We start from the raw sequence: 570224 nt of genomic DNA, 5'->3' as shown, positions 1-570224 counted from the left end.
GCTCGGCCACCATCAGTGGTTTTCAACTGGGCTGGAGAACCCAGGCTGGTCCTGACAGCAATTTCACCCATTTGGGGCAAAATAAGTAAAATAAAGGCAATGTAGCAAATGTTTTCATACAATTTATTTAACTGAAAAGACTATTTTATATTCTTAGATCTTGCTCTTTCTACTTGTGTTTTTGGTATTAAAATATTCTTTCTCTTGTGATAAGAAGTTGGTGATTCTAAAAAAATTCCTCATTTAGAAAAATAAAAAAAGTTGATCACCTTCTGTTGGTCCCTGCATTTACCGATGCATGAATCCCAAAGCCTGGCAGCTCTTCGGCCTCACGCCCACTCCCAGAGCTGATGTCCCCGAGGCTGTCATCCCAGGGAAGCTGGGACTGTAAACCGGCAAGAGAACCGACAGGGGGAGGTGATTTGACCCGTGTGGGTGTCAGGGACCCAGTGGGTGAGCAAGCGGAGGCCGAACGGCAGGGTTTGGAAACAGGACAATAGTCAGTCAGGAGGTTCATAGACTCACGGGGAGGGGGAGGCAGTGGGGAGAGGTAGGTCAGAGAGCAGAGAGAGGGAGGCAGGGACAGACAGAGGTCCAGCAGGGCCAGAGGGAGCGGGGAGAGGTGGCAGACTCAGTGGGAAACAGAAGCATACCCACACACAGGCCCATGTCAAAGCCGAGATCAGCAGGTAGACCCAGAAAGCAGTGGAGACTGTCACAGAGACAGAAAGAAGCAGATGGTGACAGTGAGGCAGTTACAGATACCCCGAAAGAGACACCTAGGAATAGAGACAGAGACTCAGAGTGGGTAGAGGAAAAGAGACAAAGAGAGAAGAAAGCCACAGAAATCCAGGGTGAGAGACACAGAGTCTTTTAAAAAGAGAAGGAAACAGAGGAGGAAGAAAAATGGAAAGACGCACATTTAGATGGAGAGGAGGGAGGGCGGACAGACACGGGGCGGGGGTGTGGGGGGGCAGGGTGTGGGTGGAGGAAGAGCCAGCTCTGGGGGCCAGGGCTGCAGGGACCAGATAAGGACGCCTGCCAAAGGAAAGCAGGGGAAGGAAAGACGTTTGCTGAGCCCCGGGGGAGAAAGCCAGGGAGGCTGCCCCAGGCTCGAGAGAACAATGGGTACTTGACTTCAGTGGGTCATTAATGAGACAATTAATGGAAAGAGTAACAGAGTCCTCCCCAGGGAGCCTTGGAGAGTGGATGAGTGGAATTTTCATGGAGGGTGTGCGGGTGGTTCTGGCTGGGGAGGTGCGCTGTCCCCACAATCCCAGGTGTCCAGCGTGTCAGCTGCAGATCCCTGGCCTGGGGCATGGGGCCTGTCTAGCTCCCCGACAGGTGCCCTGTGCTCCCTCCACCCTAGACCCATGCCAGCCCCAGACTGTCCTGACTTTCCCATCCTGTGCCTTCGCCGCTGCCACCCCCCTAAGTGGAATGCCATCCTCAATTATGTCCCTCCCTGGAAACCCTACCGGTTCCGGAGTTAAATAAATGCGCACCCATCCGATGCAATGGCAGCCGGGGCCACATCTTTCAACAGGAATGGAGCCCCCGGAACAAAATGGGCCCTGGGAAAAGCAACTGGGTATACACAGTGTAACACCACTTCATAAATTAAAAAATGAGTCTTAAAAAAATCCTTCCTGACTCTCTTTTGCATTATAAAATTATTCTTTTAAGGGGGGTGTTGTGAAGAGATACCAAATTCATAATGGTGATTGCCACACAGCAGGGCAGACTCACCGTGGGGGTTTTAATCCACTGGGCTTTGCAGAATCTTATGCCCTCATGGGGCATAAAACTGTAGGGTTTGGGGAGCTGGGAGGGAACGTAGAGATCAGCTCATTTGGCTACCTCTTTGTCGCGATGAGGAATTTTTTTAACTGGGGCAACGTTGGTTTATAACATTATAAAAGTTCCAGGTATACAACATTATAATGCGCCAGCTGTACAGACTACAGCATGCTCACCGCCACAAGTCTAGTTTCCGCCTGTTACCACACAACCGACCCTGTGGCCCATCCTTCCCTTTCCCTCTGGGAACCACCAGTCTGTTGTCGGCCTCCATGAGTGTGTTTTTGTTTTGTTTTGCTTGTTCATTTATTGTGTGCTTTTAGAGTCCACATATAAATAAAATCACATCGTACTTGTCTTTCTCTGTCTGACTTATTTCACTTAGCATTGCAGGTGGTAAGAGTTCATTATTTTTTTTATTGCTGAACAGTATTTCATTATATATACAAAATATATATTCTGTCCAGAAGGTATCCAGCCATGTAATATGAAAAATAGAGACATTTATTGAAGAAGATACAAGATACAGGAAACATTGTACATAGGACAATGATGCCTCAGTCCCCTATGTTGAAGTAGGCACATTGGGACCTCACACGGTTCTCCCAATCGCCATCAGCTGCCCCATCGTATTTTCCTGAATCTCATTCTTTGAAAGGGAAATCTCTTCCCTTTCAAAGGTGATTTTAGTTTTGGGAAAAGCCAGAAGTCACAAGGTACCAAATCTGGGCTGTAGAGGGGGGCTGAGTCACCTGCGAGATTTGATGTTTTTCAAAAAAAACTGCACAAGACGTGATGTGTGAGTGGGTACATTGTCGTGATGAAGCTTCCAGTCACCAGTTGCCCATAGCTGTGGCCTTCTGAATCATCCAAATAGTTTCCATGGAGGAATGTTAAAGCTTAACACACAATTTGGTACAGATTCACAGCTATACTCACTCAGTCATTTCGAATGCAATGGCCACACAGTACACATGCTCACTCAACAGTGTCTACTGTCCCCACTGACTAGTACAGTGAAGTCGTCATTGTTCACACATACGCATTCCAGTCCACTCTCCTTGGCTGCCAGGTTACATCGATGTCGTGCAAATAGTTCTCGTTATATTATCAATGGCTGGTCGTTTTCTGGACAGACTATATCTATCTATTATATCTATCTACCTATGTATCTACCTACCTATCTATGAAGGTCTACATGTATATATCACATCTGCTGTATCCATTCCTCTGTCAGTGGACACTTACGGTGTTTCCATATCTTGGCTGATGAGGATTTTAAGGCCTAAAGAAGGCAAATGAGTCACAAAGCCCCTTTGATTGAATCAGGAAGACCATGCCAAAAAAGCACCCTCGTGATCCACAGTCCCTTTAATTCTCAGAACCTATCGACCCTAGCGTTGGATCCCATTTCAGTAACAGGTCACTTTGTAGCCAAACCCAGAGCAGATTGGAAACTAAGAATGTGGAAAAGGGCAGCTTCCATGAACCCAGATCTGTGGAATGCTGACTACATGCATGAATGAATGAATGAATGAATGAATGAATGAATGGCTGTCAGGCTGATTTCTGCCTCTTACCGGATTTCCCTTCTGCTCCATCTCTTGCTGCCAGATTCATCATCTCCATGGTGTTCCCCATTGCCCGGATAACTGAATGCCTCCTAACCCACCAGTTCCTCCATACTGGCCCTTCTGACCTGGCACCTCTTCAGAGTGCAAATCATGCCACTCCCCTTCGGAGGCTCTCCATCACCCCCAGGAAAAAGACCCAAACCCTGACTTCAAGGTCTTGACAGCAAGGTTTGACCATCTTTCCAACCTCATCTCAGACCAGGCTCTCCCTTGCTCTGGCTCCAGCCACACCGACTTCTCTCGGGTCTCCAAGATGCCTGCCACTTCGGGGACTTTGCACATGCCACCCCTCTGCCTTGCTAATTCTTATACCCTTTAGGTCTCAACCCAAAGTCACTGCTTCCAAGCAGCCTTCCCTGACCTCCCCAGACTGGGCTCCTACCCTCTGCCCACCATCCCCAGAGCCACGGACTGACCCCAGCATCTCACTGTCCTAGTTGATTATATGTAACATCTTGCGTGTCTGTCTCTGGCCCTGACTCTGAGCTCCAGGAGGGCAGGGACTGTCTTATTCGCCATCACAAGCTGGGTGCCCAGAATGAAGCCTGACACCCGAGTGCACTCTACAAGTATTTGCTGATGATTGAAGACCCACATTTGGCTGTCCATTGAGATGGATTTATTCATTCAAAAAATATTTATTGAGTATCTGTAATGCTGTCTAGTCTGGTTCTCCCCAATCCACAGTGGAAAACAAACCACCTCAGGGTCCCTGCCCTCACAAGCTCACAGCCCACGTGGAAGAGGCAGACATTAAACAGATGAAGAAATAACGCAATGCCAGGCATAGCTAAGGTCTATGAAGGAAAACAAAGAGGGGTAAGGGGAAAGCAGTGTGTGTTTGTGTGTGTGTGTGGCCAATTTAGACTGGGTAGTCATGGAAGGCCTCCTAGAGGAGGTGACATTTCAGTGCGGAGGCAAGCTTCCTGAGAGAGACAGGACCATCTTCCCTCTTGGGCTGGCTGGCCCCAGACATGTCTAGGTATGACAGTCCCAGATCCCCAAACCCTCCCTCCCTCCCTCCCTCCCAGGGCTGGAGCAAGGAACCCAGAAGAGGCCTTTGTGGAGGGAGGCTTCGGGGGCTGGTGAGAAAGCCCGAAGCTGCTCTTCAGGACAGCTGTGATTGGGCTCTTTCTGCATGGAGAGGCGGCGAACGCTTTGTGCAGCGCGGACTGATTGTAGCCCTGCGATTGGCACCCACAGACCGCGGCCGCCAGGGTTTACTGCGCACCCCCAGCGCCGCGGCGGGCCGTGCGCAGCGCGCCAGCCCAATCTCGCCTCCTATATTCAGAGTTGATTAGACGCTATTTCTGCCTGGATTTTCAGAAGGCTCAAGAGCTTTTTTAATCACTACAGTGGCTCATTACGGTTTTGCAGTGACACTCATGTCCTTCAGTTCTCTTCTCAGATTAGATTCTATAGTCAGATGAATATTGGATGATTTCATTACATACAAATGCAATCAACAGTTTTGCATAAATTTCTTCTCTTTTCTTGAGTTTCAATTGACCCCAGCACCCATGGTGGCAGGCGCGATCCACATGCAAATGAGCTGCGTTTGCAGCCTCGGAGAGGGACCGGGAGGAGGCGGGCACTGGTACCAGGCTGGGGAGGGAGCGAGCCTTGATTGCTCCGGCTTTGGGAGAGGCCCTTAGAGGGGGGGTGCAGCTTCGGTGGCGGGGGTGGGGGCTGGGGGGGGATGCAGCCGCTATGGCCGGCGGCACCCCGGTGCGGGGATGATGTTCCTTCCTGCTGGTGACCTGCAGCTTGGGGTGGGGCAGAGTCTCTCTCTGGGCTGGGAATGGAATGCGGAGTTTCAGCCTGGGCCGCCAGGCCCCATAGCGGTGTGCTCGGCGCTATGTGGCAACTGGTATGGACACCTTTCAACGTTTTAACAACTGGCAGGGCCTCCCCAGTGCCTTCCTGCTGGTTGTTAGCTCTGAGCCAATGAGCGCTGCTGTTTCCATCATCACCGACACCACTGTCGTCCTCATCACTGTTTCCCCGAGGGCTCAGGGCTCAAGCCACGGCCCTGAGGACAGCCCACCAGCGTCAAAGCCAGCCCAAGGCAGATGCCTTTCCATCCCTTTCTTGATTTCTCTCTGCTTTTGGATGGAGAGGCAGGGTGGTCTCAGAAGGCCTCCTTTATCTGGGAACTTAAAGTCCTGTGGACAGGAATGGCAGCCTGTGCTTGTTCTCCCCTGTGGCCGAGGAGCCCTTTCCCTGCAGCAGCCTCTTCTGCTTACTCTTTGCCAAGAGGGCACTTCCGTGAGCCCTTGGGGCCCCGACCCTCTGCTCTGCCTGGGTCCACAGCCCAGCTCTCCTCCCCCAGCCCCATGACACCCCCTGAGGTCAGCAGTGGGGGCTGTGCTCTGAGATGCCACCTTTTGTAGAGCTGGCCTTCTAGGGCCGCAGCCTCCCACCCGGTCTGTGCCCCAGACGCTCCTGGTGGTTGTCACAGTTCGTCGTCCAAGCCCGGACTCAACACCAGGCACAGGGCTGGAAGGTAACGCGGGGCATAGGCTGTGTGTGGTCAGGGGACCCAGGGCTAACAGCCGTGCCCCTGGGGTGGGGGGCAGCGGCAGGACTGAGATGGAGGCTGTGGGTCTGAGGTTTTACCAGGGCAGGGGTCTGTGCATCCCAAACCTCATTCCCCTCGGGCAGGCTCTTTGTAAAAGCCCCCCAAGTAAAAAGAGCCGTGACACAGTGTAGGGCCCTGGACCCATAGAGAGACACGTGTGGATACACGAGGAGTCAGGGACCTACTGGGGTGTGACTGGAGCTTCAGTCACCATCACAGACACCATGGAACCCTGAAGTGGGTGGAGCCAGAGCCACAGCCAGGGCATGAATGAGACACCTCTGGGCTGCCACAGCCCCAGGCTCAGGGTCCTGCCTGCCACTGCCCTCAGGTCCCCAGATCAGGATCTGAACTGAAGCAGGGTGCCTGGGAATGCCCCCATGTTGCCGGTGGGACCACTGAGGTCCGGGGGGTTGGGCCCGGAGTCAGAAACACTGAAGTCAGAGCCTTCTGCTGCAGTCTGGGGGCTGCTTCCCTCCGGCTACACCCTCGTCATTCTGTCTGTCTGTGCGCAGTCAGGGTCCCTTCCTCCCCAGCTGAAGGGACCCACCCAGCACTGCCTTCTGCTGCTTCTTAGCTGCCCCACACTCCCCTCTCTGTGCGTCCCTGTGTGCATTCCTCTCCCTGTCTCTCTGTCCCCATCCTTAGTTTGCTCTGTCTCTGTGTCCCTTCCTCTTCTTTCTCCCTCTCTGCCCCCGTCCTTCTCCCCATCTCCCTGTGTCTGCTCCTTGCTCTTGGTGCCTGTGTTCCCAGAGCTGACCTCCAATGGGAATGTTAGATTTGGGACCTTGGGCTGCCCGCCCCCCAACCTGCCCTGTGAACTCTGGTCCCTGGATGGAGGAAGTTGCAGATGAGGACTGCTTTCTGAACTCTCCGAGCTTCCCTGGGGTGGCCCGCACTGGGCCATCTAGTGTCTCTCCCAGTCGAGGGCAGCAGGAAAGCACCCATGTTTCTCCCGTCACAGGACTGTTCTCACTCCGGCCTGGAAGAGCGAGATGGGAGGTGGGGGTGGGCAGGGGTGAGGAAGGCTTTGCTGACTCCTTAAGCAGACTGGGGTTGTCCCATCCAGGCCCCTGTCTTCGAGCTAGGTACACACCTGCTGCTCTCCATGACAGCCTCCACCCGCACCCCCACCCTGCTGTCCCGGTGGAAGCTCCCAGCTAATCCCAGAAGGATGGACCTGTCCTCCACCCCAGGGGAAATCTGGTGTGCACCCACCACCCTGCCTCCTCCCCTTTCCGTCCTCACCTCTCCCTCACCCAGGCACCGAGGACTGCTTTTCCTTGGATTCCCCTGCTTTCCAGCATGGGCCTTGGCACATGCAGGGCAGACAGGGAAGAGCTGGGCTCTGGGAGCCGGCAGGTCTGTGCCAAATCCCAGCCCTGCCACTTTGCCAGCTGGGTCACCTCAGGCAAGAGACTCAACCTCTCTGAGCCCAGTTTCCTCCTGTGTAAATGCGAAACCACTCCCTTCCTTGCAAGGCTGGCGTGAGGACGGAGCGAAGTAACTCATGTAAAAGTGCCTGGTACGGAGTCGGGCACAAAGTAGACCTGTGGTAAAGTATTGCTGCAGATAAATGAATGAGCAAGTGATGAATGAATGGTAGAATTTAGACATGTCTACACGGGGCAGGGGGAAGGAATGCCAGCCGTCAGGAATGGCACAACCAAGGGCATGGAGGTGAGAAATCTTAGAGAGGGAACAGGGGGCCATGGGTGCTCGGCACGACCGCAGAACCCAGAGTCTCGGGTGGTGGGGAAAGCCCTGGTCAGAGGGTGAGGACATTACTGAGCGTCGGCGATGCACCAGGCAGCTCAGAGGAATTGTAGCAGCAGCTACCAGGGGCAAAGGCCCCGTGCTAGTGCATCCGTGAGTGTTGTCTCATTTAACCTTCGCAACAACCCTCTGAGGGCGGTGGTACCGTTATTCCCACTTCTCAGGTGAGGACATTGAGACTTAGAGAAGGAAAGTGGTTTTCCTGGGTCGTACAGCCAATCATGGTCCCAGCCAGGATTTGAACACTGGGCTCCAAAGCTGGTCCTCAGTCCCCTTCCAAAGGGAGGACTCCCCCCTGCCCCCCCCCAAAATTTCTGGGCAGGTGAGGCCATGAGAATAAAATGGCTTAAAAACACTTTTGGTTAGCAAAGGAGAGTAAAGAAAGGCATAATCAGAAGGCCCAAATATCAAGAAGATAGCACCTTGGCACAAATAGGTCAGGGAAGGCTTCCTGGAAGGAGCTGGGCAGGGGCAGAGACACGGCCCAGAAGTGAGGCTCAGGCAGCCCTAGTGAGGGTGGAAGTGGGGTGTGGGCTGTCACCTGAGGTGACACTGGAGTACAATGGCTCTGCTGCGCGATAGCCTGGGCTGGGGCTCCTGACCTCGATCTGCTCTTTACTGGGGTCCATGTCTCTGGCCCCAGCTGGCCAGCTTGTGCCTCTGTCTTGCCAGTCCCCAGAAAAGTGGGAAGGGCAGGTTTCCGGTGACTCCAAACCTGGGCCCCACCCCCAGCTCTGCTACTGGGCTGGGTTCAGAGCGAGTTCTGAGCGCTGTGGGCTCCTCCCTTCCCCAGGGCGCCTCACTCTGGAGCAGGCCCAGACCCCACCTGATAGCATCAAAACCCAAAAGACGGGATGAGAGTGCCGTGGTCAGACTCGGAGGCCACACTGGCCTCCTCTTTCCGGCTGTGTGACCTTGAATGTTACCCAACCTAGTCCTCCTGCACAGTTTCCTCACCTGCGAAATGAAGATGACGGTGTAAGCTGAGTCCCTTATTTGAAACCTATAAAGTCAGGAGATTTCAGAGCTTCTCTGATTCTACAGTCTAACACCCACATCCCTGATACTACACAGCCTCCCAGTGTTCTCTGGGGCCTTTCTTATAATCAAACTTATTTATATATTTTTTTCAATAAAACATACAACTGTTCCTACCAGGGAGTGCAATGAAGACCAAAAATAGCTTCTCCTCAGTTCAAGTCATTTTTCGGACATAACTTGACACCAAACCTAGGCGAAACTTTGGTCACTGCAGCGTTTACGATTCCAACGTTGTGGAGCTGCGGTTGTGGGTTCGGAGTGTTCGTCTGAAGGGGCCGATGTGGGAACAGGTGAGTTAGCACGCACAAGGCATTCGGAGCCAAGCCTGGCGCAGAGTGAGCGCACGAGACACAGAGGCTCCACTGTGGGCCCCTGCTCTGCGCAGAGTCCTGCCGTGGCCCCCGTGTCCTCAGGGTAAAGCGCAGCTTTCTGACACAGCCCCAGGTCTTCCCTCTGCCCTGCACTCCTTGGACTTAGCTGTGTTCTCTGTTTCTCAGTTCCTCAGATGCACCGGGTTCTCTCTCTCTGCAGGCTAACACACTTGCTATGTCTTCTGCCTGATATGCCCCCCTTCCCAAACTCCTTTTCTTTAAGAAAAAAAATGTATTTATTTATTTTTAGAGAGAGGGGAAAAGGGAGGGAGGGAAACGTCAATGTGAGGTTTGCCTCTCGCATGCCCCCTACTGGGGATCTGGCCTGCAACCCAGGCATGTGCCCTGACTGGGAATTGAACCAGTGACCCTTTGGTTTGCAGGCCTGCACTCAATCCACTGAGCCACACCAGCCAGGGGCCAAACTCCCTTTCGTATCTGTTTCATCCTGTAGGTCTCCCAGCCCTCACCTAAGCACAAATCACGTGCTAGGAAAGTTTCTGGTCTTCTCTGCCAGACTGCGATCTCTGGGAAAGCAGTGGCCATGAGCACATACAGCCAGCGTTGAATGAATGAGCATCCTCACCCATCAGTGACCTTGTCATTAGCTCGAGGACTGAATATGTGTTTGTTGAATGAATAAATGAAACACAGCTCTGGAAGGAAGATCTCACCGCCATATGCACCCCAGGAGAAGATTCTTTGCATGTTCTTTCCCTCCCTCACTCCCTCTCCAAATTCCTTAAGTGATTTTAAAAAGGGGACCCAGTCCAAGCAGGGGGCCGGGGGGCCTCCAGGATCGCAGGGCCTGGGGGAGGTGGATTCAGTACATTAGGCAGAAACCACTTGTTCAGGGTTAGAGGAGTCCTCTGGGGCCTGGGGAGCAGGCGGTGGGGTGGGGGGCCTCCAGCATTCTGGACAATTGCTACAAAATAAACTGCATAATCAGGTACATGCGTTGTGCGGGGGTGGTTCCCGTGCAGCTGTGGGCGTCCTCCCGGCTGGAGGGGACCTGTCTAATCTCAGGGTAATGAAAACACGGGTCCAATTACGACAGGGGGCTGAGGCCCGGGCTGGGCCGGAGTGGGGGGGCTGGGCCCCTGGCAGCGGAATTAGAACGTTTAAGCTGTCAGGCCGAATCCGGGAGAGGCCTGATTACCTGGCCCACGAAGGGGCCACTTTGGTTTGGTGTCGACTATAATTTCCTGGCCGCCAGCCGTGAAGCCAGGGGCCACCTTCTCTCCCCTGCAATGGGGGGTCTAGGCCCTGGCTCCCTGACCTCCGCCCCCCAGACCCACCCAGGGGGGCTGGACTGGGCCTCCCAAGCTGTTCGTGTGGGGCAGGAAGCGGAACAGGTACATGAACGACCATGCTGAGTGTGTGCAATGCATGGACACAGCTAAGGCCATGTGTGAATGACACGTGAACAGCAGGTAGATGCAGTGGTACGGATACCCTGGGTAGGTGTCAGTGACACAAGACGTGTTTACGTGGATTACATGGAGCCGATCCAACAACGGGGTGTGCGGGGGACTCATGCCCACGGCTATGTGTACAGGATACCTGAGTGTGGACAAGGGCACAGAGTAGGGCTGCGTGTACACAGGTGTACACAGTGGTGTGTGCTCACAGTTGCGTGCACTGGTCTGTAAGAGCCGTGAAAGCAGGGATCAAGTCTGCCTTGCTGACTGCTGTACCCTGCGCACGCACCTAGCTGCATGCCTGGCTGGGTGGATAGGTGCTGATTAGGTAAGTGTTGAAAGAATTCACATCTGTGTGATAGGTGCATGGGAGCTATGTGACGCATGAATCAGAGGTAGGAGCACACGGCGTCTGCACGGAATGGGCTGGTGTGTGTATGTTTCCTGTCCCCGTTGTGAGACATGGGGGCCTGAGCAGTGGACAGCTTCAAGGACCTGGCCTGCTGACCACACCCACCCGCACCGCTCACAGACTGTGTGATCGCCGACAAACCATCTAACCTCTCTGCGCATGACTTTCCGTCCGTACAAGGATCGGCACTGCTACTCCTCCCAGCTCGCATTTACTGAGCACTCGCTTTGCGCCCGCGCTGTACTACACGCTTCTCATGCAGTGGTATCTTACTGACTTCTCACAATAACCCTAATAAGTATTAATTGCCCCACTTTACAGGTGGGGAGACCAGAGCTCTCAGACATTAGAGAATGGTGAAGCTGGGATTCAAACACCGGCCACCTGACAGCAACATGAGCTTTGAACTCCTGGGCTCAACAGACAGGGCAGGTTGCTTAGGGCCGTCCTTTGGCCCGAGGGAGAGCCGAGCACGGAGCCCTGCGTCTGTCCCAGAGGGGGCGCTCTGTCAACGCCACCAGTGTTACCGCACGGGATGCACGCATGCGGGGTGTATAAAACTGGTACAAGGAGTATGCGGGGCATACACATGTAGTGTGTTTGTGTGAGAGAGACACACGCGTAGGTGTACTTGTGAGTGTGTTTAGCACGGGCCACACATTTACACGAGGTTTGTGATACACGCACCTGCGTGTATGTGTGTGGGATACACGGAGTCCAGCAGAAGTAACGCCTGCGTGAGTGTGGTGGGCAGGGCAATGATATGGGTGTCATAACTTATAGTTTCAATTTGAACATTTCACCTAAAAGGTCATAGGGGCTGCTTGAGTGTGACATTGTTATGTTACAGAATTACATGCTTATGATTTCATAATGGAAAAGGGGCGTTATTTGTGCTGAACAAATAAGTATTTTACGTGATGAACACAAGACGTAAATAAACGTATTATGATATTGACGAGTAGCTTATGAAATTACAAAAAATGCAAGCTTGACGTATGTGATGTGTGTGAGCCCACATTGGCCCTGTACTTGTGCTTTAATGAATATATGCGAACGGGGTGATAACAAATATCTGAGGTGCGGCGTGGTCGCAAATGCGCACACGTGTGTGCACGCAGGTGACACATACGGGTATCAACATGCATGGAGGGGACAGACATAGGTAGCGCACCATCCATGCGCCATGCGTTGTCTACGGTGCGCATGTTGCGCACGGGCATGGAAAGCGCTTCTGCGCGCGGTAATACCGGTGCCGTGACCGACCACGTGTTCGTGCGGTGCCCCTCCTTGGGTTCTAGTGTACGTCCTTTTGAGATGTATGTATTTGTGAGCCACGTTGTGTCTGTGCTTAAATGCCACCTTCTCGGTTACAATATCCACAACCTCCACCCTGTGGAAAACACCCAATTTCCCACGCCAGTCCCTTCTTTATTTTCTCCCCCCAAACCATCTCTTTCAAATACCTCGGTGCTATGTGATTCAGTTATTTAGGGTATTCATTGCTTTCTCCCTCCAGAATGTAAACTTCAGGGGCCAAGGGCTTATCACAGTTTTGTTCACGCTGAATCCCCAGTGCCCAGCGCCGGGCCTGGCACTTTGGAGATGCCCACGCAGTACTGGTGGAGTCCACGAGTGGATGTCTGCGCACCTGCCACGCAGCCCAATGCAGGACGGAGCTGGGACTTAGGGGCACGGCGAGCCAGGCGGCTGAGCTCAAGGGCAGTGCGACCCCCCAAGGAGGTGGACTGGACGCACGTACACGCGCTGGAACGGTGAGCTCTGGGCACGTGTGAGTGGCAGACGCACAGCAGCTGCGGCCGGGCCAGCGCTGGGTCACCCCGCCCCTGCCCGTGGCCCTGGGTCGGCACCGAGGCCCCTCCCGGCCCCTGCCGTCTCCCGGGGCGCGACCCGGTGTACCCGTGCGGCCGGGCTCCGGCCCATTTCCCGGCGGCCCAGGGCGGGGAGCGGAGCGGGGCCGCGGCCGGCCGGGTGGCAGGAAGCTGCGCATTGTTCGCGGCCGCGGCCCCGGGCAGGGAGTTCCCGGCCCCGCACAGACATAAAAGGAGAAAGCAGCGCCCGCGGCGCGGCCGCTCGGCCCGCGCTCCGCTGACCCCGGCATCCGCTGGGGCCCGGCCGGGAAGGTGGGACGCGCCCCGCCCCTGCGGCCCGCTAGGCCGGGTCCGAGTCCCTGGCTCGCCGCCTCCCGAGCCTGCGTTTCCTCACGTGTCAAATTAAAACCAAGCACTGGAAGCCCCAGAGTGAAGCCCCGCGCCGCTCCCCTCGCTCGACTCCCCACTCCAGTTTGCTGTCCTGCTAAGACCCTAACTCTGCCTCAAGGAGAAAGGGCGCACCGAGAAACCCAGGCTGCAGGGCGACCCCTTTCACCAACTAAAGGAAACCCGCCCGTGTTTCCTCCGCGCAAACGGGCCGCCCAGGACGGGAGAATTACCCGCTTGGGGGTGGAACTTTGCCTGCAGGCACCTTTATGGTGGGGAAACTGAGGCCGGCGAGGGAAAGACTTGCTCAAGGTCGTCAGTTACAGAAATGTGCCATGCAGACATTTTACAAACCCGGTAAAACAGGTCAAAGGAACAGGGTTACTGATGCACTTCAGCGGGCTTTCACACGGTTACTCATTGGACCCCCACACCCCCTCCTGAGCTGGGCCGGAGTAAACTGAGGCCTGGAGAGGTACAGTGTCTTGCCCAAGCAGGTTGGGGGAGGGAGGAAGGTCTTCTCCCTAGTCTGGTTTAGGAGATGTTAACGGACTTTGGGTGGGGATGTATTTATACCAGGGTTAAAATCTAATCAAGGCAGGGAAAAGTAAGGGATTAGCTATCCCACCCTATTCCATCCCAGTCCAGCCCAGGCCACAGCACCAGAAAGTACTGAGCTCGGCTCTCCAGGTTCATTGAGAAGGAAAAGGCAGAATTTTCACCAGTTCCACAGGGACCCAGAGAGGTTAAGTGCTTTGTACCAGGTCACACAGCAAAAGGGGAAGAAGCACAGACCCTCCTCCCGCAGCCAGACCTCTCCTCCTGGGGAGAGCCCCTTCCCCGAGTCCTGAAAGTTTGGGGACCTGTCGTGGGATGCTTTCACCCACTGGGCCAGGATATTCTGATTATAGAGAAATGGCCTTCCCTCCACCCCTGCCCCCGCCCAGCCTGGGAACCCTACACCAGGGTAATTGAGATCAGATGCGGCTGTGACCCACGGAATGCTCCCCAGGAACCTGGAAGCATTTATTGTCTGGAAGGGAATCCAGGGCCCACTCTCGGCCGCCTGCCCTCCCTTGCTGTCTTCTCCCCAGGCGGCTGAAGGTAAATGGGGGCTCTGAGGAGCCTCTGGTGCTGCCTGAGGTTAGGGCAGCGGCCTTGATGAATACGACTGCTGAAAGCGCCTTCCTGGCTTCCTTCTTCCTGGGGATACGGTTACAGGGGGCCAGACTTCCTGCCCAGCCCGCCCAACTCTGCAGTGTGGATCTGCAGGCTCTCCAGGCAGGCAACTCCACAGCCCCCCTGTCAGCTGGAGCAACGGCGGGCCCCATCTCATTCAGAGCGCAGCTCAAATGTCACCTCCTCAGGGAGGCCCTCCCTGACCACCCTATATGAACTAGCCCACCTACTGGCAGTCTCTCCCTCTCGTTCTGTTTACTTTCCTTCATAGGACTTATCTCCAGCTGGTTCAGCTGGTGGGTTCTTTCTTTTTTCTTCTTATAATGTTTATCTCCTGACATTCCTCCACCCCCACCGAGAATATGAGTCCTGTGAAGGCAGAGGTTTGGTCAAGTTCACTGCTATATTTCTAGAGCCTGGAACTGTGCCTGACACATAGTAGGTGCTCAGTAAATACTGACTGAATGAACAAAAGCATGAACACGTCCCCCCCTTTGGCCTCTGAACTTGAAACGTGACTTGGCATCTCTCCTCTGAGCTGCGGTTTACCACCCTGATCTCTACCCTCTCTTCCTTGATTTCATATTTCTGGAATAAAACTCCCATTTCTGATGCTTACTCTTCTGCTTGCATTTTAACGCCTCAGGTTCTCCTAGTCTAGGGGCCCCAGGCTGCCTCTGGCTTCACAGCCCTGACCCCTCGCCTGGGCCGTGTGACTGTGGGCAAGTCTCCTGCCCTTCCTGAGCCGGCAGAGCTCTTCTTCAGACAAAGGCTTGTGTGGGAAGCCCAGTATGTAAGATGGATGAGTGAAAAGTGGGAAGGGGGCCTGGCCCCGAGTGTCTGGCTTTTCCCGTGTCCCCTAGCGTTGTCTCCGGCACACCTTACAGATGCTTACAGCTTTGAAGAACGCCGATTGCAAACCCTGGGTTTGGTGATGGCTCTGTCTTTTTTAGCTCTGTACTCCCCCAGTGCCATTTCTGAGATGTCTGGTCTTAAGTGCTCATTTAGTCACTCATTTACTTACTGATCAGCCATGAATGCGCCACAGCTGTGTGCTAGGCTTTGCTCTAATGATGCAGGGGTGCCCAACCTTTTGGCGTGTCTGGGCCACACTGGAAGAAGAGGAGTTATCTTGGACCACACATGAAATACACAAGCACTAACGAAAACTGATGAGCCAATAAAAGGTTTTAAGTAAATTTATGATTTTGTGTGGGGCTACGTGCATAGCCGCCCTAGACCCGTGGCAGGCTGCAGGTGGGGCACCCTTGAGCCCTGCTCTCCAATTGCCTGTGCCCACCTGCCCACGTCCTCATTCAAAGAGCAGTCTGTGAGCACAGTTCACGGGTGGGGTCCCAAGAAATCTCAGAGCATAGGCAGGGCGGCTTCTGGCCAATCCCACACCTCGGTGTGACTTAGGAAAAGGCGCTCCCTACTGGGCAAATGCAGCCTTGCTGGACCCCAGCTTGACCCACAGAAAGTGCCCTTGAGTGGAGAGAAAGGGACTACCGTCTCGGTGGACAAGGCCATGCTTGGGTGGATTTCGGGCCCCGCTTTGTGCACACACATCGTGGACAGCTCTGGGTGTACGGCTTATGCTTGGGACAATGTTCTACTGTCACTGTTTTGAATTTAAAAACATTTTGAACAAGGGGTTGCACGTTTTCATTTTTCACTGGGCCCCACAAACTGTGTAGCCAGTCCTGACCTTCTACACAGTGGCGGCGAGATGACAGCAGCTCCCATTACACAGAGGGGGAAGCCGGGCCCAGGAAAGGTGAACTGGCTGCAGGGCAGCTGGGGGAGGCCTGGACCCACACGGCTGTGGGGGAATGGGGCCTGGTCCCCACCTGGAGACGCCCAGGAGCAGGAGGGAGAGACGTGAGGGCCTATTGAGAATGTGAATCTGCAAAGCCAGGGGAGGTGCTGCTGGCTTGTTGGGAGGCCTGGCCGCAGTGCGGGCTGGGAGACTGAGGTGTGGAGCAGGGTGGGGGAGGGAGTGACTCTTTCCACCCAGGGCCTTGGAAAAGGCTTCTTGGAGAAGGTGACAAAGGACCTGACATTCAGTGATGAGGAGAGAGCAAGCGGTGAGGGAAGGGCCTCCCCAAGGGCAAGTCCAGCCCAGGCAGAGAAAGACAGGAGAGGAGTGTGGTGTGGATGGGAGAGTGGTGGGGGCGGGGGTTGGAGGCCAATGGGAGGTGCACTGGAGAGGCAGGGACTGAAGGTCCTAGAAAGCCAGGTGAGGGGTCTGGACTTTGTCCTTTGTCCTGGGGGACGGCCCCCAACCGCCTGACTTTGACTACAGCAGATCCCTGTACACCTTGTCTCTGTTTTACACATGGGCCGGGGGTGGGGGGATGCAAGATTTTGTTTGTAAAACAAGATGTTGCCTCTACAGATGTGTTTGAAAGCCACAGCTAATAGAGTGGAAAGCCAGAGGAAGTCCCTTGCAAGGCTCACACTCTTTACAGGGGAGAAACCTGAGCCTCAGAAAGGCAGCTGGCTCTGGGTCCCAGGCAATATGGATTTGTGTCTCCTAAACTGAAGCCCTTCTGATGCTGTAGCTGCTGGGAATTCACAGCCCTCTGGGTGAGACTTCCCTAGTGGGTCTGCATCCCCAGCTGAGAGGTTCCCTGCTTCCTCCTCCCGCCAGCCTTCCCAGAAAAAGGTGGCCTATGCTGCCACCTGGTGGCCACTCTGAAGTAGGTGAGGTTGCCACCTTTGCTCTGGAGCTAGCTGCAGTTCTCGTCCAGATAAGGGACCCGTGCCTAGGCACAGGGGTGGCCCTGCCCTGGGGCATTAACCCCTTCGGAACTCTGGCACCATGAATGATGGTATAGTCCACCCTGAATCTGGTCTTCCTTCTGTCTTTCCTGCCTCAAGGACTTAGTATTCTGATTGCCTTATCTGGAAGCCTGGGTGTTACCCTGGGCTCCTCCTACTCCCTTAGGCCCTAAACCCAGTCTGTCCCTACATCATGTCAAGTCCACCTTTTTGGCAGACCTGGGACAGGTCCGTTGCTCTCCATCCCCAAGACCATGGCTCAGGCCCAGCCGCCATCATCCTCACCTGGTCGGCTGCAGTAGCCCACATTTGGTCTTCTCCCCACGCAGGCCCGTCTGCAGCCCAGTCTGCGTGCTGCATCTAGAGGGCGGTGCTGCAACCCACAGCTGTTCATGCCGCTCCCTGCTGACTCGTTACTGGCTGGGCTGGCGGAAGCTCAGCCTCCCTACTGGGGGAGCCCTCTGGAAAGTGTTCCCTGTAAGCCCCAGGGCTCCACCTCTCACGGTTGCCCCTCTGCCCCACCTAGGTGGGCAGTATGTGCAGTGGTTACAGGCATAGACCCTAGGGCCTGGATGCCTGCTTTCAGAGTGCACATCTCTGAGGGTTAAATGGATGATCGCGGAAGAAGTGGCATTAAGTTGGGGCCAGCTACAAGGTCAGAGGGCACAGTCTGCCCATGAGGCTGCCCTCGCTTCTGATGCCAACTGCTGGTTCAGGGGGTGCTCCCTACTGCCCTCAGGTTTGATAATTCCCTGGAAAGACTCACAGAACTCAACGAAAGCTCTTATACTGACAGTTTCGGTTTATTGCAGGGCGAGGATAAAGATTCGGATCAGCCAGAGCCATGCGGCGCAGGGTCACCTGGTCCCATAACTAGAAGGGCAAAGGCCGGATGCAGGCCCTCACTCACCCCCCCTGAAGCAGTCATGAATGTGCACTCGCAGCTGGGCTACCTCGGAGGGGCCCTTGGGCAGGGAAAGGCACCTGTGCTGTGAGCAACCAGGAGGTGGACTTCAGTTTCGTGTGTCAGGGCCCTGGCGGTGGGTGTGAATGAGTCCAGCCTGCAAGACCCAACATAGGGACAAGGACCTGGCCTGTCCTGAGGTCCAGGCAGGGGCTGAGAGCAGTAAAAGCCGGGCCTCAGACCCCTCCCCTCTGTTTCCCCCCCAGCTGTGCTGGGCCCAGGGTGGGGGTGGGGAGACAGGAGCTGGGGAAAGGAGAAGGAAGAGCAGAGGTCAGTGGGGAGCAGCTGGAAGAGGGAAGGAGGGCCCTGCCTGCCCAAGGCCTCTCGAGGGAGCGGGGGTTCAGGTTGAGCTCTTCATTCTGAGAGACAGGGCACTCCCAGGGTTGTGGGGTGGGAATTTGGCCTCTTGGGCGTATGGAGTGGGCTCAAAAAGAACTCCACTTCGAGAGCCTCCTGGGGAAAGACCCCTCAAGGGCCAGGAGCTCTGATTCTAGCCAATTCTCTGCTGGTATCCTTGGGCAAACTCCTTCCCCTCTGGGCTGTAGTCTGTTCAATGGGCCCAATCTGCTCAATGGAGTCTTGGGCTCAGTGATCTGAGGCCCCTCTTCAGCGGGGTGGGAAGCAGAGGGCTTAGAGAAGTGGTGTGAGGGTACCGGAGCTTAAGTCAGGATTGGTCCCTGTGGCAGCGGCGTCGGCATCTGTCCACGGGTCTAGAAACTAGTTCCTCCCTCACCCCACCCCCTCCCAGCTTCTCCTCTGCAAACCCCACCACTGACCCCAGCCTTTTCTTCTCCTTTTCTATTTTCAGACATCCTGGAGTTCTGAGGAAGCCCCATGCTGGTGCCTGCCTAGGAACCTGAGGTGCTGAGAGAGGCATCTTCGGAGTAGATAGTTGTGGGCTTAGGAGAAGAGAGCTGGGTCCTCACTTCTCAAGGGATCAGGGCCTTTTCCCTGGCCTTGCTCTGGCCCAGCCCCCTGGGGGCACTGGTTCCTGCTGCAGCCCGGACTGACTGGGGGCTAGTGGCAGGTGGGGCTGGGGAGGAATGCAGTCTTAGCCCTCAGCCATCAAGGTGCAGCCAGACCAAGACCAGGAAACTCTTGGGGGCTGAGCCTGGCTGGGTGAGGAACCCGAGGCTGGATTCTGGATTCCCTCCGTCTGGCTGAAATGCCAGCCCTGTCCCCCACCCACACTCAGACAGCGGGCTCTGTTCAGGGTTCCAAACCCCGCCTTCTGGCCCACCACCCCCAACTATGAGAGCTTCCCCTTGGACGCTGGGAGTCCTGCTCTCACCATACCTGGGGCCCACCCCAACAGGTGGGAAGGATCAGGGTGAGTGAGGAATGATTCTCACCAGAGGGACACCCAGAATGCTTCTTGTCTCCTTTCCTCCCACCCCCCAGAGCACACATTTTACCCTGTGGAGTGGGGGGAGGCAGGCCCTTCCCTTGGCCATGGAGGTGGCCACTGGGGGTGGACATCTTGGTTCTTCCATATCTCTTTCAGCCAGTCTGGTGCCCAAACTTTCCTTCTCTGGGTCAGAGTCTGGGCCCTCTGCCTCAGGAGGCCTCACTCTCACTCCACTAACTCTGAGTGACCTGGGGCAAGTCCCCTGCAGTTTCTGGGCTCCGTTACCCCACCCACAAAACACAAAGACTGGCCTAAATTCCCTCCCAGCCCCACTGTGGGTAATGTTGATTTCCCGATGGGGCCTCAGGCCTGGTTCAGCAGCCTCAGCCTGGTGCTGGGAAAGCCTGGGTGACTGTTGTCCCCTCGGTAGGGAAGTGGGGAGGGGATGAAGGGATGGAGATGTCTCTATTCAAGAGCCATCATCCCAGCCCGAGCCTGGAACATGAAGCAGACTGCCAGGACTAGAAACTGAGACAGAAAGGAACACAGTCAGCAAGAGGGAGACAGCAGCACAGAGGCAGAGAAAGAGGAAGAGAGTGTTCCAGACAGAGATGGAGAGACCCGGCCACTCACAGTTGGAGGCAGAGATAGCAACCAAATGGAAAGAAACACAGATCGGAGACAGAGACAGAGATAAGAAAAAGGGCAAAGCCATAAAGGAGCAAAAAAAAGAAATAGGCAGGAATAGAGTTCTACCCCCGCCCCCTCCCTGCGGGAAGGGGAGGAGTCAAGCCAGATCTTGCTTTTGTCTGCAAGCTGCCCCCATATGGAGATCCTTCTTTTGCCCATTAACCCTCCTCCAGAACTGGCAGCCTTCCTGCCCCTAATCTCAACGTTCTCCGGACCTCACCTCCCTGGGGTGGTGTGTACAGTTATGAGAGCCCACTCAGGCTTGGCATCTCTGAGGCTTGGGTGCTAGCATTGCTGGATGCTAAGTGCCCCAAGGAGACCCCAGGTTCTGTCCTGAGGGTAGCTTGGGGGAGAGGTCTAGGTTTGGGGACTCTTGGGTGCCCAAAGAGACAATGCTCTTTTCAGAGAGTAGGAGGCTATGGGCAGACAGCTGGCTAGTCCTTACCACTCAGTTCTTTCCAGTGGCCCTGTGGTCCTGGCCACACGGCTGGGCCTCTGCCTTTTCAATCTGTTGGTGATTCACACACACACACACACACACACACACACACACACACACACCCCACAGTGCTGGGAAGCCCCATGAGAACCCTGGGTTGGATGGAGGGGAGATCGGACACCACATGCCCCGCACCCCCCACCTGTCCAGGTGCTCTGAGAGGTTGGAATCCCTGCAGCTCCTTCTGTCACTCGTTCATTCTTAGCCTGAGAATCTGTTTTGTGGGGGATGGAAACTGCAGGGAAGCCAGCGTCTGGAATTCTGGAGCTGTAGCTGAACAACCAGAAGAACTTAGCCAAGTGACCTCACCTCTTGAGTGAGTTTCTTCAAGTGTAAAGTGTGCGTAACACTCTCTTACAGGGTGAGGGGGCTGGGCAAATAAGATGACAGATGTGAAGGTCTTTATAAACGGAAAACTGATGGCGTGTGTGTGTAGAAATGAGTCATTCATTCACTGGCTCGTTCGTTTAACAAACACTGATAGTGCCCTTGAGACGTCAGGCAACGTCCTAAGCATCTTACCAGAATTAACTGCTCATAACAGCCCTGTGATGGCGCTGCTGACGCTGTCCCCATTCTACAGACCGGGCCACTGAGGCACCGAAGGGGTGAGCAGTTTGTTCGATGCCATGTAGCTAGTGAGGGGTAGCACTGGGGTTTGCACTCGGTCCTGTTGACTGAAATGTCTCTTTTCCTCCCTCCCTTGGTCAGACATTTATTAAGTGCTTCTCCGTGTCAGGCCCTGAGGCTACTGAAAGGAACCAGATGTGGTCAGCGTGCTGTGGCGTTTCTGATCAAGAGGCAGAGGTAGCCTCTGCCCCCCGGAGGGGGTGGGGTCCGGAAACGCACGGGCAGGTGTGGCTGTTGCCACGACTGAGTTCACTCCCAGCCAGCTGAACTTCTGGCCCTGTGTGGGGTGGTCCTACACAAAATGTCCATGCGTCCCACTGAGAAACCATTCCAGAAAACAGCACAATGGACATGAACAATGGTGGGGGGAGTGCCTGGGGGGGTGCTGGGTGGAGTGGGGCAAAGGGGGAAAAGTCAGGATGACTGTAATAGCATAATCAGTAAAATATAATAATAATAATAAAGAATGGAGTGGCTTTGCTTGAAAAGGGGTAGGGCCTCTATTTAAAAAAGACAAGACAGAAAACAGCACAGGTGGTGGAGTCCTCCCAAACCCGGGCGCCAGCGCCACCACGCCCTGACTGCGTGACTTGGATGAGTTGCTTCACCTCTCCGAACCTAAAACGCGGTTGCAAAGACTGTGCCTGGGATGTGCTCAGCAGTATCTGGCCTGCTTTGGTTGTTCAACAAGCACGAACAGCTTTTCCCGCTTAGGGAAACACCAGGAGCACAGAGGAGAGGCAGCCTGGAGTCCAGCATGCCTCCAAACCCATGTCCCTCCCTCGGGGGGAGGTTCTGATGCCTGCCAGGCTCCAGACCCTCCTTCTTTCCAACCAGGCTCATGGCCAAAGGCAAGAGAACCTCCCTTCCTACCAGCTTGGAGGTTTCAGGCCAAAGTCACCTCATTTGGTTGAGCCTTGGCTTCCTTGTCTGTCACGTGGACAAATGGAGCACTAGTGGGCATCAGCTGCTTCTGGCTGCTCTGCATCCCTTCCCCCTTCTGCTGATAACGGCACCAGTTTTCTTCACGAGATCATTCCTCTTCCATTCTCAGTCCATGTGGGCGCAGGGTCTAGGGCTGGCCTGTCAGAATCAGGGCCTTTCATCTGGTCACAGTATTTGATTCAGGGATGGGCACACAAGCTAAGCCAGAGCAATTGGCAGTGCCCAGGAAAGAGGCGTTCTCCTGTCATTTGGGGTTGGGGAACTAGGGCAGAGTCCTTGGGGAGCACCTGCTGAGAATGAAGCCACCAAGAGGGGCAAATGATGAGAGAGAGACAGAGGGAGGGAGAGGGAGAGAGAAAGGGAGAGAGAATCTGACACTTGGATGCAGCCATGCCTGTCCCCAGTTGTCGGCTTGGGAGCCAACAGTTCCCAACAGTTTGCCAAAATCAGTTGGAATTAGGGGGTCTGTCACTTGTAATGGAAATAATCCTGACTTATTCAGGGGCTAAACACACCTACGTCAAAAGATTGTTGCATGGATCAAAAGAGACAATAATGCAAGTGAAGATGTTTTTGTAAACTGTACGGAGCAGAGGCACAGAAGGAATGACGGTAAGTTATTAATGAGGCGTTAAAGCAGGAACGCACATTCCAGGCGAACGATGAGTCAGCCCAGGTCTATTTGAAAGGCTGAGGAGAATGGACTTTTAAGGCCCTTGCCTGAGAATCAAAGAGTTGTTTGGAAGTGCGAGTTCCTGTCCACTAAACGCTCCGTTCATCAGGTGTGAGTGTGTGAAGGATGAGATGTCCTCACATTGGTGCACAGCTGTTTCTAACGCGACTTCTTCCACAGTCAGTCATTTTACAAGAGGCCATAGGACACAGAGGAAAGATACTTGGCCTGTTTGGGCAAGTCTCTGCCTTGCTCTGAGTCTCTGAGTCTGTCACCTGAGGGGCTGGGTTGGACCTTCTCAGGTAGCTCCTGGCTCTGCTCCACTGTGGTCCTGCAGTTCTCAGATGCTGCCCTGGTACAAAGAAGGCTTGCTCACCTCCGCAGCCTGCAGCTCCTACTTGCTCCCGGATTCTCCACAGAGCCGCACGTCAGAAACCGCAGCCCACAGAACAGGGACTCCAGATTATTCTGGCTCAGTCTCCATTTCCAGCTCCTGTGTCTTCCCGGCTCATCCAAAAATTCAGCTTTGCAGACAGTCCCAGCGAAGGAGTTGTCAGTGGAACTCTGCTGGGGCCGCCCCAGAGGATGAGCAGCAGAGAGGTGGAAAGAGTCCGGCCTCCCGAGGGCTTGACGGAGCAGCCACTGAGGCCTGGGCTGCTCACCTCGGGCGTTGTCATTGAAGAAGAAAAACACCCCTCCTTTCACTCTTGTTGCAGTTCCCGTGTTTGGGCCCTTGTTATACTTGCCTGTCACTCTCTCTTAAATTCTTTTTACGTATCTGGTCCAATTTTGTCTTTTTCTACATCTAGGACGACACTGACAGAATTAGATTAATTATATAAATAGTAATAATAAATGCCCTGATAATGATCATTTACTGAGTGCCTCCTGCATGCCAGGAATTGAGCTAAGTGATTTTATCCTTGCGGTGGTCCCAGGAAATACGTATTATTATTATTGTCCTTGTTTTCAGACAAGGACACCGAGGCTCAGAGATGACATACAGGTGGCTCCCAGCCACCCAGCTAGAATATTGAAGCTGGGCTCCCAGTCCAGGTCTGCCCGACTCTGAAACCTCTGCTCCCCATCTTTAGCACATCGAATGAAACAGGCTTATTTCACAAGGAGGGAAACCGAGGTTTAAGAGCTCGACTTGTCCAAGGTTGCAGAGTGAGTTTAGGGGGTCATATTACTAGAAACCAGATCTCCCGGGTGTCCATATCAGGGCTCTTTCTAAGACATCCCACTGCTCAGTGAATGATGAGACCTGAAAGCCAGGTGGGGTCTGGGGCTGTGGGAGCTATAGAAGTTTCTGAGTAGAGTTCGGAGGGAAATGGCTCCTTTCTTCAAATATGGTGGAGGATGATGGGACGTGTGGACTGATATGTTACAGCCCCAACAACCTCCAGAGCAACTACTGGCTCTTTCCCAGGCTCCTCTGGTTCCTCTGTCACAGGTGGCTGGGGCCCCAGCCCCCTGGAACTGATGGCCGATGCTCTGCAGATTGCCCTTCGGTGCTGGTGAGCTGGGAGCATGCCAGTGGCATGACTTCATGCCATCCTGTGTTGATCAGGTGCCCCCAGCTGCCTAGTGAGGTCTGTAGGACAAGGGACCCTGCAATGGAAACTCCCCGGATGAGCTTGGGGACTCTCCACTCACCAGTCTACAGCTTGTTTATCTGCCTTCTTGGCCAGCCTCCACCAGGATTTGGGTGTTTGTTTTAAACATTTGGGGCTTGGGAGACAAGAGAGCCAGGGATGAAGGGAGCAAAGGGTTAAGCTTGTAGACACTGACATCAAACCCACCATGGCTCAGATCCCCCTTCTCACCCACTGGCCCTTGGCCTTCAGCAAGTAGGCTTTCCTGTTTACAGTAACGGGGACAGGAAGACCTACTTCATGGAGCTGGTATGATATAGAGGACACGATGCCCCCAAACCTCTTAGCATTAGTGCCTGCCACCTAGCACGCATTCCAGCAGTGGGCCTGGCTCCTCCTCCTCCTCCTCCTCACCCCCCACTCCTTCCCACACTATCTAGGAAATCTTTGAGCCTCAGTTTCCTCGTTTGCATGCTGGAGATAATAATACCTTCTTCCTGGAGCCCTATGAGGGTTTCAGTGAGAAAGGGATGTAAAAATATTTTGTGACTCTCAGCCCTTAGCTTCTCAGCTGAACTATGATGCTGACATTGGACCCCCACACCCAGCTGAGCACCACCCTGATGGTGAGTTTCTGTCTCCTCCGAACCCTGGCTGGCTGTGCAGGGGCTTAGGTATGTGGGACCTAGTATCTCAGAACAAAAGGGTTAGTTGTGCCACCTCGGGCCAGTCACCTCAGCTCTCTGGACATCGGTTTCTTTCTCTGAAAGATGGAGGTGAGAGCAGGGCTGTGGAGTAATTGCACGGCACTGCATGTAAAACGCATAGCATCCTGCCTGGCACGCAGTTGGTGCTCGAGAAAGACTGGCAATGACTACTCCTACCACCAGGGCCCAGCCTAGCCTGGTGCTGAGCAGGTGAAGAGGAGCAGGAAGGGGACTTTGCACAGGGCCCACCTGCTCGGGCAGGGGACGCTGAGCTCCTCCTGGAGGCCAGGCGTGCTCATACAGACCATCCTGCTTCATCCTCACAACAAGTCTTGTAAGAATGGCATTAACCCCAATGTAAAGATGGGGAAACTAAGGCCCAAGAGGACCTTAGTTGGCTGCCTAAAGTGACACTGAGGGCTAGTCAGGCCTGGGGGTTGGGGTCTGAAGGGATGACGGGTTGGTTCCAGCGAGTCCTTGCCTGGCTGAGAGGCTGCTTCCCGAGGTGGGGCTGGGTGAGGCTGGGTCCCTGGGTGATTCAGGTAAGAGTCAGCTCTGGATTTCCAAATAGTAGGTGGGGCCCAGGAGGGGCAGGACCTCTCCTGGGCCATTTCCCAGGCCCTCCCAAGAGCCTCTGGTAGCGTTGCCGGGAGGGTATGTGTTGCGGTGGGGCTGGGGATTGGCAGAGAGAGGAGCTTCTCTCTCCCCTATGTCACCAACGGGGTGTAGGGGAGAGGGAAGGAGGGGGGCCCCGGCTGTCTTTGCTGGGGGAGGTCTCAGGGTCTAGGGTGGGGCTGTGAGTGTGGGGGTGCTAGCCAATGGACCCATCTGGGGAAAGTAGGGAAACTGAGGCAGGGCACTGAAACTTTTGGTGGTGGTCATAGCAGATGGGTGGGCTGGCAGTCACCTTGATGAGACTTGGCCCTGGACCCTCACTCACTCAGGGAAGGTCTATATTTTCTCATGTATTCAGTCACTCATGCAGACACCCACTAATTTCTTTACTCAGTCAACCAGCACTTGCTGGATGTCTTCTATATGCCAGAGCTTGTGCTTGGCCCTGGGGATGCGAAAGTGACCCAGATGCTTGCAGCTTCATAATGGAGCAGAGGGACAGTGTAATCCAGCATGCCACCTGCCGTGACCAAGGACGGCACAGGAGTTTCCTGAAGACAGCAAAAAGGAGGAGTTGTGTCAGAGGAGGTTCCCCAGGGGACACTGGAGCTGAGCGGAAGTTCAGAACCCTGAAGACTAGGAAAACTCCCTGGGTGTTGAGGATATAGGCTTTGGAGCGGAGGAGCAAGGCAAGGTGACCCTGTGCTGGGCCCTTCCCCAGGGCTGGGCCAAGGCCAGCCACACCTCTCCCTGGACCCAACTGCATGCTGCACCCCACTGCTGAGTTGGACCAAACACAACAAGTCTGGGTGTGAACTTCACAGCCCCTCCCTGGTTCCTTCCCTGGGGGTTATCACCAGCACCAGGCCAGAACCCCAGGTGCCCTCCTCAAGACCTTTCTTTCCCTGAAGGCTCCTGGCCAATCAGGGCTCACCCAGCCCAGGTACTTCTCTGCCACCGTTTCCCTTGTCCTCCTCTCCCCAACTCCACCATCCTGGCTTTGTCCTATCCCTGGAGGACGGCACGGGTGTCCTGCCTGCCACCTCTCTCTGGCCTCTCCTTCTCTGCCTTCCTCTCGAGATTCCCTGAGCTGGTCACCGAGCCTGGACACAGTGAGGGCTTGATCCCTCCAGGCTGGACCTATTCTCAGAGACCATTTGATATGACTTGTCGTTCAGATGGGGACCAGAGGCCTGGAGAGCTGCAGAGACTTGTCCAGGGTCAAATCACGGAGGAACTGAGACTTAGACTGGGTTCTCCTAACTCCCAGCCTGAGGCTCTTTCTCCCAGTGCCAGGGGCACACAAGCATTTGTGGGTGACTCGGGGTTAAGGAACAAGCAGAAGGTGTAGGCATGGTAATTTGCTGGGCCGCGGGCCCAAAGGGAGGGAGGACCCGGGAGTGAAACATAGAACCTCATTCAAGCATCTTCTCTCCTTTCTTCACCACCACAAAGTCCCCTTCTGTTTGGATAGCTGGGCCCCTGAGTCTTCACCCCGACCCCTTTGACGGATAAGCCATGCCTTGCCCTGTGTGGGTTGTTATCAGGGACTCGGCACCTGCGTGGGTGTTGGAGGGAAAGTCTCAGCCTGTCCCAGTACCCCAGGCCCTCCACCTGCCCCGCCCCCTCCCCAGTCTGCCCTGGCTTGCTCTGATTCCCCGGGGCAGCCGGCTTTTCCCCAGTAGAGCATGGGAACAGCTCGGGGGGGAGACACAGATGGAGCTTCTCACCAGGTCTCACTTCTGCACCCGGTTTGCTTCTCACTCCACACCTAAGGTGGCCAGGGCCCCTGCGCCCTCCTGCTAGGCCTTTCCCGCTGTGGGGCCCACAGTGTGGCTGGGTGTGCTGGGGAAACCGAGGAAAAAACACTGACAGGAGACTCTGAGTGACTTACAATGATTGCGTCCGCCTGATACAGTTGGTTTCCTCAACTATTAAAAAAAAAAAAAAAAAAAGAGGAGCTGGACACTGGGATTCTGTAAAGTCGGCAGGTAGATGTGAGACCAGCTAGAGCAGCAACCCTGGCCAGCCCTAGAATCTGAGTTAGAGCTTTGAAAAACATGCCTCCAGGTAACGGAGCACCTACTATGAGCTTGGTACTGCATCCCGAACTTTGTGTGCATTATCTCATCGCATCTCACAAGAACCCTCCGGGATGATTCTTCTTACCCCCATTCTATAGAGGAGCATACTGAGGGCCAGAGAGAAGGTAAGCACCTGGCCCAGGGAAACACAGCCAGTCCACCGTAGGGTCTGGATTTGAGCGCAGGTCTCCTGGGCTTGGAGCCTGTGCCCTTCGTTTCTGACCTCAGAGGGCAGAGCCCCGCCTGGGGGTGGGGAGGGGTGCCAGTCATTCTCCTGGGGTCTGAGGCTAGGGGGGCTTTCATCCAGGAAGCCCTGTGCAGGCCGGTCGCGCATTGCTCCTTTTCCAGCCCCCTTCCTTCTCTGGGCAGCAGGCTGTGTAGTTCAGACCAGAGGCTTCTACCTACTCAGTCAGCTGCCCGAAGCCCTGGGTGACCTCCGCCTTGCACCTCATCTCTGGGCCCTAGTTTCCTATCTACCAAATGGACACAGGTCTGGCACCACTGGGCTTTGAAAGCTCCAGTGCTTCAAGGATCTCGGGTGAAAAACTGCCTTAGTGGCGATCCTAGAATAATTAATGAAGTGTCCTGGCTGGGACCCAGAGTAGAGGAAGTGAGTGGGTGGTGGCGGAGGTGACCGCTAGCTGGAGAGGTGGGGCCAGGGGATGGGTAGGGAGGGGGCGGGCCAGGCAGGCGGGGCCGGGAGAGCTGCGGCACGGAGCTGGGGACGCACGCGAGGTTCCAGCAGTTTGCACCGGCACCCATCGGCCGCCCCGCAGCAAAATGAACCGTGAGTCCGGCCTGGTGCCCCAGGAACCCTCTTTGCCTCCTCACGGAGCCCTGAACGACAGGTTCAGCCCTTCCTCTCTCTCCCCTCGCAGGGCAGAGTCTTTGGCTCCGGTTCCCGCTTCTCCTGATGCTGTTGTCACCGTCCCCGGTGGTGCTCGTGGACCCCGGGGAGCCCGCGCCAGGTAGGCAGCCCCCTCCCTGCCCTCGGGGAGACCCGGGTCCTGCACCCCCGTCCTGACTCTTCTTCCTCCTCTCCCCTGCGGCCGGCCCAGCTTCACCTTTCTGCTCGCCGTGCCGGGGAGCAAGAGGGGGCCCTCTGAAGACGCCGGGGGAGTGTGGCCCGTGCTGGGGGTCGGGGAGCGGGAGACCACATGGTTCTTTGGGGGAAAGGGCAGACTGGAGTCTCGTGTCAGCTTTGGGAGAAGGGACAGCTCTTCTCCAGCCCCTCACCTGTTCTGGGCCCCCAGCTCCCCAACAACACCGCTGTTTCCTGTGGGGCCCCCTTTCGGAGGAAGCATCCGAAACTATCGCGGGGAAAGCAGGCTCCCTACTTCCTTTTCTCCGGCCTCTAACTTTCGGGGACCATCCGGATTCCCAGACCCGGTGGAGAAGTTCTCCCCTGGCGAGAACCCCGGCATACCACGCAGACCTGGTTTCTTCCCTGGAGGTTTAAATCCTCTCGCATGAGGCCCCCACTGGGCAGATGAGGAAACTGAGGCTCAGAGAGGTGCCGTAACTCCCTCGAGCTCACGCAGCACAAGGTGGGCTCAGGGCTGGAACCCTTGAATCTCTCTGGCTTTAGGCACTTTGCAAGCTCTTCCCAGGAGTCCCCCTCGCTCCGCCCCCGGCCCCCCCCCCACTCCCACCCCACAGTGAACTGGTTTCATCAACCCAAAGATCATGGGAAGTCAGATCCGGTAAAATTCCAGCACCCCTGGCCACGACCATTCGTGTACAATGTACCGAGTGAAGGAATCCAGCTCCTCCCTCAGCCAGCCCCCCTCGTCCAGTTGACTGCTTGTGTGTGTGCACGTGTGTGCACACGTGCAAGGCTGGACGCAGTGTCCCCCACAGACTCCCTGAGAGATCCATCCCTCTCTGGGTCTCCATTTCCCATCTGTAAACCGGGGGTAAGAGAGGTGGGAGTGGGGAGCAGAGTCCGAGCTTCCCGCTGGGATGCTCCAGGGACTCGGGGCTCAGAAGACAGCAGAACGATGTCCGCGTGCTCTGACCAGGTTTCCTGGAGGAGAGGGTTCGAGTGTGTGGCGTTTGGGGAAGCCAGGGCGGGCATGGAGGGGGCTCCAGGCATGGGTGTGGGTATGAGCAAAGGCCTAGTTTGTGGGAAGAAGAGGAGGAAGGCTCATGTGGCCAGCTCTTGACAGTTCACAAAGCCCAGCGGTGGGGGCTCACTTTGGTGCTTGCAGTAGCCCTGGAAGTGTGGTAATCCCATTCTGCAGAGGGGGCTCTGAGGCCCAGCCGGGTGAGCCCAGTTGTCTGAGACTCGGAGAGCAGAGCCAGGCCTGCTCAGGCTGCCCCAGGGAGTAGTCTTGTCAACTCCTGGATCAGCTCAGCATTTCCTCTGAGGCCCCATCCAGGCCCCCGCAGGTCAGCAGGGCTGGCCCGCCAGTCTTCCTGCCTCTGCTCACTAAGGCCCAGTGAGCCATGGTCTATGCCATGTTTTTACCTTTTCTACTTATCTTTATATCATTGTACGTTTTAACAGAATGGGTCCCCCCCCTCCATGCATAAATATCCCCAAAGGTTTGCTTTCTGCTGGTCTTTGGTGGGAGCTGAGACCCAGAGCTGGGAGGAGCTGACAGTCTGATGCAGGAGACAGAGATGCCAACAGGCTGCCATCCAAGGGGAGCAGGGCCATGACCGCAGGGCTCAGGGGAGGGAGCAGTTACTTCTCAAGTGGGAGGAACTGGGGGAGGCTTCTTGGTGACGTAGACCCTGGGGAGGTGGTGAATGGGGGGAAATACCGTGAGCCTTCACTGTGAAACTCCATGAGGGTCTTTCTGCTAGCAGCACAGGAGCTGAAGCCTACGGATCTGAACCGTGGGAAGCAGACGGCAGCATGGGGAGCAGTGGAAGGTGCTGGCTGCCAGGGCCTTTGAATGCAGGGCCTTGGGCTTGATGGTCCCTGTGGAAGTGGGTTGGATGGATGGCTTGGGGGTGAGACTGGAGGCGGACACATCAGGAGGCTGCTGCAAGGGTCAAGGAAAGAATGGAGGACAAGTTGAGTGCAGGGGCAGAAAGTTTGGGCTGTGCTTCCAAGTCTATGAATGAACTGAGGCCCTAGGTGCCTGGGCATCAGGCGTGGAAAGTCTGTATTTGTCCCTGGAGGGGCAGCAAAGGCTGATCCCCCATGACACGAGGGCTGCAGACACACCTGGGGGCAGGTGTCAGGGGAGAATGTTGCTTCTGTCTCTTGTGTGGTGGCAGAGGTGGAGTCCAGGTTGGAGGGCAAGGTTGTTCCAGGGGATCCTTAATGCTCAAGTTCATTTCCTCCAGCTCCTGGACTTGGCTCAGTGCTTTCTCCTTGGCTAGGGATAGGGCACAACCTCGATGTCAGGTGGAGGTCCCTGAGGCCAGCTGACCCTGGCACATGGGGTGGGAACCCAGCCTATGCCAAGGCCTCCCTGCTACTCACTGCTGGCCACCTCCTATCTGCAGTTCCAGCTGGGCCTGTGGCTGCAGACCCAAATGGGGCTTCCTCTCCAGCTGCACTCTACCAGCTGTGGCCCAGCTGTGGGGGCCTGGTGTGGTGGTGCCTGGCCTCTGGCTGCTGACCTGGCAGGGTGTAGGGGCTGGAGCCCAGGTCTGGCTTGTAGGTCTTTTTTTTTTCTCTGTGGCTGCCAAGTCCCTGGAGTTTCTCTAAATATTCTCAGGGGATTTCATTCCATCCTCTTGCCACCTGGCGCCTCTGCACCCTGGAGGATTTGGTGTTCCTCGACTGTGTCCAGAGCCCTGACTCCTGGGCTGGGGGACATTTCCTTGTCCGAATCCACAGAAGGTTCCAGAGCCAGGCTCTCCTGGACAGGCCTTGTCTGTGGGAATGTGTGCCACAGGGGCCTGCTGATCAAGCTCCCCTCTGGGGTGGCCTGAAGACGCAGTGAGGGCAAGTTGTAAGGCGGTCTGCTGATGGGATGGGGAGTCACATCAGTGTGAATCATGGAGAGGGACAGATCGTCTCTGCCCAGACCGGAGAAGAAGGGGGAGTGCAAAAGGATGTCTCCTCAGAGCCATCTGCTCCATCCTCTTCCTGGGATGCACAAAAAAACGAGGTCCAGAGGACGGAAGGGGCTTGCCCAAGGACACAGCGCCAGCAGAGAACAGCTACTCTCTGGCATATCTTTCCCAGCACCTACTTGGTGCCTGGCCCTGTGCTGGGTGTGGGAACTCAAGACACATTGGACTCGGTGCCTGTACCTCCCCAGTTCTCCTTCTTGATGGTCTCTTATACAAGGTGTCCTCCCCTGAGCCCAGAATTGGGCTGGCCTGAAAGCATGCAGGATTTAAGTTAGACTGAAGGGAAGCCTTCTTTAGCTCTGGTTGTGGCAGGGGATGGTGATCCCTCAGGGGTTCTGGTTTCATTCATTTAGGATTTTCCGGTCCACCTCAATGGAAGGGTGACAAATGTACCCACTTGGGATCATTCCCAGCCTATGGATCAAAGTGAATCTTCCTCCCCATTCCCCCCCCCCCCCAAATCTAGGGAGGGGAGAGAAAGGAGTTCAAGTCTTGGCACTGTGACTTTGAAGCAGCAGGCCTGGGGTGGACTCCTGCCTCCTGAGCTTCAGCACATCTCATGTGCGGTAGGGAGTTCTCAGCACCCCCTTCTAGGGAGTGCTGAGAAGGTAAACTTGAGCGGGGAATGGGCAAGACAGCCCAGCCTGGTCAGGCTCACCCCTGGCAAAGTGCCTCCCAGTTTCCTCTCTGCCCACCCTGACACCCTTGGTCCCCAAAGGCAGCTGATGTCCTTGCTGGGGAGAACTTCTCCTGCCCTGGGGCAGCTGGTGTTTATGGAAAGATCCGGGGAGGAGGGATGGAAAGTTGGACAGCCAGCCTGCGGGGAGGAGCCTCAGCTCTCACACTGCCTCTCCTGGCAGGACAGGCATTTTCTGCTCTTGCTACACAGGGCTCTAGGGCTATGCAGGGAGTTTTCAAGCTAGATTCCAAGCCAGTGGCCCTGGGCTGGGAAGATGAAAGCCCTCTTTGGCCAAGCTTGAGGTAGCCTGTTTCCCAGCTTCATTTTATTAATTCTACAAACATCTGTTGAGCTCTGGCCAACCCATCTAGATCTTCTGGGTGGCTGGATCTCTCCAGGACCTGGGCTGAGCTCCAGCTGTGTGCCTGCAAGAGAAAGTTGGGGAAAGTGTGGCCCCTTCTCTTGGGGACTTGTGGTGGAGAAGAGCTGGTTGAGTTGGAACATGGAGCCAGGATGGGAGAGAATAGGAAGATGAAGTGTGGATATTCAGGGGAGGCTGTTGGAGGCAAGACTTGGGCTCAGCCAGGGGGTCAGGTGGACTTGGAGGGAGTTTGTTAGGGAGGAGCAGCAGTCTGAGTAAAGGGAGACGAGCTTTTGACTTTGGGACTGAGGGGCAGGGCTGCCACAGAATGAGTTGGAACAACCTTGTGAACAGTGTCCTAAGCAGGAGGGACCAATGAGGAGAGTTCCATGTCCCTGGGCCTGCTTGGCGTTTCTGGGCCTGCGGTCGTGGGAGGGGGAGGCTGGGTCCTGCCAGGTTCCTGCCCTGGGTCTTGCCTGCGAGTCTGCCTGTGTCAGCCTGATAAGGCCTTTGTCTTTCCTTTCCACTGGCCCCTCCTTCCTATACCCCTGCAGGGGTCACAAAGATGCCAGTGTGGGGGTGGGAGGAGTCGCCAGGTTTTAAGCAAAATTATTTGCATGATTCTTATGATTTGTTTCTTGCTCATGTGTGTGTGGTGTGTGTTGAGGGGAGGTGGTGGGTGGTGGTGCTGAGGCCCTCTCCAAGCTGGGGGCTGGGAGGACCCTGCTGCTCAGGCCTCATGATGTGAAGGGAGGAGGGGTCGGGCCATGCCCAGGGTCATGCCCTCTAATCACAGCACCCTGAGATGACTTCTCAGGCTTCTCCAGCCCTTTGCTATCCTCTTGACCCCCCCCATAATCAGTTGCACACAGAATACAAGTTCCCTGTAACGTTGGCTCTGGGCTCAGATAAGGAAGTGTGTTTGCAGAGGGGAGCCTGGCGTCTTCCTGAGGGAGGCTGGGGAAGGAGGCCTGCCAGGAGCCAGGAGTCCTGGGTCTGTAGGAGGGCCCTGCTCCCTTCTGTGTCCTTGGCCAAAGCTCTACCTCTCTCGGAGCCTCGGTTTCCCTTGCCAAGCATTGAACAAGCATTGGGTGAGCTCTGAGGAGCCTCTGACTTTGCTCCTGAAGAATTGCTGAAGCAATGAAGATTTTAGCAAGGGGACTGTGGTGGGCAAGACCTGGGTTAGACACAGGAGGGACTTCCTGGTGGGGATTTCTCCAGGAACCAGGGGGCTGATGCCAGAGCTCTCTACTCACTGTCTCAGTAGGTTTTCCCAAGCACATGTCTCCTTTCCCTTGGTCCCTGACCTACCTTGAGATCCTAGAGCCTAGACCCACCTCCCTTCTCCACCTCTTGAAACCCTGCCAAGTGGGTGAAAGCTGGGCCTTTGGGAATGAAAGCAGAGACAGCTGAGACTCCCCTCAAACCCACACTTGGTCTGCAGGGTCCTTGGAAACATGTAGCCTTGGACTTGGTGGCTGAGTCTGTGAGGTGGACTGGAAGTGAAGGGATGGGCAGTTGGTCTGGTATGACTTGCTGGGTGACTTGCCTGGGTGTCCCCTTATCTGGCCTCAGTTTCCCCTTCTACAGGGGAACATTATGGTAGCTGCTTGTCCTTCTGTTTTGCAAAAATAGACGGCTGGCGGGCAGTCTCTTCCTCCTACTGTCCAGGTGCCCAGAGGTTGGAGACTGGTCTGGGAGAACCACCCCCATCCTTGCCCATTTCTGAATCTCACAAACCCTGCCCTGGGTACTAGGCTTGGCAGGAAGTGAACATTCTAGAAGCCTGTGGCTGCAGGGTCTTATCAGCTGTTTCCTAGCCTTCGATGCTACAGCCTGGGGCCTGGACTCTTCCCCCTCACCCCCACCCCCCACCTGTTGGTGGCAGCAGGGAGGGAGGGGAGACTTCCTCTGGGGGCCCTGATGTAGGTCACATGCAGACCCAGAGCAGGGCCTAGAAGCAGCAGGGCTGGGGGCTGTCTGCTCAGAGAGGGCCCTTAGGGGAACACTGAAGTCACATGAGTTAGGACAGAGCTGCCACTTGAGTCCATGCCTCTGGCCCCCATGAAAGGCCATCCCGGGGTGGTCTCTGATCTCTGTTTTTCTTCCACAGTGAACCCCTGTTGTTACTTCCCATGCCAGCACCAGGGCATCTGTGTCCGCTTTGGCCTTGACCGCTACCAGTGTGACTGCACCCGCACCGGCTATTCTGGCCCCAACTGCACCATCCGTGAGCTGGGCCTCCAGCCCCGACTCCTTCTATCTTGGGCCTTTCCTGCTTCCTGGGGCTCATCCTCTGAGACCCCCACTTCCTGCCCTCCTTACTGGCCATGGGCCCATTCTCTTTCCTTGCCTGCCTTTGATCTCTGACACCCCTCTGACCTCTGTGGTGAGTCTTCACTGCCCAGCCCCAACCTCCTTCCCTGGCCCCGGCCCCTGTCCTCACACCTGGTTCTGGCTCTGCCACGTGTCACCACTCCCAGGACTCCATCCTTACCCCCGCCCCAGGTGTTCTACCCTGTTCCATCCTGGCCCTGGTTCCCAGTTCCCATCCCCCAGTCTGGCTATGCCCATCCTGCCAGGAGGGCTTGACTGAGTGGCTCCCACCGCCTCTGCAGCTGAGCTGTGGACCTGGCTCCGGAACTCACTGCGGCCCAGCCCCTCTTTCATCCACTTCCTGCTGACACACGGGCGCTGGTTCTGGGAGTTTGTCAATGCCACTTTCATCCGAGACGCGCTCATGCGCCTGGTACTCACAGGTGGGTGGAGACAAGCCTCCCCACCCCCCAATCCTGGGGAGCAAGAAATCCTGCTGGTTCTTGGAGTTCTTGGCATCTGATAAGGGCAGCGGGTGGGGAGACTCTATGATGCCAGATTAAACAAGTCCAACCCAAGAGGGGGCAAAGGGGGGTGTGACGGAGGTGGGAACTCCCTGGTCACCATTGTCTTTGCCTTTACAGTGCGTTCCAGCCTTATCCCCAGCCCCCCCACCTATAACTTAGCACACGACTACATCAGCTGGGAGTCCTTCTCCAACGTGAGCTATTACACTCGAGTTCTGCCCTCTGTGCCCCAAGACTGCCCCACCCCCATGGGGACCAAAGGTAATGGAGGCAGGGTCAGGGGCTGGGGATCACAGGAGATGCTCAGCTCTCCTCTTTGAGAAAAAGCAGGAAGAAGAGGGGTCGTTGACCCATTTCAGAGCTAGGTGGACCAAGGCAAGACATGTGACAGAACCAGGGACGAGGACAGGGCTGGAGAATGAGGACAGGAGAGGGTGGTGGACGGCCTCGCCTGAGGTCACCTAGGAAGTCAGTGGCAGAGTCAGATGAGTGTTCCCACGTTTCCAGGTGCCTCTTTGCCTGCACCTTGTCCACTGAAAGGAGGGGGGAGGGGAATCCTGCTGGAATGGAAGTGACTTAAAAGTTTAAATGTAGGCAGGAAGTAATAGTGTGCTTTTTATTTGGTTCTTCACTAATGTAAATAGCTTTACATGCTTCATCGGTGCAGTTTACATATAAAGTCAGATTTGTTTTTAGTTGCACAAACCCCACTCGGTCTCACTGCCAGGGGTCTTTCTCCTAACTAAGGCCTTCTTCCTACTCCACTCCTGACCGTCCAAAACCTGAGAGTTTACCCAGTTCGGAGCCATCATTTCTGCTTCAAGAACAGAGAGGACAAGAGAGGCATCTGTCCGTCACTGCCATCACATCAGTTCCCACCACATGGTGTTGCTGTTGAGCCCTGGTCCTGCGCAGCCCCAGAGTTGTGTGCTTTCCCAGGTTGAAAGCGTGCAAACGTACAGATATCCTTACTTGGGCCCCAAGGGCACTATGCTGATGGTTTGCACTTATGTGTAACTACTATTCCCCAGGCATGACCATTCTGCCAGAATAGCTGGGCCTCGCAGGGCTTCTTGGCTATGTCACCTCTTCGCTGGTACCTGGTCCATGTTCCCTCTTGGGAGTGCTTGATATCCTTGCCTGCTAGAGGAAACCAGTCAGCCATTTCCATCCAAAGAGTCGGTCCACTGGTCTTGAACTTTCAACACTGGGCCTCACATGAGGGGTTATGAAAGGATGCCTTTACCAGAACACAGAAATTCAATCATTTTTGTGAGGGCATGGGGCACCAACCCATCTGATTTTGAGGTAATTAAGGAATTTATCTACATTTATCCTCATAATGACAGACACGTGCTTCAAGGTGACTTGTTATCTTTACCCCAGACAGAGAAAGAATGGCATCATTTAAAATATGTTGGCAAACTCCAGCCTGCGGGCCAAATCCAGCCCAACCCCTGTTTGGTAAATAAAGCTTAAGTGGAGCACGGTCACACTCACTAAGTGTGTCTGTGGCTGCTTTCTGCTACAAGAGCAAAGCTGAGTGGGTGTGACAGAGGCCTTATGCTAGCACAACCTTGCATAATGACTACCTGGACTTCTAGGGGACAAGTTTGCTGACCCTTGGTTTATAAGATCCCACCTCACCATTCTCTGTCATGCCTACATTATCTCATGCATGCCTCCAACCCATGCATCAAACAGGTTTCATTTGCCCTAGTTTAGAGATGAGCACGTCAAGGTTCAGACAGAAGAAACGACTTCCCTGTGCTCACATGGTTTGTGAACGTCTTAGCTCATTTCAGACACAGGGCTGGGAAGTCCAAGTTCTTTTGTTTCTTTGTTTTTTCTTTCTTTTTTCTTTTTCATGATCTTTTTCACAGTTGCAAACATACACAAAGTTAAGAGGGAAGTAAAATGATCTCATATGCATCCATCTTCCAGTTTCAAGACTTGTCTGCAATTTGCCGATCTTATTTCATTTATCTTCTCTCACCTTATTTTTTTATGGGGTATTGAAAAACAAATTCCAGATATCATGCCACTTCACCCAGATATACTTCTAGGGTCTTTTGGTAGAGGAAGTGCAGGGGCCATCTGGTGGGAGGGAGGTGGTCCTGTAGAAAGTGCCCTGGGCTTCCTGCACGGACCAGTCTGGTCTGAGGAGCCCAGCAGCCCTGGGGGAAGATGCAGAGAGGACACAGCTACCGTTCCTTCCCACGGACCCAACCAGGGAAGAAGCAGCTACCAGATGCCCAGCTCCTGAGCCGCCGCTTCCTGCTCAGGAGGAAGTTCATACCTGACCCCCAAGGCACCAACCTCATGTTCGCCTTCTTTGCACAACACTTCACCCACCAGTTCTTCAAAACTTCTGGCAAGATGGGTCCTGGCTTTACCAAGGCTTTGGGTCATGGGGTGAGTACCTAGGAGGGGCTCAGGGCTTCTCTGGACATAACCTGGCACATGCACATTGTCGGCAGTCGGGTAGGACCTCCTGATAATCTGAGTGGACCCTCTCTCTGTACTCAGGTAGACCTCGGCCATATTTATGGAGACAATCTGGACCGTCAGTATCAGCTGCGACTCTTTAAGGATGGGAAACTCAAGTACCAGGTAGTGCTGGACATGGGGATGGTGCTTTAGGAAGGGCCTTCCACTGAGGTCTTCCCTGGCAGAGGCTGTTGGGGGCCCTGGTGGGTGTCCTGAGAGGGCCAGCTGCAGGAGCTGGTGGGAGAGGAAGAGAGACAATAAACCCTAGGAGAAGATGCCAGGCCAGAGATGCAGACAAGGAACAAAAAAAATGGCCTCTCACGCTGTCCTGGAGATAGATTGTAGGGCTCGATAGAAGATGGGCATTTCCAGTTTGCCTTTGTTCATTTAATTTTGCCACCACGTGACCTGGGCACCTGATGTGCCCGGCACTGGTTATGGAACAGTGACTGTGATAACTATGGGCCCTGCCCCCAGGGAAGTCACGGCCGCTCAGCGGCCACAGACGCAAACACTAGGATGTCAGTTCCATGAGGTCTTTTTGTCCAATAAAAATGTGATGTGAACCACAGATGTAATTAGAACTGTTCTAGTGGCCACATTAAAAGAGGTAAAAAGAAACATGTAAAATTGATTTTAATGATACATTTCATTTAACCCCATGTATGTCCAGAATATCATTTCAATGTGAAATGAATACCAAAATTATTAACAAAATATCTCACATTCTTTTTTAATGCTAAATCTTAGAAATTGGATATGTATTTTACATTCATAGCATGTCTCAATTTGGCTGCCAGATTTTCACTGGGGATGTCTCATCTGTATTTAGATTTCATAAAATCTACAGTTGAAAAAGTAGATCCACACGCCCTAGTTGTTCTAAGTGCACATAAAGATTTTCCAAAATTTAAATCCAAATTAGGTAAAATAAAAAATTCAGTTCTTCATGCACGCCAGCCGCATTTCTAAGGCTTGGCAGCTACACGTGGAGTGGCTACCATATTGGGCCATGAAAATCTGAACAAACGAAAACCAAACTAAAAAGAAGTTCACAGCTGAATCTTTAAGGCTAAGAATGGTACTCAGCACATAGTATATATTTATTAAGTGAATGAAGAAACTGCCATGTAATTGATCACACTTTTGATAGCTGCCACCAAGGGAGAAGCTTTGAGAGGGCTCTCAGGACGGGGAAGTCTTCCCTAGGGGGTTTAGTCTTCCCTGCGGGGTTACGACTACACCAAGAGTCACGGGAAGTTTGAGGAGGACACAGGGATAGTCAGAAGGGAAAGGGCTGCAGGTTAGCATGTGCCAAGGCCTGGAGAAGGACTCGGAGGGAGTGAAGTAAGGAAGGTGCTCCCAGACACCTGAATGGTGGTGGGTGAGGGTAGAGACAGCTGTGGGCTGTGCTAAGTATTTCTGATTCTTGCCAAGAGCAGAGAGAGGACTTGGAAGGGGTTTAAGCCAGGGTGTGGTGTGAGATGTGGATTTTTTTAAAGGGCTGCTCTGGCTGCAGTGCTGAGAAAGGACTGCCTAGGGGGCAGGAGGAAGAGTAGGGGTGGCTTAGAGAGCAGACAGGGTGGAAGAGGATGGCAGGTTGGCAGCTGATGGTGGTGGTGGGGACAGGGGGAAAGGGACCTATTTTAGGAGAGATTTAGGAGGTAGAATCAACAGGTCTTGGTTAGGGAGGACAGGCAGGTACCCTGTGTGACACGGGCAGCTTTAAGCAGGAGCAGGAGGGTGTCAGTTGTGGTAGGTGCAGGCGCCCTGCCCCATCCCCAGGTTGCCAGGTGGCCCTATCCTTCAGATGCTGGACGGAGAGATGTACCCACCGTCGGTGGAAGAGGCGCCTGTGTTGATGCACTACCCACAGGGCGTTCCGCCCCAGAGCCAGATGGCCGTGGGCCAGGAGGTGTTTGGCCTGCTTCCCGGGCTCATGCTCTATGCCACGCTTTGGCTGCGTGAGCACAACCGCGTGTGTGACCTGCTGAAGGCCGAGCACCCCACCTGGGGAGACGAGCAGCTCTTCCAGACAGCCCGTCTCATCCTTATCGGTGAGGACTCCAAACCTGCCCTGTCCTGAAAGGTCGTCCCCTCTGTCCTGAGAAGCTGGGGGTGGAGGGCTTGGGGACAGAGAGCTGGGATTAGAATCCTAGATCTCGTACTTACTAGCTATGAGACCCACAGCAGGCCCCTTCCTCTCTGGGAGCCTCAGTTTCCAAACCTGGGCATTGGGGATAATGGTGGTTGTGTGGACTTGTTGCTGTCAGGGAGGGGAAACACCCCACTCACAGTAGGCCCTCAGAAAATGACATGGATGGTTGTGATGGCCGACTATTAGATGTGTGACTTGCAGCCAGTTTCATCAGCCCCCCCCAAACCTCAGTTTCCCAACTGTACTGCACCCAGATGCACACAGTGACACCCCCAGCAAGTGCGGGTCAAACCCCCGCTTCTCCAGCCTTCAGAAATCCTCACGTTTCCTGCCTTGCATGTATGTGCCTTCCTGGAGTTTGGTAGCTTGTAGGTGACTCAGGGACAGAATATTTTTGTGTCCCCTACGGGGGCGAGTCTGCAGTGGAAAATGTCAGATGGTTTCCTGCCGAGGAGCTTGGCTTCTTATACCCCTCCAGGCCGAGTTCGCTCTGAATCACCCGTAACCCCCTTCCCCCACCGCTTGGTTCCCTGGGCATGGCTGTCCCAGATATAGTGCCTGATTCGATGGAGCCTGGAAGAGCCAGGCACTGGGAGTAGGTACAGCTTAAGGAAGAAGGAGGGGCTGGTTCTGAAGTGCCAGCATTGCAGAGACCTTGACCAGAGAGGGCATGTTTGTGGCTGGAGGCTGCCCAGCATACTGACTGGTGGTAAAGCTGTGGCCAAACCATGACCAAAGGGGATGAAGCTGTGTATCCAGCACCTCATTTAACCCTTCCCGAAAACCTTATGAACCAGATGTGATTACTCTTGTGAAAAATAAGGTTCAGAGAGGTCAAGGGAATTCTCCAAGACCCCTCAGCAGAGGAAGACTTGAACCAGATCTGGCTGTCACCGAGGTCTGTGCTGTCTCTGCCACATTACAAGGGGAGCTCATTCGTGAGTGGGGCAGGGTTGCAAGCCTTAGTCTGATCTTTTGTGAACACACGGGTGTGGGGAGGCCATTCTCCCCTCACACCTGCACGTGGTGCTCCTGCTTCTCGCCCACGTGAGCTGACTCCCTATTGTGCCAGGCCCTGTGCCATGCAGGTTAGATGCTTTTGTTCTCTACGCCTCCCCAGGACCCTGTGAATATTACTGTACTGATGTTATTATACCACACATTTCACAGGTCCAGCAGGTGAAGTTCAGAGACTAGGTAACTGGGCCCCAGCGCAGGTGGCTAGAAATGGTGAGGCCAGGATTTGGACCCAGCCCTGCCTACTGCAAATCCAATGGGTCCAGATCAATTCGCCAAATGCCCATTTGTCTAATGGCTAATTGGCCAAAATAGCCGTTTCTTTTAACACCTAGGTGACCGGTTTTCATTCTGTTATGGAATGTTCAATTTGTTTTTTCCCTGGCTCTTTGCTTTGTAACTGGTTACTGAGGGAGCAGAGGAAGCTCTGTGTGCAGGAATTCTGATATGTAAGACCGTGTAAGGAATGTATTTGGGACTAGAGTCACCTTCTGCCCTCAGTGTCCCTCTCTTGCTGCTGCAGCTTTGTTCAGAGGGGTCTCCTCCAAATCCTCCTCCCCTCCCCCACTCCCCTTACAAGCACCCCAAGCGCCCTCACTAAGTTAACCTCTGCTTTCCCATCTTCTGTGGCCTCTCCGACTTCCTTTATTGGGCTGTGGGAGGGCAGTCACTCCAGGGTCCCAGAACTAGCTCTCAGACACTTCTTGTGCATGTCCGGGTTAGCTAGACCCATGGCCTCCCTTTGGAATGCAGAAGCCGCTGGCGGTTCTTATCTTGGGACATCAGTCCATCCAGAGACAGAAAGTCCCATTTCCACACCCTGAACCAAAAAGGCAAGTAAATGTAGCCAAATGAAACTAAACAACAATAACAGCAATACAGGAGCAAAAAGCAAGCGCTCTTCATGAACTGGCCTGCCCAAGCCGGTGGCTGACTCACTGCGCTCCACTGACCTTTCTCCCAGGGGAGACCATCAAGATTGTGATTGAGGAGTATGTGCAGCAGCTGAGTGGCTACTTCCTGCAGCTCAAGTTCAACCCAGAGCTGCTGTTTGGCGCCCAGTTCCAGTACCGCAACCGCATCGCCATGGAGTTCAACCAGCTCTACCACTGGCACCCACTCATGCCTGACTCCTTCAAGGTGGGCTCCCAGGTCTACAGCTACGAGCAGTTCCTGTTCAACACCTCCATGCTCGTGGACTACGGGGTCGAGGCCCTGGTGGACGCTTTCTCTCGCCAGAGCGCTGGTCGGGTAAGCCCCGGAGGAGCCTTGGTGAGGCCAGGGGGACTCTGGGACCCTATATACCTGGATCCAAATCCCAGTTTTCTTTTATGAAAAGTGGGGTCAGTGTCACCCCTGCAGGACAGCTGTGAGTGTGCCTGCGTTCATTCTCTTGCCCTTTTGTTTGCCTGGGAGTACCAGGTGTTGCTCCAGCTACAGGGGATGCAGTGGTGACCTAGATCAGTGTGGTTCCTCGGTGCTTGTCCTTTTGGTGCTTAACTTTGGAAAAGAAAATGGTCATATGACAGCTAACATCATCTGAGCACTTGTTACCTGTCAGGCCCTGGGCCAAGTGATTCTCTGATGTGAATTATTATTATTATTATTTTTTAAAAAAAGCATGTTAGGAACTACAATCCACAAAAACCCTCTGAGTCCACAGTGCTCCAGGGACTTGGAGTGGGGCTTCTGAGCCAGAGGTGGGGACTGCGGACAAGTGATGTTTGAGCAGAGACCCGAGGGCTGGATAGGCACCTCCCAGGGAAAGAGGTAGTGTTGATAGCAGGGGTGATTGCTTTCCGGATGGAGGGGACAAGGGCACAGCGATCCGAGGACCAGGAGGACATTTGGGGCATGGTAGTGCATGTGAAGGTGCCCGCACGTACTAGGTCTTCATTAAATCAGAGGCCACTGTTACGGGCTGAATGTCCTCCCCACCAAGTCCTATGTTGAGAGTCTGAACCCCTAGCACCTCAGAGTGTGGCTGTATTTGGACACAGGGTCTTTAAAGAGGGCATTAAGTTTAAATGGGACCATTGGGTGGGCCCTGGTCTGACTGGTGTCCTTAAGAGAAGAGGTGTGCACAGGGGGAAGGCATAGGGAGAAGACGGCCATCTCCCAGCCTTGGAATGAAACCAACCCTGTGGATACCTTGACCTTGGACTTCGAGCCTCCAGAACTGTGAGGAAATAAATGTCTGTTGTTGAAGCTGCCCAGTTGGTGGCACTCTGGTATGGCCACCCTAGCAAACTATTATAGCCTTTCCCCCCGGAATTCCTAGCCAGCTTCCTCCTAAATCTCCTTGTCCCCATGTCTGAAAGCTCCCACGTCCTTCACTGTAGCTCCCCCACCCACACACACGTTGCTCTCTAATCCTTGTCCCTAAGCCCTATCACGAAGTTGTGGCACCATGTGGATTTACGTTTCCTCCTGGTAATTTGACTGAAATTAGCATATGCTGCCGCCAGTGGGCAGCTGCTGGCTGCTTTATGGCCTCTCTTCTCTGTGAGGACACAGCCACACACGGAGACAATAGCTCTTGTGTGGAGCTTCGTGGTTTCCAAGGAATTTTTAAGGAATGACCGTGATGACATGTGTGAAAAGTCCTGCTGTGTTCTGGCACAGGGCAGAAGTGTGCCAACTCTCGGGACATTGAAGAGAGTGTGGGAAGTGATAAAACCAGGCTCCTTCGATAATTGCCACACAAAGCTACATCTTGCGGTTACCACAGGATAACTGCTTTGCATGGTTTATCTCGCTTATTTCACAACCATATCAGGTGGACACTCTTTCCGCCCCCGTTTTGCATAGGAAGAGACTGAGACTAGCTTCAGTAATCTGCCCAAGGTCCCTGTATGAGTTTCCCAGGGCTGCAAAAGGACCACAAACTAGGTGGCTTTAAACAGCAGAAATTTGTTCTTTCATAGTTCTGGAGGCTAGACATCCAAAATCAAGGTGTCAGCGGAGCCATGCTCTCCCTGAAGGCTCCAGGGGAGACCCTGCTCCCTGCCTGTCTCTCAGCTTCTGGTGGCTGCTGGCAAGCCTTGGTGTTCCTTGGTTTGTAAAAGAATTACCGCTCCAACTTGGTGTTCTCCCTGTGTCCCTGGTTTTTCTTTTTATCAGGACATCAGTCAGCCTCCTAGAGTATAACCTCTTACATACATCTAGTGCCAAATAAGGTCACATTCTTCATGGTTCTGGGCGTTAGAACTTAAACATATCTTTTTGGGGCACCAAGTCAACCACAATGGCCCCATGGGTTAAATGGTCGGGCTGAGATCCGTGCCGGCTGCTGCTAGCTTTGGTCCAAGGTGTGTGGTTTCACCCAAATATGCTCTTCCTCTTTCCCATCCAGTTATACTCGTTTGACCCAAACAGAACTCCTTCCTAAGCATTAACATTATCAATTCATCTTGAACAACAGAGCTTTCTTTAGACCAATGCTCCTTAATATTTACGAATCAGATTTTTTTTCTGGAGCCTTCTTTACCTCACCAGGTTACCTGGACTTCGAACCCTTATGGTCCCTCCCTTCACAGGATACCATGTTACCCTACTGGTCTTGAAGGTAAACTCCAAAGTTAGTTAGGCTAAATTTGTTTATATATCATAGTTTTCATGGCAAGGTTTCAGCTCTGCCCTTGCTGGCTTATGACCATTGTCCTCCCAGAGGCTTGGTAGAAGGAAGAAGAAATAGCCCTAGTCACCTGTGTTCCCGTGAGTGGATTTATCTGGTCTGGAAGGAGCGACTTGATATGCTGTCCTCCTGCCTGCTAGCCCCGAGGCCTAGTGGCGGCTGGTCTCCAGGACTCACTTTTTCATGCTGGGTGCTTGGCAAATCTGGCTGCATCTCAATACTATGACACGGGATGGGAAGCAATAGAAATAGGTTCCCTGGCAGAATTCCTTAAAAGATGAAACATCCCTGCTTCTCCTAGATAATGACTGTTGTAGCCTAGATAGGGACTGATTCAGAGAGTGACAGACACGTCAGTTCTGTCAGGTATAATTTTAAAACTATCTTAGGAAAGCCCTAATGTTTTGGCCTCTGGAGTTAATATTCGTCCATCCTGCTGTGGCTAACCCTTGCCAGCTCGGAGAGCCTTCTGTCCCGCCAAATTTCACTTCCAGAGCGGGACTGCCTGTCCCCTCTGCTTGAGCTCTTGGCTGTGGCAATACTGGCCATCTCTTCTGCAAAGTCTTAGGTGCTGAACCTAGTAGTTCCAGAACCTTCCTTAAGAAGAAGTTGGGAGTTCCCACCTAAATTCAGAGGGTTGTAGAGTTACTGCAGTGGTCTCCCTAGCCCACTCAACATTTTAAAGATGAGGAAGCTGAGACTCACAGGGGTTGCTGAGAAGGCACGGCAGTGGGCAGACCCGGCACCAGGTTCCCAGCACGGTGAGGGCAGAGTTGGGCCATGCTCTCCGTCCCAGCTCAGGGAGGACTCCCGGCCTGAAGTTGTTTTCGAGGATGCTCTGGCCAGGCTCTCAGGCCACAGCTGTGTTTATCTCTTGGCAGATCGGTGGGGGTAGGAACATAGACCAGCACATCCTGCACGTGGCTGTGGGCGTCATCCAAGAATCCCGAGAGCTGCGGCTGCAGCCCTTCAATGAGTACCGCAAGAGGTTCGGCATGAAGCCCTACACCTCCTTCCAGGAGTTCACAGGTGAGCAGCTGTTTCCTGGACACGGTCCCTGCCCTCGGTGGACTTGCACTGAAGCGGGGGAAGACATCGAGGAAACATGCGGTCAGCACTGTGACTGGGATTACAGGGGGTGTGGATGGCAAATAACCCCAATGAGGGAAAGAAGGGGGCTTCTGGGTATGAAGGATAAATAAGGATTTTCTGGGTAAAAAATAGAGGGAAGAGCATTCTAGGGAAAGGAACAGAGAGTGAACAGCACAGAGGTCACGAGCAATGAGTGTACTAGGGAGAACAGTTGTGTGTGTGGCTGGAGCAAGGAGCTTCTGTGGGGGGGGCAGGGGTAGGGATGGGAGGTTGGGGCCAAATTGTATAGAATCTTGGATCACATGCTAAGGATTTTGGGGTTTATTCTGTCTAGTGGATCCTAAATACCCATTTGTGGACTAGTACCTAAGAATTGCTTAAAAAACTGATTAAAAATACCAAATCCTAGATGTCTCTCTAAGATTCTGGTTCAGTAGGCCTGGGGGTGCCCAAGACTCTGTGTGTGTGTGTATGTTATTGTTGTCGCTCATCCACAGCTGTTGGGCAGCCCAATTTGGGAACCCTTGTCACAGACAATGGGGAGCCACTGAAGGGTTTTGACAAGGGTGTAACATGACCTGTGACTATGCACTAGTGCCCTGTGGAGGGTGGATTTGGGGAAACAAGCAGGGAAGTTCAATGTCCATCTCCTGTGACAGTCCAGAGAGGCAGAAATAACTCAATCACTCAGTCTGTCTCTGTGAGTGCGGGCAAGTTACACTACATCTCTGAACTCCAGTAGGATGCAGGCTCTTAGACCAGGATAAGGCCTTAATTCTGCCTATGAAGGAAACAAGATGGGTAGCTTCTCCCTGCTGTAATGATCAGGTAATTAGGGCACAGAGAAGTAAGATGAGTTGCTCAAGGTCACACTGTTTGGTGGCCGATCCAGGCCCTTGATGTCATCTTCGGTAGCCAATTCCTTCTCGGATACAGCCCTGGAGAAGGATCAGCCAGCCAGGCCAGATTTTAGGGCATCTGCTCAGACTGTTCTTCTGAAGTCCCTTATTTTCCCCAGAGAAAGGTGGACCTAGAAGTCCCCTCCCACCCCAGATTAACCTTAATGGAAGGCATCGTGATACTGACTCTAGCTTCTCCCCCTTGTAGGAGAGACGGAGATGGCAGCTGAGTTGGAGGAGCTATATGGAGACATCGATGCTTTGGAGTTCTACCCAGGACTGCTTCTTGAGAAGTGCCATCCAAACTCCATCTTTGGGGAGAGTATGATAGAGATTGGGGCTCCCTTTTCTCTCAAGGGCCTCTTAGGGAATCCCATCTGTTCTCCAGAGTACTGGAAGTCGAGCACATTTGGTGGCGAGATGGGCTTCAACATTGTCAAGACGGCCACACTGAAGAAGCTGGTTTGCCTCAACTCTAAGACTTGTCCCTATGTCTCCTTCCGTGTACCCGACCCCCACCAGGACAATGGAGCTGGTGTGGAACGGCCGTCCACAGAGCTCTGAGGGGGCAGGGCGGCAGCGTTCCGGAGGGTGGAGCTTTGCGCTTGTCTTTCCAGAATGCTGAGGCCAGGGTTAATTGTCTTAAACGTCAGGTTTCTAGTATGGCACAGAGAGGATCAGGGTTGACATTTAGAACTTTGTGTTTTTCATAAATTATCTGGAATATTGTGGTCTTGTCATCCTAGAATCCTGAATTCCTGGTTAACCATCCAGAATGTTTGAAGTGGTTCTCACTGGCATGCCAGAAAACTGGGTTCCTGGTTGACAACCTAGAATGTCAGATTTCTGGTTGACTTGGAATATAGGTGTTCTAGAATGTGGAGCTCCTGATGAAACCATGTAGAAAGTTAGGAGCTCTTACTTTGCATTCTAGAATTCTGGGGAACCCCTGCAAAGAATGTTGACTTTCTGATTGCCGATTCAGAATGTTCTGTTCCTGGTTGCTGATTCAAAATAGTGGCTGGTATGCTAGATCAGTCCTGGTCTGAACGTCTAGAATGGTGATTTGATTCATTTTCCTGTTCGGGGAGACATTCACAGAGCAGGAGAATCTAATGTCTAATAAGAACGCATTGCCTGAATCTGCTCCTGCACTGAGGGAGCAAGGAGGTGGGTGTTCTTTTTTGGACCCCCAACTTAGACCCTGTTTTGAGGATATAGAGAGAAGAGGTGGACTTTCTCCAGGCCACTGGTTGGAAGCCACCAGAGCCCTGTCTCCATCCAGGTCTTGACTCATGGCAGCTGTTTCTCATGACATGAATAAAATTCATTTTCCAAATTGCCTGCTGTGTATCTTTGGATCCCATCCCCCAGAAGCAGAGGCAACACTGAAGTGACCTTTCTCCTAGCCATAAGCCAGACGTGCTAAAGGTTGCAGCATAGGACTTTCCACTGGGGCCCGTCACTGTCTAGATCTTCTACTACCAATGCATCATTTACCCTGTGGTTTAGGCATCACCCCCTCCAGGCTGCCCTGCTAAAACTCACAACTCCCCAGTCCCAGGAGATGTAGCAATCAGCTCCCACTGCCTGATGAAAACAGCTTCCTCCCTTACAGAGCGGTCAGTAGAGATGGGGGGCATCTGGGGAGAAAAGCGCTCACTGGGTGCCAGTTTCATCCATTTAATTCTCAAGAAGGAAGTGATCTAAAAACCTCATTTCAAAACTGAGGGAGCAGGGACTCGGGCTGGTCATGGGACAGGCCCCCACAGGTGCCAGAGTCAGGTTGGGACTCAGGACTGGCTGAACCTAGAGCTGTGCTACTGTCCCACACTCCCACCCCAGCCCCCATCCAGCTTCCCCTTGCTTCCTGCTTTGGCCTCAGTTCTAGGCTTGATCTCATCTATCTGGCTCAGGGTCAAAGGCAGAAGGTGGGGTGTAGCCTCCAATTGCTTGCATGCTATTCATTCAATCACATTTATTTTCTGGACTGTTTACTACATGCCGGTTATTGTCATGGACTGAGGGCTACTAGAGCGATCCAGACAGACATGGGTTCTGCCGGTACGGAGCTCACATTCCAGCGGGGGTGGAGAGACAATAAATAAGAAAGTAAGTGTGATCTCCCTTCTAACTCACTCGCCTCTGCCCTGCACTGCTTGACCCCTGAGCACTCAGACCCTGTCCACAGCCACACAGAACCCCGTGGCCAGCAAAGAGAGAGGAGAGGTCAGACAGGTAAGGTAAGAAGTTGAGGAAGGTCCTTCATGCTCTACAGTCTGGGCTTTAGAGATGCCCGGGGAGAACAATGGCCCAAGAACAATGGGGGAAACTGGGGTCCAAGCTGAGGGTCTTTGGGGCTGGGCCTCCTGCCTTATCATCCAGAAAGCCCTTGTTTCTCTTGCGTTGGCTGGAGCTGTCTCCACTCCCTTCTGGCCCTGGTGAATGCAGAGGATGCAATCTTCCCCTGCTTCCCCACTTGCTCTGATCCAGAAGGATCCTTAGGGTGTTGGACAGTGGGCATGAAGGGCTGTGTCTTGTCTTACCAGCCTGCATCTATTTCCCCTCTTCTGCTAATACCCCTGCTTTGCCTGAGAATCCACCCCTCTTATTAATTTCAGTCTTGGTGGCTCCATTGGTGACCCTCTCCTGGCTGAAGGGTGGGCCTGTGAATCAATCCTGGCCCCTCTCCTGGGCATGGCCCCAAGTGGAGTTGCATGGGGATTGAGATGCCCAATTCTGACTCCTCCCCACAGCCAGGCTCTGCAAAGCCTGTCCGATAGTTCCTGCTTCCAAGACCTCCAGGGAATCCTGAACCTCAAGACCTTAACTTTTCCATTCATCCTTGAGGCTGCTCCTTGAATCCGTTTTTCACTGAAACTGGTCAGAGCTAAGGTCTGTTGCTTGCAACCAAGCTTTAATGGCTGCTGGCGCTGGAAGTCAGAGCACTATGATGGCTCTGGAAGGAATTTTAATTAAAGGAGACAAAATCATACTAGTGTTTTAGAAAGCAGGACGAGAGCAGAGCGGGAAGAACCAGAGGCCGGTAAAATGGAGAGGAGGCCGTGGCCGTGGTCCAGCTGAAATCAATGGCAGCAGGGGCCAGGTGGAGGGCTGGGGGATGGGAGGATGGGATGGATTTCAACGAGTCTTTTCTTTCTTTGTTTTTTTAATCCTCACCAGAGGATATGCTTATTGATCTTAGAGAAAAGAAAGGAGGGAGAGAGAGGGAGAGGGAGAGAAACATCAATGTGAGAGACAAACATTGATCAGTTGCTTCTTGTATGCATCCAGACCCCAAACTGAACCTGCAACCTAGGTATGTGTCCTGACCTGAAATCGAACCCATGACCTTTTGGTTTACCAACGATGCTCCAACCAGCTGGGCCACACTGGCCAGGGCGTTACAGTCTTTTCGTGAATGCAGCTGCCCAGATTGGGTAAGGCTTTGCTTTGTATGGACAACTGTGTATGAACTTTTTTGCAGATGGGAACTTCGGTCAAATGCACCAAAAAGGCTTCTTCAGAGTGAAGGATCTTAATGCTTATAATATGAATGCCTGTTTTGGAATTTTGATTTGGCCTGTGTGATGGATAGTATTGCCTCTACTTGGCTGGCTACAGTTACTTAACCAAAACCTAATCTAGATGTGGCTGTGAATGTGATTCGCAGACCTGGTTAACATCTATAATCAGTTAGCTTTAAGTAAAGGAGATTACCATTTATAATGTGAGTCAGCCTTATCTAATAAGGTGAAAGGCCCTTAAAGACAAAAACTGAAGGCTTCTGCTTCTTTAAGATTATAGCATCAACCCCTACCTGAGTTCAGCTGGCCATGCCCTATGGATTTCAGACTTATGAGCCCTGGAAGTCATATGAGCAAACCCTAAAACTAAAGCCACACACACATATACACATACACATACGTATACACACATACATACATATACACATACAAATACATATACATATACATATATCCTATTGGTCTCTTTCTCTGGAGAAGGCTGGCTGATATAGTAGGTGATTCATTCCAGGCTTTCAGCACATCCCCCAGCCCATTTCAGCAGGAAGGAATGTATTATAGGACATCGTGTAGCTCACGGAAACACTGGCAGGACCAGAGGGTTAGGCTTGGAGGCGTCATGCCCAGAAACAGCAGCTACTGCCCCCCTGACAGCGTCTGCTACTGTCAGCTTACACAGGCGCCTCTGCTCCCACCTCTGCTACTGACACCCCTGAAAGCTGGCTGCTTCTGCAGCACCATGGCCAGAAACTGGCTCTGCGCAGCACCTGCTTCCCCACCTTTCTCTACTTGGAATGAAAGTCATTTTTATTTTGCATCAGATTGACAGAGCCTAGCGTATATGCCTGCATTCCAGCTCCCAGAGAGGGTGGGGAAGCAGGTGTTCTGGCTGGCACCTTGGGGACAGTCTCCATATGTGCGAAAGATGTTCACAGGGCTGGAAACATAGATGATCTAATTCAGCGGGTCTGTTTTTAGTTCTGTTTTGTGTTTGCGGTCCTGCACCCTAGGACCGCAAAGAACATTACCGTGGCACCACCGTTGGCCTGGCAACAGCTCAAAATAATTGCAAGTAGCATGAGAAGTCAAATTATGGAAGTATAGAATAGCAATGACGCCCAGACTGTCAAGTCCACACAGTCCACACTGCTAATGATGTTTGAGTAGAAACGTGTCAAAATACTAGGCATGCCTCCAACCCACTCTTCTACTCACTCATGCTTTCCCATGAAAATGGACTTTATAGTCCATTTTATAGAAAATAGAACAGCTTATGCGAATGACAGTAAGGAATATGAAAACTCCCAAGATGCTCTTACAGGACACTATTAAGGGAATTAGAGGCAAACACTTCCACTGTTTTACCTATTATTCATGTTTGATTTCCTCCCAGGATAGGTTCAAATACTCTTTTTGCTCTCAGTCTCTATACTTCTGGTCCAAAGAACTTTTGAACCATCTGCACGACTCCGGGTGTGGTATTTTGAGTTTCAGGACCACGTGGCAGGACATTACTGCAGACTTCTGTTGCAGGTGCCCCCTGACCCTTGGAATACAACATACAACAAGTGCCTGTATTTTTATACAAGTATAAATGCAAGTAACCACCAAAGAAACCAAGATATAGAAAATTTCCAGGACTGGAGAAGACTTGTGTGTGTCCATTTTCTGTCAAAAACCTCCAAAATATAACCACTATCCTGGTGTTTGTCACCGCTGACTACTGTCGTCTGCCTTTGAATTTCTCTGGAGAAGAGTCAAACAGTACATCCTTTTTGCACCTGACTTCTTTTGCTCAACATGTCTGTGGACATCCATGTCACTGTGTGTGTTGGCAGTTCATCCTCATTGCTGTGTAAGTATTTAATGTGTACCACAACTGATTTATCCAGTCAGCCACCAATGGGCGTTTGCTTGTTGCCGGGGTTTAGCTATTATGGCTAAAGCTGCCTCTTTGGCAGATTTTAAACCCTTATAACAGGGGCTCTATGTAAAATGTCATCTCTCATACACATTTACTATGAGAAATGGTTGCTGTCCTCCATTCAAAATCCCCTACGGTGTCTTCTCTTGCTTTCTGGGTTCCCAAGTATGACATGCACCATTGATAACAGGCAAAGGGAATATGGATTTATGAAGACCCCACTCCATGGATGGACTTGACCTGCTTATTTCATGAACTCTTACGAACAGCCCTATGAGTTGGTTTTCCTGTTTCGCAAAGGTGGACATAAAGGTGCTGGGAATTAGGTGACTTGTCCACAGTCATACAGCTAAATGAGGAGGTGGGAGGCAGCAGTGAAATTCTGACATGTGGCCACTTTCCACCATGAGCCTTGCTCAAGACCCCCAGAGGCCGAATCACAGCCAGGATGGGGGAATGGAGGGTGGAGGGTATGGTGATGTGATGTGGTGGGCACAGGTGATGTTCATACACTTCCTAATGATTCTGTTAATGAGCCTCGAATGGAGACCCTGACACCATGTCGTGCTGTCTCTAGGTCATTCTTTTCCTCTTTAGCTGAGTGCTGTTTTCTTTCCTCTCCCATGACTCACTTTTTCCAAGCTTGCTATCTTTTCTCTGATCTATGACTAGCACTCTGCACACCACGATGATGTTCACTGAGAACTGGTTCCCTGAAGTCTGAAAAGCTGTTCCCCTTTATCTCCCCATCTGCCTTTGACTTCCCTTCTCTGTCTCCCCTCTAGCCACACTCAATGAAGCTCCAACCCCAAGCTCCCCTACCGCCACCACGGGGATACTCAGGGCACGGGTGTTCTTGTCTTGGTTCTCAGTTCTCACCTCCACAAGAGGGACTCAGGATAGAGCCTAATCTCCACCTCCTCCCCACTCACCCTACGGGGTAGAGTAGGGGGTCTGGCTTTTCTTTTTTTTTAATTGTGGTGAAACACACGTAAGTTGGAATTCTTCCTTGCATTTCATAGATGGGATGACAGAAGCTCAGACGAGATTTCTGTGAGGTCATAAAACCTATAAGTGGCAACACCCACAGCTAAGTGCTATGTTCACCCCATGCTAAGCAGCCTTTCCCATGATGGACATGGCTTAGGTCATGGTGACGCCTAAACTCTTCCCATTCTGAAGGTCAGCAGTCACAAACAATGCAGTTGGTGCATGCTCAAATGACTTATGCTCTAGGAATTTTCCAGGATCTGGGATGCTGGTTTGAGGGAAGTAGCTTGATGGCAAAATCCCAGATAATGTGACCCGAGACACCACTGGTTTCCTCTGTAAGTCCCGAGATGGCACGTGGGGCAGCAGAATAAGAAGAAATGGAGTGACTCCAAATGTGCCCCAAGCTCAGGGGCTCATGCGAGGTTGACCTCGTTCTGGCCCATTGGTCATTTAGGGGTTTCTCATCAAGACCTTGGACTCCTGGTTCCCAGCATCACATAGACTGACTTCCCTTGTAGTTCACAAAGGAAAGACACAATCTCATCTCCTTGTCCACAAAAAGAAAGGGGGACTTTATTAGATGTACCCAAAAAGTTACAATATGGCATGTAAGCAAGGCAATAATTTTCTGGCCTGCATGCCGTTAAGACAAATCTTTTTTGGATACCTCATTCCACATCATACCAAACATATTAAAATGCATCCATATGCCCCATTTAATATAATTTACATATATGTCAAGGTGGGTTTTAGTTGACTAGTTAACACATTGCATTTTGCAGACATTTCATTAAATAGGTACAATTTCAATTTTATCATTTTATTTGAGTATTTTGGACATTATTTTTCCCAAGTCTCAAATAATTCCATGAGCTCTTGAAAAGCTCAGTGACCATCAGGCGATGTGCCCATGGGTTTACTGAATAACCTGGCTTTGTGGCCTCTCTGGGTGATTCTGCATCATCATTGGGGAGAACCTTCTTCTCCTTGCTCTAAATCTGACCCTCCTTCTCATGAGGCCAGACAAGAGATCATAGGTTAAGTTCTCTGCTGGTCTGGAAAAATATGGATGTAAGTTTCCCAACTAAGTGTCTCCAATGAAATATTTTTACATATCTGGCTTTCTAAATCTAGATGAACGGGTAGCTGCTATTCAGAATGGCAGCTGTATCTGATGTATTAGCTGGTCTGGACGCTTCTAATTGTCATTAAACCAGGGAGAAGGCAGGGAATCTCATCACTGAATTGACTTTAAGCAATGTAAAAGTTTGCAAAGTACAGGAGTGCCTGTGGGCATCACCTTGCTAGTGGAAGAGCAGGGAGAGATAATCACCTGTAGTCACTATTCTGACTTCTAGCGCCATAGATGAGCTTGTTCTATTTTTCTTATTTATTTATTCCCACTTAAAAATTGAGATATAATTGACATACAATATTATATTAGTTTCAGCTCTATAACATAATGATTCAGTATTTGTATATATCGTAAAAACCTTGGTCTTGAACTTCACATGAATGGCATCATATTATGTGCAATTTTTGTTTCTGGCTTCCTCTACTCAATGTACTGTCTTGTAAGATTATCCTTTTTTTGTGTGTTGATCAATAGTTTGTTATCTTTCTAATCTGGATAGCTTTCTGTTGTGTAAATATACAGAGATTGTTTACCCTTTTACTTGGTGATGGACAGCTGGATTATTTCTAGTTCTGGCTATTATGAACACAACTGTTATGAACATTTGATACAAGTCATTCCTGGATGTATGTCTTCATTTATCTTAGATAAATATTTGGGGGAGAATTTCTAGATCATATGGTAAGTGTGTACTTAACTTTATAAGAAACTGCTAAATAGTTCTCCAAAGTGGTTGCACCATGGCACAAGGTTTGACAATTTTGATTGTCCTTCCTTGTTGGCAACACTTGATTATTATAAGTGTTTTTAATTTGAGCTATTCTCCTGGTGGGAATTAAGTGGCATCACACTGTGGTTTTAACTTTCATTTTCCCACGTTGATTGACATTGAGGATCATTTGCATGTGATCATCTTCTTTTATGACGTGTCCAAATTTTTTGCCCACTTTTTATTAGGTTGTTTGTCTTGTTATTACCTTTATAAGTTATAGATATTGTAAATATCTTCTCCTTGTCCATGATTTGCCCTTTCATTTTCTTAATATAATTTTAAAGAACATACTTTAAAACATCATGATAAAGTCCAACTCACCATTTCACCCCCTTATGGTTAGGGTTTGTTTTGTTTTGTTTTCCTTATCCAGGAAACTTTGCTTACTGCAAAGTCGAAAAAGATATTCATCCATGTCTTTCTAGACTTTCTAGACTTTATTCTCAGAAAGAGTTCATGTAAGTTTGGTATTATATCATCTTTAAATATTTGACAGAATTAATCAATGAAGCCATCTAGGCTTGGAGTCCTTGTTTTGCTCTGGGAAGGTTTGGAAATATTTTTTTTTTTTTTTTTTTTTAATATATTTATTGATTATGCTATTACAGTTGTCCCATTCCCCCCCCACTCCACTCCATCCTGCCCACCCCCCTCCCTCCCACATTCCCCCCCCATAGTTCATGTCCATGGGTCATACTTATAAGTTCTTTGTCTTCTACATTTCCTACACTATTTTTACCCTCCCCCTGTCTATTTTCCACCTATCATCTATGCTACTTATTCTCTGTACCTTTCCCCCTCTCTCCCCCTCCCACTCCTTTAATGACAACCCTCATGTTCTAGTTGTTTGCCTAGTTTGCTCTCGTTTTTGTTTTATGTGTGGCCTTTAATAACTGTGAGTTTGCTGTCATTTTTACTGTTCCAATTTTTGATCTTCTTTTTCTTAGGTAACTCCCTTTAACATTTCATATAATAAGGGCTTGGTGATGATGAGCTTCTTTAACTTGACCTTATCTGAGAAGCACTTTATCTTCCCTTCCATTCTAAGTGATAGCTTTGCTGGATACAGTAATCTTGGATGTAGGTCCTTGCGTTTAATCTTGGGTAATGTAATTATGGTGTGCCTTGGTGTGTTCCTCCTTGGGTCCAGCTTCTTTGGGACTCTCTGAGCTTCCTGGACTTCCCGGAAGTCTATTTCCTTTGCCAGATTAGGGAAGTTCTCCTTCATTATTTGTTCAAATAAGTTTTCAATTTTGTGTTCTTCCTCTTCTCCTTCTGGCACCCCTATAATTCGGATGTTGGAACGTTTTAAGGCGTCCGGGAGGTTCCTAAGCCTCTCCTCATTTTTCCAAGTTCTTGTTTCTTCATTCTTTTCTGTTTGGATGTTTGTTTCTTCCTTCTGGTCCACACCATTGATTTGAGTCCCAGTTTCCTTCTCATCACTATTGGTTCCCTGTACATTTTCCTTTGTTTCTCTTAGCATAGGCTTCATTTTTTCATCTGTTTTTCGAATAGATTCAACCAAGTCTGTGAGCATATTGATAACCAGTGCTTTGAACTGTGCATCCGATAGGTTGGCTATCTCTTCCTCGCTTAGTTGTATTTTTTCTGGAGCTTTGAAGTGTTCTGTCATTTGGGCCATTTTTTTGTTTGTTTGTCTTGGCGCGTCTGTTACTTTAAGGGGCGGAGCCTTAGGTGTTCACCAGGGTGGGGTAACGCTGGTTGCTGAGCTGTGACGCTGTACGAGGGGGAGGGGCCGAGTGTGAGCAATGGCGCCCGCCTCACTCTCCTCCGGATTTCAATCTTTCACTCCGTTACCCACAATCAAACTGGGCCACTCTGGTGCTGGTTCCCGAGTAAGTGGGGCTGTGCACACTCTAGGCCCCTGTGGGTCTCTCCAACAACCTCTTCTGTGAGGCTGGGAGTCTCTCCTGCTGCCGCCCCAGGGGTGCTTTCAATCAGAGGTTTGAGGCTTTGTTTCCCGGAGCTGGAGCCCTGGGTTGCACGGTCTGCTTCGTTGCCCGCCGTTCGTCAGGTTTATCTGTGGGCGAATTTGGTGCCGCGCGGGGTGCTACCCGCTGCTCTGCCTGCCCCACTCTCCGCCACTCTGAGTCCGGCCCTCTGGGTTTATCTGTGCAAATGTGGGGCCGCAGGGTCTGCTAGTGCTCGGACTGCCTGCGCCATTTGTCCCACACTCCGCCAGTCTCAGTCCCACCACAGCCACGCGAGTCCTCTCCACCCTGGTGCCCCTCTCCGCCCCTCCTACCAGTCTGGATGAATGGTTATTTTCTATTTTCTTGGTGTTGGTCCCCCTTGCTGTTCGATTCTCTGTCAGTTCTGGTTGTGCGAGGAGGCGCAGTGTGTCTACCTACGCCGCCATCTTGGTTCTCCTCGGAAGGTTTGGAAATATTAATTTAATTTTTAAAAAAGATATAAAATTATTTAGATTTGCGTTATCATTGAGTCTTTGTAATTTGTGACCTTCAAGGAGTCTGTTCATAGGTTGTTGAATTTGTCAGCATAAAATTGTTCATACTTCCCTTTGTCATACTTTGAGTGTCTGGAGGACATGCAGTGCTGTCCCCTCCCGTGTTCTTCATGTTGATATGTGGCATTTTGCTGGAGTTTTAGCTGCCTGGCTTTGTGCAATCTGGAGCGTACTCTCAGGACAAAAGCTAATTAGATATGAATCTCAGTGTGGCTCCTGCTTGTAATGTTAATTTATCTCCATTTTCTACCTGCTTTTGCTTATTCTCCAAAGCCTCCAAACAAATATTTTCCCCCTAAGTTTCCTTCCCAATAACTTATAATTATTAATATAGGAGGGTCAGTCTGAGACAAGCTGCTTTGCCATTACTGAAATCAGAATTCTACCATCTTGCTATATTTGTCCTGCTATTTTTCTCTTACCTTGTCTTCTTCTGGATTAATTATTTTTTAATATTCAACTTTTGCCCTCCTAGTAGTTTGTTAGTTATAGGTTTTATACTATTCTCTTACTGCTTACCTTAAACATTATACATACATCTTTTACTTACTAATGTCCAGTATATGTGTGTGTGTGTGTACACAAAAAATATACATACATGTGTGTATATATATATTTTACCATATCTTGGCAAATGCACACACACATATGATACACACACACGTGTGTGTATATATACATACACAGAGACACACATATGTTATATATATGTATGTATACATATATTTTTTACCATATCCTGTGTGTGTATATATACATACACAGAGACACACATATGTTATATATATGTATGTATACATTTTTTACCATATCCTGGCAAACACAAGAACCCTAGAACACTTGAACTCATTTCCTTCCCTCTTGCCTTCTGAGCTATAGTTTTAATGTATTTTAGTTCAACATGTATTGTAAATCCCATGAGACATCCTACTATTAATTTAAATGGGCAATACTCATTTGGATTTGCTCCTAACTGCATGTCATTTCTCTCTGCATTTTGTGCCTCCACCTGGGATGGTTTTCCTTTCCCTTTAGTGTCTCCTGTTAGTGCAGAACTTCCCCTTATATGTGACTGTGCTCTTCTCTTCACCGATTCCTCACTCTGCTCTCAATGCCCTGGGCTATCATGTAGCTGGGCCCTCACTGGCGCCTGTAAGGAAGAAGGGTCTCTCGATTTTTTGTTTTGGCTCTTCTTCTAGGTTCTACTTTTTGTCTTCCCATCTTCCCTGAAAATGTCTCTACCTTTTTGCTTTCCTTTACCCCCCTGAGCATCACCACCAGTCTCTTCTGTGGCTGTCTTCTCAGCCCTCCACCAAGAACTTCTCTCTAGAAGTTATTCTTGCCCAGCACCCCAATTACACAGATCAGAGCAATACCTGCAGTGGTAAGCTGATGTTAAAAGCACTGTGGAGAGAGTTATTAATCCCATTTGGACCTAAGATAAGGAAAAGTGCTCAGAGAAATCTATGGAGAAGTCAGGCCTGGAAGGATGAAGACTAGGCATTAATTAAGTGGACAAGAGAGGCAAATATATTGTAATCACATACAAAAACACGGAGGTGTGAAGTATTAAGTGTTTGGGGAATGCAGCATGGTTTGGGATTTAGTAGAGGGCATGGATGGTGAACATATAGCTGGCATGCTACAATCTCCTCCATTCCCCATTGGTGACAGACATTGCTAATCTATCACAGAGCATTATTTCTCACCGGGATTGAGCTCTGAATCATTCTCCAATTACCACTCCAGATACTTAATTAAATAGTAGTACTATAAGAGATAAAAACTATTTGCTCTTCTGGGAAGGGAAGAATGATGAGTTATGAAGAGAAATGAGGCTGGGGAGTTAGGCAGGACCCAGACTAGGAAGGTGCTTTTGATAATGGCGTCAGTGGTTATAATAACCCCTTGAGGAAGCCAGGAGGCTTTGGAGGTGAAATATCAGAAAAGTTTCAGTGCCCTTGGAGCTGCCTCTGTGGGGCCTGGTCTCTTCTATGATCTTGTTAATGAGGCCCCAGGGAAACACCCTTTGAGAATCACCTGTCTACACTGCTTTAGCACTAATGAACCACTCAGGGAAGTTCTTTCTGGTTTAATTAAGCGACAGCTCTGGTTAAAAGTTTGGTTTCTCCTAAGTGAACGGTGATTAGGAAAGAAGCATGATCTCTCAGTGGACTAGTCTCTTCATTGGAACCATAGTCTTCAGCTGTCACAAACTCCAAGAACTGCAGGAACAGAGACCTTTGCTCAGGCTAATTCAAGCCAATTCCTGCCAATTCCCAATTAGACAAGTAGGGCGGTCATGGGTCTGGTCTGGAATTACACCCAAAATGGAAGCACCAAGTTGGCGGGTGGGTCTTGAATAGTCAGTCATCCCTGGTAATTTCCTTTGTGTTGAAGCAAGTGAACGAGTATAAGCTGGGTTTGGTGACAGCTCTGAGGCAGAAGTGTGCCTGGTGTGCCTGAGGTATAACAAAACGGGGAGTAGACTGCACTGAATGAGCAGAGAGAGGCAGGAAACGAGGCCAGAGCAGAGGGCCAGTTCATGTGCTGCCCTGTGTAGACCGGTGCAAGGACTTTGGCTTTAATGCAGAACCGGCTTTATCAATATTTTCTTGTCAATACATTTTGACTTTAAAAAAAAAAAACATTTCCCTAGCTCAAGGTCTAAAATAAGCTACCTTTATTTTCTACAAAGTATTTTATTTCTTAAAGTCAGTTTTCATTATACATAAAGTATAATCTATGTACAGTAAAATGTATCCACATTAAATATTCTGTTTGGTGAGTTTTGACAAATGTGTGTTGTAATGCAACCATCACAGTCAAGATATAGAACATTTCCATCACCCTGAAAATTTCTCTACTGCCCCTCTGTGGTTACTATCCTTCCTCCACAGCTAGAAAACACTGATTTCCTGTTTCCTGTTCCTGAATGTCATATAAATACAACTATATAGTATGTAGCCTTTTGTGTGTTTTGTTTAGCTTCTTTCACTTTGTGTATTGCTTTAGAGAGTCATCCAAGTTGTCGCACATATCAGTAATTCATTCCTTTTTATTGCTGAGTAATATTCCATGGATGGACATGCCACAGTTTGTTCATCCATTCATCAGTTGCTAGACTGGCTCCAATTTTTGGCTCTTATGAATAAAGCTGCTATCAACATTGGCCCACAGTTCTTCGTGTAAACATATATTTTTGTTTCTCTTGGGTAAATGCCGAGGAGTGGAATTGCTAGATTGTTTGGTAGGTGTATATTAAATGTTTTAAGAAACCACCAAGCCCTTCTAAATAACTGCCAAAATGGAAAGCGGTTGTTCCATTTCACAATGGATACGATTTCCAGACGCTCCCCTCACCAGGATGTGGTATTGTCAGTTTCAGAGACTTGAGCCATTTTAGTGACTGTGTACTGGGGTCTCATTGTGGTTTCAACCTGCATTTCCCTAATGACCAATGATGTTGAACGTCTTTTCAGGGGCTTGCTTGCCACCTGTGTCACTTTTTTGTCTGTTCAGATCTTTTGCCCATTATTTAATTGGGTTGTTTGTATTATCACTAATTTTGAGAGCTCTTTACTTATTCTGGATACAAGTCCTTAGCAGATATGTATTTTTGCAAACATTTTCTCCCAGTTTGTGTCTGTCTTTGCATTTTCCAAACAGTGTCTTTCAAATAGCGGAAGTTTAAATATTTTTTATTGTTTTCCATTACAGTTGTCCCAATTTTCCCCCATTGCTCTCCCCTGCCCTGCCCACTCCTACTCTCACAGCCAATCCCCACCCCACTGTCCCTGTCCATGGGTCATCCACACCTGCTAGGTGATTAAACCCTTCCCTTCCCGCCACCCCCTCTGGTCGCTGTCAGTCTGTTCCTTGTTTCCATTCCTCTGGTTCTACTTCTGCTCATTTGTTTGTTTTGTTCACTAGGTTCCTCTTATAGGTGAGATCATATGGTATTTGTCTTTTGATAAAGCTCAATTTATGATTTGTGCCTTTTGTTTATTAAAAAAAATCTTTGCCTAATCTAAGGTTATAAATATCTTCTCTATGTTTTCTTCTAGAAGTTTTATAGATTTAACTCTTAGTTTAAAGTCTATGATCCATTTTGAATTAATTTTTAAGTGTGGTATGAGTTGTTTTGAATTATTTTTTAACTATATGGATATCCAATTGGTCCAGCACCAATTGCTGGAAAAACTATACTTTCCCTATTAAATTGCCTTGACACTTTCATCAAAAATCAATTGACCATATACGTGTGGATCTATTTCTGATCTATTCTGTTTCACTGATCTATAAAATCAATAGCAAAACTGTCTTGATTATTAGAACTTAGTAAGGCTTGAAACTGGGTAGTGTAAGTCCTCTTTATTTTCAAATTTATTTTGGTTCTTCTAGATTCTTTGGCATTTCCATATGAATTTTATTTTTTTAAATTTTTATTGTTATTCAATTACAGTTGTATGCCTTTTCTCCCCATCCCTCCACCCCACCCCAGCTGAACCCACCTCCCTCCCCCACCTCCATATGAATTTTAGAACAAGTTTTTTAATTTCTACAAAAAGCCCTGGTAGAATTTAAAAATGTTTTTGGCTTTTGATATTTTATTTATTTTTGATAACTAAAAATGACATACATCTAAGGTATACACTCTTACAATTCTAATGTGATAGAATTTTGATTGAGATGCTTCGAACCACAGACCTGGGGTTGGCAAACTGTGACCCATGGCCCGGATCTTGCCCATCCTATTTTTGTACAATCTGCAACTTAAGAGGGGTTTTTACATTTTTTAAAGGTTAAAACAAAATCAAAGAGAGACTATTTTGTAGTACATAGAACTTACATGAAATTGAAATTTCATTGTCCATAAAGGTTTCTTGGGACATAGTCAGACTCCTGTGGTTATGTATGCCCCACAGCTGTTTTACTACAATGGCAGAATTGACTGGTTCGGACGGAAACCATCCCACCTATGAAGGCTACACTATTTACATATAGCTATTTATAGAACAAAATTGCTGATCGTTGACTCCTGCATTGGATCAACGAAAGGAAAACTGAAATCTTAACGGAGTCTTCTGACCCACTAATATGGTATATCTCTCTGTATTAGAATCCTTCAGAGAAACAGAATCAATAGGATACATAGATATCTTTAAGAGGGGTTTTTGTTTTTAATTTTAAGGAATTGACTCACATGATTATATAGGCTTGGTAAGGCCAAAATCTGCAAGGCAGGCAGGCAGGCTGCAGACTGAGAAAAGGGTTGTCAGTTCCAATCCAAAGAGCCTGCTGACACAACTCACTCTTACTTTGGGGAGGCCACTCTTTGTTCTCTTAAAATCTTCAATTGATTGGACGGGGCCCACGCATATTATGGAGGATAATCTGTGTTATTCAAAGTTCACTGGTTTAAATGTTAATCTCATGTAAAAATCCCTTCACAGACAGATCCAGAACAAGGTTTGACCAAATATCCGGGCACTGCGGTTCAGCCAAGTTGACACGTAAAATCAACTCTCGCATCCCCCTTCTTGCACATGTCTCTGTCTTCACCTCAACTTCCCCTCGCGGACAACACTTCTACCGGTATGCCAAACAAGTAACATTAAATAGAAGTTTACAGTTTGTCTGAAATTTAAAAATGTATGTTTGTATTTATAAAAGAAACAACGTTTATGGTCAGAGAGCTGGGCTCCTTTATGAAGAAGCAAAATTTTAAAAACTGAGCCTCCACTACCCAGGGATAACTACTGTCTGTAAATTTCAGTGGACTTCCTTCTGTGCCTTAAAATTATTTATACTTACATGAAGTCCTATTTCTGGAGGAACATTCAAAATACAAGATAAAATAAACTGAAAATGATGTTAGACGAGGGAGGAAAGAGGGAACAAACAAGGGTGGGGACCTAAAACTGAGCCAGAAGTGACTGTGAAAATGCAGATTGTAATGGCTCTTGTTGTGGGGGAGGGGTGCCTCAGATTTGGCTCCATGCTTTCTGGTCAGTCACTGGGTTCACAGTGAACAAAGATAAAAATAAACCAGTTACTTAGGTGAAATAGTAACATCTGTGTTCTAAGATCAGGCACACATGGGATTTCTTTTAATCAGTCTCATACAGGCTTTTGGCCATGTTTGGTGCATAAAAATTCACAAAAACACTAGTTTGTAGGCAAAAGTAAGGCTGTCTAGGTGCTCAAATCTCCAGTAACCTGGGCCGAAATATATGGGATTTTAGATGTTTAGGACAGTAGGGATGGGCCACATATTCTTTAGGTAAGATTCCCTAAGTAATTTTTTCCTTTAGTTAAACTTGATAAACCTTAAGTGTCAATATTATTCTCCCATTAGTGCTTCAACTGTGGCTGGTGTTTATTGTCAACTACATACAGGTGAGTGCTATTTTGAGTTTGCAACAATTAACACATCAAGGGCAAAGTTTTGGGTCAGACAGATGTTGCACATCCTAATTCCATAATTTTACTAACTGTGTGTTCGTAAGCAAGTTATGGAATTTAACCATGTCTCAAAGTCCTCGTGTAAAATGGGAATAATGTTAATATTGATCTTGCAACATAAAGTATTTAACACAATTAACTAGTGCCTAGTAAGTGCTCAATAAATAATGGTTATTATTATCATCCCTCTATAAAGTTGATGAAGTTAACAAGGACTTGTGCCTAGAAAAGACTTCCATCAGACATCTGCTTGAAGGAGAGTTGACGTAACCCCCTCCAAGTGTGCTCCAGGACCAAAATAAAATCTTAGCCTCAGGCTGCACAGCTTGTGAGCCATCTCCCGGGTTCCAGTGTGTGTGTCCAATTTCCCACTTCTTCGAAGGATACCAGTCACGGGGTTAGAACCTGCTTAAATCCCGTGTGACCTCACCTTAATTAACTTGATTATGTCTACAAAGACCTTACCGAATAAGGTCGCGTTCTGAGGTCCCACGTGAGTATGAATTTTGGGAGGACGCATTTCAACCCAGCACAAAGCCCCTCTTCGCTGAGTATCTGTTGAGTCCCTACTCCTCTCCAGCCTCCCCTCAGGCTTATTTTCCCCAGAGGCTTCATTTAGGTCCTCAAATATGTCAGGCTCCTCTCTGCTTTGGCTCATGGTAGCCCTTGTCCTGCGTGTTTTCTTCTCTATTGTCTTTTGGAACTCAGCCCAGCCAATACTTTTCTGGATCGAGTCACCCTGCTTTATGCCCTCAGAAGTCCTTCCTTCTTTTATAGCACTTAACCGCGGTCTGTAACGATTCCTTTATGTATGTCATTAGCGTTTGTCTTCTTGACATATTACATAGCAGTCCTGCCTCCTTCCCTTCACTGTTACATCCCCACAGCTTGGCAGAGTGTCTGGCACATTGTGAGTGGTCCCCAAGTATTTATGGAGAAAACGAACCCACACTGGCACAAAGCTAGGAGCACCTCAAGATCAAAGTCAGAACTGGGTGACAAGCTGAAGGTGGTGACTCCATGGCATGTCCTTAAGTATTACAGAACTCGTGCCTGTGATTCCCGATGGAGTGGATGACTAGACTTTGCTCCGACCACATGTTTATCTGAGCTACAAGCACAGACCAAGCACTGCCCTCGATTTCTCATTTCCTCTCATTTCTCAACCTATGATGACATCCTGGAGATTTTACATCTACCGAACTCTCCCGGCCTGCCAGCGTCGCCCTGTCTCTGTGCTCATGTCCACATGCAGACCTTGATCATTTCCTCCTTCGGAACAGCCTCCCCGCAGCCGGTCCGGTCCCCTTTCAACTTATTCTCTACACTGAGGGCAGATTAACTTCTTAAAACTGCAAATGGGAATAAGTCACTGATTAGCTTGATAGGTAACGAAGTCCCACAAACTGAGGGGTGCCACAAAAATTTATGATCTCACGGTTCTGAAGGTGAGAAGTCCACGATCAAGGCGTTGGCAGTGTTGCTCCCTCTGAGGGCTGTGAGGGACAGGTCTCTTCCATGCTTCTCTCCTTGGCTTGTGGGCCACCTTGGTGGTCTTTTCCCTGTATGTTTCTATGTCCAGATTTCCCCTTTTATGAGGACACTAGTCATGTTGGAGTAGGATTCACCCTAATAAACTCATTTTAACTTGCTTACCCCCATGAAGAGCCTATCTCCAAATGAGGTCACATTCTGAGGTACTGGGCGATAGGACTCTGATATATTTTTTTGGGGGGGTCACAATTCAACCCACAATAGTCACTTTCCTGTGGTGTAAGCCTCCCCATTATCCACAGACCAAAAGTCAGCCCCTTCCAGTGGCCTACAGAGCTTCCCACGATGGGCTCCTATGGGGCCATGTGGCCTCATCTCATCTCCCTCCTTCCCCTCTTGCATTCCATGTTCTGGTGGTAAGACATTTCTTGTTTCTTCTTGCCTCAGAGACTTACTCTTCTATCTGTCCGACATACCTATTCTTCCTTCTGTCAGCCCCAGTGATAAATCCACACCCTTCAAGCTAAGAATAGATACCATATCCTTTAGGAAGCCTGGCCAGCCGTTCTTCCTCCAATTCGGGCCCCCCCCACCAGTGCATATGCAATATGGAACCAGCTTAGCACTGACAACCCTGTCTTCCCCACTAGACTGAGCTCCCCGAGGATGAGGACTGCGTCTGGTTCTTTGTTACACCACCCAGCATGGCACAGTGCCTGGAACAGAATAGTCCCTTGATAAATATTTGTAGAATGAAAGAATGCTTGGATGGTCACTTAGGCTTCTGAACAGATGTGAGGAAGAAATGCGGTGGACCTCAGACTCCGTCTAAAGAGCAACACTTCGTCTGACTCACCTCTGGTGGGGCAGAGACATACCAGAACAGCAGGAGCCTTCTCTCCAGAACGTACCTCTTTGTTTCCTATTGCTTTAACTTTAAAATGACTCATAGAACTTCTGAGTGGGAGAAACTGTGAGAGACCATGTAGTTTTAACCCCTTCATTTTAAAGAATGAGGAAATTGAGGACTGGTGGGAGGAAGGACCTTAATTATCATGACATTTTACTGTTAGAACCAAGACTGGAAATCAGGTCTCTTGGCTTCTGCCTGAAGAGAGAAAACGCTCTGGCTGGGGTCACCACATGGAGGGGTCACTGCATGGACACTGAGAGCATGGCCCACTTCCTAGGTGTGGGTCCTGTCCTTGTCGGCTAAGTGGTCTACGGCAAGTTACTTAATCTCTCTGTGACACAGCTTCTCCAACCATCGAGTGGGCACAGTGGGAGTGCCCATCTCACAGAGTTATTGGGAGAGCTCAGTGAACTAAAGCATGTCCAAGCACAGTGCCTGGCAGGTGGTCAGCACCCCCACCCCCAAAGTTTATACTGTGAGGCAGGCAAAAATATTTTGGTAAAGTAGCTAGTCATGGTTAAACCTTGGAAGTCTGCCCGGTCTGCACTTAGGTTAAGCAAACATGTGAGAACCAGAGGCTTAGTCATAGTGACCACCCATTTCTTTTTGTACACACAGACTGCCCTTGATTTTGTTCAGTGAATTTGGACAATGACACGTGGGTAACCCTTTTCTGATTTGCTGATATCTTATCAAAACACTCAGAATGACTCTGACAAAGTTTGATTCATGGACACTCTGGGACTCCCTGTTCTCAGACGGCGGGCCCAGAGGAAGGCATACCTGGTACGTGTGGACTGTGAACGTGGAGGGTTAGTCCTGCTTGCCTTCGACATCCAGACATTTTGTCTCCACTGCAGCCTCTCCAGATGCAGGCTTTTCCACACCGCATCTACAAATTCATTCAGAATCCCCATGTCAGCTAAGAGCTCCAGCCTCCTTATGGCCCCCCACCACTTACTTCTATCAGAGGAAGCCAAAGAAAACAAGGAGGGCAGTGCATGTGGTCAACAGGGGGAACAGGTTCCCAACGTAATTCCTTTTTCATGCTCATCTCTGGTCCCCAACCCCATCCTGATGCATTTCAGAAGACAGAGGTACCCAGAGTCACCTCTCCAATCCTGTAATGCTTTAATCTCTGTTCACAGGTCTCCTTGGGGTTCTCTGTGCTCTGAGGGAAAAGAGTGTTCTCTCTTCCTAGTCTTCTTGCAGAGAACTCTGCCCTGTGCCTTCTCCAAGTTTAGAAAGCAAAGCACAGCCCAAGGGAAAGGAGAATGTGAGGCCCTTCCTACTTGGTGTTGAGAATATTCCAGAGCCTCCTCAGAGTCATGGTCACATCTGACAGGTGTGGCTCGGCTTTCCCTTTAGTAGGTGACTCAGGGCTGAGAAACAATGGTGGGTATTTGGGAAGAGGGGGATATCCATAGATGTGAATTGTTATTTTTGTGTGTGGATGGGATAGATTAATATGGGGAGACAAGTTTTCAGGCAGTGGAAAGGGGTGTGTGTATGCCCACCCACGGGCATGCTAGTCCAGGAACAGTGAAGAAGGTAGATAAAATTTTATGCTGGTTTGTGAGATAGTATCAGGTTATTTAGGTTGAAGGGATGTTGATGTCAGGGGCTCCTTAGTGTTGGATTTTTCAGTATGGAATCAGAATAATGTTTTATACGGTTTATCCCTTGGGGAAGCTCTTAGAATTGTTCCAAGCTGCAATAGTGGCCTAGCAGCTCCTTCCAGCTACTGGCCTCTGTTAGCTGATGTGAAGTCACCTGTCCTCCAGGGAGCACCCCTGGTTTTGGGGTCCAGGGGGAGAATTCAGGCCTCGCCCATTTAAGGCTGAGAAGCATCCTCAAAAATTTCTGTACATATCGAAGGGGGTAGGGCCATGTTCAGGGGAGAAAGTAGACTTTCCATTAATCTGTATTTTAGATTCTTGAACATTATACTCTGACACACCCCAGATTCATGTCAAAACAACTAGCCAACTTTTTGCTAGATGGGTTTCTTCCCCTCACTCCTTTCTGTGCTTGCTCTCTCCTTCCCTTCCTTCGTTTTCTATTTTTTTTTTCTTTATTCTCTTATAAGAAAGAATGGGATGGTTCAGAAAGATAGATACAACAAACAAGGTAATAAAAAATAGCCAAGGGACAAGCAAAAAAGAAAGGTATTAGGAAGATGATGATGATGAAGGCAAGTGTGAGATGAGTGCCCAGAATCAGTAATAAGTTCTGATAACTTGGTTAGCAGCTCATTTAACTCCGAGCTCCCTAATAACCAAACTGAAGAGGGAGAGCAGGTCACTTACATGGCTCTCAGTATAAATGTGGTTCTCAGAGATAAGAGTAAATCCCTTATTTAGGAGAAGTACTACCAATTCTAGCTCTGGTATCTGAGAGAAATATTATCTCTTGTAGGGTTTCATGAAGAGATTACGGTGCCATACAAAGAAAAGCCTTCTCAGCAAGGTCCTCAGAAGAAACATAGCAAGTTCTCCTAAAGGTCTTTAGTGGATCCCTGGGGGGCATCCTGCCAAGACCCAACTTAGTCCAAGTGACCCTAAGGGGGTCCACAATACATGCAGGTATGCAGCTCTGATGGTCTGGCTCACCTCAGTGTTAGTCTTTACTTAGGTCAAGAATTGCACCAGACCTGGGGTCCCTTTGGCTTTTGTATCTTGACGATCATGTAGCCCTCTCAGAGATGTATTTCTGGCACCTATATTTCTGTGCAGCTGCCTCTTATTAATGACTGGTTACCCAGCAGGTGGTCTTGACTAATGGGCACACAAGCCGCTGGTTCACTAAATTGCAGGACCCTAGCTTATCTTAGATCAGGTGTCCGCCTATACGTTCTTTGAATTACTGTTAAAAGATGTGGAATCAAGAGTCAAATCCTCGGGTCTCCCGGAGAATGAAAAAATGATTATACATTAGTTCTCCTGTTAATTTTTTCCATCCAGTTGACCTCTGACAATTGTCAATGTTTCTTTGCCATATAGTCCTTAGGCATTTAAAAAATAATTCTTTTGATGGTTGTCAAATGGGAGGGGGGTTGGGAGGATGGGAGAAAAAGGTAAAGGGATTAAGAAGTACAAATCGGTAGTTACAGAATAGTCATGGGGATGTAAAGTACAGCATGGGACACATAGTCAATAATACTGTAATAATTATGTATGGTATCAGATGGGTGTGAGATTCATTGGGATGATCACATCTAAAGTTATACAAATGTCTAATCATTGGGTTGTACACCTAAAACTAACATTATATTGTTCATCAACTGCAGGTGAAAACTAAAATAATATTTAAAAATAAAAAAATTGCAAAAAGATTCTTCATACAGTAGTATCTATGATATTTGAGGTACAAAATTAGACATTTTAGAATGCTGCAACATTAAGACTTCGATCATCCAATCAGGAGTCAGAATAGCTCCCCGATAATCACACTGAACCACGACTCACATTCCACACAAGGGTATATTCCCTCATAAGATTTCTGATATATCTTTTTCAGTTGGACCATTTCCCTCCCTCTTTCTTTCCCACTATTGCTTGCATTTTTTATAGGCTTTTAAAAATGTGTTCAGTTACATATATCACTTTTCTAAAGCTAAATTTACTTTTTTCTCTGGTTAGTAAGTCTCTGTAGGTATTACATCAATTCTAAGTTTTAGTTTGGCTTCCCAAAATATCTTCTGACAACTATTTTATACCCATGTTCCATTTTTATTTGTTTTTATAAATCAGTGTGAAAATTCTTTACTATGCCATGTAGGTGGGGTAGATAAATAATGTTTAATCTGTCCACATTAGTTATATAACCTTGACGATTTCCTAATCTCCCCTGCAAAAATATCATTTCCTCATGTACCATACATTTCCCATAACTGGTGCAATTACTAAAGGTCATTGCTCAGTTAACTCTAGGTTCCATCTGGTCTGGGGCATATAATACTCCAGACAGCAAGGAACAAGCTGTATATTAACTCAGGATTCAGGCACAATCGTGGCACAGTGCCCACTTACCTCCCATGGCGATGATCTAAGGTTGACCCTTAACCTGCTTAAACTCTACCATTTGTATCATAAAGAGCCAAAAATCCTTTCTACTCTTTGACAATTTGGCTCTATGAGAATATCAGTAAATATCACGCTTACCAGTAGCACATGGGCATAATTTAGGCTGGGCATAACTCCCACAAATAAACCTCCTCTTATCTGAGCCTAACTGGCCACTGCTGTTTGACTACATCAGATGCCGGTGCTATCTACATGGCACACACTCCTTCCTGGATGAGGGCCCGTGTTCTGTCCCAGAGTCAATAGTCAATGACAGGCAAGATGTTGAGTCTGTTTAGTAAATGCATGGTCCATTCAAATGGCTTCAACCTATTTCTGGGTCAAATGCCAAGTTTAGCCAGTTCCCTGGAAGAGGACTTCCCCTAATAACCATTAGACTATAATAGTAATTCTCTAGGAAAGTACTTTCTCCTTGATTTAGCAGACTTAACCAAGCTCCCAGCTCCCTAAGTCCCTTTTAGTCCTCTAGGCCAATGTTACGTGATCACAACCATTGTTGCTGTGGGCCTAATTCAAGTACGCTACATGCACAAAAAGTATTGTGTTCCACAGCAGATTGCCAGATAAGCAGGTTCACTTGGTAGGTGCAGTTCAGTTCAAGTATCCCAAAGGCTTCCCATAACCATTATTTGGGAAGTTCTAGAGTGACCCCATGTAGTCGTGCCAACACTGCCCTCTTGGAGATCACTGTGATTCCTTGAATGTCTGCTGGTATAGTTTTCCATCCACATTCATATCTGGTGCAGTCAAAGGGCAAATTTTAGATGCCAACATACTGGGAAGAGTCTCCTTCACACCCAGGGACTCACTTTAACCAGGGTGTTGTCCTGGTTTATAGAAACAGAACATAGCAGTTGTCAGCTGACAGTCATTGTACTATACACAGTGAGGTTCAAAGGCAGGAATCCTCCTAGGGGTACAGAGAATCAGCGTGATAAATATAGCAACAAAATGTGGCTAAAATGATGATCCTAACCTACTGTTATCTAGGCAGGACATTCAAGAACGCTGGTTGATGTGCTCTCGGGAAACTGTTGCAGGCAGCTTTGGCCCAACTCTCCTCAGGGAAAAATTAATCCTGGGGCATCTTCCTGGATTGGCCTTGACTCAGCCCCACTTACGAGAGAAACAGGTCAGAATATTATTCTCTTTTGCTGAGGTAGTTTCTTAAGAATGACAACTGCCTTCCTTTATTTCCCATTGTGTGATCTCTTTCAGCTGCCCTTGTTCTACTTTTTCTAATGACTACCTGTTTTAACCACTGGGCTTCTCTGGATAGAAATTTCTGGTACAGATACACTGCCCTCTACAGGCCTGTAGCAGCTTTAGGCTCGACCATTTCTAGGAAGGAACAGAAAGGCAAAGGATGCTGGGACTATTGTATCTTTACCAGGATGGAGAGGGGCATCACTTATGGTCAGTCTTAATTTAGCCCCACTAGGTAAAGCTACTCTCCAGCCCTTTCCCCTTTAGGAATACAAACAGTTAAATTTAGAGGAATTGAAATCAGATTCTGAGCAGACATGTCTCCTGTCTAGACAGGCAGATGTTATCCTGGACTCAAGTCAATGGGATTCACAAGACAAAGAGAAAATTTGTGAGGTAAAGATAATTTTTGTGAGGGGGTAAGTGGCATCATGACTCTCTCATGCCCACTCTGCACCTCCCTGAGTTCCCAAATATATTCCCTTTATACTGTCCCTTAGACTCACGTGAAGCCACATTCCCCCAGTATTCGTCTATATTGTGCATCTGGGCAGAGTGGTCTCCAGGGCCTTTGCTCACGTCTTCAGCTCATCCAACTTCTCTTAATATTGAAGAATAATTTACATATAAAAATAATTTAAATCTCAAGTGTATAGCTTTTTATTGATGATTTATTTATCTGTTTTCCTGTTGAACACTCGGGTTGTTTTAGTTCAGTTTGTTATGAACAAAACTGCATACTTTTAAAAAATGGAAATAAGGTAGTTGTATGTTTCATTTTATTAGGAATTGATAGACTGTTACTCAGAATGATTCTGTAATTTTACATTTCTACCACCAATATATGACACCTTCAGTTGTTCCAAATCTTACCAAAATTTCGTATTGTCTTTTAAATTGTGGCCATGCTATTGAGTGTTCAGTGGTATTGCATTGGGACTTTTACATTTCTCTGATGAGTGATGATGCTGAGTACCTTTTCACATGCGATACTGGCCATTTGAGTATCTTCTTTTGTAAAATGCCTGTTTAAGATTTTTGCCCACTTTAAAAAATGGAGTTGTATGCTTTTACTTAAATATTTGTACGAGCTCTCTATATTCTGAATATGTCCTTTAGTTTAGCAGATATATGTACTGTGAATATTTTTCTCTTTTCACTGTCTTAAGGGGTCTTTTGATGAGCAGTTTTAAATTTTGATGAAATCCAATTGAATAATTTTTCTTTTGTGGCTAGTCTTTTTCTTTTAATGACCTATCTGTAAGGCAGAGCAAACTTCTAATTACTGAACATCTTTCCTTTCTATTGTCTTATGAATGACCTTCCTCCCCCTGAAGCCCTAAGGTGCTTTATCTCATCCTCAGCTCAGAATGTCATATATGCCTCATTTTTCTTTTTTGTCACTGAACCTGTCACCCATGTAGGCTCTCTGACTCTCTCATGTGTGTGGAGTTCCCATATATACCTATGCAATTTAATTTGGTTATTTTCTCTTGTTAATCGTCTCATGTTGATTTAATTACTAGAGCAGTAGGAAGGACCTAGAAGAGGAGTTTCTTTCTCTCCCATACTAGTAATAGCTCATTTTTTTTTCAAAAATAATTTTTTATATGTGCTTAGTCCTTTGTGTTTTTTGACTGAGAAATCTCCAGTCATTTCTAGGCCACAAAATTTACATATATACACACACATACAGGTATAAAGTATCTGTGTAGGTATAATATATAATATATAAGATATATAATGTTGAATATATAGATATGTACCTATATGCATTTTTTTCTGTTTTCTTCAAGAAATTTTACATTTTTAGCCTTCACATTTAGGTCTGTGAGCTACTTTGAATTCATTTTTATGTATGATGTAGGGTAAGGTCAAGGTTTGTTTTCTATGTGTATGTCCAGTTGCTCCAGCATAATGTATTGAATGGACCCTTCTTCCCCATTACATTGCATTGACACTTTTGCCAAAAATCAAGTGACAGTATAAACGAGGATTTATTTCCGAGCTCTCTATTCTGTTACATTGCTCTATTCATGTATTCTTATGCAAATACCACACTGTCTTAACCTTTAGCTTTGTAGTTAAGTCTTGAAATTTGGTAAGGTGTGTCCTCCAGATTTGTGATTTTTCTTCAAGATCATCTTGGCTGTCCTAGGTGATTTTAATTTCCATTTAAATTTTAGAATTGTCTTGTTGGGTTCCGAGCACAATGGTCAGGCTCCTGCAGCCAGGCTTGGAGTAAAGTGGGCATAATTGGAGCCCGCTCACCCAAAGCCCACGCAGTGACAGCGTGGCCACGTTTGGTGTGGAATATCTACAGACTGTGGTTACGGGCAGACAGCTCAAAGAAACACAAAATGACCTCTTGTTTCTCACTGCAAACAGCTGACGCACTAGGGTAACACAGAGATGTCTTTAAAGTTCCAGAAGTTTTGGTAACTAGAATGCCATATCCCATCAAATTTATCATTCAAGTGAAATTACCACGTAACGATGTTTTTCAGGTATGCAAGCACCTAGACGGTCTCTCCTCAGCTGACACCTCACGAAAAAGCCTTTCCCTGTTGTGCTGGCCATCTAACTTATTAATGGTTTTAAATTCCATGAGCTATGAATACTTATTTGAACAAACTCAGATATTACCAATGTATTAACAGAGTGGAAATTCTCTCCCTCTCTGTTCCCCCATATATATTCATTTATAGTTTAAATCTTACACTTTGCTCCACATCTTGATTTTTCGACTTAATTGCTTTTCAAGGAAGTAGTAGAGATCCATTTCATTCTTTGAACCTGTGCCTATATTACATGCTATGTAATTAATCGTAATTAACTTTTCTATTCCCTATTGATAGGATTTTAGGATGTTGTCAGGTTCTACCTGTTATAAACTTGGATTATATATATATATGTGTGTGTATATACATTCAATATACATTTATGATAATATTTCTATAGGTTAGATTTCTATGGGTGGTAGTTTCTAGAATAAAGTATTAAAGCATATATTTTTAAACATATAGCTTTAGGGATAGATGGAGTGAAGAAATGTTCCAACCTTTACACTGTGAAATGGATAATTTTCATGTTATCACTCTTGGTTCTTGTTCTTTCTGGCCATTAGCATTTTTTAATTGTATGGTAAAAATAATAAGACAAAATTAAAAAATAAAGCCATAGCAATATAATAAAGGATAGACAGAGGAATGGTGGCATGATAGTTCCCCTGGATAGAAAAATGAAAACTTTTAGAAGGAGTACAATAATTATAAAAATACTCAAAATGATAAAATTAGCTAAAATGTTATCTTCCTTCTCTGTTTCCTTATCTATGTTTTTTCCTTCTTCAAGTATTTGCAAAGGCATTCAACAGCTATAAATTGATTATTTTCAGCAACATACTGAAATGTGAAGTGTTTTGGAGTATGTCTTAATAAAAAGAAAGAAATTTGTTCAGGAAATATTTTTGGGAAAAGAATTAAACAGTATTTGGAAGATGAGAAAGGAAGGAATGTTTGTAGGGGAATAGAGGAATAGTGAGGAAAGATACTGTGATTCAAGCTGAGGCAGGGCCAGTGGTGGGGTTGCCATCAGTGGACGTAACAGCCTTGTCACACATGGGTTAACAGTGCTAATCTCCAACAGTCTGACTGTTCACCAAGAGCCAAGAGAAACCAGCAGATTCCAGTGGGTTTGTCAAGAGGGTGCCTCCTGGGATTTCCTCTTGCCCATCAGCCTCCTCAGGCCCTGTTTCAGGTCTTTGTTCCTCAGGCTGTAGATAAAAGGATTCAGCATGGAGGACAAAACTGTGTAGACAAGTGTTGCCATGTGGTCCTGGAAGGTGTAGGTGGAGAGGGGTTGTAAATAGATGTAAAAGATGCTTCCATAAAAGAGTATCACCACAGTGAGGTGAGAACCACAAGTGGAGAAGGCTTTGTGTTTCCCAGCTGCTGAGGGGATTTTGAGAATTGTGACGAGGATTCGCACGTAAGAGAAGGTAATGAATAGAAAGGGGGTCACCAAAACAATAGATCCTTCTGTCATTATCACAATTTCATTGACGAATGTGGAGGAGCAGGACAATTTCATCAGGGGGCTCAGGTCACAGAGAAAGTGATGGATAACATTGGAGTCACAGAAGGTGAGTCGATTCAGCAGAAGTATGTGTAGGAGAGAGTGGACATGAGTAAATGAGCAGGAAAAGGCCACCAGCAGGACACAGCGGTGATGGCTCATGGTGGTGACATAGTGGAAGGGATCACAGATGGCCACATAGCGGTCAAAGGCCATGACTGCTAGGAGGAAGCTGTCAGTATTGCCCAAAGCATAAATAAAATACATCTGAGTCAGACACCCAGCGTAGGAGATGGTCTTCTTCAATAGGAAGTTAACTAGCATCCTGGGGACGATGGTTGTTGTGAAGCAAATGTCAGTGAAAGACAGGAAACTCAAGAAGAAATACATGGGGGTCTGGAGTTGGGGGTCAGAGTGGATGGCCAAAATGATGAGTAGGTTCCCTGATATAGTGATGAGGTATATGATGAGGAACAGGATAAAGAGTGGCTTCTGGTCCTCGGGCCGGGACGACAGTCCTAGGAGGATAAACTCAGAGACTCTGCTGGTCTGGTTGACTCTTTCCATTGACTTGGGTCTAGGTATGTACGAGAAGTTTCGTTATTTCACATGCTCCAAATCCATAACCCAAGTCATGAGAACCCAGCAAAGTCTGTTTCCTCTATTTAATCACAATTAGCTTCTGTGCAGGGACAGCTTGTCAACCTCATAGTCCTGATGCAGTCCCCCTTTTCCAAGTCCATGGGCATCACAAGGTCTTTATACCAAAAGCTGGAGGGACAGAATAAGAGTTTTCCTTAGAAACCATCAGAGATGGACCTCTCTGAGTTAAGTTCACCAATTCCTATTCTTTGAAAAGCAGTGTTTTCCTGATGGGGACATACCAATAAAAAGAAGTCTGTGCTTTTGTGTAGCTCGTGTAGCTCATGTTCTAGTTGGGGAGATAGATCATCAACAAACAAAATATATGATATAATATAAAGTAGAGATAAAATCTGTGAAGAAAATAAAGCAGTATTTAAATGAATAGAGACGGATGAGGAGTGTAGATGGAGGTGTTTTAGATAGAAAAGTCACAGGACACTCAGTCCCTGTCACGGCAAATTCAATTGTGTCATTCTAAAGTTCACCTTTGCACTGTTTGGGGAAAAAATTAAGGATTTGCCAAAATAACTTACAGGGCAAATCTAAGAGGAATGTTGATCTCAGTTTAACAAAATGTTTTTTTTCTCTTCTGGGTGCAGAATGAGAGGTTCATCCTTAGCTCGTGGCATTTTATTGCCATCAGTCTGTGCAAGTCTCCCCTTTTTTGTGAATTGTTTTCCTTTCCTAAATCCCATTTACATAGGATGGGCATCATTTGTCAAGTATTCAATTCATGTTTTAAAATTTGTCTTTCATATATGTATCTAAAAATATCTTTGAGAAACATATTAATTGTTAAAATATGTGGGGTTTTTTTTGTCATATCCAGCTGCCTGGTTGGATGTCAAACCGGCCTCCATTTCTTGCTCCCACAAAAAACTCTGCAGTAAGAGATCTGGTGTCAGCAAAGGGTTTTAAACTTATTTTTTTAGAGCCTGCATATTCACCCACACCTAGTGAGTGGACATACTACATAGGGACTTCCGACATTCTGAGACAGTGGTTATTTATACATCTTTGGTTACCATGAATATCTCTACAGCGAACATATTTTATCACCAAAGTATTTAAAACAATTTCTTGCCCTGGCTGGTGTGGCTCAGTGGATTGAGTGTTGGCTGTGAAGCAAAGGGTCACTGGTTCAATTCCCAGTCAGGGCACGTGTGTGGGTTGAGGGCCAGGTCCCCAGTGGGGGGGCACACGAGAGGCAACCACATATTAGTGTTTCTCTCTCCCTTCCCCTCTAAGAAGAAATAAGTAAAATTTTTAAATAAAATAATTTCTTTAGGAGAATATTTTTTCACACATTTTAAATGGGCTTACTGCACTGACATTTTTAAGGAACATGTATAAAGGACCCATGGACAAGGAACAACAGGGTGGAGGATTGAATGTGAGGTGGGGAGGGCAGGGGAGAGTAATGGGGGGAAAAAGTAGACAGCTGTAATTGAACAATAAAAAAGTTTTGAAAAAAAAAGGAAAACATAACATCTTAAATTATCACAGTCCTGGGGAACCAAGATGGCGGCGTAGGTAGACACACTGAGCCTCCTCGCACAACCAGAACTGACAGAGAATCAAACAGCAAGGGGGACTGACACGAAGGAAATAGAAAATAAACACATCCAGACTGGTAGGAGGGGCGAAGACGGGCACCGTGGTGGAGAGGACGTGGCTGTGCTGGGACTGAGACTGGTGGAGTGTGGGACAAATGGCGCAGGCAGTCCGAGCACTAGCAGACCCTGCGGCCCCACATTTGCACAGATAAACCCAGAGGGCCGGACTCAGAGTGGTAGAGAGTGGGGCAGGCAGAGTGGCGGGTAGCACCCTGCGGCACCACATTCGCCCACAGATAAACCTGACGAACGGGGCAGCGAAGCAGACTGTGCAACCCAGGGCTCCAGCTCGGGGAAATAAAGCCTCAAACCTGAAGCGCCCCTGGGGATTGGGGCGGCAGCAGGAGAGACTCCCAGCCTCACAGGAGAGGTTGTTGGAGAGACCCACAGGGGCCTAGAGTGTGCACAGGACCACTTACTCGGGAACCAGCACCAGAGTGGCCCAGTTTGATTGTGGGTATCAGAGTGAAAGATTGAAATCCAGAGGACAGTGAGGCGGGCGCCATTGCTCCCACTCGGCCCCTCCCCCACGTACAGGGTCACAGCACAGCCACCAGCGTTACCCCGCCCCGGGGAACACCTAAGGCTCCGCCCCTTAAAGTAACAGAAGCGCCAAGACAAACAAACAAACAAAAAATGGCCCAAATGACAGAACACTTCAAAGCTCCAGAAAAAATACAACTAAGCGAGGAAGAGATAGCCAACCTATCGGATGCACAGTTCAAAGCACTGGTTATCAATATGCTCACAGACTTGGTTGAATCTGTTCGAAAAACAGATGAAAAAATGAAGCCTATGCTAAGAGAAACAAAGGAAAATGTACAGGGAACCAATAGTGATGCGAAGGAAACTGGGACTCAAATCAATGGTATGGACCAGAAGGAAGAAACAAACATCCAACCAGAAAAGAATGAAGAAACAAGAATTCAAAAAAATGAGGAGAGGCTTAGGAACCTCCAGGACACCTTGAAATGTTCCAACGTCCGAATTATAGGGGTGCCAGAAGGAGAAGAGGAAGAACAAAAAATTGAAAACTTATTTGAACAAATAATGGAGAACTTCCCCAATCTGGCAAAGGAAATAGACTTCCGGGAAGTCCAGGAAGCTCAGAGAGTCCCAAAGAAGCTGGACCCAAAGAGGAACACAACAAGGCACATCATAATTACATTACCCAAGATTAAACGCAAGGACCTATATCCAAGATTACTGTATCCAGCAAAGCTATCATTTAGAATGGAAGGGAAGATAAAGTGCTTCTCAGATAAGGTCAAGTTAAAGAAGTTCATCATCACCAAGCCCTTATTATATGAAATGTTAAAGGGAGTTACCTAAGAAAAAGAAGATCAAAAATAGGAACAGTAAAAATGACAGTAAACTCACAGTTAGTAACGGCCACACATAAAACAAAAACGAGAGCAAACTAGGCAAACAACTAGAACATGAGGGTTGTCAATAAGGGAGTGGGAGGGGGAGAGGGGGGTAAAGGTACAGAGAATAAGTAGCATAGATGATAGGTGGAAAATAGACAGGGGGAGGGTAAAAATAGTGTAGGAAATGTAGAAGCCAAAGAACTTATAAGTATGACCCATGGACATGAACTATGGGGGGGGAATGTGGGAGGGAGGGGGGTGGGCAGCATGGAGTGGAGTGGGGGGGGAAATGGGACAACTGTAATAGCATAATTAATAAATATATTAAAAAAAGAAAAAAATTATCACAGTCCTAATATTCCAACAGACCACTAATTTCATCTGTCCAAGCTTCTCTCTAGTTTTTTTAAATACGCTTTCTTTACAACCAACTCAATAAAGTCAATAGGATCTTAGATATTCAGAAACAATGGCATACAGAAGAAGTGCACATAAAGTTCATTGGTTTTCAGTCAAAAAATAAAAACAGCTTATATTATATAATAATGTATATATTAACATTAACTCATTTAACAATTAAATGCCATGATTTCATTAACAATTAAATGATGCATAGTTAATAATTCTGTATTGCATATTTGAAAGTTGCTGAAAGAGTAAAACAAAAAAAAATGCTTACATTCTAGTTGTAAGATGCTAAACATCTTTAGACCTCAGTTTAGACATCCTGTGTGATACTGGACGCAGATATCCACATTCTCACGAGGATCGAATGAGATACTGCATTTACAGCACTTATAGAGAGACGAGCAGACTGGAAATACTCAGGAGGAGCTGCTGGTCCTCATCAGTCCCAGCATCACCTTCCTTCTCTGCTGTTCCTGGATGTTCTCAAAGGCAATTAAGTCACATGTTTAAAATACCATATCTCTCACTGCCAAATCACCAGACTAGTTTCATGATTTTGTAAGGTTTTATAGAAGGAATATTTGTTTATGTACTGAATAATTTGAGTGAATCAGTTATTAAAATTAATAACAACCTATACTTATTGAAAATTACATATAAGCAAGCTTGTGCCGAGCATCTCACTAAATTCCATGATGCAGGATTACAAGGTGTGTGTTGTTAGCACGAGACGGGGGCTTGGAGAGCCGAAATGCTTTGCTCAAGGTCCCTTCCTAAGGAAGGGAGGTACAGTCAGGATTTGAACCCCAGCTGACTCACTGCTTCACCTCCCCATGCTTGGGTATATACATTGTTTTCCTCACTGTGATCATTTCCTCATGAACTGCCCTTCAATCCCCCTTAACTGACAAGCTTCCAACTCCCATGTTCAGAATCTATCCTTGTAGTTCCAAGAGATGTGACCCTTCTTTCTGCGTTGTACAGATGGCAGATGGTGGGATTTGAAAATTTGAATACCCGTGATGAACTAGCCAACACCAGGCAGGAAATTTGGCCATGCATAGCTGTGTGTGTCTAGTGTGTGGAGGTGTGGTCATGCCCTGGACTTAAGACAAAAATCAGGATTTGGTTTGCCCTCCATCATCTGTCCACAAGCTGGTGCCTAATGTTTCATGAATAGCAAGTGAGATTCCATGTCTGAAAAGCAGTTTGTCAAACACAGGGTGATTCTAAAATGAGTCTTTTGTGAAAGGGCTGCCTGGAGAATGCAGAATACAATTTTTATTGGTGGAGATTTGGGTTAATTAATGAAGTTGGGTGCTCCAGATCACAGACCTGAGGATCACCCATGTTGATGATTAGAAAGAAGGAGAAAAGGTTTTGGATCTGACAATCAGGAAGAACAGTTATAAAAGCACAAGGTCAGTGAACGAGACTGAGAATACAACAGGTTTTTCCCCCTACAGATGGAATTTTGCCTCCTACACATCAAACTGGATGGACTTAAAAAAGCCAAAAGCCAGATGGAAGTTTTAGTTGCACTTGATGACTTTTAATCCACAAAATACTTGAAACTCTCAGGGAGGAAAGAATGAGCACCAAACTGAGCAGCTAGCTTCCTGAAGCTCACCTTCATATACAGATGCTTCTCTTTCTTTCCTAGTGTCTCCGGAAGCTGAGCTGCGCCACATCTGCTAATTTGCTCCAAGTCTGCTTCTCAGCCAAAGCTCAGCTTCCTCACGTTTCTCCCAGGAAATCCTGAGCTGATTAACAAGGAGAGGAACAGGAAAGGAGAGAGGAACTGATACACTCCTCTAGAGGGATGGCACGGCTCCCTTTACCGGCCTCAACCCCCCACTTCTTTCCTAACCTCCGGTGTCTGATTCAGTGGCAAGGACTCTTTGGATTGTGGAAGCCTGGCCAGCTTCTCATGAGTATGAGCTCCACTCTGCTGGCCTCTGGGGCTCTAGTTAGGGGAGGGAGTTGTGCTGTGATCACCTCTCAGGGGAGTCTGTCCTGGGATCTCTCTAGGTAGGGAAAGCAGAAAGGGAGTCAGAGTTAGTAGAACCTACACCAAAGGGCTGAGACCCCTGAGGCTTCCTGTTTAGATGTTGGGGATAATCTCAGAGCTTCTCAGCCACTTAACATTTCAAGGGCATGCTTCAGTTTCCTCAATTATGGGTTATCAAAGGTGACAGACATTTATGTGGGCGAATATTTTTACATTTGGGGATTTCGATGAGGACCAAGGCGTATTCTGGAGCAGGTCATAGTGAATATAGGGAGGTTGCAGTGTTGAGGGGATTCAGTGAGGGTAGATCAACAGTGTGTATGTGTGTCCCAGTGTCTGGGGAGGAATGTGAATTAGACTTTTTTCTAAGGGAGATCAGGATAGTGTTTACATGGTCAAGCAAAGGCTACTGCCGTATTTAGCAAAGGGGCTTTGGAAAAATAATGTGTTGTCAGAGTTTAGACTCAGAGCAGTGGCTTGAGGATCAGAGTTGAGGAAAGGAGATACTTATTAGCATGCTGGCCTCGCCACTTTGTTGCTTTTAACGAGTTACTTAATCTCTATGAGCCTCAGTTTCTTCAACAGAAACATGAGGATAACAACTACTCCTGGCACTGAACCCGCAGAGATTTTCTTTTGACTTTTGTATAGAGAATACCATGTATTCTGGTGAACGTCATCCACAACAATCTTATAGGAAATAAAAACACAGTTATAAAAGCACAAGGTCAGTGAACAAGACTGAGAATACGTTCTTTGGTTGTCCTCAGTGCAAACCACTGTCTCACACAACACATGTGTGTCTTTTTCCTTAGCCTCGAGTTTAATTTTTACATGTTAATCTAGATGTGAAGAGTAAGGACTACAGAGACAGAAAGCCCTGGATCTGAGCCCTGCCTCCTCTGCTTACCATTCATGTGGCCTTCCTTCTTTCCATTCACTCATTCATTCATTCAGCAAATATTTATTTATTTCCAACTTTATTGAGATAGAACTGATGTATAACATTGTGTAAGTTTAAGGTGTGCAATGCAATGATTTGATATATGTATATATTGCAAAATGGTTACCACAATAATGTTAGTTAACATATCACCTCACACATTATAACTTGTTGTGGTGAGAACTTTAAAAATCTACTCTCACAGCAACTTTCAAATATACAGTACAGTCTCATAGTTAACTGGAGTCACCGTGCTATAAAGTACAATGAGAACTTACTCATTCTGTACCTGTAAATTCGTGCTCCTTGACTGCCTTCACCCGGTTCTCCTATCCCCCCTCCTTTCTCCTGGCAACCACCAATCTATTTTCTGTTTCTATGAGTTCTGTTTGTTTTTTTTTTAGATTCCACATATAAGTGAGATTATATAGTATATGTTTTCTCTGTCTGACTTATGTCACTTAGCATAATGCCCTCAAGGTCCATCTATGTTGTTGCAAATGACAGGATGTTGCAAATTTCCTTCTTTTTTCATGGGTGAAATAGGTGAATGATAAATAGGTGTATGTATATGTTGCATTTTCTTTATGCATTCATCTATTGATGAACATTTAGGTTGTTTTCATGCCTTGGCTATTTAAGTAAAGCTGCAATGAACATACGGGGTGCAGATATATCTTCAAGATAGTGATTTCACTTCCTTTGGATAAATACCCAGAAGTGGGATCACTGGATCATAGGTAGTTTTATTTTTAATTTTTTGAGGAACCTCCATACTGTTTTTCATAGTAGCTGTACCAGTTTACATACCCACCAACAGTGCACAAGGGTTCTATTTCTTCACATACTCGCCAACACTTATTATCACTTGTGTTTTTGATGCTAACCATTCTAACAGGCATGAAGTGATATCTCATGGTTGTTTTGATTGGCACTTCCCTGATTAGTGATGTTGAACTTATTTTTGTATAGCTGTTGGCCACTTGAATTATCTTCTTTGGAAAAATGTATGTTCAAGTCCTCTGCCTATTTTTAATTGGATTGTTTGGAGGCGGGGCTGGTGTTAAGATATATTAATTCTTCATATATTTTGGATATTAACCCCTTATCAAATATGTAGTTTACAACTATTTTCTCCCATTCTGCAGGTTGCCTTTCCATTTTGTGGATCAATGTTTTGCTGAGCTTTTTACTTTTATGTAGCCCCACTTGTTGTTGTTTTGCTTTTGTTTCTTGTGTTTTGGGTGTAATATCCATAAAATCACTGCCAAGACCAATGTCAAGAAGCTTTTCTCCTGTGTTTTCTTCTAGGAGTTTTATGGTTTCAGGTTTTACATTTAAGTCTTCAATTCATTTCAAGTTCATTTTCATGAGTGGTATAAGATGAGGTCCAGACTCATTCTTTTGCATGTGAACATCCAGTTTTCCCAGAACTATTAAAAAAATTAATATGTTAATTGATTTGAGAGAGAGAGGAAGGGAAAGAAAGAGGGAGAGAAACATTAATGTGAGAGAGAAACATTGATTGGTTGCCTCTCTTATGCACCCTAACCCAGGATTGAACCTGCAACCTAAGTATGTGCCCTGACTTGGAACTGAACCCCTAACTTTTTGTGTATGGGACAATGCTCTAACCAACTGATCCAACCAACTCAGCACCATTTTTTGAAGAGACTGTCTCTCCTCCATTGAGTATTCTTGGCTCCATCATCAAATATTAGTCAGCCATGTATGCATGGGCTCTCTAATCTCTGCCATTGGCCTATGTGTCCATTTCTGTGCCAGTAACATACTGTTTTGATCACTAGAGCATGGTAGTATAATTTGAAATAAAAAAGTGTAATGCCTCCAGTATTGTTCCTATTTTTTAGATTGTTTTTGCTGTTGTGGGGCTTTTTGGTTTCTTGTAAATTTAGGAATGTTCTTTCTATTTCTATAAAAATTATCATTGGGATTTTGATGGGAATGGCATTAAATCTGTAGATCACTATTGGTACCATGGATATTTTAACAATATTAACTCTTCCAATCCATGAGCATAGGATATATTTCCATTTATTTGTGTCTTCTTTGATTTCCTCCTCAATGTCTTATAGTTTTCAGTATACAAGTCTTTCACCTCTTTGCTAAATGTATTCCTAAGTATTTAATTGTTTTTGATGCTATTGCAAATGGGATTACTTTTTAATTTACTTTCCAGATATATTTTTGTTTATGCAAAGATACACCTTTGACAGAAAAAGGGACAGATTACACTAAAACAACAGAAATAAGTATCTCTTTTGTGCAAACATATGATTTACCAGAAACTATTCTCCTTAAAGAGGTCAGAATGAAGCAGCATTCAGAAGCCCAAGAGAAAATGCTAACGGGCTGAGTTGAAGATGGTACAGTGTGGTGGCTAAGGGGATGGACGCTCAAGCCAGATACCATGAATCAGAATCCTCAATATAGCACTCACCTCTGAAACACCCATGTTTTTACTTAGAGAGTGAAAATACTTTTCTCCCTATTTTTCTTTTCATTTCACCATTAGTTCTACAATTTGCTGTGCCCTTTAACTCAAATATTAAATGAGCCAATCTGAAATAATTATATATTCAAAAAGATTAACAGCTATAATGGATTATGACTCAGAGATTAAATGAGAATCATGAATTCATAATAATATGAGACCTGTCAAGAAGGTATCCAGCCAGGTAATATGAAAAATAGAGACATTTATTGAAGAACATACAAGATACAAGAAATATTATACATAAGACAATGACGCCTTGGTTCCCTTCAAAGTAGGCACCTTGGGACCTCACACAGTTCTCCCAATCACCATCGGCTGCCCTGTTGTATTTTCCTGAATCTTATGAAAGGTCTGAAATCTCTTCTCTTTCAAAGATGATTTTAGTTTGGGGAAAAGCCAGAAGTCAGAGGGCACCAAATCTGGGCTGTAGGGGGGCTGAGTCACCTGGGTGATTTGGTGTTTCACCAAAAAACTCTGCGCGAGATGTAATGCATGAGCAGCTACATTGTCATGATGAAGCTGCCAATCATCAGCTGCCTGTAGCTGTGGCCTCCTGAATCATCCAAATAGTTTCCATGGAGGAATGTTCAAGCTTAATGCACAATTTGATGCAGATTCATTGCTTTACTGGCTCAGTCATTTTGAATGTGAAAGCCACGCAGTACACATGTTCACTCAACAGTGTGTACTGCCCCACTGACTAGTACAATGAAGTCATCATTGTTCACGCACGTGCATTCCAGTCCTCTCTCCTTGGCTGCTGGTTACATCAATGTTGCACAAACTGTTCTTGTTATATTAACAATGGCTGGACTTTTTCCGGACAGACCTCGTATTATCTACAGCAGTGTATGCTGGATGTTCTCCATTGCCCCAGGTCCATTCTCCAGCTTTCTTCACCCTGTTTTGTCTCAGAAGTCAGACCTTTATGGGCTATATCAAGTGGGCTCCCTGGCCCTTTGGGATGGGCCAGAGGAAAACACAAGCAAAAGATAAAAGGCAAAAGGAGACAGAGGTTGGGGCATTTAGTCTGTTGTCCTCCCTGCTGGACCATGGGGAGGACAGTGGCCATCCACAGCTCCTGTTTAGGGGAACTGTTTTAAACCTACATGTCTCACCAGGTTCCGATGATCACCCCCTCCCCTTACACCTGTTCCCCACTGTTGCTAGCCCTCACCACCCCTTAACAGTTTCCCTCAAACTGGCCAACACCTTTCTAAACAAGCCATTATTACAACCTCTTTTTAAAAATCCTTTGTCCCAGCTGGAACCATGTCCATGAAGAAAAGCATCGCTGGCATCAGGGACATTGTTCCCTGGGATTTCTGTCCCCTCTGGTCCTGGACATACAGCTCCCCAAAGGGCAGTCAGAAATAGGCCAATTAACCTGTGGTGGCTCCTCCATGACCCAGAAGCTTGGGGACTTTGTTTCAGTCCTCACGTTGGTAATTAAAATGTTACCTTTTTGCTCACTGCTCTGGAGTTGGTTAAGAAACATGAATATCTGTAGAAGCACTGAGGAGTTGGGCCACAGTCTGGGGCAGAAGGGTCTGAGATCACCAAGGATGAGCGTAGGTCAGAGGGGCTGTAAATGTGCACTTGACTATGGATCTGCCTGTGGACAGGTGGGCTTCTATATGATACTCTGTCTCTGTGTATCGTATGTGCATCCTTCTGTACATGTCATTTGTTAGTTTCATATGTGTGCTTGTGCTGTGTATCTGACTCACAGCCTGACCCTTTTCCTCAGTTAGACCTAACCTGGGTCCTGTTTTAGTGCATGTACCAAGGGTGTCCAACCTGCAGCCTATGGGCCAAATGCAGTTCAGGATGGCTATGAAGCGGCCCAACACAAAATCATAAATTTACTTAAAACATTGTGAGATTTCTTTTTTGTGATTATGTGTCACAATGTATTTAATGTGTGGCCTCACACAACTCTTCTTCTTCTGGTGTGGCCCAGAGATGCCAAAAGTTTGGACACTCCTGTATCAGCATTGTGGTATGTGATTAGGGACTCCTGATTCATGCCAGTGATTGTAAGTACTTGCATCACAGCTGAGCATCAGAGGTGACATTATTGGCTCTGGTGCTGGACACGAAGATGCCTGACCTCACAGGGGCCAAGGTCAGGTCAGAGAGGGCTCACACCTCTGCTCAGCAGCATGTGCTGGTACACGTGTGAGCTGTGTCTGTAGGTGATACGCTGGTGTGTGAAAGCAGGAAAGTGTACTGTTTGGTTTTCTTTATATGTTACTATGTTGTGTGACCACGTGCATGGGGTGTTGGTGGTTGTTTAATCAATGTGCCTGTGACTGAATAGGCTTACCTGCCCCACGCTGACAGCCTTCCCCCAGCAAGGGGATGGGTCAGAAGGGGGGAAAGCATGTCCTCATTTTTAATAGGAGGGTGTGTGCTGCTTGTTGTAGAGTGTGTGTGGCTGGGTGTGCAATAAATACGTATTTTTGAATAAATGATAGTGAATGCAATGGTCTTTTCTCAATTGGAAAGCAGATCAATATAAACAAAGGGAACTATCTACGTAGGGATCTAAGAAAATATTGAACTTCCTGGAACCCTACCGTAACCCAGGGTGTTCCCAACAATGGGAGAGGTTTCCATGGGTGGTAGTTAAGAGCGTGGGCTCTGATCATGCTGATAGAATAGACTGACCTGCATATTTGATAATTTTTTTCCATCAAGTTTATCCTTATTATAGTTGACATACAATACGATATTAGTTTCCGGTATGTACAACATGGTGCTTCAATATTAAAATAACTACTACCATAGTAAGTCTAGTAACCATTTGTTACCATACAGTTATTATATTATTGACTATTAAAAAGTATTTGATATTTTTTAACCTGTAGAAAATGGCAATACACATAGTTTATATATGCAGGTAAGATTTATATCACTTACATTTCCATTTCCTAACAGCTAATATAAGAGAGAAAGAATACTCATTCATACTGTAGTTGTGAAGATTTTTTAGTCTGGGAATATAAGGCTGATGTTGGATTATAAAAGGTAGATAAAGCCCCTAACTTAGTGTCCAGCGCAGTGTTTATGGCCCCAGGATGGCTGGCATTATTATGGAAGACAATTTCTGGACTATTCTGGTTTCAGAGCTATTCTGGCATCAAAGGGCTTTAAATAGTCACCCTTTTCTGGAGTGTCCCTGAGTTTACAGCTGCAGGACAATGGCACCTGGCAGGTTCACAGGCAGAGTGTGTCTTCACTCCAACAATGGAACCTCAGCGCTGGAGTGCAACGTTACTTTAAGGCACAAGAACTGGTCTCAGTTTTCCAGGTACATCTTCCAATTCTGCCTCAGTGAATTACTATGCTTTAGCTCTGGCCCAGTGTACAAATTATCCCTCCATGCTCATCAAGATCTAAACTCTCAGCGGGAGGACCTTGCTTCTCCTGTTCACTGCTGCATCTCAGTCCTTACCAGAGGTCCCCACACAGACTTGGTGTTCAATAAGTAATGGCTGAATGAAACAGTGAACACCTCCAGCTTCTGGGCAATGAAATTTTATTGGCTGCTTTAGGGGTGAAATGCTTTCCTGGAACCAGACTGGAATAGAGAGAAGATGCAGGAACAACAGGTGTGAATTATTAATGGGGGGAGAGAAGCTGTGAAAGAAAGAAGGTGAAGTGATTATCCAAAGAATATCCATGCATGACCCATTATGTGGTAATGGCCTGAGGGAGCAGGGAGTGTGGGCTGGGTGGATGTAGGAAAGGGAAAAAAAAAAGGGAACAACAGTAATAGTGTAAACAATAAAAAATAAGGGAAAAATTCATGATTTTCGATTAAATTACAGTATGAGATGTGATGGTCCTGGTTATTTTTCTAGGTTCCTGAGATTCCCAAACCTTCCTAATCTCCAGCAGAAAAATGAGCAGCATGAGGCTTGAGAACCAGAGCAGCACGTCTGAGTTCCGCCTCGTGGGGCTGCCCATCAGGCCAGGGCAGCAGGGCGTGTTCTTCACCCTGTTCCTGGGCATGTACCTGACCACGCTGCTGGGCAACCTGCTCATCATCCTGCTCATCAGGCTGGACTCCCACCTGCACACGCCCATGTACTTCTTCCTCAGCCACTTGGCCCTCACTGATGTCTCTTTCTCATCTGTCACTGTCCCAAAGATGCTGATGAACATGCAGACTCATCACTTCTTCATTTCCTACCCAGGGTGTATTTCTCAGTTGTATTTTTGTATATTTTTTGGTTACGTTGATAATCTTCTTCTGGCAGTGATGGCATATGACAGGTATGTGGCCATCTGTCACCCTCTACACTATAACACCATTATGAGGGAGGGGCTGTGTATGCTGCTGGTGGCTGCCTCCTGGATTACAACATGTGCCCATGCACTGTTGCACACGCTTCTCTTGGTCCGACTATCCTTCTGTGCCAATAATGTCATCACCCACTTCTTCTGTGAACTCACTGTGCTCCTGAAGCTCAGCTGCTCAGACACCTCCCTCAATGAGCTGGTCATCTTCCTGGAGGGAGGGATGCTTTTATTCTTGCCTTTGGCTATTGTTTTGGGCTCATATATCTGTATAGGGGCCATCATCCTGAGGGCTCCCTCCACTAAGAGACTCTTGAAAGCCTTTTCTACCTGTGGCTCCCATCTTCTTGTGGTGTCTTTATACTATGGGACACTTGTAGGTGTTTACTTCTTGTCCTCATCATGGGATACCAAAGACATCATTGCTTCGGTCATGTACACGGTAGTTACCCCCATGCTGAACCCGTTCATCTACAGCCTGAGGAACAGAGATATAAAGCAGGCCTTAGAAAGTTTGTCAACAGGGTTAAAGAAGTTAATATGTCAATGAGGTCACATTTGCTACTTGGATTGTTTATACTTCTTTATTCCTAAATAATATTGTTCACTTGTTCATCATGTCTTATAAGGCATATGCAAAATCTTTTGCAAAACCTGTTGTACAAATTTAACTATGAATTTGTCTTTTTCTCTATTGATGTATGTCAGGTTTTGCTTATGTATTTTTATACTGTATTATGAGGGCACTCTGATTTAGTGTCATGATCTGCTACTGGTGAACTTACCTTTTCTTCCTAAAAACTGAATTTTTTATGCTGGCTTTTGACAGCTTCAAGTTCATTGAGCATATGTCTTCCCAACTCACATTCAATGACATCATGTTGGCAGACGGCATTCAAGCCATGATCAGAATAATTATACTATGAAAATGAATATGTGCTACAAAGTGAAACTTTCAACAAAAGAGTCAGACTTTTTATAAGTACATTTAAACTACACAACTACATTTAAAATGAGGAGATATATTTAGCAATAGGTCCTGCTTAATACTTCAGCTACTGCTCATATTAATGTTGATATTTTATATCTATAGATAAATATGCATATGCAGATAGACATATAGGTATAGATTTGGATACAGATATTTCTAGCAATGGGTCCTGCATTAATACTTCATCTATCTCTCTTATTAGTATCGACACTTTACATCTGAAGACATAGACGCATATACAGATAGACATATAGGTATTGCGATAGTATACCTAGTAAAGATGCAGCTTTTCTCATGTTAGGTTTTACATGGCATTTCTTTTCCATTATTTTAGACTTTTCTGTGTCCAAAATGTCAGTGAGGTGTCATAGTTATATGGTGTATGTAAAGTTAGATTTTGTTCTTTTCATGTGCAGCAACAATTGTTATTCTTGGAGCTATTTCTCTATTGACATGTAAAGTAATCACAATGAATTTGAATTCATATTTTCCATATAACTATGTGATACACCTGTTTCACATTTATTCTCTCTTTTCTCCCTCCACTTTGATTAACTATATATATTTTGATATTGCATTGCCCCTCAACTAACTAGTTAATCATACATTGTTATTATTTTGTCATTCTTTTCTGTGCTCTATGGAGAGAAAACTTCTTACTTTCTTTTTAATTTTTAAATAATGTTTAATATACAAAACACAACATTGGCCGCCACTTTAGCCTTCTAAGACACACAATTCAGTGGCATTTAGGAGACTCATCACCAACACCTCATTTTAGGACCCCTACAGGAAACTCGACAGAATGTCAATGAAATTGAGTAATTTGAAACTGTGAAAAAATAAAAACAAAGGTATCTATGAATCACTATGGAGAAACATCTGGATATATTGTTAAACGGAAACAAGAAATGTGCAAAAGGACACTTATAGCACTGAACTTTTTGTAAAAACTAAGGGGAAATAAAAAACACATACAGCTGGCCACTTGAGCAAAAAGAAACACAGGAAGAATAAATCAGAAACTAATGAGATGGTTTACCCAGAGACGGTGGACAGAAGAGATGGGAGATGAGTACAAGTATTAGCATAGTTCTGACCATGTTGTCTTTTGCCACTAGAAAATAAATAGAAGAGCTTGTGCATGAAGCAAAATAGAATCAAGAAGACAAATGAACCTAACTACCTCTTAAATTAATATCAAAGTGAGACTAAAGAGGAAAATAATATAAGTACTCTAGTAATTCTTGAACACAGAATTTTGTCTATATACTCTCACAACAACACCAACAACGAAAACTGGAAACAAACTCTTAAGCTGTAGTTAGTGCGTTTAAGAGTGTCAGGAGTTCAAAATTCTGAACTACTTCCCATGTATTCAAAGATTCAGTAAATGAGTAAACATTGTGGAGAAGGGAGTGGGTCTTCACTCTCATGGGAAGGGAACTCTGCACTTAGAAAAGAGAAGCTGCAAAGGATTCCAGGGTGATAAACTAGAATTGGAGATATCAGTTCGAACTCATGGGTTTTAAAAATTATAAATAGATGGGAACTTATATATTTCATACATATATGTATATATACTCTTCTCATTCCTCATTCTTACTGTCCCACTCCTGACCCATCTCAATGGGTAAACATCCCTTTAATTTTGGTGTCTAGGTTTTACTCCTTGTGTTCCTTTTATATGTATTCCCAAGTTGACTTCTCTGATATTGAAAATCCGTGTGAAAAATAAACACACCTAGAGATTCAAAATGAGTAACAATACTAATGAATTATAACTCAGAGAATAATAAGTAAAAATCCATTAGTCCATAATGATATAAAAAAAGAGGAAACAAATGAGTGGGGAATACTGGTAACTTCCTTCTTATAAGAGAACACAATTAATAAACATAGGAGAAAAGATAGTATTTGAAAAATTACCATTTGGCATCACATTTGTGATAATCTTGTCATATGAGAATCACCAATGAGACCAAGATGGCCGCATAGGTAAACACAGCTCTCCTCCTTGCACAACCATGTCAAAATTACAACTAAGCTATAGAACAACCATCACTCAGAACTGTCAGGAATCGGGTTAAGTAGAAGTCCTACAATTACAAAGTTAAAGAAACCACACCCATCCAGACTGGTATAAGGGGTGGAGATGTGGAACAGGCTCGTCCCACACCCACATGTGGTGGATAAAAATTTGGGAGGGATATCTCGGGGGCGAGGAGTCCCAGCCCCACAACAGCCCCCTGCCCAGAGTTCTAGTGCCAGGAAGATAACTCTCCCTAACTTCTGGCTGCAAAAATCAGTGCAGATTGAGTTGAGGGAAGAAACTTCTGCAGTCCCAAGCACCTCCTCTTAAAGAAAACACGTACGGACTTAGGCTCACTCCCTCTGGGCTCCAGCACCTGGTTAGCAGATTGAGAGGCACCAGTGGCATACTGGGAGAAACTGAAGTGTCTGGCATCAAGGTGAGAGCTGGGGAACAGCCTTCTTCCAGACAGAAAGGCAGGCAGAGGCCACTGTCCCTTTCCTGAATCCTGCCCTGACAAAGCCAGAGAGCAAACATGTGGGAGCCATATCTGAGCGCCATATCTGAGTGTAAGCCATCAACCTGGCTTACACTGTTTGCCCTGCCCTAGAGATCCCCTGAGACTCTGTCTCACACAACTTATGGACCCACCCAAGCTGTGAACAGTGGCTTTTCCATATGAATGGCTGGTCTTGGCTCATGCTTCACAACTTCCTATTCATCTCAAACAACCAACAGCCAGCCTCAGAGCCAGCCTCCCCCATACTTCTTGCTAAGTGGCCCCAGGTCTGCCACTAGCAGCAGCTAGCTTCATTCATAGCTCACCTTTGCCTGGGATCCTCCAAGCCCAGCACAGATAGAAGCCATCTTAGATTGCATCACTGCTCATGCAGTGTAGCTTCAGGCAGAACAGAGGAGGCGGCTAACCTTGTCTTGCACCACATGAGAAACCCCAGAGCCCATGCACCCAGTGGACAGCTACAGACCATGTCAGAGCATCATCTCTTTGCTCCTGTACAGCTGATCCTCCACAGTGGGTAGAGGGTGGTGGTAAGGGGTCACAGCCAATCCTTGCAGGTGACTGGCCTGCATAAATCATTTCCATTAACCTGCAGCAACCAAGGCTCAACTACAAGAAGAGAGTGTACTCAGCCCACATGAAGGGCACATCTCGAGTACCCAGCTTGGGTGACAGGGGAAGGCTGTGCTCCTGGACCCTACAGGACACCTACAACATTAGGCCACTCTACTAAGACAGGGAGTCATAGCAACTCTACCTACTACACAGAAACAAACACAGGGAGGTTGCCAAAATGAGTAGACAAAGAAACATGGCCCAGATCAAAGAACAGAATAAAACTCCAGAAAATGAACTAAACACAATGGAGATAAGCACTCTATCAGATGCAGAGTTCAAAATCCTGGCTATAAATGGCTGCTCAAGGAACTTAGTGAGGACTTCAACAGAATAAAAAAGATCCAGTCAGAAGCAAAGGACACACTAATTGAAATAAAGAACAATTTACAGGGAAACAACAGCAGTGTGGACGAAGCTGAGAATCAAATCAATGATTTGGAACCTAAGGAAACAAAAAACAACAAGAAGAAAAAGGAATCCAAAAATAAACTGAGGATACTATAAGGAGCCTCTGGGAGAACCTCAAATGTTCCAACATTCACACGTGGGGTGCCAGAAGAAGAGAAAGAGCGAGAAATTGAAAATCTGTTTGGAAAAAACAATGAAAAAAACTACTGTTACTTGGTGAAGGAAACGGACATGCCAGTCCAAGAAGCACAGAGAGTCCCAAACAAGATGGACACAAAGAGGCCCACTCTAAGACACATCATCATTACAATGCCAAAGGTTAAAGATAAAGAGAGAATCTTAAAAGCAGCAAGGGAAAAGCAGATAGTTACCTACAAAGGAGTTCCCATAACACTGTCAACCAATTTCTCAAAAGAAACTTTGCAGGCTACAAGGGATTGGCAAGAAGGACTCAAAGTCAATAAAAGCAAGGACCTACAGCCAAGATTGCTCTACCCAGCAAAGCTACCATTTAGAACTGAAGGGCAGATAAAGAGCTTCCCGGACAGAAAACACTGAAGGAGTTCGTCATCACCAAGACATTAGTATATGAAATGTTGAAAGGACTTCCTTAGGAAAAAGAAGAGAAGAACTATGAACAATAAAATGGCAATACATACACATCTATCAACAATTTAATCTGAATACAGACTAGGCAAACAGAAACAGCAGAGACAGAATAATGGATATGGAGAGAGTGCTGATGATTGCCAGATGGGAGGGGAGTGTGGGGAAATGGCTGAAGAGGTGAGAGAATTAAGAAGTACAAATAGGTAGCTACAGAATAGCCATGGGGATGTAAAGTACAGTAAAGGAAATGGAGCAGCCAAAGAACTTATATGCTTGTCCCATGGATGGGAACAATGGAGTGGGGATTGCCTGAGGGAGTGGGTGGAGCTGGAGGGAGGGGGTGAAATTGGGAAAAATTGGGACAACTGTAACAGCATCATCAAAGAATATAATTTTTAAGAAAGGAAAGTATAAAAGGAATCATGTTCAATGCAAGAATCACCTTTCAATGCATGTTACATACAGTGGCTGAAATGTTAATAAGGAAAAAGTTATGTTTATATATGATCAAAATATCTACCCAAATGGTACCTATTAATAACCGGGTTAAAATATTAATTGTAAAACAATAGTAACTTTATAAGAGAACCAGCAGATGCCACCATAGTCAATCGATCAAGGATTGAAACACCAGTAAATGGACAAATTAATATCATATGTCTTCTAATAATATGCATTCTGCTATATCTGCTGAAAATCTAAGCCTGAAACATACAGACATTAATACATACATGCACACAGAAGGTAAACACAGTAAAACGTTAACCATTGGGGAATCAGGGTAGGGCCTTTCCAGGAATGCTTGATATCATTTTTACAACATTTCTTTATCTTTAAAATCATTTCCAAATAAAAGGTTGAAAAATCCTTTGTCCCAGCTGGCACATGCCCAAGAAAGGAGTCCAGGAATCAGTGGAATCAGGGACAGTGTCCCCTAGGACTCTAGTCCCTCTGCTTCTTGGACACACGGCTCCCCAAGGGGCAGGCAGAAATTAGCCAGAAGCTTGGGGACTGGGTGTCAGGCTCTCATTAGTAAGTGTTATCTTTCGAGTCATTTCTCTGGAGCTGTTTAAACAAAATGAAAGTCTGCAGAAGTGCCGAGGCCCCAGATGATTCTTCTATTTGTGGGGATGTTAGGACTCCTGAAGAAAACCTGAGGAGCTGGACAACAGTCTGGAGCAGAAGGTGTCTGAACTCACCAAAGACGAGGTTACAGGTCAGAGGGTCTGGATGTCTGCACTGGGGGGTGGATCTGCCTGTGTGATGGTTGATTCATGCATGAGACTCTAATTTCATGACTGTGTGTGTGTCTCTCTGTGAGTCTTCAGGTACTGTATATGCTTGTGTACATTCTGTTTGAAGGCTGCATTTGTGTGCACACATGTGTGCACATGTGTCTGACCCACAGCCTGGCTCTTCCTGAGTTAGACCTAACCTGGCCCTGTTTTAGCCCATGTACACCAAGTTATCAGCCTCCTGCCTGTGACTAGGGACCCCTGATTCATGCCTGTGATTGTAAGTACTTGCATCACAGCTGAGCAGCAGAGGTGACATTGCTGGCTCTGGTGCTGGACAAGAAGATGCCCGACCTCACAGGGGCCAAGGTCAGGTCAGAGAGGGCTCACACCTCTGCTCAGCAGCATGTGCTGCTGCACGTGTGAGCTGTGTCTGTGGGTGACACACTGGTGTGTGAGAGCAGGAAGGTGTATTGTTTCGTTTTCTCTGTGTATTGGACTGTTGTGTGACCATGTGCACGGCACTGTGGTTTACCATGTGCATAGCATGTTGTGGTGGTTTCATGACTGCACCTGTGACCAAATAGGCTTACCTGCCCCATTCTGACAGCCTTCCCCCAGGAAGGGGTTGGGTCAGAAGAGGCAGAAGCTTGCCCTCATTTGTAATAGGAGGGTGTGTGCTGCTTGTTGTGGTGAGTGTGTGGCTGGGTGTGCATATGTACTGTTTGTGTGTTTCTTGTGAGAATTTTTTGGGGGGGACTTTGTGTTTTTGGTGACGTGTGTGTAGTGTTAAGGTTTATGTGGTAAGCAGTGTAGTGGGTGTGTCATGAGTCAGGTGTGTTGATGTGCATTGTGAGTGTGTTTGCAGGTGATTGGTCCATCATTGTGTGTAGTGGATGTCTCATTTGTCTGTTTCTTATGACTTGTGTGTATGTGTATGTATGTGTATGAGCTCTCCTTCCCTGAGGGTGGGAACTTGGTAACAGGTAAGCAATACTCACACATCAGCACTGTGTGTGTGTGAGCTGCATCAACGACCTCCATTTTTCCTTAGGTTCCTCATTCAGGGGCACCACTAGCTGAGAGAACCAAAGTCAAAACAAACATCCTGTTTCTGCAAAAGGACCTGCTGTCGTATTCATGTACCTGAGTGTGAGTGAGTCACTCAGAATTTTGCAACTCTTTAGTTTTTCTAAACATCCCAGGCAGAAGAAATTGCAGGCATCCAGCTGTAAGAAGTTTTTGGGCAGAATGACCTTCAAATAGTGGTCACCTTGGAAATTTATATAAATCCTTGGCCTTAGTTTACATCTATAAAATGAACAGAATTACATGTGCCTTCTGAATCTTAGAGAGGCCTTCAGGAATTATTTATTGCATAGAAATGTGTATGTATTGCACAGTTTTTGTCACTTGGAACATATATAAATGTGAAGGAATGAAATTAGTAAGGGACTAAGAAAATTTTGGACAAATCTGAGTCCTTAGAGCTCTAAAATAGTATGTCGTGCTTGGCTCCCCTACCAACAAATGGGAAGTTTCCATGTGAATTGTTTAGAGCATGGGCGCTGATCACACAGATGTGTTAAACTGAACCCCACGAAGGAGCTAATACATGGGAATTGTAATGGATAGAAAATGATAACTCATATATGTCATTTATATAGTATATATCACATATAATATAAACACAGATACACACGTCTTTGTACCATTCTCCCCGTCACTGTACTGCTCTGTGCCTACACAGTTTGTATCATTTATGTATCTATTTCTTAAACACTAAAATAGGTGACAGGCCACAAATTCTTAGTGTAGTTAAGAAGTGGTTTTAATATCTTGGAATGTAATCTGATGAGTGGATATAATTAGGAAACACACGTGAAGTCCTTCGTCCAGTACCCAGACTTTCACCAAAATGTTCAGCATTGTTATGAAAGACAGTCTGAGGACTTTTCTGGTTTCAGAGCTATTGTGGCATCAAGTGGCTTTAAATGGCCACCAATTTCTAGAGTGTCCCTGAGTTTACAGCTGTGGGTTAATGGGACTTGGCAGGTTAACAGGCAGAGTGTCACGTCATTCCCAAATCTCCTCAGCACTAGAGTCTCATGTTTACTTAAGGCAGACACAACTGTTCCCAGTTTTCAGGATTCGTCTTCAAATTCTGCCTCAGTGAATTAGGTATTCACGGGACCCACGTACAAAGTATCCCTCCATGGTCATTGAGAACTCCTCATCTAAACTCCTATATGGAGGACCTGGTATTCCCTGTTTACTGCTGCATCTCAGTCCTTACTAGAGGTCCCAAGACAGACTCGGTGTTCACTAATAATGGCTGAATGCAACAGTGAACACCTCCTGCTTCTGTGCAGTGAGGTCTTGTTGGCGGGTTTTGTATTCAGTGTTTTCCTGGAACCAGAGTGGGTTAGAGCAAAGATGCATACATTTACTAGTACAAAAAATTTATAAGTGTATAGTTAAAAATTCATGATTTTCCCAGAAAATTACAGTATGAGATGTGATGGTCCTGGTTGTCTTTCTAGGACCCTGAGATTCCCAAACCTTCCTCATCTCCAGCAGAGAGATGAGCAGCATGAGGCCTGAGAACCAGAGCAGCGTGTCCAAGTTCCTCCTCCTGGGGCTGCCCATCAGGCCAGGGCAGCAGGGTGTGTTCTTCACCCTGTTCCTGGGCATGTACCTGACCACGGTGATGGGCAACCTGCTCATCATCCTGCTCATCAGGATGGACTCTCACCTGCACACGCCCATGTACTTCTTCCTCAGCCACTTGGCCTTCTCTGACATTTCTCTGTCATCTGTCACTGTCCCTAAGATGCTCATGGACATGCAGACTCAGCAACAATCCATCCCCTATGTGGGATGCATTTCTCAGTTGTATTTTTTCATACTTTTTGGTAATCTTGACAATTTCCTTCTGGCTGTGATGGCATATGACAGGTACGTGGCCATCTGTCACCCTCTGCACTACACCACCATCATGAGGGAGGGGCTGTGTGTGCTGCTGGTGGCTGCCTCCTGGATCATCTCCTGTGGCAGTGCCCTGTTGCACATCATCCTCTTGGTCCAACTGTCTTTCTGTGCCAACAATACCATCACCCACTTCTTCTGTGACCTCACTTTGCTGCTGAAGCTGAGCTGCTCAGACACCTCCCTCAATGAGCTGGTCATCTTCCTGGAGGGAGGGATGCTTTTATTCTTGCCTTTGGCTATTGTTTTGGGCTCATATATCCGTATAGGGGCCATCATCTTGAAGGCTCCCTCCACTAAGAGACTCTTGAAAGCCTTTTCTACCTGTGGCTCCCATCTCTTTGTGGTGTCTTTATACTATGGGACACTTGCTGGTGTTTACTTTTTGTCCTCATCATGGGATACCAAAGACATCATTGCTTCGGTCATGTATATAGTAGTTACTCCCATGCTGAACCCCTTCATCTACAGCCTGAGGAACAGAGATATAAAGCAGGCCTTAGAAAGTTTGTCAACAGGGTTAAAGAAGTTAATATATCAACGAGGTCACCTATGCTACCTGGATTGTTTATACTCCTTTATTCCTAAATAATATTTTTCACTTGTTCATCATGTCTTATAAGGCATATGCAAAATCTTTTGCAAAACCTGTTGCACAAATTTAACTATGAATTTGTCTTTTTCTCCATTGAGATATGTCAGGTTTTACTTATGTATTTTTATACTGTATTATGAGGATTTCACAGATTTAGCATCTTGATCTGCTCCTGGTGAATTCACCTTGGTTTTTGAACTGAATCATTTATGCTGGCTTTTGTCAGCTTCAAGTTCATTGTGCACACATCTTCCAATCTCACATTCAATGACATCATGTTGGCAGACTGCAAACAGCCATGATCAGAATAATTACACTATGAAAATTCACATGTACTACAAAGCAAAACTTTCAACCAAAGAAAGACAGACTTTTTAAAAATGTATTTAAAGCGCACTACCTTGTTTAAAATGAGATATTTCTAGCAATTGGTCCTGCATGAATACTTTATCTACTTCTCATATTAATGTTGACACTTTACATCTGCAGACATAGACGCACATACAGATAGACATATAGGTATTGTGATAATATATCTAGTAAAGATGCAGCTTTTCCCATGTTAGGTTTTACATGGCATTTCTTTTCCATCACTTCAGACTTTCCTGTGTCCAAACTGTCAGTGTGGTGTCCGTTTACCAATGGTGTATGTAAAGTTGGATTTTGTTCTTTTCATGTGCAGCAACAATTGTTATTCTTGGAGCTATTTCTCAATTGACATGTAAAGTAATCATAATGTATTTGAATTCATATTTTCCATATAACTATGTGATACACTTGTTTCACATTTACTCTTTCTTTTCTCCCTCCCTTTTGATTATTTATATACATTTTGATGTTCCAATACCCCTCAACTAACTAATCATACATTGTTATTATTTTGTCATTCTTTTCTGTGCTCTATGGAGAGAAAACTTCTTACTTGCTTTTTAATTTTTAAATAATGTTTAATATACAAAACATGACATTGGCCGCCACTTTAGCCTTCTAAGACACACAATTCAGTGGCATTTAGGAGACTCATCACCAACACCTCATTTTAGGACCCCTACAGGAAACTCGACAGAACGTCAATGAAATTGAGTAATTTGAAACTGTGAAAAAATAAAAACAAAGGTATCTATGAATCACTATGGAGAAACATCTGGATATATTGTTAAACGGAAACAAGAAATGTGCAAAAGGACACTTATAGCACTGAACTTTTTGTAAAAACTAAGGGGAAATAAAAAACACATACAGCTGGCCACTTGAGCAAAAAGAAACACAGGAAGAATAAATCAGAAACTAATGAGATGGTTTACCTAGAGAAGGTGGACAGAAGAGATGGGGAGATGAGTAGAATCACTAGCATACTTATGACCATGTTGTCTTTTGCCACTAGAAAATAAATAGAAGAGCTTGTGCATGAAGCAAAATGGAATCAAGAAGACAAATGAAACTAAATACCTCTTAAATTAATATCAAAGTGAGACTAAAGAGGAAAATAACATAAGTACCCTAGTAATTCTTGAACACAGAATTTTGTCTATATACTCTCACAACAACACCAACAACGAAAACTGGAAACAAACTCTTAAGCTGTAGTTAGTGCATTTAAGAGTGTCAGGAGTTCAAAATTCTGAACTACTTCCCATGTATTCAAAGATTCAGTAAATGAGTAAACATTGTGGAGAAGGGAGTGGGTCTTCACTCTCATGGGAAGGGAACTCTGCACTTAGAAAAGAGAAGCTGCAAAGGATTCCAGGGTGATAAACTAGAATTGGAGATATCAGTTCGAACTCATGGGTTTTAAAAATTATAAATAGATGGGAACTTATATGTTATATATATATATCTATATATCTATAGATGTGTATTCTTCCCATCCCTCATTCTGACTGCCCCACTCCTGACCCACTTCCAAGGGTAAACTCCCCTTTAGTTTTTGGTGTCTAGGTTTTACTTCTTGTGTTCCTTTTATTATAATCTCAAGTTGACTTCTCTGATATTATTGAGAATCCTTGTGAACAATAAACACACCTAGAGATTCAAAATGAATAACAATACTAATGGATTATAACTCAGAGAATAATAAGTAAAAATCCATTAGTCCATAATGATATAAAAAAATGGAAACAAATGAGTGGGGAATACTGGTAACTTCCTTCTTATAAGAGAACACAATTAATAAACATAGGAGAAAAGATAGTATTTGAAAAATTACCATTTGGCATCACATTTGTGATAATCTTGTCATATGAGAATCACCAATGAGACCAAGATGGCCGCATAGGTAAACACAGCTCTCCTCCTTGCACAACCATGTCAAAATTACAACTAAGCTATAGAACAACCATCACTCAGAACTGTCAGGAATCGGGTTAAGTAGAAGTCCTACAATTACAAAGTTAAAGAAACCACACCCATCCAGACTGGTATAAGGGGTGGAGATGTGGAACAGGCTCGTCCCACACCCACATGTGGTGGATAAAAATTTGGGAGGGATATCTCGGGGGCGAGGAGTCCCAGCCCCACAACAGCCCCCTGCCCAGAGTTCTAGTGCCAGGAAGATAACTCTCCCTAACTTCTGGCTGCAAAAATCAGTGCAGATTGAGTTGAGGGAAGAAACTTCTGCAGTCCCAAGCACCTCCTCTTAAAGAAAACACGTACGGACTTAGGCTCACTCCCTCTGGGCTCCAGCACCTGGTTAGCAGATTGAGAGGCACCAGTGGCATACTGGGAGAAACTGAAGTGTCTGGCATCAAGGTGAGAGCTGGGGAACAGCCTTCTTCCAGACAGAAAGGCAGGCAGAGGCCACTGTCCCTTTCCTGAATCCTGCCCTGACAAAGCCAGAGAGCAAACATGTGGGAGCCATATCTGAGCGCCATATCTGAGTGTAAGCCATCAACCTGGCTTACACTGTTTGCCCTGCCCTAGAGATCCCCTGAGACTCTGTCTCACACAACTTATGGACCCACCCAAGCTGTGAACAGTGGCTTTTCCATATGAATGGCTGGTCTTGGCTCATGCTTCACAACTTCCTATTCATCTCAAACAACCAACAGCCAGCCTCAGAGAGCCAACATCCCCCATACTTCTTGCTAAGTGGCCCCAGGTCTGCCACTAACTAGCAGCAGCTAGCTTGATTCATAGCTCAGCTTTGCCTGGGAACCTCCAAGCCCAGCACAGACAGAAGCCATCTTAGATCGCATCACTGCTCATGCAGTGTAGCTTCAGGCAGAACAGAGGAGGCAGCTAACCTTGTCTTGCACCACATGAGAAACCCCAGAGCCCATGCACCCAGTGGACAGGTACAGACCATGTCAGAGCATCATCTCTTTGCTCCTGTACAGCTGATCCTCCACAGTGGGTAGAGGGTGGTGGTAAGGGGTCACAGCCAATCCTTGCAGGTGACTGGCCTGCATAAATCATTCCCATTAACCTGCAGCAACCAAGGCTCAACTACAAGAAGAGAGTGTACTCAGCCCACATGAAGGGCACATCTCGAGTACCCAGCTTGGGTGACAGGGGAGGCTGTGCTCCTGGACCCTACAGGACACCTACAACATTAGGCCACTCTACTAAGACAGGGAGTCATAGCAACTCTACCTACTACACAGAAACAAACACAGGGAGGTTGCCATAATGAGTAGACAAAGAAACATGGCCCAGATCAAAGAACAGAATAAAACTCCAGAAAATGAACTAAACACAATGGAGATAAGCACTCTATCAGATGCAGAGTTCAAAATCCTGGCTATAAATGGCTGCTCAAGGAACTTAGTGAGGACTTCAACAGAATAAAAAAGATCCAGTCAGAAGCAAAGGACACACTAACTGAAATAAAGAACAATTTACAGGGAAACAACAGCAGTGTGGACGAAGCTGAGAATCAAATCAATGATTTGGAACCTAAGGAAACAAAAAACAACAAGAAGAAAAAGGAATCCAAAAATAAACTGAGGATACTATAAGGAGCCTCTGGGAGAACCTCAAATGTTCCAACATTCACACGTGGGGTGCCAGAAGAAGAGAAAGAGCGAGAAATTGAAAATCTGTTTGGAAAAAACAATGAAAAAAACTACTGTTACTTGGTGAAGGAAATGGACATGCCAGTCCAAGAAGCACAGAGAGTCCCAAACAAGATGGACACAAAGAGGCCCACTCTAAGACACATCATCATTACAATGCCAAAGGTTAAAGATAAAGAGAGAATCTTAAAAGCAGCAAGGGAAAAGCAGATAGTTACCTACAAAGGAGTTCCCATAACACTGTCAACCGATTCTCAAAAGAAACTTTGCAGGCTACAAGGGATTGGCAGGAAGGACTCAAAGTCAATAAAAGCAGGGACCTACAGCCAAGATTGCTCTACCCAGCAAAGCTACCATTTAGAACTGAAGGGCAGATAAAGAGCTTCCCGGACAGAAAACACTGAAGGAGTTCGTCATCACCAAGACATTAGTATATGAAATGTTGAAAGGACTTCCTTAGGAAAAAGAAGAGAAGAACTATGAACAATAAAATGGCAATACATACACATCTATCAACAATTTAATCTGAATACAGACTAGGCAAACAGAAACAGCAGAGACAGAATAATGGATATGGAGAGAGTGCTGATGATTGCCAGATGGGAGGGGAGTGTGGGGAAATGGCTGAAGAGGTGAGAGAATTAAGAAGTACAAATAGGTAGCTACAGAATAGCCATGGGGATGTAAAGTACAGTAAAGGAAATGGAGCAGCCAAAGAACTTATATGCTTGTCCCATGGATGGGAACAATGGAGTGGGGATTGCCTGAGGGAGTGGGTGGAGCTGGAGGGAGGGGGTGAAATTGGGAAAAATTGGGACAACTGTAACAGCATCATCAAAGAATATAATTTTTAAGAAAGGAAAGTATAAAAGGAATCACCAATGCATGTTACATATAGTGGCTGAAATGTTAATAAGGAAAAAGTTATGTTTATATATGATCAAAGTATCTACCCAAATGGTACCTATTAATAACCGGGTTAAAATATTAATTGTAAAACAATAGTAACTTTATAAGAGAACCAGCAGATGCCACCATAGTCAATCGATCAAGGATTGAAACACCAGTAAATGGACAAATTAATATCATATGTCTTCTAATAATATGCATTCTGCTATATCTGCTGAAAATCTAAGCCTGAAACATACAGACATTAATACATACACGCACACAGAAGGCAAACACAGTAAAACGTTAACCATTGGGGAATCAGGGTAGGGCCTTTCCAGGAATGCTTGATATCATTTTTACAACATTTCTTTATCTTTAAAATCATTTCCAAATAAAAGGTTGAAAAGTCCTTTGTCCCAGCTGGCACATGCCCAAGAAAGGAGTCCAGGAATCAGTGGAATCAGGGACAGTGTCCCCTAGGACTCTAGTCCCTCTGCTTCTTGGACACACGGCTCCCCAAGGGGCAGGCAGAAATTAGCCAGAAGCTTGGGGACTGGGTGTCAGGCTCTCATTAGCAAGTGTTATCTTTCGAGTCATTTCTCTGGAGCTGTTTAAACAAAATGAAAGTCTGCAGAAGTGCCGAGGCCCCAGATGATTCTTCTATTTGTGGGGATGTTAGGACTCCTGAAGAAAACCTGAGGAGCTGGACAACAGTCTGGAGCAGAAGGTGTCTGAACTCACCAAAGACGAGGTTACAGGTCAGAGGGGCTGGATGTCTGCACTGGGGGATGGATCTGCCTGTGTGATGGTTGATTCATGCATGAGACTCTAATTTCATGACTGTGTGTGTGTCTCTCTGTGAGTCTTCAGGTACTGTATATGCTTGTGTACATTCTGTTTGAAGGCTGCATTTGTGTGCACACATGTGTGCACATGTGTCTGACCCACAGCCTGGCTCTTCCTGAGTTAGACCTAACCTGGCCCTGTTTTAGCCCATGTACACCAAGTTATCAGCCTCCTGCCTGTGACTAGGGACCCCTGATTCATGCCTGTGATTGTAAGTACTTGCATCACAGCTGAGCAGCAGAGGTGACATTGCTGGCTCTGGTGCTGGACAAGAAGATGCCCGACCTCACAGGGGTCAAGGTCAGGTCAGAGAGGGCTCACACCTCTGCTCAGCAGCATGTGCTGCTGCACGTGTGAGCTGTGTCTGTGGGTGACACACTGGTGTGCGAGAGCAGGAAGGTGTATTGTTTCGTTTTCTCTGTGTATTGGACTGTTGTGTGACCATGTGCACGGCACTGTGGTTTACCATGTGCACAGCATGTTGTGGTGGTTTTGTGACCTCACCTGTGACCAAATAGGCTTGCCTGCCCCATTCTGACAGCCTTCCCCCAGGAAGGGGTTGGGTCAGAAGAGGCAGAAGCTTGCCCTCATTTGTAATAGGAGGGTGTGTGCTGCTTGTTGTGGTGAGTGTGTGGCTGGGTGTGCATATGTACTGTTTGTGTGTTTCTTGTGAGAATATTTGGGGGGGACTTTGTGTTTTTGGTGACGTGTGTGTTGTGTTAAGGTTTATGTGGTGAGCAGTGTAGTGGGTGTGTCATGAGTCAGGTGTGTTGATGTGCATTGTGAGTGTGTTTGCAGGCGATTGGTCCATCATTGTGGGTTGTGGATGTCTCATTTGTCTGTTTCTTACAACTTGTGTGTATGTGTATGTATGTGTATGAGCTCTCCTTCCCTGAGGGTGGGAACTTGGTAACAGGTAAGCAATACTCACACACCAGCACTGTGTGTGTGTGAGCTGCATCAACGACCTCCATTTTTCCTTGGGTTCCTCATTCAGGGGCACCACTAGCTGAGAGAACCAAAGTCAAAACAAACATCCTGTTTCTGCAAAAGGACCTGCTGTCGTATTCATGTACCTGAGTGTGAGTGAGTCACTCAGAATTTTGCAACTCTTTAGTTTTTCTAAACATCCCAGGCAGAAGAAATTGCAGGCATCCAGCTGTGAGAAGTTTTTGGGCAGAATGACCTTCAAATAGTGGTCACCTTGGAATATTACTTAAAACCTTGGCCTCACTTCACATCTCTAAAATGGAAAGAATCACACTTCCTCGTGAACTTAGAGATGCCTTAAGCTATTGTTTAGTGTATAAAAATTTATATGTTGCACAGTTTTTGTCACTTGGAAAGTACATAAATGTGAAGGAACGCAATTAGTAAGGGGACTAAGAAAAATTTTGGACAAATCTGAGTCCTTAGAGCTCTAACATAGTATGTCGTGCTTGGCTCCCCTACCCAACAAATGGGAAGTTTCCATGTGAATTGTTTAGAGCATGGGCGCTGATCACACAGATGTGTTAAACTGAACCCCACGAAGGAGCTAATACTTGGGAATTGTAATGGATAGAAAATGATAACTCATATATGTCATTTATATAGTATATATCGCTTATAATATAAACACAGTTACACATGTCTGTGTACCATTCTGCCCGCCACTGTACTGCTCTGTGCCTACACAGTTTGTATCATTTATGTTTCTATTTCTTAAACACTAAAATAGGTGAAAGACCACAAATTCTTAGTGTAGCTGTGAAGTGGTTTTAATATCTGGGAATGTAATCTGATGAGTGGATATAATTAGGAAACACACGTGAACTCCTTAGTCCAGTACCCAGACTTTCACCAAAATGTTCAGCATTGTTATGAAAGACAGTCTGTGGACTTTTCTGGTTTCAGAGCTATTGTGGCATCAAGTGCCTTTAATGGCCCCAATTTCTAGAGTGTCCCTGAGTTTACAGCTGTGGGTTAATGGGACTTGGCAGGTTAACAGGCAGAGTGTCACATCATTCCCAAATCTCCTCAGCACTGGAGTCTCATGTTTACTTAAGGCAGACACAACTGTTCCCAGTTTTCAGGACTCGTCTTCCAATTCTTCCTCAGTGAATTATGTATTCACTAGACCCATGTACAAACTATGCCTCCATGCTCATCGAGAACTCCTCATCTAAACTCCTATATGGAGGACCTGGTATTCCCTGTTTACTGCTGCATCTCAGTCCTTACTAGAGTTCCCAAGACAGACTCGGTGTTCAATAATAATGGCTGAATGCAACAGTGAACACCTCCTGCTTCTGTGCAATGAAGTCCTGTTGGCTGCTTTTTGGGTTCAACCAGAGTGGGTTAGTGCAAAGATGTAATATATTTACTAGTACAAAAAATTTATAAGTGTATAGTTAAAAATTCATGATTTTCCCAGAAAATTACAGTATGAGATGTGATGGCCCTGGTTGTCTTCCTAGGACCCTGAGTTTCCCAAACCTTCCTCAACTCCAGCAGAGAGATGAGCAGCATGAGGCCTGAGAACCAGAGCAGCGTGTCCAAGTTCCTCCTCCTGGGGCTGCCCATCAGGCCAGGGCAGCAGGGCATGTTCTTCACCTTGTTCCTGGGCATGTACCTGACCACGCTGCTGGGCAACCTGCTCATCATCCTGCTCATCAGACTGGATGCTCGTCTGCACACGCCCATGTACTTCTTCCTCAGCCACTTGGCCTTCTCTGACATTTCTCTGTCATCTGTCACTGTCCCTAAGATGCTCATGGAGATGCACACATGGCAACATTCCATTTCCTTTGTGGGTTGCATTTCTCAGCTGTATTTTTTCATACTTTTTGCTGGTCTTGACAATTTCCTTCTGGCTGTGATGGCATATGACAGGTACGTGGCCATCTGTCACCCTCTACACTACACGACCATCATGAGGGAAGGGTTGTGTGTGCTGCTGGTGGCTGCCTCCTGGATCATCTCCTGTGGCAGTGCCCTGTTGCACATCAGCCTCTTGGTCCGACTGTCCTTCTGTGCTAACAATGTTGTCACCCACTTTTTCTGTGACCTCACTGTGCTCCTGAAGCTCAGCTGCTCAGACACCTCCCTCAATGAGCTGGTCATCTTCCTGGAGGGAAGGATGCTTTTATTCTTGCCTTTGGCTATTATTTTGGGCTCATATATGCGTATAGGGACCATCATCCTGAGGGCTCCCTCCATTAAGAGACTCTTGAAAGCCTTTTCTACCTGTGGCTCCCATCTCTTTGTGGTGTCTTTATACTATGGGACACTTGCTAGTGTTTACTTTTTGTCCTCATCATGGGATTCCAAAGACATCATTGCTTCGGTCATGTACACGGTAGTTACCCCCATGCTGAACCCCTTCATCTACAGCCTGAGGAACACAGATATAAAGCAGGCCTTAGAAATGTTTGTCAACAGGGTTAACTTATTTAAGTGGAAATCACTAAATCCGCTTATTGCAGACAAGAGTACAGTGAGATACATGTCCTAACATTACTGCAAGGCAGACATCTCCATATAACTTTACTAGAATATCCACTCTGTTGTCATGTATTAGTGTTGTTAATAGTCAATGAGGTTGCATTTGCTACTTGGATTGTTTGTAATTCTTTATTCCTAATTAACACTTGTCACTTCCTCGTCATCTCTTATAAGGTATGTGTCTGGCATCAGAGCAAGAGTTTGGGGGCAGCCTTCTCCCAGAGGAAAGTCCAGGCCGATTCCATGGTCTTTTGCCTATGTACTGTCACAATAAAAAGAAAAAGCTAGAAAGAAAGTCTTAAGCTGTAGTTAGTTTGTCACTACAAGTGGTATGAGTTCAAGATTCTGATACTACTTCCCTTGTATCCAAAGATTCAGCAATAAGTAAACATTGAGGAAAAGGGAAGTGACGCCTTACTCTCACAGGAAAAGTGTTATGTGAGTGGAGGTGGAGAGGCTGGAAAGTACTCTCTGGTGTCAACCTAGAACTAAAGACATCAATTCGAACACATGGGTTTTAAAAATTATAAATAGATGGAAATTTATGTTATATGTCGACATCTACACTGTTCCCATCATTCATTATCCTTGATCTACCTTCTATGGGTAAACATTCCTTTAGTTTCCTAGTTCCTAGTTTTTACTTCTTCTGTTTCTTTAACATACATTTCTTACATGGCTCTCTGAGATCATTTAGAATGCTTGTAAGCAATGAACACACCTAAAGCTTGAAAATGAATTAAATGGTTGGATTATAACTCAAAGAATAGGAAACCATGAGTCCATAATAAATAAGTAAATAAGGAAGGAAGGAAGGAAGGAAGGAAGGAAGGAAGGAAGGAAGGAAGGAAGGAAGGAAAGAAAAAGAAAGAAAGAAAGGAAGGAAGGAAGGAAGGAAGGAGGGAAGGCAGGAGGGATGGAAATGTGTGGGGAGTAAAAGGAAGTTCCTTCTAATAGGAAAATACAATTAATAAAAATATAAGAAATGATAGAATTGGAAAAATCACCACTTGGTGACTGCATTTGCAAAATTTTGTCATGTAAGAATCACCAGTGGATGTTAAATTGTCAGTGAAAAGTTAAGATGGAAAAAGCTATGATTGTTTAGTTTCAAACTATCTACCCAAATCATACCCATTTATTATAAGGTTAAAATAGTAACTTTAAAAAATGGTAAATTTGCAGTAGAAACCTGGCAGACATTACCTTAGCCATTTGATCAAGGATAAAAACACTAGTCATTGGAAAAATTAATATGATATGGTTTCTAATAATATGCATTGTGGTGTATTTGCTGAAAATCTAAGCCTGAAGCAAACATACATTAATACACACACACACACAGAATGTAAACATAGTAAAACATTAACCATTGGGGAATCAGGGTAAGGCCTTTCCAAGAATTCTTGATACCATTTTTATAACATTTCTATATCTTTAAAGTCATTTCCAAATAAAAAGTTGAAAAATCTTGTCCCAACTGGCACAATGCCCAAGAAGAAAGGAGTCCAGGCATCACTGGAATCAGGGACGCTGTCCCCTAGGACTCCAGCCCTCTGGCTCTTGGACACACAGCTCCCCAAGGGGCAGGCAGAAATCAGCCAGAAGCTTGGGGACTGAGTGTCAGTCTCTCATTAGTAAGGGTGATTTTTGAGTCATTTCTCTGGAGCTGTTTAAACAAAATGAAAGTCTGTGGAAATGCCAAGGCCCCAGATATTTCCTCTCTATGTGAACAAAACCCTTCAATTGTGTTGCCCTGAGGAGGTGGGAATGGTCTGGAGTGGGTGTCTGAACTCACCAAAGACGAGCACAGGTCAGAGGGGCTGGATGTCTGCACCTGGAGACATATCTGCTTGTGTGCTAGTAGGTTCATATATGAGAGTCTGTGTCCATGGCTCTGTGTTTGTGTGTGCCTGTATGTGTACATGGTGTCTGAGAGTTGCATGTGTGCTCTCTATCTGACTCAGACTCTTTTCCTGAGGCAGACCTAACCTGGCCCTGTTTTAGCCCATGCACACCAAGTTATTAAGACTCCTGGCATGTGACTAGGGACTCCTGATTCATGCCTGTGATTGTAAGTACTTGCATCACAGCTGAGCAGCAGAGGTGACATTGCTGGCTCTGGTGCTGGACAGGAAGATGCCCAACCCCACAGGAGCCAAGGTCAGGTCAGAGAGGGCTCACACCTCTGCTTAGCAGTGTGTGCTGGTGCACGTGTGAGCTGTGTCTGTGGGTGACACCCTGGTGTATGAGAGCAGGAAGGTGTATTTTTTTGTTTACACTGTTTGTAGGTATGTTACCATGTTACTGTTACCACATGCATGGGGTGTTGGTGGTAGTTTAATCAGTGTGCCTGTGACTGAATAGGCTTAACTGCCCCACAATGACAGCCTTCTCCCAAGAAAGGGATGGGTCAGAAGGGGGGGAAGCATGCCCTCATTATTAATAGGAGGGTGTGTGCTGCTTGTTGTGGTGAGTGTGTGGCTGGGTGTGCATGTGCTGTTTGTGTGTGTTTCTTGTGATATTTTTGAATTTTTTGTGGTTGGTGTGGTTTTGGTGATGTGTGTGTAGTGTCTGAGTTTCGTATATGTGGTGAGTTGAGCGTTTACCAGGTGTGTCATGAGTCAGGTGTGTTGATGTGCATTGCCAGTGTGTTTGCAGGTGAATCATCCATCATTGTGTGTTCTGATGTCTCATTTTGTGTGTCACTATGACTTGGATATATGTATTTAGTTGGCCAAAATGTTCATTTGGTTTTTTCCATAAGATGGCTCTCACTGTACTTAGTTGTCTTTAACTTCATTAGAAAGAATTTTGTTAGATTGCATTGTGACAGCTGTCATACCAACGTGCATTTTTAAAATGTTTGTCAAAACTGGTGAATTTTTGTGCAGCCATTTAATACTGAAGATGGGAGAAAATACGCAACATTTTCAGCATAGTATGTTTTATCACTTCAAGGAAGGTAACAATGCAACTGAAACACACACAAAAGACTTGTGCAATGTACGGAGAAGGGGCTGTGACTGATCGAACATGTCAGAAGGGGTTTGCAAAGTTTCTTGGTACTACTGACATTTTAGCCAATAATTCTTTGATGACATTTTAGCCAATAATTCTTTGCTGTGGGGCTGTCTTATGCATTGGAAGATGCTTAGCAGCACCACTGGCCTGTCCACACTAGAAGCTGATAGCAAGAGATAGCTAACATACTAAAAATATCCAAATCAATAAAGTTATTGGCAAAAATTAAAAAATGTCTTTTACTTTATAGAAGAAACATAACGGACTTTTTGGCCATCCTAATATATGAATGCTTAGGAGCTGAGCCACATATTGGCTCTCTTTCCTTTAGTGTGGGAATTCGATCACAGGTAACTGAAATTCACAAATCAGCACTGTGTGTGTGTGTGTGGTCTGCATCCATGACCTTAAGTGTTTCCTTAGGTGTTCTCATTCTGGGGCACCATTAGCTCAAGTAACCAAACTCTAAGCAACTCCCTGTTTCTTAGAACGAATCGGCTATCATTCTCATGTACCTGAGTATGCCCAGAATTTTGCAACCCTTTAGTTTTATTAAACCTTGAGGTCCAAGAAAGAAAACAGGAAAAACAAACAAAGAAAACCCCTCCAGGCATCCTGCCGTGTGAATGTATTGGGCAGAATCACAATCAACTGGTGGTGAGACCTTGGCAAGTTACTTTAATCCTAGGCCTCATTTTCCACATTCATAAGGTGGGAAGGATTACATTTGCCTTGTGAATCTTACAGAGGCCCTCTGTAAATAGTTATTGCATAAATAGAAGTTCATGTACAGAGATTTTTTGACAGTCTAAAAGTATATTAAAAAGAAGGAATGAAATTACCCAGTAAGAGGACTAAGAAAAGTACGGACAAATTTGGGCCCTCACAGCTCATATCCTGTCTGGCTCCCCAACAAATGGGAAGCTTCCATGTGAAAGGGTTCTGAGGATGCGTCTGATCACACAGATGGATTACACTGAACCCCATATGGGACATAGCTAATACATGGCAACTTTTAATTCATAGAAAACAGAAGGCCCTGGCTGGTGTGGCTCACACCACAGGCTGGCCTGTGGACTGAAAGGTTGCTGGTTCGGTTCCTGGTCAGGGCAGGCTGGGTCCCTGTAGGGGCGTGTGAGAGGCAACCAATTTATGTGTCTCTTGAATAGTGATGTTTTTCTCCCTCTCTCTCTCCCACCTTTCTCTTCTCTCTAAAAATACATAAATAATATCTATAAAAAACTAAAACTGGGATTACCAACTATAAAAAAATATATAAATCAAGTTCATACATTATATATCACATGTAATATAGACACAGATACACACACACATGTGTGTGCCGTTCTGTCCCCCACCCTGCTGTTGTGTGCCTATAGAATTTGTACCACTTATGTTTCTATTTCTTAAAGCTCAAATAGGTGAAAGACCACAAATTCTTAGTGCAGCTGTGAAGAGGTCTGAAATTCTGGGAAGTTAAGTAGGGTATGTGGATTTAATTAGGAAACACAGGTAAAATCCTTAGTCCAGTACCCAGATGTTCACCAAAATATTCAGCATTGTTATGAAAGACAGTCTGTGGACTTTCTGGTTTCGGAGCTATTGTGGCATCAAGTGGCTTTAAATGGCCACCAATTTCTAGAGTTCTGAGTTTACAGCTGTGTGTTATTGGGACTTGGCAGGTTCACAGGCAGAGTGTCACGTCATTCCAACATCTCCTCAGCACTGGAGTCTCATGTTTACTTAAGGCAGACACAACTGTTCCCACTTTCTGGGCTCATCTTCCAATTCTGCTGCAGTGAATTATGTATTCACTGGACAGGTGTACAAATTATCCCTCCATGCTCATTCAGATCTAAACTCCTAGAAAGGGGAACCTTGTTTTCCCTGTTCGCTGAGGCATCTTAGTCCTTACTAGTGGTCCCGACAGAGACTCAGTGTTCAATAATATTGGCTGAATGAAACAGTGAACACCCCTGCTTCTGTGCAATGAACACTTGTTGGCTGCTGCTGGGTTTCAATGACTTCCAGGAACCAGACTGGGACACAGTGAAGATGCATACTTTTATATGTCTAACAAATTAATAAATGTGTAGAAAAAATTCATGATATTCCCAGAAAATTACAGTATGAGATGTGATGGCCCTGGTTATTTTTCTAGGTTACTGAGATTCCCTAACCTCCTTTGTCTCCAGCAGACAGAAAAGCAGCATGAGGCCTGAGAACCAGAGCAGCGTGTCCAAGTTCCTCCTCCTGGGGCTGCCCATCAGGCCAGGGCAGCAGGGCGTGTTCTTCACCCTGTTCCTGGGCATGTACCTGACCACGGTGATGGGCAACCTGCTCATCATCCTGCTCATCAGGATGGATGCTCGTCTGCACACGCCCATGTACTTCTTCCTCAGCCACTTGGCCTTCTCTGACATTTCTCTGTCATCTGTCACTGTCCCTAAGATGCTCATGAACATGCAGACTCAGCAACAATCCATCCCCTATGTGGGATGCATTTCTCAGTTGTATTTTTTCCTAGTTTTTGGTGGTCTTGACAATTTCCTTCTGGCTGTGATGGCATATGACAGGTACGTGGCCATCTGTCACCCTCTACACTACACGACCATCATGAGGGAGGGGCTGTGTGTGCTGCTGGTGGCTGCCTCCTGGATCATCTCCTGTAGCGGTGCCCTATTGCACACACTCCTCTTGGTCCGACTATACTTCTGTGCCAACAATACCATCACCCACTTCTTCTGTGACCTCACTGTGCTCCTGAAGCTCAGCTGCTCAGACACCTCCCTCAATGAGCTGGTCATCTTCACGCAGGGAGGAATGCTTTTATTCTTGCCTTTTGCCATTGTTTTGGGCTCATATATGCGTATAGGGGCCATCATCCTGAGGGCTCCCTCCACTAAGAGACTCTTGAAAGCCTTTTCTACCTGTGGCTCCCATCTCCTTGTGGTGTCTTTATACTACGGGACACTTGTAGGTGTTTACTTTTTGTCCTCATCATGGGATTCCAAAGACATCATTGCTTCAGTCATGTACACGGTAGTTACCCCCATGCTGAACCCCTTCATCTACAGCCTGAGGAACAGAGATATAAAGCAGGCCTTAGAAAGTTTGTCAACAGGGTTAAAGAAGTTCATATGTCAACAAGGTCACGTTTGCTACTTGGATTGTTTATACTCCTTTATTCCTAAATAATACTTTTCACTTGTTTATCATCTCTTATAAGGTATATGCAAAATCTTTGCAAAACCTGTTGCACAATTTTAACTATGAATTTGTCTTTTTCTCCATTGAGATATGTCAGGTTTTGCTTATGTATTTTTATACTGTATTATGAGGGCACTCTGATTTAGCATCATGATCTGCTACTGGTGAACTTGCCTTTTTTTTTGAACTGAATCTTTTATGCTGCTGTTTGTCAGCTTCAAGTTCATTGTGCACATGTCTTCCCAACTCATCAATGACATCATGTTGGCAGACTGCATTCAGCCATGATCAGAATAATTATACTATGAAAATTCACATGTGGTACAAGACAAAACTTTCAACCAAAGAGAGACAGACTTTTTAAAAATGCATTTAAAGTACACAACTTCATTTAAAATGAGGAGATATTAGTAGCAATAGGACCTGCTTAGTACTTTATCTCCTGCTCATATTAATGTTGACATTTTATATCTATAGACAAATATGCATATGCAGATAGAGATATAGGTATTACATTAGTATATGTAGTAAAGATGCAGATTTTCTCATGTTAGGTTTTACATGGAATTTCCTTTCCATCATGTTAAGACTTTTCTGTGTCCAAATTGTCAGTGAGGTGTCCTTTTGTCAATGGCGTATGTAAAGCCTGATTTTGTTCTTTTTATGTGCAGCAACAATGGTTATTTTTGGAGCTATTTCTAATTGGCATCTAAAATAATCATAATGTATTTGAATTTATATTTTCCAGAAAACTATGTGATACACCTGTTTCACATTTATTCTCTCTTGTCTTCCTCCCTCTTGATTAATTATACATACTTTGATATTCCATTACCCCTCGAGTACCTTATTAATCATACATCATTATTATTTTTGTAATTCTTTTCTGTGCTCTATGTAGAGATTACTTCTTTCTTTCTATTTTTTAAAGTAATGTTTAATATACAAAACACGACTTTGGGTACTACTTTAGCCTTCTAAGATACACAATTCAGTGGCATTTAGGAGACTCATAACCAATACCTCATTTTAGGACCCCTACAGGAAACTCTACAGAACGTCAATGAAATTGAGTAATTTGAAACTGTGAAAAAAGAAAAACAAAGGTATCTATGAATCAATATGGAGAAACATCTGGGTATATTGTTAAATGGAAACAAGCAATGTGCAAAAGGACACGTATAGCACTGAACTGTTGTAAAAATTAAGGGGAAATAAAATACACATATGACTGTCCACTTGAGCAAAGAGAAACACAGGGAGAATAAATCAGAAACTAATGAGATGGTTTACCCAGAGACGGTGGACAGAAGATATGGGGAGATGAGTAGAAGTATTAGCATAGTTATGACCATGTTGTCTTGTGCCCTAGAAAATAAATAGAAGAGCTGGTGCATAAAGCAAAATAGAATCAAGAAGACAAATGAACCTAACTACCTCTTAAATCAATACCATAATGAGATTAAAGAAGAAAATAATGTAAGTACCCTAGTAATTCTTAAACACAGAATTTTTTCTATACCCTCTCACAACAAAAGAAAATGGAAATAAAGTCTTAAGCTGTTGTTAGTGTGTCATTAACAGTGGTATGAGTTCAAGAATCTGAAAGTAGTTCCCATGTATTCAAAGATTCAGCAAATAAGTAAACATTGAGGATATCTCTGATGTCTCTTTGTCATCTGTCACTGTCCCTAAGATGCTGATAACCATGCAGACACATCACTTCTTCATTTCCTATTCAGGGTTTATTTCTCAGTTGTGTTTTTATTTATTTTTGGTTGCATTGATAATTTTCTTCTGGCAGTGATGGCATATGACAGGTACGTGGCCATCTGTCATCCTCTATACTACACCAGCATCAAGAGGGAGGGGGTGTGTGTGCTGCTGGTGGTTGGTTCCTGGATTTTCTCCTGTGGCAGTGCCCTGTTACCCACCCTCCTCCTGGTCCGGGTGTCCTTCTGTCCTGACAACATCATTCCCCGCTTTTTGTGTAGCCTCTCCTTTCCACTCAACCTGCTCTGTTCAAACACCTCTGTCAATGAGGTGGTCATATTCACTGAAGGGGTTATGGCTGTCACTTTTCCATTGAGTGGCATCCTGGTTTGTTATGGCCACATTGGAGCCTCTATCCTGAGGGTCCCCTTACCAAAGGGATTGCAAAGCCAGTCCACCTGTGGCTCCCACCTGTCTGTGGTGTCTCTCTTCTATGGGACAATTATGGTTCTGTAATTTTCCTCCTCATCAAGCAACTCCACTGATAAGGACATGATTGTCCCTCTGATGTACACTGTAGTCACCCCCATGTTAAATCCCGTCATCTACAGCCTGAGAAACAGAGACATGAAAATGGCTCTGAGACTTCTTTTCAGAAAAAGTATCTTTTTTGCCAGGTGAGAATCACCTGATTGTGTTCTTATATCACACCGTGACCTTGTCGGACATCCTGAAAAATGGCGTGTTGACCACCCGTGTCTCTAACATCCTCCTGACTGTCGTTACTGGATCTACTCCCTTTTACTTTAGTCATATTTGTCATCCATTCATTCTGCCATAATCCAAAATACGGCATTTCCCACAACACACATTCAACTTGTAATCTTCAAACTCCTTATTAGTCAGGCATGGAGTGATCGTCCTAAATAGCTCACACTGTTGTGTTCTGTTGCTGAGAAGAGATGAAAGACTTGCTAAGATCACAAGCACACCAACTACCTTCCTCAAAAGGAAAATGGCACCTGCACTTTATGCTTCCTTCTAAAAGATAAAACGAGTGTAGCTTTAGGCTAAGATTACAAGTATGAAATGTGGCTGGGCTTCTGACTCCCAGGTGGCAGAGGGCAAATTCCCAAGTGTGCTACAGTACCTCACTTTGTCTATAATGACAGGAACAATTGGCCCTGCGAGCAAAGCCAGTTTAAGTTTTGTGCAATATTGTTTTGAGAGTTAAGAAAAAACCCTCTTCAAGAAAAGGTAGTATGACTTTTAATCATAACTCAGTTTCTGTTTGTTGAAGTAAATGAGATGTAAATCACTTCCTTATTTCCCCTTTCTTATCTATTGTTTCCCAAAACTACAAATATTCAGCCAAGTTTCTAAAGTTTAGTTTAATAAAGTCTAGTACATGTACCATTTTAATGTAGTACATAGTTAATAAAATGCTTTTGATGGTTTCCTAAAATCTAAATAAATTGAATTTGATTGTGTCTGTGACAAAAGCATAACAGGGGAGTACTCCATAGGCAACTGTGATTTTTGCCTCTAAGTTGGATTTTTGTGGTGAGATCAGGCTAGGTCTCTCTGATTAATGGTAGTCTGGGAAAATGATTATTGTCTTGTTCCCAAAGTGAGAGCTTCCATTTCTCATTCCTTTTATAAAAAGAAATTTTATTTTTTTATTTTTAGAGCGAGGGGAAGGGAGGGATAAAGAGAGAGGGAGAAACATCGGTGTGAGAAACATTGGCTGGTTGCCTCTTGTATGCATCCTGACCAGTGACCAAACCCGAAACCCAGGCATGTGCCCTGACCAGGAATTGAACCGGCAACCCCTTGTTTTTCAGGACTATGCCCAACCCACTGAGCCACAGCGGTCAGGGTGAGAGCTCCCACATCTAATAGGAAAAAGCTAAATGCATGGATTCCTAATTCATGCACATAATATTTGTTGCATGGCTACGCTGTGCCAGGAGATCTTAGTTCTGTGAATACAGATTTTTAAAAAGACCCACAAACCCATCCCGGTGTAGGACTTATGTCCCAGCCCTCCTGCCTCCACTCATCAGGCTCCTTTGTCTTCATTGCACTTTCTAATCTTCTAACACACCATAAACTTTACTAATTTCCTTTATTGTCATTGCTTCTTTACTAGAATGTAAGCACTACCTGGGATGGGTATGGGGTTGGAAATAAAGAAATAATCTGTAAGTTTTGCTTGTAGATCAATACTGCTATGAATAAAGGAAACGTAAAAAGGGGGAGCAAGATGGCCATCAAAAAGAAGAACATCTTACCCTGTGTGACACCAAGGATGGACCCAGAGGGTATTAGACTAAGTGAAATAAGACAGTCAGACAAGGACCGCATCATTTCACTTACATGTGGAATCTAAAGACCAAAATAAACCACCACAACCAAAAAAACAGAAGCACACTCACAGATACAGAGAACAAGATGATGGTTGCCAGATGGGAGGGGTGTTAGGAGAATGGGTGGGAAAGGTGAAGGGATTAAAATAGTACTAATTGGCAGTTACAAAATAGTCACAAGGATGTAAAGTACAGCAGAGGAAATACAGTCAATAATATTGTAATGGCTCTGTATGGTATCAATAGGTACTGGACTCATCAGGGGGATCACTCTGTAAGTTATATAATTGTCTAACCAGTAAGCTGTATACCTGAAACTATTATAATATTGAATGTCAACTGTAACTGAAAAAAAGCAGGGGGGCAAGAGTGCTGGGAGTGTTTATCATTTACATGTGTGGCTCAGGTAGATCTCACTGGAAAGGTAACATCCAAAGACCTTAGTGAGGACAGGGGAGCGAGCCATAGGGATCTCTGGGGATGAGCATCCCAAGCACGAAAATCAGTAACTAGATGCTCTGAGGTGAGATGGTGCCTGGCCCACTATGGGATCATTGAGGGGGGCTCTGGAGATGGACAGGGCTGAGTCTGGGAGGGACAGTAGGTGGTAAGTTTAGAGATATCAGGAGACCAGATCTGTAGGGCATTTAACAGTCATACTATCAACAGGTGTATTAGTCAAGGGTCTCCAGATAAGTAGAACCAATAGTGTGTGTGTGTGTGTGTGTGTGTGTGTGCACACGTGAGTGCAGGAAGAGAAACTTAGTTTAAGGAATTGGTTCATGCAATTGTGGAGGGCGGTAGTCCAAAGTCCCCAGGGTAGAATGAACGGGAGACTGCAAACGTGGGAAGAAATTGCAATTTGAGACTAAAGGCATCTGCTGACAACACTGTCTCTTCTTTGGGGGAGTCAGCCTCTCTCCTATTGCCCTCAACTGACTGGATAAGGTCCTCCTACAAGACAGAGGGCTGTCTACTTTACTCAGAGTCTGCTAATTGCAATGTTAATCCCATCCAAAATGAGAAAACCTTCATAGAAACATCTAGAGTTATGTTTGACCCAATTATCTAAGTACCACAGTCGAGCCAAGTTAACACATAAAATTGACCACCATACTAGAGTTTTTGGTATTCAGTCTGAGTAATTTGGGAACCCACTGGAAGGTATTCGACAGAGGAATAACATAAGCATACTTAATTTTGTTACTGTTTCTTTAACAAACACCCAGCTTGTTTGAGGTATGTGTGACATACAATGGATTTTGTATATTTGAAGCATACAGTTTGACCAGTTTGGGCATAGGTACAGACCGATGAAACCATCACTACAAGCTGTCAGGATCATGAAGTTCCCTCAAGCCTACTCCTGCTCCCATTTCACTGCTCCCAGCTGGCACCCAGGGAACCACTGATCTGTTTTGTTCACATCAATCAGTTTGCATCTTCCAGAAGTTTCTCCAACTGGAACCATAGAGACCATATTCTTTTATTGTTGCCTTCTTTCACTGGGCATAAGCATTTGAGGTTCACCTATGTTGTAATATGTGTCAATATATCTTATATTCTCTTGCTCATCAGTTCATGCTTTTTACTGTCAAGTAGTACTCCACTGTATAGATATACCACTGCTATTTTGCCCGTTCATCTGTTGATGCATATTTAGGATTCTCCCCAGCTCCAGACCTGAATTTTATTTTATCCCAGCAATTTTTGCCATTTACCCATCATTTATTTCACATACATTTTTTCTGAACCCCTTACACTTTCATGTGTGTTCTTCAAGAAGAATTTGTCTATTTTATTCACTGCTATGTGTCCAGAGTATATATCACTGTCTTACTTTTGTGAGAACCTTAATAATTATTTAAGAGAATGAGTGAATGAATGAACAAATGAATTCATTCTGTATTACCAAGTGCCTATTTGAGTCACAGCTGATCCCTAGGGATACACAGACATTGACAATGACCCTGAACACTTAGTAGTCTTTCATTACATGCTCACTTACCATCCCTCAAGCTCACATGGAGACTATTATTATTATTTCCACTTTGAAGAACCCAAGTCTCAGAGAACTTCGATAAATCACTCAGGTATGCTGCCTTAGCACATGGTGGGGGGAGCCCCGGGCACATAGACTCAATCACCTCACCCCAAGACAAGGCACAGACCCTACCCTTCAGGACCCTATAGAGAAGTAGGGAGAGCAGCTCCTTCTAAGGGGCTTTATGTTCCAGTAGATGCCTGTGTCCTGTTGTGGGAGTCTGCAGAAGCCCACACATTGCCTGTGCAGAGAAGCTGAATCATGACGAGATGCCACGGGCACCTGGGCCCCTCCTGCTTCCCATCTGGAGATCTGACCAGAAGCCCGAGGCATCACTGACATTAAGGACACTCTCTTGTGACTCCAGTTGCACCTCAGGCCCTCTGGACCCTAAACAGGCTCCTTCCCAAGGGCCCAGGAGGAGTTGGGCAATTATCCCAAGTGGACTGCTGCTCTAGTCAGGGACTTGGGGATGTTTCCCTCTGGGATCTCTATGGGTAAAAGGAGAACTTCTGTCTGTTGTTTTGAAGCTGATGAACAGACATGAAAGTTGGCAATGGTCCTCAGACCACTGTGGCACTGTGGTCTGCTCTCTGAGTCCTTTAGTCCTGAAGGTCTAACGGTCCTTTAGTCCTGAGTCTGCGGCACAGAAAGTGAGGATCCGGGTCACAGCACAAAGCACAAGGTATCAGAATCATAGTGCCAGTAGACATAGGAAGGGGCCCAGAAATCGGCACAGCTGTGTGTGTGTTGTATGACTTTGTGTGTGTGTGTTGCTGACTCACACACTGAATGCTTCCAGCAAGGACCCATGTAAATCAAGGGAGGCTGGAAACTTCTTCCGTGATGTGAGCCCCTATTCTCCTTCTGTTTTGTTGCTCGTGTGTATCTGTAAGACCTTGGACATTACCTGTTATTTGAATATGTGTGGCTGCTGGTGACTACAATGTGTGTGGTGGGGGATGCTTGATAGTTCTCTGTGCACTGTGTTATACGTGTGAGAGTGTATGTTGTGTGAGTTTTGCACAGACTCTGTGACATTGTCTCACAGAATTGGACTCTATTTACCTACCCTGAGTATAAGCTAGGGACAGAGAAGTCTATATGTCTCCTTTGGTAGGTGTGTGGCTGTGAAAGTGTGTCAGTGCTTTTGTGTGTAACAAACTCACACCTTGACTTCCTTTACCTAGAAGATGTGTAGGATAGAGACTTAAGACCTAGATTTTAAAAAATGCTAAAATATGTTTTGATACATTTGGACTGCCTACTTGCTAGAGACCAGAATCCACAAGGCAGCTCCAAAAAATCCCATTTTGAAAATCTTTTGGTGGCCGAAATAACACAGGAGGTCCCCTGGAAACCCAGTAGTTTTGATGCTCTTCTGCAATTTTGTTACATAGTTTAGACACTAAATGCTCATTTCTGATGTAGGTGTCTGCAAAATCTCTTGGTACTTTTTCCCACTTAATAGCTTTGTGGCCTTAGCTTCGGCCTGTGTTGCCCATCAGCCTCCACTGTCAAATGGGAATAATTTTAATCACTATAGAATCTTGCTGGTAGGTGCTTCAGTTCAGGGCACATTGCCAGCACTTAGGAAACTGCAGCCTTGTGAGGCCGAGCCAGCTGACTGTCCATTTCCTAACCTCTCAGGAGACGAGACTTGGTACAAAGACAGGAAAATCAGGCCCATCCAAACACTCTCTCCCAAACCTCCAGGTAGCAGGTTCTCCTCTTTATGACGGAACATGTCCCCAGTCTCCTCTTTCACTCATGGCACTGAATGAATCTGGCATCACCTCTGTACTGTTCCCTTCCCTTCAAATTGGGTTTGTCCAGGAGATGCTGGAGATCCCAGTTACTTCCTGGGATCCTTACCCGGTCAGCTACTCACACAACAATGTTCACATCAAGTTCCTCTCCCAAGCATGTGCATATTTTAACATTTAACTTTCATTCAATGTTTCTCCTCCCCTGGGAAGAAATGGGTGGATTCTCTTCCTAGTGAAAAGAGGATCACAAAATCTACCTTTGAGTCCAGGTCCCACTATGCGATGTCTATGTGGAATTCTGTAAGCTATTTCACTACTTCTGATAGTAAATGAAACAACAACAACAACAACTCACTGTCTTCTCTGCTTCCCAGACATGGAATAAACTCTGTCGGTTGACTGAAACTGAAGGCACATGCAACCATTTGCAAACTAAAGGATGTAATTTAAGACACAGGAGAGAACTGTGACCATAGCAATTACTAAGGTCCTCGCTCTTTCTGATTATGTATATAATGAAGTTTTAATAACACCTACCTCCTAGGATTGCTGAAAATTTAATGGGGCAACAATGTGAAAATGTATTTGCTTGACATGGTGTTCATTAAATGCCAATTATTAATAATGTGAACATCAGTACTGGGAAAGAGTGATGGTCAAGTAGGTAACTGTGAATTCTAATAGGCACTTCCCATGCTTCAGTGTCCCCAGTGTTCAATGCCAGATCTCAGATCTCAGGAGTCTTGCTGTCTAGGAATACTCATTTCTGAGCCCACTTTGAGGCACCAGATTATACGGGATGAATGAGCTGAAGTAATGTTCATTTTTTGGCAAACAGATGAACATGGACTAAGACATGTACCACCAGTGAGGGGATTTACCCCAATGACAGTTATGAGCTCAGAAACTCCCCCCAAGAGGGTGAGAGCTCAGGTCAGTCAGCACCAGCTGACCCTTCGTGCCGAACTCTCATACATCTCATGTTGATTAAATTCCTGCATTTCATCTTGGCTTTCTTTGGATAGCTACCCCGTCATATAAACAATGGCTAAGCTAAAACTTTGTGTTTATTTTATATAGGGCACTGTTCCCAGACATTGATGTGTCTTGAATTAGAATTCTTTTATTAATTCTACGAATGTGTGATATTGGTATCTTCACATTATAGACCTACAGCGTGAGGCCATGAGAGATTCGGCTGGTCAAGTCATCTGCCTAGAAAGTGGTGAGGCCAGACTGGCAGCACAGGGAATCTGGTTGCATTGCTCACCTTTAGTCAGTCCTCTGACAAGGTTCCCAGAGGATTGGTGAGCTAAGGGAAGAGGTCCTGTGTGTCCCATTTATTCTTGCATCTCCAATTATTAGCATAGTGCCAGGAACCTGGTTGATTAAAAAAAATAAGAAGAATGAATTTGCTCTGGTTTCATTTGAAAGAAATCATGCCGGGCATTCAGGGTGTGATGCCTGCTTTGGAAGCACTAGCCAATGATATAAATGCAAGGTATTATTGGTTTTACCATGAGAAAATAAGTAACCCTACTGTGGTGGCCATAATTACACTTTACAAATATCTGACATTTTTCACTTTCCTTTCACCCCAGCAGACAGAGGACCATGAGGAGGGACAACCAGAGCAGCGTGTCCGAGTTCCTCCTCCTGGGGCTGCCCATCAGGCCAGGGCAGCAGGGTGTGTTCTTCACCCTGTTCCTGGGCATGTACCTGACCACGGTGCTGGGCAACCTGCTCATCATCTTGCTCATCAGGATGGATGCTCGTCTACACACGCCCATGTACTTCTTCCTCAGCCACTTGGCCTTCTCTGACATTTCTCTGTCATCTGTCACTGTCCCTAAGATGCTCATGAACATGCAGACTCAGCAACAATCCATCCCCTATGTGGGATGCATTTCTCAATTGTATTTTTTCATACTTTTTGGTAGTCTTGACAATTTCCTTCTGGCTGTGATGGCATATGACAGGTACGTGGCCATCTGTCACCCTCTGCACTACACCACCATCATGAGGGAGGGCCTGTGTGTGCTGTTGGTGGCTGCCTCCTGGATCATCTCCTGTAGCGTTGCCCTGTTGCACACGCTCCTCTTGGTCCAACTGTCCTTCTGTGCTGACAGTGTTGTCACCCACTTCTTCTGTGACCTCATTGTGCTCCTGAAGCTCAGCTGCTCAGACACCTCCCTCAATGAGCTGGTCATCTTTGCTGAGGAAGGAATGCTTTCTTTCCTGCCTTTGGCTATTATTTTGGGCTCATATATCTGTATAGGGACCATCATCCTGAGGGTTCCCTCCACTAAGGCACTCTTGAAAGCCTTTTCTACCTGTGGCTCCCATCTCTTTGTGGTGTCTTTATACTACGGGACATTTGCTAGTGTTTACTTTTTGTCCTCATCATGGGATTCCAAAGACATCATTGCTTCAGTCATGTATATGGTTGTTACCCCCATGCTGAACCCCTTCATCTACAGCCTGAGGAACAGAGATATAAAGCAGGCCTTAGAAATGTTTGTCAACAGGGTTAACTTATTTAAGTGGAAATCACTAAATCCGCTTATTGCAGAGAAGAGCACAGTGAGGTACATGTCCTAACATTACTGCAAGGCAGACATCTCCATATAAGTTTACTAGAATATCCACTCTGTTGTCATGTATTAGTGTTGTTAATATGTCAATGAGGTTGCGTTTGCTACTTGGATTGTTTGTAATTCTTTATTCCTAATTAACACTTTTCACTTCCTCGTCATCTCTTATAAGGTATGTGTTTGGCATCACAGCAAGAGTTTGGGGGCCGCCTTCTCCCAAAGGAAAGTCCAGGCCGATTCCATGGTCTTTTGTCTATGTACTGTCACAATAAAAAGAAAAAGCTAGAAAGAAAGTCTTAAGCTGTAGTTAGTTTGTCACTACAAGTGGTATGAGCTCAAGATTCTGACACTACTTCCCCTGTATCTGAAGATTCAGCAAATAAGTAAACATTGAGGAAAAGGGAAGTGACGCCTTACTCTCACAGGAAAAGTGTTATGTGAGTGGAAGTGGAGAGGCTGGAAAGAACTCTATGGTGTCAGCCTAGAACTGAAGATATCAATTCGAACTCATGGGTTTTAAAAATTATAACTAGATGGAAATTTCTATGTTTTATGTCAACATCTACACTGTTCCCATCACTCATTCTTCCTGATCTACCTTCTAGGGGTAAACAGTCCTTTAGTTTCCTAGTTCCTAGTTTTTACTTCTGTTTCTTTTACACATATTTCCTACATGGCTCTCTGAGATCATTTAGAATGTTTGTAAGCAATGAAGACACCTAAAGCTTCAAAATGAATTAAATGGTTGGATTATAACTCAAAGAAGAGGAAACCATGAGTCCATAATAAATAAGGAAGGAAGGAAGGAAGGAAGGAAGGAAGGAAGGAAGGAAGGAAGGAAGGAAGGAAGGAAGGAGGGAAGGAAGGAAGGAAGGAAGGAAGGAAGGAAGGAAGGAAGGAAGGAAAGGAAGGAAAGGAAGGAAGGAAGGAGGGAGGGTAGGAGGGATGGAAATGTGTGGGGAGGAAGGAGAAGTTCCTTCTTATAATAAAATACAATTAATAAAAATATAAGAAATGATAGAATTGGAAAAATCACCACTTGGTGACCGCATTTGCAAAATTTTGTCTTGTAAGAATCACCAGTGGATATTAAATTGTCAGTGAAAAGTTAAGATGGAAAAAGCTATGATTGTTTAGTGTCAAACTATCTACCCAAATCATACCCATTTATTATAAGGTTAAAATAGTAACTTTAAAAAATGGTAAATTTGCAGTAGAAACCTGGCAGACACTACCTTAGCCATTTGATCAAGGATAAAAACACTAGTCATTGGGAAAATTAATATGATATGGTTTCTAATAATATGCATTGTGGTATATTTGCTGAAAATCTAAGCCTGAAGCAAACATACATTAATACACACATGCACACAGAAGGTAAACATAGTAAAACATTAACCATTGGGGAATCAGGATAAGGCCTTTCCAAGAATTCTTGATACCATTTTTATAACATTTCTATATCTTTAAAGTCATTTCCAAATAAAAAGTTGAAAAATCTTGTCCCAACTGGCACAATGCCCAAGAAGAAAGGAGTCCAGGCATCACTGGAATCAGGGACGCTGTCCCCTAGGACTCCAGCCCTCTGGCTCTTGGACACACAGCTTCCCAAGGGGCAGGCAGAAATCAGCCAGAAGCTTGGGGACTGAGTGTCAGTCTCTCATTAGTAAGGGTTATTTTTGAGTCATTTCTCTGGGGCTGTTTAAACAAAATGAAAGTCTGTGGAAATGCCAAGGCCCCAGATATTTCCTCTCTATGTGAACAAAACCCTTCAATTGTGTTGCCCTGAGGAGGTGGGAATGGTCTGGAGTGGGTGTCTGAACTCACCAAAGACGAGCACAGGTCAGAGGGGCTGGATGTCTGCACCTGGAGACATATCTGCTTGTGTGCTAGTAGGTTCATATATGAGAGTCTGTGTCCATGGCTCTGTGTTTGTGTGTGCCTGCATGTGTACATGGTGTCTGAGAGTTGCATGTGTGCTCTCTATCTGACTCAGACTCTTTTCCTGAGGCAGACCTAACCAGGCCCTGTTTTAGCCCATGCACACCAAGTTATTAAGACTCCTGGCATGTGATTAGGGACTCCTGATTCATGCCTGTGATTGTAAGTACTTGCATCACAGCTGAGCAGCAGAGGTGACATTGCTGGCTCTGGTGCTGGACAGGAAGATGCCCAACCCCACAGGAGCCAAGGTCAGGTCAGAGAGGGCTCACACCTCTGCTTAGCAGTGTGTGCTGATGCACGTGTGAGCTGTGTCTGTGGGTGACACCCTGGTGTGTGAGAGCAGGAAGGTGTATTTTTTTGTTTACTCTGTTTGTAGGTATGTTACCATGTTTCTGTTACCACATGCATGGGGTGTTGGTGGTAGTTTAATCAGTGTGCCTGTGACTGAATAGGCTTAACTGCCCCACAATGACAGCCTTCTCCCAAGAAAGGGACGGGTAGAAGGGGGGGAAGCATGCCCTCATTATTAATAGGAGGGTGTGTGCTGCTTGTTGTGGTGAGTGTGTGGCTGGGTGTGCATGTGCTGTTTGTGTGTGTTTCTTGTGATATTTTTGAATTTTTTGTGGTTGGTGTGGTTTTGGTGATGTGTGTGTAGTGTCTGAGTTTTGTATATGTGGTGAGTTGAGCGTTTACCAGGTGTGTCATGAGTCAGGTGTGTTGATGTGCATTGCCAGTGTGTTTGCAGGTGAATCATCCATCATTGTGTGTTCTGATGTCTCATTTTGTGTGTCACTTATGACTTGGATATATGTATTTAGTTGGCCAAAATGTTCATTTGGTTTTTTCCATAAGATGGCTCTCACTGTACTTAGTTGTCTTTAACTTCATTAGAAAGAATTTTGTTAGATTGCACTGTGACAGCTGTCATACCAACGTGCATTTTTAAAATGCTTGTCAAAATTGATGAATTTTTGTGCAGCCATTTAATACTGAAGATGGGAGAAAATACGCAACATTTTCAGCATAGTATGTTTTATCACTTCAAGGAAGGTAACAATGCAACTGAAACACACACAAAAGACTTGTGCAATGTACGGAGAAGGGGCTGTGACTGATCGAACGTGTCAGAAGTGGTTTGCAAAGTTTCTTGGTACTACTGACATTTTAGCCATAATTCTTTGCTGTGGGGCTGTCTTATGCATTGGAAGATGCTTAGCAGCACCACTGGCCTCTACACACTAGAAGCCAATAGCAAGAGATAGCTAACATACTGAAAATATCCAAATCAACAAAGTTATTGGCAAAAATAAAAAAATGTCTTTTACTTTATAGAAGAAACATAACGGACTTTTTGGCCATCCCAATATATGAATGCTTAGGAGCTGAGCCACATATTGGCTCTCTTTCCTTTAGTGTGGGAATTCGATCACAGGTAACTGAAATTCACAAATCAGCACTGTGTGTGTGTGTGTGGTCTGCATCCATGACCTTAAGTGTTTCCTTAGGTGTTCTCATTCTGGGGCACCATTAGCTCAAGTAACCAAACTCTAAGCAACTCCCTGTTTCTTAGAACAAATCGGCTATCATTCTCATGTACCTGAGTATGCCCAGAATTTTGCAAACCTTTAGTTTTATTAAACCTTGAGGTCCAAGAAAGAAAACAGGAAAAACAAACAAAGAAAACCCCTCCAGGCATCCTGCCGTGTGAATGTATTGGGCAGAATCACCATCAAATGGTGGTGAGACCTTGGCAAGTTACTTTAATCCTAGGCCTCATTTTCCACATTCATAAGGTGGGAAGGATTACATTTGCCTTGTGAATCTTACAGAGGCCCTCAGTAAATAGTTATTGCATAAACAGAAGTTCATGTACAGAGATTTTTTCACAGTCTAAAAGTATATTAAAAAGAAGGAATGGAATTACCCAGTAAGAGGACTAAGAAAAGTACGGACAACTTTGGGCCCTCACAGCTCATATCCTGTCTGGCTCCCCAACAAATGGGAAGCTTCCATGTGAAAGGGTTCTGAGGATGCGTCTGATCACACAGATGGATTACACTGAACCCCGTATGGGACATAGCTAATACATGGCAACTTTTAATTCATAGAAAACAGAAGGCCCTGGCTGGTGTGGCTCACACCACAGGCTGGCCTGTGGACTGAAAGGTTGCTGGTTCGGTTCCTGGTCAGGACAGGCTGGGTCCCTGGTAGGGGGCGTGTGAGAGGCAACCAATTTATGTGTCTCTTGAATAGTGATGTTTTTCTCCCCCTCTCTCTCCCTCCTTTCCCTTCTCTCTAAAAATAAATAAATAAAATCTATAAAAAACTAAAACTGGGATTATCAACTATAAAAAATATATGAATCAAGTTCATACATTATATATCACATGTAATATAGACACAGATACACACATACGTGTGTGCCGTTCTGTCCCCCACCCTGCTGTTGTGTGCCTATAGAATTTGTACCACTTATGTTTCTATTTCTTAAAGCTCAAATAGGTGAAAGACCACAAATTCTTAGTGCAGCTGTGAAGAGGTCGAAATTCTGGGAATTTAAGTAGGGTATGTGGATTTAATTAGGAAACACAGGTAAAATCCTTAGTCCAGTACCCAGATGTTCACCAAAATATTCAGCATTGTTATGAAAGACAGTCTGTGGACTTTCTGGTTTCGGAGCTATTGTGGCATCAAGTGGCTTTAAATGGCCACCAATTTCTAGAGTTCTGAGTTTACAGCTGTGTGTTATTGGGACTTGGCAGGCTCACAGGCAGAGTGTCACGTCATTCCAACATCTCCTCAGCACTGGAGTCTCATGTTTACTTAAGGCAGACACAACTGTTCCCACTTTCTGGGCTCATCTTCCAATTCTGCTGCAGTGAATTATGTATTCACTGGACAGGTGTACAAATTATCCCTCCATGCTCATTCAGATCTAAACTCCTAGAAAGGGGAACCTTGTTTTCCCTGTTCGCTGCGGCATCTTAGTCCTTACTAGTGGTCCCGACAGAGACTCAGTGTTCAATAATATTGGCTGAATGAAACAGTGAACACCCCTGCTTCTGTGCAATGCACACTTGTTGGCTGCTGCTGGGTTTCAATGACTTCCGGGAACCAGACTGGGACACAGTGAAGATGCATACTTTTATATGTCTAACAAATTAATAAATGTGTAGAAAAAATTCATGATATTCCCAGAAAATTACAGTATGAGATGTGATGGCCCTGGTTATTTTTCTAGGTTACTGAGATTCCCTAACCTCCTTTGTCTCCAGCAGACAGAAAAGCAGCATGAGGCCTGAGAACCAGAGCAGCGTGTCCAAGTTCCTCCTCCTGGGGCTGCCCATCAGGCCAGGGCAGCAGGGTGTGTTCTTCACCCTGTTCCTGGGCATGTACCTGACCACGGTGCTGGGCAACCTGCTCATCATCCTGCTCATCAGGATGGACTCTCACCTGCACACCCCCATGTACTTCTTCCTCAGCCACTTGGCCTTCTCTGACATTTCTCTGTCATCTGTCACTGTCCCTAAGATGCTCATGAACATGCAGACTCAGCAACAATCCATCTCCTATGTGGGATGCATTTCTCAATTGTATTTTTTCATACTTTTTGGTAGTCTTGACAATTTCCTTCTGGCTGTGATGGCATATGACAGGTATGTGGCCATCTGTCACCCTCTACACTACACCACCATCATGAGGGAGGGCCTGTGTGTGCTGCTGGTGGCTGCCTCCTGGATTATTGCTTGTGACCATGCACTGCTGCATACGCTCCTCTTGGTCCGACTGTCCTTCTGTGCCAACAATACTGTCACCCACTTCTTCTGTGACCTCACTGTGCTCCTGAAGCTCAGCTGTTCAGACACCTCCCTCAATGAGCTGGTCATCTTTGTGGAGGGAGGAATGCTTTATTCCCTGCCTTTGGTTATTGTTTTGGGTTCATATATTCATATAGGGACCATCATCCTGAGGGCTCCCTCCACTAAGAGACTCTTGAAAACCTTTTCTACCTGTGGCTCCCATCTCCTTGTGGTGTCTTTATACTACGGGACACTTGCTGGTATTTACTTTTTGTCCTCATCATGGGATTCCAAAGACATCATTGCTTCGGTTATGTACACGGTAGTTACCCCCATGTTGAACCCGTTCATATACAACCTGAGGAACACAGATATAAAGCAGGCCTTAGAAATGTTTGTCAACAGGGTTAACTTATTTAAGTGGAAATCACTAAATCCGTTATTACAGTCAAGAGCACAGTGAGGTACATGTCCTAACATTACTGCAAGGCAGACGTCTCCATACAACTTTAAGAGAATATCCACTCTGTTGTCATGTATTAGTGTTGTTAATGTGTCAACGAGGTTGCGTTTGCTACTTGGATTGTTAATAATTCTTCATTCCTAATTGACAATTTTTCTTATCATCTCTTATAAGCAACATGCAAAATCTTATGTTAAATATGCTGCAGAATTATAATTGTGGATTTGTCCTTTTCTTCTTTTAGATATGTCATTTCTGCTTATGTACTTTTTATACTATGTTATTGAGGACACGCTGATGTAACACCACGATCCATTCCTGCTGAACTTTCTTTTTGGAACCGATTCTTTAATGCGGGCTTTGTTGGCTTCAAGCTGATTGTGCGCATGTCTTCCCAATGTACTTCCAGTGACATCATGTTGGCAGACTGCAATCAGCCATGATCAGAATATTTTCTGTATGAAAATTGGCATGTGGTATAAAGTAAGGCTTTTAAGAAGAGACTGACTTAAAAAAAACCCCAATCTATGGTACATTTATACGATGGACTACTACTTTCTTATAAACAAAGCTATTTACAATTGCTATTATAACTGTTTATAATATTGGTAGCAAGTGGTCCTACCGTAACACCTATGTACTTCTCACACTGGTATAGGTACCTTATATCTGGTCTTTATATTTGTGTGTGTGGTTTGTACTCTTTTGGTTAGTATTTACATGGTATTTCTTTTCCATCACTTTAAACTTTTCTAAGTCCTTATATTTGCAAGGTATTTGTTAACACTGTAAAGTAGGAGTTTGCTCTTTTTATACACAGCAACAATTATTTTATTTCTGAAGAATTTTATCCATTGACATCTAATGTAATCATAACATTTAAATTTATATTTTCTGTATTACTAGGTTTTTATTTGACACATCTGTCTCATATTGATTATCTTTCTTTTGATTAAATATATATTTTGTTATTCAATCTCCTTTCTCTTAAGTTATTATTCATAAATTATTATTGTTCTAAATACAACCAGAGACAATGAAGTTAAGAACAATCTAACAATAGCCAGGGGGGAATGGGTAGGGGACAGTGGGGAGAGGGGATTACAGGAACTACTATAAAGGACACATGGACAAAATCATTGAGGAGGGTGGAGGTGGGGGAGGGAGGTGGGTTCGGCTGGGGTGGGGTGGAGGGATGGGGAGAAAAGGCATACAACTGTAATTGAATAACAATAAAAAATTTTAAAAAATCAATATTAGGAGGAAAATAGTAAGAAATTAGTAAAGAATAATTTTACTTTTTTAATATGGTCTTTAAATACTGTCTTTACAAAAAAATTTAAAAAATAAATTATTATTGTTCTATCATTCTTTTCTGTGCTTTATGCAGAAATTACTTATTACCTTCTCTTTAATTTTTAATTGTAGTTTATTTTAAAAAACATAACATTTTGGCCATTTGAGGTACAGAATTCAGTGGCATTTAGGAGACGCATCACCGATACCTCATTCTAGGACCCCTACAGGAAACTCTACAGAACATCAATGCAAATGAGTATTTTGCAACTGCAAAAAAACCAACAAAGTTATCTATGAATCAATATAGAGAAACATCAGGATATATTGTTAAATGGAAAAAAGCAATGGGTAAAAGAGCAATTATAGCATGCTACATTTTTGTAAAATAAAGGAGAAATAAAATATACATATGTCTGCCCATTTGAGCAGAAATAAACACAGGAAGAGTCAATCAGGAACTGATGAGAATATTTATGTATAGGAGTGGGAACAGAAGAGATAGGGAGATGAGTATAATTATTTGTATAGTTTTGACTATGTTGTCTATTGCCACAAAATAAAAATATAAGAGGTGGTACATAAAACAAAATAGAATAAAGAAATGAAAGGAACCTAACTACATTTCAAATTAATAACATAATTAAGTGAAAAAGATAAATAAAATGACTAACAAGTAATTCCTGAACCCAGAATTTTATCTTTATACTCATACAATAAAACTGGAAACAAAGTCTTAAGCTGTAGCTAGTGTGTCACTAATAGTGGCAGGAGTTCAAGTTTCTGAAACAGCTTCTCATGTATCCTAAGATTCAGCAAATAAGTAAACATTGAGGAAAAGGGAGTGACTCCTCTCTCACAGGAACTTTGCTATGTATGTGGAAAAGGAGAGTCTGGAAAGAACTCTGTAGTGTCAAACTAGAACTAGGGACATCAATTTGAACTCGGGTTTAAAACCGTATAAACAGATAGAAATTTATATATTATATCAACATGTATACTGTTCCCATCCTCTGCTTTTTCTGTCCCTCTCCTGACCCACCTTGAATGGGCAAACATTCCTATAGTTTCTTAGTTTCTAGTTTTTACTTTTTGTGTTTCCTTTTTTAAAATTTATATTTTATTGTATTCTTTCCATTACCATTTATCCCCCTTATATCCTCTTCCACCTCCAACCATCCCCTTCCTCCCAGCAATCACCATACTGTTGTCCATGCCCATGAGTCATTTTTTCTTTTTGCTTGATCCCTCTACTGCATACCACCTCCTGCCCCAGAGATGTCATCATGTTCTCTATCTCTGAGTCTGTCTCTATTTTGCCTGTTAGTTCAGTTTGTTCATTAGATTCCACATATGAGTGAAGTCATATGGTATTGTCTTTCTCTGACTGGCTTATTTCACTTAGAATAATGCTCTCAGGTCCATCCATACTATGGCAAAGGGTAAAATTTTCTTCTTTTTTACAGCCAAGCAGTATTCTATTATGTAAATAGACCACAGTTGTTTTACCACTTATCTACTGATGGACACTTGGGATGCGTCCAAATCTCGGTGATTGTAAATAAAGCTGCAATGAACATAGGGGTGCTTATGTTCTTTTGATTTAGTGTTTGGGTTTCTTCAGATAAATTCCCAGAAGTGAAACTGCAGGATCATAAGGTAGTTCTTTTTTTTTTTTTTTTTTTTTGAGAAAACTGCAGTTTTCCACAGTTGCTGCACCAATTTACATTCCCACCAATAGTGTAAAAGGGTTCCCCTTTCTCCACATCCTCGCCAGCACTTGTTCCTTACTGACTTATTGATGACAGCCATTCTGACAGAAGTTTGGTGGTATTTCATTGTGGTTTTAATTTGCATTTCTGAGATAATTAGTGATGTTGAGAATCTTTTCATATGTCTTTGTCCAGCTGTATGTCCTCTTTGTGTAAATGTCTATTCAGGTCCTTTGCCCATTTAAAAATTTTATTGTTTGTCCTTTGGTGTTGAGTTTTGTAAGATTTTTTATAAATTTTGAATATTAACCCCTTATCAGATGCATCAGTGAATATGTTCTCACATTCAGTGGGTTGCCCTTCTGTTTTGTTGATGGTTTCCTTTGCTGTGCAAACACTTTTTAGTCTGATATAGTTCCATTTGTTTATTTTTTCTTTTGTTTCCCTTGCCTGAGGAGAATATCAGAAAAAATACTGTTATGAGCAATGTCCAAGATTATACTGCCTATGTTTTCTTCTTAGATTTTTATGGTTTAGAGTCTAACATTTAAGTTTTAAATCCATTTGAATTAATTCTTGTGTTTGGCATAAAAAGGTGGTCTAGTTTCATTTTTCTGCATGTACCTGTCCAATTGTCCAACATTTAATGAATAAACTATTTTTAGCCCATTGTATGTGCTTGCTTCCTGTTGAATATTAATTGGCTATTTCTGGGCTCTCTATCCTGTTTCATTGATCTATGTGTCTGTTTTCATACCAGTGCCGTCCTGTTTTGATTACTATGTCCTTATAGTATAGTTTGATATTAGGTAGCATGATTCTTCCAATTTTATTCTTCTTTCTCAGGATCACTGTTGTTATAAGGGGCCTTTTTTGATTCCATATAAATTTTTGAAATATTTGTCCTAGTTCTGTGAAATATGTCATTGGAACCTTGATAGGAATTGTGTCGAGTCTATAGATTGTTTTGGGTAATATGGACATTTTATGATGTTAATTCTTCCAATCCATGAACACAGTATGTGCTTCCACTTATTATTATCTTTTTCAATTTCTTTCTTCAGTGTGTTATAATTTTCTGAGTAAATGATCTTTTATAGCCTTGGTTAGGTTTATCCTAGGTATTTTATTCTTTTTGAAGTAGTTGCAAATGGAATTGTTTTCTTGATTTCCCTTTCTGTTAATTTGTTATTGGCATATAAAAATGCTACTGATACCTGGATATTAATTTTGTATCCTGCTACTTTAATGAACTCATTTATAAGTTCTAGTAGTTTCTTGGTGGGATCTTTGGGGTTCTCTATGTACAGTATCATGTCATCTGCAAATAATGACAGTTTTACTTCTTCCTTTCCAATTTGGATGCCTTTTATTTCTTCTTCTTGTCTGACTGCTGTGGTTAGAGTTTCCAGTACTATGTGAATAAGAGAGGTGAAAGTGGGCATCCATGCCTTGTTCCTGATCTTAAGGAACCTGTAGTTTTTCCCGTTGAGTATGATGCTGGCAGTGGGTTTATCATACATGGCCTTTACTATGTTTAGGTATGTTCCTTCTAGTCCCACTTCACTGAGAATTTTTATAATAATTGGGTGCTGTATTTTATCAAATGATTTTTCTGTATCTATTGATATGATCACATGGTTTTTATCCTTCATTTTGTTTATATGATGAAACATATTTATTTATTTGCAAATGTACCAAACTTTCATTCCTGGAATAAATTCCACTTGATCATGGTGTATGATCTTTTTGATGCATTGCTGTATTCGGTTTGCTAATATTTTGTTGAGGATTTTAGCGTCTATATTCATCATGGATATTGGCCTATAATTATTTATCTACTGGAGCTCAGGGTAGTGGCTGTAAACAAAATTTTGTGCATTGGGCCTTTACAAGGCTTTCTGAGTGTACAGGTGTCTCTTTCTGGCAGACAGAAACCCTGCTGCTTTTCACAGATGGATGTTATTTGTGTTCCTTACCGGCTCTGGTGCTATAGGCTGGGGAGCCCAGCTTAGGATTTAGACCCCACACTTCTCAGGGGAATGCTCCAGGCACTGAAATATCCCTTTGGAACTTCAGTTGCCACCCATGGGAGCCCAGCCAGTACTTACGCTCCTTCTCTGCACACCCTACCAGTCTCATTGTGGTGAAGTGGTTTCTTCTGTGTGTGGTTGTAAGGCTTTTCTCAAGCTAGTGTTCAGTTGGTTATTCAGGAAGATTTCTCTACAATTTAATTGCAATTCCACATTGGTTTTGGAGGAGATTAGTGTAGCTTCTACTTACTCCTCTGCCATCTTGGATCTCTGGACCATGATCCTGTTTCTGTTCTGCTTGTTTGCTTTTTAGATTCAATTGTTGATACTTATGTATTTATTGCCATTTTAATATTCATAGTTTTGATCTTTTTCTTAAATAAGACCCTTTAACATTTCACATAATAATGGTTTGGTGATGATAAACTTCTTTAGCTTTATATTATCTGGGATGCACTTTATCTGCCCTTCAATTAAATGATAGCTTTGCTGGATAGAGTAGTACATTCTAGCTTTTCAACATTTTGAATACTTCTTGACAATCCTTTCTAGACTGCAAAGGTTCTTTAGAAAAATCATGCAGTAGTCTCATATAAACTCCTTTGTAGGAAACTACCTGCTTTTCTCTTGCTGTTTTAAAGATTCTTTATCTTTAACCTTTGGCAACTTAATTATGATGTGTCTTTTTGTGGTCCTCCTTCTGTCCATCTTGTTTGCGTTTCTCTGTGTTTCCTAAAGTCATATGTCTATTTCCTTCATCAAATTAGGGAAGTTTTCTCTCATTAATTTTTCAAATAGGTTTCCAATGTCTTGCTCTTTCTCTTCTCCTTCTGGCACCCCTGTCATGAGAATTTTGGTACACTTGAAGTTATCCCACAGGCTCCTTACCATATCCTTGTTTTTTTGGTTTCTTTTTTCTTTTTGCTGTTCTAATTAGATGTCTTTTGCTTCCTTACATTCCAAATAATAGGTTTGATTCTAGCTTCATCCACACCACTGTTGATTCCCCCAATAAATTATTCTTTACTTCAAGTAGTCTATCCTTCATTTCGGATTGGGTTATTTTTATGTTGTTGATGAACTCTCTGAGTTCCTTGAGCATCCTTATAACCAGTGTTTTGGATTCTGCATCTGATAAGATTGCTTATCTCCATTTTGTTTAGCTCTGTTTCTGGAGTTTTTATCTGTTCTTCCATTTGGGCTCTGTTTTTTTGTCTCCTCATTTTGGCAGCCTCCCTGTGTTTGTTTCTTTGTATTAGGTAGAGCTGCTTTGACTCCTTGTCTTGGTATGTGACCTAAATGTAGTAGTTGTCCTGTAAGGTCCAGTGACTCAGCCTCCCCTATTACCCAAGCTGGGTACTCAAGGTGCACCCTCCATGTTGGCTCAGTACTCCCTCCTCTTGTAGTTGAATCTTGATAGCTCTCAGTAGATTAATGGGAGGGATTTACCCAGGCCAGTCAGTTGGTAGGACTGACTGTGACCACTGGCCACCAACCACTACCCTCATGGCTTATAGAGGTGGTGGTGATCCAATGTAGTCTGTAACTGTCCACTGGGTGCACAGTCTCTGGGGTTTCTCAAGTGGTACAGGCCAAGTTCAGCCACCACCTGTATCCTGTCTGGGGCCCCCTGATGTAAGCTATAAAGCAATCTGCACATGGCTGCTGGTAGTGCCACTCCTGGAGACACTTAGTAAGAGGTAAGGGGGTTGGGCTCATATGCAGCTTTTTTTGGCAGATTTAGGGAGGTCTGAAGTCTGCACTTACCTAAGCCATTGATAAGGAAAAGCCACTGTTAACAGCTTGGTGAGCCCTTAATTTAGATGGGGCATAGACTTAGGTAATCACCAGCATTGGGAAAACTGTGTGAACCAGGTTGATGAAGTCTCAGATATGGTGCCACTACATCACAATATAGTTTTATATGGGAAAGGGCTCAAAAAAAGGAACAATGTCTGCTGCCAGCAGTTCTGTCCAGGAGGAAGCTGACCCCAGTTCTCACCCTAATGCCAGATGCTTCAGCTCCTCCTTTTATGCCACTTGTGCCCTTCAAGCTGCTGCCCCAATGCTGGAGCCCAGAGGGACTGAGTTTCAGTAAGACTGTGTTTTGTGAGGCCCTTTAAGAGGAAAGGACTGAGAATCCCAGTTTCTTCTACCAACCCAACTGCCACTCATTTTTTTACAGCAAGAAGTTATGGGGACTTCTCTTCTGGGCACTGGACCCCTGGGCTGGGTGATCTGGTGTTAGGCTGGGATCCTTCACTCCTGAGATATCCCTCTCAATTTTTATCCACCACATGTGCATTCTGTGTGTTTCCAATTCTCTGTGCCTCTGTGTATCCTCCCCTCCATTCCTCCTACCCATCTGGACAAATGTGGTTTCTTTATTTACTTAGTTATCTGACTTCCACACAGCTTGACTTTCTGACAGTTCTGATTGATTTTGTTGTACTTCTAATTTCAGTTGTAATTCTGTAATTTTTCTGTGATTGTGCAGGGAGGTGAGCTCTGTTTACCCATGCTTTCATCTTTTAAAAATATTATTTTATTGTTGTTCAATTACAATTGTCTGCATTTACCCCCACCACCACTCCCCCCCACACCCCAGCCATCCTCACCTCCCTCTCTTGCTTCCACCCCCTTTGGTTTTGTCCATGTGTCCTTTATAGTTGTTCCTGAAAATCCTTCCCCCCTTCCCCCCATTATCCCTTCCCACCTCCCTTCTGGTTACTGTCATATTGTTCTTAATTTCAATGTCTCTGGTTATACTTTGCTTGCTTGTTTGTTTTCTTGATTAGGTTCCAGTTAAAGGTGAGATCCTATGGTATTTGTCCCTCACTGACTAGCTTGTTTCACGTAGCATAATGCTCTCCAGTTCTATCCATGCTGTCACAAAGTGTAGGAGCTCCTTCTTTCTTTCTGCTGTGTAGTATTCCATTGTGTAAATGTATCATAGTTTTTTTATCCATCCATTTACTGATGGGCACTTTGGTTGCTTCCAGCACTTGGCTATTGTAAACTGTGCTGCTATGAACATTGGGGTGCATAGGTTCTTTTGGATTGGTGTTTCAGGGTTCTTAGGGTATAATCCCAGCAGTGGAATTGGCAGGTCAAAAGGCAGTTCCACTTTTGGTTTTCTGAGGAAATTCCATACTGTTTTCCACATTGGCTGCACCAGTCTGCATCCCCACCAACAGTGCACTAGGGTTCCCTTTTCTCCACAACCTCTCCAACATTTGTTGTTTGTTGATTTGTTTATGATGGCCATTTTCACTAGTGTGAAATGGTATCTCATTGTGGTTTTTAATTTGCATCTCTCTGATGGCTAGTGATGCTGAGCATCTTTTCATATGTCTCTGGACCCTCTGTATGTCTTCCTTGGAGAAGTGTCTGTTCAAGTCTTTTATGCATTTTTTAATTGGGTTGTTTGTCTTCCTGGAGTGGAGTCATGTGAGTTCTTTATATATTCTGGAAATCAAATCCTTGTCTGAGGTATCACTGGCTAATATGTTTTCCCATATAGTGGTTCTCTTTTCATTTTAATGCTGTTTTCTTTAGCCATGCAGAAGCTTTTTAATTTGATGAGGTCCCATTTGTTTATTCTTTCCTTTATGTCCCTTGCTTTAGGGGACGTGTCTATGAGGATGGGGCTGCGTGGAATGTCTGAGATTTTCCTGCCAATGTCTTCCTATAGGACTTTTATGGTGTTACAACTTATATTTAAGTCTTTTATCCATCTTGAGTTTATTTTTGTGTATGGCGTAAGTTGGTGATCGAGTTTCATTTTTTTTGCATGTAGCTGTCCAGATCTCCCCAACACCATTTGTTGGAGAGGCTATTTTTACTCCATTTTATGCTTCTTCCCCCTTTGTCAAATATTAATTGACCATAGAGACTTGGATTTACTTCTGGGCTCTCTATTCTGTTCCATCGGTCTATGTGCCTGTTCTTATGCCAGTACCAGGCTGTTTTGATTACAGTGGCCTTGTAATACAGTTTGATATCAGGTATTGTGATCCCTCCTGCTTTGTTCTTCTTTCTCAAAATTGCTGCAGCTATTCGGGTTCATTTCTGGTTCCATATAAATTTCTGAAATGTTTGTTCCATATCTGTGAAATATGTCATTGGTACTTTAATAGGGATTGCATTCAATCTATAAATTGCTTTGGGTAGTATGGCCATTTTGATGATGTTAATTCTTCCAATCCATGAGCATGGTACATGCTTCCATTTGTTTGTGTCTTCCTTCATTTCTTTCTTCAGTGTTGTGTAGTTTTCTGTGTACAGGTCTTTTACATCCTTCACTAGGTTTATTCCTAGGTACTTTATTTGTCTTGTTGTTATATCAAATGGGATTTTTTTCCTGATTTCTGTTTCTGATATTTCATTGTTGGTGTACAAAAATGCCTTTGATTTCTGAATATTGACTTTGTATCTGGCTGTTTTGCCAAATTCACTTATTAGGTCGAGTAGTTTTTTGGTGGAGTCTATAGGATTTTCTATGTACACTATTATGTCATCTGCAAACAATGACAGTTTTGATTCCTCCTTTCCAATTTGGATACCTTTTATTTCTTTTTCTTGTCTGACTGCTGTGGCTAGGACTTCCAATACTGTGTTGAATAGGAGTGGAGAAAGTGGACATCCTTGTTTTGTTCCTGATCTTAATGGGAAAGCTCTAAGTTTTTGCTCATTGAGTATGATGATGGCTGTAGGTCTCTCGTATATGGCCTTTATTATGTTGAGGAATGCTCCCTCTATTCCCACTTTGCTGAGTGTTTTTATCATAAATAGGAGCTGTACCTTATCAAATGCTTTTTCTGCATCTATTGCTATGATCATGTGATTTTTGTCTTTTGTTTTGTTTATGTGATGTATTAAGTTTATTGATTTGAGAATATTGTACCATCCTTGCATGCCTGGGATGAATCCCACTTGATCATGGAGTACGATCTTTTTAACATATTGCTGGATGTGGTTTGCCAATATTTTGTTGAGGATTTTAGCGTCTATGTTCATCAGCAATATTGGCCTGAAATTTTCTTTCTTTGTTATATCTTTATCTGGTTTTGGGATTAGGATGATGATGGCTTCATAAAAAGAGTTTGGGAGTCTTCCATCTTCTTGGGTTTTTTGGAATAGTCTGTGAAGGATAGGGGTTAGCTCATCCTTAAATATTTTGTAAAATTCTTCTGTGAAACTATCTGGTCCAGGGCTTTTGTGTGCCAGGAGTTTTTTGACTACTGCTTCAATTTTGTCAGCTGTTATTGGTCTGTTCAGGCTTTCTGCTTCTTCTTCATTCAGTTTTGGAAGATTATATTTTTCTAGGAATTTGTCCATTTCACCTAGGTTTTCAAATTTCTTGGCATATAGTTCTTCATAGTAATTTCTTACAATACTTTTTATTTCTGTGGTATCAGTTGTAATCTCTCCTCTTTCATTTCAGATTGCGTTTATTTGGGTCCTCTTTTTTTCTTCATGAGTCTGCTTAAAGGCTTGTTGATTTTGTTTCTCTTTCCAGAGAACCAACTCCTGGATTTACTGATCCTTAGAATTGTGCTTTTAGTCTCTATGTTGTTTAATTCTGCTCTGATCTTGGTCGTTTCCTTCATTCTACTTGCTCTTGGCTATCTTTGTTGTTGTTCCTCAAGTTCTTATAGGTGTAGGATTAGGCTGTTTATTTGAAATGTTTCTATTCTTTTTAGGTAGGCCTGTATTGCTATGAACTTCCCTCTCAGGACTGCCTTCACTGTGTCCCATAAGTTTTGGATTGTTGTGAGTTCATTTTCATTTGTTTCCAGAAACTTTTTGATTTCTTCCCTAATCTCATTCTTTACCCATTCATTGTTTAATAGCATGCTATTCAATCTCCATGAGTTTGAGTGTTTTTGAGATTTTTCCTTGAGGTTGGTTTCTAGTTTCAGTCCCTTGTGGTCAGAGAAAATGCGTGATATGATTTCAATTTTCTTGAATTTGTTGAGGCTTGTTTTGTGTCCTATCATGTGGTCTATCTTTGAAAATGTTCCATGTGCATTTGAAAAGAATGTGAATTTTGCTTCTTTGGGATGAAAGGCTCTCTATATATATCAGTTAAGTCCATTTGATCTAGGACATTGATCAATGCCACAATATCTTTGTTGATATTTTGTTTGGAAGATCCATCCATCTTTGACAGTAGGATGTTAAAATCCCCTACTATAACTACGTTGCTGTCAATATCTTTCTTGAAGTCCTTCAAGACTTTATGTCTTTGGGTGCTCCTATGTTGGATGCATATATATTTACAATGTTTATGTCTTCTTGATGGGTTCTTCCCTTGAGTATTATGAAGTGACCTTCTGGGTCTCTTTTTATGGCCCCTTTTTTGAAGTCTGTTTTGTCTGATATGAGTATTGCTACCCTGGCTTTTTTTCCCTGTCCATTTGCTTGGAATATTTCTTTCCAGCCCTTCACTTTCAGTCTGTGTAGGTTTTTTGTTCTGAGGTGGGTCTCTTATAGGCAGCATATGTGTGGGTCATGCTTTCTTATCCATTCAGCTACTCTATGTCTTTTTATTGGAGCATTTAATCCATTCACATTTAAGGTTATTGTTGATAGGTACTTATTCATTGCCATTTTTTTTGTACCTGTTTTCCTCTCTCTCTCTCACTTTTTTTTCCTTTTCTTAAAGCAGACCCTTTAGCATCTCTTGCAGAGCTAGTTTGTAGAAGGTGTATTCTTTGAGGCTTCTTTTGTCCAGGAAACTCCTTATTTGGCCTTCCATTTTAATTGAGAGCCTTGCTGGGTAGAGTAGTCTTGGTTGCAAGGCCTTTGTTTTTCATACTCAGAATATTTCTTGCCATTCCCTTCTGGCTTGGCGCGTTTCCATTGAGAAATCAGCTGCTAGTCTTATCAGGGCTCCCTTGTATGTTACTTCCTGTTTTTTCCTTGCTACCTTTAAGAATCTCTCTTTGTCTTGGTATTTTGGCATTTTAATCCTATGCTTCCATCTTGACCACAAGTCCTCTGATCACACCGTTTTTATTCTTTATTTTGTTTATGTGGTATATCATATTTATTGATTTGCAAATATTGTATCAACCTTGCATTGCTAGAATAAATCCAATTTGATCATGGTGTGTGATCTCTTTGATGCACTGCTGTATTCGGTTTGCTAATATTGTTGAGGATTTTAGCATCTATATTCATCTGGGATATTGGTTATAATTCTTTTTGTAGTGCCTTTATCTGGTTTTGCAATTAGTATAATGCTGGCCTCGTAAAATGAGCTTGGACGCTCCTCTTTAATTTTTTGGATTAGTTTGAGAAGGAGAGGTATTAGTTCTTCCCCGAATGTTTGGTAAAATTCACCTGTGAAGCCATTCAGTTCAGGGCTTTAGTTTATTGGGAGTGTGTGTGTTGTTTTTTTTTTTAATTACTGTTTCAATTTCACTAGGTGTAATCTATCTATTCAGATTCTCTTATTCTTCCTGATTTAATTTTGTAAGATTGTATTTTCTAGGAATTTCTACTTTTGGTCTAGGTTGTCCATTTTGTTGGCATATAGTTGTTCATGATATTTTCTTACAATTCTTTGTATTTAATTGGTGTCAATTGTTATTTCTCCTCTTTCATTTCTGATTTTATTTATTTGGGTCCTCTCTAGGTTTTTGTTTTTGTTTTTGTTTTTGTTTTTGATGAGTCTAGTTAAAGGTTTTTCAATCTTGTTTATGTTTTCAAGAACCAGTGTTTGGATTAATTGATCTTTTACATCTTTTTTTTTTTTTTAAGATTCTATTTCATTTATTTCTGCTCTGATCTTTATTATTTCTTTCCACCTACTCACTATGGGTGTTGTTTGTTGTTCTTTTTCAAGTTCCTCTAAGTGTAAAGTTAGATTATTTGAGGTTTTTCTTGTCTTGTGATAGGCCTGTAATACTATGAGTTTTTCTCTTAGGATTCTTTCCCTGTGTCCCACAGATTTTGGTTTGTTGTTATCTGATTTTCATTTGTTTCAAGGTATCTTCTGATTTCTTCTCTGGTTTTATTGCTGACCCATTCATTGTTTAATAACATGTTATTTAGCTTACATGTCTTTGTGTATTTTTCAGTTTTCTTCATGTGATTACTTTCTAGTTTCATAGCATTGTAGTCAGAGATGTTTGACATGATTTCAATCTTCATAATTTATTGAAACTTACTTTGTGTATGAACATGTGGTCTACCCTAGAATATGGTCTATGTGCACTTGAATGGTATGTATGAGGTCTGTCTGGAAAAAGTTGAGCCATTGTTAATATAACAAGAACGGTTTGCGCATCATTGATGTAACCTAGCAGCCAAGGAGAATGGACTGGAATGCAGATGCATGAACAATGTTAACTTCATTGTACTAACTCAGTGGGGGCAGTAAACACCATTGAGTGAGCATGTGTACGGTGTGGCTGTTGCATTTAAAATGACTGAGCGAGTAGAGCAATGAGTCTGCATCAAATTTTGCATTAAGCTTGAACGTTTCTCTACAAACTATTTGTACAATTTAAAAGCTCTAGCAATGGACAACTGGTGATTGGCAGCTTCATTACAACAATGTGCCAGCTCATGCACCACATCTTATACAGAGTTTTTTTATGAAACATCAAATCACCGAAGTGACTCAGCCTTCCTACAGCCCAGACTTGGCACCCTGCGACTTCTGGCTTTTCCCAAAGCTAAAATCACCTTTGAAAGGGAAGAGATTTCAGACCATTGATGAGATTCAGGAAAATACAACGGGGCAGCTGATAGCGATTGGGAGGAGTGTATGAGGTCTCAAGGTGCCTAATTTGAAGGGGACAGAGGCATCATTGTCCTATGTACAATGTTTCTTGTATCTTGTATCTTCTTCAATATGTGTCTTTTTTATAGTACATGGACAGATACCTCTGGACAGACCTCATATATTCTACTGTTTGGGGGTGAATTGCTGGGAAGATATAATTAAATCCATTGGATGTAGTGTGTTGTTTAAGGATGCTGTCTCCTAGTTGATTTTCTGTCTGGAAGATCTGCCCACTGAAGTCAATGGGGTGCTAAAATCCCTGACTATGACTGTGTTTCTGTCAATCTCTCACTTTATTTCCATCAATATTTGCTTTACAAATTTAGGTGCATAAATTTTACTAAGGTTATATCCCCCTTTTTGATTGTGTCCTTTATCATTATCTAGTGTCCTTCTTTGTTTCTTACTATAGCCTTGGTTTTACAGTCTATTTTGCCTGATATAAGTATTGCAACACCCATTTTTTCCCTTTCCATTTGCATAAAATATTTTCCATCCCTTTACTTTTAGTTTGTATGTACCGTTCATTCTGAGGTGGGTCTCTTGAAGACAGCATATATATGGGTCTTGTTTCTTATCCTTTCAGCTACTCTATGCCTTTTTTTTTTAAATGAAGATTTTATTTATTTATTTTTAAAGAGAGGGGAAGGGAGGGAGCGGAGAGGGAGGGAAACATCAATGTGTGGTGCCTCTCGAGCACCCCTAACTGGGGACCTTGTCCGCAGCCCTGGCATGTGCCCTGATTGGGAATCAGACTGGAGACCCTTTGGTTCACAGGCCAGCATTCAATCCACTGAGCCACATGAGCCAGAGCCCTCTATGTCTTTTGATTGGAGCATTTAGGCCATTTACATTTAAAGTGATTATTGATAGGTACGAATTTATTGCCCTTTTATCTTTAAACTATTATTCTCTGTTTCTTTTTCTTTTCTTCTTAAAGCATGTCCTTTAACAATTGTTGCAATTCCGGTTTTGTGATAACACTCTATTAGCTTTTTCTTCTCAGCGAACCTATTTCCCCTCAGTTTGAAATGACAGCCTTGCTGGGTAAAGTAGTCTTGATTGTAGGTCCTACTTTTCATCACCTTGAATATTTCATGCCAAGTCTTTCTGTCCTGAAATGTTTATGTTGAGAAATCAGAAGACAGTCTAATGGGTGCTCCCTTGTAGGTAACTGTTTTCTCATGTGGCTTTTAAGATTCTCTCGTCTTTAAGCTTTGCCATTTATGATGTGCCTTGCTGTGTTCCCCTTTGGTTCCATCTTGTTAGAGATACTTTTTATTGTGTGTATCTTTCCTTCACAAGACTAGGGAAGTTTTGGGTCAAGGTTAGGAGCCTCTGGAGCTGGACAGGGCTGAGTCTGGGAGGGACAGTAGGCAGTAGATTTAGCAACATCAGACGACCTGATCTGCAGGACACTTACAGTCATAGTAGGTGTATTAGTCAAGGGTCTCCAGATAAATAGAACCAATAGAGTGTGTGTGTGTGTGTGTGTGTGTGTAGAGAGAGAGAGAGAGACTTAAGGAATTTGTTCATGTAATTGTGGACCTCATTAGTCCAAACTCCGCAGGGTAGAATGGCAGAATGTAAACAGGAGAGTAGGTTGCAATTTGAGACTGAAGGCAATCTGCTGATGACATTTTCTCTTCTTTGGGGGGAGTCAGTCTCTTTCCTATTGCCCTCAACTGATTGGATTAGGTCTCCCTACATTATGGGGGGCAGTCTGCTTTACTCAGAGTCTGCTAATTGCAATGTTAATCCCATCCAAAATGAAAAAACCTTCATAGGGGCACCTGGGCCCCTCCTGCTTCCCATCCGGAGACTTGACCACAAGCCTGAGGCATCACTGACATTAAGGACACTCTCTTGTGATTCCAGTTGCACCTCAGCCCCTCTGGACCCCAAACAGGCTCCTTCCCAAGGGCCCAGTAGGAGTTGGGCAATTATACCAAGTGGACTGCTGCTCTAATCAGGGACTTGAGGATGTTTCCCTCTGGAGTCTCTGTGAGTAAAAGGAGATCTTCTGCACATCGTTTTGAAGCTGATGAACAGACATGAAAGTTGGCAGTGGTCCTCAGACCACTGTCCTCTGCTCTCTGTCCTTTAGTCCTGAGTCTGCAGCACAGAAAGTGAGAATCCAGGTCACAGCACGCAGCACAAGGTATCAGAATCATAGCCTGGTATGCATCAGAAGGGGCCCAGGAATTGGCATAGCCATACGTGTGTGTGTTGTATGACTTTGCGTGTGTGTGTGTCACTGACTCACACACTGAATGCTTCCACCCAGGACCCATGTAAATCAGGGGAGGCTGGAAACTTCCTCAGTGATGTGAGCCCACATTTTACTTGTGTTTTCTCGCTTGTGTGCTGTATGTAAGACCTTATGCATCACTTGTGATTTGAGTATGTGTGGCTGCTTGTGACTACAATGTGTGTGGTGGAGGATGCTTGATAGTTCTCTGTGCACTGTGTTATACGTGTGAGAGTGTATGTTGTGTGAGTTTTGCACAGATTTCTGTGACATTGACTCACACTCGGACTGTATTTACCTACCCTGAATATAAACTGGAGAAGTCTATTAAGCCTCCCCTTGGCATATCTATGGCTGTGAAAGTGCGTGAGTGCTTTTGTGTGTAACAAACTCACACCTTGACTTCCTTCACCCAGAAGATGTGTAGGATAGAGATTAAAACCTAGATACAAAAGAAGAAGGTCAAAAATCTTGCTTCGATACATTTGGACTCTCTACTTGCTAGAGACCAGAATCCACAAGGCAGGTCTTCAAAATCCCATTTTGAAAATCTGTAGGGGACCATTTTTCAGTGATTTGAATAACACGGGAGGGGTCCTGGAAGTCCAACAGTTTTGACACTCCTCTGCAATTTTGTTACATAGTTTAGACACTAAATACTCATTTCTGATGTCACACATGTCTACACAAACTTCGTTTCCCCCCACCACTTAATAGTTTTGTGGCCTTAGCTTTGTCCTGTGTTGCCCATCAGCCTCCACTATCAAATGGGAATAATTTTAATCACTATTGAATCTTGCTGGTAGGTGCTTCAGTTCAGGGCACGTTGCCAGCACCTAGGAAACTGTAGCCTTGTAGAGGTTGAGCCAGCTGACTGTCCATTTCCTGACTGCTCAGGAGACGAGACTTGGTACAAAGACAGGAAATCAGGCCCATCCAAACACTCTCTCCAAAACCTCCAGGTAGCAGGTTCTCTGGCAAACAGATGACCATGCACTAAGACATGTACCACCAGTCAGGGGATTTACCCCAACGACAGCTATGAATGCAGAAACTCCCCTTGAGAGGGCAAGAGCTCAGATAAGTCAGCACAAACTGACAATATAAATTCAAGGTGTTATTCTTTTTTTCAGGAGAATATGAGAGACCCTACTGTGGAGGCCATAATCACACTTTGAAAGTCTCTGACATTTTTCACTATCCTTTCATCCCCAGCAGACAGAGGGGGACTATGAGAAGGGACAACCAGAGCAGCGTGTCCGAGTTCCTCCTCCTGGGGCTCCCCATCCGGCCAGAACACCAGGGTGTGTTCTTCGCCCTGTTCCTGGGCATGTACCTGACCACAGTGCTGGGCAACCTGCTCATCATCCTGCTCATCAGGCTGGACTCTCACTTGCACACGCCCATGTACTTCTTCCTCAGCCACTTGGCCCTCACTGACATCTCTTTCTCATCTGTCACTGTACCTAAGATGCTGGTGAACATGAATGCTCAGTATCAATCCATCCCCTATGCAGGATGTGTAACACAGATGTATTTCTGCATATTTTTTGGTTGTACTGATAACCTTCTTCTTGGTGTGATGGCATATGACAGGTACGTGGCCATCTGTCACCCTCTACACTATACCACCATCATGCGAGAAAAGCTGTGTATTTCACTAGTGGCTGTGTCCTGGATTTTTTCATGTAGCAGTGCAATGTCCCACACCCTCAGCCTGGCCAGGCTGTCCTTCTGTGCTGATAACACTATCCCTCATTTCTTTTGTGATCTTGCAGCTCTGCTCAAACTGTCATGCTCTGACACCTCCCTCAACAGGCTGATCATCTTCACTGTGGGGACACTGGGTATCATCATACCACTGACTGGCATCCTGATCTCTTATGTCCGCATTGGGGGGTCCATCCTGAGGGTCTCCTCTATCAAAGGCATCTTCAAAGCCTTGTCCACCTGTGGTTCTCACCTCTCTGTGGTATTACTATTCTATGGGACTATTATGGTTCTGTATATTTTCCCATCATCAAACAACTCCAATGGCAAAGACATAATTGCCTCAGTGATGTACACAGTGGTCACCCCTATGCTGAACCCTTTCATCTACAGTTTGAGGAACAGAGACATGAAGGGAGCTCTGGGGAGACTTTTAAGGAGGGAAATCCTTTTCTCCAATTGACAATCCCCTCATCTTCTCAGTTCTCAGTTCACCAAATGGCACTGTCAGCGATTCCTCCCTGGAAAACTATGCAGGGGACCATCCTGGCTACTGATGCCCACCCATCTCAAAGCAAGTTCCACGTTTCGGTCACTTGCTTTGAGTGTTATCCCTGTGTGCTCCCCAGGGATCCAGTAGCTGCATTCAAACTTCTAGGCACAGACACACCAGCAGTGTTTTTTGAACCAACTTCCTTTACTTTAGTTTTATTTTTTGTCTCTTTATGTGTCCATAAGCCCTGGGATCTGCCACATACAGCAGCACCATTATCTCATTTGTCTTTAAAGCTCTAAACTTCTTTTAAGTCAGGAGTGGAAATTATCATCTTTAACAATTAAAGTATTTTCTTATTTTAGTGAATAGAACAAAAAAATCTTGCTTTGATACACGTTTCTTCTTTAAGGTAAAAGAAATTTTGACTTCAAATTTATTTGGTATTTCAATTTGTTAAGGCATTTTTATAAGCTGTCTCCTCTCATTCTTGAAGTTCCTGATACCTGTGTTGAATAATATTGAACATGTCAAATGTGATGTGGTTTGGAAATGGCGTTTTTGTCATGTTTATGTGGACATCTTACATGAGTTTGTGTCAATACTTGTGAAACTGAGTGGTGCAGATAATTAGAACACTTAAGATGGTTGTAATAAGAATTAATGATAATCCATATTTTAGCAGTCAGCTCCTTTGTTTCACTCTCAATGTTTCAAACATGTTTTTCTAGAACTAGGAATCTCACTTTAGCTCCCAAGTTTGAGGTAAGGAAATTGAGAATGCTGGCTTACTGAATGGAGCAGCTGACGACTTAAATGCTTCTTATGCTTCCCTGAAATCTAAATGCAACACAAAACTTTTGTGCAGCCAAGGTCGAGAACATCTACATTAAGTGATTAAGCGCAACACATGCAACTAAATCAAGATGCATGTTCTGAAAATAACATCTATGTCTACACTGGGAATTGCTATAGCTAACTGATACGGTAAAACCGAGGGGGGAAATTCTACCAAAACTGTGCAACATAGCTGAAAGAACTTCATAGCTTTGGGAGCCCTTTAGATAACTAAATGTGGACCAAACTAGAGGGGAAGGGGAGGGGGATAAAGAGGAAAGGAGAGGGAAGGGGCAAGCAAAGGAACACTAATAGAGGACACATGGGCATGGAAAATGGGGGGGTTGACTGTGGGCATGGGGAGGGGCGGGGGAGGGGTGAGCAATGGGGAAAAAGGTGAGACAACTGTAACTGAACAATTAAAAACAAAAAAAGAATCACCCCTTGATAAAGCAATGGAATAGGGCAGGTGGAACTCTGATCTCCCAGTCCTGAGGTGGTGACTGGGTGGGAAAGCTTACTCTTCCAAAGGAATCTGCTCTGAAAAATGAAGATGGAGAAAAATAATCTTTCCATGTGGAATTTTGCTGTGAAATCCATTTGTGTGGAAAGTCTTCCCCGGTGTGAAATTGTTTTAAGATAATGAGAAGGTCTCAATGGAAATGTCTCTGTTGTCTGAGGGGGCTCCTGCTTCTTTCTTATTTCTTCATTTTCATTTAGTTTTATTGGGGCGTAATTAACATACAGTTTTAAAATGTTCAACTTAATATATTTATATATACACATGTGAAACCATCACCACAATCAAGACAATGAACATATACTCAAAAGTCACCCTGAAAAATTTCCTCATGTTTTTGTAACCCTGCCCTCCTTCCTCTCATTTCTAATAATAGTAATTTGTGTCTTTTTTTTCTTTGATCAGTCTGGTTTATCGATTTCATCATTTTTCTAAAAGAACCAACTTTTGATTTCATTGTTATTATATATTACTTTCCTGTCTTCTATTTTATTGATTTCTGCTTTTTTCCTTAATATTTCCTACTATATTACTATATTTGCTTACTTTGAATTTAATTTGCTCTTCTTTTTCTAGTTTCTTAGGGTAAAACCTTAGGTGATGATAGGAGACCTTTACTGTTTTCTGTTATAGGCATTTAGTGCTACGAGTATCCCTCTAAGCACTTCACTTCTATTGCTTTGTCTCACAATTTTTTACATATTCTGTTCTCATTTTCCATCAGTTGAAAGCATTTCTAAATTTCCTTTGATATTTTTTCCCCTTGACTTATGGTTTATTTAGTGTATAACTTAATTTCTAAATATTTGGGGATTTTCCTCCATATCCTTAATTCCTAAATTAATTGCATTTCGGTCAGAAAGCATACTTTGTATGATTTAAATCCTTTTAAACTAAGTAAAACTTGCTTTAGTGGCCCAGCATATGGTTCACCTTGGTAAATGTTATACACACACTTAAAAAAAATGTGTATTCTGCTATTGTTGGGAAAAATGCTCTATAAATGTCAATTAGGACAAGTTGGTTGATAGTGTTGTTTTTCATATTATTACTAATTCCTCTCTACTTGTCTTTTTGATTTTTGAGAGAGGAATGTTGGTATTTCCTAATATACTTGTAGATTTGTCTATTTCTTCTGAAGTTCCATCAGAATGTGCTTCTCTTTTTTTTCCCAAACCTGATATTAGGTGCTCATATATATAGAATTTTTACATTCTTTTGATGAATTTACCCTTTTATCATCATGGAATAATGTTCTTTTTCTGTGGCAATAGTCTGCTCTTAAGTCTAATTTGTTTAATATTAACATTGCCACTCCAGGTCTCTTTTTATTAGTGTTTCCATGATGTACATTTAAAAAAAGATTTTGTTTATTTAATTTTGTAGAGAGAGGAAGAAAGGGAGGAAGGGAGGGAGAAATACATCAATGTGCAAGAGAAACATCGATGGGTTGCCTCTTATACTCCCCCAACCAGGGAACTGGCGCACAACCCAGGCATGTGTCCTGACCAGGAATCAAAGTGGTGGCCTTTCAGTTTGCAGATGACGCCCAACCCACTAAGCCACACCAGTCAAGGCTGTATGATATATATATTTTAATCTTTTAACTTTAAATAACGGGTCATAATATTTGGGTCTTGCTTTTTGATCCATTGTGAGCATCTCTGCCCTTTAAATTGTTTTATTTAAATAGCTCACATTTAATGGGATTACTGATAGGATTTGGTTTGATTCTACCATTTTGGTATTTGTTTTCTATTTGTCTCATCTGTCTTTTCATACATTTTCCTCCTTATCTATGCCTTATTTTGGATTAACTGGAGCATCTTTTATGATTCCATTTTATCTCCATTGTTGGTTGATTAGCTGGGCATATTTTTGTGGTTGTTTTGGAGCTTACAACAAACATTTTTACTCTATTACTGTGTAATTCAAGAAATACTACACCACTTCTAGCACAAGCAACTTATAATGTGTACTTCTATTTCCACTCTACCAAACTGTGTTATTGTCCTCATTCATTTTGCTATTACACTTTTATAAACTGCACTACAGATTTATTCTTTTAGATTTAAACAGTTAATTATATTTTAATGTGACTTAAAATTAATAGCACTTGTTTTATATTTATCCACAGGTTTACTATTTCTGATATTCTTCACCCAGATTCCAATTAAAATCATTTTCTTCTGCCTGAAAGCCTTTCTTTACATGTTTTTTGGTGATGAATATTTTCAGCTCTTTTACATCTGAAAGTCTTTTCTTAAACCTTTATTTTTTTTTAATTTATTTTATTTCACCTTCCTTTACCTCTTAGTACTCTAAGAGATGTTGCTTCATTGGCTTCTGGCTTGAATACTTTACAATGAGAAATGTGCTGTTATTCTTATCTTTCTTTAAAATGTATACCTTTTCCTGAGTCTACTCTTAAGGTTTCCCTTTTATCACTGGTTTATTGGGCTTTATTGTAATTTTTATATTAAAAAACCCACTTTAGCCATGGCCAGTGTGGCTCAGTGGATTGAGTGCTGGCCTGAAAACCAAAGGGTCGCCAGGTTCAGTTCCCAGTCAGGGCACATGCCTGGGTTACAGGCCAGGTCCACTAGTAGGAGGCATGCAAGAGGCAACCACACATTGATGTTTCCCTCCCTCTCTTTCTCCCTTCCTTCCCCCCTCTCTCTAAAAATAAATAAATAAAATCTTTTTAAAAAACCACTTTATTGAGGTATGATCAACTATAAAAAGCTGTACATATTTAATGCATATAACTTGATAAATTTAGAGATTAAGTATACACCTGTGAAATCATCACTACAATATATTCTATAAACATATGCACGCTCAACAAATTCAACAACACCTTATAAGGATCATACACCATGATCAGCTGGGATTTATTCCAGGGATGCAAGGATGGTTCAACGTCTGCAAATCAACCAGTGTAATACACTACATTAACAAAATGAAAGATAAAACCACATGATCATCTTCATAGATGCAGAAAAGGTACTTGACAAAATTTCAACATCACTAATCATTAGGGAAATGCAAATCAACACCACAATGAGAAGCCACTTCACACCCATTAAGATTATTATTATTTTTAAAAAATAGGAAACAACAAATGGCAATGATGAAGTTATACTTCTTGTACACTGGTAGGAATGCAAAATGGGACAGCCACCATGGAAAATATTATTAAAGGTGAAAGTAACCCATGTGTCTGTTGACAGATGAATGAATAAACAAAATGTTGGTATAGGTATGTATAAAATGGAATATATTATTTAGCCTTATAAATTGTGATACATGCCAAAACATGGATGAACCTTGAAGATATTATGCTAAGTGAAAAAAGCCTGACCCAAAAGGGAAAATATGGTATGTTGCCATTTATATGAAGTACCTAGAAAAGTCAAGTACATAGAGACAAAAATTAGAATGGTTACCAGGAGCTGAGGGACTGAGGATCGGGGAGGTACTGTTTCCTGGGTACAAAGTTTCAGTATGGGATGACGAAGAACTGGTGGAGATGGAGAGTGGTGATGGCTGCACAATAATGTCAGTACTTAAAAATCTCCAAACTGTACACTTAAAAATAATTCAAATGATAAATTTCATGTTATGCATATTTTACCACAACACAATAAAAAGGGATTAAGAAAAATATACCATGCAAACACTAATAAAAAGAAAATTGACTATTTTAATGTCAGACAAAGCTGATTTCAGAATAGAAAAATTATCATGGATAAAGAGTGCTAAAATTACATAATGGTAGAGAAGTCGATTCACCAAGAAGAAATAACAATCATTAACAATCATTAAATAACAATCATAGGCATCTAGCAACAGAGTGTCAAAAACTGACAGAATGGCAATGAGAAATAGACAAATATGCTATTACATATATAGTTGGAGATTTCAACACCCCTCTATGAGTAAGTGACAGATCCAGCAGGCAGAAAATCAGTAAGGGTATAGTCAAACTGAACAGCACCATCAATCAACTGGATCTCACTGATATTTCTAAAACACTTCAACCAACAACAGCAGAATACAGACTTTTATCTAGCTCACCTGGAATATTCTGAAACAAATCCCAATTCTAAGTTATAAAACACAACTTAATAAATTTAAAGTAGAAATCATACAAAGTATGCTCTCAGACCACAAAGAATTTAAACTAGAGATCAACAGCAGAAGCATAGTTGGAAAATCTCAAAATATTTGGAGATTAAACAACACACATCTAAATACCACACGGGTCAAACAAGGAGTCATAAGACATATTTAAAATATTTTAAAATAAATTAAAATGAAAACACAACTTGTGGAAAATGGTGACATGAGGCAAAAGCAGTACTTTGAGGGAAATTTATAGCATTAAAATGTACATATTAGAAAATAAGAAAGCCCTAAAAGCTTCCACCTTAGACAACTAGAGAAAGACAATATAAGCTTAAAGCAAGAGATGAAAAGAAATACAAAAATTGGAGCAGAAATAAGTAAAACTGAAACCAGAAAGTTAATAGACAAAATTAAGAAACCACCTTCTCACTATATCTTCACATGGCCTTTTCTCGGCGTGTGCATGTGAAAGAGAGTCAGAGATCTTTGGTGTCTCTTCTTATAAGGACAGTGATCCTGTTGGTTTACAGTTCCATCTTTATGATCTCATTTAACCTTAATTATGTTCTTAGAAGCCCCATCTCCATATACAGCCACACTAGAGATTAGGGCTTCAATATATAAATTTTGGACTAACACAACATCACTCCATAACAATACATATACATAGAAAATCTTTGTTTCTGCACAATACATATACATAGAAAATCTTTGTTTCTGCATCTTTTCATATGATTGGAGTCTTACTTTATTTAATTTCTGTAATTCACTGATGTGGCATTTAGTCACTGTACAATAGTCCTTATATAAAATACCTAATTTTACTTGTTAATGAACTTTTTTTACATTGTTATGGTACTGTGAACAATGTTGCCATGAACCCTCATATTTATGTCCCCAGCTGGACATGTGCAAAACTTTTTAGGATATAAAACTTGAGAGGAACTGCACAGTCCAAGACAATGAAGATTTTTCAATTGTAAAACATAATGCCATACTGTTTCCCTATTAGAAAAAATAAAACTTCTTAAAAAGTACACACGACTGTCAACAGAGAGCAGCTTCTAATGTAATTTTTCTATTCTACTGCTGTATTTTGCTGGGTGTAATGTGCTCCTGTGTATAATGTGCACCCATGTTTTTGGCCCAAACTTTCAGGAAAAAAATCTTTTGTAGGAAAATATGCAGGTTAATTGTAGCATTATAATTGATTGATTTTAACACAAAGCAGAACAAATTAATAACATGAATATTCACACATCTTCACCTCAAATAACAAGCACATGATACTTATCTTCTAGGTGGCTTTGAAGAAATGGAGTTGGAGATGAAATAAATTTGGAATCAATTTTGTAAGAGGTTTAGTGGAAAACAGCTCTTGAATGGTAATTCTAAAGCATTGTGAGAAAACTGAACCAGAGCTTTTGAGCAGACCACGATTTACAGAAACTGCAGTCCACTTCACAGGCTCCCATTGTGATGAGGGGATATAATGGTCCTCATTCTTTTGTTCGGTGAGTGTATTAGCATGTTTTTGCATAGGGTTCAGAAACAAGAGATTTTCATTAACACACTCAACCTCTAATTTGGTTTGTTACAAACTCAGAATTACATTTTCCCTAATGTCATCTTGGAAGGAAAAGGGTTTTGGAACCACCAAGTTCCTAGTAGCTGCTTTGAGGTTATCATCATTAACCCTCCAAGGATAAACTCTCCTATTGCCCGCCATCAACAAACAGTTCTTCCCTCAAGGGAACCAAAGGACAAGAGGCAATTATTTTGTTTGTCTCTAATTTGGAGGTGGGGCTGTGGAGTTGGTCCCCCACCCCCACCTGAATTTCTTCTCCATGTTTTGTAAAGTTTGAACCCACACCATTGCTCAGAGTTAAAAACAAGTGTGTCTATTTATCTACCTCATTTGGTTTTCAACTGATAATTCTCCCTGTTGTGATGCATCTCTGAGACCCTTAGAGACTCCACCTGCTTCATTATATTCTGTGTCTTCTAAAGAAAGAACCTTCCCATGCCTTGTAGCTGAAGGCATAAGTGCTCATCACCTAAGAGGCAATGAAAGGTCAGGAGTGGAATTCACATTCAGTAATGTGACTGCATGTGTTTGTGTGTTTGTGTGTGTCCAATGTAAGTTACTGATCTCTAGCTTGGCTCCATACACCTCACACCAAATGAGAGCAGAAAGCTCCATGTAGTGAGACACTTTCTCAGCTCTCAAAGAGAAGAATCTTCAAAGATTTTATTTATTTATTTTTAGAGAGAGGGGGGAAGGAGAGAAACTTTGATGTGCAAGAGAAATTGGCTCTCTCTCGCGTGCCCCCAACCGATACCTGGCCTGCAACCCAGGCATGTGCCCTGACTGGGAATTGAACCAGCAATCTTTCTGTTTGCAGGCCGGCACTCAATCCACTGAGCCACACCAGCCAGGGCAAAGAGAAGAACCTTAGATTGAATAGATGTTTATATAGAATGTGGATTCTATTTTTTAATAAATAGACCATCCTGTTCTCTTTCCCTATTATTCTTTATATTCACATAGGCAAGTCTAAGATTAGTTGACCTGAAAAGAAAAAGAAGTAATAGCATTGGAAAAGTATAAGAAATGTTAGATTATGACAAGAAAAATATCAGTTATGAATCACTGGCATAAAACTTAAGTTAGGAACTGTGAAAAAGGAAGTGTTACTTGATAAACTATGCTGAACACTTACAAAGTTTATTCTTTGGCAGATCTAAGATATGACTGGAAAAAAAGTATTTCCTGGTGTTCTGAGAAATTGAATAAGACTGATCTGGTAAGAACTGGGGGGAATAAGGTGGGAATGTAGAAGAGAAACAGACTTTTTCTCCATGTTCCATGACAATTTCATTAGAAAGTGTTGCCAGACTGAACATGTGGAGGAGTGGGAAGGAATTTTCTTAAAGGAAGGACTGAGGGTTATGTAACAAATTATGTCTCTAGATCTATGTTATTGACACAGATTCTTGCCCTCAATGCCCTTGTCTTGAGCAGTTACATACGATGTTTCCACCAAGTTTCCAACTCCTGATTTCTGAGAGGTGCAGAGCATTCCACTGGGTTCTAATTTTGACCTAATCCATGGAAATAAAGCAGTATTGTTAATTAAATATTGTTGGAAATAGAAAAATATTAGAAATAAGCCAAAGTATGTGTGAGAGATGTGAGGAAACTTAAGGACAACAGACCACTTGGAAGGTCTCTACTAGTTTCTAATAACTGGTTACAGACCTTGCCTTGGGCCCTAATTTCCTAGTCGCAGATTTCTGTCATGAACTCTTGGACTCCTCAGACCTGAATTTGATCGCTACGATCATCATTCTGATGTTTCATGATTTCTCCAAAAGCAATTGTGCTGGTTTCTAGGCAGACATAAAATATCCTGATGTCTGACCATCACTAGCCCATTAGTGGGTGAAAGGCATGAGCTATTCAGGTTAAAATCATGTACTGACTAACTGTCCAGTTTCTATTATATGGTAGTCATAATGATTTCACATTTCCATCTCTTTTTTCATCTATAGCAAGACAGAAGAAGACCATGAGGAGGGAGAACCAGAGCTGCGTGTCCGAGTTCCTCCTCCTGGGGCTCCCCATCCAGGCAGGGCAGCAGGGCATGTTCTTCACCCTGTTCCTGGGCATGTACCTGACCACGGTGCTGGGCAACCTGCTCATCATCCTGCTCATCAGGCTGGACTCTCACCTGCACACACCCATGTACTTCTTCCTCAGCCACTTGGCATTTACTGACATCTCTTTTTCATCAGCCACAGCTCCAAAGATGCTCATGAATATGCATACTCAGGATCAATCCATCTCACATGCTGGATGCATTTCCCAGGTGTATTTCTTTTTATTTTGGGGTGATCTTGACAGCCTCCTTCTCACCTCAATGGCCTATGACAGGTACGTGGCCATCTGTCATCCCCTCTACTATACCACCATCATGAGTCAGAGCCTGTGTATTTTGCTAGTAATTGTATCCTGGGTCCAATCCTGCGCTTCTGCCCTCTTGCATACCCTTCTCCTGGCTCGTCTCTCTTTCTGTGGGGACAACACTGTCCAACACTTCTTCTGTGATCTCTCCACCTTACTTAAGCTGTCCAGCTCAGACACCACAGTCAATGAGCTGCTTATCCTCACTGTGGGGGTGGTGGTCATTACCCTGCCATTCATATGCATCCTGGTTTCTTATGGCTGCATTGGGGCCACAATCTTGAAAGTCCCCTCCACCAAGGGCATCTGCAAAGCCTTGTCCACATGCGGCTCCCACCTCTCTGTGGTGTCTCTGTACTATGGGACAATTATTGGTCTGTACTTTTTTCCTTCATCCAACAGCTCCAACAACAAGGATGTCATTGTGGCTGTGCTGTACACCCTGGTCACTCCCATGCTAAATCCCTTTATCTACAGTCTGAGGAATCAGGATATGAAAGGGGCTCTGGGGAATATACTCAGTAGAGGAAGGCAATGAGCAGAGTTGTCCTAGTCATTGGATAGAAGACCTGCTGCATCCTGCACACACAACATTGTTACAGAGCAGGTGGGGGGTGGTTCACGATAAATTATTACAGAAAGGAACCCCACTTTCTGTCTCTGGGGTTCCCCCCACACACACACACACCTACTAGGTTCAAAATGCCCCCCGCCAGAGGAAAGATGTCTCTCAATGCCAGAGACTGGTGAAAGGAAAGAAATTTATTTAAAAGTTACACAGACTTAGAGTAATGACTTAATGCCTTCATTAAGATACTAAAGTCCTCTAGAATACCCACAGATGCACAGTCCTTCCCTCTCCTCCTTCAGAACTGCGTGGTCCTCTCTCTCTATGGCTGCCACACCTAGGTTTAAATCCCAGCGCCCACCTTCCTTTGCAGCCCCATTTCTGACTCCTCCTACAGTCAGTAACACCTGCCAGCATCCCTGTATTCTTCCAGCTTCACTGGGCTGCCATAGTAAGTCCGGGCAGGTGTGGCCCCATGGCATGGAGCCAATCATCTCCAAGCTCTCACGCAGGCCCTGTAACCAGGGGAGTTGCCTCCCAGCTACATCTTAGGTGGAATTTGCTCCCATCCCCCTGGCTCAAAGCATTATTGAGCACAGCTATTTTGAGCACAAAGCATTATTGAGCACATGGGCACAGCTATTTAACATGTCTATGAAACCAGTTAAAGGTTATAGATATGTTAAATGACCATGCCATGGGTTAGCTGCAAAGCTCTTGCTACCCAAAACAGCTCTGAATGGCTCTGTTCCATGTGTCCCTTCCCCCAGCTCAGGCTTGTGGGGGTGAGGACATCCTATATATATTTTTCTAATATTTCCTGAACACCTTGAGTTCTGGACCCCATTACAAATCCCTTCTTGGGGCCCTCCTCTTGGCTGCACCCTGCTTCAATGTGAGCATCCTTGCCTGCCTGAATAGCTGCTTTGTAACGAGTCTTCATGTGGTATCCATTCTTGTCTCTTCATGTGGCACCCATTCGCATGATATCCTTTGTCCTACAAACATCTTAAATGTTTATGCAGACATAGTTTTATTTTCTTATAGTTTATAAACTTTACATAGGTAACAAAAATACTCCTGCTGGCAGTTTCATGATTTTATTTTTGTGTTTAATTTTTAATACATTTGGAATTTATTTTTATGAGTGACATTAATTAAAAATTGAGTTTTATTTTTGTTTCTAGTTCTTATCAATTGCCCAAATCTTTGTTTTCAGTTATGTTTATAGAGTGATAGTATATCACTTTTTCTTTTCTTAAATTGAGTTGGCATGGTCACAAAATGAAATAAGATGTTTTTCTATAAAGCCCAGGAAAATGGTCCAGAAAGGACTGGTAAAGGCCCCAGGTGGTAAACTCAAACTTGGGGGGAGCCCTCTGTGCCCTAGGATGACCAGCTGGGAGTGAAATATGGGAGAGAGCTAGAGATTTTAAAGCAGCTTTTAAAGTAATGATGTGATTATCAGTTAATCTGATAAGGGAGTTCAGCCTTTCAGGGTATGGAACTAAGAATGTGAAAGAAACCATCAACCAAATGAGAAGACATTTGCAAATGCCATACCCAATAAGGAGTAACCTCCAAATAAGTAATAAACCTCTATATAATGAATTTGCCAAAATGAAATTACATTTGAAATTATAGCCTGTTAACAAATGATTTGACATATTGGAGTCGTGGGGCTTAGCTAATGTGGTGCTTAAATAGAAGTTTACAGACTTAAATGCATATATTTTAAAAATGAGTAAAATCAATGATCTAGTTTTTATTTATGACAGAATAAATGGAACAAACTTGCTTTTTTATAGTAAAAAAATAAAATATATGAGAGAACTGTTTGTAGGCATTCAACAATAGGCAAAGCAGAACTGTGATTCTTAAAAGAAGAAAAATGCATGAAATGTGCTCTAAATTTGCCTGTATTGTTGCCCAGGGATATACTTTATAGATGGTAGCTTTAGATCCCAGTGCTGATTTCTGAAGCGAGAAGGTAGACATTAGATTTTGGGGTTACTCAAGCAGCTGGAATTTGTGTGGTAAGGTTCCTGAGGAGAAAAAGCTGTCCAAAACTCAGAAGTGCACATGGGGTTTAAACATGAATCCTCAGCAAAGGGCAGAGATGGGCAGGCTCCAGCGACCTATCACAGGTTTATCAGAGTGGCTGCTGCAGGAATAGGAGTTCGATGGAGATGTCAGAGGCCATGCGGTGATGGGTATGTCTATTGTTAGAGTCAAAGCAGAGAGAGCACTTTGCATATTCAGGTCTGACCCCAGGAAATCTATTCCCTAGGACTATAAGCATGCCCTAGGGTAAGGGCCAAGTCCAAGAAACTAAGGACAAGCTGAAATAGATTTCTCTGAACAAAGAATAAAACAAAACCTGAAAAGATGAAAAAGGATCTCCCAGTAATTTAACTGACTACCAGAACAAAAGTCAACAAGTAAAACTAAAATATAAATTTACTAAATGCATCATCCAAAATTTCCAGCAAACACTGAAAAATTCTTAAACACATGAAGTAAACAAAAGTGCACCATGTCAAGAAAGGAACAGTCACAAGAAACAGGTTGCAAGAAACCACACATACTGAAATTGACCAAAAAAGATGTGGAGGCAGTTATCCTAAGTGTCTTCATTACAAAAAAAAAAAAAAAAAAAAGGTTATAATGAGTGGGGCAGATGATTCATGTAAAGAAATAAAAACATTTCTCAAATGTGGTTAAAAACATCGACTTATAGAATCAAGAAGTTAAGCAAACTGAAACGAAGATAAATTTAACAAAAAAAATGCAACTAGTCACAGCATAACCAAAGATAAAAAAAAAAACAAAGAAATCACCCAGCAACACGCCAGAGGAAAAGGATACAAAACATCTGGAGGAAGACTGACAAAGAACTGACTGGACAGGGTTAAGTTGGAGTGGGGTGTGGCAGGCTGAGTTGTTCAAGTGCAGGGTAGTTTCTCTCTTTATTTAAATTTTATTTATTTGGTAAGAGTGCATTGAGCTAATCTTAGTTAAAAATTATTCTTTAATTTATATCTGCCTTAATTACTGAGTTCTTGGCAGCTCTCAAATTTAGCACTTGAAGCAAATTTTTCACATGTGCTTCATCTGCCTCACTCTAATCTCACCCTAATTAAGTCAGCAACACTTCTAAAAAAATCAGTTCATTTGTATTTAAGTACTAGAACTAACTCTTAGCCTTCTTCCAAAATAATACAGTGTTGGTGAACTTGGCAAGGTGTTTTAAATTTCCAATGGACTTTAGAAAGGTGTAGGAGCATTTGTTTAGTCCAATGAATGGAGCTGCTACCAGAGGTTAGTGCTCAGTGTCCAGTGCTGAAGAATGGCTTGAAATGCAGAAGACATACTGCTAAACAAAAAATTGCCCTTTTCAAAGTGCTAAGAATAGCACTGACTGGCTTATTTCACAATACTATCTAGGTCCATCCATGCTGTCAGAAAGGGTATGAGTTCCTTCTTTTACAGACATGTCGTATTCCATTATGTAAATGTACCCCATCTTTTTTATCCACCCCATGTACTGATGGGCACTTGGGCTGGTTTCAGATATTGGCTATTTTTGATAATGCTGCTATGAACATAGGGGTGCACTTATTCTTTCTGATTGGTTTTTCAGGATTCTTAGGATATATTCCCCAATACCATATGATCTCACTCGTATGTGGAACCTAAAAAGCAGAATAAACTGAGGAATAAAACAGGACCAGAGGCATGGATACATGGAACAGACTGACAGAGCTCAGAGGAAAGTGGGTGGGGGGACCAGAAGAGATTAGCCAACGAACATAGAAATATACATGCATAGCCTATGGACACGGGCAACAATGTGGTGAAGGCTGGGGCCGGTGGGGGCTGGGTGGAGGGGGACAAAGGTAGGAGAATGGGGACATCTATAATAGTGTTAACAGGAGAAACCTGATTATATTACAGACAGCAAGCCTATTAGCTTGCTGGCAAAGTTTATTAGTGCTAAATTCTAATGGGAGAGCAAAAGCAAGGGTGGCAAGAGCCTGGGGTGGCCAAAGGTTGGGTGACCAGCACCTGGATGGCCAGAGGCTAGAGAGTGAGTTCTTTGTTCTGAGGAATGTGAAAGTTGATATACATGGAGCCATTTTAAAATAGCACAAGAGCAGCCATTTCAGAGAAACTGCCTTGCACATCTTGCTCCTTGAACCCTTGCACTGTTAGGCTGGACCAGATCTTTGGACTGTGCCAAACCTACACTGTCTTACCAACAATTGTTTGTAAAGCCAGCAGGACAGCAGACATCCTGACCACCAGGACCCATGGTTATGGACTCTCTATCTGAAGACAGAATCAGTAATCTGGTATAGCCAAGAGTAGCTTAGCTTATTAGCACCAATAGGGATTCTTCTTCCTTCCATGTAATTATTCCTTTCCTTTTATTATTAAAGCTCCTTACATTCAACCTGTAACAGGGTCACCATTTGGATTTCTGCCTGAATCTGTGCTGCCCAAATTGCAATTCTTTGATCCCAAATAAATGCTTGTTGCTTTTCATTTCAGTGTTTTAATTTTAGGCTGACAGGAATAACCTTGGAAATTGGATGTTATTGTCTACATGGTGGGGCAAAAGTAGGTTTATGGTTATTTGTATGGGAAATAATACAATAATTAATCAATAAGAATACAAAAATATACTGTTTCATGTACTCACAACTGCAAACCTATTGTACTTTTGCCACACCATGTACATTTCAGGAAAATAAGTGGATTTATTTAATAGATTAGGCATAGTGAAGCTCTTGTCTATCTTTCTCCAGAGGGAGCTTGAAAAGATAGAGGAAGCTGCCATCCAGGATCTAAAATACAGGTAGTAGAGAAGAAGGATGAAAACCTGAAATCTTCTTCCCAAATTTTACACCTAGCAAATTCATTCATGACGAAGCTCAAAGGATAGCTCCTCCTCCATATTCCTCTATTTTTGTGTTAAAACTAATTATTCTAAAATGATGTCAACAGGAATGGCAGGGTGAAAACCCTGAAATATACCTACCCTAACAAAAAATAAAATCTGAAAATAAAATATCTAAAAATCCTATTAAAGCTCATTCACTTCCTGAATTTTTCTAAGGACTTAGGAGTGATGAAGTGAATTGTGGGAACTAGGAACACTTGGAGACAAAATATTGGATAAAAAATTCTACATGTTTTTAAATTCATAGAAATACTTACTTGTTCCATCTAAAAGCAAAAAGGTTTCTTTTTACTTTTGAGTGATCGATCCATCACTCATAAAAATCAAACATCTTTATTTTGTGTCTTACAACTCACTTTGGTATCTGGTGTCTATGAAATCTTGGTGCCTCAGTTGGAACTTCCAGTTGAACATCCTAAAACATGCTGCTCCTCTGCCTGGGATCATCGGGATAAGATAGAACTTTGTGATTTGTTCAGATCACCAATCATCATTCTGATTTGTTCAGTCTCAGGTAAAGCAGCACCATCTCTGGGAAGTTTTCACATACTCTCTGCCACTAGGCTGAGCTAATTATACCTTCTCAGGACACAGTGTTCTCCACAAATGATTATAATCCTTGGCTTAATCGCTCTGGGGTCAGATAGCCAAGATTCAAGCCTTCCTTTCACTAACTTCAGTCCTACGTGTTCACCTCTTTGAGCCTCAGTTTTCCCAACATGTCTCTTAGGGCTGCTCTCAGGATTAAAGTAGATGATGTTAATGTATATTAAGCTTTTGACTGGTATCCGAACCAACGGATGTGACATTTATGTTGTTGCTGAATATCTGAATGTGTTAGGGAGAAATAATGTGTGACATGTATCCCTAAAGGACAAGAAAGCAGTGTGTTAATAATTATGTAAGGAGAGTAAAATTTAATATGTTCTCCCTGAAAGTTCTAGAAAGGCTCAGGATCCCTAGATGTATGGGTACCTGGGGAAGGAGAAGCTGTATTAGCACCAAAATAGCAAATTCTTTAAAGATGGAGATGTGAAAAACCAAACACATTTTATAACAACTTAAAAACTGGGAGGACCAGTCCTGACAGCTTCTGTTTAATGATACCAGTCAAAGTGACACAGCATCCTCAGAGTCTTTTACACTCCCCATTATCCGAGAAAAGAGCAAATTAAGTCCTATAAAGCACATCCTGTTTTATTCTTCCCCCTAACAGGTCCAAGAATGTCATCCAAGGTTTGTGAGTGACAGCTGTAAGAAGGAAGACAAGTGAGCTATATTTTTAATAATTTGCATTTACATGGCAAGCATCAGTTGGAAGAATATGTTTTCTTATTCAAAAGTTTTCTCAAGGCCCCTTTCATGTCTTTATTTCTCAGGCTATAAATGAAGGGGTTCAGCATGGGAGTTACCACTGTGTACATCAATGAAGCAATTATGTTGTTATCATTGGAGTTGTTTGACGAAGGAAGAAAATATAGACCAATAATTGCCCCATAATAGAGGGTCACTACTGAGAGATGAGATCCACACGTGGACAAGGCTTTATAGATGTTACTGGTAGAGGGACCCCGGAGGATGCTGACCCCAATATGGCCATAAGAAACCAAGATGCACAAGAATGGAAGCATAATAGCTGTTAATCCCACAGTAAAGATTACCAGTTGGTTGAGGGAAGTGTCTGAGCAGGACAATTTGAGCAGGGCATCAAGGTCACAGAAGAAGTGGGGGATGGTGTGCTCAGCACAGAAGGACAGCCGGGCAAGGAGGAGAGTATGCAAAAGAGCACAAGCACATGCAATGACCCAGGACCCAGCCACCAGCATGACACAAATGCTCTGACTCATGATGGTGGTGTACTGCAGAGGGTGACAGATGGCCACATACCTGTCATAAGCCATTGAAGTGATTAAGAAACTGTCCAGGTCCGCAAAAAATATGAAAAAATACACCTGTGAAATGCAGCCTTCATAGGGGATAGAGAGGTGCTGGATTAGCATGTTCATCAGCATCTTTGGGACAGTGACAGATGAGAAAGAAACATCAGTGAGAGCCAAGTGGCTGAGGAAGAAGTACATGGGCGTGTGCAGGCGGGAGTCCATCCTGATGAGCAGGATGATGAGCAGGTTGCCCAGCACCGTGGTCAGGTACATGCCCAGGAACAGGGTGAAGAACACGCCCTGCTGCCCTGGCCTGATGGGCAGCCCCAGGAGGAGGAACTCGGACACGCTGCTCTGGTTCTTAGGCCTCATACTGGTATACTAACTGGAGAGGACTGGTGGAGAAAGTTGAAGGGAAAACGTGAAGTTCCTCAGAATAAAAAAAAGGACTGCTGTGACATAGCATAAAAGAAGTGTTGTTTTGATTCAGAAAGTATCTTCATCCTTATTGTCTTACATTTGATGTATATTTTGTTGAATGAATGCAGAAAAAGTATAGGATAGAATATACAGCCACTTTCTTTTTTCAGTGTGGTCCTATTCTCTGTAAAGAATAGTACTAACAGTTAATGTTTGTTAAACAGTGTCCTTGTGCACTGTTTTAATAGTTTCCATGCTGTAACTGACTCAACAGTCTTAAATATATGAACGAGGTAGGTGCTGCTACTATTCCCACTGTTGGATGGGAGAGCTGATGCTGACAGTCTCATGGTCACAGCAATCAGAAAAGGAGAGGCTGTGATCTGGACCCAAACATTTCGACTCCAGAGTTTGTCCTCTGGAGACAAAGCAAATTATTTGACATCAGAATCTCATCGGCCTTCACAATTTTGCATGTCATGATCTGTGTCACTCTGTATCCCCTGATTGTATACATTATCCATAATTATTTCTAATTTGTTCATTGGTTGTAGACCCAGAATCTATCACAGACAATTAATACATAGACAGTATAAATTTGTTGATCAAATAAAAGTTGTCACATCCAATTAAATTCATCATGGCAGCTTCTTGAAGAAACTTACATCAGGCCTTATTCAAGATCCCACTTAAGCCTAATACTCCTAGGGCCCATGTTACTTAGTCGTCACATGTCACAATATATCATATCAAAACACTCAACAACACTATATTATTTATGGCATATATATGTGATAAAAGTATAAAATACATAAAAAGTATTAAAAGGTATTAAAAAACTCCGTGATAGTGGTTAACCCTACCGAGAAAGAGCAGGGAAGAAGGAATGGGTGGATGGAACTTCGGCTGTGTCTGTAGCATTCTGGGTTGTTTGTTTTAACTGTCAGAAACGAATGTGGCAACATGCCAATATTTGTTAACTCTAAGTGTGGGTACCTGTGGTCATATATATATTTTAAACACTAAATAATCAAGATATTGCTCTAAATAAAAAAGAAACACTTCTAAGGTCACATTCTCCAGAAATGTTGTTGGGTGAGAAGGGAGAGATGGAGGGCAGAGGGTAAAGCATGTTCAAACGTAGGAGAAATCTGCCCAGGTAAAGGCAATTCATGAAAAATGTTGTCAGTTTAATGCACTGTACAGCTTGGTAATATTTACATCTTTAAAAGAATGACTTCATAATAATCAATGTTAGGAAGGCAGTAAATCTATTTTTTTTCCTATCAATTTCCAACATTCCTTTAATCCTATGCTTTCCTGCCAACAGTTCATAAAAGTTTTACTACTAAAGTTTAATGGAACTACTTTGACCAACCTCTATAGCCAATGGGCAAATTGTCAATCCCAAAGGCCGAATCTTCTGCTCCTAGGCCAGCTGGTCAAGTCTAAGAAAATTATTGTCATAAAGATGCTCTAAGGAAGCACAGAACCCATGCCCTGGAAACTGTCTCCCATTTGAAAAGGGGGCAAGGACTGCTTCTGTTTCATTCCCACCTAAAAATACACTATCCAAGAAAAAGAAGCAGGAGCAAGAAGATAGTGTCCAAAGGTCTCATGACCACTTTGTCAACTGGATTCAGAAGGTAACGGTATACAGCCAACCTGGATCCTCCACCCAGACCTGAGTGAAAGGAAGAGTGTAATCATGAACCAACTTAGTCCAGTAAGTAAAAAGTCAGTCAAGTGACAGCTTTCAATGACTACAGCAAAGCAGCCATGGGCTGGCTCCCAGTAGTATCTGGAACCAGATATCAAATCAGAATATTAATGAATGCTTAATCATGTGAAGATAGTTTGCTACTTATTCATCGAGGCAGAGAAGGCTTTCTGCAGATTCCAGCACCTCAGACTCAAACCTGACCCAACAACCTTCATGGCTTGTGGGAAATGAGTGATGGAACACTATTAAATTTCTTGAGATTCTTCAGATTCTCTGGGTCAGGTTTTCTCAGGGACATGCAGAACTACACCTGTCTAGCGTGACTCCCAGAACATGGAGCCTTCCAGGTGACCCTACCCAAAACACCTCCCTCAATAGTCTGCTAATACTTTAAATTCTTTCATCAAGAGCAAAAAGGCTTTAGATCTCAACTACAGATTCAATTTAAAGGTGAGCATTTCTGGGAGTCGCAGTCCTCTGTTCACCAGTCTCACTGAGGTGGAATGGCTGGAACCGTATATTTGGGGGCCCAGGTTTGGTGGCCAAACAAGGGCAATGACCTCCTGAGGAGGGGTAGGGGTAAAGGGTAGGGGTTACAGGCAGAGTGAAGGCAGAGGCTACAGACACTGAAAGCAAATTTACTCTTTCCAATTTGGCTGAGATGGGCTAGATGAAGTAGGGCAAGAAATAGTCAAATCGTTAATAAAATCTGATTTTGCTCCAGGTGCTTTCCAAGTACTTCTCACTTCTTCCTATAATCTTTCAACATAAGCATTCTAATTCTCATGTTAGGAAGGAGAAAATTGGGACTCAGTGATGAAACTTGTCCAGTGTATGGTGAACCTGGGATTTGATACTAGATCTAACTGGCTTCAAAGATTAAACTCTTCCCACTATACTATGTGATTTTATAGACTATATCCTCAAGTAAGACAGTACTTGTTGCCTGGAAATACTCTAGAATTTTAGTAAATAAATCAGAAAGTTTGAGAATGAATGAAAATCTATGGTTTCAAGATATGTACCTAGATGGCAATATCAAAAATAATAACAACAGTAACAATGTTAATAAAAACAATTCATTAATCTCATATTTACTGTGGAATATAGGCCAACTGCTGTGATATATACTTCATATTAGCCTAACAGGACTACAAAAAAAGGCATTATTTTTATTTAACCAGTTGGAAACTAGGGCTCTCAGAGTATTAGTAATTTGCCTAAAACATTCAGCATGAAAAATATGGACAGGTCATTCAATCCCAGATTTATCTGATTTCAAACCCATGTTTCTAACTACCATGCCACATTTTCTCTAGCAGATCATGATTTGACCAAAAAAAAAAAAAAAAAAAACCCACCTGCTACTCATTAAAGAGAAGAGGGCAGGATTTGTAATTCCCCAAAAGCCTTTGAATAGATGTATTGTCTCAGTCCTTAATCAGATGATCAAAAGTAAATAGAGAAACAAGGATACACCAGCTACTGAATTTGCAAAGACAGCTGCTCATAAAGTGAATTTCTCAAGGCTCCAGGAAAAAAGAAGATCAGACCCTGGTCAATGTTTTTGATGCCTAGTTTCAACCAATAAAGGAGAGGTTAAGGTAACTATTACACACATACATTGGAAATAATATCACATAGTCAATAAAATGAGTTCATGGAAAGCTTATGGTATAATATTTAAAAGGACATAATAGAAAATTATATACAGGCATATTTACAGTTATTTGTGGAAAAAAAAATAGACTTTTTTTTTTAACCTGGAAGGTTATGCTCATAGCTTGGATGCAAACCAGATATTCTGCAAAACTGAAAGAGAACATTTTCCTAGAGAGGAAAGTACAAACTCCAAGGAATTATAAGTATTACATCCACCTAAGTTACTCAAGATGACACAACAACATTGTATAAAGTGCCTTGCACAGATCATAAACACACACACACATTGCTGAGTGGAGCCTATAAGTACTGCCCTCACCTAGCTCAGTAGCGATAAATTCAAATACCGTCACCTCCAAGGTAGGAACTAATATTTCATTTTTTCTCTAAAAAGCTTAGAGATGAGAAAGAAAGAAAAGTTGCAGACTCAACCCTGAAGTGAGGAGGAGGCATGCTCTCTCTTTTAAACCAGATCCAGGCAACAACAGAGGTATCCATTTGTATCTGCCAGGCTGGGAACCCAGGAGACCAAAGGCACAAATTTCTGGTGAGGGACAATTTTGGAGTAACTATTGCATTTCTTTTAACCATTCCCAGTGGAGATGTGCTAGTCAGAGACTAAAGATAGTCAACTCCTTTGGGAATATAAATGAGAACTTTTATACTTCCAGATTCATTTATTTATAAAGAATATTCACTTTTATGTGCTCATTGAACCCTCCCAATAATTCCTGAGGTAGATAGCATTCTCTCCATGTTATTGTGTTTGAGAGTGGCTCAAAAGAAAATGGTCAAATGAGGATTCAAACCCAAACACATTAACTTCAAACCTAAAGTCTAGTTCCACTGCACCATGGAGCCTCCCTGGTAACAGTGGGTTCTGTAGCACATGGACTTCTTCCTTCTCATATTCAGTCTGGAACTGGGAGGATAGGGTACTGATCCCTGGGGGAAAAACACTTATCAAAGAATGGTTGAGTTTCTGTCTCTCAGAAGATTTTTTCTGCCTACAGAAACACCTGAATGCATGCAGGGATATTTTTGACAGTTATGACACATAACAATAGTTGGCACATTCTCGGGTTTCAAGATCTATTCTTTAACCATAACAATGAGTGTGAGAAGCCTTCTGAAACCTACTGCATTAAGACTGGCAAATATAGGGGGAGGAACCAAGATGGCGGCGTAGGTAGACACACTGCGCCTCCTCGCACAACCAGAACTGACAGAGAACCGAACAGCAAAGGGGACTGACACCAAGGAAACAGAAAATAATCATTCATCCAGACTGGTAGGAGGGGCGGAGACGGGCACCGGGGTGGAGAGGACTCGCGTGGCTGTGGCGGGACTGAGACTGGCGGAGTGTGGGACAAATGGCGCAGGCAGTCCGAGCACTAGCAGACCCTGCGGTCCCACATTTGCACAGATAAACCCAGAGGGCCGGTCTCAGAGTGGCGGAGAGTGGGGCAGGCAGAGAGGCGGGTAGCACCCCGCGGCACCACATTCGCCCACAGATAATCCGGACGAACGGCGGGCAGCGAAGCAGACCGCTGCACAACCCAGGGCTCCAGCTCGGGGAAATAAAGCCTCAAACCTCTGATTGAAAGCGCCCCTGGGGGTTGGGGCGGCAGCAGGAGAGACTCCCAGCCTCACAGGAGAGGTTGTTGGAGAGACCCACAGGGGCCTAGAGTGTGCACAGGCCCACTTACTTGGGAACCAGCACCAGAGTGGCCCAGTTTGATTGTGGGTATCAGAGTGGAAGATTGAAATCTGGAGGAGAGTGAGGCGGGCGCCATTGCTCCCACTCGGCCCCTCCCCCACGTACAGCGTCACAGCGCAGCGACCAGCATTACCCCGCCCTGGTGAACACCTAAGGCTCCGCCCCTTAAAGTAACAGATGCACCAAGACAGACAAAAAAAAATGGCCCAAATGACAGAACACTTCAAAGCTCCTGAAAAAATACAACTAAGCGAGGAAGAGATAGCCAACCTATCGGATGCACAGTTCAAAGCACTGGTTATCAATATGCTCACAGACTTGGTTGAATCTATTCGAAAAACAGATGAAAAAATGAAGCCTATGCTAAGAGAAACAAAGGAAAATGTACAAGGAACCAATAGTGATGAGAAGGAAACTGGGACTCAAATCAATGGTATGGACCAGAAGGAAGAAACAAACATCCAACCAGAAAAGAATGAAGAAACAAGAACTTGGAAAAATGAGGAGAGGCTTAGGAACCTCCAGGACACCTTGAAACGTTCCAACATCCGAATTACAGGGGTGCCAGAAGGAGAAGAGGAAGAACAAAAAATTGAAAACTTATTTGAACAAATAATGGAGAACTTCCCCAATCTGGCAAAGGAAATAGACTTCCTGGAAGTCCAGGAAGCTCAGAGAGTCCCAAAGAAACTGGACCCAAGGAGGAACACAACAAGGCACATCATAATTACATTACCCAAGATTAAATGCAAGGACCTACATCCAAGATTACTGTATCCAGCAAAGCTATCATTTGGAATGGAAGGGAAGATGGAGTGCTTCTCAGATAAGGTCAAGTTAAGGAAGCTCATCATCACCAAGCCCTTATTGTATGAAATGTTGAAGGGAGTTACCTAAGAAAAAGAAGATCAAAAATAGGAACAGTAAAAATGACAGCAAACTCACAGTTATTAACGACCACACATAAAACAAAAACGAGAGCAAACTAGGCAAACAACTAGAACATGAGGGTTGTCAATAAGGGAGTGGGAGGGGGAGAGGGGGGTAGGGGTGCAGAGAATAAGTAGCATGGATGATAGGTGGAAAATAGACAGGGGGAGGGTAGGAATGGTGTAGGAGGTGTAGAAGCCAAAGAGCTTGTGGGTATGACCCATGGACATGAACTATGCGGGGGGGAATGTGGGAGGGAGGGGGGTGGGCAGGATGGAGTGGAGTGGGGGGGGAAATGGGACAACTGTAATAGCATAATCAATAAATATATTTTAAAAAATAATAATAATAAAATAAAATCTAAAAAAAAAAAAAAAGACTGGCAAATATAGAGAAGAGTTACAGAATCAAGGGGAGGAAGCAGCATTTTATTAATTGTTTTTCAATTCATTCATGCATAAAAATAGTGTGTACCTACTCTATAGGAAGAATTTTGTGAGAATTGCGAGTATATATGTGAAAACACAGGGTTGTTTTTTTTTTTTTCTCTCAAAGAGCCCAATCTAGAGAGCAGGACAGACAAAACAGTGTGTGTCAAATGCTATAATGAAGTCAGTAATGAGTGCTGAGTGCTATGGGAGCACAGAGGAAACTATCAAATCCAAACATTAGGGATCAAGCAGGTAGGCCTGTAAGATGTTATACATAAGCAGAATCACAAGACAACCAAAACAAATAGAAGGTGACATGGACAGTGTAGAGAAGAAACACTTGGAAGGGGAAAAAAAGAGAAGAATAGAAAAAGACCTAGAAAAGACAAAAGATAATAAATTTGGAAAACTATTATCAGAAAAGTTAAAATGGCTAAAATGTTCACTGCAACAAGGGAAGAGGTTCAGGATGAAGTCAGAGAAATTAGCAGGAAAGAATCACACAGAACCTTGGAAGCCACTTTAAACAATCTGTACTTTATCCAAAAGGAAAGGGAGAGCCAAAAAAGGATTTGATCAGAATAGTGACATGACACAGACTCTGGCCCAAGGGGTCCATGTGTTGCGGCTGTGATGAACAAATTCACATGGACTACAGAAGTCCTGTGGAGAAAAAGGGATGGCATGGCCACTCTCTAAGTGAGAGAGAGGGCCCAGACCCCTGCCTGGACAAGCTTTTATTGTTTTTCTGGGTACATTACATCAAGGATGGTCCTCATTTACTACGCACAGGTTCACTTTAGGTGGCTACCTTTTACAGAAAACAAAGGAGAGGATGTTGCTAATTACATCAAAGAAGAAGAAGATTTGCAAATGCAAAGGGAAAAGTGGTTGAACTGGTTACACTCCATACTTAGGAGGTTTAGCTCAGATTTTAGGAAGTTACTTTAAAGATATGCAGTAAGCATTTGCTGCCTCAAATCAGGGTGAGGGAGTTTTAGCAAAAGCAAGTCTCATAGTAGCCTAGGTACAATGCAGGCTTGATTCCCCATGGGAAAACCTACCTGTGAATGTGGGTCCTGTGTGCCGACCTTGCTCCCCATCAGTTTTATGAATCAGGGGCTGGGCTACATTTCCCACTGCCACATGGGACGGTCCCCTATAGTGACAGTATCATGTTAAAAACTATCACTACAGGTGAAGAAGGGATGATAAACATGTGTTTGCAGTGGATGGAGGGAATACTGGCAAGGCAAGGATGGAGGCATGAATGCAAAACCAGAAGCAAGGAGACTAGTTAGGAAGTAGTCACAGCCATCTAGGTAAGAGATTAAGGAAGTATATCTAAGAGAGATAGTGGAGTTGGAGAGAACTATATGTATTTAAGTTTCCATCAGAGTCAGAATCTAAAAGATGTCATAGGTAATTTTGATGTGAGCTAATTTTGGTCAGACTATACAAAATGAGGGGGGAAAAGGATCTAAAAAAGCTCTCTTTAAATGTATGGCTTGGACAGCTGAGTGCATGGTCGTGCTATTTACTGTTAGGGAACATAGAAGGAGAAAGAGATCTGAAAAGTTTTTAACACTGAGCATGAAAGACCAATGGGTCATTTGTAAGAAAAAAATTCAGGAAGCAGATGGATATATTTTGGATAGAGATAGAAATTCATGGATCACCAACACAGGAAGGAATGAGATTTCCTAAAAAGAAAGAAGATTAGAAAAGTTGAGAAAAGAAGACAAGAATGAAGTGGAGAGAGAAGGGAAGGAAAAAGAGAACAAGGTTGAGGACAGACTATAGAGAGCATTGACAATTAAAGAAATGGCAGAGAAAGAGTGTCCAAAAAAAGACATCAAAGAACAATCAGAGACATGGAAGAAAAATATGAAAATGTGGGACCATGGAAACTAAGAGAAGAGATGTTTAAGTGTTAAAGGAAAAAACACCCACTAGATTTAGTAAAGAGGATTTGTGTATGATGTGACCACTAGTAATCTCAGGAAGTGGTGGGAATAGAATCCAGATTAGAGTGGACTGGGGAAGAAATGGAAAGTAAGGGAGCGCAGAAGGTGGCTAATTGAAATGACCCAACATTGAAGCTTTGCTACATGGGTGAGGTGAAAGGCCATGTGGTAAAGACTCAGGCAAATTGGTGAGAGAGTGATAAGCCATGAACTCCATCCTGAAGGGGTCATAGTGAAGACAAAACAAACATGGGAGGAAGTGAACAGGATCAGAGACTGAACAGATTTATAAGGCCAAAGAATCTGTACAATGGTAGAGTAAAAAGAAGCAAAAATGGAGTGTTTAAATTTAATGTTTTATAGATAAAGCAGTTCTAGTCTTCATAATATGGCCATGGGATGAGATGGCAGAAGTGCAACAGAAATCAAGGCCATTGAAGAGGAGATCAAAGAGTAAGTATGTCACAATGTTGAATGGTTCATTCACACAAATGCTGATGGCACCCAAGTTGACTTGTAGGGGAAAAGTAAACTGATCTAGGTGCCAAAATCTGTAGCAAAATAGAAGTAATTCGAGTTTGGTAGTTGGTGTTGTAGGCTTTGACATGTGTCAGTTTCTACTTTTTGCCCAGTACTGAAAAAGCTTTATGAAGAAAGATGTCTAATTACAGCATAATTTATAGTAATCAGTTACAGTCTAGTTTCTGTCAATAAGGGAAGTGTTAAGGCAACTATAGTATACACACTGGAATTTTAATAATCATTAAAATTGTGTTTATGAAAAGTTTATGATATAATTTTTGAGAGAAGATAATAGGAAATTGTATAGAGGCATGTTTACAACCATTTGCAAAACTGCAGATTATCATTATATTTAAATCTGAAAGCATGTGCTACAAAATGTTAACAGAAGTGGTATTTTGTTTTTGGGAGTAGAAGCATTTATTTATTTTAAAAATATTTTTCCACCATAACATGTATATAACCATGCATTTTTTTTCATAGGTAATAAAAAGATTAGTAGTCTTGTGAACTGTCACTAAATCTCTTGGGAAAGAGAGTGGTCCAGGACGAAAAAAGCCCAAAGACTGACAAACTTAAAGAGGAAGCCAGCCACCCCTAGTAGGCACCATTGCTGTGCCTAATTGTTCTTATCCTCACACCCCATCTACTCACATCAAGGCAGAAACCTTTCAAGCACAAGTTCCTGGTGCCTCAGAGAATAGTCCCTCTCCTCAAAATAACTGCAGCCTACAAGCAAATGCTTATTGCCACTAGCATTTGTTTATATCCAACTGTTGAATGGGGCCTTGGCTTTTCTAAATATATGCAGAAAGAAAAGAAAGCAAGATTTTTGTTTCATTTATCCTTAATTTTTTACCCCTTAGTATTGGGCACATAGATTTTCACTTAAAGATGCTTACTGAATCACAGTGAAGCTAGGAATGTTTTTTCCTAACAAACAGTCAATAATAGGTCATCATTATTACATTATAGAAGATTGATTAGCTTACATTTCTCTACAAGTCAATTGTGAAACAAGAATTAAGGACAAGTTGTTTATTTGGGGGACTGAAAGAAACAGCAAGGAGAAAGTGGGAAAGTATGATAAGGAAAGTAAGGCTATAAGTAAAGGACATTATCAACAAAAGGATCACCCAAGCAGCCGAGGCTAACACCACAGGGCAACACTAGAATCCCACCTGCCTCAAATCTGTCCACTCTTAGGGTGAGTGAGCTAAGGCATTTATGAGCATCTCCTCTCTGTATTTAACAGACTGCTGGGGGTGGTCATAGAGGGTGAAGAGTATTTCTGGCACTTCTGGCCAGCTGAATGCATAGGCAAATTGAGCTCCACTGGCCAGAGAAAGTCCTCAAAGAAATAAAAATACTGGTCATTGAAGTTCTAGCCAGAATGTACTGGAATGGCAAGATAAACAGTGTTAAGTGGGGAATTTGCCTCCTGCGCTATTCAGATCCTCCCATGTCTTGCTATAGATTCTTGGAGATGGTGGCCACAGGTGTGAACTGAGGCACCAGCTGCCCCTAATAGGCACCATTGCAACATAGACATCAAAGAAACATAGGTAGATGACATGAGGGTTCAGGCTAGTTGATTCTGAAATTTGCTTTGGCTCTATCTACTAAGGCTTAATGCCAAATTTGCTGTTGGGTCTACCCAACCTTACGACTTCTTGTGCCTGGCAATAATTTGCTCCAGTCACTTGATGTCCCATGGTTGGGCACTCAGTCTCCTCTACATCCCAGAAGCTTTGCCAGCAGCTCCTGAATCCAGCTGAGCACTTCATTGTAACTTTTCTAATAGAGTCTCTCAGAGGTTCCTTGTGGTGCCATTATACACCATGGATATTTCCAACACTGTGGGTTCTGCCAATTTAGACGATCCAGTTAGTAAGGTCCCTTGTACACAGTTTGAACCAGCTGCAAAGCCCTACTTAAAACTGACAATCTATCAAGTAATTTGGCAAACTGGGCAGATCAGTATTCCAGGTGTGGTGTGTACTATGTCTCCAAAATCAGAACAGGCCTACGAAGTGCTCTGAAAGAACAACAACTTGTCCTTTGCTTTCTGGTTAGAATCCTGCCTCTCATCTATCCCACTGTAAGCTCTTCTGTGTCTATGCCACGTGGCCTGCCACAGGTGTTTCCTTTGACATTAAGCATGTCAGACCTTAATCCAACGTGTCTCCATCCTGATTCATTATCTACTTTGTCCAAACACACCACACGCACCTTGGTCTGTGCATTGCAATCTGCTCCTGTCTGTACTGCTTGCTTGCATAGCTTCCTGTATCCAGTATGTGAGCTCCCTAAATCCTGTATCAAAGTCTCTCTTTCTGTTTGACTTACCTAACTAGCTCCTCCACTCTCCAGGTTTTCCTCTCTAGGGAGCCAAGTGTCTGGGGTGTTCTTCCCAGGGAATAGAGAGCTGATAGCCAATCTAGCTCATGGCCCACTTTGAGCTTGCTAAACTGCTCCCGGCCAGTATTCCGGGAATTTTTATCTCTGGCTTTTGCCTAGAATGCTGTTGGACTTCAACATTTCTGAGCTGACAGAGTCTCCCAAGTCCTCTGCTCTGAGGTACATACCTGTGGCAAAGTACAGTTATCACAGCTAGAAAGAAGTTGTGCAGATAGAACCTTTACTTTATCTACCACCCCTTAAACTCCAACATCAAAAAGGAAAAAATAAACACCAAAAGAGAAGTATGTCAAGCTATAAATACTTTAATTTTTTTTAATTTACTGATTTTAGAGAGAGAGAGAGAATGCATGTGTGAGAAAAACTCTGATGCATTGTATCACTTATTGATGCATGCATTGGTTGATTCCTGTATGTGCCCTGCTGGGGATCGAATGCACAACCTTGGCACATCGGGATGACATGCTCACCAACTGGGCTACCGACCAGGGCTATAAATACTTCTTTCTTTATCTTATATATCTCACCACTAAAAATCACTGACAATAAATTATCATTTTCTTCAAAAGGTCAATTTCAAAGAACACAAAGCTTTTCAATTTTGAGTCAATTGTTTTGGATTGTATGTGTCAACTTTTTTCTTATTTGCAAGTTTGCTTTCTTTGTGCGTTATTTTTTGCCTATTTTTCTTCCTTTCTTCCCTCCCTCCTCCCTTCCTTCATTTTCCCTTCTTTTCTTTGTCCCTTGAAAACTATTTTTATTTGATGCAACAAAACCTAAATTTGTCAAGAAAACAAAACCTAAAACACCCAAAAAAGGTGATTATCCCTGTCTCTTTCCACTTTGCATTTAATAATGATCATTAGAGAGAAAAAACACAAAATCATTTCCTTTAGGTTAGCTGGTGGGTAAGAGATCCCTTTGAGTGGGATATGGTTCTACCTAAACTCTCAGAGGCCGTTCAGTCATTTGGCTTTCTGTTTGGACCTGGTTAGAGCCACTCCTTCCTTTGTTAACCTCCCTGGAGTTTAACCTATGCCAGAGAGCATGCTTCAGGCTGGGAAAGCAGAGCCCGGGACTGAAGGGGGGACTGAGGGTGTCCTGAGAGCCTTCGTAACTGTGGGCCCATTCCCTAAGGTTCCCAGCACAAACATCCCTCCCACAGGACATGTTTTCTAAAGGAATCAAGGGTAAAATTGGACAATTAATCCAAGCTGATGGATGTCTTTAACAGGAAATTACAAGTTCTTCTCCCTTACCCCATAGGGTTCTCTCCTTGGCTAGTTATACTCTTCAATTCATAGCTCTGAGACTGGTAGACAGCAGTGTGAGTCTGAGCCTTGTAGCTTTTCTTTTTGATGCCCAAGACTGTCTAGGACCTTGGAAGCTGATATTAAGATCTCCTAAAGAGAATCTCCAGACACACCCACCAAACACTGGATCATAAATACAGGTAAGGTCAGTATTATGAATGGAATGGGTATTTTTTTTCTCAGCAATATGTGAGTTTATATATGGGTGTAGAAGAGGAAGAATTAGAAAGCTGAATTTGGCATGGAAGAGGAAAAGAATGAGAAAGACAGTGAGAGAGAAAAGAGGAGAAAGGGGAAGAGACACGGAGTAACAGGAGAATGAAGACATACAGGCAGAGAGAGTGAGTAGAAGGCAGGAGAAAATGAGAGAGAAAGTGAAGGGATAGACAGGAAGAGAGAGAAGTAAAAAGAAAGATGACCCAAGACATAAAGACAGATACAGGGAGGCAGTCTTTCAGAAAGAATTTCCACTTGCTTTGGATTCTGACATAGAAAACCAGATCTGGACAACCCGTAAATTTAAGCATTTTGTTTAACCACTTAAACAAAATTGTTTAAGTGGTTAAGCCACGAGTTTAAGGAAGAACTCACACTTTCAAACTCCCTCCCTCACTGAAGTTGGGAGAATGAATTACAACAATTCAGAGTTTCTTAGAGATCTTTTACTGAATCAAAATAAGTAAAAATGTATGTATATTAATGAGTTTTCTTTAAGGAATACAATATTATTCTTCGCATCCTTTTTATTTAAAAATTTGCCTCTCATCAGAAATTTAACAATGGGTACAGAAGTTTAATTTTCTAAAGGTCTCTATGCCATGGTTGATGGTTCAGAGTACTCCCCACAGGGCATCCTTGGTGCAATAACATGGCTGAGGCATCATATTCTGTAGTCTGGTCCTCAGTGCCACAGATGCACACATTCTATTTTGTCGCTGAACCAAGAAAAGCTGCCTCACACTAACGTACCTCATTGACAATTTTTCTCATTCCCTTATTGACAACATGTAATAAACATATGAGAAATAAGTTTCCCAGTTTCTGAAATAAAACATATATATATATATTTCATATGACAGCTAAGAATAATTACTACAGAGTCCTTAATAGTTTTCAACCATTCTTCATCCCCAGCAGACAGAGGAGGACCATGAGGAGGGACAACCAGAGCAGCGTGTCCAAGTTCCTCCTCCTGGGACTGCCCATCTTGCCAGAGCACCAGGGTGTGTTCTTTGCCCTGTTCCTGGGCATGTACCTGACCACGGTGCTGGGCAACCTGCTCATCATCCTGCTCATCAGGCTGGACACTCATCTGCACACGCCCATGTACTTCTTCCTCAGCCACTTGGCCCTCACTGATGTCTCCTTTTCATCTGTTACTGTCCCTAAGATGCTCACGGACATGCACACTAAGTACAAATCCATCCCCTATGCAGGGTGTATTTCACAGATGTATTTTTTCATATTTTTTACTGACCTGGACAGCTTCCTTATTACATCAATGGCTTATGACCGATATGTTGCCATCTGTCACCCTCTGCACTACACCACCATCATGAAGGAAGAGCTATGTGCCTTACTAGTGGCTGTGTCCTGGATCCTGTCCTGCGCCAGTGCCCTGTCCCACACCCTTCTCCTGGCCCAGCTGTCTTTCTGTGCAAACACCATTCCCCATTTCTTCTGTGACCTTGGTGCCCTGCTCAAGCTCTCCTGCTCAGACACCTTTCTCAATGAGTTGGTCATGTTCACGGTAGGAGTGGTGGTCATTACCTTGCCATTTATATGTATCCTGGTATCTTATGGCTACATTGCGGCCACCATCTTGAGGGTTCCTTCAGCCAAGGGGGTCTGTAAAGCACTTTCCACATGTGGATCCCACCTGTCTGTGGTGTCCTTGTATTATGGAGCAATATTCGGGCAGTACCTCTTCCCAACATTAGGCAATTTCATTGACAAGGACATCATTGTGGCCCTCATGTACACAGTGGTCACACCCATGCTGAACCCCTTTATCTATAGCCTTAGGAATAGGGACATGAAACAGGCTTTTGGGAAACTTTTCAGTAAAGTAACATTTTTCTGTCAGCAATATCTGTGATGTTTATTTCAATCATAACCTCATCTTTGTTGATCTCACATATTTGATTTTCCATTTGAATATGTCTGAAAATTTTAAGGTCTCTTGAGACATAAGCCCTAAGACAACTGAAGGTATGTTGGATGTAGTCAGTAAATATCTGTTGACCAGAACTTCATTCTCTTGTTAATGACACTCTCCTTTATGACTAACTTTTGATTAGCAAATGTTAAATTAATTTTCTTATTTCTGCATTTGGGGGCATAAATGATACAATAATATACAGTTTGGTTGTCCTTTATTTGAGAAGATTTTTGAAAACTCTTACATTTTGGAACTATAATCTTAGGCTTTAACACACCCAGAATATTAAAAATTAGCCATACTATTTCACTACACAATCTTATACAGACTAAATGGGTTTTTCTTTTCATTGTTTTTTGGGGGTCTATAGAAATCAAAGAATCCAAACTAATTGTCACTTAAATAAGAGGAAATGTATTACTCTCTGCCCATGGTATAGAACATTACAACTGTGATGAGGAAGGTCCCTGTAGGAGACCAAGACCAGCCACGGCCAGGTCCCCTCTTTGCCAACACTGTGGCTGACATTGCTCGGGCCCCCACACCATCATTAGTGTAAGCACATTTCATGCTGTCATCCTCTGTACGTACAAAGGATGGAGCAATAGTACGTTTGCAGTTGTTAGTGTGGAAAACAACACAATAATAAATAGTAACACAAGAATAAATTCTGTGTTTTGTGTACTCAGAACAGTAAACATACTTTTGCCCCACCGTGTACAACCACATTATAGTGCACAGTCTCTGAACATGTCACTACTTTCCAACAAATGCCACTCCAGTTCCAGCCCTGACTGTACCCTTCATCCTGACTTGCCAAATGAAGAATGAAAGCAAAGCTTCTCAAGCTTTCATGTGCACAAGAATTCCTGGAGAGTTTGTTAAAACAAAGGTTCCCCGAATCTACCGCCACAAATTCTGAACCTTCAGTAGTTCTGGGATGGGGCCCCTGAATTTGCACATGATGCCCCCACATGATGCTGATGCTGTGGCTATGTGAGCTGCGACTTGAAGAGCCCTGGTGGAAAGAATTAAATTGTGGGGGTTCTGGGATGCACATTCATAACACCTTACATGACATCTGGGAGTGGGGAGAGTGAAACAACGGAATGCTTACATTATTTTAGTAGTAAATCTGTAGTTCATGTTGATATTTTCAGATTGATTCTGGCTGCAGTAAATTTCTTTTGTCGATCTCTAATATCAGAAGTTCTTTCCTGAACTACCAGGTTTTCTTTTGTCTTTCACATGTAGTATAGATATATGAGATACTACATAACGTGCTTCGTATCGTCACACCAGACTATATGTTCAATGCGAAAGAAGCCAAAGTTTTGGAAAAAATCACATCTTATATCCATTGGTAGCTTTTTTGTTTTCATGAAGCTTTGTGGGATTTCAGTACGACTTGTAATGTTGCTAATGTCACTCAAAAACATCCTTTAATATTTTAACTAACAATTATTTCACACATGATGCACAATAAAATGTACATTTGTTATAGAGCACTACTTGATTTCAGAGTATCTGTATACCCACAAAGGGACACTGGAGTTCTTGACAAGGCACTGAACAATTCTGTTATATGATGTCATTCGGGTCTAGAAGTCCTCACTTGACTTGCCACGCTTCTTGACACAGCCCACAAGATAGCATCTGTCTTGAATCCCACCCATGTGGTTGTTATTATGGGGTTTAGGTTTTTACCCCAGTCTTTTCATCTCTTTTTTGTGTCTGCCCTATGCAAAATGCAATATGGTTACCCAACTTTACACATAAATCCAAGGCTTACTAGGACATAATAAGCAAGTAGAGTGACATTTAAGGCTGTGGTGATGCCCAAACTCTAGTCTGAGGTGTGAACTTGGAAATCAAAACATTTGAAAGAATCTGATATTTGATATGTGTCAAATATTAAATAGCAATGTTGCCTTATTCATTTCATTCCATAGACTTAAACTTAGGCTACAAGTAAATGGAAACAGTCTGCTTTGTGGCCTGTCTTTCCACAGGGTTCCACTTGGGCTTGTGTTCTTCACGTACTTCCGTGGGCATTTTCGAAATTAGGCTCTTTTCTCTTCAAAGGAGCAAGACACAGGCACCAAGAAACTAAGACAATGGAGCCCATTAAAAAGGATGTCTTTGGTGATATTGAAATAGCCTAGATCAGACAACTAACAAAAGAGAAGACTTTAAGGTTTAGTACAATCTTTAATAGAGTTTCACAGTAAATCTTTGTTAATTCAATAAAAAAATGACTAAAATTAACATTTTAAGTAGATCGATATATTGATACTGTATGTAATCTATGTATTGATATGCATAGAAGCAGAAATGCAAATATTATAAGTTATAGAAAAAGAAAGCTATAACATACTGTTTAAATAAATCCCATTTATGTAAATAAAATTTTATTAATAAAAACCATTCTAGAAGGACAAAAAATGAACAATGGAAGGCTGAGTACTTTATTCTTTGTTTTCATGTTTACATGTTTGGAGTTCCATCATGACGCAGAATTCATTTTATAAGCAGCAAACAAAAAAGGAGTATTCACTGGGGAGAGAAACCCCTCTTCACACCCCAAGTTATGAGCTAACCAGGAGAAACACAAATCTGGCAGGGAAGGGCAGGAAGGAGGTCTTTCCACATCTTCTTTTGGGCTCACACTTGCAGGGCATCCACCCTAATGTTCTTTCTAAGGATGGTGTTTCCTCAAAGTCTACCCAGCTGTCTCAGAATTACTTGGAGCCCTGACCTCCTGAATGAGCATTTCTGGAAGTAGAGCATCTTTAACAAGTTCCCAGGTGATTTTACTGAACATCGAAGTTTAGGGACCACTGCCCTAGGGCATCTGTCCTGGAGGGAGTAAAATGACAATTGAGCAATTAATACTTGTTTAATGCAGGTCTCTAACCAAGAGCCAGTTGCTTTGTCCCTTGGGTCCTTTCCCTGGTGGGTGGAGAGGAGTCTTCCCATCTCCATTGGTGAATTGAGGAGAGTGAACTCCAGGCCTGTGCTGTTTCCCTCTGATGTCAGTGAGAGGCTTAAGACCCAGAAATCCGGTTCCTGGGTGTCCCACAGAGAAGCTGAGAGACTAGTCCCTTCTCCAGGAGGCTAGATGACTTCAGCATAACATTCAGAGCAGAACTGGGTCCTTTGTCAAGAGCAGGTGCGTGCATGCCTGCGTGTGTGGGTGTACACAGGTGCTCATCACTTCTCTGTGCTCTTTCTGAAGTCATTTCTTATTACTACTTCCTAAAGACAGGGATACCACAATCACTTCTGGCCAGCAACTCCCACACCTTTAACACTGAGCCTTGGGGAAATGAGAAGTAGAGCCAGCTGCCTGCTCGATGATGTCCTGCCTGTAATCCCTAGTATAGTCCCATACCTTCCTCAAAGGCATCAAACCTTGGGCCTAGGAAATATCTACAACCTCAGTTACATTTGCCTGAGTTCCACTGAAGACAGAGTTTCTTCACTAGAGGACTTTGCATTTTATATTTAATGGAATCAATGTCACTTAATACAGGACATCTCCCAGGATCAACATTTGTTGATTATACTTTTCTCACTGTCCTCTCACCCCCAGCTGACAGAGGAGGACCATGACGAGTGACAACCAGAGCAGCGTGTCCGAGTTCCTCCTCCTGGGGCTGCCCATCCGGCCAGAGTACCAGGGTGTGTTCTTCGCCCTGTTCCTGGGCATGTACTTGACCACGGTGCTGGGCAACCTGCTCATCATCCTGCTCATCAGGCTGGATGCTCGTCTGCACACGCCCATGTACTTCTTCCTCAGCCACTTGGCCTTCACTGATATATCTTTCTCATCTGTCACTGTCCCTAAGATGTTAATGAGCATGCAAACTCAGGATCAATCCATCCCCTATGCAGAGTGCATAGCACAGATGTATTTTTTCATATTTTTTACTGACCTGGACAGCTTCCTTCTTACCTCAATGGCATATGACAAGTACGTGGCCATCTGTCACCCCCTCCACTATATGACCATCATGAGAGAGGCACTCTGTACCTTACTAGTGGCTGTGTCCTGGATCCTGTCCTGTGCCAGTGCCCTGTCCCACACCCTTCTCCTGGCCCAGCTGTCCTTCTGTGCTGTCAACACCATCCACCATTTCTTCTGTGACCTTGGTGCCCTGCTCAAGCTCTCCTGCTCAGACACATCCCTCAATGAGCTGGTCATTTTCACAGTAGGAGTGGCTGTCATTACTCTCCCACTAATATGCATCTTGATCTCTTATGTCTGCATTGGGGCCACCATTCTGAAGGTTCCATCTACCAAGAGCATCTGCAAAGCCTTGTCCACATGTGGCTCTCACCTCTCAGTGGTATCTCTTTATTATGGAACAATTATTTGGCTCTATTTTTTCCCCTCATCCAGCACCTCCAGTAACAAAAACGTAATTGGCTCTGTGATGTACACAGTGGTCACTCCGTTGCTGAACCCTTTCATTTATAGCCTAAGGAACAGGGACATGAAGGGGGCCCTGGAAAAACTCCTCAATAGGCAACAGTTTCGTCTCAACAACATTTGCTCATCTCTATAACAGACACATTTATCCCCAGATGCCAGCCCCCCAATCTTGAGTCCCTCATAGAATAAGTGCTCAGTAAATTATTGATAAGTTGGATTACATTCTGTTACAGGTATTCTCTCTTTTCCTTGCAATTCTTTAGCATAAATCATGAGATTTAACTTAATATTATTGATCACTAATCTTGTCCATTACAGTGAGAAACTGATAACTAGTAGAATTTATGTCTTTCTTCTCCTCTTATTTCCTGGGAATTTATCGGTTATTTTAAAAACAGGTTTACTGAAGTAAAATTGACATACAAACATTGTATATATTTATAGTGTACGACTTGATGCTTTGGTATGTATACATTGTGAAATAATCACAATTAAGTGAATTAATGTATCTATCACCTCCACATAGATATCCTTTCATTTTACTGCTGTGTGTGTGATGAGAAGACCTAACTTAAGATCCACCCTCTTAGCAAATAAAAGCGTGCAACACCGCATTGTTGACCATGGTCATCGCGCTGCACATCGGACCTCAGGAACTACTCGTCCTGCGTGCCTGAAAGTGTACATTGTACTAAGTGAAATAAGTCAGACTCAAAAAAGATAAATACTGCATGATCTCATTTATATGTGGAATCAAAACCAGTCAAAATCATAGAAGCAGAGAATAGAATGATGGTTTCCAGGGGTTGGGGATAGGGGAAGTTGAGTAATGTTGGGAATTTATTAGTTTTGTGAACTGTTGGAAGATACTGGCTAATAGGGCTCCCTTGGCATATAAAAGGTTGCAGAATTGGGATTTTATAAATTATCTCCTTTCCTTTCCTCACCTCCCATTCAGTGCTCTTTCTGTATTTTTTGTTGTTGGTGGTGATGATGGTGGGGCAGGAAAAGAAACTGCATAGCTCCCTTTGTAGCTCCAGGAAAATACCCACAGTTATGAGTTTAGCTGTTCCACGTGTCAATCTCTTCAATTATCTGTCTCTTCGAAAAATCATTTCCACTCAGCTTAGTGACCCCAAGTTTGTATTATGAGCCCAAGTAATCTAACTTCATTGTCATCCAGTGAAGGACCACATAGTTCTCTTCAGGCTGTATTTAGTTAAGAATAAACAGGATCACAAGTACTTGTGAGATTCAGCACCATGTAGCTATAAGAGAGAAGTATTTGGGAAAGACAGATCCCAACTGCAAACTGTATCTATCACAATGTGTGGCCTCAGGCAACTTACTTAACTCCCCTGACGATCAATTTCTTCTTCTGGGTAAATTGAGAAACTATTCAGACATCTAATATATTTTTTATTTGAGATAAATGAAATGCTAAATTTGGCTTAGCATTACAACTGACCAACAATAATGAATATTAGCTTTCCCTCCCTATGCATGAGAGGTGAGTTTTGGAGAACTTGCATAGATAATGTCTGAGTTATGGTGAGTATGGGAGCAAGGCATGCAAATTACAACCACAATTCAAAGTCCATCAGCTGTCCTAGGACACAGCAATGCATCTTCTCTGGCTTGAACTAGAACCAATGACTTAAAGAACAATGGATGAGTGAGTTGTTAGGTAGATAGATGAGGAAAGACAAATCAGAAGAGAATCTTATTCTCTACTCTCAATATTCACTCAGAGTTGCCCTGGACCTGGAGCTAATGGTCTGCCTTTCAGCATCCCAGCTTATTTTGTGGAAAAACAAAGAGTGCCCTATACCCCCACCCCGGTCTATTAAGCTGCAGGCATGGAGTCTCTTTGTCTGCAGGTTCAGTCTCAACCAGTTCCGGGGCCAAGACAAAACTTGACTGAGGCTGGAGACTTTCTTGCTAGTCTAGAGGGAGAAGGCTTTGGTTGGCTTGGACATATCCATGAATACCTGGCTCAGTTTCTCTACTCGCACTCCAGTTCTGTTGTTTGGATCTCTGATCTTCTGTCAGGCCCTGTCAGACCCATCCTCCAAAGGGGTACCACTGTCATTCATATTTTTAGCCATGGACAGGTGGCATTGCTCTGAGTGGATTTTTCTCAAGAAATGTCAAGCCCACTCACCTGTTGGGAAGTGTTTTATCCCCACCTGTCAAGCTCGATCGGCTTTCCCTGGTTGTAGGCAGCCCAATGCAAACTGGTAATTGCAATACTGATTCAATATATATATATGTACAGAACTTCTGGAAATGGCTTTGGAAATACACAGTTTATCTGGGGCATCTTCCCTTGGCCATGCCAAGGCTATCTCATGACCTTCCCCGCTGAACACACCTCACTGGGTTTAGAACAAAGTGTGCTGCATTTTAAAAAATTGTGTGTGATGTGCTCACAAGTTTACAAATACTTGTGGAAGTTAGTAAGCACTGACACTTCAACTGACCAGTTTGTGTCCTTCTCAAAAGTTAAAGGTAACATTAACCTTTCAAAGTGTAACAACAACAGACTTTTCTCAGGGGAGAAGAATCACAATATCACAGAACCAGGCACTCCAATATTCCACATTGGAGCTTTGGATGATATATTACTATACATGTAAAATTTCAACTCAGACATATAAATATTAAGAGTAAAAAGTGATTCTATTTTGTCACATACGGAAAGTGGAGATTTACTAAATTAGAACCACTTGGCTTTCAAGGGAAATACAGAAAACCCTAAGTGTTGCACTTATTATTTTTGAAGATTCTTTTTTGGGGAGGCGGGGGAAGAAGCTGTAAATGAAATCAGGATGAACCTCAAGTATACATAAAATTTAATGTATTTGTCATTAAGGATAAAAAGTTGGAGTTAATACCAGAAAAATAATGCGACTTTCCATTTCTTATTGATTCTGTAATTCAATAGCCATTTAGGAAGTTAACTACTCTATGTCAGTAGGCCTAGCCCTGGTCATACAGAGCTGGATAAAGACATGACCTCCATGCTAACGAAGGGAACATCCTAGAGACAGGTGAACTCAAAAATATGTATGAGTATTAAAAAGTGCTTTCATATAATAATACTACTAATAACTGCTTATTATGCATTTTACTATGTGTCAAGCACTACATTAAAAGCTTTATCTGTACTATCTCTTTTAATCCTCATAATAATCCTATGAAGCATATACTGTTATTATCTGCACATCTCAGTTGAAGAAACTGAGACTTAGAGACAATGAAATTCTTACAATCAATGATAATAGCACAAAGGAGGATATGGTCAATGCTGCCTGCATATCAGCAAAAGCTTTACAGGGGAAGTAGTTCTTCACTTAAGTGTTAAAGGATGCTCAGGATTATAATATATAGCAGCAGAAATGGCAGTCTAGGCAGAGAGAACAGAGGGAACTAGGACACTGAAATGCCGGGGAAATGTAAAACATTTGGGGGTTGCTAAATTATATGTGTGAAGTGGGTCAAGTCAATGAACATGTGCAAAGGACTCATGGACAAGGACAACAGGGTGGGGATTGAATGTGTGGGGTCTGGGCAAGACAGGGGAGGGTAATGGGGGGAAGGGGCACAACTATACTTGAGCAATAAAAATTTTTTTTAATAAAAAAAATGTGTGTGTATGAGTTGGCAGAGCATCAAGAAATCACCCTAGGCAGGCAGACAAGGGCTATGTTATGAAGGGACTACAGTGCCCTGTTGGGGAGCTTAGATACTGCCTTGCATGTAATGGAGTGCCGTTGCCTGGGGATGGGGTAAAGTAGAGATTAAACACGGGGAAGGCTACATTTGTGTTACCAATATGTACAAAGGTTTGGCAATGGATTAGAGAGCCTAGGGCCAGGGAGCTCAATTAGGTCATTGTATGACCTCAGTTAGGTCCAGGTAACAGGTGATGTATGTCTGAACGGAAACAACTGCGCAGGGGATAGATAAGAGAATACCTCTAAAAATAGACTAGACCTGGTCTTGGTAATCAGTGGGAACTAGGTGGTAGAATAAAGAATTGTTCTTAAACTCTGGCTCTGAACTGATATTTAAGAACACAGTGATTAGGCACTTTCAGTAATTTTGATTAGGTTTAACAGTCTTAATGAAGTGAGGAAACAAGTTTGTGGCCACCTGCTTTTTAATAAATGGTTCCAAGCAGGAGGAAGGCAAATACCCGAACTAGGCAAGGGGCACCAGGAAGCTCTTCATCACCACCACCACCCACACGGATCCCAATGAAAAGCACATCCCACTCCCATCACACCACCAAAATGCAAAGATATATAAATAATTTGTACTTTAGTGTGAATCATTTAAATGTCAGCATTACATTATCCTTGTTTGAAATGGGTGACCTTAAAGGAATAGAGGTGTGAACTTTGGGATTGGGGGTGAGTGTAGCTGGGTGTACCAAGGGAGGAATATATTTGGAACTTGGAATACAGTGGTAACTATTTTGGCTGGGTGGGAGCTAAGGATGTTACACTACTGAACAGTGATTGTCAACAGTGCCCCTTGGTGGACCTTGCAATATGGGGGTCACCGAAGAGGACACCCAGCCTCATCTCCTCGTTTGCTTGGGGCCTATGGGAAAGAATTTAAATCTAGCCCTAAACAGGGTTTCAACATGTACTGCACTGTCAACAGATTAAGATGCCCTGAGGGTCTGCCCGGCTGACTGAGCAGTTTGAGCAGCAGGTACAAGATGTCAGAGGGGACATGGACAGCAGGGACAGTGTGAGTCTGTGTCCAGCAATGTCACACCTCAGCCTCCCACGTGTTTGCAAACTCTACCTGAGGACATGCTCCTGAAAGAGCAATCATGAGAAGTGGAGGACATTTTCTTGCCAGCTCAAAGGACACAAGCAAGCTGGAAGTCACTGGCTCAGAGGAGAATGCCAGTGGCCCGCAGCGTATAGAACAGTAGACAGCAGTCAAATGAAAGGAGAGTTGCAGACGGAGGAGACGAGAGCACCAGGACCCCAGGTTTGCTGCAGCTCTGGTTATGTGAGAAAGCTCTCCTCACCCATTCAAGGACTCCTAGAGAGAGTATCTGGAAAGGAGATCTAGGGAGAACAGAAGTCCTGTCCCAGGGCACCCAACACACACGTGGAATCCCCAAGCACTAAGAAGTGGCACGCTGCACTCAATGAGTCACATTCATACTTTCCAACTCCTGATGCCTGGGGCAGTTTGATTCCGTGAAAGATGCTCTATAATCATTTGTTGAAAGAATATATAAATCGTGAAACATTTTAAGATTCACTGGGTCTTAGAAATAACCGATAAGGAGGGGGATTTAGGCAGCCTGGGGATACCTGGTCATACCAGAGGAAGGTAAAAAATTGAAATTATATGGCCCTTAATTTTTTTAATAGTATTTTAAATATTTCTAAAATTCTTGGAGGCAGAATGACACTTATGTGACTATAAATGCACTTTTGTCTATCCCTGCAACGAATTTAAGCTGCTGGTGCCCCTTTTAGAGCAGAAGGCAAATAAGAAAAGAGGGCCACAGCGTTCCTACAGACCAGTCGCAAAAAGGATGCAGGCTTCATGGAGCACTTCCGACCAGCCGGGAAGAGGCAGTGCAGGAGCTCTCAATGCTTCCTGGGGAAGTGGGGCACCTGGCATGGAAATCTAAACACAGAATTCAACCTTCTGGTGGGGAACTCCTCACCTACTCTGCATCTCCTGGAATGGAAACTCTATCCATTTTTTTTTTAACCTCCATTTAAGTGCTGTAAGCAAGATATATGCTCCTCTCAATTTTCTATAATTGACAAATTAATAATCTAGAATGAATGTGTCATGGAAGCAGGGACTGTATCTTGTTCTGTGCTATATCCCTAGCACTTACAACAGCTCCCAGCACAAAGTAGGTGTCTGATATATATTTGTTAAAGGAATGAATCTCAGAAAAGATTTTTGACTTTTTGAGTAGTGGAAGGATGAAGAGTGACAACAGTGATAATAACAGCTATCATTTATTGAAAAGTTACTATTTACTAGCCACTATACCAGACACATTTCACAATTTATCTCAGCTAATCCTCCAAGTCACCTTATTAGAGATTATTATCTCCATTTAGTAGAGAAGGCTAGCTCGGAAAGGTTAGCAATCTTATGGCTAGTGTGTGGTAGACCCAAAACTGAAGCCAGGTTTGTCTTACTCAAAGCCTTTGTCTTTTCATTAAAGGTTGCTACCACTGTATCTAAGAAGAAAAAACTCTTCCACAACTGAGGAGCCTCCTAAGGGCCCCCTTCATGTCCTTGTTCCTTAGGCTGTAGATAAAGGGGTTCAACATGGGGACCACCACAGTGTACACTGCAGCTGCTGCGATGTCCTTCTCTTCAGAGGCAACAGAAGGAGGGCACAGGTAGGCACCAAAGAGGGTCCCATAGAACACACAGACAACACAGAGATGGGAACTGCAGGTAGAAAAGGCCTTGCCCGCCCCACCAGGAGTTCGCATCCTCCGGATGGCCAATATAATGTGGATGTAGGAGATGACAATGCAAATAAAGGGGACGATGAGTACCGTGCCTCCTAAGGCAAAAACCATCAACTCATTGATGTGAGTGTCAGAACATGACAGCTTCAGGACAGGAGTTATGTCGCAGAAAAAGTGAGCGATTTCCTCAACAACGCAGAAAGACAGCTGAGCCATGAGGAGGGTGTGAGTCAGGGCAACAGCGTGGGTGAGGACCCAGCACAAGGCAAGCAGCAGGGCACAGACTCTGGGGCTCATGACTGCAGAGTAGTGGAGAGGGCGGCAGATGGCCGCATAGCGGTCATATGCCATTACGGCCAGGAAAAAGCTGTCCAGATCACCAAACATCAGAAAGAAATACATTTGTGTTAGGCAACCGGCATAGGAGATGGTATGACGCTGAGTCTGAACATTCACCAGCATCTTGGTAACTGTGGAGGATGTTAAACCCATGTCAACAAAAGACAGATTGGCCAAAAAGAAGTACATGGGGGTGTGGAGGTGCGGGTCAGAGCCGATGGCCAGGATGATGAGCAGGTTCCCCATCAAGGTGATAAGATACATACACAGGAAAATACCAAAGAGTAACTGCTGTTGCTCTGGTGACCCAGATATTCCTCGGAGGAAAAATTCAGAGAGGCAGGATTGGTTTTCCATGACTCTGGAGCATCCGGAAATTAGAAAGGACAGTTAGAGTGCTAGATTTCTTCTAGAATTCTATGTGTTGCTGACTTCCAAATCTTCTAACTCCTAAATCTCCCTTTAAATTCATAGTTATCCCCAATCCTGACTTTACCTCCAGTCTGACCCTACTTCTTTTTCTCTCTTCCTTGGGACCCCCATTGTTTTGTGTTTTTTTTTCCTTTCCTCATCCTTCCCTCTGATCAATCTTTTATACAGAGGATACTCTGTTAAGGAGGCACTGGGAGTGTTCAATGCTGGGGATTACATGTCTTAAACTAGGTCCACAGCCCGGTATCAATTTCATCATCGCAGTAACGTGGATACATGAGTACAATGAGGTGAGCTAAATCTTACATCCTCTTGGCAGCCCCTATATCCATTCAAAATTCTTTTTAAAACACTTATAATATCTCATTTTAGAGTGAAGAGCATATGAAGGACGCATGTCCCTTTATCTCCTCATCTCTCCTAAAATAGAAAAGATGGAGTTCTGCATTTTGTTCACTGTTTGCATTTTTGTCCCTGCCACCACCATCACCTTGTAGTTAACATCTACCAGCCACTTGTTATATGTCAGGCACTCTACTAAGCACTTCATACAGACTGCCTCCTGGAATCCTGAAACAACACTGGGCAGCAGAGACTACCGTTACTGCCTTTGTATAGAGAAGAAAACTGAGGATAAAGATGTCTGAGTAATTTGCACATGGACCCACAGCTCGTAAATATTTGAGACAGAACTCAAACTCATAGCCTTGACACCATAAACTGTATCATCAATCAGTACAGATAGAAAGTGATCTTCTATCACCACATTTATATATTAAACCCTCAATATTCCTAGTTTAATATCTTTAGCTTCACTTACCTCCCTATCTTGTGTATTTGTCTTTTACAGAAAAACAATAGAGTTTAAGAACTAATACAGCCCATAGGATCTGGTCCAGAGGTCCCCCCAAATTGGTCTGTGGACCAGTTTATCAACCAAGTGAGATGCTTATTAACAAAACAGAATCCTCAGACCTCCTGAGTGAAGTTCTCTAGGATATAGTCTGGGTGTATGTATTTAAAACTGAGAATGAAAACTAAGCCCTCCTCAGGTATTGCAATGCTCAATAAGGCCTAAGAAAAATTCATTTACTTAGTTCAACTCTTCATTTGATTCACAGGTGAGTAAGCTAAGCTTCAGAATACTAAAATGATTGTGAAATCAAAAATCAAGGTTCAAAAGAGTAAAGTTCACACTACACCTTGGAGGAAAATACCACATATGGATCAGGGCATCCAGGCTCTCAGACCAGCGCCCTTTCTGTTAAGTCAGCTGTTGTTTCATTTTTCTTTTCTTTTTTTGTCTTTTAATTTTTATTATTTTGTAATTACTATCTTATAGATCTAAATATGTTCCTATTCCCAATTTCTATTCAAAGTCCACATCTAAAGAAAAACTTACCTCCAAATTGATAAAAGATTTACTGATGCAGCTATGGCTGGTGTGGCTCAGTAGATTGAGTGCCAGCCTGAGAACCAAAGGGTTGCTGGTTTGATTCCCAGTCAGAGCACATGCCTGGGTTGTGGGCCAGGCCCCCAGTAGGGGGTGCTCAAGAGGCAACCCACACGTGGATGTTTCTCCTTTTTCTCTCTCCTTTCCCCTCTCTCTATAAATAAATAAAGTAAATCTTTTTTAAAAAGATTTACTGATACATTGTTCATATTTTGCAGTTAATACTTCAAACTTTAGCAAGAACAATATCTGAGAACTAAAAACAATGCATATTTATCTACCTCTGAACCCCACACTAATTGAGGAACATATCTCATAGCTTTATAACTCGTCTGAGAGATCAGAAACTCACAAGCTAAGTTATTTTCTCCTCTACTCCATGTCTCGATGGGGAATGTGATGCCTCATGAAGATCAGCCTCCTCTGACCGGGCATTTTCTAATAACCGTGTCCTAGAAAGCAAGAGACTCTCTTAAGACCCAAGTAATTGTGTATCTTGTCAAGAGGAGCGTGACATAGACCGCCAAACAATGCCATGTGCTCCTGAGATCCAGTCCTTGCCTTCAGTGAGTCCACTCAATTCCAGTAAGGTTCTCAAAGAGACTGCAAGTTACTTCTGGGCAAAGATGTGTCTCTTCCACTACCTCTGTCAGCATATAATGCCTTGATCAGACTATTCCTACAGAAGTCCCCCAGTCTATGGCACCAACCAGTCAACATCAGAAAATTTTTCAAATCCTCTAAAAAGGATCCAAAACTCTCCATTGCAAACTCAGCATTTTATCTTTTGTTCTTTTTTCTCTACTCAGGGGCCTTGTGCTAATATCTCATGCCCCACCTTCCTGGTTCTTCCTTTCCCCAAAAGGTTTCTCACCCTTTATCCTGTCTATAGCCTCAAAAAACTCTGTAGATCCTAGAGAGAACAGTAAGGTGCTTCCAGAACCTTGGGGGCAACCTCTGCTTCTGTTTTCCCTTAACTTACCTCCGCTGCTTCTTCAATTACTGTCTGCTCACAGGTTAAGAACTGGCTTGGAGACGACGGGGTGATTATTGCAAAGGCAGGACTTGCTGGCCTACAACTGTCTGTCTCAAGTTTCTCTTTTCACTGCTACTCTGGTTACTGAGAAGGCACTGCAGACATCCATAATTTGGAGGAAGGAGGGAAGAGCTGAGATTCTTCTGACAACCTTTGTGTTGGGACTAACTGAAATCACGGTTCAGGGTCAAGAATAATAAATACAGTTGGTCAGTAGCCAGAAGCAAAAATCAGGTTGCTAAACTGGAGTTAAAAATAAGTTTGCAGGGAAAGGGGAGAAAGAAAGAGACTAGGATTCCAGATGAGGAGCCCTAGAGATCAACAAAGGATAGTAAAGCCAAGCTGCAACAGAGAAGACATCAGCTGGAGACTAGGAGAAAAGGCTCTGAGTACTTAAGATGATCTAGGACACATGGTACTCTGGCCCCAGTCAACCCAGGTCTTCAGGAATTTTGAAGTATTTTATGTTTGCATTTTGAAACCTGAACTGAGAGACTCAGAAACAGGGAGCTGCTAGCTCTCAGGCTAATACTAGGACAAGGGTGAATGTGCTCTACTTTGGGCACTTACAGACAAGGCATCATGGGACAGAGTTCCCTAGAGCCTTGTTAGAGCTAACACAACTGCCTAAATTCCCCTCTGTACTTCTCATAACAGACCAAATTAGTACAGTGCTGTCTTCATCTAAAATTTCTGAAAGCTTTACTTCTCTCTGTATGTTTTGTCTATGTTAAGTGGAAAACATAGTTCATGGCAAAAAAAAAAAAAAAGAATAAAGAATAAAAGGACTTTCTTCTGTGTAAATCAGTCTCCTAGCTGCTCTCTTGCAACAAGACTTCTGCCCTTAAGCTCTTCCTTTACAAAATTCAAAACTGCCAATATTCACATCAGTTTAGTTTAGTGGCATATGATATCTTCCTTAAATAGTTCTCATGCTCCTGCTTAAAGATATTACATTAAAGTCAAGCACCTAATTTCACTCTCTCCTAAAATTCTACTGAGAATAAAATGATTTTTAAAAAGACATAAAATCCACAAGGACAGAGAAGAGTGGAAAGCAAATAATAATAACAAAATTTCAGACGTTGAAAACCACTGGATGAGGGAGTGGAAATCAAGACAGTCTTTACACAGTCTTCAACTTGACTAAACTTCAGACAGTTTCTTCCTGACTATGGACCCTGCGCCTCCATTTTCTTACAGAGCTTTACTTCAGAAAACTTGCAATGTTAAGATTTTCCCTGCTCATTTGAAATGTAAATCTTCTCCCAGGCTCTTGCCAGTTTTACAATCTAGGAATCTCTTTCTCAATGACCTGGGAACCATCCCTTTGGAATGTAACTATCAAGAAAGCACACCTATCTCCCAGTCTCTGTGGGAGTGTGGGGGCTTAACTTCGATGGACAGATGACAGACAGGCAATTAGCAAGCACTGATGGTGTAATCCTTTGACCAAGCCTCCTGGAACACCCTCCAGTATGTTGAAGCTGCCCCAACCCAGTACTTCTGACCTACCTTTTGTTTCAGGGGAGTTGAGTTCAATCTCTCTCCCCCACTGCAACAGTCTTTAATAAAAGCTTCCCTGTCTGACTCTGTGTAGTACAATTTTTCTTTGACAGTGATAACAGAGTTAAGACAAGGAAAAGCTTTTTGATTCATTCATTTACTGATGGGCACTTAGGCTGCTTCCAGCACTTGGCTATTGTAAATTGTTCTGCTATGAACATTGGGGTGCATAGGTTCTTTTGGATTGGTGTTTCAGGGTTCTTAGGATGTAATCCTAGCAGTGGAACTGCCGGGTTAAAAGGCAGTTACACTTTTAGTTTTCTGAGGAAACTCCATACTGTTTTCCATAGTGGTTGCACCAGTCTGCAATCCCACCAACAGTGCACTAGGGTTGGTACATTTCCACAATGGAATTCTACGCAGCAGAAAGAAGGAGCTCTTACTCTTTGGGACAGCATGGATGGAAGTGGAGAGCAATATGCTAAGTGAAATAAGCCAGATAGTGAAAGACAAATACCATAAGATGAAACTCTTTACCATTAACAGGAACCTAATCAACAAAATGAAAAAGCAAAGCATAGCCAAAGACATTGAAATTGAGAACACACTGATAGTGAACAGAGACGGGGGACGGGGTGGGGGGATAATGGGGGAAAAGGGTAAAGGGTTTACAGGAACAATTATAAAGGACATATGGACAATAACAAGTGGGGGTGGGGTGGAAACAGGGGAGGGAGGTGAGGAGGGTTGGGGTGGTGGGGAGAGGTTAGGGGGAAAAGCAGAAAATTACTTGAACAACAATAAAAAAAAGAAAAATATTTTTGTACAGCTAGCTATACAATGTGTTTGTGTTTTAAGTTAAGTGTTATTACAAGAGTCAAAAGTTAAAAAAAAAGATATGGAAAAGCTGAATCCTACATTGGCAGTAGATAAAATAAAATAATCAATCTTGTCAACAACAAAGAATCTTCAAAAGCTCCCAAAACTGGAAGCCCTGATACCTCTGGATTCTGGAGTGAAAGGGAAATAAACTTAGAGGTGATAGCTATTTCAAAAGAAACTAGATCCCTGTATTTCCTTTTTCACCCCATGCTACAGGAACACTGTCTCTCTCCTAAATCAGGAAAAGTTGGGAGGTTTACGTTCGGGAAAAGGTTGGGACTGGGGGTTGCCATATACAACTCAGAATAGTGATCTCACAAGAAAAACAGGAGAATTACATTAATTACATGACTGTATATGCACGTCAAATGCTGAATGTTGAAACCCACGGCCCTTTATTAGGCTTTTGCTCCCAGATCTCTACCTTGAGTACAGAATATTGTAAGAATTTTCTTTAGAGTCTGACTAGCTGAACAGGAAAGAACCATAAACACAAGGTAGTGAAGGTCCCTTCCTTGAAAACGGCTTCTGAGCCAGACTGCCCGACAGTGAAACTCAATGTTGACATCTCCACCTACAAGCATAAAGCTTCCAGCCAGTTTCCAAAAGCTTTATTGTGTTACGGCATGTATCAGTAAAGCACATGAATTTGAAGTGCAAGCTCTTTGAATTTTCCATATGTATGTACCAATGTAACCACTCCCTAGGCCAAGATATATAACATTTCCTTCAAGCCAGAGGCTCCTTCTTATCCAGGCTGAGACGCTATCCTCTTAGAGGTACCCACTCTTGTGATTCATATCACCATAGGGTTACTTTTGCCTTAAAGTTCACGTAAAAGGAATCATATAGTGTAACTCTTATATTTGGCTACTTTAGCTCAACATTCATCTGTCAGACTCAATAATGTGGTTGCACATAGTGGAAGTTTGTTCTCTTTACTGCTGTGTAACATTTCATTATACAAATGAAATACTTTATTTTTCTGTTGATGGACATAGATTGCTTCTGATTTTGGCTATTATAAGTAAAGTTGAGGGAACATGCTTACACATGCCTTTTGTGGGTCATATATACTTATTTCTCTTGAGTATAGCCCTAGATGTGATATTCCTGGGTAATATCATAAACAATATTTAGCTTTAGTATATGTAGAAAACTATTTTCCAAAAATATTTTTACAAATTTACACTTCTACCCAAAATAATGGAGAGTTCTAGTTGCTAAATATTGTCAACAATACTAGTAGTGTCAGTCTTTTTTCTCCAACATTTTACTACAATTTGAAAACATACAACAAATTTGAATTTTACAGTGAATACCCTTATAACAGCCACCTAGATTTGACCCTTAATATTTCATTATGCTTGCTTTAACATACATCTATCTATAATTCTATCCATTCTTTAATCTACCTTACTTTAAAATCAACTTATTGAGGTATAATTTACATGAAATTAAATGCACTCATTTATGTGCATCTTGCAAAGAGTTTCATCAAATTTGTATACCTGTGTAAACATTACCACAATCAAGATATAGAGTATTTTCATCACCTTAAAAAGTTCCCTTGTACCACATCCCAAACAATCCCCTCTCCTACTTCCAGTCTCATGCAGCCTGCAACCTCAGTTACATCATAATAGATTAGATTTACCTTTTCCAGAGAGTAAATAAATGGAATCTTACAGTACATACTCTTGCCTCTGGCTTTTTCTGCTCACCACAAAGTGTCTGAGATTCATCCATGTTGTGGTATATATTGATAACAATGATTTATGTTTTCAATATTGACTGGAATTCTATTGTATTAATACACAATTTGTTTATGCCTTCTACAGTTGGTGGAAACTTGGCTTTGGAACCCAGCCATCATATTGTGAGAAAGCCTAAACTATGTGGAGAGACCACGTCTAGGTGTTCCAGCTGACAGTCCCAGCCAACACTCAGCATCAACCACCAGGCATTCCAGTGAACAAGCCTACAGGTGGTCTAGTCCCAGCCTTCTACTACCAAGTTGACATTGCATGAAGCAGAGAGGGGCTATCCAACTAGCCCTGTGCGAACCGAAGACGAGAAAAATAAACGTAGTTGTTGTTCAAAGCCACTGTTAGGGGGTGGTCTGTTACACAGTGATAGATAACTGCAGCAGATTTGGGTTATTATCACTGCAATTTTCTTCTTGCCAATACTTGTTAGCTTCATAAAACGAATTGGGAACTGCTGCTTTTTGTCTATTTCCTATAGCATTGTAGTAAGATTAATTTAAACTTCTCTTTAAATGACCAAATTAAACAGTGAAACCATCTAAGCCTGGATTTTTATTTGTGGGTAGGTGTTGATATTAATTTAACTTTACTTATATATATATATATAAAGATACCATTTACCTCTTGGATACTACTGCGGAAAACTATAGAAATATATTTTTATCACTGTAGTGGCTACATGATTATGTATATAAGTAAACATTCAGTAATTTTTACAGGTATTGTGTTTTTCACTCTCCCTGGTTTTTTAAAATGTAAAAACAACATAAGGCTATTATGAGCAACTTTTAGTTAATGAATTTCATTTACAATTGGAGTAAAATGAAAAAAATGCTTCAAAAATAAAAATACATTAAAACCAACAAAAGATAAATTCTGAATAGCTTAATTATGTACTAAAGAAACAAAATCCATTATCAAACATTCCCAAAATGAGAATATCAAGTCTCAGATGATTTTACTGATGAATTCTTCCAAATATTTATGGATGAAATAACCAGTCTTACACAAACTCTTCATCAGAATAGTCAAAGTGGAAATTGAGCCGAAGGATTTATTTCATGGTGATGGATTAGCTTAACATTTGAAAATCAATCAATGAAATCCATTACATTGACATAAAAAGGAGAATATTCATTTCAAAATTTCAGTAGATGCCACAAGTGCATTTGATAAACTTCAATACCCATTGGTGACAAAAACCTACAGGAAACTAAAAATAGAAGGAACTATCCTTAATCTGATAAAGGATTTCTACAGAAAATGCCACACAAGGAAGAAATACTGAAGGCCTTTCCCTGGAATCAGAGTCAGAGACACTTCTGTCCCTCTTTCTTACTTCTATTGACCATTTACTAGTGGTCCCAAACAATATAATGAGGCTAGAGAAAGAAATAAAAGTGTACAGAATTGGAAATTAGAAAAAAAAAAAGTTATTGTTATTAGACAACTTGACTCTATACCTAAAAAGTCACCCCAAATCTATAACTTATTGCATTAATAAAAGAATATATCAAGGTCACTGGATACAAAGTCAGTGCATACAAACCAGCTGTATCTCTGTACATCAGCCATGAACAAATAGAAAAAAAACTTTAAACATACTACTTACATTAGAATAAAAAGGTATTCATAGCCAGGAACACATTTAAGGAAGTGTGCAAGCCCTTAAATATAAAATTTAGGACTAAAATTTACAAAATATTAAATCTATAAATGTTTGGAGGTATCATTGAAATAAACTAAAGTGGGCATAAATAAAGAGATATACCATATTAATGGACTGAAAGATTCGGCACTATAAGGATACAAATTCTTCCCAAATTAGGCTATGAATGAAATCACATTAAAAGTCCCAGCAGGTTTGTGTGTGTGTGTAAATGGCAATGTTAATACTAAAGTTCATATAAAACGCAAATACCAAGGATGGTCAAGGCACTTGGAAAGGAAATAAATTTAGAGGACTTACACAGATATCAAGACTTACTATACTGTGGTATTGGGCAAGGACAGACAGATTGGCCAATGGAAGAGAACAGAGTCTAGGAATGACTCACAGACAAATGATCACCTGAGTTATTAGAAATGTGACACTTCAACAAGGTGGGGAATGAATGATCTTTTCAATAAAGCATCTGAGTTCATTGGATATCCAAATGGAAAAAAATAATTTGACACTGACCTCATGCTGCATGTAAAAACCAATTCCAAATGGATGGATATATCAATAAAAGATAAAGATGTTAGATGAAAACACAAGAGGATATCTTCATAATCAAGCACTATGTAACTCTCTCTTGGGAGACAAACAGCAAAACCATAAAGAAAAAATAAATTGGACTATATTAAAATTAAGAACTAATGTTTATCAAAAGACACCAATAAAGAGAGTAAAACATCAACCCTCAGAGAAGGAAGAGATATTTGCCATGTATACACATCACAAAATACTTGTATTCAGTATGATAAACACTTTCAAAATAAAAAGTGGAAGAAAGCCTAATAGACTTGAAAAATGTGCCATAAAACACAGTATCATATATTTTTATAAATATATAAAAAGTTTTTAAAGAAAAGAGCAGTGATCCCTTCCACCGAGAATGTGCCTTTTTCCGAGGAGCCGCAGTTAGACTTTTTACACGGGGACAAGTTCTTCCAGCATTTTTACCTGCATGTTTGGAGACAGTCTGGCGTATCGGTCCTTTCAGCAGAACCTGCCTTAGGCACTTAACCTTTCGTGGCTCAGGCACCCCAAGACAAAAAAAAAATGGCCCAAATGAAAGAACAGCTCAAAGCTCCAGAAAAAATACAACTAAGCAAGGAAGAGATAGCCAACCTATCAGATGCACAGTTGAAAACACTGGTTATCAAGATGCTCACAGAACTGGTTGAATCTGTTCGAAAACCAGATGAAAAAATGAAGCCTATGCTAAGAGAAACAAAGGAAAATGTACAGGGAACCAATAGTGATGGGAAGGAAACTGGAACTCAAATCAACGGTGTGGACCAGAAGGAAGAAAGAAACATCCAACCAGAAAAGAATGAAGAAACAAGAATTCAAAAAAATGAGAAGAGGCTTAGGAACCTCCAGGACATCTTTAAACATTCCAACATCCTCATCATAGGGGTACCAGAAGGAGAAGAGGAAGAGCAACAAATTGAAAACTTATTTGAACAAATAATGAAGGAGAACTTCCCCAGTCTGGCAAAGGAAATAGACTTCCAGGAAGTCCAGGAAGCTCAGAGACTACCAAAGAAGCTGGACCCAAGGAGGAACACACCAAGACACATCATAATTACATTAGCCAAGATTAAAGATAAGGAGAGAATCTTAAAAGCCACAAGAGACAAGGGGACAGTTACCTACAAAGGAGTTCCCATAGGACTTTCAGCTGCTTTCTTAAAAGAAACTTTGCAGGCAAGAAGGGGCAGGAAAGAAGTATTCCAAGTCATGAAAGGCAAGGACCTACATCCAAGATTGCTCTATCCAGCAAAGCTTTCATTTAGAATGAAAGGGCAGATAAAGTGCTTCCCAGATAAGGTCAAGTTCAAGGAGTTCATCATCACCAAGCCCTTATTATATGAAATGTTTATCTTCTTTTTCTTTATCTAAGAAAAAGAAGATAAAAAATATGAACAGTAAAAATGACAGCAAACTCACAGTTATTAACAACCACACCTAAAACAAACAAACAAAAAAAGCAAACAACTACAACAGGAAAGAATCACAGAAATGGAGATCACATGGAGGGTTATCAGCAGGGGAGTGGGAGGGGAGAGAGGGGGGAAAGGTACAGGGGGAGGTTAAGAATAGTATAGGAAATGTAGAAGCCAAAGAACTTATCTGTATGACCCATGGACATGAACTATAGGGCTGGAATGTGGGTGGGAGGGGGTGTGCAGGGCGGAGGGGAATAGAGGGGGGAAAATGGGACAACTAATAGCATAATCAATAAAATATATTATTAAAAAAAGTTTTTAACTTCATTAGTCATCAGGACAATATAAATTTAACAAACTATGTGTCACTACTACACGCACACCAGAATAGCTAAAATCGGGGGCAAAAAGAGACTATACCAAGTATTAGTGGGGTAGGATCAACCAGAATTCTCATATCCATTGTTGTCACCATACTTCAATCATTCGGAAAAACTAAAGCTGAACACATGCAAAACCGAGAACCCCAAAATTCTACTCCTGAGCATATCAACCAAAATGTGTATATATATTCCCCAAGAAGCAAGTATAAGAATGTTTATATCCCCACTATTTGTGAAATACCAAACTGGAAGTCACCTAAACGGCTGTCAACAGTAAAACAGATGAATTGTGGCTCACCCATCAGTGGAATATTAGCAGCAATCACAACAAACATACAGCTACATGATCCTGTCCACCCCAGTCCCACCCTCCCTCACGGAGGATTTAGGGTGTCTGTTACAGTTATCACCTGTCTGTATCTCCACTGTGTGTGGAGGCTGGAAGAGATAACTTGTCTCTCACCTTCTCAGGTCTGAGGAAACTCATTTTCACGTGGACCTCATTAAATCTTGGACATTGACCTAATGCTGCAATGGGATGAGATTCTGAAGCTCTTGGGAAGGAGTAAGTCTATTTGGAGTGCAGAAAGAATGTAAATAATTTGTAGCAAATTGAAAAGGGCCAGAAATTCTTTGTTAGATAAGATTAACTTCCTTCCCTTAGTTACTAACCTGGCCTTGGTGACTTGTTTGACCTACAGAAAGCAGTGAAAGTGAGATTCTAGGATTTCTGAAGCTACGTTTGATAAAGTTTACCTTGGCCTCTTAGAATGCTTGCTCTCAAGATGCGGCCCCCTATCAGAACCCTGCTACCATTCTGTGAGTGGCCCAGGGGACAAGGAAAGGCCAGGTATAAGTGCTCACAACTAACCATCAAACCAAAAACACATGGGTTATTAAAAACATGGTACTGATAAAAAACTAGCTATGTGCGAAAAATTAAAAGTAAAGGTAGATCCTTTTCTCTCACTACATCACAACATAAATTGCAAGTAAATTATACATATGGTATTTAAAATTTAGAAGAAGGAACTAAATGGATTCCCCTGAGCTATGAGATGTAAAGGACTTTTCAGTATAAAAGTAATGAAAAAAAATCACAAAGCCAAATACCTACCAATTTTGACTACAAAAATAATTTTAAAAAATTTCTGTACATATTGGAATGTCAAACACAGAAAATAAAACACCCAGAATAAAATGTTTTCATTATTCTTTACTGCTTTATTCTTTATTCTTTAAATCCATTATTAAAGGCATAGACACCCCAATAGAAAAAAAGGGCAAATATAGTAACAGGATAATTTGAGGCGTAATTACCCATGGTAAAAGATCAAATAAAACAAATATTTAATCTTACTACTAACCAAAGACATGCAAGTTAGAACAATGAGATTATTTTACACCTATGAAATTGTTAATAATTAAAAGCAGCAATGACCCTGGGATGAAGTATAATGGTTAGCAGCATGGGCTCCTGAGTCACGCAGGCCTAGGTGGGAATTCCACTCCATCATTTAGTAATTGTACGACATTGGTCAAGTCATTTTCCTCCCTAGGCCTCGGCTTTCTCATCTGTAAAATGGGGATAAGAATAGTTCCCACATCCTAAGCTCGCTGGATTGCAGGAGAACGTGTAATGAAAGTGTTCAACAAGTACAATACAAGGCAGTAGTAATAAAATACGGATGTCACATTCTCAGTAGCTGCTATGTATCTCGCATTGTGGCTAGTATGCTTTATGTAGGCTGCCTCATTTAATTAAGAGTTTAGGACTTGAGAGGATTGCTTCATATTAAGATTACTCTGTTTAGACACTGGTAGAAATAGTCATGTCAGAATTTATGGCCTTCATGTCACCCTCAATGCTGTTTTTCCCAGGATACAGGACAGACATTAAACTGTCCAGTATATGGACAGGAGCTCCCTGGAGGCCTCCAGCAAGAAGCTTCAGAATCACACTCCCAAGACCCATATCTGAGACTTTAACCCCTGGGAAAGAGATGTCCTCGGTTCCCCCAGGACCCAGCCAGAGTTGGCTGGAGAGCAGGTTGCACAACGACCCTGAGGTTGGCTCTAATGAGCACGTGAGGGGATGGTGTTTTAGGAGCATTTAAAACCCTAAGAAAAACTCCTGTACTCTCAGGCCTAGGGAAGCTGAAAATGTCATGCTCTAGGTGGCCCTAACGAACCCTGGACACCACAGACCCCAATTTTACTGACTGAGCCAGAAAGGTCGCAGGCAGTCACTCGTTGTGAACTTTCCACCCAGAAGAAAACTCAAGATGCCTGAAACCAATCCATACTTTAACAGGTGAGAATCTGGAAGGGGTAGGGCACACACACACACACACTCCTCTCCCTTCCCAGCCCAACAACTAGGCAAAGGTTTCTTGGATAGGTGATCTAAGTCTCTGCCTCAGACCAGAAGCCTCTTTTTAAACCAAAGAACAAATGGAATACTCAAATATCCAAACAAGCTTCCAAAGTCACACTTCCTACAAAGCCAATATGAAAATATCCCTCACACCAGCTTGCTTTGAATCCTAGGGGAGAAGAAGAAAAGTGGCTACTTTCAAGCCCAGAGAACTAGAGCCTGATTCCTTTCCCTTTTCCTTCTTCTGAAGAAAAGCAAGCATCAGAGGGATATAATGCAAGTGCAAGGGTGTAAGCTCAGGCTTTGGAGTCAGGTACACCTGCACTAGACTCTCATTTTCTAGCTATCTGATCTTGAGCACATCAAATATCTTGGAGACTCGGCTTTACCATTTGCAACGTTGTTGAGAATAATAATACCTACTTCATAGCCTTGTGAAGAATAAAACAATGTCATCGAGGTGTCTATACTTAGCAAGTCCCTGCAAATAGATACTTATGTGTTGATGTCCAAGAGAACAGGGGGACTGAAATGTCAGTTTCCACAGTGAATACAAGTGCTGAGGAGCAAATGGGGAGTGGACAGGGATGAAGGAGAGAGAATGATGGAGGAATGGTAGCCCCTGTCCTGTTTGTGGAGGGGGGTCCTAATAGCACAGGGAGAGAAGGGGACATCACTGATACTGCCTCATCCCACATATCCTACACCCCCAGTTAAGGAAGAATACAAGGGCTGCAGCTGAATGGGTGAGGTCAAGTTCTAGAATTGAGAAGGCAGAGAGGAAGTTATCCTGTCCTATCCTGTGTTTGGGGGAAGGGCAATGTTGGGGATCATGCATCTCCTTTTTAGTAAGCTTAAATGACTTTTCCAATCTTGCCTCAAGGATATGCTCAATTCTCACCTCCTCCCATAAAGAGCCCACACCAACTTCTCCCTCAAACTGATCTCTTTTCTCTGACCCTATGATAGCATAGAAAGCACCATTTGTATTTGAATGGTTGTTATCTTGACCCTTCTCTAAATGTCCCATGGGTATTTTCTTATAAAGATCCAGAAATGCTCATTGACAAGGTCCATTTATTCTTTTTTTCCAGCATATTTCTGGCTACAGAGAAACATATCTGTAAATTGATTTAATAATTAAATACTGCATGTGGAACGGTTTAATCTGAACAGATAACAAGAACTGCAAGAGATGGGAAAAGCAAGCAGAGAGAACCAAACTGCTGTTTCAGACTTCCACCTTCTAGGACTCTCTGAGCGGCCAGAGCAGCAGCCTCTTTTATTTGGCATCTTCCTGGGCATGTACCTGGCCACCATGCTGGGGAATCTGCTCATCATTCTGGCCATCAGCTCTGACCCACACCTCCATACTCCCATGTACTTCTTTCTGGCCAACCTATCATTAACTGATGCCTGTTTCACCTCTGCCTCAATCCCCAAAATGCTGGCCAACATTCATACCCAGAGTTGGACTATCTCTTATTCTGAGTGCCTTGTACAGCTATATTTTCTCGTTATGTTTGGTGGTCTTGACAACTTCCTTTTGGCTGTGATGGCATATGACCGCTATGTGGCCATCTGCCAGCCACTCTATTACAGCACAGCAATGAGTCCTCAACTCTGTGCACTAATGCTGGGCATGTGCTGGGTGCTAACCAACTTTCCTGCCCTGTTGCATACATTGTTGCTGACCCGGGTGGCCTTCTGTTCCCACAAGGCCATCCCCCACTTCTATTGTGATCCGAGAGCTCTACTGAAGCTTGCCTGCTCAGACACCCACATTAACGAGCTGATGATCATCACCATGAGCCTTATGTTCCTCACCACTCCCCTCATGCTGATCATCCTCTCTTATGTCCGCATTTCCTGTGCTGTGTTTGGAATCACATCCTCTGCAGGGCGATGGAAGGCCTTCTCTACCTGTGGTTCTCACCTCACAGTGGTCCTGCTCTTCTATGGGTCTCTTATGGGTGTGTATTTACCTCCTCCATCAACTCACTCTGCACACAGGGAAAGTAGGGCTGCTGTTCTCTATATGGTGATTATTCCCATGCTAAATCCACTCATCTATAGCTTGAGGAACAGAGACATGAAGAAGGCATTGAGTAAACTTTTTGGCAGTAACAAAACCTTCTTACCATGTCAGTAATACTTGATATTGCAATCCTGATCAACCCTCACCCTCCATCATTTCAATAATTCCACCACTCTCAGATTGATTTTAAGAAAGGGTTATCTGGAAAATCTGAGTTAGAGGTGTAACAAAAAGGGCATTTCTGCTCCTTTACTTAGCTGTGGGGTGAGGTGTTCTGACTCAATCTCTTTCCTGATACTAGTGAAGCAGCCGTGACTAAAGGCAGGATACCATCCCCTATTCTTCACCTATAAATCCAGCACATTAGCCAGAGTGAACTAAGATGTATGACACACCCTGGAGCCAAGTAATTCTGCCCTTGGGGGTATGGGAAGAGATGAAGGGATGAGAATACAAACATTGATTGAGCATCTACAATCCTTCTCATTGTTCACATCAGTACTTTGAAGGGGAATTGTAGAAACTATGGCTCAAAATGCTGAATAACTTCCTCAAATCAGGTAAGTTTGGCTTTATACCCATCTTCTTTCTATTATACCACCTTGTGGAGATCATGACAAATACTGGTTGACTATGAGATAAAGAATTTAAGTGATATGTATTTTATGGTATTTTCTTAATACTTCTTTCAATTGAAAGCATTTCTTTTTGTTATTGTAATAGATGGGTAGAAAGGAGTCAGTATTTGTTGTGTGCGTACTGTGTGAGGATTTTGTAAGAAATAAACAATTCATTCTTTGGTTCTTTCATAAAATATTCCCTAAAATGCAGAATGATAAATCAAGTATGGTGAAAATTTCCAGGCAATAATTTGAATGAAAAGTAGTCTAGTGGAAATTGGTATTCTATGAAGTCATAAAGAGGTATAGTGGTTATCTTTTTGTAGTTATTTCTTCCTTTATATCTATTGTCTCATTATTCCCACCCCTTCTATCCAAGAAGAACGAGACAGGACAAGGGAGATGGACAAGGAGAAGTGCACACAGATGCAACTGTCTTACTTTTTAAATCTTCCTTTAAAACAACATCTATTATACATACATCAAAAATTCACTGTCCTTTTTAAAAATCTTGGCCCAGGATGAACTTGATCTTGAAACTTTGGAAAGCTCTATTTAGGTGCCTCTTTATTTCTTTATTTTATATCTGGAGTGACTTGATAATCATTGAAACATTTTTTGTGCCAACCTCCAAATTTGATTTCCTGGTTCTAAAAATAGCAAATGGATAGGAGAGTTCTGGGGATACTTCTGAGTCCAATTTTAGGTGCAGGAATATATGGGTATACCTCAGCTATTTCTTCTTTCCTCATGTTCTCAACCACCTCTGCCCCTTACAAAACTCAGAAAATAAAGGGAATATTTATTCAGGCAGAGGGAATGAGTTGGAAAAGAAAAGCGTATGTAATGTAAGTAAGGACTCCAGAAATAAAAGTCACTGGTGCTTTACTTTTTTTGAGAAGCTATATGTGTTTCATTTTAAACCTATCATCTTAAAACCTATAATCAAAGTTGAGTATGTTTTAATTAGGAAAAGTATTTCTTTGTAAGTGAAAATTTAGATATTTCAAACCATATCTAAGAATTCCACTCTATCCCATGGGCTATAGACAGCTAACTACAACCAATAAAATTCTAAAAATGGAAATACTCCTTTACATAAAACAGAATCATAATATAAAGACTTTTTTAGAAATAATATCATACCACATTTACATATTAAAACACTGTTGATAATATAATTGAGAGGAGGGAGATCTCAAAAACTGCTGGTAGTGGGAATATAAATTGGCATAAACTTCCAGGAAATAAATTGATAATATATATTATCAGCACTAATAATATCTGCATCCTATGACCTGCTCTTGCACTTTCAGGTGTTTGATCAAGTAAATACTAAAAAAATATCATCAAGAATTTATGTGTGACCCAAGATGGAGGAGGAGTAGGTAGAAGCTGCACAAACCTCCTCCCAGGACCAAACTGGAATTACAACTAAATTACATAAAAATCATCCTGAATAACCAAATGAACACTAGCTGGAGAGAAGCTGAAACCAGAAAAGACACCAGCATTCGGGCTGCCTGTCACTACCAAACCTAGTAAGCAATGACAGTGATTGAATCTTTATGCGTGCTTTATTCAGATGGCTGGCAATCTGAGAAGATGGCGCATTCATACCGTAACAGACCATCTTCTCTTTTCTTTCCAGGCCAAGGTGTTTATAGCAGGGAATAAACATGGTGGTGAGCGCGGTTTTGAAATTCAGGGAGGGCCAGGTAGAAGAAACTGCAACATTCCTGTCCTGGGCAGTTAGCTGTTCCCAGGGACAGGTGGTCATTTGCCCCTCCCTGAAACACAATGGCCTGAGTGCCTCCACTTTTCCCCAGGAGATAATCTTTAGGGGTGCGCCAGAAGGTCAGCTGTCTTCCCAGGAGCCAGGATGGGCCTTATCTATCTGTAGTTTCTAAAACAAAAGCTTTAACATATACATTACTTGCTAGGCTTATAACTTTTTACTTTAAACTAAAATTTTCCAACTCTTGAGTCTCCTATCAAAGCCTTATAACAAAGGACAGACAGAAAGAAGACACATCACCACAACAAGACTGGTACAGAGTGTGGAGGAGGTGCCAGAGAGCTGGGCCGGGCTCCCACAAGAAGGCTGGTTGGGCAGCTAAAGTCCTGGAGGGATATTTCAGTGGCCGGGGGGTCCCCCTGAGAACTATGGGGTCTAAACTCCAAGATGGGCTCCCCAGACCACAGCACCAGAACCAGGAAAGGAACCTAAATAATACTTGGCTGTGAAAAGCATCAGGGTTTGTCTACCAGGGAGAGACAGCTGGAGATGCAGAGAGCCTTTTAAAGGACCAACACACAAAATGCTGTTTGCAGGCACTTACCTTAGGCTCTGCAGAGGGAGGGCATAGTGGACTAGAGATGCATGAGGAGAGTCTGAGGCTGGTGGCTCTGAGGAGAGAACTGAAGGAAAAGCCACCAGGAACCCTGTGTTGAGTCATTCCCCATACTGTGGGAGCCATCTTTCTCAAGCAGAGCACTCCCCTCCAAGTGGCATCAGCCTGAGGGGAAGCAATAGCTCCGCCCATAGGAATTACTCTGCCCCACCTTGTGGTGCTTAAGCCCTGCTGCTGAGCAGTGCAGCTGGGAAATGTTAATTGATTAGCCTTACAGAAAGTCTGTGGGCAGAGGTGGATCCCCATGGCCTAGTGCTGATAAAAGCCAGCCTAGTTCTTATAAAAGCCCTCCTTGTTGCACAGCCTGGTTCTTTTTGGACAAACCCAGGCCCTGAAGAGGGAGCCACAAGCTGTGGATCACTGATAGCTCCAAACAGGTTACTCAGGACCAGTCACAGACAGGGTTTGACTTAGGCCTGCACAAGAGTCTTACAGATCTACCTATTACAAAGAAACAAACACAAAGAGGTAGCCAAAATGGGAAAACAAAGAAACAGGCCCCAGATGAAAGAACAAGAGAATTCTCCAGAAGGACTATATGAAATGGCGGCAAGTAATTTATCAGATGGACTAGTAATGATTATAAGGATACTCAACAGCATGAAAAAAGACACAGAAACCATTAAAAAGGACCATTCAGAAATAAAGGCACAATATCTGAAATAAATAATACACTGGAAGGAATAAACAGTAGGTTAGATAAAGCAGAGGGCTGAATTAGTGATTTGGAAGACAAGTTAGAAAAAAAACACCCAAGCTGAGCAGCAAAAAGAAAAAAGAATTTTTTAAATGAGGAAGGTTTAAGAAATCTTTGGTTTACTTTGGTATATGGTGTAAGGGTTTGATCCCCAAAATATATCTAGAACTCACAAGACCACACCAGGAAGACAAACAATCCAATTAAAAATGGCCAAAGGACCTGAACAGACACTTCTCCAAGGAGGACATACAGAAGGCCCATAGCCACCTGAAAAAAATGCTCAACATCACTAGCCATTAGAGAGATATAAATTAAAACCACAATGAGATATCACTTCACACTGGTCAGAATGGCCATCATTAATAAATCAACAAACAAGTGCTGGCAAGGTTGCAGAGAAAAGGGAACCCTAGTACACTGTTGGTGGGAATGCCGACTGGTGCAGCCACTGTGGAAAACAGTATGGAATTTCCTCAAAAAACTAAAGATGGAACTGCCTTTCAATCCAGAGATCCCATTGCTGGTATTATACCCTAAGAATCCTGAATTCATTATCTACAATAGCCAAGTGCTAAAAAGAGCTTAACTGCCCACCAATAAATGAGTGGATAAAAAAAACCAAACTGTGGTACATTTACATAATAGAATACTACACAGCAGAAAGAAAGAAGGAACTGCTACCTTTCACGACAGCATGGATGGAACTGGAGAGCATTATGCTAGGTGAAATAAGCCAGGTGGGAAAAGACAAATACCATATGAACTCACCTATAAGTGGAACCTAATCAATAAAACAAACAAATGAGCAAAATAGAACCAGAGACTTGGAAATAAACAACAAACTAACAGTGACCAGTGGGGAAGGGGGTTGGGCGTAACGGGGGAAATTGGCCAAAGAACATAGATGTATATATGCATAGTCCATGGGAATAGAAAACAATGTGGTGAAGGCTGGTGGGAGTGGCTGGGACTGGATGGAAGGGGTCAAAGGAGGGGGAGATTGGGGATATCTGTAATAGTGTCAACAATAAAAAAGGATATGATTTCTGTTTTGCTTTAAAAATAAAAAAGAAAGCTTTGGAACAACATGAAGCATACAACATCTGCATCTGGGGATTCCAAAAGGAGAAGAGAGAGAACAAGGGATCAACAACCTATTTGAACAAATAATGACTGAAAACTTCCCCAACGTGACGAAGGAAAAAGACACACAAGTCCCGGAAGCTCAGAGAGTCCCAAACAAGTTGGACCCAAAGAGGCCCACACCAGCACACATCATAATCAAAATAGTAAGGCTTAAAGACAAGGAGAGAATCCTAAAAGCCACAAGAGAAAAGCAGGTAGTTACATACAGGGGAGCACCAATTAGACTGTCATATGATTTCTCAACAGAAACACTTCAGGCCAGAAGGGAGTGGCATGAAATATTCAAAGTGATGAAAAGGAAGGAACTACAACCAAGACTACTTTACCCAGCAAGGCTGTCACTTAAAATCAAAGGAGAAATAAGGAGCATTTCAGATGAGAAAAAGGTAAAGGAGTTTGTTAATACCAAACCAGTACTGCAATAAGTATTATAGGGTTTGATTTAAGACGAAGACCCTGGCTGGTGTAGCTCAGTGGGTTGAGTGTGGGCTGCAAACCAAAGGGTCGCCAGTTTGATTCCCAGTCAGGGCACATGTCTGGGTCGTGGGCCAGGTCCCCAGTGTGGGCCAGGTGAGAGACAACCACACATTGATGTTTCTCTCCCTCTCTTTCTCCCTCTCTTCCCCTCCCTCTAAATAAATAAAGAAATGTTTTTAAAAAGAAGACAAAGAGAAGAAAAACAGAGGAAAATAATCTACAGTAAAATGGCACTAAATACACTTCTATTAATAATCACCTTAAATGTAAATGGCTTAAATGTTCCAAATAAAAGACCTAGGGTAGCTGAATGGATAAGAAAATAAGATCCATACATATGCTGCCTCCAAGAGACCCACTTCAGATTGAAAGGTACACAGAGACTAAAAGTAAAAGGATGGAAAAAGATATTTCATGGAAAAAGAAAGGGGAAAAAAATCTGGGGTTGCAATACTTATATCTGACAAAATAGACTTTAAAACCAAGGATACAGTTAAAGTCAAAGAAAGATACTAATAATGATAAAAGGAACACTACAACAAACGGATATAACCCTAGTACACATTTATGCACCCAATATAGGAGAACCTAAATGTGTGAAGCAAATCTTGATGGATATAAGGGGAGATATCAACAGAAATATAGTCATAGTGGGAGATTTTAACACCACATTGAGATCAATGGATAGATCTTTCAGACAGAAAATCAACAAGGAGACAGCAGCCTTAAATGGCCCACTAGATCAAATGGATTTAATTGATATCTTCAGAACATTTCACCCCAAAGCAGCAGAATATACATACTTTTCAAGTGCACATGGAACATTTTCTAGGATAGACCTCATGTTAGGATGCAAACCAAGTCTCAATAATTTGAGTAGATTAAAATAATATCAAGCATTTCTCTAACCACAATGCTATGAAACTAACAATCAATCACAAGAACACTGGAAAACACACAAAGACATGTAAGCTAAATAACATGTTATTAAACAATGAATAGGTCAACAACAAGATCAAGGAAGAAACCAAAATTTACCGTGGAACAAATGAAAATGAAAAAACAAAAACCCTAAGAGGGAAATTCATAGTATTACAAGAAGAAGGAAGGAAGGAATGAAGGAGGAAAGAAGGAGGGAAGGAAGGAAGGAAGGAAGGAAGAAGGAAGGAAGGAAGGAAAGAGAGAAAGAAAGAAAAAGAAAGAAAGAAAGAAAAGAAAAGAAAGATTAAAAGAGAAAGCTCAAATAAACAATCTAACTTTACAACAAAGGAAATTGAAAAGAACAACAAACAAAGCCCAAAAAGAGTAGTAGGAAGGAAATAATAAAGATCAGAGCAGAAATAAACAAAATAAGAGTCTTAAACAAAAAATAGATACAAAATTTCAATGAATTTAAAAGCTGGTTCTTTGAAAAGATAAACTAGATTGACAAATCTTTAACTATACTCATCAAGAAAAAAAGAGAGAACCCAAATAAAAAAATCAAAAATGAAAAAGGAGAAATAACAACTGACACCAAAGAAATACAAAGGATTGTAAGAAAATATTATGAACAACTACATGCCAACAAACTGGACAACCTGGACAAGACGGATAAATTCCTAGAAACATACAATCTTCCAAAACTAAATCAGGAAGAATCTAAGAAACTGAATAGACAGATTATATTTAGTGAAATTGAAGCAATAATCCAAAAACTCCCAACAAACAGAAGTCCTGGACTTAATGGCTTCACAGGTGATTTTTACCAAACACTCCGAGAAGAACTAACACCTCTGCTTCTCAAACTATTACAAAAAATTCAAGAGGAGGGAAGGCTCCCAAGCTCATTTGATGAGGCCAGCATTATCTTAATCCTAAAACCGATAAAGACACAACAAAAAAAGAAAATTATAGGCCAATGTTCATATATATGCTAAAATCCTCAACAAAGCATTAGCAAACCAGATACAGCAATGCATCAAAAAGAAAATCAAGTGGCATTTATTCCAGGAATGCAAGGTTGGTACAAATTTGCAAATCAGTAAATGTAATTCACCACATAAACAAAATGAAGGATAAAAACCACATGATATGATCATATCAATAGATGCAGGAAAAGCATTTGGTAAAATTCACCACCCATTAATGATAAAAAACTCTCAGCAAAGTGTGACTAAAGGGAATATACCTAAACATAATAAAGCCAGCATCATACTCAATGGGCAAAAACTGCAAACATTCCCCTAGAGACCAGGAAGAAGGCAGGGATGTCTGCTTTCATCTCTCTTATTCAACATAGTACTGGAAGTCCTAGCCACAGCAATCTGACAAGAAGAAGAAATAAAAGGAGTACAAATTAGAAAGGAAGAAGTAAAGCTGTCTTTAAGTGCAGATGACATGATACTGTACATAGAGAACCCCAAAGATTCCACCAAGAAACTACGAGGACTAATAAATGAATTCAGCAAAATAGCAGGATACAAAATTAATATCCAGATATCATTTGCATTTTCATATGTCAATAATGAACTAACAAAAAAGGAAATTAAGAAAACAATCCCATTCACGATTGCTTCAAAGAGAATAAAATGCCTAGGAATAAACCTAAGCAAAGATGTAAAAGACCTATACTTGGAAAATTATAACACACCAAAGAAAGAAATTGAAAAAGATACAAGTAAATGGAAGCACATACCATGTTCATGGACTGGAAGAATTAACATCATTCAAATGTCCATATTACCCAAAGCAATGTATAGAGTCAACGTAATTCCTATCAAGATTCCAATGACATACATCAGAGAACTAAAACAAATACTTCAGAAATTTATGTGGAACCACAAAAGGCCCACAGTAACAGTGATCCTGAGAAAGAACAAAATTGGAAGAATCATGCTACCTAATATCAAACTATACTATAAGGGTGTATTAATCAAAACAGCATGGTACTGGCATAAAAACAGATATATAGATCAATGGAACAGAATACAGAGCCCAGAAATAAACCCACCCCTTTATAGTCAATTAATATTCAACAGAGGAAGCAAGCACATAAAATGGGATAAGGCAGTTTATTCAATTAATGGTGTGGGAAAATGGGACAGATATATGCAGAAACATAAGACTAGACTGTCTTCTTGTACCACACACAAGAATAAATTGAAGTGGATTAAAACTTAAATGGTAGACCCAAAACCATAAAAAATGTAGAAAAAAACATAGGCAGCAAAATCTTGGACATTGTTTGTAGCAATATTTTATCAGATATATCTCCCCAGGCAAGGGAAACAAAAGAAAAAAATAAACAAATGTGACTATGTCAAACCAAAAAGTTTTTGCACAGCAAAGGAAAACATCAACAAAATAAAAAGACAATCCACAGAATGGGAGAACATATTCGCTGATACATTTGATACAGGGTCAATATTTAAAACTTATAAAATACTTAAAAAACTCAATACCAAAAAAACAAACAACCCAATTAAAAAATGGGCAAAGGACCTGAATAGTCACTTCTCCAAAGAAGACATACAGATGGCTAACAGACATATGAAAAGATGCTCAATGTCACTAGTCATCAGAGAAATGCAAATTAAAACCACAATAAGATATCATCTCACACCTGTCAGAATGGCTATCATCAATAAATCAACAAACAAGTGCTGGTGAAGATGTGGAGGAATGGGAACCCTTTCGCACTGTTGGTGGGAATGCACACTGGTGCAGCCACTGTGGAAAGCAGTATGGAGATACATCAAAAATGGATGTGCCTTTTGACTCAGTAAACCCACTTCTAGAAATATATCCAAAGGACCCCAAAACACTAATTTAAAAGAATATAAGCACCCCTATGTTCATTGTGGCATTATTTACAATTGCCAAATTATGGAAATAGCCTAAGTGTCCATCAGTATATGAGTGGATAAAACAACTATGGGACATTTATACAGTGGAATACTACTTGGCCATAAAAAAGAAAATTTTACCCTTTGTGACCATATGGGTGGACCTAGAGAACATTATGCTAAGTCAAACAAGCCAGAGAAAGATAGATACCACATGATTTCACACATATGTAGAATCTAATAAATAAAATGAACTAATAAGCAAAATGGAGACAGCCTCATAGATGGAGAACAGGATGACAGCTAAGGGAGTGGAGGGTTAGAGATTGGAGGGAATGAGCAAAAAGGAAAAACGACTCATGGACTTGGGGGTGTGAATCAACTAAGACCCCTTTATGCACAATTGCTAGTACAAGAGTACCCCCTTATCTGTGGGGAATATGTTCCAAGACCCCCAGTGGATGCCTGAAACCTTAGATAGTACCAAACCCTATATATACTGTTTTTCCTATATATACATACCTATTATAAAAGGCTTAATTTATAAATTAGGCACAGTGAGAGATTAACAATGATAATAAAATGGAAAAATTCTAACAATATACCCTGATAAAAGTTGTGTAAATGTGGTCTTTCAAAATATCTTATTGTATTGTCTCACCCTTCTTGTGATGATGTGAGATGATAAAACACAAACCTACTCCTGAATCCGTGAAACCATCCCTCACTTGCCATAAACAGCTTGGTGTCACTTGTTCCAGGAGATCCCTTGCTGAAGTCTTCCTATAGACTTCCTGGCACAACACATTGCCCTCAATCAGAACAGGTTTTCTGTTCATATTTCCCACCCACAGATTTAATGCCTTTCCATCCTAAGCACTTATCACACATCGTGGCCATAACTTTTTCAGTTTAAGGTACAACAGCAAAACTAGCACAAATTTCCTTTTCCTTCCTTCTTCAGAAATTCATAGAAGATTCACTCTTACTGTAGACCTTAGCAACCTCAGCATGTTTTTTTCTTCCCTTACTAATCATAGAATTTTCACTTAAAGGAAGCACTTATGGCCTCTCTTTGGCATATCCAAATGGCCAGCATCCCTACTCTTGCACTTTGGACAAACTAGGGCTAACTTGAACGCAAGCACTGCAATATCATGATGACAGATCTGATAACCAGGACAGCTACTAAGTGCCCAGCAGGGCAGTTAGTGAATACAGCATAGATGCACTGGATGGACAGCGATGATTCGTGTACCAGGTGGGATGGAACGGAATGGTGCGAGATTTCATCACACTGCTCAGAATGGCATGCAGTTTGATACTTATGAATTGTTTATTTCTGGAATTTTCCATTTTATATTTTCAGACCATGGTTTACCTTGGGTAACTGAATTCATGAAACTGAAACTTCAGAAAAGAGCATCTACTGTATATATCGGTCTAAACCCTCTGGGGTGTCATTGGATAGTATCTGTTAATATATTCCCCATGACCCAGCATTTTCATTCCTAGGTATGGACTTCAAAAAATTGAACATGTGTATCTGTAAAATTCTGTAAATATTGTATAAAAGATATTTACAAGAATATCCACAGCAGCCCTATTCAGAACAGTCCAAAACTGGAAAAAAATTAAATATCCATCTATACTATAATGGATTAAAAATTGTGGTATATTTACCCAGTGGAACAGAATGAAAATAAATAAATCAAATACATACTAAGTACTGATGAATCTCACAAACAAAATGGTGAGCAAAATATATCAGACAAAACGGATAAATTGGTCCACATTAAATTTAAGAATTTCTGTTCTACAAAAGACACTGGTTGCACTTGATGAAGATAATAACACACACAAGGGTTAGAATATTGGCTAAGATTCTTGGACTAAAACAATGTCAAGTTCAGATGAGAAAAGAGATGCATCATTCCTATTGTCTCCATCTGTTACCCAAGTTCTTTCTCTTAGTCACAGACAGAAGTAAATAGGGCAACAGCAGCAAGCTCAGAGCGGGGCCTGCAGAGGTGATAGACTAGGGGAACATTCTCTGAGAATCTGCAAGTAGAACAGGAATCCCATTTGAAAACAGCAGTGCCCTCCCCCTTCTCTTTAGGGATTCAGAAACAGATTAGTTTCTGTTTCCACTAATGAGAGCCCTGGGGCCTCCAAAACTACTAAATATTCTCAACAGAGCCCCCTCTGGCCCTCTTGGTTCATTTATTATGGCCCCAGAAGCCTACTGCACAGTTCCCTATATTTCCATCTGATAAGGGGAAAAGGCAAAGTCTCCAGAGGGGACTGTGATGTGAATCTGCCACTGTCCAAAGGGAAAGTGTTAAGGCTGCAGAACCTCACTGCTCAGTAACACCTGAGATTGGCTGAGATCAATTGGGTAAGTACTGACTGAGTCAGATAGACTAGGGTTCTAGTCTGGGCTTTTCTGCTTACCAGCTGCCTCATTTGGGACAAATCACTTCACTTCTTTATAGTTCAGTTTCATATTTGAAAAATAGAGAGTTCACCTTATAAGATAGTGAAAATACAATGAGATAAGGTAAGTAAAGCACTTTTCACACAGTGCCTGGCAGGATGTTAACAGCCAATACTTGTTGACTCTTCTTGCTATTGGTGCTATGATCATTGTGATGCTTTATAATTTGCCCAGAGCTAATAGATGACAGGAGCAGGATTGACACCCAGGTCTGTCTTACCCCAGAGTCTGCACTCTTGAGCACTATGTCATTCTTTCTCTTTTTATGGAGGGAAAGACTCAAGAGAGTGAAATCACGCTGGAAAATTATGAGTCAGCTACTCTCTGTCTTTCTGAAATGTCACACCTCTTGACTGCTCTTTTCTCTGACTTTGTTCCAATGTTCTCTGTGCAGATATGTCTGTGCAGAATCGTTTCTGTTCCTTTTAAGGCTGCGGTGGTTAGGAGGCTGCCCAACTCTACCTGAACTTCAAATCCTACATGAACTTTTATCTTCAGAGCCCAAAACTAACTGGCTAAACTCTCTATATCACTAACTCCAAGTTTGGAAAAGACAACCCACCTGACTTTTTTTGAATCAGCTGATTCCATGGTACCATCACCTGTGGCCAGAGAGCCCAGGTCATACATATTCCATGCAACTGATCATCTTGCTACTATTACCAGCCACACTGGTCTTCCCGTACCAGCCAGACCCTTTTTACCACCTTGGGACATTCATATATGCTGAAAGGTTCATACTCCTACTCCTTTCTTCTATTCATGATATAGCTAATTACTAATCCAGGTACCAAATTATATTCAACTTTCTCAAAGAAGTTTTCCCTGAGCTCTATAATCTAAATTAGGCCCTTCAATTATACTTTCTCAGTGATATCACCGTATCTCTCCTTTTCAATACTAATCAGGTTTGTGACTATATGTTCACTTGTTTAATTGCTTATTGTCAGTCTCCCAAACTAGCCTGTAAGCACAGGAACTGTGCCTGTTTAGATTAACTTTAAATACCCAGTGCCTGCAGGCATTCCTGGCATCAGGAATATTTGCATAGGTGAAAAATGACAAACATGGCTCCCTAGACCCACTGTGGGGGCAGCTAAAGGATGGATTGACTTCACAGTTATGTTCCCAAAGTGGCTGACAAATACCTATAGTATCCCTGAGAAAATAAAGGTCTGCCTGCTTTAGGAGGTAGAATTGCATAACAGACTAAGTTCCAGGTTTGGTAGAAGAGAAATCTTAGTTTGAATATCTATTTGCCCTCTTATTAGCTACATGATCTTATGCTGGTCAGCTAGTCTCCTGGAGCTCTCTGTTTCCTGATCTGAAAATGTAAGATAAATATGGCATGCAGGTTGTATGGATTAAATGGTAGACAATCACTGGAACATAGTAAACATGTCGTAAGTGAAAATTTCCACATCTATGATCCTGCAAATGGTCCCTGAAGCCTTTGCCTTTTTCCTTCTCTCACTGTCTAGGAATAACAAAGAAATATCCACAACTCTGGCTCCTCTCCTCTTAGCCTCCTTATGTTTCCAGGACATTCCTGGGACTCTTCCATTTGAGAAATATTCTAGAGATCATGTCTCTGATTCTTTCAGGTATCTAATTTTTGAACGGCACTTGTTGATAAAGGAAATGACCTACTTCTTTCTTTTTTACTTCAGAGAATTTCACTATTTGTACCTCTATGGGTGCGGCAGGAGTGGAAACCTTTTACTTTAGAGCCTGGAGCCACCACTTACAGCTCCTTGAGCAAGTCACTAAGCTCTCTGAAACACAGCCCAAATTCGCTCTGAACACCCTATGTGTTTCCTTACTCCCTGTTTGCGTCCCTGTCCCTACAATCCTTCTCTCCACAGTAGCAGGATGATCTTTCCATACCATAAATCAGATAGTGACTGTCTGCTGCTTAAACACACACCCATGCCCACAGGTTTCTGTACTGAGAATGTGCGCTCTCTGGCCACATGGGACCTGCCCCTGCCTGCCTCCTCAATCCCCTCTCCTACCACTCTCTTTCGCTCACCACACTTCAGCCACACTTGTCTCCTTTCTGCTCCTCCAAATGCCTGTGCTCATCCCATGTTTGCATTTACTGTTCCCTGTATCTGAAACACTCTTCCACCCAGTTCTTTGCTGGTGCCTACTTCTCCACCCCTTCATAGTGAGTTTTTTGCTGACAACAAATTTGAAGTAATCTGCTAGTCATCACTATATTTGTTTTCATTTTAGCATTTTTTTGTTTGTGTGCTTATTGCATGACTCCTCTGATGTGAATACTATTTACACAAAGGCAGAAACTTTACTGTATTTGTTACCATTGCTTCTCTGGTACTTACAGCACTGACTGATACATGCTAAGTACTCATTGAATGTGGAACGAATAAATGAATTAGTTTTGGGTGCCTCATTCATTAAAGCCAGATCAGTGAAGAGCATAAGATCAAAGACTCTAAAGTCAGAATTTCCAGATTTAAACGTTACCTCTGTCTCTTTCTAGGAGATTCTCTGTTCCTTCATCAATAAAATGGACATAATAACTACTCATAGAGTTAAGCTTTGGTGAGATCATGAATAGCTATTAACATCCCGATGCCATCTTTATTTTATGCCTTTGTTCTCATCAAGACAATATTAGGGCAAGAAAAGTTTTGAAGCTCCATCCTCCACTGTATTCCTTAGTTATACCAGCGGCATGAAACCGGGAAACTGCACATTCAGAGTCTCTGAATTCCTCCTTCTGGGACTGTCTGAGCAGCAGGGACAGCAGCCTCTCCTCTTTGGCATCTTCCTGAGTATGTACCTGGTCACCCTGGTGGGGAATATTGCCATCATCCTGGCCATTGGATCTGATCCACACCTTTACACCCCCATGTACTTTTTCCTGGCCAACTTCTCCCTCACAGACCTGTGTTTATCATCGACCACGGTCCCTAGGATGCTGGCGAACATGCTGGCCCACAGGCACACCATCACCTATGCTGCATGCCTCTCTCAGATCTACTTCTTCCTATGGTTCATTGGTCTAGATGTTTTCCTCCTGGCAGTGATGGCATATGACCGGCTTGTGGCTATCTGCCACCCCCTTCACTACACCCTGGTCATGAGTCCCAGATGCTGTATCCTGCTGGTGGTCATGTCCCTAATCCTCTCTCATTCATACTCTCTAACCCACACCATTCTCCTGGCTCAACTATCCTTCTGCACAGACAACATCATCCCTCACTTCTTTTGTGAACTTCTCCCTCTGTTGAAACTCTCCTGTTCCAATACTTATGTCAACCAGTGTGTGCTGATATACTGGGGAGGGGCATTAACCATTTTGATCCCCTTGCTAATCATCATTTCTTATGTCCGCATTGTGGCTGCCATTGTGAGAGTCCCATCGGCAAGTGGGAAGTGGAAGGCCTTCTCCACCTGTGGCTCCCACCTCTCAGCAGTGTGCTTGTTCTATGTGTCAGCCATTGGGGTGTACTTCATTCCCTCCACTGACGATTCTGCCAGCAAGGACAGGATTGCAGCTGTGATGTATGCTGTGGTGGCCCCGCTGCTGAACCCATTCATCTATAGCCTGAGAAACAAAGACATGAAGAGTGCCCTGGGGAGACTCCTGAGCCAAAGGGCACTGCGATTTCCATGAGGCCAAAGACATCATTTGGGGAAATCAGCTTATAGAGTTATCTTGGTATCTACATCTACTTGCTAGCTTTCTAATCTAGAGCAAATTAAATAACCTCATTGGGCCACAATTTCCTCACCCATAAAAGCAGGTAATAAACTATTCTCTATCATGCGGTATTTTGGAGAGGGTTTGAAGAAAAACTATCTATATAAATATGTAAATGTACTTGTTCCAGGTCTTATGGGTAGATCTTCATTATCTTCAACAATATTCAACATGCATCTTTGAGGTAAATATTTGAATTGCACAAAAGAGAAAACAAAGGTTCAAAAGGGTTAAATTATTTGCCTGAAGTTATACAGCTAATAAGAGGCAAAGCCAGAATTTGAACACAGATAACTGATTCCAAAATGCATACATTTAATAGTTACTCTATGCCTAAATGGACAGGAATCCACATATTCCTCTCAATTACTAGTTTTCTTTTTTCTTGCTTCCCTCACACCGTTCACACAAACAATTCCAATCAATAACTTCTTCAAATCCTAGCAAATGATTTGAAGATGAGGCAAGGCAAGTAAGAAACTAGAGGATGGACGAGTAAACAGCCTCGGAGATTCTGGTATCCCCTACAAGGAACCATGCCCCCTGCTTGAGCATAAGTCTCTGGTTAGATATTCTGAAATGATTTAGGAATTAAGCCACACAATCAGAGAGAAGGGTGTCTGGGCCACATTATTTGGGGTTCTCACCAAGTTTATCCTACTGAACCTTCATTCTTCAGCACTATGCCAACAGTCTATGTTTAGATCTATTTTAAAAGATAACTGTATTGACAACAGTATGGTGGTTACCAAAGAGACGGAGGTGGGGGAAGAAAAAAAGAGGGAAAAGGGAGCCAAATATATGATGACGGAAGGAGACTTGCTTTGGGTGGAGGACATACAATGCTATATACAGATGATGTATGATAGAATTGTACATTTGAAACCTATACAAGGTGGGGCAAAAGTAGGTTTACAGTTGTTCATATAAAAAATAATACAATTAATAAGTAATAAATAACTCTGTTTAGTGTACTCACAAGTGTAAACCTACTTTGGACCACCCTGTATAATCTCATTAATCAGTATCACCCCAATAAATTTAACAAAATTGTTTAAAAAGATAACTGTGTTGATTTCACTACTGCATCTCCTCCAGGGATGCTGCTAAGGATATATCCTAACCACCCACAGAGGAGTTTTCAATAAATAACACACAGGAGAAATTTTGGAAACTGCACTGCACTCTGCTGATTTCTTTCCTACATAATTGTGACTCTACAGAGCTCCACTGACATACTCAGGCTTTTAAAATATTTTTTTAATGAAAATAAGACATATGTTGGAGTCAGAAATACCTGGGCTAATTAATGTGTTAGACCTACCATTTACAGCTTGTATGCCTTTCAGCAAGTTATCAATATCCTGGTGTCTCAGTTTCAGAATATAAACAAGTGAATAGTAACAGTAACTACAGTAATTATCATCTACGGCTGTTGTGAGAATTCAAAAAGATAACACATACAAAGTCCTTAGCAGTGTCAATACATATGCTGTAACATGCAAATACTGCTTAAAACACAAATCATACCCAATTTTCTCTTCTCTTTTTCCCTCTCCTCTCCCTTCGCATACTTTTCCTTCCCTCTCCTTTTGCACACCCCTCTCAGAGAGAAGCTTGAGATTTGCCATTTTATTTTTTTATTTTTTAAAAGATTTTATTTGTTTACTTTTTTAGAGAGAGGGGAGGGAGGGAAAACGGGAGAGAAACATTGATGTGTGGGAGAAACATTGACTGGTTGCCTCTCACTGACCCAACTGGGAACCTGGCTAACAACCCAGGCCCTGGGAATGTGCCCTGACTGGGAATCGAACCGGCAACCTTTTGGTTTATATGACAACATTTAATCCACTGAGCCACACCAGCTAGGGCGACATTTGCCATTTTAAATGCACAAGATGACATGTGCACCCTAGTCTTTTCCTAGTGAGTGAATCTCTGGTATCAGGAAACTGCCTGCAACTTTAATAAATGTTCTGAGACGAACGGGTTGCCATTTGTCATACAAGTACTAGAAGGAAACCTAGTAAACTGTCCAATTTCAGTCAAGAAAACCACTTTCATTCAAAATTAAGAGATAATAAATTTTTCATGAAGTTGATGATATAAATTAAAACTTTTCATGACAAAGAAACACTGTAAACAAAATAAAAGACAATTGACACACTGTAAAAGCTATTTTCAATATACATTACAAAAAAAGACAAATCACTTTAACCAAGAGACCAAAATGAACATCAATAGTAATAAAACATGCCAGCACTATTTACTTCCTGATATGATATAATAAGGATATAATTTCACTTTCATGATATGTCACAATGGTATAATCTGAGTTCAGTCAGGGGGAAACATCTGACAACCCCAAAGTGAGGGACATTCTACAAAATAGCTAACTGTCCACGACTCTTCAAACGTGTCAAGGTTATGAAAGGTTATGAAAGACAGAAGAGCTACACAAAATTAAAGGAAATTTTAACAGTGAGAGGCACTGTGTGATCTTAGACTGGATCCTCAACCTGAAAAAGGACATGACTGGCAAGTGACGATTTAAATGAGGTCTGTTGATTATTTAATAGAATTTTATCAAGAACACTTTGATTTGGTAGTTGCACTGTAGTAATTGAGGAAGCTTGTTTTAAAGTAGATAAGAATGCTTTTTGCTATTTTTGCAATATTTTGTCAAATCTAAAATTATTTCATAATAAATGTAAAAAATTAAAAACAAAAAGTTTTTCAAGAAACCAATAACAAAATATGTGGAAAGCTATAAATATTTTTTGTAGTTTATTTTTATTGTATTTTTCTTTTTCATTAAGTATATTTTATTGATTATGTATTACAGTTGTCCCATTCTTTCTCCCATTTATCCTCCTCGACATGGTACTCCCATTCCATACAGCAATCCCTACCTTAGTTCATGTCCATGGGTTGTATATATGAGTTCTTTGGCTTCTCCATTTCCTATACTATTCTTAACCTCCCCCTGTCTATTTTGTACCTAGGAATTATGCTTCTTATTCCTTGTACCTTTCCCCCGTTCTCCCTCTTCCCCTTCCCTGCTGATAACCCTCCATGTGATCTCCAGTTCTGTGATTCTGTTCCTGTTCTTGTTATTTGCTTAGTTTGTTTTTGTTTTTGTTTTTAGGTTCCATTGTTGATAGTTGTGAGTTTGATGTCATTTTACTGTTCATAGGTTTGATCTTCTTCTTTTTCTTAGATAAGTCCCTTTTGCATTTCATATAATAATGGTTTGGTGATGATGAACTCCTTCAGCTTTACCTTGTCTGGGAAGCACTTTATCTGCCCTTCCATTCTAAATGATAGCTTTGCTGGATAGAGTAATCTTGGATATAGGTCCTTGCTTTTCATCTTTTTGAATACTTCTTGCCAATTCCTTCTAGACTGCAAAGTTTCTTTTGAGAAATCAGCTAATAGTCTAATGGGCACTCATTTATAGGTAACTCTCTTCTTTTCTTTTGCTGCTTTTAAGATTCTCTCTTCATCTTTAACCTTTGGCATTTTTATTATGATGTGTCTTGGTGTAGCCCTCTTTTGTTCCACTTGTTTGGGACTCTCTGAACTTCCTAGACTTGTATGTTTATTTTCTTCACCAAATTGAGTAAGTTTTCTTTCTTTCTTTTTTTTTTTTCAAATAAGTATTCCATCTTTTTCTCTTCCTCTTCTCCTTCTGACACTCTTATAATTCAGACGTTGGTATGTTTAAAGCTGTCCCAGAGTTCCTAAACCTCTCATTTTTTAGAAATCATTTTCTTCTTTCTGTTCCAGTTGAATGATTATTTCTTCCTTTTGTTCCAAATTGTTGATTGAATCCCAGCTCCCTTCCCTTCATTGTTGGTTCTCTGTATATTTTTCTTCACTTCACTTTGTATAGCCTTCACTTCTTCCTTCATTTTGTGGCCACACTCAATCATTTCTCTGAGCATCTTGATCAACAGTGTTTTGGACTCTGCATCTGATAGTTTGGCTATCCCCATTTCATTTATTTCTTTTTCCAGGGTTTGCTCTGTTCTTTCAGTTGGGCTGTATTTCTTTGTTTTCTCAATTTGGCAGCCTACCTGTGTTTCTGTCTATTAGGTAGAGCTTCTTTGACTCCCTGTTACATTGTAAGGGGCAGAGCCTTAGGTATTGCCAGGGCAGTGCAACCCGCTTTGTCATTTTGTGGCACTGTATATGAGGGAGCGGTAGGGGTCAGGGAGGGAACAATGCCACTTGCACAGCTCTCACTGCATTTCCAGTCACTTCCTCCACTTCCTGCAAGTGACTGGTGCCCTTCTAGCTGCTGCCCTGGTGCTAATTCCCAGAGTGGGTGGGTTTTTGTATGTTCTAGGACCCTGTGGACCCTTTACACAGACCCTTCTGAGAAACTGGCAGTTTGTTCCACTGCCCCTAACCCCCATAGGTTTTTACAGGCAGAGGTCATGAGGCTTTATTTTCTGGTGCTGGAACCCTGGGCTGCACGTCTGGCCTGGGGCTGGGATCACTCCCTCCCCAGTTGTCCCTCCCAGTTTTCATCCACTGCATGTGAATGTAGGACTTTCCATTCCACTGGCCACCACCACCGCCGCCACCTGCCACTGCCTGGCCACACCATGCTGCGTCCTCTCAGCCCCTCTTACCCATATGAATGAATGTTTCTTCTTTAAATCCTTGGTTGTCGGACTTCCATACAGTTCGATTTTCTGGCAGTCCCTGAGAAGAAAGTTGTGAATTCCAAAAAGCCGCCTCAGTGCAGTCTTCATATCATTGTTCCTAAGGCTGTATGAAGGGGCTCAGCATGGGAGTCACCACTGTGTAAAATATAGCTGCAACCCTGTCCTTAACCCCTGCGTGTGATGAATGGGGACACAGGTACACATTGACTGCTATACAGTAGAATAAGAAGACCACACCACAGTGAAGTGCGACCCGCAGGCAGAGAAGGCCTTTTGCCTGCCAGAGGCAGATGGGACCCTGAGGATGGTGGAGATGATGTGTGCATATGACATGATAATCAGGGAGTGAAGGCCAGTAACATGGAGGCCACAGTGAACAGGGCTACCTGGTTGGTGCTGGTGTCCGAGCAGGAGAGCTGCAGTAGAGGGACCACATCACAGAAGTGGTGGGCAGTGCTGCCTGCACAGAAGGAAAGCCTAGCCATGAGCAGGGTGTGTAAGAGGGCAGTGAGGCTGGAGGGAACCCAGCACGCTATGAGAAGGAGCACAAACACAAGAGGACTCATGAGTGTGGAGTAGTGAAGGGACTTGCAGATGGCGGACATAGCAGTCATAGGCCATCACCCCCAAGGTGTCTGATCTTTTGGAATCTCTGGCCCACACTGGAAAAAGAAGAGTTGTCTTGGACCACACATTAAATACACAAACACTATCAAAAACTGATGAGCAAAGAAAAGGTTTTAAGTAAATTTACTATTTTTTGTTGGGCTGCATTCATAGGCCCACATGTGGCCCGCAGGCCATGGGCTAGACACCCCTGCAGGCCAATAGGAAGTCATATAGTGCATCAATTATCAGGAAAACTGCATCCAGGCCAAGCCCCCACCATATGATATGGTCCGACTATGTGTCTGGATGTTTGCCAGCATCTTAGGGATTGTGGTGGAAGAAAAGGAGGCATCAGCAAAAGAGAGGTTGGCCAGGAAGACATACATGGGGGTGTGAAGGTAAGGGTCAAAGCCGATGGCCAGGATGAGCAAGTTCCCCAACAGAGTGATCAGGTACATGCCCAGGAAGATGCCAAATAGGAGAGGCTGCTGCTCTGGGCTCTCAGAGAGGCCCAATAGGAGGAATTCAGTGACACTGGATTGGTTGATTCTATCCATGCTACCACTCTTTATAGATAGAGAAAAAAGAGATATAGGAAACTTGCTGAAAAAGTAATGTTTGTAGCCCTGAATGATAGAGGCATATTTTATTCAGGAGATTAGACTATACAGGTCCCTACACCCTCCCTCCTGGGTCTCCCCTAACTCTTCCCTACTCCTCAGTTTACCTGGTAAGGGAGAGTAAGCAGGCAGAGAGATTAAAACACAATAGCAAAGTGGTAGATATCAGTGGGAATTTGAGTCCCAGCCTACTTCCATCCTTGCTATGTAGCATACAGGCATTAAGAACTGCCATTTGCCGAACCCAAGACACTATACATTGCAGCACTGAACTGAATACTCTATGAAGTGCATGCTTTTATTAGCTGATATCACAGATGAGTTACACAAGTTTCAATGATATTAAGTCACTTGCACAAAGTCACAAAAAAGAGAGTATATACAGTGTGGACTCTGAGGCCATCTCCCAAGTCCTTAAGCACATTCACCTCTGAGCTTAACCTCTTCCTCACCAGGAGGCAGACATAGGTGACTCGTTCATACTTTGACTCCCTAGGCCAGCATTCACCCAGGAGCACAGGAGGAGGGAGTGCAGAGTGTATCAGTGGGTTTGCATTTGTGCCCAGGGATGCATGTGTCTCTCTGACCTTAGTGTGGTGGTTTCTCTGGGGTATCTTCTCAGAAAACTGGAAACTGTGGCAGAAGGAGGCCAAGATGGAAGGGAGAGGTTTGGCTCCAAACCTGGCCAAAAGATTTTCAGGACCTGCTACCTTGAGGGAAGGGGTGTTGTTAGACTTCTACAATCCTTTGGATTTCAGGTTGTTGCTAAGAGGGTGATTAGCTTAGACAGCTGTTTTCTATCTAACAAAGCAATCCTTGAGAAACTGAAGTCAACAAAAAATCTAGGAAATTATAACATTAATATTAAAACTGAGAAACCCCGTGAGGATAAGGAAGATGATCGTGAGCTGGAATAGAATGTGGGGGCAGAAAGCTAGGTTGAGAATTGAACTAGGGAAGAAGTTATTGCTGCTCCACGAAAGGGTATTGCACATTCCTCTCACAGGGGAAAAGTTAATTCAAAGACCCTGACCATAAGGGTTATAGGGGGAAAAACCCATGTAGTACAAACAATTAAGAAAATTGGCTCTGATGGCTTCTTACACTCACTCCTCCTGAGAGGCCAGAGGACATCATTACCCTGTTGGCTTATATATAAAAGGTCTGGCAGTGACTGGGGGTCCTCCTAAGTGTCATGGCATATCAGCATGCTAAAAGGCTGCTGTCCTACCAGCTTAGGCGCTGGGTCCATATAGCAAATAAAGCAGCAATGATGGGGGATTTCCTTAATCCTGGTGACAGAGGTTGGGATTGTCTGGAAGAGGACGCTTACCACCAGGAACTGGATAGAGAAGACAGACCCCTTTTAAGTATGTCCTATAACAACTCAAAAAACAACAATACAGGTAAAAAACTAAAACAGAGGTCCAATATCTGACTTGATTGAAAATTCAAAATCTATTGGAGATTTTATGCAACTAGCAGATGAAAGTGTGCACTAAATGGCTCTTGCACCTATATAGTTCTGGCTCAGAATTACCTCTAACTTCTGCCAAGATGTGCCATGACATATCTCATGATCCTCAAATTAATATTGAATTCCATCAGATTCTCAAGTAATAACAGGATCCATTTCACTTATGGAAATGGGCATGCCAGGTCTGCCCACCCCAACATTCTCAGGTTCGTCTCTGATCTTGCTTTTGCTCCACTGGGTGTTCATGGCATGAAAAATAGCCCACGTCACTGCTGCAGTCATTAATGCACATGCCTCACCAAATGGAAAACTTTAGAAGAGGGTCATCAGTTACTGAGGGAAAATGGTGTGAGACAATGGGTGTATCACTTTGCTGAGCACCCCAGCAGAGAAGCCCTCACCAGTCCTGAGCAGACTATCAGTGACAATGACTCCTGGCAGCTACTCCTTAGAGAGCACCAGCAAATTCTAAGTCTTCCCTGCTCCCTTTACTTAGTCAAGCTCACTAGAGGACTGCTACCTTTTAATCCTTCAACTGGGACATTGCCGATCAAGGATGGAACACAAGAATCAGCACAACTGGCTAAACCCCAGGCAGTCACTTTAGCATTGGAAGATGTCCCAGGAAACAACTGGCCCCAATTACACATCTTCAACAATGGCCACTGGTGATTTGGTCCAGCCAATGGCAGCAACAATTTCTCATTCAGGTTGTCCTCTTCAGGATAAAGAGCACTGGAAATTCCTTGCCTCCCAAATATCTGAAAGAAAGGGAAGTTTGCCTACAAAGGAACGGTAGTCATTAATCAACAGACTTACTAGCTACACTGAATGTATAAAGACACTGAAATATTTTTTTTATTTTTATTGTTATTCAATTACAGTTGTATGCCTTTTCTCCCCATCCCTCCACCCTACCCCGGCTGAACCCAGCTCCCTTCCCCACCTCCACCCTCCCCCTTGATTTTGTCCATGTGTCCTTTATAGTAGTTCCTGTAATCCCCTCTCCTCACTGTCCCCGCCCCACTCCCCCCTGACTATTGCTAGATTGTTCTTAACTTCAATGTCTCTGGTTATATTTTGTTTGCTTTTTTCTTCTGTTGATTATGTTCCAGTTAAAGGTGAGATCATATGGTATTTGTCCCTCACCGCCTGGCTTATTTCACTTAGCATAATGCTCTCCAGTTCCATCCATGCTGTTGCAAAGGGTATAAGCTCCTTCTTTCTCTCTGCTGCATAGAATTCCATTGTGTAAATATACCACAGTTTCTTGATCCACTCATTTGCTGATGGGCACTTAGGTTGCTTCCAGTACTTGGCTATCGTAAACTGTGCTGCTATGGACATTGGGGTTCATAGGTTCTTTTGGATTGGTGTTTCAGGGTTCTCAGGGTATAATCCCAGCAGTGGAATTGCTGGGTCAAAGGGAAGTTCCATTTTTAGTTTTCTGAGGAAATTCCATACTGTTTTCCACAGTGTCCTGACCAGTCTGCATTCCCACCAACAGTGCACTAGGGTTCCCTTTTCTCTGCATCCTCTCCAACATTTGTTTGTCAATTTGTTTATGTTGGCCACTCTAACCAGTGTGAGATGGTACCTCATTGTGGTTTTAATTTGCATCTCTCTGATGGCTAGTGATGCTGAGCATCTTTTCATATGTCTCTGGGCCCTCTGTATGTCTTCCTTGGAGAAGTGTCTGTTCAAGTCCCTTGCCCATCTTTTAATTGGGTTGTTTGTCTTCCTGGAGTGCAGTCGTGTGAGTTCTTTATATATTTTGGAGATCAGGCCCTTGAATTTATTTTTGTGTATGGCGTAAGTTGGTGATCGAGTTTCATTTTTTTGCACATAGCTGTCCAGATCTCCCAACACCATCTGTTGAAGAGGCTGTTTTTGCTCCATTTTATGCTCCTGCCTCCTTTGTCAAATATTAATTGGCCGTAAAGACTTGAGTTTATTTCTGGGCTCTCTGTTCTGTTCCATTGGTCTATGTGCCTGTTTTTATGCCAGTACCAGGCTGTTTTGATTACAGTGGCCTTGTAATAAATACAGTTTCATATCAGGTATTGTGATCCCTCCTGCTTTGTTCTTCTTCCTCAAAATTGCTGCAGCTATTTGGGGTCGTTTATGGTTCCATATGAATTTCTGAAATGTTTGTTCTGTATCTGTGAAATATGTCATGGGTACTCTAATAGGGATTGCATTGAATCTATAAATTGCTTTGGGTAGTATGGCCATTTTGATGATGTTAATTCTTCCAATCCATGAGCATGGTACATGCTTCCATTTGTTTGTGTCTTCCTTCATTTCTTTCTTCCATGTTGTGTAGTCTGAGTACAGGTCTTTTACCTCCTTGGTTAGGTTTATTCCTAGGTACTTTATTTTTCTTGTTGCTATATCAAATGGGATTTTTTTCCTGATTTCTGTTTCTGCAGTTTCGTTGTTGGTATACAGGAATGCCTTTGATTTCTGAGTATTGACTTTGTATCCAGCTGTTTTGCCAAATTCATTTATTAGGTCAAGTAGTTTTTTGGTGGAGTCTATAGGATTGTCCATGTACATTATCATGACATCTGCAAACAGTGACAGTTTCATTTCCTCCTTTCCAATTTGGATGCCTTTTATTTCTTTTTCTTGTCTGATTGCTGTGGCTAGGACTTCCAATACTATGTTGAATAGGAGTGGTGAGAGAGGGCATCCTTGTTTGTTCCTGATCTGAGTAGGAAAGCTCTAAGTTTTTGTCCATTGAGTATGATGTTGGCTGTAGGTCTCTCATATATGGCCTTTATTATGTTGAGGAATGCTCCCTCTATTCCCACTTTGCTGAGTGTTTTTATCAGAAATGGATGCTGTATCTTATCAAATGCTTTTTCCGCATCTATTGATATGATCATGTGATTTTTGTCTTTGCAGTTATTGATGTGATGTATTATGTTTATTGATTTGAGAATATTGTACCATCCTTGCATCCCTGGGATGAATCCCACTTGGTCACGGTGTATGATCTTTTTAATGTATTGCTGGATGCGCTTGCCAATATTTTGTTGAGAATTTTAGCATCTATGTTCATCAGCGATATTGGCCTGAAGTTTTCTTTCTTTGTTGAAGACACTGAAATATTTTTAATGCATAAACCCAATATTTTGAACCCAACATTTTATACCCAGCAAGTTGCCATTCAAATGTTGAGACATATTATATTCTTAGATATATAAAGACTCAGAAGGTTTGCCACACAAAGAGACTTGTGGAAGAAACACCTACATTAAAACAGGATATAATGCAAGATGTATGGAAATTGAAGATGGTCAAATATCTTGATAAAATTTGTTTTTTTTAAGACTTAAACTAAAAATGAGAGAGCATATTTATTAAATCATAATTAAAATTCATACAAATCATTATCAAAAGACAATCATTCCAATAAAAAGGAGCAGACTCTTTTTATAAAGAAGGTATCAGAGTGATGAAAATGTGCTTAACATCATTAAGAACTGGGGAAGTGTTCATTAAAATGACAATAAGATAACACTTCATATGCTCCAGAATGACAAAAATGTTAACTCTAAGATTTTGATTATGAGAGAACATGTTGTTTTCTGACTTATCTACCTGAGAAAACCAAAGTCCAGAGAGGACAATTGAACTTCATAAAATCACAGAGCAGTTCACTTGGGAGTTTGGGGACTGGGATTGGGCAATGAACCAAGGCTTTTCCCACAAAGGATATTTTAGAGACCAGTATTCCCAGGTGTCTCTGCAACTCCATCAGAGAGCTCTGGGGACTGTGCTGGAAACTGCAGGTGGATAACTTTGTTTTTCCTGGGATCCTAATCAGGCTGTCTGGCTGGCTGAGGACTGAGGATGCCGTGCTCTCATTTCGCCTTCCTTAAAACAGATGAGGGTTCCATGTCCCAAGGTCCTTTATGCCTTAAATATAGGAGAAGATGCTGTCTTTCTATTTGGTCATCAAATACAACTTCTCCAATCTTGACAAGTGAGAACTGACAACAGAATAGTCAAACGGCTCTCTTAACATGAAGAAATAAGCAATTCTTGGCCCAACTCAGGACTGACAGTAAGTTATTGGCTATATGTCCCCTTTTCCAGTTAGTCAAGAGAAGCAGAGTGGTCCATAGTTTCAGGAATCCTGTTTTTGGTATCAGTTGTAGTGCTGAACTTGGACAGAATACAGCAGCTCTTTAAGATCTGTTTACTTATTCATACAATAAGACAGTTGACTTAATGTCCTTTGGTCCCTAAAGGGTGTGGTGGCAAGGTAGCTTTGATCCAGAGGACTATTCCCCCAGATTATGAATTTGACACTCTGGTCCCTGAAACCTGGGCTAGGATGAGAGGAGACTGATGTGTGAATGGAGCGTGTTGGGTCGTGCTGGCTGTTTTCAAATATGTAAATGCAAGAGAATAGGGGGAACATTTCTCAGCACTGGGAAGGGGCACGTGAAGATATGTTCATGTTAAATCTGAGTTCCAAGCATTCATTTTCTCTACATCCTTTTTAAATTAAAACAAAACAATATTTAATTCAAATGTAAGATATAAACAAACCATGAGTTCAGCACTGGTGAAAATGCGCAACTGATTACTAATTTAACATCCACAATACATTTTTTTCATTTTCATAATTTTGAACACCTTCTACACTAGAGTGTATGCTAGGCAACCTAAGATCCTCACGTAAGAGTCATCTATTTCATTAACTATCTCTATACGTAACAGGAAATGCTAGTATCTAAACAATAACACCACACACTTTCATCATAGCTTAAAATGTCATGTTACAGCCCACCCATCCACTGATTTAGTCAACAGATGATTACCAAGTACATACTAAGAAAAAAGCCAGGTGAATAAAGATGAGTCCCCAGCACTGAGGGACCCATAGTGTAATGGAGATAAGTCAGAAACTATAAGGCAGTATATCAAGCATTCTACCAGAGACCCATAAACGGGACTGTGGGAGCACAGAGGATAAATCAATGAACTCTAACAGCCCCAGGTGTTGACCTGAGCTTCTGCCAGGCAGAGAAAAGGAGACTTTCAGGAAGGTGGAACAGCTAAGCATGCCAACAAGACATGATGAGCTGTTTGAGGTCCATAAGTGGATTCATGGGCAAGAATGTTGAGTGGTATGGCATGAAGGGGGAAGTGGCATTGGATAGACTGATGGAGACAAAATCACGTCATGTCATTATAAGAAATATCGTCGACATTTTCCTGATGTGAGCAATAAGAAACCTCACAACAGTCTATGACATACACTCAGTTATCCCTCTTCACAGAAGGAAACTACAGTTCAGAGAAGCTAAATGAATTATTCAAAGCATATTATTAGGTTTGATATAGAAGGCAAATCAAAATTTTATTAGTGCAAGCTAGATTTTTTTTCTTTACTCTATGCAACCTAAATATTCTCCTTGTAAGTACATAAATAAGTCTAATGCAGTGGTTGTAAGTGTACAGATACAGTGGGAATTCCATTTTGAGGGGGGAGCACAGGAAATGCTCCCCACATGACTGTGACACACTCCTCCAGCTTAGACCTTTGGCCAGGGTGTTAGACCATCTGTCATAATAAAGGTTGAAAGCAAAGGACATATCATTTTTCCAAAAGCCAATTGTCTTATGTTTTATTAGTTGATGTGTCCAGAATATCAGAAGAATTCTGAGAATATTAATTCATTTTGTACATTTTCATCTGGGATCAGTGTCACTGTTTATGCTGTATGCTTCTAGTAATTAATGAGATTCCTGAAGGTTAATTTACCCTTGATCAAGAAAAGGAAAACAGGAATAAATATTCATTTATTTGTAATTCTCACTGTAAAGGTGATACAGTTGAATGAATGTAACAGACTATATCACTGTATTTTCTGCTATATGCTAAGCTCCTAAATCTGGATGTAGCTGCACTTGGGGATGGGAGGTGGGGAGAGAGAGACAGACAGACAGACCAGAAAGGAAAGAATCTGGGCCTCTCATGTAAAAATCGTGGTCTGAGGCTTTTGCTTTACAAGTGTAGAAATGGGACCTTACCCAAGCACTGGACCAAAGTGGACTGATTCACATCAATCACACTCACAAAAGATTGATGCATAAGCCCAAAATACCAAATATCCTCATTTGCCATGAGCTGTAACTGCCAAATTGAATGAATATTTAAATCTTCTAACGTGATGGATGTGTTAATTAACTTGATTGTGGTAATCATTTTACAATGTATCTGTAATTATGTATTAAATATATTAAAACATCACACTGTACACAAATATATACAATTTTTGTCAGCTATATCTTGGTAAAGTTGGAATGAATGCATGAATGAATGAATTTGCTGATGGTGCATTTCCTCCTTATTGAAAATGTGCAGGCAGCTGAACTAGAGTCAAATGTGGTTTGGTGAACACTGAGAAGCAGCATAGCAGAAGAAAGAACTTAGGCTTCTAACTCAGACAATTTTACTTCAATTCCTAAATGTGTGACTTTTGGCAAGTTTCTTAACACCTCCGAACTTCAGTTTCTACATCTTTAAAGTAAAGATAATCATAGCACCTCTGCACAGAGTTACCACTTAAGACAATCTACATGGCTAGTGCTCAGCCAGTGTTCTTCTTATTATTCTGACTTCTTCATTGAATCAGAGCAATGGATCTGGATTAGATAAACTTAATGTCCAGTATTTTCTAGTTATGAGATTCCTGGTGTAGCCTCGCTGTGGCTGCTATGGAAAATAAAGATATCTGAGTCTCAAGTAAAAAGATCCTCTTCTCTGAATAGGGCTAGAAACAAACTAAGGTGTAATTTGGGGAGAAGAAATAAGGATTTGACCCCTTCTGTTTGGGCCTGCAATATATCAATCTAATACCTAAATACAAGAAAGCCCTGTGAGAGCAAAGGAGTCAGAGTCTAGAATATACTGTCTGAAACTTAGATTTTTTTCTTTCTTTTTTTTTTTTTTCCACTATGTGGCCCGCTTCAGTGCCTGCAGCCCATGGGCGAGGCCCGGTAATGGTTCTGGGCCAGGGTGCTCTGGCATGGGGCACTATAAAACTTAGATTTTTTTTAAAAATCCAGATGAAGAGGTTCAAACTAGGTGGAGAAACACAGGTTAGTGAAGAACATCAATGCTGGCAGGGAAAAAGCACAAGTAATCCCCAGCCATGTTGGAGGGAACTGGAGCAGTATTTTATGCACTTCCTAGAGCCTTTTCTTTGGGAAAGCTGGGAAGATTTTAAAGGGCCTGGATGGACTGGGCTAGGATGAGAAAGTCTTGCTCCACCACTTTTTATTTTCTTCACACAGGGTCAAAGGCATTTGATTTTTGTTCTCCTACTCACTTGTCAGAGATGCCTTTTCAGAGATTACACCCTGGTCAACTTGTCAGAACCCCCCAAATCTCTAGATAGCTTTCTGGGTGGTCACTTGGATTAATTCAATGAATCACATCCATCATACTTTTAAAATAATCTTTTAATTACAAAGATAACATATCCTGGTAAAGCTGAGCAACACAGAAGGTGGCACCCACAACCTTTTGGCCCATACTCACTTCTCAGAAGTAAATACTATTGACCTTTAGAATGTGTTCTTTTGGTGTCCTTACTATAGACAAACATTTATGGTTTAATTTTACAAAAATGAAATTATAAACATACATACTCTTCTGAAATTTTACTTTTAAAAATTATTTTAAATTAATTATATAATTATTGTATTTAGAATTCTATATTATATTATATATACTATTAATTATTGAATTACGATCATGTAAATGTTATTTATTTAATTACATAATTACTCGGGGACATTTCCATTGTTTGGCGTATACCGACAGGATGTGTGCAATCCAGAGCATGCTCCCAGGCTACCTGCCATGTTTCATGGTGCAGCCAAAACCGTTTGAAAGAGCTTTAGATATCTGGTCAAGTGCTGACACCAATCTTAACTTCACAAATCATCTTTTCTAATGTGCACAGTTATAACTTCAAGCTTCACCAAGAAGACCTGTCTAAACCACGTAATTTTTAGGGGTTCAAAAAATTCCAACACAGCAATATTTTACTTTTTGCTATTTACAGTTCATATGATTTATTTCACACAGAATTGCAGACATGGACAGAAGAAATCAGACCAGCATCTATGAGTTTCTTCTCATGGGCCTCTCTGAGCCGCCAGAGCAGCAGCCTCTCCTCTTTGGGCTCTTCTTGGGCATGTACCTGGTCACCGTGCTGGGAAACCTGCTCATCGTCCTGGCCATTGGCTCTGACATGCACCTCCACACCCCCATGTACATCTTTCTGGCCAACTTGTCCTTCTCTGACATTGGTTTCATCTCTACAGTAATTCCCAAGATGCTAGATAATATTGGCTCAGGAAGTAAACTGATTTCTTATGGTGAATGTCTTACACAACTCTATTTCTTTGGCCTATTTGCAGATCTGGACAACTTTCTCCTGGCTGTGATGGCACTTGACCGCTATGTGGCCATCAGCCACCCCCTCCACTATGCCATGACCATGAATGCCCAACGCTGTATCCTGTTGGTGGCTGGGGCATGGGTGGTCACTACCCTCCATGCCCTAGTGCATACCCTGCTAGTGACCAGGCTCTCCTTCTGTGGCCCCAATATCATCCCCCATTTCTTCTGTGATCTGGTCCCCATCCTGAAGCTGGCCTGCTCCAGTACTTATGTGAATAACCTGATGCTCATCCTTGTGGCAGGAACACTGCTAATTGGACCCTTTGTCTGCATCCTTACATCTTACTTTTACATTGCATTGGCTATTCTAAGAATTGATTCCCCAAAGGGCAAGCAAAAGGCCTTCTCCAACTGTACCTCCCACCTCTCTGTGGTCTCTCTGTTCTACGGTACAGCTATTGGGGTCTATTTATGTCCTCCATCATCCCCCTCAGGGAAAATGGGCAGAGTCTTCTCAGTAATGTACACAGTGGTCACCCCCATGCTGAACCCTTTCATCTATAGCCTGAGAAACAGGGATATGAAGGGGGCCCTGGGAAAACTACTCAGAAGAAAAACACTCTAACAGTCTTTTTAGGACCTTAATGTCACTACTTCAAGAGTCAGAACTGAGAGTCGAAAATTGGGCTCCTGAGAGCCCAACCACTGTAGCTTCTCTGAACCTGAGACTTCTCTTTTTCTCATGTTTATATTTCAAAGCGCAGATTAATGTCTGAGGACAAGGAGGGGACCAGTGATATCCGTAACCTCCAATCACCTTTGCAAATTGCCCTTGCTTTGAGTAGTTTACTACCCACTCCCACATGGTTCTTGTTTATTTTTACTGGATGGTTAAGAGAAGTCCACACGTGGGGCTTGTACACATGTAAAATGAAAGTAAAAGTCCAAATTTTTGTTTGGTTCAAGTTATAAAGGAACTATGGAAGACAGATATCTCTAACCCAGAATAAAACATTCATCATGTCTAGCAGAATGAAATACAAAGGAGATAATCTGATCCTCTACACTTAAACAGGTAATGTTCTACAGAAGAAGAACAAAGCTTTAATTTAAGTCCTGGATTCCAGGGCCAGCTTTGCCATTAACGACCTGTGTGACTGTTACATAATCACTTGATGTCTCTGAGCCGTGGTCTCCCTATTTACAAATTAAACTAATTGAATTATGTTAGTCTAGGCCCCTTCACACATATACCCTAGTTCTAATTATATTTAGTGTTACAGTGACAAGAACTCAAGACTTTAAGTCAGAAGTTACAAGTAAGAACCCAAAGTTTCCCACTTGCATACTATGTAACTTGAGGAACATTCTTTATCTCAGTCCTTGTTTTTTTCTGTAAACCTGGAAGAACAACTATGTCGCAGAGTTCCTCTGAGTTACAGATACTACGTGAACTGACTTGGATCACAGTTCAGTGCCCGATACACCATGCTTAGGTTATTTCCCTATCTTGACTGTCATGAATAAGGCTTCAAGGAACATGGGGACAATGTATGTGGTTACTGGGAGGTTAAACGACATAAAAAGCATTTGAGCACTTTAAATAGAGTGCCTGACACACAGTAAACACTCAACATGTGTGCGTTCATTGATGTCTGTGTCCATATGTGTTTCAGGTTTTTGAGCACTGACTGATACAAGATCTGATAAGAAATATCACATTTTACTTTCTGGGGAAACTAATGATTTGTATTCTCAGAATAAACACCACATAAGTGAAAGAAAAATGTCCATCTAAGTTGGATACTGAGGACAGTTAGAGATTATGAGTCAGATCAAAAAGGAAAACAAAGAGAATATCTCTTTATCACATGTAAATCAATTGTTAAAAAAACACAGTAACCACATAGAAAACGTGGGCAAAGATGTAGTTGGAAAATTCAAAGAAGAAAAACTAAAATGGTCAAAAATTGCCCCCAGCAATTAGGAAAATAAAAAGTAACACTCACACAAAGTATTGTTTCTTTTTGCCTCATCAGGCTGGGAAACAGCAAAGAGTTTGGGAACAGTGCTCTCAGGCTAAGGAAAAGGACATTCCCATATGCCCTTGAGGGTGAATAAATTGGTTTTAACTTTTTCAAGGACAATCTGGTGGCACAGATGAAATTAAAAATGCCCATATACTTCCATCTAGCATTTCTATTTCTAGGAAAATATATGGACACAAAGATGCCTGTAAAAGAATATCCATATAGTGCTGCTTTCGTAATAGCACCCTCCTACCCCCTAAACAGGAGGTAAGTGGTGTGGGTAGAGAAATGTGTGTATCTTCTGGTATATCTACAAAATACTTTTAAATAATGAGGTAGGTCTGATGGTGATAGGAGGATTGTGATAACTATATAAGGTAAGAGAAACAAAGAAAGCTGCAGAACAAATGAACTCATTTTTGTAGAAACAAAATTGTACATATACATATGTTCATGGAAAAGTGCGTGAATGGGTACATGTCAAAACATTAATAGAGATTACCCCTGGAGAGGAATGGGAAAGGTGGGAAACACTCACTTTTCAATACCTGTTTCACAGCTAAATATTTTGAAAACGAAGAGTGTATCACTTAAAAGAAGGCTACACCTTCCAGGACGCAGGTGGGGAGACACCCCATCCGTGCCTTGACCATATGTAAGTTTCCTGGGCTTTCTTCTCAGTGCCAAATTTTGGAGCACACATCAGAGAACCCTGTGTCCAGGCTGGTCTCCCAGGTCCTGGCCACTCTCCTGGGATCAGCTGAGCTGCCAACCCACAGGCACTAATAGTGGAAACACTGCCTCTTGGGCCCCACGCCCTAGAGAAGGCAGTGAGTCCAGCCAATGACACACTCGGGGGACTGTGCTGGTGGAACCATGGCATTCATGCAGGAGCGCAAGCTCAGACCTCCCAGCGCCCTTCCCGGACGTGCTTTCCTGCCTGACAAGCAGAAGCACCCCCAGGAGTCAGGCTGTCCTGCCCTTCAACCCTTTCCTGATGACTTTCTTTCTTCTGTGCTGGGCACCTTCTTCTGTGTTCCCCAAGTGATGACACGTGCCGCCTGAGGGAGGACGGATGTGCCAGGCCCAGCCCGTTCCAGGCCAGCCCGGGCCACAGTAAGGTGAGTGCCTGCACCTAGGGCTGCGCAACCACACAGCAGTTTCTGAGCACCTCAAACAATTCCTACACAGGCTCCTAGGAGTTTCCAGAGGGAAGACCTTCTTTCTCCAATTCACTCCTTTGCACAATATTGTGCATATTGTGAAGTTTGTCTCTAACACCCTGGGTCGTCGTCTTTTTTTATTCTTTCCCTTCATACTGCCTCTTCCCTATCCCACCCTCAGATATGCTGTCTGTTTTATGGACTCTCTCCCCTTCCCTTACTAAAACTTAACCACAAAAAAGAATAATTCAGAAAGCCAAAAGTGTTCCACTCCAGGAAGTTATCCTGGATTCAAAGAGATACTCCAATGGAACTCCAAAGAGCATCAATCAGTTGAGGAGGCATTATGGGTGATCAGGGTTGGATAATCTAAAACTCAGCCCCTGGACATGGCTGTCCACTTTGTCTTCTCTTAACAACTGGCCCAGACTTTTCTTTCCACTTCTAGAAATTATTGATCCAACAGAGAAACCCAGAGAATAGACTGTTAAAATGCCTCCTCCATTTACAAAGGTCACTTTGGAATGAAAGGCAACCCTATTATCAGAAAGTCTACAGGGTGAGACTGTCAGAGTTATGGGGACCTATCTGTGACCGGGAACCTGAGTCCTTAGAGGAATGTAATGCAAACAGTTTCTCACTGCTTCATAAGACTTGTTAAAGGGCTTTTACGTCCACAGTCTTTTTTGTTTTTTTCCAAAGCCTGTGGGTTGACAGCAAGTATTATTCCTCCCATTTCCCACATGAAGAAACTGAGGTCCCCAAGAGTAGTTATTTTAAGGTCTTAAAGAAAATTTTTATGGCAGAATGAGACCAAAGGCCAAATGTTCTGATTCCTGGGTCAAGACCCATTCTCACACACCACACTGCTGCTTCTTTTTCCACATCTTATATAAAGCAAGATTCTTCTCTATTAGTTCCCATGTTTGGCTTCCCACCCCCGTGTGGCACACGTGATTCTCCATTGCCCTTAAGGAGCTGATATGCTGCACTATGGGTCAAGAGGGATAATCTCTGTCGGCTATGAGGCAGATTAAGGAAGACTCCAAGGTTCCAGGCAACTCACCCTCCAACTACTTCTGGGGCTCTCTCTCGCCTTATGGGGAGCTTTGTCACAGGAGTTATATGGACAATGACACAGGTAGCAGCCATGGCCACTAACTGTCAAGTAAGGCTGAGTCCCTTTCTTAGGCCTTCCCTAGAACTGAGCAGAGACATACCATGTTTCCTGAACCATAAACTCAGCACCACCTGATCCAATTTGGAGAGTCTAATTACAACAGACTGACAAAGGAAACCAAGCATAGGACAAGAATGAAACATGAGTGTTAAATGGGTGAGGTGGAATAGAAGGAGTGCTGCTTCTGAGTTAGACAAATCTATGATCAACCTGGTTCCAATCCTATGCTCTGTGACCTTGAGGAAGTTAATTCATCCCTCTGGTCCTTAATTCATGATCTGAAAATGGGAATTATCTACTCCATAATTCTATAGTAAGAATTAAACTAGAAAAACCATGATATTTTTCTTTCGTGGCTTAATTCACTTAACATAACTTTTCTCCAGGTCCATCCATGCTGTTGCAAAATGTAAGAGGTTTTTCTTTTTACTGCTGTGTAATACTCCATTGTGTAAATGTACCACAGCTTTTTGGTCCACTTGTCTACCAATGGGCACTTACACTGTTTCCAAATCTTGGCTACTGTAAATAGTGCTGCTATAAACATAGGGGTGCATATACTTTTTTTTACTAGTGTTTTGGGATCCTTGGGGCATATTCCCAGAAGTGGAATTGCTGGGTCAAAAGGGAGCACCATTTTTAATTTTTCAAAGACATTCCATATTGTTTTCCACAGTGGCTACACCAGTCTGCATTCCCACCAACAATGCACTTGGGTTCCCTTTTCTCCACATCCTCACCAGCACTTGTTTGTTGATTTATTGATGGTAGCCAGCCTGACAGGTATAAGATGATACCTCATTGAAGTTTTAATTTGCATTTCTCAGATGATTAGTGATTTTGAATATTTTTCAACTATATGTGGAATATAATGAAAACAATAAGCCAATGAGCAAGATAGTAACAGAAGCTTAGATACATAATACAGACTGGCAGATGCCAGAAAGGCGTGTGGGGGGTGGGGCGGAATGAAAGATATTGAAGAGTTTAACCAAAGAACATTCATGCACAACCCATGGACATAGACAACAATATGGGGATGGGCTTGGGGAGGGGAGAGAGTGGGGTAAGGTAGAGGTAGGAAAAGGGAGAAAAAGCAGGAATGACTATAATAGCATTTAAAAAAATTAAATTAAAAAAGGAGGCATGTTTGTTACAACTATATGAAAAAGAGAAGAAAAGAAAAACCATGACAGACACTTACCACTGGTCAAATGCACAAGGCAGCACAGTGGAAAAAGAAGCAGCAGAGAGGAGGAAACTAGGAACTGGTGTAGGCAGGGGAAGCTTAACAGATGGCACAGCCAGGGGTTAAGAGCTTGGACACTGAGGTCAGATGGAACCAAACTCAAATTCCAGTTCTGCCACCTGCTAACGCTGCGACTTGGCGCACATTACAGAACCACTCTGAGCTTCAATTTCCTCGTCTCTAAGTTAAGGTAATAATGCCTATATCACAGAATTGCTGTGATCACCAAGTGGAAAACACATGTATAAAGCTCTTAGAACAATTCCTGGTTTACATTCAGCGCTCAGTAAATGTGGTTACAACTTTTAGTTCTCATTCATCACCATACCATATTGAAATCAATTCAGGATAGTTCAACAGCATATTATGATTTTCTATACTTTTATAATTGTACAGCCCTATTAAGTTGTCCTTTGGTGACATCCTTTAATTTGAGATATAAAAGCAGACAGTCCGGGAGTGATGAATAAATCCATTTCCATAGGGAAGACGCTAAGTAAACCAAAGGGGCAGTGTGATGCAGCCAGATACACACAGCACTCAAGTATCCAGACATAAGTGTGAAGTCCACCCAGACCTTTACACTGACCTACGCTGAGTAAACCACTTCACCTCCCTATGCTTTATCTCCTCATCCTTAAACTGAGGGTAAGTGATTGCTGCTGCTAGAAGTGTCCTCAGATTGCTGTAAGGATTATAGGAGACAATGCCTGTGAAAGTGCCTTACACAGAGGCAGTTCTTCATTGTTTGCACTTTTTTGTCCCAAAGACCTAACTGTGAAGTTTAAGTATTCTTGGGATAGCCGTGGATACTGCTCACTGGTGGACTGCCAACTCTGCTCTCCACCCAGAACGCTGTGATTTATGCCCACACCAAATCATCAGGATGACCCTGTGATGAAAGAGCAGACTCTCAGAACTTTGCGCAGTTCCGCAAACCGCTTTTTAAAGACAGTGACAACGTGGAGCAGTTTCACTGTAGAGAGACCTGGGGGGCAAAATACTGTCCTTGCCCTTAAAACCTGGAGCCTCTGTGTAGACAAGACTGAAAAACTGATAGGCATAATTGCTGACATATACTGAACACCTGCCAAGGAACAGGCACTCTCATTTAATCCTCATAACAAATTTATGAGTTATAGGCTATTAAAACCCCCCTACTTTACAGATGAGAAAACCTAGGCTCATAGAGGGAAAATGACTTCCTTAAGGTCATATGGCTGTTAAATGAAAGAGCCAGGGTTCTAGCCCATTGCACAGTGCTGCCTCTGTTGATTGATGTTTAGATTTAATGTTGAACAATAACAGACTTGTCCTTTGAGATTCCAGAGTACCAAAAGCTGTCCAAGTAATGTGACAGTAACTAGTGTTGCATGTTATCAAAGATTATTTTTAATGATGTGCTGACAACTAGATTAGGTCTCCTTCTAAAAAACTGGAAACTCCTTGATCTAAAAATGAATTTGTTATCTGTTCATTAAAGTCATGCATTGTCTTAATATTTCTAATTTTCCCTTCACTTGCCTCCTTTGAGGTTTTTATATCCTGAGCCCACACATTTAGTAAGACTTGGATGGATTACAGTATGTCTTTAATTTGTTGGGTGGAAGACAGAATAATGTCACTTCAAGGTGACATCTTGAAGACAAAATGATTTTAGAAAAGAGAAATACAAAGGCTGAGAATCTGGATACTGATTCTCCTAAAATCATGTCTGTGTACTCTTTGAGAAGTCGTTGGGTAACACCTGGGGTCTGCACTCCCGAAAATAGAAATTGCTGGACAAATGACCTCTGAAATCCTTTTTAGCAGCCAGATGCCTTGGTTATATAGCCCATCAACAGGTCTTATTACCATGAATGAGATGCCTTGGTTTTAATTTGAGGAGTCATGTTATACAGTGTCACTAGCATAGCCTTTGGAGACAAATAAACATGATGTTAAGTTCAGATTTTGCTCTTCATGAGCTTAAATTTTCTATACCTCAGTTTTCTAATTTGAATAATAATAATAATAATAATAATGGCCTCCATATAGTTATTATAAAAATTAAATGTGATAACGCAGCAAAGTCAAGGTAAATGTTCTGTAAATGTTAGCTATCGTTATAGTGATGATGCTAACAATACTGAAAACTTCATACTTTGTTATTTTGGGAAATAATTAAGAACTTGATCCCTTTATCAACACTATTGTAGTTTACATTGGAGCACAAAAGTGACAGTAACTAAATGGCCTGCTCAAGTGCCCAAGTCTATAAAAAATAATACTTTTTGGTAAATAGTATAGTGGTTCCTCAAAAAAATTAAAAATAGAACTATCAGCCCTGGCTCAGTGGCTTGAGCACCAGACTGTGAAACAAAGGGTTGCCAGTTTGATTCCCAGTCAGGGCACAGGCCTGGGTTGTGGGCCACATCCCCAGTAGGGGGCACACAAGAGGCAACCACATATTGATGTTTCTCTCCCTCTCTTTCTCCCTTCTCCTCTCTCTAAAAATAAATAAACAAAATAAAGGACACATAGACAAAACCAAGGGGGAGGGTGGAAGCAAGGGAGGGAGGTGGGTTTGGCTGGGGTGGGGTAGAGGGGTGGGGAGAAAGTGCAGACAACTGTAGTTGAACAACAATAAAATAATTTAAAAAATAAAAAATAAAATAAAGCAAAAAATAAATAAATAAATAAATAAAAATAGAACTACCATATAATCCAACAATTCTACTCTGGGTATTTATTTGAAATAAACAAAAATGCTAACCAGAAAAGACATGTGCAATCCATGTTCACTGCAGCACTATTTACAAGACAGGAAACAATCTGTCTTTTATATATACATATATACACACACATACACGCCGAAGAATGAATCCTTGCCATTTGCAACAATATGGATGGACCTTGAGGATATTATGCTAACTGAAATAAGTCAGACAGAGAAAGACAAATACCATATGATCTCATTATTATGTGGAATCTAAAAAAAATAAAAACTCATAGATACAGAGAACAGATTGGTGGTTACCAGAAGTGAAGGGTAGGGGAGGTAGGCAAAATGCATCAAGGGAGTCCCAAAGTACCAACTTCCAGTTGTAAAATAGATAAGTCATGGGGATATAATGTACAGCATGGTGACTAGAGTTAATAATGCTATATTGCATATGGGAAAGTTGCTAAGAGAGTAGACTTTAAAAGTCTTCATCACAAAAAAACCTGTAATTATGTACACTACCACATGGATGTTAACTAGACTTACCGTGGTCATCATTTCACAATGTATACAACCACTGACTCATTATATTGTACACCTGAAACTACTATAATGTTACATGTCAATTATGCCTCAATTTAAAATGATAATAATCCTTTTTGTTCTTTTGGCAACAGATGGACAATATCAATTGGACCAGTGTATCCCATTTTGTTCTCTTGGGCATTTCTACCCACCCAGAAGAACAGATCCCACTCTTCCTTCTTTTTCTACTCATGTACACAATCAACATTTCTGGCAACTTTGCCATCATCACACTGATTATCTCTACTCCACGCCTCCACATGCCCATGTACATCTTCCTCAGTAACTTGGCCTTGGCAGACATCTGTTTTACCTCTACTACGGTCCCCAAGATGCTGCAGAACATTTTGTCTCCTACAAAGACCATTTCCTACATGGGCTGTTTAGCCCAGACTTATTTTTTCATATGCTTTGCAGCCACAGAAAACTTCCTCCTGGCTATGATGGCCTATGACAGATACGTGGCCATCTGCCACCCTTTCCGCTACCCTATGATTCTGACCAAAATGCTGTGCTTGCAGATGGTGGCTCTGTGCCATATCTTCTCCCATCTTCATGCCCTGCTGCACACCCTTCTCATGGGCCAACTGACCTTCTGTGCAGATAACAGGATCCCTCACTTCTTCTGTGACCTCTACCCTCTGATGAAGTTATCCTGCACCAGTGCCCACCTCAACACCCTGATGATTCAAACAGAAGGTGTTATTGTCATCAATGGAGCTCTGGCCTTCATCATTGCCTCCTATGCCTGCATCATCTCAGTGGTCCTCCGGAGCCCCTCAGCCAAGAGCAAGAGGAGAGCCTTTTCTACCTGTGGCTCCCACCTCATTGTGGTGGCTCTCTTCTATGGCACCCTCACAGGGGTCTACTTCCAGCCTCTTACCAGCTATTCAGTGGCCAAGGGTCGCATCCTGACAGTCATGCACACAGTGGTGACCCCCATGCTGAACCCCTTCATTTACACCCTAAGAAATGGGGATGTCAAAGGAGCCTTCAGGAAATGGAGGAGCAGAACATGGATTTCTTTCTTTAGATAAAACCCCAAAACTGAGTTCCAAGTTTTATCTGTGATTCTGGGGAAACAGTTTTGTCCCTCACATATCTGTTTACCTTAAAACTTCCCAGAAATATCTAAATTAAGTACATATCACAGATTTTTCTCATTGGATATTGTCCTGAGATATCCCTTCAATGCAAAGCACATGAAACTATGTATTTAGTGTAAAACATCAGCATGGCTTTGATTATAACTGAGGTTATTTTCTGGACCTGCCATTAAACACCAGGGCTCTAACTCTCATAGTTAGTTAGATGCAGGGAACAAAAAACAATTCTCATTGATTCATGAAGGAAATGTTTATTGAAAGTATATATGGATTGTCCAAGAAGACTAAGCAACTAAGCTCAGTAAAATGGAAAAGAACCACAGTCAAAATCATATCCCAGAACTGGTCTGATGAGTTCACTGCTGTAGTCACCGAACTCTGTCCACTGCCACTTGTATCCTCACCAACAAGAGTTACCAGCAATAGTCACTGGGTAGAGTCCTAGGAGGCCTGAACCAGAAGTGACTACCTCTAGAAAAAACTGCCCAGTTCTTTTTCTTTGCACCACCACATCTAGATTCAAAATAAGGTGGTATATGTGACTGGCCAAGTCGTGGTCACTTGTCCATGCTCTAGTTCACAGGGAAACTGGAAGAAGAACATAGCTGCTTTTACTTTCTATAAGGTAGAGGGAGGTTCTGTTTCCCACCAAGATAAATGAAATGGGGAAATATTACAACATTGGGAAAGGGACATAATGACAAATGTCCAATGAATAAGGTCAGGAGTTACAGATGTTCCACAATTAAGATCTGTCATAGTTCTCCAGCCGGCGTTTTCTTAAATTCACTAGCAGTACCATTCAGGAATAACTACACTCCTTTGTCTCAGCACACTTCTGTTCTTTTCTATAGCTGATAATATGGAACTTGTCTGTTTTACTGGGTGTTTGTCTGCAGGCCGATCGATGCTGCTGCACATGCGGAAAAGGTCCAAGAGCCATGATGTCTATTAAAATGTCAATTCTTCAGTTTTATGGGTGTAGGATCAAAAGGAAAAGGTGAGAGGGGACTCCAAGGACATGGGGCAGAAGGTGGTTGATTTTAGTCCATTTGTCTGGATAAAGTTTCTATTTTAAGATATAAGTGATTATGGCACTGAGTAGAGAAGGAGCTAAAATTATGATAATTTTGTCTAATAAACTAGAGAAAAGTTTCTTGTAACCTATACAGGGTTTGGCAAAAGTAGATTTAGAGTTGTGAGCATGTGAAACACAGTTTATTATTGTATTACTATTTATTAATTATTTTGTGATTTTCCATATGAACTGTAAACCTACTTTTGACCATATTTATACATGAAATGAAATACTATTCAGCCTTAAAAAAATAATATCCTACTTCCAGCCAAGATGGAGGTGTAGGTAGATACACTGTGCCTCCTCCCACAACCAAAAGAAGGACAACAACAATTTAAAATCAAAAAACAACCAGAACTGACAGAAAATCAAACTGTATGGAAGTCTGACAACCAAGGAGATAAAGAAGAAACATTCATCCAGACAGGTAGGAGGGGTGGAGACTGGCAGCTGGGCGGAGAGGACTCCTGGAAAGGCGGCAGCTGGAGGACCCAGCGAGGTGGCAGATTGTGAAGCAGGGTGGGCAAAGCTGCAGCTGGCCGGCCAGGCAGCAGCTGGTGGACCAGGTGACAGACTGCCCAACCCAGAGCTCCAGCGTGGGGAAATGAAGCCTCAAACCACTGATTGAAAACACCTGTGGGGGTTGAGGCAGCAGTGGGAGAAACTCCCAGCCTCACAGGAGAGTTCCTTGGAGATACCCACAGGGTCTTAGAACGTACACAGGCCCACCCACTAGGGAAGCAGCATCAGGAGGGCCCAATTTGATTGTGGGTAGCTAAGAGAGTGACTGAAAACCAGCAGAGAGTGGAGCAAGCGCCATTGCTCCCTATCAGACCCCTCCCCCACATATGGGGTCACAGCGCAGCTACTAGCGTTACCCAGCCCTGGTGAACACCTAAGGCTCCGCCTCTTACTATGTAACAGGTGTGCCAAGACAAAAAAAAAAATGGCCCAAATGAAAGAACAGATCAAAGCACCAGAAAAAATACAACTAAGCAATGAAGAGATAGCCAACCTATCAGATGCACAGTTCAAAACACTGGTAATCAGGAAGCTCACAGAACTGGCTGAATTTGGTCACAAATTAGATGAAAAAATGAAGGCTATGCTAAGAGAAACAAAGGAAAACGTACAGGGAACCAATAGTGATGGGAAGGAAACTGGAACTCAAAATCAACGGTGTGGTCCAGAAGGAAGAAAGAAACATCCAACCAGAAAAGAATCAAGAAACAAGAATTCAAAAAAATGAGGAGAGGCTTAGGAACCTCCAGGAGATCTTGAAACATTCCAACATCCAAATTATAGGAGTACCAGAAGGCGAAGAGGAAGAGCAACAAATTGAAAACTTATTTGAAAAAATAATGAAGGGGAACTTCCCTAATATGGCAAAGGAAATAGACTTCCAGGAAGTCCAGGAAGCCCAGAGAGTCCCAAAGAAGCTAGACCCAAGGAGGAACACACCAAGGCACATCATAATTACATTACCCAAGATTGAAGATAAGGAGAGCATCTTAGAAGCAGCAAGAGAAAAGGACACAGTTACCCACAAAGGAGTTCCCATAAGACTGTCAGATGATTTCTCAAGAGAGACCATACAGGCAAGAAGGGACTGGAAAGAAGTATTCCAAGTCATGAAAGCCAAGGACCTACATCTAAAATTGCTCTATCTAGCAAAGCTTTCATTTATAATGGAAGGGCAGATAAAGTGCTTCCCAGATAAGGTCAAGTTAAAGGAGTTCATCATCACCAAGCCCTTATTATATGAAATGTTAAAGGGACTTATCTAAGAAAAGAAGATAAAAAATATGAACAGTAAAATGACAGCAAAACCACAGTTATTAACAACCGCACCTAAAACAAAAACAAAAGCAAACTAAGCAAACAACTAGAACAGGAACAGAACCACAGAAATGGAGATCACATGGAGAGTTATCAACAGGGGAGTGGGAGGGGGAAAGAGGGGGGAAAGGTGAAGAGAATAAGTAGCATAAATGGTAGGCAGAAATTAGACAGAGGGAGGGTAAGAACATATAGGAAATGTAGAAGCCAAAGAACTTATATGTATGACCCATGGACATGAACTATAGGGGGGGGGAATGTGGGAGGGAGGGGGTGTGCAGGATGCAGTGGAGTGAAGGGGGAAAATGGGACAACTGTAATAGCATAATCAATAAAATATATTTTAAAATAATAATAATAATATCCTGCCATTTGTGACAACATGAGTGAACTGGAGGACATTATGATAAGTAATATAAGTCAGACACAGGGGAAAAATAACTGCATGATATCTCTTACATGTGAAATCTAAAAAAGTTGGATATATAGAAGCCAAGAGCAGAACAAAGGTTATTGGTGGCAGGAAGCTGTGAGAAATAGGTAGATGTCCGTCAAAGGATACAAAATTACAGTTACACAGAATCAATAAGTCTAGAGATCTCAGATATACCATGATGGCTACTGTTAATAATACTGTGCTGAATACTGGAAATTTGCTAAGAGGTTAGCTTCCAGGTGCTCTACCACACACCAAAAATTGGTAACTATGTTAGGAGATAATATGTTAATTATTTGACTGTAATAGTCATTTCACTATGTATGTGTATATCAAACCATGAAAAAAATAAAATAAAATTAGGAAACTTTCTGGTGTTTCTCCCTTGCTCCTTGATGAGTTCAGCATCTGAATCTCTTAACACTCTCCACCACTATTTAATTATCACTTTTGGAAACACTAATATCCATATAAATGGTTTATCTAACACCTTGGATTCTCAGTTCCTGACCTGTTTAGCTTCAACAATCTTCTACTTTCCCCACCTTAGCCACCTGCTCATATGGTCCTATCTTAGACTTTGCCTTTACAAATGATTGCACCACTGGTGAAATCTCAACTTCAAACTTTTCACTTCCTATCAGCTCCTAATTCTTTCACCACTGAGATCTATTATCCCTTGAAATCATTTTTCATTACCCATCGCCTAATTTATGCCCTTCCTTCCTACTTTGCAAGAATACATTTTATGGTCCAGGACTGTAAACCACCTTTTTTATAACACACCCTTACTTCTTTTGTTCCCTTTTGTCCTACCTGGCAAAATTCCAGCACAAGGTAAAGCCAACATTTTGTTTATTCGTGACTGTATTTCGTGACCTGAAAACTGTTGGAGAATATCACCCAACCAGGCTGACATGACTAATATACTTTCATGAAAAACCTAAATAGGCACTCACTATTGGCAGAGTTGAGGCTTACCATAACATTTGCTAGTACTTCACTTTCTCAAACCTGCATATTTCGCATCATTTCTTTCTACAATTCTCTAAAACAATCCTACTCCCTACCACTCTCACCTGAAGTCTCTTCAAGAATATGCCATCTTCCTGCCATCAAATTCACTAGCCCATCTGCATCTGCTGACTTCCTTTTTGTTACGGGGAAAGAGGAGGCTCATCTCTTAGATACAAACATCCCCTGAACAGATGTGAAACCCATTTCAAGGGCTTTATTCTTGCAATTAACTACTTTCTCTCTTGAATCCTGAATTTTTCATTATATACTGAATTATTTCTATTAGGAAAGGATGTTTAATTTCACAAGTCTTTACAAAAATTAGAAGAAATTCTCTTTTGACTCATGTCCTCCTGAAGTTATACACCACTTGTCTATCTTCTTTTTTAAAAATTATACTTGAGAAATATCTATTATCACAGCCTCTACTTAGTCTCTTGCAATTTATCATAAAATGACAATAATTGTAATTTTTCCCCTAATACTTCACTCAACTGTCCTTACCAAAGTTTCTAATACTCTACATCTTGTCAATCTATAATCAATTATCTGTTCTCATTAATGACTTTTCTATTGCATTTGAGAGAGTGACCACTCCCATCCATATACCAAAAACACTTTCCTAGGATTCACACATACCAAACTTACCTTCTTTCTTCCAGCTAATAGCCACTTCCCAGTTTCCTCTGCTATCTCCTCTCCCAGATCTCTAAATGCTGGAGTGAGCAACCATCTCGGGCTCTCTTCATAGTACTCTTCTTTTCTACATTCTCTCATTATGTGATTTTACCTAGCCCCATGGCTTCAGAGAACATCTACGTTTTGTTGTGACATTTCTACCTCAGAACAAGGCTTTGAGCCTCAAGAATTATGTATTTAACTGTCTGTGAAATATCTCCACTGTAAATGAGTGGATCAAAAAACTGAGCCACTTTACACAATGGAATACTGTGCAGCAAAAAGAAAGGAGTTCCCACCCTTCATGAACAGCATGGATGGAACTGGAGAGCATTATGCTAAATGAAGTAAGCCAGACAGTGAAAGGCAAATACCATATGATCTCACCTTGATCTCAACAAAACAAACAAGCAAGCAAAATATAACCAGAGACTTTGAAATTAAGAACAAACTAACAGTGACTATAAGGGAGGGAGAAGGGAGATAACGGGGGTTGGGGGGTGGGAAATGGAAAGGGTCGTCAAGGAACATGTATAAAGGACCCATGGACAAAGCCAAAGGGGGTAAGGACGAAGGGTGGGAGGTGGGGGTAGGTATGGCAGGGGAAAGTGGTGGCAGGAAAGAGTAGACAACTGTATTCGAACAATAATAAAAAATAAAATAAAATAAAAAGAAATATCTCCACTTGGATAGATATCAAAAAATTAATATGGCCAAAACAAGTTACTGATTTTGCCCCCCACCATATCTATGTGCCTTCCACTTCCACAGAACTTTCCACATATAAATAATTATTCCACTCAGTTTCATGGTCCATCCTTAATTCTTCTTTTTCCCTTACATATTGCATCTACTCTCTATGGGTCTAAACAGCTCTGCTTACTATATACATCCTGAATCTGACTGCCTCCTCCTGGTGTTAGAGCCACTGTGAAGACTCCTCCACTCTCTGTTTTCAGTGAACTACAGTGTCTTTCATGAAAACACATAAAGCTCAGATGGAATAATTCAGTCACTATAAGTATTGAACTGCTCATTGTTAGTTGGTTAAGAATGAGAAACCATACATTTATTACAATTTTAAGAAATTGGTTTACTGAAAAATCACTCTTCTGTATAATAGTATTGTAACTCACTTTGACTTTTTTCTGGAAGACAGGGCATGCCATGCCATCACTAAAACGATCAAAGTTGTGCAGGCCGCACTTTTGTAATAATTTGGCTTAGTTGTCCCAATGCCCTATATTACATCTGAAAGATGAGAGGTGCAAGTTTGATGATTTAAAAGTATCTTTTCATTTCCAAAAAACCTCACTTCTTTCCAAATCCAAACAAGACAGAGCCAGTGAGAAAGATTATTCCACAGGAATGTGAGCCATACCAGTTATTAGGAGTACAACTCATCTATTTGAGGCATTTTCAAGTTAGATCTTAACTTCTTGGACTCAGGAGATGTGCTGCCACTCCTGGTTGGCCTGGGAACCAGGCTGGACGTTTACTGAGATGCAGAGTTTCCTCGAAAGCCTTCGCAGAGCTCCTTTAACTTCCTGGTTCCTCAGGCTGTAGATCAGTGGGTTCAGCATAGGGGTAACTACTGTGTAAAAGATGGCGACCTGGCGATCCTGGTCCAAGTCATAGCTGGAGGAGGGCCGGAGGTACATGCAGATCACAGAGCCATACAGGAGCAGCACAACCAGGATGTGGGAGCTACAGGTGGACAGAGCTTTGCGCAAGGCAGCAACTGAGTGCATACGGGCTATGGCAACACCGATGCGGGCATAGGAACCCAAAATGAAGAAGAAGGGGCTGACCACCACAGCTACCCCCTCAGTGAATATTAGCATTTCATTGACCACTGGTCGGGTGCAAGAGAGCTTCAGCAGTGGTGTGATGTCACAGAAGAAGTGGGTGACCTTGTTGCCACAGAAGGTTAAATGGGTGACCAATACACTGTAAAGGAGGCTGTTGAGGCTGACAACTACCCATGAGGTCAAGGTTATGCGTAGACAGAAGCGGTTGCTGATGATGGCAGAGTATCTTAAGGGGTCACAGATGGCAACGTAGCGGTCATAGGCCATGGCAGCCAACAAGTGGCCTTCCATGCTGCCCACAGCCATGAAAAAGAACAGCTGGAGCATGCAGCGGTTAAAGGAGATGGTTTTATTCACAGACAGTGTGTGGACCAGCATCTGGGGAACAGTGATGGTTGTGAGAAATATGTCAATAAAGGAAAGCTGGCTGAGCAGGAAATACATGGGGGTCTGAAGCTTGGGGTCTGAAAGGGCAACAATCACTAACACGGCATTGCCCATAACTGCCACCAGATACATGACAAGGACAATCCCAAAAATAACTGGTTGCATCTCTGGCCAGCTGGACAGGCCCAGTAAGACAAAGTCAGTTACTTCTGTCCTGTTTCTAGTGGCCATAAGACACAATCCACATACCTGCAAAAGGCAAGTGTTAAAATCAAATATGAAATTTACTCTGGGGTAACTCTTAGGAAACATCTTGTCTTGCATGGATGTCCCTAGTTTCAAAGGAATTTTTCCCTTTCATTTATTACCCTTGCCAGTATCTTTCTACCCATCCACTCACTCACCAACTCTTTAGTTTATTCCACGTTCATTTATTGATCACTGAGAATCTTCCAATGTGATAGATACTAAGGACAGTAGGATAAATCATACATGGACCCTGCTTTAATGAAATTCACTGTATAAGATGAAGACATCACTTTACAGAGAATTTCCTTGGTACTTTGTATGGGCTGAAGAGCATACTAAATATCACACATTTGATCCTCACAACAATCCCATGTGGTAGAAAGTATAGTATTTTCAGTCCCATATCACAGAAGAGGAAACTAAAGCAAAGAGACTACTCTGCTGAAGGTCTTATAGGATGTGAGCGACAAAACCTGGACTTAACCCTGTTTAATTTTGTTGGACTTAAGCACCACCACACTTGGCTGGTTGTCACGGTTGGAGAGAAGGAACGGAAAGAAGTCAAGGTTCCAGCCAGATGTCTGAGTCTCTAATCCTTGATGGGGGCACTGGAGTGAAGATCTGGTCCTAACTCTGTATGTCCAGAAGCTACAGTTCTTTTGGAAGGGGTGTTCTTATTCCATTAAGTCAGCTGATCTTACCTGGGGCTGGAGTGACTTAATATAATCACTTATTTTATTAATGATTAAATTTTAATGAATAATAAAATCTTACAGTAGATAGAATTCTCATGTCTCTTCAGTTCAGGTTTTCCCTATAGGTAGATCTATGTGGTATACCAAAGAAGTAACTTTTTGTGGCTGCTATATGAATAAGGAAATTTTGATGAAATACTGTATTTCTTTATGAATGTGAAAAAATTTTTTAAATAATACAATATAAGAGAACATACAATAAAAAGCAGAGGTCTCTTACTCTAAGATTGCCCACCTTCACGCTTATTTAGTCTTAACTCTTCTGGTAGCACATATCTTTTTAAAAAATACTTTATTTATTTACTTTTAGAGAGAAGGGAAGGAAGGGAGACAGAGAGGGAGAGAAACATCATTGCACAAGAGAAACATCAATCAGTTACCTCTCCAGCACCCTCTACTGGGAACCTGGCCTGCAACCCAGGCATGTGCCCTGACTGGGAATCGAACCAGAGATGTCTGGGTCTGCAGACTGGTGCTCAATTCACTGAGCCACACCAGACAGAGTTGGTGGCTCATAACTTTACACCTGTAAATAATATGTTATTTGCTTATACATCTATATGAAAATTTTATCAGTTTAAGATATCTTTCAGCTCTCCATTATGAAAGATAAAATTTTATCTTGTTTAAATTATCCTCACTTTTTTCTCATTTACCTCATTTTTTGATTATTTTAGTTCTCTAATTTAGTTGGTTTTTGCCTTTTAATTTTTTTATTTATTAATTTTAGAGAGAGAGAAGAGAGGAAGAGGGAGGGAGAGAGAGAGAGAGAGATTTGTTGTTCCACTTATTTAGGTATTCATTGGTTGATTCTCATATGTGCTCTGACTAGGGATCAAACCCGCAACACTAACCAACTTAGCTACGTGGCCAGGGCTGCTTTTTTGCTTTTAAATAGTATACTTAAATCTATATTTCTTATTCCATTGACTTCAGACTACCTCTACATCCTCCCAAACTTTGGAAACCTATACCTTGATTTGTTTATTGTGAAGATTGAAAAATTATAAATTATGAGCTATAACTATAGGTAACTCTTTCAGGTAAAAGCTAAGAATCAATAGACAACATTTATATGAGCATAACTCTATGTAAATATTTTTCACTGCAGAGCCAAGTGATGTGCCATGGTTTCATTTATTCTTTGATGAGTCCGTGTTTCACCTAACTAAAGGAGAATGTTCCTAACATTGAGATAAAGAATAAAAACTATTTTAAGGACGCTTTCTTTTGGTACTTTCTTACTCTAAAGATCACACATAAAGCAGGAGCTTAAAAGATATAACTTACCCTTGGTCTTTATTTCTTCCTGTATCCTTTTCTGTGTCAGTGGTTATAGCTCTTGTGATCCTATTACTCATTCAAGGTATGGCCACATAGACATCTATACAGGGGTATAGATGAAGGTGAAAGAGAAGAAGAGATGAGAAGCAAGGGAAATGAAATAAGTCCCTTCATGGGGAAAGGGAGAAAGTGGTCTCCGAGGGGAAAAAAGTAGCAAAGAGTGTAGGTTTATCCATTATGAGGATAAGAATGTAATAACATAGAGTCTATTTTCTTCCAAATACAGCTAATTGTTTTTTTAACTAATTATAAATTTTAACTAATGCAATAAGAGTAATAAGCAGTGGCAGTGTTCTTACTGGCTGACTTCATCAAGACTCACCTCTTTATCTTTCCTGTTTTCCAATATCTCAACAGTACTCCTATCAGAGCCAAGCTCTGTGGATCCTGTTCAGACAACTTTGAGGGATCAAGGATGCTGATGCCAGAGAAAAGGAGTAATTGGGTAGAAGAGATATGAAGATACACACATACAGATTTGAACACCTTAAAATAGTAACCTAAACCGAAATCTGGGAAACAAAACAAAAGGAAGAATCCTTGGAATGAGACCAAAAAGCATCTCAGGTTTCCCATCCCATCTGAAGGGACATCTAGAGTTCTGGAACAGGGAGGGACCTAGAGTGTCAAGCCCTACTCCTGCTTATTCTTGTCCTTATTCTTTGATGAAAGCACAAAGGGACATATGAGTCTTCACTGTTTTATCAATATTTAATCTTAGGAATATGCACTATTGAATGTCTTCTTGGTCTAAATTCTATTTCTAGTCTATACCCACTGTTGATGAATCACAAATATTGAATCTGAGATATACAAATCAGAACTTTTTCTCTGTCTCAAGCATATATCTTCCAAATTCTCACAAAATAGATTAGATCCACTGTCCCACATCTGTCGTACCTGGAAACTAAAATGTCTCTCCATACCCTCCCTGATTGCACGACTATATTCTCCAGCTAAACCTTCATATTTTCACTGAAAAGCCTATCTTTTCCATGTTATTTGTGAAAATTCCTCCATCATACTGTTTCCTTTAACTGTAATATTTGTACCTCATTCTATTTATTGGTCTTCTTGGCACAAATATCACACTACTTTTTATAAGAGGATGACAATGTCTTGTTTTCCATTCCTTTTCTATTTACTATTAGAGCAGAGTGTAATCTCATTCTCACACTCTTCTCTGTATCTAACATCAGGCACTCAAGTTAGAAAGTCTGGTTAGAGCTCCTAGCCATGTTCACACAAAATTAGGGATTCCTTTTGTGTGATTTTCCATAAAAGCTTTCTGTAGGGCAGCTCGACCCAATGAAGCAGCCTCACTTACATGTATGCACTCTGACACTCTACCACCTCCAGAAGCCTCCAATAATCAGATGAAATATTGGTTAGAATGGGCTGAGCCCTTCTACCATTGTTTCTAAACTGGGACTGTAGCTCAGGAGTCTGCTCCTTCACCTTCTTTATGCCAAGATCTTACTGAGGCAAAACCCATAAAGCTTCTGAAAACAATTATGTCTGTAGGGAAGGTCTACCCTTTGGGGATCACCATAGTCTTGCACAATGTCAACAGTTAGGCAAGAAGAAACCCCAAGGGGAAATTGATTCTCATTTCACGATCTCAAGAAGCCATCTCTTCTAACCTATCCTTTCTGTAAGTATTGAGCATTTGCTCTTAATACAAATATCTTAACTCAGCACCTTTAGTTGCAAGGCGTGAGGCTTTATGAGGCAGCAGTAGGACAACTCTGAGCACTGTCATGTTTCCAACCTGCTCTCCAAGGAGACCCTCATCTCCTGCCCTCACCCAACTGTGTCCTTTTGCTGGATTTCTTCCAGCCGTTTTGCTGATCTGTTTTAGAACTATCATCCTCAGAATACTCAATTTAGACAACCCTTTGAGCATAAAAGGAACAGCATGAGATGGAGCACCACATTGAAAAATCTGAGACTATATGCAAACTAGAGAGATTCTTGGTCTCATTTTAATATATAGTAATAATGACATATGGCTTATTGATATGGATTATACATTATGGAAATGGCCACAAATTGAATACATACCAGTATTTTCCACCATTGACCTTCACAGAAGAAACTCAGTCGCATGCTAGAAAACCAAATACTAATTGGTAAATATGATCAAAATTCAGGGGAAACAGAAAGAGATTCTAATGAATCAAAATATAATTAATTTCCTCAAAAAATGTAACACATTTAGTTTTTTGTTTATGAAACATCTACTTATTTGACTTTATAACAGCCCTACTTACTTTGGGGAAGTGACTTCTTTTCCTAATGGATACAGGTTGATGGTATTGTCCAATGCCCTCCCACCCCAGAATGTGAGGGAAGAGATAAGGGGACTGAAAATGGTTGGCTGTGATTCATTTCTACCAGGCTTACTCTAAACAGTCTTGGATTTTAGCCTGTTTTTTCCTCACTCCACCTAACTCCTTACTCCTGCTTATAATGTACACCTCTGCCTTAATCACTGTGCTAATAAATAGATCTAGACATTGAATAGCAAGAGCTGCTAATGGCAACACAAAAACAACATAAGTAAGTGATATCTCCACCACACCACTTGGAAGAACACACCACCACCTATGAAGTAGTCTCCCCTTTCCAAAAGTCAAGCACAAATCGGATCACATTTCTATTTTCAACTTCAAGCTCATGAAAAATACAGAGTACAGAGGAACAAGTAGTGACACAATACAGTGCTAAAATTAGACAAATCCAGACTGTAGGGAATTCTACAAGAAAACTACATGATGTCTTCCCCAAATGGTTAAACTGTTAGAGCTAATAAATGAGTAGAGCTAATAAACTTCAGCAAAGTTGTAGAATACAAGATCAGCAAGAAAAATCAGTTTTTTATATACATACACACACATATATGCAATCAATAATCTGTAAGGGCATTAAGGAAACAATTTCATTTACAATAGCATCAAAAAGAATAAAATAGATTTTTGGAAGATGGCGGCAACATAGGTGGGAGCGGAAACCACTTCCACTCAGCGCCAGGGAAATACCTAGCTGATCTGAGGAGCAGAGCGAACAGCCAACAGTACTCCAGCATATACGAAGATTAGAGACCAAAGATAGAGGACATTGAAAGATCTGACGGTGTGACAACAAAACCTGGAGTGCTGAAAAGACTAGAGTTAGACCGTGTTAAACACATAAACGTCAGCTCAAGACCAGTGAGCACAGGAGAGTAAGGAGACAGCACCACCGAATCCCATTGGCATTCTACCATAGAAGTTCATATCATAAACCCAGGGATTCAGAACAAAGCAATTTAAGAAGCAGAGGCCAACAAGAAGAGCCTCACAAACAATGGGAAGACAAAGAAACAATTCCCAAATGAAAGGAAAGGAGGAAGTCTCAGAAAGAATGCTAACCGAAAAAGAGGCAAGTCAATTATCAGATACTGAGTTCAAAGCAATGGTCATCAGGAAGCTCACTGAGCTCTCTGAGCTCAAAGAGAACTACCAGAAACTACAAGGAAACTACAATGAACTCACTGCAAACTATATCAACATGAAAAAGGAAATAGAAAATATCAACAAGAGCCAAGAGGAAATGAAGAATACAATTTCTGAATTGAAGAACACAGTAGAAGGAATTAAAAGCAGACTTGATGAAGCAGAGGATCGGATCAGCGAGCTGGAGGATAAAGTAGAAAAAAACACCCAGAAGGAGCAAGAAAAGGAAAAGAGGCTCAGAAAGAATGAAGAGGCAATAAGGGAAATGCAGGACAACATGAAACGTAACAATATCCGTATAATAGGAATACCAGAAGGAGAAGAAGAAGAGCAAGGGATAGAAAACCTGTTTGAAAAAGTAATGATGGAAAATTTCCCTAATCTGAGGAGAGAAAAAGTCACCCAAATCCAGGAATCACAGAGAGTCCCAAACAAGAGGAACCCAAAGAGACCCACTGCAAGACACATCATAATTAAAATGGCAAATTTCCAAGACAAAGAGAGGATCTTAAAGGCAGCAAGGGAGAAAAAGGAAGTAACATACAAGGGAGCCCCAATAAGGTTAGCAACTGACTTCTCAATGGAAACGCTCCAAGCCAGAAGAGAATGGCAAAAAATATTCCAAGTAATGAGAACCAGAGGCCTCCAACCAAGACTACTTTACCCAGCAAGGCTCTCAATCAAGATAGAAGACCAAATAAAGAGCTTCCCAGACAAAAGAAGTCTAAAAGAATACAGCTCCACCAAACCAGCTCTGCAAGAGATGCTAAAGGGACTGCTTTAAGGAAAGGAAGGAAAAGAGAAAGACAGAGGAACACAGGTAGGAAATAATGGCAATGAATAACTACCTATCGATAATAACCTTAAATGTAAATGGATTAAATGCTCCAATCAAAAGACATAGAACAGCTGAATGGATAAGAAAACATGACCCACACATATGCTGCCTACAAGAAACCCATCTCAGGACAAAAGACTTACACAGACTGAAAGTGAAGGGCTGGAAACAAATTTTCCAAGCAAACGGACAGGAAAAAAAAGCAGGGGTAGCAATACTCATATCAGACAAAATAGACTTCCAAAGAAGGGCCATAAAGAGAGACCCAGAAGGTCACTTCATAATACTCAAAGGAAGAATCCACCAAGAAGACATAAACATTGTAAATATATATGCACCCAACATAGGAGCACCCAAATACATAAAGAAAATCTTGGAGGATTTCAAGAAAGATATTGACAGCAACACAATTATAGTAGGGGATTTTAACACCCCACTATCAAAAATGGACAGGTCTTCCAAACAAAAGATTAACAAAGATATTGTGTCACTTAACAATACCCTAGAGGAAATGGACTTAACTGATATATACAGAGCTTTTCATCCCAAAGAAGCAAAATACACATTCTTTTCAAGTGTCCATGGATCTTTTTCAAAGATAGACCACATGATAGGACACAAAGCAACCCTCAACAAATTCAAGAAAATTGAAATCATATCAAGCATCTTCTCTGACCACAAGGGTCTGAAACTAGAAACCAACCCCAAGGGTAAAAACCCAAAACACTCAAAATCATGGAGACTGAATAGCATGCTATTAAACAATGAATGGGTCAAGAACGAGATTAGGGAAGAAATCAAAAACTTCCTGGAAACAAATGAAAACGAACTCACAACAACCCAAAACCTATGGGACACAGCTAAGGCAGTCCTGAGAGGGAAGTTCATAGCAATACAGGCCTACCTTAAGAAGTTAGAAACAGTTCACACAAACAACCTAACCCTACGCCTACAAGAACTGGAGGAACAACAACAAAGACAGCCCAGAGCAAGCAGAAGGAAGGAAATAACCAAGATCAGAGCAGAACTAAATGACATAGAGACTAAAAGCACAATTGTAAGGATCAATGAATCCAGAAGCTGGTTCTTTGAAAAGATAAACAAAATCGACAAGCCTTTAAGTAGGCTTATCAAGAAGAAAAGAGAGAGGATCCAAATAAACAGAATTAGAAATGAAAGAGGAGAGATTACAACTGATACCACAGAAATACAAAGGATCGTAAGAAATTACTATGAAGACCTATATGCTAAGAAATTTGAAAACCTAGATGAAATGGACACATTTCTAGAAAAATATAATCTTCCAAAACTGACTGAAGAAGAAGCAGAAAACCTGAACAGACCAATATCAGCAAAGGAAATTGAAGCAGTCATCAAGAAACTCCCATCACACAAAAGCCCTGGACCAGATGGTTTCACAGGAGATTTCTACAAAGCATTTAAGGAAGAACTAACCCCTATCCTTCACAGACTATTCGAAAAAATCCAAACTGATGGAAGACTCCCAAACTCTTTTTATGAAGCCAACATCATCCTAATCCCAAAACCAGATAAAGACACAACGAAGAAAGAAAACTTCAGGCCAATATCGCTGATGAACATAGACGCTAAAATTCTCAACAAAATATTAGCAAACCGCATCCAGCAATATATTAAAAAGATCATCCACCATGACCAAGTGGGATTCATCCCAGGGATGCAAGGATGGTACAATATTCGCAAATCAATAAACATAATACATCACATCAACAACAGCAAAGACAAAAATCACATGATCATATCAATAGATGCGGAAAAAGCATTCGATAAGATACAGCACCCATTTCTGATAAAAACACTCAGCCAAGTGGGAATAAAGGGAGCAGTCCTCAACATAATTAAGGCCATATATGAGAGACCTACAGCCAGCATCACATTCAATGGACAAAAACTTAGAGCTTTCCCACTAAGATCAGGAACAAGACAAGGATGCCCTCTCTCACCACTCCTATTCAACATAGTATTGGAAGTCCTAGCCACAGCAATCAGACAAGAAAAAGCAATAAAAGGCATCCAAATTGGAAAGGAGGAAATGAAACTGTCACTGTTTGCAGACGACATGATAGTGTACATGGAAAACCCTATAGACTCCACTCAAAAACTACTCGACCTAATAAATGAATTTGGCAAAATAGCTGGATACAGAGTCAATACCCAGAAATCAAAGGCATTCCTGTACACCAACAACGAAACTGCAGAAACACAAATCAGGAAAAAAATCCCATTCGATATAGCAACAAGAAAAATAAAGTACCTAGGAATAAACCTAACCAAGGAGGTAAAAGACTTGTACTCAGAAAACTACACAACACTGAAGAAAGAAATTAAGGAAGATACAAACAAATGGAAGCATGTACCATGTTCATGGATTGGAAGAATTAACATCATCAAAATGGCCATACTACCCAAAGCAATTTATAGATTCAATGCAATCCCTATTAGAGTACCCATGACATATTTCACAGATATAGAACAAACATTGCAGAAATTCATATGGAACCATAAACGACCTCGAATAGCAGCAGCAATTTTGAGAAAGAAGGACAAAGCAGGAGGTATCACAATACCTGATATCAAACTGTATTACAAGGCAACAGTAATCAAAACAGCCTGGTACTGGCATAAAAACAGGCTCATAGACCAATGGAACAGAATAGAGAGCCCAGAAATAAACTCAAATCTATACGATCAATTAATATTTGACAAAGGAGGCAGGAGCATAAAATGGAGCAAAAACAGTCTCTTCAACAGATGGTGTTGGGAGATCTGGACAGCTACGTGCAAAAAAATGAAACTCGATCACCAACTTACGCCATACACGAAAATAAACTCAAGATGGATAAAAGACTTAAATATAAGCCGTAACACCATAAAAATCCTTGAGGAAAACATTGGCAGGAAAATCTCAGACATTCCACGCAGCAACATCCTCACAGACACATCCCCTAAAGCAAGGGACATAAAGGAAAGAATAAACAAATGGGACCTCATCAAAATAAAAAGCTTCTGCATGGCTAAAGAAAACAGCACCAAATTACAAAGAGAACCAACAATATGGGAAAGCATATTTGCCAATGATACCTCAGACAAGGGCCTGATCTCCAAAATATATAAAGAACTCACACGACTCCACTCCAGGAAGACAAACAACCCAATTAAAAAATGGGCAAAGGACTTGAACAGACACTTCTCCAAGGAAGACATACAGAAGGCCCAGAGACATATGAAAAGATGCTCAGCATCACTAGCCATCAGAGAGATGCAAATTAAAACCACAATGAGGTATCATCTCACACCAGTCAGAATGGCCAACATAAACAAATCCACAAACAAATGTTGGAGAGGATGCGGAGAAAAGGGAACCCTAGTGCACTGTTGGTGGGAATGCAGACTGGTGAGGCCACTGTGGAAAACAATATGGAATTTCCTCAGAAAACTAAAAATGGAACTGCCCTTTGACCCAGTAATTCCACTGCTGGGATTATACCCTAAGAACACTGAAACACCAATCCAAAAGAATCTGTGCACCCCAATGTTCATAGCAGCACAATTTACAATAGCCAAATACTGGAAGCAACCGAAGTGCCCATCAGCAAACGAGTGGATCCAAAAACTATGGTATATTTACACAATGGAATTCTACGCAGCAGAGAGAAAGAAGGAGCTTATACCCTTTGCAACAGCATGGATGAAACTGGAGAGCATTATGCTAAGTGAAATAAGCCAGGAAGTGAGGGACAAATACCATATGATCTCACCTTTAACTGGAACATAAGCAATAGAAGGAAAAAGCAAACAAAATATAACCAGAGACATTGAAGTTAAGAACAATGTAACAATAGCAAGGGCGGGGGTGGGGGGTGGGGGCGGGGACAGTGGGTAGAGGGGATTACAGGAACTACTATAAAGGACACATGAACAAATCCAAGGGGGAGGGTGGAGAGGGGGGAGGGAAGTGGGTTCACCTGGGGTGGGGTGAAGGGATGGGGGAAAAGGCATACAACTGTAATTAAATAACAATAAATAAATTAAAAAAAAAAATAAATAAAAAAAAATAATAGAAAAAAAAAAAAAAAAAAAAAAAAAGAATAAAATATTGTGAAATAAATTTAACTAAAGAAGTGAAAGACTTGTATACTGAAAACTACCAAAAATGGCTAATTAAAAAATTAAAGAATACATAGAATAAATGAGAATATAGCTCAAGTAATGGAAAGACTTAATATTGTTAAAATGGCAAGTACCCATAAATTGATCTACAGATTCAATGCAATCTCTATCAAAATCCCAATGGACTATTTTTATAGAAATGGAAGGGAATCCTAATATTCATATGGAATTGCAAGGAACCATAAGTACCCAAAACAATCTTGGGGGGAAAATGTTAGAGGATCCATGCATCCCTATCATTCTGCCAATTTCTTTTTTAATTAAAAGTTTAATCCATTTAGTTTTACGTAATTGCTGCTAAAGAAGAGCCACATTGATACTTGTTTTCTATTTGTCGTACATCCTTTTTTGCTCCTGCATTCTTCCATTACTTCCTTCTTTTATGCTGAATTGATTTTTTTCTAATGTACTATTTTGATTCCTTCTCATTTCTTTTTCCATATATATGGAAATTGTAAGATGTACTATTTTTAATTAAATTTTGGGGGGGTGACATTGGTTAATAAAATTATGTCATTTTCAAGTGTACAATTCTATAATACATCATTTGTATGTTGTATCCCAAGTGAAACCTTCCATCATCATATATTTGGTCCCCTTTGCCCTTTACTACCTCCCCACCCCTCTTCCTTCTGGTAATCACCATGCTGTTGTCTGCATCTATGAGTTTCTGCTTGTTTATTTACTTTGTTCATTTCTTGTTTTCCATTTTATATCCCACATGAATGAAATCATATGGCTGTAGACTTATTCTGACTAATATTATTTATTATTGTTATTTATATTATTATTTATTAATATATTAACAATAATATATCATTATTGTGACATTCTCAAGATGCCATGTTGTTGCAAATGGCACTATTTCATCTTTTCTTATGTCTCAGTAGTATTCTGCTGCATATATGTGTGTGTACCATATGTTTTTTATTCAATCCTGCACTTGGTTGTTTTCATGTCTTGGCCACTGTGAATAACACTGCAATCAACATAGGGGTGCATATATCTTTGTGAACAAATATTTTCAAATGTGTCAAGTAGATACCCAGAGGAGTACATAGGCTAACTATTCTTAATTTTTGGACACCTCCATTCTGTTTTCCACAGTGGCTGTACCAGTTTACATTCTGAGCAGCAGTGAATGAGGGTTCCTCCTTCTCCACAACCTTCCCAACACTTATTACTTGTCTTGTTGATAATGGCTCTCAAACAGGTGTGAGGTGGTATCTCATTGCAGTTTTGAACTACATTTCCAAGTACTTAGTGAAGTTGAGCGTAAGATGCATTATTTTAATGTATTATTGAGAAAAACTTCTGCCAAATATTTCGGAAATGCCATAAATTTAAATTCATCCCATATAATAGATGTTAAAATGTGGGAAAATATGAGTCTCAGACATCAGTTATCAATAAAATATGATAGCTAGATCACAGAAAATACAGAGTACAGTTTCTGGAATCAGCCCTGCATTTGAATTAGTACTCCAAAGAAAAGTATTCCTTATGCTTAAAGTATATGCCTTCAAGTTTACCCTGGCAAAGAAAAAAGTAAGGCAAAATTTTGCCACATTAGTCATTTGAAAGCTGTTGCTTAACATAAAATTTTAAGTTGGTCAGAGCAAAACAGAGAGTTCTTTTTTTTTTTTTTTTGATTTCTGTGATACTTTATTAGGTACTTGAGTTTCAGTTTTTGTTTGTTTTTTTTAAATTTTTATTGTTATTCAATTACAGTTGTATGCCTTTTCTCCCCATCCCTCCACCCCACCCCAGCTGAACCCACCTCCCTCCCCCACCTCCACCGTCCCCCTTGGTTTTGTCCATGTGTCCTTTATAGTAGTTCCTGTAATCCCCTCTTCCCACTGTCCCCACCCCGCCACCCCCCCCTCCCCCCCCCCCGCCCCGGCTCTGGCTATTGTTAGATTGTTCTTAACTTCAATGTCTAAAACAGAGAGTTCTTTTAGTGTAGTGGTTCAACTACGTGGTTTGGCTTCAAACAACCTTTGGTTCAAGTTATGTTAATAGTTACCCTGTTTTTTTTAAGTCACTATAAAAATGAAGATAATGAGTACATGTTGTGAGGTTGTTGTGTGGTTGCATGCAAAAAGCTTATAATTCACTGAGGACATAAATGCTAGTTGTCTTCCTTTAAGTGAAAAATTATGTGACAATGAATGTGATTTGTGCTTAATGATAATTCATGAAACATACACTAAGAGAGCAGAGAAGACATTCTATTAGGTCATCAGAGAATGCTTTTTGTAAGAGGTTGCATTTGAGCTTGGGCACCCAGGTAAAGAGAAATATATAAGTGAGGTGAGTGAATTGTAAGATGTGAACAGAAATCAGTAAGTGACAGGAAGTGGGCAATATGTATTTGGCAGGGTGTGTTGGGACCTTGATGTATGAATTCTGTGTGCTTTCACGAATTAAGAAAAAGATCGGAAGATAGTGTATTCCCTAGCTGTAATTGAAAGCAGTGGAGATTGGCTAACAAGTGAAGGGTAACCTGAGGTTGGGTTCAAAGGTTATAACACTCCCTTGTTAGAGGATAGAGTCATAAGGCCATAGCTACTAAACTAGCAGGTATTTCTAAACTGGGAGGGGTGGAGTAGAAGGTACCCAGTGTTGGGGTACACAGAGTAGTTGTTCTTCAGAGAAATGGAGGTCCTAAGGGGAGGCCCAATGAAAGCTTTATAGGTTCAAGGGGGAAACTGGACCCTGGTGTCCTGCCTGGTACTCTGGCCTCAGTGCTACATGGGATGACATCTCCCAGGTGAACCCCCAGAAAGCCTAAGTGCCAGGACAGAAATTATTGTCTATCTCCGACACCTACACCAGGCTAAGCAGATACTGCACTGTACCTAGAGGGTCAAGGAGGTGGATGTGGGCTACCTGGAAAGGGAGAACACTTGCAATTCCTCTGGATCCTTGGAGACAATCTTGCACTAAGTTCATAGATGTTTGTTTTCTTACTCTCTTCCTTGTCAAACACCAGAGACTTAGTGATACAGTCTCAGAGGACAGTCCCATGAGGAAAGCAGGGGATATGAGTATCTATATCAGTGAAGGATGATAAGAATCCAAGGAAGGGAGGATTTGGATTCAAGAAGTATTCGATTTTCATCAGGTATCTTTTCTGTATATTGTCTCTTGACACAGTTTTGTCTTCTTTTTGATTAATCATTCCATGGAGCATAAAGGAGAGGAGTGGGAATGAATATACTACATGAGGCAAGAGCTCAATGTCCTCTCCAGGTAAGAAATCAACTTTGAGAATGCCTAGGTCCTCAGTGGACACGAAATAAGAAGGCTAACTTATGTTCATGATAAATGTTTAATTGTTTTGGTTGGAGTTTTTTTTTGCATCTATACTCTGAAAGTTGGACCTTCCTTTACCCTAGTTTACTTGGGAGGCACAATCCCCTGACCTTAGGATATAAATTATCAGCCAAAAAGCAGGCAAGCTTCGGAGAGAATTTTCTCACACGAGTTCACTCCCTCTCTCCCTTTCCCTTCCTCCATCTTGCTTTTCCCTATAACTGTTTACATTCAATTCAATGTTCTTAAAATGACTTTCTTGCTTTCATTGTAGATTATGTGGAAAGAAGCATCTTGACTTAAAAGGATTGTTATTCATCAACCACAAGCTAGGTAAGACAGCTATCTCATGATTATCTAGATGTGGATTAGCCATTGATAATCCTTAATTTGAAGCTAACCTGAACCTGATTCATAGCCTGAATCTGTGGTAATTATCAGCCCTGAGTAAGGAGGAAGAAAAGAAAATCAAACTATCCATCCTAAGGTGTGTCTGTCCCTGTCTCCCTCCCTTCCTCTCCATTTGTCTATTTCTTTATCTATCTCAAAGATTTTAAAAGAACAAGTTAAAACACATTTTCAGCTCTAATTTTTCCATATTCAGGAAGAAAAATATTGGAGTAGAAGCTTTATTAATAACTTCTCAGTGTAAGAACAAGAAAGATGCACATCCTGGATGACAAGAATCATTTACTGACAGTGTTATTTATCTGTAGGTGCATATGAGTCCATGGACGTGTGCAACCTGACAAGACTCCCTGAATTCATCCTCTTGGGACTCTCCTCTCGCCCGGAGGACCAGAAGCCACTCTTTGTCCTCTTCCTTATCTTGTACCTGGTCACCCTGATGGGAAATCTGCTCATCATCTTGGCTATCCACTCTGATCCTCAACTCCAAAACCCCATGTACTTCTTCCTGGGCATCTTGTCCTTTGCAGATATTTGCTACACAACAGTCATAATCCCCAAGATGTTAGTGACCTTCTTATCAGACGCAAAGACCATTTCCTATGCTGAATGTCTGGCACAGATGTATTTCTTCCTGCTCTTTGGAAACATAGACAGTTATCTCCTGGCAGCTATGGCCATTGATCGCTGTGTAGCCATTTGTAACCCTTTCCACTATGTCACTGTTATGAACCACAGGCGCTGTATGTCACTGCTGATCTTCTCCATAGCTTTCTCCTGCCTCCACTCCCTCCTACACGTTCTCCTGGTGAATCGGCTCACCTTTTGTGCACCAAATGTTATCCACCACTTTTTTTGTGATGTGAACCCTGTTCTGAAGCTGGCCTGTTCTTCCACCTCTGTCAATGAACTTGTGGCCAAGACAGAGGGGATGGCCTCTGTGATGGCCCCGTTTGTGTGCATCATCATTTCTTACCTAAGGGTCTTCATTGCTGTCCTCAATATTCCCTCAGCTGCTGGAAAACTCAAAGCCTTCTCCACCTGCAGCTCCCATCTCACTGTGGTGACTCTGTTTTATGGGAGCATTAGCTATGTCTATTTCCAGCCCTTGTCAAGCTATACTGTCAAGGACCGAATAGCAACAATCATCTACACTGTATTGACGTCGATGTTGAACCCATTTATCTACAGTTTAAGAAACAAAGACATGAAACGGGGCTTAGAGAAACTGAGAAGCAGGGTTAAGTCTGAAATGGATAGGCTTTCTATCACAAAAACCAACAAAATTCATGGACCCTAATTGCAAGGTATGGCTGTGTGTCTGCACACACACAAACACATGCTCAGTCATGTGTGTACACACAAACACACACACCAGCATCTGAGGCAAGTCTTTGGTGGAGAAATACTCTGTTGTCATTACATCTGAACCCTGGGGTATCCCACCCTATGGTTTCTGCCATGCCGTGGCAGGGAAGTTCCACTCATGTCTTGGTACCTGTGCTTTGACTGTAGACTCATCCCACAGTATCTCTCCATTCCAGAAATCACATTTTTACTCCTTCTATATTTATCTGGAACCTGCCATATTTCTATCTATTTATAGATATTTATATATGTGCTGCGATATTTCTGCACACCTAACTACATGGTTCTATTGGAAATTGTCAGACATCTGTTTGTGTGGGGGGGTGGGGGTAGGGGTGTGCGGGTGTGATCTTCTTATCAGTCTGTTCCCATTCACGCCATGATAGGACTACAATACCTTTTTAAAAACTCTCCAAACAGCTGGATATCCTGGGTCCTGGAGTCATTAGATTCCCAACAACTGACAGCCATCACCTAACTAATTATTCGTGAGCCAGGTCTATGCCTCGACACATGTCTTGGTCTCTACTATTCCTTCCTTTCATTTGCTCAGGCTGCATTCATCAGGTGACTCTTCCTTGGGCTACTTGCCCGTGTGCTCATCTCTTCAAAGAAGTCTCTGTTTCCATGTCTCTTCTCTCTGTCATTTTTTAAATAATGAAAGATCTTTCCATGGAGTCAGAAATGCTTCTTATGGAGCATAAGGAAGGAGTAGAGTAAGAAGAAATGGATGTAAACTACTAGTAAGAAGCTTTGTTTAGAATGACTGATATAAAAGAGGCTTCAATTTAGTTGGAGAATGAATTATATAATAACATGGTCAGATGAATTACTTTGCCTTGTGTTGTGAAGAAAAACAGCATTTTAGTGTGATTCTCTCTCTTTCCCTCTCCCGGTATTTGTATTTTAATAGATGGAAATGTGTAAGTCAAACAAATTAATCTTTCATGGTATTGTGGACAAGGAATAAATGGATGATCTTAAAGTTTTTTCAACATTTAACTACTTTATTATTAAAACAATTGAGACAAACCCTTTTTAAATTGTTATTCTATTTTACTTTTGCCAATTTTTCCCCCTTTGCCCTAGTCTGCCCATCCCACCCAACCTCCCCAGCTCCCACAGTCAATCCCCACACCGCTGTCCATGCCCACAGGTCATTCATACATGTTCTTTGACTACTCCCTTCCCCTTCTTTCTGCCATTATCCCTTTCCCTTCTCTACTCTGGTCACTGTTAGTCTGTTCCATGTTTCCATGCCTGTGGTTCTATTTTGTTCATTAGATGCCTCTTATAGGTGAGATCATATGTTATTTGTCTTTTCCCAACTGGCTTATTTCACTTAGCATAACATTCTCCAGTTCCAAGTTTTTAAATGATAGAATAAGGAATCTTTAAACTCCTTTTGATTGTGCCTCAGTCATCCCTAAACTAGGGCAAGGAAAAGTCTAGGTATATATATATATATCGCTCAATTTCATTCCTTTATTACATGTATGGCAATTTAGTTTTCACTTCCATGTCTACTCTGACCATTTAATAAGGACTTCCTGCAATACCGTTGTGAAAAAAATAAAGATTTTATTTATTTTTTATTTATCCCAACCTCTGGGATAAATAAAGAAGAATGAATAAATATTGATTACAATGTCTGCTATGGGCATGGAAGCAAAAAGTACTAGTTCATATGTGCATAACAAATGAATTTCCACAGTCACCATAAGCCTCAAGAATTCAGTAGCTACTCAATCAGAATTTGTTAAAATGAAAAAAAGAAAACAAAATGGGCATGCAGAAATACAACTTTATTTCTATAACTTCATTTCTAGAGTTGAGTTTTTTTTGTTTGTTTTTGGTTTTGAGCCTGCAATCTACCTGATTGTAACTCAATTCTGACTTTTCTCAAACCAATCCAGTAATTTTTGTGTGGTTTTTGATTTATAATTTAGCCCCATTCATTCATTTCCCAACTCTCATAGTTATCAGCACTTCTTCCAAGTTCTGTGTACTAACTCTCAGAGTTTCTGCAACTTCCCCCTGATGTTTCCAAAGACAGTGCAGTTTTGTTCTTAGACTAGTCTATATTTTGGTCCTACACTGGAACCTGTTTCTGACATTTGATCTTGTTCCATTTATTTGTCACCATGGGTGACAGCTAGGGCATGCTTGTGAGATTGGTGACTGGCTTTCATTATTCCTTCTATTCTGCAATGACGTCCAAAGAAGCTATCATTCTTAGCCGTCAGGAGGTGGCTTTTGCCATCTTCCTTTGATGTTAGTCTCCCCGCTTCTCCCCACCAACCTGGGTTTTGTCTGTCTCATTCACCCAATTTGAATGAGCCACTCTAGGCCATTGGAAAACCTTTGGATTACCTCCAGGAAAACCCTGAGGGCAATATCCAGTCCTCTTGGTGTCTACAAATCCAATGCGACTATTTTTTGCTGCTCTTTCTAATTCCAGTAGCATGAGGAGCACAAGTGCAGCCTTCATATTGGGCACAGGGCGCATATACAATCTACTCTCAGATTCATAGACTTAAAAGCCCTCCCAAGGGATTAGCCAAAAAACATACATACATAACACATAGACACAGACAACAGTGTGGCGATGGTCAGAGGGAAAGAGGGGTGGGGGCTAAGTGAAGAAGGACAAAGGGGGGAAATTGGGGATGGAAAAAGACTTTGTCTGGGTGATGGGTGCATGATGCAGTCTGCAAATGATGTTTTATTGAGCTGTACACTCGAAACTTGTATGGCTCTGCAAATCAACGTCATCCCAATAAATTCAATTAAAAAATAAAAAGCCCTTTCAAGAGCCTCTCTAGCATTATCTAAATTGGTTCCTTTGCTTCAATTTCTCTTTCAATTCTTCCCTGGGTTATATCCCCACCGACACTTGATAATCTCAGTCAATCTGATGTTGCACAAGGGCATTCTGGTGTATCTCTCCAGAGGGATGTCCTGGGCATGTACTCCTCTCCCTTAAACTGCTTAATCAAGTATTTGTCCCTTCAGGGGGACTGTTGTCATTTTCTTATCAAATTGTAGGATCTCCATAAATTGAGAATATTAGCCATTTGTTTGCTGTATTTATAAGTATTTTATCCAAATAAACTATTTGCCTGTACCTTCAATTATAAAATAAGCATTTTTTTACTTTATACATAGCCTGATTTGTTTATCTTTTCTTTCATATTCTAAGTAAAAAGGTATCTGCTATGTAAAGAATATTAAAATTCTATTCTAGAAGTTCATTATTTTAATTTTAGATTTATATTTAAATTAATCTGGAATATATTTATTTATATATAATACATAGCCATCTTCCAGATGTCAAGATTATTTATTAAAAAACCACACCTTTCCCACTGAATTGAAAAGACACCAGGATTATATGCATTCCAATATATACCTGAATCTACTTCTAGACTCCTTACTCCATTCTACAAACTTAACTGTCTCTGTATGTCAAACCACAATGTTTGATAGCCGTTGCTTTTTAAGAATGTATTCTAAAATAATAATAAAGTAATTCTTTTTCTTTGAATCCTGCTTTTCAAAACTATTATTGAGAATTCTCACACTTTTATTTCTTTATGTGAATTTTTAAAAAGTGATAAACTCTTTATTTTTTTCTTCTTTTTTGGCATTTTTTAATTGTTGTTCAAGTATAGTTGTCTCTATTTTCCCCAATACCACTCCCCCTTGCTCCAGCCATCCCCACCTCCCACCGTCCACCCCACCCACTTTGTCCTTGTCCATGTGTCCTCATACAAGTTCCTTGATGACCCTTCCCCTTTTAATCAATTATTCTTACTATGTGGTACCACACATGAATTAGAGGATTAAATGGACTGTGTGTAAAGTGCTTAGACCAGTACCTGGCTTATAGAAGCATTCAGTAAATATAGTTGTTGGTTTTTGTTGTTGTTTGTTTGTTTGTTTTAAATATAGTTGTTGTTTTTGTCATTACTGTTACTTATCTGTTCCTTTCATATGCAAAATGTGATAACATAGAAGACTTGGATTTCATAAGAAGATAAATAGAGTTGCCTTATCCAGAGCTTGATTTCTTTAAAGCTATTTAACATAAGGAGCTTAGAAACAAACAATCTTCTGTTAGCTCTCCAGAGTTCTCTGCATTCAGATTCTGTGCCCAAAGTCAGATAACAAAAGAGTGTGCTTTGCTTCCACTCTGCCAAATTTCTCTGGGCAGCTGAACCTTGGAGTGAGATCCAAATTTTCTTGCGTTCTCTGGTCATAATGCCCTCTCATGATTTCTATCATGTGGTGAGCCAGCATATATCACTGTGCCCTGGTATCTATCTGTATGAGATTGATTCTGGGACCCCTTAAGAATGCCAACATCCACGGATGCTCAAGTCCCTTATATGAAACAGTGTAGTATTTGCATATAACATATGCACATCCTTCCATATAATTTAAACCATCTGTAGATTACTCATAAAACCTAATGCAATGTAAATAAATGCTATGCAAATGTTGTTATATGGGTTATACTAGTATTATTTAGGGAATGATAAGGAAAAAAGTCTGTAAGGTTCAGTACAGACACAACTATCATAGGCCTACATAGTACACATCATTAACAAGGTAACATGTTTTTTATATTTTCAATCCACAGTTGGTTGAATCTGCAGATACAGAACCTGTGCATACAGAGGACTGTAGCTTTTACCATATATTTTAAATAAATTTAAAGATACCAACACATGTAGATGACATTATCATAGCAATGGAAAGGTTAACTAGCACAAATCAATCATTGACACTTCTGACTGATGAAATTAGTGACCTCATTTTAACAATGAAGAAACTTAAGTTCAAAGAGGGGAAGTGACTTACCCAAAGTCACTGGCAGTTAAGTAGTAAACAGAATTCAAACTCAGAATTGACTAAGTCTAATTCAGGAGTGTCTAACCTGTATGAGGATATCACCAAGGACAGCCATGACCTTCCCCAGAGTCCCTTCTAGGCTCCTATTTCAGAATTCTGAATCAGGAGATTGACACTTGTGCTCTCAAGGTAAAGCATGTTTCTCTGACTAGACGGTGGGATAGGTGTGAGTTGGCAGTCTGTTTCTCTGACTAGGGGTTGTGTTGAGATCAGTGGTGGCTATGGTTATACTGAGACTGACTTGATGTGCTAAGAGATAACACGCTTCATTCCCAATCAACTATTCACAAGAAGCCAAACTTTTGCCCCTGGTTTCTACTAAATTAGTTTGTAAGAGCTGCCCTGGGTGGTTAATTATCATCAAAGTATAGGATCATGGAAGTTCACCAGCAAGAGCTCCCCAGAGCCTCGTTAAGAAAGCTGAGATTGGAACTCATCTAGAGAGCTGAGATTGGACTTCATCCCTTTAGGGAGCTTCTGCAGTGACAGTGGCTCAGAAACTTTTCCAACAGGACGTCATGAGTGAGGTCTCCTCATTCCCTCCCTAGAGTAGTCTCAAGGGGCCACATTGTCTTTAATAATAGGAAGGGGAAAGTGGATGGCGTAACTCAGGGGCTTTGCTTCTGTCTCATCTGAAGCCAATCCTCCAAGGGTAGCATTTTAGGAGGAGCTATTAATAACCCCAATAAATTTAATAAAAAATAACCTCTCTCTAAAACTGGTTAATTAGTAGCAATAGTAAGTTAATTCCAAATTACCAATGTCTTTTTTTTTTTAATTTCTTTTTTTTTTTTTTTATTGTTATGCAATTACAGTTGTATGCCTTTTCTCCCCATCCCTCTACCCCACCCCAGGTGAACCCACCTCCCTCCCCCCTCTCCACCCTCCCCCTTGGTTTTGTCCATGTGTCCTTTATAGTAGTTCCTGTAATACCCTCTTCCCACTATCCCCGCCCCCACCCCCCACCCCCGCCCTGGCTATTGTTAGATTATTCTTAACTTCAATATCTCTGGTTATATTTTGTTTGCTTTTTTCTTCTATTGCTTATGTTCCAGTTAAAGGTGAGATCATATGGTACTTGTCCCTCACTTCCTGGCTTATTTCACTTAGCATAATGCTCTCCAGTTTCATCCATGCTGTTGCAAAGGGTATAAGCTCCTTCTTTCTCTCTGCTGCGTAGAATTCCATTGTGTAAATATACCATAGTTTTTGGATCCACTCGTTTGCTGATGGGCACTTCGGTTGCTTCCAGTACTTGGCTATTGTAAATTGTGCTGCTATGAACATTGGGGTGCACAGATTCTTTTGGATTGGTGTTTCAGTGTTCTTAGGGTATAATCCCAGCAGCGGAATTACTGGATCAAAGGGCAGTTCCATTTTTAGTTTTCTGAGGAAATTCCATATTGTTTTCCACAGTGGCCTCACCAGTCTGCATTCCCACCAACAGTGCACGAGGGTTCCCTTTTCTCCGCATCCTCTCCAACATTTGTTTGTGGATTTGTTTATGTTGGCCATTTTGACTGGTGTGAGATGATACCTCATTGTGGTTTTAATTTGCATCTCTCTGATGGCTAGTGATGCTGAGCATCTTTTCATATGTCTCTGGGCCCTCTGTATGTCTTCCTTGGAGAAGTGTCTGTTCAAGTCCTTTGCCCATTTTTTAATTGGGTTGTTTGTCTTCCTGGAGTGGAGTCGAGTGTGTTCTTTATATATTTTGGAGATCAGGCCCTTGTCTGAGGTATCGTTGGCAAATATGTTTTCCCATACTGTTGGTACTCTTTGTAATTTGGTGCTGTTTTCTTTAGCCATGCAGAAGCTTTTTATTTTGATGAGGTCCCATTTGTTTATTCTTTCCTTTATGTCCCTTGCTTTAGGGGATGTGTCTGTGAGGATGTTGCTGCGTGGAATGTCTGAGATTTTCCTGCCAATGTTTTCCTCAAGGACTTTTATGGTGTTACGGCTTATATTTAAGTCTTTTATCCATCTTGAGTTTATTTTCGTGTATGGCGTAAGTTGGTGATCGAGTTTCATTTTTTTGCACGTAGCTGTCCAGATCTCCCAACACCATCTGTTGAAGAGGCTGTTTTTGCTCCATTTTATGCTCCTGCCTCCTTTGTCAAATATTAATTGATCGTATAGACTTGAGTTTATTTCTGGGCTCTCTATTCTGTTCCATTGGTCTATGTGCCTGTTTTTATGCCAGTACCAGGCTGTTTTGATTACAGTGGCCTTGTAATACAGTTTGATATCAGGTATTGTGATCCCTCCTGCTTTGTTTTTCTTTCTCAAAATTGCTGCAGCTATTCGAGGTCGTTTATGGTTCCATATGAATTTCTGCAATGTTTGTTCTATATCTGTGAAATATGTCATGGGTACTCTAATAGGGATTGCATTGAATCTATAAATTGCTTTGGGTAGTATGGCCATTTTGATAATGTTGATTCTTCCAATCCATGAACATGGTACATGCTTCCATTTGTTTGTATCTTCCTTAATTTCTTTCTTCAGTGTTGTGTAGTTTTCTGAGTACAGGTCTTTTACCTCCTTGGTTAGGTTTATTCCTAGGTACTTTATTTTTCTTGTTGCTATATCGAATGGGATTTTTTTCCTGATTTCTGTTTCTGCAGTTTCGTTGCTGGTGTACAGGAATGCCTTTGATTTCTGGGTATTGACTCTGTATCCAGCTGTTTTGCCAAATTCATTTATTAGGTCGAGTAGTTTTTGAGTGGAGTCTATAGGGTTTTCCATGTACACTATCATGTCGTCTGCAAACAGTGACAGTTTCATTTCCTCCTTTCCAATTTGGATGCCTTTTATTGCTTTTTCTTGTCTGATTGCTGTGGCTAGGACTTCCAATACTATGTTGAATAGGAGTGGTGAGAGAGGGCATCCTTGTCTAGTTCCTGATCTTAGTGGGAAAGCTCTAAGTTTTTGTCCATTGAGTGTGATGTTGGCTGTAAGTCTCTCATATATGGCCTTAATTATGTTGAGGACTGCTCCCTTTATTCCCACTTTGCTGAGTGTCAAATTACCAATGTCTTAACACAACAAAAATTTCTTCCTTGCTCACATTATATGTCCATTGTGGATCACCAAAACTGCTCCACAAATAATGACTCAGAGAAAACCACACTAACAAAGGTCCACTTAGCTTATCCAAAACACACAGCCTTCTAGCAGGGAAAGACAACACTGGAGAATGTCATCTGGTTTTCCACTGCCTTAACCCGGAAATAATACACATCACTTAAACTCATCTTTCTTTGGACAGAACAAGTCATGTGTTCACACAAAACTTAAGGGGGTGGGAAATGTAAGTTTTCATATGGAATATTTGATAAACATCACTGTCCCTGCTACAACTGGAATAGTTGTCATTTTCTTATTGATTTATTGGAATTCTTTGTTTTATATGGATACTAATCTTGATATACATATATACACACACATATATATGTTCAATATTTTTTACAAACCCTTTGCTTCTCTTTTAACTTTGTCATCATTTGTCACACATACATTTTCACTTTTATGGGATCAATTCTGTCAATCTTTTCCTTTAGAGCTTTAGGGTTTATATTTTGCTAAGAAAGGGTTAATCTACCCACAAAATTATAAAAAATATTCTCCTATGTTTGCTTGTTACACATTTATAGATTTTTGCCTTTTTTATCTTCAAATCTATCTGGAATTTATTTTATATGTGCTATAACGTAGAGATCTAAATTTATATTCTTCCAATTGAATATATAATGGTCCCACAGTTTATCTTCCTGCCACACGCAAAACTCTAAATGCCTTTTTATAGAGATCTGTTTCTGGATTCTACTCTGCTCTATGAGTTCGATTATCTATCCATATCAATACTATGCCATTTGAAGTAACAAACTTTGTTGCATGTTTTACTCACTTGGAAGAGAAACCCATCCACATTGTTTTGTTTTGTTTTTCAAAATTATTTGTTACTTTTGTACATTTTCTCTCCTTCACAAGCTTTAGAGTTGACTTGACATATTCTATAAAGAATCCTACTGGGGTCTTCTAGTCAAGATGGCAGCATAGGTAACTACCATACTCACATCCTCCCAAAGCCACATCAGAATTACAACTAAGCTACAGAACAACCATTATCCATAACCTCCTGAAATGTAGGTGAACAGAAGTCCTACAACTAAGGATATAAAGAAGCCACACTGAGACTGGTAGGAGAGGTAAAGACATGGAATGGGCTGGTTCCACACCAACACGAAGCAGACAAAAATTGGGAGGGATATCTTGGCTGCAGAGGTCCCCCTTGAGGAGTGAAGTTTGCCAGCCCCACACCAAGCACCCCAGGCCCAGGGATCCACTGACACGAAGAGAAGTCCCATAACTTTTGGCTGTGAAAACCAGAGGCTGAGTGAGATCCAGGGTTTCTGGAATCCCAGAGAGTTTCTCTTAAAAGGCCCCCACACGGACTCACTCAGACTCACTTCCTCTGAGCTCCAGCACTGGGGCAGAAGCTCTAAAGGCACCATGAACATATGGAGAGGAACTGAATTGTCTGGCATCAGGGTGAGAGCAGGACTGGAAGCTTTCTCCCAGACAGAAGTGCTGATAGAGCCCATTGCTCCTTTTCTGAGCTCTCCCCCCACAGAACCAGCTGTCAAACTCCATGTATGAGTCTCTATCAACTTTGCTCACACTGTTGGTCCTACCCTGCTGATTCCCTGAGACTCTGCCCCACCCAACTTGCAGGCCCACCCAAGCCATTTCCAGTGGCTTTTTCATACAATGAATGGCCTGCCTTGACTCACGCTTTAGACTTTCCTAAAATTCCTCAAACAAGCAGCATCTGGCCTTGGTGTGCCTCCATACCTCTCATTAAGAAGCCCCAGGTCTGACACTAGCAGCAGCTGGCCTCAGTTTGCAAGTTGGCCTTGCCTGGGCACCTTCAAGCTCAGAACAAGTAGCAACCATCTGCAGATCACTTTGTAACTCATTCCAGGTGGCCCTGGGCAGATTTCAGGCATCGGCTGACTTTGGTCAGCACCTCCTGGAGGCCCCAGAGTCAGTGCACCCCATGAATAGCTTCAGACCATGCCAAAGCACTACACAACTACCTCCACAAGTGACATACTCAAGGGGCAGACTCAGTGGGTACCAGAGGCTTGCTGAAGAAAGTCCTGCTCCATGGGGTGGGTCCCTGCAGCTGGTCCTCCACAGTGGTCTCAGCCAGTTTTTGTAGCTGATTGGCCTGTGGGTAAATTTATCCCACTGACATGCAACAGCAGTCAAGGCTCAACTACAACAGGAGGGTGCACACAGCCCACATAGGGCTGGGAAGGCCACACTGGAGTGCCAGCTCAGGTAAACAGAGAAGGCTGTTTCACTGGAACCTCCAGGGCACCTAATATATGAGGCCACTCTACCAGGTCTGGAAGACATAACAGCAAATACTACCTAATACATAGAAACAAACACAGAGAGGCTGCCAAAATGAGGAGACAAAGAAACATGGCCCAAATGAAAGAATAGAAAACTCCAGAAAAAGAACTAAACAAAATGGAGACAGACAATCTGCTAGATGCAGAATTCAAAACACTGATTATAAGAATGCTCAATGAACTTAGGGGAAGAGTAGATGGACTTAGTGAGAATTTCAACAAAGAGATAGGAAACATAAAAACAGAACTAGAAAACATAAAAAAAGAACAAGTCAGAAATAAAGTATACATTACAGGGAATCAACAATACAGTAGATGAAACACAGGATTGAGTCAGAGATTTGGAAGACAAGGAAGCAGAAAACACCAAGTCAAAACATCAAAAAGAAAAAAGAACCAAAAAAAAAAAAGAGCATAGTATAAGAAACCTCTGGGACAACTTCAAGTGTACCAACATTCACATCATGGGTGTGCCAGAAGGACAGTAGATACAGCAAGGAATTGAAAACCTATGTAAAAAAATAATGATGGAAAACTTCCCTAACCTGGGGAAGCAAACAAACATACAAGTCCAAGAAGTACAGAGATTCCAAACAACATGAACCCAAAAAGGCCCATGCCAAAGCACATCATGATTAAAATGCCAAAGGTTAAAGACAAAGAGAGAATCATAAAAGCATCAAGAGAAAAGCAATTGTTACCTACAAGGCCACTCCCATAAGACTGTCAGCCAAGATCTCAACAGAAACTACGCAGGCCAGAAGGGACTAACAAGAAATATTAATTTCTACCAAGCAAAGCTACTACCATTTAGAATAAAAACACATATAAAGAGCTTCCCAGACAAGAAAAAGCTAAAGAATTTCTTTACCACCAAACCAGTATTACATGAAATGGTAAAGGGTATTCTTGAAGAAAAAGAACAGGAAAAAAAGATTTTTAAAAACATAAACAATAAAATGGCAATAAATACACATCTACCAAGAATTGAATCTAAAAAAACAAAAACAAAATAAAAGAACAAGTGAAACAGAAGCAGACTCATAGATACAGAGACACATTTTGATGGTTGCCAGATAGGAAGGGGTCTGGGTGTTAGGAACTTCCCTGCTTGGTTTCAGAGACTGTAACCCCCCATGGCTAAGGCTGAGTGAGAGACCTTAGGACCCTAAGCCACTAAGGAGACAAAGCTTATCTCCCTGGCAGGAGCACTGCCTCTGCCCACTTTACTTTACCCTGCATGGCCCCCAGTACATGACTAGTTAGCCAATGACAGGTAAGATTCCTCAAGGGAGGGAGGGCCTAAGACAGGCATGGTCATGAGGGGGCCCTCAGGGAAGGACTTGGGGGGCTACGGAGAAAGGGAGTGATGGACCCTCACCCCTCAGTTTTGACATGGCCTGAGTCCTCATTCTGTCTGCAAGAAGTCTTCTAATCTCTTGGCTGCCTTACTTTCCCTGCTCAACTTAAGCCTGAAACAATGCTGGAGGTGGGTGTGGCCCTGTGCTGGCAAGGGCAGGTTCCCCTGGGCTATCAGGCCTAAGAAAGAATGCATAAAATCCTGTGAAACCTGCTTTGCTAATACCCTCAATTTAAATGATAAGGATCTAAGCATGAAATGAGTTTGTTTCCCCAAAGTTTTATGGTCCTTTAACTATCTGACCCTGACTCAAAATAAGCCCTCAAAGTTCTTTGAATGTTATCTTTTTGATTATTACTGCCTGACAATGATTGATGAGCTTTCCATATATGCCCTGTATTTCTATGCAAATTAAGCCAATAAAAGCCTATCAAGGCAAGGGTTGGGGTGCTCTCCTCTTGAGAGAATGGCCGTGCCATCCCTTTTCCTCCATAGGACTTGGTAGTCCATGTGAATTTGTCTTGTCTCAGCCACAACGCCATGGACACTGCTTGCTGGTGACCACGTTATCAGGGGAATGGGTGAAAAAGGTGAGAAATTAAGAAGTACAAATTGGTAGTTGCAGAATAGTCATGGAGATATAAAGTACAGCATAGGGAATGCAGTGAATAATATTGTAATAACTATGTATGATGTCAGACGAGTGTGAGATTTATCAAGATGATCATTAGTAAGTTACATAATGTCTAATCACTGGGTTGTACAGCAGAAACTAATATTATATGTCCACTGTAATTTAAAAATAAAAATTATTTAAAGAGAAAAATCCCACTGAACTTTTTGAGTCTACTGAATGTGTATTAATTTGGGGGAATTAACATTTTTATTGTATTATATTCACATCCAGGAATATGGATCATGTGATCCATAAAACCTACTAAACCTACTAAACCCCTCTAAAACCTACTACTTATAGGGCTTTGTTGTCTTGATGGAGTTTATTACTACACATCCTTAGGCAATGTGTGTTTGAGAAAAAAAGGGAAGAGACCTTGATACTTCACAGTGAAACAAGTCAGAGAGAACTATAGCAACAGCAGAGACACCAGCTCATGGGAAGGCCAGCAAGGGCACTCAGTCTCAGAGCATGGGATCTTGTCTGAAGATAACCAACTATTCAAGAAAGAAGCAACTCTTCTGAAGGATGAGGAATTTGTAAGCTTTCAGGTTCTAAATGATCTATCACTAAAATTCAACAAAACGCTCATTCCATGCCATAAATATTTTTTAAATGCTTCCTTCTTCCCTCTGGAAAAAAATGAGTAAAATGGACATTCTTCCACACTAATTCCATTAAGTTATATTCTATGAAAAGCCACTTTAAAAACAGGTTGTCAGCAAAGAGGAAAAGGGGAGACTTTGAAGAATGTAGAGCAGAGAGTGACCAAATAATTACAAAATTATTTCTGATTTATAAAGATCACTCTGGTCACCAGGTGGAAGATGAATGGGGTTGTGAGGACAGCTTCCATTTTTCCACATACTCCTCTCCACCCTTACCCTCCCTGCTCTAGGCCCCATAAGGCTGATACGTATCAAAAGGTTCGCTTTCTAAAATTCAACAATAAGAAAACAGATTGATGATAAAATGGGCCAAAGACCTTAAAGACAGCTACCAAAAAAAACACAGATGAAATACAAGCATATGGAACAATTCTCAATATCATAAGTCATAAAGGAAATGCAAATTAAAACCACAGTATACTACTACACAACTATCAGTATGGCCAAAATTTGGAAGCAGCCAAGATGTCTATTAGTAGGTAAAAAGTTAAGTAAACTGCAGTATATCCAGACAATGGATATCCAGCACGAAAAGAAATAAGCTATCACAAGCCATGAAAACACATGGAAGAAACAAATTCATATTGTTAAATGAAATAAGCCAATATGAAAAGAACACAGGCTATGTGATTCCAACTATATGACATTCTAGGAGAGGCAAAACTATAGGGACAGTAAAAAGATCAGTGGTTGCCAGGAGTTAGAAGGAAAATGGGAATGAATAGGTGGAGCACAGAGGACTTTCAGGGCAGTGGAACTATTCTCTATGACACTATAGTGGTCTCAATATACATTTGTCAAAATCCACACAAGGTACAATGCCAAGAGTGAACCCTAAAGTGGACTATGGACTTTGGGTGAAGACATGTCAATGTAGACTCATCAGTTCTAACAATGCATCATTCTGGTAGGGATGTGGATGATATAGGAAGTCATATGTGCATAGGGGCAGGGGGTATATAGGAAATCCCTGTACTTTCGGATAAATTTTGCTATGAAGCTATAAAAAGAGCTCTAAAAATAAAATCTTTACTTAAAGGGGAAAATGAAAGAAAAATATCTATGTAAAAGTTGTGATTGGTATGCCATGTATATATGAGGACAATGTGAGTTACTGAAGCTAAATATCCTGCTCAAATTCACCCATTCAGTAATTGGTGGAACTGGCATTCAAAAACAAGTAGTCAGGCTTAAGAAACTGAACAATAAAATATCTGAAAAAAGGCAAACAAAATAAAAAAGCAAAATGAAGTTAAGTATTGCAAAAGCTTACACAGCTTGTTAAGAGGCAGAGCCTCTTAGTCTGAATCTAGTTCATCTGGCCCCAGAGCCAGTACCTTAGTCCCTTCCCCATAATACTACCCCGGCAGCTAGACAGTCATACGTGCAGATACAGAACGTCAGAGATGTCAGAAGCTATCACATCTCCAGAACATGCATGTATGAAGAGGACACATGCACATTAAAACAAACATACATAGTTCACATGCATGTACATGAACATGGCTCCACCCCTGCTGTTGCATGTCCCTAATTCCCTTCCCAGGTAGGAGGCTACACCTCTGGAGCCCAGGTTCCCCATAGGCTCCTGGATGGAGAGTTTCTGAGGGCATCAGAATTACTCTATTCTCCTGGGAAGACTGCAGGGCCAATGCCCCCAGGGCTCTGGTTTGCTGGGAGGACAGGCCCCTGGCTTTCCCTTTCTATCAACAATTTCCTCAGTAGACAGGAGAACCAGCACATTTCTGAAGCTAGATGAGCACTACTAGCAGCCTCTGTCCTCAAAGATTCAGAGCCTGATCTTAACCCCCTGGCAGGCACCAAGCATATTCAGAACTCTGAATCTCCCATCAGCCCACAGGTAGGCCGGCTGAGGGACTGGGGACCAGAGACTGTGGGGCAACACATTCATGTGATCTTCCTCCCCTTTCCTCATCCTATCTTCTTCTCTCCTCCATTTCAACAGCCAGGAAACAAGCAAGCAAGGAAGTCAGGATAATGGAGGGCACGCACTCTGAAGTTGGACTCTACCCCATCTAGCTTGTGGACTTAGGCAAGTCACTTCAATTCCCTGTACCTCACTTTCACTATGTATAAAATAGAGGGCTGTAAAGACTCAATGACCTAATGGTTGCAACATTCTAAGAGCAGTGCCTGGCATGAGTAAGCACTATGTATGAGAATACACAGGGAAGGGGCTGCAATGGAGTGGGCATCTCCAACAGAAGACTCCTGGGGGAGGTGCTGCAGCTCAGCAGAGGAACACAAGAGATTAGTTTCCAGCATAAGTCCTGCTTTATTTAAGCACCTCTGGTTGATCAGATGGAGAGTAAAGGTATGTTGAGACTGAGGGAAAAGAATTATTCTCACAAAGAATTCCAATGGGCTTACTTGTATTTTTAATGTCCTCTTCCTTAGAATCTAGAACAGCTGGGAAGAGAGAGGTAAATCTCTAATCTGATATAGTTGTTAAACTAGACAGAAAGGGGAGATTTTAGAGAGCTGAAAAGAGAAGGACCAGCCTTCAAAGGGCCCTGAACAATTCCTAAGCTGGTCAGTCATACCTGTTCAAATGCAAACAATATCACATAAAGTTAAATATGGAAGGAACTCCTCACTCCATCCCAACAATTTTGCTTCAGAACAAAGCCACACACAGACCACAACGAACACAAATATAAAGATATTTTTTTTACCAAAATAGGATTATTCTGTAGGCATTGTTCCTCAATTTGCTTTTGTCACTTAAAAAGTATCATAGACAGTTGTGTAAGGAGGCAACAGCTCAGCATGAGTAGCTTCCCCTCTGCCCTTAGACTGCCTGAATTAAAATCTCAGCTCCACCACATCCACACTGTGGGATCTGGTGAGTTACCTAACTTTGCTAAATTCTGGGGGGTTTTTATCTGTAAAACAGGGATAATGATAGTGTCTATCTCATAGGATTTGGAGGAAATAAAATGAGTGCAAATTGCTTAGTTCAGTGTGGGGCATGTACTGAGTGCTAATAAATGTTGGCTAACATCAGCACAGAAGGATTGTTCCTTCTATGGGTTGATTTGTTCATTTCTATTGTTTGTTATAAACAATGCTATAATGAAAATGTGTATGCATCTCTGTGCTACACATATATGACTATTTTTAAAGGGCAAATTTCTTTAAGAGGAATTATTGGATCAATAGGTAATTGATTTTCAATTCTGATAGAAACTACCAAAAGGTCTATACTGATTACCATCTCATTACCAGTGTATATGAGGATCTTTTTCCCTTTAAATATTGTCCAAAAATTGTATTGATAATATGATGTGTGAAAATTATATTTCAGTGTAATTTATATTTTCTGACTGCCAATGAGGTTAGACATTCCATTTTGGGGGGGAAGTAATATTTTCTTCGCATCAATAGTTTTCATTTCAGATTCACTTACTGTCTCTTTGGAGGTAATTTTCACATTTTTTAGTATTTTGTCTTTATTGCATCAACATTTTACTTCTTGCTTGAAATGACATCCCCATACTGAGACCATTAAAATATGCTTTTTTTTTTCCAGAAATTTATTTTATAGTTTGGAATTTTTATTTTATTTATATGGGCTTTATTTTTATGTGTAGGTTAGACAGAAATCTAGCCTCATTTTTCCAAAGATTCCCAACTGTCATAAATATTACTTATTATCTATTCTCCCTACATTGCAATGAAATAAATCTGTATTACACATTATTCTATATATTTTAAGATCTGTACATATGTATAAATACCAATATACAAAATTTATGTTCCATTGATTCGTCTTTCCCAGTGTATTTTTCTTATTGGTTTTCATTATTTATGTGTTTTATTTGCTTATTTATTTTACTTTTAAGTATATTTTATTGACTATGTATTACAGTTGTCCCATTTTTTTCTCCCCTTTATACCCCTCTACACAGTACCCCCACTTCCTCCAGCATTCCCCCACCTTGGTTCATGTCCATGGGTCTTACATGTAAGTTCTTTGGCTTCTCCATTTCCGATACTATTTTTAACCTCCCCCTGTCTATTTTGTACCTACCATTTATGCTTCTTACCTGTACCTTTTCCCCCATTCTCCCCTCTTCTTCTCCCTGCTGACAACCCTCCATGTGATCTCTATTTCTGTGAATCTGTTCCTGTTCTAGTTGTTTGCTTAGTTCATTTTTGGTTGGGGTTTTTTTTTTTTAGGTTCAGTTGTTGATAGTTGTGAGTTTGTTGTCATTTTACTGTTCATATTTTTGATCATCTTTTTCTTAGATAAGTCCCTTTAACATATCATATAATAAGGGCTTGGTGATGATGAACTCCTTTAGCTTTACCTTATCTTGGAAGCACTTTATCTGTCCTTCCATTTTAAATGACAGCTTTGCTGGATAGAGTAATCTTGGGTGTAGGTCCTTGCTTTTCATGACTGTTGAATACTCTTTCCAGCCCATCCTTGGCATCAAGGTTTCTTTTCAGAAATCAACTGATAGCCTTATGGGAACTTCTTTGTAGGTAACTGTCTCCTTTTCTCTTGCTGCTTTTAAGATTCTCTTCTTATCTTTAATCTTGGATAATTTAATTATCATGTGTCTTGGTGTGTTCCTCGTTGGGTCCAACTTGTTTGGGACTTGCTGAGCTTCCTAGACTTGTATGTCTATTTCCTTCACCACATTGGGGAAGTTTTCTTTCATTATTTTTTCAAGTAAGTTTTCAATTTCCTACTCTTCCTCTTTTCCTTCCGGCACTCCTATGATTTGTATGTTGGAACATTTAAAGATGTCCTAGAGGTTCTTAAGCCTCTCCTCATTTTTTTGAATTCTTGTTTCTTCATTCTGTTTTGGTTGAATGTTTATTTCTTCCTTTTGGTCCAAATCGTTGGTTTGAGTCCTGGTTTCCTTCCCTTCACTGTTGGCTCCCTGTATATTTTTCTTTATTTCACTTTGTATAGCCTTCACTTCTTCCTTTATTTTGTAGCCACACTCAATCATTTTCTGTGAGCATACTTGATCTTAACCCTCTTGATTACCAGGGTTTTGAATTCTGCATCTGATAGATTGACTATCTCCTCGGTGTTTAGTTCTTTTTCTGGAGGTTTGACCTATTCTTTCATTTGGGCCATATTTCTTTGTCTCGGCACACCTGTTATGTTGTAAGGGGCAAAGCCTTAGGTATTCACCAGGGTGGGGCAACCCACTTCACTGTGTTGTGGCACTGTATGTGAAGGAGGGGTCAGAGAGAGAACAATGCCACTTGTTCAGTTCTCGTCCTGCTTTCAGTCACTTCCTCTACTACCCACGAGTAAATTAGGTCCTTCTGGTGCTGACTGCGTGGTAAGTGGGCTTGTGTACATTCTAGAACCCTGTGGGCCCCTCCAACAGACTCTCCTGTGAGACTAGCAGTTTCTCCTGCTGCCGCAACCCCCACAGGTTTTTGTAGCCAGAGGTTGTGAGGCTTTCTCTTCCCAGCTCTGGAACCCTGGGTTGCACAGTCTGTCTCACTCCCCAGTTGTTCCTCCCGGTTTATCAGCAAGCAAATGTGGGACTCCCCGGTCCGCCTGCTGCTGCCTTGCCATGTGTCCTGTCTGTCCCAGCTGCCTGTCTCCACCCCTCCTACCAGTCTGGATGAATGTTGCATCTTTAACTCCTTGGTAGTCAGACTTCCATACAGTTCAATTTTCTGGCCGTTCTGGTTGATTTTTGTTTTTAAATTGTTTGTTATCCTTTTGGTTGTGTGAGGAAGCAAAGCATATCTACCTACACCTCCATCTTGGCAGGAAGCTTATTTATGTACTTTGATTTTTAGATTAGAAAAGTTCTGTGTTATTATTCTAATTTTTTCCAAAATTATCTTGCCTTTCTTTAGCCATTTACTCTACTAGATGAATTTAGAACTAAAAATTCCCTTGGAGTATAATTGTTTTACATTGCTTAGATGTATATATGAAGGAGAAATGACGTGCAAGATACTATAATTCAAATTGGCTAGTAACTTTTAAAATATGGTATTGTTTTAACAAAGTTGGATAGATTGTATAAACTTGTACTACTGGAATGTAGCAAGTTTGTTGTTTATTTTGTAATCAATTCTAAGTTCTTGTGAAAGGAAATAAAATTTAAGGTGAAGATGCTCAACAGGTTGTGAAAGTTGTTTTAAAGGATTAATCTAAAATATTATGACCTAGTAAAATAATCAACACATTAAAAAATCCCCTTGGGGTGTTATTACAGGTGCATTGAATTGTATAATTTTTAAAAATTGACTTTTTTCCAGCTTTGCTGAGATAAAATTATGTGAGTTAAGGTGTACAATATGATGATTTAATACATTTCTATATTACAAAATGATTAACACAATAGGGTTGGTTAAGAACCCCATCACCTTACATAATTACCACTTCTTTTATGTGATGAGAATGTTTAAGATCTACTCTCTTAAGTAGAAATTGTGGTTACCAGGGGCTGGGGAGTGTGAGTGGAGGAAATGAAGAAGTGTTGTTTTGAGGTACAAATTTCTCATCAGTAGATAAATTAATCCTAGAAATCTAATGCACGGCATAGTGACTGTAGACAATACTGTACTATAAACTTCTAGATGCTAAAAGAATAGATATTAATTGTTCCCACCACAAAAAGTATAATCATGTGACATGATAAATATGTTGGCCAATGTCACACTGGTAATCATACAGCAATATGTAAATATATCAAATCAACATTTTGTACACCTTTAAACTAACAATGTTATATATCACTTATATCTCAATAAAGATAAATAAATAAATATCTACTCTCTTGGCAAATTGCAAACATGTAATACACTATTGTTAACTTTATTCACCATGCTCCATACTAGATCCCCAGAACTTAATCATCTTCTAATTAGAAGATTGTACCTTTGGTCCAACATCTCCCCATTTCACTCATCTCCCATTCCCGGCGATCACCCTTCTATAATTTGTCTATGAGTTTGTCTTTTTTAGATTCAGCCGTGAGAAAGAAGAAAATCCTGCCATTTGCAATACATGGATGGATTTTGAAGGCACTATGCTAAGCCAAATAAGTCAGAAATAAAAAGACAACTACTACATAAGTAACACTATTACTTATGTGTGTAATCTATAAATTGACATTCTTTAATATTGAATCCTCCCTTTTTAGGAGAATGTCTCCATTTATTCAAATCATAACTTTAGTCCTTTATAGTTTCTTCAGATAGATCTTTCACATTTCCTTTTACTTTCCCTTTTAGGTTTATTCCTAAATATTTTTTAGACTTCTTGTCATTGTCAACTGAAATTTTTTCTCTATACCTTTTCTAATATAAGAAAAGTATTAATACTTGCATATTTATCTTGTATCTGGACATTTTAGTTAAATCTTCATCTGTTTAAAGTCTTCAGATGTGTATTAGCACTTTTCTAGATATACAAGTCACTTAAAAATGACAATATTTTCTAATTTAATGTTTATGCCTCCTATTTGTTTAATTTTTCCTTTTCATTGGCTTAGAGTACCATTAGAGCAATGCAGTTCAGTAATGGTAGCAGAGGCCATCCTGACTTGTCTTTCCCATGATATTGGTGGGAATCAGACTTTTATATTCAAAGTTTTATATTCTGGTATTATGAATGTTTAGAACGAAAACTTCATAGTTTTTAATCATAAAAGTTAATATATTTAAATAATTAATCACAGTAATATAGGCTATCCCTGGTAACACTCCTATTTTGAGTGACATCCTGAACCAAAAACTTATCACTTAAGTGGCCAGATTATATTAGCCAAACAGAAATATTTAAATACATATTAAGCAGATTTTTCTCTGAAGATTTAGAAACTCTTATCTAACTTCTGTGGATATCAAGAAGCATTGATTAAATCTGATGCTCATTTGTGTCCTGTCCCAACTCCCACAACCTCTGGAACTATCAGTAGAAGAGGATCCTAGTTAGGACTCATTCACTCAAACTCTGTCTTTGAAAGCATCCTGATTAAAGGCGGGACCCAGCAGCCTCTTCCCCTGGGATTAAAAAAAGTGGCTAAGGAGTTGGTCAGGAAACAACCTCAGAAGAATCTTAAAAAAGAGAATTGAGAAGAACTCAAACAAATTAGGCTACATAGAAGGTCCTAAGAACACATGAGAAACCTTTAATTTCTCACCTAGGAAGCAACTTGGAATTTTCTTTTTTTTTTTTTAATTTTTATTTTTATTCAATTACAGTTGTCTACATTTTCTCCCCATCCCTCCAGCCCACCCCAGACGAACCCACCTCCCTCCCCCACCTCCACCGTCCCCCTTGATTTTGTCCATGTGTCCTTTATAGTAGTTCCTATAAACCCCTCTCTCCTCACTGTCCCCTCCCCACTCCCCTCTGGCTATTGTTAGATTGTTCTTAACTTCAATGTCTCTGGTTATATTTTGTTTGCTTTTTTCTTTTGTTGATTATGTTCCAGTTAAAGGTGAGATCATATGGTATTTGTCCCTCACCGCCTGGCTTAACTTCCATGGTGGGATTTTACTCCCTATTTCTCTGTAGTTTCTTGAAGTAAATAATCTCTAAAATCCTAACAAATAGCAATGGGCTTTTTATAGGCTGGAGGTTAGGGAAGAAGCTGTCTTGATCAAATTGCCACGCATATCACTTCTATTTCTTCTCCAACCCTGTCCAGGAGGCGAGAAACATGGAGATGAAGAACTCCAGCAGCAGCACCTCAGAATTTATTCTCCTGGGCATCTCTTCCAACCCTCAACTGCAGAAACCCCTCTTTGTCATCTTCCTTGTCATGTACCTGGTCACTGTAGCAGGAAATGTACTCATCATCCTGGTCATCTACTCTGACTCCCGGCTCCATACACCTATGTACTTTTTTCTCAGCAGCCTGTCCTTTATGGATATCTGCTTAACAACAGTCATTGTGCCGAAGATGCTGGTGAATTTTCTGTCAGAGACAAAGTCTATCTCCTTTGTGGACTGCCTGGTCCAGATGTACTTTTTCATGGCATTTGTAAATACTGACAGCTACCTGCTGGCCTCTATGGCCATAGACCGGCTGGTAGCCATCTGCAACCCCTTCCGTTATGATGTGGTTATGAACCCGCATCGCTGCCTCCTCATGCTGCTGGGTTCTTGTACAATCTCCCACCTGCACTCCCTGTTCCGTGTGCTGCTCATGTCCCGCCTGTCTTTCTGTGCCTCCCATGTCATTAAGCACTTTTTTTGCGATACCCAGCCTGTGCTAAAGCTATCCTGCTCCGACACTTCCTCCAGTCAGATTGTCATCATGACTGAGACCCTCGCAGTCATCATGACCCCATTCCTGTGCATTCTCTTCTCCTACCTGCGAATCATCATCACTGTACTCAGAATCAACTCAGCAGCCGGGAAATGGAAGGCCTTCTCTACCTGTGGCTCCCACCTCACTGTGGTAATCTTGTTCTATGGGAGTGCCATCTATGTCTACTTCAGGCCTCTCTCCATGTACTCAGTGGTGAAGGACCGGGTATCCACAGTTATGTACACAGTAGTGACACCCATGCTGAACCCATTTATCTACAGCCTTAGAAACAAAGATATGAAGAGGGGTTTGAGGAAATTAAGGGACAGAATTCACTCATAGAAAGAACAAGATGATGGAATATCATAATTGGGAGATGACCTAAGAGATGATAGGTTATCCTCCTTCCTGCTGTTTCTCACATGGCACCCACAGAGGTCATGACAGGTGGGGCTGAACAGCAGTAAGAACAGTGACCGGGAAGCTATAACACTTGTTGTCTATCAGTGAATGTAACCAAATACATGTTTATCCTAGACTAAGTATTGCTAGGAATCTAGATTTTAGGAAAACAATTTCTTCCACTCACATGGTGGAATAAGGCTATTTCCAAATAGGTTCTCTATAAGTTTGACAGCAGCTAGTCCTCAAGGAATTCTAATTAGTTTTCAGAATAAAAAATTGGATGGATTTGGTCAGGGACAGGCAGACTCTTTGAGGAATGAACTAAGATTGTCCTTAAGGCTGGTTTGAACTTTTACAGATCAAAGTTCATTAGACAAGGAAATGGGCAGAACATTTCAAACAGTGGAAGTCACCCAAGTAGGCAGAGGCAATAAATACTGGATTGTGCCCTGACTAGTGTAGCTCAGTTGGTTGGAGCATCATCTTGCAAACCGAAAGGTTGCTGGTTTGATTCCCAGTCAGAGCACGTGCCTGGGCTGCAGGCCCAGTCCCAAGAAGTTGGGGCATGTGCAAGAGGCAACCCTTTGATGCTTCTCTCATACATCAATGTTTCTCTCCCTCTCTCTCTCCCTCCCTCCTCCTCTCTCTAAAAATAAACAAATAATATCTCTTTAAAAAAATACTGAATTGTGTTTGAGAAACAGTAAAAAGCCCTGTGAAGCCTGTTCAATTAGAGAGCAGGAAGAATAACACTGGAAAGATAGAATATAGAAAGCAGATGTAAACTCTACCAACACTGAAGTGTTATCACAATGTGAATACTCAGTACTCGACTCCTTTCTCTTTCCTCTTAATTCCTCCTTTCTCCACATGGTCAGAATCCTCACTGAAATGCCCCTTATACTCTGGGATAAGCAATGTGTATCAGTCAGGATAAGCTAGGTTATGCTGTGGAAAGCAATCTCAAAAATCTTTGGAACTTAAAACCAAAGGTCTATTTCTTATTTACACTGCATGTCCACCATGAAAAAGTATAAGGATGCTGCTCATTTTACACACTCAGAGACCAAAGCTAATGGAGCAGTCACCTTTGTAAACATTAGTCACCGCTCTGTCAGAAGATGTGAAAGGTTCAAAGATTTGGCTGTGAGAAATAAATACTCAGGTTCGGAAGTGATTTACAACACTTCTGACCACAACGCATTGTCTCCAACTAATCTCATAACCCCACCCAACAAAATGGAGCCCAAGGCACAATCCAACAGTGTATCTGTAAAATGGAGAGCCCAAAGTATTTGGTGACCAGCATTAATGACCATTACACCATTCTAACCACACACAAATGAGTAAGTGTAAACTTGTTGTTTAATTAATCCTTCCCTGATTATGTTATTGCCAACAGCAATAGTAATGTAAGATATTACATATGCTCTTGGGAACTCTTTTGACTCAATTATCAGGTTTTTACAACCAGCAGATTTTATGGATCATAAGCTTGTGGATAGCAGGACCTAAAGTTGAAGTCATTTAGCTGCTGAAATAAATCTTGATCCATCATTGAAACATCAATAATAGAACAAAGAAATGATAAATGATTGTTATTGTAGATATGTTCGCCTTAGAGAATGGTTGACTAAAATGTGTCTCCAATTTCCTTGCAGAGATATTTTTAAAAAAGAAATTATTCAGTTTTGGAAGATCGCATGTTTCTAGAAATTTGTCCATTGCAAAGGGGAAAAAAAATTAGGACAACTGTAATAGAATAACAGTAAAATAGATTTAAAAATAATTAGTTTTTTGAAATACAGCAAAATTTGAATTTAAAAAAAAGAAGAAATGAGTAATGGAGGCTAGGCCAATTTATTCAAATGTCATTTTTTTATCCTCACCTGTGGACATGCTTATTGATTTTAGTGAGGGGGAAAGGGGAGGGTGAGAGGGAGAGAAACGTTGATGTGAGAGAGAAACATCGATCCGTTGCCTCTCATATGCACCCCAACTGGGAACAGAACCTGCAACCCAGTCATGTGCCTAACCGGGAATCAAACCTGCAATCTTTCAGTTTGCGGAATGATGCTCCAACCAACTAAACCACACTGGCCAGGGCCTTTTTGTTTCATTTTTCAAATGAGAATAGGAGGAGTTCCACTTAAGAGAATAAACAGCTTTGTGAAAAAATGTCAAAAACCTGACAACAAACTCAAATGTCCACCAACGTTAGAATGGATAAACACATTACGGTACAATTCCACAATGGAATGTAAGTCCACAATGCCCTAGGAGCAATTCTAAAATCCAAAAACTAACGAAGGAATTTCAAGAGTTTCAGCAAACTCATTTTGTAACATGTGGAGTGATATGTGTCTATTTAAAAAATATGTATTTACCATACTTGGTATAATATTCATATGTTAAGGTTTACAGTGAACTCATTTAGCAGGAAAACATGACCTGAATTTACATGAAGCTATGAATAGTCTGTATTAGTTGAACTTAGTGTGACTGAACTTAGTGCGACTTAGCTGTGGAAACACTATATATTTGATTATGGAGTCCTCCCCCAGAAACGCTGAGGAACCCTAGACAACACACATGTCACCCCAAGTGCTAAAGTTCTGCAATCTGAAATTCAGCAGGGGGCGCGAGTCTACAATGAGCCGCGGCGACCTCTACGAGACACCAGTGGGCCAGTGGGTGGTGCTACGTGCACCCACCTGAATATATCTCAGTGAAGAATGTTGAGGAAAATAAGTAACTTACGGAAGATTACGAAAAGTTTAATTCCCTTCAGAGAAAGGACAAAAAGGGGCAAATCCAACCACAACCGCACACAGTTTAGACACCTACGTATGTCAGATGGCAAACGAGCCCGGACCACGGAGGACCCTGAGCGCCCGATGAGAGAGACCAGGCCTCTGCAGGGCAGGTCGGCAGGAGGCAAACTAACGAGCAAGAGAACTTACGCGGCTCGACTTCGGCAGCTCCGCGCCCGCCCGCCGGAATCTTCGAGTTCACCCAGAGGCTCTCACGGGGTTGAGTCCTGTATACAGCGCAGACGGTCTCCGCACCTCACGGTTCTCTCGAGGGTGCGTCCGTGGAAACGGCTCCCATGGTGGGAAGAGCCGGGGGCACTTCCGGTCCGAGCTCCTGGCGGGGTGCGGAGCCTCCGATAGCCCGGATGCCGCTCTCGGGTCAGCGCGCGGTCACCTCCTCCCCGCGACCACCGCCGGCAAAGCACGCGATTCAAAAGAGCGGCACACAAGGCCTCTAGAGGGTTGAGCCACGTACTGTTTAAGGCTGAGAGAATGGCGGAAGAATGGACATTAATTTTATGATTATTCTTTAAACAGCACATAAATAATTTTATACGCTCTTTTATATGCAAGATAGGTTTACGACGAAAATAAATAAATAAATCTAGAATCGCGCCCTGGGCCTTAGCTAGAGTCTACATATTATTCGTATCTCCGTTCTCTGGGGTCATAGAATACACGAATGTTATCTCTTCTACATGATATTTGAAGGCAATGATTGTGACCCCTAACCTATTTTATCTTTATTTTTTTTACGTATTTTCTAGGACAGAATGTATTTCATTCTTGAGGATTGGACTCTTAATTAGAAAGAGTGGATTTCATAAAAGAGATGAGGCTTATTCAGGGTTAAGGCTGGAAGGGTGGTCCGGAGGGAGAGCCCAGGAGTACTCCCAGGGGTTTCAGCTCTGATCATTCTGAATGGAGTCATCAGTGACACTGCTGAAACTCAGGGACACTGTCTAAAGGGAAGAGCTGGGGGTTGGACAGTTGCCCCATCTTGTTTCTGAGGAGGAGGTCGGAGCATGGGTCCCCAGAGACAAGGCCTGAGAAAAGTCAGCAGCTCCTCCTGGCTTCTGTGTCTGAGATGTCATAAAGACCTGAGCCTTCAGTCTGTGCTGTTCTTAGAGGCAGGGAAGGGCTCTGGGACTCCAGCCATGACTTCTTGGGGAGACAATGGGATAGCAAACCCAATCTGCTTTTTCTTTTTTTTTTTCAAGATTTTATTTATTTATTTAGAGGGAGGGGAAGGGAAGGAGAAAAATAGGGAGAAAAACATCAATGTGTGGTTGCCCCTCACATGTCCCCTACTAAGGACCTGGCCCACAACCCAGGCCAGTGCCCTGACTGGGAACCAAACTGGCAACCCTTTCATTCACAGGCCCATGCTCAGTCTACTGAGCTACACCAGCCAGGGCCCCAACCTGCTTTTTGGAAATGTCAGAGACTGAGGCTGGCCAGCATCTCCAGGTCAGAAGTGAGACAGAGGGATGGAGAGAGAGAGTAGAATCTACCTAAGGCTCACATGTACATACATGTGGGCACACACACACCCACAGAACATACACATACAGACAGGGCATAGAGCTTTTCCCTTTTTCTTTTTCCCTTTTTTCCCCCTATATCCCTGTCTGCCAATCATTTTCTGGCTCTTCTGATCACCATGAGGGGTGTCTAGTCCTGGTGTTCATCACACCCTGACAGTCCAGACTGAAGGCATGGTGCAGAGTGGGTCTCAGACCAGCCTTCCCCAGCCCCACCAGTAACCAGGACACAGCCCTGTGCAGTAACAAAGCCTGATGCACTCTCAGTGCACTCAGACAGGCGTGCTTCCCAGAATCACTCTCACCTGCCACGCTAGGCCGACACCAGTGATTACTTCCTCTACATCCACTTAAAGTTTACTACCCTCATTCACATCCTTTCTTTTTCATGGAATTTGTGTCAGCAAATAACTGTTAAGATAGACTTATTTATTCCCATTATACAATTAATAATGTGGGGACTCTTATGATTAAGTTATTTGTCTAAGTTTATACTTGGTTCCCAGATGCCAAACCTGGAAACAAATACTTTGCCATTGACAGTTCTGAGTAGTCATAACCCTTCAAAGGTGATGTTGATAATGATGATGATGATGGCAATGACTTTTAGTATTGACATCTCATGACTTATAAGCCCAGCCTGCAGGCAGTGACCAGGACACAGCGACAAGGCACCCTCATTTTACTGGAATTTCTCATCTTCATTGCACATCATGGTTCATGACCAAACTTCAACTGATTCCAGATTTTGGTTTCTTCAACAGGCTTGTCAGGTGGGGTTTTATCTTATCTTATAGATCAGAAAAGCCAGGGTCAGCAGGAGTAAACATTTCCCAGGTTTAAAAGGCTTTGAGGAACAGAGCTGTAAGGCAACTCATCTGATACTTTTCCACCAAGTCGTGTATCTCAGGTTCACAGTTCATCAGCTACTACTGCTGACCATGACAGTTACGCTACTCCCCTTAATGGTAGCGTAACATGCCCTCCATATGTGTTACTGGGATAATAACTTCAATGATTCTATGCCATTATGGAATCAAATGCCAACGTGGTTACAAACTAGGAAACAGAGATTCAGAGTTAAGTAACTGGCCAAGGTCAGACTGAGAACTAGGAGCAGAAAAAGGATTTCCACCTTTTATATACACTTTTATCTATCTGTAACTTCCTGAAGTCTGTGCTAAACCTCCCAAGTAGGGAATGCAACCAGTTCAACCACTTTCCCCCTTGGTGTGTAACATCCTTCTCTTTGAAGTAATTAGCAACATTCTTTCCTTTGTTATCTGTGAAAGGTAATCACCTACAGTGAACCTGTGCATAGTAAATGAGGACCATCCGGGATGTAATGTGCCCAGAAAAGCAATAAAAGCCTGTCCAGGCAGGAGTTGGGCTCTCTCTGGCCCTCTTGCCCTCTCTCTCACTTAGAGAGTGGCCACGCCATCCCTTTTTCTCCACAGGATTTCTGTAGTCCATGTGAATTTGTCCATTGCAGCCACAACACACGGATCCCATGGGCCAGGGTCTGCATCACTCAGTAGCAACTCGCTGCTTTTAGGGAAAAAAACAAAAACTTCAGCATGGCCTGTCAGTCTCCTCTGTTTGTCCTCTACCTACCTTCTGGCTCAGTCACACCTCTGTCCCTATCATTCTCCGAGTTCCAGCCCCACTGACTTTCCGGTTTTTCAAATGTTCCATCTGCATTCCCACCTCCAGGCTTTTGCACAATCCATCACTCCAGCCTGAAACACTGTCCCCTGCATTTTTATTCAGTTAATTCTGACTCTCCCTGTAAAATCTATGGGGGAAAAATGGTCCATGGCTATTTGGTTCATCTTTAAGATCTTACGTTTAAGCCCAGAGCATGGTAGAGTGCAATAAGCATGAGTTACGTGAATTAATGAACATTCTGCTAACATGAATGACAAGTTAGCTATAAGATGCACCATAGAAATGAGGTGGTTCCACGTTGCAGCTTCCCACCCCATAACCATCCACCCCACAGGCTGAGCCGCTCAGCCCTAACTGCAGGCTCACCCCACTCCCATCTTTTTGGGAGTGTTTCTCAACGCTAGATGGATATCCCAAATGGTTTTCAATCCTAGGAGCTTTAAAAAATCAGCCACGCCTGCCCCCCACCTCCCGGCAAGGGCTCTAATTCAATTTCCTGAGTGCTGACTTCATGTCTGGCCCTGGCCTCAGCTTGCTTCCAGTCTGCTGCAGCATCAGATGCAATCATGTTTCCTTGCCTGTGCGGGATTCACGCTGTGTATGTAATGCACATCTGAAAGGTGCACAGAGGGAAAGAGTGGCTCTGCTGCAGAGGCAGGAGGGCTTCAAGCAGAAGGTGATATTGAGTGGGTTCTGCAACAAAAAGGGAGAGTTCTCCAGATAAGGGAGAAGCTGGACATTTCAGGCAAGAGTAACAGTGTGAAGGATTAGGAGAACCACAATAAGAATATGTGTTTGTGTAGAAGATCATAATAAAAATATTGAGTCCCAAAGAATGGGTGGGGAAAGTGAGCCAAAGGGACTCCTCTCATCAAGGTGCATGACTGTCTTCCCCAAGAGAACCTGGGGACCCACTCAGCCAAAGTTTTCCAACCTCTCCAGGCACCAACGAGTGAGTCATCCCTGATGTTCCCCTGCCACTAGCTGTCATGGAGTCCCCGAAGGATGTGGAGAGAGAGTCTCTATGGAGTCCAGGAGAGAGGGGAGGGAAGGTAGAGTCAAGAGGAAAACAGAAAGAGGCTACTCCCTCAGGGTCCAAGAAGAGTGTAAGAACCTCTGTTCCTACCTCTGAGATGGGGTATGATCCTATTATCTCCCCACAAAGGCTTGCCTGAGGCTGCTCTGCCAGAAAAACTCCCCACCCATCTCCACCTTCTAGGTATGTCCAACCAACCCAATAACCACACACCATCACGGTGACAGTGGCTGGCATCTGGACCAAGACATATCCAATGTCTGTGTGCTGGGGAAGAATGAGCTAAGAATATAAGCTTGACAGAAAATGGGCAAGCAACATATTGAGAAATGCCAGGCCAGCCTCACTAGACTTACATGTGCTCATGAGTACAGTGGGGCCTGGAGAGAAAGGATGAGTCAAACGAAGGTTTCAGCAGAGAGAAAGGAGCTAGCAGGAAGAAGCTAAAAGAACCCTCCAGAAAGCTAGAATCCTAGGATGTCAGAGCTGGAAACGCTGTTCACTATGACCTAGGCTCTTGCTACTGAAACTGTGGTGCTCAAACCAGCAGCTTCAGCATCAGCTGGGAGTTTGTTAGAAATGCAGATGCTCAGGCCCCTCCCCAGTCCTTCTGAGACAGAATCTGCATTTAACCAGAGCCTGAGGTCGTTCCTATGCACCCTGAAGATGGAGAAGCGCAGCTGCTCAGGGTCTCGAATTAGGCTGCTTATCAGAATCACCTGAAAGATTTTTTCAGGTACAGACTTCTGAGCCTTGCTCTAGATCAACTGAATAAGAATCCCTGGCCACTGTGCATGATCAAATACTTTTTTACGAAGCTCCACAGGTAGTTCCATCGACAGAAGTCTACAGACTAGAGAGTGGACTGGTAACCACTGATCTGGTCTGTTTTTCTCAATCCAAAGATGAGAGGACTGAGGCAAGGCAGTGGCAACAACAAGCTTGGTCTCTATGAAAAGACCTAAAATAGGGTGTTTGCTTAGAAACAAAGAGAATTTGACTTGGAGCCAAATCTGAGCTCTATCCCCTCATCACTGTACATCTTGGGACAAGCTCTTCCTTCTTTGGAACTCAGTTTTCTTACTTTCAAGGAAAGACACCCTAGAATATTAGGATTACTCCTTGTGGGCAATAAGGAAAGAGAAATTAATGGAGAGTTAACTGTTATGTTTTGTGCATATGCACTCACTCGCTCGCTGACAGCTACTTAACTGGAGTTTGAGAATCCTTGCACCCAAAAGTTTCAAAGCAACTTAAAAGCCCTGAAATCTCACTGTTCCCATTTTACAGATGGAGCAATGGAGAGGCGCTCGAAGCAGCCCCACTCCTCGCTGTTGTGAAGGTGAGTAGCAATAGCTTTCCATGTGGACAGACAGAAACACACTGGGGGTTGCCACCAACTGGGTTCAGGGTGGAGCTGAAACCCCAGCTTTCTCTTCCCCTAGAAGCCATCTGCCCTCCACCAGTGACCCCACCAAGGAGGAGGGGAAGATCCCTACATTTCTGTATTACTAAGGACAGAGGGAAGAATTAGGCATGGCTCCAAATGAGCATTTAGGTGAGGGACACACTTAGAAAGATAATTATAAAACAGAGGAGTAGGGCTATAACACAGAGCCCAGAAAGCCAGGTTCTGGCCTGAGAGGTTGGGTGGTTGGGTTCAGGTACAGCTTCCTGGAAAAATGCCCCCTGAGCGGAGTCTTAACAGGTAAGAAGGATCAGCTCTGGACACGGGGATGGGCAAAGATGATGAAACCCCGGGGCCCATTAGCAGAGACCCTATCTTTGGTTGGAACGACCAGACATGTGTTGTACGTGTACATAAAAACATATATGATGATTTTGTGCTTTTTCATCAAACTGTATGTTTTTTCTGCAAATTATGTTTTTATCTCAATTTGGTTTTGAGATTTATCCACAATGATACATAGAAGTTGAATCCATTCCTGTTTAATTCCCATGAGCCCTTACTAAACATTTAGGTGTGACTACTGTTTGGCCATTACAAACAGATGAGGGGTGCATGCACCCTTGTGCGTGTCCCCTTGTGTGCATGTGTGAGAGTTTTCAAATGTGAACACCAAGAAGTAAAATTATCAGGTGTTAGGAACTGAATGGTTCTGCCCTGTCCCCCCAATTCATGTCTGAGTCCTAACCGCCAATGTGACGGTACCTGGAAGTGGGGCCTTTGGGAGGTGATTGGGTTGTCATGCAGTCACAAGGGTGGGGGCTTCACGCTGAGATTAGCGCCGTTGTAAGAAGAGACCAGACAGCTTGCCCTCTAACTCTCTCTGCTGAGTGAGAATACAGCAAGAGGGCAGCCACCAGCAAGTCAGAAAGAGGGCCTTCACCAGAACCCAGCCCTGCTGGAACCTCGATCTCAGACTTCCCAGCCCCCAGAACTGCAAGACATACACGTCCACTGTTTAACCCTCCCAGCCCATGGTGCTCTGCCACAGCATCCAGGCAGACTGAGTGAGACACTAGGGTGTGCACAGTTGGGGGTAGTAACTGCCAAACTCGTCCAAACATCCCAGTTTACATTTCCGCCAGCACAACCTCACCAACATGTGATACTGACAAATTTTTTCACCCTAGCTGTGTTCTGTAGGAAGACCTTCATCTTCATCATCTTCACCAGGCACAGCAGGTCGCAAACATCTCAACTTCTCATAAAGAGAGGGGAAAAAACATACAGTGATCAGCTCCACACCCTGTGCTGCACACACCTATTGCCTCGTAGGACCCTCCAACAGAGATACGAGTATAGGGTGGGGCAAAAGTAGGTTTACAGTTTTCAAATGGAAAAACAATACAATAATTAATAAATAATAATACACGAATAAACTCTGTGTTTTGTGTGCTCACAAGTGTAAACCTCCTTTTGCCCCACCCTGAATGTTTCCTGCCTTACAGCGAGAAGACAAGCAGGAAGAAGTGAACTGACCTGCCCAAAGGTGCACCCTGAAAAGTGATGGAATCTGAGCTCAAACCCAAGTCTGCGTGCTGCTAATGTTCAGATTCTTTTCACTGTTTTATACATTCAACTGGTGCTTATTGACTACTGATTGTATATCAGACCCTAGAGGTACAAACATGAATTGCAGAGCTGGAAACGCTGGACAGGGCCATTCTATAATGCATAGTAGTGCTCGATGAATGTTTGTTGAGTGAATATTGAATCAAGGAGCTCAGAGCCCACAGGAGAGGTGGACACAAAAAATACGTGCCACAGACTGATGAAGGGCTGTGATGGATGTAAGGTCCCGTGCAGCAGGGGAAAGTTGAGTTTCCTTTGAGTGCATCAGGGAAGTCTGTCCATCAGAGATAGTTTCTGTCAAACACAAAAAGGGGAAATGGGCTCTAGGCAGAGGGAGCAAGTGTAAAAAGCCCAGGGGTGTGAAGCAACATTACATGTTCTGGAAGTTACACTACTTTTGATTGCCTTAAGGTTACTTCCTTCCAGCATCGAGGCAAGACACCTAGCTCAATGCAGCCCAATTCACTGGACCCTTGTGAAATGCCAACTGTGTGCCAGGCCCTGTGGGAGATGCGTTTTGTGCACTATCTCACTGAATCCTTGCAGCTTTTTCTTTCTGCTAACACAAAAGAGAAAATTGGGGCTCAGAGAGGTGAAGAGTCTGTCCCAGGAACACGTTCAAATCTTCTGTTCTTTCTACTCTTTCCCGCAGATACCAGCCACTGCTGCATTCTCCTTTCTCCAGTCCTGCTCCTGTGAAAGATGCCCTCTCAGCAAACATCAAGGGCACAGGCGTTACCCTTTAGAGCAGGAGACTCTTTCTGCCCATCCTATTGTCTGTTTTCCTCCTTGGGAAACTGGAGGGGAGAATATGTATGTAGTCATGGAACTTTCGATCTTTGGCCAGACACTATCATCCCATTCATCATTTATTCATTTAACAAGTATTTATCAAGCACCTACTATGTGCCAGGCAATGTTCTCAGAACTGTGAATACAAGAGTAAATTAGACAGGCAAGACTCCTGCACTTGTGAATGTTAAATTGTGTGAAGTCTCAGAATCAGAAAGAAAGTTTTGGGAGGTTATATCACTTGTCCAAGGTCACACAATGTTCTTACACAGTTAAGGCGGAAATCCAAGTGCAGCTGATTCCCAAAGCAAAGTGCTTTCTCTTCCAAGGTGATCATGACCTTTCTTTCATCACCCTCTTGCTTTGTCTCTCATCAGTCTCTGTCCTGTAGGATGACTCCAGAAAATGTCACCGGGGCCGGGGAGGTCCCTGCTGAATTCATCCTCCTGGGCATCACAGACCGCTGGGACCTGCGCCTGACCCTCTTCCTGATCTTCCTGCCTGTCTACCTGGTGAGCCTGCTGGGGAACGTGGGCATGGTGCTGCTGATCCGTGTGGATGCCCAGCTCCACACGCCTATGTACTTCTTCCTGGCCAACCTCTCCCTGCTGGATGCCTGCTACTCCTCAGCCATCGCCCCCAAGATGTTAGTGGACCTGCTGCTGCCCCATGCCACCATCCCTTACACAGCCTGTGTCCTCCAGATGTTTGCGTTCGCAGGGCTGGCTGACGCTGAGTGCTGCCTGTTGGCTGCCATGGCCTATGACCGCTATGTGGCCATAGGGAACCCTCTCCTCTATCGGACGGCCATGTCACGGCGTCTATGCCTGAGCTTGCTGGGAGCATCAGGCGTGGGTGGCACAGTGAGTGCCTTTATCCACACAACCTTCACCTTCCGCTTGAGCTTCTGCAGCTCCCGGGAGGTCAATAGCTTCTTCTGCGATATCCCTCCACTGCTGGCCATCTCGTGTGATGACACCAGCCTCAATGAACTCCTCCTCTTCGCCGTCTGTGGCTTCATCCAGATGGCCACAGTGCTGGTGATCGTCGTGTCTTACGGATTCATTGCTGGGGCTGTGATCCGCATGCGCTCGGCCAAGGGCCGTTGGCTAGCAGCTTCCACCTGTGGCTCCCACCTCATGGCTGTGTCCATGCTGTATGGGACCCTCATTTTCATGTACCTGCGTCCAAGCTCAAGCTATGCCCTAGACACTGACAAGATGGCATCTGTGTTCTACACTCTTGTCATCCCAGCGCTCAACCCGCTCATTTACAGCCTCCGCAACAAGGAGGTCAAGGCCGCCCTCCGGAGGGCCTGGAGCCGATCCTACTGTCCTGGGCGGGGGCACTAGGGACAGGTCTGAAGACTCTGTTTAGGACTGACTGTGCAGAGATGTGGAGGACACTTTCTCGCCCTTATGCTGTGGGTAAAGGTAGATGTTCCTCTGGCTTGGGTATCCCTTGCCATTATGGGGGGAACTGAAAAGGAAGCTTGCAGAAGGGAGGCAGGAACCTAGGGGTGATCTAGGGCTGGACCTAGGGCCAGATCCAAGATCAGGTTAATGCTGCTACTGAGCTGACTGTTCAAAAGCTTGCCAGTGTTACCAGGTCAGTAACAGAGGTTTATTTGCTACTTGTAAGAGACTGATTCCAAGAAATACCAGGTAAAAGCTGGGTTGGCTGCAGGTGTTTCTAGGTTCTTGTCCTTTTAAGGTTCTTCATGACCAGTGAGTCTGCTGCTGCTCTCCTTGACCCCAAGAGATCCTCTCCAGAATCCACTCGTGCCAAAGAGTGGGAGTGACTGGTGAGGCAAAGACCCCTCCCTATTGACCTGTGTCTTGCATCTCTCAGGGAAATGGCTGAATAACACCTGGTTTGGTCAAGGTTGGATTAGTTCAGGCCTACGATGGAGGTCAGGGAAAGATCAGAATTATCGTTATAGTTAGAGTAAGGTTAGGATTAGGGTTCAGGTTATGGCTATGACTAGGGTTAGGGTAGAGCCAGGGTTAGGCTTAGAATTTAAGAGCAATTGGGAGGCTCTGGCCTGCTAGCTCAGTTAGTTGGAGTGTCCTCCTGATATGCCCCGGGATCTCTGGTTGGGGCACATACAAGAAACAACCAATGAATGCATATAAACAAGTAGAACAACAAATCAATCTCTCTCTCTCTTCCTCTCTCTCTCTTTCTCAAGTCAATAAATAAAAAAATTAAAAATAAATAAAAGCAATTGGGAAAATTTGGGATTCTATTAAATTATATAAATTTTAGGATTTGGGTTGATTTTAATTACCAGATTTGGGATATATTTAGGAGTTAGAGTTTGGGTAAACTTGAACTCTTATTAGAAATATTTTAGGATTAGTGTTAGAGTGCAGGACTAACTAAGATTGGAGTTCAGGTTTTATTTTTATTGCTCCATTAAATTTAAGTTATTAGCTCTTGTTAGAGTTCTACTGGGCTTTCGTTAAGTTGGTGTGTGGGTAACGTTTGTGGTAAGTTTAAGTCAGAGTCTAGTTATGATGATAGTTACCCTAGTTCAGAACCACATGAGAGTTAGGCATACAAAGAGCATTTTAAGTATCAAGTTGACATGTTTGGAGCCTTAATTAAAGAATTATTTAAAGGTATGGATAATGGATAATGTTTCTTAAAACTTAAGGGTAGCAGCTGACTACCGGTGGACTTGAGTTTCAGAGTTACGAGAATGCTTACCTTACCATATGGTCAGGTAGGGTAAACTGCTTTGAGTCGGGGTGACAACATCCAGAGGCAGAATTGGGGTTAGGAGAGCAAATATCACAGCCCTGACCTCTTGGACAAAGATGCCCACAGTGCGCCAGGCTGGAGTCACCCTGGACCTTTCAGACCCTGTGCTCTCGGGCCTTTCATCCACTCCAGTCCACAATTCTGGCAGATTTTCTTTGTTTCTCTGACTCAGTTACTCGTGGGCTCAAGGCACTGCATTCTGCCTGAGAAGCCCTCCCACGCAGGACAGGAATGGACCCTGGCAGGATAGGAGGCATTTCCAAGGGGAGGTAGAGCCTGGCCAGAGTCCAATGTCGGCTCCAGCTGCGACCAGTGTGGCTCAGTCGGTTGGGTGTCGCCCCACAAAGAGAAAGGTTGTGGGTACGATTCCGTCAGGGCACATGCCTGGGTTGCAGATTCCATCCCTGGTTGGGGCGCATACGAGAGGCAACCGACCAACGTTTCTCTCTCACATTGTTTCTCTCCCTTTCTCCTTCCCATCCCTTCTGTATAAAAACAAATAAGTAAAATCTTTAAAAAAAAAAAAAAAGTCAGCTTCTTTCTCATCCTCTTTCCAGTTCTCCCAGTTGTGACTGAGGTGAGGTCAATTCTGACCAGCATTTCCCTGCCACAATCTTCTCACACCGTCCACTGAGACAGGCCGTGAAGACAAAAGCCATGTGGGCGGGGGAGATGGGGGTCTGATTGGGGCACCTGGGCTCTGCAGCGCGGTGGGCACAGAGGGCAAGGGGCACCCACGGGCGAAGGACAACGTACACACAGGCATGGAGGCCGAATGAGCTCAGCGTGTGCAGGAGAGCCTAAGGAGACCCACGTAACTGGCTCAAGAGGGAAAGAAGGGGAGGGAAGTGTGAAGACGGAGGGCCTGGGACTGGGGAGCACGGCCCAGAGGTTAGATATCAAATGCCGGAATGGACTTGGGTCAGCAGGCAATAGGGAATCATTGAAAGTCCGTATGTTCAAAATCAGCCTTCTCGCTTGTTCTGGGCAAAGCCACTCCCACCCGCAATGCCACACACAGGCACAGTTCCCCAACGCCACAGTACCCACCCAGCACCGTCTCCTCCGCCGCACAGCCAGGCCCTTGGTGGAACATTCATGCACAGAGAAACACTCAGACACGTTTGGTTGTACAGAGACACAGTCACTCTACACCCAAGTATACAATCTTACAAACACACGTCCACGCATGCTGTCACATACAGAGTCACAGTCACACAGGCATACCTATTGCCCTGTCACCGGAGGCACAATCTCTCCCACATCCCTGTGCTTCTTACAGGAAGCCAGCAAAAGCAGAGGGGACAAGAGGGCTGGCCCCGGACACTACTGCTATAAACCCTGAGCTTCCCTGACCCAAGTCACTCTGCCTGGGGGTCAGAGTCAACCCGACACTTCTCTCTCTCAGGCCTTCACAAGGTCTGAGGGGCAACAGCTTCGCCGTGCATCAGGCTCCTAAATGTCCCGAATTGGAAACACACCAGCTACCCCTCCCCATCAAATTGGGCCCTAGAGAGGAAGGGTAACTTCCTGGGAACCGAGCTGTCTCCTGCCCCAGGGATGAAGGCCAGGGGAAGGGGGCTGTTGCCTCTGGAGAGAAGGTAAGGTGCTTCCCAGGCCCCAAAACCCGTAAGTGTGGCCGATACTCCCTCCTGGACCCTCCAGTGACAGGCTGCACCTGGCCCCCACTGCTTTTCCGTCCTGTGATGTGGAGAGGCCCCAGGGGACACGTGGGGCCAGAGGCCAGGCTGGAGGGTCTGCAGATCTGTCCTCCTGTGTGTGACTGTGAGCGTGAGTCATACTGTGTGAGAGAACATGGTTTGTGTGAGGCTGTGGCTGTGCGTCCCCATCACTGTACACTGATGCCGTTGAGGTGGGAGGACAGTGTGCCTATGGATGTGCCCCTCCGGGGTGGCACATCTCTGCCGTGACCCGTCGCCAGCTCATGTCAGCGCAGCCAAGTGCAGAAAGGGGCGAGGATGTGGGTCCCCAAGGCTGTGCACGAAGATGTGATTTTGGTATCAGTGAGGGAATTGGGTGTGACTGGTGTGCGTGAATGGGCACAGGGAGAGTGTGTGACAGGTCCCAGGAGCTGTCGTGGTGTTCTGAGCCTCTGTGAACAGGGGTGTGTGAATGACCATCACCCTCGACCTCAGGGCTATGTTGTGACTGCGTTTGGCCGCCTGATTATGTGTAAGATGAGCTGGTCTGTGGGTCTACGGTTACGCTGGCTGCTTCCTTAAGGTCTGCAGTTCTGTACGCCATGGCTCGCACCTGTGCATTTGCAGAGAGCAGCTTGAGGCTGCGCAGGTTTGCGTGCCCGTGCGGATGTGCTTGTGATTGCATGTGAATGTTCTGCAAACAGCTCAGGGTGTTTGAATGTTCATTGGGACCAATGTAGACACGGGTCAGAGCAGGGCCAGTTTCAAAAAGCCATTTTATAAGCAAGCTTCCCGCACCCATCCTGTCCGCTCACCCTGATCCTCTTTCCCTCCTGGAAGGTGGGATGTGATGGGGAGCTTCAGAAGAGGTGCTCTCCTGGGAGCCAAGGTCAGGTTCTTCTCGCCCAAGGGAGGAAGAAAAGGAAGACACTAGGGTAGGGAGGGTGTTTATTTGATTGTTTTATTTTTTTTAATAGGAATGACATGGAAAGAAATTAGGAGATTATTCCCCTGCAGGGATGACCTCAGTATACCCTTCAGCAAATCTATGTCTTAACACCCCTCTCCCTTCCAGAATCCCTCTTGGAGAGCGGTCCATGCCTTCTGCAATGAGACTGGACAGGAGAGGATAGAGGCACTGATGCATGGTGCCTCGATCCTTAGGAGTTAAGCCTCTGTGCTTGGTAGGTGTGTCTGTCTGTCTGTCCACACCGCTTTCTCCAAAACAGTTGTGCATCTGCTTGATGCTCAGTGTTTGACTTCATGGGAAAAGTTTTTCCAGGACATAGGGAGTCATCCAGATTCTTTTGTTCTTTTTGCATTTTGGGTTTTTTTTTTTTTTTTTGCAAGTCTGAAAATGTCTTTATGCTTCTCTCACACTTGATTGATATTTTGCTTTCATAGGGAATTCTAGGTTCAAAAGGTTTTTTTCTTCAGAGTTTGAAGATATTTATTGCTTGACTGAGTTGTATCATCTGCTGTTGATGATGCAACATTTGATGGCAGTCTTGTCTGCATGTCATTAGGTGCTTGGCCCTCACCCTGTGGCCTTGGGAGGTACTGGGTTCTTCTCCTCAGCCTCGATGTTCTAAACTGGCACGGCGTGGGTGCTGTGGATTCATATTCATTTCCACATAAACGCGTGTGCCCTTCAGATCTGGGATTTTTATTTCTTTGGTATGTTCCTCCTTCCCATCTTGTTTTTGTTTATTTCCCACTCTTACTTTCCTGAAGTAAATGTCTGTTGGTCAGATCTCTTACCTGCTGTTTTGATCTTCTCTCTGTTTTATCTTTTCATTCCAATTTTCTTCCTTTTCTGGTCCACATCCTGGGCAGTATCTTTAGTTCTGTTTTTCCTTAAAATCCCAACATATCAAAGTCGGAAGTGGCCCTGAAGATCACCTGGTGATGTATTACAGATGGGGAACCTAAGACCCAGGAAGGAAGAAGCTTTGGGAAGTGAAATGACTTGCCCGTGCTTACAGCTGCAAGTAGCACCAGGGCTGTCTGACTCTGTGATTTTCCTCACGGCCAGGAAGCCTCGAGCAAGTTAGTGGCTCTTCACCCTTTTCCTCAGACACTGGGGAGCTGACCCACGGGTACAAGGACCCCCAGGGGTTCAAGGCGAAGAACCAGCCCAGTCATAGATGCTGCCAGTGAGTCTCAGAGGGGCCCATTCATCTTATTGGGACTGACACGTCCACACTGCAGCACAGCCTCGTGCCTGCCCTTGGCCTCTGACCAGGGCATGCTGTCTCTGCCTCAGCACGGTCAGTGCCTCCTGCAGGCTGACCACCACCAGCATCACAAGCACGTCAGGTCCCACTCTGGCCCGTGAGAACCCCTGTGAATGTGGGAAACGGGCTCAGGGAAAGGAAGCGGCGCGCCCCAACTTGTCGCCCTGCCTGTCTTAGGCCCAGCTCCCCTGACTCTCGGTATCCTGCTCTTCCCAGCACATCGCACCCCATCACTCAATTTGAGTCAGTAACTGTTACTGGCCATCTGCTACGTGCCACGCACCGGGACAGGTGACACCTAATCTACTTCCACACCCCAGGAAGACAGGAAAGAGAAGGAACGGTGAGCGCGTCAACAGCCTCACTCACAGGCCTGTGGGTCTCTGGGCCCCTTTCTCACCCCTCCACCACCTAGACCTGGCCTCTTGTTTTACTTCAGGTAGCCCTGACACTGACCTGGACACAGAGGACAAATCCTTCTGCCATCCCCAGAAAGACCACTAGGGACTTCATAAACCCACTGAAGAATTTTTTCCTAGATCTTTTTCCCATGAAATAGAGAGACCACTTTTTAACACCTTAAGTAAAACAAACGTGCGCAAATGACTGACTCGTTTCCAAGTGGTTCCAAGAATTCATTCTTATCCCTGTGAGGCTGCTTCTGCTCGGGGGTTGCAGTCCCTCTTCAGAAGGGCTCTGGGCTGCATGAGGAAGTCTGCTTCCTCTCACTCACCATAGTCCCCGAGTTTGCCCTGAAAGGACCTATGACCGTCTCAGAATCAGTTTATCTCACCCTCCCTCATCGATATGGCCCACCCTTCTGTTTAGTCAAAATAATATGCAGCACCAGGAACCACCTGATCCAGAAAAAATAAGTAATAAAGTAAGGCCGCCTTCATTTCAAAAGTGCAGCCACTGGAGAGATCTTAGTGAAAACATTTCCGATCACAAATGGCAAACTGATTGCTCCTTCTGAGGGTACAAAGAACATTTCTATAACCTTTCATGCAAGGGCTGCCACAGAGGAAACACAGCCATTAGACATGACAGATCGGAGCAGAAAGACTCTTTTTCAATGTGAAACTGACTGCTTTAAAATACTAGCGATGAGGAAAAAAATGGGACAACTGTAATAGCATAATCAATAAAATATATTTTAAAAAATAAAACAAAATCAAATACCAGCAATGGATCAATATGCCACGAAGCTGATAAAGAAATTTTACTCACTCTGAACCATGGACACTTTCTCTTTTTTTTGTAAGATTTTATTTATTTATTTTTTAGAGAGGGTAAGGGAGGGAGAAAGAGTGGGAGAGGAATAGCAATGTGTGGTTGCTTCTCACGCACCCCCTACTGGGGACCTGGCCCACATCCCAGGCATGTGCCCTGACGGGACTTGAACTGGCCACCCTTTGATTGGCAGTCTGGCACTCAACCCACTGAGCCACACCAGCCAGGATATGAACCATGGACACTTTCTTAATTCATCCTATTCACATCTCTTTGCCCTGTTACCTTCACTCCTATTACCCTATGTGTCTGTCCTGTGTTCTCTTTTTTGTTCCTTGAATTCTTACTGCCTTACCTTTTTGTCTCTTCTCTCTCTCTCTCTCTCTCTCTCCTACTGGGCAGTAGGACTAGACGTACAGCTCTTGCCCTCACATACATAAACAGCAATGAAGATTATGATCTAAGCCAGGAGAGGGAGACAAAGTGTTTTACAAGCATCAAAGAGGGAGCAAAGACTTAAGATCAGGGGAGTCTGGTAAATCACACTTACCACCCTGGTGCACCTGCCCCTGAATCCTTGGCCTTGGCTGCCACTCATGACTCGGGTTCAGCCATGCAACTTGCTTTGGTCCATAGGATGTTATGAGGCATGAAAAGAAGCTGCCAAGCACCTAAGATCCTCAATTCTAACCTCCGAGTTTCAGGGTTTCAGGTCTGACTTTACTGTTCACTAACTGACTGACCTCCAGCAAACTGCTTAACTATAAAGTGAGGATAATGACATCTCCCTGGGATTGTTATGAGAATTATCTAAGAAAATACCTATAAAGTGCTGGAACAATGCCCCGGCACACAGTAAGTCTCAGTATATGTTCACCACTGTCACTAATTCAGGTAAGTGAGAGAGAGACAAGAAGTCATCGAGGGTGAATGATGGGACTCTGACCTTGGGGACTGCTGGCTACCCACTGCCTTCCTCTTCTCTTCCTCAGCCAGGTTTTCGCTCAAACTTAACTAACCATAATATGAAAGTGTATATATGTTGTATTTATCAAATAATATTTGTTTTCTTTGTTACTCATTTTTTAATCTAGTTCTATCTCCTAAAAGCAAATTCTCTAAAATGACTCGTATATATTGCTAGGCTTCAATCATCCTCAGGCCCCATCCAGTCCGTGGCTCCTCTGACTTAACAACAAAACTATCCGTTCCCTATCCTCTGCTGCCACCCTGTGGTCATAACAGGTTATAACCAGTATTTTCAAATGCTTTGGCAGGGCTTGGGATTTAACTTGAACTTGTGATCTGGTTCTCAGTAAGCATAGGCACCTGACACTCCCCTGATCAAAGATATGTAACATTCCTGGCAGGGCAATATAACAGCCAGCCTTCTGCCCTAGTGTGGAGAATTCCAGCCTCCTTGGGAATTTTCCACACTTCAGCAGGAAACATTCACGCCTGTCAACTTGGATCAGAGACCAGACATGACACAGTCCCTGTCCCCAAGGACTTCACAGTCTGATATGTAAACAAACAATTACAATTCATCTTTGGCAACCACACAGGCAGGAGATGGGATGACCCTCCAGGAAAGGGAGACATTGTCATTCGAGTCACCAGGACAGTCACGTCTCACCTGTGGGGAAACTGCACGTTTCCCATGAAACACACGGTGATAGCGTGAGAACCGACCACAGTCGGAGACTTACTGAGAGACTCTGTGCATTAAGCAAAGTGCTAAGTGCTTTTCCAGTGGTAACTCGTGGGCCTGTCCTCCAACTGACTGTTGTCCCCATGGGGCGGGTGGGGACACCAAGGCACAGCCAGCACGGGAGCCAGGCTTTGAGCCCTCAAACTTTCCTTAACCAAGGTCACCATGACCTGTCGGAGCACACAATGACATGCTTGCTTCTTTCTGAAGAGGCGAGAAAGACTTCAGAGTTCAGAGAGGGTGTGAGATCTGAACTGAGTTTTGAAGGATAAATGGGGGGTTTTCCCAAGCTGTCAAGGGAGATCCAGGGTCCTGGATAAGGCTCTTTTCTGATCAGTGGCTCAAGGCTCTGTGGGAATGGATAGTAAATGAACAGACGACATTCATGGATGGTCTACCACGTGCCACCCACACGGAGGACTTCGGCTCGCTGCGTGAATGCTTGCAGCAACGCTCTGAGATAGCCACTGTGCTACCCTCACTGGGGAAGTCGAAGGTCAGAGAGACTAAGAATTTACCCGCTGTCAGCCCCACAATCAAAAATAAATTCTTTGATTGGAGGGAATAAAGATAGGAGTGAGCCTTGTCTTATACTGTGGGGCTTCAAACTAGGTAAATGTTTCACATACTCAAAAAAGAGTTAAATTAAAAAAGACGAATAAAAGCAAACCCAAACATTGAACCAAGTGGAAATAAATGAATCTATTTCTATAGCAAGTCCATAATATAACCACAGAGAAAAAAATTAATTCAATTTTTTTCACTCAATACTCTATACGTGCTTAAGAGGATACACTCTAAAATTCTTTTAAAAACTGCAAAGAAATCTTGCAATTTTTTCATAGTTATTATTGTTAGCAAATTATGTGAGCAAATTATTGTTAGCAAGTTATTACTGTCAGCATAATTATGAAACTACTATGTGTATTTTATGAAAATAAAAATTAGTAACTATGTGGATATAGGGAATTGTGTTTCCATTGGAAATACCAACATGAACTCCTATTTTCTTTAATGTTTTTTTCCTGCTCTGTCCACGCAAAAGGCCTTGAAGCAATAACATCCCAGTAGCAGCTAGATTTCAGTTCTAAATGCCATTCCCACAAAAGGAAACAGTGCTTCTAGGAAAAATGGTTCATTTCAAGCCCTAAGCAAAGAAAGAACCACATGATCCTGGAATATCTCGGGCCAAAAAGAAAAGAAGGTCCCCAAGACTAATCAAAAGGATACAGGTATTGGCTTTAAAAGACGACTACTGGCCAAAAGCACCCCCCAAAAAATGATGGTAGTAGACATTGAATTTATAAAAATCTGTAAGTCCACAGATACTGAGAGAAAGAGAAGGGAAGGTAGGTCTCTACTTTGCAGAAGGCTGCCAGGAAATAAGTGCAAAAGAAATGACAGAATTAGGAAATCACTAACGCAATAACTTGGTTCAGGCAAGCATCATCAATACATACTAACACTAGGGGGAAGAAATGTACACAGTCTCAAAGTAGCACATCACAGATTACTGTTTACAAAGAGGAAAGTAATTGTAACATGGAGATCTGGCATTCACCACCTTAACCAGGTGATTAAGCCTAGGATTACTAACGTGACATCAGGTACCCCCTAACTTGATGCGGTAAGAACAATGTAACATCACTTCTGGTCACATTTTTATCAAAAATGGGGAAGCAAATCAGAATGTGAACATTCTGTGGGGCAACTGGCCTGGACTTTTCAAAAAGCCACTGCCATGAAAAGTAAGAACAAAGTTAAGGGGACCGTTCTGGATTTAGAGTAACAAAAATTCAATGTGTGCACACCTTGACTGGACCTGAATTTTCATTTTGAAGGAAAAGATTATTGAGGAGATTTTGAGACAAGTAGTGAACATTGAGTATGATCTGTATTTTGGGTATTGTTGAATTATCATTAATTTTCTTTGGTGTGATGATGGTATTGTGGTTATGAGGGTGAGAGATCTTCTTAGGAGACACAGCGAAGTTTTAGAAGCAAAGTCCAGATGTCTGCAACTTCGTTCCAAAGGGTTCCACATACTCACACTCAGCAAATGTAGCAAAATGTTAACTATTGGTAAAGCTCTGTGAAGGGTATACAGGTGTTAGTTGTAATTAATACTCTTAATTTTCCTGCAGGTTTTCAAGTTTTCAAAATAAAAGGTGAATTTTTAAAAATTGATTCATAGAATTGGAGACCCCCAAAGGGTCTTCAAAGATCATCTAATTCAACTCCTCATTTTACAAATGGAAACTGAGGTCCAGAGAGAGGAAGACACCTGTCTGAGGTCACACAGCTGGTTTCTGAGACAGCTAGAATGCACGTTCACTATTCTCCTCATGGGGGGATGGGTGGCAGTGAGGTTGAGGGGACAGAGGAACTTTGGGAAGGACTTGGTGGAATCATGGCAGATAGAGGTCACAGCCACAGCCCAGACGGGAGGAGGTTCTCACATGAAACACAGGGAGGCCCAGGAGACTCAGGGCTCCGTCCCACTCCACTTCTTTTTCTCAATTCAAACTCTCTCCCTTATTTCCTTCTGCCAACCTATTCTCTCTCCTACCTTTTTAAAAAAGTGTCTATTGCATCATCACTTGATCATTTTGCTTTCTCCACCAAAATGACATCAGAAAAATACAAACTGTGAACTAGATCAACCTCGTTTCAAAACCTGGCCCTGCCCACTGGCTCTGCAACTTGGAATAGTCACCTAATGCTAAGTTTTGGTTTCTTCATCTTCGCAAAGTTACTGCTTCCCACCTCGAAACAATGTGGCATTCAATGAGCCAACACTGCTCATTTCTACATTTCTATTGATGCCTTATCAAGTGCCAGGCCATTGTGGACACTGGGGACAATGGCAGCACTTACTTGAAGGCTGACTGCATTCTAGTATTACATATGAGGACTCATGTGACTCATCCCCATTTCACAGATGAGGAAACTGAGGCATGGAGGGGGTGAGTTTCTTGCCCACAAAGATAGAACAGCCTCTTCCCAGAGTGAACACTGACTACGCCACAAACAGGAAGGAAAATGAAGTCCATGTCCCAGTGGGGCTTCCATGTCAGAGGAATGTGAGATGGGGGGGCGGGGGGGGGGGGGGACACTACTGAGACAGTTTGCAAGAAACAAACACTTGCTTCTTTCCTTCCCCCAACTCCGTGGCTAAGAGAATCACATGGCTGAGAAAAAGAAGTGATCGGAGCCCTCTCCTTTTCCAACTCCTCCCCTCCCTCACTCTATGAATAAAGAGAAAGGAAACCAAAACGTGAGCTCTTTGGTGACAGATGCTGTCACTCACCTTAATCCATAGGGTGGTGATTCTCAAACTTGATCCTGCTTCATGAGCACAGGGAGGGCTTCTAACACGTGTGCTGAGCCTCTCCCATAATTTCCAATGCGGTAGGTCCAGGGAGAGGCCTGAAAATGTGCCCTTCTAACAAGTTCCCAGGGAAGCTGATGCTGCAGCTCTGGGACCACACATCGAGAAACTCTGTCACAGAACCACCCGTGAAACAGGTATTGTTCCCAGTGCAAAGGTGAGGAACCTGAGCTTCAGGAAGGCTAGGTGAGCCGCAGCAGGACGCGAACCCTGATCTGCCTCCATAACCCGTGCGGTTTGCACTACACTCAAGTTGGAGATTTGACACTAGGATTTCCCGAGTCCTAGTCCATCCACTTTACTCCAGAATTTTTTTTTTTAAGATTTTCTTTATTTTTAGAGGGGAAGAGAGGGAGGAAGAAGAGAAACATCAATGTGTGGTTTCTCCTGCGTGCCCCCAACTGGGGACCTGGCCTGCAACCCAGGCATGTGCCCTGACTGGGAATCAAACCAGTGACCCTTTGGTTTGCAGGCTGGTACTCAATCCACTGAGTCGCACCAGCCAGGGCAGAAGTTCCATCCTTGAAAGGCAAAGTCAAGGTTATTTTCATTTCCAATGAGAACAAAAAATGGCTGGTAAAAGCTATTTTAAATGTTCCTGTTCGTTACCCAATAATTCCTCTCCTAGATATCTGTACTAAGAGAATGACCGAAAACATAGCCCAAAATACAAAGCTGCTAAGTGTTTCAGCAAGAAACTGGGACTCAAGGTATCCAATATTAAGGGACTGGTTAATAAATTATGGCATATACAAATGATGAAATATTATGAAGCCATTAAAAATTATTTAATTTATATAACATCAAAGAATTTATAATAGTAAATAAAATACAACACATAACTAAATTCAGTAAGTTTTCAATGTTATTAAAAACAATGAAAAAGGAAATAAACTAGAACATTGACAACAGTTGCCTCTGATTTTCATAATCTTCTCTACTTTCCACACTTTTACAATGAGTTTTTATGGTCAGAAAAACCAAGCACTTTCTTTTTGTTGATTAACAACAACAGGTATTTTCAAGACCCACCTTGTAAGTTAGTCAATTCCTAAACAGCCAGGAAAAGCAAAACTGAATTTTATAGCTAATATTTAATTCCAGGTTACATTTTCCCCGACCCTCAGGTAAAAAAAAGAAAAAACATAAGTGACAATCATTATTATACATACACAGAAAGAAGACTAGAAAGATACCTGTAAAAATGATAACGGATTATTTTTGGTTGGTAGAATTATAAGGCTTTTTAAATCTCTTTTTCACATAATTTTTATTAACACTTTCTACACCTATCATCTATTACTTTTGTAATAAAAAAGTCTGTGCTTTTTTTCAAGAGACAACTGACTAGCAAATTACAGCACATCCCATACAACGAAATTTCCACAGCCACTTAAAAATGTTGTAGGAGAGTATTTATAACATGGAAAAAGTTTGCTACATTGGCTGACCACACCATAAACAGTACATTCAGAATGATCCCATGGTTCAACAAACAAAACGTCTTTGCCAACAAAGAAAACATCTTGGAAGGAAAGTTTTTACAAAATCCACATTAAACAAAAAAATTATTTGTTAAATAAATGACAGAGAAGGATTGAGCAGGAGCATGTTACTGAAAGATCCTCCTTTAACAAGGCTTTGCGGCACCCCCTCCCGCCCCAGCCCTCATCTGTAACTGCTCTTCCAGCACCAACAGGGCTCTCGGTGTGGGTCCTTCCTCCCACTCTAGACTCAATGCCCCAGGGGCACACTGACGCCAGCAGCAGAAACCTCCCCTCTTGATGGGCAATCACACGTCGTCTGGAACCATAAAAAAAGACCCCAATAGAGAAGAGGGTCTTGGGGCAAAAATTAACTGCCTTCTTGGACTATGGATCTGATTAGAATAAACTTAACAGTCATTTGATGAAGGAAATGCACTATTTATGTTGCAAACAACTCACTAACTATAGAATTATGCTCCTGGACTTGGCAGGGGCCTCTGAGATCATCTTTAGACAGTTTCCAGGACACTGTCTTTAGGATGCTATGTAAATATTGACTGGAAACAACGAGGATGTCATGCTGGAGGATCTGAAGTAAACCGTTCAAAAGCCTGGCTTCCTGTTTATACAATTTTAAGTCACTTTATTGCTAGCCACAGGGTGATTCCGCATTCTGATTTATTTTAAAAATTTCTTGACTTTACGTATAATAAAAGGGAGTACAAAGAACTGCTGCAAAGCCAGGAGACACAGGAAGGAATAAAAATAAACACAGAGACATGTCTTCCAGCCCAAACAATGAGAAGTCACGCCACTGGATTATGGGTTCAGTCTATCTCCAAATCGCTATCCTCACTGTGACATGTGGCGGAGTTCCGCACGGACGTCAGCACCAAGACTTCCTTATCTGGGAGCAACCCAAATTCCTGCAGAAAAGCCTCAAGGTCCACAGCAAAGAAGTCTTCGCCCAGCTGGTCTGTGACTCGAACAAAATTACCAATCAGTTCGCCGCCCTTGTAGATCAGCAGGGCAGGAAGGGCATTCCTGGTGAACCGACTGCTGGCCCCGATAACTGAGCTCTTCACCCGGCAGAATTTGACAGCTGGGTACTCGGCCGCAAGGCAGATCATGCACCCATGCATGGCGTCGGTCCCGGGAATGCCGTCCTCGTAGATATGGACCATGATGAGGGTGCTTTTCTGTTCTTTGTCAATCATGTCCAAAAACCCTTCTCCACTGGGGATCTCAAACACCTGCCTGAACTGGGGCCCCTTGTGAAGCTGCTGCTGCATCTCTTCCATTCTCTGCTTCCGGTACTGCTGCAGGAATTCTTCATCGTCTTGGTCCTCATTCATCATGGCAAACTCCTTCAGAGTCATCTGGAGGTGGACCAGCAAGTGAGCATCAGAAACACAAACTGAACACCTGGGGTAACAGTTAATATGGACCACATGCTTATGACACAGGCGGCACCTTGCTCAGCGCTCCACATGCACTACGTCTCACCGATTTCTCGGCTAACCCCATCAGAAAGTAACCTTTGTCACCCTCACTTTACAAACGAGGTTCCGAGACTCGAGATCATTTGCACAAGTTCACGTAGGGCACAAGTGCAGTAAGGCTAGGATTCAAACTAGATGGTTTTAAAACCCAGGCTTTTAACTACTGTATCAATATTGCTTCTCAACCTCTAGACCAGGACAGATGTTACTGCCTCACAGCCAGCACCACTCTGAGTTCACTCTTACTTATCGTCCCCAATCTTCACCCCACCTCAGAGCTTCCCTCTCTGCCTCGGCTGGCCACAGTAGCTCTCCCTGACCTGTCAGCGTCTTTGTTTCAGTCTAATGCCCTTAAATCATATCATATTTTGGTCAAGGCGAATGGCTCCTCACTTAATCCTCTTATCTGCTCCCTGATCCCGCCTGGCACTTGCGCTGCTTCAGGCCATAGCTGAATGATCTCTGGCACTCCTGGACATTCATCCGTGGTCAGAGGGCATGGGATGAAAGAGAGTCCTTTTGATACTGGGAAGACACAGTCAGTGACCCAATTCCATATGCCTGCCAGAGTGTCTATTTGCTTCTACAGCATTGCCTCATTAGCATAAATTCTCAAGAACAGGCTTCAGTGAAACAGAGCAACATGGTGAAAAGAGCGGGAAAATCTGGCTTAGAATCCGAGCTCCTATTAGATTTCACCAGTTGCATGGCTCTGAGCAAGTCCCCTCCATCTCTAAGCATTGGTTTCATCATCTTTAAAACTGAGATAATACCACCAACCTCAGTGGGTAATTTCTGGCCCAAGGTCACAGTTCAATAAAAGACAGGAAACTCACATTTACTGAGCACTTTCAATGGGCCAGGCACTGTGATGGGGACTGTACCCACACTGCCCTGTGAGCAGGGATACTGACCTCATTTAATCCATGAAAAGCCAGACTGAGAATGGAAGGGGCATCCCATGGTCACTAGGGCTGAGCTGACATTCAAAGTCATGTGTGTCTTAGTTATGACATGACTCTGTACTTCCCCCAACACTGCCCAGCTTCTTGGGGGCCGAATCTAACATCCCCTGCGTCCGAAGTCATTAACAAAGCCAGGGCAGCTTCTGAGAAAAACCTGGGTGCTAAGAAATACCTTCCCACTGATCTTCTCCTGGAGGTCCTTCTGTTTCTGTTGCTCCTCCTCTTCGTCCAGATGGGACCTGCAGGTCATTGAGAGCTTCTTGATCAGCCTTTCCATCTCCCGACACTGCTCCTCCCTTTGCTCAGTCTCCAACTGTTTGAAGCGGCGCCAGTCATTGATCACCCCCTTTGGACCTGGGTCGGGGGTGAACATGGAGGTAACCAAGAAGAACGGGCAAGGAATTATGGACCAGCTCACAATGGTCAGACGCTCGCTCCATCAACTCCACAGCGACGCTCACACGGGGCAGCGTGGCCTACACACAATGATGTCCACTGCAGCATCGTTTACAATACTTGCAGGGCCAAGCTAAGGGTCCCATGTTAGAAGATGCGTTACATAAATCATGATTCACCTACTCAAAGGAAAGCACAGGAACTCTTACAAAGAGGGCGTTCTTTCACAGTGAAATATGTTCAAGTATATTAGGTTAAAAAAAAAGAACAAAACGCAGAGCAGTATCATGGTATGATCCTCCAAATTTTAGAAGAATTGTATGTATATATTAAATGTTTATGGATCTCTATATACATGCATATACATTTGTATGTTCACAGAAAAAGCACTAGAGGGAGGTGCAAACTGTTGACAGTGGTTGTCTGTAGGTGGCAGGATCTAAGAGGACTTTTACTTTTTTCTTTCTACGTTTCTGTAAGATCTGAATTTTTACAACATTATGGCAGACTGTCCTGTTATTCAAGCTACCCCCATACCACCCTGCCCCACGTGATGGGTAGTACCTCCTCTGGGATCAGCACACATATCCCCAGCAGCTGATGTTGGGCTTGGTCATATGACTTTCTTTGGCCAATGGACTCTGAGCAAAAGCTTTATGAGCCATTCCATGCCTCCAATAGCCTTCTCTTGCTTCTTGCACTCGGTCATGAAAACGGCATGTCTTTGAACTAGTTACTAGAGTGAGAGGGTATGCGGAGCAGAAACAGAGCCGCTGCTGACCCACACAGGGAGCATGTAACGTGACAGAGAAATATAACTCTGTTATGTTCTCACAAGACACTGAGGTGTGGAGGTCTTTCGTTGCCACAGAAAAAATAATAGGAATCTATGTGCCGCTAAGCTGTACACCCCAAACCAATACATAATAAGTTTAAAAAAAAAGAATCTATGTGAAGAAAATGGTACCAAGAAACATTAAGAAAGACCCGAATAAATGGGAAGGCAATACCACTTTCCTGACTAGGACGACCCAACACCACATACGGTTGTCAATTAGCCCTAAATCAATCCAATGACATATGTGATTACATGTGTGTGCGTGCTCCTAAAATTTCTTTGGCAAAAGAAGAAAGCGCAAGTTAGGACAATAATAACATAGGAGAATATGGAGGGGGAGTAGCCCTACCAGATACTAAGACATGTTATAACACAACAATTAAAAACAGTGTGACACAATACAGTAAAAGACAAACTAATGGGTGAATAAATATTTAAGTGTAAAAAAAATAAAATCATAAAAACACTGAGAAAAAGCATGGAGTGAAGAAAGGTGTTTTAAGTAAGAAACAAAACTAAGAACTATACAATAATGCTTGTATGTACATAAAAATAAACAGTTTTTGCCAGGAAAAGAAGATAAAGCCAAAAGACAAACAACAAATTGGCAGAAATATTTACAATTCATATCACAGATTAATTTCCTGAATATATAGCTCCCGAAGAAGAAAAAGACCAATCACTCAATTTAAAAGTGAGCCAAGAATATGAAAATAACTCTAAAGGTATGAAAAGAGGCTCAGCGTCATTCTGCAAAAGAGAGAAAATAAAACGACAAGGAGTCACCGTCTGTCACCCGGTGGACAGCAAAGATGATAAAGTGGGAGCACACAGTAGGAGGGCAAGCATATGGAGAAATACCGTGCTGCTGCTTAAACTGTAACACAGTGCCACCTCCGCTTGACAGCAATTTGGCATTCGTACAATGAAAAGATGTAAATACGCCATTCCCAGGAATTTCCTGCTAACTACATACTCACACCTACGATTTATGCGATATCAAACAACTACTAATTTGAGAAGCTAGATTCACGCCCAGCCCAGTCTGTGTTCACTACTACGATGCTATGCATGTGTATTTGTATTGTACAGAGACGTGGCGAGAAGCATGCACGGTGAAATGACAATGCTAGGTGATCTCTGGGAGTGGGACTGGAATTACAGAGAAATGATCAGGAGACTTCCAACTGATACATACCCATCAGACATTTCTAAACCTGCTCCCGAACTCAGGGATTTCTAGTACCTGTGTTAACTGAGATGCCTTCGCCTGCCAACTCAGCATCTGCAGGCATCGAACTGCCGGCCAGGGCACCCCTGCCTTCATCCTTGTCCTCGCGGTCGCTGTCCTCATCCTCACTGCTGCTGTAATAGTACTGCAGCTTCTCCCCCAGCAACTTGTCGTCCAGGGTCGTCATGGCGCCTGGAAGAGGGCAACAAACCTGTTAGGCTCTCTGCTGTCTTCGACCAGACGCACTTGAATCTGAAGAGTAAGAACTCACTTGTGCTAAGATCCCACTATTCAGCGGACCCTAAAAGTGACTTTTTTCATCAGCAGGATCTCAACAAATCCATACCATGACGCTGTGGGATAGGGTTAGTCATGCTCTCTCTGTAGAAGGTGAAACTGTGGCTCAGATAAGGGAAGTTTCTTCTGAATAAGGGCCCCTAGTGCTTATGATAAGTGCATTAGTGCAGTGGCTTGGAGAAATCTACTTACTGACTGGAAGTTGTATTTGCACATACATTTAGTTTTTCTTATCAGTGAAGGCTGCTAGGTAATTGAAATATTGGGGAAGAACCCTCACGAAAAACTCCAGAAAGAAGCACCAAGAGGATGATGCTGTGTCACTAAGGCAATCATTTGTCTGTCTGATGTCTTCAACCTCGTCAGCAGAACCTTCGTCGAAGGTTCGGATGGATGGGGTCTGAAGCACGACCACCAACTTTGGTTTAAAAAAACGGCCCATGACAAGATTTTACGACTTTCCAAGAGTTTAAAGGACAACCGTTAAAGGCCAATAGTCTGCATCAGAAGAAGCCTGGGACTTTTGGAGAGAAAGACACAGCTTATCCCCAGCAGCCCTGCTAGCAGATCCAGCAGGGACGGTGAAAAATGCAGCCCTCACTCCTTCCAGGAAGCTAGCAATACTGTGCTTCCTTCTTTGAAGACTTAACTCCGGGCCGGTTACACTGCGTTACAAAGTGACTTTCCCCCCGAGCAGGGAGCTCTAAAAAGCAGGGGCGTCCACTGTCCAGCGCCAGGCCTCGGCACAATTTGCAAGCCCAAATGGAGCCAGCCTGGATCGGTGGGGGAATGTGAGGATCCCAGCAGTCAGATGGGAAGAGGGGTGCACAGGAAGCAGGGTAGAGAGAAGGGAGCAGGTACTAAGAAGGGGAGCAGAACTAAACTTAAAGAGAAATGGAAGAGCCAAGGAGGTGCAGGGTCGGCAGAGTGCGACCGGGCGGTGGAGTGCTTAAGAGCTGGCGAGGCCCGCGGAGGTGTTTCCGGAGACAGGCGGCCGCCGGGAGCGCGGTGAGGGCGGGGCCGGCAGACGGGTTAGAAAAGCGGGCGGGGCCTGCAGAAAGGTTTGCAGAGGAGGCGGGGCCAGCTAAGAAACTTTGTGGGAGCCTAATGGAGGTGGGGCCAGCGGAGGAGGCGGGGCAGGGGAATCCCGGAGCCCTCGGGGGTCGAAGGGGCGCACGGACAAAGCGGGTCGCTCATCACCGGTATTCCACCACATCCCACCCACATTCCACGTCCGCCGCGACTCCCTCCCCCACCCCCGACCTCAGTGCAGTTACCCGGCCTAGCTCTGTATGGATCCTTCTGGGCTGGTGGCTCCGAGAAGAAAGGGAGCGCCTGGAGGGAGAGAAGCGGATCAGTGCTTGGAACACCAAGAGCCGAGCCGCTGGCGTCCCGACTGCAGGGACCAATGAGACGGGCTTCCTGAGTAAAGACAGGCCCACGCGGCCCAATTAGAGGAAGCCTCTCTCAGTGGCCCAGTGAGAAGCTATGGGTCCGACGTTGGGACAAAACACCTCAACAATAGTAATGCGCTCTCATTTGTTTATTTACAACGAAAAGCTACATACCCAGCTTTGAAGAGTAAGGAAAATTTATTCGGTCACCTTTGAAGTTTCTGAAACTATTGCACATATATTTTTTATTGTTCTTAATCACATGACGGCTATTAGGACAGAATCAGAGATATTACGTACTTTGCCCAAGAACACACGGCTCTTAGATAAAAAAAAAAAAAAAAAAAAAAAAAAAGCCAGGTCCATGATAACTAAATGCAGTGAGAAGTCTTGGATTGCATCCTAAAACAGGAAAAGAACGTGAGTAGAATAACTCGCAAATTTGAATAAGGTCTATTTAATAATAGTCTTGTATCAATAGTTTTGATAATTGTACTACGGTTTATGTAAGATGCTAACCTTTGGGGATTTGTGTTAAAGAGTATAGGGGAACTTTACACTATTTTCGCAACTCTTTTACAACCTAAAATGATTTCTGAGTCCTTATTGAAGTGTCCAGTACACATCATGAAGTACCATATTTTCTCGTGTATAATGCACACCCACGTTTTTTGGCACAAACTTTCCAGAAAAAAGTATTTCATTTTTTAAATTCAATTATTTATTTATATTTAGTAATAAAACTGATTATCGTATTCCAGGGTATTACTTTGCATATGGATATCGTTATTGCTTTCTAGAGTTACACTTTTAATGCATAAGCAAAAATAATTACAAACATTTATATAGATACAGAATAGTCCTACCCATATATAATGGGCATCCTTATTTTTCCCTCAAAAATTTGGGCAAAAGCACACATTATACACGGCAAAATATGGTAACTTCTAGAAAGCTTTATGTAACTTGATTCATTCAAAATATACTAAAATGAGATACACTGTTTAATGTAGGACTCTTAATTCAAGAAAGAGTTTCTTAATTTATGGGTTCTATGACCACCTGAAAGGGTCTGCAAATATGTATATGTGCATGTTTTTCTGAGAAGCTGTTTGTTCAGGCTATCAAGAGCAAACCCTCCCCTGTTCCCAAATTTAAGAACAATTCATCAAAAAGATCCTATGGTGACTGTATTTTTGTTTGCATGAACAGTCGACTTGAAAATGCTTGTGATCTGCTTTACGTGACAAGTCAGCACCCAGCAACAGTGCCTCTTCATGGGAGATTCCCCATAAATACTTGTAAAATCAATACTAGAGGAATGCTTTTCTTTGAAATTTATTTTTACTCACAGCTCCCTGAGTCAGGGATCTTCTTCATCCAAAGTGGTTTCTTGTCCTTCAAAATTCACTTTAAGCTTACAATCCTCAGTACTGCCCAACAATCTTAATACCTGTTCCTACTCTCCCACTCTCTAAGAGAAGCAATTCACATCTCCTCTCTCAAATCTTTAACACTCCCTTCCCTCTCCTAGCTTCCTTGATCCCTGAATCACCGGAAAAATAGAAGCAATCACAACAGACTTGCACTTGAGTCCACCCTCTAAATGTACCAATAACCCCTGATCTGTACCTACTAAATGAATCACGGTGCAGTGGATCCCACCCATCCAGCCTCATAAAGGACTGGTTCCTGCAGTTATCTTCTTTCTCTCTCCCGCCTCTTTCTCTCTCTCTCCCATCCTTCTTGCCCCTTTCTGTCCTCCCTGAATATTCAGGCTTGCTTTCTCTTTCTACAGCATACTAATATGTTTCCTAGTTCTCATCTCTAAAAATATCCTCTCAGATGCCATTTCCCACTGTTCAGATTGTTAAAAATCAAAAAGTTTGATAACAGTGACACTGGGGAATGTGTTGCTGGTAAGAGTGCAAATTGATACAACTCTTATGGATGGCAATTGAAAAATATCTATCAATATTGCAAAAAAACCCTACATATACATTTAAACAGCAATTCCACTCTTGGAAGTTCATTCTATAGATATAATTGCAGGAATATATTATTTAGTGTTTTTTAAAGCAAGGTAAAGAATATTATGTATTAATTTCCTATCTTTTCAATAAAAACATATGAGCCAAGATTTGCTTATATATGCATAAAGAAAATCATTGAAAAATACATATATATATATAAGAAATAAAAGGCCCTGGCCAAGTAGCTCAGTTAGAGCAGTGTCTTTTTTTTTTTAATTTTTATTGTTATTCAATTACAGTTGTATGCTTTTTCTCCCCATCCCTCCACCCTACCCCAGCTGAACCCACCTCCCTCCCCCACTTCCACCCTCCCCCTTGATTTTGTCCATGTGTCCTTTATAGTAGTTCCTGTAATCCCCTCTTCCCACTGTCCCCACCCCACTCCCCCCTGGCTATTGTTAGATTGTTCTTAACTTCAATGTCTCTGGTTATATTTTGTTTGCTTTTTTCTTCTATTGATTATGTTTCCGTTAAAGGTGAGATCATATGGTATTTGTCCCTCACCACCTGGCTTATTTCACTTAGCATAATGCTCTCCAGTTCCATCCATGCTGTTGCAAAGGGTATATGCTCCTTCTTTCTTAGAGCAATGTCTTGATGTGCCAAGGTTGTGGGTTCAATCCCCGCTCAGGGCACATACAAGAATCCACCAATGAAGGCAAAAATAAGTGGAACAACAAATCCATGTTTCTTTCTTTCTCTTCCTCTCTCTAAAATCGATACATTTAAAAAAAGTTAAAGAAATAAAAAGTCATCTTTTAGGGGCAGATGAGAGGAGTGGAAGGGAGACTTTTTATATATAACTTCATGTGTGTGATTTTTAATAATCTAAAACTATTATCTATTCTATTCCAAAACATTGATTAATCTGTAATTTCTTTTGTAATGTCATTGTCAAGTTTTAATACCAGGGTTATATTGGTTTAATAAAACTAGTTAGGAAACTTGCTTCTCCATCTTCTAAAAGTTTTAGTAAATTGGTGTTTTTTTCCTTCTTCTTTGTTTACTAGAATTCACCTGTGAAACCATTTGGGCCCCGAGTTTTCTTTGTGGGGAACTCTATTTCTTTAGAAGATACGGGGCTGTGGCAGGCAGATTCTAATGGCTCCTGTCTCAATCAACAATTTACTGCCTCTCAGCTCCCAATTCATCCTTCTTGCTTTGCAATGAGGGACAGAATTCCTTTAAGCATCTGCTTTGCGTCAAGCTCAATGATAAGTTTTCTCAGTAGATAGAGGGCAACGGAGGGGCAGTGGTCAGTGGTACGGCTGTAAGGACATCCAGGGGAGATCTTCCCCAGTCCCGTGGGGCCAGTACACGTGGTCCCCTGATGGCCTTGCAACCTCAGTTGGCTCAGCAAATGATTGCTTGCCAGCAATCATTTTTTCTTGACCCTCTCCACAGGGAAGTCAGTGCCCTGAAGGCTTCCTCCTTGCAGCAGCTTCCAAAGGCCTCCTACCTGCATTGGCACTCGAAGGCTTCCTGTCCACTCTGGTACCAGCTCCTTTCACAAGGTCCTGTGCAGCTCACCTGTGGCCTAGAGACTTGCCTTCTGCTGCCAGCAACCAGTTCCAGCCTGAGCAAACCAGCAAACATCTCTGCCGTCCAGGGGGCTGCACGTCACCTTCTTCAGTGAGGCCCATGAGATCTGAACCCCAGTCTTGGTAAGTGGGCCCCTTTCCAACTTTGTCCTTCTTTAGGTACTCTCCCTAAGCCATCGGGGAGCCATATGGAATCTCTTTTTACCTTGTAGCCACATATTTAATAGATTTAAATAATTACTAAATTAATCACGTGATTTAATCATGCTTTCTATTAAACTTGCCCTGTATAATCCACCGTGTGGTTTCCTTCTCCCAGCTAGGAGATAAAGAAGTCACTCAGTCCAGTCCACACTCAGGGGGAGGTTACCCATGGGCCTGGCATTTTTTCACAAATCCTGAAGTGATTGTAATGTTCAGGTTGGACAACTGCACTATAGAGTTTCAGTTGTTAAAAAAAATCATAGCCTTTGCATGATAATTACTCCAGTATTAACTATAAAGGAAATAAAACCATCCTGGAATTTCATTTCCTTCATTAAGTTGCCTCTCCTTTGCCTTGATCAACTACCCATGGTTCTTTGGGGGCTACATCAGGCCTTGAGTATAAACTGGACCTAGTGACCTGTTTCTAAGGAATGACAAAAGTGATGGGATGCTGCTTTCTAGATGAGGTTATGCAAGATTTTGACTTCTTTTTAACTTTCATTCTTTTTCTTTCTCTCTCTGGCCTGCCTCAGTCTTGGGCTCTCCTTGCTTGCTGCTTGGGTGAGCCAAACTACCATATCGATTGTGAGCTGTCCTTCCCAGAAGTTCATGTGGCAACAGAAAGCCAAGGCCTTCACCCCAACATTTTGGGAGGAACTGAATCCTGCCAGCAAACACGGGAGTGTGGTAGGAAGCAGACCCTTGCCCAGGTGAGCCATTGAGAGGACTGCAGGGCCAGCCAACACCCAGATGGCAGCCTGAGAGACCCAAACAGGAGGGCCCATCTAAGTCACACGCAGATTCCTGACCTACAGAAAGTGTTAAGCCACCCAGTTTCAGGGCAATTTGTTATGTGACTATAGATAACCAAGACAAGAGTTATTTCAATTTCCTTTTCATCTTGTATCTGTTTTGGTAAGTTGTATTTTTAAGGAATTTGTCCATTTCTTACTTAAGTCCGTATAGTCCATTTTATTCATTTCCTTCAGAGGTACATAAAATACACCATTTATTTGCTCAAAAATACTTCAGGAAAAAAAAACAAACTTATGTCCACACAGAAAACCTGTACACAAATGTTCACAGCGGCTTTATTTGTAACAGCCAAAAGTGTGAAACAACCCAAATGTTCTTCAGTGGGCCAGTGTTTTTTCAGAAATATGGTACATCTGTTACTGGGGAGAGACGTGAGTCAGGAGTTCCCCCCACACTCCCCCCACCACACACACACTGAGCTGGTTCCTCAGTTCTTGTCTCACTCACAAGAGGATTCAAGCAAGAGGCAAACACGTATGGTGGAGATGAGATAGCAAGTTTATTTATTTACGAAACACACATAAGCATGGAACTACAGGCAGGTACCCAGCTCCACATATAAATGCCCCACGTACAGAGGAAATAAAGTTGTGTGTTTGTCTGTTCTATACACTTGAGTGGAGGCTACAGGTGGGTCTTTAGCTAATCTAAGTATGCTGACTATTGGGGTTCAGGGATTCTATTCCTTAGTCTGCTTCTAGATTCTCTCTCCTTGTCTCCCTTCCAAACCTTGGGAATAATGTCCAGCTACACGGGCTTTTTTCTTTCTTAGTAAAGGTTTTCTGTCTGGTTAGTGGAATTTGTTACACCGGCTCCCTTCCTCCTGTGCTGTCCCTGCTGGTGATGTTCAGAATACCTGGCAATCTCAGTGAGACTGTTACAGAAGCTTACAGAAGCCCCCCTTTCTTGGCACAGTCTCAAAGACTTCCCTTCTCCTGCACTGTATTTGCTTGTGATGATCAGGATGCCTGGCAATGTTAACAAACCAGGCTCGGGGCTGCTGAGTTCATTGGTGAAATATGCCTCCCTTTTGCTTCGAGCCTCTTATGTAAGTTCTTTGTTAGATTTCTTTGTTAGATTGTAATGGTGGGGGATCCTGCTTTATTTTCCCTTTGGCCACTCATTCCTGGCTGCTACCTAACACATCCATATCACGCTATACTGCTCAAGCAATAAACTATTGCCTTAAACGGAACAAACTATTAATATATGCAACAACTTGGATGGATCTCAAGGGAATTATACTGAGTGAAGAAAAGCCAATTTCAAAAGGTTACATTCTGTGTAAGTTCATTTATGTAACATTCTCAGCATGACAAAGTTATAGATATGAAGGACAGAGGTTTCCAGGGATTAGGGTGGGGGAGTAGGGTTAAGGGGTGGGGGGAAGGGTGTAAAGATAAAGGGGTGGCACAGGGATCACTGAAGTGATGGAACAATTGTGATCTTTTTTTCACTTCTGTTATCTTGATAGTAATGGTGGTTTCATAAATGTACGTGTGAGAAAAGTGCATAAAACTACACACACACGTGCATGCACGTGCAAATGAGTACATGTGAAGCCAGTGAAATCTAAATAAGGTCTGTAGATTGTTACTAATGTCAATCTCTTGGTTTTGATATTATGTTATAGTTATGTAAGACGCTGCCTTTAGGGAAGTTGTGTGAAAGGTACTCCTCACTCCTCACTGTATTGTTGTTGCAATTTCCTGTGAATGAGTAATTATTTCAGAATATAGACTTACCAAATACTTAAGTTGATCACCTCCCCTTCCATTGCTCTCCATCCAGTTATGAGGTTGACTTTTGAGTAAGACCTGAAGAGGGGGAGAGGTCTGGTCACGAAGACATCCGGAGGGGGTGGGGGGAGCCTTCTCTCCGTAAAGGATGTGCGCGTAAAGGCCCTATGTGGGAGCGCGCCCACCGTGGTGAACGCCAAGGCCGCCGGAGTGGCTGGAGCACAGGGAGCAGGGTCAAGGCGAGGACTGGCTTTCACCCTGTGTGATGGCGGACGCATTTGGAGGCCTGGAGCACAGGAGTGAAATGATCGCTGAACACTTTAATGGAATCACCGCAGCTGCTGTGGTGAGACTAAGCTGAAGGGCAGGAGCTGGGAGAACAGGAGGCCAGGGCACCTCTGGTGAGAGAACTGGGACTTGAACCTAGGTGGTGAGGAGTGGTCAAACTGAATGTATTTGGGAGGATCTGCTGCTGGAATAGGTGTGAGAGCAGTCAAGTGGGTAGTAAGTGAAACAGGTAAGACAGAGGTGTAGTTGGGGGAGTGGAGGAATCCCAGACACTCAGATTTGGACATGTGAAGTTAGAGATGCCTATTAGAGATTCCAATGGAGAATGTTCAGTAGACAGCCCTGTTGAAAACTGTCCACAGTGTTGAGAATTACTTACGCTCACCTTACAAAATCTCATCATCTGGTTGCATTATATCCATTCTGCTTGTGTTACGCTTCCTCATCTCAATATACTTTTCTTTTGTCCTTCCAAATTTCATGAAGTTAGGGACTAGTTCACTCCTGTATCCCTATTGTCTAGTAGTATATAGTAGATTCTTAAAAAAAAATTTGTTGAATGAGTCTCTGAAAACTTATATGGATCCAAACATTGATGATGGATGTTTTTAATGCACCCGGGCAAAGACAGGTCCTAAGCCCTTTTACGTTCATTCTGGCAGTAGTTCCCAAACTTTTCTGCACGTTGGGAGCACCTAGGGAGCTTCAGAAGTACTGACGGCCCCACCCCTCGAGGTTGTGATTTAATCAGTCCAGGGTGTAGTCTGGGCTTTGGGACTTTCAAAATGTCTAGAGGTAGCCCTGGCCGGGTGACTAAGTTGGTTAGAATGCCATCCCATGCACCAGAAGGCTGTGGTTTGATCTCTGGTCAGGGCTCATGCCTAGGTTGCGAGTTCGATCCCCAGTAGGGGTGTGTATGAGAGGCAAACAATCAACGTTTCTCTCTCACATCTGTTTCTGTCTCTCTCTCTCCATTCCTCTCTTTCTAAAATCAATAAACGGCCCTGAGCACTGTGGCTCAGTTGGTTGGAGCATCGTTCCACAGCTGAAAGGTTGCAGGTTTGATTCCGTCAGGGCACATGCCTAGGTTTGGGGTTCGATCCTCCATCTCCGATCCCCCGTCCAGGTGCACACGTGCCCTGTACAATCCCCAGTCTGGGCGGTACAGGAGGCAACCAATGGATGATTCTCTTCCTCCCTTCCTCTCTCTCCAAAAGCAATGAAAAAATATCCTCAGGCGAGGATAAAAATTTTTTTTGATAAAATCAATAAACATATCCTCAAGTGAGGATTTCAAAAAAGATCCCAAGGTGACTGTAATGATCAGGTTGGACCACTGCACTACAATTTTCAATTATTGAAAAAATCATGGTCTTTGCATGATAATTACACCAGTATTAACTATAAAGGAAATTAAAACCTTTCTGGAATTTCATTATTGTCATTAAGCCTCTTCTTTGCCTGGATCAACTATCTGTGGTTCGTCCTCTTCTGGATCTCAGTGGTCAGTCTAGGGTTACATGTTTCACAAATATGCAAGATTACATGCTTCACAAATACCAGTCTGTTTCAGCAGTGAGCTCTGGGATTCTACACCACATTTAACCCACTGTATGGCGTAGATGTGTAATATACTCTCCCTACAACAAATCCCATCAATTACTCTCTCCTACTTCTCAAATCTATCCCTTTTCCTCCATCTCCACTTTGGCCATGCTCTGCCCTTCTTACCTACTTTGACCTCACCTCCCTGCTGGTCTGTCTGCAGCTTCAACTCATATTACTGCCAAAGTGATCTTTCTAAAACCCTAAGTTGTTCAAATCACCTAACTTCTAAGACTCCCTAGTAGTGTCTTTAGTATGATATTCAATGTCCTTTATAGAGGCTGCTACCTACCTCATCTAGCTGTATGACCCTGGGAAAATTCTCTAAGACTATGCCTCGGTTTCCTCATCTGTAAAATGGTGGCAATAGTGGTCCTAGATTGGAATACACCGACAGCACTTATTACTGTGTCTGGAACACATGAAGTGCTCTAAGATGTTAGGTAAGCTATTCCTCAAACATTCCTTCCACAGTAACACTCATGGCTAAAATAGGTTCCAACCACCACCACCACCCCTTGTGGAAGATAGAGCAATTCTACTACTTTTCTCGTTTTGAGGTCTTTGGCCAAGTTAACATCTCAAATATAAAAGAAGGATCATGATAGCTGTAGTGAAGGGCTGTTTTATCCCCCCTTAACTCTGCTTGGTGAAATATTATTCAGTGTACAGAGTCTAGCACAAGGTCACTTTTCAAAGCACCTCCTCTGGCTCACCACCACCACTACCCACCTCATAATTTCCCTTTTGGAGTTTTCACACATTGGGACATAGTTCACTGAGCTGGTTATTCAGATTGGTCTTCCCCAATTTCACACTGTGAGCTTCTAGATGTTTCTCTCTCTCTCCAAAGGGTTCATGTTTCATTGACTTGTAACCTTAAAGACCAACACAGACAGGGGCTTAAAATACATCAGCTGAGTGAGTGAGTAAAACTTTACGCAAGGCACAGTGAACGTAGTGTCTAGAGTCACTCAGGCCATTTTCTGTTCCTATGCTGAGATTCCATAGAACTGACTTTACACTTGTATAACATTACTTTGTATTAGTTATTTGTGTATTTGCCCTATTTTCTCCACTAAGAGAAATATTGTGAGTTCAATACCTTGAACTGCTAGTATTACCTTTGTCCTCATTTCACACTGAATGAATGAAGTGACTGACTGAATTAAGTAATATTTCCACCTCTCTGGTCTATTAATTTCTTTCAGATCCTTCCCAATGATGTATACATGTATAAATCTTCACTTAATATCTGGTAGCTTAGTTAAGCCAAAAAAAATAGACCAAGGAAATCAAGATAACTAAAATGTACCCCATAAACTTAATATTGACACTAAACAAACAACTTTTAAGGTGGACAAATAATTTTATTTTGTGCATGCAAATACATGTCAAGTACTGCAAACTTTTTCCATCAATTTTCTCTCAAACACTGAAAATCATGATGCTCTATTCTGTGAACAGCCAAAGCTAATATCTCTTCACTTCAGTCCTACAGCAAAAACACACAGAATTCACTCTTTGCTATTCACTATCATCACAACCCTCATTGTTCCATCTCAGCCCTCCCCCCATACACAGGCCTTATAAGTCCTAGCCATCCCCCAGTTAATCCTATTCCTATAGCACAAAGGGAAACATTACAATTTGGAAATTCAAATTGAAATGAATGGAATAGAATTTATTCCCATATATATTCCCCATTTCATTGTACAGAATTATTTTAAATTATAGTTTTAAATAGAAGCTGAGTATATGCCTTAAAAATGAGCATTAAATCCATCTTAGAGATGGTGCCTGCTTTTTACATGATGGGTGTACACCATCTTTAATTTCATTTACATTTCAATCGAACAATAGATTTGCAAAGAAAATGTCTAATACAGACGTAAAAATATTCACACTAGAGCTTCACAATCGGTTGTACAATTGACAAACAGGCCTCTTTTCCCAAACTTTCCAGCTAAGCAAATTTATAAAATGTAATCAATGCAACAAGAAAAACATCTCTCTTTCACTTCCAGGGAAAAGAATATGCAATAAACAGTATAAATGCAGACAGCAGTTGCTGCAAGCTAACCACGATACTCCCAAGTGGCTGTACAGTGGATATGTGCAGTACAAATAAAAGCCACATGTGTTGTATCACAACTACAGTATAATTGTTTGCCCAGCTAAGAGAATGCATGCACTTCCATGCCTTGGGTTATAAAGTGAGGCCTAATTCTTGACAGATCGATGGAATATATGCAAATGACCTTGGCTTTTGGCAGTACTAAGTGCAGCCAGTGTCTGTGTTCCACTGGTTTGAGGATATTTTTAATTTTTTATTTTAAAAAAAGGGCCAATTTCAGACTTGGGGGAATAACTGCTCTTGGAGTAAAAATAAGACTCCACTCAAATGTGGAGTATTCTGATCAGTGGCCTTGACCCCTTGTATTCCCTTGCCAGCAAAGGGATACAAAGAAACTGCTAAAGAAGTAACTAGCAAATTTATTCAATTATCCAGAAAATGGGATACTCCTTGAGCATATTCATATTTCTGCTTGCAGAAGGGGTTCTCATGTAGGAGTTGTTACAGTAAGTGATCCCATCAACACTCTTCATTCACTAAAACACAAGAAAAGTTCTTCCAGTTAACGAATACATAGTTGCAATGTAACTCTTCCCTTTAATGTTTAGTTACCACTACTGGTGACAGTCTGCTCAGAAAATGATTCAAAGAACCTAGGGAAGAAATATTCAGATTCAATGTTGAAATCACATGCTGAATTTGATAGTCACAAATTCCACCCGTTAACAGGACAACCATGGCTTTAATGTCCAAAATGCAAAAGCAACCTAGATGGTTTTTAAAACAATGTTTTCAAGTGTTCAAATGATACCATTTTAAATTCCTACGAACTGCTGTGCATCCTGTAATTTTCACAAGGCAGCATATAAAATTGGAATGTGCTTTATATAACAGGGTGGGGCAAAAGTAGAATTTACACTTGTTCGTTGATTTCTATGATCAGTGGTGAGCCTACTTTTGCCCCACCCTGTACTTAGCATCAACTTCAAATTTGAGTGAAAGTGACTAGATCCACACAAATGGAAATTTTCAGTCCTAGTATAGGAGGTTTCTTTTATTATTCCCTTGTGAGAGTGAATAGCTACTAGGAAAAAAAAATCAGTGCCACTGACCCAGTGAAGTATCTTCTCTGGAAAAATTACAATGTACAACTTTCACGCCTGACACTGGTTTATCAGATGGTATTGAAAGTTTAAGTCATGGCAGCAAAGAGGTACCAGCTAGATGCTTTGTTCAGGTACCAACTAGACGAACTACATAGGTAACTTTCTCAGAATTTACAAAATGAAAGGAGACCACAAAAGAGTACTGATGCTACATTCATGGTATCTGAATGAGGCACATAGACTTCAGAATGAGACTAAGAAATTGAAAAACAAAAACATAAAAAGTGGGAAAAAAACCCAACAAAACAAAAAACCCCCACCATTTCCCACTTTCCAGACCTCAGACTACCCTTTTCTAATTAGAACATAAGCAACATAATGCAATTTAGTACCAACATCACCAATTTCCTTTCCTATTGCTTTATACCCTTTGATTTCAAACATATGTACATCACATGTTGGTAAAAGGGTCAAAGGACAGGGATTGACCCCAATTTTAAAGTCACACTTTACGTCTGAGTTGAATTTTTTCCTCTGGGACATCAGTGGTTACCATTTTGAGGAAAGATCAGATACACTGAACTTTCTTCTACAGTGGCAGAGAACCAATGTCTTTACTTCACACTAAACCCACCACAGGAAAACAGAAGATGGCTACTACATAAATAAAGCGATACGGATTAACCCCAACACAGAAACAATTCCTATGTTAGAATGAGAGTAAGTTTTTAAGAACAGGGAGCTACTGTTTTATGGGATCACCCGCTGCAAGACACGCATTATTTTAATATAAATGTTCTGAGACATACCAATAAGGTTGGCAGGTATATACATACACTGATGCAAATGTAATTTCACTGGACAAGTAGGCAAACACCTAAGCAGTTTATCCCAACCCCCTCCAGCAGAGCACAACCACGTTTCAAAATCTCAATTTTAAAATTAAAAAGATATGGTTAAATACACAAGATCAATTTATGTAGTATATATTCACCCTCAGAACGTGCTGAAGATGTTTTGCGTAGTTCTGTTGCACAGAGGGTTCTTTCCCTGAGGGCACATAAGGAGCTCTCAAACTGTTAATAGGTCTCTATTTTGTAACAAAATAGCAATTTTTAAATCTTAAAAAAAAATACATTACCTTCAACATGGAAGATCTCACTATTTAAATATCCATGAAATAGACATTATGGTTTGCATATCCTTTTTGGAAATACAAACAGCAAATAAAGTACATTGGAAGCATTTCAAATGTAATAAGCACGTATTTATAGAAAGGTTCTGATATAAATTATATAACAATCATGTTCCTGTAATATCCTAGGCTAATTTATAATGTCAGAAATAAGTTAACGCAACATGGTTTAAAACTCTTGTTCCTATTCATTTCAGGTTACAGAGTGAAATAAATAAATGTCTTTGTAGGGATAGGGAGCACTGGCCATGGCAAAAAGGTACAGTACTAACCGAAGGAAACTAAGTCAAGGCTACTGTGCTGTTATGTTACAAACATCTTCATACACTTGAGTATTAAATAAATGTGTAAGATCTTCCATACTGACACCAGAATATCAAAACTACCCCTTTGTTTCTCAGGTATATTTACAACATATCAGTCACCTTATGAGCATGTTAATTAAGACAGGTATCAAACACCAGCATTTACTCATTCCAATCAAGAAATTTCAGGGAAATGTTAACCCTCCCGCCCCTGGAAATGTGCACAAAACTTTTTATCAAAATCTTATCTGATACAATGCTGTGGTTTTGTAAAACAACTAAATAGCTCAGACGACCAATAACATGATCCTGTTTAAGCATTTTGCTAGCAGGAAAAGCCCTTACATACAGTACACCTGGTGAAAGATCAGCTTGGCTTAAAATGTTCCAGTACAATTTTCAGAGTAAACAACTTCACAGAAGTTAATTAAAAAAATAATAATAAAAGTCAAACTAATCTTACAGAAACAGGAGAAAAAACAGTATAGGTAAGATCAGGAAGGAATGCCCAGCTTTTGTTTTCAAATGTTAACTGAAATTTAGGCTTCAATAAACTACCTCCAACAAATCTGGGGCATGCCTGGTTGAACATACTGCATACTTTCAGATGCCAAGTCAAAACACTTTTCAGTCACATTTAGCAGGGCAGAAATTATTCATGTTTTAAAGTATGAATAAAGGTTAGCCAATGTTCTGTTATTACATGGTTCGTAGTCTTATCAACCTAACAGTCAGTAAAAAGGGAAAATTAAACCCCAACATGAAGTAACAATAAACAATATTTAACCAAGATAATGTAATGAACATCCAAAGTAATTCGTTTGAATTAAAAACCCAGCAATACCATCTTGTTAGTCAGTGCAAACACTACATACAGGGTTTTCTCAAGAAAGCTGAAAGCACCTGATTCTTTGCCAAGTCATCAGATTCAATAATGCACAGGCTTAAATCTGCATTTTAAAAAACTGCCATTACATTAGTGCATAATTTATCAAAATTGTAAAAACGATTCTGCATAACTTAGGAGAATTTAATATCTAGTACATCAGCTGAAAGACTTAGGCACTTGGTTATATATTTAATTATTTCAACAAGTAGCCTGTATGTAAATATTAACAAAGCAGAAACTATTCTTGAAAAATGGAAAACTAAAAAAAATTTAAATGCTACAGAAAAAGCACTGCACCACACTCCTACACATAATGCAGTAAAGAAAGCTAGTTTATAACCCTGCAAAATTCTATGGTAAGAACATCTAACTCCACTCTTCAAAGTAAAAAAACAAAACAAAACAAAACAAAAAAACACCATGCAAAGTCCCATGAAAAAGATAAATAAAGCAGCTGGAATGAGATGGAAATTTCTCTTAGTGAAACATAAAATAGAAATAAATAAGTTAATTAAGTCTACTTTCACTAGATGTATCATTGTAGGATCCTGCTAGTTAAATAACTGAGTTGTTAATTTTCTACAGAAGCCATTTAAAATAGGAAATGGCTCAGTTACTGCACCGGATTGCTACAAACTCATAAAAAGCTGCTTGAAGCTTAAGTTAAATGTCCAAATTCCAATCACTTCTGGAAAGTGAACGTGTTACCCTAGTAAATTTTCTTTTTTTTTTTTCATAATGCTAATGCAAGAGGGCTTGAAGTATCAAAGAGTCCACAGGAACTGGATGCCCCCAGTAATATCTTTTTTTTAAAAAAAATATACATTATATAATATATATATTATATATATAAAAAGCTAGTGTAAATGCTTCCATGGTATGGTCACAAATTTGAAAGATGAACCTCCTTTCAGCTGTTAACCATCTTCCCATTTGCAACAACGGGTTTTAAAAAGTCATTTTTATCTTCAGACATAACATGAGTTTTCAGAATGAGGTTGCCAACGCTGACAGATGTGGTGATGGGGAGGCAACCTGCACTGCTGATGGATACTGGGAGTGGCTGGCTAAAGCAAGAAGTTACCGGCAGAATTGTTTTTTGCTCCTCCCTGAGAAAAAAATAGATGACATTGAAAACAAATTAGCTTTAGGTGAAAACTTAAAAACATAGGTAAAAAGCTGTATCAAACTTTAAGAGCCTCTAGCAAAGGCATGTCTTTTTAACACTAAAAATGACCAGAGATCACTAAGAAAGTTATTATTTTCCAAAAATTAAAATAAAAATTAAAACACCGATTTCAGACTAATAAATTCAAGATTAGCCGTATTTTTGGCAGTGATATACAAAATGGCAATATTAGGGCCACAAAAATCTTAACAAGATTCTTAAAAAAGGAAACCCTTCATGTAGGTTTTAATTCTCCTTTTTGTAGTCTAAGTTTGGCCACCAGACTGAGGAGTATAACCTGATGCTGGAGCACAAAAACTAATTCTTACCTGAAAAAAAGCAAGTTTCAAGCTACTAAAATGGACCACTTTGTTAGCTCAAATTTAGCTCTACTCTCCTAAAAATCCAGACTGATCCAATTATTGCCCATAACATAAGGCCTTCCCCTCACAGGATAAAAAAGAGCCAAAAATGAATTTCACACTGAATCTATTTCGTTCTAAGTGTGCATGGTTATGATTTTCTGTCTAACACTCACAGAATCACATGGTCTTCACCTAAACTCTGTCTCTTCTGCTCCAATGGCTCCTTCTGGTGCTGCTGCCCTGGATGCCCATTTTCCACTGCTGTTCCATTCAGCAGCTGGTCATTTTGAGAACTGATACCAAGCTGAATGTCCAGGATCTCCTAAGAAAACAAAACGTTAATCCTTCAGTGTGGAAGTATTTTACTTTAGTTGCCAATGGAATAAAGCTTCCTAAATATCTAACTGTGGTACTTACTTCAATTTGTTCACTCTGTCCATCTGGTTCATCAGTATCAAGTGCCGAAAGCTCTAACTCAATATCCCTATCAGGCTTAGTATCGGTTGCATCTTCTGCATAATCACTCTGTAATTTAAAAAAATACTGATTTTATACCTGTGGAGACTGGGGCTTCCCTTTTAAATTAAAGTGGGAATCCCAATGATTGATCTAAAGTATTTAAGAAATCTGGGACCATGATTTTATTGCTATTAAATTTTAAAAGCAAGTATCTATCAGAAAAAGGCACACTAAGATGCACTAATGGCATAAATCTACATGCAGCAGCAGCAAACAACAAATACATTAAGCATGAAGCTGACAGATTCTGTTTCTTTACCTCTCCATTTCTCAATTCAATCTCCTTGCTCAGAAGGTTTAAGGTAAGGTGGCGGCCTTCATCCAGGGAACTCCACTTCTGTTGCATGGCCAGAGCATTGGCCTCCCGCTGAAGCAGCAATGAGTTACTCTTGGCCTACAACGAAAAAAAAGGAAAGTTGGCTTCCAGCCACCATTCTATTTTTTTTTTTTTAAGTCAAAGCTGGGTGTCACAGAACCTACCTGCTGAAGTTCAATGCTTAAAAGGTCTCCAGTACTGGAATGCTTTCTATGACAAGATAAATCAGTAACAATGAATCTGTCCCTTTAAAGAGAAACATGTTTATTGTAATAAAAGTGAAATAAGCGAAGCAACTAAAGCGGCAATGACTATGTACTATATATGCTTTATGTAACACATGAACCCTGAAAGTTTCAGTCATCATTCCAAACGAAAAACTTTTTCAGAAATTTGTTACACAGCTAAAACTAGCAAAGCACACTTTATAAACAATTGTACTCTAAGGATACATAAAAGTCTGAGAATAGATAGTCCCAAAGAAGTATGAGTAACCTTACCGTTCAATATAGTGTGCTGATGATGTGGACTCGTTACCGTAAGAACTCCACCTTGAGTCAACAGCACTGACATAAGGGACATAATCTACAGAAATGTAGAAAGAAACTGATCAGAAAAGTGAAAAATCAGGATATAGACATAAACGGATCCTTTTCAAAAAGGGTCCATATTTTTTCCACCTTGTCATGTTCTCCTGGCTAAACCATTTAATTTGGAGTTTACTGTGGTTGTTAAATGGAGGGAAATGTTCTGTACCTCACAAAGTGAGGACTTAACACAGTGCTAGAACATATCAGGTGAGGCATTAGTTAGTGGATTACCTGATACACTGATGGGCTTAGTTGCACTTCCTTGGGAAGCAGTGGCCTGTACGGGATCCGTGGTATGGTAACCTGTACGGGAAGATCTGGAAATTGCACCCCATTTTGAGATGATAGGTCCATCACTAAAAGGAATTATTGGGTCTTCTTCTTTTGTCCTTCTCTGAGTTTCAAATAAATGTACTCTTCTCTTAACATCCCCACTGTCTAGGTCCTGCATAAACCAAAGAAAATCAGTAAAAGGACTGTTGGCAATTACTTCAGCAAGTACTATAAGCATGTGCTTTCAAAAGACATGTAATTAAGTTTTCTGGTAAATTTAACACTAGCTATAGATCTTACTGATAGTCCAACATCTATTTTAAACCACTGATCTGGGCTCAAATAATTTAAACATTAAATTCTATTTAGTTCCTAAATTACCAGACTTACCTAATTATAATTCTGTTGCTTACAGATGAATTATATAGCAAGAATGAAGATGAAAGTATTCACTCATTCTAAAATCTGAGTCAACATGCAAAATATCCTCCCAGGCCCCTGAATCATACCATTAACACAGCATTTGAATTAGCAATCACATCTCTGGGCTCTGAATCGATGACATTTATACAGGAGCCTATGGTGCCACAAGACCAGGGAGAATAATGGGAAAGATGATCTTCTTCAAATTTTGTCCCACTCACACTCTCAGAGAGCTGATTTAGAAAAAGAAAAAGGCACAGCCAATTAGTAAGAAACTTAAATTTACAAACTTGTAACTAATATTAAGCAACTACTATAGAACACAGAGGACTGCACAGTGAACAATTAAACCTTCAGTAACTAATATAAAAAATTATCATAAGTAGCAAATACTATTTTTACTATTTTTATTCATATTATTTATTAATAGAGAATAGAATGCTTTCTCTTTTTACTTTGATATTTAAGTGCTCATAAGGAACCCTGACTGATACTATTAAAACCAATTAACAAATAATTTATAGCATGCCTGTAAATTGATAGGAGCAAAATTCAGGATAGGATAAAATAAAAATAAAATAAAAATTCATTGATAGGATAAAATTCATAAAATGAATTTTAATTCATTTATGAAGCAATTGATTGCTTCATAAATGAATTAAAAAAAAAAGGAAACAGGCAGACACAGACACACACAGATTACAGTCGATGTCCTAAAGTAGTTTATAATTTTGAGAAAAGAATAACGTGTGTGCACAAGGAAACATAACTGATAAACCATACAGCATTAAATAAAGAACAAAAAGAATTCAAAGAAGGCTCTGGAACTAGAAGGAAAACTGGATAAATTTTAAAGAGACTTCAAGAATGACTGTAAAATGAGAACAATACAGTTGTAAGAATCATTAAATCTAGTTTATTAATTACATAGATAAGAACACTCCAGGCCAAAAAGGTTTAATTACTTATCCCAAATAATATTACTAATAGCAGATCTGAGTCTCAGGGAAATTCTTATTTCCTAAAGCATAGCATAAAACATATAAATACGGTTTTCTATTAAGCAAGTGGCAAATCTATCACTCTGTTGTCAAGATGTTTACCTGGTCTGAAGAAATCTAAGGCTGATGAGACAAATTTGGATCTAGATTAAAAATTCTATGGTTTATTGAAATATTCATGCATGAAAATGTCTGATGTCTAGAATTTCTTCAAAATAAGCCAGTAGGAAGAAGGGATACAAATGAAATAAGGTTTACTGAGTTGATAATTGTGGAAGCCAGGCGAGGGGACATGGAGGTTTATTATACTATTCTATTTTTGTTTAAAAGTTTTCATAATGAAGAGATTAAACAACTTTTCCACATTAGAACCTCTAGGGATGGAGAATAAACCGGAGGAATTAAGAGCAAAATTAACGGTGTGCTCTGAGTATGACAGTACTGAAACAGCAGGGCGCTGCAATGACCCTGGCGCGGAGACTTGTTCCGTGATGACCGAAACACCGACTTGCAGTGCTTCCAAACAACACGAACCCTACAGTGGGCACTTCTGCACCTTTCGTCAAGTAAGGAAGAAACACCTCAGACCGAGAGTCAAATTTCAGCTACTTACAGGCAGAACTCATCACTTGGGCAAATTACTTAATTTCTTTGAGCAGGATCCTAACCTACAAAATATGCGGAACACCTACCCCCTGAAGTTCTTGTGAGAATTAAATAACATTATGTAAATGTTTAGTACAGTGCCTGGCACAAGTAGGTGCTCAATAAATGGCAGCCATAAATCTTATTAATAATAAAAATCATAAAAATAATGAAAACTATACTTGTGAAAAGATTTTGAATTTTTGGTAAAAAAAGGACTGTGACTTCATGGTCTTCAGAGATCCACAACATCTAGCCACAGTCCTTATATACTCAACATTTACTAAACTAAATTCAGCTGCACACCAAGCCACTGCAAAACATCCAATATAGCTAGCCCGGGGGCGGCTGAGTGCTCTGAGGTCTGCTGTTTGACCATCCCCATAACATCAAGTGACCAAAACCTTTCTTACGTCGGTGCGGAAGTCTACGCTGAACAGAGGAGAAGGCGGTGTTGAAGACTGTGTTGCCACGGGAAGAGTTGAAGAGACAAGAGGTGCTTTCTGAGTGTGGTACTGTGCCCATTGTTCTGGCTTTCTTCTCATTTGTTCCTCGCAACTGGTCTTCAAATGACCACAGGGCTCCTAAGGGCGAGAAAAGAAACAATCATGTGGGGAGCATCACATCTGCATCACATCTCATTCAGAGTTCTGTGGAAATAATGTAAACAACTTATTATATTTTGGAGACTAAAAAAAAATTACAATAGGGAAGTCATCTGAGCCTATTCTTCACACACTTAAATGAAAGGGTCAAGTTACGTTAAAAGTAAAATATGAGCACTCACTTTTAGGGTTTTGGAAAGTTATTTGTGTGAATGCAGGGATACTGAACGTTGATCCTGTTCCTGTATTCTGATGATTCCTTTTTACCTTCCCATCAATTTCCTATCCAAACAACATTTATTGAGCATTAATAATGTATCAGGTCCAGTTCTAAGAACTTTGTTTTTTTCTGCTTTAACCCTCACAACAGCCTCATGAGGTTAAGTACTACTATTATTTCCATCAAACAAATGAAAAAACTGACAGAGAGAAGTCAAGTAACTTCCATAAACCACACAGTTAATAAGTACAGGAGCCAGGATATACCAGGTATGTCCAGAAAAAGCCCAGCCATTGTTAGCATAATGAAAACTATTTGCATGACATCGACATAACCTGGCAGCCAAAGAGAGTGGACCGGAATACACATGCATGAACAATGAGGACTTCACTGTACTAGTCAGTGCGGGTGGCAGATGCCATGGAGTGAGCACGTGTAGTGTGCTGCCGTCATATTCAAAATGACTAAGTATAGCAAGGAATCTGCATCAGAGTTTGTGTTAAGCTTGAACATTCCTCCATGAAAACTATTTGGATGATTCAGAAGGCTGCAGCTATGGGCAAAAGGTGGTTGGCAGATTCATCACGACATGCCCACACATGCATCACATCTCATGCAGTTTTTTGGCAAAACATCAAATCACCCAGGTGACTCAACCCCTCTACAGCACAGATTTGGTGCCCTGTGACTTCTGGCTTTCCCCCAAACTAAAATCACCTTTGAAAGGGAACGGATTTCAGACCATTGATGAGATTCAGGAAAATACAATGGGGAAGCTGATGGAGATTGGGAGAACCGTGTGAGGTCCCAAGGTGTCTATTTTGAAGGGGACTGAGGCGTCATTGTCCTATGTACAATATTTCTTGTATCTTCTTCAATAAATGTCTCTATTTTTCATATTACATGGCTGGATACCTTCTGGACAGACCTCGTATACCGGGGTGGTCTGACATCAGACATTGGGTTCTTAACCATCACACTACAGCATTCCTATTTCCATCACCACTTACCCTTGGTAGAGGCACAGTTGTCCTTGGTTCACTTGGCTGCTGACAAGCCACTGAATAATACCCATCTAAAGAGTTGTATCTTTCCCGTAAAGACGTCTGATAGACAGACGAGTGCATCACATCCATTGGAGGTAAAGAATTGCTTCTAATAATGTCATCTCGTTGGTACATGGGTGGACGCCAGATGCGCCTGCTGTCGTACACAGGAGCATACATTCCAGAAGGTACTGGAGGAACTGGTCCATATGGCTGCGGAGGAGGAGGTTGATAAGGAGTATTCATTCGATCTCGAGGGGAAAATGTACTGTAATGATCGGCATATGGCATGGAAGCAGGTGGGAGGGCAGACTCTGGAACATTATTGGACCTCACAAAGCGAGGAACACAGGGAGCCACACCAGCTGGTACTGTTGGAGGTGGTGGGTAGTATCCTTGAAAATTAGAAAGAGGAAATATTTAATATAATCTTAGTAAAATCAAACATCTTATAATGGTTTAAGTCTAAAGTAGTCTTTAATGTGGGAAAATAAAATGAGTTTTGACATTACTTTAGTTACCCCTGCCTTTGAAAGAAACTGTATATAGTTTCTATAGTTACTATATCCTTTCAAGACACCACTATGTGAAAATCATTAACATTCATTACTTTGTTAAATTGCTCTCTAAAAACACATGACAGAGCTATTAACAGATAGTAAAGTTCCTTCTAGGTCATCTATTGCCACAGGTTTTGAATTAAGTAATTACAGTTACATAACTGATTCTTGACCTTGTTGGAAGCCGAGGTTAAAGTTTCTTTCAAAATTTACGTAAGTTGTGCACTGTCTTTCCAAAATTACACCTAAGTATATAAACCAAACATTTTGCATATCATTTCAGGGGATTTACAGAACTCCCTGAAACTCATCCATGGACCCTATATTTGATTCATAAGAATGAGAACTTTGAAGCTATTTGTATGTAGAATTACACATTCTTAGGGCAGTTTCTGTACGTTGGAGTTTTTATCCTTAGAATTATCTAAAACTACTTACCTGTCTGTGGGTACTGTGGGACTTCAAAGGATATCTGAGTCCTTGGATCTGGAAAATACTGAATGTTTTCAGAGTGCTGAGGATATACTGGTACTCTGGTTATAAATGGGCTGGATTTTGGAGGCACAGAATTCAGTTCTGTTCCAACATTAGAGGGCCCAGCTGAGGTAGCCGCTACATTACTTACAGGAGTCTTGGGTGGAGAACCAATTTTACTGGAAAGAAAATTTAACAAAAAGCAAATAATAAATCACTGTCTATGACTCCTAAGTCTTCTTCAATAGGAATTCTTCATAAAATTACATCATGAAACAAACTAACAGAAAGATATTTTAGGTATTTCCATAGTGACAAATAAGACAATGAATTTCATTGTACCTTACATTGCCAATTCATAGCATCACAGTAACAGATCTCTGATGAGAGCAAAAAGAAACCCCAAAAAACCCCCATGCGCTAATGTGACCCATCAATCTTTTTTTACTTGTTCTTTGAACAAAAATTTTTCCTATTGGAAATTAAAAAAACTTCTTCTTCAATAAATTCTCAACAGAAACAGTGTAGTCTACCAGTATTATTCTTTTGGACAAAGAGGACAGACATGTTAAGGAAGGGTTATTCTAGTAAGAGTTAGGTTAGCTGAACTATAAACACCTTCAGAAACAGCCTTTTTGTCTGTTTTGTTAACTGCTACATCCCAGAACCTAAAACAGTTCCTGGCACAGAGAAGGCACTAAGAAAATATTTGTTGGACAAATGAGATAGTTCCTGCCCCAGAGTAAGTATCTGCTGGATAAACAAAATGCCAATGAAATGGTTATTCATTAAATTAATGAAAAATACACAATTTTTTAAATTATTATTATTTTTTTAATATAAAGGATTTGCTTTGTTGAGTAACCAAGCAATCAGCTCCACAGAATCTCTTCATGGCTTTAAAGAAGTCAAACTTTCAGCACTGGCCAGGTAGCTCAGTTGGTTAAATCCTAATATACCAAGGTTGCAGGTTCGATTGCATATACAAGAATCAACCAAATGAATGCATAAATAAATGGAACAAGAAATCAGTGTTTCTTTCTTTCTCTCTCCCTCTCCTCCTTCCCCTCTCTCAGATCAATTAATAAAAATTTAAAGAAAAAGGTCAAACTTTCCCAGACAAGACAAAGTTAAAAGAGTTCCTCTCACCAAACCAGTATTACAAGAAATGTGAAAGAAGTTTAAGAAGAAAAAAATAAGATAAAAAATATGAATAATAAAGTGGTAGTAACTTTATTATCTATCACCAATTACTTTAAATGTAAATGGATTAAATCCTCCAACCAAAAGATACAGGGTGGCTGGATGTATAGGAGAACAAGACCGTTACACATGCTGCCTACAAGAGGCTCACTTCAGATGGAAAAACACACACAAACTGAAAGTAAAGGGATGGAGAAAGACATTTCATTAAATGAAAGCAAACAAACAAACAAAAGCTAGGGTAGCAATACTTACACCACACAAAATATGGACTTTAAAACAAAGTCTATAACAAGAGACAAAGAAGGACCCAGCAATTCCACTCTGAGTATTTATCCAAAGGAACCCAAAAACTAATTGGAAAAGACACCCATATACACCCATATATTTGTTGCAGCACTGTTTATAATAGCCAAAATATGGAAGCAGCCTAAGTGTACATCAATAGATGAATGGATAAAGTGGTACATATATCCCTGGCTAGTGTGGCTCAATGGATTGAGTGCCGGCCTGTGGACCAAAAGGTCACTGGTTCAATTCCCAGTCAGGGCACATGCCTGGGATACAGGCCAAGTCCCCAGTTGGGGGCATGTGATAGGCAAGCAATGGATGTTTTTATCCCTCTTCCTCCTTCCTTTCTCCTCTCTCTAAAACAAATAAATAAATAATATTTTTTAAAAAGCAGTACATATGTACAATGGAATATTAGTTAGTCATGAAAAAATAATGAAACCTTGCTATTGACAACATGAATAGACCCAGAGGGTGTTATGCTAAATGAAGTAAGTCAGGTATCACTTATTTGTAGAATCTAAAAATACAAGTACATAAATGAACAAACAAAACAGAAACAAACTCAGAGATACAGAGAACATTTTGATGGCTGCCAGTTGGGGGGAGGGTGGGTGAAAAAGGGGAAGGGAGTAATGACTACAAGTTGGTGGTTAAGGAATAGTCACCGGCACATGAAGTACAGCACTGGGAATACAGCCCATGATATTGTAGAATGAACGGTGTCCGATGGATAGATTTATCCAGTGATCACTTTTGAAGTTACATAAATGTCTACTCACTACGTTGTACACTTGAAACTAATATAGTATTGTTTATCAACTGTAACTGAAAAATTCTTTTAAATGATGAAAAAAAGAAGCCAAAATTTAGCAGAGCTTAGACATGTTTTGACTCAACGAAATGATCTTGTTAATGATGAGGAACTCAATATGTGTATCTCAACTAGATTAGAGGGGTTTTTTCAAACTAGAGAAACCCTTGTAAAGCTGGAGTATAAACAACAAGAATGGGCTGCCTTTATGTCTACTACAGCAGATTGGTCCAGCAGATATTTACTTCTATGTGTAACTGTGTATTAAAATGTAGAAAATAAAGAACTGTGGTGTAATAATACTATGTAGGAACGTATTGGCTTGGAGTTTAAAGATACCATCTTATCTCGATACTTGTTGGCTTCAGAACTCCTCAAACCCTGTACTTGTCACATTTAGACGAGAAAAAATTGTTCTAGCACCTGGTGCTTGCTGGGCACTCGTTGCACTTGCTAGAACTTGTATGAGTCACGATGCCACCCCACAAGAGAAAATGCTTCATTGTTTGGTACTCGTGGGTTTCAGCACTTGTCACGAGTTCCAGAACAAATTAACAAAGAGTACCAAGGTACCAATGTATTTTAGAGCTGTACTTAGTCTTTGAAGTTAGAGGCAACAAAGGGAATCATTAGGACTTCCTTATAACAATACTTATTGAGCAATTATTGAGACATTCAAGGGACTATGCTAAGTCCTTCCATGCAAAAATGTTATGTACTGTGAATATAGATAAGTACTTTGACATGACAAAACCTTACAGGTTATCAGGAAAAAGGCAGTAAAATCCATGACAAGGTTCATAGTCTCATGAAATCATGCAAACTATCCCAAAAAGTCAGACTTAAGGAAAAAGTCAACTTTTAGTCCGACAACTAGATCATTACAGCTATTGGGACTTCGCAGGCTCTCCTTTGCAGCGGTCCCTCTCATACCTACATGCTTTTGCCTGCATCCTTCCTCTACTGATGAAGTCCCTCCTTCCTAACGGTCCATATTTTTGGAACTAGCACATCTCCTTAACTCTGAGAATTCTTTCACAGGAACTCCGTGCAGAACTATTCTTTTTCTAGTGTTCCAAGACCACCTGGAACACAACTCGATTGCAGTGCCTTTCAGAATATATTTTATGGTATCTGTTTACATCTGTCTCCCGAACTACACCAGAAGACCTTTAGAGGCAGGGAGTATGTCTAGTTCATTTTCATTACTACACCAGTTGGCCTGATGTTTGGCACACAGTAAAGATCCATAATTCTTGATTAAATAAAGAAATGATTTATTTATAATAACTTACTGAAAAAGGTTTTCCCCTGGTCCATCACTTTTAAAATGAGATATAATGTACGCTTTTAAGGTATACACTTAAAGTGATTACACTTTAAGTGATACACTTAAGTGATTTTTGGTATATTCACAAGGTGCAACCATCACCACTATCTAATTTTGAAACATTTTATCACCACCAAGAAAAACCTGTTCTCATTAGCATTCACTCTCCATCCCCTTCTCCCCCAAGCCCTAGCCCTAGAAACGATGGATCTACTTTCTATCTATATGGATTTGCCTGTTCTGGTCATTCACATAAATGGAATTATACACTATGTGGCCTTTTGTATCTAGCTCCAGTATTTCTTCATTTATGTAAACACTGTCTCCGAAACTGTATCATCATAAGTTTCTACAAGACAGAGACATCTTATACATATCATGTATCTTCAAGAGTGCCAAGAACAGGGTTCAGAATGAGTGTGCAAGGAACATTTGCTAACTAGACAATGTTCTCTGATACATCATTTCTAAAATCTCCCCCAGGGAAGACTGTAAGGATCCTTTAATAAACAAATTTCCCTATCACAAGCTAACTGATGAAATAAAAAATACAAATGCTCATGTACCCATCATTTATTATATGAAATCACCAGCAGTTTACTGTGTGCCTATTTTCCTAGAAGGCATATAATAGATACTATTTATGGGTGACAAAATTTGAACATGCTTCAACTCAGATTTTAAGATAAAATAATACCAAACCATGAGATTTTAGAGGCGGAAGTAAGTTTTCAGGTCATCTGAAAGTTTTAAAACTTTTTCTTAAAGCACCACAACCCCTTTGCCACATTCAATCTTCTGCTGAAATCCAACAATCATGGAGGTAATAATAATAGCCGATTTTTAGTGAGTGCTATGTGGCAGGTGCTATTCAAAGCACATTCCAGAGTTAAGTCACTTAATCCTCATAACAATAGTAGGCACTATCATTATACTATAATTTTATGGATGAGTAAACTAAGGAAAACAGATTAAATACATAATGTTGATTATTCTCAATTAATGTCCCAATTTGACTGCTATCAAATTCAACTGGTCTACCCAACCGTGGAGCATCATCCAGCAAGAAATCTCTAGCATGAAACTTTGCAAACCACTTTTAACATGTTCAATGAGTCACAGCACCTACTCCATATACTGCACAAATCTTTATAGTGTCTCAGTTGTGTTTTTACTTATCTTGAAATAATAGGACATAATATGCTGAAAATGTTGTGTATTTTCTTCCATTTTCAATATTAAAGTGGCTACACAAAAATGCACCAATTTTGGTAAGTTTATTTTTAATGCACGCTGATATGACAGCTATCACAATACAATCTAACAAAATTGTTTTGAATGAAGTTAAAGACAACTAAGTGCCACTAGAGTCATCTTACGGAAAAAACCAAATGCACTTTTTGGCCGACCCAATAAAACTATTCTGATTAAGACAGGGCTGGTGAGCTAGCTGGTGTGGCTCAGTGGACTGAGTGCTGGCCTGCAAAACAAAAGGTTGCGAGTTTGACTCCCAGCAGGGCACATGCCTGGGTTGTGGGCCAGAGGCAACTGACTGATGTTTCTATCTCACATCAATGTTTCCCTCCCTTTTTCTCTCTCCCTCCTCCTCTCTCTAAAAACAAACAAACAAACAAACAAAAAGCAGGGGCTGGAGGCTCAAGCTTATCACCTTCTTAGATTTCTACTTTATTCCTTTCTGGACTCAAAAAAGAACTCTATGGACTCAATCCTAAAGTTCAAGGAAAGAAAGTGTGGAAAAAACGCATTTCTGGTCCAACCCCTTCAGTTTACAGTTGAGGGAAACAAAACCAAGCTTAAGTAACTTTCTACGGTCACAAAGCTATTCAAATTCAGAGCCAGGACTACAACTAAAAATTTTTTATATTTAGTGCTTTTTCTACATGACCCATTCTCCATAAAAATTCTATTAACTCCTTTTCCTCAGGAAAAATAAAATATTTGGCCTTTCTAAAAAGTCTAAGTAACTCATACTGGGCATTTGTACCTAATACTTACTTTTCAGTTACAGACTCTGAAGAAGGCCCAGCAATATTCTGACCATTAGTGCCAACCTTCCCCACTTTCTTCACAGTCTCCAAAGCTCTTAATGCACTGTCAGCATTACGTGGGATTAGCTGGGCAACACTGTTTTCTGCATTGGAAATTCCATTTGTACTTGGAACAATTTTCCCCGTTGTTTCAGTACTTCCTATGACAGAAATGACATTTCCGGCTGTGGTTGTGACAGTGTTGTTTACACCAACTTTATTTAGAAGAGGAAATGTTCTTACAGTTGCATTGATCTTTTTGTTCCTTAATCGATACCTGTTTTAAAAACAATCAATACATCAGTGAATATTTCACTCAATCTTACCTGAAAAAAAGGCTATGAGAAAAGATTTAAAAAGCACAGAACAGCTTTGATAAAGTTTCTTTAGCTAAATATCATACACAGTCTACTTCAAACTCTGCTGTAATAGATGCCACATGAAAGTACTTATCATTTACCTATGTGTGTGCACACACATGTATACACATGAGCATGCACAGTTATGCAGGCACATAATTAATATAGCAAGCAAAGTATACATGTATTCAAAGAAGCCTTTTGAGGGATTGGAAAGAGATCCTTTTGAATATTTTGTCTAACTGGAATATAAAGTACACTCTGTAAAGATAAAATAAGCCATACAAAATTTAGTTGGAAATGTAGCATGAAGAGAAAGGCATGCAAGAGGAGAGAAAATTCTCTGTTGTTACAATTTGGTAATATTGTTACCAAATTGTTCAAATATTATATAATTTAAAAAAATTAAAAAACCTAAAATTCACTTTTACATAAATAGATTAGTTTATTAGATGATATCAGAAAGGTAGGTACAGACTAGAGAAGCAGGGTCTTAAGGCCACAATCTAAATTTTATATCTTTATCCACAGGATAATGATGACAAAACATTTAAGTTTTTCATTGTCTACAACTGGCCTCACAGCAAAGTCTTCCCTATTTTGTGGGAAATAATGGGACTGGGAGTGGGCAACAGCAGTATAAGACGACCAGTTAGGCAGCAACTGTGGATCAAGAAAAGGGGATGGCAGCCTGGACTATAAGAATGGAAAGATGAAGGAAGAGTTGAGAAATATACAGGAAGCTGAACTGACAGAACTTAGTGACTAAGACAAGCAGGTAAAAGAAAGTTGACGAAGTTAATTCCTGTAATACAACATATATTAACCAGCTGGACCAGGTATACCAGGGAGAGCAGAATGGAAGGTATAAGAGGAGGATGTTTAAGAGTAGAAAATGAACTCAAATTGAGTTTAAAATGTCTAAAAACAAAAGGGAGATGCCCATTAAGAGCTGATACACAAACCAGTTATTCAGTAGAAAGGTTGGGATCAATTCTTTGGTAAAATCTCAGTGATGATGTTTTGGTTAAAAACAACAAAAACTTAGACAATACATAATATAGCTTATATCCATTTACTTTTTATGTTTGGGATAAATGGACACAGAAAAAGGAATTACCCATAGGAGAAGAGAAAAAGAAAAGAAGATGACCAAAAGTCAGCCCTGGCTGGTGTGGCTCAGTTGTTGGAGCATCATCCCGTAAACTGAAAGGACACAGGTTAGATTCCCAGTTAGGGCACGTGTCTGGGTTGCAGGTTCGGTCCCAGTGGGTGTTGTGTGTGTGTGGCAACGAATAGATTATTTCCCTCTCCCTCCCTTCCCCTCTCTCTAAAATCAATAAGCATGTCCTCTGGTAAGGATTTAAAAAAACAATGTTGAAATCATCTGTAATTCCCCTCACATGCTTTTTCAAAAAGACTAGAAGTCACAAAAGTAAAATTGCTTTACCATTTTACCTGGGCCTTAGTTGTTAATCCTCAATTGAACCTGAGCAAATTAAGACTGCACACAGGGGTACTTTCATTCTAGAAGGCACTTAGCAGAAACACGTATTTCAGCTACACAATGATCTAAAACATGAAACCTGAATAAAAAGCCATTATGTTAATCTTGCTCCCAGAAGCAACGAGGTACTTAATTGCATCTTGGAAACTCATCACAAACTTTAAGATTGTATCTAACTTTCATAATGACCAAAAATTAAACCCATAGTAAAGAGAATTCTCATAACTTACTTTTCAAGCTCTTCCTGAGAATGGGCAAAAGTACAGTTTGTTCCTCGTGGACACCCTCCTTGCTGTCTTAGATCTCGGCACATACTAGTTTTATATTTGCTGTTTGGCTGGGGCTACAAAAAGAAAATTAGTGTGTGGAAAAGTGAAGATTTCAGGTGTGATTAAATCATGGGACTTCAAAATTTCATGATTACACCTTTAATTCTTTTTCATATTAGGTAAGTAATTCTCGTACTGAAACAATTACTATTTCATCATTTCCTGTTAAGAGTTATGTGGCATAACACTGAGTCAACATTTCAGGTATTCCTTCTGAGGATAATCTGAAACTGGTTCAAATGTTATATCTATTTATTTGTCAGGCAACATAATGCACATGAAAACAAAAGATTTTCTCATCAACTCTCTGCTGTGTTAAAATTCTGATACTAAAATCAAACCAACAATCTGAAAAAGCATTATGGCCCTGGCTGGTGTAGCTCAGTGGATTGAGCACTGGCCTGCGAACAAAAGAGTCGCTGGTTCAATTCCCAGTCAGGGCACATGCCTGGGTTGCAGGCCAGGTCCCCAGTAGGGGGTGTGCAGAGGCAATCACATATTGATCTTTTTCTCCCTCTCTCTCCCTCCCTCTCCCTCCCTTCCCCATCTCTAAAAATAAATAAATAAAACCTTTAAAAAAAATCAAAAAGCATTAAAGGCCATTAGCTTGTTTACTTAAGCTTTCCCAGGATACATAAATATTATTTCCCCTGAAAGTGAAAAATTAAGAAATACCTTTTTGTCAACTTGAGGGTACAACTCTGGTTTTAGGCTTGGAGTTAAGTTCACACAAACAATGAGGCAAAAAATAAAAACCTCATAATACCTGCTATGATTTGCATCAAAATCTACAATGTCATTGTTATTTTTGTGACCTCAGTGAAGACGAAACATTTATCTTTCAGTTAATATTTGAATGTTATAATGTCTTCTAGTGGCATACCAACAGAAGATTGGAAAGATCACTTTGAAGGAAATTCGATTCCCACTCTGTCACTTACAGCCACCATGACTTTAGATGTCATTTAACCTCTTTAAACTTCAACTTGGGAATAGCAATTATTTTGCAGGTGACTGCGAGAATCAGAAATAATATATGTAGAATATGGAACATAGGGACTGGCTCATAGTAACTTAGAAAACAGACGTTATCGTTAGAATAAAGGATTTATACCTCAAATAACTCCTTCTAAAGTACATTGAAAATATTTTAAAAATTCAAATTCCATACACTTACAAACAGAACATCAGTGTATGACAGCAATGAAGAAAAAAGTGACAATTTCTCCACATTAGAAAATAATTAAGACAAAATATTTGGAAGCAATCAACAATCTAAACTTGGCCAAAGACATCTGCAATGAACTCATACTCAAGATACTGTCCAAACTGTCGCTATGCTATGAATTATTTATCAGGTACACTATAACTTGAGTTTCTCCCAAAAGAACAGACAATAAAAACTTATAAGAGAGTAGAGTTACACAGTCCATTAACCAAACAGCTTGTTAAGTGTTAAGGATGAATTTTTGTTAGAGATAACATCACAAGTACAATAAATGTGCTTACCTGAGGGGTCTCATGGCCTTTTCTACTATAATTCTGTATGAAGTCCACAAGGCCATGAACCACTGTTTTAACAGCTACCATTGCATTTTCTAGCTGCTCCCAAGTTGGTGAAACAGCATCTAAAATAAGCCACCAAGGAGATGGGGAGGAGGGACTTGTTAACAAAAATTCTCTTCTGTTATTATAAAAGTATTAAGCAAGCAATTGAGAATTTTTCCACATACCTGGATTGGGGTCTATGTTTGCAAGAAGCTCTAAATGAGGCCTCAGTCTATTTAAGTTAGCTGGGTCACCGGTTCGTTGCAAAACAATTGTCAATTCCTGGACACTCTTTGCAAATGATTCTGGAGACTGCAGCTAACAAATAGAAGACAGAATGATTTTTACTCTGGTTCTTATATGACACATCTATATTCAAATGCTTTCATTCAGTCAACATACTAAATAGGTTTTCAAGTGTCTTCAGATTCCATAGAATGAGTATCAATGGTGAATCAGATTTTCACCTCAGAATCTGCCCTATGAAATTCATCATTAGACACTGAGAAAATTTATTTATAAGGTATATTAATTCTCTGGAGTCAGAAGAGAGATAAATGACTGACTTTGTAAGCCAGGCTGCTTTTATGCTAATATCCTGCATTTGCTTCCCTTAGTTTATTTTGAAAGTTAAAAAAGAACAAAAAGAAAAAAAGAATTTATAGGATTCTGTTTAAAAACATAGGAATGAAATTTCCAAGTCTTTCTTTAGTCCCTTCAGAAGATTTCAGTACTCTCCAATGTAACAACAATAATATAATATAAATCAGCATCTCTAATTTCACAAACCTTATCAATAATAGATTGCATGTGTGATTTATGTGCCAAGTCACCATAAAGAAGTGAGGACCACTGCTCAGGTGAAATACGGAGTCCTGCTTCCATAGCGATATGAACAATTTGGGCATCGTGCTCTCTGCGTAATGCCTCATAACTCCGAAATTCCTCCTTTAGCTGCATCAGAGAAGAGTCTTCATCCCTTTTGGTAACCTAAGTAATAGAAAGGAGAGGGAAAGAAAACACCACCCATCAGGTCTGTTCTCTTTCCTCCCCCATCCAAATGTTTTTTTGGGGGGTGTGGGGTGGAAAGAACCTACTATATACCAGATACCACACAAAGATGATACAAAGAATAAAATGTCCTTACCACAAATTCTTTTTGGAACAAAGCAGAACATTTAACTTAATACATAGTCCTGCCTTCTTCCAAACGAGCTCAGCAGCTGGCAGGGAAGAGACGTAAAATTATGGTATAGGTGCTATTGTAAGGCTCTATGGCAGTGGTTTCACCCAGCGTGCTGCAAGAATTTTTAAAACATGCAATCCCTGACTGTTTAGTCAGGGGCACTGACCTTTTCCCCTAAGACTGTCAAATTAAGAAATGACAACAGACAACACAACAGTAGCTGTCCAGTGTAAGTGAATCGGAATTATACCTATCTTTTTTGTCAGATCTGCAAAAAATATAAATTTTGGTGTGCTGCAGAATTTTAGTAATTAACTTATGTGTGCCATGAGATGAAAAAGGTTGAAAATCACTGTTCTATGGCAATATAAAAGAAAGGAAGTTAAATCTGATTGGTGAGGGAGAGAAGGGGTATCAGAGAAGGCTTTCCCCAGCTAAAAGCTACATAAATGGAGTCTCAAAGAATGAATAGGAGTTCCCCAGGCAAAAAAGGGTAAGAAATAGAATTCTAAAGAGAGTAGCAAGTGGTAAAACAGAAACATGAAAGAGCTGAGCACATAGAATTGAAGCCTAACATGTAGGCTGGGAGAGAATCATAGAGGGCCTTATATACTATGGTTAGAAATCTGGATATTATCCTGAGGAAAACGGGAAGCCACTGAGAACATTTAAACAACGAGTGTCATGATCAGCTTAGCCAATTAGCACCACCGCATGATGATTAAGAAATTTTCTGCCACCACAAAAATGATCATTAGGATATTTATACAGCATTAATCTATATTTCACTTAAGTGATAAAATTAATTAAAAAGTTATAGAGTTTCACATGTCCTAGTGAAACTGTCTCATTATGCAATAAGTTAGGTACATGGCCAAATAATTTCCATAAGAGATGATGCACACTTATGCCTGAATCACTAAAACTTGCTAATGGCCACAGTGAACTTTGAAATTTAGGATTCAGAATACCCAGGACTAGTCCAGGAGCTGAAATTTAGACTGGACAAATCATTTATACTTAAAATGATGATATTCTCATTGGTACAATGAAAATATCCTAAACCACTTCACTGGTTGTTTCTATTGCTGTTGTTGGCACATGAGACAACAGTAATATGCCCCTAAAAACATGGAAATGGGGAAATGAAGTTATCACCTGAGAGTTAACTCAGTAGTACCAGTTCACAAGTCTCTTTGGGAATATATAAATGCTGTACGGTACATAAAGTTTAGAGCACCTAAAGTTCTAATCAACATGACCTTAGGTATAATTCAAGAAAGTGCAGAGTATAACTGAGAAGTCACACACCGAGGAAACAAAAGGAGGAATTATCATCTTAAAAAGCAGAAAAAAGAAACCCAAAGAACCAGAGGATGTCGGCACTCCTCTAACCACCGTGTAAGTAGGGTCCAAGGTGCCTTCTGGGCAGCATACACATCTATCTACCTGAACAGGAAAGATGGACACAGGTGTCTAAGAGAACCTGGTCCTATTAAAGTTCTATTAAGATGCATCAAAATCACCCATGAAATTTTGAAAACTGTAATTTCAAGTCTATTGAATCAGAACCCTTGGCCTAAAGATCACATTAATTTAAAGAATATATAAATGCTTAAGTGCTACATTAGACACACTAAATCAGAATATCTGGGGATGGGACCCAAGAATGCATATTTTCAAAATCTCCATAGGTGGTTCTCATGTGTTCTTGCAGTTGAGAACCACATTAAACAGAATCATTAATTCCCCTTTTCCTGATTTCATGCTAAAAGCAGAGTTTTGATACTCTTTTACAAGAAAAACATCTTCAACATGAGAATTCAAGTCAATTAAGGTTGCACTTCTCAAAAAATAAATAAATAAAACCACCACAACAACGAAAAAAAAAGAGTTGCACCTTCTCATTACAAATTAAGAAAACTGACGATACGTGTATGACCTTAGGGTAATGCTGTTCTCGAGGAAAAAAATCCACTGTATGCACCAACAAAATTCAGGTCTCAAAGCCTATAAAGCCAGGAGAAATACCTTTGATAACGGTGAGTTTGCTAGAGTAAATGCCACCTGACAAAGAGGACTTTTGGCACTTAAGACAGTATGATATCCTTCTATTCATCTAAATACTACTTCATTTTAAACTACGGGACAGTGAGGATAAAATGAGAACATAAAATTGAAAATAAATTTCTACACTAATGTTATTCAAACATCAGGTATTGTTAGTAGCTACAGATGTGTATGTACAATCTAAACCACAAATCAGCATGATACCTACGGGGGGAATCCCATTAAGTCAGTAATACATAATGTGAGAACCTCGTCAGTCACTTCAGGATAACAAATGATCTCTGTAATTTGGCTGCTTAGCTAAAAACATAATGTTTGAGGAACCACAGATTCATTTCAGTGCAGTCCTAAGGACACAAAATCAAGTACTACAATATCAGGCAGATAGTAGCCAAGCCTCATTAATGGAGATAAGTGAACTCACTTGAATACATTTCCACAATCAATTAATTATTTTCTCAAACTAAATACTCTGCCAAAAACAAAACATAACAAAACAAAACTTTTTCTGTCTGTACTGTTTTTACTCTTGGGGCTATAAAATCAGCAAAATAACCTAAATAAACTTTGGTTTCAAACATCTGTTCTCATCCCAATAGGTAGTATAGATGCAATCAATGCAGAAGGAAAACAGTTTCCTTTCAACTCTTGAAAGGGTTCTGCATTTGTGGGGGCTTCTGAACAGGTTAACACCCATTTCAGGAAGTCTCTGTCTCACATACAGGGATGTAGCATTTACATGGTTGCACACCACTTACCTTAAAACAAGAAGCTCGATACAGTAATTGCACAACGTGACCAATACTTGTTTTCGATGCCTGAGGAAATCTTGGTTCTAGTCTTTGCACAACAAAAAGTACCAGAACTTTCCTTGAGAGAGCGGAACCATCTTCTAATGCCAGCAATACCAGTTTCAAGGCCTCTTCTTGCATAGCTAGAAGAGACATGCGTTGATGATAAATGAGAAACACTGCAGACCCTATCTGTCACAGATTTCTTTGTATTAGTTTACAGTGGTTCGCTTTCCACAGTCTGTATTTATTTAGCACACAAAATAGACATCACGTGCACAAGTACAGTTTATTTAAGAAACATGTAGTCATAACCACAGAGGATAAATTCTAAGACCCCCAGTGGATGCCAGAAACTGTGGATAGTACTGAATCTTACATAGAGGGGTGGGTAAAAGTAGGTTTACAGTTGTGAATATACAAAACACAAAGGTTATTCTTGCATTATTATTATTATATTATATAATACAACTGTATTGTATGTTTTTTCCTACACAGTAGGTCTTCACTTAACACTGTCAACAGGTTTTGCAACTTTAAGCAAAACCTATGATAAAACCAGTTTTACCATAAGCTAATTGATACAAGAGCTAAGTTCCTAGGACATCTCATCATCATTATAATGAAACAATGTTGAATGAAAAAGTTATTCAAGAACACCCTGGCTGGTGTGGCTCAACGGACTGAATGCTGGCCTGCCAGTCTAGGGCACGTGCCTGGGTTGCATGCCAGGTCCCCAGTAAGGGGTATGTGAGAAGCAACCACATATTGATGTTTCTCTCCCTCTCTTCCTCCCTTCCCCTCTCTAAAAATAAATAAATTTTAAAAATCTTTAAAAAAATCTTATTCAAGAACATGCTGTACCTATATACATACCTATGATAAAGTTTAATTTATAAATTAGGCACAGTAAGAGATTAACAACAATCATCAAAAATGTAATAGAACAATTATAATAATATACTGTAATTAAAATTTGTGAATGTGGTTTCTTTCTTAAAATATCTTACTGTACTGTACTCATCCTTCTTGTGAAGAGATGAGATGATCCAATGCCTGCATGATGAGATGAAGTGAGATGAATGACATAGGCACTGTGACTTAATGTCAGTCTACTAGAAGGGTTAATTGAACACAAGCTGTGAGACACTTCAATAGTCTATTTAATAACCAAGGCAGCTATTAAACGACTAATAGGCAGATAGAGTATACACTGTGGATGTGCTGGACAATGATAAAGTAAAAAAAAAAGTCCTCTTTTATAAAACACAGAGAGATACTCTGATAATTAAATAACATATAAAGGACACACAGTATCTTATGATAAATGGTAGCTTTTTTAATGCATGAGACTGTTACTTTGCCTGTCAGAACTATTTTGTATACAATTTTAAAGTGATATTACTCTCTGGATGCTTTATCTAAAGAAAGTATTAATTTATGTTGTTTCCTAGTGAGGGAAATATTTAGAAAATAAATGCCATGAAAGACATCTTTGGAGTAACTGACAAACTGGAATATAAACTATAGATCGTAATATTGTATCAATGTTAAATTTTCTGAAATTGATTAATGCACTGCTGTTATATAAAACAGTATTCTTGTTTATAAGAAATACACTTAAGGATTTCCTTAATGGGTAAAGGGGCATGAAATATGCAACCTATTCTCAAGTGGTTCAAAAAAGGAAAGAATGAATACAATACAGGAAATTAAAACTAATGAATGTAGATAAAAAGTACACAGGAATTCTCTGCATTATTGTTTTTTAAATTATTGATTTTAGAAAGAGAGGGGAAGGGGATGGTGGGGAGAGAGAGAGAAAGAGAAACATCAACTTGTTCTACTTATTTATACATTCATACTTTGACCGGGGATCAAACCTACAACCTTGGAACATCGGGACAATGTTCTAACCAACTGAGCTACCCAGCCAGGGCTTCTCCATTATTCTTGCAACTCTTCGGTAAATTTGAAATTATTTCAAAATTGAAAGTTAAAAATACATTAGTTCTCAATTAAAAGAATGGAACCTTAGAGCTGAGAGATCATCTACAATTCAGATTAAAACGCAACCCCCTTTTTTTCCAAGTGAGGAATTGAGGCCCAGAGAAGTGACGTGACTAGGCCAAGGTTAAAAACTGGTCAGTAGCAAAATTGTAACTAGAATCAAGGACTTTAAAAAATATATTTTTATTTATTTATTTTTAGAGAGGGAAAAGGAGGGAGAAAGAGAGGGAGAGAAACATCGATGGGAGAAACATCCACTGGTTGCTTCCCGCCCTGCCCAGGGACCAAACTGGCAAGGTAAAATTCATGTAACACCCTGGTTGGTGGGGCTCAGTGGATTGAGTGCTGGCCTGTGAACCAAAGGTTTCATGGTTCAATTCCCAGTCAGGGCACATGTGTGGGTTGTGGGCTAGGTCCCCAGTAGGGGACACGCAGGAGGCAATCACACACTGATGTTTCTCTCCCTCTCTTTCTCCCTCCCTTCCCCTCTAAAAATAAATAAATAACATCTTTAAAAAAAATAAAATTATGGAGAACCTAGTGAGCGTAAAGTGTTATTATCTCATTGTGATTTTGACTTGCATTTCCTTAACAACTAATGACACTGAGCATCTTTGCATTTGTTTTTTGGCTATCTCTGTATCTTCTTTGGGAAAATGTCTATTCAAGCCCTTGGCCCATTTTTTAATTGGGTTGTTTGTCCTTTCTTTTGTTGAGTTGTATAACAAAGGATATTTGATACCTAGTCTAGAGCTTATTAGCTAAGATAATAAACATGTGGAGATATCCAAAGGCAGCATTCTGAAATTATATTTAAATGTGGATTTTAAAAATCATTTTTCAATTTAACCTTGTATTATGGAAAATTTTAAACCTACACAAAAGTAGAGCTAACATGCACCCATAACACAGCTATTGCCAGTAAGATTTCATCTTACTCCTTACCCACTTCTCTAGTTTGCTTTGGCTGAAGTGTTTTCAAAGTAAATCCCAGATGACATAGTATTTCATCCTTAAATAATTCAGTACGTATTTCTGACACATAAGGATTTTTTCAAATTTCATGTAACCCCATTCCGTATCTTAAAAAAAGTAATGTATTTCCTTAATATCATCTAATATCCAGTCCATGTTGAATTTTCCACTGTCTCAAAAAATTCTTCTTATACTTGGTTCCTTTAAATATCCAAATAAAGTCCATGTCTCAAATTAAAAAAAAAAAACTTAAAAAAAAAGATCTATACCAGTTCTTCCTCACTCTTCCACCTTTCCATTTAAAAGAAAATCCAGTTTATTTGTTAAAGAAATGATCATTTTTCTCAATAATTTCTTACATTCTTGATTTGGTGTGTAGTGTTTTAAAATATGTTTATCTGGTTCCATGTACACTTAAAGGCTTGATTAGATTCAGAACATGGTTGTTTTTTCAAGCACACTTCTTATTCCATGCATTCATCAGGAAATACATAAAGCCAGGTTATCTCCCCCCCCTTTTTTTTTAAATTTTAATTTTGTATTGTTATTCAATTACAGTTGTGTGCCTTTTCTCCCCATCCCTCCACCCCACCCCAGCTGAACCCCCCTTCCTTCCCCAACCTCCACCCTCCCCCTTGATTTTGTCCATGTGTCATTTATAGTAGTTCCTGTAATCCCCTCTCCTCACTGTCCCCTCCCCACTCGCCCCTGCCCATTGTTAGATTGTTCTTAACTTCAGTGTCTCTGGTTATATTTTGTTTCCTTTTTTCTTCTACTTATTATGTTCCAGGTTATCTCCCTTTTAATAATAAAACTGACCAGTGGGGTCAGGGCTTATCCATATATTATGTTTTCCCAGAAACCCTTCATCTAATGGTTTTGACAAGAACTAATAATTCTTGTCTACACCCATTAACTCATTTGATGTTGCAAATTTGTGATTTTTAATTTTAACAATCTCTAACTGTATTAGCTAAAAGAGGAATCTACCCTTCACATCCTGAGAAAATGTCCTTGAAAACAGCTTGTAGAGAGAAAAAAATACTTAATTTTTTTCTATGCCTTTTCCAATTTTTAGGATAATGTGTCAGGACCCAAGCAACTGCCAAAGATAACCAATTAGTTTTTTCTGCACTATCATTACAAAATCAAGGATTTTTATATAGCAGGGAAGACCCCCAAAACCCAGAATTCATTTATAAAAAATTGTGTATTTACTCTTATATGTTTAAACTTGTCACCTTCAAAGTACTTTCCATTTGATGCAACTCCCACCTATTGAGACATTTTTTCCACTGCTCAAAAGTTTCTGAATTCATCAATTTTGATTCCTTTTAGTGCTTCTGCCATTTTTCGTTTCACCTCTTCCACGCTGGCAAAACATTTCCCTTTGAGGACTTTTTTCATCCAGGGAAACAAAGATCACTAGGGGTGAGATCAGGTGAATAGGGAGTATGTGGCATGGGGGCATGCCACTTTACATCCAAAACTTCTGGACACTCAGCAAAGTGTGCACCTGTAAATCACCCACTGTGAAATGGGCAAATGCACTGAAAGAGTCTTAAAAAAAAAAAAAAAAAGCATTGAACCCAAATGCAGTCTCTCACAACATCAGAGGGTACACCAACACAGTTGAGTTCCTAGGATAATCCCCTAGCAGGGAAAGCCTGTACTACTAGGGGCTCACCATACAGAAGATAATTCCAGTTTTGTTTTGTTTTTTTTGGAGTCCCCCTCGTTTTTTATTTTTCAATCCATTTAGTCATCATTCACTCTGCTGTTCAAGCTGTTCCATCTATGTCCAGTTGGAGCCCCTTCAAATTAATTTGTCCTTTTGACAAGATTCCAGTGGTTTTTGATAGCTTTTTTGCTTTCTAGCACAAGACTTCCCCAGCTCTTCCTATACTTTTCTACCCTATCCAAAGAGCCCTGCTTCTTTTTATTGGCAAATGTATTTATTAAAAGTCACAATCTGGGTGCTATGGCTACTATTCATTGCTTCTAAGCCTTTTCAGTGGACAGATCTAGGGAATAGGTTCTTTTTAGGAAAAGAAAAAGAAATTAGTCTGTACTAATATTGTCAATTCAAATGTAAAGACTACAGAATTTTGGAGAACCAAGATGGCGGCACACTACGCCTTCTAGCACAACCAGAAATGACAGAAAATCAAACGGCAAGGAAGTCCGACACCAAGGAAATAAAAAATAAACATTCATCCAGACTGGTAGGAGGGGCGGAGATGGGCAGCGGAGACGGGCAGCTGGGGCGCAGAGGACTTGAGTTGCCGTGATGGGACCAAGACTGGCTGAGGGTGGGACCAACAGGGCAGGCAGTCTGACCACTAGCAGACCCTGCGGCCCCACATTCGTGCAGATAGGCTGAGAGGGCCGGACTCAGAGTGGTGGAGAACAGGGCAGGCAGAGCGGTGGGTAGCACCCCGTGGTCCCACATTCGCGCACAGATAAACCCGACAAACGGCGGGGAGCGAAGCGGACCTCGCAACCCAGGGTTCCAGCGCAGGGAAATAAAGCCTCAAACCTCTGATTGAAAACGCCTGTGGGGATTGGGGTGGCAGCAGGAGAGACACCCAGCCTCACAGGAGAGGTCATTGGAGAGACCCACAGGGGCCTAGGGCGTGCACAAGCCCACCCACTCGGGAACCAGCACCAGAGGGGCCCAGTTTGATTGTGGGTAGCGAGTGGAGAATGGAGCAGGCACCATTGCTCCCTCTGGGCCCCTCCCCCACGCACAGCACAGCGACCAGCATTACCCCGCCCCAGTGAACACCTAAGGCTCCGCCCCTTAAAGTAACAGACCCGCCAAGACAAAAAAAAAAAAAAAAAAAGGCCCAAATGACACAATACTTCAAAGCTCCAGAAAAAATACAACTAAGCGAGGAAAAGATAGCCAACCCATCGGATGCACAGTTCAAAACACTGGTTATCCAGACGCTCACAGAATTGGTTGAATCTGTTCGAAAACCAGATGAAAAAATGAAGCCTATGCTAAGAGAAACAAAGGAAAATGTACAGGGAACCAATAGTGATGCGAAGAAAACTGGGACTCAAATCAACGGTGTGGACCAGAAGGAAGAAAGAAACATCCAACCAGAAAAGAAGGAAGAAACAAGAATTGGGAAAAATGAGGAGAGGCTTAGGAACCTCCAGGACATCTTGAAACGTTCCAACATCCGAATTCTAGGGGTGCCAGAAAGAGAAGAGGAAGAACAAAAAATTGAAAACTTATTTGAACAAATAATGAAGGAGAACTTCCCTAATCTGGCAAAGGAAATAGACTTCCAGGAAGTCCAGGAAGCTCAGAGTCCCAAAGAAGCTGGACCCAAGGAGGAATACACCAAGGCACATCATCATTACATTACCTAAGATTAAACAGAAGGAGAGAATCTTAGAAGCAGCAAGAGAAAAGGAGACAGTTACCTACAAAGGTCTTCCCATAAAGCTGTCAGCTGATTCCTCCAAAGAGAACTTACAGGCAAGAAGGGGCTGGAAAGAAGTATTCCAAGTCAGGAAAGGCAAGGACCTACATCCAAGATTACTGTATCCAGCTAAGCTATCATTTAGAATGGAAGGGAAGATAAAGTGCTTCTCAGATAAGGTCAAGTTAAAGAAGTTCATCATCACCAAGCCCTTATTATATGAAATGTTAAAGGGAGTTACCTAAGAAAAAGAAGATAAAAAATAGCAACAGTAAAAATGACAGCAAACTCACAGTTATTAATGACCACACCTAAAACAAAAACAAGAGCAAACTAGGCAAACAACTAGAACAGGAACAGAACCATAGAGATGGAGATCACATGGAGGGTTGTCAATAGGGGAGTGGGAGGGGGAGCGGGGGGAAAGGTACAGAGAATAGATGATAGGTGGAAAATAGACAGGGGGAGGGTAAGAATAGTGTAGGAAATGTAGAAGCCAAAGAACTTATAAGTATGACCCATGGACATGAACTATAGGGGGGGAATGTGGGAGGGAGGGGGGCAGGAAATGGGACAACTGTAATAGCATAATCAATAAATATATATAAAAAAAGAAAAAAAAGACTACAGAATTTTTACATAAATTCTTATATTCATACTTGTACCTTTTAAAAACACTGAATATCTTGCTTCCTGGTAGCATTAACATAGTATCAATAGAATTATCAACAGTATGATGAGTGAATACAATTTAGGATTTATTACATATATCACCAGGGATATAAGTCAAAATGCTGTGCTCTAAAGTCACCTGAAAGAATTCCTTCCTGATGAATGTGCTACCAACTTGATGTTTTCTCTTTAAAAAAATTTTTTATTAATTATGATATTAGTCGTCCCATTTCCCCTGCTTTATTCCCCTCCACCTTGCACACCCCCTCCTATCCGCTTTCCCCCCATTTAGTTCATGTCCATGGGTCACACATATAAGTTCTCTGGCTTCTACATTTCCTATCCTATTCTTAACCTCCCCCTGTCCATTTTCTACCTACCATTTATGCTACTTATTCTCTGTACCTTTTCCCCCTCTCCCTGTCCTACTCCCCTGCTGAAACTCTCCATGTGATCTCCATTTCTGTGATTTTGTTCCTGTTCTGGTTGTTTGCTTAGTGTGTGTGTGCGTTTTTTTTAGGTTTGGTTGTTAATAATTCTGAGTTTGTTGTCATTTTATTGTTTGTATTTTTCATCTTCTTTTTCTTAGATACGTCCCTTTAACATTACATGTAAGGACTGGGTGATGATGAACTCCTTTAACTTGACCTTACCTGGGAAGCACTTTATCTGTCCTTCCATTCTAAATGATAGCTTTGCTGGAGAGAGTAATCTTGGATGTAGGTCCTTGCCTTTCATGACTTAGAATACTTCTTTCCAGCCCCTTCTTGCCTGTAAGGTCTCTTTTGAGAAATCAGCTGAGAGTCTAATGGAAACTCCTTTATAGGTAAACCATCCCCTTTTCTCTTGCTGCTTTTTAGATGCTCTCCTTATCTTTAAGCTTGGGTAATGTTATTATGATGTGCCTTGGTGTGCTTCCTTGGGTCCAACTTCTTTGGGACTCTCTGAGGTTCCTGGACTTCTTGAAAGTCTACTTCCTTTGCCAGATTATGGAAGTTCTGCTTCATTATTTGTTCAAATAAGTTTTCAATTTCTCGGTCATCCTCTTCTGGCAACCCTACGATTTGGATGTTGGAACATTTAAAGTTGACCTGGAGGTTCCTAATCCGTTGCTCATTTTTTTTGAGTTGTTTCCTCATTCTGTTCTGGTTTCTTTCTTCCTTCTGCTCCAAACCGTTGATTTGAGTACCAGTTTCCTTCCCGTCACTGCTGGTGCCCTGTACACTTTCCTTTATTTCACTTTGCATAGCTTTAATTTTTCCCTCTAATTTGTGACCATATTCAACCAAGTCTAAGATTACCAGTGTTTTGAACTGTGCATGTGATAGGTTGGCTATCTCTTCATTGCTTAGTTGTATTTTTTCTGGAGCTTTGATCTGTTCTTTCATTTGGGCCATTTTTTTTTTTGTCTCAGCACACCTGTTACGTAGTAAGGGGAGGAGCCTCAGGTTTTCACCAGGGCAGGGCAACCCACATAGCTGCCTTGTGATGCTCTATGTGGGGGAGGGTTCCCAGTGGGAACAGCACCACTTGCTCTACTCTCTGCTGGCTTTCAGTCACTTTCCCGGCTTCCCAGAAGCAAACCAGGCCCTTCTGGTACTGATTCCAGGGTGGGTGGGTTTGTGTACATTCCAGGACCCTGTGGGTCTCTCCAACGAACTCTCCTGTGAGGCTGGGAGTTTCTGCTGCTGCCACCTCAACCCCCACAGGTATTTTCAGTTAGAGGCTTTGAGGCTTTATTTCCCCATGCTGGAACCCTGGGTTGTGTGGTCTGTCTCACTCCCCAGTTGTTCCTCCCAGTTTATCCGCATGTGGATTGCCCAGTTGGCCAGCAGCTGCCTATCCCACCAGGTTCTCCAGCCGCCACCTTGCCACAAGTCCTCTCTGCCCAGCTACACGGCTCTGCCCCTCCTGCTGGTCTGGATGAATGTTTCTTCTTTAACTCCTTGGTTGTTGGACTGCCATAGGTTGATTTTCTGTCAGTTCTGGTTGGTTTTTGTTTTTAAATTTGTTGTTGTCCTTCTTCTGGTTGTGCGAGGAGGCACAGCATGTCTACCGACGCCTCCACCTTGGCCCAATGTTTTATCTTTTCAATTTATTTTTTTAGGTATTGATTTTACTTATTTTATTTAAATTTTTAAAATGTATTTTTGCTAATAACTAAAATTTGTTTTATGATTACATAAAACATTTATATCGTTCCAAAGTGCAAAACAAGATACATTCAGTGAGGTCTAGCTTCCATCTCTCTCTGCTTCTCCTGGTTTCTTCCTCCTCTACATGAGTTTATTATTTTTAATTTTTTCTACCATTGTTTCTTTTGGAAAATATAATCAAGTAGTAATTGTATAGTTTTCCCTTTCTTAGGTAAAAGGTACTACAATACACATATTATTCTGCACTTTGTTTTTATTTTTTCACTCAATGTATCCAGAGATCACACCCTAGGAGAACATAGACACCACCTTCTTCATTCCTTTCAACAGTGGCACAGAACTCCATTAGAAAGATGTACCAGATTATTAAACCAGTCTCTTATTCACAGACATTCAGGTGACTTCAGATGTTTGCTGTTATAAATAGTGCTTTATAACTTTATGCACCCTGTATTTTTTTGCTGTATCTTTGGGATAAATTCCTAGAAATGGGACTGTTGAGGCCAAAAGGTAAATGCATAGGTGATATTGCTAGATATTGCCAAATTCCTCTAAAGTTTGTACCACTTTGCATTCCCACCACTATTGGATCAAAGTACCCGTTTTCTCACAGCCCTGACTACAGAGGTCTGTCCAGGAAAATTCCAGCCATTGTTAATACAAGGAAAAAGGTTTGTAGGAATCAATGTAACCTGGCAGCCAAGGAGAGTGGACTGGAATGTGCATAGAACAGAACAATGACAACTTCATTGTACTAGTCATTGGGGGGAGTAGACACTGTTGAGTGAGCCTAGGTACTGTGTGGTTGTAGCATTCAAAATGACTGAGCAAGCAGAGCAACGAATCTGCATCAAATTTTGTGTTAAGCTTGAATATTCCTCTGTGGATAGTCTGGATGACTCAGAAGGCCACAGCTATAGGCAACTGGAGATTGGCAGCTTCATCAAGACAAAGCGCCCACTCCCGCATCACATCTCAAACAGAGCTTTTTGGTGAAATAACAGAATCACCCAGGTGACTCAGCCCTGCTACAGCCCAGATTTGGCGCCCTGAGACTTCAAGCTTTTTCCACAACTAAAATCACCTTTGAAAGGGAAGAGATTTCAGACTGTTGATGAGATTCAAGAAAATATGACGGGGCAGCTGATGGTGATTGGGAGAACTGTGTGAGGTCCCAAGGTGCCTACTTTGAAGGGGACTGAGGCATCATTGTCCTATGTACAGTATTTTTTGTATCCTCTTCAATAAATGTTTCTATTTTTCATATTACATGGCTGGATACCTTCAAGACAGATGTCGTATATTGCCAAACTTTTGCGTTCTGCCAATCTGAGAGGTTAGAAATGGTATTTCAGTATAATATTAATGTATATTTCTCTTAATATGAAATTCAGTATCTTTTTTATGTGTGAAGGCCATTTATATTACTTTTTCCTATGAATTTGCTGTATACATCTTTTGTCAATTTTTCAATTGGATGGTTGGTATTTTTGAGGTTTACAAGTACTTTCTATATTAGTTTTATTAGTGTTTAAATGAGAATAATACAAATATTTTCCCAAGTTTGTCATTTTTAAAATTCTGCTTATGATTTCTTTTGTGATGTAATTTTAAAAATATATATATATTCAAATATCAATCTTCTCACCTACTGCTTCTGGATTTGGAGTCAAGAAGTGTTTATTACTCATAGGTGATAAAGGAATTCACTCTTGTGTTTGTTTTTATTATTTGTATACTTTATATTTTAATCATAAGTACTTGTGACCTATTTGGAATTTATAGACCTATGGAGAGCATAAGGAATTCATTCAATTTTATCTTTTTCCACATGTCTATTCATCAGTCCAAATGGCACTTATTAAAAAGTTTTCCTTCAAAAAATAAAGCTCCCAAAAGATAACACAGGAAAGTGCATCATAACGTTGGTATAGCTGAAGATTTTTTAAACAAAATGTAAATGGTAGTAACCATAAAGAAATCATCCTCTGATGATTCTTTAAAAAAAAATTTGTTTTCCAACTTTTAAAAAAACAATCAAGAATTTTTGGTATTTTTTCATTTAAAAAAGTTTACTTTTCCTTTACTTACCACCTGTGTAGTCTTAGGTCTCTGTTTTCTAATTTGTAAAACTGGATCTGTGTCACCTCTCTTGAAGGACACTGACAATTAAATGAGAAACTTATTCCAAAACACTCTAGCACTATCATATAGATTACATCAACAAAAACTGGCTTGTTTATTTTTAATTATGTCAAGCTTTGTATGTATAAATAAAGATGCGTTGAGTGTGGGGATTCTCACCTACCTCTAGAAATTGGCATCCTCTAGCCTTGATAACCAATAAAAAAGGCAAGATAGTGATCTATCTTACCTGGCCCTAGAAACTGGCATCCGCGAGCCCTGACAGCAGCCCATAAGTTGGCAGACAACTGCTGAGGGTTCTGGTGCTGTAATATTAGTTCCGTTACAGTTCTTTCTCCAAGTGAACGGGCTGCTCGCATGGCTCTTACACGACCTTCTTCCTCTACCAGTTGACAATTTACAAGTGTCACCAGTTTCCTTTGCATTGGACGGCTCAGTGCACTCTGGTTCAAACTAGCTACACCTTTAGAAAAAAAGGAAACAAAGAAAACTAAAGTTTTTTCAATTACAAAAGACAAGCCAATTTTTATTATTTGTATTTAACTATTAAGTCACAATTCTTAAAGAGTCCCCTGTAAGGTAATTTCCTTGCTTTAAAAAAAAAATCAATCTGCCTCTGTCTATTACTACTCTGTGGTAACAGGAGACTAATTCTTAGTTACTTCAAATTTTATTTAGGTCTCCTATCCTCTGGGTTATATGTATCTCTCAAAAGAGAGCACCTTTGGTATAGTTAGTCTGTTTATTTAGTCTCTACTCAAATTATTGAAGGTAAATATAAACTTGAAGGAATGAAAAGTTTAATCTAAAAGTAATGATTATTAACTGCTCTATCTGTTAATTTTACACAAGACATTGAGAACACTGCTTAAGGGCAAGATCTTAGATCCTATAACCCCTTTTTCCTGACTCAAGGATCCTGCTCTAGCCATTCTTGTCACTCTCCCATATCATCAATTTTTCCCTTCCCACTTGATTGTTTCCATCAGCATTACTAAGAACAAGCAAGTTGTATTTCTTTCATCTTAAAAATAAATCTTTTTATTTATCCCTCTTCTCCTACCAGCTCTGCCCCATCTCTTTCCTCCCTTTGTAGAAAGTCCTCTAGAATTGTCTATATTCACTATCTCCAATTCCTTTCCACACAATCTTTAAAACCTATTCCAATTAAGTTTTTGCCACTATCACTTGACCAAAATTGCCATGACAATTTCTTCTACTTTGCTAAATCAATGGTCAATTCTCAATCCTTATCTTACTTGCAAGTAGCACTCACACAAATATCATTCCTGACTTCTTTGAACACTTTTCTTTACATGGCTTTCAGAACACCATATTCTCTTAGTTTTCTTACTTTCTTCTTTTTTTATTCCCATCTTATTTTCTGATTGTATCTTTTCTTCCTGTCCTTTTTTTTTTCTTTAAAATCCTCACTGAGGATATGTTTATTGATTTTGGAGGGGTGGAAAGAGGGAGGGAGAGGGGAAAAAGACAGAGAGAGAAACATGGATTCGTTGCTTCCTGTACATGCCCTGACCAGGAATTGAACCCACAACCTAGGTATGTGCCCTGACCAAGAATTGAACCTACAGCCTTTTGGTGTACAGGACAATGCTCCAACCAACTCAGCCACCTGGCCAGGGCAACTTCTTGTCTTCTTAATGTTAAAGGGCCTCAGGACCCAGTTTTCATTTTCTTCTCTACACTCACTACTTAGGTGATCTCATCCAGTCTTATTGCATTAAATACCATCCGTATGTCAATGACCCCCAAAGTTACAGTTCCTATATCTCATTCCTTAATATATATCAACCAGTTACTCAATAGCACTCAAGTTAATATTTGACATCTCAAACTTAACATGACCAAAATTGAACTACGAATCTTCCTACCTAATCCTGATCTACCTACAGTACCCCTTACCTAAATTGACGACAACCTCCCTTAGTCCCCAAACCCAAGAGTCATACTTGACTCCACTCTCTCTCTCATTCCCTACATCCATAATTTAGGAAAGCCTTTTGGCTCTCCCTTCAAAATATACCCAGACTATCGAAGTCTCGTTTCCTTCACTGACTATTAACTCATACACTGGACTTTTATACGGAATTCTTAACAGAGCAGTTAGACTGATCCTTTTAATAGTAGTCAGATTGTGTCACTCCTCTGCTCCAAACCCTGGAGTGACTCACCAGTTTTACTCAGAGCAAAAGCTCAAGTCTTTAAAATGCCCTGTAAGTCTAAGCATCTGGCCTCACTGTTTCTCTACTTCTATCTCACACTGTTCTCCCCTCACTTTTCTGTTGTTCTTTGAAGATGCTACGCATGCCTCGGGGACTTTGCTATTCCCTCTGCCTGGAAAGATCTTTTCCCAGATACCTACATAGCTAACTACCTCACCCCTTTCATCTCAGGTTCAAAAACTACCTTCTTACTGAGGTCTATACTAATTATCTTATTTCAAATTGCAATCTGCCCTTCTCCCCTCACCCTGACATTTCTGATCCCTCTAAATGCATCATTTTCTTTCCATAGCAATTGTCATTTATAACATACTACATAATTCGCTTTTTAAAATTATACTTATTGTTTATTATACTTTCTCCCTGTTCTGAACGTAAGTGCTACGAGGACATGCATATTTAATCATGTACCTCAAGTACCAAAATAGTGCATGGTACTTACTACATGCTCTTTAGATATCTGTTCAATGAATAAACGAGGTGGACAGGGTGGTCTCTCAAAATAAAAATCATTATGTCCAAAATATCAAACAGTGCAAAGCACAGAGCAGATACAAAATAAATACTTGACTGATCATTCAACAACACTTTATTACATTTATGATGTGCTAATCACTGGGTATCCAATGATAAATAAAACAGAATTTCACCTCTGTCACAGCACTTAAAATAATTTATTGCACTTACATGCCTATCTCCCCCAATAGACTGCGGACTTTGTGAAGGCAGAGACAGTAACCGCTGTAACTGCTCAATACAATTTAATGAATGATTGAATGAATACATGAACACATAAAACTGTCTTAATAGGACTTATCAAAGCTAATATTTTGCTATAGCACTATTAGTGTAATCAATAAATACAAATATTACATAAAACTCAGTGTGTTGTATGTCTAATAAATTCTGAAATTAATAACAATATTGGTCATTTCAGAAAATAATATAATAAATGTTTTCAATCAAAAAGTATTCCAAAATCTCTCCAAGCAAACTCATTTTCCAAAACTCAAAATGGTTTGACAGGGTATCAACATCAAATCTGTCAAAGTAAATTATTTGTTACCAAGTCCTCCTCACCAGTAAAAACACTTTTTAAGAACTTACCTTTACCTCCACTTAGTGGTTTTAAGTAGAGAGCCAAATCTTCAACACATTTCTTTGCAACTTCATAGTGTTTGTTCTCACCTAGATTACTTAACTTGATTGACTGATGGTCTGGTACCTAAAAAAATACAAAAAAATTGAAGATATAAATATAAATATATAAATGGATAAATGTATTTATACATTTGATAATAATCTTGGTGAGTACAAAATTATAACACAGAGACATACATCAAAGTAGTTTAAATAAAATTAAAGCCAAACACCTAGTCAATCTGCTTTCCAAGAATCAAGAATATCATACTTAATAGCAGGGGCTAGGTGCACTAATGAATTAAAAAAAGAAGCAGGCAGTTAGTAGTGTTGTATCAATGTTATTTTCTTGGGGTTGATAACTATACCATAATTTTGAAAGATGTTAATATTAGGGGAAGCTCCAGAAAGTTCTCCATATATACTTTTTACAACTTTTTCTTAACAAACAAGTAGAAAATGAGGGTCAGGATTTTCTCCCCTTAGCACTTAGTACCTTATTATGTCCTTACTATAGTTACTGCCCCTCCTTGCTAGAATATAAGCACCACAAGACAGTGTTCTCAATGAGAGGTCAAAGCTGCAGCTCTGTCACTTCTACCAGTCATCTTGAGTAAATTCATTAACTGCTCTAAGTCATGTTTTCCCTATCTGCTAAGATACAATCCCTATTTCATTGTACCATTATAAAAATTCAATTTAATTCAACAAATGTTTGTATTTATGGAGTGCTTACCATATGCCAAGCACAGTTTTAGGCACTAGGTATCTATCAATGAGCTAAACAGACAAAATTTTGTGCCCTTGTGGAGCTTACATTCTAGGGAAGAAGATAGAAGGCAGCCAGTAAATAAAAAATATGTAATGATAAGGTGATAAGTAAAATTTTAGAAAAAGAAGAAGGGGAACTGGGAGTGCTGGAGAGAGGTTGCAATTTTAAGGGGGACGGTCATGATGGGCTTTCTTGGAATCAGGACATTTGAAGAAAGACTAAGAGAGGAGAAGGAATGAGCATTCTAGGAGAAGGTAAGTCACTACAAAAGCCCTCAGGTGGCAATACTTCTGGCATATTTAACAATTGACTAGGCGGCCAGTGTGGCTTAAGCAGAAAGAATAAGGACAGTAGTAGTAGGTGAGTGTGAAAAGATAAATCACACTGTATAACCTGCAGGCTATTTTAAGGACCAACCCAGAGAACATCTATTTAAAAGACAAAACACAATACCTGACCTATAGCAAATGCTAAATAAATGGTAGCTAGTATTATTACAAAAAGTCTATGGTATTTTATTGGATCTAAGATGCCACTGTTTGGAAGAGGCACTATCAAGAAAAAAATGTTGCCGATTAAATTATGACACATGACTGATTACAGATGCATTTGGATTTCAGAATGTCTAACTGGATTATTAACATTGAAAAGAAAGGCTGTGCTTTAAGAGGAAAACTTCAAATATAAAGATACTATGGAATGGGTTATTTTAATTCATTGAAGTTTCTAAGATGTGATTAGTCAGAAAAATCTTTACTTTCTTGCTTTAATATGTAGTGCATGACATGCAGAATCTTCTTCACCTGTAAAATGGGGATAATAACTACCTGAAAGCTACAGAAAGAATAATAGATGTTGAGTGCTTACCATTATACCTATACAAGCAGGCCCTCATTAAATGAAAATTACTATAAATCTAGGGTCTTATTCTGATTTGATAAAATAATTATAAACAACAAAGAGTAATTTTATAGCACCTGGGCATAAGAAACTGTGCAGAATTTGATACTGACACTCTGGAAAATGTTTTTCAATATATATATCCCTAAGGAGAACTTATTTTCTCATTTATAATATCATCCTAAATGTCAAGTGAAATTAAAAAGAAAACCAAAAACCTCCATTTGAGGGCTCTAGTTGGTTGCTTTCTGGCCAAAACTTTGATTACCTTTCTTTTCATATCACCGTCACCTAGTGAATAAATATTTCTGTATGCTTATATGAAAATCTTATCCTCCAAACTCACTTACAAACATAAATTTTGACCACAGCATTGAACACAAAGAAATACATAACGAAAATAAAATTATGGTCTTGCATAAGGACTTACGACATTATTTAAAGAAAATCTTTTGCAGAATACAATCATGAAAATCAGGTACAATGAATATTTTTTATGTCTCAAATATTATTAAACATACTTTGTGCCCCTTAATGCACAAAGTTCTGTAATTATTACAAACACCAAGTTAGTAAAATCTTGAAAGCTCACCTGGGCTCCAACTAACTGGAGAAGTGCGAAGTTGACAGGAAGCACATCAATGTCTGTGTTGATGGCAGTCTGGTCAAAAGGACAAGCTTTTCGGTGAAGTTTATTCAAGCAAGTCTTGCAAACAGTGTGTGAACAACCTAAACTGATGGGTTTGTGCACATTCTCATCGAATTCATTATAGCAGATCGGACAGGACAGAAATTCTGTCCATTGAGCTGCCTGCACAGGCATTGTGGAAGCTGGATGCTCGGGTTAGCAGTCTAGCAGATCATTATTTTGCTGTGTAGTGTTTTGTACGCTGGAAATGGACAAAAATAAGAATTAGTCACATGTTATTCATTAACCTTTCAAGAGCTAACTGTAAATCATCATAGCCTCAAAACCTAAAACACTTCTGGATAACTTTATATGTTTTGGGTGTCTTTTTCTTTAAGTCTATTTGCTGAATTAAGTGAATTTTTGAAATTCTGTCCAGAAACAATATTGTAACAGTGTTCCTTTCAACTAAACATATTTATATTGGTTGCTCATATAACAGTCATCAAAGCTTTCATGTATTTTTCTTAATGACTACATCAAATAAGCAGATTAATGTTACACATTTCATTTTTAGGAACACAAATTAATTTGGATTGCTGGTCTTTTAAAAAGTGTTTCCCTTGGGTATCTACTACCCCAAAACATTTTAAGGTATGACCTAAGAATTAGTGAACTTTGCAAACTATTAATCTGAACAATATTGTAGTGAGTCAAGTGTGAAGAAACAGCGTTGCCACCTGAATGACCATGTCAGTCAAGGATATATGTTCAACTTGGCAACTTCTCAAGAGGAATCTCTGGTCAGGACTTGATTAGGAGGCTAACTGCTATACTGAAAATAAAGGTGTAAAAGAACATTGAGATGATACACTGTTTATCCATAAATTAAAGAAAGATGCTGACTTCAAAATACATTGCCAAAGTAAAAAAAAAAAAAATTGTGTTACAAATGTTGAATGTGGTCCCCTATGATACATTTGATAAAACATCATTTAGTGATTAATAAATATATATTACCCACTATCAGGTCCAATGAATGAAATATAAAAAATAAAACAATATTAAGATCTTATAAATCTAAACTGGAAAATGCAAAATATAAATTTCTATTTTTGCTATAATTATAGTGAGAAAAATTATATTTGCATATGATTAAAAGGCACATAGAAAAAATAACTGTTTTATTCTTATTCCTAAGATCAAACTGTCTGTTCCATAATTTTTAGTAAGACAAAATACTTAGTATCAAAACTATACTGTACTCTAATTAAAATCTTTAGATACCTAACCTGAACATTTTACATTTAACAAATTTTCTGCATCTTCCAATACTAAACTTATATAAGTCTGGTGAAAGTTCTCTAGCTCTCTGATGAACAAGGAATCTAGGTATTTAGGGCAATTAAACAGCCAATGGTTTATTTCATAAGAATGTTTACCAACCCAAATATATTAGTTCTTCAGAAATTAGATGTTTAAAAATGAAGTCAGATTCGAGACAGAAAGGTATATAACTGATTCTCCAATATCCCCACATCAACATGAAGAATCTTATTAGCCTTTATTGTGCTTTTATGTTCACAAAATCTAAGGTTTTAAAAATATCTTGTAAAAATAAATCATAGGGCTTGCTATGTATAAAGCACCCTATACAAACTTCCTCAAACAGCTCTAATGGAATGCACCTGATATACATTGCCACATCTATTAATGCCATCAATCTTAAAACCAGTTAGTTGGCTTCCAACTTTAGAGATGAGCAGTAAGCAGGTGAACACATCACTCCCTGAAACTATTTAACATTTTTAATGTTCAGCTTACCAGGCTGCAGAATTATACAAGGAACAGGCCTCTGAGGAAGAATAAATTTTACCTTAAATCTACTATTGAGAGCCACGTGAACAGATAAAATATTTATGAAAACAAGACAACTGCATCTATTTTTTTTTATAATGACCACCTGGTTGGAAATGCTAATTTGGGGGGTCAGTGTTAGGGGCCCTTGGGGGTCAAGTTAGAGGCCACTTGGTAATAGAATAGTAGCAGCAAATACTCTTTCCTTATAGTTTTCCAAGATCAACCCAAAATGCTTTACATTAAAGTTAATTAGTGTGCATTTAGGGGAGGGGATTGGGGAGGAGAAAGGCATTCATGTTTGAACTACACATAAAAATGTCATCTTTTATATTTTTACCTATTAGGTTTGGAGTGTTTCAAACTATTCCAGAATACACTTGATAGTTTTAAAATACCAGAGCTTTAATATTAAAGTTTAGTTTCTAGTACAAGTTTAATTAATACCTTTACGAGACAAACTCTAAACTACAATTTGACAGTAACTCTGTAATTTTCCTTCTGCTGTGTGTCAGATTCTAACTATCTGACAGGAAAATGATGAACTGAATTCCCCATAAGGACTGGTTTGATGTTTTAAAAATGTTTTTCTTTAGTACCATTATCAATAAATTCTAGATTTCTCAATAAAGACAAATTAAAAATTTACCTAAAACAGAGAAGTTTATGTAGTCCACTAAATGTTTAATTAATAATGACAAAATAGGACTTTCACTTCTTTAAAAAAGGCACTTTGTAAATATTTACCTAGAAAACATTTTTATAATGATCAAAAGTGATAGCCTATTGTCTTTATAATTTATTTTGAAAAGCATCTAAATGACCAATGGCAAGGAAAGATTATATATTAATTTGTAAAACTTCTAGGTTTATATGAATACATTCCATAGTAACTTAATTGAATCTATGGAAGCCTAAATTGCTAATAACATTTATAATTAATACTGAAGTATTCATCCTAAAGATGCTCCCAAAACATCTCAAACTGAAATAAAATGGATCACACAGCTCACAACTTTAGATCTGTAAAGAGACTACTTAAGAAAAACATTCTAACTGAATTATTTGTATTAAGTAATTTCAGTTACTAGCTACTAAAATTTGAAGAATAAAAAGATAAAGCACAGGAGTGAGAAACACTAAATTAAAGGTGGGAACTTAAATATATTTTAACTCAAGCAATTTTTCACACTGTAAGTTCCTTGCTATGAATACTAACTCATAAATAGGAAGAGTAATAGATATCTCTCATATGATGCAAGTTACAAACTGCTTTAAGAGCAAACTGCATTCCAGCTAAGTACTTTCACTTTCTGATAACAGACCGCCATGATACCATGCAGCCAGTTTATGACTATGACACCTAATTTTAAAATGCCAGAATAAAGTGTATGCCTCTTTCACTTTCATATAATTTAAATATATATAGTATTTTACATTTCTCTTTATAAAGATGTAAATATTAGGACTCAGGTCTGTTAATTAATACTCCTTTTCATTCTAGCTCACCTACATAAAGAATTTAAGCTACTTGAAGGGGACTTTAATTAGTTTCGGACTTAAGAATTATATTTACAACAACCTAAGTACAATTTAGATCTTAACCTATAAAACAAACAAAACCAATTAAAATCATCTGTAAGTTCTAAAACTAATATTCAAACACATCAGAAAGGTTGGAGCAAAAGGAAATGAATTACAATTTTAAAGACTGCTAGCTATGTAACTTTAGTATAAGTTAGGAAAGATATTTGACTCCAGTTTTACTTCAACCTACTATGGAATTGAAGTGAGGTTTTTACTAAGTGTGAAGTTTTGTTTTGTTTTTTAATCCTCACCCAAGGATATGTTTGAGTTTTTAGAGAGAGAGGAAAGAAGAGAGAGAAAAACAGTGATGAGAGAGAAACATTGATTAGTTCCCTCCTGTATGCCCCTGGGATCCAAGTGGGAACCTAGTTACGGTATTTTTCTGATTATAAGACGCACACCTCCAAATTGGGAGGACAATGGGGGTGCGTCTTATAGTCCAAATGTAGCTTACATTTACATTGGTGAAATATTATGTTATTTATGTTATTAAATATTTTACCACATTTTTTGCTTCAAAAATTTTCCCCCCTATTTTCCTCCTCTAAAACCTAGATGCGTCTTATGGTTCAAAAAATATGGTAAGTCCCCTGAGGGGGAACTGAACTCACAATCTTTTGATGTACAGGATGATGCTCCAACCAACTGAGCCACCTGGCCAGGGCTTAAGTATGAGAATAGTAATGAAATAATTTTCAATTTTAGTTAATATAGCCAATAAAGTTTTGCTTCTTTAATGATGACCTGACCTGAAAAATGCTTATTTTTGAGAATGAACTTTCTTCTGCCTACCAAATAATAGCCAGTGGATAATTTTTTAGTATTCTGATTTTAAGAGGATACTCTGTCAGGAAATTTTCGGTTTGCATGTGTCTTTCTTTTTATTCAGATGATTTATTCCTTGGAAGAGATCCTCTAGAACAGCACTGTCCAATACAAATATAATGCAAGCTACAAGTAATTAAAAAATTTCTAGTAGTCATATTAAAAAAGGGAAAAACAGGTGAAATTTAAATATCTTTTCTTTAAACTAATTTTCTCCAAAGTATCACTTCGACATGTAATTAATGTAAAAAATTGAGATATTAAAAAAACTTTTGTACTATGTCTTCAAAATCTGGTGTGCACTTTACACACTCAGCACATCTCAATTCACACCCGCCACATTTCAATGGCTATGTGTGGCTACTAGCTAGTACTGGACAATGCAACTCTCCTTAAAATTAGAAAGTGATATTCAGAACTAACTTTCATTGAGAATTTGAGGTGAAAGTCACATCTACACTTAAGAAGGTTTTTATAAAAGCAGAAAGCCCGAGGATATAAAGATGTAACTTACACAGTTATGGTACTGGGTGTAAAACATTATTTTAAATTTTCAGCTAGCTTTATTTTACCTCATGCTTCCTTTTTTCATCAGTAGAAAGTGAAACTTCAACCCAGTCCAAAACAGTAAGTACTTATTATGATAAGACGCTGTTGTAAGTTTATTTAGTATTCTTAGATATTATGTACAATGTTGAAGTGCTATTTTTGAATATAAAATTCTGTGTAAAGAAAAATGCCTTCCCTTCCCAAAGAATTTTTGATAACTTTTTCAAACTAAAAGACACGGCAAATTACAAAAGCATAAAGTGAATTAATGAAAACATAAATAAAGGACATAAAGCCTTCTTGGACGTTAGGTTAACACATCAGTAATAATAGACCAGGAGTTACGCAAAGGATACACTAATAAACACGACAGCAATTAAATCCTCAAAGAATAGGAGCCAGTTTGAATCACAACATCTGCTTTTGCAATATTAACATTTTGTTCTAGCAATTTCCCAAACTCTGCAATTTTTAAAACACGAATCTCCAAAAAATGGCAATACTAAAAAATGGCCTTTGACAGGTTGTGATGTCTCCGTATTTTTCAGGAATTGAATGTGGACGTAAACAACAGACCAGGGATGCCATGTTGCAACAGTGCTGTAGCTCTTCAGACTGATAAAAGAAGGCAATGATGGGAGAATCCACGAACTCTTAATGTTTCAAGAAGCCTTAACTAGATTTGTATATCTAACTACAAAAAGTCTCCACGGGCTAACTGAAACATTTGTTTCTTTGCTTTTGGGAAATTACAGCAATTTAGTGTAGCACCATTAGCTTTCTCAGGTTAATCAGAAGTTCCTATTGGAACTTAGAAGTTTGACTAATACAAAAATGGCAAAGATTACTTAAGCACGTTATTTGTGATACAAAGTCATTCTAATCACAGCGGGTGGGATATAACAGGGATTAAAAAGAGGGGAACGGGGTAAATGGAGAGTAGGAATGAAAAGGGAACGTAGGTGGTTATAAAAAAATTAAACCGGTTGGGAATCACGAGATTAGATCTACTTTATGTCACTGATTACTTATAACTATTTTGGTGTCAAGGTTCTACCTGCCGGTATCTTAAAACTCTTCTGTGATTCGAAAGATGTAAATGACAGCTACCCTCATCTTCTACTTTCCCGAAAGCTAAGAACAGGGAAATGTAGATCTGCATCTGAGAAACAAAGATGCTTTCTACCATTCTTCTAAGATGGTGGAGGAGTCTCTTATAAGAGGCTTCCCCAAGAAGGAAAAACGAAACAGGGAAAGAAGAAAGCCATAGCAGAATTCCCTGGCGCTGTTTCATGCCAGTGCTCCGTCACGTCCACGGAGCAACCCCTCGGGCCCGGCCATCTCCCTCCCAGGAGGTTAAGCCCTCCCATGGCATTGTTTGGCCAGGGTCCCTATTTACCACTCGCATCGCCTCCACCATCCCTGCAGTAGGATCTCGGGAAGCCCCAGGGCAGAAAGCCGAAAAGCCAGGAGAGGACTTGGACTCGAGAACCTCCTCCAACACCCCTCTTACTAACTGCTGTAGAAAAGGAAGGGAAGTCTGGCCTTTGCTTGGGTGGATTCCTCCGGGGTCAGAGGCGTCCCCTCGGCCGGAGTCGAAGGGAGGTGGCCATTTGCGCCAGGCCTCGATATTGAAAAACCCCAACCAAGGCTAGGGGCCTCCTTGGTCCTCGGACTCCCGGTCCGGGTGTCAGGTGCGGCCCTTAGTTCCCAACACTCGGGGCACCGGCAACGAAAGCGCACAAGCCCCAGACCGAGACCGGTCTTCCGCCCGACCGCCAGGGACCAGGGACCCGGAATGGGGCCCGAGCCGCATCGTGCCCGCCCCCGCCCTACCTGAGAGGGTCCGGGCGGGGTCGCTAAGGGCCGCTCCCGGGAGCCCCGCGACGGCGCGGCTCAGCGACGGAGGCGCCTCGTCTCGCCGGGGCAGAGCTCGGCGGCGGTTTCACGACCTCAAACTCCATCGGGAGCTACAGGGACAGCCCCGTTGGCGGCGGCGAAGGCCGCGACGGGGCCTCCTCCTCCTCCCACCGCCTCCTCCTCCTCCTCACCACGGAGGCGGACCTGGAGGGATCCTGACCTAGATCTCGCGAGAAGATACTCCCCACTTCACGCGAGATCACGCAAGACCGGCAGTAGGGGCGGTGGAAGGGAGCGTTGTAGCCCCTGCCACCTGGACTGCGCATCAGCTTCGCTGTAGCGGAGCCGAAACACCCCCGTCACGTGACCGGGGAGGCCCGGAGTACCGTGGGAGGTGCAGTTAGGATGCCTGGGCAAGTCAAAGGGGTTTATGGGAAACTCCCTACACATTCATCTGCGCCTTGAACCAGCCTCTTGGACATTGGTTTGAGCCAGTGTCTGACTGACTCCCTTCACGAAAAGCGTGGTATCCATTTAACAAATCCGACACATCTGTATTACATTCCCATCCTTCTCCTATAATCAAATGCTGACCCCATCCCTCAGTCCCTGTAGATGCCAAGCAATCTCCTTTAAAAACACAAGAGAGAGAGCATTTGTTCGGCAGGCAATAACACATGCCTATCTCTCTATTAAAAAACTGAGCTCCTCAGACGCTGGTAGGCATCAAAATTCAAGCACAAATTCTGGCATTAATAGCTTCATAAATATTATTTTTCACAGTAAAGTACAAAGCAGAAATTATCCTCATTCTGTTTTTTTATTTTAAGAAATAGACTGGGAATAGGGATAAGGGAATTAATACTTATGGACTACTTACTATGTGCTAGGTCCTGTATTAAGTAATAAAAATTCTATTTTTACTATTTTTACTTTCATTTACTTATCAAAATAATCCTAAAAGGCAGATACTATGTCCTGTGTTCCTGATGAGAAACTGAAAAACACAGAGTAAGAAAAAGGCACTTGAATCCATCTGGATTCCAACAAAAGCATCTATGAAAGCTGACCCATCATGAATTAGAAAACACATGAAGTTTATAAACTACAATGGACTTAAAAATAAATATGGCTGCTTTTAAAAAAATTCAAGAGCCACATCAAAGGCTTTCCTCTCATACATTGTTATCCTTTCATACTCTTCTCTTTATGAAGTATAAGCCAATCCTAGAGAAGGGTTCCCAACAGTGGTTCACTTGGCTCAGTTTTCCATTCAACTAGATAGTGCTGGGTGTGTATATATGTATGTTTTCCATTTAACTGGAGAGTTTACATGATGATAAGATTTCCCAAAGGTGGCCTGACCACTCACTATATTTAAAATTACAGTCAGACTTCTCCTTCCCCAGCACTCCCTGCTTTATTTTCTCCAACTCCATTTCCAAAATCTGACATATATTAATTTTACATATTTGTTCACAATTTGACTCCCTTCATTACATTTAGGTTTCATGAGAACAGGTATTTTTGTTGGTATACCTAACCTCTAGATATTGTAAGGACTCCATAAATATTTGTTGAGTACATGATTAAATGAATAACCAGGAGAAATAGTTTCTTTCTTTAAAATTCACAGATGTACACAAAACACAAAGCTCTCCATTCCCATTTCCAGTTTATTATTTCTTATGTAAACATATAGGATAGTTACATCCAAGGAAAAAGGGAAAGGATTTTCTCTTACACCAAAGTAACAACTACCTTTCCAAGACCTTTTATACAAAAATGCAGTGAATAAAGAGGCTGAAGATAAACATACTGCATTTTCCATCATAACAAAGCACAACTAAAAGTGAATGTTTTAAATGAATAAATTCAACATTTTACTTTGTCAAACCTGCACTTTCAAAAAGATTTTCCTGAAATTGTTTAAGCACATCATGCAAACAGACATTCTCCTAGAAATGTTTTGAGATCACTCTGTGCTAACTTAACAGGAATAAATAATAATAAATAACCATCACTTTCACAAAAAACACCCCTTCCCCCCACGCAAAAATCTCAAAGTGCATACAAAAAATTTCACAAGAATCTTACTTACAAGGCACACATAAAACTTAAACATAGTTCAACCATAATTCTTTTTAAACATCAAAGATAGAGAATTCCTAAAAAAATCCCCAACAACTCCCCCGCCCCCAAAAAATCAGTTTACTACTATTTGTTCACCCACCCTTATTTGCATCCCTCCCCAACAAAATTTCACCTTAGGAAGCAAAAATAAAAAGTTATTTCAATCACAAGCTATTTCTGATAGAAAAATGTTTTCATGCCTACAAATAGCCAGTCATAGATCAAATGGGAAAAAAAAGTACTGCTGTATCATGTTCTTCAGTGGAAGAAAAACACCATTTACTTTTGAAAAATTATGTCTCCAATGGAGTACACAAATAGCAACATTTGTAAAGACACCAAACTCTCCTTTTCTTTCCCCTCTTCTTTGTTGTTAGGAATTCTGAAGATCTAAACACAAAACCACATAATTTTAGACCTGGAAAAATGATCTTACAAATTAACAGTATCAAAGTTATGATTTTGCATATAAATTTAAGAGAAGCTCAAGAGGTGACCTATCCAATGACACTAACTGGTGACCTGGGGGGTCATGCAGTCAACTTTCTTATCTAATATGAGAGCTGGATTCTTTAAAGTCTCTTCCAGAGATAAAATTCTATAGAAAAAATATTTTTCACAAGTATCACAAAAAAGATAATTAACATTTCTAACAATCAACATGTGATTATCACAAAATTCTTGTAAATGGTACAAAGTATACTACGTACTAAAACATGGGAGGGCTTCAACAGACATTCAATATAGCAGAAATTGTACATAAAGCTGAGGTGAGTATAAGAGGAACAGAACGTCCAGTCAGGCCTCTTTACTAAAAGTAGTTCCTGTCTTTTAGATAATATGATTTGCCCTGCAATACATTTGAATTTATTATAACAACAAAAAAAGTGTTGTGGTAACATGTAGACAAGGATATTAGAGAGCAATGGCTCATCACACTATCTGAAATATTACTCTCAGTAAAATAACCACACAGTCACGGTTTTGCTTTTGGCACATTTCTGGAAATATACTATAAAACTCTAAAGATAGTTCGGACTTTTGTCAACACAGTAAATAAAAATCACATTAATGTTAATGAAGTTATTCTTAAAAATTAAGGGGACACTAATAGCTACCCATGTTTAAACTGTTCATCTAGTGATAGCAAGAAAATTAGTATGTATTGACAATTCAAAATAAAAAAAGGGAATGAACTACTGATACACACAACATGGATGAATCTCAGAGGCATAATGCTAGGTGAGAGAAGCATCTCAAAAGGGAGCATACTATAACGTCCCATATATGACATTCCAGAAAAGGCAAAAATACACCAATGGAGAACTGCTGGCAGTTAGGAGGAAATGACTACAAAAGAGTAGCGTAAGGGAATTTGGGGGGGGGGGTGATGTTCCATACCCCAACTGCAGCAGTGGTTGCACATGTTAAAATTATGAAACTGTATACCAGAAACAAATCACTCAGCAGAGGGCATCACTGCTCAAGAAGGAAACAAGCAGTGGGAAGCAGCGGATAGGGGAAGTGTTCCTTGGCCTGACCACCTCAGACATGTCTGCAAGTGTTTTGAGCATATTATTTCTTTCACATAGATACAAAATTGACAAAGGTCAGTTTTACCATACGTTAATCAAAAAAATATAAGAAATTTTAAAAAGGAAAGGGTAGAACAAATATCTTTGGTAAAGTTGTGATTTCTAAGAACGTAATTTTTTAGAGCTTCATGCCAATGGTATATTTTACGGGTCACAGAATTATTAGATGCCGCTGCATTAAATAAAATCAAGACATTTGGGCCTAATTAATCATTTATAAAATATGTTAACAAACTATGGAAATAGTATTTTAAGAAATGTATAAGGAAATTCTGCTATTCCCAAGTGAGTATGAATTGTTACTTTACATTTTAAAACAGGTACCTTGGTGATTAGTTTGCAATCCAAAAGCAGTTGGTTAAAAAAAAAAATTCCTATCCCTATTCCAATTATTCCTAGCCCATTTTTAAAGTGACTAATAATGGATAATAGTATGCTTTACATTTTATTTTGTCTTGCCATTATCCTCATTCATGAAAGTTATTACATGGTTGGATTATTTTACACTTCCTTCAATTACCTAGAGACTCAAAACCCAAATATAGAAATATTGCTGGATCCTCTGTCACTAGAATCAAGAATATTTAAGAAAAGTATTTCTCTTAGGTATACCATTGGGATTTATATATGATGAATAAGATAGCATTCCATCAGCTTTATCATGCCTCCCACTTCAGAAATTGTAGTATAAGTTCAAAAGGACCATGTATACACCAAAAATAAGACCCACAGATGAGGAGGAAATGCAATGTTACAAATGCTGCATTTCTATAGAAAGATTTGCCTAACAGAATAGTATCTGGCTCCCATAGCAAGGTATGATTCTAATCACAATAAATTTTGCTTTTTGAGATCATGAATGGGTAGTTTTTCACCACTGCTTCGGCCATGGACAGAGGTTACATGCTTTTTGAGAGCAGATTTGTGCTTGAAATCCATGTCGCAACAATGGCATTTGTATGGCCGATCCCCACTGTGTATGTTTAAGTGGTCCTGCAGTGTGCTTTTAGCAGTAAATGTCTTCAAGCACACAGTACACTGGAAGGGCCGTATGCCCATGTGCCCTCGAATGTGCCGGTTGAGATTTTTCTTCTGGGTAAACGTCTTCCCACACTGTAAGCACAAGAACAGTTTATGCATCTTAAGGTGGCGCAGATAGTTTTCAACATGAAGAAATCCTCGTGGACACCTGGGGCACTGGTGCCTCAGTGAATAAACATCCTCCATATTCTGAACCTCATTCGCTGTACCATGGCTTCCTTCAGTATTCCCACAAAATGAGCCCTGATCTTGATTCCCAGGAGCTTCTGTCCCTCTGCTTTCAACCGTAGAATTGATCAGTGAGTGCTGTGTTTCAGAGAAATACATGCTTGCTTTTGAGGCAGCACAAGGCTGTGAAAACTGCCCATTTTCTACACCGGCAGTACTGATAGATTCCACATGGAGGATACAAATCTCATTGTCTTTAAACCCTATATCGACTGAAGACAGCTCTGGTGACTTCATTTCCTGTCCATCTGATGTCACGCTCTCCACCGTAGACTGTAAAGCATTGCTTTCCTCTTCTTTAACGTGTAAATCTATGTTTACAGGACTATCTTCTGAAATCTCGATTATCTCACAGTCTTTATCTGCATTTTCTTCTTCATTCTTAACATCTGGGTTAGAGGATTGACAAAGGTCGGTATGCTGATTGTTGTTTTTCATAGAAAGGTCAATTTCCAGATATCCTGACAAAGCTTCTGTACACTTTTCCACAATGTGAACCATCTGAAGGTAACTAGCAGCAGTCAAATATTTCAAAAGCTCTTTCCTTTTAACTTCAAGTGCTCCAGTATAGCAAGAGAGCAACAATTTTCTGCCAACTTCTGCACTCTGCAAGATGGTGATTCTGACGTGTTTTGACTGCGTGAGTAAAAACTGATCTCTCATGAAAGTGGAGCATGCTGCTAAAATCACCTTGTGGCCCTGGAACTCAGTGTCATTAATATAAATTGACACATCACAAAATAAATTCTGCTGTCTCAAGAGATTCATTTTCTGCAAGACTGCATCTCCTTGCTGTTCAAACTGGAAGTGCAGAACATCCGACTCAGCAGCCATGGCCACTATCTAAGTAAAATAAAATACAAACATTGATGTAAAGATAGGGAATGCTTCCCTATACTGTGACAGTAAAAACAAACAAACAAACAAACAAGATCCCAAACCTGAACTGGGTAAAAGAAGTCTCAAATTTTTAATCTGGGTGCTAAGAGTGAACCCCTATGCCACCATCTCAAAAGCCAGGAACTTAAAATGCATTTCTCTATGATCTCATAGCACATTTTACATATTTTTGTTACTGCATTTGTTGCATTGAATTGTACTTAACAATCTTTATGTTTTTCTCCTTGGCTAAATTTATGTGCTTTGTGGTGTTAATGCCCACTATTAAATGGATTTAACTGTTTCCCAAATTAGAAACCTTAATATAATCTCTAAGCTTGTGATCCCTTTCACTACTGCAGGTCTTTATTCTGTTCACGTGGACCACTGCCATGGCTTCCAACCGTTCTCCTTGATATCAGTCTCCTGTGTCCCAAACTACCATCCTGTGGTCCTACCAGAATTGACATCTTTTAAAACTTTTCTTTTTTTTCCTTCTCCCTTCTGCTTTCCTTTACCCCCTGGACAATCTAACCTTCTTAGCAAATACAAGATCCTTTATGATTTAGCCCTACGCACTTTTATAACTTTATCTCTCCTCTATTTTTCATCGAAGCTCCATCTGTAATCAAATTTTCACCACTGCCCAGACAAGACGACCCAAATGCACCTTTGCACTTGTTACACTCGCGATTCCAGCTGTTTTCCAGCTAGAGATTTAGCTCCTTTAAGGCCCAAATCAAGTAAAGACTTCTGTGACTCTTCCTCCTGTCTCCCCCATAAGAGTCGGTCGCTTCCAAAACATCACGAAATAGTGCCTGGTTCACCTGAGTTCCTGCAGCGAGCACTGGGGACCGGCACAGAGGAGCAGCAGCTTAGGGATCATCTGACGAACTGAATCCAGATCCCCAGTGGCCTGGAAGATCCGCCGCCACAGCTCTTCCCGAGACAAGCTTGCCAGGAGCAAGGCCCTATCGGCCAGCTGGTTACAGCACCAGCCTAGCCACTCCCGGGCGGTGCCCAGCTACCCCGCTCCTCCGGCTTCCCCACCTGTCCCAGTCTCTCTCTCGCCCACTCACCCACTCCGAAAAGCAGAGGCGAGATTCCCGCGGCAGTGGCGCCCCGACCGGAAGGTGGACTTAGTCTGGGAGGAAACACATCCGGGGTCAACTAGCTACACTCCTCCTTGAGCGGGCTGGGCGTCCCGGAAGGACATTCTGAAACATCCTCCTTTCCTCACTACCCTCTCTCCGCCTCCCCCCTCTCCTCGAAAAGAGTGGAAGGCGTGAGGATTCCGGCAAATCCCGTCTCGTGTGTCCTAGTATGGGTACGGGAGCCATTCCGCTTTGTCAGTTCTCCCCAACCTCCGATTCGCAGACGGGTTGAAAAGTTAGAGGACAGCGCGTCTATCAGAATGGCCCACACCAGGTCACTGGGCGGCCCTCACGGATTTTGGTGGGCTGAGCTCTCTCCTTTACTGGGTCCACAAGTTTAAAGGTGGCAGAGGAAAAGAGAGGAGACTGCCGGAGGGATCAGTCCAGGTTGCCTAATTAATGCCTGCCCCAACCGTGCCCCATCAGGATTTGGTCCCAACCCCTGGGATCTCTCTTTAGTCTATTGCTTCTTTCTCACCTGCCCCGCCCCGCCTCCCCAGTCCAGGGGAAACCCAGGCTATCCATCTAAACTGTTGGCCCTCCTTTTTTTACTCACGTAAGTCCGAACCTCTCTCCCTTTTATCCTTCAAAATCCCATCATCCTTAAAGCCACTGTGAACTGCCCTGAATCCGCTGGATCTCAGCTGGGAGCATGTCAACCCTTGGCTGCCTTCATTACTGCAATTATCATCCTACTGAAACCTATACCCCACATGGGTAAAGGTATTTAGGGCAGTTATTTACTAAGCTTTGCATTCCCCAAGTCTAGCACTTAGTAGGCATCCAAGTATTTGCCACATGAAGGAATGTCTGAACTCATTTCCCCCCCCCTCATTCATTTTAGAGAGGCAGGAAGAGAGAGAAACATCAATATGAGAGAAACACCCGATCGGTTGCCTCCGCTGGGCCCCACTGGGGGATCTAACCAGCAACCCAAGCGTGCGCCCTTACCGGGGACCAAATCCGCAGCCCCTGGTGCACTGGTTGACGCTCCAACCAACTGAGCTACCCGGTCATGCCAAACCAATTCTTAAAAGCAGTCGCTCAACCCTGGAGTCAAAAGGTTCTCAGTGCAGGAACTGACCGTAGTAACAATGTCTGGTTAACCCGTATTTGCTTCTGAAGCCAAGCCCAGCATATTTGATTAACAAGTGTTTTAAAGAATAGGAATGAAGAAAGCATTCCTGTATTCAAGTTCAAGCAATTGAAAGGAAAGGAAGGGAGAGAAAATAAGTCACACCAGAGCTTTAATCGTCATACATTTATTAAGGAAACTTCCCCATAATAAGTGAAGAGGTAGTTCAAAGTATGTCTAACATACAACAGGTTTAGAACAGCTATTCACCAGCTGAAATAAAATGTTCTAGGTTGTTGTTTAGGACAATATTTAAAAGTAGTGACCCTGGTCACCCTCCACTTACAGATTTTCTAAAAAAGAAACTAAAACAAATTAAAACCACATCTGATTTACCTCAGAGCCGCTTCAGTTTGGAGTTTGTCTTTAAAATTAAATAATAAATAAATAAATGTGATACAGTAATTAAAAAAACCATGGTAAAAAGAGTGTTCTCCCTTTTTTAGTTCTTCTGGGGAAACATAAGATACAAATGCTGAATAAGGTTTTTAAAAATCTTCTTCTATAAAACTTATTTGATACCAATAACTTGACCACTTTGCAATACAATCTAAGAAATGTGTATAAACAAAGAAGGACAAGTCAAATCCCACCAAAATCAAGGAAATGTCTCACAGAAACAGAACACCTCTCCAGCCAAGAAATGGAGACTAAATCACTTCAGTGGTTTGCAGTTACAAAAGATGAGAACCATAGCTTTCATGGATACAGAACCACCAAGATGCTGATTTTAAGTGCTCAAAGAAAGCAAGGCAGTTTCCTTTGTTATTCCTAGTATAAAATCAAGTTGGTATCTTAGCTTTCTAAGACTACATGAGACTGTAAGCTAGTTCAGAGCTGGGACCATTGCAATCTTACCTTCATATCCTCAGCATGTAGCATAGTGCGTGGCAACAGTAGGGGCTCAATCAATGTTTCTTAAATGACTAAATGAACCCAGAAAGAGTCTCCAACCAAAGAGACCAATCTAATTTGAACCCATGCCTTTTAGTCTTCAAACCAGTAACAAAAATAGGACATGAATGTAAGCAAAGGAAGCACTCCAACATGAAATGTCTGCAATAAAATGATGTTCAAAGGAAATAGTGAAAAGGTGGTTAACACGGTAGTGTCTCACTGTTGCATAGAACTGGTAGTCTTTGGCTGGGTCATAGAAAAATCAGAATGCTAGGCAGCATCATTAGACCATATAATGAGTGGTCTTAGGCTTAAGATAACTATTAGTCTTATCACTCAATTTTATTCTCATTTCAAATCTTTTAACAAAGGTAGAAATTATACCTCTAATCAGAGTCACATGTAAATGTATCAAAGTATAACTGTAAGAACTCCCTCTTGACTACTCAAGTTAAACCTAATATTTGGTTTATTTGTACATGCACTCCCATAACTCAAAAACAAAAATAGAAAATCCTGATGGAAACTAAATAAACACTGTTTCCAGACAAAATCAGTTTCACATTTAGATCCTTCTTACATTTATTATTTGTCCTTTCCCTCCTTTACCAACCCAGCAAATCAGTCACTTGCTTGGGAAGAATGTAATATTCATTCTAACTAAAAAATACCTAGCAAAAATAAATCCTTCTGTGATATTTTGTTTGCAAAATCCAGGCTGTCTCAGAAAGCCAATAGGGATTCACAAAGGTGAGCTCTTTCCTAATGTGTTCTTCATGTACTAAATTTTTTTAAGTCAAGGGGTAGTGAGAGAAAAAATAAGACATTAGCTCATATTTTGTCACTTATCTACTTTGGCCAAACTTGGCCAGGTCACCTCTTTGGGCTTTGGATACCCCAACCTAAAAAAAAAAAAAAAGAGGTGGAGAAAATGATCTCTTAAGATTCTCTAAAGACTGTAACACTCCTATTACCTATATCTAACTCAAGGGTCAGAAACTAATGAGACTCAAAATTTTATTTCTGAACTATAACATGTGCTTTAGGACAAACAGTTGTCCTGTTTTACCATACTGAAAGATCTACTTCATATAGCAATCCATCAAACTTGGCAACGTGGGACTGTAGGAATATCTGAATGCAAAAGCCTGATTGCTCATTTCGTGACCCACTTTTTTCATCTGTTTTAGAAATCAAGGTACATGAGAAAATGAGAATTCAGAGACTATTAGAGTACACTGGACAAAACTCTAAAGGCCTAATACCTTTCTGATGGCTAAACACCTTTCTGATGATTAACCTCCAAAACAGGCTCCAAAGACTGACTCCCAAATAGTTTCTTTCTAGAGAGACCATTATACTTTAGCACATTTTGGTATGCTTGGAGCCATCCTGACTTAAAAAGCATGAACAAATAAGTTACACATTAATTATAAGCATTTGGCTTCTTTTGAGGAAGACTTCCCATGTAAAACTGTTGTACAATTATACTCCTGTCCTTTGCTGATTATGCTCCTCATGGGGATACCTAACTGTGTTCTGCAGGTGTTGCTGAAAAGATTGCTCTCTAGTCTCTATGAACAATTGAGTGACATGAAATTAGGACATAATAGTGTTGAAAAGAGTGCAGAAAAATCAAAAACATCTCTTTATAGCTAGCTCCAAGAAAAGTACAAACGGTAGGAAGGAGATTGATTCATTCATCAGACATAGATAAATTATCATTAGGCAGCCAGAGCTCTATCACATATTCAGGCCAACAGCATTATCACCTTATACCTCAGTCTGTTTTCTGCCAAAGAAAAATATTATTCACTCCTCTGAGTAGCATCAATTACTGGAGTGCAGGTGGTGTTATTAACTTGTTGGTTCCTTCAGAATGTGCCCAGTGAAAACCCTCAAATAGTGTCAGTCTAAAACATAAGTCAGTGTTAGGTAGACAAATGGAATACTCCTTGGGAAGGAAAACAGAAGTCACAAGATAATTCAAAACAGAAAGTGGGAGAGGGCAAAAGGAAGGCAAGACCACTCCAAGTGGTAAATTGTTTGGACTGTTAGTACTTTGAGGCCCTCCTACAACCTGCACGGAGGCTTTGGAGAAGTCAAACTAGCAAAATCACTCCTAAAAAGACTCAGACTATTGCCACGTTTTCGGTCAGTTCTAGTTGTGAGCATAAAGCCCCTAATTTGTTCAATTCACACAGGTACTCTCATTCCTTAAGTTCAGGACAGCTTGGGCCAGTTTACCTGCATCCAGGACCTGTGTTGCATCAGGCTGTGGCTGACACCCTTTAGAGTCTGTGACTGTTGTACATGCAAAAGAATCAAAATCCACTGTGAGGTCTTGCACATTTCTTTCATTGGCATTATCAAAGCTGTTTTTGCCATGCAGTTGTTTAAGGTGTTTCCTCAAAACTGGCTTATGTGCAAAAACCATGTCACAATAGTTACACTTATGGGGCTTATCTCCACTGTGAAGGTTAAGATGATCCTGTAAGGAACACTTCTGAGAAAAGGTTTTCCCACAGATCTTACACTGGAAAGGTTTAATGCCGGCATGCACACGCATGTGTCGATGAAGATTGCCTTTTTGAGTAAAAGTCTTGCCGCAGAGTAGACACATAAAGAGTTTGTGCATTTTTAAATGGTTGGCGTAGTTCTCCAGGTGACGGAACACCCTGGTACACTTTGGGCATTGATGATGCCACTGTAGGCCTTTGTCTACACCTCGAATATTAGGCCCAAAGACATCTTTTGAGGCCATGACGATGTTATCACTGCCTGTGTAAGAGAGGGCATAATTGTGGAGATGGTTTTGTTCTATTTCACTTACTCTGTTTTCCACAGTTGAATTTATCAGGGAGTGCTGGGGCTCTGATGAATGTAAAGCAGTGGGTTCAGAAGAAATAAACTGGTTCTGATCTTTTTTACTTCTAACCTCTGATACATCCCCAATCGATTCTACCTTAACAATCTGAATATCACTGTCCTCCATATCCATACTGTCTTCAGATGGATGAATACAAGGTGAGTCCTGCTTTGGGGAGCCTCTGGCATCTCCCTGCTGTTCTTTTGACTGGGGAGAAGCACTCTGCGGTTCACATCCCTCTTTACTATCCATTGGCTGTTTGGGCTTTATAAACTTCCACAGGGCCTGTGTGCACCGTTCTACTATGTGGCTCATCTGAAGAAAACTCGCAGCAGTCAAGTAATTTACCAGCTCCATCTCGGGGAATTCCAGCACACCGCTGTAACAGGATAAGAGCAATTGTCTCCCCACTTCCGAACTCTGCAATATGGAGATTTTCACCTCTCTGGAATCATTCAGTAAAAACTGGTCTCTTAAGAAGGGGGAACCTGCAGCAAACACAATTTTATGCCCCTGTACCTCAATATCATCTATGAGAACTGTAACATCACAAAATTTATTCTCTTCTCTTAATTTGTTCATTTTTTGTAACATTGAATCTCCATAATTTTCAAACTTGAAGTGAAGGAGATCTGATCTTTCGGACATTTTGGCAGACCTAAAGAACAGAAATGTAAAAAGGATGAATTTAAGAAAATTCAAACAATGAAGAAACCTGGATTTTTCTTCCAAAACCAAATTTCTGTTGTAATATCTATTTGTATGTATCCAAATGAAATTTGCCTTGAAAGAGGAAACAGTACAACAGCTTTCAAAGGCTGTTAAAAATTACTCCTTGCCAACATCAAGTGTCAATGGCACCTAAGGAGTGGACTTGTATCAGTATAAATACCTTGGCATTTATTCAACTTTTTAAAATATTTAATACAAGAACAGTGCTTGAGTTACTCCAAGAGCTTTTTATTTTCTTCTCAAATGAGAATTCTATCAGGTTTCAAAAACAAACTAAAATATCCCAACAAGTAATAATGAAGTAACTATTTTCTTTTGCATGACACTGTGAACCTGCTTCTTTGCAGACAAAACACTGCTCCTTTGCTTCATATTATAAAAAACTGTGGTGACATTGCTTGCCCCATTCCTGGATAAACCCTCTTGTTTGAACTGATGTGTATTTATTCCGACAAGTATTTCTGTGATAAATGAAAGTTACAGACTTAAAGAGATGTTTATCCTGTGTATTTTGGACAAATCTAATTCTCTCTTAAGAAACATTTCTTAATATAAAAAGTAAATAAAATATTTGTTTTTTTAAAATTTTATTTATTTATTTTTAGAGAGAGGGGAAGGGAAGGAGAAAGAGAGGGAGAGAAACATCAATAGGTGGTTGCCTCTCACGTGGCCCCTGCTGGGGACCTGACTTGCAACCCAGACATGTGCCCTAGACTGGGAATCGAACCGGCGACCCTGTGCTTCGCAGGCCCACACTCAGTCCACTAAGCTACACCAGCCTAAATAAAATATTTGATACAGAAAAAAAGATGAGCCACTTGGTGAGAATCTGAGTAGGAGTAAAGATCTAATTAATCCTCCTAGATTCTGTTCATTGTTCTTTGCCCCTCTGTATCTATCATTACTCATCAAGTGGATAACTAGAACTGATTCATAAATGTTCCCTGGCTTCCAGGTTCTATTTCCTCTAACCCAACTCCAACACCACCACCTGACATCTTTCAAAAACACAGATCTCATTATATCCAACCCCTGCCTCATATCCTTTTGGGACTTCCCATTGTTTCCTGGATGAAGACTAACCTCTTGAGTATAATTAAGATAAACACTGGCATAACCCATTCAACTACGAAGAAGGCGTCTTTGCCAAAACTCTGCATATTTGCCCCTTTACAGAGCAATTCCTTTGGAGAAAGTCCCCATATTCTGATTCCATACTCTCCAAATAATTTTCCGATAACTTGCTTCCTGTGCATATCTCGAAAGGAAAGTCTGAACTAGCCAAGCCACCATAATTCCAGTCCACCAGCCGTTGTGAAAGTAATAAACTGGCACATGTCTACATGCCAGTCTTCTCTGAGATCAGTAGGTGTATCAGGTCTATCCTTGAGAAACAGCTCTACAATATCAGTGCATCAATAAATTCACTTTGAATGTTGAGCATTCATCAATGCTGTAGTTGAGAATCGTATGAGACAACTTGCTGGTCCTGACCACATCTGATTCTAAAACCCAATCTTTACAATCTTATCTTCTATAACACTGACACAAAGGTGCACAGAACACAAGCTCCTGGAAGGCAGAGTCCAGGTCTTATACTGCTCAGTGCTGGTGTACAACAGTACTCTATTGACTCCAAGCATTAGCACAATTATCTCTTTAGTATAGAACACTCCTCCTAGCCCATTCTGACGCCTTTATTTCCTCTTAGAGGCCCTGTCCTGACCCCTCATGCTAACAGTTGTCTCTACTGGACCCACAGCATAGTACTTCTATCAAAACACTCAAAATCCTTTATTTAATACTTGTTCCTTCCCCTCCACACTGCAAGCTTCATGGCATTAGAGGGAAACATCTCCATCCTAGTCAATGAGCTAATGTTGGGAACCTGCCTCTTCTAAAGCAAAACACTTGTTGCTTTTCGTTCAAATTCTACTTACTGCAGCCACATAACTGGCCAAACCCTCTTCTGCTGAAACTAGTGTGTACTCCTGCCACCTAGTATCGTACTAAACAAAGGGCAGAGCTCAGTGTGCGTTTGTTGAGCCCACGGGATTTGTTTGGCAGTGGTAAGAAGGAGGGATTACTGTTACGAAGACCAGGTCAGTGTCTGCAGAAGCATTAAAGGTCTGAGACCAAGAGAGCTTAGAAAGGAATGAAAATGGAAATAAGGCGCAAGGGAAAGTAACAACAGATATTTCATAGCACTTGGTAACACACTGGATACAGAGAATGAGAAAAAGGAATGTGTAGGTTCTAAACTTAGGAGTTCAGCTGAATAAAACTGTCATTGAAAGAAAGGTAAAATTCAGAAAGGAGAATTGATATGGCACAGGTATGTTAACAAAAATATACACCACAAATTAAAAGCTCTTCCCTTGTATGGCATTCTGAATGTACAGATAATGAAAAATCACTGTAAAGATGAGAGAGGAAGGATGTAGAGAAGCAAATGTTGCATCAGAGAAAAGATGGTGAATATCGGAGAAAAAAGGAAAAATGTATGAGATCCAGGGAGTATATATCAGTAAAGAAAGCAGCAAAACTATATCATCACTGGTCAGTTTTAGCAATTCCAGGAGCTTAAAATATTCATTCTGGAAAGAGTGAATGTCTCAATTTAAAACCAGAATTATAAAAACAGCTATTGTTTCACGTAGCCAAACAAAAGGGGCATTCTGTTTTAGAGTTTAGCTTGTCCTCAGTGCGCCTTCAGGTTAGTTTTTCCCACTCACACTCAAAATGAGAATTAATGGCTTCCATCTATAGTGTGACAGTCCTCAGTGTTTTATTTTTTATCCTTACCCGGGGACATTTTTTCATTGCTTTTAGAGACACATGGAGGGAGAGAAGAGAAAGAGAAACATCAATGTAAGAGAGAAGAATCGATTGGCTGCCTCTTGTATGTGCCCAGACCAGGATGAAACCTGCAACCCAGGCATGTGCCCTGTCTTGGAATTGAATCCACAACAACCCTTCAGTCAGAGGATGATGCTCCAACTGAGCCACACTCATGTGGCCAGGGCCACAGTGTTTTATTTAGACTATCCCTGGGGATAATTGTTCCTAGAAACTCCAAAGATGAGGAGCTGGAAGTTTCCTTTACTTCCTCCTACCCATTAGCCTCAAGAAACATACCAACAGGAGCAGCCAAACTGGTATCCCGGGGAAGTGCTTGCATTGCTTGGTCTGCTATAGTCCAAGAATATGAGGAAAACTTACTCTGTTTAAGAAGTTTTCCCTAATATGTGTCAGCCCACTCTATTGTTTCCCTTTGATAAACTCATTTCCAGGACGCACAGTTTATCCCTTAATTGTTTCCTTTCACTAGTTTCTCTTTCCAATATACTGTTAATTATCTGAGGGCAAGGGCCAACTGTTACTTTTTATGCAGATTATTCAACAAAATCCAGCAGAATAATGAACTCTTAATGTGTCCTATGAAATTATTAGTGAGCTGTGGTAGAAATGCTCTCCATTATCAGGATATTGTCTCATGAGTGCCCTGTGGAAAATTTCTTTCCAGGGTTAGTTTTGACAATATAAAACCAACTTTTTAAAAGTAACTTCATAGTTGTGAATACAGGAAACAGTTTGTTCTTGCATTATCTTTTTATTAATTTTTGTATCATTTATTTGTATTACAAGTGTAAACCTACTGGGTTTTTTTTTTTTTTTAAGGTTTTATTTATTTATTTTCGGAGAGAGGGGGAGGGAGGGAGAAAGAGAGGGAGAGAAAAATCAATGTGTGAGAGAAACATCCATATGTGGTTGCCTCTTGCATGCCCCCAACCAGGGACCTGGCCCATAACCCAGGCACGTGCCCTGACTGGGAATCGAACCGGCAACCTTTCGGTTCATCGTCCTGGTGCTTCAGTCCACTGAGCCACACCAGCGAGGGCAAAACCAAATTTTAAACAAACTTTCTTTTTCTTTTTCACTTTTTTAAAATGACAAAATACAAGAAAATAATTGTCTTTCTTTTGAACTGGCTTAGTTTTATTTAAAAATTAGAGGAATTACAGCTAATCTTTACTGAGGCCTTGCTAGGTACCAGGTGCAGTGCTAAATGCTTTACCTAAACAGGCACACTTAATCCTCAAAATCCCTGTAAAGTGGGTGTTAGTATCACCCCCACTTTGCATATGAGGAAACTCAAGCTTGGAGAGCATAAATAATTTTCTGAACTTAAGAGAGGTAGAAAGTGTTAAGCTGGAATTTGCGTTTCAGCCTCGCAAAGCTGAAGTCATGTGTCAAACAACAAGGCTAGCTGAAGTTCTACCACAGGGCAATGTCAGCTGTGGGACCGTTCAGATTTCCCTCCTCCCGGCCATGCGGCTGTCCATGTATGACTTACACGCTTTCTGTATTTAATTCAATAAAAGTTTTATGTTTAAAAACAAAAAGTTCAACTTAAAGGTAAATCTGTGTCAAACATAGAGGACTTTAATAGCAAGCCATTTATGTATTAGTCATATTCCTGATTGCATTTTATTCCCTTATCCTTTTTTACCTTGGTTTCTCACCTACTTTAACTGTTATTTTTCCACCTTTTGTGGATTTATCTTTTTAGACTGAAAATTAATGCCATTTGCAAATAAAAGAGAATAAAAATTACAAATACATTTGATTTACAGAATCCCCAACTGTAGTTACCACCTAAGTACAGTAGATATTATTCTGAATTTTCATAAAAACCACTCACATAGCTCTACATTATAGCAGAGCTTCTACTAAATGAAAGAAAGTAAAGAACTGATCAGATAGAATAACAATTTGGTCACCATATCCTGTTGATTTTTTTCTCAGATGACTTTCAAGTTCTCTCTCTTTCCCTCTCTCATCTTTGCCACAGTTTTGGTCCTTACCATTTATTGCCGAGGTTACTGTGATTAAATCTGAACTCTACCCAGTTTCTATCAGCAGGTTTTGAATGACCCATTTTTTAAACATCAATATAATTCTCACTTAAGACACTTACTTTCCCTTTATTTTTACGCAATTTTTCTATAATTATTGCCATAACAAATTATGTCAACTGACTTGAAAATTTCCCTTTGTTCAAATATGCATGACCAAAAAGGATCAGTGAATATTCTAGATTGGACAATGTTCACTGGTGTCCAATGGGAAGTGAGGAAATACCCTGGTTTCTTCTCTCAAATGCTTTTACGAGCTGCTGATAAGGAAAACTCTTCTGTTCTGTACAATAATCTCCCAAGCTGTATGTCAGGCTGTTTCCTTTTCTACCTCATAACTTAGTGCTCACAACTACTTGGGAATCTTTCTTTATCTCTCACTAACGCCATATGCCATTTTTTAAAGATGTTGTAATATACTACAATCTTTCTATAAACAGTCCTTTTTTTCTTTTGGGTAACTTTTATAACATGACATTCTCCAAGTTTTCACCCTTTTGTTTTGTTTTGTTTTGTTTTCTTTCTTATTATTCCACATTATATGTTTCTATATAAGAAATTTGAATGTTATAGATAAAGTAAAAGTCCTCTTTCCCAACTAACTTTCACTTAGTGCTCAGTCTAAGTTTGGTCCTTAATGACTCTCCCTTCCCCATTAAATTTTTTTTTTTAATTTACTGATTTTAGAAAGAGAGAGGGAGGGGAGAGAGAGAGAGAGAGAGAGAGAGAGAGAGAGAGAGAGAGATCAGTTTGCTGTTCCACTTAGTTATGCATTCATGGGTTGATTCTTGTTTGTGCCTCGATGGGGGACAGAACTCAAAGCCTTGCTGTATCAGGACAACACTAACCAACTGAGCTGCTAGGCTGAGGCCCTTCCCCCCATTTTAAAAACACTTCTATATGCCTACCCACAGATAACATAAAATAAAATCATGTTTCTTACACATAAACTACACATATTGTTTGCAACTTTTTTTTCTCATTTATTGTTTTTGAGAGCTATATATGTTGAATAATTATAGAGCTAGTTAATAATTCTCTTTAAAGTGTTGTACAGAAGTGGGCAAGTTGCTTAAATACTGGCTTCAGTTTTCCAACATTCGTTTGCTGGTCTGTTCTTTAAGGATTCAAAAAATTGTGCAACATAAGTATATCCCTTCATAGCTTAGACCTTGATTTTTTCCTGTGTTTTTTTTTTAAGGCTTACTTCCTAGGGAAGCCTCTCTGGTTTCTCAATGTTTTACTTACCTCTCCATTTGAAAAATTCCTAAATCTCTACCCTCATGGCCAACCTTAACCAAACTTAACCTCAGTTGAAACTACCCAAAATACCTGCCCTAGGCTACTATTTTATCACTGGAAATGCATGATGTCTAAACTATTGGAGTCTAAAACTCAATTAGTCAAAGATAAAAATTTAAGAATGGCTCTAAGAAAAGTGGATACGAGACAAGGAAACCTGTTAGTAAGCTATTACTCTAACAGATAAAGATAGAAATGATGAGGGCCTTATTAGAGACAGTAATAATATGGATGGAGAGAAGAAACAGAATTGAGAGTTATTTCAAACAATGAACTCATGGACTTGGTGATGCAGGTGAAGACCAGGGAAGAAAAGGTCAAGATGACTTCAAGATATTTGGATAGAGTCACTGGATGTCTCTAGGAGTTCCGTTCAATAAGCTAGGGAATATTGGCGGGGAGGATCTTGGTCTGGTCTTAAATTCTTTAGTCAGAGGACCTGGCATGACATCAAGGGAAAGATCCACTAGCTAGGTGGATACGGGTCTGAAGTTGAAGAGGAGATCTAGTTATAGATACTAAGTGATGGATGGAAGCATGACATAGATTGACTTAACTGTGAAAGAAACTGACCTAAAATGGCACAGATTAGAAGTGGATCTCAGAAAGAAGAAATAAAAAATAAATACTAACAAATATAAACCTATTACTTACCTTCTTCTCAATCTCTGGACCTACTTCGAAGCCTGCCTTCCTTCCATCCTTTATTTATTTATTTATTTATTTATTTATTTATTTATTTACTTACTTATTTTACACCAATGAGCCTATCTTTGCCTAAAATTTTCCCGTTCCTACAAAATCACGGATTCTTGAGCCATGCTTCCTAGGATCAAAACTCCGCTCAACCACTTACCAGCTGTGTGACCTTGGGCAAGTTGCATGAACAATTCTGTGCTTCAGTTTTCCCACCTGTCAAATAGTAATACTACTTCCTAGGGTTGTTATGGAAAATTAATTTTAAAATAAGTTAAATTTAAAATTAAGTTCATTTTTAAAAGAGCTTAGAATAGTCCCTGGAATGTGTTATATAAGCATTTCTCATGTAAATAAATAAAGTCTGTCCGTTTTCTCCACAAAATCCTTCCTTTGTGGCCTTTTCTCTCTCCTTCTCTCTCTACCTTTGCCTTTTATTATTTTCATTTAACACGAAACCAGTTGAGGTCTCCATTATTTCATATACCATCACCTCATCACTATGCTACAATTGCTTTTTAAAAGGTCACTAATTATTTCTTAATAGAAAAAATACAGTCTTTCCCCCCTCTCATTCCTCCAATACTCTGCATGAATTAATTATCCCAGTGGCTCCTTCTCGAAATTCTCTTCTCTTGATTTCTGGGTCTTTTTGGTTATAGGAACTCTGCATTCTAGTACTTTATTCCCTACCTGTGTTTCTGCTACTACACCAACCCCTACTAGCTTCGGTTCCTTCCTGTTTCATGAATGCAATCGTCCTCCCAAAATATTCCATTCTATCTCAATCATATCTTCCCGGTGTCAACTATTCCCATGGGTTCCACCTCTATGCTGATGACTCAAACTTTTAGCTCTAGCCACAACACAGATCTACGCATCCATCTCTACACTGGACAGTTCCATTACACCTTTAATTCAACATAGCCCCAAAATACATTTGTTACCTTCACTATGCTTATGGCTTTATTACTGACAATGGCATCAATGTTTTTCAAACACCAAAAACCTAAATAAAGCCTAGGAATCAGGTTTGGAACCTCTTTCACCCTCAACAGCCAATTTATAACGAAGTCTTCACACCATTCACTACAGCACACTTCTTTCCAGTAATACTTTAATAACTTGATTCCAAGACTTCATTACCACTCACTAGGCTGATCCCATTACTCCTTCAAAAAATCTCCAATCAGCCCTGGCTGGTGATTCAGCTGGTTGGAGCATCCACCCGCACACCAGTGGGCGCCATCCACGGTCAGGGCACATGCCTAGGTTTCGGGTACACTAAGTCATTCTTTCATAGCACTGCAACTGTTTCTTCTGCCTGAAAAGCTCTTCACCTTACCTTCCTCAAGAAGTAAAATTCAGAAGTCACTTTCTTTAGCCTTCCCAGCAACTGCCCTTTGAGCAGTTCATACATATATGACTCATACACAATATATCCCAGGAGCACTTACTTGTTTACATCTGGCTCCCAAACTTGACCCTAATAATTGGAACTGCGCCAGTAATATAAAAGGTGCTATATAGCCAGTAGCCGATTAGCAGGAAACCTCGGCAAAAGGGTAACCTCATAGTGATTCCCACTGGCTGGCACTAAGGCCTTGCTCGGGCCTCAGTTCTGGCACTTTTTGCGAGATACCAGAGTCGGGCGTCCAAACCAACTGCTGGGCCCTCGGCTGGGGTCCCAGGGGGAGGTCCCACAAGCATCCATCAGCTCCCCACTCCAGATGAGGGAAGGGAAAGGGGCGGGGCGCAACGTGGGCTGGGCCAAGGGCTCCTTAAGTCCCCTCGGGCCTAGGCCAGCCCCTCGGCCCCAGTCCCAGTGCAGGTCCTGGCCAATCCAGGACCCCAAGGGGGCTCCATCCTGAGAGACCCCGTACCCCTGCCCGCTTCTCCGGCCGCCTCCACACTTACAGACCCAGGGGAAGGCCGCAGTCAGAAGTCTGCACCGCCAGGAGCTCCGGCCCCTCGGGGCTCCGGAAAGGGGGAGGGGCACGCAATCCGAGCCAAAGGGGGACCCAACGGAACCGGAAGGGCACCCCTCGCCGGACAGGTACAACTTCCTGGTCCCATGGTCCTCTCCGCCAATCGGAACGCTCGAAGGGCGACCGAGCAGCGAGAGAGACTTTCCGCTCGGGGGGAGGAGGGTGGACGGGGTTCCTGGGGCTGCAGGTGCAGGCGTCTCTTGTTAAGACTTCGGGTGCGGAGATGATAACGTTTGGGGTTCAGACTTCTCAACGGCTCCTCTCGAGCTTGGCCTCGACCTGAAGGGCGCCTCTGCACTGAAGCTTTGGTAAGTCCCTCTTAGGGATGTGGACTCACCTCGTTGGGGCCCTGAAAGCAGGTGTTCCTGGGGATCTCGCATTCTAGTGGCTTCCGTTACTTACTGCGTGCTGACCCTTCACAGATTTCTCTCGCCGGCCCAGACGGCTTTTCTGAGCTCCAAGGGCCAACTGCCTAGAAGACGTACATCTTCAGTTGGTTGTTCTAATGTTAATATACTTTTTAATTATTTGAAGTTCATCTCCGGGCCTGCTTCTTGTCTCCTGTAGTCCTTGCATAGGTGAATGGCATCATCCACCACGCACCCTTGCCGACCCGAAAACTTAGTATCATTCGGAAGCTCCTTTCCTTCTCCTTGCCAATCCAATTGCTCACTGGGTTTTCTCTACTTAGAGGCGGGGGGGACGTATTGTGGTAGAACACGCAAAGTACATTCACAATGTTGAGTAGTCGTCACCTCTGCTATTTCTAACTACGTTCTTTTGCATGTGGACAGCGTTTTCCCATCGATATTGGTTGAAAAGACCGTCCTTTCCCATTGAATGGTCTTTGGCACCTTTGTTGAAAGTAACTCACCATATACGTGAGGTTTTATTTCTGGGCTTTCTATTCTATTACATTGAACTATATTTCTGTCTTTATACTAGTAACGTAATGTTTTAATTGCTATAGCTTTGTAGTAAATCTTGAAGTATGAGTATTCCAGTTGTTTTCTTTTTAGAGATTGTTTTGGCTATTCTGGCCGCTTGAAATTCCATATGCGTTTGAGGATCAGCTTTCACATTTCTCAAAAAAAAAAAAAAAGGCTGTTATAATTTTGATAGAGAATGTGTTGAATCTGTAGGTCACTTTTGGTAGTATAAACAGCTTCATTTTAAGTCTTCCTGTCTGAATACAGAATTACTTTTCCTGTACTTAGCTCTTTAAGCAATGTTTTCTAGTTTTCAGGGTGTTTAATTCTTTTTGATACCATGGTAAGTGTAATTGCTTTCTTCATTTCTTTTCATATTGTTGCTTCCTGGTGTATAGAAACAACTGGTTTTTGTGTGTTGATCTTATACCTTGGAACTTTGCTGAACTTGTTAGCTCTAATGACTTTCTGGTGGATTCTTTGGGATTTCTCTCTTTTTTTTAAGATTCAAACTTTATTATAGTCCATTAAAACAGCTGATTTCATACAATAAAGAGTGAACATCCTTTTTTTAAAACAAGTTTTCATAATTTGATATCTTCACCAATCTTTTGTTTTAATATATTTTATTGATTATACTATTACAGTTGTCCCATTTCCCCTCCTTCACTCCACTGCATCCTGCACACCCCCTCCCTCCCACATTGCCCCCCTATAATTCATGTCCATGGGTCATACATATAAGTTCTTTGACTTCTACATTTCCTACACTATTCTTACACTCCCCCTGTCTATTTTCTACCTACCATTTATGCTACTTGTTCTCTGTACCTTTCCTCCTCTCTCCCCTCCCACTCCCCTGTTGATAACCCTCCATGTGATCTCCATTTCTGTGGTTGTGTTCCTGTTCTAGTTGTTTGCTTAGTTTGCTTTTGTTTTTGTTGTAGGTATGGTTGTTAATAACTGTGAGTTTGCTATCATTTTTACTGTTCCTACTTTTTATCTTCTTTTTCTTAGATAAATCCTTTTAACATTCCATATAATAATGGCTTGGTGATGATGAACTCCTTTAACTTGACCTTATCTGAGAAGCACTTTATCTGCCCTTCCATTCTAAATGAAAGCTTTGCTAGATAGAGCAATCTTGGGCGTCGGTCCCTGCCTTTCATGACTTGGAATACTTCTTTCCAGTCCCTTCTTGCCTGTAAGGTCTCTTTTAAGAAATCAGCTGACAGTCTTATGGGATCTCCTTTGTAACTGTGTCCTTATCTCTTGCTGCTTCTAAGATTCTCTCCTTATCTTCAATCTTGGGTAATGTAATTATGATGTGCCTTGGTGTGTTCCTCCTTGGGTCCAGCTTCTTTGGGACTCTCTGAGCTTCCTGGACTTCCTGGAAGTCTGTTTCCTTTGCCAGATTGGGGAAGTTCTCCTTCATTATTTGTTCAAATAAGTTTTCAATTTTTTGCTCTTCCTCTTCTCCTTCTGGTACCCCTGTAATTTGGATGTTGGAAAGTTTCAAGGTGTCCTGGAGGTTCCTAAGCCCCTCCTCATTTTTTTGAATTCTTGTTTCTTCATTCTTTTCTGGTTGGATGTTTCTTTCTTCCTTTTGGTCCACACCGTTGATTCGAGTTCCAGTGTCCTTCCTATCACTATTGGTTCCCTATACATTTTCCTTTGTTTCTCTTAGCATAGCCTTCATTTTTTCATCTAATTTGTGACCAAATTCAACCAATTCTGTGAGCTTCCTGATTACCAGTGTTTTGAACTGTGCATCTGATAGGTTGGCTATCTCTTTGTGGCTTGGTTGTATTGTTTCTGGAGCTTTGATCTGTTCTTTCATTTGGGCCATTTTTTTTGTCTTGGCACTCCTGTTACCAAGGGGTGGAGCCTTAGGTGTTCACCAGGGCGGGGTAACACTCATGGCTGCACTGTGACCTGTATGTGGGGGAGGGGTCCGATAGGGAGCAATGGCACTTGCTCCACTGTCTGCCAGTTTTCAGTCACTCCCTCCTCTACCCACAATCAAATTGGGCCCTCCTGATGCTGCTTCCCTAGTGGGTGGGCTTGTGTACGTTCTAAGACCCTGTGGGTCTCTCCAAGGAACTCTCCTGTGAGGCTAGGAGTTTCTCCCATTGCTGCTGCAACCCCCACAGGTGTTTTCAATCAGTGGTTTGAGGCTTTATTTCCCCCACGCTGGAACTCTGGGTTGGGCAGTCTGTCACCTGGTCCACCAGCTGCTGCCTGGCTGGCCAGCTACAGCTTTGCCCACCTGGTTCCACAATCTGCCACGGTGCTGGGTCCTCCTCCAGCTGCTGCCTTGCCAGGTGTCCACTGTGCCCTGCCACCAGTCTCTGCCCCTCCTACCGGTCTGGATGGATGTGTTTTCTTTATCTCCTTGGTTGTCGGACTTCCATACAGTTCGATTTTCTGTCAGTCTGGTTGTTTTTTGATTTTAAATTGTTGTTGTCTTTCTTTTGGTTGTGCAAGGAGGCACAGTGAGTCTACCTACGCCTCCATCTTGGCCGGAAGTCGGGATTTTCTCTATTTATGATTATGTTGTCTGAGAATAGAGATAATTTCACCTCTTCCTTTCCAATTTGAGTGCCTTTACTTTTCTCCCCCCTCTCCCTCCCTCCCGCCTCCCTACCTATAGCTCTTAGAATTTCCAGTATAATGTTGAATAGCATCAGAGAAAATTGTTCATGATCTTAGAGGGGAAGCTAAACTACTGAGTATTGTTAGCTGTGGGTTTCTCACAAATAACTTTATCATATTGAGGAATTTTCCCTCTATTAACTAGGTTGCTGAGAGATCTTACTATGAAAAGGTATTGTAATCTGTCAGGTGCCTTTTCTGTGTCAATTTAGGTGATCATGAGTTTTCCCTCTAATATTTGAAAAATCTAATATATTACATTGATTTTATGTTGAACTTCCCTTGCATTCCTGGGATAAATCTTGGTTGTATAAATAATCTTTTTAATATGCTGTTTGTGGTGGGTTGAATATAATATGTGAACCGGGAAAAAATGTGTATTCTGTTATTATTGTGCAGATGGTTCTTTATTTGTTGGTTAGGTGTATTGGTTTATTGTGATGTTCAAGTCCTCTACTTCTTTATCTATCTTCTACAGGTTGTTCTATTCATTATTGAAAGTTTGGTATCGAAGTTTCAACTACTGTAGAACTCTTTATTCCTCCCTTTAAATCTGTCCATTTTTTCTTTATATATTTTGATGATTTGTTACTGGGTGTGTAAATGTTTATAATTTTTATGTCATCTTGCTTAATTGAACCCTTTATTAATATGTAATGTCCTTATTTGTCTGTTGTAACCTTTTTTTAAAAAAAAGGATTTTATTTATTCTTAGAGAGAGGGGAAGGGAAGGGTAAAAAGAGAGGGAGAGAAACATCAATGTGTGGTTGCGCCCACACATTTCACTCTCTCATGCGCCCCCTACTGGGGACCTGGCCTGCAACCCAGGCATGTGCCCTGGACTGGGAATTGAACCAGTGACCCTTTGGTTTGCAGGCTGGCACTCAATCCACTGAACTACACCAGCCAGGACCCTTTTTAAAAAATTTAAAATCTGTTTTGTGTTATCTTTGTGTCACTCTCTTTTGGTTACTATTTGCATGGAATGTGTTCTTTTTTATCCTTGCATTTTCCAGCTGTTAATGTTTTTGGGTCTAACGTGAGTCTTTTCTAAACTGCATATAGTTGGATCATTTTTAAAAAATCTATTCTGCTCATCTCTGTCTTGATTGGAGAGTTTTAGCAATTTGTATTTAAAGTAATTACTGATAAGGAAGGACTTATTTCTGCCATTTTGCTATTTGTTTTCTATAGTCCTTAAAGCTTTTGTGCTTTCATTTTCTTTATTACTACCTTTTTCTGTGTTTTTGATTTTTTGTGGTGAAATGTTTTGATTCACCTGTCATTCCCTTCTGTGATTTTCTATAGATATTTTCTTTGTGGTTGCCATGAGAATTATTAACAACCAAAAGTTATAACAATCTAATGGAATTGATATCAACTTCAATACAATACAAAAAACTCATGTATAGCTCAGTCCCCTCTTCCTGTTATTGATGTTAGGGAAACATGTTTGAACATTGTGAGTCCAATAATATAGATTAATATTTTTATGCATTTGTGTTTTAAGTAATGGAGAAAAAAATGGACTTAACTGTAATTGCAGTAATACTTGCTTTTATGTTTGTCCATGTATTAATCTTGAAAGAAGAGCTTTATTTCTTCATATGGCTTCTATTTACTGGCAATTGTCTTTTCATCTCAACCTGAGGATTCCCCTTAGCATTCTTGAATGGCAAGTTGAGTGGTAACTTACGGTAAAAAATTCCCTTGGCTTTTTTTAAAATTGGGGAATTTGTTAATTTCTCCCTGATTTTGAGGGACAGTTTTGCTGGATATAGAATTCTTTAATGACAGTTTTTTCTTTCAGCATTTGGAATAGTATCAACCTACTGCTTTCTCACTTCCAAGGTGTAGGATGAGAAATTGGTCGATTATTTTATGGAGGATCCCTTGTATGTGATTCATCAGTTCTCTCTTGCTGCTTTCAAGATTCTTTTCTTTAGAGTTCTACAGTCTGATAATTCTTCCTCCTTCCCTTTCTCTCTTCTCCTGGGACTCCCACAGATCCTTATGCCTAAGTTCATGTTTCTTTTTTTTCTGTTCCTCAGATGGCGTAGGAAGCGCAAGGAACTCATCTCTCAACGTAGACAACAATTGTCCTGGCAGCCACTGAAGTAACTCTTTTGGAACTCTGGAGTCTACTTGGAAACTTCCATATTCCAGGGAACCTGGTTGGTAAATTAGGTTAATTTCAGTCAGTATCAGCCCTCAGTGTGATAACACCTACCCATCTCCTACACCTCCAACCCATGGCAGGCAGCCATGTTTACATTCAAGGGCGCTTGCTGGAGACAGGATGGGAAATAAGAATCTTGTTCTCTAAATACTGGGGTTCTGCGTTTTGATTGCTGATTGCTGCTTTTCAGTTCTGAGGGGTAGGCACAGAGGTTGGCTGTTATTGTTTCAAATTAGGTATACAAGCTTCTAGGAGATTTAAAGGAACATAACTGTTTTGCTTGTTTAGAATTTTTTATTTTATTTCATTTGGGAGCTATATGTTTAAGGATTAGGACATTCAAAAGCAACCACTTAATGGGGGAAATTCGAAGCCAGGGAAAGAGGCAAGCTCAGAAAAAAACAAGAACTTGGGAATCTATCTATACAAAAACATAGATTCACGTGGATGAGAACAAATTCCTTTGTTTAGTTGAGCTGACTCACAATCTTGATGTTGGAGGAGCAGAGAGACCACCCCATCAAAGCCTGCTGGCTCAGAGCTTGGCAAAGAGCAGAGTGAAGGGTACAACCTCTAACCCTCTACGAAGATAGTCTTACCTCAAAGGGTCCAGGGGATTCCCTCCAGAACACTAAACAGGGCCGTCAGTCAACTGGTAATAACTGTGATAAGCAAGGATATAGAGAAGCTGATGGATCCAGACATCCCAACAGGGATGGAGGAGTGGTTGACTGAGGAGTTCATTGAGCATAGAACAGCAGAGGATCCTATCCTGACAAAACTCGGGTTCTTGGAGTCATCAATTAATGTGTTGTGTGCATTTGTTGGACAGGTCTTGGAAAAGCAAAGAGAATTTGAGTCTCTTGCTACTAAGAAAGATATTCAAGCATTGAATGACAGTGTATCCAAATTTGAATCAGAGCTCAAGATAATTGGAAAGACATTGGAGCTTGTTCTTGAGAAGTTAAACTATGTGGGTGCCATGTCAGCCATTCAAGATCCCGTATCCTAAATGTGACCCACAACTAGTATTAATTCAAGTGCTCAGCCTGCTGGGGCACCACAGTATCCTACTGCTGAGCTTACTGTGGCTGCTGCATCCTACTCTGCCAGTTAATCCTTGATTTAAAAAACAAAAAGACCACTTGGCTTTCACTTAAAGCTGATCCTGACCTCTGGCACAGAGACACCCTTAAAAAATTTTTTTTTTGTAAAGAAGTGGGGTATAAAGCAAATTCTGGGAAAGGGGGAGAATCTCACTTCTAGAGCTACATTTCAGATGTTCAGATTTCAATAGGAATTGCAAGGACATACAAAGAAACTGGAAAGTATGCCCTATTTAAAGGAATAAAACAAATCAATAGAAACCATTTTTTTAATGATTTTATTTATTTATTTATTTATTTATTTATAGAGAGAGGGGAAGGGAAGGAGAAAGAGAGGGAGAGAAACATCAGTGTGTGGTTGCCTCTCATGCATCCCCAACTGGGGACCTGGCCCACAACCCAGGCATGTGCCCTGACTTGGAATTGAACTGGCAATCCTTTGGTTCACAAGACCATACTCAATCCACTGAGCTATATCAGCCAGGGCAATAGAAACCATCTTTGAGAAAGCCCAGGTGTTAGATTTACTAGTCAAAGACTTTAAAACTATCATTAAAGAGACAGAAATTATAAAAAGGAACAAAAATGAAATCTGTAATTGAAAAATTTAACAGAAATGGAAAAAACAGTAGAGGGGATAAAAATAAATTTGAGTAGGGAGAAGAAAGAAACAATGAACTTGAGGATATTTCTTTTTTCAAATAGCCTTCAAAACCTGTTTCATTTTTTCCATTTTCTTTCCCACTGGTTGAAGCCTTTCTGATCTTAGACAGCCTTCAAACTGTTTTATATACACACCCAGCCCCCACCCCCATTCTGCTTTCTGTACTTCTACCAGAATGATCTCTTGAAAAACCCAAATATGATATTGGCATTGCCCTTACAAACCTCGGAGATCATGCATGTGTTTATAGATTGAACTTCCTTTTCCTTATTTTAGCATTCAGTGTCCTTCCCATTCTGACTCCAGCTTGCCACAGCACTTTCAGACCATTCCCATATTCCGCTCACACACCCTAACCACATGTTCTAAGGCACAAAGCTACATGCTGTAAAATGTTGAGCATATTTGGCCTCGGCCAGTGTGGCTCAGGAGGTTGCAGTGTCGTCCCATGCACCGGAAGGTTGTGGGTTGGAGTCCCTGGTCAGGGCACACACCTAGGTTGTGTGTTTCGTTGCTGGTTGAGGCTCATGAGGAAGGCAGTCACATCGATGTTTATCTTTCCTCTCTCCTCCTTTCCTGTCTCTAAAATCAGTGAATGTACCCTTGGGTGAGGATTCAAAAAAAGTAGAGCATATTTGTAAATCAAAATTAGTTTCCTGTGGTTGGCTAAAATATTAAGATAACATGGTATTGGTGGGCATTGAAATAGACTATTAAAGTCTATTTAAAAAGCGGACTCCCAATAAAAACCTGTATGTATGTCATCACTAAACTAGTGGTTACATCACTATTGGCATTGTATCTAATGTAATAGAACACGGAGTGTAACATATCATCTGTGATGTGTACTAGCCAAAAATGTTTCACTTTAATCCACTGAGCCTTGAGATATAACTGGAAGTCATATCTTAAGTAAATTCATAGTCTAGAGGAACTAAGTTAGTGCCCTCTTGAGTAAGCAATTATTTAGTACCAGAAGGTGGAAAATGCGTGCTTAAAGTAGTCTAATCTTTTCAATAAGCCAATGTCTTTTAATTTTTTTCTTAAAAGTTTTTTAAAAATTGATTTTAGGGAGAGAGAGGAAGGGGGTGAGAGACAGAGGAAGGGAGGGAGGAAAGGAAGGAAGGAAGAGAGAAACATTTATTTGTTGTTCCCCCTATTTATTCATTCATTGATTGTTTCTTGTACTTGCCCTGACCAGGAATTGACCCTGCAACCTGTGACCTTGGCATACTGGGACAACTCTCTAACCAATTGAGCTACCTGGCCAGTGCTAATTTTTTTTTAAGTGCTAGATCAAAAAATACTTGGGGACATAACAACCAGAGGCAATGTGTGGCCCTAGATTTGATACTAACTTGAGAAAAGTAGCTGTTAAAAAATGTATTGCAGGCAACAGAAAATTTAGATATAGTTAGGTACTGAGAGCAAAATTTACTGAAATGTTACTGATTTTGGAAAGCCAGCAATAAAAATCATTAGGTTGATACAAAATTTGAGTATGATCTAGGAATTAGATGAGGGGAATTTACTGAAATAACATAGATGCTGTTTTCTGAATAAAGAAGATTTCTATGCTGTGTGATCTCATTTTGGAAAACATGTCGATACACAAGGATATGTGTTAAAGTATTCACGTTGGTGGTGGGAATGTGATGTCCTTTTTTTTATTTTAGCTTGTCTGTGTTTTTCATTTTTCTCTTAAGGCATACTACACTGGTTCTGTAATAAAATTATTTAAGAAATTTGTTAAGATTTGCATATTGGGGTGTACATATGAATGAAGAAATCCATGAACGTATGTATGATCACCAAAATACGGAAAGTGGTTGGTCATGGTGTCAGGAGTTCAGGGCATTTTACTTTCTTACTAGTACTATATTATTTGTATACTTGTAAATGGGTGTGTATTATTATGTGTATAAGGAGAAAAGGGACAAAACTATTTTCCTGAGGGAGTTCAGCAAGACTGTTGTAATGGACAAGTCACAAAGAAGGCCTCACAGAGCGGTTTTTTCTCTGGTGGTTTTGGAGGCATATCCACAGGAATGAGTCACTCACCAGGAAAAGAACATATGGTATAGGAATTAATAAAGGAAAAGAGTAAGGAAGAGGTGGTGGATTTTACAAATTATCGAGACTTAAATAGTATTTTCAATAATCATTGGTTTTATTTACAACTACATTGTAAATTTACTGAGGAAAGGGACTTTAAAATTCATTACATTGTCGTTGCTCTGTATACCACATTTTGAATGTTTTGTAAATAAAATCCCAGCCAAATTTTCGAGTAACACCGAGACGACCTTGTTCATTTCTGTGCTATTTTCTGTGTCTCAAATCTCAAGGCAGTTGTATTGTAGCCAGTGACTCTTGGACTTGAGAGTCAGAAGTTCTTCTAGACTGAAATTTTTAACTTGGGCTGGACTCCTTAGTAAAACGAGAAAAATCATATTCTCACGTTTGTAGTAGAGCCAAATCAGATACCCAGGACTCATCACCATCCTTGGCACATTTTGTGCAGCTTCAATAAAGGCCAGGTAAGTCGAGCAACACTGTTAAGTGCTGCTTTTTTAAAGCACTGAACGTGAAAGGTGAGCAAGGAATCCCTAGCATAGTACCTGGCTAAGACTCAACAGGTGCTACCCAGCCCGCTCTCCACCCTCACCTGCAGCCTTGCTTTCAGTCCCTGATGCCATCTCGTAGCCACTACCTGTCCAAGCCCAACCACTGACGGAGCTCAGCGTTACCACCGTCTCCCAATGTGGACTCCACGCAGGCGCGGATTCCCGTCGTGGACCAAACGCCAGGTTGGGCTTCCAGGAGAGGAAGTACGCCCTCACCGCCCGTTGCTGGGCCAATGGGATGGTGCGGCTCAGCCGCGGACCTATAAAATGGGGCAGGAGGCGGGCGGAGGGCGGAAGAAGCTGCTCTCACGTGAGTAGGGGGCGGGGAGGGCGGGGGCTGGGCGGCTGGGCGCTGGGGAGGCCCAGGCGACGGAGCCTCCGGGAAGGCGGGCGGCGTAGGAGACGGCGGGTCGGGTAGGGACGCGTTTTCCCTCCTCCTCTTCCCATATTCCTTCCACCAAGCTCGGGGGGATCCTATAAAGGCCTCTGTCGGGAGCCAAGCTATGTGCTCACCCCGAGGGGCTGGGCCAGCGAGACTGCGCTCAGCTCCGTTGATGAGCCGGGTTGTGAGGGGAGCTGTGATTGGGGGTGGGGGAGGGAGAGCTGCGGTGGAGGGGAGAGGGCGCATGCGCAGGTGTGAACGCTCGAGGAGCCCCTGCCCAAACCGGTTCCCCCTGTCTTGGGTGGGTGTCTGTCTTCCTGAGTCTTGCACTTGGTGCCAGCCCTTCTGGGTTCCCAGCAATGCTGGTTTGTCTTTTTGACTTTACCTTTTTGCCGCAGGTCCTATGTGGGAATCTGACCGTTCTGTCCGCCTCAGTTTCTCCTTGTTGCCCGCTGGGCCTGTGTCTGATTTATGCTGGCTTCGGGCTGGGCCTGTCCTACTGGGCTGCGCCTAATTTGAAAGATTTGCTTTCATTTAATGTGGATCTGCCTTCTCGTGTTGGCCTTACCATTTCGTTTTCCCCGCCTTCTGTTAAATTGTCCCCAGCATCCCACTCGCCCCATCTTCTTTAAATATCTGCTCCCAATACCTCCTTGCTGTGTCTTCGTTCTCAGCAACTTTCAGGGTTTTAGGTGTTGAGCCAGAGGGATAACCCGACTTCCAGGAGTTCGCTGTCCATTGCCTGATAGTACTTTGGTCCATAACATTCAGACTATTACCCTCTGCACCTGCTTTTACAGGCGTCTCCATAGTAGGGTTAGTTGGGGATTCCTTTATCTCGAAATCAAAAATGTTCTCCGTTAGCTCAAAATCCTGTTCGATTTGAGTATGAGATCTTTTAGCTTTTGTCATTTTTATCAATGGGGAAAGCTGTCAGGGACAGGTTTTGAAATTCATTTGATAATTTTCATTGCAATAAACACCTGTATTCACATATGTGTAACTCGAGTAATCAGTCCTCAGAGTGCGTGCCTGTATGTGTGTGTTTCCAGCTGCTTTGTTTGTTTAGGAAGTAAAAAACAATGGAGGGTGAATTGAACTGTGTCGCATTAAATTGATGTTTGAAAAGTAGTTGAGAAAAGCTTAAGTGCCAAGGAAGTGCACATTCAACTTTTTTTTTAACAAAGAACCTGTTGGCCTTAGTCCAAGTGTGTGGAGAGTGCTGTTTTATGTATATAGAAGGCTTTTAAATTGGGTTTACTAAAACTACAAATGAATAGAGGAGAAAATTGTTTATGATCTTTCTTTGTAGGTTCAGTTTGCATTAGAAAAATTTCAACCCATGATTGATTTGTATTTATTGGCAATTAAAATTCACAAGTAGCTTTTATAGAATTTATCAACACTAATTCGTGATTAAAATGGAACTGTTGCTATTTTTAATACATTTTCTTTTTGTTGTTTTAGTTGTATAATTCAGTTTACAGTTAATTAACTCGTTGGCATTAAGGTATATATTTGTCTGGATATTTAACCTATATACTATATATGCATTTTGGTGTGGTGTTCTCATAGCAGTTTAAAGGTTCTTTAATGAGACTGTAAAAGTGAAGATACCTGCTTCCTATCCGTTTTCACTGCATATTGAAAGAAGTGTGTGCACATTAGCTACATGAGGGGGACGTGATTTTCCACAAATATATCTCAGCTTTACAGCCTGGATTCTCTTGCAGAAGTCATTGTCTTTTAGTGAGTGTGTTTCCAGCTGAAATAAAGCCAACTTTGAAGGTCTCATCATTTCACAGTAATTGTTTTAACAAGTGACCTTTGACTACAGGCTTCAGAAAATAATTCGTTTTAAATTGGTGCTACTGTTGAGTGTACCAAGGTTCTGACATAGGCTGCCCATAATGTTATCTTTGTAGTTTTCAATATAATCAGATATCATTAACCTTCTCAAGCATGTGGAATAAATGAATATAAAACTCATATCTTTCTTGGAGATAGAACTCAAATATTAAAGAAGTGATAACTTAATCAACATACATAAATCGGAGTTGGGCATGGCATTTGGGTGCTTTGTATGTAACTGCCTTGTTTCATTGGATTTTCACAGTTACATCCCAAGGAAAGAAAATCCAAAGATGTTTATTGGTTTGTATGAAAAAAAAAGTGTACCAGTTTAACAGCTGTTTCTTTTTGCAATAATTTGGTTACCTTGTTCAGTCTCTCCAACCCTCCCAGTTTTCTGATGATACTCAGATCATTATTCCTTAGAAAACTTGTGAGTCAAAGACGAATACGAAATAGACATTTGAACTTGTGCGTTAAAGAGTGCATTGTAAGCACTCTTGTTGACCCTAACAGTCATGTTTCTCTTTGTGTGCAAACACCGACCAAATACGGCACTTTGGCCAGACAAGTCTTTGAACGCTTTATAGAATTCAGTCTGTGAAGTTTTTCTCTTTCCAAAGCAACCTTGATACTCTGAGGTAGTCAACAGTGAGAACTTTTTGAAGATTGTTCTATCATAGTAGAGTTCTACAAGGCCTAACTTTCCCCTCAAAGCCCTTTTTCTATGGCTCAGTAAATAGTTAAAGTAAAACTTATTTTTAAGTTCATGCATGACATTAAGTAGCGTATATTACCTTGGCTCTAAAACGTGAGACATATATGGTAATTATATGGTTATGCTGCTGACTTTGGAGGTTTGAATCTCTCTAAGAGTTAATAAATGAATATGTATCCCAGTTAAGGTTGCATCAGCTTTTATGTTATAAATCACTACTCTCTAGGATCTGTTAATCTTTGTGGTAATAAATTTTTCTGCATACGAAATGTGGCATTTCTTACGGTACATTAGCAAGTTAGTTCCTGTGGTAACTTTAATAAAATGTTATTTCGTCAAGTTTAATATTAATTTCACTATTTTCAAACATCTTTTTCCCATTTTCCAATATTTAAAGATTTTATTTATTTTTAGAGAGAGGGGAAAGGAAGGGAAAAAGGGAGAGAAACTTCGATGTGTGCTAGAGAAACATCTGTCGGTTCTCGCACGCCACCAACTGGGGACCTGGCCCACAACCCAAGCATGTGCTGTGACTGGGAATCGAACCAATGACCTCTCCGTTCTCACACCAGCACTCAATCTGCTGAGCCACAGCAGCCAGGACCCATTTTCCAATATTCATACATTTTTATAATTATAACCATCAGCCTGTGGTTATAACCTCATTTTCCATTTTCTGAGGATGACCTTTGTAACAGAAAAAGAAATTGATATGCAGAATCTTTCTTTGGGGATATATTGTAAATATCGTCAAGGGTATTAAGAGACTGCATTCAAGGCTAAATTGGATGCAATGTTGGGCATTTGTATATCACTACTGTTGTGAAGAGCCTTATCATTTTAATATTTGTACTATAGTGGTAATAAACTCCCATATGCTGTTGAAGTATGCTGATAAATGGATTCCTGCAATGTAAGAACAGGAACATACCACATGAATCCCTTTTGCTGTGATACATGATTGTCTGAATTAGACCTGTCGATATATCCGAAGAACAGAAATGGTTATATCTTTATTGTAGTTCCCCAGCAGAAAACTTTTTGCTTTTGGTTGTGAGTAAATATCTTTTCAGATAGTTTAAAAACACCTATGGAACTTAATTAAATATTTGATGTTTTTAAAAAATATTTTATTTACTTATTTTTGGAGAGAGGGTGAGGGAGGGAGGAAGAGAGGGAAGAAGAGTGGAAGAGAAACATCAATGTGCTAGAGATACATCGATCTGTTGCCTCTCACACCCAACTGGGGACCTGGGCCACAACCCGGTCAAGTGCTCTGACCAGGAATTGAACCAACTACATTTTGGTTTGCAGGCCAGCACTCAGTCCACTGAGCCATACCAGCCAGGGCCCCCCCTTTTTTTTTTTAAATGTTGCATAGTGCCTATACCAGTGCTGTTAAGATGCTCAGAAAATGTTTATTGATTGCCCACACTTATCAAATATCTCACTATCCTTGTGTAATTGTGGACTAGGCCCGCCTTTTTTTTTCTTTTTTTTTAAGATTTATTTTTAGAGAGAGGGAGGGAGAGAAACATGGATGTGCCAGAGATACATCAACTGGTTGCCTCCCACAACCCCCAACTGGGGACCTGGCCTGCAACACAGGAATGTTCCCTGACCAGGAATTGAACTGGTAACTTTTTGGTTCACAGCCCTGCACTCAGTCCACTGAGCCACACCAGCCAGGGTGACTACGGTTTCCTTATATCAGAAAGTGTAGAAGACGTGTGTCTTCTGCCGACCATTTCTGGTTTGCTTACATGCATTTCCCTGAAAATCACAGGTCATAGTAAGGAGAACCCATATTTACTGCATTTATCTTAGGCTTCGGTCATCTGTCCGATAATTTGCTTGTATGACATAAATTTCCATAGTTTAAGGAGAAGTGAATGATAATGAGTGTTTCAGATCTAAGTGTAGACAGGTAGAAGATATTCTAGTCAGGAGTGTCAAACTCATTTTGCCACATCAGCCTCGCGGTTGCCTTCAAAGGGCCAAATGTAATTTTAGGACTGTGTAAATGTAACTACTCCTTCACTAGGGGCAAGGAGCTTGGTGCTACTGCCAGGTAGAAACAAGGTGCCGGGCAGGATAAAACAAGATGAAGGGCTGGATTCGGCCCTTGGGCCTTGTGTTTGCCACCTGTGTTCTAAGTGAAATAGATTCATTTTCTTCACTGTGGATGAGAAGAAATATTTGACTAATTTTCTAAAAGGAGGAAACATATTTGGATGATCCTGTAGTACTTAAAAATACTCATTTTTATATTTATAAAACACTAACGTGAATTATACTATGCTTTACAAATTCATTCCAGAAAAAAGTAAAGACAAGGTTAATTTTAAAAAAATCTATATACTAGCAAGGTCAGAAATATAATCTGACCTTGTATTCACAGAATGAGTGATACGTTACTTTTCCTATGTTCCCAGAGATAGGTTTCTATTGTGGAAATGGCATCCAGATAATTTAAATATTCCTTTTCAGAGATACTGTGTTGACGTGAAGCATGCCTAGAGTTCTGGAAAAAATTAAAGTGCTGTTTCCTGAAATATCCACAGGAACATGGGGAAACATATGGGTTATTTTTTTCAGGTGTCAACAGTATTGAACTTAACACAATATAATGTAAGTTTTATGTGCATTTCATCCTCTCCTTACATCTTACATCATTCCATTAGAGGTAGGAAGATACAGAGGGGAGAGTGTAAAGATACAGATATTGCAAGTCTGGCACTTACTGAGTATATAACTGAAGGTAACCTACCTAATGACTCAGACTCAATTTCTTCACTCGGAACTAATCAGATTTACATCACGGATTAGGGCTGGAAAGCACCTGGCATCCCCCCAGCCCCTTTCCTGAATATTCATTCACGAAAGAGTGAAGCGGGTTAAGTCCCTTCACTTTACATATGAGAAAACTGAACATATAACATCATCCAATTCATATCAAAAAGGACTGAGTAGTTCAACTCCCCAGTGGTTTTTAAAAAAATATTATACCAGACTGTTAACTTCTAAAAGTCTTAATGAAGCTTGATTACTCGTGAGAGAATGAAAAATAACTCTGCAAAATATTGGCTGTCTTATTTTGACACTTTACTGTATTGGTTTCGTGAGTTTTACCCTACAGAGCATATTAAGTTACAACCAGTCTTTTAAAACTTGAAATGACCAATGAATGGATAAACAAAGTGATATACAGGGTCTGGCACAAATAATGCCCCCTTTTTTTTATTATAAAATCTTTTATTACAAAATCATAAGCATCTAATTCTGTAATATAACAATATCATACTCAAGCATACCATATGACATTTTAGGTTAAATGTTCAAATTTCTGTCCATCTTGTGTGAGACACTCACATACCCTACTAACAACCCTCAAGCAAGTCTGCCTTCTGCTGGACCCTGGATATGGGGTTGGGCAAAAAGTTTGTTTGGCTTTTTCCATAAATGGCTCTAGTAGTGCTTAGTTGTCTTCAACTTTATTCAAAACAATTCTGTTAGATTGTATTGTGACAGCTGTCATATCAGCATGTGTTTTAAAAAAAATCAAAATTGGTGTAGCCATTAATTGTAGCCATTATAATTAAAATTGGTAGCCATTTTAGTATTGAAGATGGAAGAAGATATGCAAAAATTTTGGCATTACTATGCTTTAGTATTTCAAGAAAAGTAAAAATGCAACAAGCACAAAAAAAATTGTGCAGTGTATGGAGAAGATTCTGTGACTGATTGAACACGTCAAAAGTGGTTTGCAAAGTTTTGTGCTGGAAATTTCTCCTTAGACAGTGCTCCATGGTCAGGTAGACCAGTTGAAGCTGATAGTTATTAAATCAAGACATTAATTGAGAACAATCAACTTTATATCATGTGGGAGATCACTGAGATGGCCGATATACTCAAAATATCCAAATCAATAAAGTTATTAGTAAAAATGAAAGATATATCTTTTACAGAAAAAACTATACAGAATTTTTGGCCAGCCTGATACATACATTGGAATGTTATTCAGCCTTAAAAAGAAAGGAAATTCTGGTACATGCTACAACATAGATGAACTTTGAAGTATGTAAGCCAGCCACAAAAAGACAAATATTGGTATGATTTCACCACTTATATGAGGTCCCTGGAGTAATAAATTTATAGAGACAGAAAATAGAATGTTGGTTGCCTGGGGGAACTGGAGTTACAGTTTAGTGGGTGGAGTTTCAGCTGCAGAATATGAAAAAGTTATAGTGATGGATGGTGGGGATGGTTGCACAATAACGTGAATGTACCTGATGCCGCAGAACTAAAATGTTAAGGCATATGTTATGTATATTTAACCACAATTTTAGAGAATTAAAACTTTAAAAATATTTTAAAAATTAAAAAAAAAACTTCTGTCTTACAAATTCCAGTATTCCTAAAGTAGCTTTTTTAGTTCATCTAGAATTGAACTAAAGGAATAACTTCATAGTTTAAGGAAGTAAATGGTCACAAGCATTATAGGTTAAAATTTGCCTAAGACTGACTTAGATAAACTGGTTTATCTTGCCTTTAAGTGCAGTAGGCCCAATATTAATGTTTTGTTTTCTTCTTTTTTTTTTAAATTAAGCTGAAATTATTCAGAAAGCTTACATTAATATGGTTCTCTTAGCTCACTAAGTCAAAAAAACAGCTCCCAAATTCAGAGTCATACTTAAAGGAAGACACAACTATTGTTTAGCAATTAGTATAGTTGTGGAAAGTAATTGTATAAAGAAGGGATTGTTTTCTACTGAGTTTTGTTAGCTTTGTCCCACCCTTTCCAGGGATAGGCTGTGAGAAATTAATGTGAAAACCAATGTAGGGAAACAAACTTCAGAGCCAGGGGGGAAAAAAGAAAAAAGTTGAGATTAACATAGTACCATTTTTTAAAAATACTGTATCTTCTTTGCATTCTCCTTGATTAGTTTTACAGGAGTACAAACCCATAGGAATTGGCCTGCTCCAGCATCTTTGAAATTTGATTCTTTTGCTGTTTCCTATCTTGTTCTTTTTCTGAGCAGAGAGTAATCTTATCAGATCTGTGTTTTAGAAGGGTACATCTGGGAGCAGCATGAGAGGATGCATTGGAATGGGGAGGCAATGGAGGTAGGAACACAAAGGAGAAAAGACGCATTTCAGAAAGGACAGTGGCACCTAGATACCTGGGTTTGGATCAAGTACCATAATTTTTGGTGAACTTAGACAAGTTATTGAGCCATCTAGCCTCAGCTTGTCATCTGAGGTTAATAACTATCTGGCAAGGTTAGTGTAAAGATTATTAACGCATGTAATGTTTCTTAGTACCATGTTGGGTGTAAAAGCAGAACACTTTAGATTTAGCAAGGTTGTTCAAGAAGCCTCCTTATGATCCCCTGACGGTGTACTCATTGGCTCACTGGTTGAGCAACAAAAATGATGGGGATTGGGAAAGAACTGATAAGAGGGTGTTTTGATCCAAAGGGAATCCAGGGTATATTTTGTGACTCACTGTTGTTTTTGGCTGTGAGAGTTGGCAGCTTGCTGAAGAGTCAGGCACACTCAAAGGTGTTTTGTTTTTTTCTTTTAATCCTCACACAAGGATATGTTTATTGATTTTCGAGAGAGAGACGTGGATGTGAGAGAGAAACATCGATCTGTTGCCTCCTACATGTGCCCTGACCAGGGATCAAACCTGTAAACCTAGGTATGTGCCCTGACCGGAGATCGAACTCTCAACCTTTTTAGGTGTACAGGACAACACTGCAACTACCTGACCCACACGGCCAGGGCAGGGGTGGTTCTTTTTGAGTGTCTTCGTTCGTCATCATTCAATCCTCACCCCCAATCACGTGCGTGTAGTATAGCACATTTGTCGTTTGCCCTCACGTTAGTCAGACCCTACCACTTACATACGAATGAAAGAGTATTTCTCACCCAATCAAATTTATTGAGTACGACAGTAGGCAAGGATAGAATATGAAGATAATATGAATAAAATCGGAGATGCCTGTCCACAAGCAGGTCAAAGGGACTGTGTGTGCTGGTTGTATTCCCAGTGACCATGTGATTTGTACTTAGCAGCTGTTTCTGGAATGATGAACCAATATAGTGGAGTAGAAAAGAGGTATAACATTTTACGGTGTGATAAATGCTGTAATTCTGTGGTAGAACTAAAAAGTAAGCAAAAGCCTTAGGAACGCTGGAGAGAAATAAGGAATATTGCAGCGGGAAACGGGGAGGTTGAAGGCATGATTGTATCACCAGATTGCTGGTTGGGGAGAAAGACTAATGGGGGAAGTGAAGACACATTCCTAGCTTAGCAAACAGCAAGAACAACGGCGTGAATGCATAAAAATGCACGATGTATTTAGTGAGTTGTCTGGTATGGTTTGATAGAAGGAGATAAGACTAGAATGATAGATTGGCTCCAGATTTTGAAGAGCTAATGATGTAAGGAGTTTGTAGCTTTTTCTGTTTTCAGTCAGGAGCAATCAAAGGTTTGGGGGAGGGGGTGGGATATATGATCAGATCTGAATTTTAGAAATTAGCTAGCTATGGGGCTTTGATAACCAATGTCTAGAGAGTCTGGAAAAGGAGATGTCGGTTGTAGCAAAGTTGAAAGAGAATGCAGTGCTCACCAGTCACTGACATGAAGGAATAGATTTGGGGTATATATTTGGAAACTAAAATTTGTTAAAGTTTGAAGGGTGGATGAGGAAGGGAGTCAAGGATTTTTTGACATTCCTGTCTTGGGCCAGTACTTGTTAACCAGAACAGGAAACCTATGAAGAAGAATATGCTTGTGTGATGAATGGGGGTCCACTTTGCACATAGGGATTGGTTTTGAGATGGCCGTGGGACACATGTAGCAGAGCCCTGTGTTTTCCTAACACCCTTTGCATACCTGTGCTACCCCAGGCACTATACTGTACGGTATTGTTAGTACTTGTTGACTTCTGTTTTCTCTCTACCACTGTAAGCCTGTCAAAGGTAAAGAGAAGGTATGAACACGTGAGCTAGTGAGGTAGCCAGGGGAAAATGTGGAAAAAGAAGGGGAACCTGATGAAATTGGAAGAATGGGCAGAAGAAAAGGAACCGAAATGAAAGCTGAGAAACGGTAGTCAGAGGTAGAAAATGGAAGCAAAAAGAAAAGAGTTTGATAATAAGAAAATGGTCAGCACTTTCAGTTATTTCAGCTGATAGAAGTAAGATGAGAACGGAAAAGAATTCTTTAGATTTTGAAGTTGTGTTGTTGGTTTTTAGAAGAAGAGGTTCATGGGGGTGAGAGGTGGTAGGGGCAGATTTTTGAGAGGAGCTAACTCCTCAGTGTGAGTGGGGAATCGCATTGAAGTGGTAGAGTTGGAGGCAGTTAATACTACTCCTTCAGGAAGGAGTTTCAAAAAAACCAAGGGAGTAAAGGTGAACCAGAGCCCTGGACTAGCAGTTTATTTGTCTTAACCATATCAAGTTCAGTTATAAGTACCACTCATACCTCTTTCAGCAAGTTAGGTAGGCAACTTACTGGGGTGTGATTTTTGCCTTTACTAGTTGCACATTAGCAAGTCCATGGCACTGCAAGTTCACTTTTATGTGACTGCTCTGAATGATGACAGTAACAAGAAACAACACAAATATTCAGTAGTATTTTGTCCAAAAAAAGGTCAAGTTTTTAAACAGTAAACATTGGTTATCCAGGAATTGACTGCTTTCAAAGGAGTGTAAGAAGAGCGTTGTCAGCTGGATCTGTAGCATTTTAGGGGAGACCGAAAATGAAAATGAATCTTCATTTGGCAAGATCAAGGGAAATTACTTGCTACGATTTCTGCATGAGTGCATAAGTAAGTGTAATTTTGTCACTTACGGCATAGACGAGTGAATTTGGGCAAAAATTTATAAAGAATTTTGATATCATGAGACTTATTATTTTCAATCATAAAATTCCTATAGTAATCTTTTATGTGTTGATGAGGATAAAACTAACAAAAGGATGAAGTAATGAAAAGTATAACATTATTGAACTTTTAGGTTTAATGTAGGGGCCTGCATAATTAAACAAAATTGCCTATCGTTTTAAGTGACTTATTAAGGAAGATATGGAAAAGGAAACATCCCAGAATTTGCACTCGCCAGCATATTCCTGTTGGTAAATGGACAGGTTATAAGACTCTAGGCTCATCACTTATACAAAAGAAACAGCACTGGCTGGTGTGGCTCAGTGTTTTGAGTGCTGGCCTTCGAATCGAATGGTTGCCTGTTAGATTCCCACTCGGGGCACATGCCTTGGTTTTGGGCTAGGTCCCCATTAGGGGGTACACAAGAGGCAGCTGATGGTTGTATCTCTCACACATCGATGTTTCTCTCCCTCTCTCCCTCCCCCTCTCTCTAAAAAATAAATCTTAAAAAAAATAGAAACTGTGAGTACCTACCAAGTACCAGGGTGTTCTTTATAAAATGAGATAATGTACATTTTAGAAATCTGTAAAGTATTATACAAAGATGTGGTGTTTTTATTCATTTAAAGTATTTCTTTGTATTTATTTAGATACAAACAAATTAGAATGTGGAATTAGGAAAGCTATGTATTTTGGCCTGATAGTTGGGTCTAAATTGGATTACATAAATCAGTGGTTGGTTGTTAATTCTTTTAAAATTGAAAGTTTTTGAAAAGCTCTAAGTGTTTGTGTTTGAGATGTTCTATGTATTGGTAAATATATATGTATATTTCTTAGTAATTTTTTTCCATTTATAATTCTTTTTTTCTTTTTCTTTAAATATATTTTATTGATTATGCTATTAGAGTTGTCCCACTTCCCCCCTTCATTCCACTCCATCCTGCACACCCCCTCCCTCCCACATTGCCCCCCTATAGTTCATGTCCATGGGTCATACATATAAGTTCTTTGACGTCTACATTTCCTATACTATTCTTACAGTCCCCCTGTCTATTTTCTACCTACCATTTATGCTACTTATTTTCTGTACCTTTCCCCCGCTCTCTCCCACTCCCCTGTTGTCTAACCTTCCATGTGATCTCCATTTCTGTGGTTCTGTTCCTATTCTAGTTGTTTGCTTTTGTTTTTGTTTTAGGTGTGGTTGTTAATAACAGTGAGTTTGCTGTCATTTTTACTGTTCCTATTTTTGATCTTCTTTTTCTTAGATAAATCCCTTTAACATTTCATATAATAAGGGCTTGGTGATGATGAACTCCTTTAACTTGACCTTATCTGGGAAGCACTTCATCTGCCCTTCCATTCTAAATGAAAGCTTTGCTAGATAGAGCAATCTTGGATGTAGGTCCTTGCCTTTCATGACTTGGAATACTTGTTTCTAGCCCCTTCTTGCCTGTAAGGTCTCTTTTAAGAAATCAGCTGACAGTCTTATGGGATCTCCTTTGTAACTGTGTTCTTATCTCTTGCTGCTTCTAAGATTCTCTCCTTATCTTTAATCTTGGGTAATGTAATTATGATGTGCCTTGGTGTGTTCCTCCTTGGGTCTAGCTTCTTTGGGACTCTCTGGGCTTCCTGGACTTCCTGGAAGTCTGTTTCCTTTGCCAGATTAGGGAAGTTCTCCTTCATTATTTGTTCAAATAAGTTTTCAATTTTTTGCTCTTCCTCTTCTCCTTCTGGTACCCCTGTAATTTGGATGTTGGAAAGTTTCAAGGTGTCCTGGAGGTTCCTAAGCCCCTCCTCATTTTTTTGAATTCTTGTTTCTTCATTCTTTTCTGGTTGGATGTTTCTTTCTTCCTTTTGGTCCACACCGTTGATTCGAGTTCCAGTGTCCTTCCCATCACTATTGGTTCCCTATACATTTTCCTTTGTTTCTCTTAGCATAGCCTTCATTTTTTCATCTAATTTGTGACCAAATTCAACCAATTCTGTGAGCTTCCTGATTACCAGTGTTTTGAACTGTGCATCTGATAGGTTGGCTATCTCTTTGTGGCTTGGTTGTATTGTTTCTGGAGCTTTGATCTGTTCTTTCATTTGGGCCATTTTTTTTGTCTTGGCACTCCTGTTACCAAGGGGTGGAGCCTTAGGTGTTCACCAGGGCGGGGTAACACTCATGGCTGCACTGTGACCTGTATGTGGGGGAGGGGTCCGATAGGGAGCAATGGCACTTGCTCCACTGTCTGCCAGTTTTCAATCACTCCCTCCTCTACCCACAATCAAATTGGGCCCTCCTGATGCTGCTTCCCTAGTGGGTGGGCTTGTGTACGTTCTAAGACCCTGTGGGTCTCTCCAAGGAATTCTCCTGTGAGGCTAGGAGTTTCTCCCATTGCTGCTGCAACCCCCACAGGTGTTTTCAATCAGTGGTTTGAGGCTTTATTTCCCCCACGCTGGAACTCTGGGTTGGGCAGTCTGTCACCTGGTCCACCAGCTGCTGCCTGGCTGGCCAGCTATAGCTTTGCCCACCTGGCTCCACGATCTGCCACAGTGCTGGGTCCTCCTCCAGCTGCCGCCTTGACATGTGTCCACTGTGCCCTGCCACCCGTCTCTGCCCCTCCTACTGGTCTGGATGGATGTATTTTCTTTATCTCCTTGGTTGTCGGACTTCTATACAGTTCGATTTTCTGTCAGTTCTGGTTGTTTTTTGTTTTTTAAATTGTTGTTGTCTTTCTTTTGGTTGTGCAAGGAGGCACAGTGAGTCTACCTACGCCTCCATCTTGGCTGGAAGTCTATTTCTTAGTAGTTTTTGTAATGGCTTTATGAGATAGATAATATACCACTTTCACTTACGGAAACTGAGGCTCAGTGTGACCAAACTCACTATTAGTAATTTGTAGAATCAATATTCTAGTAGAGATTTTCCTAACTCTTATTTGCATATTTTACCATCACAGGTATGACTTCTTATTGTCAGTTTATAAAAGGTGGTCTGTCTTTATCATTGGGTGGCTCTTGCTTTTTTTTTTTAAATCTCTACTTGCCCTTTATTCTATTTCTTTAGCAAATATTGAGCACCTACTGATGTTCCAGGTGTTAGGGGCATGGCCTTTAATGAAACACAAAAATCCCCGTCCTCCTGGAACATAGGTTTTAGTTTGCATGATACTTATAAAAAAAAAAATGTTTCAAATGCAAAGTGTGTCCAAAGGTGATATAGGTAGTATGGAGAAAGGAAGAGGGATGGCAGTGTCTGGGGAGGAAGTTTGTACTTCCTGGTCCATGAGAAATTAGAAGGATGAAGAGTTAGAGTAGGGGCTTCTTGTGGTAACTGACATTAAGTAGAGATTAGAAACAAAACAAAATTAGTCCTTGTGGTCTTGAGACAGAGGTCATGAATACTCTAGAATTTTGCCACGATCCCACCAAGTTCTGGGGCACTTTTTTTATTGAAGAGGCCAGGCAAGGGGTGGCTGAGCCCTTGGAGCTGCTGGACTCTGTCTTCACATCGGCCTGTGGAGGCCAGAGACAGGGAGTCTTAGTGTATAACTTACCCTGCACCGCTTAGTGTTTTAATAAACCTCATTTCTACTTCAGTTACTTTCAGGTGCCCAAACAAACAGTAAAGTGTCTTGTAAAGTCTATTTTCCAGTCACGTTTTCAATGAAAAAACGTTGAACTTTGAGCCTTCCAAATCTTCTCACTTCCACAGTGTAAATACCAAAGTTTATTATTTTTGAGTCTAGAATATTATAAAAAGTTGTCAGTGTCTCTAAGATCATAGCTTTAGAGGACTTTCCCAGGCCCTCTGCTGTCATACTATTAGTCACAATTTTAAAAATGGATAAAAGATTAAGCATGGAAGCCTTAACCCAAAGTACAAGTTCTAAAAAAGATAAAGAACTTTACCCAGTACTGAGTGTTTTGGGACAGGGCCCAAATGTGTGGCGTTAGAAAGGCAGCATATTTAATACAGGGGTGTGAAACTCATTTTCACAGTGGGGGAGGGACACATCAGCTTCCTGGTTGCCTTCAAAGGGCCGAAATAATTTTAGGACTGTATAAATGTAGCTACTCCTTAACTGTTAAGGAGTTGAAATTACATTCAGCCCTTTGAAGGCAGCCCTGAGGCTAATGCAGCCCCCGGTGAAAATGAGTTTGACACCCCTGATTTAATAGAAAGATCAGAATCTCTGGAATCATAGATAACTAAGTTCAGATTATGGCTTTGCCTCTAACCAGTTACGTCACAACCATAGCCTTGAGTAAGGTACACCATTTCTTTAAGTCTTAGTGTGATGTGATGATTAAATTAAGAGACACCGGCAAATTATCTATAATACAACATAATAGGCACTGAAAAAAAAATAAAAATGCTATGGGAACAGAAATAAGGCAAGTAATTCATTTGGCTGTGGGATGGAAATGGGTAGGCAACTTGGAAAGTGAGGATTAGATCATGAACGATAAATTGTGGTTGATGGAGCGTAGAAACAAGGAAACCACTTTAGGAAGAGGATAACTATGAGTGCAAATATAATACGTGGAGGTATGAAAGTATGGTGGGCTTATGTCCTGTTAAATCCATCATAATTTAAAATACCCTAAGGTGAAAATGCATTTAAGATACCTAACCTACTGATCATCATAGCTTAGCCCAACCTCCCATAAAGGTGCTCAAAACACTTACATTAGCCTGCAGTTGGGCAAAATTATGTAACACAACCTATTTTATAATACAGTGTTGAGTATCTCATGTAATTTATTATGTGTATTGCTTTCACATCATCAGTAAGTTGAAAAATTGGTAAGTAGAACCATCTTAACTCAGGGACTGTATATATCCTTAGCGAAGACATTATCACCTCTAATGTACTTCTTATCTCCATGTCTAAACCCCTCTCCCAACCTGTTCCCATAGTTTTTCTTACCCTAAATCAGTACCTATTAACCTGTGCAATTTACTTCTGTTCACAACGAAGCTATAAACTCTTTGGGGGCAAGAATCTTTTGTTTACCGTTTTCTGTTCTTTATACACTAGACAGTAAGTATTCATTGAATGGATGAAGCAAAACTGCATTTTAAAAAGTTTTCAAAAGTACATTTTGGAGCATCCTGAATGCCACACTATGTATTTAGATTTGGTCCTATGAAATGTAGAGCTGTGATAACCTTTAAGCAAGGGAATTAGTTTAAATAGAATAGGATTAGAGCCTTAGTTAAACCTAGTTAAATGACCTTTTCTTGGGGTTGCCATTTCCTTATTTGTTTAATATTATTGATGATTTCTAAGTTTTCTTCCAACTATAATATTCAGGGATTGTGTGATTCTTGCTTGGTCCAGGTACGAGCCTTTCAAGGGAAAATAGTGCTTGGCATATGGTATATGTTCAATAAATATAAATTCCATTAAAAATCCAAAGCATGAATCAGGATTTCTTAATTGAAGAGATTAAGCAGACTCTCAGAACCTTTACTTACTGAAGTTACAAGATGAGCATAGAACAAGAGCTATTCTTGCTAATTGGTTAAAACCCTTTCAGTATAACATTGTGTTGTTTGTTCTGTTGCTGTTTTGGCAACCAAATGGAACATTGCCACAAAGTATGCAGAACTAGGATTTTAAATGGTAGGCGAGTTTGAGTTCTATTCCAGGAGTCAATAAATAATTGAATGGCTTTTCATAAGTGACATTTTTATAAATTTTTGGCTTGAAATTCTTTTGTTGGTAATGTTCATATTGTGTTGTGTTTTAAGAAACTGTGAGATAGGAAGGTTGAGTTTTTCATGGACTTTGATTTCTTGCTGTGTCAGGTGTTTCTCAGCTGTACAATTTATAATTGCTCTACCTTAAATTCACTTCTCTTGGGTGTTAATGTGACATTTTCTCTCTTAAAAATATATTAGTATTTAAATTTAAATATCAATAATGTTAGGAAAACCTTAGTTATTGACCTGAGTGCTTCGAATATCATTTATGTGTACAGTGTTACAAATTAAAGAACAGAAAACAGGTTTAGTACTCTTAAAATTTTAAAGGCCAAGAATAGAGTTGCAACATATGTCAAATAAGGTTGCTGTAGGTAGATAGAGTTATTCTTGAGGGAATATGTTTTATTTATTTAGTTGAAATCTGAAATATCTCAGCTCTCAATAGCATCAAATTCCCTTGTTATCTGGAATAGAAATCCAAAACCGTAAATGGTGAAAGTCTTAGGAAGATATTCCAGAAGTGTTTTTTTGAAAAGTTTTTCCATATGCATTTTGTAAAATTAGAGTATAATTGAATATCTGGCAGATGTTCTATATGAGTATTTTTATGGTTTTTGTTTTTCAGGCATTTTAAAAATATTTAATTATTCATGAGTTGAGCTTCATTCTTAAGTCATGGATGACAAGGCTTCTGTTGGAAAAATCAGTGTCTCCTCAGACTCAGTATCCACTCTTAATAGTGAAGATTTTGTCTTGGTTTCCAGGCAAGGAGATGAGACACCATCTACAAATAATGGAAGTGATGACGAGAAAACAGGACTCAAGGTAAAACTCCATAACAAAAGTTTCTTTTTCTTAGCCTTGCTAGCCCATTGCAAAACTCGGCCTGAATTGGGAGGTATATGGAGTGCCGGTATGAACATGTAAAATAATATCCTTTCTTCTTAATGCTAAAGAATTTTATTTATAATTAGTGATAGTGACAAATTTGTATATGATTAAGGATTTTCAATTTGATTGCTTCTAAACTTCTGTCACCCCTGTCAAAACTAGTGGTCATAGTATAAACATTTGTCATTTTAGTATTGTTTTCACTTTCCTGTTGAATCAGAAGTGATTGTTTTTGTTTATGTAGTGTAAGGGCAGTGGCAGGTCAGTAGTGCTATTTATAAAAAAAGAGTTTCAGGATCATTGAAGAACTTTACATTTCTGGGTTTGGCCACTTCTTCTTCTTCTTCTTCTTTTTTTTTTTTTTTAAATTATTGATTGATTTTAGAGAGAGAGACAAAAGGAGAGAGAGAAAGAAACATTGATTTGTTGTTCCACTTACGCATTCATTGGTTGATTCTTGTATGTGCCCTGACTGGGCGTCAAACCCTCAGCCGTGCCATTTTGGAACAGTGCTCTAACCAACTGAGCTACCCGGCCAGGGCCTTCTGTTTGTTTATATTTTCTCAGCCAAACAACTGTTACTTCTTTCCCCACACTCTGTTATTGTTCTGCTCTTTATGGCTATAAGTAAAGTTTAATTGTTAACGTCATTTATAATGTAAGTAGCTTTAAAAACATTCCGATTCCTGTTTACATCTTTTCATTCAGCAAGCCTTTATTATCAACTGTGTGCCAAATGCTCTTCTAGATACTGGGGATACAGTGGTGAGTAAGACAGGTAAAAGGTGAAGCCCGATGTCCTCCTAGAGCTTTCATACTGATGGGAGAAACAGACTCTGCGCAGATAAGAAAATGACTGTAAGGTGAATTTAGGTGCTACGGAGAAAATCGAAGTGAGTACATAGGTGAAGAGTGAAGGGGCAGGTACTATTTTAGAGAATGTCTTGAGATGACGTGAGCAGAGACTTCAGTGAAATGAGGAAGAAGGCCACAGAGAATCTGTGGTATTTGAACCAAGATCCATTTTGTGTTCTTCCTCTAACCGAGCAAAACAATGTGGGAACTCCATTCCAGGTCACTGCAGTCCAGAAGACAGGGAGGGCTCCCTCTCCCTTCCCAGCTCATAGTCAGAGGTCTGTCCTACAGGGAGGAGCAGGGCAGCAGTGTTTTTCACCCAGCCTCCAGCTACTTTTTTCTGGCCAAGTGTGACTGAGCAGTGAGGGCTCCCTTTTCTCCCCCAGTCCTTACTCTCAGCACGGAAGCTCTATGTGGGCATGGTGCTGCTGAGTATACTGGGAACCCCACTGCCCTTGCCTGGACTCTGGCATGTAAGGTAGCGGTTCTGCACATCTAGAGGCAAGTCAGATAGACTTGAAACTGCTGTACCGTCTCCCATTCCCACCAGGTGCTCAGCTTCTGAAGATGGGGTATCACTCAGAAGCCTGCAGTTGTCCATACTTTCAGCCTTATACCTATGGCTCAGAGGTTTTGCCTGTGGTGAGAAGTGGGCCATAAAACAGCTCCTAATCTCTTCTCAAAGGAACTGACTTTCTTTACAATAGATTGTGGAGAAATTCAAGCCCAAGGGTAACTCTAAAACAGGGGAGATTGTGGTGAAAGGTAATTGGGAGGAGATTAGTAGATCCTTTGGAGGTGCGGGCTTAACTGTAGAATTGCTGGGAGGAGACCACCTAGGATCAGAACAAAACTCAAAACATTGACCTCTGGAACTCTCCCTTCAAAGTAACCTTAATCTGATTGTTATGTTCTGTAGAGCACTTGCTATCGGATGCATTGATGCAGATGCATCGTTGGCAACTGTAGAGCAATCAGCCACAATCACTGGCGTTTAGCATCTAGGTGTGGTCAGAGAAAGAGACCGAGCACCTTGCCGAAGCTACTCTCATCACGGGCTGGCTCTGAGGCAAATCCACATCTGAGCCCCCAGAAGAGCAGCATCAGAAGCTTAACACTATGGAATGAGGGGAAGAGAATGTACTAAAACAAGCCAGCCGGTCACTAGACAAACAAGCATCAAAAATACTAAGTCCCAGAGTGGGGAGACCAATACTGGGAATTGGTACAATGTATTGCCTAAAATGTCTTGTTTCCAAAAAAAAAAAATTGTGAGGAATACAAAGAAACATACTATAATCCATACATCATAAAAAGGCAGCATATACTGCTGTGAAAATATGTTGCATTTAATATGGAAACTCTTGAAAGTAATCACTATTAGTATGATCAATGAACTGAAATAAATTATGCTTAAAGAAATAAAGGAGAATACAATGATAGTATCAAAGTAAATAGAGAATATCTTAAGGAGACAGAAATCACAAAAAGAAAAAAAAATCAAACAGCAATTCTGAAATGAAATATTCACTAGAGAGGCTCAACAGTAAATTTCAACTGGCAAAAGGAAATGAGCAGGAGATGATGTCATCAAAATGCCAGTATAGGAGTTTTTCTCCCAATCTGTCCTAAAAGAATACTGATTTAGACAATCAGTCATAGATGAGAGTACCTTTGTGGAAGTCCAGCAGTCCAGCAGACAAGTTCCAGCACAGTATTGGAGCAAAAAACATCCTAGATTGGACCTATTAAAAACAATCAAAGGAACAGTTTCTATAATATTTTGTGAATACTAATTTTTAATTGGCTTTTTAAGAGGAAGGGGATGGGAGAGAGAGAAACATTGATTTTTTTGTTCCACTTATTCATATGCATTCATGGTTGATTCTCATGTGTGCCCTGACTGGGATCAAACCTGCAACTTTGGCATATCGATACGACACTCTAACCAACTGAGCTACCCAGCCAGGGCAAAGGAGCAGTCACTTGACCTGTGTCACCCCTACACCAAGGGGGCACAGCTCAGTGCCAAAGAGACTTACACAGCTTGTTATTTCTCCCACGGGGAACAGTGAGAGTGTGGGGTTGAGCAGCTGGCTTCCCCAACTGTGTGAGACACTCCCAGGGAGGCCCATTTCTTTCTCATCCCATCTAGAATACCAAGTTGTGAAATGCATGACGTGGGGGCAGATAGTTCTGAGAGAATAGCAGCCAGGGCTGGGAAGGGAACATGTCCTGGATCATATTAACTGCTTTGGAGACTCCGTCAGGGAGCCAACCCATGAGCCACTAGAGATGCATTCGTGCTGATTCCCCCAGATGGCCCATGGGTACCTCCAAGTGTTATGCCCCTCACCAAACACACCCCCAATCCATGGCTGCCTCCTGTGTGTGCCCCTGAGGGCAAGAATGGTGAGAGTGAGCCTTTGCAGATGACTGGTAAGCATGCCCAGGAAGTCAGCCTGGTTTTGCAGGATTGAGAGAAACCACACACTTGAGCACTCATTACCACCTTAGGGAAAGCAAATGCGATAGAGAGTATCAGTAGCAGACTGGATTAAGCAGAAGAAAGTACTCATTTGAAGTTACCTAGTCTGAGAACAAAGGTAAACGTTTAAGAAGAGTGAAGGGCCCTGGCGGGTAGCTCAGTTGCTAATCAACTGAGTGTTGTCCTAATACAGCATGGTTGTGGGTTTGATCCCTGGTCAGGGCACATACAAGAATCAACCAATGAGTACATAAATAAGTAGAACAACAAACTGATCTCTCTCCCCCCTTCCTCTTCCCCCCTCCCTCTATCCCTTTCTCCCCCCCCCCCCTTCCCATTCACTCTAAAATCAATAGGTTAAAAAAGGAGAGTTTGGGCAGTACCCACATTTAAAAAATAAAGAAGCAAAAAAAGCCTATGTGAACAATGGTACACCATTAAAATGAAGAATTTATGCATTATTTGAATCCCAGAAGGAGAAGAAAGGGAGAAATGGACCCACATTTGAGGAGAGATTTGGGTATCCAGGTTCATGAAACTTAGAGATTCCCCCCAAATTTCAACCCAAAGTGATTCTAAGACTCATTATCATAAAACTGTCTAAAATCAAAGACAGATTGTTTAAAGAGAGAAAGAGAAAACTTCACATTACAAGGGAATTGTCATAAGGTAATATGCAGATTTTTCAGCATAAACCTTATAGGCCAGAAGAGATTACGGCGATATATTCAAAGTACTGAAAGAAAAAACAGCCAGCCAAGCATACTTTCTTCAGCAAAGCTGTCCTTCAGAAATGGAGAGAAAGATAACGAAATCTAAGTGGAAGTGGTTAATCATCATTAGACCTTACAGGAAATGCTGAAAGGATTTCTTCAACCTGAAATGTAAGGACACTAATTAGAGTCATGCTCACTAATTACATCTTATGTAGACACCGACATTAAGGACAGGCGTATGATCACTGGAATACACTTGAGGATTAAAAGAAGCTTGTTTCTGTGGTCAGCTGATTAAGTGGTATCAATACCATTCAGTTGGGATTTGTTTTTCAACATATTGTGCCAGGACAACTGGATAGCCTCATTTAAAGGAATGAAGTTGTACCCTTACCTCACACCATATTTAAAAATTAGCTCAAAATGTTTGAAAGACTTCAGTGTAAGATCTAAAATTATAAAACTTAAAACATAAGGGTAAATTTTCATGAATTTAGATTTGGCAATAGATTCTTAGATACCAAAACATAAGCAACAAAGGAAAACATAGATGAAATTGGACTACATCAATATTAAGATCTTTTCTTCTATAAAGAATGCTATCAAAGTAAAGACAACACAGAATGAGAAGGAGACATTTGAACATCATAAGGTAATTTTATTTAGGATTTATAAATATAATCTAACACGGGTCTGGCTGCCTGCAGCAACAAAAGCCAAACTCGTGAGACAAGTGCTGAGAAAGAGGGATTTATTCAAGTGCTGCATCTTGAGAAGGTGGGGACTCTTGTCTCAAAGTGCATATTACCATCTCAGTGCAGGCAGAGTTTTCTGTAAGGAGGGAGACGGGAACAGAACAGAGAGATGGGGGGGGGGGCGTTGAAAAGTGCCATGTGCAGACTGGCACAGTCCGTTCTGATAAGAACCTCAAAACTGGCCCAGCCACGGTCTTGGTGTGCGTCGTCCTGGTTTTGCCATTCTGGTTTTACATCATCCTGGTTTTATGGTTGAAGGTCCTCAAACCTCCCATAACTGGGATGACTGAAGGTTGGAGTCTGTGTCTTTTTGAAGTTAGTTCCTAGGATTTTTACACCAACGTGCTGTTTATCTACAGGCTACATATTAGAGTCAGTGTTTACAGAAACAGTGTCAAAAGAGTGGTGGGCTAAGTTACAATTCCCCACTGTTACATAAAGAGCTAAACAACCCGAAAGTTTTATCAGCTACTGAAGTGGAGGACTAAAATGTAGTAAAAGGGAATGAAGTACTGACACATGCTACAGCACAGGTGAAACTTGAAGACATTAGTTAAGTTACAAGTAAGTTATGAAAGGCCACAGTTGACCCTTGAACAACAACATGGGCTTCAACTGCATGTGCCCACTTACATGTTGATTTTTTTTCATTAAATATGTAATTGGCCCTCTCTATCCTCAGGTTTCAACCAACCATGGTTCAAACAGTGTTTTTTGCTCCATGGTTGGGAGAGCACAGGTGCAGAGGGCCAACTGTGTGCTTTGTTCTGTGTCGTTTTATGTAAGGGACTTGAGCCTGGGCAGATTTTGGTGTCTGTGGAGGGGGCCTGGAACCAGCCCCTGCAGATACTCAGGGACGACTATTGTTAAGTTTTTGAGAAATTTAAAGCTGTACGTGATTTTCAGTTGCACAAGGGGTCTACCCTAGCCCCTCCCTTGTTCAAGGGTCAACTGTACGTGGCTCTGTAAATTTGAAATATGTAGAATAATCAAATCTTTAGAGACAAAGGATAGATTAGTGGTTGCTAAGTGCTGCAGGTGTTGGGGGAATAGGAATTTAATGCCTAAGGGAGTATGGTGTTTCTTTTTGAGGTGATTAAAATATTTTAAAATTCATTTTGGTGATTGTTTTACATTTCTGTGAGTATACCCAAAACCGTAGAATGTACACTTTAAATGAGTGAATTGCATATGAATTCTATCTGGCTACTCTGTGGAGAATTGGTAGTAAGGGGCAAGGCCGGTGGCAAGAAGAGGAGATAGGAGGCTGCTTTAGTCAACAAAAGGTTGAGTTAATGTTGGTTTTGTATCAGGATGAATGTACTCTGATTCAGGACATATTTTCAAGGTAGAGCTGATTGATATTAGGATAGGCAAATTAGATGTGGGATTTGAGGTAAAGAGAGAAGTAAACAGTGATTCCTAGATTTGGGCCTGAGCTGGTAGGTATGTGGTAGTGCCATTTACTGAGATGGCAAAGAGGTAGGAAGACCAGGATTGGGCAGGGGAATCATAGTTCCGGTTTATACTTGAGATGACTACCAGATGTCTATTTCTAGATGTCATGTAGTTAGTTGGATGTTGATATTGATCCTTAGGAGAGATTGTGGCTGACGTCAACTTGATATATAGATGGTGTTCAAAGCCATGGGATTAGATGAGGTTACCATAGATTAAGTGTAGATACTGGAGAGATAAATGATAAGAGATGATTCTTGGGTACTTCAATATTTATAGATTGAAATGAAGAGAAACCAGCAGGGAAGACTGAGAAGAAATAACTGGTGAGATATAAGGAAAACTAGGAGATTGAAGTGCCTTGGAAGAGAATTGAAGAAAGTGTTTCAAGAAAGCAGGAGTAACGAGATGTTTAATTTTATTGAGAGGGTGCTTTAGATGATGACTGAAAAATGGTAAGAAGCCTTGGTAATCCTTAGGAAGATTGGTTTGTTTGTTTTTCTTTTTAAAGAGAGATGAAAGCATCAGTAGGATTAGTGTGGGTTGGGAAGTGAGGAAGAAGTGACAATAAGTATAGACCACCGTTTCAAGGATTTTTGCTAAAAAAAAAAAAAAAAAAAGCAGGAAATGGAGTGGTAGCTGTAGGGCGATACGGATTTCAGTGAGAGATTTTATTTATACAGTGCTGAGAATGATTCACTGAAGAGGGGTACATTGCTGGTACAAAGACGATCAGACTCCTTGGTAAGATTAGGGAGATGGGTTTCCTGTGCATAAGGCGGCGGTGGGGTTAGCCCAGGAACAGTTTCTGGGATAGGAAGGAAGACAGCAGAAATCTTCTTTCGAATTTCTTCCATTTGAAATATTTTTTATGAATTTTTGAAATATTATTTGACATACTCTTCCTGTTTGTAATTTGATGAACCATTTGTGCTAAATGGAAAGGACCCTCAGGGCTCCTCCCGAGAACTTTTTTCTTGTTGTCTCCTCCGTCTTATTTACCAAAAAGAGATACTTCTGTAGACTAGGAAATTGAGCAACATGTTTTACAAATTGAAATGTTTCCTTTATGCATTTTATTTCCATGTTATTTCAGTATATCTATGCAATGTATCATTTGTGTGAAGAACTGGTAAGTGAAATAGTAATAAAATTATTATTAGTTGAATCTATGTCCTCTGTCACCAGAGGAAGATATAACAAGATTACTGCACATTTGTTGCTCAGTTATGCTCACTCCTTTTGAACCTTTTTCTCGGCCACTAGAAGATTTTCAAACTGCATTGGATTTAGAAAACACGTTTCATAGGTCTATCACTCTTCCATTCCAAAAGTCCTAATTGAGTGGTTTGTTGGATATTCAGGTGATAGCTAGTAACCTACCAAGTGTTGTTTTAGGCATTGAGGATAATAACTCCCATTTTGAAATAGGGTGACCTAGAAAACCTCAAAATGCCAGTATAAGATACTTGGCAAAGCTGGATGAAATACAGCAAACACCCTTTTAATTGTGTAGCTGTATGCATAAGAAAGTAAAGAAAATCTCTAAGGAAGAAACACCAAGAGGAACGGAAAGGACAATACATATGAGCTGACATTGGGACTGTACTGTTCTTTATTACCAGTGGACTTTGGTTTTGGTAGCAGCTAAATTGGGAAGCGATAAGGTCTTGGATTTTACAGAGCGAGTAGGTGGAACTAAGGTTTCCTTATAAAGTACCCTTAAGGGCTACTCCTAACTGAAAAGATAGACTTGGAGAAAAAATTCTGCCTGCAGTCACAGGAAGAAAATAAGGAAGCTTGAACTCTGGTTTGGAGGGGAGTCTTGTTGGGAATTTGTCCCCGTAACCTTGTTGTCATATATGTTTGGGGTTTGAATTCACACTACCTGCATATTCCTGCGTTGGTAATACTCCTGGGGCGCCTGATAGAATCAATTGCAAAACTACTCTGGGGGGACATACTTGCCACCCAGGCTGCATGGTATTCCCGCAGATAGCCTTGATAAAGAATAGCACACATTCCAGAATTTATAAATATAATACAAAGGACAGTTCTTCATGAGCAGGGGAAAGCAAACCTGAACAGGATCAAATCTCGCCAAAATTCAGGCGTTTGAATGATTAGCTGTAACCTTAAGGTAGATATGATAAAATGATTAAAGATTTAAAGAACAGTTTACAAACATTAAAAAGATCAAAATTATCAAAAAATTTAAAAGATTAAGCAAACTAAAAATAGAATTTCAGCAAATGAAAAGTAAAGCCAGTGAGCCCTTGCTGGTGTGGCTCAGTGGTTGAGTGCCGGCCTGTGAACCAAAGTGTCACTGGTTTGATTCCCAGTCAGGGCACATGCCTGGGTTGCAGGCCAGGTCCCCAGTAGGCAACCACACATTGATGTTTCTCTCCTGCTCTTTCTCCCTCCCTTCCCTTCTCTCTAAAAATAAATAAATAAAATTTTTTTAAAAAGTAAAACCAGTGAAATGAAAGGTGCAGCAAAATAGACACGTCTGAAGAGAGAATCAAACTCTTGCACAGTGTATCTTAGGAAATTCCCCACAAGATAGCACTGAAAAATGATAAATATGAAAGACCAGTTAAGAGACAGGGAGACTTGGATGGGACAGACCAACATATAATATACCTAAGTGTTCCTTCAGAATGGGGGAGAAGGAAATACTTGAGGTAATAGCTGAATGTTTTCTAGAAGTAATAAAAGACACAAATCCTCAGCTTCAAAAAACAGTGACCCCAAGCAGGAGGGCAGTGAAACTGCAGAACATCACAGCCAAAGAGAAGCTCTTAAGAGGCCGAATGAGAATAGAGGTCTGTCTCTTGAACATGGTTCCTGTTCTCAGGATGCTTATAGCTTAGGGAAGAGGACTGTCGTTAAAAAGCCTGGTTTCTCCTAGCCTTTGCTTTGTAACAAACTACCTCAGAGCTCAGTGATTCAAAACAGTTTATTATTTCTCATGGTTTTGTGGACTGACTGGGCAGTTTTGCTGCTCTTGCCTCAGCTCACATAGCTTTATTTAACTTGCATGTTGGCTGGGGACTGGGATGGCTGGGTCTGACTTCACAGCACAGTGGTCTTAGGGCAGATGTGGAAGCTGTAGGGCCTTTATCAAAGGCTAATGTTTCGAAATTACATGGCGTCGCGTCTAACACCTTCTTTTGGTCAAAGCAAGTCACAAGGCTAGTGCAGATGGATGGATTTAGGGAAATTAGACTGTGCCTTGTGAGGAAGGAGCTGTAGAGATTTTATGGCTATGTTTAATTTGTAAAATCAATGTAGTTAGATAAATGCTGTGGTAGAGGTTAACAGCAGGTGCTATCGAGCAGAGGCGATGGAAACCTATCTCAGCTTGGGTGAGGAGTCAGGACAGGCTTCTTGCAAAGGGTAATGCTTTAGTTATGCCTTTTAAAGAAAAGCTTTATATGATGGTGTAGTTACAAAAAACACAGGTATTTTTATTCATCAAATGTTTTGACAGCTCACATCAAAATCTTAGAACTTTGCATAAAAATTCAGAACATGTGGTGTTTTTGCTACTTGACTCCTCTGATGTAGGAACCTTACACCTTTAGCTCTTAGCCAAAGACACTCTGTAAATGCTGGGTGGGGTACGATGATGAGCAGTATTTATCAGGCGGAAAGTTCAGTTAGAGAATTTTTAAAAACTTTTTAATCTTCATAGTTTTCTTCTTGAAAAATCCAATTGCCATTATTTTAGTTAGAAAAAGTTGCCAGGTTTTATTAAAATAGCAAATACAAAAATTACTCCTCCTTAGTATTGTTTAAACTAATCTTCTTACTCTGTTTCTGATATTGCTTGTTTTAGAATCAGGTGATCGTGTCCTCTGTAATTCTGAACTTTTATTCAGCAAGCAAAGGTACTGAACGAGAAATGCACAGTTTAATTAAAGGGATCAGGGTAGGGAGGGAGACACATAAGTAAATATGTCATCACAATAAAGTTCATAAAGTGCTGAATATAGACATGATAAGAATTACATGAGAACATAACTGTTGCCTAAAGAAGAAAAGAAAGGTTTCATAGAAGAGGCAGCAGTTCAGCAAAGCCTTAAAGAGTGATTAATAATTTCCCAAAGAAGCGCGTCTGTGGTGTGCGGAAGATCAAACAAAGTCTCCAAAGGGCCTGGAGTCCAACCACTGCGTAAGGTAGAATTGTATGTGCTGGCTTTCCTTTTTCTGCCAGGGTGCAAATGGCTTTTTGTCACTTGTCGTCTGTAATATAAAAGCAATGTACGCTTAATACAGAAATTTTAGACATGAGAAAAGTAAATCCCAGTCATTATTCCATTATTCAGCAAAACAGTCACAAATATTTGGGATATTTCTTTAGTTGACTTTTTAGGGATGAATTCACAAGGTGTTCTATTCCTCCCCCTTCCTTTTTATTTTAAATTAATGTTAATAATTTCGGATTTTAGGTGTTCTCTCTGGTCCTTCCTTCATACAGTTAAGATAAGGAGATGGATGATTGGAACAGCAGCAGCGTATAAATGAGGCACAAAGAGATTTAAGGTTTTATTAAAGATCCCAGAAGGAGTATGTGAGTGGATCTGGGATTAGTAACTATACTTTCAGTATCCAAATTGGACTTCTGGGTCTTTTGTGCCTTGCTTTTGTGTAATGTATATACTTATTTTGAAATGGCTCAGCTTTTACACTGAAGTTGAGCAGAATCACCCAGTTTGAACCATTTTGATTTATATTTTCTTGCAATATGACACAAGTAGTGGGAAGGGTAGATCATCAGGAGTTTGTCTTTAATTTTTTTTATCATGTCTGGATTTCTTAAGCACACACTGTCATTTTCTAAGCATACTTCTTTGAAGACATAAAATCTCCACTGGCAAAGTGTCCCAAGCTGCCTAAACTAAAGTAGTTTGTGTAACTGGAGGATCCAGTGGGGCCTCGTTTGTGTTGCTGCAGTGAAGGGAAACAGGGGCTGTAAAGTTAGAGTAGAAAATTAAGACCAGGAAATGACTCTGCTGGATATTGCCTTTGGAACACATTGTTCTTTGGTTCTGTAAATGTGCTTTTGCTCTCAAGGAAATAGATGTGTAGCCAATTTTATCATATAAGCTGTTACCTTTATTTGATATATTTAGAAAGGACAGACGTTATTCCAGTAATGCTGCTTTTGTACATGAATAGTAGGTGTGTTCTTAGTATTTTCTGGACCCTGGAAAATAGAAGAACTACTTTTTTAAAAAAGCTATTTGCTTTTCTGAACCTCAACTCCAGTAGATAGATCAGAGTTTGTTTAGAAAAGGCCGAAAGTGGGGTAGGGAGATACTAATTAGATGCCTACTAGATGCTTACTAATTGGCAGATATTGTGAAGAAATGAGATAATCCTTGTAAAAAATCATAGTGCCTGCAATAAATAACTGCACAGTAATCATATTTTATCATTGAGCCCTCACGACAATCCCGTGAGATACACATGAACGTCATTTTAGAGATGGGACAGTTGTGGCTCCCAGAAGTTAAATTGTTCACATCCAATAGAAATAATGTCAGAGCCGTGTCCCGGACTCAGGCCTGTCTTACTGTGGAGCCGGGGTGGGGCTACTAAGGACGTTTGCATAGTCTGTGCTCTGCACAACCCTAGGATGCAGTTCACGTAGTGCATGATGTGAATGGTGCCCCCTGGAGTTGTTCCACAAGCTAGTTCTTGTCCCCAGTGTTTATTTCTACCAATTGCTTTGTAAACAGTTATGAAAAAATCATTCACCATGCGGTCTCTGTCCTTATAAACATTTATGTCTATGTTTACAGTAGCTGCTAAATTGGCTACTTTATACTTGTTTTTTTCTCTCAATTCATGACTGGTCCCCAACGAACTCTCCTGTCCTCTTCATGTAAACAACATGGACAGGAACGCAAACCTAAACGTGACCCTTAGTTGGGTTATTCATACGCATTTGCTTTGCTTTTTTATTTTTATATTTGTGCTCATTAGGTTAGAAGTCTTTGTTGGACTTCAAAATAAAGTTTTTGTTTGTGAATTGCAGCATGCTATTTGGTACTGTGTTTTTTATTGTAAATGTTAAACCCTAATGATACTGTCAGAATAATAGGAAATGATGGTATTTGGTTTTGTTTTTTAACAAAGCTAAAATAAAACATTCAGATTATATTTCATTTTCTATAACTAAACCAGAATCTGTATCCAAATTGAATAAAATCCTGTTACTTTGGCTTCTGTTTTTGCTTTTATTTATTTATTTGTGCATTTATCTATAACATTCAGTTCAACACATGTGTATTGCAGATGTACTGTACATCAGACACTTACCTTTGGGAATATAAAGATAATTTAAGAAACAGGCTCTGCTGTCTAATAATGTCCAGTCTGGTTCACGGGACTCACTAAACACATTTTCTCTAAAACAAGTAGCAGTGCTAGAATAAATATGTATACTAATAATATGGTAGCTCTCCCTAAGGAGGGAGCAGATAAACCCAGAGACACTAACAGAATTTAAGCTTAGTGAAAGAAAATGAAGGACAAGAGGAGGGTTTTTCAGGAAAGTGAAGAGTCCGTGCAAAGTCTAGATGCTTAAGAGTTTATGCTGTGTCCTGGGAAAGTTGAGTATTTTGATATGACTGACAAGAGATGGAAAGGGAGATTGGGCAGAGTTGTGGAAAAACTCATAGAATATAGTTATGAATTTTGACTTTCTCTTATGGGCATTGAGGAAACATGGATGGGTTTAATATAATCTTTTTAAAGATTTACCTATTTATTTATTTATTTTAGAGAGAGGGGAGGGGAAGGAGAAAGAGAGGAAGAGAAACACTAATTGGCTGCCTCTTCCATGCCCCCAACTGGAGACCTGGCCTGCATTCCCTGCATATGCCCTGACCAGGAATTGAACCAGTGACCTGTCAGTTTGCAGGACGATGTCCAGCCCATTGAGCCACGCCAACCAGGGTGAAACATGGAAGGGTTTAAAAAATAAAGCAATGCTAGATCAGAACTAGAATTTGCAATTATAACTTGAATGGCACTATGAAAGGTAGGTCCCAGCAGAGAGAAAGAAGGCATGGAAAGTGCTATCTTTGCAGTAGGGTTGTGTAAAATGACAGAAGCTGTCAGAGAACCAAGATGGCAGCGTAGGTGGACACACTGCACCTCCTCGCACAACTAGAACTGACTGAGAATCGAACGGCAATGGGGTCCGACACCAACGAAATAAAAAATGAACATTCATCCAGACCAGTAGGAGGGGCAGAGACGGGCACCAGGGTGGAGAGGACTCGTGTTGCCGTGGCGGGACCGAGACTGGCAGAGTGTGGGACGAATGGCGCAGGCAGTCTGACCAGTAGCAGACCCTGCAGCCCCACATTCGGGCAGGTAAACCTAGAGGGCCAGACTCAGAGTGGCGGAGAGCGGGGCAGGCAGAGCAGTGGGTAGCACCCCGCAGCCCCACATTTGCGCATAGATAAACCAGACGATCGGAGGGGAGCGAAGCAGACCACATAACCATAACCCAGGGCTCCAGCTCGGGGAAATAAAGCCTCAAACCTCTGATTGAAAACGCCTGTGGGGGTTGGGGCGGCAGCAGGAGAGACTCCCAGCCTCACGGGAGAGGTTGGAGAGACCCATCCACTCAGGAACCAGCACCAGAGGGGCCCAGTTTGATTGTGGGTATCGGAGTGAAAGATTGAAATCCAGAGGAGAGTGAAGCGGGCGCCATTGCTCCCTCTAGGCCCCTCCCCCAAGTACAGCGTCACAGCGCAGTGACCAGCGTTACCACGCCCCAGTGATAAACACCTAAGGCTCCGCCCCTTAAAGTAACAGACGCGCCAAGACCAAAAAAAAAAAAAGGCCCAAATGACAGAACACTTCAAAGCTCCAGAAAAAATACAACTAAGTGAGGAAGAGATAGCCAGCTTATCGGATGCACAGTTCAAAACACTGATTATCAAGATGCTCACAGAATTGGTTGAATCTGTTTGAAAACCAGATGAAAAAATGAAGCCTATGCTAAGAGAAACAAAGGAAAATGTACAGAAACATCCAACCAGAAAAGAATGAAGAAACAAGAAATCGGGAAAATGAGGAGAGGCTTAGGAACCTCCAGGACACCTTGAAACGTTTCAACATCCGAATTATAGGGGTGCCAGAAGGAGAAGAGGAAGAACAAAAAATTGAAAACTTATTTGAACAAATAATGAAGGACAATTTCCCTAATCTGGCAAAGGAAATAGACTTCCAGGAAGTCCAGGAAGCTCAGAGAGTCCCAAAGAAGCTGGACCCAAGGAGGAACACACCAAGGCACATCATAATTACATTACCCAAGAGTAAACGCAAGGACCTACATCCAAGATTACTGTATCCATCAAAGCTATCATTTAGAATGGAAGGGAAGATAAAGTGCTTCTCAGATAAGATCAAGTTAAAGAAGTTCATCATCACCAAGCCCTTATTATATGAAATGTTAAAGGGAGTTACCTAAGAAAAAGAAGATCAAAAATAGGAACAGTAAAAATGACAGCAAACTCACAGTTATTAACGACCACACCTAAAACAAACAAAAGCGAACTAAGCAAACAACTAGAACAGGAACAGAACCGCAGAAATGGAGCTTGCATGGAGGGTTATCAACAGGGGAGGGGGAGGGGGAGGGGGAGAGGGGGGGAAGGTACAGAGAATAAGTAGCATAGATGATAGGTGGAAAATAGACAGGGGGAGGGTAAGAATAGTGTAGGAAATGTAGAAGCCTAAGAACTTATAAGTATGACCCGTGGACATGAACTATAGGGGGGGAATGTGGGAGGGAGGGGGTGGGCAGGATGGAGTGGAGTGGGGGGGTAATGGGACAACTGTAATAGTATAATCAATAAATATATTTTTAAAAAAGGAAAAAAAAAGCTGTCAGAGATAAGAGGAAAAAGTACACAATTGAGCAAGGATCAGTAGGATGTGTCAGTACTGTGGGATTGACAGTTGTCAAGGGTGATCATGGTCCTTCATTTGGCTGCTTGAGTGGATAGTATGTTCCTCCACCCTGTGGGGGAAGAGGAGGGGGAAGGGAAAGACATAGGCATGCTCCTAGGAGGGAGAGCATGCTCGGTATATTCTAAGTCAAGTTTATTTAATTTCAATCCCCATACATGTCCATGGGTCATGCATGTGAGTTTTTCAGCTACTCTATTCCCTGTGCTATACTGTGCATCCCTGTGAGTATTTTGTAAGTACCAATTGGTACTTTTTAACCCCTTCACCTTTTTCACCCCCCTGACCCACCTCTCATCCAGCAACCATCAAAACATTCTCTGTATCTATGGTTGTGTTTCTGTTCTGCTTGTTTATTTTGTTTTTAGAGTCCACTGTTAATAAGTATGTGTGTATTGCCATTTTATTGTTCATATTTTTGATCTTCTTAAAGAAGACCCTTTAACATTTTCATATAATACTGGTTTGGTGATGATGAACTCCTTTAGCTTTTTCTTGTCTGGGAAGCTCTTTATCTGTCCTTCGATTTTTTTTTTAATATTTTTAAAATTTATTTTTAGAGACAGGGGAAGGGAGGAAAAGAGGGAGAGAAACATCGATGTGTGGTTGCCTCTCATGTGACCCCTACTGGGGACCTTGCCGGCAACCCAGGAATGTGCCCTGACGGGGAATTCAACCAGCGACCCTTTGGTTCACAGGCCAGCAGCACTCAGTCCACTGAGCCACACCAGTCAGGGCTGTCCTTTGATTCTACATGATAGCTTTTCTGGGTAGAGTAATCTTGGTTGTAGGTCCTTGCTTTTCATCACTCTGAATATTTCTTACCAATCCCTTCTAGCCTGTTTCCTTTGAGAAATCAACTGACAGCTAGGGTGGGGCAAACAGTGTGAGCCAGGTTGATGAAGTCTCAGATAATGGTGTCCACCTGCCAGCTCTTGGTTCTGACAGGGGAGGGCTTAGAAATGCCTCTGCTAGCACTTCTGTCTGGGAGAGCTGCCCCCCAGCTCTCACCCTGATGCCAAACAACTCAGTTCCTCCTCCTATGTCTCTGATACCTCTCAATCTGTAGCCCACACACTGGAGCTCAGAGGGATTGAGACCAAGTAAGTCTGTGTGGGGGCCTTTAAAAGGAACTGCCTGAGACTCAGCAGTTTCTGCCTTCCATAGCCTCAGTCCCCCCTGGCTGTTGCAGCCAGAAGTTACGGGGACTTATCTTCCTGGCACTGGAACCCTGGGCTGGGGGGCCTGGTGTGGGGCTCCAACTGCTTGTTCCTGAGATATCCCTCCTGGTTTTTGTCTGCCACAGTGTGTGAGACCATTCCACGCCTTCACCCTTCCTACTAGTCTTGATGTTGTCTCTTTAATTCTGTAGTTGTAGGACTTCCGTTCAACTCGGTTTCTGATGGTTCTGAATGCTGGTTGTTCTGTAAGTTAGCTGTAATTTTGATGTGGTTGTGTGAGCAGGTGAGCTGTGTTTACCTGTGCCACCATCTTGACTGGAAGTGATTGTGGCTATTTGTATGGGTTGCTATTTTAAGCAGCTTTTAAAACTCAACATTTTATGTGTGTGTACATTATTTTTTCTTAGCCTTTGATGAATAGTTAAGGAAACAGAAGGCAGTTCTTATGTTTATAGACTTTATAAATGAGGGAAGAATGCAAGATAAACATGTATAAACACAAAAGACAAATGTATAAATGTTTTCTTTCAGGGTTAGGTATATTTTCATGATTGGTGAACATGTTACAATATAGGGAACTGGTCCAACAGAAAACTTGAGTTTACTTACAGTATATCCTATATTGGGAAAAAAAAAAAACGCAAATACTTCATAGCACGTAAAATGTCTACTCTTCAGTTCAGTTTGCTCTTTTAACGATAGCCTTCTCAGTTATAATTGCTAATTGCTTAAACATGGAGTCTAATAGCTTTTCTCCATCTGTTTTCAGGGAGGCTTTAACTCTCCTTAATGTTACTTCTCTGTCCCCTTAGAACACAGTGTGGGTACAATTAGGCTGTCTTTTGTTTACTCCAGGTGGTGCAGTATTTTGTCTCCAATTCAGGAACAATAAGGTTAATAGAAACTAAGCCCTAGTTTGTTTTTTAGGTGCTTTGAAAACAACTTCTGAAATAAATTTGATTGCACTTGTGGAGGTGTAGGATCAGACATAAGAAAGAGTTAAAAATACTTGACTGAATCACTTGTAGTTCCATTAGCAGTAGCTGTAAACGTAAAATGAAGTTCACAGAAGCAGACAAGTCATTGAAGCTAAGAGGCTGAACATCTGTCTGGCTCTTATTTCCATGGCAAAAGTAGCTGACATGTTAGAATTTCCTTGGGAAAATGTCAGCAGAAAGACCTAAGACTGTTTCTCAATCACAATTTACCGCCAAAGGGATTTGAAGTTTATAGATTACAAAAGATGTTTGAACTGAGTTTCTTGGTATTCCAGAGGTGCCTCTGTTACTGGACTTTTGCTTCCGGGCTTCTGTGTTGACTCCACTGGGAAGATCTCACTCTCTTTAACTGTCTCACAGCCCCACCCCTTTTAACTTTTTGTCCCAAAGCCTCCAAATCAGCCCCTCCTTTTTTTTTTTTTACTATGACTTTCCTTTTCATAACTTAATTCTTTTCAAGTTTTTAGTATTTCTTAAATAAGCATTTCATAACCATACTGGGTTTTGTCACTTGTGGTTTTCCTTAGTATTGGGCAATCTCTACTTGAATTTGCTCTTGTTTATTTCCTTGTTGAGCGGCTAATAATAAACCATCATGACTCTAGAAAAGCACTTGACGTTGTTGACATGGATTGCTTCTGTTCCTCAGGAGCATTTTATACATGCATTTCCCCACCTTTATTCAAGTGTCTCAGAACTTTAGGAACTTGTTCATATCAGAGATGTCTTTCTCAGAAATACAAGAGACTTTCTAATATAGCAGAACTGGTAAAATACATGGGAAAATGTATTACCTAATAAGTATATGTTTCTGTTGATAACTTCTGGAAGCAAACACACTTTTCCTTTTTCTTAATGATAAGATATGCTACTACAAATATTCCTCTTACTAGTATTATTTCTCACCAGACAGTAAAATTACAAATATTTTAATTTTTGTTAGTTTAGGACACTGTAGAAAACTTTTAATAACATTGACAAACTCTTCACGTATATTTCTGGGTATTAGTCTCAAATTTACTATAAACATGAAAAAGACTGCGAATTAAGAGAACAGCTGCAGCTCTTATTGCAGAACTCGATTTATTTGTTAAAAATGTTCAGAAGAGTCTTTGTATCAAAAGAAATGCTGACTTTCTCAAGAATGTGGACCCATTCAAATCCTCCTTGGCCTCTCTCTGTTACTTCGCTGATTGCATATATTTGTGACCCTTAGATTATAGGGAATGGAAGTGAGCAGCAGCTGCAAAAAGAGCTAGCAGATGTGCTAATGGATCCTCCAGTGGACGACCAGCCAGGGGACAAGGAGCTTGTGGAAAGGTCGCAACTGGATGGTGAAGGAGATGGTCCTCTCTCTAATCCGCTCTCAGCTTCATCCACCATTAACCCTGTGCCGTTAGTAGGGCTCCAAAAACCGGAGATGAGCCTTCCCGTGAAACCTGGACAAGGAGGTTAGGATTGCTGCATTGCTTGCGTAACTGAAGGTTATTGTTTTTAATATTTGAGTGCTTACCCTGTTCTAGGTTTGATTCAAAGGGAGAAAAAACCATTATCTGTGTTCTCTAGAATCTCTAGATTCTAGACTTAGGGAAACGTGGAAGAGTTAAATAGATATACCATTCTGATTCCCTTTGAAATGTATGTCATCTTTACCGCGGAAAGAGACATAGTTAAATGACATTGAGGGAATCTTCAGAACGTTTAAAGGTTCTTCTAGGAAAAAGGAGTTTATATACAGGGTCGGGCAAATGGAGTAGTGATGCTTGGTGAAGGGCTGTTTGCTCCAGGCCTGTGTAACAGCCCTAGGGGGAAAGTTGCAGAGCTGAAAAAGCTGAGGAGGAAAAGGGCCATTGGAAAGGCTCATTGGGAAGAGTGGGGTGTTAAAACTGTAAATGTGTATTGGGAAAAGGAAAGCAAGGGGATTGAGAGAACTTAACAGAGTGGCTAAGATGGTGGATGAGAAAATAATTATAATAGTGCCGATCAGAAAGAAGACAGAGATGGGATTTTTCAGAGGGGTGAAATACCAAAGGCGCTTGTGGAATTTGTTATGTTTTGTTTTTTGTTTTTAACCCAAGTGTAAATTACAAAGTCAACACAAACTAGAAGAAGCAGCAAGGTGTATTGGATCTGCATCTCAGGCTGCCTTTTAGGTTTGGATCGATACTACAGCAATACCTGAAAGTTTTGGTGTTAGTGACGGTTCTAGTGTTAGGTATCTGGCCTCAGTGGGCAATTCTATATTATCTCATTAGTACTTAATTTTAGAACCTAAATATAACTTGTAGATTTTTACTTGGTTTTCATGTCAACAAAATATCAAATAAATTAAAATAACCATCTCATTATCATTTCTTTCAGATTCCGAAGGGTCAAGTCCTTTCACACCAGTGGCCGAGGAAGACAGTGTCGTCTTCAGCAAGCTGACTTATTTAGGCTGTGCGTCAGTAAATGCTCCCCGGAGTGAAGTGGAAGCCTTAAGGATGATGTCCATCTTAAGGAGCCAGCGTCAGATTCCAATAGATGTAACCCTGTCAGTGCCGAATGTGTCTGAAGGAACTGTAAGGTAAGACCAGCTTCTCGAAATGCTTGTAACACTTGATCAGATTTCTGACCTGTAGTTTTAGAAATAAGCAATAGTGAACAAAAGACATAAATATTTTATTTATGTAATGTTTAATTCTTCTGGCACTTACGTCTTCTAGGTATTGTGACCCTTATGGAAAATAGTCATGCATTTGAGCAGTTTTCATACCCTGCTGCAGTTGTGTGTAACATACTAGAAATGCGGGTGTTTGCAGGATAATTGAAATATGTTGATATGAGAGTCTGCCTAACAATTTATATTTTCTCTGTTTCCCCAATACAAATACTAGTTTGACACAATAGTTCAGCGTTGAATTTAACACTGATTTTTGAAATTACAAAAACCTATTGGTAAGTATTAACTATTCTAGTATAGTCCCTTAATTTTTAAGATGAGGAAACTAAGACCCAGAAAAGTCTCTAGAAATAGCTGTTTATACTAACTAGAATAAATGATAACAATTGAATGTCTGTATTAACTAGCTAAATACAGAATTCTAACTACTCAGATAAAATAACATTTCCCCTTATACAAAAAATACATGCCTAATTAATAAAAATCAAAGAACATTAAAAAAATTCCAGAAAATACTTAATTCTACTCTGTCATTGAAAAACACAGTTCACATCTTTGTTTATTAAGACCCTCTCTATGTACTTGTATGGATACATGTGTATATGTGTACATACGCCTATTTATGTGCACGTATAATTATATAACTATTAGAATCACCATTTTAACAACAGTGGAAATATACATACCATCTTATAACATGCTTTCTTCACTTAGTTTTATATTGTGACTCTCGTCATATCAATAAATATTAATTTTTTAATTTATGGTGGCACATGATGGATTATTCAGAAATAACCAGTGTCTTATATTACACATTTTAGGTTTTTTAAATCAGAAAAATACTAATAACAGCTAATATTAAGCTTTTATTATATGGGCACATAAGTACTTTATCTGTACTGTTTCCCCCCATACTTTTCTTATAAATAGATGTCTTTGAGCTACATTTTTTTCAATTTCGTTAAACATTAACTTATAAATTTCTAGAATTAGACTTAGGAGTCAAAGGTTTACCCATTTTTATTACTTGTGATACATTACTAAATAGCCCCCTAGAAATACTAATCCAGTTTATACCTCTATCAGTGGTATATGAAAGTATTTGTTTCTCTACCCTCAAAAGCATTTTGGCTTTTTATGGTAGTAGAGTTATAGTTGTATGTGGATATTAGTAAGTTAATTTTTTAATCCAATCATCTCCAATTCTCCTCTGAGTATTTAAGGAAGTATTTCACGAAGACTCATAAGTCCTAATGTTAATTGTATTTATTAATGTGAATCTTTTAATAAAATTTATTTAGCACTCATTTCTATGTGCTTCTTAGTCAGTAGCCATTCCCCCAACTGAAGTTATTCTTTGTTCTAGTGTATTTTAATTCTATAAAGATATGAGAAAACCAGTTTCTCTTGCCCCATGTTCTCAGAGTGTTTATCAAAGTGCCTTTGAACCTGGATTAGATCCTGTTCTCGGTATTTCCATTATGCACAGGGGCTCCTGGGCTCTCCGCATCAATGCCAGTGCCTAGTGTTGAAATTGCGTAGTTCTTAGTCCTTTTGTATTTGTGTCCTCAGTGCTCCGAACAGAGCCTGGAATGTTGTAGATACCACACAAATTTGTTGAATGAATGTCATCCCTTTGATTTTTCAATAAATGGCATTTAAAAAATTGTATTAATGATGTTTTTTTCTTAAGTGTTAACATTCTGTACAATCTCTCTCCCTTTATTTGCCATGAATCAAAAGAGCATGTTTTATACTGACAAAAACACCAGCTTTGAATTTTTTTAAATAATAAAGGAGATTAGGTCATTTTTAAAAGATGTGAAGCATAGCTTTAATCATTTATTTTGGTAGTCTAATTTACCCATTGTTCTAGTCTTTATTTAGTTACAGAGTATATAAGAAATATGTACTGATATTATTTATACCTTTCCGATTGCCTCCCTAAAACATGGGGATTATGTAGTTTTTAATACCTTGGAATTATAGAATCAGTAACTTGAGGAATCCTCATATAACTTAATTATCAAGATTTAAGAGCCCTGGCTGGTGTGGCTTAGTGGATTGAGTGTCAGCCTGCGAACCAAAGTGTTGCAGGTTCAGTTCCCAGTCAGGGCACATGCCTGGGTTGCAGGCCAGGTCTCCAGCACAGGGCGCATGAGAGGCAACTGCACATTGATGTTTCTCTCTCTCTCTTTCTCCCTCCCTCCCCCTCTCTAAAAATAAATAAATGAAATCTTAAAAAAAGGACTTAAGATTAATATGGTTAGCATTCCACAAAAGGTTTATATAAACTTTGAATCCTACAGTGAAAATAGTCCATAATCCCTCTATTCTCTTTTTATCTGTTTTCTTTCTGAACAGACTCTTAGATCCTCAGACAAACTTTGAAATAGCAAACTACCCTATCTACAAAATCCTCTTCTGTGTCAGAGGGCATGATGGAACGCCTGAGAGTGACTGTTTTGCTTTCACTGAAAGTCACTTCAATGCCGAGCTCTTCAGGATACATGTCTTCCAGTGTGAAATACAAGAAGCTGTAAGTCCTCAGGAGAATACTGTCTGCAAATGAAATTTCATCTGTGTTGAAATTATTGCAGTATTTATTGTGGTCACTTAAAGCAAAATGAAATTTTCTGCAAGTGTTTTATTTATTCCAGCCTGATGGACTGAAATACGAATGAACTAAAAGTTTGGTTAACCAAAACCTTGTTGCTAAGAGTGTCAGAGGAGACCAGTTGGCTGCTTCTTGACTGGGTTAGATTGGCATCTTGGTTCTGGCAATGACACATTTGCAAAGTATTCTTTTATAGCTAAATTTTTGGAATTATTTCTATTTTAATAAATGTATTCAGATAGTTCTTAACAATTTAGGAAATAATTTTTCAGTTGGATTTTTAGTGTTTAAAACCATTTTCTTTTTTAAAACTCCTTCATTGGCTGTTCAGTATTGCTTGCATTTAGGCATAACAAATTAGATAATTAACCAAAAGAAATCAATACGAAATCTAAATAACAAAAACGTCAAGCTCATAGAGACAGTAAAAGAATGGTCACTGGAGGCTGGGGAAAATAGGGAGAGGTTGGCAAATGAGTACACACTTTCATCTATAAGATGACTCTAGTGGATAACACTGTGATGTACAATTAAAATTTGTTAAGAGTGTTAAGAGAATAGAACTTAAATGTTCTCACCAAGGGGAAAAAAAGATAATGTGAGGTGATAGATATGTTAATTCATTGATGGGGGAACCCTTTTACGATGTGTACATTATCAAATTACCACGGTGAACACTTTAAATGTCTTACAATTTTATGTCAATTGTATATCAAAGCTGAAATAAAAGAATTAAAAAAAGAAATCAATAGGAAAAAAAGGAATTACTCCTCCCCAACAAAGTAGGTAACCTTCAGCCTTAAAAAGAGTATTTTATTTCCTTCGATAACAGCCCTTTTCCTGAACTGTCTGGTTGCAGGTAAGCCGGATCCTGTACAGTTTTGCCACTGCCTTCCGCCGTTCTGCCAAGCAGACCCCACTTTCAGCCACTGCTGCACCCCAGACTCCTGACAGTGACATCTTTACCTTCTCTGTGTCTTTAGAAATAAAAGAAGATGATGGTAAAGGTTATTTTAGGTAGGGCATCTTATCTCATTTATTTATTTATATTTATTTTTGAGGTTGTAATAGGCCATGCCATATTATCTGCGGTTCAAGGGAAACTCCAGGTCAGATTAGATAACTTGCATACTATAAAATGATTGCTTTAATAGGTGGAGTTTTTTGTTGTTGTTTTTTTTTTTAATGTAAGTGATAAAGGAAAAGAAATAGGCAAATTTATAGAGGCAACATTTCAAGAATTAAAAATTTATGTGGGAAAATGTCACATTATTATATTATTTTAGTCAGACTCAAAGTAATTTGCTGGCAACTGATATCAAATGATGACAAGTTAAGTCATCTGGATTTGTAGCTGTGTTTGTTTTACTGGGGGGTTTGTTTTGTTCTTGTTTGGTTTATTTATTTAATAATCTAAAGATCTTAAGGCTATTGAAATCAAGTTTTACCACTAAAGTTTATCTGAACACATTAGAAGGAGAGAAATTTAGTCTGTCTGAAGTCTAATCTTGCATATAAGGTCAGAAATAAATGGTTTGTGTTTTTATAGTAAAATGATACTTTCTTGTAGGGAAAAGAACTCTGGAATAGAAATAAAAACTTAGGTTTAGTTTAATTATTGCTACTATTAGCAGTTAACCTTTTCCAAGTTTCTTTATGTTTCTTGATGGTAGTTTCCTTACTTATCAAATGAGGTAGGTGGACTGAGGTCTTTTCTAACTCTGAAATACTGTGATGATTGGATTTTTTTCCTCCATAGCCCACCACAAAATTGGTGCTTCTTGGGATTATAATCGATAGTTGCATATAGAAGTCTTTTCTATACCGCTGTTTCATAAAACCAATAATGTGAAGTTGCATCAAAATATTTCTAATTGCTTTTACATCAAAAGGCACAATGGCACTAATTCATTTGGAAAACTGATAACTCTTTACTAGTCCCCTTCAAAGATTTTGGAATTGTCATGCCATCTTGTGGCCAATTTAGTGAACAATGCAGCTTCAGTGTTGATTCGTGCACTGAAGTGTGTGAAGGCCTGTGGTGCCCTGTGCTTGCTTTCCAGCCTTATGTCTATTGTCGGAGGAAAACTGTGGCTTGGTGCTTCCCACAGTGTGCATTCCTGCCTTGTAAACTTTGTAATATTTTTTTTGCCTTTTTAAGAAACAACAGTTTTCTTACTACTTTGTTTTCCTTTATTGAAGATATTTATGTAGATTCTGTTGTGATCTCCACTTACAACAGGAAGGATTTCTAGGATATCTCAGAAGAGAGGCACTAGAATAGCTCCCTTCCACAATTAGGCATATTCAAGGTAGAATGGTCACAATTACAAACACCCTATTACATTCACCCTCGTGCCAAGGAGACGCTATGCGGAAAATCCCTGCGTGGTCACCTTTGCTTGTCAATTTTGTTAGGCCTTTGCTCTCTTTTTCCCCATGGTTTTACCAAATTTGTAGTTTATAGCAGAAAATAAGTGATGAAATCATTGAAGAGTATTCTTTTCTTTGTCAAATTTGACCTTGTCAAATGCAGTTCCATTTATCCAGTGATTCTACCATGTGATTTTACCATAACATGAATATAGGCAGAGCGTTGTGGCAAGGATTAATGCTCTTTTTTCCATGCCTGAAAAAGTTTAATTCTTAAATGATCAAAATTGGAAACCTGCCCTTCACTTTAGCCCTTACAAGGTGGAACGTTTTCGTTTATACCATTGAAAGAACTTTTTATTCTTCTTTGTCTTATTTAATCTAACCCTGTTCAGTAGGTTGGGTTATTTAATATTGTCCTTGTTTAATATATAAGAAACCCAGAGAAGTTAAGCCTGGACCTCAGTTTCTTAATTTATACAATAGGAATTAAATGTAGAGTTACCTGGTTGAATCCATTCAGTGATACTATGACAAGACCAAAAATGTAATTTAGATCCCCTGAGATCAGTGAGTACACTTCCACTGCTTACACAGTCTACGTTCTGCTTCCTGTTAATGTGGATTTTCCTTGCCCTTCAGACTCAGAACACCAAAGAGAACTCTGTTTCCATTGTTGATATTTTAGATACAGCTGAGATTACAGTTGACCCTTGAACTACATATGTGTGAACAGTGCAGATATTTTTCAATAAATGTAACAGTCAGCCCACGATCTATGGCCGGGTTTTGCATCCATGGGTGCAAGAACTGTGGATCAAAAACAGTATTTTCATTCCATATTTGGGAATCTGCATATGCAGACGGTTAATTTAAGTTTGCATGGATTTTCCACTGGGGAGTAGTTGTTTGGTGCCCCTAACCCCCACGTTGGTCAGGAGTCAACTGAGTATTTATGTTTCAGCATCCACTGAACATAGAGAAGTAGTGTACTGATTACCAGTTAAAAAATTGAGACCTACGTATATCGTTATAGATGAAAATTCTGTCGGCCACAAATAATTAGTTTGGTATGCAAAAGTTTTTCTTTGTATATGTTTGTCATTTCTAGACTCCTTTTCCAAGATTCTTTGATTTTTTAAATCTCAGTGTTTTTTAAATGTTCTTAAATTGGTTGCTATATAAATGTAGAGGAGCTTCAAACTAATTTCTTCAGAGCCACTTTTTAGTTTGAGTAGGTACTCAGAGCGCTCCTGTAGCCTTTTATAGTATCATCTAATGGTTCTGTTGCCATAATCTTGACATTGCATGGTAATAAGACACAATTTAGATTTACTGCGTACGGGCTGATTGCCATAGAAAGACGTTTGCCTCTGTGAACGTCGGAGCTAGAAAAAGTGTTGTGTGGGAGGTTAGGGGATTATTTTGGTAACATGTCATTTTAAGAATATTTTCAGCTTTCTTCATAAGCTGATTTAAACTGTATCATTAGTATTACTTTTAGAATTACAGGAATGCCTCAGAGATATGTAGGTTCCTTTCTAGAACATTGCAGAAAAGTGAATTTTGCAATAAAAGCCTCATAATTTTTTTTGGTTCACCAGTGCATATAAAAGTTATGTTTACACTATACTGTAGCAATGTGTACAATACCATTATGTTTTTAAAAATTCATACCTTAATTTAAAAATACTTTGTTGCCTAAAATGCGGTCCATCATCTGAGCTATGCCATTATCCTTTTGCTGGTGGAGGGGCTTGTCCTGATATTGACGGCTGCTGACTGATCAGGGTGGGGGTTGCTGAAATTTGAGGTGGCTGTGGCACTTTCTTAAAATGAGGCAACAATGAAGTCTACTGCATCGGTTGACTCCTATTTTCACAAGTAATTTCTCCGTAGCATGTGATGCTGTTTGATAGTATTTTCCTCACAATAGAACTTCTTGCAGAAATGGAGTTACTGCTCTCAAACCCTGCCACTGCCTTACCATAAGTTTATGTCATATTCTACATCCTTGGTTGTCATTTCAACAGTCAGCTCAGCATTTTCACCAGGAGTAGAGTCTATCTCAAGAAACCACTTTCTTTGCTAACGTGTAAGAAGCAACTCCTTACCGAGCAAGTTTTTACCATGAGATTGCAGCAGTCGAGTCACACCTCCAGGTCCACGTCTAATTCGATTTTTTTTTACTATTTCCACCACATCTGCATTTATCTCCTCCATCGAAGTCTTAAACCCCTGAAAGTCATCCAGGGAGGTTGGAATTAACCTTGCAAAATCCTGCTAACATTGATATTTTGACCTCTTCCCTTGAATCTTGAATGTTCTTAATGAATCTGGAATGGTTCTTTCCAGAAGGTTTTCAATTTACTTCTTCCAGATCCATCAGATTAATCACTGTCCATGGCAGCTGTAGGCTAACGAAATGTGTTTCTTAAATTATAAGACTTAAACATTGAAATTACTCCTCGATTCATGGGCTGCAGCATGGATGCTGTGTTTGTAGGCATTGAAACGACATTAATCTCGTTGTACATCTCCATCACAGCTCTTGGGTGACCAGGCGCATTGTCAGTGATATTTTGAAAGGAATCTCTTTTTCTGAGCAAGAGATCTCAACAGTGGGCTTAAAATATTCAGTAAACCATGGTGTTAACAGATGTGCTGTTATTTAGGCTTTGTTGTTCTGTTTATAGAGCACAGACAGAGTAGATTAAGTATAATTCATAAGGGCCTTAAGGTTTCTGGAATGGAAATGAACATTGGCTTCAACCTGAAGTCACTAGCTGTATTAGCCCCTAATAAGAGAGTCAGCCTGTCTTTTGAAGCTTTGAAGCCAGAGGATTTCTCCTCTTTAGCCATGAAAGCCCTAGATGGCATCTTCTTCCAATGTAAGGCTGTTTTGTCTACATTGAAAATCTGTTGTTCAGTGGAGTTGCCTTCATGACTTATCTTAGCTAGATCTTCTGGATAACTTGCAGAAGCTTCCTCATCAGCACTTGCTACTTCATCTTGCACTTTTGTTATGGAGATGGCTTCCTTCCTTAAACCTCAGGAACCAGCCTCCGCTAGCTTCAGGCTTTTCTTCTGAAGCTTTCTCACCTCTGTTATTCTTCATAGGTTTGAACAGGGTTAAGGTCTTGCTCGGGACTAGGCGTTGGTTTAAGGGAATGTTGTTCCTGGTCGATGTTTTATCCAGATTCCTAAACTTTCTCCATGTCAGCAGTAAGGCTGTTACACTTTATCATTCATGTGTTAACCAAAGTAGCACTTTTAATTTCCTTTGGGAAGTTTTCCTTTTCATTCACAACTTGGCTAACTGTTGGGTGCAAGAGGCCTGGCTTTTAGCCTGCCTTGGCTTTCAACATACCTTCCTCTCTTAAGTTTAATCATTTATAGCTTTTGATTTAACGTGAGAGATTCTTTCTTTTACTTACACACTTAGAGACCATTGTAGGGTTGTTAATGGGGCTAGTTTCAATATTGTGTCTCAGGAAATAGACCTAAGGAGAGGGAGAGAGTTGGAATTGGCCAGTTGGTGGAGCAGTCAGAACACACACATTTGTTGATTACGTTTACCATCTTACATGGGTGCAGTTTGTGGTGTCCCAGTTAAAATAGGAACATCAAATACTGCTGATGACATCACCATAACAAATATAGTCATAATGAAAAAATTGAAATATAGCAAGAATTACTGAAATGTGACACAGGAACACTAAGTACACAAATGCTGTTAGAAAAATGGTGCCAATAGAATTACTTGATGTAGGATTGCTACAGACCTTCAATTTGTAAAAAACGCATTATCTGTGAAGCACAATAAAGCAAAGAGCAATAAAATGAGGCATGCCTGTATCACACAGGTTTACAGTTAGGTTATCGCTGCTGAAGGAAGTGACGATCACAAACTTGCTGTTGGCCATGTCATCCTCATCTCTGATTTTTTGAAGGCACCTTGTTATGAATTTCAAAGGAGCTGTGATGAAGTATCTTTTCTTATATGTTTAAACAAATAAGGCAGTAATAATTTGTCAAAACCAGTGACTAAAAAGAAAGGAAAGTAACATTTTTTTGAGCAGCCCTGTGCTGGGTGCTAGATGCTTTACAAATATACTTTTTAAAGCAACAAAAAATGAAAAAAACTAAAACCACATTTGAGGGGACAGTGGAGTTGGTTTTTCTAGCTTTTACAAATGTTAGTGGATTATATACAGTAATGATGATATTTTCACATCAAGAGGCTGGTGATAATTTTAAAAAATGTTTTTTTTAAACTTCTGTTAAAATTTGAAAACCAGACACAGAAAAGAATCAAATCAAGCGATTTCTGTGCCTGATTTTCACAACATAACAAAAATTGTTCTATTATATGTCACAAGACAGTACTTTGCAAAATTAACAGAACCTGTTGTTCTACAGTGCGGTTCCTAAAGATAAGGACAGACAATGCTTTAAACTGCGCCAAGGAATTGATAAGAAGATCGTCATCTATGTGCAACAAACAACTAATAAAGAACTTGCCATTGAAAGGTAAACATTTTTTCTGAGTTTAGTTTTTATCAATCTAATAGTGTAATACACTATATTCAAAAACGTATTTACAAATATTTTGTTCCCTTGGGAATTCTCTTGGCTATTAAATGGCTACTTCATTCACTTTGCATTAACTCCTATAAAGCTTCCACAGATATGCTGACTTTATGTGATAAATAAAAGGCAAATGTAGAACTTGTTATCTCTATGTTTGCCTTTTATTATATGTTAATATCTAATTAAAGAAGTAAGGATTATTTTGGCAGTACTAATTGATTGATAATTTTAATGTGTCCTTTGTTCCTTCAATAAGAGGTTTTTTTAAGTGACCTAATGTAAACATCTTTTTTGTGTTCTTTTTTCCAAATTTATGTCAGTTCTTTTCTTGCAGGTGCTTTGGTCTTCTTCTTAGCCCCGGGAGAGGCGTACGGAACAGTGACATGCACCTGTTAGACTTGGTAGGGCTTCTTGTTTCCTTTTTTTAAGCTATACACTATTTCCTCAGTAGAGATGGTTTCGCTTTATCTCATCTGAATCTAAAATAGAAGCATGTTTATAAAGGTGTTTTTGTAAGTTGTAAAGCCACAAGTAAAAATAAGGGGATTTATTTCTGATTTGGTATTTGCTACCTTTTTGACTATGTAATAGTGAATAATTGTTTTTCATGTAGGGTTGGTGAGGGGAGCAAAGGAGAAAAGTTGTGAGAGAATCATGAGCTTCATAAAAGTAGACAGTGTTATTTCTATTACATGGAAATATTTTTAAAACTAAGACTTATGTAGTAATTATTCACAGAGGAATTCAGCATGGGTTTAAGTAGTAAATCTGTCTAATGCTTATACAGGTTGATATGATTTACAAGCATTTACTTTATGTGTAAGTTTTCAGGAACAATTACATAAATAATTGGCACATCTTTAATTTTAACTATAATTATTCAATTATACTCCTACCCTTTAAAAAATCTGGTTCTCTTTCATATTTTTACATTTTGCAACTCCTAACTTTGAAGACAGTGGAGTGGGGCGAGCTGTTGTCCCCTTACTTTAGTATTAATGTTTGTTTTACTCTTTTCTTTAGGAATCTATGGGCAAAAGTTCAGATGGAAAGTCTTATGTTATCACTGGGAGCTGGAATCCAAAATCCCCGCATTTTCAAGTTGTAAATGAAGAAACTCCTAAAGGTAATGCAGGTTGCTGACATCAGAACAGAAATTTGAGTCCTAAGAAGATACCCAGACCTTAGGACCACTTATCTGACAAGTATCCAGTGCTTACCTAATTCTAGTGAAACCAAAGAATTTTAGTAGTTGAGTTTATTATTAAATTTGACCTGTAAACAGAGTATCATTTTTCCCCACTTATTTTTCCTTTCCCTGCTTCCTCTTCTACTTATGTACTCATTTATTTACAGACTTCTAAATTTTATTTACTTTATGTGGAGAGGTAATATATGCACATGGTTGAAAATTCAGAGGATATATAGAAAAAGGTAAAAATCTACTACAGTCCCCAGGGCCCCACTCCACAGGAGACCACTGTGACCAGTTTCTTGTGCAGCTTTTTAGATGTTCTATGGCCTGGGGTGTCAAACTCATTTTTACCGGGGGCCACATCCACCTCGTGGTTGCCTTCAAAGGGCTGAAATAATTTTAGGACTGTATAAATGTAACTACTCCTTAACTGTTAAGGAGCTGAAATTACATTCGGCCCTTTGAAGGCAACCATGAGGCTGATGTGGCCCCCCCCCCCCCCCCCCCCCGCTGGTGAAAATGAGTTTGACACCCCTGTTCTATGCATAAATAACCTTTTTCAAGGTATTTCATGTTCTCCCCAAATGTCATTTAATGACTGTATAATATCTTATTCTGAAAAAGTAACATTATTTGCCTAACTAGTGCCTCTTATCGAGGCATTTATTTGAGTGCCATTTATTTTTTCCACTCCATTTTTTTGGTATTTATATCATTATAGATAAAAACGGATAAAGGATATAAACAGTTACCATTGTTAACCAAGATCTTAAAAGTTGAGAACCCCCACTGTTGGTGAGAGTGGCATAAAAAAGCCATATGTCACTATTGTAAAAGTTTGACAGTGCATTTCCTACTAATCCCCCTTCAAACAATCTACCCAAGAAAGGAATCCTCCGTATGGAAAATAACTTTTCAAAACAGTGATTTACCTGCTTATTTTAGATAATTAATGGATTACCTTAAGATATCTTAAAGTTATCATAAGAGTAATTACTTTTACATTGATCCTGTGAGCAAATATATTTCCCTTTTTTTATTTGCTTCTCTCTCTCTAGATAAAGTGCTGTTTATGACCACGGCTGTTGATTTGGTAATAACAGAAGTACAGGAGCCCGTTCGATTTCTCCTGGAGACAAAAGTCCGTGTTTGCTCCCCTAATGAAAGGTTATTCTGGCCCTTCAGCAAACGTAGTACTACTGAAAACTTCTTTTTGAAACTAAAACAGGTACCATACTTTTCTGTAAATGTTGGAGTGTGGAAGGGGATAAGAAAGGAGAACCCACTTCTGAGTCTGATTTATCATTAATCTAAGCTATCAGTTAGATCATGTGTATTTTAAATACATTCAGAGGAAAAATTGTCTATTACTTTTTCCCATTTACCAATTTTGTTGCACTTATTCCTCGAGAGCCAGGTTTCCATCTGATCTTACTTGCTTCCACCTGTAGAAATTCTTTTACCTTTTCTTTTCGTGCAGATCTACTAAAGACAAACTCTTAGACTTATGTACCTGAAAATCTCTTCATTTCTCTTTCTTTCCAGTTGGATATTTTCACTGCATGTAGAATGTGGGGATGAAGGTTTTTTTCCCCAGCACTTTAAAGGTGTCATCCCACAGTCCTGTTCCCATTGTTTTTGATGAGAAGTCAGAATACACTTATGTTCTTGTTCCTGTGTATGGCTGCTTTTAGGATTATTTTTTATCTTTGGTTTTCAGACATTTGACTATGATATGACTAGGTGTGGTTTTCTTCTTGTCTGTCTTGCTTGGGATTTGCTGGGCTTCTTGAAATTTTAAATTTATGTTTTTGGTCTTTTTTTTTTAACAGTTTTGGGGAAAATCTGGCCCATTATTGCTTTGAACCTTTTCCCTGCACCATCTCTCTTTTCTCTCCCCGTGGGATTTCAGTTACACAAATTTTAGACATTTTGGTATTACCCTATAGATTTCTAAGGCTATATTTTTTTCAAAGTGCGTTTTTTTTTTCCCTTAAGATAGGGCACCTGTCTTCAAGTTCACTTGACTCTCTTGTCATCATCAATCTACTCTTAAACCCATTCAGTGAATGTTTTTTATTTCAGATTTTATATTTTTTATTTTTGAAATTTCCTTTTTTTTTTTTAACCGATTGTTATAAAATTTATTTGTTCTTTTATTTTCAACAGATTTTATTTTATCTCCTTGGGCATAATTATAATATATGTAACTTTTTAAAATTCTTAACTGCTAATTCTGAATTCTAGTGAGTCACATTTTCTGTTTTCTTTGTCTAGGAATTGGAGATTATGTATGAGATATTTTTAAAGGTAGTTTATACAGATTCTGTTACAGTCTTCTGAATATTGATTTTTTTTTAATCTGTCTGTTAACTTGGTCAAAGTCAAACTCCATACTCTTCTTGTGGTAGGCAGCAGATGAAATCTGTGTCCTTCATGACCCAAGTTGCCTGAGGTTTGTTTTTTCTTTCTGTTGTTGGTTTTTGTTTTGCTTTTTTGCTTTCCTTTGTGTCAAAATACTTTGAAAGAAATCCAAGTTTACAGTGACCTAAGTTGCTAAATCAGTAGTCATTCTGGGTCTTTATCTTACTTGACCTGTCAGCTACATTTGATATCCATGATCGCTCCCTCCTTAAATACACTTCTTTCACATAGCTTTCAGGACAGCTCAGATTTACCATATCCAAACAGGTTTCATTATCTCATCTCCCACCTTTAAAAATGCTCTATCTCTGTGTCTTTACTATCTCGGTTCATGGGCATAGTCTTCTAATAGTTGTTTAGGCCAAGGATTTTGTTCTTTTTTCTCACATCCCATACCCATTGTCAGGAAGTTGTTTACTTTCAGAATGAGTAGAATCTGACCACTTTTCACCACCATAGATTATGTTCCTCATGTGAATCAGAGTTTTTCCCATAACTGCAGTAGCCTTTTCACTTGACTCCCTGCTTTTATTTTGTCCTTTCTTGATATATTTTCAGCATAGTAGCCTATGGACAGATGACATCATTTTTCTGCTTAAAACCTTATAATCCTATTTTACTTCTTAAAAGCCAAAGTCCTTACAGTGGCTTATAAAACTCTACCTGATCTTCTGCCTATTTCATCTTAAATTAATTCTTCTCCTGCTACTTTTCTTCTTCCTCTGCTCTAACTAAGCTTTTAGGACCTTTGCTGTTAACTATTTCTTCTTCCTAGAATACTCTTTCCTTCGATCCCTCTTGCTATTATTCACCTCCTTCAAACCCTAATCTTCTTCAAGTCTTTGCTCAAGTTTACTTACTAGCAGTTCATAACTACCCTGTTTAACAGTGTAATTTGCTTGCCCTTTCTTTCTCTGGTACTGCCAATTCCCCCCTCCAGCTGAAACATTTTTAATTTTTATGCAAGGCTATTACCTTTCAGTATACTACATAAAATACATATTTTTATTTTGTTAATCTATGTCCCATGTTAGAAAACTACTAAGGCAGTATTCTTAGTCTGTCTTGTTCACCGATTTACTCCAGGCATATAGAAACATAGCTCTCAAATATTTGTTGAATTGATTTTATTTACATAAAATTTATAGAATTATAGTGTTATATGTAGAATTAGTTGAATATACTTTTCTATAGTAATAACTATTTTGGTTCCAGTGTATTCATGTTAATCCTTTCGGTTATAGTTTGGGAAGGTAGTGGGTACAACAGGAATAGAAATTTTTTTTCAGTGTCGTCTTAAGAGACAGAAAGTCACCTGGATTCCATTACCATTCTTCCACCTCTTTACTGTGGGAGGAGCAGAGGATCAGGCCAGGGTTATCATGTAGAACACAGGCCCTCGACCTTGTTTTATCTGGCCTGGCGTTGTTTCTACCTGTCGACAGCACTGAGCTCCTTACCCCTAGTTAAGGAGTAGTTACATTTATACAGTCCTATAGTTATTTTGGCCCTTTGAAGGCAACTGCAAGGCTGATGTGGCCCCCGGCAAAAATGAGTTTTGACACCCCTGATCTGGAACCTGCCTTTGGAGTCAGAATCTAGGCATTACCATTGACTAGCTTTATGGTGTTCAGCAAGTTCCTTCAACCCTCCGAGCCTCAGTTTACTCAGCTGTAAAATGGCAGCGGTAGAATCTTCCTCATGGCTTTATTGTGACATTAAGTGAGAAACTATACAACACGCTGGGAATGTATGTTCTTCATACATTTAAGCTATTATTGAGAGGGACTGTGGAATCTCTGGGACAAAGGAAGAATAGAAAACACTTAAGTCATGGAATGAGAATAGCATTGATTATTTAGAGATCTACCCCAGGGGAAGAGTGCTTCAGGAAGAAAATCAATTTATAAGGATCATTTAAAAGTCCAGGGCATGGTCCTGGCTGGGTGGCTTAGTTGACTGGAGCATCATCGCATACACTGAAAGGTCACACATTCAGTCTCCGATCAGGGCACATACCTAGGTTGCAGGCTCAGTCCTTGGTCAGGGCGTGTACAGATGGCAACTGATTGATGTTTCTCTCTCACATCAATGTCTTTCTCCTCTCTCTCTCTCCCCCCTTACCTCTTCCTTCCTCTCTCTTTCAAATCAGTGAACATATTCTCAGGTGAGGATTAAAGAAGAAAGTTTAGGGCACGAATGAGGATAATTCTTAGCACTTTCTAGAATAAGAGATGAGGAAGAGAAATTAATTGTGTAGTATTTTTAACATGAATTTGTATAAAAGAGATACCTTTGATTACAAAGAATATAAAGAGTTCTGTCTCTTTAATTTTACCTTAGTGAACATAAATAAGATTCCTCTGATCTTGCTTTTCCCTCGAGGTCTTATGTTACACAGCCTTGGCTTTAAAAGGCCACATGGGTTTACAGGAATATCATTTCTGTGGTTCAGTCTAGAATAATATATCTAATTAGTCTAGAAAATGACTTGGCAAGGTAAACTAGCCCAAAAGATGTGTATACCTGAGACTAGCCTGGCTCGTTACTCTCCAGGCTCTCTCTGAAGGTTACAGGCTAAACATAGGCAGAGTTGTAAGTGTTTTCTTTGCAAGAAACCTAGAAGTTTGTATGTGGAACTGGAAGGAGGGCTGGGAATTCCTGAGAATAATCTTTAATTTTTCTCTTTATTTAGATAATTCTGTTGGGGTTGGGGGTGCTTGTGTTAAGAGGTAAAGAAGTGGGAAAGGGGAGAGAGAGTGAGAAGAATTTGAACAACTTTTGCTGTCTTAGAGCAAATAGAGCTAAGTTTATTTCCTTTTTTACATTCAGGCATTAAAAAGTAATGTCAACAGTATAGAGGATCCTCAAAAAATTTAAAATGGTACTCCCTTATGACCCAGAGGTTCCACTTCTGAGTATATATCTGAATTAACCCAAAACACTAATTCAAAAGAATATAAGCACCCCCGTGTTTATTGTGGTGGTACTTACAATAGCTGAGATATGGAAGCAGCCCAAGTACCTGTCACTAGACAAGTGGCCAAAAAAAGCTGTTGTACATTTACAAAATGGAATACTATGAGGTGTTAAAAAAGAAAATCTTACTTTTTCCCACAAAACAAATGGACCTGGAAATTATTATACTAAGTAAAATAAGCCAGTCAGAGAAAGACAGCTATCATAAGATGTCACTTATATATGGAATCTTAAAGCACGAAATCAATGAACAAACAAAATTGAAACAGACCCTTAGACAAAAACAATGTGATTGCCAGAGGGGAGGATGTCTGGGGGACTGGGAGAAAGAGATGAAGAAATTAAGAAGTACTCCTGGGTAGTTACGAAATAGGCATGAGGATATAAAATATGACAAAGGCATATAGTCAGTAATATTGTGATGACTGTGGACGGAGCCAGGTGGGTACTGGAAGTATCAGGGGACCACTTTGTAAAGTCTGTGACTGTCTAACCACTTTGTATGCTGTACATACAAAACTGTAGAAAATAATATCGAATGTAAACTGTAACTGAAAAAGTTAAAAATTCTTTTAAAAAAGAAAAAAAAGTAATAGCTACCATTCATTGAGGCTCTATTGTGGCCATCACTCCACTAGCCACTTTCATTTTTTTCTGTCTTACAGAATTTTCTTAGTGATCCAGTAAAGGTAGTTCTCATTTTACAGATCCAGCAAAATAGTAGATTTTATGGGATGTAATGTGAGAAAGATGCATAGCTAAGCTTTCTAAGAGTCTCAGTCAGGGTTCTTTCCATGGAAATGTGTTCCTTTTGTCTTTCTGTAAGATATTTTTAGTATTTACTTAAATTCAGCATTATTTAAATTTTTAACCACTTTGCAGTTCTCATTAGAATTTTCTAATGAGAATTTTAAAAATATTTATGTAGTTTCTATTTTTGCTGTAAGTATGGAATAATAATCATAGAAATGTTTTTTAAAATAAATGTTTACAAATTGAATCTTTTTTCTTTTACTAAATTTATCTGGTGACTCAGTAACTCTTTTTTTAGCCTGGAAGCCTTCCCAATTGTGGGAATTGTTCTATTAAGATGGTATCATATTAGAGAAGAAACTTAAAAATTAGTAAGGAAAGGAAGATTGCTTTCTTAGATTTAAATTTTCAGATATCATTTACTAAAAGAGGAAGAAAATGGTCCTAAGGACTAGATTTTCCAACACTAACATAAGGTGAATAAGAGACTGACCAAACATTCTTAAAACTATAGAATTTATGGACTTTTATTGCCAAAGGCACATTAAGCTGATATCTGAAAGACTAAGTGATGTGGCCAGTGTCTTACAGGCCAGTAATTAGTATAATTATACTGGCAAGGGTGCTTGCTCATGTGTTTGCTCTGTGGGTGTACGTACAAGCACATGCACACGTGTACAGTAAACCACTGTACCTCTCAAGATGAACCATGTGAAAATGCTTGCTCTCCTAGAGCTCTTCAGCTGCTAAATCAGGGGGCGTTTAGTATCAGCTGTCCCGCTGTTCCTTGGAAGTGTGATCACTCGATTAAAGGTGGTGACCACCGATTTTTCCTTTGTGCAAGTAGAGTTTTCTCTCTCTATTCACCAGGCAGTCTTTGGGGTGGGACTTGGGCAGCTTCCACATGTCCTATTTCTCAACAACTTTCTAACGGACCGTTTCAGCATCTAATGTATGGTTGATGATCCTGGCCTAAATCAGTTCATTCATTCACATATTTTCATTAGTAATTTAACATTACAGTATTTTCTTGTTTTCTTTTACATTTATGTGTTTTTAAATATTGGATGTCTCAGCTATAACAGCAGTAATACATTTAATTTATTCTTTATCAAAGAATTTTAAAATATCTGTACTGCAGGAAACACCCTTAATATGTGGTCTTTGTTTTATTGTTCCCAGCAAATTTATAACAAAATCTTTATTAATGTGTAAAATGTCTGTTGAGAAAAGGTATTATCATATGGATTTATGAAATAGAGATTTCAGTTATTTAAAATTCCAAAGAGGACAAGCTTATAAATTGATACAGTTACTGATGGAGGTAATTAAGCATCAATAAACTTGAACAATTCCTAAATTATATACAGTGCTGTAGCTTATGTACAACTTAGGTTCCTCCCTACCTCCCTCCCTGCCTTCCTTCCTTCCTCATTGATTTGTTGTTGCACTTACGAGTGCACTCATTGATTGTTTCTATGTTTGTGCCTTGACTGAGGATCAGACCCTCAATCTTGGCGTATTGGGACGACACTCTAATCAACTGAGCTGCCCAGCCAGGGCTACAGGTTTCTACAAGTTGGAAATAAAACCCATACTTTAATATCAGTATGTTAAAATCAGTATGTAAACATTAAAGGAAAAGGATTCCAAATATTTAGTGTATTCTGACCTCTTTGATAGATGCATAAACAAATTTTAGGAGAAACGTCTATTAATACAACCATAGTTCCTATGTATTTTTGCATGTTTTTCATTTTGCATTTATGCAGATAGAAGCACATAATATGAAATTATTTGAATCTGTATAGTTTTAAATTCCCATTTGTTCATGTTCATTCAAAAAATACCAGTATTACAATTAATTGAGTGAAGTTTTAAGATTTCATGGAACTTCTTTTTGTGCTTTGAATGTGGCCCAGTAAGATTATAAAATTAGTACTGCCTTCAGCCCTGGCTGGTGTGACTCAGTGGATTGAGCATCAGCCTGTGAACCAAAGGGTCACCATTTTGATTCCCGGTCAGGGCATATGCCTGGGTTGTGTGCCAGGTCAGTTCCCTAATGGTGAGCGCTTGAGAAACAACCACACACTGATGTTTCTCTCCTCTCCCACTTTTCTTCCTCCTTTTCCCTATTTCTGAAATAAATAAATAAAATCTTTAAAAGGTAAAAATTAAAAAATATAAAATCAGTACTGCATTCAGAAGTTACTGGGAATATTTTTTTCATTACAGTTATGTTACCTTTTGACATATACTTAGTTTCATTTATCTTTATACTTTCAATTTATGGTACAAAAGTCCAAATTATACCTAAAAATGCATACTGTGAATCCTGATTTTATTTATGTCTCCTTCCTCCCATCCCCATAGGCAACCATGATTATTAGTTTCTGGGTTATCTTTCCAATGTTTCTTTTTGTGAAAATAATAAAATACTGATACACAGGGTGGGGCAGAGGTAGGTTTATAGTTCTGAGGATGCAAGCCACAGAGTTTATTCTTATATTCTTATTGTGTTATTTTCCATACAAACAATTGTAGGGTAATTGTATATTCCATACAAAGAAAGTAGGGTAAACCTACTTTTACCCCACCCTATATTTTAACCCCCCTTTTAAACAAAAACTAGCACATTATATATACTGTCTTGCACCTTGCTTACTTAACTTCATATGTCCTAAAGGTCATTCTCCATCAGTTCAGAGAGCTCTCCCTCTTTCTTGTTTAATGGCTGCATAGTACTGTGTAGTTGGAATGAATCATGATCTTTTCAACTAGTCCTCTATTGATGCACACTTGGATTTTTTCCTCAGTCATTTGCAAATACTGTTGCAGTATTGAACCTTGTGCATGTGTTGTTTTGACTTTATGAAAGTGCATTTAAGAGTAGATTCCTGTTAGAGTAGATCTCTGGTGGCACATGAGATAATTTTGCTTATTTAATTTTGTTTTATTTGCTGAATTCCAGGTATGAGAGTATCTGTTTCTCCACAGGCTTTTCAAGATTGTGTTACTAAACTTAAGCATATAATGATAGTTTTAGTTTATCCTTTGATGAATGAAGACAAGCATTTTTGTTGTGTAAAAGGGTGACTTTTTCTTTCCTATGAATTGTTTCATAGGAAACAATATTTTTTGCTGTTTGATTGTGATCTTTTTTTCCTACTTTTTGGAAGCCTTTTATGTATTTGAGAGATTAACACTTTGAGATACAGTTTGCAAGTATTTCTCCTGGTTTGTCATCTGTCTTTTGACTTAAATTATGATGGTCCTTTGGGCTTTTCTGACACTCAGTTTTTTTTATCTGTTCTACTTGAATTTATCAAGTTTTTCCTTTAAAGTTTCTGGATTTTGGGTCATAATTAGAAATGCTGTCCCCACTTCCAAGCAATAAAGGAATTTACATATTTTTAAAATTACTTACTGGGCTTCATTTTACTACCTTTAGACCTCTGATTAATGAATTATGTAAGAGTATTTTATTCTCATATATAGTGTAGAGTACAGATCTTATTCAGTCTTTTTTCAAATGGCCATCCACCTGTCTCAATACCATTCATTCGAAGGTCTAATTTTCTCCCATTGACTTGAGATGCTACCTTTATCATATATCACATTTTCATGTGTAGTTAGCCCTCTTTCTGGTGTTTATATTTCTCATTGGTTTTTACGTTATTCGTGTACCAGTGCTACACTATTTATGTACATTACATAATAGATTTTAATGTTTGGTAGGGCTGCTGTCCCGCCCCAGTTGTTCTTTTTGTGGGTTTTGCTGGATAGGCTTAATTGTTTATTTTTACATAAATTTTAATTTCCTCCTTGTAACTCTGGAAAAAATTATTGGTATTTTTATTGGAGAGAAATGATATCTTTATGATATCAGTCATTTTACAAAAGAACTTGTAACATCTTTTCATTGATTTAAGTCTACCATTTTTTGTCTTCTTAGAGTGCTTTTAAAATTTTATTTCAGAAAATTAAAACACAAAAATGAAAAAAAAATAATATAATATAATGAACTCCTGTATTACCTGCCTTTAATAATGAGCAACATTTTTAATAGCTGGACTACTTGACTTATAATTGGGGTTTAGCTCTTGACTCAGTTCATCTGACTTCAAAAGGCAATGTTGCTCTAGGCACTATGACAGAAGAGTTTCTAGGTAAAAGCATTTCTAATTATGACCCAAAATACAAGAAATTTTTTTAAAGATAAAGAGCTATTAATGATCTTTCCGCTCTTTCTGGAAGTAATTAATGTTTCAGAGTAATTTTTAACAACTAAACTAAATCCTTTTCCTGTTGAAGTATAGCATACAAAAGTTAAAAATCATTCCAAATTTAGAATGAACATGTGTCAAAGATTTTATTTCAGTTCATTAAGTAATGAGGGAACCAGTAAGATGATAAAACTGGTTCTAAGTTTTGAGGAACTTGAGTTTATATAGTTCTTCCTTTAATAAAAAGTGTTACAAGAAGATTGGTAGGTTAGAAAGAAACTGGCTAATATCCTGTAGGTAACCTTTGGGTTATCTTTTCTGTTGGACAGAAATCATTTGCATATCTACTGGACACAAATCTACAGGTTAATTTGTAACTTCACAGAATCTGGGTCCTTAATTTATAGTAAGTAGCTAAGTCAAAGTTGGTTATTTATTGAGAAAACTAAATCCTTGGGTGGGCATGTTAAAGCAAAGTCAGTACACTACAGTCTGTGGGTCAGATCTGGCTTGGGCTTGTTACAAAGTTTTTTCCAGAACAGAGCCATAGTCGCTGCCTGTGGCTGCTTTCCCACCGTGGTAGCAGAGTTGAGTACTTGTGGCAGAGATTACTGGCCCACATAGCCTAAAATATTGGCTGTTTGGCCCTTTACAGAAAAGTTGAACACTTCCTGCATTAAACATTGCTTCAGGATGATATTGAAAGGACTTGTTACCGTCATTAACTAGGCCTTCCAGGGCTGGGGTATTTTTCTTAAGAACCCAAATGAACACTGAGATGATAAAATCTACTCCGCCTGGTATTTCTGCACTCAGTGAACTTCTAATTTTCTTCCCTCTCTCTTTTTGTATTTTTACTTTACATGTGTATATCTTTGTGGCCACCTTTCTAGTTGTCTCTGTGTCTTTTCCTACAGTTTTGCTTTTTTCCTACTGCTCGGTATATTCACTCTTCCAGCTCCTGAAACTGGCTATAATATGGAATGTTAATATATATAAATATTGTACTGGTAAAGTTTTATACTCCCTGTTCTTACTTTTGAACTTAGGTCAATTTAAACTGTTATAAAAATGTTTACCTCAAAATAAAACTAAAATACAAATTTTAGTTATCAAAAATTTTGTGGATTCTGTTAATCTTTTTTCTGCCACTCATCTCTCCTCCCACCCCCCAGTTGTAGCTTTCAGGTAAAGAAAAGTTTCCTGTACTGTTCTAAGATGTGAAGGAGTGGGGAAAAAACGTGGAAATATGACTACTTTCTTAGTCCTCTACTTTGTTTCAGAGCATTTTGAAACATTTTTTTCATGTAGAGTTTTATAAGGGAAACCTTGAAGGACACCTTAAAATAATTTGGAAAATACAGAATGGTTAACGTTTTAGTTCACACTTACTAAATATTGGTTGAACGTTTGGTGATATAGTCTTAAGAAAATAAATAAAGTTGCAGAACTAGAGTCCTGCTTGATAAACACCCTATTTTCCTAAGGGTTTTAAAATACAAACATATATACTTTTCCATTGAGAAAAGATTACATTTAGTGTAGATATTTAAAGTAATACTTTTTGTTCTCACATCCTTTATGAAGTCAGAAGTAGAGCTCAATTAGGACTTCCAGTCAAGATGGCGGCAGAGGTAAATATGGTTTGCCTCCTTTGTACAACCATATCAAAATTACAACTTAACTATAGAGCAACCATTATTCAGAACCATCAGATATTGAGCTGAATGGAAGTCCTACAAGGATGGAATTAAATAAGAATCAAACTATGGAATTAAAAAGGGAACGATACTGAGACTGGTAGAGGAGGGGCAGGGATGCGGAACAGGCTTGTCCCATAACCATGTGTGGCAGATAAAAATCAGGAGGGATATCTCAGGAGCAAGGGGTCTCAGTCCCACACCAGGCCCCCCGAGCCCAGGGTTCCTGTGCCACCAAGATAAGTCTCCATAACTTCTGGCTGTAACAACCAGGGAGGACTGTGGCTGTGGAAGGCGGAAACTGCTGAGTCTCAGGCAGGTCCTTTTAAATGCCCACACACACACTTACTTGGATTCATTCCCTCTGAGCTCCAGCGAGGGGGCAGCAGATTGAGAGGTATCAGAGACATAGGAGAAGGAATTCAATTGTCTGGCATCAGGGTGAGAGCTGGGGGGCAGCTTTCTCCCAGACAGAAGTGCTGGCAGAGGCCATTGTTCCTTTTCTGAGCCCTCCTCCCCACAGAACCACAGAGCTTGCAGGCGGGCACCAGTATCTGAGACTTTGTCAACCTGGCTCAAACTGTTTGCCCTACCCTGGTGGTTCCCTGAGGCCCTACCCCACCCAACTTTTAGGCCCACCCAAGCTGTTCCCAGTGGCTTTTCCATACAAATGGCTTATCTTGGCCCATGCTTTAGATTTTCCTAAATTCTCTCAAAAAAGCAACATACGGCTTCAGTGAGTCCCATCCCTCTCACTAAGTTGCCCCGGGCTAGGCACTAGCAGCAGCCTGCCTTGGTTCACATTTTGGCCTCTCTTGGGTACCTCTAAGCCCAGCACAAGTAGCAGCCACCTGAGATCACTTTGTAGCTTATGCTTTGTGACCCTGGACAGAACACAGTCAGTGGCTGACCTTGCATGTGTCAACAGCAGTCAAGGCTCAACTACAACAGGAGGCGTACACAGCCAGCATAGTGGACACACCTTGAGTACCTAACTTGGGTTATAGGGGAGGCTGTGCCACTGGACTCTACAGGACACCTACTACATTAGGCCACTGTGCCAAGCCTGAGAGACATTGCATCTCTGCCTAATACATAGAAACAAACACAGGGAGGCTGCCAAAATGAGACAAAGCAACAACTCCAGAAAGAGCTAAACAGAGTGGAGAAAAGTGATCTATAAGATGCAGATTCACAATGCTCAAGGAACTTAGTGAGGACCTCAATAGCATAAAAACCCATTCAGAAACAAAGGATACAGTAATCGAAATAAAGAACTATTTATAGGGTACCAACAGTAGAGTGAATAAAGCAACAGTAGAGTGAATAAAGCCAATAATCTAATCAGTGATACAGAATATAAGGAAGCAAGAAACAACCAATCAGAAGAGCAAGAAGAAAAACAGAATCTAAAACGAAGAGGATAGTGTAAGAATCTTCTGGGACAGTTTCAAGTATACTGACATTTGCGTCATGGGGTGCTGGAAAGAAAAGAGAAAGAACAAGAAATAGGAAACCTATTTGAAAAAATAATGAAAGAAAACTTCCCTAACTTGGTGAAGGAAATAGATATGCAAGCCCAGGAAGCACAGAGTGTTCCAAACAAAATGAACGCAAAGAGACCCACTCCAAGACACATAATAATTAAAATGCCAAATGTTAAAAAGAGAATCTTAGAGGCAGCAAGAGAAAAGCAGTTAGTTACCTACAAGGGAGCTCCCATAAGATTGTCAGCTGATTTTTCAAAGGAAACTTTGCAGGCTAGAAGGGATTGGCAAGAAGTATTCAAAGTGCTGAAGTGCAAGGACCTACAACCAAGAGGCTGTGCCACTGAATTCTATAGGATACTCTACCCAGCAAAGTTATCGAAGGACTGATAAAGAGCTTCCCAGACAAGAAAAAGCTGAAGGAGATTGTCACCACCAAACCAGTATTACATGACATGTTAAAGGGTCTTCTTTAAGAAGAAAAAGATCAAAAAATATGAACAATAAAATGTCAATAAATACATATCTATTAACACTTGATTCTAAAAAAAAAAAAAAGCAAAACAGAATCTTAGACGCAGACAACATTTCGATGGTTACCAGATGGGAGGGAAGTTGGGAGGATAGGTGAAAAGGGTAAAGCAATGAAGAATTGCCAATTGGTAGTTACAGAATAGCCATGGGGATGCAAAGTACAGCACAGGGAATAGAGTAGCCACAGAACACATGCGTGACCGCTGGACATGGACATGTATGGGGATTGCCTCTTGGTAAAGGGCCCCCCCACCAAAAAAAAACCCCGGGACAACTGTAATACCATAATAAAGTATAATTTTTTTAAGGTAGTGCTCTATTATAGAATTGTACTGCTTCATAAAATAATATTTTTTCATCTTCAAGATAAAGCAAAAGGAGAGAAAGAGCAATACTGACACGTTATACGAAGTTGTGTGCTTGGAAAGTGAATCAGAAAGAGAGAGGAGGAAAACTACAGCCAGTCCCTCGATCCGCCTGCCACAGTCTGGATCTCAGAGCTCAATGATACCATCTCCTCCTGAAGATGACGAAGAGGAAGGTAAATTAAAGGGGGGGCTTCAGTTGTGTTTTGGGGTGGAGGACTTCATTTTATTAGGGAGTTGATAACGTGACATAACATTTGCAATTCTTTCAGTAAATACTCAGGACAGTCTACTATATGCAAAGTAGTATGGGAGATCAAAAAAAAAGATCACCATATTTTGCCACGTGTGATGGGCTCCTGAGTATATTGTGCACCCACATTTTTGGCCCAAACTTTCAGAAGAAAAATCTTCTGTTTTAATTTTTTAATTCAATTTTTAATTTATATTTAAGTACTTGTTTTTTGTATTATAAAGGAATTTTAGCATTAATTTTTGACCACATGGATATTATTGCTTTCTAGGGTTACACTTGTAATGCATAAGCATAAGTGAAAGAATTAAAAACATTTACATAGATACAGAATTAGTACTGCCCATGTATAATGCGCACTCTTATTTTTCCCTCAAAAATTTGGGCAAAACGGTGCATTATACACAGCAAAATATGGTCACTTGGGACCTTCTTTAAGATAATTGTAATCAAGTTTGACAAAGCGAGACTTACAATTCTTTTTTAAAGAGTCAGTGTAGCTCTAGCTTAATGTATTAGCACATTTTTAGAGTAAAATTTGTACAACTTTCACTTGAATGTTTCATCTCATTGGTTCATTTTATAGGGATAAGTTCATTTGCCCAAAGTGACCCTGTCACAAAATATACAATTTATTTTAATATACAAATTGATATTTATACATTATTGAGTTTTTACACTGGTAAGCATTAGGAAACAACCAGTTGGGTTTTCCCCTCTTTTTTAAATGGTTATATCTATGAACTAATCTGTCAATCTTTGGGTATCTATTAACAGATGCTACACAGCAGGGAGAAAAGGAGGGAAGGAGCAGAGGAGAAGTGAAGATTTGGGAGGCATTTTCTAATTTATAATTTTGTACCGAGGCTTTATTTTTAAGAGGGGGAAAGCTGATGATGCTAGAAGGACATATGAAGCATGTGTCTATGGGAGGTTCACAGACGTGTTCTAGAAACACAGAGGAGAACCCATTTTTCATTGTGGGGAGTGTGGTGTGGGGCGCATGAAGGGTAGTTTTTGAGCTGGGACTTGGAAAGTTCAGGGAGAATTCAGCAGGGCTATCTGGGCTGATTTGGGTACTCCTGGCTAATAAAGTACATTAACGATGGCAGAGAGGTGGCAGGAATGATTGATTGGGTTAAAAGAAATAAGTCATGATTATAGGTACTTTTTTCAAGTTCAGAGTGAGGTCTAAATTCCCACTTCCCGTTATTCTCTGTAATTTCCACTTTTCCTATGACTAATCAACTTAGAATCATTGATTAGTAATATTAATGGTCACCAATTACTAGATGCTTCATATGTGGTAGGCACGTACTTTGTTTACAAAATTAAAGAATACTGTTTATATAATCCTCACCAAAACCCTAAAAAATAGGATTCATTATTATTCTTACTTTGCACATGAGGAAATGGAATCTCAGAAAAGCATATTCGCCTGTGGTCACACAGCTAGAAATAGCAGGGAAGATTGTTTCAGGTCTGTGAGTTAAAGGTCTAAGCTCTGTTCTGTTACACTTTTGTGCATTTAGTTCACATAAAGCATTTTGAAGTGCAAAGAAAGCGCATGTTGTTTTTGGAAAAGTCACAGAGACAACTTAGTCTCCCTGCAGAGCTCGTTCGAGTCATGTGTTAAAGCTGGAAAAAGTGGACTTGTTCCTGCTACCTGAGATTATCTACACTGTTTGGTGGTCTTCAGACTTGGCAAAGCAAGTAAAAGTTTACAGAACTCTCCTCCACTTAGGCTCAGCGATGAAAACGAACCACCAAAATATTGAGAAAGACACTGTTTATTATGAAAACAGTGAATGTTCAAATCTCCACAATAGAGAATTTAAAGATCATCTACCAGTTAGGGAGAAATTTGGGCCCAGCTAAACGATAGCATTAGGACAGACATCTCGTTATAGTACATATTGAATAGCAGGCATAGATTTTTTTTTTTGAAGATTTTATTTATTTAATTTTAGAGAGGGGAAGGGAGGAAGAAAGGGAGGAAAATACAAATGTGTGGTTGCCTCTGTTGTGTCCTCCTCCCAACTGGGTACCTGGCCTGCAACCCAGGCATGTACCCTAGACTGGGAATTGAACTGGTGACCCCTGGTTCGCAGGCCCACGCTCAATCCACAGAGCCACACCAGCCAGGGGAGATTTTTAAATACAATTGAGGGGATTCAAAAGGCCTATACTGACAATTAATTAGAGAGCCATAAGGACTAGAGGCATCATGGGAGAATCAGGGAACACCAGAGCTCAAGCTCTGTGCAAGAGGGGAGTGTCCTTTTTTGCCCCACTTTTTTTCCCTCCTGTATAATACAATTTCTGGTATGTAATACCATGCTAACGGGGGCTGGAGAAGACTGTGTAGCCATGCCATCTTTTATTTCCTCTGATCCAGTATACAAACCAGGGAAACAGTCCCATTGTGATCTGTTTGCTCCCTGAAAAGAAATGGCTACAATCCTCTAGAGTGGCTCCTTATTCATAGGGCGTTTGTGCTTACAAGGCAGGAAGTCAGCAGTTATAAGAGGGGGTGGGGGGTTTCAGAAACATTCTGAGACCGAGAGTGCCTGCTCACTCCCCACCCTTAGGTGCATGGAGTTCTAAACACAGATTTCAAACTACTCCTATTTAGATTTGTTGAAAGCATCCAAAACAGTAAAAGAATTTTGTAAGATAGGTCTAATCTCTTTAAAGGAATTGTCATCTCTTGTAAATTTTAATACATTTTTGAGGCTGCCTTCCCTGAAAGAGTTGTAGTATATTGACATTTTAATGCGTAGAGAATTAGTTGAGGCGTTAGAAACTAGGACCCATTTTGGCAGAATAGTAAAGTACAAGTTTATCTTAGTGCCCTTGAGACTTTCTCTTTTTCCTCCTCATCCATCCATCCACAGAAGGTGTCTCACACTCAGTGTGACCTCTCCCCTATCTCACCATCAAAATTGATGATAATGTCCAAGGCAAATGTAAGAAAGTTTAATAGTAAGTATCATGGATTCCTGAGTCTTTGGGGGGGGAAAGGCAGTTTGTAATGTAGTCATCAGGTGTATAAAGTCTAAAACTTTCTTTAGGCTGGTTAAACCAGGAAATCTAGAAACAGCATTGGTGGAAAACAAGTGCTGTTGTACTCAACCACTGGAAACATAAATTGGTAAAACCATTTTGGAAGGCAGTTAAGTTTCAAAACCCTTAAAAGTATGCTTTTTTTTTTAACCCAGGAAGTTCACTTCTGGGCATGTACCCAGTGAAAGCAACAAGATATGTTCATCCTGATTCTATTTGTAGCAAAAAGTTGAAAACTCCCCAAGTGTCCAACAAAAGAGGATTGATTAAGTAGATACTGAGTCCTTATTTCCCCCCACTTTCCCTACACTTTTCAGGGCTTTTCACAGCCTTCACTGGTGCCCTTTTTTTTAATGTCTTCATGTCTTACAATTTTAAAATTCACATTTGAATTTACTTTTCCTAATTACTTGAATTAAATTTGAAATGATTCATTTTAGTCCTTTTTAATATTTTTTTGCTTTCTAGTTTAATGTATGGCATTGTTGAAAATTTAGAAAATCATCAAAACATAAAGGAGAGAAAAAACACATCATGAGAGAAAAAATATATCCTAATTCTATCATGCAGAGGCAGTAATTATTATCTTGACATAGTCCATTCCAAACTATTTTCTGTTTTTTAACATGGATTAGGTGGGTCATAATGAAGATTTAGCTCTTGATGTTTCTATATTGTATTGTATTTTGCTGTATCATCATGTAAACAAATGTAAACACGCAATTACATTGTAAACACGTATCAGCACATCTCTGCTCTTCTGTTGTTGGGCACTTAAGTGGTTTGTAATTTTTGTAATTTTTTCAACTGCTGTAAATGAGACTGCTATATATTTTCATGCATAAAGCTGTTTGCTTTGGAAAAGGAGAGAGAACATACCATATTTTGAGTCCTATCATTTTATAATTAAATGGCTCTTTTCTGCAGTTGACATAACATGGACCTATATGGAAAACAAAAGAGAATGAAAAAGATTACAGCAACATTCCATATAGAACCATTTTTATTTTCTTGGTATTTATACCTGTATCTTAAGAAAGAGAAATTATGCTTTTCTGCTTCCAGCACAGTCATTCAAATTTGTTCCATTTCCATGTCATTCTTTTGGCTAGCATAGTCACCTCTGTTATCTTTTCATGTTTGTTTTGTTTATTAAAGATAACGATGAACCCCTCTTGAGTGGATCTGGTGATGTGTCCAAAGAATGTGCAGAAAAAATTCTTGAAACATGGGGAGAACTGCTATCAAAATGGTAAGTTAGAATAATTCTCCTTTTCACCTGCAATTCTATTGTGTTCAATTTTGGAACCAATAATAGAAACCTAAGTACGAGTTTCATGTTCTACATTCTGTTTTAGAGGTTTAAGAGGGTATTAGTGAAGATCTGAAGTCAACATTTAGAATGTCAGAAACCTAATAAAGTCTCATTGCTGCAGAAAATATTTATTCAAAGATGGAGTCCATAGTGAGAATAAGTAAGGACAGAGGCCCTTTATGTTGAAGAGGTTAGGAACCACTGACTGGTTAAGATAAGACACAATAGTTACACAATACGCAATAATCAGTGAAATACAGAGGACATTCACACAATACATGAAGCCACAGTGAGACCCCAGGTGGGATTTTTCCGTATCTGTGTTACTTAAGGTGACAGAGTAGAATGTTATAAACATGGTATATATTAACTGCTCTACCAATTACTTTTCCTACTAATACTTGTAAAATTCAGGAACTTTTTATCAGCTCAAGAGATAGCTTGGCAACGCACCCTGACCTTTGTGGCTCAGTTGGCTGGGTGTCATCCTGCTAAAAGAAAGGTTGCCAGTTGACTTTCCCATCAAGGCACATGCCTGAGTTGCAGGTTCTGTCCCCAGTCGGGTACCTGTGAGAAGCAACTGATTTCTGTTTCTTTCTCACATCAATGTTTTTTTCCCCTCTCTGAAGGTAAATAAATAAAGTCTTAAAGAAAGAGAGCTTGACAACAATGTTAACAAGCACTATCCTATGACCAGCAGTTTTCAACTGGTGTGTCACAAGAATTTTTAAAACATGCAATACCTTCCCTGGCTGGTGTGGCTCAGTAGATTGAGTGCTGGCCTGTGCACCAAAGGGTAGCAGGTTTGATTCCCAGTCTGGGTACATGACTGGGTTGCGGGCCAGGTCCCCAGTTGGGGGCACATGAAAGGCAAACCATGCATTGATGTTTCTCTCCCTCTTTCTCCCTCTCTTCCCCCTTCTCTAAAAATAAACAAATAAAATCTTTTTTTTAAGTACTTTAAAAAAGAAAAAGTCACTAAATTTTTTTAAAAATGCAATATCTGACTATTCAGTCCAGGGCACTGACCTCTTTTCTCTCAGATTATCAAATTAAAAAAATGACAACAGCCAGCACAACAATGGCCATATAGTATGAATGAATCAAAATTACACCTATTTTTTTGTTGGGCAGGCAAAATTGTTTTGGTGTATTACAGAATTTTAGTAATTAGTTTATGTGTGCCAAGGTTGAAATTCTCTATTGTAGACTGTCTGAAAAGAATACACGACCTTCAGGTATTTATTAATGAAACCAGAGACACCCCGGTAAGTCGGTTTGGTGAGACATTTATGTAGTTTCCTTTTTCCTCTGTGTAGGGTGTCAGGATATGTTGAAAAAATAGCTGAGCTTGAAAGTGATCACTTCACTTCTCTATTTCAGAGTTTCTGATTATTAAGGTTGTCATATAAGTACCCCATAGGCCTACTACTTTGGGGTTTGATTTTTCTCAAAAGTCTTAACTGTTGAAGCCTTTCACTCTATTCTTAGTAATACTGTGTCTCAGCATTTAAAAAAAAAACGTCATGCCCTTGAGGGATAGGACTACAAATGGGCATCATCTGCTCCTAGCACTCTCACAATGCCTTACACTTTTGGTAAAATACTCTTCACATTGGGAAATGTCAAATGTGTACAGGAATAAATGCAAGCCAAAGCACAGTTTGGCTTTCCATAAGTGGTTTTAATAAAGGAACTCTGCAAAAGCCCCTCAGGGGAATAGTTCTCATTTATTTTTTATATTCCTTTAGCAATCAGGAGACAAACCTGCTGATGTTCTCGTCACAATTGTATTTTCAGTTCAGTGACTTCGTAGTGTTTATACTGCTGCTGGCAGGAATTTTATCTGTATAAAAAGGTTGCTTCTCTAAAATAGAAATGTAATTGAGTCTTGAATAGTTACATAATAGAGTATTTAAAATCATTTAGATACAGCAGTCGGAGGCTAGATTTCATTTAAGGAACTCGCCAGCATTTTATACACTTGCTTGGAATTTGTTTTGTTATCAAGCGTTATTTATTAGTTAATTCATTTAATTAAGTTATGTCCTTGTTCTGCTCCCTCAGGTATATTAATTGAGTTTCCATGTGTCTAAACTGTCTTCAGGGTGTTTAAAACTTTTTGCTAGTTTCAGTCATGTCTTCAGAAATAATAATACAGTTTCTGCTCAGTTTAATCAGTTGTATTTTTTAATCATGATTATATGTGTTCTATAGATAGGAAGCATCCCGTTGTTATGGAGTTGTAGAGCCTGGTAGACAAGGCTTCAAAGACTACCTTTCCTACTTCCAAGCTGTATGGTCTTGGGCAAGTCACTTAACTCTTCTGAGTCTGTTTCTTTATTTACAACATCCAAGCCTATAAAACTGCCATTCAGAATTACTGTTGATTAAACATAATGGATGCTGTAGTAGTAGTAATTACTAATGAACTATATGCCAGGCGCTGTACTGTTCTTTATGCTGTCGCAGCTCTCACAGCCTGATGGACTAGTATCCATCATTACCGATGAGGAAACTGGCTTAGTGATGAAGTCAGCAGTTCCAGTTAGTAAATGGCAAGCCTGGAATTTTTAACACCATCAAAGACCATCCCTAAAGCTGGTTTATTTCACTCTACAGTCGATTTTAGTGACACTGTTAGTAATAATACCTTTGAGCTCTAGTTTTCTAAGTTCATTTTAATGTGACTCATGGTAAGAGAGCTAACGTCAACACGAACTAATATGCTAAGTTAGATAAAGTTAATGGTATCAGTGACATAAAATTATTCTGAAAATTTTACCAATATACATTAAACTAGAGTTAGCAAGGAAATCTAGAGTTGGGTTTATATTTTTCTGTAAAGGGCCAAATTCACATACATTAGGCTTTGTGGCCAAATAGTTTCTGTCACAGCTACCCAGCTCTGCTGTTGTAGTGGGGAAGCAGTCATAGATAATACAGGACTAAACAAAAATGGCTGTTTCAGTAGCAGTTAATTCGTAGAAACAAGTGGTGCGCTAGATTTGGCCCATAAACTGTAGTGTACCAGTCCTTGAATTAAGGAGCAGAATTGCTTTTGTTCTTTCTGCTCTCAGCTCTTCAATTTATGTATGCAAGGTCCAGCAGAAGTAAGGCCTGCTTGAGTGTGGTTGGTAGGGTAATAATATGGCTGTAAAAATTTATAGTTTTAATTTGAACATTTCACCTAAAATGTCATAATGCTGTGCTTGAATGTGATAGTGTTATGGTACAGAATTACATGCTTATGATTTTGTAATTTAAAAAAATGATAATAAAGGCGTTATTTGTGCCAGACCGTGTGTGTGTGTGTGTGTGTGTGTGTACAAACACACACACATACATACATATATTTTTCCTAAGCAATGACAACACTGTACTGAATTGTCTATAGCTCTTGCTTAGGGTACTTACTAACATCACAGAATTAACCACTTTTAAATGTACTGTGCATTATTCTGCTACAGTTATGGGAACATTTGAGAAAAGTCTCAGACCTTTTTATATTTTGATAGTGGTCATTTTGTGTCAGCAACTTCTCTTTAAATCTGGCAGTCACAGGATAGTTCTCATGTCAGAAGCCTGCGTTCTTGACTTAGTAATGGAGGCTTTCAAAGCACAAAGCAGGTGTGATGCAACAGATAGAACATTTCTTGGTCTTGGAGTTTGCGGACTACCTCAGTCATTTAATTGACTTCCCTGAATTTTTTCCTTCATTTGTAAAACTGGAAATACTACCACCTACCTCAGATGCTTGTTACAAGATCAAGTAAGATTGTATGCAAAGCACTTTTCTATGTTATTACCAACATTTCAAAATAACCTTTATTTCCTCCATTTTATAGATGAGATAGATGAAGTTCAAATACTTGAACAATTTGTTTTGATGTCATAATATAGTAGAAACTGTCTTAGTCAACATAGTCATTCAAAAAAGTCACTTGAAGGAAGTTTTCATAAAAACTGCTAAAAACATTTATTTTTATATTATTTTAAATACTTATTTTAACCTACAGCATACAAGTACAGTTTCCCAATTTTGATTCAGGGCCAAGGGCTTATCTTTGGCTGTGTGCCCACGGATGGGAATTTTGCTTTGTTTATCTTACATAAGCCGCACCATAAAAAACTATGGTTTCCAGTTTGGCTTTTTATTTCATTTTTTTTAAAAGTAGAACAATAGTTTGAAGATACTTAGGAAGTAGTTAGATTGTAGAATTCTTTCCTCCACCCAATCTTTTATAGTTAATCATGGCCACATCCAAGTGAACAGCTTTATGGGTTTTTTTTCTTTATTAGTATGTGACCTATATTAAGTCTTTGTAAATCAGTAATTTAGTTTTCATAAAAACAATACTCTTAGCAAATGCTTCTTTTATGTAGTCTGGATTCTGGTTTTATTTTTAGGCATCTCAACTTGAGTGTGAGGCCGAAGCAGTTGTCATCCTTAGTGAGAAGCGGTGTTCCTGAGGCTCTTCGGGGAGAAGTCTGGCAGCTGCTAGCGGGTTGTCACAACAACGACCACCTGGTGGAAAAATACCGAATTCTCATCACAAAGGTAAGGGGATGATGATTCAGCTTCAATGTTAATGCTCTTAGAAATTTGTTATGAGAAGATCATTGTGGCTGTTTGATTTCCAAGAATTTTTATAATTCCTTTATCTAATATAAGAATAGAATTTTATACTGCTAGCCCAAAGTTATTTCTGGTGTTGGCACAAAGGAGGAGAAGGCCTAGGTTTTCTTCCTTGACTGACTTCACCCCTGGCAAAGGATGTCCTCTGCCATTGTGTACCTAAATCCTTTTTCACTGTAATTGCGTTCCATTGCATTTTAGTTAGATCAGTTGTGCTTTGCGATGTGTAAACACTTTCTTTTGTTTATTTCAATCCCTCTCAACTGTCACAGAAATGGACTCTTGGGTAGGTAAGACCCACTTCAGTTTCTGCAAAGAACATACTGGTAGTTCTGTTATCTTAAACCATATTTCCTTTTGGCTCATTTCTCCAAAGTGGAGAATTCTCACTTTTTATAGTATTCCTCTTTTAAGTTCATGCATTCCTCAAGGTTTTACAAGTGAAGTAACAACTATTCCTTGTACGAGCCTACAAGAATCTGAAATAATTTTCTGCAAGGTTAGGCAATGCCTTTGTAACTATGTTACTGGTTTTAATTTTTGTTTTTGTTTTCTCAAATTCTTGAAATGTTTATATTTAGGAAGCAGTTTTTCCAATGGTATGCACATCCCAAACCTGGCCTGGGAATAAATTTCTCAGAACCCTCAATTAATGTATGTGACTTTTTCAGTGTGACAAAAAGTGGGACTTCTTTTTTAAAATCGATAACATCTTATAAGAGATGACTAATACCTCTATAAAATTATTTCAAAACCTTTAGATGGGAAGAACAGCATTTGAACGTGATATTGAATCTTTGCTTACAGAAAATGACACTGATTTGCTCAAAATATTAATATTTCTTCTCATCTTATTTCTAGACAGATGTTTTTTCTTTCAAAAACTAATACTCTGATTCCTTCTGCTATGGTGATATAATTGTTTAGCCAGCGTCGTTGAGTACTTGTATTACAGCCATAATGCTGGAGCTAGGAGGTCAAACACAGAAGCATTAGCGGTCATGTGGTAGGCGTATTTCATATGGTAGTGGATGAATATGATAGTATGAGAATGCACAGTCGGAACTATGAAAAGTAGAGATAAATTCAGTCTGGGAGAACAGGAGAGTCTTAATCAGAAACTAATACTTAAGATGGGTTCCAGAAGAGAACTCCCAGGCGTGGAAGGATGGAAGGGCATTGTGCTCGGAGTATGAATGGAGGATGAGGGATGTAGCATGTGGAGCTGGCAAAGCTGCACCTAGTTGATTGGTGTATCCTTTATTGGAAAATCATATTTTGAACGTATAACTCAGTTGTAACCATATCTTTCTAGTTTCCTCTTTTGAAGTCCTTTGAAGTGTTTGGTCAATTAAATGTTTTTAGTGTGGCTCCTCATACAGATAATTTTAATGACATGAAGTATTCTGCTCTTCTGGTCCCATGAAAATGGTGATGTCTGGGTGTTTGTTTGCTTTAGATTTTATTGTAGAGGGAAGGGAAGGGAAGAGGGAGGGAAACATCAATGTGCGAGAGATTTGATCAGTTGCTTCTTGTACGCCCCCAACTGGGAACTTGACCTGCAAACCAGGCATGTGCCCTGACTGGGAATTGAACCGGCGACCCTTGTGTTCACAGGCTGGCACTCAATCTGCTGAGCCGCACCAGCCAGGGCAGATGTCTTTTTTGAATAGGAACTTGATAATTACATGACATTTAAAACATCAGTTATTCACAAAATCTGATATATTTGATTGTTTTATATGTGCTGATGTCATGTTCTGTATATTTCATAGTAAACTTTTATTATCATGCAGTTGGCTAGAACCTAAAAAGATCTCTAAAGATGTATACGTTAGTTTCAGCTGCTGGTAGATGATCAGAAAATACAAATTATTTAACCATCATAATATTGGTGAAAGCTTTTTTTTGTTGTTTTACACTACGTTGTTATTTAATGCAAGTTGGTATTGCTTTTAATGCAGATATATAGTCATGCAGCATGTACTTGTCTGTATCTGATTTCTTTACTCATCCATTTTTGGCAGTATGTCAGTAGCTCTTTTTTTTGTTTGTTTATTTTCATTATTTTAATTGCTGAGAGTATTCCATTGCATCAGTAAACCACACTTCTAAAAAATGTATTCTGCTATTAGAGATAATTTCCCGTTTTTAGCTATTACGAAGAAAGTTGCTTATGAACGTTCTTGCATACAGGATGTGCTATGGTCTGAGTGTTTGTGTCGCTCAAAATTCATATGTCAATACCTAACCTCCAAGGTGGTGATATTAGGAGGTGGTTGTGTCGTGAGGGCCAAGCTGTTATGATAGGGATTAGTGCCTTTATAAAAGAAGCTCCAGACAGATCCCTTGCCATCTTCCACCATGCGAGTACATAGCAAGAAGTTGATGGGCTGCAACCCAGGAGAGGCCTTCGTAGGAGCCCAACCATCTAGCACCCTGATCTTGGACTTTCAGCCTCCAGAACATTGAGCAATAAATTCCTGCTGTTCATAAGTCATCCACTCTGTGGTATTTTGTTACAGCAGCCCAACAGATCAAGACAGCAAGATTTGTACGTAGTCTTATACTCATATAGACAATAATACTTACATATTTATATATATTATGAATTTTTGGAAGTTATTTATTCTGGACTTGGGTTCTTTGGATGTAGAACCCAAGATACAGAACACAAAGCTGGATATATGCTTTGTGTTCTGAAATTTCACATATAATATTACCTTGGAGGTTTTCTTTGACTTAGCTTCTTCAAAGACTAAATTTAAAGGAAGGGAAAAGAATTACATGATTTAGAGAGGGAAGGCCAAAAAAAATTAACTTGCAAACAAAGCTGATAACGTCTTTGTCATCATTTTCCTTTAATTGTCAAGCCTGTCTTGTAAGGGGTATATATATGAATTTTTCCATGTGGCTTTTGTAATCCAGAGACAAGTGACCTTTCAGTAATATACATGCCGTAATTACTATTTCTGTTTTAAAAATGAAGAAACTGGTTCAATGATGCTTAGTAATTTGCTTACAGTCACTCAGCTAGTAGACAAATAATAGAGGAAGTAAGTGATGGAGACAGGATTTGAACTCAGGACTGACTCCAAAGCTGGTCCTCTTCTATTACCCTCCCTACCTGTCTGTTCTTGAACATAATTTCTTTATACAGAATAGTTCTCACACAGAATTTCTTTTAAACAAATGTGATTATGTACTTAAGTGTTTACAAATATAGTCTTCTATTCAGCCATTCTTCTGTTGGTGAGCGTTTACTTTGTTTCTGTTTCTTAGCCTCTAAGTAGTGTTTTACTGTAAACATCTTTACACATGTTCTAAATCTTTTAATTTTATGGAATAGTCTCAGAAGTGTGATTGCTAGAACAAAGGATAACGTGTTTTTTAAAATGGTTATTCGGTTTTTATATTTAATTTACTTAGATCCTTTTTGCTTCTCTGAAAGGCTGTAATAGTTCACAGTTTCACCAGCAGTGTAGGAAAATTACGTGTTGACCCATATTCCAGTTATCACTGTATTTAATTTTTTCCCATCAGTGGGTGTAACTGATGCCCACCTGTCTTTAGTTTGCAGCTGCCCGACTACCAGTAAACCTGAGTGACTTGCTCCTGCATGTATTACCTCTTCATAGTCTTTGTACATTTTTCTATTAAGTTTTTTTAAATGTCAGTTTGTAGACATTCTCTATATGTTATATACATTAATCCTTTGTATCTTCATTATAAATATCTTCCTAAAACTTTTAATTTTTTATTGATTTTATTTATGGTTTCATGTCATACAAACATTTTCTAATTTTTATGTGGAAAATTGTGTCTTAAGGTCTCTCATACCTTCCGATTTTGTAACTGTAGTTTCCAAGATTTTCTTGCCAGATTTTTATTGTATGTGTTATATTTTTACATATTTAATCCATCTGGAATTTATTTTTGTATACGGCATATGATGATGGTCCAATTTTACTTTCTACCAGATGGATAACCGGGTGTTCTATTTTCCTAGAACTGCCACCTTTGTTATATCTTAAATTCTCATAAATACTGGGATTGATTTCTAGATTGTTCTATTTATTGATCTGTTTGTGTTTTTCTATACCAATACTATTTTGGTTAAAGTGGCTTTGAGTTATATTCTAATATCTGGTAAAGCAAGTCTTTTTTCACTGTTTTTTATTTCATATTTTTTAATCTATTCTTGCATATTTAAATTTCCATGTAATCCTTAAAATTATTTTCTCCAATTTTACCACCACAACTATAAGGTTATATAAGGATTCTAATTGGAATCACATTTAATTTACATATTAATTTAGGATATAACTTACATTGTTATAATAGTTTTACATTGAAGAATATGCTACAGTTTTTCACTTGTTCAGATCTTGTTTTATGTGTGTTAAAGACTTCACAGTTGCCTTCATTTATGTTTTGTGCCTCTTCCGTTAAATTTATTTCTAAGAATTATCATAGAGTGTTCTTGCTATAGCAAATTAAATATTTTTCCAATTCTTATTTCTAGCTGCTAATTGATACTATAAAAAATAGACACCGATTTTAAAAAATTTTCCATCCATTTACCTCTAGATATATTGATTAGTCATCCTAATTTTATACTAGCATCTTTTGATTTTCAGGCATGCATTAACATGAGCAGCAAAACCAGTTTCACTTCTCTTTTCACTGTTCATGCAAGCTGCTCATTTTTTGGCTTTGTTTTTGTATTTCATAGAATCATTAAGACAGTGTTAAATGGTGATGGTTATAACTAGCATCTCTATCGAGGTCCTGATGTTAATTAAAATGGTTTTCATTTGTAATTTTTTAGAAAGCATGCTGTTCATTTTGGGGGGGGCGTAAATTATTTTTACCTAAATGATTTTCTTCTATCTCTGACGTTGAGTTTTTACTAAGAATATCTACTGAATTTCCGTCAAAGCTTACTCAGCACTTAATATGATTTTCTTTAATTCATTGATAGATCCGTAATCTATCAACATATGATAGATTTCTTGACAGTGAACTACCCTTGGCTTCATGGAGTGAGTTTCACAGACCAAACACTCCTAGATTTTTTGTTTTTTGTTCTTTCTGGTCTTTGACCAAGGGCTCCTCAACCTTGATCTCTAGATAGAACGTGTTGCACAGGTGCAAGGGGACGAAATCTTAAAGAATAATCCGCGGGGGTTCCATGTCTTCTCTTACCCCCAGTTCTAAGACCTGTATTTGTTCTTGTTTGTTGACTCAATAAATTGGAATTGAGAATGGAGGGCACCTTTTCATCTCCCAATTTTCAGTTTCATCCTTGAGCCCCTCTTTCTTTTGGTTATTTTCCACCTTTATGTCAATGAGTCTTCTGTTCCTTTTATTTATTTGCTTAGTAGTAAACATTTACATCAAAACTGCTTCCTTAAGGAAGTCTTTTAATAATAGAATAATTATGCCCTGGCTGGTGTGACTCAGTTGGTTGGAGCATCCTCCTGTAAACCAAAAGGTTGCAGGTTCAATTCCAGTCAGGGCACATGCCTAGGTTGTAGGTTCAGGCCCTGGTGGGGGCATGTGTGGGAGGCAGCCAATCACTTTTTCTCTCTCACACAGATGTTCCTCTCCCTCCATTCCCCTATCTCTGAAATCAATAAGCATGTCCTTGGATGAGGATAAAATAAAATAGCCCTGGCCGGTGTGGCTCAGTTGATTGGAGCTTTGTCCCCAGACCGAAAGATTGCAGGTTCAATCCCTGGTTGGAGTGTGTGCAAGAAGGCAACCAACTGATGTTTCTCTCTCTCTCCTCCTCTCCTGTCCTCTCTAAAAACAATGGAAAAATGTCCTTGGGTAAGGATTTAAAAATAAATAAATGAATGAACGAATAAATAAATAAAATAATAATAGAATAATTAAATAGTAACTTGAAGTCTGTCTGGAAAGAGTCCAGCCATTGTTAATATAACAAGAATAGTTTGCATAACATCGATGTAACCAGGCAGCCAAGGAGAGTGGACTAGAATGTGCATATAACAATGAGGACTTCACGGTACTAGTCAGTAGGGGTGGTAGATGCCCTTGAGTGAGCACGTGTACTGTGCGGATGTCACATTCAAAATGACTGAGCGAGTAGAGCAACAAGTCTGCATCAAATTTCATGTTAAGCTTGAGCATTCCTCTGTAGAATAGAAACTATTCGGATGGTTCAGGAGGCTGCAGCTATGGGCAACTGGTGACTGGCAGCTTCATCACAACAACACACCTGCTCATGCATCACGTCTCGAGTCACCCAGGTGACTCAGCCCCCCTACAGTCCAGATCTGGAACTCTGCAACTTCTCACTTTTCCCAAAACTAAAATCACCTTTGAAAGGGAAGAGATTTCAGACTGTTGATGAGAGTTCAGGAAAATACGATGGGGCAGCTGATGGCAATTGGGAGAACTGTGTGAGGTCCCACGGTGCCTACTCTGAAGGGGACTGAGGCGTCATTGTCCTGTGTGCAGTGTTTCTTGTGTCTTGTATCTTCTCCAGTAAATGTCTCTATTTTTCATAGTACATGGCTGGACACCTTCTGGACAGACCTCGTATTCTGATGTTTCTCTTTCCTTCCATTTAGTCAGCCTTGTGTTTTCTGAAACCTGTTTGCATTGTTTTCTATAGTGGTTTTAGCGATAAACTTTAGTGGTAAGACTCTTTTGCCATGTATTTTAAGCTTTTACACAGAAACTGAACTAGACCATATAACCAATATTTACATTTCTAATTGTCCAGGGGAGCCCTGGAGGCTCAGCCACATTTTACCAGTCTTAAAAAATAATTTAAATATATCTCATGGTATTTTATTATTCATAGTTTTATATTTGATTAAAAGTATCTCTCTGGTAGATTTGATAATAGTCAAGGATTCAAAATACTTAATCATGAGAACTTGCCTGTGGATACCAAATGGGACGGGCGTCAGTTTAGCAAAGAGAGCACTGGCCATGGAGTTAGGAAGCCTGAGTGCTAGTTTCAGCTCTGCCACTAGCTTTTGTGACCTCAGATGAGATTCTGGACCTGTGACCATTCATTTCCTCTTCTCTGCAGGGAGATTACTGAAGTAAAGGGTTGATCTTCCTTTAAGCTTTAACATTTGGGAAAATTAGATAGTGTGTTTGAGTCCTGCCCTCCAAAATAGCCCGTGATCCTCCTGTTTCACAACTGAGTGCTCTTGCTGTCTGAGTCTGAAAGAAAATAGACTCAGACAGCAAGTGAGTCTATTTTCTCTTGTGAGTGGACTTTTAAAACTGCAGTGGTACCTCAGTACTCATCAGTACTCGTCATTAATTTGTTCCGACGAGTGGCGAGCAAACAACAATTGATGAAGCATTTTCTCTTGGGAGGTAGCATCATGACTCATACAAGTTCTAGCAAATGTGATGAGTAGCAAGCAAGCACTGAGTGCTGAAATACTTTTTCTCATCAAAATGTGACAAGTACCAGGTTTGAGGAGCTCTGAAGCCAACGAGTACGGAGGTACCACTGTATATTGTTTGCTTCCATGTAGCAGTTGCTGTAGTAGGTCTGCTATAGGCTGAATGTGTGTCCAACCCCAGATTCATATGTTGGAATCCTAACCCCCAGTGTGTTGCTGTTTGGAGATGGGGACTTCGAGGTGATTAAATGAAGAGTGCCAGAGTGCGGTGCCCTCATTAATGAGATTAGTATCCTCATAGAAGAAGACCCCAGAGAGCTCCCTTGCCCCTTCCACCCTGTGAGCACACAGTGACAGACAGCTGTGGGTCCACACCAGACACAACTGGCCAATACCTTGCTTGGACTTCCCGTCTTCAGAACTGTGGCAGATAAATTTCTGTTGTTTATAAACCTTTAGTCTGTGGTATTTTTGTTACAGCGGCACAGATGGACTAAGACAAGGTTTCTTCAAATTGTTACTTGTGAAAGTAACTTTAAGTCCCCATATCCCATCTCTGTAGAGTCGTGTCCCCACTAGTGAGTTTCTGTAAGTCGCATCTGACCAGTGTTCGAAAGGTTTCATGAATTACGAGACTGGAAACGTATATTTGATCCTATTAAAATTGCTGTAGTTTGACAATTTTTTATCTACAGTAGGTAATTTTATGTGTATCAGCCTAATGATTACATGTGAATAAACAGTTAACAAACTAGGGTTTTACTTGAAAGATCTTTCCATCTAAAAGCAGAATTGCATGCTGTTTTATTAGGGATTTGTTAGTCAGTCAAAAATACCTTTTAAAATTACAAAAAAGAACTGGGAAAAAGTACCTTTGAAAGTCACCTTTCTGCCAGTGCTGTTCGAGGGGTCATAGATATACCCATGAATAAAATATACCTGTTCCCTGGTTTGGGGGGGTCTACAGTCTAGTGAGGAAATAAGCAGTTAACTGACCAGTTACAATAAAATTTTTTGAGAGCTGTACATGTTGATGTGTGGAAAATGACCAGAAAGTCTTTTCTCATCTAAGAGGTCTAAAAGGTGTCTTGTTCAGAAATTCCCCAGGCTGGGGGGCATCGTTGGGGTAGATGGGGTGCTGTGTGGCATGTGCGGTGTTAAAAGTCAGAGGGAAAAGCTTGTGCTCAAGGGTGAGAAAGAGCTAGGCAATTTCATGGTGTGTAAAAGGAGGTAAGGCCAGAAAAGGGTAGGTGGGGGCCAGATCTTAGAAAGCCTAAACAAGGCATATTTAAGATTTCAGGCAATAGAAAGTCATTGAAGCTCTTTAAGCAGGCAAATGATATAGTCAGGTTTGGAAGGCAATGTGCAAACTCGTTTAGAGTGTCCATCTAAAAGCAGATTGCCTTTTTTTTTTTAAGATTTTATTTATTTTCAGAGAGGGGAAGGGAGGAAGAAAAGAGAGGGAGAGAAACATTGTGTGGTTGCCTTTCGCACACGCCCTACTGGGGACCTGGCCTGCAGTCCAGGCATGTGCCCTGACTAGGAATCGAACCAGTGCCCATTTGGTTCGTAGGCCAGCACTCAATCCACAGAGCCATACCAGCCAGGGCTAAGATTTTTATTTTTATTTTTAGAGAGAGGGGAAGGTAGGGAGAAAGAGAGGGAGAGAAACATCGATGTGAGAGAGATACATTGATCGGTTGCCTGCAACACAGGCATGTGCCCTGAATGGGGGGTGGGAGGGAGGTCATGTCAAGGAACATGTATAAAGTACCCATGGACAAAGACAGCAGGGGTGGGGGGAGGATTGAATGTGAGAGGTAGAGGGTAGGTAGGGCAGGGGAGAATAATGGGGAAATGGGGACAACTGTAATTGAACAATAAAAAATTTTGAAATTTGAAAAAAAAAAATAAAAGCAGATTGTCAGGATTCAAACCCTAGTTCTGCATTCAAGCCATTGGCATTGGGTGATTTAACATTAGACTTCTGTGTTCTTATCTGTAAAATGGGATAATGGTATCTTATTTGTAGAGTTAAAATTAACATAGATAATGACCATCGTAAGTATGAATTACTGCTTAGTTATTGTTATTTGTATTATCACTTTCAGTTTTAGAAAGATTGTTCTGGCTACTGGATTTAGGATGGAGTAAGATTAATTATGGCAAAACTGTTAGGAATTTAGGCAAGACACAGTTGTGACTTGCATTGGAGTATTGGCAGAAGGGATAGAGAAAGAAACTCTTTTAGAGAAATTTCAGAGGTGGAATCCTTGGTTCTTGATGATTGAATAAATGTGGGAGATGAAGAGGGAGGAGTAAAAGATGAATCAAAGTACCTTAAATTGGTTTTGTAATAATGTTTCTATAAACACACCCCCATCCACTGCACTAAAATAATGTTAATTAAATAAACTTAAAGCTCACTTTTACCAAATAATGACAGTGCCCAGAAGTGAATCTGATGAATTTGAAGAAATGAGATTGACCCTTTCTCATGGATAATGGTTAAGCCACTAAATAAGTTGGGAGAAGTATATATATATAAAATGTGATAAGTATTCCTTTTTCCCATGTTTCCCTTTCTGCTTTATTTCCTTTTTAGTTCTGTCATTTTGTTATTTTAATTTTTTTAGTATTAGGTAGAATCATATATATAAAAGTTGCCAGTTTTGTAAATCAGGAAAATATTTAACCAGAAATGAGACGGTTAAATATTGGCAGCCCCATGTGTTTCATCCAGGTACATTCTCATTCTGTGAGAATTTTTACCTGGGGCTCTGAGGGCTCATTTTGAGGTGAACGGCGCGGCAGTGACTCTCTGGAGGAGTATTGCTTTGACGACATAAGGGCAAGTGGAGCTGAGCCCCGTGAAGTAGATGGCTTAATGCCCTTACCCGTTCAGGGCTGCGTGGAGAGGACTTCTCGCTGCCAAGTGTTCTTGTTAGCTTTACCCAAAGGGGCATGTTATATATCATTTTGGCTGGCTTTTTAAAAACTGATTAAATAATACATAGAAATTGGGAAATTCATAAAATGAATAAAACCATAAAGAAGGAAGTAAAATACCACTTGTAATCCAACCATCCAGTGAAAAATAGAATTGAATTTTATCTATTTTTTTATCCTTACCTGAGGACATGCTTATTGCTTTTAGAGAGGGGACAAAAGAGAGAGAGAGAGAGAGAGTGGGAGAGAAACATTGATATGGGGGAGAAACATTGATTGGTAGCCTCTCATATGCACCCCAACCAGGAGGACTGACCCTACAGTCTAGGCATGTGCACTGACTGGGAATTGAACCTGCAACCTTTCGGTTCACGGGACAATGCTCCAACCATCTGAGCCACACTGGCCTGGGCTACAGTTGATTTTTTTTTAAAGAATTTATTTATTTATTAGAGACAGGGGAAAGGTAGGAGAAAGAGAAGGGAGAGAAACATCAATGTGTGGTTGCCTCTCGTGCACCCCCTATTGAGGACCTGGCCTGCAACTCAGGCATGTGCCCTGACTGGGAATTGAACTGGTGACCCTTTGGTTTGCGGGCCGGTGCTCAATCCACTGAGCCACACCAGCCAGGGCTAGAGTTGATTTTTAATGTATTTCCTTTCAGTCAAGTGTGCAGAAATAGTTGTTCTCTTTTTTATGTAAAAGTCAAATATATTATGAGACTGCATTATTTTAAAAAGGAAATGAATGTATAGATTTTTGTGAGGACATAGATTTATTGCCCCCATGTCATTAATAAGTTGTCTCTTCTGAAGAAAATGTTTTTCTTTAAAACAAAACATTCAACTCTTGACTGATTATATGAAGTGTGGCTATTGGGCTTTTTAAAAAAAGTTTTCTATGTGAATATTTTGATTATAGCTCCAAGAGTGGTTTTACTCAAATAAAACCAAAGTTGGAAGACTTGTTATTGTACTAATGACAGTAATATACCAGCTTATAGTTTCATTACATTTTATTACATTTTAAGTTATCAGCCAGTATAATACATTTTTATCAGCATAACTATGTAGTTTCAAACACGAGTAACCTTGGGTGTAGAGAGAATAATTACATGCCCAGACTCACAAGGAGTTGGAAAAGCCTGGGCTCGTTACTTTGACAAATGCTTTTTCTGTTTATTGGACTGTAACTCTCAGAAATCATTACTTTTTTTTTTGTACTTATTTTCATTTAATATTTATTAAGCACTCAAAAATGGGAGTTTAAAAATGAAGTCTATGGCAGATGGTTTGGCTGAGGGGCAAGGTGTCTGGGCGATGTGGTACCGACTGGAAAGGCAGTGGGGAGCCATTGACTCGTCTTGAACAGCACAGTACCGAAACAAAGTACGTGGTACTAGATATAAATACATTAGAAACAATATATTAGGAAGAGGGATAAGGCTAGAAGTCTCGACTATATTTAATGATGAACTAAAGTATTAAATACTGAAGTGGAAGTGAATTTGAGAGCTGCTGTAGAAATAGATTTCCAGGACATGGTACCTAAGAACAGTACATTGATGGAGAGAGTAGTCAAGATGATTCCTACGTTTCATTCTTGAATGCGTGGGAAAATGTTGGGAAAAAACAAGAGAGGCTTATTTGGTGGGAAAACTGTATTTAATATTTTAGTGCTGTGGTTGAAGTCTCTACAGGACATCCAGGTGGTAGATGTGTGTTAGCGGTCAAGTTGTAGATGGAAAAGGGACCTCAAGAGTGAATTCATGGCTGGAGACACAGGCAGAGAAATTATTTGTGCAGAGGGAATAATTGATGCCATATCATCATCTTTCTGGGTATCATACTGGGCTAGCCTCAGCAAAGTATCCAAATAACTGTTACGTGTCTTACAACTGGGCAGTCATAGTAAGAGAGGGCGCTTAGGATTCAGGAGCCCAGCCTCAAGCAGTGCATCATGACTGGTAGGAAGTCACAGGCTGTTTTAACTATGTGAGAAGAAAGTTAGTAAAGTTGTGTACTCCCTCTGTGATAAGTATTGGTAAGTCTCCTTTATTTCTCAACAACCCCATGAAATGGGGAGTGTGATACGCTTCTCACAGATGACGAAATTGAGTGTAAGAGCGGCTGAAGTGACAGTAGAGCTAGGGTTGGAACCAGAGGAGTGTTCAGTGCCATGGCTCTGCTCTCCCTGTGCCACACGTTGCCGCATTCTCTGTAAGACCTGTCAGATACGGTTGCCAGGCTCATTCTCAGTAGGTGTTTGTTTCTTGCCTTTGTACAATAAGTGCTGTGCATCTGATCTTAAAATGTAATTAGTTGAGTTCTGGTTGCGGATGGTCATTTGCCTGCAATGACAAAGCATGTGTGTGAAACAAAAAATGCGAGTTGGGTCACATAACACATTTTCCACCCAGGTGTGCAGACCTTCTGGAATGCTTACAAATAACCAACATTTGTTTATTTTCTTTTGCAATATTGGATCTTTGGAACTTTATTTAGAAGGGTGAATTGAGAATCCAAAGACACCTGGGGGAAAAGATAATAAAAATATACATTTTCTAATTAGCTGAAAATTATCATGTGTGACATTATCAGAAGAGCCACAATGAAATCCCACTTTGCATTGTTTTAAGTAGACACAAACAAAATTGTGTGTTCTGAGATACAAAGGCTAATTTGTACCATGAAACTTCCTGTAATTTTCAAGCCTGGTAGAAACAGTACCTTTACTTTTCCATCTTTTATTACATATTTGTGTACTGTGTCTCATGGAACTAGACCAAGTCGTGGCATCTCAAAACCATAGAATAGTGTTAAATGCAGGAAAAATGTAACCTCTCTTCTGTGTGTGTACTATTTCTGCAGTACTCAGAATGGGTAAGATTTTCTTTGTTTTTCTCTTGACAAACTGATACTGAAGTTTGCTTGCTATTTTGGTCATCTTTCTTAATATTGGCCAATATCCAGTGAATTGTGAGAGAAAATTTATGCTGCAATTTTAGCTTTCTGGCCAGAAGTTCACGTGCTGCTGAATGACAATTCCTCAGTCACCATGCACTGTTAATGCACAACGCGCTTTCATGCTTTAACGTTGCTCTTTGTTCCCTGGGAAAATGCTACAAGAAAATAGGAATTTCCTCTCAGCATTACCTACCCCTCTGGCAGTGTGTTTCAGTCTAATTCCTGGTTGGCACAATGTCCCAGTTACTACCTCTTTTCCTTACTAGCAGTTTGAGTTCTTTCTGTTCATCTACCAAAAGGGGGATTCCAGACAGACGAGGAAACAGCTTTGAAACCCTGCACTGCGGGCGTGTTCAGTTAGTCCCCCACTATGCAGTCTGGAAATCTGGTGATGAATCCTAATGAGCTGCTGAAGATGCCAGAGCGTGTGCCTGCATAGGCATTTTCTTTCCCCTCCCCCCGCCCGCTGCTTCTCTTTCCCAAGCCCCCTCTCTCCCTATTTCCCCTCCTACTCCTTTATCCCCTCCCTCTGTGTCTCAGTTCTGCAGTAAACCCAGCTGAGGCACATTCCTGCTTTGCGAGGCTTTCTGTTAAGGATGTTTTGTGGCTTTTGTTTGGATCGCAGCATGCAGAATTACAGGTAACACTCTGAAATTGAGCTAGAGAGATAAATTCCGTTGAGATGTTTTCAAAGAGGCAAAATATTACACAGGAATCAAGAAAATAAGTTATTTTAGTTAATTTTATTCATGGTAATTATGGTAAAATGTTTTTAGAAATGCAGTAAGCAGATTCCTTTTCTCCCCCAAAAGGCTCCAGTGAAAGGAAAATGGGGGTAGATTGGTCTGACTACAATTGATTTTATTCTATGTTGATCATGAAAGCTTGCTGTTGCTGTGCCTCCTCTGGAGAGTAAGGACCCATTAGTTATGTGGGGTGCTGGGTAGTTCTGGGTGGGGTGGGGTGGGATGGAGTGGGAGGGGTGATACCAGCCTGAGCTAGCCAGATTCTTTGATTTTTGTTTTGGGATGCAAAATATAAAATGCTCTCTCCTTTTCTTCTATCAGCTCTTCAGAGGAGACTCATTACAACTCCTGCTGAAGCTCCTAATTTTCTTCCCTTCTCTTCTGCCCCTACCCCCTACCCTCATTGGCCTGAAGACATTGTACCCAGAATTTGCCTTATTGCCCTGGCACTATGTATACGGTAAACGTGGTACTATGGCCGCAACTGAGACTGGCCAGACAACTGCTGCTGGCTCTCCCTATTCCAAGGACTTAAAGGGGGATTGCACTGCAGGCAATGCATCAGAGCAGCAGCATCGCGAGCCTGGGGACTGAGGCTCCTTGGGCATTATTACAAACACACAGAGCTGACCGCAATGACAGCAGCTGCTCCTTTGAACTGTTGGCAGCGGCCAAGCGGCAGCATGAAGTGAGAGATCACTCCTGAGCTCAAGATGAACTCCACCTTGGATGGTAATCAGAGCAGCCACCCTTTTTGCCTCTTGGCATTTGGCTATTTGGAAACTGTCAATTTTTGCCTTTTGGAAGTGTTGATTATTGTGTTTCTAACTGTATTGATAATTTCTGGCAACATCATTGTGATTTTTGTATTTCACTGTGCACCTTTGTTGAATCACCACACTACAAGTTATTTTATCCAGACTATGGCATATGCTGACCTCCTGGTTGGGGTCAGCTGCCTGGTTCCTTCTTTATCACTCCTCCACTACCCGCTTCCAATAGAGGAGTCTTTGACTTGCCAGGTGTTTGGTTTTGTAGTATCAGTTCTGAAGAGTGTGTCCATGACCTCTCTGGCCTGTATCAGTATTGACAGATATATTGCCATCACTAAACCTTTAACCTATAACACCCTGGTTACACCCTGGAGACTACGCCTGTGTATTTTCATCATTTGGCTATATTCTGCACTGGTCTTTCTGCCTTCCTTTTTCCACTGGGGCAAACCTGGATATCATGGAGATGTGTTTCGGTGGTGTGCAGAGTCCTGGCACACCAACCCTTACTTCACCCTGTTCATCGTGATGATGTTATATGCCCCAGCGGCCCTCATTGTGTGCTTCACCTATTTCAACATCTTTCGCATCTGCCAACAGCACACAAAGGAAATCAGCGAAAGGCAAGCTCGGTTCAGCAGCCAGAGTGGGGAGACTGGGGAGGTGCAGGCCTGTCCTGACAAGCGCTATGCCATGGTCCTCTTTCGGATTACTAGTGTGTTTTACATCCTCTGGTTGCCGTACATCATCTACTTCTTGTTGGAGAGCTCTACTGGCCACAGCAACCGCTTCGCATCCTTCTTGACCACCTGGCTTGCTATTAGTAACAGTTTCTGCAACTGTGTCATTTATAGTCTCTCCAACAGTGTCTTTCAAAGGGGACTAAAGCGCCTCTCAGGGGCCATGTGTACTTCTTGTGCAAGTCAGGTCATAGCTAAGGACCCTTACACAGTAAGGAGCAAAGGCCCTCTTAATGGGTGCCATGTCTGAAGTAGTTCAGATACTGGGTCACTGTGTGTGTGTGTTTCCTTTCTCTCTCTTTGTATTCCTGGCTCACTAGAAAACCTGGGACAAAATAATTTGACTCTAAGCAATAGGAAACAAATGATCAATCCAAAACACCTTCTAAGTTTGCAGAAATGATTTTCTTGAGAAGTACTTTTTTATATCAGAAGAATTAGGGCCATGAAAATAAATTGCTCTTGGTTCCAATTTTTGTAATGTCATGGAAATGACTACACTTTTCAGATTTAAAATGAATAAAGTCATATCTAACACCTCTCCAGTTGGCACGACCGAACCTGGGTGTGAAAAGTGTCAGCATTTAAAAAAGTCATCGTTTTCTTGTTGGTCTTCTGGGTTCTTTCCAGTTGTTTGGGCTTCATATGCAATTGATTTCTTTTGATGGGATATTAAAATACAGTGATGAGTAAACAGGGTTTTAAAATTTTGTTTATGTATGTCAAAGCATAACACTGCAAGTTTCAACACTGTCATTTAGAAATTCAAATGTTTTATATCTTCGTCTTGAGAGAATTCTCAATACAGTGAATAATGTGGACAGTTAAATATTAACTTTAGAATTTTGCAATGAACAATGATACAAAAGTATAGTCAAATACTAGACAATTTACGAAAAAGTGAGCTGTTTTGTGCCATAGAAAGTGATTCTGTTGCAGCAGTTTTGCCCGTGCTTTTGTGTACGTATGTGTCGAGAATATTTGAATTGAGTTAGATTTCTCTTTTACAGTAAAATGTACATTTAACTAGTTCATTTTTAAAATGGAAGGGGATTAGTTGAGATACTCTTCGTGGTTAAATGGAATCAACTAATAGCAAGTAATTCTTTTTCAAAGCATTCTTTTAGTTAGTGTTAAGGAATCCACATTTCAATAAGAGGAGAAATTCTGATTTATCTATGTCTCTTTTATTGCCATTCTCTTTTGGGATACAATTCTTTCCTTAGTAGTCTTTTTTTTTTTTCTTTTTAAGCCAAAGTGCTAGCAAAATCTGTAAGAATTTTTTATTCTGTAGAATTACTGAGAATGCTGTGTTTTTGTATGTAGCAGTGATGTTTTGTTCTTAAAGTGAGCAAAAGGCTTATTTTTCTAAAAGGAAAGAAAGGTTTCCCAGCAGTTCCATGTGTGAGAATATTTCCTCTACTTTTTTTTACTGCTTTTAATATTTTGAAGTCTTCAGGGGACTCGTGTGATCTCTGCCTTTGGCTAGACGTGGTAATCCGAATGCGACAGTGATGTTCAGGGAGACAGAAGATGGAAGAAACCCGAGGGATGTGGGTGAAAGTAGATTTTTGAATCCAAGAAAGGACATGGATATTTAAAAATAGGCTGATAGGCTTTGGTTTTCCGTCATGATACGGGGAGAGTTTCTGCCCCTTTTAAAATGAAGGGCAGCTTTATTAGTTTAGGTTTTAGATGTCAATTTTATTTTAAACTCAAATGTGTTCTATTTAAACTGTTTAAAAGTGATTAAGTAGTATGTAATATTTAAACTTAAGATTCTGAGTTCTCCCCCAAAACTTGCTTGCTCTTTATATTTAGTTGTAGAAAATTTGATTCTAAGTTGGTTCAAAATTTAGAATTCATATTGAAATTACAAGTTAAGTTAGCAGTGTTATTTAAATTGCCATTTCAAGTGGAAAACCTTTTCTGTTAGAATCTAAAAAAAATAGTTGTATACATTTCCTCTTTATTGAAGTAGCACAGTTCCACAAAAAACCAAACCTTTTTTTTTCACGTATGTTGGAGAATGCAACATGTTCAAATTTGCACAGCTTGCTTGAGAATTTTTAGTTAAGCAGCTATGGAAATTTTAAATGCTTAGTTTTTATAGAAAATTGAAGTTAAATCAGTAGACTTTACTTTGGGGTGCTGAGAGCCCTTTTAATTTTTTCCTCCAGTAGGGTTCCATCTTGTGAGCATAGAAAACAGAAAATTTCTGTTTAATATCCTGGAAATGGCTAATCAAGCTGGTCTTTTAGTGATTGGAAAGAAAACTCTTTTAATAAGAGCTTTTGTTAATAGATTTTTACATTTTTGTCCTAATGCCAAATGTAGGTGTTATTAGGTTTTGCTTCCCCCCCCCCACATTAGAGATTCTGCCAGTGTCTCAGTCTAAAACTAAAGTAGAAACTAAGTGGATAGAATAATTTAAAGAAAAATGAAGCTCCCAGCCCCTGCGCCAACTGATACTTGCTTAATATGAGATATTTTCAAGTTTATCATGTCTTCATTGGACTGTATAAACTCTAAGGTTTCTTCCAAGTATCAGTTCTATTCTCACACTCATTGTCTATGTTGCTTTTTAATTTTTATTTTCATGTGTGTATTTGTGTATGTTGGGGGGAAGGGGATGTGCTTGGACGCAATCATACAGTCTTCTGTGGCTAGGGGCAGTTTCTATGTGATATGCATTTGGAGAGCTTCTATTTAAGTAATCTTTTTGTCCTGGCATACTTAATGCAACATTTGATGACGTTTGGGTTAAATACCAATCTGACTAGATCAGAATGAGAAAAAAAGTATATTTTTAGACTCAATTACCTTGGGCTTTGGCAAGACAGTACATTTAACTTTATATGGTATATGACTGGTATCAGAGGAAGCGTAAGCTTTTGTTGATTATGTTGAAATTTCATAGGATACTTTAAGACCATACTAAATGTTATATTTGTAAATTAGTTGTATGTTTTTATACAGTGATTTATTTTAGCAAAGATGTGTTTTTTTCCTGTTAGAGCAGAAAAGCAGTTACAAAAAGACAAGTGCTCCATTTTAATGAAGAACTACCTTAAACCAGAATGGATATTTGAATTTTTCATGGGTCTGTTGAATCACCCTAAATTCCATTTGGAAAGGATTTTCTTTAGGTTTTATTGCTGGATAAATTCCTTTTTATAGTAACTTTTCCTTTTTACTTGAATAACGGTTTCAGTGTTTTAAGGATTGGGAAAACTTGAATTTTTGTGCTATGAATGCATTGCCCGCCTCTTTGAACTTGAAAATAAAGCAACAAGGTTGCAGGTTCTCATATAATAGGGTGGTTTCTGAGAGCATTCTAAGCCTTTCAGGTTTGACTTAAAAATCTGCACAGTGGCCCTGGCCAGGTGGCTCAGTTGGATGGAGCGTCGTTCTGAGCACCAGAAAGGTGTCGGTTCCGTCGCTGGTCAGGGCACAGGCCTAGGTTGTGGGTTTGATCCTCAGTCTGGGCATGTATGGGAGGCAACTGATTGTTGTTTCTCACCCTCCTCCCCCCCCACCCCCCCACCCCCACTTCCTCTCTCTCTAAAATCAATGAATATGTCCTCGGGGGAGGATTTAAAAAAATCTGCACAGTGGTTTTGTATGAAATGTTTTAATTTCACTGACTATGTGGTTTGTATCATAAAACATTTGTTAAATAAATTATTGGCAAACCAAAACTTATTGTTATGAGCAGAGTTTTGGGAGTTTAAGGATTGGAGAGTTGTGCACTGAGATTTGTTAAAAGTCTTCATTGATCAGTCTATATGTTGATTTTGCATAATTTATCTATTTCAGGTTGAAGAAAAACTAAATATTGTATATTAAATGGACATATTAATATATTTTTAAACTGGGAATATAAACACTTTTTATGGCTGTAAATCATTTGGATTTTTTATTTTTTCAGAATTTGGAGACAGAAGACATCATATAGTATGCCTAAATGAACTTTGAACTGAGAATCAGAAAATCTAGGTTACTATTATTTTTATACTAATTAGTTTTTATTCCTTCACTTTTAATATTAACAGTCAGCCAGAGATCACTGGTCTTTTAAGAAAATCATCTTATTAAATACAGAGCCTAGAACAAAAGAAATCAGAGGAAACAGAAACAATGCCAGTCACAGAAGAAAACTTCAAAAAAATTTCAACTGTAACATTTTCAGAGATTTTTGTATTCATTACAAGAAAATAGAATGCCATAAAAAACAAACAAAAAGATAATAAGAAAGAACTCTTGAGATTTGTAGTGTAATCAGACTTTTTAAAACTCAGAAAAGCTGGAAGATAAAATTGAAGTAGGCCAGATAGTGAAACAACAGACATTAAAGTAAACTAAAGACAAATTAGAGGCTCAATCAAGGAGGCTCAATATCTTGCTAGCATGATTTTTAGAAACAAAATAGAGAAAAAGAAAGAAGGAAATTCTCAAATGTCAGTAGATTTTCCAAAACTGAGGGATAAGAGTGTTCACAATAAAAAGGACCAGCTTGATGTAATAAAAAGACTTTGACAGCAAATCATTATAAAATTTCAGAACACTGGGAACAAAGAAAAATCCTAAAAGCTTGGTCTTGAGTAGGGATGGGAGAGTGGAAACTAAGTTAGAGGGATCTGAATAGCATTAGACTTTCCACCACAATAAAGCAGATAATAAGAAATAAATTCAGTATTTTGCAAAATGATTTTTAACTTAGAATTTATGTCCAAACTTGTCATTTAAGTGTGAGGGTTAAATAAGTTCATTTTGAAATATGCAGGGTCTGAAATATTTACCCTCCTTACTTACATATTTTCTCAGAAAGTGACTGAAATAGGCTTCCCCAGAATGAGAGCTGAAATCAAGAAAGAAGAAGATACGGAACCCAGGAAACAGGGATTCCAATATAGAGAGAGGTGAAGGCATCCCCGCAGTGATAGGAAGGAAAGCCCTAGCAAGTCAGATGTGCAGCAGACCTAGGAAGCAGATGGAAGGAGGGCAGTAGGAGTCCTATCTTTAAGAAAATATTATTGGAAGGGATTTAAAATTCTGTCAGGTTTGCCGGGGAAGAATTGGTGATAGATACATAGAATACTGAAGGAAAGAAAAAGAATTTAGGCAGTTAGTAACTTCCAAAAAATAGAAAGTTAAAAAAAGGAAATCTAATTATGATATAGTATGATTGAGTTATAAATAATATTGGTTTAAAATTGTAGCAAAAATATGTTGAGAGTCATGATGAGGCAGATGGATGAGCTTGGGGACTGTAACAGAGCTATGGTATCATCCCCCATACTAGAAAGTGCGATAAGAAAAAATGGAAAATAGAAATTTAACTATTTTGTTCAGAACTATAAATAAAAAACAAACAGCTAAAAAAAAAAAAGATGAAAATGGTTGTCGTAGGAGAGCAGGGAGCAGGGCAGAAGGAGTAAGAGGTCTGCTGATGTGTACGGCCAGACCTTCACAACTGTATTACTTTCTCTGAAGAGTGTAGACCACATTTAGGGAAAGGCAGATGAATTTTAGCAGAAGTAGAGGAGGATCGGGAGGTTTGGAACAGGTTATTGAAGTAGAAAGTGAGGGCCTAGTAGCACTGCATTCTACAGAGCAGTTTCCTCCTCATTGTCTCATGCATCCCCTTGGGAAGACGGGCCAAGAGGGTCTTTAACCCTCTTTTACAGTTACAGAAACTGAGTTTTGAGGCTGTGAGATCTTTTGATTCCTAATCCACCATGCCACTGTACCTCATAGGTATACACATTTGGATTTTTTTTATATTTTTAAACTTTATTTTTTACCAAGAGAGGGCAGATATAGGAAAGTTTTTTTTTGTTTGTTTGTTTGTTTGTTTGATGTCACAGGAAGGAGTAACAGGAAAGCAAACAAGTGTGAGTGGTGTGTGCATGTATGTGTAGTGAGTATGTGTACACAAGTGACTGCTCTACAGGATCTGGCATTATGAGATCACAAGAGGAACACAAACTACTGTGTGGTGTTCATAGGTAAGAAGATGTGTGTTAGATGGATTTCCCTAGAAAGCCGAATGTGAGATGGGCCAAGCCCTGGGTAAGTAGGATTCTCTACAGTCTTATCTCCCCCTATTGCTTCAATAAAGTATCCAGCTGGACAGGATTAAAGAAACCCAAAGGATCAATAGACAAAAGGCCCTAGTAAAGTGTCCAATAATTACCGAACAATATATGACATAAGAAAGCCCTTTGCAAAGTAAAAAGCACATCTTCATGTCAGATCACCATGACTGTAGTCACTTAATGAAAGATTTATTCGTTTGTTACCACAGGGTTATATCGGTTTGAACAAAACACAACAGTAAAACCTTTTCAAAGTAAAACTTTAAATTTTGTGTTTATTAGCTTTCAAGAAATACTTGTTGAGTTGAATTAGTAAGACAGTATTTGGGGGAGAAGGCAAATACAGCATTGGACAGCATGATTTATTTCTGAAATTTCTTCCAGAAAGACTGGGGAAATCCCCACTGCCAAAGCCATTTATTTATAGCTAAACCTAAAAAAAAAGGGCATTTGTGGGTCTGTGTCTTCACTGGCCCTTAGAGAACAGAATCTGACTCAAAAGACATTTTCATTTTTAAAAGTTCTCTTTCTTTATGACACGATAGATACAAGGATTGAAACCATTTCTACTTAGATTATGTTAACGTCATACATTGTTAACATCATCATACTGATGATGTGTATTATACCCTACAGAGCACTGGAGATAAAGTTAAAACAAAAGTAGATTCTGCTTCTGGCAGTGTGTTAGGTAATCTCGATCTGTCTCAACTTCAGAAGGATACTCATCTTTGAGGAAGATGACACCAGCGTAGGAGTCAGTTCAAGATCAGATGCATGTTACATTAACAGTAAAGCTCTTTGCATTGTTACTGTGATTGCAGTAGGCTGTTTGTCACTTTCTTTCCCCCGATGTAAAAACAACGGTTGTGAAAAGAACATGAATCTCTGGCCCTTGGTTTTCTAGTCTGTAAAATGGATTATACCCCACTTTTAGAATTATTATGAAAGTCAGATACTATCACATCTTAAGTGTATAGAATTGTGTGTGGTGGCATCATAGAAGCTCAGTGAAAGAGTGCTGCTAAGGTCAGAATCCTCCAATGACTTCCAAGGCCTGTTGCAAATCAACGTTTATCCTCAGAGGAAAGGCCCTGGGTGAATGTGGAGCAGCTTGGTGGGTTCCTTCTCTCAGGGATCATAAACCCCTTAAGTTCTGTCGTGACGATTTGCTCTCTGAAGATACTGTTGTCTGTGTATTTTGTCCTGCTTTTATAGAGTTCTGCAGGAGGATTAGTCCCATACAATTCCTTGGACATTAAGATACATATATTTGGATGTGCTTCATCAAGGAACTAGTCATTGGGGCTTATAGAAAGAACTGTAACAGGATAGAGAGAGGTGGAAAGGAAATTTGGGACCAAAGTAGTAAAGAGGTATCATTTAGTTGAACTTTTTAAAAAAAGAGTTGTATTGGGGGGAGCATAAGAGGAATAAATGGTAATGGAAACAAATACAATAAAGATGACCATAAATCAAAAAATTTAAAAAAGAGTTGTATTAGGAAAAAAGTAAAATTGTAGCAAAAGGTATTTTAAATTTCAAAGGCCTGATTAAGAGAGAGGCCATTTATATACTTAAGGAAAAAAGAGACCATGTAATATATAGTGATTAAAAGTATATTCTTGAGAGGCAGACAGACCTGGGTTTGAATTCTAGCCCGACCACTTTCTAGCTGTGAGGCCTAGGGTAAGAAAGATACATAATCTGCTTAGTCTCTGTTGTCTTAATAACACTGTTTCATACAAGTGTTGCAAAGATGAAGCGAGGCAATGCACGTGGTGTGCTCTTGGCACAGCGCTTGGGTGCTCAGTGAGTACTCAGCACACATTAGCTGGGCTGCTGTCTTCCTAGTGAACCGGAGGTTTCCAGGTGTGACAGAGAGTCAGGTCAAAAGATATATTGGGCCTGCCTGGCCTGGACTTGGTGCCAAGGGGTTTGGTTCTAATTAGGAATTGGAGATGGGCTTAAGATTTTTGAGTAGGTGAATGACATAAATATGGAATCCCAAAGTGACAGAACTAGAAGATCACTTAAAGGTCATAATCTAGACTTCCGCCTTCACAGATGGGAAAAGAGAAACCCAGAGTACTGGCAGAGTTCATTGGTCACAGAACTGGGACTGGAGTCCAGGTCTCAGACCTCTCTTAGACTCAGCCATGCCACCAAAATGAGTCCAAAGGATCGTTCAACATTTGTCCAGTGCCTAGAACATGGGTGTTTCCAGCAGGATTGGAAAAGAGAAAAGAGTTTAGATTTTGGTGTATATTAAATAAGTTAAAATAGTCTTTCACTGGTACTTTGAATCAAGTTGTTTTGCAAAATCTTAATTAGTTAGCAAGTTCTCTTATTCACTGGCAACCACCTCAGAAATGTTTGCTAGGGGAAGGACATATGAAGGGATGGTTCTAGAACAGCTTCATTGGTGTTTGTGGTATTTTCCACAGCTGGTGAGATTAGAGGGTGAAGCTTTTGCTTAAATACGATCGAAGATAACTGTTGTTCAGTACCTTTTAAAGTTGCTGTTTCCCAACAATTTTAAATGGAGAAACAAAAACAATTGAATACCATGAGAACTTTACTACCTATGTAGGAAGGAATTACTACATGGATAGTAAGAGAATTTGCTTGGTATTATACTTAGGTGCTGATAATTTTTAAGTTTTTAAATTGGCAGAAAAATCTAAGTACAGCTTGATACATTAATGATGATGTAAGATAGGTTTTAAATACTTGTTTCTCGATAATTGATTCTTAAGATTAGTTTTTTAGTAGAAAAATTAAAATCTCAAACATGATTTTTTTTATGTATTAGGGCTCAAGAAACAATTTTTGCCTGAAATCTATATAAAAATATGTAATATAAATAAAGGTGGAAACCCAGAACATACACCTATATATAGCCTGTGAATATATATATATACACACACGCGCACGCGCACACACGCGCACACACGGACCTTTTACAGAATTCTAAATGCAGTTCAGCAACACACTGCTAAAGATGTTTGTGACCAGTAACACCTTCATTTTAATGTTTGTTAACTCTTCTATGAGCAAGGAACTCTGTGGAGTCCTAAAGTCATATTTAATATATGGAGCCATTTTACAGCTGCTGTATGTTTGCTACTTAATAAGTATACTTAAATCTGACTTAAGACTTATTTTCAGAAGACACTTTTTAAAGTAAAACTGAGTATCTTAAGCATTATGAAACAAACATTTTCTTAAAGATCACAATTTGATATGTTTACATAAAAATATAGCTTGAGGAATGTGGGTCTTGGTCATTGACGTGTATTACGAGTGAGTGATTTTGAGAAGATTTACTTTTAGCACATGATGCTCTATAAAATCTTTAAGCAAATAATAAATCAAACCATACAGTCTGTATTAACCTGTATCGAGAGGACATTTGATATGCAATTTTGCTCAATAAAATAAAAATACTATTAAAATGAGTATTTAAAAGTCATCACAATTATCAGAAACGTTTGTTTGGAATTTGACTTTGTATGTAATAATTTCATAGCTTCTAATTTAGCTGATTCATAAGTTACCTCCCCTACCACCTTTTAACTCAAAATGGCACTTCTTGTGTTCAGTTTTGTCAGGGGCCAGTTCTTCGGTAGATCTTGCTCCTTGGCCTCTCCGCGATGGATTACTGTGAAGGGAAATCAACAGTAGCAAAGCAGGAAAACATGGACAGTGCAGTTAACGTTTGTGCCTTATCTATACATGATTTCGGACAGTTTTGCCAAACATTGAATTATTTTCCTGTGGGAAACTTGAGCCCTAAAAGGAAATGAAATAGCTAAAAGGCTGCATATCACATGGGACTTAGGTTTATTTTTAGAATGGCACTATCATGCCATATTTGGACTGAAACAATGTGATAGCAGTACATTATTTTATTAAAGAGCTATTTTTTCTGAGGAAGTCACCTAATTTTTTATTACATTTGTATGTTGTAGATTCAACATAATAAGTGTGTAACTGTTCAGCTGATAGAGTGCTAAAGTATATATTAAAGTTAGTGGCCGTAATTTGGCAAACATTTCTGGAGCCTGCTTTCTGTAACAAAGGTTCTTTGGCAGCGCATTGATTATCATGCACAGATAGCTGTCATGCTTGGGGTAAGTCGTTCTCTCTTCGGAAGGTAAAAGGAGAGTAAATAAGGATTGGAACCGGTAGGGGTTGGTATGGTTATTTGATTGTCTTGAAATGGAAGAGCTCTTTGCTAAATGAGACAATGATAATAGAAAAACTCAAATGGATTTTTGCCTCTGAGAAATTATTTTTTTTTTTAAAGATAACGAAGATATTTCATACTGAGCTCCATGGTGTTTTGGTTAGCATAGCTCATAGGTTTAAAAAAAGCATTTATTGTACTGTTTATATTTTGCGTCCATTTTTCTGTTGCCTGATTTTTCTTCTTTATAATTTCATTTGGATAAGATAAATTATGATGTTGGTAAAGCACGATGGGTTTCAGAGTTGCACGCTGTCTGGAATTGCAGATCCCCGGCAGGGCACTAAGTCCCAAACCGGGAAAATCTGCCAAACATATTTTGTCCTTTGGCCTCCCTCCCGAGATGGAAAATATGCCAACACCATAAATCTCAAGTATGATGGGAAAGAGCTACCACTGATGTACAAGACCTCATGCTACCTGCTTTCCACACAGCATCTCATTTGCTTCTCATAAAGTCGGCGAGAAAGAGACCGTTGCATAGATTTTACTCAGAAGGATATTGAGGCTCAGACTCATTAAGAAACTTGTCCAAGGTCATACAGTTAAAGTGGGGGAGGCTGTATTCAGAGACAGAACTGCCTGACCCCAGAGTTAGAGTTCTCTTCAGTATGTTGTGTGATCTCTGTAGAGCACCTAAATTCTGTTTTCATTCTTTGTCAAAAGTCCAACTTCAGTCTTCACATGCTTGTAGCCGGGTTCTGAAATGCCTTCAGTTACTTCCACATTTGTGGAAACCTAGTTCCAGTTTGCTCTCTCTCTGATGTGTTAGAGCATGTGTTTGGAATGGAAGTTTTAAAGCATTAATTATTGAAAACCTACACAATATTTAATTTATTTAAATATGTTAAAGATCAATTTCTTGTCTCTTTTTGGTTCAACTTTGAAGTCTTTTATTAAGTGTTACTCAGTAACAATTTTACTGGAATTATTTATGCCTGTAAGAGCAGATCTCCAAGATAAATACACACAACTGTATATACCCACAATCAAGTTCCCACTGAGTCCCCGCCGCTGCACTGGTGTGGAAGAACAGCGTGCAGGCCAAAAGGACGCTGGTTGGAAGAGCCGCAGAGCTGGTCACACAGGGACAAGACAAGTGTGTGTGTGTGGGAAGGGGGTGCACATGTTGTATTTTCTTGAAATCTGAGTTTAAGATAAAGGTGGTTTTGCATTGTTAGGTTATTTACTTATAGATTTCTTATTGATTAAACTATGGAATGGACTTGAGGGGCTTTTTATACAAAATATATTGTGCCTCATTACTAAGGTACGGAAGGACTTTATTAGAATACTTATAATTCAACAAAATAGGAAAAGGTAAATAAGACAGAAATTTGGAAAATAGAGGTAGAACAGGAAGACAATACACAGATATACAGGCCATGAGATCCTGTGTTGTTTAAAGTTGGACTGTGAATTTGGTTTCTGAGCTTCCTGGAGGCCAGAACAAAAATGGACATTAAATCATTGTCCATGGGGGGAAAATACCCATATTTGTGTAGGAGAGACAGGACTTCTGATCGGGGCACTGAGTAATGAGACAGGTGTCCTCACCTACCTCCCCATGCAGTACAAGGTCTCCCTAGCAGAGGGGTGTGTGTGTGTGTGTGTGGGTGTGTGTAAATAGGGTCTCTAAACATGCCAATAGCACGATTTTGTGAAGATGGTTCTTTGAGAGACCAGGATATAGTGGTCTAAAAATATATCTACCTACATTGGTTAGCCCGAATGAAAGAATAAAACACAGGGTTAAAAGATTACTGATTATCATTTTGATCCGAAATAATTAAGATACATGTTGAAGGCCACCTGTTGGTGTTTTTTTCCTTTTGTTTTTATGTTTAAGGGCATGATAAGAGTTCTCTGTCTGGGCGTCACTAGGGCTTTAGTGATTTCTGCTTTTTCATAAACGGTGAACAGCCTTCATCCAAGAAAACACTTTTATGTGAGTAAAAAGGAAAAGCACCTTGTCAAGGTCAGTATCATGTCAATGTTAGTTACAAGAGTCTAGAAAAAAAAAGCATTTTTTTGTATGTTGGGAATTATAAATGCCACTGCCTACTGATAAGAGAATTTCTTCACTTTTACAAGATACATGTATTTGAGTAAAGAATGTGGGCTGGAAAGAAACCAGTTGGATTCCAGTAGCAGCTCCTCACTTTCTTGCCAAATGACTTAACTTCTTTCTTCTTTGTGAAACGGGAGAAATAATAGAGCCCTCCTCAGAGGGTGTTACAGCAGGCAGACCTGTGTGATCCATCTGTCCGTAAGGTGCACAGAACAGTGACTGCAGGTCTGCCTTAGCTCTCGTTACCGATGCTTAATTATTTCTGAATTTGGCAAGCAAATGCCACAATTACTTTGGACAAGCTGTAGTTGACTTTTAAAAAACAAAATGTAACCAAAAGATTATTTTATTTCTGTGAATCACATTGTAAACATAGGATATGGTATAATGGATTTGAGTGGGGTTTTGCTGTTTCTGTTTTATTCTTTTTTCTTAAGTATTGCGTGATGGCTTTCAACAAAGCATGTACAACATTCCGGTCTAGTCTTAAGATTTAATAACTTCTTTAGGCATTAAACTACTGTGGAAATAATGATCTTCTCTCTGCTGGTTATTTCTCATGGCAACCTTCCATTACATTTTCTTTGTTTGGGTACTTTCTTTTTCTTCCTGCCATTCTTAGCTTTCTATTTTTCAACTTAAGTTTACAAAGGGTGTGTATTCAAAGGGTTTCCGCCAGTTCCCAGTACCTTGTTAATCCTGAGAAGTTACCCAGTGGGCCAATTCTCACAGTAAGGTATAAAAATAGTCATCCAGAAAAATTACAGAATGTGGTACCACTGTGTTTTGAACTAATGGCTGACTTTCAAAACCAACACAGGGAGAAGAAAACAGCACAAACATTAGCTTTTGCTTAGATTTTTCTCTGAGCAAATTACTTTAGAAGAACCTTAAAATTTTAAAAAGGAACAAAGCTTCGCTGTGTTGCTTTATCATGTACACTAAAAGAACATAAGAATTGAAGCCAAGAAAGAATCATCTAGAAATCAGTCACATGAATACAGCCTACTTTTGATTTCTGTTGAGCTTATATGCAGCGTTCATTTCACCAGCTTTAGTCCACAAATTCAGTCCAGCATTTTATCAGTTGCCCGGTAGTACAAATCACTATGTGAACTTGGGTGACTTAACCTCACTAAACCTAAATTTCCATATTGTATAATAAGGAGGTAATAATGCCTTTTTCTCTTTTAATAAACTTTATTTTTAAGAACATTTTTAGATTTACAGAAATATTGTGAGAATGATACAGAATATTCCCGCATACACTGCACTGTTTCCCCTATTATTAGCATCTTCCATTGGTATGGTATATTTGTTATATGCTTGTAATTAATGAACCAAAAGTGATACGTTATTACTAACTGAAGTCCGTACTTTATTTAGATTTCCTTAGTTGTTATCTAATGTGCTTTTTCTGTTTCAGATCTCATCCAGGATACTGCATTACATTTGGTCCTCATGCCTCCTTCTGACTGTATCCGTTTCTTAGACCTTCCTTGTTTTTGATGACTTGGACAGTTTTACTGGTTGGGTATTTTATAGAATGCCCTTCAACTAGAATCTATCTGATATTTTTCTCATGAGGTTTATAATTTTTTAGGAAGACTATAAGTAAAGTACCATTTTCATTATCTCATATCAAGGGTACATATTATCAACATGATTTACCACTGTTGATGTTGACCTTGACCATCTGGCTGAGGTCTTGTCAGGTTTCTCCACCAAGTTACTCTTTTTCCCCCTTTCCACACTGTACTTTTCTGAAGGGATTCACTATGCACACACAGCGCACATAGGAATGGGCACCTCTGTGAGTGCAGGGTGTCTACATAAATTGTTTGGAATTCTTCTGCATGGGAGATTTGTCTCATTTCCCCCTTTATTTATTCAATCACTTATTTATCTAAATATGGACTCATGGATATTTATTTTATGCTTTACGTTATAATCCAGTATTACTTCATTTGTTTTATTGCTCAACTTGTCCCAGTTTTGGCCACTGGGAACTCTTGCACTTAGCTCATGTGTCCCTCTGACATACTCTTGTGGTTGTGGGCTTGTATTTTTTGTTGTGGGAAATTGGGAAGGATTTCTTTACTCGCTGGCACTTCTATATGTTCTGTATGTATATAACCTACCACAGCCCTAGAATCAACCATTTCTCTAAGGAGCCCTGGTTCCTTTTGTTGGTAAATTAGAAACCAAGATCCTGACACTAGGTGTGCTTATTGCTACTGGGTGTTACTACTTTTAAGCCATCTCAACTGACAGAGCAAGAAAATGTGTGTATGGTAGCACCTTTTTTTACATCAGTTAGCACGTGAGTTCAGCAAACAGTGCATTGGAGTTCGAATGGGATGGAGTCAATAAACTTTATAAGCGGTTCTTTGCAACTTTGGATACAATTCTTAGATATATAGACTCGAAGGAGGACAAGACAAGTACATCGAGTGACTGTTTCAAACCAGCAGGGTAATTGCTGTACTCCTTGCTGTACTCCTCCCGTTTGGCAGGAGTATGGATATGAAAGTGGGGAAAAAAGCTTTGGAGTTTGGTGTGAGGTTTTAATTCTCAGTATTTTTTAGTGAATACATTTTAAAAGTGCTGATATTTTAGAGTACAGTTTTTAATGAAATTATTTCCAACAATGTATGTATTGTTGCATTATGTAAATCTACCAATGTGGTATCTAAATTGATGCAGCTTTTCTGAAGGACAGATTGGCAGAATACGTCAAAATCCAAAACACGAGGGTTATGCTGGATCTTTAGGGGAATAGAGTGGTTGTGGAAACCATCTCCTGTCCCTTAAGAATCATGGCTCTACTTTCAGCCTTGTTTATAATAGCAAAGGAAGTAGGACAGCCCAAATATTCCAAAATCGGAGATTTGGCGTAGTAAACGATGGCATATCCACATGACAGGTTACTTACTGTGCATTAAAAATACTAGGGCAGGGCCACAGCCGGTGTGGCTCCATTGGTTGGAGCGTTGTCCCCTAAACCAAAAGGACAAGAGTTCAGTTCCCAGTTCCTGGTGTGGGCACATACCTGGGTTGTGGTTTCAGTTCCACCCCTCCCTAGTCAGGGCACATTTAAGAAGGAACTGATCATTGTTTCTCTCTCATATGGATATTTCCTTCTCTCTCCCCCCTCCCCCCTCTCTCCCTCTCTCCCTCCCCGCTTTCCTTACCCTCTCTCTAAAATCAATATGCATGTCCTCTGGTGAGGATTAAAAAAAAAATGCTAGAGCACGATAACTGTCAGATTAACATGAAAAGATGGCTCACAACATTTCTCAGTTAGTGAAAGTTAATTTTCAAAGGAGTGTAAACTTATAAAAATAATTATGTGAAAAGTTAGGCATGTGCCCACCTAATTTCTGAGTTCTGCAATTATTTTTCTTATTTTCCCAAGTATTATTATTATAAGGAAGCAGAAGGTCTTATCAAAACAGGAAAACAAAAAGTTTTTGTTGTTATACTAAGAAAACAGAAAGTTAGATTTTTCCTTTTTTAAATGCAGTAAGGTCACTGATTTGGGTTATGTTTGGGTAACAGTGAGTAGTCCCACCTGGCAGGAGTATGGATGTGAAGGGGGGGGGAAGCTTTGGAGTTTGATGTGAGGTGTTAATTCTCAGTATTTTTTAGTGAATAAATTTTAAAAGTGCTGATATTTTAGAGAACAGTTTTTAATGAAATTATTTCTAGCAATGTATGTATTATTGCATTATATAAATATACCATAATTTGTTTTATCTTTTTCTGTTGTGGACATTTGGGGTGTCTAGTTTTTGGCTAATGCAAATAAGTTTACGCTGAACATTTTCGTGCATACTTTGTTTCTCTTGGATGTATGTTTTCGTTTTCCCGGGTAATACTTAAGGCATGGAATTGCTGGGTCTGGTAGGTGTGATTTTAACTTTTTTGCTTTGTAATTCACCAAGTTGTTTGTATTGCTTTACAACTTTGTTAGCAACAATTGAGAGTTCCCGTTTCATATCCTCACCAACATTTGGTATTGTCCTTTTATTTTAGCCAGTCTAATATGTCTCAGTGTGTGTATTTAATATATATGCTGTTTATATTGCTGCTTGAAATGTAAGAGTGGTGTACCGCTATAATTAAAGAGTTTTATTTAAACCTTTACTATATAAGAGATATAGAAATATTGTATACAAACTTTGAGAATTGACTTTTGTAAAACATAGCAAACATTTTTAACATTTGTTATTACATGAAAAAAATAGTGTGCCTAAAGGAATATACATTTTAAGTTATTGCGGCTTTTTGTTACAGAATTTCTGCAGGTACAATGTGTATGGAATCAATCAGAAGCAGCATGTTAATGTATTTCAAAATCATTACAAAAATCTCTCCAGCCATGTTGCCCATGACGAATTACTGTGGTGTTGTATATTTAAAGCAGATTGGCACAACATGGTCTAGGGGCTCAGCATGCTTCTTGTTTTTATAAATAAAGTTTTATTAGAATACAGAATATGTTTATTTACATATTGTCTGTAGCTACTTTTGCTCTACAAAGGGAGGGTTGAATAATTGGAACACTGAATGGCCCACAAAGCCAAAAATACTTGCTATCTAACTTTTAACAGAAAAAGTTTGCAAGATGTTAATACTGCATAATCATATGACATTTTAGTTTTCTTCTGGAGATTAAAGCTATTTTTCCTGGGATTAAATGAAGCAGCCAAAACACAAAACTAGCTGATCAAAAAAAAACCCTACTACCATAACTATAATAATTTTCAGGGCATATCAACTGACTGGTTTTGCCATTCCCTTTTCCTTTAAGTTTGCATCGCTGCACCGTTGCCTTCGGTACATTTGTAAAAGCTTGTTTGTTAAGCAGTTTTTCCAGCTGTAGTCTGGTTGAGAAGCTGTGTGTGGCTGACTTAATCATTTTGGCCGTGAATAGTGTCATCCAACATGCTCTGCACCAGCAAGTCCCCTGCATGAGCTGTGTTCACGCCTTAGAAATAGAAGGCATGTGTATTGTATAGACCCTAATTTTCCACGCACTTGGGTTTGCATGTTTTACCAAACTGTTTACAGTGTGTTCTCTTAGGAAGGAGTCATCCATAATGTTACTGTGGTTTGTTTTCAGAATCTTTCAAATTTAATGATGTCATTATTCTGAAAGGAATTTACTAAATTTGTCGTTAGAATTTCTGGACCATTTTTGTACAGTTTGGCTTCTGGTAAGTCAAACAGATTTATTCATAAGTTCTTCCGCATATTTTCTAAGACCAAATATTTTAAGCACTTGGCTTACATGGAGCTCCTAGATTCATTATTGTTCTTGAAAGCATCAAAAGTCCAGCATGTGAATTTTCAAATTCACCTGTTTTCAAGGGCATTTTACCCCTTAATTCTCTGGAGACTCCTGTGATTGATTAGTGGATAAGAGATGAAAGATTGATGAAAACTGCCTAGGTACAGAATATTACTGGGTGTTTTTTTGTTTGTTATTTTTCCATCCTATTTGCATTTGAAGTTTCAAATGATGTATCTCTAATAATTGTACATCCTTTTCAAGTTATCTCATAATCATTCTGATATGACTGATTACCTAGCATAAAATATTTTGAAGCTTTCCATATTCCTCTCAATTCTTAATATAATTTTTTAAGTTTCCTGCTTGTCTTAAGCTACTATGTATCATTCTTAGCATGTTTCAGAGCTTTCATCGTTTTATAAAATTCATCCGACATTTAAAAAATCAGAATTCTCTTCAGAAATGGAGATCTAATTCAAATGGAGATATAATTGAAGAATAGAAGTAACGGCTTTTTCAGAATTTCTTATAACTACATTCCAAACATAGGTTAATAACATGTCTATTTGTGATTTCTGGAAAGTTTTGTCAATGTGAAATTTATCTTAATTATTGGTTTTAGTGTTTTAAATCCCCATTCTTTTTTTTAAGCCCCCAAACCTTTCAGAAACTGCTTAATGATGCTTTGGGTCCCCTTCCTTCAGGGCTTTGAAACCAGTAATGCTGGTTCTCAGGTACCCATTTGATTGAATCACTCTCTTCGGAGTGTTCCAGGTAGGAGCCCTCTCTGTCATCGCGCAAGAAGTCACTCCCCTCGGCAGACGCTTTGGCTGGCTGTTGTGGTTTTAATCGACATTGCCCTGCTTTTTTATTTGCGTGTTGGCCATCTGTGTACTTTATTTTACGAAATGTCTTCTCACATGTTTATCCATTTTATCAGATTGTTCTTTTCTTTGAGTTCTGTATATACTCTGGATACAGTTCCTTTTTCAGATACAGGTTCCTCTTGCCTAGGTCTTAATAGCATGTTTTGTCAGCAGAAAATTATAATTTCAATGAAGTCTGTGTCATTTTTTTCTTGATGGGTGAAATAAGTTTCAAAATTGAAGCTGGGACTCTTTGTGGTCCATTTGGTTGGTTGAGCTATTCATGAAACATTTATTGACAATAAAGATTTCTTAATTCCCTAGCAAAGAATATATGTCTGTTACCATTTCTGTATATTGTTATTTCACATTCTATATGTTTGTTAAAATTAAAACTGGGTTCAGGAGAATTCACATACCCTAGGGATAGGTTAAAAAAATCTAAACTCATAATAATATAGCATATATTTCTGATATAGACCCCTTTATTATTTCTCTTGACAGTTGCAGGATGATTTGATTTATTTTATGTTTTGAGCTAAAAGACTGTTATGTTTTTTCTGTTGTAATTGAAAATGAGTTCCATATGTAATTTATATACAGTAAAATTCACCAATTTTAAGTGAATGTTTCAATATAATTTAACCACAGATGTGATGTATAATCTTTCCATCACTTCAGAGTCTTTACTCTGATCTGCTTCTCATGACAGTTCCTTTCTCTTGCCTGTATTTCACACTGTTTGGAAGTTATTAATGAATCTATCATCACAGCTTTTTTTTTTCCAGATATTTAGTTAGAATATCTTTTAAATTACTCAGTTAATAAGGTTATTTCCTATATTGTTTGGTGTCTCATTCACAAAGATCTTGACTTAACCATCAGCATTGGAGGTCCTGCTTGGGAAGGGCTGTGGACCGTACGAGCATTGCGCTTTGCTGAGTCTCAAAGAAGCGTTTGGACTGTCGGTACATTCATCAAACATGACTGGGCGCCGTGCACCATGCTGGGCTCTGTAGAAGTTCCAAAACTGAATCACTGTTTCCACCCCTGTGTGAACAATTTTAAAGGGAACATAAGAGATACAAACATGAAAAATAATATGTTCTAAGTACTGTGTTATGTGTGTATCCAATATATCACTTGTGTGTGCATGTGTGTGTGCGCGCACAGAGGACAGCCCCTGCTCAGCATTGCCGGAGACGACTTCTTTTCACTTTTATCACGTGATACGTATGTACATGTCAGGCGCTGCCCAAAGCCCTTAGTATCTTTAAGTAATTTACATATACATTTAATGTAACCCTTACTATAGCTTTGTTAAGGTGGGTGATGTTAGCCAGAGAAATTAAGAATCTTACCTGAAGTTGTTTAACTAGTAAGAAACTGAGCCAGCTTTCACACTCAGATATATCCAGGAGTGTCCAGCCTTTTGACATCTCTGGGCCACACTGGAAGAAGCGTTGTCTTGGGCCACACATTAAGTACATTGTGACGCGTAATCACAAAACAGATCTCGTAACGTTTTAAGTAAATCTGTGATTTTGTGTTGGGCCGCATTCACGGCCATTCTGGGCCTCATGCCGCCTGCGGGTTGGACACCCTTGAGGGAGCCATGCGCTTGGTTTTTAAGTGCTCGAGGTAAGTATGGATTTATGTCATTTTCAGCATTGAGGTACATATACTTGAAATAGTACTGAAACCTCTTACTCTAAAGCATTTGAGTCATCCTGGGTCTCTTTGTATTTGTATAAGTACCCTTTTTTATACTTTTTTCCCATCGTAATTGGAAATTAGTCCCATATGTAATTTATGCACAATAGAATTCACGAATTTTATTTTATTTATTTTTTAAAAGATTTTATTTATTTTTAGGGAGAGAGAAAGAGGAAAGATCAGTGTGTGGTTGCCTCTTGCACGCCCCCTACTGGGGACCTGGCCCGCAACCGAGGCATGTGCCCTAGACTGGGAATCGAACCAGTGACTCTTTGGTTCACAGGCCAGTCTGTACTCAATCCACTGAGCCACACCAGCCAGGGCAAATTTACCAATTTTAAGTGAATGGTTCAATACAATTTAACCACAGATGTGATAGATAATGTTTCCATCACTTCAAAAAGTTCTCTGCTTTCTATAACATGATTTTGCCTTTTCTAGAATTTCACATACATGGCATTATAAATAATAGTTTTTTGTGCCTGCCTTCTTTAACTTAGTAGGATGTTTTTGAGATCCATCCATGCTGTGTGTGTGTCGATACGCTTTTCCCTTTCTGTTGGTGAGTAGTAGTTCACCATATGGACATAACACCTTTTTAAAAAAAAACTCCACTTACCCGTTGGAGCACATTTGTATTGTTTCCCGTTTCAGTTATTACAAATAAAGCAGCTGTGAACATTAGAGTACAAGTCTTTGCATGTATCCATATTTTCATTTCTCCTGGATAAATACCTAGGATTAGGATAATTGAATTGTATGGTAAGTGTATGTTTAACTTTACAAGAAACTTTGAAATTGTCTTCAGCCTATTTGTACCATTTTGTATCTCCACCAGCAACATACGGGAGTTCCGATTGTTTCACACTTCTTGCCAGCATTTAGTATCCTGGACCTTTTTAATTTTAGCATTCAGTGGGCGTGTAGCGGAATCTCGGTGTGTTTTTAATTTATATTTCCCTGATGACTAATGATGTGGAGTTATTTTCTTGAGCTTATTTGCTAACTTATGTCTTGTGTGGGGTATCTATTTTATCTTTTACCACCATTCTCTCCTTTTTATCACTTGTCTCCTTATTTTCTTTAAGAGTTATATTCTGGATAAAACTTTATTATCAGATAGATTTTGAAGGTATTTTGTCTTGGCCGTGGTTTGCATTTTCATGTTTTTAACAGTAGCGTTTGTTTGAATAGGAAAAAATTTAAATTTGGGTGAAATCCAGTCTATTATCTTTTGTTTTATGATTCGTGACTTACAGGGACCCCTGTAGATAACTCTGCAGCTCCCTCTGTTCAACTTTTTCTCTCCAGTATTCTGAGCTACAAATTCTAGCTACCTTGTCCTCCCCAAATTCTGTTCTCTCTTTTCTCAACTTCAGGAGGCACTCCCCACCCCTAGATCTGTTTCTGTTCCCTCTCCATGTGCTGCAGTCTGGAGGCTGCCACCAGGCTCTAGCTGCTGTAGCCTTAGGTCTCACCTTGAATTCTGTCCTTTCGTCAGGAATCACCACAGTTCTGAGCTGCCTTAACTGTTGTTAATAATGTATTAAAAACTAGTAGTCATACATGCCAGTAAAGCTCCTTGGAAAGCAGTGTGGCAGTGTCTTTGAAGGTTTTAATAGATTACTGGTTAAGAAAGAGCATAGTCAGTTCAAATCCCACAGCTGTAAAGTATTTATGACCCTGGGAACATAGTTAGCTGAAAGGCTAGACTAGGGAAATTACTGGACAAGAGAGGAATATCACTTTCATTTTTCATCTTGAAACAGGAGTGTCAAGCTCTTGGATGGCGTCCTGAACATGATACTGTCTCTTCAGGGAGAACCAAGGCTATTGTCTTGGCTGTGAAGACAGTGCATTGTGTAAATAGAAGGTCATGTTTCTGTGCTCCAGTTCTTTAGCATGTGAGCAAATAAAATTTAACGAAGGGAAGATACTAGAAATAGCGGGATGCTTGGTATGTTCTGTGGAGGACCGCTGACATTATTGGCACTTACTCAGTTTTGGTTAAATCATGACAAAAGAGGAAACAGTTTTTTCTCCGTTGACAAAAGCAAAGGATGTTTTCCCAAAGCCTGTTTCCAACCCTTGGCATTTGGTGAACTAGCTTCATATTGAGTCAGTTGCTGTGTGCATTTTTATGACATTTGTCCCTAGGATAAACCCCAGCTAAGGGGCTTCTCTTTTATATTTAAGAACCTGACATATGGGCTTCATGCCAAAAGATCAGTTAAAGCAACAATTTTTTTTAGAGTTGTAGACCTGTGTTTTCCTCTATTTTTTTAAAAGAGTTTATTTATTTGTATATTTATTTGTTTATTTATTTATTTATTGAGAGAGGAAGGGAAGGAGAAAGAGGGAGAGAAACATCAATGTGTGGTTGCCTCTCATGTGCCTCCTACTGGGGACCTGGCCCACAACCCAGGCATGTGCCCTGACTGGAAATTGAACCAGCGACCCTTTGGTTCACGGGCCTGCACTCAGTCCACTGAGCCACACCAGCCAGGGCTAAAGCAACAATTTTTATACCAGTTTTTTTTTTTTTTAATTTTCACCTGAGGTTTTTTTTAATTTACTTCAGAGACAGAGAGAAAGAAACTTCGACTGGCTGCCTTTCACACACACCCCTATGGGAGATCAAACCCACAACATGGGAATGTGCCCTAACAAGGGGTCAAAACTGCAACCTTTTTAGTGTACAGGACGATGTTCCAACCAACTGAGCCACCCTGACAGGGCTGTACCCAGTTTTTTTTAACAAGAACAGTTTACCTCCTTTTCACATTAGATTCGGTATTTTCCTATCAGAAGCCTGTTTTGAAAATAGCACATTTCTATTACAATAGAAAGGTCACCAGCTGCACTTCCTTGCAAAAGGAATGAGGTGTATAGAGTAAGACAGGTTGCTTTTCTTCAATCTTCCCCACCCCTGCCCCCCCATAACATTTGATTTTGCTTTTGCTTGAGTAGTTGGTCCCTGGAGACATAGTAACTCTGGGCATGCATCTGCCCAGAAAAAGCCCAGCCATTGTTAATATAACAAGAATGGTTTGTGCAACACTGATGTAACCTGGCAGCCAAGGAGAGTGGACTGGAATGCACACGTGTGAACAATGACAACTTCACTGTACTAGTCAGTGGGGGTGGTATATGCCACTTAGTGAGCATGTGTACTGTGTGGCCGTCACAATCAAAATGACTGAGCAAGTAGAGCAGTGAATCTGCATTAAGTTTTGTTCCTCCGTGAAAACAATTCAGATGATTCAGAAGGCCACAGCTATGGGCAACTGGTGATTGGCAGCTTCATCAGAACAATGCACCCACTCACATATCACATCTCGTGCAGAGTTTTTTGGTGAAACATCAAATCACCCAGGTGACTCAGCCCTACTACAGCCCAGATTTGGTGCCCTGCGACTTCTGACTTTTCCCAAAACTAAAATCACCTTTGAAAGAGATTTCAGACTGTTGATGAGATTCAGGAAAATACGATGGGGCAGCTGATGGTGATTAGGAGAACTGTGTGAGGCCCCAAGGTGTGCCTGCTTTGAAGGGGACTAAGGCATCATTGTCCTATGTACAGTGTATCTTGTAGCTTGTTCATTAAATGTCTCTATTTTTCATAGTACATGGCTGGATACCTTCTGGACAGATGCTGCCGTGTATGTCCCTGCAGCATTTTAAAGCATGTAAATGAGAAGCTCATGTTGTAGAAACCCAAACAAATAGGTACATGGTTGACCACTGAGCCTTTCCTTTGCTTATGTTTCCACAGGAGTCTCCCCAGGACAGTGCTATCACCCGGGATATTAATCGGACATTCCCAGCCCATGACTACTTTAAGGACACGGGAGGAGATGGACAAGATTCCTTATATAAAATATGCAAGGTATTTCATGTCAAAAAAAAAGACTTAGTTTTAAATGGCCAGTCTGGTTCTTTAAGTTTATGCAAAAGGCAACTATAACATGTAATTTGTATTTGAAGTTAAAGAATGGGGAAAAAAAAAAAAAAGGAGAGAAAGGCATCGTTAAATCAAAGGTAAGAACACAATTTTAGGCCATAATGAACAGGAATTAATTGTTAATAAAATGGTAGGGCTCCTTTGACCCTTTTAATCAGGTCTTTCGATGACAGGCCCTGCCTCCACATTCAGATTTTCAGAAATTGGTTTTGTGAAACCAGTTGAGCTCTGCAACACTGCAAGCTCCTTTTCAGTAAGGGATGAACTTGGCACCTAGGACACGTCTAATAGTAGCAAGTGCTAATGCCCATCCAGGTGGACTTTTAACACTGCAGCATAATAAATGCTGGGAAATACTGATAATCTGTTAAAAGGTCTGTGCCTGGAAACCATAAAGAAAATGATACACTGTTCAACTTTGGTAACTCATTTTCTAGTAGATTTTGGTAACTTTAGACCCAAAAGAAGGAGGAGTTGAGACCAGAGTTCTTCAGCCTTACTGTTCCTGTGTCTTTTCCCCCAAAGCTAATCAAGTTCCTATTTAACATCTACATACAAACCACTCTCAAGACACAAGACATGTCCTTAAGGAACTTACATGTTATGATTGAAAAGGCAAAACTAACAACTAGTTTTTGAACAGGCTAGAAATAAAGGATGATTCTCCAATGGTAAACAAGGTGCTTTAAACTATAAGGGCAGTTAGAATTTAGAGAAATGCTTCTTGAGTTTAATTTTAATTTCCCCATGAGATGCAGAAAACTATGATTTTGGTTCTAATTCTCTCCTCTGGTCGTCCTTTTATAGCCCTTGCTTACTTATGCCTCCCGTAAGCAGCCAGTCCAGCTTCCCAGAAGGGACACCCTGTGTTCACGGCCTCTGACCTCGCTGCACTACAGTTTCCACCTCATGGTGATCTTTGTGCAGCTCTCTCTGCTCTGGACTTCTCACCCCCTGGTTGTGCTCTCACTTCTTTCACACCTTTGCTCACTCCCTCATTACGTCAGCTCTGCCTGCAGGCTCCTCACACAGGTCTTCCCCCTGAGACAGAGGCGCTCCTTCAGTCATCACTGCTCTGCTCTATCTGCCCCCCCGCCACCACCCTGCCCCCAGCTTCAGTTTTGCACTCAGCAGTCCGTGTCTGCAGGTGTCACATCTGCTACTTCAGCCAATGGCAAATCAAAGATATTTAAGGAAAAGACCCAGAAAGTCCCAAAAACCTAAACTTGATTTTGCCATGCCCCCAGCATTAGCTGAATCCAGGAGAATGAAGTGGTGTATAGACGTACCCTGCTGTAGCCTGTATGCAAATGCAGGTCATATGTAAATACTACACCGTTTACATAAGGAACTTGAGCATCTGACCATTTGATGTGCACGGGAGTCCTGGAACCAGTCCTCTGTGGATACCGAGGGACAACTGTGTTATTTAAATTCTATGAAAATCTTCAGGCATACATAAAAGTTGAATAGAATGATTAAATACAAGGACTGTCTAGAAGGTATCCGGCCATGTACTATGAAAAATAGAGATGTTTGTGGAAGAAGATACAGGAAACATTGTACATAGGACAATGGTGACCCGGTCCCCTTCAGAGTTGGAGCCTCAGGACCTCACACAGTTCTCCCAGTGGCCGTCAGTGTCATCCAACAGCCGCTCCTTATTTGGATTTCCCTCAGTGGCTGTAGCTGGGTTAGAATCAGGATTCAGCAGTATCCACGTTATGTTTAGTTCCATCTCTTTTCATTAAAAACAGTCTTCCTTTTCCCCCGTGCCATTGTTTTGCTGAAGAACAGTCACATCTCTGTTGGTTTTCAGTTCCTTCCTTTGGCCACATGGAGTTTGATATGATTGATATGTCTTGTAGCCATACTTTCCTCCCTGTCCACTGTCCTGGCACAAGTCTCTGTCACATGGTGCCAGCACTTTTACAGATGTCACCTGGCATTAGTCTTTCTGCCTTTGAATTCTAGCCTATTTATTTTTTTCTCTTTGTTGACCCCAGAATTGAACTACTTCACTGGCCCCCACTGAAGCCTTTAATGCTTCCCCCTAACCCACAGAATGAAATAAAAAAAATTTTAGTTTATTTCCTAGTCCTCAAATCCTTAGCTTAGCATTAAAATGACTTTATAATATATCCTGGCTTATTCCCTAAATATTTTATGTCTTAACCACATTGAACTTCTCACTGTACTCTGGTTGGTCTACTTGTCACACTTCCCACTGAACTGTGAAGTTCTCAAGAGCAGGAACTGTTGCTTACGTATATGTTAGCTTGTGTAGTGCGTGGTACAGTGCTTGGTGCTAAATGTTGAAGTAATGAAATGCCTTTTCTTCATATTTTTGCAGCCTCCATGAACCTTATATTCCAAACATTTCCCAAATGTGTCATGTACTTTCCTATGGGTAGGCATTCCTTCAAGCTTTTCCATGAGCCTAGAAAATGTGCTCCCCTCCAGTCTTTATAAAAAGTCAATACATTTTCATCCTAGTGCATAATTGATTAAGCCAAGCCCTCGACATGAGAGGGCTGAGAACAACAGATCAACTCTATGTTATAACTACTATTGTTACTCTCTCTTACAGATAAAGGATGTAAGTAATGAGTTTAAGGCGCAAACCTAGACATTAGCTGTTGTGGAATGTCCGCCCAGCTCTAACTCTGAAGTCTGTGTTCTTTCTTGACCCATCAGCCATTGATTGATAACCTTCTCAAACATTGAGCTGCGTTTGCATATATTACTAGCAGTTTTAACAGTTGTTAATTTTTACAGATTTGAGTGGTGCCTTGTTTAGTGAATAGGCCATTTCTAAGCTCGGTGCACACCTTGTCTTTGAGAAAGCACATGTTTCTTGTTCTGTGGGTGCCTCATCAATTAAGCTTTGATGAAATGGGGGATAAAATGGGATTATAGTGAATCTTACCTGAATTTATGAATGCATGATTACATTATGTGTATTTAAAAGCTAGAGTTTCACCAAAACCCAATGATAAAACCTGTGTATTTGTATGTTGACTTAGTTTTCATCTAATAAGCATTAGCATAACATTTTACTAAGTGATCTGCATTCTAAACATGCCCAATTCTAAATAGCCTTCTTGGGGCACAGAGGAACCTTGGCATAAAAAAATAAGTGGATAATAAAGATTTATTAGAGATAAGTTTGTCGGACAGGAAATAGCGTCTTGAATCTATAGGAATTCCCCTTTCCACCACAACTTACAGGAGACCTAGGCATATTAATCGTAAAAACAAGACTCTGGAAAACAGCTAAACAACCAGAGAGTCAACCACAAGGAATGTTGTATGTCAGTATTCTGTTACAGATCGTGTTCAGAGAGAGGGGTAGTAATCCACCACTGCCAAGAAAAATACAAAGTACGAATTCCAGAGAAACCCACAAATACTTTCAGAGTAGTCCCTCTTATCAGAAAAGTTATTACTGGCATTGTAGGAAGAATTGTATTTTATTGTCCTTGCCAAAAGACTTTTTCCCAGAAAGAAGATGAATAACATTAACAGTGTTTAGTGAGTTCCTGCTATGTGTGAGGTGCTGGCTAGGCTGACTAGGACATCACCCCAGCCCCTGAGGAGCTCCCAATCCAGGGAGAGGATAGACGTTTAAAATGCGGTGAGGTAGGGGCTGTAACAGCCATGCACGTGTAGCAAGTACCATAGAAGCACTGAAAAGAGAGGGAATTCTCGGGGAGTGGAATATGTTCGGAGCCTGAAGGAAGAGCATACTTTTCAGACAGAGGAAAAGCATGAGCAAAGACAAGGAGATATGATGACCTTTTTTTAGTACCGAAGTGGTGTTTGCTTAACCTTCCCTGCTCCTTGGCAATAGAAGGTGGTATGGTGACAGATTTATTTATTGTAAAATAAAAAATGGGATTGGAGAGAAAGGTTTGCATTATTCATTGACCATCAGAATGCCGCGGTGGAGTGTAGGCAGCATCTTCCAGGTGCTTGTGTTCAAGGTCCTGTAGGGCAGCTGTGGCTCACAAGTGACTACTTTCATTTACACTTTGTGATTTTTTTTTCAGGCTTATTCTGTGTATGATGAAGAGATCGGTTATTGCCAGGGCCAGTCATTTCTCGCTGCTGTTCTTCTGCTCCATGTGAGTAAACGAGTCTCTGTTACGACTTGACATGGCCTGGCCTGCCTCCGCTTTTATTAGCCTTAGACGTGAGCGTGGTTTTATACTGGCTTGGGCCAGACTAGGACATGAGTTTTAACTCCTATATCTAGAAAATTTTTTCTTAACTTACTGTCCTCGTGGAAGAGAAACATGGTGAGCATAAGTGGCACTGTCAGGAACTGGTATAAGGGTAGACTTTTTTTTTATTGCTAGGATGACTGGATAGCCCTCTGTCTTAGTTGGACCCTTGGGGACATTTTGTCTTCTCTAAAGTAGCCACTGTCATTAGAATTTGTTCTGGGATTTATGTTTTGGGGTGGGAGGGTAGCCGAGAAGTTGGCTTTCTTTATTGCCATTTTTCTTTCTTTTCTTTCTTTTCTTTCTTTACCTTTCTTTACCTTTCTTTACCTTTACCCTCCAACTTATTGATATTTTTTTTAGATCCACAGCAAAATTGAAAAAATCTTCAGGTGAACACCTATATATTCTTCACCTAATTTACCAATTAATATTTTCTACATTGATTTCCCTGTCTCTCTCTGCATTTTCTCTTCCCTTTTTTTTTTTTTTTTTACACACACACACACACGTTTTATTTTTTATCAATAATCTTCTTTGGGAAAATCTGTAGCAAACATCATCATACTTCTCCTAAATACTGGAGCATTTATCTCCTAAGGACATAACCGTAATACCATAATCACATCCAAGAAATTCCACACGGATCCAATATTGGCTTACACACAATTCACATTCAGTTTTCCCCAATGGTTTTCTCAGTAAAGTCCTTTGTAACTTTTTCCTAACCCAAATCCATGGATTGCATTTGATTGATCAGGCCTTAATCAAAAAAGCAAGAGAGTAGAGAATAGAGTATACCCGGAAGAGGAAATGGGACAGTATATAGAAGCACTGAAACTGGGGAAACTGCAGTGGAAGGAACTGACAGAAGGTCAGGAGGACTGCAGCGTCCTGAGTGATGGGGAAGCGGACGGACCTGCCCAGTGGGCCCATGGGGGCTGGGCCGTGAAGTCTGGGTTTGGTTTCTCTGAGCAAGGGGAAGCTTTGGAAGATTTTTAAGCCTTTTTGTGTTGTGATACAAGTAAATTACAAGGTTGTAGTACAAGTAAAACAAAAACCACTATCTTGTTACTGTTATCGAACTGGCTTATTGGTGTTGGTAGGCAGGTGAAATATGATAACGCTGTGTGATTAATGAGAAAGACTAGTGCGTATGAGTGTATACAGTGTGATGATTTGATATACATTGTGAAGTGCTCACACAGTCAAACTAATTAATACATCCATCAACAGGTAAAGTCGTTAAATTTTGTGTTGTTTGTTGTTTTAGGCAGAATTTGTGTCTCCAAGTCTCACCAGCCTCTGGGCTGTCTTTGTTCTCAACTTTCAGTCCAAGGGGTTTTATCTCCGTATCAGTTACATCTCAAGCCCTTTAAAATGGGTTTCCCGATCGAATCCGCAGTGTCTCGGTTTGACTTCTGTGCTGTTTGCCGTCATGTTAGATAAATGCCAGCGTGAGGGCAGATGGGCTGCCTAACAGAAAGGCTGCTCCGGGTCAGACCCAGGCTCCCTCAGCGTGTGGAAGAGTCTGGTCCTGTGCCTGAAGTCCTTAACTTTTCCAGTAATAATGTGCCGTATCGTTCTCACTCATTAATGTGATTTGCTTTTTAGCTTTGCTTTATCCCAGCGGTTGCTGTGCTCAGCCCACCTCCATTGTCTTGTTCCACAGAAGCCCGCCCATCTTCTTGACATTTTGAAGGCTTGCTACAGTCACACCAAACCTTAAATAACATTTCCAGTGTCTTCTTTCTATTTTGAAAACTAGACACACATTGTGCCAGGTTCCCGGGGAAATATTTTCTATAAAGCTATGGAAGATGTAGGTGTTATAAATGGCTAACATCTATAAATAGCAGTAGGGTTTTTGCAGTATTTTAAGTATTACTGTGAGTGCTAATCATAGTACTTTGAGCATTCCTGCAAGCCTTGGAACATGCAAGCTTTCTCTAGCCGTCTTTTCTAACAACTGTGAGGAAGGAAGACGTTCTTACTAGAATTAAATGGCAGCCAGGAGGTAAAGTGATTTACAAGAAGGTCTCGTGCTTTGCGAAAGGCGACACCTGCACCTGTGTGTCGGCCTGTCCTGCTCTTTTAAGTCCTGTCCTCCCTGCAGAGTCTCTGTCTCCCCCTGGCAGACTCCGGCTTCCCATCCTTGTGCTCTCACCATCTTTCTGCCTCATTCTTTTGTTTTTAAAAGATTTTATTTATTTATTTCTAGAGAGGGGGGAAGGGAGGGAGAAAGAGGGAGAGAAACATCAATCATTTGCCTCTCACACACCTGCTACTGGGGACCTGGCCCACAGCCCAGGCTTGTGCCCTGACTGGGAATAGAACCAGCGACCTTTCAATTCTCAGACTGGTGCTCAGTCCACTGAGCCACACCAGCCAGGGCCTTTCTGCCTCATTCTTATTACAGTTACTGTACCCTGGTTGTGTGGGAGACTCCTCAAGGACAGGAGCAGTGTTTGACATAGAGTAGACATCAATAAGGATTTCTCTGTTGAGTGAATAAATGTTAAGAAGCACAACCATGGGCCTGAGTTACTACATATCGCTAATATCGTTAATATACTGAGAAAACTTCTGTATGTGTTTTGTGACTTATCCCCCCCTCTCATTCCCTTTCTGTAACAGATGCCTGAAGAACAGGCATTCAGTGTTCTGGTCAAGATCATGTTTGACTATGGTCTCAGGGAACTTTTCAAGCAAAACTTTGAAGATTTGCATTGCAAATTTTACCAGTTGGAGCGCCTCATGCAGGTAAAAAGAGAAACCAGTTTGCATTTGCCAGTTAGATTAGAGCGTGGTCTGGGCGGAAGCGGATTGATGAAATGGTGCCGAGGAGCAGCGGGATTGCCTTAGCACCCAGGGTTAAGAATGGCCTGGTTGGTTTGTGTTCGTTTCTCACTACATGATGATGATGCCAAGGTTAATGAGGTGTGAGCCTGATGGGTGTGAGCTGGGTTTTCAGTCTCATAAAACACTCAAAATATCAAATGGTTTTGTAGGGGCCTTTAACACAGCACACTCCATCAAGCGGTATTCACCAAGGCTCTGAAGCTGACTGGTTAGGAATCTCCTAACAGAAGTGAAACAAACTCTCCCAAACATTTCATAATTGGAAAGAAAAACTCTCTTTCCAAATAGTTGTCACCATTTTGGGTATTCCTCTTTAGAGCTGGTTTGTGGACAAGAAAAGAGAGCTGAGTGCCAAATAATGCCAGATGATAAGTGTTCTTCTGAGCACTCTGGAGGTTTTTAGAAAAACACAACTATGTGACTTTTTTGGCCTATTCCTGTTAGATTTATGAGCCTCCTGGGTGGGAGCGGAATAGCTGCATATGTGCGGAAACTAATGAGTTTGCTATTTCAGGAATACATTCCCGACCTGTACAACCACTTCCTGGATATAAGCCTTGAAGCGCACATGTATGCTTCCCAGTGGTTTCTTACACTTTTTACTGCAAAATTCCCTCTCTACATGGTCTTCCATATCATCGACCTGCTTTTATGTGAGGTATGTATTGGAGGCCACAGCAGGTTGGGATTCTTACAGTGCCCTTCCTGTAACAGCTTTCAGAACAGAATTTGTTCTGCTCAGTTGTTTTGTTTCAGTGCCGGGAAGTCCAAATTTAAGTGACTCTTCCTTGGGCTGAAGCTAAAGATCATGTTTTGTTAAAGGCGCTCTCTGCTAAAACAAAAACATGTATGTATTAGACATTTGTATTAGTTAGTATTAGGCTTGCCTGGTTTTTTGAGGAAATCCAAAACAACAGTGATTTAATAAAGCAGAGGTTTATTTCTCAGGTGCTAGAAGTCAGAGGTTGGCAATAACTTCCTTCCCTAGAGTGTGACTCTCATCCTAATGGCTGATGAGAGCTCTAGCCACCAAATCTGTATTTTAAGCTGGAAGGGTTGGGGGATGGGAGAAGGGTGCATGCCCTCTTTTTTAAAAGAGACTTCCTTGGAAGTTCCACCTGTATTCCCACTTACCTCTTATTGGTAAGTGGAAATGAACTTAGATGTGCAAGAGAGATTTTTTTCCCCAAAGATTTTATTTATGTATATTTTTAGAAAGAAAGGGAGGGAGAGAAACATCGGTGTGTGAGAGAAGCCTTGATTGGTTGCCTCTTATGCACCCCAGCTGGGGATGGGGCCCACAACCCAGGCACACCCTGACTGGGAATCGAACCAACGACCTTTCACTTTGTGGGACGATACCCAACCCACTGAGCCGCACTAGTCAGGGCAAGAGAGATTTTTTTTTTTTTAATACGAATTTGCAATAAACTGGGGGGTCTTTTTGCCAAAGCAAAGTAGATATTAGAGTAAATAACAGCCTTTGCCACAGCATAGTTTTTGGTTTGGGGGTAGGTGTATTTAAGAAAAAATAATTAATTTCAAAAATAATATATTTTTGTTGTAGAAACTGTAGAAAATGTAAGCAAAGAGATTTAAAGATATTTCTAATCTCACTTTGGTATATGTTCTTTCAGCCTTTTTGTGTGTGTTTGTATGTGTGCATGTATAATTTCTATGTGGAATAGTTTTTCATATGGAATATTAATGGGATAATGTATATTACAGGTCTGCACTATTTTAAAATATGATTACCCTATATATACTATTTGTTAACCTCTTCTTAATTTCATATACTTGAACACCTATAGACACATAAATATCCACACCATTCTTCTTTTTGTTTAATCTTAACATACGCGAAACATGAAAATCCATTAAAGAATTTATATCTTCTACCCAGCTTGAAACATTATAAGAAATGACAGTCCCACCATTATTCTTCCTTGCTGCCAAGTACCCCATTACTTGGATACATCATAATTTATGTCACTGATTCCTAACCTCAGACCTTTGAGGTTCTCCCTGTTACAAAACACCATTTGTTTAGTAGTTAGGAGGCCAGTAGCATGCTCAGTAATTTAAATAAACTTCAAACTAACTAGCTTAGAAAACCCTTGGGAGAATATTAGTTACAGAAACTGAGGTCCCAGAACTTACATAGTTTAACTTGATCAGCAGATACTAGTGCCTCCCCCCATTTGTCCTTTGCCCCCACCTCTCCTGAACGGTAACATGGAGGAAGGCTGATCGGAAGGAACCCTGAGCAGATTCAGTTCTGGGCTGTAGGCTCCCAGTAATTGCTGTACCTTGAGGGGGGCCACACAAAATAATGTTCAAAATAAATCAGGAGTTATTTCCTGATCACGCATTTAGGACTCTGGTGTTTTGGTTTGGAAGTGTAGGGTGCTTTGAAAGAGTGTTCTTGTCAAATGCGAGAACAGGGCTGGAAAAGCTCTTCTCTCACAAGAACGAGAGGCCAGGTCTAGTCTCCTTTAAGTGGTGCTTCAGAGGTGGCTCTGTAGTTTTCCCTTTCCAAGGCGTTTTCAGGATATTCCATTTCGTAATTAATGTTTTACAGTTTCTCTAAATGTGTGGGATATTCCTAAGACAGATGGCTTTATGGTCCAGATATAAACATTGAAGATGTTGTTTTATGTTTTCTTTTTCAGGGAATAAGTGTTATTTTTAACGTCGCCCTTGGATTATTAAAGGTACACATTTATTTGTGAGCTGAGTTATGTGGCTTTCTGTGTTGCGATAGCTTGGTCTTAATCTCGTCTCAGCGGCCACCGTGCTCTGACGTTGCCCCTGAGCGAGGAGATGTGCAGGTAGCTCTGGCCAAGCGGAGAAGCGTCTTCTGGGGGTTATAAGGCTGCTGGGATTATGAAACGCTGCTTGTGCATCTTCAAAGCCAAGAACCTTTCCTACACACGGTTGTATTTTCTTTATTTCAAGACTTCGAAGGATGACTTGCTGTTGACAGACTTTGAAGGTGCCTTGAAATTCTTCAGGGTTCAGCTTCCTAAGAGATATCGCTCAGAAGAAAATGCAAAGAAACTAATGGAACTAGCTTGCAACATGAAGGTAAAATCATTTTTGCATTAATTTAATTTTTTTGTTCAGCAAATGTATCACTATTCCTGATCAAAGTATCAACATTTATAATACATTAAAATTAAAATGTTTTCTTTTGTATTATATATTTTTTCCAAAAAAATTTTTAACAGGTTTTCTCCTCATTCAGGGTAATTCTTTCTTTACTTGACTTACATAATACAATATAGGGAAAATGAAATTTTTCTGGTTAACGTAATTAAGGGTAACAACTTTCCCCACATTAAAAAATAAAACCACAAACACATCTGAAGTGCCAGATGTGTACTACATAGCAATTCATTAGTTGTCGTGGCTATTTTGTGACATTTCACCTTTCCTTCACAGTCTGAGCCTAAAGTGATGGCTCTCATAGGGTCCCAGGTTAGGCACTTCTGTTTTTCGCCAGCTTCACTGAAGTATAATTGACATACAGTGTTATGTACATCGAAGGCCTACAGAGTGCTGACGTGATAGATGTGTCTGTTTCAGAGCGTGTCCGCAGTAAGACCGGTGGACACATCCCTCCTCCCACAGAGTTACCATTTTGCGGTTGCGATGGTGAGGACGTAGAAGTCGTGCTCTCTGAGCACCTCGCAAGCGTACAGCGCAGTCTTGTTACCTGCAGCCTTGCCGCACCTTAGGTTGCTGGAACTCGCCCTTTGACCAGCATCTCTCCCTTTTCCTTACCCCTCAGCCTTCCAAGTGTTTTTATATGTATTGTGTCCTGTGCATTAAATCCTACTGCCTGCCCCGGCCTTTGAGCTCTAGGAAAGGTCTTATTATTCCCACTTTGAAGACAACCAAAACACAAAGAAGTCGGCAGGGCCTGCAGCTGGGCAGTGGCAGACTTCAGGTTTCATGGGTGCTGTGTTGTCCCTCAGCTTCCCGTGTTCGTTGCTGTGGTCCGAAACTCCCTGGTGTGAGGCCAATGCCATATGACAAAAACCCACTCAGTTTTTTTCACTCCCAGTGGCATGTATGGTTTGTACGGTTTTTTAAGGTAGAAAAACAGGATTTCCTGTGTTCATGTTATAATAAAATTTCTGTTCTGAAAGAAGAACAAAGAGTAATTGAAGGAGTTTAGTTTGGGATTATCAGCTGGAGGCAAATGGGAGACAAAATAAATAGTTGTGTCCAGATTTTATAGGGAACATAAAAGACTGTCATGTTTACTGTGTGTGACTACAGAGGGTAAAACAGGAATTAGTGTGTCAGGGCAGGTGTGGGTGAGAAGCTTCACTACTGGAGAGAGTGTGGACTTGGCCTCAGAGAGATCTGAATCCAGGGTTACTCAGTTACTTAAGGTGTAGTCTCCTCTTCTGCAAGAAGTCCAAAACATTGGACTTCTGGTCTTAGTTATATATATCAGACTGAGCTAACTCAGGCTACCTGTCTTTAAACACCTGGAGACGCTAAATAAAATATAGCCCAAGAAGTGTTTAAATACCTGGATTAATTTGAAAGAAAAAAGAGAAACGCCCAGGTAGGTGAAGCAGAGTAGCTGGAAGCAGTGTGTGTGAACCAGTGGCATGTCAGAGGGAGTGTGGAAGTGCAGGTAGGTGGTTGATGCTCACACAGACACGTGGCATGACTTTGTGCCTTCAGCAGCTGAAACTGGGACTCTGCGTGAAGTTAGGACCTTGGAGCTGCTCCTCTGGTTTTGAAAGGGGAGGTACAAAACAACCTAGTAGCCCAAGAAACAACAGAAATCATAAGAAAAATGAATGGGGTATTGAAAAAAAAAAGGAACTAGAACTTCTGGAAATGAAGATAATCATTATCACTCAAAATGTGACCTACTTTACAAGTACTACGGATAGCATTTAATGATATTTCACCATGTGCCAGGCACTATAGTCCTTTTACATATGAGGATTAACTACAGTGTTCGTAGAGTGCTTATTGACCACAGTGCCTAGTAACAAGTAAGCGTTCAAGAAGTGATAGCTACTGCTGTGATCACTTCCTCCCTGGTCTTGAAGCAGATATGAAACATTTCAGTGACATTTTCAGGATGCTGGGTTTGTGCACAGAGCAGAGAACCAGGTGGGCTCTGAAGATCTGAGTCTCTTTTCAACCTGGTCAGCACACAGGAGGCTCTGTGTCTTACTGGTGATTTCTTTCCCTCCAGACTGCTGCTTTCTCGGTTTCCGTCGCAGTGCGTCGTACCTGGTTGGTTGCTCAGGCCAAAAAAACCTTGATATCATCTGGGATGTCTCTTTCTCTCACATTCCCCGTCTTCACACTCCACACCCAAGCTCTGTCGTCTAAATATGTCCTGAGCCTGACCAATTCCTGTTCCCTTCATCACTGACACCCAGGTCTAACCACCATCATCACCTCCCCCCGGAATATGTCAGTAGACTCGTTGGTCTTTCTGTTTCCACAGTGGTTTTCTCCCAGGCTTTTCTTGATCCCCTCTCTCCATTGCTTAAAACTGTGGTGGCTTCTTAGGATAAAACTCAAGTTTTAGCCTTGGCCTGCAAGGCCTGACACCATCTGAGCTTCAGGCATCTCTCTGATTTCATCTCCTACTAACTTTCTTACTTTTTCCACTTCAGACACCCTGGCCTCTGGCTGTTCTCCGGCAGGCCAGCGTGTTCACTCCTCAGGCCTCTGCACTGCTGGTCTCTGCCTGTCCTGTTCTCTGTGGTGTCTGTGTGGCTTCGCTGTTGCCTCACTCAGTCCTGGGCTCGAATATCCTGCCACCAGAGCGGCCTTCTCTAATGAAAGGGGCACTCCCCCAGCCTTTGTCTTCTTACCCTCACTTATTTTCCGCTTATCACTGCTTGACATTATTTTATGTTTATTTGATCCCCCCTCGCACTAGAATTAAGCCTGTGACAGAGAGGACCTTACCTCTTGTTTACTACTGAATCCCCAGCATAAGAACAGTGTCTGACATGTAAATATTGATTGAAAGAGTGAATAAATGAATATGCTGTTGAGTTTCTACCACGTGGTTTATAAACAAGAGTTAACATGGACTTGAGCAAGGCTTAAAAGTAGGTCCCAGCTGAAGGTTTTAACTTTTGGGGTTTTCGTTAGCTTGAAACACGTTAATAATACATGGATCCTTTATTTCCATAGCCCAGATGGGAGGTCTCTAATGTCTTCTTTTTCTTGCCTGCGCTTTCAGGAAGTTAAGGTGGACCAGGCTGCATAGCTCACACACGTTGTGTTAGATGTGTAATTCCTTCTGGCCCTGGAGAACTCGGCATGGCTGGGGTGCCCTTTGGATGATCCCCTACTTGCACATGGTTTCAGAGTTAGAAAGATAGTAATGTTTTTAAAAACTGATCCACAGCATGGAAAGCCTACAGATGTACCGGCACATGAGAGCATGAGATTTTTCTGCTGAAAGGTGGGACATGGTGTGTACAATTGAGTGAATGGTTACTAGTTGTGCTCTGGCAGCTGTGCTTACTGCCAGCAAATATTAAGGGAGATACAGTTGAGCCAATTACTGGTGAAGAACCTCAGTCACGGTGTAATTTGCCAGCTGAAAACTAAGAAAACCCTTGGCAAGCCCTGCATGCATGGTGTGGGCCTCAGGAGGTCTGGAGCGCCCCCGTCAGCACGGGGACTGCATGTAGCCCCCCTGGGGGTGCGGAGCCCCCTCTGCATGTGGGGAAGGGTCCTGCTATGGAATGGTTTGAAAACTAGCTTTTGAACTTTTGGGAGTGGAATTTAGAAAGGAAATGTTGACTCTTAACTCACTGAAATTCCATTCCATTATATTAATTTTTTAAATTGTGGCTTGGTTTTCAAAGTTGTACTTCCTGATTAAGGTGGGAATCGGGAATACTTTGCCTCTCATGCTAGTCCAGGAAACACCTATTTTTCTTGTTGTCCTTATGCTTTAACGATTACAGTGTTGTTATATCTGGTATGTAAATAGTTTCTAGAAGTATCTCATTTCTTCCTCAGTGTACCCTCTGTGGAAACTGGGGCTTGTAGAAGTCAAATAACTTACCCAGCTTGTACTGGCTGGGCAGTGACCCTCAGCCTGTGCATTCCCAGTGCTCTCCACTCCATTGCACTTGCCTCTTCTCATTGCCGAAGGTTTGTTGTGACAATACCCAAAATGGCCACAAGATGGGAGTGTTGCTCAAAAAGGTCTGTGTACCTCCCTCTGCCTGTGTGCCTGCCTTTTCTCAAAAATCTTTGTGTCCATCTTTACTTTTCTCTCTTTTTGGCCCTTTTACTTCTCCCCTTCTCCCTCCTTTTCCTTAGTTTATTATGGGACTGAAATATTTATTTTTTGAGGAGCTTTTGATCTCCTGCTCTTAATCTAAAATTTAACAACATACATCAGAATTCATTTAGCTGTCCATTGACTTTCTCTTTCTTCATGGACCAGTGTCCTGAATAGTAAAATAGTTTCCACTTCCAATACAAGGTCTAAAGGGTATTTTGTTTCTAAAGCTTGCTCCAGGAGTCCGTGAATGGCCCTAGTAGCTCCACCGCCCTTTCATACTCATAAATGTGCTGTGCCTTGCTGGGGTCGCATTTAGGTCTTTTAAGTTTCTCATTCAAGAAATATGTGAGCGCAGTTTTTCTTTATGTCTATACAGGTGTTCTAGAGAACAAATCAGATATACGGGGCTAGCTCAGAAGCAGGAGCCGTGCTGAAGGAGATGGCCCCGTGGGTTTCTGAGGTCACACTTGAAGACCTGACCCTTTTGTTGTAGAATCCTGCCTGAGGTGAAATGTAATTTCTGAACCATTTTTTCATTGTAATTTGTTATTTCAAACATAAAGTGATTGTGCTAGACCTCAAACTACCTATAAGAAAAGTTGTTATTACAAAAAAACAAATAGTAGTATCTCCAAATTAATGTAACCCTAGGCATTGGCTGTTTGGAAAAGGAGAAAACTCTGTCATTTGGGAATATTTGCCCTTGGGGGCTTTTTTCTTATTCATGAGCTAAAAGCGACACTAGTGTCGATTTCATTTGCTGCCCAGATCATTTATGGAGTTAAATGTGTGTTAAGGTTTTAAGCTCTGTGATTGCAGTGACTTAATCAGTCTCCTTAATGTGTTTCCAGAATCTTCCACGGTGTCTGCACATGGCAAATTAACCCTACAGTGACCACATGAGATCAGTTTTCAAATATCTCTATGGAGCTTAGAAAATTACAGAAAATTCCCAAAGGGTACAAATTTCATAAGTGATAGAGCAGGATTAGACCGTGGGAGTTTCAGACTCTGAAGTCAATGCTTACTGTCAGTGAGTGAATAGGATGAGGGCCGCTTGAACTGATGAGTAGCTGAGCCTGGGCGTCAGCATGGAAGCAGTGTGCTCGCTGTACCTCAGTTCAGTCCTCCCTCTGACTGGACCAGGCTGTAGTTTTACTTCTTTGCTTGTTCTTAACTTTTAGAATTGGGCTTCACGAGGAAACTTCTGAGAGGCTGGTCTCTTTCTCTGCGCTGTACCCTAAATTTTTCGTGTTGCAAGGGTAGCAGTGGTCACTACCTTCTTATTTTAATAAGTTGGTCTCCCTTGGTCCTTATCTCTGTTTGGGTTCTCTGCTTTCGATTTGCTTCTGCATTTTAGAAAAAAACTCTTTAATGGTAGGACCAGAATGTCTAATGCTATCTAGTGATCTTTGAGGGAGTTTGAGTCCAAACTATTTGAACAAAGTAAATAAAAATTAAATAGAATGTTGATTCATTTCAAGTGGTTACAGGCACAGGCCTTGGAGCGGCAGAGACGTTGGGTGTCATCCTGGCTCCCAACATCTGTGTGCCTGCCTTTTCTCAAAAATCTTTGCGTCCATCTTTACTTTTCTCTCTTTTTGGCCCTTTTACTTAACCCAAGGTGGGTTAACACAGCAGGCCGGCAGGGAGGGCAGTAAGACGAGGCCTTTAGTGTAGCTGCTGCTATTCCGATGATCGGTGATCGTTACCATCCCTCAGGCACCCAGGATCTCATGGCCTGCCCTGTTTGGACCTCCTCTGCCCAGGCACTTAGCTCTGCACAGTGCTAAGATCCTCTGTACTCATAGCAGTGGGGTCTAGAATTGGTTTTATCTAAATGGTAAAATCAGTCTTATCCCAGGAAACTGTTAGAATATTTTCTCCATAAAAGTACATTTAAACAAAAAAAAATCAAATGTAATCTTCTCTGAGGGCAGAAATGCCACTGTGTGTGAAGCTGTGATTTCCACAGCCTCTGACAAAGGTCAGCCAGCAGTGGGTGTGATTTAGGGCTCTGGGCTGACTCCACAGCTGCCCTACTTCCTGCGTGCTGTTAAAATGTTATTGGAGTAAGTAACAGACAAAATAACTTTTGCACTTTCCAGAGTGGGGACTGTGTCTCTAGTCATTAAGAGTTTTCATGCTCACTGTAGGCCGGGCACTAGGAAGTTCACAGTGGATCAGAGTTCCTGCCCTTCAGACTTTGCATACTGTGATCTCTACACATCTTTGAATCACTACTGCCTAGCAAAATACACTGCGCACAGCCACGCCCAACTGTTGGGTACATAAACATCCCTTCTGCATTCTGATCAGTTTAAAAGGAAGGCTGCTGGTTTTGGTTTGTTCATCATCTGATTACCGAGTCTTGATTGTGTTCCAGGCAATGAGCTGGGCACTGGAGGTGAGGCCTGCCTCCTAGTGGCAAGACAGCACATAAATAGATAACCGTGGCCTTGGACAGGCTCCATGGAGGATTGCCTTGATGCTATGAGAAGATAGAACCAAAGACTGGGGCTCGTGGAGGGAAAGTGTCAGGGAGGATTCCTACTGAAGTGGTGTCGGAGCTCTGATGTGACAGGTGAATGGGGTATGGGCCTGTCGGGGCAGAGGGCCAGGCTTGCAGTGTGCATTCACTTGGAAAGGGCAATGTACAGAATGGTCAGTGTAATTCAACACTCCTGGGCACTCGGTGTGCATGGGCAGGGGGCGGTAATGAAGGGGACGCTGTTTGGACCAGGAGGAATGAGTAATGGGACAGGCAGGCTGAGAGGTAGGTGCTGGTCTCTGCTGGATGCGTCTGCATGTAGAGGCTTGAAGTGGTGCTTTTCTGCTGGTGCTGCTCAGTTCCCCATTCAGGTGTTGGCCATCAGTCTCTTTGGCGGGGGGGGGGGGGGGGGGGGGGGGGGGTGTCGCGCGGGTCTGGGCCTCAGAGGCAGCCTGAACTAGTTGGCTCTAGTATGCAGCCACCCGTGCTCCGAAAGTCAGAATCAGCTGCCAGCCCATTATAAGCAGTGTTGTTTTTATTTGTTTTTCATTTGTGATAGGGTTGGGGATAAGGAGTTTGAGGCAGGGAGGGGGTAAGAGATTAGAACCAGTGAGAAATGGGAGGGAGCCAGTGCTGGGAAAGACGGCGGGACGCTGGACCAGCGAGCTCTGTCCCTGCAGTGCTGAGGGCTGACTGAGAACCTCAGGGGGGGCCATCACAGACGGATGAGCAGAGCTCGCCTTAGAGAAGCCCGGCACAACAGCGCGAGTTCATTTTAACAGCGCTGACCTTGTCTTCCTAAGTCTAAAAGTAACTTATGCTCAGTGCAGAACACTTGGAGAACAGGAGAAGCACATAAAGAAATGCCCACATCCTGTCACGGAAGCATAAGAACCCATGAGCAAAGAGGCCCGCACTTGTTGGGCGCCTATTGTACGGGAGCAGCTGTTGCAGTGCCGAGGGGAGCCAGCCCTTGCGCTCTGAGAAGGAAGCATTTGTGATGGGGGTAATGAAATGTAGAGGAGATTATTTTGCAATTAGCCTTTTGAAATGTATGTTTATAGGGCAAAAGTGTTCATTCTTTCTTCCCCTAGCCTGAGAATGAAAAGTTGGAGAATCGCAAAGAGCCATGAGAAGGTTGGGGAGGGTGTGGTGTTGCTGCTGGTGCTTTTGGTAAAGCACTAAGGGGGCCTCGTACCCACCGCCCTCCTGTCAGTCACCCAGACTGTGTTCACCCCCACAGACCTCATTCAGTTTCTCTTCCTCAACGATTAATCCATGACGATCGTTGATAGATTTACGGATCACATAGATGTCTTATTTAGGTGCTTTCCTTGTGCACCACACACACTATAAACATTTACCTCGGCATTGGCCTTAAACCGCAGATGGTCTGAGTTGGAAGACGTCGCTCTCCCACGTGTAGCCTCTCCCCAGCTGTTTGATGGGCATTTTCTGTAGACACCTCCCCTTGGGTGGTGGCCGGACTCCAGGCATCGGCTCTGGTTGGAGCAGACCTGTGCACATCGAGTTGAGGAAGGGGGAGAGGAGAACCGCAGGCAGCGTGATGAAAATGGAGGGAGTCAGGGAGCGAGCATTGGAAGCACCGCAGGGCCAAGCCCATCCCATCCCCTTTAGGTCTCGGTCTCTTCATCTGTAAAACGAAATTGGACTAGACTAGTTTGGAGTTTCTTACTCACCTGCAACTGGCAGATAAAATGTGTGAGTCAGCGTAGTACTGATTAGTGAAGCTTTGGGAAGGGATGAGTGTTAGCTTTGTAACCATTCCTTAAGTTGCACGTACCTGTTTTATCAGTTTTGTATACATAATTATTTAAAATGTAATTTAAAAACAACCCAAGAGGATGGGTTGGTGGTTTAGAGGAAGGAATCAAACAAAAGGCTAAGACTGGCATCTTGAAAGGATGCCCTTGGTTATCCTTTCCAGACTGAAGGAGAAGAGCCAACTGGTAAAAGAGGGGGAACAACCTGTTAGGTCATAGGTAGCAAACACAAGGCCCGCGGGCCAAATCCGGCCCGGCACCTTGTTTCTACCTGGCGGCAGTGCCGAGCTCCTTGCCCCTAGTTAAGCAGGAGTTACGTTTATACAGTCCTAAAGTTATATTTGGCCCTTTGAAGGCAACCACAAGGTTGATACTGATGTGGCCCCCGGTGAAAATGAGTTTGGCACCCCTGTGTTAGGTAGAAGGAGAGCCAAGAGAGAAAGGGAGAAAAGATTTCCTAAAGAGAAATATACTGAACTAGTCACATTAAAGCTTGAAAGTCAGAGAATTTTGAAGTTTAGTTGGGGAGAGAGAGAACCTGCTGGATGGAGTGGAAAAGAAACCTCCTGGCAGCCTTCCAGAGGGTACTTTCTATAGTGTAGTCAGAGCAAAAGCTTGATTTAGAGAGATTGAAGAGAGAGGCAGAAGCGGTGGAAGTAAAAGGTATAGACCTGTGGTTTGCAATGGTGGTTGGTAAGAAAAAGCGTGGGAAAGAAGACAGTAGTGTGAGAGGGCAGAAGAGCAGCCAAATAGAGTAGGCGGCAGAGCTGTGTTTTAAAGGGTGGAGGAAATCGTGCCTATTTGAAAGCAGCACAGAAGGAGCTAGTAGAGAGTTGAAAGGTGGTAGGATAGCGAGGTGGCTGAACCTTGGGCCTTGGATGGAGTCTAGCTCCCTGGGTTCAAATCCCAGACTTTCCAGGCCCTAAGTGATCGTGGTCAATTTATGTAACCTCCTTATTCCTCAGTTAACTTGTGTATAAAATGAGGATGAAAATACCGTACTTGCGGAGGTGACTCAGGCGAGGTCAGAGATTTAAAGCACCTTGCAGCAGTGATGGTTTGTACTAAATAAAAGGGTGGTGATGATGATTAGGGACAATAGGACTCAGAACTCAGGTAGGAGGAGCTACCTATAGGTGTTCCTTCTGACACTTAGAAACTTGGAAAAACCTTAGTAACCGATTACCCCCAACAGGAGTCATTGAGTAAGAATTCTGGGTCCTGGACTTTGCTCCCCTCTGATGATTTCCCTCCAAAAATAGGCAACACCACTTCCATGGTGACTGGGGAAGCCCCAGTCTTAACCCTGAAGCACCCACCACTTCCTGATACTTTGTAACATGTGCTGTGATTTATCCTACAGATTAGTCAGAAGAAGCTGAAAAAATATGAGAAAGAATATCACACCATGAGGGAACAGCAGGCCCAACAGGAGGACCCCATTGAGCGGTTTGAGGTTCGTTTGTGGCTGATGTGATGGAAAGGGCTTGCAGCCTTTCATGTAACGGTGCCTGTAACAGCTTTGTCGAATTATTTTTAAACTTCAGTTCCACTGTTTTTGGTTCAAGTTTCAATTTGAGTTTGCAAATGAGGGAAAAAAAGTTTGTTTTGCTTCAAACCAGATGCCTGGTTTGTTACAGTTCAGTGGCCTTTTGGCACAGTTAATAAGACATAGCTGCTTGACAGGGTCACTTGAGTCAGTTAAGCATTCTTCGGTGAAGATAAAAAGTAAGAAATTATTGATTGGTAGCACATTAGGACCAGCCATGTCTCTCACAGTTTCCATAGGGCTCAGGAAATAGTGTTGAGGGTTAGCCCTGAGAAACTGTCATTTCCATCTGGTTTTTATGTGTCTCTAACTGGTCCCTTTTAACCCCTCAGCGGGAGAATAGGCGTTTACAAGAAGCGAACATGAGGTTGGAACAGGAAAATGATGACTTGGCCCACGAGCTGGTGACCAGCAAGATCGCGCTGCGAAAGGACCTGGATAACGTAAGTAGATGGTCTGAAGGGATACATTGCATCCAGCACCTGCCTTCCCTCTTAATCACTGAGCTCAGTGAAGTTTAGTGCTTGTTGTTCTGGTCAGTTACCTCTCTGGGACTGGCCCTTGTTGGCGTTCCTTTCCTCCTTCCCTTCAAGGATTAGCGATAATCCCGCGAAGCTCTTTTTACCACCCTCCTTGCTCCTTAGACATGCGGTCCTTGAACTTCTTTCTAAGCATTGCTTGATTGAGGGACCTTCTGGCTAATTCTTCTGCTGTCACAATTGGCAGTGGCATTTAATCACTATGGCTGTTTTAACCTCCCCCTAAAACCAGAAGAGATTTTGTTCTCTTACGTATTCTGTGCCTGGTGACCAAGCACTGCCGACTGTAATAAAGCTCGGCGCGGGAGAAGCTTGGTGTCGTAACTTCTGTTGGCAGGTGTGCCATTTTTCTTTGCTTCTCCTAATCTCTAAACGTTGCAGGTGATGGCTTTCCTGGCAGGCGGTCTGTCCATTTTCTACACTTCAAGCTTCCCTTAGAAGTGGAGCCTCTCACTCATGGTTTAGGTCAGAGGTTGGCAAGCTCCTCCTCTTGAGGATAGGCTTTGTGGGACATATGGCCTCTCTTGCGACTCTTGAACGCTGCCGTTGGCGCAGAACTAGCCACAGACAGTCAGTACACCAGTGAGCGTGGCTGTGCTCGAATCAGACCTTGTCTGTAGGAACTGGTGGATTTGGCACCTGGGCCGTAGTGTGCCAGCACCTGCCTTAGATCTCCCTGTGAGGCTCCTAAGGTTACTTTCCTGCTCACTGGTTTCCTGAGGTTCTAGAAATAGGCACAGGCTCTTATAGGGGACTTAGGTGGTATAGTCAACCCCATAGGGTCTGTGACCCTCATAAGACCCTTGACATCTACCAGGTGTGTGTGAAAATATTGTGCACTATGGGTTCTTTTTCTCTCTTTTTTTAAAATATATTTATTGATTATGCTATTACAGTTGTCCCATCCCCCCCCCACTCCACTCCATCCTGCCCACCCCCTCCCTCCCACATTCCTCCCCTATTGTTCATGTCCATGGGTCATACTTGTAAGTTCTTTGGCTTCTACATTTCCTACACTATTCTTACCCTCCCCCTGTCTATTTTCCACCTATCATCTATGCTACTTATTCTCTGTACCTTCCCCCCCCCCCCTCCCACTCGCCTGTTGACAACCCTCCATGTGATCTCCATCTCTATGGTTCTGTTCCTGTTCTAGTTTGCCTAGTTTGCTCTTGTTTTTGTTTTAAGTATGGTCGTTAATAATTGTGAGTTTGCTGTCATTTTTACTGTTCCTATTTTTTATCTTCTTTTTCTTAGGTAACTCCCTTTAACATTTCATATAATAAGGGCTTGGTGATGATGAACTTCTTTAACTTGACCTTATCTGGGAAGCACTTTATCTGCCCTTTCATTCTAAATGATAGCTTTGCTAGACAGAGTAATCTTGGATGTAGGTCCTTGCCTTTCACGACTTGGAATACTTCTTGCCAGCCCCTTCTTGCCTGTAAGGTCTCTTTGGAGAAATCACCTGATAGTCTTATGGGAACTCCTTTGTAGGTAACTGTGTCCTTCTCTCTTGCTGCTTCTAAGATTCTCTCCTTCTGTTTAATCTTGGGTAATGTAATGATAATGTGCCTTGGTGTGTTCCTCCTTGGGTCCAGCTTCTTTGGGACTCTCTGAGCTTCCTGGACTTCCTGGAAGTCTATTTCCTTTGCCAGATTGGGGAAGTTCTCCTTCATTATTTGTTCAAATAAGTTTTCAATTTGTTGCTCTTCCTCTTCTCCTTCTGTCACCCCTATGATTCGGATGTTGGAACGTTTCAAGATGTCCTGGAGGTTCCTAAGCCTCTCCTCATTTTTTTTTGAATTCTTGTTTCTTCATTCTTTTCTGGTTGAATGTTTCTTTCTTCCTTCTGGTCCACACTGTTGATTTGAGTCCCAGTTTCCTTCCCATCACTGATGGTTCCCTGTACATTTTCCTTTATTTCACTTAGCATAGCCTTCATTGTTTCATCTAATTATGACCAAATTCAACCAATTCTGTGAGCTTCCTGATTACCAGTGTTTTGAACTGTGCATGTGATAGGTTGGCTATCTCTTCCTTCCTTGCTTAGTTGTATTGTTTCTGGAGCTTTGATCTGTTCTGTCATTTGGGCTTTTTTTTTTTTTTTTTTTTTTTTTTTGTCTTGGCGGGTCTGTTACTTTAAGGGGCGGAGCCTTATGTGTTCTCCAGGGCAGGGTAACGCTGGGTTGCTGTGCTGTGACGCTGTACGTGGGGGAGGGGCCGAGAGGGAGCAATGGCGCCTGCTCCATTCTCCTCCGGACTCCAATCTTTCACTCTGCTACCCACAATCAAACTGGGCCCCTCTGATGCTGGTTCCCGAGTGGGTGGGCCTGTGCACACTCTAGGACCCTGTTGGTCTCTCCAACGACCTCTCCTGTGAGTCTGGGAGTCTCTCCTGCTGCCGCCCCAACCCCCACAGGCGTTTTCAATCAGAGGTTTGAGGCTTTATTCACTACGGGTTCTTAATACTGCTCTTTAGAAATGGAATAGTGGAATAGGAAATTTTAAACACGCCTGGGTTCTAATACCAACTACTCTACTTTTAAGTGGAGAAAAACGTCCAGGGGGGTTGGTGCGGAATAAATTCTGTGTCCCAGGGTATGGTGAGAATTACAGGATTTGGTGGATATGAAAAACCCCCACCCTCCAAAACATAAAATCCCACACAGGCGGTGTGACTTTCCTCTGCTTGTCTCATTGTGAACTACAAATAGCCATGGGAAACTGGGAAGGCTCCTTTTTCCAGTTTCTGCGTGCGGGGTGGGCATTTCGAGATCATGAGCCTTCAGTAACCAGAATCTGGTGGTCTCACTGCGTTTTGGTTCCCCACAGCCTCCTCCTCAGGGTCGCAGCTCCTCCCCATGGTGCAGACTCCCAGCGTGCCCTCTGCTCTTCAATGTGGAAATGTGGTCTGAATCACTCCCTCACCCACCAGGCATCTCTGCCAAGTGAGTGGAGGAGGCCGGGCACACTGAGCGGGGGCTGCTGAGGCAGGGCCGCAGCGTCTGCCGGTGGTACCATGCAGAAGAGGGGTGAGAGGGAAAATGGGTCCTGGACAGGAGCTGTGTGTTCTGCAGTGAAGTTATGTCAGGAGGCAACTTAATGCTAAAGGTCTAGGTGGGTTTTCAGTTGGCATTGCTGTTCCTAGACTTCCCTTGTTCCTGCAGCCTGACCCCGGATGGTGCAAGCCTCTCTTTCAGGTCGTCCCATCTGACATAGTGGTCAGAGAACAAGGTTACATTGCTCATATCGGGGTGAGGACGAGTGAAAATAATACGGATTTCCCTCCACTGCAGCTCTGTGTGCGAGCACTGTGCTGATAAGCACTTTGCTAACCTCTGATACCCTTACCTTTACCTCAGCCTTGTAAGGACAGTAAAGGAGCCCCGTTGATGGGTCAGGATTTTTTTAACAATCAGGAAAACCTGAGACTCGGGGAAATGAAGGCACCCAGGAAGAAGCAGAGCCAGGAGTCTAAACCAGCCCAGGCTTTTTCTCCAACGCCACACTGTCTCCAAAAGAAATGGGGAACACGAAGCTCTGATTTGGTGTCAGAACTACATCAGAAACGCATCCAGGAGGACCAGTGACACTGTCATGGAACCGCTGATGTTCCCTCAGCACCAACTCCTCAGCGCTGCTCGAAGTGCTTTGTATTTGCCACCTTACCAGATTGTCACAACGCCCATATTGTCTGAGGGATACAGTCGTGACTCCCCTTTAGGGACCTGGGGCACAACACTGCTAGGGTCAGAACCTTCCTGTTGAAACCCAGAAACCCAACCCCAGAGCTTACACCCCTAACTTGGCTCAGAGGAGTAGGACTCGGCCCCCCTCCGGCCGGCCGCAGGGCCGTGAGGACAGCCCTCCCCCACACTGAACTGTGAGCCCCTTTCCCAGTTAGTTCTTGTCCCGTTTTCCTTTTCTCAGTCACCACTGAAGATCGGGTTGTGGAGTGGAGGATGTGCTCCCCTCACCTTTTTTTTACTTTAGAGACTCACGTTTTTGAAAGAGCTTCATTCCTTTCAACTCTTCCCTTTCTGCAACCCAGAGGCAAGCTTCTGGTATGTGGCTTATAGGGGTTCCAGAACCCTCTTTGTATTTCCCATTGATTTTACATCACTTCAGTTATTCCTCAGCTGTCACTTTTCTTCCTCAGCACAGCAGCTGTTGAGAAATTCCAGCTGAGAGACACGCGTGCAGGGCCCCGGCCTGGGGCTGACGGGAGCATGTCTGAGCGTGTCAGTTCCAGCCCGGCCATTCTCTGTGTGAGCACAGTACCCTGTAAGAGCCCCCTGCCCGCCTGTGAACGTGCTTTCTCGTTCTGTGACCTCGAGCAGGTTGCTAGACTTAGCCCATTGAATTTCTTTGGCCTCTGTATCAAAAATCCGCTGACCCTCCACACAAGGCCCCTCAGTACTGTGTCTGCTCCCTTGGCCCTGTGCATCCTCATGCCAGGCCAGTCTTCAGTCTTAAAAACCAGGCCATGGATCATATTACTCAACTTCCGGCCAAGATGGAGGCGTAGGTAGACATACTGTGCCTCCTTGCATAACCAAAAGAAGGACAACAATTTAAACACAGAAAACAACCAGAAATGACAGAAAATCGAACTGTATGGAAGTCTGACAACCAAGGAGTTAAAGAAAAAACATTCATCCAGACTGGTAGGAGGGGCTGAGATGGGCAGCCAGGCAGAGAGGACTTGCGGCAAGGCTGAGGCTGGTGGACCCAGCGAGGCGGCAGCAGGTGGAGCAGTTGGTCACTCGTTCACATGCAGATAAACCAGGAGGAACAACTGGGGAGCGAGACAGACCTCACAACCCAGGGCTCCAGCTCGGGGAAATAAAGCCTCAAACCTCTGATTGAAAACACCTGTGGGGTTTGAGGCAGCAGTGGGAGAAACTCCCAGCCTCACAGGAGAGTTCCTTGGAGAGACCCACAGGGGCCTAGAACGTACACAAACCCACCCACCCTGAAGGGGCCAGCACCAGAAGGGGCCAGTTTGCTTGGGGTAGTGGGGGAAGTGACTGTAAGCCAGCAGAGATCAGAGCAAGTGCCATTGTTCCCTCTCCAACCCCTCCCCCACATACAGCATCACAGCACAGCTACGTGGGTTACCCCACCCTGGTGAACACCTAAGGCTCTGCCCCTTTATGTAACAGGTGCGCCAAGTCAAAAAAAAAAAAAAAGGCCCAAATGACAGAACAGATCAAAGCTCCAGAAACAATACAACTAAGCAAGGAAGGAAGAGATAGCCAACCTATCACATGCACAGTTCAAAACACTGGTAATCAGGAAGCTCACAGAATTGGTTGAATTTGGTCATAATTAGATGAAACAATGAAGGCTATGCTAAGTGAAATAAAGGAAAATGTACAGGGAACCATCAGTGATGGGAAGGAAACTGGGACTCAAATCAACAGTGTGGACCAGAAGGGAGAAAGAAACATTCAACCAGAAAAGAATGAAGAAACAAGAATTCAAAAAAAAATGAGGAGAGGCTTAGGAACCTCCAGGACATCTTGAAACGTTCCAACATCCGAATCATAGGGGTGACAGAAGGAGAAGAGGAAGAGCAACAAATTGAAAACTTATTTGAACAAATAATGAAGGAGAACTTCCCCAATCTGGCAAAGGAAATAGACTTCCAGGAAGTCCAGGAAGCTCAGAGAGTCCCAAAGAAGCTGGACCCAAGGAGGAACACACCAAGGCACATTATCATTACATTACCCAAGATTAAACAGAAGGAGAGAATCTTAGAAACAGCAAGAGAGAAGGACACAGTTACCTACAAAGGAGTTCCCATAAGACTATCAGGTGATTTCTCCAAAGAGACCTTACAGGCAAGAAGGGGCTGGCAAGAAGTATTCCAAGTCGTGAAAGGCAAGGACCTACATCCAAGATTACTCTGTCTAGCAAAGCTATCATTTAGAATGAAAGGGCAGATAAAGTGCTTCCCGGATAAGGTCAAGTTAAAGGAGTTCATCATCACCAAGCCCTTATTATATGAAATGTTAAAGGGAGTTACCTAAGAAAAAGAAGATAAAAAATATGAACAGTAAAATGACAGCAACCTCATAGTTATTTACAACCACACCTAAAACAAAAACAAAAGCAAACAACTAGAACAGGAACAGAACCACAGAAATGGAGATCACAAGGAGGGTTATCAACAGGGGAGTGGGAGGGAGAGAGGGGGAAAGGTACAGAGAATAAGTAGCATAAATGGTAGGTAGGAAATAAACAGGGGGAGTGTAAGAATAGTATAGAAAATGTAGAAGCCAAAGAACTTATATGTATGACCCATGGACATGAGCTAAAGTAGGGGAATGCAGGTGGGAAGGGGTGTGCAGGGTGGAGGGGAATAAAGGGAGGAAAATGGGACAACTGTAATAGCATAATCAATAAAATATGTTTAAAAGAAAAAAACCAGGCTGTGCACACCCTCCAGCTTTGTTCTTTGCGATAAGTAGTTTGCCTGTTTTAAATAATTTACATTTCTCTATAAATACGAGAATTAGCGTGTCAACTTCTAGAAATAAAAGTCTTCTGGGATTTTGAGTGGGGTTGCATTTATAAATCAACTTGGGGAGAATTAACATCGGAACAATAATTGAATCTTCTAATGCATGAGTATAATTTTCCTTTACCTAGGTCATTTTCAATTTTAGCTTTTTTTTTTAAGTTTTCAGTTTATAAAATTTGCACATAACTTGAATCTGTTGTAAAGAGTATTGTTTTTTTTTTTAATCACATTTCCAGTCGTTTATTACTAATTTCTAGGAATACAGTTGAATTCGTGACCTTGTGTCCTATGTATGACTTTGCCACAGTCACTGGTGGCTCTGGGAGCTTTTTGGCTTATGTTTTAGGGTTTCCCATGTACACAGTCAATACCCTCTCTGAACGCAGACAGTTTTACTTCCTCTCAGGCCTTTGTTCCTTTTCCCTGGTCTCCTGCCCTGACTAGGGCCTTCAGAACAGTGCTGACTGGCGAGCGGGCCTCTCTGCTTCTCGCAGGCGTCTGCTGCAGCTTTTGCATCCGTCAGGCGGGGAGAGCTCTCAGCTCTTCCTCTTTGCTGAGAGCTTTCAGATGCTCTTCCTGTATCTGCAGGGGTGATTATTTGTTGTTTCTCCTAATTCTGTTAATATGGTAAAATAAATAGATTTTTCAGTGTAAACCACCCTTGCACTCCTAAGAAATGTGCAGTTTCTATTTTTTATTAAAGACTGCTATTTGTATTAAAATTTTTTATGTTTATGAGGAGTATTGGTCTAGAGTTTCTCTAATAATTTTGTCTAGTTTTGATACCAGGATAATAAACTGGAAAGTGTTCCCTCCTATATTCTTAAGTACTTCATGTAGAATTGTTTTCTTGGTTCAATCTTTGATTTAATTCGCAAACAAAAGCACTTGGGCCTGGACTTTTTTTAGGAAGTTATTTAACTATGAATAATTTTCTGCAAAGAATATTTATTCAGTTTATTTTCAGATATGGTGCTATTCAAATTTTCTAGTTCTTTATGTGTCTCTTTTAATAATTTGTGTCTTTCCAGTAATTTACTCATTTCATTTCAGTTGTCAGATGTAGAGGCGCACAGTCACTGATCCGCCCTCGTTCTTTCACTGTTTAAAGCACCTGTCAAGAGGGCGTCTCTTTCACTCCTGATCATTTGTGTCTTTTTCCTCTTCACCTCAGTCAGTCTAACTAGGAGTTTATCAGTTGTTTTGATGTCTTCAGAACCCAGCTTTGGGGTTTGTTGGGTTTTTTTTTTTTTATTGATTTCTGTTGTTTATTATTTCCTTCTACTTTGTTTTTGCTTTATTTTGCTTTTTGTAGCTTCTTGAAGAGGAAGCTTGAACATTGATTGTAGACATTTTTTCTAAAATTAGCATTACGTTATAAATCTTCCTGAAATACTATCTCAGCTGCATCCCACATCTGATATGCTGTGTTTTTATTTTTAGTTCTTGTGATTTCTTCTTTGACCCATGAATTAATTAGGAGTGTGTTGTTAGTTTTCAACTATTAGGGATTTTTCTAGTTGATTTCTGGTTTAATTCCGTTGTGATCAGAGTACATTTCCTTTCTGATTTTAATCATTTTAAGACTTTATGCTTATTTTAAGGCCTACCATAGGGTCTGTCTGGGTGAGTTGTCACACATGCACCTGGAAAGAGTGAGTGTGTGTGTGTCTGTGTCTGTCTGTCTGTCTGTTCTTGGGGTGGCATGTTCTGTAAATGTCCGTTCCGTCCAGTTGGTTGTGTGTTGTCAGATCGTCCCCGGACTGGCTGGCTCTCTCTCCTCGTGCTCTGTCACTCACTGAGACCGAAGTGGGCTCGGCTCCCGTTGCACAGCGACCTAGTTCTCCTTTCAGCTGTGTCAGTTTTCATTTCCTAGAATTCAAATCAATGCACGCATTTCTGATGGTTACACCTTCTCAATGGAGTTACTGTTTTATTTTATGAAATGCCCCTTTTTATCTCTGGTAATGCTCTGCTCTGAAATCTACTTTGTCTGATAGTAATATGACCACTTCGACCTCCACGGTATTGCATGGGGCACCCTTTTACTTTTAGCGCATGTGTGTCTTTGTATTTAAAATGGTTTTTGTAGCCAGCATGTAGTTGGGTGTTGCTTTTTTTTTTTTTAATTCTCACCTGAAGATACGCTTTTTTATTTAGAGAGAGAGGAAGGGGGAGAGAGACACATCAACGTAAGAAAGAAATACTGATCCGTTGCCTCCCGCATGCACCCCAGTGGGACTCAAACCTGCAGCCTTTCGGTGTGCGGGGTGATACTCCAGCCAGCCGAGCCGCCAGGCTGTAGCGGGTCTTTTTAAATTTGGTCTGATAATCTATCTCCCTTTAATTGGAATGTTTAGACCAGTTACATTTAATGCAGTTATTTATATGATGGACTTAAGTCTACCACCTTGCTATTTGTTATCTCTTTGTTGTATTTGCCTTTTTTTTTTCCCCTCCTTTTCTTCGTGATTCCATCTCACCACTTAATGTGCCTTATTAGCTGTTCTGGAACACTCTTATCTCCAGAGCTCTGTCCCGTAGCTTCCAGCCACCTCAGCATCACTGCCTGCTTCCCCCTGTGAGGCTTGTTCTGTGAGGAAACCTCACCCTGCTCCTTGGTCCACAGTGTGCTTCTAGGCAGACAGCCAGGCCGGCAGCAGGGCTCACCTTGTTATGTTTTCTTTTTCCCAGGAAACACAGTTCCACATTTATTGTTTCCAGTGGGAGGGTAAATCTGGTCCCTGTTAGTCCTTTGTGACCGGAAGTGGGAGCCTGGATTTATGCTTATTAGCACCAGGTGTTCGTCATGTACCTGGAGAGGGTTGTGCAGCATGTGCTGTGCACCTTCCCAGAGGTGAGGGCAGCGCCTGGAGTAACCGCACAGGTGCTGGGCATGATGTCAGGTGGCCTGACCTGCTTTTAGATTCTTGCTGTACTTTGCACTGTGAGAGCTTGGGGAGTCAGGGTGAGCAGGGAAGACTCGAGTTAGAAGAGTCCGTGACCTGGCTGTCCCATACTTCTTAGAGTGAGCCTTAGTATTAATCATCATCCCCCGTGGTGGTGACGACTAGTAAATGAGAGAAGTATGTACCCCAGGAGATGAGAATGGAGTCCAAGGGAGAGAGGGGAGAGGGAATGTGTTGTTTGGATTAAAGTAACACAGGATCTTTAACAGGACTTCGTTCTCCTCACTGGTTGTTTCCTGTTGTTTCTTGTTTCCCTCTTGATTTCTCCTGGGGACTGGGGAGGTGATAAGCCACCCCACAGAAACCTGCCAGTAATGAATGGCCTTTGGAGTTTCATGTCATGCCATTCTCTATTCTCCATTTAAGGCCTAGCCCCCTGGAATCTGTTCCCCCAAAGAAGATGAGTCAGAGGACCTGTGGTCCCAGGGAGAGTGCAGGGCTCGGCATCAGCTGGGTGTCGTTTCAGGGAAACCTCTGCTCACTGTCAAAGGCGGCTGTGCATAAGGAGCCAGCCGAGACCCTCTGTGCCCAGGACTCTGTCACTGGGAGCCCCACCCTGTCTCCTGGACCTCCCACTACTGTTTCGCAGTCGTTCATCCTTCAGTTATCTGTGGAATGTCCCGTGTCAGGGACTCACATCATGCTCACTGGGACCCAGAGATCTGCCCTCCAGACCTTTGCATGCTTTAGAAAAAACTGGGGTGGAGGATGGCCGTTGCAGCTAATAAAAACAGAAAGCCAGGAAAGGTGTGGCCTCCTTTATCAAGTAACAAAGAGAGTGAAATGCCAAACTTGTTTGATGAAGCAGAGAAAATACTGAGAGCCTAGAGGAAGAAAGCCAGAATTTATCATTACTGTTGATGAGCATGACTGCTGCATCTTACTGAGCATTCGTTCACTCTGTGAGACACTGTGCCGTGGCCTTTCTGCCGCAGGTATCCCTCAGGTGAAAGGCCTGAGGCTCAGCAAGCCTCTCAGTGCCTTGGCCAGGGGCACGTGGTCAGGGAGCGGTGGGAATGGAGCCCAGGCTGTCTGGTGCCAGAGGCTGTCCTCCTAACCACTGCCCTACCTGCCTCGGGGCCAGAGCCTGGGCCAGGCACTCTGCGTGAGTCTAGTCTCAGTGCGACCTTGGGCGGATCATTTCCCCCTGACTGGATCACAGCTTCCCCTTCATCTCAAAATGGGATTGTGCTGGGTGATTCACGCCTCTTCCGGTTCTCAATTCTTGTTCTGTAACGGCAGCTCTTAAATGTTTCAGGCTGAGGAAAAGGCAGATGCACTGAATAAGGAGCTGCTTATGACCAAACAGAAGCTGATTGATGCAGAAGAAGAGAAAAGACGGCTGGAGGAAGAGTCTGCTCAGGTAAGGGAGCCTCATCCCTCTGCGTCTTGCAAACACTCGGTGGTTGGCACTGGCGACCCCGGAGACAGCTGGCTCTTATTTCTCTCCAAAGGCCTCTTTAATTGACTGCGTAAAGATAATGGTTCTTAATAATTAAAGCGTAGGAGGCGACAGTGGGGCAGAGCCTGTCTTTGGTTGGGCAGGAGAAATTCCTGTGTGTCAGCTTTCAAGTGCGACAAAGAATAGGGCTAGCATTTCTGCAGAAGGAGAGCAGACTTAAAACGTCTGGCTGGGCTCTTCCCAGCCTGTCACTGACATTCCCCTGCTGAGCAAACCCCAGAAGGCCCGTCAGAGCCAGCTCTGCAGTGTGAGGTGGAAGCGCAGCCGAGGGAAGAGTTTTGGGTGCTGGTGCCTGGGGCAGTCCCCTCCCTCCCCCCTCACTTGTCCACAAAGGTAACTCCCTCTGACCTCATTCAGGGCTGCCTGAGCAAGGCCACAAGGCACTTTCTACACCTACCTGAGGCCAGTTCCTAAAGAAGCCTGTCCTCAGTGAGCTCGGCCGCCTGTGTGGCTGGTGCTGCACCCTCAGCGCAGGCCCACAGGCTGGGCTGCACGCTGGCAGGGAGGAACTTCAGCAAAAGCCCGGTCTTTTGCTGAAGCCCGGTCTGCAGTGGGGGTTTGTCATTACTGTTTCTGGAAGCTTTGACCGTCTCTCCCTTTCCTGGCGCCAAGAACCAGGGTTAACACCGCCAGGAGGGAAGGAAGAGGGGCGAATCAGAGCCCTTCCAGAGTTCGATGAGGCACTGTTTAGAAAGCCCTTTGTATTTTCCTTAAAACACTCACTTCTGCTTTCTTAATGCACGCAGTTAAAGGAAATGTGTCGGCGGGAGCTTGACAAGGCAGAATCTGAGATTAAAAAAAACAGTTCGATCATCGGTGACTACAAGCAGGTGGGTCTGTGCACCCTGGAACTGGGCTGTGCTCCCAGCAGCCCTGCTGGTCTGCGTGAAACGTGTCCCCACCTCACCCAGGAGCTTCTGGTTCTCAGCTCTAGAATGAGGGGAATGGCCGCATTCTTGGGCCATGTCGGTGGAGCGCCAGGCATGTGCGTGCCCTGCAGGTACTCAGTGAGGCCGCACCATGTTCCCGGGGACGTTCAGGTTTGCGTTCCAGCCTCGTGGTCCTGCGTGGTCACGCGATGCAGCCCGTTCTCTCCCTGGCTGTTTGCATTTAAGGACATAACTGAACTGGTCTTGCCCCTTCCTACACTGGGCTCCCACCCTGGCACGCGAGTCTGCGAGTGTTTGGAAACCGGTGCCCACTGTGTGCGGGGCTGCTAGGTTCCTGCAAGGCCCAGCCAAGGGACACAGAGGTGGCGTGGCCCGAGGAGCCTCTGCTCTCCCACAGTGGCAGCTACTGGGAGCCATCTGCATCCCATGTAGTGTAGTCCAGCTGCCACCACAGAGCTCACCCTGGTCCCCCAGGGTGCAGGCAGTAGCACTGCTTAACATGTCTGTTTCTTTAGATTTGTTCTCAGTTGAGTGAAAGACTGGAGAAGCAGCAGACCACTAATAAACTGGAAATTGAGAAAATTCGGGTAAGTCTTCCTTTACTGAAGAAATTGTATAGCACCCAGCTCAGTTTGTTGCTGTGATCAGCACAGCAGATTCTGGTGGGGAGCGGGGGCGCTGCTTGGGTTTCAGAAGTGAGAGAACCTGCCCAGAACCTGATCGGGCGCCTGCCATGGCCTGGCTCAGCAGTAGCTGACACTGTGCCTGTCTCCTCTGAAGGGGAGTACGGATGAGACCCGAGACACCAAAGTGTGAGGGCCCTTGTTCTTAAAAGACTGTATAGCATCCTCCTCTGGGTAGTTCACAAACCACAGAACGATGGCCACCAGCTTTCCAGGTGTTGTCACGTGGAAAGTGAGTGCCCAAAGCACAGGAGTCTGGAGTGCAGACTCCCCTGAGGTGGGGACAGAGGTCAGGACCCTGTGGTGTGACTTGCCGCTCCCACCTTGTGTGTGGAGTGGGAACATGCCCTCCGAGCCCAGTTCCCTCTGCTGTCGTAGTGGTCCAGATGCCACAAGGACTTGAGTTTCTAACGTACAGTTGTAGCCAGTTTGCGGACTTGAGTAACTTGGCACTTTCTTTAAGCTGTACTTGTATGATCAGACTTACCAAATTAAGATGAGCCACTTACTGGATGATGCTTTTCTAGCATGTTTACAGTTCAGCGGACAGAAAGTGGGAGAGTTCTGTGCTCACGGCCGTGTTTGGAGCAAGATGACACCCGGCCCCATCACAAGGAGTGTTTAACCAGTAGTCGCTATTTGTTAAATATCATTTATTTTCTGATTCTAAAACTAATAATACTCATTGCAGAACACTTGGAAAATAGAGTAAATAAGCCCTGGAGGGTGGCTCAGGTGGTTGGAGCATCATCCCACAACCCAGAAGGTCACGGGTAGCATCCCTGGTCAGGGCGCATGTGGGAGGCAACCCACCGGTGTTTCTCTCCCTCCCCCTCTCCCTCCCTGCTCTTCCTGTTTCTCTAAAATCAACAATAAAATATCCTCGGGTGAGGATTACAAAAAAAGAACAAGGAAAAAAAAAGTCACGCACTCATTACCCACAGATGACAGCACTGTTGTTAGCGCTTTGGTGCGTATTCTTTCAGCCTTTGTTCCCCGTGTGAACAGAGAACAGGAAAATTCACTCGTTCTGGGATCCGCGTCTTTGCACACTCATGTCTCTGGCGTTCGGGCATGCTCTGTGTAGCTGGTGGCTTGTGGTTTTGCTGGCAGAGTATTTCCTGAGAGGAGATAAAATGGCATTTCTGCAGTCAGTTGGGTGGGCGTGGCACTCACGTTAACGTTAACTGCCGCGCGTGTGTGTGTCCTGGCCCATGGCCCACCCGTTCCCTGAGGCCCCATGTCATGAACGACTCCTCACTGACTTCTCAGGGGCTGTGTGCCTCCTGTGTAAGCACTGCACAGTGTGTGAAATTTCTCCCAGACCGTGGGCAGCTTCCCCTTTTTCCTGGCCTCTCATTCTGCAGTGAAAACCCTTGTACATCAGACTTACCTAGTCACTGCTGCTGCTTGTTCTTAGCCAAGGTGCCTAGATGTGAGATTACTGGATCAGGACGTCAGAACGGTGTTGTGGCTTTCAGTCTGTGCTGCGAGGTGGGGTGGCCGTGCCCAGAAGCTGTCTGCCAGTTTACAAAGAGCAGGTTTCAGAAGCTGGAGGGCCCCACTGAGAAGCCACCTCTTGGCTCCCCAGGAAGGGGATACTCACATCTTCTGAAGGGCCAGTTTCTTCTCGTCTGTTCACATCTGACTTTCAATTTCAGCAAAAAGTGGACGACTGTGAGCGCTGCCGCGAATTTTTCAACAAAGAAGGGCGCGTGAAGGGCAGCAGCTCAGCTAAGGAAGCTGTAGAGGAGGACACAGACGAGGAGAAGGAGACGCTCAAGAACCAGCTGAGAGAGATGGAACTGGAGCTGGCACAGACCAAGCTGCAGCTGGTGGAAGCCGAGTGTAAGATACAGGTACTGGCCCCGCCCCACCCCGCTCCAGGCCCAGCGGCCCAAGGGACTCCATGCAGTGGGACTCCTGCCTGTGAGAGGGGTTTCCTGGTGGGGGCTGGATGCACCAGGAATGATCTTCATGGGTTGGAGTTCTTTTCCCTTTTAAATTTTGACTATGATCCTGATGGGAAGAAGCCCATTACTTGTTATTTACCAGTGGGTGTTCATGTGCTATTTGGTCTATTCTGAGGACTGGACTTTCCCCTAATGAGATTTGTCCATCAAGCTTGGAAGCTTTCTGGTGGAGCAGGGGTACACACTTTGGAATCACAGCTGTACCATCAGACTCTCCAACCTTAGTCAGTGACCTCTCCCTGCAAGCTCCTCACGAGCAGGTGGAGGAGATGAGGGCCCTTCACGGACTGCTTGCCCTGAGGCCCGAGGAAGGTAGCGCACAGAAAGGGCTTCCGTAGCACAGTATCCGAGGGCTTGATAAATGCTGGATTTTGTGCCCCCACTCCCATCACTTAACTAGCTTTGTTACTTTGGGCATATTGCCGAATTTATCCGAGCCTCCATTCCTGGTGAAGGAATTGGGGCTTATTTGGGTCATCCTTACACTCCACGGCTAGTTGCATCAGCACCAGTGCTGAGCACTAGGAACCAAGTTCAGGGCTACAGCTTGGGCCTGGCCTCCTGTGTCACACACAGTCACTGGGCATCTGTTCCTTGCCAGGCCCTGTTCTAGATGCAAGGGCTGCGGAGCTAAGACTGGGCTCATGGGACTTTCCAGGACAGTCAGGACAGGCGTCACCAAGGCAGCAGTGTCTGAGCTGTGGTCAGAGAGTGGAAGGGCTGGCAGCAGCGCAGAGGGAGGCGAGGGCTGGCCCAGTGCAGAGCCCCGGAAAGTGGGGGTGTGAGTGGTTGCTGAGCTAGAAGAGCCTGCAGGCCCAGACTGACATTTCAAATGCTTTGCTTGGGAGTGGAGACTTTAAAAGTTCTTTCTGGAAATCTGTGGTGCAGCCTCAGCTAGGGTGGAGCTCCATCTGCCTGGTGTGTAGTGGGTGGACAGGAGAGAAAGACGTGCATTTAGGGGGTGGTTTTAATAGACTAGAAAGAAATGAGGAGGACTTAACTAGGAAAGCCCCCACAGCTTTAGGCATTCCAGGTCTTTCTGTGCCAGTTCTGGACTGGGGGGAATTTCCAGAGGCCTCTCAAGAGTGGACAGACAGAATCCTGGCCTTGACTCAGTCTGGGGCGGCGCCCTCACGGAGTCTCCCTTCCCCTTGCAGGACTTGGAGCACCATTTGGGCCTTGCTCTGAATGAGGTGCAGGCAGCCAAGAAGACGTGGTTTAACCGAACACTGAGCTCCATAAAGACAGCAACTGGGGTTCAAGGGAAAGAGACGTGCTGAGCGCGGCTGCGGCCTGCAGACACCATCGGAAAACACGACACCTTTGGTTGCCTTCTTTGGCCAGATGTGTGATTCTGTGACATGTCCCAGGACCAGAGCAAACCTGAGTCCGATTCATAGAAACATATTGGTAGGTCATTGGACCAGAGCTCACGAAGCAGGTGGCCTCAGGGTGAGGCTCTCTTAACTGCTGACACTAACAGGTCTGCTCCGGTCGTGCCAGGAAACTGCTTCCGGGGTGACCTCCAGGCCTCACCCAAACCCCGGCCTGAGTTGACATTATCAGAGTTAGGGGTGGGGATCCTTTCAGGCTGTTGGTTTTTTCCTATACCTTTAATTTTTTTAATAGACATATATATATACATATATATATATATACACACACATATATATATATAGTGGCAGGGTGGGTCAGGACAGAGGATCTGTAACTCAAGTATAATTCTTCCCTGCGTCAGTGCCAGCCAAGGGTCCTCTGGGTAGATGGTGAAGAAGCACTTTCTTTTAAATAGGAGGGTTTCACGGTTGCAGTTGAAACCACCTCGTCTCATTCAGCTGTACGACGCACAGGTTTTTGGTTTGGCATTATTCACGTTTCTGATCAATTCTATGCAACTCTCATGGTTCCTGTGGTTTTTTAGTGTTAGCGGCCAAAATGACTTCACAGGGCTGGGCGACTGACTGTAAGACTGGATGAAGCGTAACGGGGACAAACCCTACTTTGTTCAATGTGTCGTGTGTGTATGTGTGTATATATGTATATAGTACCTTTTCCCAAAGCCCCAAATAACAGTGTTTAAATCCCAGACTAGGACTGATCTGCACAACTTGATTATGTGGTTATTCGGGCACTTGATCTCACTCAAGGTTTGCTGGCTCTGCTCTCCTCCCTGCCACAGGAAGCACTGTGCAGAGCTCCCTCACTTCCAGATTCCAGGCATTTTGCACAACAGCTCGTGTGAGCGAGACGGACCCTGAGCTGTGTGCGTGTGTAAATGTGTGGGATGCACATGTCAGCACTGCCCTGCTGGCCTGTGTCCCTGCCTGCCAGGCCCTCCCTGCGGTGTGGCCGGCTGCAAACCTCGCTGTTCACATGGGCTGCAAGTTCTCACTTCTAAACTATGGAATGCAGGTTTTAGCACCTTTTTTTAAAAAAAGATTTTTAATTTATATAGTGACGTGCTGACAGGCTGTCTTGCAGATGGTTCGTTGTCGTCTTCGTGTGGTGTGGAGGTAGCTGGTTACAGGAGGCGCTGGTTTCTGTGTAGACACTTGGGTTGCATTGTATCTTTTCCTGTTGGCTGTACTGACACTTGCTGAAGTCATCCGAGATGACGGGGAGGTAACAAGCGGCAACCCCTACTCCGTTCACCATCCCTCCCCTCCTCCCACTTTCTGTGTCTTTCTTGTTTAGTTACCACAACAGCTGTAAGCCCCTCTAAAACTAGGTGCGTGGACATTGTGTTAGGGTAGTTACAGTGTGTTAACTTTATGAATTGAAATATAAACCAGTAAAATTGTATTACTATTTCTTCCGTTGGTTTTATTTTAACAGCATATTCATTAAATATTTTGGTACAAACAGCATTGCTTTGTAAAAACCAGTTCTATCATTACATGCTCCTGCCTTCCCACCCCCAGCAGTCAGGGGAGACCGCCCTCGGTGCAGTCACATACCGTGTGAGAGCCTCAGGCAGCTCCTCCATTCAGGCTTTTTGTACGCAGAGGAGGGGAGCCAGGTCCGTGGGATGAGAAGCCGGGCTGTCCCCTGGGAGGCTGGTGCCTGTGCCTTCATCCCTTCATCGGGAGCTCTGCAGTCGCAGTCACGGGTGAGGCACTGTTTGTGTGTTTGAGGCTTAGGTTTAGGGAAATCATAAGGGAGTAGTTAAGCCTTAAAAGGCAAAAGCATCTCACCAGACCGAGATGGGAGAGGGAATTCCCTCCCAAAATGTGTGTGTGCTGGTGAAATAGGGGAAGAGCAGAAAGGCAGGCAGAGTCCCGGGGTCCAGGCATGCTCTTCTAAAACCTTCATAAGTGGTGGCATGGACAGAGCCATCGAGAAAGTTCCTTTCCGTTCACTGGTGCCCACCCCCACCCCCACACCCTTGCACCAGTGGGATGAG

At 41.5% G+C, this 570224-nt stretch overlaps 29 protein-coding genes, 1 long non-coding RNA gene, 1 other non-coding gene and 1 pseudogene across 50 annotated transcripts; 22 read left to right on the top strand and 10 right to left on the bottom strand.

Moving 5' to 3' along the window:
* The first annotated feature begins 28697 nt into the window (after nt 1-28697).
* PTGS1 (prostaglandin-endoperoxide synthase 1) lies at nt 28698-48527 on the top strand. Its single transcript, XM_024562383.3, has 11 exons — nt 28698-28758; nt 28850-28939; nt 35163-35279; nt 35668-35808; nt 36010-36153; nt 38126-38307; nt 38422-38505; nt 40193-40439; nt 42522-42808; nt 46076-46223; nt 47394-48527. Exons 1-11 carry the CDS (start codon nt 28752-28754, stop codon nt 47747-47749), a joined length of 1803 nt encoding a protein of 600 aa, XP_024418151.2. The 5' UTR covers nt 28698-28751; the 3' UTR covers nt 47750-48527.
* Nucleotides 48528-74058: 25531 nt separating this feature from the next.
* OR1L8 (olfactory receptor family 1 subfamily L member 8) lies at nt 74059-82156 on the bottom strand. Its single transcript, XM_024562583.3, has 2 exons — nt 81937-82156; nt 74059-77038 (listed from the first exon to the last, which is right to left on the bottom strand). Exon 2 carries the CDS (start codon nt 76832-76834, stop codon nt 75890-75892), a length of 945 nt encoding a protein of 314 aa, XP_024418351.2. The 5' UTR covers nt 76835-77038; nt 81937-82156; the 3' UTR covers nt 74059-75889.
* Nucleotides 82157-87211: 5055 nt separating this feature from the next.
* Nucleotides 87212-91396, top strand: LOC139440233 (olfactory receptor 1J4-like). Of its 2 annotated transcripts, none has more exons than XM_053920937.2 (2): nt 87212-87403; nt 89648-91396. In XM_053920937.2, exon 2 carries the CDS (start codon nt 89689-89691, stop codon nt 90634-90636), a length of 948 nt encoding a protein of 315 aa, XP_053776912.2. In that variant the 5' UTR covers nt 87212-87403; nt 89648-89688; the 3' UTR covers nt 90637-91396. The 2 variants fall into 2 exon arrangements, with proteins under 2 accessions (XP_053776912.2, XP_045052765.2); XM_045196830.2 differs by lacking the exon at nt 87212-87403 and adding an exon at nt 89012-89094.
* A 4944-nt stretch (nt 91397-96340) lies between these two features.
* On the top strand, nt 96341-100883 carry LOC112306514 (olfactory receptor 1J4). Of its 2 annotated transcripts, none has more exons than XM_053920929.1 (3): nt 96341-96480; nt 97554-97651; nt 99043-100883. In XM_053920929.1, exon 3 carries the CDS (start codon nt 99084-99086, stop codon nt 100077-100079), a length of 996 nt encoding a protein of 331 aa, XP_053776904.1. In that variant the 5' UTR covers nt 96341-96480; nt 97554-97651; nt 99043-99083; the 3' UTR covers nt 100080-100883. The 2 variants fall into 2 exon arrangements, with proteins under 2 accessions (XP_053776904.1, XP_053776908.1); XM_053920933.1 differs by having other exon boundaries at nt 97554-97655.
* Nucleotides 100884-105599: 4716 nt separating this feature from the next.
* LOC123479907 (olfactory receptor 1J4) lies at nt 105600-110125 on the top strand. Of its 2 annotated transcripts, none has more exons than XM_053920946.2 (2): nt 105600-105744; nt 108292-110125. In XM_053920946.2, exon 2 carries the CDS (start codon nt 108333-108335, stop codon nt 109326-109328), a length of 996 nt encoding a protein of 331 aa, XP_053776921.2. In that variant the 5' UTR covers nt 105600-105744; nt 108292-108332; the 3' UTR covers nt 109329-110125. The 2 variants fall into 2 exon arrangements, with proteins under 2 accessions (XP_053776921.2, XP_053776914.1); XM_053920939.2 differs by lacking the exon at nt 105600-105744 and adding an exon at nt 106826-106914.
* Nucleotides 110126-114553: 4428 nt separating this feature from the next.
* LOC139440232 (olfactory receptor 1J4-like) lies at nt 114554-117796 on the top strand. Its single transcript, XM_053920945.2, has 2 exons — nt 114554-115571; nt 116925-117796. Exon 1 carries the CDS (start codon nt 114554-114556, stop codon nt 115538-115540), a length of 987 nt encoding a protein of 328 aa, XP_053776920.1. The 3' UTR covers nt 115541-115571; nt 116925-117796.
* On the top strand, nt 116675-118820 carry LOC112306286 (olfactory receptor 1J4). Its single transcript, XM_053916766.2, is given in 3 exon segments — nt 116675-116690; nt 117196-117318; nt 117321-118820. Coding segments are annotated over 3 exon segments (765 nt in total). The 3' UTR covers nt 117947-118820.
* A 6241-nt stretch (nt 118821-125061) lies between these two features.
* On the top strand, nt 125062-126114 carry LOC139440764 (olfactory receptor 1J4-like). The gene has a single exon (XM_071220798.1). The coding sequence runs from the start codon at nt 125062-125064 to the stop codon at nt 126046-126048; it is 987 nt and encodes a 328-aa protein (XP_071076899.1). The 3' UTR covers nt 126049-126114.
* A 5162-nt stretch (nt 126115-131276) lies between these two features.
* LOC139440703 (olfactory receptor 1J4-like) lies at nt 131277-132248 on the top strand. The gene has a single exon (XM_071220694.1). The coding sequence runs from the start codon at nt 131277-131279 to the stop codon at nt 132246-132248; it is 972 nt and encodes a 323-aa protein (XP_071076795.1).
* A 15896-nt stretch (nt 132249-148144) lies between these two features.
* Nucleotides 148145-151616, top strand: LOC128779129 (olfactory receptor 1J4). Of its 2 annotated transcripts, none has more exons than XM_045197006.2 (2): nt 148145-148250; nt 149556-151616. In XM_045197006.2, the coding sequence occupies exon 2, from the start codon at nt 149572-149574 to the stop codon at nt 150511-150513; it is 942 nt and encodes a 313-aa protein (XP_045052941.2). In that variant the 5' UTR covers nt 148145-148250; nt 149556-149571; the 3' UTR covers nt 150514-151616. The 2 variants fall into 2 exon arrangements, with proteins under 2 accessions (XP_045052941.2, XP_053776947.1); XM_053920972.2 differs by having other exon boundaries at nt 148163-148250; nt 149474-151616.
* A 6405-nt stretch (nt 151617-158021) lies between these two features.
* Nucleotides 158022-161628, top strand: LOC112306518 (olfactory receptor 1J21). Its single transcript, XM_045197008.3, has 3 exons — nt 158022-158105; nt 158774-158838; nt 159587-161628. The coding sequence occupies exon 3, from the start codon at nt 159604-159606 to the stop codon at nt 160534-160536; it is 933 nt and encodes a 310-aa protein (XP_045052943.3). The 5' UTR covers nt 158022-158105; nt 158774-158838; nt 159587-159603; the 3' UTR covers nt 160537-161628.
* Nucleotides 161629-166774: 5146 nt separating this feature from the next.
* Nucleotides 166775-171625, bottom strand: LOC112306402 (olfactory receptor 1J1). 2 transcript variants are annotated; one of them, XM_024562342.3, is made up of 2 exons: nt 171537-171625; nt 166775-168250 (listed from the first exon to the last, which is right to left on the bottom strand). In XM_024562342.3, the coding sequence occupies exon 2, from the start codon at nt 167782-167784 to the stop codon at nt 166843-166845; it is 942 nt and encodes a 313-aa protein (XP_024418110.2). In that variant the 5' UTR covers nt 167785-168250; nt 171537-171625; the 3' UTR covers nt 166775-166842. The 2 variants fall into 2 exon arrangements, with proteins under 2 accessions (XP_024418110.2, XP_053776963.1); XM_053920988.1 differs by having other exon boundaries at nt 166775-167807.
* A 10046-nt stretch (nt 171626-181671) lies between these two features.
* Nucleotides 181672-183094, top strand: LOC139440750 (olfactory receptor 1J2). The gene has a single exon (XM_071220777.1). The coding sequence runs from the start codon at nt 181672-181674 to the stop codon at nt 182617-182619; it is 948 nt and encodes a 315-aa protein (XP_071076878.1). The 3' UTR covers nt 182620-183094.
* A 2685-nt stretch (nt 183095-185779) lies between these two features.
* On the top strand, nt 185780-187780 carry LOC139440231 (olfactory receptor 1J4-like). Its single transcript, XM_045196962.2, has 2 exons — nt 185780-185854; nt 186278-187780. The coding sequence occupies exon 2, from the start codon at nt 186294-186296 to the stop codon at nt 187251-187253; it is 960 nt and encodes a 319-aa protein (XP_045052897.2). The 5' UTR covers nt 185780-185854; nt 186278-186293; the 3' UTR covers nt 187254-187780.
* Nucleotides 187781-193201: 5421 nt separating this feature from the next.
* OR1N1 (olfactory receptor family 1 subfamily N member 1) lies at nt 193202-197311 on the bottom strand. Its single transcript, XM_024562343.3, has 2 exons — nt 196809-197311; nt 193202-194302 (listed from the first exon to the last, which is right to left on the bottom strand). Exon 2 carries the CDS (start codon nt 194296-194298, stop codon nt 193363-193365), a length of 936 nt encoding a protein of 311 aa, XP_024418111.1. The 5' UTR covers nt 194299-194302; nt 196809-197311; the 3' UTR covers nt 193202-193362.
* A 9911-nt stretch (nt 197312-207222) lies between these two features.
* On the top strand, nt 207223-214545 carry LOC112306522 (olfactory receptor 1N2). Of its 3 annotated transcripts, XR_008426442.2 has the most exons (4): nt 207223-207376; nt 208534-209412; nt 211414-211638; nt 214283-214545. XR_008426442.2 is itself a non-coding variant. In XM_024562496.4 (3 exons), exons 2-3 carry the CDS (start codon nt 208635-208637, stop codon nt 211419-211421), a joined length of 786 nt encoding a protein of 261 aa, XP_024418264.3. In that variant the 5' UTR covers nt 207223-207376; nt 208534-208634; the 3' UTR covers nt 211422-211946. The 3 variants fall into 3 exon arrangements, 2 of the variants coding, with proteins under 2 accessions (XP_024418264.3, XP_045052839.2); XM_024562496.4 differs by lacking the exon at nt 214283-214545 and having other exon boundaries at nt 211414-211946; XM_045196904.3 differs by lacking the exons at nt 211414-211638; nt 214283-214545 and having other exon boundaries at nt 208534-210972.
* Nucleotides 214546-221035: 6490 nt separating this feature from the next.
* On the top strand, nt 221036-225134 carry LOC112306523 (olfactory receptor 1f45). The gene is made up of 2 exons (XM_024562497.3): nt 221036-221059; nt 223665-225134. The coding sequence occupies exon 2, from the start codon at nt 223860-223862 to the stop codon at nt 224802-224804; it is 945 nt and encodes a 314-aa protein (XP_024418265.2). The 5' UTR covers nt 221036-221059; nt 223665-223859; the 3' UTR covers nt 224805-225134.
* Nucleotides 225135-229905: 4771 nt separating this feature from the next.
* On the bottom strand, nt 229906-230733 carry LOC112306525 (olfactory receptor 1N2-like; annotated as a pseudogene).
* Nucleotides 230734-236200: 5467 nt separating this feature from the next.
* Nucleotides 236201-242689, top strand: LOC112306608 (olfactory receptor 1f45). Its single transcript, XM_045196927.2, has 2 exons — nt 236201-236348; nt 240393-242689. The coding sequence occupies exon 2, from the start codon at nt 240403-240405 to the stop codon at nt 241333-241335; it is 933 nt and encodes a 310-aa protein (XP_045052862.1). The 5' UTR covers nt 236201-236348; nt 240393-240402; the 3' UTR covers nt 241336-242689.
* Nucleotides 242690-243655: 966 nt separating this feature from the next.
* On the top strand, nt 243656-251390 carry LOC112306220 (olfactory receptor 1Q1). The gene is made up of 2 exons (XM_024562013.3): nt 243656-243861; nt 249714-251390. Exon 2 carries the CDS (start codon nt 249714-249716, stop codon nt 250656-250658), a length of 945 nt encoding a protein of 314 aa, XP_024417781.2. The 5' UTR covers nt 243656-243861; the 3' UTR covers nt 250659-251390.
* A 5024-nt stretch (nt 251391-256414) lies between these two features.
* LOC112306526 (olfactory receptor 1f45) lies at nt 256415-258204 on the bottom strand. Its single transcript, XM_024562499.3, has one exon. The coding sequence runs from the start codon at nt 258202-258204 to the stop codon at nt 257221-257223; it is 984 nt and encodes a 327-aa protein (XP_024418267.2). The 3' UTR covers nt 256415-257220.
* Nucleotides 258205-272002: 13798 nt separating this feature from the next.
* Nucleotides 272003-274198, top strand: LOC112306475 (olfactory receptor 1L3). The gene is made up of 3 exons (XM_024562457.3): nt 272003-272120; nt 272458-272516; nt 272900-274198. Exons 1-3 carry the CDS (start codon nt 272092-272094, stop codon nt 273889-273891), a joined length of 1080 nt encoding a protein of 359 aa, XP_024418225.3. The 5' UTR covers nt 272003-272091; the 3' UTR covers nt 273892-274198.
* A 14544-nt stretch (nt 274199-288742) lies between these two features.
* Nucleotides 288743-298492, top strand: LOC112306570 (olfactory receptor 1L4). Of its 2 annotated transcripts, XM_045196878.2 has the most exons (3): nt 288743-288867; nt 288973-289059; nt 295676-298492. In XM_045196878.2, the coding sequence occupies exon 3, from the start codon at nt 295688-295690 to the stop codon at nt 296621-296623; it is 936 nt and encodes a 311-aa protein (XP_045052813.2). In that variant the 5' UTR covers nt 288743-288867; nt 288973-289059; nt 295676-295687; the 3' UTR covers nt 296624-298492. The 2 variants fall into 2 exon arrangements, with proteins under 2 accessions (XP_045052813.2, XP_024418310.2); XM_024562542.3 differs by lacking the exons at nt 288743-288867; nt 288973-289059 and adding an exon at nt 289547-289872.
* Nucleotides 298493-303857: 5365 nt separating this feature from the next.
* OR5C1 (olfactory receptor family 5 subfamily C member 1) lies at nt 303858-310805 on the top strand. Of its 3 annotated transcripts, XM_045196901.2 has the most exons (3): nt 303858-303930; nt 305038-305089; nt 307957-310805. In XM_045196901.2, the coding sequence occupies exon 3, from the start codon at nt 307972-307974 to the stop codon at nt 308929-308931; it is 960 nt and encodes a 319-aa protein (XP_045052836.1). In that variant the 5' UTR covers nt 303858-303930; nt 305038-305089; nt 307957-307971; the 3' UTR covers nt 308932-310805. The 3 variants fall into 3 exon arrangements, with proteins under 3 accessions (XP_045052836.1, XP_024417835.1, XP_045052837.1); XM_024562067.3 differs by lacking the exons at nt 303858-303930; nt 305038-305089 and adding an exon at nt 306771-306835; XM_045196902.2 differs by lacking the exons at nt 303858-303930; nt 305038-305089 and adding an exon at nt 307595-307600.
* Nucleotides 310806-321342: 10537 nt separating this feature from the next.
* PDCL (phosducin like) lies at nt 321343-328705 on the bottom strand. The gene is made up of 4 exons (XM_024562423.3): nt 328572-328705; nt 327013-327189; nt 324705-324886; nt 321343-323444 (listed from the first exon to the last, which is right to left on the bottom strand). The coding sequence occupies exons 2-4, from the start codon at nt 327182-327184 to the stop codon at nt 322893-322895; spliced, it is 906 nt and encodes a 301-aa protein (XP_024418191.1). The 5' UTR covers nt 327185-327189; nt 328572-328705; the 3' UTR covers nt 321343-322892.
* A 223-nt stretch (nt 328706-328928) lies between these two features.
* LOC123479894 (uncharacterized) lies at nt 328929-335591 on the top strand. Its single transcript, XR_006655699.2, has 3 exons — nt 328929-329108; nt 332126-332385; nt 333003-335591. It is a non-coding gene; the product is annotated as an uncharacterized lncRNA (long non-coding RNA).
* Nucleotides 335592-340641: 5050 nt separating this feature from the next.
* Nucleotides 340642-388276, bottom strand: RC3H2 (ring finger and CCCH-type domains 2). Of its 3 annotated transcripts, none has more exons than XM_053920902.2 (21): nt 387903-388275; nt 381213-381510; nt 378916-379033; nt 375795-376028; nt 364138-364313; nt 360913-361113; nt 360309-360441; nt 360085-360203; nt 358477-358589; nt 356349-356657; nt 350659-350873; nt 349625-350055; nt 348203-348373; nt 346230-346376; nt 345679-345892; nt 345358-345442; nt 345022-345103; nt 344801-344935; nt 344440-344547; nt 344196-344344; nt 340642-343598 (listed from the first exon to the last, which is right to left on the bottom strand). In XM_053920902.2, the coding sequence occupies exons 2-21, from the start codon at nt 381441-381443 to the stop codon at nt 343400-343402; spliced, it is 3570 nt and encodes a 1189-aa protein (XP_053776877.1). In that variant the 5' UTR covers nt 381444-381510; nt 387903-388275; the 3' UTR covers nt 340642-343399. The 3 variants fall into 3 exon arrangements, with proteins under 3 accessions (XP_053776877.1, XP_053776881.1, XP_053776884.1); XM_053920906.2 differs by having other exon boundaries at nt 345022-345067; XM_053920909.1 differs by having other exon boundaries at nt 343425-343598; nt 344215-344344; nt 387903-388276.
* LOC112306639 (small nucleolar RNA SNORD90) lies at nt 360531-360641 on the bottom strand. Its single transcript, XR_002974968.1, has one exon. It is a non-coding gene; the product is annotated as a small nucleolar RNA SNORD90 (small nucleolar RNA).
* A 1288-nt stretch (nt 388277-389564) lies between the features above and the next one.
* Nucleotides 389565-409551, bottom strand: ZBTB6 (zinc finger and BTB domain containing 6). Of its 3 annotated transcripts, none has more exons than XM_053920897.1 (2): nt 409424-409551; nt 389565-393766 (listed from the first exon to the last, which is right to left on the bottom strand). In XM_053920897.1, exon 2 carries the CDS (start codon nt 393755-393757, stop codon nt 392483-392485), a length of 1275 nt encoding a protein of 424 aa, XP_053776872.1. In that variant the 5' UTR covers nt 393758-393766; nt 409424-409551; the 3' UTR covers nt 389565-392482. The 3 variants fall into 3 exon arrangements, with proteins under 3 accessions (XP_053776872.1, XP_024418210.1, XP_045052911.1); XM_024562442.3 differs by lacking the exon at nt 409424-409551 and adding an exon at nt 394882-394957; XM_045196976.2 differs by lacking the exon at nt 409424-409551 and adding an exon at nt 394630-394869.
* On the bottom strand, nt 398669-409526 carry ZBTB26 (zinc finger and BTB domain containing 26). 3 transcript variants are annotated; one of them, XM_024562422.3, is made up of 2 exons: nt 409424-409526; nt 398669-400515 (listed from the first exon to the last, which is right to left on the bottom strand). In XM_024562422.3, the coding sequence occupies exon 2, from the start codon at nt 400503-400505 to the stop codon at nt 399180-399182; it is 1326 nt and encodes a 441-aa protein (XP_024418190.3). In that variant the 5' UTR covers nt 400506-400515; nt 409424-409526; the 3' UTR covers nt 398669-399179. The 3 variants fall into 3 exon arrangements, with proteins under 3 accessions (XP_024418190.3, XP_045052904.1, XP_045052905.1); XM_045196969.2 differs by having other exon boundaries at nt 409428-409507; XM_045196970.2 differs by lacking the exon at nt 409424-409526 and adding an exon at nt 408964-409383.
* Nucleotides 409552-409629: 78 nt separating the features above from the next.
* RABGAP1 (RAB GTPase activating protein 1) lies at nt 409630-569688 on the top strand. 4 transcript variants are annotated; one of them, XM_053920829.1, is made up of 28 exons: nt 409630-409802; nt 415130-415252; nt 428205-428309; nt 436824-437023; nt 455754-455988; nt 456899-457103; nt 459564-459738; nt 460676-460833; nt 466612-466722; nt 467117-467183; nt 467806-467908; nt 469036-469205; nt 482447-482621; nt 486923-487016; nt 491490-491640; nt 531373-531486; nt 535614-535688; nt 538425-538550; nt 539164-539307; nt 541322-541363; nt 541608-541736; nt 551588-551680; nt 552106-552216; nt 563072-563176; nt 564022-564105; nt 564681-564752; nt 566510-566707; nt 567979-569688. In XM_053920829.1, the coding sequence occupies exons 4-28, from the start codon at nt 436874-436876 to the stop codon at nt 568099-568101; spliced, it is 3210 nt and encodes a 1069-aa protein (XP_053776804.1). In that variant the 5' UTR covers nt 409630-409802; nt 415130-415252; nt 428205-428309; nt 436824-436873; the 3' UTR covers nt 568102-569688. The 4 variants fall into 4 exon arrangements, with proteins under 4 accessions (XP_053776804.1, XP_024417868.1, XP_053776808.1 ...); XM_024562100.3 differs by lacking the exon at nt 428205-428309; XM_053920837.2 differs by lacking the exons at nt 409630-409802; nt 415130-415252 and adding an exon at nt 420002-420068.
* Nucleotides 500984-510903, top strand: GPR21 (G protein-coupled receptor 21). The gene is made up of 2 exons (XM_045196971.3): nt 500984-505673; nt 506101-510903. The coding sequence occupies exon 2, from the start codon at nt 506493-506495 to the stop codon at nt 507540-507542; it is 1050 nt and encodes a 349-aa protein (XP_045052906.2). The 5' UTR covers nt 500984-505673; nt 506101-506492; the 3' UTR covers nt 507543-510903.
* Nucleotides 569689-570224: the final 536 nt, after the last annotated feature.

This window comes from Desmodus rotundus, chromosome 1 (assembly GCF_022682495.2).
Source record: "Desmodus rotundus isolate HL8 chromosome 1, HLdesRot8A.1, whole genome shotgun sequence".
Lineage (NCBI taxonomy): Eukaryota > Metazoa > Chordata > Mammalia > Chiroptera > Phyllostomidae > Desmodus > Desmodus rotundus.
Note: the sequence above shows the minus strand (reverse complement) of the source record. Positions and strands in the feature narration are given on the sequence as shown.

What these genes read in the sequence shown, in the direction of transcription:
- PTGS1 (XM_024562383.3), top strand. An exon ending in CACCCCCATGGGGACCAAAG is followed by an intron (nt 36,154 to 38,125) that starts GTAATGGAGGCA and finishes GGACCCAACCAG; the next exon opens with GGAAGAAGCAGCTACCAGAT. An exon ending in CTCGCCAGAGCGCTGGTCGG is followed by an intron (nt 42,809 to 46,075) that starts GTAAGCCCCGGA and finishes ATCTCTTGGCAG; the next exon opens with ATCGGTGGGGGTAGGAACAT.
- OR1L8 (XM_024562583.3), bottom strand. Translation starts at nt 76,834, where the DNA reads ATGGAAAGAGTCAACCAGACCAGCAGAGTCTCTGAGTTTATCCTCCTA.
- LOC139440233 (XM_053920937.2), top strand. Translation starts at nt 89,689, where the DNA reads ATGAGCAGCATGAGGCTTGAGAACCAGAGCAGCACGTCTGAGTTCCGC.
- LOC112306514 (XM_053920929.1), top strand. Translation starts at nt 99,084, where the DNA reads ATGAGCAGCATGAGGCCTGAGAACCAGAGCAGCGTGTCCAAGTTCCTC.
- LOC123479907 (XM_053920946.2), top strand. Translation starts at nt 108,333, where the DNA reads ATGAGCAGCATGAGGCCTGAGAACCAGAGCAGCGTGTCCAAGTTCCTC.
- LOC139440232 (XM_053920945.2), top strand. Translation starts at nt 114,554, where the DNA reads ATGAGGCCTGAGAACCAGAGCAGCGTGTCCAAGTTCCTCCTCCTGGGG.
- LOC139440764 (XM_071220798.1), top strand. Translation starts at nt 125,062, where the DNA reads ATGAGGAGGGACAACCAGAGCAGCGTGTCCGAGTTCCTCCTCCTGGGG.
- LOC139440703 (XM_071220694.1), top strand. Translation starts at nt 131,277, where the DNA reads ATGAGGCCTGAGAACCAGAGCAGCGTGTCCAAGTTCCTCCTCCTGGGG.
- LOC128779129 (XM_045197006.2), top strand. Translation starts at nt 149,572, where the DNA reads ATGAGAAGGGACAACCAGAGCAGCGTGTCCGAGTTCCTCCTCCTGGGG.
- LOC112306518 (XM_045197008.3), top strand. Translation starts at nt 159,604, where the DNA reads ATGAGGAGGGAGAACCAGAGCTGCGTGTCCGAGTTCCTCCTCCTGGGG.
- LOC112306402 (XM_024562342.3), bottom strand. Translation starts at nt 167,784, where the DNA reads ATGAGGCCTAAGAACCAGAGCAGCGTGTCCGAGTTCCTCCTCCTGGGG.
- LOC139440750 (XM_071220777.1), top strand. Translation starts at nt 181,672, where the DNA reads ATGAGGAGGGACAACCAGAGCAGCGTGTCCAAGTTCCTCCTCCTGGGA.
- LOC139440231 (XM_045196962.2), top strand. Translation starts at nt 186,294, where the DNA reads ATGACGAGTGACAACCAGAGCAGCGTGTCCGAGTTCCTCCTCCTGGGG.
- OR1N1 (XM_024562343.3), bottom strand. Translation starts at nt 194,298, where the DNA reads ATGGAAAACCAATCCTGCCTCTCTGAATTTTTCCTCCGAGGAATATCT.
- LOC112306522 (XM_045196904.3), top strand. Translation starts at nt 208,635, where the DNA reads ATGGGAAAAGCAAGCAGAGAGAACCAAACTGCTGTTTCAGACTTCCAC.
- LOC112306523 (XM_024562497.3), top strand. Translation starts at nt 223,860, where the DNA reads ATGAAACCGGGAAACTGCACATTCAGAGTCTCTGAATTCCTCCTTCTG.
- LOC112306608 (XM_045196927.2), top strand. Translation starts at nt 240,403, where the DNA reads ATGGACAGAAGAAATCAGACCAGCATCTATGAGTTTCTTCTCATGGGC.
- LOC112306220 (XM_024562013.3), top strand. Translation starts at nt 249,714, where the DNA reads ATGGACAATATCAATTGGACCAGTGTATCCCATTTTGTTCTCTTGGGC.
- LOC112306526 (XM_024562499.3), bottom strand. Translation starts at nt 258,204, where the DNA reads ATGGCCACTAGAAACAGGACAGAAGTAACTGACTTTGTCTTACTGGGC.
- LOC112306475 (XM_024562457.3), top strand. Translation starts at nt 272,092, where the DNA reads ATGAGGCAAGAGCTCAATGTCCTCTCCAG. An exon ending in GAGCTCAATGTCCTCTCCAG is followed by an intron (nt 272,121 to 272,457) that starts GTAAGAAATCAA and finishes CTTTCATTGTAG; the next exon opens with ATTATGTGGAAAGAAGCATC. An exon ending in ATTCATCAACCACAAGCTAG is followed by an intron (nt 272,517 to 272,899) that starts GTAAGACAGCTA and finishes ATTTATCTGTAG; the next exon opens with GTGCATATGAGTCCATGGAC.
- LOC112306570 (XM_045196878.2), top strand. Translation starts at nt 295,688, where the DNA reads ATGGAGATGAAGAACTCCAGCAGCAGCACCTCAGAATTTATTCTCCTG.
- OR5C1 (XM_045196901.2), top strand. Translation starts at nt 307,972, where the DNA reads ATGACTCCAGAAAATGTCACCGGGGCCGGGGAGGTCCCTGCTGAATTC.
- PDCL (XM_024562423.3), bottom strand. Translation starts at nt 327,184, where the DNA reads ATGACGACCCTGGACGACAAGTTGCTGGGGGAGAAGCTGCAGTACTAT. An exon ending in AGGCATCTCAGTTAACACAG is followed by an intron (nt 324,887 to 327,012) that starts GTACTAGAAATC and finishes CCCCCGACCCAG; the next exon opens with GTCCAAAGGGGGTGATCAAT. An exon ending in AGGAGAAGATCAGTGGGAAG is followed by an intron (nt 323,445 to 324,704) that starts GTATTTCTTAGC and finishes GTCCACCTCCAG; the next exon opens with ATGACTCTGAAGGAGTTTGC.
- RC3H2 (XM_053920902.2), bottom strand. Translation starts at nt 381,443, where the DNA reads ATGCCTGTGCAGGCAGCTCAATGGACAGAATTTCTGTCCTGTCCGATC. An exon ending in ATCGAGCTTCTTGTTTTAAG is followed by an intron (nt 361,114 to 364,137) that starts GTAAGTGGTGTG and finishes TCTATTACTTAG; the next exon opens with GTTACCAAAAGGGATGAAGA. An exon ending in TAAGCATTGAACTTCAGCAG is followed by an intron (nt 344,936 to 345,021) that starts GTAGGTTCTGTG and finishes TTTTCGTTGTAG; the next exon opens with GCCAAGAGTAACTCATTGCT.
- ZBTB6 (XM_053920897.1), bottom strand. Translation starts at nt 393,757, where the DNA reads ATGGCTGCTGAGTCGGATGTTCTGCACTTCCAGTTTGAACAGCAAGGA.
- ZBTB26 (XM_024562422.3), bottom strand. Translation starts at nt 400,505, where the DNA reads ATGTCCGAAAGATCAGATCTCCTTCACTTCAAGTTTGAAAATTATGGA.
- RABGAP1 (XM_024562100.3), top strand. Translation starts at nt 436,874, where the DNA reads ATGGATGACAAGGCTTCTGTTGGAAAAATCAGTGTCTCCTCAGACTCA. An exon ending in AAATGAAGAAACTCCTAAAG is followed by an intron (nt 467,909 to 469,035) that starts GTAATGCAGGTT and finishes CTCTCTCTCTAG; the next exon opens with ATAAAGTGCTGTTTATGACC. An exon ending in TCGACCTGCTTTTATGTGAG is followed by an intron (nt 539,308 to 541,321) that starts GTATGTATTGGA and finishes TTTCTTTTTCAG; the next exon opens with GGAATAAGTGTTATTTTTAA.
- GPR21 (XM_045196971.3), top strand. Translation starts at nt 506,493, where the DNA reads ATGAACTCCACCTTGGATGGTAATCAGAGCAGCCACCCTTTTTGCCTC.